The sequence below is a fragment of the Aristolochia californica genome, unplaced genomic scaffold, assembly GCF_029961685.1.
Source record: "Aristolochia californica isolate CCGP_79_NKW_82.1479 unplaced genomic scaffold, dmAriCali1.0.hap1 SCAF_8, whole genome shotgun sequence".
Taxonomy (NCBI): domain Eukaryota; kingdom Viridiplantae; phylum Streptophyta; class Magnoliopsida; order Piperales; family Aristolochiaceae; genus Aristolochia; species Aristolochia californica.
In genome coordinates, this window is record NW_027182279.1 from 17,721,045 (window position 1) to 18,297,760 (window position 576,716).

General features: G+C 32.2%; 1 protein-coding gene and 2 non-coding genes across 3 annotated transcripts; 2 read left to right on the plus strand and 1 right to left on the minus strand.

Moving 5' to 3' along the window:
• Window positions 1-52,814: 52,814 nt before the first annotated feature.
• Window positions 52,815-52,921, plus strand: LOC137939606 (small nucleolar RNA R71). The gene has a single exon (XR_011109986.1). It is a non-coding gene; the product is annotated as a small nucleolar RNA R71 (small nucleolar RNA).
• A 43,751-nt stretch (window positions 52,922-96,672) lies between these two features.
• On the plus strand, window positions 96,673-96,779 carry LOC137939608 (small nucleolar RNA R71). Its single transcript, XR_011109987.1, has one exon. It is a non-coding gene; the product is annotated as a small nucleolar RNA R71 (small nucleolar RNA).
• Window positions 96,780-352,649: 255,870 nt separating this feature from the next.
• On the minus strand, window positions 352,650-353,893 carry LOC137938333 (pentatricopeptide repeat-containing protein At2g34400-like). Its single transcript, XM_068783313.1, has 2 exons — window positions 353,158-353,893; window positions 352,650-353,077 (listed from the first exon to the last, which is right to left on the minus strand). Exons 1-2 carry the CDS (start codon window positions 353,891-353,893, stop codon window positions 352,650-352,652), a joined length of 1,164 nt encoding a protein of 387 aa, XP_068639414.1.
• Between the last annotated feature and the right edge of the window lie 222,823 nt (window positions 353,894-576,716).

Genomic DNA, 576,716 nt, shown 5'->3' on the forward strand with positions numbered 1-576,716 from the left:
TTAGGGTTGAACTAGTGGAATTTCCCAACCTTGGATAACAAATCTTTTGTGTCCATTTGTTTTGTGTGAATAAATTTTCTTTACTTAAAATTTTTATTGCTTTAAATTATTTCCATACATAAACTCTTAAATTTTCATTTTGTTGTGATCTATTTTTGCCTTTTATCTCTTTGTTTGTTTACGAGATGAAGGAAAAGTGAAAAATCAAGTTTTGAATTAAGAAAAAATTATACATCTAAAATGGAAAAGCACAATGAACAAATGTAGAGAGAGATAATATCAAAAACCTTTTGTAATTTTTTAGGATTGTAAACTCATTTTAGTTTTTATTAATTAGGTTTTGCAATCGTCGGGAAAAAGGGGAGGCAGGGGATTTTGAACGGAGTGTTGACTCCCAATCCATAAGAAATTCCTTACAAAAATATAGCCTGTTGCGCAGGATAAATCACTTTACAATCATCTATGATCGTTAGGTCAGATTTTATTAAATGGGCAAAATAATGGCTTGTTTGACTCGGGTAAATATCCCACCGCACATTCACGTGAGAATTTAATGTTATTCTCTTTAAAATGTTTGGATCCATAGGTCATTTGCATCTTTAACATGTTTTAAGCATGCATATCCATTTTTTAAAACATGTGTAGAAAAATCTCCTTCTTATAATATTCCATGCTATTGGGGTTGAACTAGTGGAATTTCCCAACCTTGGATAATAAAACTTTTGTGTTCATTTGTGGTGTGTGAATAAATTTTCTTTACTTATATTTGTTATTGCTTTTAATTCTTTCCATACATAAACTCTAAAATTTTCATTTTGTTGTGATCTATTTTTGCCTTTTATCTCTTTTTTTGTTTACATGATGAAGGGAAAGTGAAAATTCGAGTTTTGATTTAAGAAAAAAGTATCAGTAATTTTTAGGGATTGTAAACTCTTTTTAGTATTTATATATCAGGTTTTACAATCGTTAGGAAAGGGGGGATGTGGGGAATTTTTAACTGAGTGTTGACTCCAAATCCTTATGTCAGTCCTTACAAAAATATGGCCCGTTACACATAATAAATCACTTTACAATCAGCTATGATCGTTAGGTCAGCTTTTTGTAAATTGGCAAAATAATAGGTTGTTTGACTTGAATAAATAACACACCGCACATTCACTTGAGAATTTAATGTTATTCTCTTTAAAAGTGTTGGATCCATAGCTCATTTGCATAATTAACATGTTTCAAGCATGCATATAATTTTTTAAAAACATGTGTAAAAATATCTCTTTCTTATAAAATTCCAAACTATTATGGTTGAACTAGTGGAATTTTCCAAACTTGGATAACAAAACTTTTGTCTTCATTTGTGGTGTGTGAATAAATTTTCTTTACTTACATTTGTTATTGCTTTAAATTCTTTCCATACATAAACTCTAAAATTTTATTTTGTTGTGATCTATTTAGGCCTTTTATCTCTTTTTTTGTTTACGAGATGAAGGGAAAGTGAAAAATAAAGGTTTGATTTAAGAAAAAAGTATACATCTAAAATGGAAAAGCACAATGCACAAATGTAGAGAGAGATAATTCCAAAAAATGTCTGTAATTTTTAGGGATTGTAAACTCTTTCTAGTTTTTATATATCCGGTTTTGCAATCGTCGGTAAAAGGGGGAGACGGGGGATTTTAACTGAGTGTTGACTACCAATTCATAAGTTATTCCTTACAAAAATATAGCCTGATACGCATGATAAATCACTTAACAATCATCTATGATCGTTAGGTCAACTTTTTTTAAATGGGCAAAATAATGACTTGTTTGACTCTAGTAAATATCCCGTCAGATGTTCACTTCAGAATTTAATGTTATTCTCTTTAAATGGTATGGATCCATAGGTCATTTGCATATTTAACATGCTTCAGACATTGTTATCCATTTTTTAAAACATGTGTAGAAAAATCTCTTTCTTATCAAATTCCAAGCAATTAGGGTTGAACTAGTGGAATTTCCCAAACTTGGATAACAAAAATTTTGTGTTCATTTGACGTGAGTTAATAAATTTTCTTTACTTAAATTTGTTATTTATTTAAATTATATCCATACATATACTCTAAATGTTTCATTTTGTGGGGATCTATTTTTGCCTTTTATCTCTTTTTTTGTTTACGAGATGAAGGAAAAGTGAAAACTCAAGTTTAGATTTAAGAAAAAATTATACATCTAAAATGTAAATGCACAATGCACATATTTAGAGAGAGATAATTCCAAAAAGTGTTTGTAATTTTTAGGGATTGTAAACTCTTTTAAGTTTTTATATATCAGGTTTTGCAATCGTCGGGAAATGGGGGAGGCAGGGGGTTTTTAACTTAGTGTTGACTCCCAATCCTTAAGTTATTCCTTACAAAAATATAGCATGTTACGCATGATATATCATTTTACAGTCATCTATGATCGTTAGGTCAGGTTTTTTTAAATGGGCAAATTAAAGACTTTTTTAACTCGGGTAAATATGCAACCGCATGTTCATTTGAGAATTTAATGTTATCCCTTTTAAAAGGTTTGGATCCGTAGGTCATTTGCATCTTTAACATGTTTCAAGCATGCATATCCATTTTTTAAAACATGTGTAGAAAAATCTCTTTCTTATAAAATTCCAAGCAATTAGGGTTTAACTAGTGGAATTTCCCAAACTTGGATAACATAACTTTTGTGTCCATTTGTGGTGTGTCAATAAATTTTCTTTACTTGAATTTGTTATTTCTTTAAATTCTTTCCATATCTAAACTCTAAAATTTTCAATTTCTTATGATCTATTTTTTGTCTTTTACCTCTCTTTTTTGTACACAAGGTGAAGGGAAAGTGAAAACTCAAGTTTGGATTTTAAAAAAAAATATACATCTAAAACTGAAATGCACAATACACAAATGTAGATAGAGATAAGTGAGAAAAATGTCTATAATTTTTACGGATTGTAAATTCTTTTACGTTTTTGTATATCAGGTTTTGCAATCGTCGGGAAAAGGGGTAGGCAAGGGATTTTTAACTGAGTGTTGACACCCTATCCATCAGTCATTCCTTAAAAAAATATAGCTCGTTAGTCCTCATAAATCACTTTACAATCATCTCTGATCGGTAGGTCAGCTTTTTGTAAATTAGCAAAATAATGGCTTGTTTGACTCGGTTAAATATCCTACCGCACGTTCACTTGATAATTTAATGTTTTTCTCTTTAAAAGGTTTGGATCCATAGGTCATTCGTATTTTTAACATGTTTCAAGCATGCATATCAATTTTTTAAAACATGTTTAGAAAAATCTCTTTCTTATAAAATTCCAAGCTATTAGGGTTGAAGTAGTGGAATTTCCTAAACTAGGATAACAAAACTTTTGTTTTCATTTGTACTGTGTGAATAATTTTTCTTTACTTGCATTTGTAATTGCTTTAAATTCTTTCCATACATAAACTCTAAAATTTTCATTTTGTTGTGATCTATTTTTGCCTTTTATCTCTTTTTTTGCGTACGAGATGAAGGGAAAGTGAAAACTCAAGTTTTGATTTAACAAAAAAGTATACATCTAAAATGGAAATACACAATGCACAAAAGTAGAGAGAGATAATTCCAAAAAGTGTCTGTAATTTTAGAGACTGAAAACTCTTTTTAGTTTTTGTACAACAGGTTATGCAATCGTCGGGAAAAGGGGGAGGCGGGAGATTTTTAATAGAGTGTTAACTTCAAATCCATAAGTCATTCCTAGAAAAAATATAGCTTGTTATTCATGATAAATCACTTTACAATCATCTATTATCGTTTGGTCAGTTTTTTCTAAATGGGCAAAATAATGGCTTGTTTAACTCGGGTAAATATCCCACCGCACGTTCACTTTAAAATTTAATGTCATTCTCTTTAAAAGGTGTGGATCCATAAGTCATTTTCATCTTTAACATGTTTCAAACATCCATATCCATTTTTTAAAACATGTGTAGAAAAATCATTTTCTTATAAAATTCCAAGCTATTAGGGTTGAACTAGTGGAATTTCCCAAACATGGATAACAAAACATTTGTGTTCATTTGTGGTGTGTGAATAAATTTTCTTTACTTGCATTTTTAATTTCTTTAAATTCTTTCCATACATAAACTCTAATTTTTTTATTTTGTAGTTATCTATTTTTCCCTTTTATCTCAGTTTTTGTTTACGAGATGAAGGGAAAGTGAGAACTCAAGTTTTGATTTAAGAAAAAAGTATATATCTTAAATGCAAATGCACAATGAAAAAATATTGAGAGAGATAATTCCAAAAAGTGTCTGTTATTTTTAAGGATTGTAAACTCTTTTCTGTTTTTATATATCAGGTTTTTCAATCATCGGGAAAAAGTGGAGGCGGGGGATTTTTAACTGAGTGTTGACTCCCAATCCATTAGTACAAAAATATAGCCCATTCCGCATGATAAATCACTTTACTATCATCTATGATCGTTCGGTCAGCTTTATGTAAATGGGCAAAATAAAGGCTTGTTTGGCTCGGGTAAATATCCCACCACACGTTCACTTGAGAATTTAATGTTATTCTATTGAAAAGGTTGGGATCCATAGGTCATTTGCCTCTTTAACATGTTTCAAGCATGCATATCCATTTTTTTAAACATGCGTAGAAAAATCTCTTTCTTATAAAATTCCAAGCTATTAGGGTTGAACTAGTGGAATTTCCCAAACTTGGGCAACAAAACTTTTGTGTTCATTTTTGGTGTGTGAACAAATTTTCTTAACATACATTTTTTATTGCTTTCTATTCTTTCCATACATAAACTCTATAATTTTCATTTTGTTCTGATCTATTTTTACCTTTTATCTCTTTTTGTTTACGAGATGATGGGAAAGTGAAAACTCAAGTTTTGATTTAAGAAAAAAGTATAGATCTAAAATGGAAATGCGCAATGGAAAAATGTATTAATAGATAATTCAAAAAAGTGTTTGTAATTTTTAGGGATTGTAAACTCTTTTTAGTTTTTATACATAAGGTTTTGCAATCGCCGGGAAAAGGGGGAGGCGGAGATTTTTAACTGAGTGTTGACTCCCTATCCATAGGACATTCCTTAAAAAAATATAGCCCGTTATGCATGATAAATCACTTTACAATAATCTATTATCGTTAGATCAGCTTTTTGTAAATGGGCAAAATAATGGCTTGTTTGACTCGGGTAAATGTCCCATCGCACGTTCATTTGGGATTTTATTGTCATTCTCATTAAAATGTTTGGATCCATAGGTCATTTGCATCTTTATCATGTTTCAAGCATGCATATCCATTTTTTAAAACATGTGTAGAAAAATCTCTTTCTTATAATATTCCAAGCTATTAGGGTTGAACTAGTGGAATTTCCCAAACATGGATAAAAAAAACTTCTATGTTCATCTGTGGTGTGTGAATAAATTTTCTTTACTTGCATTTGTAAGTTCTTCAAATTCTTTACATACATAAACTCTAAAATTTTTACTTATTAGTGATCTATTTTTACCTTTTATCTCTTTTTCTGTTTGCGAGATGAAGGGAAAGTGAAAACTGAAGTTTTGATTTAAGAAAAAAGTATACATCTTAAAAGGAAATGGACAATGCAAAAAAGTTGAGAGAGATAATTCCAAAAGTGTCTATAATTTTTAAGGATTGTAAACTCTTTTTAGTATTTATAAATCTGGTTTTGCAATCGTAGGGAAAAGGGGGTAGCGGGGGATTTTTAACTGAGTGTTGACTCCCAATCCATAAGTCATTCCTTACAAAAATATTGCCCGTTACAAATGATAAATCACTTTACAACCATCTATGATCGTTAGGTCAACTTTATGTAAATGGGAAAAATAATGGTTTATTTTACTCGGGTAAATATCCCACCGCACGTTCACTTGAGAATTTAATGTTATTCGCTTTAAAAGGTTTGGTTCAATAGGTGATTTGCCTCGTTAACATGTTTCAAGCATGCATATTCATTTTTTAAAACTTGTGTAGAAAAATATCTTTCTTATAAAATTCCAAGCTATTAGGGTTGAACTAGTGGAATTACCCAAACTTGGGTAACAAAAATTTTGTGTTCATTTGTGCTGTGTGATTAAATTTTATTTACTTACAGTTTTTATTGCTTTATATTCTTTCCATACATAAAATCTAAAATTTTCATTTTGTTCGGATCTATTTGCCTTTTATATGTTTTTTTGTTTACAAGATGATGGGAAAGTGAAAACTCAAGTTTTGATATAAGAAAAAACTATACATCTTAAATGGAAATGCACAATGCAAAAAAGTATTGAGAGATAATTCCAAAAAGTGTCTATAATTTTTAGGGATAGTAAACTCTTTTTTGTTTTTATATATCAGGTTTTGCAATCGTCAATAAAAGGGGGAGGCGGGGGATCCATAACTGAGTGTTGACTCCCAATCCATACATAATTCCTTGCAAAAATATAACCTGTTATGCATGATAAATCACTATACAATCATCTATGATCGTTAGGTCAGCTTTTTGTAAATGGGCAAAATAATGGCTTGTTTCACTCTGGTAAATATCCCACCTTACGTTCACTTGAGAATTTAATGTTATTCTCATTAAAAGTTTTGGATCCATAGGTCATTTGCATCTTTAACATGTTTCAACCATGCATAATATCCATTTTTTAAATCATGTGTCGAAAAATCTCTTTCTTATAAGATTCCAAGCTATTAGGGTTGAACTAGTAGAATTTCCCAAACATGGATAACAAAACTTTTGTTTTCATTTGTGGGGTGTGAATAAATTTTGTTTACTTGCATTTGATATTACTTTAAATTTTTTCCATACATAAACTCTAAAATTTTCATTTTTTTGTGATCTATCTTTGCCTTTTATATCTTTTTTTGTTTACGAGATGAAGGGAAAGTGAAAACTCAAGTTGTGATCTAAGAAAAAAGTATACATCTAAAATGGAAATACACAATGCACAAATGTGGAGAGAGATAATTCCAAAAAGTGTCAGTAATTTTTAGGGATAGTAAACTCATTTTAGTTTTTATATATCATGTTTTTCAATCGTCGAGAAAAGAGGGAGGTGGGGGATATTTAACTGAGTGTTGCGTCCCAATCCATAAGTCATTCCTTACAAAAATATACCTGTTACGTATGCTGAATCTCTTTACAATCTTCTAAGATCGTTAGCTCAACTTTTTGTAATTGGGCAAAACAATGGCTTGTGTGACTCAGGTAAATATCCCACCATACGTTCACTTGAGAATTTAATGTTATTCTCTTTAAAAGGATTGGATCCATAGGTCATTTGCATCTTTTACATGTTTCAAGCATGCATATCAATTTTTTAAAACATATGTAGAAAAATCTCTTTCTTATAAAATTCCACGCTATTAGGGTTGAACTAGTGGAATTTCCCAAACTAGGATAACAAAACTTTTGTGTTCATTTGTATTGTGTGAATAAATTTAATTTTCTTGCATTTTTTATTTCTTTAAATTCTTTCCATACTTAAACTCTAAAATTTTAACCTTTTTGTGATCTATTTTTGCCTTTTATCTCTTTTTTTGTTTACGAGATGATGGGAAAGTGTCTATAATTAATTGGGAAAAATATAATCTAAAATATAAATGCACAATACACAAATAAAGAGAGAGATAATTTCAAAAAGTGTCTATAATTATAAGGGATTGTAAACTCTTTTTAGTTTTTATATATGAGGTTTTGCTATCGTCAAGAAATGGGGGAGGTGGGAGATTTTTAACTGAGTGTTGCCTCCCAATCCATAAGTCATTCCATACAAAAATATAGCCCGTTACGCATGATAAATCACTATACAATCATCTATGATCTCTAAGTCAGCTTTTTGTAAATGAGCAAAATAATGGCTTGTTTGACTCGGGTAAATTTCCCACCGCACATTCACTAGAGAATTTTAAGTTATTCTCTTCAAAAGGATTGGATACAAAGGTCATTTACATCTTTAACATGTTTCAAGCATTCATATCCATTTTTTAAAACAGGTGTAGAAATAGCTCTTTCTTATAAAATTCCAAGCTATTAGGGTTGAACTACTGGAATTTCCCAAACTTTGAAAACAAAACTTTTGTGTTCATTTGTGGTGTGTGAATAAATTATCTTGACTTGCATTTGTTATTGCGTTAAATTTTTTCCATACATAAACTCTAAAATTTTCATTTTGTTGTGATCTGTTTTTTCCTTTTATCTCTTTTTTTGTTTACGAGATGAAGGGAAAGTGAATACACAAGTTTTGATTTAAGAAAAAATTATACATCTAAAATGGAAATGCACAATGCACAAATGTAGGAAGAGAAAATTCCAAAAAATGTCTGTAATTTTTTGGGATTGTCAACTCTTTTAAGTTTTAATATATCAGGTTTTGCAATCATCAGGAAAAGGGGGAGGCGGGGGATTTTTAATTGTGTGTTGACTCCAAATCCATAAGTAATTCCTTACAAAAATATAGACCGTTACACATGATAAATCACGTTACAATCAATTATGATCGTTAGGTCAGCTTTTTCTAAATCGGTAAAATATTAGATTGTTTGACTCAGGTAAGTATCCCAACGCACGTTCACTTGAGAATTTAATGTCATTCTCTTTACAAGGTTTGGATCCATAGATCATTTTCATCTTTAACATGTTTCAAGCATACATATCCATTTTTTAAAACATGGGTAGAAAAATCTCTTTCTTATAAAATTCCAAGCTATTAGGGTTGAACAAGTGCAATTTCCGAAACTCTAATAACAAAACTTTTGTGTTCATTTGTGGTGTGTGAAAAAATTTTCTTCACTTTGTATTTTTTATTGCTTCAAAATTCTATCCATACATAAACTCTTAAATTTTCATTTTGTTGTGATCTATTTTTTTCTTTAATCCCTTTTTTTGTTTTCGAGATGAAGTGAAAGTGAAAACTCAAGTTTGATTTAAGAAAAAAGTAAAGAACTAAAATGTAAATGACCAATGCACAAATGTAGGGAGAGCTAATTCAAAAAAGTGTCTTTAATTTTTAGGGATTGCAAACTCTGTTTAGTTTTTATATATAAGGTTTTGCAATCGTCGGGAAAAGGGGTAGGCAGGGGCTTTTTAACTGAGTGTTGACTCCCAATACATAAGTCATTCCTTACAAAAATATAGCCCGTTACGCATGATAAATCATGTTATAATCAGCTATGATCAGTTGGTCAACTTTTTGTAAATGGGCAAAATAATGGCTTGTTTGACTCGGGTAAATCAACCTCAGCATGCTCACTTGAGAATTTAATGTCATTCTCTTTAAAATATTTGTATCCATACGTCATTTGGATCTTTAACATGTTTCAAACATGCAAATCCAGTTTTTCAAACATGTGTAGAAAAGTCTCTTTCTTATAAAATTCCAAGCTATTAGGGTTGAACTAGAGGAATTTCCCAAACAAAACTTTTGTGTTCATTTGTGGAGTGTGAATAAATTTTCTTTACGTGCATTTTTTTAAAAATTCTTTCCATTCATAAACTCTAATATTTTCATTTTCTTGTGATCTTTTTTTCCTTTTATTTCTTTTTTTGTTGACGAGATGAAGGGAAAGTGAAAACTCAAGTTTTGATTTAATAAAAAAGTTTACATCTAAAATTGAAATGCACAACGCACAAATGTATAGAGAGATAATTCAAAAAAGTGTCAGTAAATTTTAGGGATTCTAAAATCTTTTTAGTATTTATATATCAGGTTTTGCAATCGTCGGGTAAAGGGGAAGGCGGGGGATTTTTAACTGAGTGTTGACTCCCAATCCATAAGTCATCCGTTAAAAAATTATAGCCCGTTACGCATGATAAATCACATTACAATCTTCTATGATCGGTAGGTCAGGTTTTTGTAAATGGGCAAAATAATGGCTTGTTTGACTCAGGTAAATATCCCATTGCACGTTCACTTGAAAATTTAAAGTCATTCTCTTTAAAAGGTTTTGATCCATAGGTCATTTGCATCTTTAACATGTTTCAAGCGTGCATATCCATTTTTTAAAACATGTGTAAAAAATCTCTTTCGTATAAAATTCCAAGCTATTGAACTAGTGGAATTTCCCAATCTCAGATAATAAAACTTTTGTGTTCATTTGTGGTGTGTGAATAAATTTTCTTTACTTATATTTGTTTTTTCTTTTAATTCTTTCTATGCATAAACTCTAAAATTTTCATTTTGTTGTGATCTTTTTGCCTTTATCTCTTTTTTTGTTTACGTGATGAAGGAAAACTGAAAACTCAAGTTTTGATTTATGAAAAAAGTGTACATCTAAAATGAAAATGCACAATGCACAATTGTAGAGAGAGATAATTCAAAAAAGTGTCTATAATTTTTACGGATTGTCAACTCTTTTTAGTTTTTATATATCACGTTTTGCAATCATTGAGAAAGGGGGAGGGATTTTTAACTGAGTGTTGACTCCCAATCCTTAAGTCATTCATTACAAAAATATAGCCCATCACGCATTATAAATCACTTTACAATCATCTATGATCGTTAGGTTAGCTTTTTGTAAATAGGCAAAATAATGGCTTGTTTGACTCGGGTAAATATCCCACCGCACGTTCACTTGAGAATTTAATGTTATTCTCTTGAAAAGGTTTGGATCCATAGGTCATTTGCATCTTTAACATGTTTCATGCATGCATATCCATTTTTTAAAACATGGGTAAAAAATTCTCTTTCTTATAAAATTGCAAGCTATCAGGGTTGAACTAGTGTTCCCAAACTTGGATAACAAAACTTTTGTATTCATTTGTAGTGTGTAATAAATTTTCTTTACTAATAATTGTTACCTCTTTTAATTATTTCCATACATAAACTCCAAAATTTTCATTTTGTTGTGATCTATTTTTGCCTTTTATCTCTTTTTCGTTTACGAGATGAAGGGAAATTGAAAACTCAAGTTTTGATTTAAGAAAAAAGTATATGACTAAAAATTAAATGCACAATGCACAAATGTAGAGTGAGATAATTCAAAAAAGAATCTGTAATTTTTAGGGATTGTAAACTTTTTTTAGTTCTTATATATCTGGTTTTGCGATCGTCGAAAAAAGGGGAGGCATGGGATTTTTGACTGAGTGTTGAATCTCAGTCCATAGTCATTCCTAACAAAAATATATCCCATTACACATGATAAATAACTTTACAATTTTCTATGATCGCTAGGTCAACTATTTGTAAATTGGCAAAATAATGGCTTTTTTTACTCGGGTAAATATCCCACCGCACGTCCACTTTAGAATTTATTTTTATTCTCTTTAAAGGGTTTGGATCCAAAGGTCATTTGCATCTTTAACATGTTTCAAGCATGAGTATCCATTTTTTAAAACATGTGTAGAAAAATTTCTTTCTTATAAAATTCCAAGCTATTAGTGTTGAACTAGTGGAATTTCCCAAACTTGGATAACAAAAATTTTGTGTTCATTTGTGGTGTGTGAATAAATTTTATTTACTTGCATTTGTTATTGCTTTAAATTCTTTCCACATATGAACTCTAAAATTTTCATTTTCATGTGATCTTCCTTTTCCTTTTATCCCTTTTTTTTTACGAGATGAAGGGAAAGTGAAAACGCAAGTTTTGATTTTAAAAAAATGTATACATGTAAAATTGATATGCACAATGCAAAAATATAGAGAGAGATAATTCCTAAAAGTGTCTGTAATTTTAAGGGATTTTAAAAAAAAAAATTTAGTATTTATATATCGGGTTTTGCAATCGTCGAGAAAAGGGGGAGGCGAGGGATTTTTAACTAAGTGTTGACTCCCAATCGTTAAGTCATTCATTAAAAAAATATAGCCCGTTACGCATGATAAATCACATTACAATCTTCTATGATCGTTGGGTCAACTTTTTGTAAATGGAAAAAATAATGGCTTGTTTGACTCGAGTAAAAAGCCCTCTGCACGTTCACTTGAGAATTTAAAGTCATTCTCCTTATTAGGTTTGGATCCATAGGTCATTTGCATCTTTAACATGTTTCAAGCATGTATATCCATTTTTTTAAACATGTGTAAAAAAAATCTCTTTCTTATAAAATTCCAAGATACTACGGTTGAACTAGTGGAATTTCCCAAACTTTGTTAACAAATTTTTTTTGTTCATTTGTGGTGTGTGAATAAATTTTATTTACTTATATTTGTTTTTTATTTTAATTCTTTCCATGCATAAAGTATAAAATTTCCATTTTGTTGTGATCGTTTTGCCTTTTATCTCTTTTTTTGTTTACGAGATGTGGGGAAAGTGAAAACCCAAGTTTTGATTTTTGAAAAATGTGTACATCTAAAATGGAAATGCACAATGTAAAAATATAGAGAGAGATAATTCCAAAAAGTGTCTATAATTTTTAGGGATTGTCAACTCTTTTTAGTTTTTATATATCACGTTCTCCAAACGTCAAAAAAAGGGGGAGGGGGGGATTTTTAACTGAGTGGTGACTCCCAATCCATAATTCATTCCTTAAAAACATAATACCCATTACGTATGATAAATCACTTTACAATCATCTATGATCGTTAGGTTATCTTTTTTTAAATGTGAAAAATAATGGCTTGTTTGACTCGGAAAAATACCCCACCGCACGTTCACTTGAGAATTTAATGTTATTTTCTTTAAAATAATTGGATACATAGGTAATTTGCATCGTTAACATGTTTCAAGCATTCATATCGATTTTTTAAAAATGTGTAGAAACATCTCTTTCTTATAAAATTGCAAGCTATTAGGGTTGAACTAGTGGAATTTCCCAACCTTCGATAACAAAATTTTTGTGTTCATTTGTGGTGTGTGAATAAATTTTACTTATATTTGTTATTACTTTTAATTCTTTCCATACATAAACTCTAAAACTTTCATTTTGTTGTGATCTATTTTTGCCTTTTATCTCTTTTTTAGTTTACGAGATGAAGGGAAAGTGAAAACTCAAGTTTTAATTTGGGAAAAAAGTGTACGACTAAAAAGGAAATGCACAATGCACAAATTTATAAAGAGATAATTCCAAAAAGTGTCTATAATTTTAAGGGATTGTCAACTCTTTTTAGTTTTTATATAACACATTTTGCAATCGTCAGGAAAAGGGGGAGGTTGGGGATTTTTAACTGAGTGTTGACTCCCAAGCCTTAAGTAATTATTTACAAAAGTATAGCCCGTTACGCATGATAAATCACTTTACAATCATCTATGATCGTTAGGTCAGCTTTTTGTAAATGGGCAAAATAATGCCTTGTTTGACTTGGGTAAATATCCCACCACATGTTCACTTGAGAATTTGAAGTCATTCTCTTTAAAAGGTCTGGATCCATAGGTCATTTGCATCTTTAACATGTTTTAAACTTGCATATTCAGTTTTTAAAACATGTATAGAAAATTCTCTTTCTTATAAAATTCTACCCTAATAGGGTTGAACTAGTTGAATTTCCCAAACTTGGATAAAAAAACTTTTGTGTTCATTTGTGGTGTATGAATAAATTTTATTTACTTACATTTGTTATTGCCTTAAATTTTTTCCATACTTAAACTCTAAAATTTTCATTTTGTTGTGATCTATTTTTTTCTTTTATCTCTTCTTTTTTTTTTTACAAAATGAAGGGAAAGTGAAAACACAAGTTTTGATTTATGAAAAAAATATACATCTAAAATGGAAATGCACAATGAACAAATGTAGAGAGAGATAATTCCAAAAAGTGAATGTAATTTTTAGGAAATTAAGCTCTTTTTAGTTTTTCTTAATCGTGTTTTGCAATTGTCGGGAAAAAGGGAAGGCGAGGGATTTTTAACTATGTGTTGACTCCCAATCCATAAGTAATTCCTTACAAAAAAAAGCGCATTATGCATGATAAATCACTTTAAAATCATCTATGATCGTTAGGTCAGCTTTTTGTAAATGGGCAAAATAATCGCTTGTTTGACTCGGGTAAATATCCCACCACACGTTCACTAGGGAATTTAAGGTTATTCTCTTTAAAAGGTTTGGATCTGTAGGTCATTTGCATCTTTAACATTTTTCAAGCATGCATATCCATTTTTTAAAACAGGTTTAGAAAAATCTCTTTCTTATAAAATTCCAACCTATTAGGGTTGAACTAGTGGAATTTCCCAAACTTGGATAAAAAAACTTTTGTGTTCATTTGTGGAGTGTTAATAAATTTTCTTTACGTGCATTCGTAATTGATTTAAATTCTTTCCATTCATAAAATCTAAAATTTTCATTTTGTTGTCATCTATTGTTTTCCTTTTATCTCTTTTTTTGTTTACGAGACGAAGGGAAAGTGAAAACTCAAGTTTTGATTTAGGAAAATAGTATACATCTAAAATTGAAATGCACCGTGCATAAATGTAGAGAGAGGTAATTCCAAAAAGAGTCTATCATTTTTAGGGATTGTAAACTCTTTTTATTTTTTGTATATCAAGTTTTGCAATCATCGGGAAAAGGGGGAGGTGGGGGATTTTTAAATGAGTGTTGACTCCCAATCCATAATTCATTCCTTACAAAATTATAGCCCATTACGTATGATAAATCACGTTACAATCATCTATGATCGTTATGTCTGCTTTTTTTAAATGGTGAAAATAATGGCTTGTTTTACTCAAGTAAATATCCCACCGCTTGTTCACTTGAGAATTTAAAGTCATTCTCTTTAAAAGGTTTGGATCCATAGGTCATTTGCATCTTTAACATGATTCAAGCATGCATATTCATTTTTTAAAATAAGTGTAGAAAAATCTTTTTCTTATAAACTTCCAAGCAATTAGGGTTGTAATAGAGGAATTTCCCAAACTCTGATAACAAAACTTTTGGGTTCATTTGTGGTGTGTGAATAAATTTTCTTTACTTATATATGTCATTTCTTTTAATTTTTTCCACACATAAACTCTAAAATTTTCATTTTGTTGTGATCTATTTTTGAACAAAAGGGAAAGTGAAAACTCATGTTTTGATTTAAGAAAAAAGTATACATATAAAATTGAACTGCACAATGCACAAATGTAGAGAGAGATTATTCCAAAAAGTGCCTGAAATATTTTGGGATTGTAAATTCTTTTTAGTTTTTATATATCAGGTTTTGCGATCGTCGAGAAAAGGGGGAGGAAGGGGATTTTTAACTAACTATTGACTCCCAGTCCATAAGTCATTCCTTACAAAAATATAGCTCGTGATGCATGATAAATCACTTTACAATCATCTATGATAGTTAGGTCAACTTTTTGTAAATGGGCAAAAAATTTTCTAGTTTTCTCGGGTAAATATCCCACCACACATTCACTTGAGAATTTATAGTTATTCTCTTTAAAAGGTTTGGATCCATAGGTCATTTGCATCTTTAACCTGTTTCAAGCATGCACATCTAGTTTTTAAAACATATGTAGAAAAATTTCTTTCTTTAAAATTCATTGCTATTAGGGTTGAACTAGTGGAATTTCCCAAACTTGGATAACAAAACTTTTGTGTTCATTTGTGCTGTGTGATTAAATTTTCTTTACTTACATTTGTTATTGCTTTAAATTCTTTCGATAGATAATCTCTAAAATTTTCCTTTTGTTGTGATCTATTTTTTCCTTTTAACACTTTTTTTGTTTACGAGATGAAGGGAAAGTGAAACTCAAGTTTTCCTTTCATAAAAAAGTATACATCTAAAATGGAAATGCATAATTCACAAATTTAGAGAGAGATAATTCCAAAAAGTGTGTGTAATGTTTACGGATTGTAAACTCTTTTTAGTTTTTATATATCATGTTTTGCAATCGTCAGGAAAAGGGGGAGGCGGGGGATTTTTAACTGAGTGTTGACTCCCAATCCATAAGTCATTCCTTACAAAAATATAGCCCGTTATGCTTGATAAATCACATTACAATCATCTATGATCGTTAGGTCTGCTTTATGTAAGTGGGCAAAATAATGGCTTGTTTGACTTGGGTAAATTTCCCTCTGCACGTTCACTTGTGAATTTAATGTTATTCTCTTTAAAAGGTTTGGATCCATAGGTCATTTGCATATTTAACATGTTTCAAGCATGCATATCCATTTTTTAAAAAATGTGTAGAAAATTCTCTTTCTTATAAAATTTCAAGCAATTAGGGTTGAAGTAGTGGAATTTCCCAAACTTGGATAGCAAAACTTTTCTGTTCATTTGTGGTGTGTGAATAAATTTTTTATTCTTATATTTATTATTGCTTTAAATTCATTCCATACATAAACTCTAAAATTTTCATTTTGTTGTGATCTATTTTTGCCTTTTATCACTTTTTTTTGTTTACGAGATGAAGAGAAAGTGAAAACTCAAGTTTTGATTTAAGAAAAAAGTATACTCTAAAATGGAAATGCACAATGCACAAATGTAGAGCGAGATAATTCCAAAAAGTGTCTGTAATGTTTAGGGATTGTAAACTTTTTTTAGTTTTTATATAACATGTTTTGCAATCGTCGGGAAAAGGGGGTGGCAGGGGATTTTTAACTGAGTGTTGACTCCCAATCCATAAGTCATTCCTTACAAAAATGCAGCCCATTACGCATGATAAATAACTTTACAATCATCTATGATCATTCGATCGGCTTTATGAAAATGGGCAAAATAATGGCTTGTTTGACTCGGGTAAATAACCCACTGCACGTTGACTTGAGAATTTATTGTTATTCTCTTTAAAAGGTTTGGATCCATTGGTCATTTGCATCTTTAACATGTTTGAAGCATGCATATCCAGTTTTTCAAACATGTGTAGAAAAATATCTTTCTTATAAAATTCCAAGCTATTAGGGTTGAACTAGTAGAATTTTCCAAAATTGGGTACCAAAACTTTTGTGTTCATTTGTGGTGTGTGAATAAATTTTCTTTACATACATTTTTTATTGCTTTATATTCTTTCCATACATAACTCTGAAATTTTCATTTTTTTGTGATCTATTTGCCTTTTATCTCTTGTTTTGTTTATGAGATGATGGGAAGTGAAAACTCAAATTTTGATTTAAGAAAAAAGTATACACCTAAAATGGAAATGCACAATGCAAAATTTTAGAAAGAAATAATTCTAAAAAGTGTCAGTAATTTTTAGTGATTGTAAACTCTTTTTAGTTTTTATATTTCTTCTTTTGCAATCATCGGAAAAAGGGGGAGGTGGGGGATTTTTAACTGAGTGTTGACTCCCAATCCATAAGTCATTCATTACAAAAATATAGCCTATTACGCATGAAAAATCATTTTAAAATCACCTATTATCGTTAGGTTAGCTTTTTGTAAATGGGCAAAATAATGGCTGGTTTGACTCGGGTAAATATCCCTCTGTACCTTCACTTGAGAATTTAATATGATTCTCTTTAAAAGGTTTGGATCCATAGTTCATTTGCATCTTTAACATGTTTCAAGCATGCATATCCATTTATTAAAACATGTGTAAAAAAATCTCTTTTTTATTAAATTCCTAAGTGAACGTGCGGTGGTATAATTACTTGAGTCAAACAAGCCATTATTTTGCCCATTTACAGAAAGCTGATTTAACGATCGTAGATGACTTACGGATTGGGAGTCAACCCTGAGTTAAAAGTCCCCCGCTTCCCTATTTTCTCTTCGATTGCAGAACTTGATATATAAAAACTAAAAAGAGTTTACAATCCCTAAAAATTACAGCCACTTTTTGGAATTATCCCTCTCTACATTTGTGCATTGTGCATTTCCATTTTAGATGTATACTTTATTTCTTAAATCAAAACTTGACTTTTCACTTTCACTTCATCTCGTAAAAAAAAAAAAAGCGATAAAAGGCAAATAGATCGCAACAAAATGAAAATTTAAGAACTTATGTATGGAAATAATTTAAAACAATAAAAAATATAAGTAAAGAAAATTTATTCACACACCACAAATAAGTACAAAGTTTTTGTTATCCAAGTTTGGGAAAATCTACTAGTTCAACCCTAATAGGTCGGAATTTTATAAGAAAGAGATTTTTCTACACATGTTTTAAAAAAGCGATATGCATGCTTGAAACATGTTAAAGATGCTAGTGACCTATGGATCCAAACTTCTTAAATAGAATAACATTAAATTCCCAAGTGAACGTGCGGTGGGATATTTACCCGAGTCAAAAAAGCCTATATTTTGCCCATTTACAAAATACTGACCTAATGATCATAGATGTTTGTAAAGTGATTTATCATGCGTAACGGGAAATATTTTTTTAATCAATGACTTATGGACATGGAGTCAACACCAAGTTAAAAATCCCCTGCCTCCCCCTTTTTACGACGATTGCACAACCTGATATATAAGAACTAAAAAGAGTTTACAATCCCTAAAAATTATAGACACTTTTTGGAATTATCTCTCTTTACATTTGTGTATTGTGCATTTCAATTTTAAATGTATACTTTTTTCTTAAATCAAAACTTGAGTTTTGACTTTCCCAACAAAATAAAAATTTTAGAGTTTATGTATGGAATGAATTAAAGCAATAACAATTACAACAAAAGAAAATTTATTCACACACAACAAATGAACAAAAAATTGTTGTTATCCAAGTTTGGTAATTCCACTAGTTCTTCCCTAATAGCTCGGAATTCCATAAGAAAGAGATTTTTCTACACATGTTTAAAAAAATGGATATGTAGTCTAGAAACATGTTAAAGATGCAAATGACTTATGGATCCAAACCTTTTGAAGAGAATAACATTAATTTCCCAAGTGGACATGTGGTGGGATATTTACCAAAGTCTAACAAGCCATTATTTTGCCCATTTACAAAAAGTTGTCCTAACGATCATAGACGGTTGTAAAGTGATTTATCATGCGTAACGGGCTGTATTTTTGAAAGGAATGACTTACGGATTGGGAGTCAACACTTAGTTAAAAACATCCCGCCTCCCCCTTTTCTAGACGATTGCAGAACCTGATATATAAAAACTAAAAAGAGTTTAGAATCTCTAAAAATTGCAAAAACTTTTGGAATTATCTCTCTCTACATTTATGCATTGTGCACTTCCATTTTAGATGTATAATTTTTTATTAAATAAAAAGTTGAGTTTTCCCTTTCCATTCATCTCGTAAATAGAAAAAGAGATAAAAGGCAAATACATCTCAACAAAATGAAAAATTTAAAGTTTATGTATCGAAAGAATTTAAAGAAATAACAAATGTAAGTAAAGAAAATTTATTCTCACACAACAAATGAACACAAAAGTTTGGTTATCCAAGTTTGGGAAATTCCACTAGTTCAACATTAATAACTCAGAATTTTTAAGAAAGAGATTTTTCTACACATGTTTTAAAATATGCATGCTTGAAACATGTTAAAGATGCAAATGACCTCTGGATCCAAACCTTTTAGAGAGAGTAACATTAAATTCCCAAGTGAACATGCGGTGGGATATTTACCCGAGTCAAACATGCCATTCTTTTTGCCCATTTACATAAAGATGACCTAATGATCATAGATGATTGTGAAGATATTTATCATGCATAACGGGATATATTTTTTTAAGGAATGACTTATGGATTGGGAGTCAACACACAGTTAAAAATCCCTCGCCTCGCCCTTTTCCCAACGATAGTAGACATGATTTATAAAAACTAAAAATAGTTTACAATCCCTAAAAATTACAGACACTTTTTTGAATTATCTGTCTCTAAAATTGTGCATTTTGCACTTCCATTTTAGATGTATACTTTTTTCTTAAATCAAAACTTGAGTTTTCACTTTCCCTTCATCTCGTAAATAAAAAAAGGGATAAAAGGAAAATAGCTCGCAACAAAATGAAATTTTTAGAGTTTATGTATGGAAAGAATTTAAAGCAATAACAATTGTAAGTAAAAAAAATTTATTCACACGCCACAAATGGACACAAAAGTTTTGTTATCCAAGTTTGGGAAATTCCACTAGTTCAACCCTGTTCAACCCTAATAGCTCAGAATTTTATAAGAAAGAGATTTTTCCACACATGTTTTAAAAAATAGATATGCATGCTTGTAACATGTTAAAAATTCAAATGACCTATGGATCCAAACCTTTTAAAGAGTGTAACATTAAATTCCCAAGTGAACATGCGGTGGGATATTTACCCGAGTCAAACAAGCCATTATTTTGCCCATTTACAAAACACTGAGCTAACGATCGCAGATGATTTTAAAGTGATTCATCTTGTGTAACGGGGTATATTTTTGTAAGGAATGACTTATGGATTGGGATTCAACACTCAATTAATATTCCCTAGCGTCCCACTTTTCCTGACGATTGCAGAATTTGATATGTAAAAACGACAAAGAGTTTACAATCCCTAAAAATTACAAAAAAATTTTGGAATTATCTCTCGCTACATTTGTGCATTTTGCATTTCCTTTTTATACGTATAATTTTTCCTTAAATCGAAACCTGAGTTTTCGCTTTCCCTTCATTTCGTAAACAAAAAAAGAGATTAAAGGAAAATAGATCACAACATAATAAAAATTTTTGAGTTTATGTATCGAAACAATTTTAAGAAATAACATATGTAAGTAAACAAAATTTATTCACACACCAAAACTGAACACAAAGGTTTTGTTATCCAAGTTTTGGAAATTCCACTAGTTCAACCCTAATAGCTTGGAATTTTATAAGAAAGAGATTTTTCTACACAAGTTTTAAAAAATTGATATGCATGCCTTAAACATATTAAAGATACAAATGACCTATGGATCCAAACCTTTTAAAGAGAATAACATTAAATTCTCAAGCGAACGTGCGGTGGGATATTTACCAGAGTCAAACAAGCCATTATTTTGCCCACTTAAAAAAAGCTGACCTAACGATTATAAATGATAGTAAAGTGATTTATCATGCATAACGGGGTATATTTTTGTAAGGAATCACTTATGGATTGGGAGTCCACACTCTGTTAAAAATCCCCCGCCTCCCCCTTTTCCTGACGATTGCAAAACCTGATATATAAAAACAAAAAAAAGTTTAAAATCCCAAAAAATTACTGACACTTTTTGGTTTTATCTCTCTCTACATTTGTGCATTGTGCATTTCCATTTTAGATGTATACTTTTTCTTAACTCAAAACTTGAGTTTTCACTTTCCCTTCATCTCGTAAAAAAAACCAGAGGTAAAAGGCACATAGATAACAACAAAATGAATATTTTAGAGTTTATGTGTGGAAAAAAATTTAAAGCAATAAAAAATGTAAGTAAATAAAATTTATTCACACACCACAAATGAACACAAAAGTTTTGTTATCCAAGTTTGGGAAATACCACTAGTTCAACCCTAATAGCTCAGAATTTTATAAAAAAAGAGACTTTTCCACAGATGTTTTAAAAAATAGATATGCATGCTTGAAACTTGTTAAAGATGGAAATGACCTATGGCTCCAAACCTTTTGAAGAGAATAACATTAAATTCCCAAGTGAATGTGCGGTGGGATATTTACCTGAGTCTTACAAGCCATTATTTTGCCCACTCACAAAAAGCTAACCTAAAGATCATAGATGATTGTAAAGTGATTTATCATGTGTAACGAGCTATATTTTAGCAAGGAATGACTTATGAATTTGGAGTCAACACTCAGTTGAAAATCCCCTGCCTCCCTGTTTTCCTGACGATTGCACAACTTGATATATAAAAACTAAAAAGAGTTTACAATCCCTAAAAATTGTAGACACTTTTTGGTATTATCTCTCTCCATATTTGTATATTGAGCATTTCTATTTTATATGTATACTTTTTTCTTAAATCAAAACTTGAGTTTTCACTTTCCCTACATCTCGTAAACAAAAAAAGAGATAAAAAGCAAATAGATCACAACAAAATAAAAATTTTAGAGTTTATGTATTGAAAGAAGTTAAAGCAATAACAAATGTCAGTAATGAAAATTTATTTTCACACCACAAATGAGCACAAAAGTTTTGTTATCCAAGTTTGGGAAATTCCACTAGTTCAACCCTAATAGCTTGGAATTATATAAGAAAGAGATTTTTCCTCACATAATTTAAAAAATTGATATGTCTGCTTGAAACATGTTAAAGATGCAAATGACATATGGATCCAAACCTTTAAAAGAGAATAACATTAAATTCTCAAGTGAACGTGTTGTGGGATATTTACCCAAGTCAAACAAGCTATTATTATGTCCACTAACAAAAAGCTGACCTAACGATCATATATGATTGTAAACTGATTTATCATACGGAACGGGCTATATTTTTGCAAGGAATTACTTATGGATTGGGAGTACACATTAAGTTAAAAATCCTCCGCCTCCCCCTTTTCCCGACGATTGCAAAACCTGATATATAAAAACTAAAAAGAGTTTCCAATCCCTAAAAATTACAGAAAGTTTTTAAAATTTTCTCTCTACATTTGTGCATTGTGTATTTCCATTTTAGATGTATACTTTTTTCTTAATTCAAAACTAGAGTTATCACTTTTCCTTCATCTCGTAAACAAAAAAATGAGATAAAGGAAAATAGATCACAACAAAATGAAAATTTTAGAGTTTATGTATGTAAATAATTTAAAGCAATACCAAATGTAAGTAAAGAAAATTTATTCACACACCACAAATGAACACAAAATTTTTGTTATCCAAGTTTGGGAAATTTGACTAGTTCAACCTTAATAGCTTGGAATTTTATAAGAAAGAGATTTCTTCACACATGCTTTAAAAAATGGATATGCATGCTTCAAACATTTTAAAAATGCAAATGACCTATGGATCCAAACCTTTTAAAGAGAATAACTTTAAAGTCTCAAGTGAATGAGCGGTGGGATGTTTTCCCTAGTCAAATAAGCCATTATTTTGCACGCTTATAAATTGCTTACCTAATGATCATAGATGATTGTAAAGTGATTTATCATGCATAACGGGCTATATTTTTTGTAAGGAATGACTTATGGATTGGGAGTGAACACTCAGTTAAAAATCCCCCTCCTCCCCCTTTTCCCGACAATTGTAAAACCTGATATATAAAAACTATATAGATTTTTCAATCCATAAAAATTACAGACAATTTTTTTAATTATCTCTCTCTACATTTTTGCATTTTACATTTCAATTTTAGATGTATACTTTTTTCTCAAAACAAAACTTGAGTTTTCACGTTCACTTTATCTCATTAACAAAAAAAGAGATTAATGGAATATAGATCACAACAAAATGAAAATGTTAGAGTTTATGTGTGGAAAGAATTTAGAGCAATAAAAAATGTAAGTAAATAAAATTTATTTACACACCACAAATGAACACAAAATTTTTATTATCCAAGTTTGGAAAATTCCACTAGTTCAACCCTAAAAGCTTGGAATTTTATAAGAAAGAGATTTTCTACATATGTTTTAAAACACGGATATGCAAGCTTGAAACATGTTAAAGATGCAAATGATGTTTGGATCCAAACTTTTCGAAGAGAGCAACATTAAATTCTCAAGTGAACGTCCGATGGGATATTTACCTGATTCAAACAAGCCATTATTTTGCCCATTTACAAAAAGCTGACCTTACGATCATAGGTGATTGTAAAGTGATTTATCATGTGTAACGGGATATATTTTTGTAAGCAATGACTTTGGGATTCAGAGTCAACACTCTGTTAAAAATCCTTGCCTCCCCCTTTTCCCGACATTTGCAAAACCTGATATATAAAAACTAAAAAGAGTTTACAAACCCTAAAAATTACAAACACTTTTTGGAATTAAATCTCTCTATATTTGTGCATTGTGCATTTCCATTTTAGATGTATACTTTTTTCTTCAATAAAAACTTGAGTTTTCACTTTCCCTTCATCTCGTAAACAAAAAAAGCGATAAAAGGCAAATAGTGGACAATTTTAGAGTTTTTGTATGGAAAAAATTTAAAGCAATAACAAATTTAAGTAAAGAAAATTTATTCACACACCACAAATGAACACAAAAGTTTTGTTATGCAAGTTTGGGAAATTCCACTTGTTCAACCCAAATAGCTTGGAATTTTATTAAAAAAGAGATTCTTTTAAAAAATGGATATGCTTGCTTGAAACATGTTAAAGATGCAAATGACCTATGGATCCAAACCTTTTAAAGAGAGCAACATTAAATTTTGAAGTGAACGTCCAGTGGGATATTTATCCGAGTCAAACAAGCCATTATTTTGCCCATTTACAAAAAGCTGACCTAACGATCATAGATGATTGGAAGGTGATTTATCATGCCTAACGGGCTATTTTTTTTCAGGAATGACTTATGGACTAGGAGTCAACACTCAGTTAAAAATCCCCTGCCACCTCCTTTTCTCGACAATTGCAAAACCTGATATATAAAAACTAATACAAGTTTACAATCCCTAAAAATTACAGAAATTTTGTGGAATTGTCTCTCTCAACATTTGTGCAATGTGCATTTCCATTTTAGATATATACTTTTTTCTTAAATCAAAACTTCAGTTTTCACTTTCCCTTCATCTCGTAAACTAAAAAACATATTAAAGGCAAATACATCACAACAAAATGAAAATTTTAGAATTTATGTATGGAAATAATTTAAAACAATAAAGAATGAAAGTAAAGAAATTTATTCACACACCTCAAATTAACACAAAGGTTTTGTCATCCAAGTTTGGGAAATTCCACTAGTTCAACCCTAATAGTTGAATTTTATAAGAAAGAGATTTTTCTACACAAGTTTAAAAAAATGGATATGCATACTTAAAAAATCTTAAAGATGCAAATGACTTATGGATCCAAACCTTTTAAAGAGAATAACATTAAATTCTCAAGTGAACGTGCGGTGGGATATTTACCCGAGTCAAACAAGCCATCATTTTGCCCATTTACAAATAGCTGACCTAACGATCATAGAATTGTAAAGTGATTTATCATGTGTAATGGGCTATATTTTTATAAGGAATGACTTATGGATTTGGAGTCAACAATCAGTTAAAAGTCCCTCGCCTCCCCCATTTCCCGACGATTGCACAACCTGATATATAAAAACTAAAAAGAGTTTACAATCCCTAAAAATTACAGACACTTTTTCTAAATTATCTCTTGACATTTGTGCATTGTGCATTTCATTTTTAGATGTATACTTTTTTCTTAAATCAAAACTTGAGTTTTCAGTTTCCCTTCATCTCGTAAACAAAAAAAGAGATAAAAGGCAAATAGTTCACAACTAAATGAAAATTTTAGAATTTAAAGCAATAACAAATGTAAGTAAAGAAAATTTATTCACACACAACAAATGAACTCTAAAGTTTATTTATCCAAGTTTGGGGAATTCCATTGGTTCAACCCGTATAGCTTGAAATTTTATAATAAAAAGATTTTTCTTCACATGTTTTAAAAAATGGATATGCATGCTTGAAACATCTTAAAGATGCAAATGACCTATGGATCCAAACATTTTAAAGAGAATAACATTAAATTCTTAAGTGAAGGTGAGGTGGGATATTTACCCGTATCAAACAAGCCATTATTTTGCCCACCTAAAAAAAGATGACCTAGAGATCTTCGATGATTGTAAAGTGATTTATCATGCGTAACGGGCTATATTTTTGTAAGAAATGAGGTATGGATTAGGAGTCAACACTCAGTTAAAAATCCCTTGCCTCCCCCTTTTCCTGACGATTGCACAACATGATATATTAAAACTAAAAAGAGTTTACAATACTTAAAAATTACAGAAACTTATTGGAATTATCTCTCTCTACATTTGTACAATGTGCATTTCCATTTTAGATGTATAGTTTTTTCTTAAATCATAACTTGAGTTTTCACTTTCCCTTCATCTCGTAAACAAAAAAAGAGATTAAAGGCAAATTGATCACAACAAATGAAATTTTTAGAGTTTATGTATGGAGAGTATTTAAAGCAATAACAAATGTAAGTAAAGAAAATTTATTCACACACTACAAATGAACACAAATTTTTATTATCCAAGTTTGGGAAATTCCAATAGTTCAAACCTAATAGCTTGGAATTTTATAAGAAAGAGATTTTTCAACACATGTTTTAAAAAATGGATATGCATGCTTGAAACATGTTAAAGATGCAAATGACTTATGGAACCATACCTTTTAAAGAGAATGAAAATAAATTTTCAAGTGAACGTCCAGTGGGATATTTACCCGAATCAAACAAGCCATTATTATGCCCATTTACAAAAAGCTGACCTAACGATCATAGATGATTGTAAAGTGTGTAACAGGATATATTTTTGTAAGCTATGACTTAGGGATTGGGAGTCAACACTCAAGTAAAAATCCCCCACCTCCCCCTTTTCCCGACATTTTTAAAACCTGATATATAAAAAATAAAAGGGTTTAAAATCCGTAAAAATTACAGACACTTTTTGGAATTATCTCTCTACATTTGTGCATTGTGAATTTTCATTTTAGATGTATACTTTTTTCTTAAATCAAAACTTGAGTTTTCACTTTCCCTTCATCTCGTAAAAAAAACAGAGATAAAAGGCAAATAGATGACAACAAAATGAAAATTTTGGAGTTTATGTATGAAAAGAATTTAAAGGAATAAAAAATGTAAGTAAAGAAAATTTATTCACACACCACAAATGAACACAAAATTTTTGTTATCCATGTTTTGGAAATTCCACTAGTTCAACCCTAATAGCTTGGACATTTATAAGAAAGAGATTTTTCTACACATGTTTTAAAAAATGGATATGCATGATTGAAACATGTTAAATATGCAAATGACCTATGGATCCAAACCTTTTAAAGAGAATAACATTAAATTCTCAAGTGACATGCGGTGGGATATTTACCCGAGTCAAACAAGCCATTATTTTGCCGATTTACAAAAACCTGACCTAACGATCATAGATGATTGTAAAGTGATTTATCATGCGTAAGGGGATATATTTTTGTAAGAAATAACTTAGGGATTGGGAGTTAACACTCAGATCAAACCCCCCTCCACACCCCCCCCCCCCATCACCTTTTCTCGACATTTGCAAAACTTGATATATAAAAACTAAAAAAAGTTGAAAATCCCTTAAACATAAAAACACTTATTGAAAATAAATCTCTCTACATTTGTGCATTGTGCATTTCCATTTCAGACGTATACTTTTTTCTTAAATAAAAACCTAAGTTTTCACTTTCCCTTCATCTCGTAAATAAAAAAAGAGATAAATGGCAAATATATCACAACAAAATGAAAATTTTAGAGTTTATGTATGAAAAGAATTTAAAGCAATAGAAAATTTAAGTAAAGATAATTTATTCATACATAACAAATGAACACAAGTTTTATTATTCAAGTTTGGGAAATTCGACTAGTTCAACCCTAATAGCTTGGAATTTTATAAGGAAGAATTTTGTTCACATGTTTTAAAAAATGGTTATGCCTGTTTGAAACATGTTAATGATGCATAATGACCTATGGATCCTATCCTTTTAAAGAGAATAACATTAAATTCTCAAGTAAACGTGCGGTGGGATATTTACCCAAGTCAAACAAGCCATTATTTTTCCCACTTACAAAAAGCTGACCAACCGATCATAGATGATTGTAAAGTGATTTATCATGCGAAACGGGCGGAATGACTTATGGATTGGGAGTCAACATTTAGTTAAAAATCCCCGCCTCCCCCTTTTCTTGAAGATAGAAAAACCGGATATATAAAAACTAAAAAGAGTTTACAATCCCTTAAAATTACAGATGCTTTTCGGAATTATCTCTCTCTACTTTTGTGCATTGTGCATTTTAATTTTAGATGTATACTTTTTTCTTAAATCATAACTTGAGTTTTCACTTGCCCTTCATCTCATAAACAAAAAAAGAGATAAAAGGCATATAGATCACAACAAAATGAAAATTTTAGAGTTTATGCATGAAAAGAATTTAAAGCAATAACAAATGTAAGTAAAGAAAATTTATTCACACACCACAAATGAACACAAAATTTTTGTTATCCAAGTTTGGGAAATTCCACTAGTTTAACTCTAATAGCTTGGACTTTTATAAGAAAGAGATTTTTCTACACATGTTTTAAAAAATGGATTTGCATGCTTGAAACATGTTAAATATGCAAATGACCTATGGATCCAAACCTTTTAAAGAGAATAACATTAAATTGTTAAGTGAACATGCGGTGGTATATTTACCCGAGTCAAACAAGCCATTATTTTGCCCATTTACAAAAACCTGACCTAACGATCATAGATGATTGTAAAGTGATTTATCATGCGTATGGGGATATATTTTTGTAAGCAATGACTTAGGGATTGGGAGTTGACACTTAGTTTAAAATACCCCCCCCCCCCCCCCCCCCCCCCCCTCCCACTTTTCTCGACATTTGCAAAACCTGATATATAAAAACTAAAAAGAGTTTAAAATCCCTAAAACATACAAACACTTTTTGAAAATAAATCTTTCAACATTTATGCATTGTGCATTTCCATTTTAGACGTATACTTTTTTCTTAAATAAAAACTTGAGTTTTCACTTTCCCTCCATCTCGTAAACAAAAAATGAGATAAAAGGCATTAGTGAAAAATTTAGAGTTTATGTATGGATACAATTTAAAGCAATAACAAATGTAAGTAAAGAAAATTTATTCACACACCACAAATGAACACAAAAGTTATTTTATCCAAGTTTGGAAAATTCCACTTGTTCAACCCTAATAGCTTGGAATTTTATAAGAAAGAGATTTTTCTACACATGTTTTAAAAAATGGATATGCATGCTTGAAACATGTTAAAGATACAAATAACCTATGGATCCAAACCTTTTAAAGAAAGCAACATTAAATTCTCAAGTGAACGTCCGGTGGGATATTTACCTGAGTCAAACAAGCCATTATTTTGCCCATTTAAAAAAAGCTGACCTAACGATCATAGATGATTGTAAAGTGATTTATCAAGCCTAACGAGCTATATTTTTGTAAGGAATGACTTATGCAATGGGTGTAAACACTCTGTTAAAAATCCCCCGGCTCACCCATTTCCGTATGAGTTCAAAACCTGATATATAAAAACTAAAAAGAGTTTACAATCCCTAAAAATTACATACAATTTTTGGAATTATCTCTCTCAACATTTGTGCATTGTTCATTTCAATTTTAGATGTATACTTTTTTCTTAAATAAAAGCTTGAGTTTTTACTTTCCCTTCATCTTGTAAACAAAAAAAGAGATTAAAGGCAAATAGATCACAACAAAATTAAAATTTTAGAGTTTATGTATGAAATAATTTTGAGCAATGACAAATGTAAGTAAAGCAAATTTATTCACGTACCACAAATGAACACAAAATTGTTGTTATCCAACTTTGGGAAATTCCACTAGTTCAAACCTAATAGCTTTGAATTTTATAAGAATGAGATTTTTCTACACATGTTTTAAAAAATGGATATGCATGCTTGAAACAAGTTAAAGATGCAAATGACCTATGGATCCAAACCTTTTAAAGAGAATAACATTAAATTGTCAAGTGAGCGTGCGGTGGGATATTTACCTGAGTCAAACAAGCCGTAATTTTTCCCATTTATAGAAAGTTGACCTCACGATCATAGAATTGTAAAGTGATTAATCATGCGTAATGGGCTATATTTTTATTAGGAATGACTTATGGATTAGGAGTCAACACATAGTTAAAAAATCCCCCACCTCCCCCATTTTTCGACGATCGCACAACTTGATATATAAAAACTAAAAAGAGTTTAAAATCCCTAAAAATTACAGATACTTTTTGGAATTTTCTCTCTACATTTGTGCTTTGTGCATTTCCTTTTTTGATGTATGCTTTTTTCTTAAATTAAAAATTGAGTTCTCACTTTCCCTTCATCTTGTAAACAAAAAAAGAGATAAAAGGCAAATAGGTCACAACTAAATGAAAATTTTAGAGTTTATGTATGGAAAGAATATAAAGCAATAACAAATGTAAGTAAAGAAATTTTTTCACACTCAACAAATGAACTCTAAAGTTTTTTTATCCAAGTTTGGGAAATTCCACTAGTTCAACTCTAATAGCTTGGAATTTTATAAGAAGGAGATTTTTTTGCACATGTTTTAAAAAATGGATATGCATGCTTGAAACATGTTAAAGATGCAAATTACGTATGGATCCAAACCATTTAAAGAGAATATCATTAAATTCTCAAGTGAACGTGCGATGGGATATTTACCTTAGTCAAACAAGCCATTATTTTGCCCACTTACAAAAAGTTGTCCTAACAATAATAGATGATTGTAAAGTGACTTATCATGGATAACGAGCCATATTTTTTGTAAGGAATGACTTATGGATTGGGAGTCAACACTCAGTTAAAAATCCCCCGCCTCCCACTTTTCCCAACGATTGCAACACCAGTTATATAAAAACTAAAAATAGTTTACAATCCCTAAAAATTACAGAAGTTTTTTGAATTATCTCTCTCTACATTTGTGCATTGTGCATTTTCATTTTAGACATATACTTTTTTCTTAAATCAAAACCTGAGTTTTGACTATCCCTTCGTCTCGAAAAGAAAAAAAGAGATAAAAGGCAAATAGATCACAACAAAATGAAAATTTTAGAGTTTATGTATAGAAAGAATATAAAGCAATAACAAATGTAAGTAAAGAAAATTTATTCACACACGACAAATGAACACAAAAGTTTTGTTATCCAAGTTTGGGAATTTCCACTAGTTCAACCCTTATAGCATGGAATTTTATAAGAAAGATTTTTCAACACAAGTTTTAGAAAAGGGATATGCATGCTTGAAATATGTTAAATATTCAAATGACCTATGGATACGAACCTTTTAAAGAGAATAACATTAAATTCTCAAATGAATGTGCGGTGGAATATTCACCCGAGTCAAACAAGCCATTATCTTGCCCACTTTCAAAAAGCTGACCTAACGATCATAGATAATTGTAAAGTAATTTATCATGCGAAACGGACTATATTTTTGTAAGGAATGACTTATGGATTGGGAGTCAACACTTGGTTAAAGATCCAAGCCTCCTTTCTCGATGATTACAAAACCTGATATATAAAAACTAAAAAGTCTTTTCAATCCCTAAAAATTACAAACACTTTTTGGAATTACCTCTCTCTAAATTTGTGCATTGTGCATTTCTATTTTAGATGTATACTTTTTCCTTAAATCAAAACTTGAGTTTTCACTTTCCCTTCATTACAGAAACAATAAAAGAGATAAAAGGGAAATTGATCTCAAAAAAATGAAAACTTCAGAGTATATGTATGGAAAGAATTTAAAGCAATAACAAATTTAAGTATACAAAATTTATTCACAAACCACAAATGAACAAAAAATATTTGTTATCCTAGTTTGGGAAATTCCACTAGTTCAACCCTAATAACTTGGAATTTTAAAAGAAAGTGATATTTCTACAAATTTTTTCAAAAATGGACATGCTTGCTTGAAACATGTTAAGGACGCAAATGACCTATGGATCCAAACCTTTTAAAGAGAATAAGATTCAAACCAGCCATTATTTTGCCCATTTACAAAAAGTTGACCTAACGATAATAGATGATTGTAAAGTGATTTATCATGCGTAACGGGATATATATTTGTAAGCAATGACTTAGGGATTGGGAGTTAACACTCAATTAAAAATCCCTACCTCCCCCTTTTCCCAACATTTACAAAACCTGTTATATAAAAACTAAAAAGAGTTTACAATCCCTAAAAATTGCAGACACTTTTTTGAATTAAATCTCTCAACATTTGTGCATTGAGCATTTCCCTTTTAGATGTACACTTTTTTATTAAATATAAACTTGAGTTTTCACTTTCCCTTCATCCGTAAACAAAAAAAGAGATTAAATGCAAATAGTGGAAAATTTTAGAGTTTATGTATGGAAAATTTTTAAAGCAATAACAAATGTAAGTAAAGAAAATTTATTCACACACCAAAAATGAACACAAAAGGATTTTATCCAATTTTGGGAAATTCCATTTGTTCAACCCTAAAAGCCTGGAATTTTTTAAGAAAGAAATTTTTCTACACATGTTTTAAAAAATGGATATGCATGCTTGAAACATGATGAAGATGCAAATGACCTATGGATCCAAACATTTTAAAGAGAGCAACATTAAATTCTCAAGTGAACGTTCGGTGGGATATTTACCCGAGGTAAAGAAGCCATTATTTTGCCCACTTAAAAAAAGGTGACCTAACGATCATAGAAGATTGTAAAGTGATTTATCATGCCTAAAGGGCTATATTGTTGTAAGGATTTCTTATGGATTGGGAGTAAACACTCAGTTAAAAGTCGACCCCTTAACCATTTCCCGACGATTACACAACCTGATATATAAAAACTAAAAAGATTTTACAATCCCTAAAAATTACAGACACTTTTTGGAATTATCTCTCTCTACATTTGTGCATTGTGCATTTTCATTTTAGATGTATACTTTTTTCTTAAATAAAAACTTCAGTTATCACTTTCCCTACATCTCATAAACAAAAAAATAGATAAAAGGCAAATAGATCACATCAAAATGATAATTTTAGAGTTTATATATGGAAAGAATTTAAAGCAATAAAAAATTTAAGTAAAGAAAATTTATTCACACACCACTAATGAACACAAAAGTTTTGTTATCCAAGTATGGGAAATTCCACTAGTTCAACCCTAATGGCCAGAATTTTAAAAGAAAGAGATTTTTCTACACATGTTTTAAAAAATTGGATATGCATGCTTGAAACATGTTAAAGATGCAAATCACCTACGGATCCAAACCTTTTAAAGAGAATAGCATTAAATTCTCAAGTGAACGTGCGGTGGGATATTTACTCGAGTCAAACAAGCCATTATTTTGCCCACATACAAAAAGTTATCCTAAAAATCATAGATGATTGTAAAGTGATTTATCATGTGTAATGGACTATAGTTTATGAAGGAATGACTTATGGATTGGGAGTCAAGACTCAGTTAAAAAACCCATGCCTCCCCCTTTTCCCGACGATTGTAAAACCTGATATATAAAAACTAAAAAGAGTTTAAAATCCCTAAAAATTACAGACCCTATTTGGAATTATCTCTCTCTACATTTTTGCATTTTTCATTTCCATTTTCTAAGTATACTTTTTTCTTAAATCAAAACTTGAGTTTTCACTTTCCCTTCATATCGTAAATAAAAAAAAGAGATAAAAGGAAAAAAGATCACAAAAAAATAAAAATTTTAGAGTTCATGTATGGAAATAATTTTAAGAAATGAAAAATGTAAGTAAAGAAAATTTATTCACACACCACAAATGAACACAAAATTTTTGTTATCCAAGTTTTGGAAATTCCACTAGTTCAACCCAAATAGGTTGGAATTTTATAATAAGGAGATATTTCTACACCTGTTTTAAAAAGTGGATATGCATACTTGAAACATCTAAAAGATGCAAATGACCTATGTATCCAAACCTTTAAAAGAGAATAACATTAAATTCTCAAGTGAACGTGCTTGGGATATTTGCCCGAGTCAAACAAGACATTATTTTGCCAATTTACAAAACTCTGACCTAACGATCATAGATGATTGTAAAGTGATTTATCATGCGTAACGGGATATATATTTTTCAGCAATGACATAGGGATTTGGATTTACCACTTAGTTAAAAATCCCCAGCCCCCCCCCCCCCCCTCCCCTTTTCTCGACATTTGCAAAAGCTAGTATATAAAAACTAAAAAGAGTTTACAATCCATAAAAATGTCGTAAACAAAAAAAGAGATAAAAGGCAAATAGATCAAATTAAAATGATAATTTTAGAGTTTATATATGGAAATAATTTAAAGCAATAACAAATGTAAGTAAAGAAAATTTATTCACACACCACTAATGAACACAAAAGTTTTGTTATCCAAGTGTGAGAAATTCCAATAGTTCAACCCTAATAGCTAGAATTTTAAAAGAAAGAGATTTTTCTACACATGTTTTAAAAAATTGGACATGCATACTTGAAACATCTTAAAGATGTAAATGACCTATGGATCCAAACCTTTTTAAGAGAATAACATTTAATTCTCAAGTGAATGTGCTGTGGGTTATTTACCCGATTCAAACAAGCCGTTATTTTGCCCATTTACAAAAAGTTGAACTAACGATCATAGATGAGTGTAAAGTGATTTATCATGTGTAACGAGTTATATTTTAGTAAGGAATGACTTATGGATTGGGAGTCAATGCTCAGTTAAAAATCCCCCGCCTCCCCCTTTTCCCGACGATTCCAAAACCTTATATATAAAAACTAAAAAGAGTTTACAATCCCTAAAAATTACAAAAAGTTTTTGGAATTATCTCTCTCAACATTTGTGCATTGTGCATTTCCATTTTAGATGAATACTTTTTTTCTTAAATCAAAACTTGAGTTTTCACTTTCACTTCATCTCGTAAAGAAAAAAAGAGATTGAAGGCAAATAGATTACAACAAAATGAAAATTTTAGAGTTTATGTATGAAAAGAATTTAAAGCAATAACAAAAGTAAGTAAAGAAAATTTATTCACACACCACAAATGAACACAAAATTTTTGTAATCCAAGTTTGGGAAATTCCACTAGTTCAATCCTTATAGCTTGGAATTTTATAAAAAAGAGATTTTTCTTCACATGTTTTAAAAAATTGATATGCATGCTTGAAACATGTTAAAGATGCTAATGACCTATGGATCGAAACCTTTTAAAGATAATAACATTAAATTATCTAGAGAGCGTGCGGTGGGATTTTGACCCTAGTCGAAAAAGCCATTATTTTGCCCACTTATAAAAAGCTGACGTAACGATCATAGATGATTGTAAAGTGATTTATCATGTGTAACGGGTTATATTTTTGTAATGAATGACTTATGGATTAGGAGTCAACATTCAGTTAAAAATCCCCCACCTCTCCCTTTTCTGGACGTTTGCATAACCTGATATATAAAAACTAAAAAGAGTTTACAATACCTAAAAATTATAGACACTTTTTGGAATTATCTCTCTCTACATTTTTTCAATGTGTATTTCAGTTTTAGATATATACTTTTTTCTTACATCAAAACTGTTGTTTTCACTTTCCCTTCTTCTCATTAAAAAAAAGATATAAAAGGCAAATAGATCACAAAAAAATGAAACTTTTAGAGTTCATGTATGGAAATAATTTAAAGGAATAGCAAATGTAAGTAAAGTAAATTTATTCACACACAACAAATGAACACAAAAGTTTTGTTATACAAGTTTGGGAAATTCGACTAGTTCAACCCTTATAACATGAAATTTTATTGGAAAGATTTTTCTACACATGTTTTAACAAATGGATATGCATGCTTGGAACATGTTAAGGATTCAAATGACCTATGGATCCGAAACTTTTAAAGAGAATTACATTAAATTCTCAAGTGAATGTGCGGAGGGATATTTACCCGAGTCAAAAGAGCCATTATTTTCCAACCTACAAAAAGCTGACCTACGATCTTAGGTGATTGTAAAGTGATTTACCAAGCGAAATGGCCTATATTTTTGTAAGGAATGCCGTATGGATTGGGAGTCAACACTCAGTTAAAAATCCCTGCCTCCCCCTTTTCTCGACGATTGCAAAACCTGATATATAAAAAGTAAAAAGAGTTTACAATCCCTAAAAATTACAGATAATTTTGGGAATTATCTCTCTCTACATTTCTGCATTTTTCATTTCTATTTTAGATGTATACTTTTTTCTTAAATCAAAACATGAGTTTTCACTTTCCCTTCATCTCGTAAACAAAAAAAGAAATAAATGGAAAATTGATCATAACAAAATGAAAATTTTAGAGTTTATGTGTGGAAAGAATTTAGAACATTAAAAAATTTATTCACACCACAAAAGACCACAAAATTTTTGTTATCAAAGTTTGGGAAATTCCACTAGTTCAACCCTAATAGCTTGGAATTTTATAAGAAAGAGATTTTTCTACAAATGTTTTAAAAAATGGATATGTATGCTTGAAACATCTTAAAGATGCAAATGACCTATGGATCCAAACCTTTTAAAGAGAATAACATTAAATTCTCAAGTGAATGTGCGGTGGGATATTTACCCGAGTAAACAAGCCGTTATTTTTCCCATTTACAAAAGGTTGACCTAACGATCATAGATGATTGTAAAGTGATTTATCATGCGTAACGAGCTATATTTTTGTAAGGAATGACTTATGGATTGGGAGTTAACATTCAGTTAAAAATCCCCCCCTCCCCCTTTTCCCGACGATTGGAAAACCTGATACATAAAAACTAATAAGCGTTTACAATCCCTTAAAATTACTAAAACTTTTTGGAATTTTCTCTCTCTACATTTGTGCATTGTGCATTTACATTTTAGATGTATATTTATTTCTTAAATCAAAATTTGAGTTTTCACTTTCCCTTCATCTCGAAAACAAAAAAAAGAGAGATAAAAGGCAAATAGATCACAACAAAATGAAAATTTTAGAGTTTATGTATGAAAAGAATTTAAATAAATAACAAATGTAAGTAAAAAAAATTTATTCACACACCACAAATGAACTCAAATGTTTTTTTCCAAGTTTGGGAAAATCCACTAGTTCAACTCTTATAGTTTGCAATTTTATAAGAAAGAGATTTTTCTTCACATGTTTTAAAAAATGGATATGCATGCTTGAAAAATGTTACAATTTCAAATGACCTATGGATCCAAACCTTTTAAAGAGCATAACATTAAATTCCCAGGTGAACGTGCGGTGGGATATTTACCCGAGTCAAACAAGCCATTATTTTGCCCACTTACAAAAAGCTGACCTAACGATCTTAGATGATTGTAAAGTGATTTATCATGCGTAACGGGCTATATTTTTCTAAGGAATGACTTATGGATTAGGAGACAACACTCAGTTAAAAATCCCTCGCCTCCTCCTTTTCCTGACCATTGCACAACCTGATATAAAAAAATTGAAAAGAGTTTAGAATACCTAAAAATTACAGACACGTTTTGGCATTATCTCTTTCTACATTTGGGAAATGTCCATTTCCATTTTAGATGTATACCTTTTTCTTAAATCAAAACTTGAGTTTTTAATTTCTCTTCATCTCGTAAGCAAAAGAAGAGATAAAAGGCAAATGGATCACAACAAAATGAAAATTTTAGAGTTTATGTATGGAAAGAAATAAAAGCAATAGAAAAAATAAGTAAAGAAAATTTATTCACACACAACAAATGAACAAAAAAGTTTTTTTATCCAAGTTTTGGAAATTCGACTACTTCAACCCTAATAGCACGAAATTTTATATGAAAGATTTGTTTACACATGTTTTAAAAAATGGATACGCATGCTTGAAACATGTTAAAGATGAAAATAACCTATGGATACAAACCTTTTAAAGATAATAACATTATATTCTCAAGTGAACGTGCGGAGGGATATTTACCCGAGTCAAACAAGCCATTATTTTGCCCATTTACAAAAAGCTTACCTAACGATCATAGATGATTGTAAAGTGATTTATCACTCAAAACAGGATATATTTTATTGAGGAATGAATTATGGATTTGGAGTCAACACTCAATTAAAAATCCTTTCCTCCACCTTTTCTCGACGATTGCAAAACCTGATATATAAAAACAAAAAAGAGTTTACAATCCCTAATAATTATAAACACTTTTTGGAATTATCTCTCTCTACATTTTTGCATTGTACGTTTCAATTTTTGATGTATACTATTTTCTTAAATAAAAACTTGAGTTTTCACTTTCCCTTCATCTCGTTAACAAAAAAAGAGAAAAAAGGCAAATAGATCAAAACAAAATGAAAATTTTATAGTTTATGTATGGAAGGAATTTAAAGCAATAAAAAATGTAAGTAAAGAAAATTTATTCACACACCACAAATGAACACAAAACTTTTGTTATGCAAGTTTGGGAAATTCCACTAGTTCAACCCTAATTGCGTGGACTTTTATAAGAAAGAGATGTTTCTACATATGTTTTAAAAAATGGAAATGCATGCTTGAATCATGTTAAAGTTGAAAATGACCTATGGATCAAACCTTTTAAAGCGAATACCATTAAATTCTCAAGTGAACTTGTGGTGGGATATTTACGCAAGTCAAACAAGCCATTATTTTGCCCATTTACAAGAAGCTGACCTAACGATCATTGATTATTGTAAAGTCATTTGTCATGCGTAACGGGATATATTTTTTTAGGAAATGACTTAGGGATTGGGAGTCAAGACTCAGTTAAACATCCCCCGCCACCCCCTTTTCCCGGCATTTGCAAAACCAGATATATAAAACCTGAAAAGAGTTTACAATCCCTAAAAATTACAAACACTTTTTGGAATTAAATCTCTCTACATTTGTGCATTGTGCATTTCCATTTTAGATATATACTTTTTTCTTAAACAAAAAATTGAGTTTTCACTTTACCTTCATCTCGTTAACAAAAAAAGAGATAAAAGGCAAATAGTGGAAAATTTTAGGGTTTATGTATGGAAAAAATTTAAAGCAATAAAAAATGTAAGTAAATAAAATTTATTCACACACCACAAATGAACACAAAAGTTTTGTTATCCAAGTTTGCGAAATTCCACTTGTTCGACCCTAATAGCTTGGAATTTTATAAGAAAGGGATTTTTCTACACAGGTTTTAAAAAATGGATATGCATGCTTGAAATATGTTAAAGTTGCAATTGACCTATTGATCCAAACCTTTTAAAGAGAGCAACATTAAATTCTCAAGTGAACGTCTGGTGGGATATTTACCCGAGTCAAACAAGACATTATTTTGCCCATTTACAAAAGGTTGACCTAACGATCATAGATGATTGTAAAGTGATTTATCATGCGTAACGAGCTATATTTTTGTAAGGAATGACTTATGGATTGGGAGTTAACATTCAGTTAAAAATCCCCCCCTCCCCCTTTTCCCGACGATTGGAAAACCTGATACATAAAAACTAATAAGCGTTTACAATCCCTTAAAATTACTAAAACTTTTTGGAATTTTCTCTCTCTACATTTGTGCATTGTGCATTTACATTTTAGATGTATATTTATTTCTTAAATCAAAATTTGAGTTTTCACTTTCCCTTCATCTCGAAAACAAAAAAAAGAGAGATAAAAGGCAAATAGATCACAACAAAATGAAAATTTTAGAGTTTATGTATGAAAAGAATTTAAATAAATAACAAATGTAAGTAAAAAAAATTTATTCACACACCACAAATGAACACAAAGGTTTTTTTATCCAAGTTTGGGAAAATCCACTAGTTCAACCTTTATAGCTCTGAATTTTATAAGAAAAATCTAGAATAGAACTTTATAAGAAAGAGTTTTTTCTACACATGTTTTAGAAAATGGATATGCATGCTCTAAACAAGTTAAAGATGCCAGTGACATATGGATCAAAACCCTTTAAAGAGAATAACATTAAATTCCCAAGTAAACGTGCGATGAGATATTTACCCGGGTCTAATAAGCCTTTATTTTGAACATTTACAAAAATCTAACCTAACGATCATAGATGGTTGTAAAGTGATTTATATGCATAACGGGCTATATCTTTATAAGGAATGCCTTATGGATTTGGAGTCAACACTCAATTAAAAATCCCCCGATTCCCCCTTTTCTTGACAATTGCAGAACCTGATCTATAAAAACTAAAAAGAGTTTAATTTCCTAAACACTTTTTGGAATTATCTCTCTCGACATTTGTGCATTGTGCATTTCCATTTAAGATGCATACTTTTTTCTTAAATCAAAACTTGAGTTTTCACTTTCCCTTCATCTTGTAAACAAAAAAAAGAGAAAAAAGGCAAACAGAACACAACAAAATGAAAATTTTAGAGTTTACGTATGGAAAGAATTTAAAGCAATAACAAATGTTAGTAAATAAAATTTATTGACACACCACAAATGAACACAAAATTTTTGTTATCTAAGTTTAGGAAATTCCACTAGTTCAACTCTAATAGCTCGGAATATTATGAAAGAGATTTTTCTACACATGTTTTAAAAAATGGATATGCATGCTTAAAACTTGTTAAAGATGCAAATGACCTATGGATCCAAACCTTTTAAAGAGAATAACATTAAATTCTCAAGTGAACATGTGGTGGGATATTTACCCGAGTCAAACAAGCCATTATTTTGCCCAATTACTAAAAGCTGACCTAACGATCATAGATGATTGTAAAGTGATTTATCATGCATTACGAGATATATTTTTTCAAGGAATGACTTATGGATTGGGAGTCAACACTCAGTTAAAAATCCCGCCTCCCCCTTTTCCTGACGTTCGCAAAACCTAATATATAAAAACTAAAAAGATTTTACAATCCCTAAAAATTAGGAACAACTTTTTGGAATTATCTCTCTCTACATTTGTGCATTGTGCATTTCCATTTTAGATGTATACTTTTGTCTTGATCAAAACTTGAGTTTTCACTTTCCTTTCTTCTCGTAATAAAAAAAAGAGATAAAAGGCAAATAGATAACAACAATATTTAAAATTTTAGAGTTTATATATGGAAAAATTTTGAATCAATAACAAATGTAAGTAAAGAAAATTTATTCACACACCACAAATGAACACAAAAGTTTTTTTATCCAAGTTTGGCAAATTCCACTCGTTCAACTTTAATAGCTTGAATTTTATAAGAAAGAGATTTTTCTACACATATTTTAAAAAATTGGTTATGCATGCTTGAAACATGTTAAATATGCAAATGACCTTTGGATCCAAACCTTTTAAAGAAAATAACATTAAATTCTTAAGTGAACGTGCGGTGGGATATTTACCCGAGTCAAACAAGCCATTATTTTGCCCACTTACAAAAAGCAGACCTAACGATCATAGATGATTTAAAAGTGATTTATCATGCGTAATGGGCTATATTTTTGTATGGAATGACTTATGGATTGGTAGTCAACACTCAATTAAAATTCCCCTACCTCCCACTTTTCCCGACGATTGCAAAACCGGATCTATAAAAACTAAAAAGAGTTTACAATCCCATAAAATAATAGAAATTTTTTGCAATTATCTCTCCCTAAATTTGTGCAATGTACATTTCCTTTATAGATGTATAATTTTTTCTTAAATCCAAAATTGAGTTTTCACTTTCCCTTCATCTCGTAAACGAAAAAAGAGATAAAAGGCGGATAGATCATAACACAATAAAATTTTAGTGTTTATGTACTGAAATAATTTAAGGCAATGACAAATGTAAGTAAAGAAAATTTAATTTCACCCCACAAATGAACACAAAAGTTTTGTTATCCAAGTTTGGTAAATTCCACTAGTTCAACCCTAATAGCTTGGAATTTTATAAGAATTTTTTTTTTCTACACATGTTTTAAAAAATGGATATGCATGCTTGAAACATGTTAAAGATGCAAATGACTTATGGATCAAAACCATTTAACGAGAATAACATTAAATTATCAAGTGAACATGTGGTGGGATATTTACTCGAGTCAAACAAGGCATTATTTTGCCCACATACAAAAAGATGACCTAACGGTCATAGATGATTGTAAAATGATTTATCATGCGGAACGGGCTATATGTTTTGTAAGGAAAGACTTATGGATTGGGAGTCAACACTTAGTTACAAATCCCTGCTTCCTCCTTTTCTTGACGATTGCAAAACCTGATATATAAAAACTAAAAAGAGTTTACAACCCCTAAAAATTACAGACACTTTTTGGAATTATCTCTCTCCAAATTTGTGCATTGTGCATTTCCATTTTAGATGTATACTTTTTTCTTAAAGAAAAACTTGAGTTTTTACTTTCCCTTCATCTCGTAAACAAAAAAAGAGATAAAAGGCAAATACATCACAACAAAATGAAAATTTTAGAGTTTGTGTATGGAAAGAATTTAAAGCAATAAAAAATGTAAGTAAAGAAAATTTATTCACACACCACATATGAACACAAAATTTTTGTTTCCAAGTTTTGGAAATTCCACTTGTTCAACCCTAATAGCTTGGAATTTTATAAGAAAGAGATTTTTCTACACATGTTTAAAAAAATGGATATCCATGCTTGAGACATCTTAAAAATACAAATGACCTATGGATCCAAACCTTTTAAATAGAATAACATTAAATTCTCATGTGAACGTGCGGTGGGATATTTACCCGATTCAAACAAGCCATTATTTTTCCCATTTACCAAAAGCTGACCTAATGATCATAGATGATTGTAAAGTGATTTATCATGCGTAACGGACTATATTTTTGTAAGGAATACCTTATGGATTGGGAGTCAACACTCAATTAAAAATCTCCTGCCTCCCAATTTTCCTGACGATTGCAAAACCTGATATATAAAAACTAAAAAGTGTTTACAATACCTAAAAATACAAACACATTTTGGAATTATCTCTCTCTACATTTCTGCATTGTGAATTTTTATTTTAGATGGATACTTTTTTCTTAAATCAAAACTTGAGTTTTCACTTTCCCTTCATCTCGGCAAAAAAAAAAGAGATAAAAGGGAAATAGATCACAACAAAATGAAAATTTTAGAGTTAATGTATGGGCATAATTTAAAGCAATAGCAAATGTTAGTAAAGAAAATTTATTCACACACAACAAATGAACGCAAAATTTTTGTTATCCAAGTTTGGGAAATTCCACTAGTTCAACCCTAATACAATGGAATTTTATAAGAAAGAGATTTTTCTACACATGTTTTAGAAAATGAATATGCATGCTCTAAACATGTTAAAGTTGCCAATGACCAACGGATCAAAACCTTTTAAAGAGAATAACATTAAATTCCCAAGTGAACGTGCGATGGGATATTTACCTAGGTCTAATAAGCCCTTATTTTTCCCATTTACAAAAATCTGACCTTACGATCATAGATGATTGTAATGTGATTTATATGCATAACCGGCTATATTTTTTGAAGGAAGGACTTATGGATTTGGAGTCAACACTCAGGTAAAACTCCCCAGCCTCCCCCTTTTCCCGACGATTGCAGAACCTGATATATTAAAACTAAAAAGAGTTTACAATCCCTAAAAATTATAGACACTTTTTGGAATTATCTCTCTCTACATTTGTGTATTGTGCATTTCCATTTCAGATGTATACATTTTTCTTAAATCAAAACTTGAGTTTTCACTTTCCCTTCATCTCGTAAACAAAAAAAGATATAAAAGGCAAATCGATCACAACAAAATGAAAATTTTAGAGTTTATGGATGGAAAGCATTTAAAGCAATAACAAATGTAAGTCAAGAAAATTTATTCACACATCACAAATCAACACAAAAGTTTTGTTATCCAAGTTTGGGAAATTCCACTAGTTCAACCCTAATCGCTTGGAATTTTATAAGAAAGAGAATTTTCTACACATGTTTTAAAAAGTGGATATGCATGCTTGAAACATGTTAAAGATGTAAATGATCTATGGATCAGAAGCTTTTAAAGAGAATAACATTAAATTCTCAAGTGAATGTGCGGTGGGATATTTACCCGAGTCAAACAAGCCATTATTTTGTCCACTTACAAAAAGCTGACCAAACGATCATAGATGATTGTAAAGTGACTTTATCATGTGTAACGAGCTATATTTTTGTAAGGAATGACTGATGGATTGGGAGTCAACACTCTGCTAAAAATCCCCTGCCTCCCCCTTTTCTCGACATTTGCAAAACTTGATATATAAAAACCAAAAGAGTTCAAAATCTCTAAAAATTATTGATATTTTTTGGAATTATCTTTGTCTAAATTTGTGCATTGTGCATTTCCATTTGAGATGCATACTTTTTTCTTAAATCAAAACTTGAGTTTTCACTTTCCCTTCATCTCGTAAACAAAAAAAGAGATAAAAGTCAAATAGATCACATCAAAATGAATAGATTTTAAAGCAATAAAAAATTTAAGTAAATAAAATTTATTCACACACAAAAAATGAACGTAAAAGCTTTTTTATGCAAGTTTGGCAAAATTTCACTAGTTCAACCCTAATATCTTGGAATTTTATTAGTAAGTGATTTTTCTAGACATGTTTTAAAAAATGGAGATGCATGCTTGAAACATGTTCAAGTTGCAAATGATCTATGGATCCAAACCTTTTAAAGAGAATAACAATAAATTCTCAAGTGAACGTGCAGTGGGATATTTACCTGAGTCAAACAAGCCATTATTTTGCCCATTTACTAAAAGCTGACCTAATGATCATTGATGATTGAAATGTGATTTATCATGCGTAATGGGCTATATTTTTGTAAGGAATGACTGATGGATTGGGAGTCAACACTCAGTTAAAATTCCTCTGCCTCCCCATTTTCCCGACGATTACAAAACCTGATATATAAAAGCTAAAAAGAGTTTACAGTCTCTAAAAATTACAGACACTTTTTTGAATTATCTCTCTCTACATTTGTGCATAGTGAATTTCCATTTTTGATGTATACTTTTTTCTTAAATCAAAACTTGAGTTTTCACTTTCCTTCATCTTGTAAACAAAAAAAGAGATAAAAGGCAAAGATATCACAAAAAAATTAAATTTTTGGAGTTTATGTACGAATGAATTTAAAGCAATAACAAATGTAAGAGAAGAAAATTTATTCACACACAGCAAATTAACACAAAAGTTTTGTTTTCCAAGGTTGGGAAAATTCCACTAGTCCAACCCTTATTGCTCGGAATTTTATAAGAAAGAGATTTTTCTAGACATGTTTTAAAAAATGGATATGCATGCCTGAAACATGTTAAAGGTGCAAATGACCTATGGATCCAAACCTTTAAAATAGACTAATATTAAATTCTCAAGTGAACATGTGATGTGAAATTTAATTACATTGGATTTTATATCTCGCAAGCGTACGAATCGTTCATGTAATCTTGCAGGAAGCGAGGGTCATATCCACAGGGAGGACTGAATTTTGTTTATTCTTCAGTCAACTAGCCTAACCAAATATGATGAATTAATCTGAACTAAACACTAATTATATCCTAAATTATCAAGCAACAATCTGATTAACTACTTGCACTACAGGAAACGTCAACTCTGGATATTATCGTGATACATGCCTCTCTCGAGCACCACGTAACCACAAATCCAGATTCTCAATCCTTGCGTCTAGCCCCTCTCGGGCGCCTAGAGTTAATGACAGAGATCGGATTACAATAGAATGCAGAGAATCAATTTCCTATTGTGATGATGCTAAAATTATCAACTCTGGATTTTACCGTGATTCGTACCTCTCGAGTGCCACGTAACCACGAATCCAATTTCTCAATTCTTGCGTCTATCCCCTCTCGGGCGCATAGAGTGAAAGACAGAAATCGGATTAAAATACCAAAATCCAACCTATATTACAATCCTACCATAACTATCTAATTTAATCAAATATCTGGAAAACAAATATTCGATAAACATTAATTCTCAAATCAAATTTAATAAACATTCAAAACCTAAGTTCAAACTATAGGAAAATTAAATTCCAAAAATGATGGATTACTCCCCTTCTCCTTCCTCTCGCTCGGGCAGCAGACTCGTTCTCATGGGTGCTGCAATTTCCCGAAATTGATGGCTTTGGGTAGCAAGAGCGAGTGGCCGGAGGTGGAGACGACGCCGACGAAGAAGGATAGAAACCCACAGATAGAGGTGACGACCGGCGAAGAACGGAACGGAGCTGAAGTCTTCTAACCAGCTCTCTCAAGTCTCGGTCGGAGTCGGAATAGCTTTGGAAATGGTCAGAAATGGGTAATCGACGCCGGAAGATCGTCAAAATGCGGAATCGGCGCCGGAGGAGCACTCTCAGGTCACCTCTCGGCCAGGCGAGCAGAAAATGGCAGTGTCGAACTCACCGTGATGGAGACTCTCTCGAGCTCTCCTCGGGTCTGTTCTCGGTTGCTGAACGGCAGTGGACGACAGTGGCACGGCGAACGACGGCTAGAAAACCTCTCAGATCTGCCTTCTTTCGGTCGACGGTCTCCCCTTTTCAATACAATTTGCCCTAAAAAATCACCTCCCTTTCACTAATGGCATTTTGGTAAATATCTCCTTCTCCACCAAAATTCTCCTGAAATTCCATAATTGAATCCATAAAAAGCATTTCAGAAAGAAATAAACCCTAAAAGCAATGAAATATAATTCAGGAGAGATAAATATGCAATATAGACAATGATTAATGCCAAATTCAATAAATGCATGTTTCATTTGAAAACCGATAAATAACCACCTATAACACAATTATAAGGGTTATTCTATTATAATTAACCTATTTCTCATGTCAGAATATGGCATCTATCACACCCCCAAACCTAAATCTTTGCTAGTCCCTAGAAAAACAACAATAGAACCTAAATTAAGCCTTGGAAAACAAAATGCCACTTTCGTAGGGAACACGATTGCATTTAGCACATGCAACAAGCCGTTAAACCCCTACTTTACAGTAGTGGATGAGTTATGTCTCATGAGGGTTTGCATGGAATTTACCCACAAAATTTATCTAAATCAATAATATATAAAGAAAAGTGAAGAAAATTTACTCCTCATTAGCATATGACTAACACTTAGTATCGTAAAATATCTGAAAAATCATTTGAAACCCTGCTCAATTTGAAAACCTGTGTAAAATATAACACATTATCAATCCAAATACACTCATTGTTACTCCACTTGAACCAAAAGCAATTACTTCAGCAGAACAAAGAGGCAACAAATAACAATAAAATCCTAGTCACATCACAATTACGAGAAAATACTAGAGTAAGCCTGTTGTTTGACAATCTCACAACAGAAGTATACCAATTTCAATCTTGACCTGCAACTTCTTTCAAATTACAATTCATCATCAAAGTTAAGTAAACTCATTGCTTCCAGATTTAAAACCATTTTACGCTATTACCAGCGCATTTTTCTATTACCAGCATAATTTTTGTTTCACTGAATACTTTTGATATTACCACCATTTTGTATTCGTCTTCACTGCACATGCACTTATTTTTAAGTAACCGACTATTCCGGTGCATGCCTCAGGTTAGCCCAGGCTGTTTCTGAAGTTATCTGTCTTTTGCAACCAAGAGCATTTCCATTTGCATTCATACATTACAACAAGGAATTTCACTGAGATATAAAAAGGAATGAGTTCAAACAGGCATACAAGACTATTCAGACTAACATAGATCAACACTAGATTTACATGTTCTCTTTTGTAACTAAGTTCCAAGTCTAATGCAATAGTAAGTTATCTCACTGAATTCCCATGGATCACAACAAATGATATCATATTTCTAATAGCCATATTCTACACAGTTTTACAAAAAATTTTGAAACACATTTGAGCAACTTATTTTAACTCTACTAAATTTAACCACATACAAAGAGGACTAATTTGAAAACAACAAACAAAAATCAAAAGAAAATCATTGCTAAGACATAAAATAGCCGTTCCCCCCTACCCCCCCCCCCCCCAAACCTAAACCTAACATTGTCCTCAATGGGGAAAAGTTAAAACACAAGAACGACTACAAAAAGAAATAACATCTAAAGAATAATTAAACTCATGAAAACCACATGCTCCATTGGCACACAAGAAGTAAAGCAAAGCCAAAACAGTGCAAGGAAAAGAGATAGGTGGGACCTTATGTGTTTGGTCATCAATAATAATACCAAAGAGTCAATAAAGACCCCTAGGAATGATACATAGTCTCCCTCGAAGAAGGTTTACTCGTATCAGTTGTACCCGTAGGTAATCATCCGTAGATGAAACCGCTATCCCACATCACACTTTGAAGAAATCTCCGTGTGACTGGCCATTGAAGGCAGCAGGAATCACGCGCTGAACACAAGTCCTTAAGTTACTCACCATAAGGTTTTCATTCAATACTTCAAGATCGAACTGGTCAATCCCAAAACGGTTGTTTGAGTACAGACTTCTCAAACTAGGGACCAAAAGTCTGGTAATTGACTACCGAAACCATTTATGCTCTCAGCCGGCAAGAGAGTACCTTGTGTCCATGACGGGGCAGGCATCGCCGGGGGACCTCCAATCAATCAAGACCAGAGTACACCAAAGGTTATCCCAAATAAGAATGAATAAACCAAAAATAAAAACTGTAATGTACAAAGGGATAAAAACGTGGGGATTGCCCACAATGTACTAAGTTTATAGTCATAAGCAAGACTCTGACGCAGTCAAGATGAAATGACAGGTTTCTCCAAGAAAATCACCATCACCTCCTCCGGTGTGGGGACATTCTCACGATACGGTTTGAGCCTCTGACCATTAACTTTGAAGACCGACCCGTCTCCGTGATTCCGGATCTCAATAGCGCCATGAGGAAACACTTGTGTAACCTCAAATGGATCGGACCACCTGGATCTCAGTTTCCCTGGAAACAAATGCAATCGTGAGTTATAAAGTAAAACATTCTACCCAATAGTAAAAGACTTGCGAAAAATAGATTTATCATGTAAAAGCTTTGTTCGCTCCTTATACAGTTTGGCAATCTCATAAGCATCATGACGTATCTCCTCCAACTCATTCAATTGCAATTTCCTCTCCTCACCCGCTTGAGTCAAATCAAAATTCAAAGCCTTAATGGCCCAATAAGCTCTATGCTCAAGCTCAACAGGTAGATGACATGCTTTGCCGAACACTAGGCGAAATGGAGACATCCCAATAGGAGTTTTATAAGCAGTTCGATAGGCCCATAAAGCATCGTCCAATCGAGTGGACCAATCTTTCCTATCAAAATGAACTGACTTCTCCAAAATCCGTTTGATCTCCCTATTAGAGATTTCCACTTGACCACAAGTTTGCAGGTGGTACGGAGTGGACACCCGATGAGTGATGGATTATTTCTTCAATAAGGACTCAAATGCTCTGTTACAAAAATGAGATCCCCCATCACTGATGATTGCTATCGGGGTACCAAACCGATTAAAGATGTTTTCTTTTAAAAACTTTACCACCACTTTGTGATCATTTATCTTACATGCAATACCTTCAATCCATCTAGAGACATATTCAACAGCAACAAGGATGTATTGATAGCCGAATGAGACAGGAAAAGGACCCATGAAGTCAATACCCCACACATCAAACAATTCAACAATAAGAATGGGGTTAAGAGGCATCATGTTCTTCCTAGACAAACAACCAGTCTGTTGGCATCTATCACATACACGACAAAACTCATGGGCATCTCTAAATAATGAAGGCCAATAGAAATCACATTGCAAGACTTTAGCTGCGGTCTTTCTAGCACCAAAATGTCCACCACATGTGTGGGAATGACAAAATTCAAGAATGTTAGCAAAGTCGTGCTCAGGTACACAATGCCTAATGACTTGGTCAGAACACACCTTGAACAAATAAGGGTCATCCCAAAAAAAATGTTTGACTTGGGAAAAGAATTTCAACCGATCTTGTTTACTCCAATAATCAGGAATCCTATGAGTTACAAGATAGTTGACTATGTCAGCAAACCAAGGCAACTGGGATACTTGGAGAAGTTGTTCATCAGGGAAGGAATCATTTAAAGGAAGGAATCCTTCCTAAGATGCTACACAGATCCTAGATAGATGATCAACAACAACATTTTGACAACCCTTCTCATCTCGAATCTCAAGGTCAAATTCTTGCAATTGCAAGATCCATCTAATCAAGCAAGGTTTAGTGTCCTTGATGGATAATAAGTACTTCAAAGCAAAATGATCAGTGAACACTATAACCTTTGACCCTAATAGATATGATCTGAATTTTTTCAAGGCAAACACAATAGCTAGCAACTTCTTCTCAATGGTAGTGTAATTCAATTGAGCATCATGAAGAGTGCGGCTAGCATACTAAATGACACAGGGAATTTTATCCATCTTTTGCCCCAAAACAGCCCCCAATGCATAATCACAGGCATCACACAAAAACTCAAAAGGCAAAGACCAAGTAGGGGGTTGGATAATGGGTGCGGTGGACAAACATTTCTTCAGTGTCTCAAAAGCATGAATACAGGTATCATCAAAGGCAAAAACAACATCTTGAGCAAGCAAATTCGTCAAAGGATGAGAAATTTTGCTAAAGTCCTTAATGAAGCGCCTATAGAACCCACCATTACCAAGGAAAGAACGCACCCCCTTCACAAAAGTAGGTGGTGGTAGATTGGCAATTAGGTCAACCTTGGCTTTGTCTATTTCTACACCCCTCTCAGACATTACATGTCCTAAAATAATTCCTTCTTTTACCATGAAGTGGCATTTCTCCCAATTCAAGACTAAATTGGACTTAATACAACGGGACAATACGAGTGAAAGATTGTGCAGACATGTATCAAAACTAGAGCCAAACACAGAAAAGTTATCCATAAAGACCTCTAAAAAATCACCAATCATGTCAGAAAAGATACTCATCATGCACCGTTGGAAAGTGGCGGGCGCATTGCATAAACCAAAAGGCATGCGTCTGTAAGCATAGGTGCCAAACGGACACGTGAATGTGGTCTTTTCCTGGTTTTCTGGAGCAATGGGAATTTGATTGTAGCCGGAGTATCCATCTAAGAAGCAATAAAAATTGTGGCTGGCCAATCGTTCTGGCACCTGATCAATGAAAGGTAGTGGGAAGTGATCCTTCCAAGTGGTGGAATTAAGTTTTTTATAGTCAATGCAGACACGCCACTTGGTGGTAGTTCTTGTGGGAATCAATTCACCACTCTCATTTTTCATTATCGTTATCCCCCCTTTCTTAGGGACAACTTGAATTGGACTCACCCAGGTGCTATCAGAAATAGGGTAAATGATTCCTGTCACAAACAAGTTGATGACTTCTTCTCTCACAACCTCCATCATATGGGGATTTAACCTACATTGCATCTCATGTGAGGCTTTAGTCCCCTCCTCCAAATGAATACGATGCATGCATATGGAGGGGCTAATCCCTTTTAAGGCATCAAGAGTCCACCCTAATGCCTCTCTGGGTGCTTGTAAAATTTTAGTCAATTGTTCCTCCTGCTCAGTACTCAAATCAGAGGCAATAATGACTGGCAATGAGTTCATGGGCCCCAAGAATGCATACTTCAACGAGGGAGGAAGTGGCTTAAGATCTAGCTTGGAAGTTCAAGAGGTTTGTCCAAGTCAAGATGAAGATCCTGTGGATTATCAGTTGTGACAACCTCATAAGCTTCCTCCAACAGAGGTACAGAACTGAGTAAAGAGTCAACCTCTCAGAAATATGTTTCCTCATCAAAATAGTCCATGTCTAAAGATTTTATGTAAGACTCAAAATATTCAAGAGTGGAATCATCATCAAGCATAATAGTCTCTATCTTAAATGCAGGACTGAGATCATCAGACTCAAGTGGATGGTGCCCGGCATTAAACACATTCAACGAGACCTAAAATTTCCAAAAGATAACTCCAACTCACCACTTTTACAATGAATGATAGCATTAGATGTGGCTAAGAAGGGACGTCCTAGGATGACAGGAATTTGGTTGGTCACATTGACTACTGGTTCTGTATCAAGAACAATGAAATCAACCGGGAACAGAAATTTGTCCACTTTTATCAAAACATCTTCAACTATTCCTCATGGTATCTTCACAGAATGGTCAGCTAGTTGAAGTGTGATGGGAGTAGGCTTCAATTCCCCCAAACCTAATTGTTGGAACACAAAGAAAGGAAGCAAATTCACACTTGCCCCTAAGTCAAGAAGAGCTCTCTGGATGGTATGTTCACCAATGACACATGAAATTGTGGGGCATCCATGATCTTTAACTTTAGGAGGAGTGTTGTGCTTTAGAATTGAACTTACATTCTCAGTAAGAAAGACCCTTTTGTGAACATGTTGTTTTCTCTTCTGTGTACAAAGGTCTTTCAAAAATCGGGCATAGGCAGGGACTTGCCTAATAGCATCAAGAAGTGGAATGTTAATGTGAACCTTACTAAACAGTTCCAATGTTTCATGCATGCTATCTCCTTTCCTAGGTGGGCCCGATAACCTCTGCGGATAAGGAGCTGGTGGGACTTGGTTAGGGATCTGCCTGATTGTTGGTGGAGAACTTAGAGGTTCTTCACTCAATGATGTGTCCCCATTGTCATCCTTTGACTCCTTAGACTTAGTGGTCCCTACCCCATTTTTCAACTCACAACCACTCCTAAGGGTGGTTATGGCTTTGGCTTGCTCATGGTGGGGTTTGGAACTCAACCCACTCTCATGTGTGCTTTTGGGGTTAGGAATGGTTTGACTTGGGAGTCTATTTTGTGCCTCTTCACTCATGTGGCTGGCCATCTGACTCACTTGCATTTCAAGTTTAGCAATGGAGGACTGTGTATTTTGTATGAATACTTGAAGTGTATCCTCAAGTGAAGGTTTTTGTGGAATCAATGGCTGTTGAGTGAAGTGTGGGCATGGAGCTTGGGGTTGAGTAAACCCTGGAGGACCCCCAACTTGTGGGCCCTTGGACCATGAGAAATTTGGGTGCCTAGCCCAACCCGGATTATATGTTTCCGAAAAAGGATCATTCCGGTTTGGGCTATGAAAATTCTGGACTGCATTCAAGTCCTCAATGAGCTCCGGGTAGGATGAACTAGATGGACACATTTGTGTGGGATGAGATGAACCAGAGCGTATGGCACAGACAGTAGATGGGTTAGGAGCAGGTGAACTCTTGGACACCATAAGGGTATCAATTTTTCTAGTCAACCCCTCAATCTTGGCCATGAGCATGGATGTTTCACTAACCTCGTAGAGACCCCCTCTTTTGGCTTCGTGGGATCTCCTATCAACATTACATGACGAACCCCATTGCTAAGATTAATCACTCGACGTTTCAAAGAAGTCCCACGCCTCACTAGCACTCTTACCCATCAAACTCCCACCACTCGTTGCATCTACCATGGATCTAACCTGGGGTGTAAGACCTTGATAAAGTATTGCACTAAATGCCATATCTCAAACCCATGATGCGGACACCTATGGATCAAATCCTTCCATTTCTCCCAAGCCTCATAAAAGTGTTCACCCTCTTGCTGCATAAAGTTGGAGATTTCTCTCTTGAGAGCTGTAGTTCTCTGAATGGGAAAATACTTGGACAAAAAAATTGTGACTAATGTGTCCCATGAAGTAATGCTGCCCACCTCCAAGGAATTAAGCCAAGACTTGGCCTTATCCTTAAGTGAAAATGGAAAAAGTCTTAACCGGATAGAGTCATCTAAGAAATTCTAGAATTTGAAAGTCGCAAAGATATCTAAGAATTCCTTGATGTGGTAATAAGGGCCCTCCTTCTCCAACCCATAGAATGTAGGGAGGAGTTGGATCACACCTGGTTTCAACTCATAACTGGCGGCAGTAGTCGGTGGCAATATAATGCAAGAAGGTAATGTGAAGTGGGATGGGATAGAATAATCCCTCAGGGCTCTACGGTCACCTACTGCAGGTAACTGTAATGGTTCACCCTGATTGGCCATGGTAGCTCCTAACTTGACTTCGGGTGTTTTCCTACAAATATCTTCAACAAAGGGAGCTAATGGTTCACCTAGGGAGCGGCGCCCGTGCCTAAAAACACAAAGAAACAAAACTAACAATCAAATTAAGCTAACAAACTCACTACTAAAAATACAAACTAACTAGAAGAAATAAAAATAACTCCATACCAAATCACCAAGAAAAAATTATGAAAGAAAAAATAAAATAAAATAAAATAAAAATAAATCTAACCTAAGACCATGGAGAACAAAGAAATACACTTAATACATGCCTCGCTGGCAACGGCGCCAAAAAACTTGATGTGAAATTTAATTACATCGGCTTTTATACATCGCAAGCGTACGAATCGTTCATTTAATCTAGCAGGAAGCGAGGGTCATATCCACAGGAAGGACTGAATTTTGTGTATTCTTCAGTCAACTAGCCTAACCAAATATGATGAATTAATCTGAACTAAACACTAATTATATCCTAAATTGTCAAGCAATAATATGATTAACTACTTGCACAACAGGAAACGTCAACTCTTGATTTTACCATGATACGTGCCTCTCTTGAGCCCCATGTAACCATGAATTCGGATTCTCAATCCTTGCGTCTAGCCCCTCTCGGATGCCTAGAGTTAATGACAGAGATTGGATTACAATAGAATGCAGAGAATCAATTTCTTATTATAATGATGCTAAAATTATCAACTATGGATTTTACTGTGATTCGTACCTCTCTTGAGCGCCACGTAACCACGAATCCGATTTCTCAATCCTTGCGTCTATCCCCTCTCGGGCGCATAGAGTGAAAGACAGAAATCAGATTAAAATAACAAAATCCAACCTAGATTACAATCCTACCCTAACTATCTAATTTAATTAAATATTTGGAAAACAAATATTTGATAAACATTAATTCTCAAATCAAATTTAATAAACATTCAAAACCTAAGTAGAAACTATAGGAAAATTAAATTCCAAAATGACGGATTACTCCCCTTCTCCTTCCTCTCGCTCGGGCAACAGACTCGTTCTCACGGGTGCTGCAATTTCCCGAAATTGATGGTTTCGGGTAGCAAGAGCGAGTGGCCAGAGGTAGAGATGACGCCGGCGAAGAAGGATAGAAACCCACGGACAGAGGTGACAACCAGTGAAGAATGGAATGGAGCTGAAGTCCTCTAACCGGCTCTGTCTTGGTCAGAGTCGGAATAGCTCTGGAAATGGTCGAAACTGGGTAATCGACGTCGGAGGATGGTCGGAATGCGGAATCGGCGCCGGAGGAGCCCTCTCGGGTCACCTCTCAGCCTGGCGAGCAGAAACTGGCAGTGTCGAACTCGCGACAACGGAGACTCTCTCGAGCTCTCCTCAGATCTGTTCTTGATTGCCGAACGGCAGTGGACGACGGTGGCACGGTGAACGACGGCTGGAAATCCTCTCGGATCTCCCTTCTTTTGGTCGATGGCCTCCCATGTTTCGGTCGACGGTCTCCCTTTTTCAATACGACTTGCCCTAAAAAATCACCTCCCTTTCACTAATGGCATTTTGGTAAATATCTCCTTCGCACCAAAATTCTCCTGAAATCCATAATTGAATCCATAAAAAGCATTTCTGGAAGAAATAAACCCTAAAAGCAATGAAATATAATTCCGGAGAGATAAATATGCAATATAGACATTGATTAATGCCAAATTCAATAAATGCACGTTTCATTTGAAACCGATAAATAACCACCTATAACACAATTATAAGGGTTATTCTATTATAATTAACCTAGTTCTCATGTTAGAATATGGCATCTATCAGTGTGCGGTAGGCTATTTACCCGAGTCAAACAAGCCATTATTTTGCCAATTTACAAAAAGCTAACCAAATGATTATAGTTGATTGTAAAAATATTTATCATGTGTAACGGGTTATATTTTTGTAAGGAATGACTTATGGATGTGGAGTCAACACTCAGTTAAAAATCTCCTGCCTCCCTCTTTTCCCCACGATTACAAAACCTGATATATTAAAACTTAAAAGAGTTTACATTTGTGCATTGTGCATTTCCATTTTAGATCTATGTTTTTTCTTAAATCGAAACTTGAGCTTTCACTTTCCCTTCAACTCGTAAACTTAAAAAGAGATAAAAGGTAAATAGATCACAACAAAATGAAAATTTTATATTTTTTGTTTGGAAAGAATTTAAAGCAATAACAAATGTAAGTGAAGAAAATTTATTCACACATAACAAAAGAACACCAAAGTTTTGTTATCCAAGTTTAGTAAAATTCCCCTAGTTCAATGTTATTGTCCTGGGGTTAAGTACCTATGCTTTCCGCTCCTAACAAGCCGGTCTTTTGGGTAGTATTGGCTAGGTGCTTAACATTTGGTATCAGAGCAGGTGCTATGTCCTGACTTCGAGTCTTCGCATGCAAAGGTGGACTGCACGCCTCTGGCAGGGCGCCGTAAGGGAGTATGGGCTCCTGACCTGGTCCTTGTAGCTGTGTTAAGGCCACTGTGGTCATCGGCTCAGGAAGGTGAGGTGTACTGTTATGGTCCTAGAGTTAAGTACCTATGCCTTCTGCTCCTAACAGGCCGATCTTTTGGGTAGAATTTGCTAGGTGCTTAACATTCAACCCATATAGCTTGGAATTTTATTAGAAAGTGATTTTTCAAGACATGTTTTAAAAAATGGATATGCATGCAAGAAACATGTTCAAGACGCAAATGACCTATGGATCCAAACCTTTTAAAGAGAAAAACATTAAATTCTCAAGTGAACGTGCGGTGGGATATTTAACCGAGTCGAACCAGCCATTATTTTGCCCATTTAAAAAAACCTGACCTAACAATCGTAGATGATTGAAAAGTGATTTATCAGGCGTAATGGGCTATATATTTGTAAGGAATGACTTATGGATTGGGAGTCAACAATCAGTTAAAAATCCTCCGCGTCCCCCTTTTCCTGACGATTGCAAAACCTGATATATAAAAACTAAAAAGATTTTACAATCCCAAAAAATTACAGACACTTTTAGGAATTTTTTCTCTCTACATTTGTGCATTGTGTTTTTCCATTTTATATGTATATCTTTTTCTTAAATCAAAACTTGAGTTTTCACTTTCCCTTCATCTCGTACACATAAATAAAGATTTAAGGGAAATAGATCACAACACAATGAAAAATTTAGAGTTTATGTATGGAAAGAATTTAAAGCAATAACATATGTAAGTAGAGAAACTTTATTTTCACACCACAAATGAACACAAAAGTTTTGTTATCCAAGTTTGGGAAATTCCACTAGTTCAACCCTAATAGCTTGGAATTTTATAAGAAAGAAATTTTTCTACCCATGTTTTAAAAAATGGATATGCTTCCATGAAACATGTTCAAGATGTAAATGACCTATGGATCCTAACCTTTTAAATAGAATAACATTAAATTTTCAAGTAAATGTGTGGGGGGATATTTACCCGAGTCAAACAAGTCATTATTTTGCCCATTTACAAAAATCTGACCTAACAATCATAGATGATTGTAAAGTGATTTACCATGCGTAATGGGCTATATTTTTCTAAGGAACGACTTATGGATTGGGAGTCAACACTCAGTTAAAAATCACTGCCTCCCCCTTTTCCCAACGATTGCAAAACCTAATATATAAAAACTAAAAAGAGTTTACAATTCCTAAAAATTACAAAGACTTTTCGGAATTATCTGTCTCAAAATTTGTGCATTGTGCATTTGCATTTAAGATATATAATTTTTTTTTAAATCAAAACTTGAGTTTTCACTTTCCCTTCATCTCGTAAAAAAAAAAAAAAAAGAGATAAAAGGCAAATAGATCACAACAAAATTAAAATTTTAGAGTTTATGTATGGCAAGAATTTAAAGCAATAAAAAATGTAAGTAAAGAAAATTTATTCACACACGACAAATGAACACAAAAGTTTTGTTATCCAAGTTTGGGAAAATTCCATTAGTTCAACCCATAAAGCTCGTAATTTTATATGAAAGAGATTTTTCTAGACATGTTTTAAAAATTGGATATGCATGCTTGAAACATGTTAAAGAAGCAAATGACCTATGGATCCAAACCTTTTAAATAGACTAATATTAAATTCTCAAGTGAACGTGCGGTGGGCTATTTACCCGAGTCAAACAAGCCATTATTTTGCACATTTACAACAAGCTGACCAAACGATTATAATTGATTTTAAAGTGATTTATCATGCGTAACGGGTTATATTTTTTTAATGAATGACATATGGTTGTGGAGTCAACACTCAATTAAAAAACCCCCGCACCCCCTTTTCCCGTCGATTGCAAAACCTGAAATATAAAAACTAAAAAGAGTTTACAATCCCTAAAAATTACAGACATTTTTTGGAAATATCTCTCTTCTTTTGAGCATTGTGTATTTCCATTTTAGATGTATCCTTCTTTCTTAAATCAAAAATTGAGTTTTCACTTTCCCTTCATCTTGTAAACATAAAAAGAGATAAAAGGCAAATAGATCACAAAAAAATGAAAATTTTAGAGTTTATGTATAGAAAGAATTTAAAGCAATAAATGTAAGTGATGAAAATTTATTTTGACACCACAAATGAACACAAAAGTTTTGTTATCCAAGTTTGGGAAATTCCACTAGTTCAACCCTAATAGCTTGAAATTTTATAAGAAAGAGATTTTTCTACGCATGTTTTAAAAAATAGATATGCATGCTTGAAACATGTACAAAATGCAAATGACCTATGGATCCAAACCTTTTAAATAGGATAACAATAAATTCTCAAGTGAACGTGCGGTGGGATATTTACCCGAGTCATACAAGCCATTATTTTTCCCATTTATAAAAAGCTGACCTAACAATCATAGGTGATTGTACAGTGAATTATCATGCGTCATGGGCTATATTTTTTTAAGGAATGATTTATGGATTGGGAGTCAACAATCAGTTAAAAATCCCCTGCCTCCCCGTTTTCCCCACGATTGCAAAACCTGATATATAAAAACTAAAAAGAGTTTATAATCCCTAAAAATTACAAACACTTTTTGAAATTATCTCTCTCTACATTTGTGCATAGTGCATTTCCTTTTTAGATGTATACTTTTTCTTAAGTCAAAACTTGAATTTTCACTTACCCTTTACCAAGTAAACAAAAAAAGAGATAAAAGGAAAATAGACCACAACAAAATGAAAATTTTAGAGTTTATGTATGGAAATAATTTAAAGCAATAACAAATGTAAGTAAAGAAAATTTATTCACACAACAAATGAACACAAAAGTATTGTTATGCAACTTTGGCAAAATTGCACTAGTTCAACCCTAATAGCTTAGAATTTTATTAGTAAGTGATTTTTCTTGACATGTTTTAGAAAATGGAGATGCTTGAAACATGTTCAAGATGCAAATCACCTATGGATCCAAAACGTTTTAACGAGAATAACATAAAAATTCTCAAGTGAACGTGCAGTGGGATATTTACCCGAGTCAAACAAGTCATTATTTTGCCCATTTACAAAAAGCTGACCTAATGATCATAGATGATTTTAATGTGATTTATCATGCATAATGGGCTTTATTTTTGTAAGTAATGACTTATTGATTGGGAGTCATCACTCAGTTAAAAATCCCCCGCCCCCCTCTTTTCTCGACGATTGCAAAACGTGTTATATAAAAACTAAAAAGAGTTTACAATCACTAAAAATTACAGAAACTTTTTCGAATTATTTCTCTCTACATTTGTGAACTGTGAATTTCCATTTTTGATGCATACTTTTTTCTTAAATCAAAACTTGAGTTTTCACTTTCCCTTCGTCTCGTAAACAAAAAAAGAGATAAAAGGCAAATAGATCACAACAAAATGAAAATTTTAGAGTTTATGTCTGAAAAAATTTAAAGCAATAAAAAATGTAAGTAAAGAAAATTTATTAATACACAACAAATGAACACAAAACTTTTGTTTTCCAAGGTTGGGAAAATTCCACTAGTCCAACCCTTATAGCTCGGAATTTTATAAGAAAGAGATTTTTCTAGACATATTTTAAAAAATAGATATGCACGCTTGAAACATATTAAAGATGCAAATGACCTATGGATCCAAACCTTTTAAATAGACTAATATTAAATTCTCAAGTGAACATGTGGTGGACTATTTACAGAAGTCAAACAAGCCATTATTTTGCCAATTTACAAAAAGCTGACCAAATGATTATAGTTGATTGTAACGTGATTTATCATGCGTAACTGGTTATAGTTTTGTAAGGAATGAATTTTGGATGTGGAATCAATACTCAGTTAAAAATCCCCGCCTCCCTCTTTTCTCGACGATTGCAAAACCTGATATATTAAAACTTAAAAGAGTTTACAATCCCTAAATATTTCAGACACTTTTTGGAAATATCTATCTCTACATTTGTGCATTGTGCATTTCCATTTTAGATCTATGCTTTTTTCTTAAATCAAAACTTGATTTTTCACTTTCCCTTCAACTCATAAACATAAAAAGCGATAAAAGGAAAGTAGATCACAACAAAATGAAAATTTTATATTTTACGTTTGGAAAGAATTTAAAGCAATAGCAAATGTAATTAAAGAAAATTTATTCACACATAACAAATGAACACGAATGTTTTGTTATCCAAGTTTGGCAAAATTCCACTAGTTCAATGTTATGGTCCTGGGGTTAAGTACCTATGCCTTCTGCTCCTAACAGGCTGGTCTTTTGGGTAGTATTGGCTAGGTGCTTAACATTTGGTATCAAAGCAGGTGCTACGTCCTGACTTCGAGTCTCTGCGTGCATAGGTGGACCGAACGCCCCTGGCGGGACGCCATAAGGGAGTATGGGCTCCTGACCTAGTCCCTATTGGTTTGTCAAGGCCGCCGTGGTCATTGGCTCGAGAAGGCGGGGTGTACAGTTATGGTCCTAGGGTTAAGTACCTATGCCTTCTGCTCCTAACAGGCCGGTCTTTTGGGTAGAATTGGCAAGGTGCTTAATATTCAACCCATATAGCTTGGAATTTTATTAGAAAGTGATTTTTCAAGACATATTTTAAAAAATGGATATGCAAGCTTGAAACAAGTTCAAGATGCAAATGACCTCTGGATCAAAACCTTTTAAAGAGAAAAACATTAAATTATCAAGTGAACGTGCGGTGGGATATTTAACCGAGTCAAACCAGCCATTATTTTGCCCATTTACAAAAACCTGACCTAATAATCGTAGATGATTGTAAAGTGATTTATCATGTGTAGTGGGTTATATATTTGTAAGGAATGACTTATGGATTGGGAGTCAACGTTAAAAATCCCCCACCTCCCCCTTTTCGTGACAATTGCAAAATTTGATATATAAAAACTAAAAAGAGTTTACAACCCCTAAAAATTACTGACACTTTTTGGAATTATCTCTCTCTACATTTGTGCATTGTGTATTTCCATTTTAGATGTATACTTTTTTCTTATATCAAAACTTGAGTTTTCACTTTCCCTTCATCTCGTCAACAAAAAAAAAAGAGAAATGGCAAATAGGTCACAACAAAATGAAAATTTTAGAGTTTATGTATGTGAAGAATTTAAAGCAATAACAAATGTAAGTAAAGAAAATTTAGTCACACAGAACAAATGAACAGAAAAGTTTTGTTATCCAAGTTTGGCAAAATTCCACTAGTTCAACCCATACTGCTCGAAATTTTATAAGAAAGAGATTTTTCTACACATGTTTTAAAAAATGGATATACATGCTTGAAACATGTTACTGATGCAAATGACCTATATATCCAAAACTTTTAAAGAGAATAACATTAAATTCTCAAGTGAAACTGCGGTGGGATATTTACCCGAGTCAAACAAGCCATTATTTTGCCCATTTAAAAAAAGCTGACCTAATGATCATAGATGATTGTAAAGTGATTTATCATGCATAGCGGGCTATATATTTTTAAGGAATGACTTATGGATTGGGAGTCAACCCTCAGTTAAAAATCCCTTGCCTCCCCCGACGATTGCAAACCCTGATATATAAAAACTAAAAAGAGTTTACAATCCCTAAAAATTACAGACACTTTTTGGAATTATCTCACTCCACATTTGTGCATTGTGCATTTCCATTTTAGATGTATACTTTTTTCTTAAATCAAAAGTTGAGTTTTCACTTTCCCTTCATGTCGAAAACATAAAAAGAGATAAAATGCAAATAGATCACAACAAAATGAAAATGTTGGAATTTATGTATGGAAAGAATTTCAAGCAATAAAAAATGTAAGTTAATAAAATTTATTCACAAAAAACAAATGAACACAAAAGTTTTGTTATCCAAGCTTGGAAATATTCCACTTGTTCAAACCTTTAGCTTGGAATTTTATTAGAAAGTGATTTTTCTAGACATGTTTTAAAAAGTGGATATGCATGCTTGAAACATGATCAAGATGCAAATGACCTATGGATCTAAACCTTTTAAAGATAATAATATTAAATTCTCAAGTGAACGTGCGGTGGAATATTTACCCGAGTCAAACAAGCCATTATTTTGACCATTTACAGAATGTTGACAAAATGATCATAGATAATTGTAAAGCGATTGGGAGTCAACACTCAGTTAAAAAATCCCCCTCCTCCCCCTTTTTCCCGACAATTGCAAAACATGATATATAAAAACTAAAAAGAGTTTACAATCCAAAAAAAATACAGACACTTTTTGGAAATCTCTCTCTCTACATTTGTGAATTGTGCATTTTAATTTTAGATGCATACTTTTTTCTTAAATCAAAACTTGAGTTTTTACTTTCCCTTCATCTTGTAAACATAAAAAGAGATAAAAGGAAAATAAATACAACAAAATGAAAATGTTGGAGTTTATGTAAGGAAAGAATTTAAAGCAATAGAAAATGTAAGTTAAGAAAATTTATTCAGCAACAACAAATGACCACAAAAGTTTTGTTATCCAATTTTGGCAAAATTCCACTTGTTCAAACCTTACAGCTTGGAATTTTATTAGAAAGTGATTTTTCTAGACATGTTTTAAAAAATGGATATGCATTCTTGAAACATGTTCAAGATGCAAATGACCTATGGATCCAAACCTTTTAAAGAGAATAACATTAAATTCTCAAGTGAACGTGCGGTGGGATATATACCTGTGTCAAACAAGCCATTATTTTGCCCATTTACCGAAAGCTGACGTAACAATCATAGATGATAGTAAAGTGATTTATGATGCGTAATGGGCTATATTTTTGTATGGAATGACTTATGGATTGGGATTCAACACGCAGTTAAAAATCCCCCGCCTCGCCCTTTTCCCAACGATTGCAAAACCCAATATATAAAAACTAAAAAGATTTTACAATCCCTAAAAATTACAGACACTTTTTGGAATTATCTCTCTCTACTTTTGTGCATTGTGCATTTCCATTTGAGATGTATACTTTTTTCTTAAATCAAAACTTGAGTTTTCACTTTCCCTTCATCTCGTAAACAAAAAAAGAGATAAAAGGCAAATAGATCACAACAATATTTAAATTTAAGAGTTTATGTATGGAAATAATTTAAAACAATAAAAAATATAAGTAAAGAAAATTTATTCACATACAATAAATGAACACAAAAGTTTTGCTATCCAAGTTTTACAAAATTCCACTAGTTCAACCCTTATAGCGCGAAATTTTATAAGAAAGTGATTTTTCTACACATGTTTTAAAAAATGGATATGTATGCTTGAAACATGTTAATGCTGCAAATGACCTATGGATCCAATCCTTTTAAAGAGAATAACATTAAATTCTGAAGTTAACGTGCGGTGGGATATTTACCCGAGTCAAATAAGCCATTACTAGGCCCATTTACAAAACGTTGACCTAACTATCATAGATGATTTTAAATGATTTATCAGGCATAACCGCTTATATTGTTTTAAGGAATGACTAATGGATTGGGAATCAACTCTTAGTTAAAAATCCTCCGCCTTCCCCTTTTCCTGACGACTGCAAAACCTGATATATAAAAACTGAAAAGAGTTTACAATCCCAAAAAGTTATAGACACTTTTTGGAATTATCTCTCTCTTCATTTTTGCATTGTGCATTTCCATTTGAGATGTATACTTTTTTCTTAAATCAAAACTTGAGTTTTCACGTTCTGTTCATCTGGCAATCCAAAAAAGAGATTAAAGGCAAATAGATCACAAAAAAATGAAAATTTTAGAGTTTATGTATGGAAAGAATTTAATGCAATGACAAATGTAAGTAAAGAAAATTTATTCACACAAAAATGAACATAAAAGTTTTGCTATCCATTTTTGGGAAAATAATACTAGTTCAACCCTTTTAGCTCAGAATTTTATAAGAAACAGATTTTTGTAGACATGTTTTAAAAAAAGGATGTGCATGCTTGAAACATGATAAAGATGCAAATGACCAATGGATCCAAAACTTTTAAAGAGAATAACATTAAATTTTCTAGTGAACGTGCAGTGGGATATTTACCCGAGTCAAACAAGATATTATTTGCCAATTTTCAAAAAAGCTAACCAAATGATCATAGATGATTGTAAAGTGATTTATCATGCGTAACGGGCTATATTCTTGTAAGTAATGACTTATGGATTGTGAGTCAACACTCAGTTAAAAATCCCATGCCTCCCCGTTTTCCTAACGATTGCAAAACAGAATATATAAAAACTAAGAAAAGTTTACAATCCTTAAAAATTACAGAGACTTTTCGGAATTATCTATCTTATTATTTGTGCATTGTGCATTTGAATTTAAGATATATACTTTCTTAAATCAAAACTTGAGTTTTCACTTTCCCTTCATCTCGTAAAAAAAAAGAGATAAAAGGCAAATAGATCACAACCAAATGAAAATTTAAGAGTTTATGTATGAAAGAATTTAAAGCAATAAAAAATGTAAGAAAAGAAAATTTATTCACACACAACAAATGAACACAAAAGTTTTGTTTTCCAAGTTTGGGAAAATTGCACTAGTCCAACCCATTTTGCCCATTTAAAAACTGCTGACCTAACGATCACAGATGATTGTAAAGTGTTTTATCATGCGTAACGGGCTATATTTTTGTAAGGAAGGACTTATGGATTGGGAGTCAACACTCAGTTAAGAATCTCCCGCCTCCTCCCTTTTCTCGATAATTGCAAAACCTGATATATAAAAACTAAAAAGAGTTTACAAGCCTTAAAAATACAGACACTTTTTTGAATTATCTCTCTCTTCGTTTGTGTATTGTGCACTTCCATTTTAGATGTATACTTTTTTCTTAAATCAAAACTTGAGTTTTCACTTTCCCTTTATCTCATAAACAATAAAAAGAGATAAAAGGCAAATAGATCACCACAAAATGAAAATTTTAGAGTTTATTTGTGGGAAGAATTTAAATCGATAAAAAATGTAAGTTAAGAAAATTTATTCACACACCACAAATGAACACAAAAGTTTTGTTAACCAAGTTTGGGAAATTCCACTAGTTGAACCCTAATAGCTTGGAATTTTATAAGAAAGAGAGTTTTCTACGCAAGTTTTAAAAAATGGATATGCATGCTTGAAACATGTTAAAGATGCAAAGGACCTATGGATCCAAACATTTTAATGAGAATAACTTTAAATTCTCAAGTGAACGTGCGGTGGGATATTTACTCGAATCAAACAAACCATTATTTTGCCCATTTACAAAAATCTGACCTAACGATCATAGATGATTGTAAAGTGATTTATCAGGCATAACGGGCTGTATTTTTTAAAGGAATGACTTATGGATTGGGAGACAACACTCAGTGAAAAATCCCCCGCCTCCCCCTTTTACCCCATGATTGAAAAACCTGATATATAAAAACTAAAAGGAGTTTACAATCCCTAAAAATTACTGACCCCATTTGGAATTATCTCTCTCTACATTTGTGCATTGTGCATTTCCATTTTAGATGTATACTTTTTTCTTGAATCGAAACTTGTGTTTTCACTTTCCCTTCATCTCGTAAACAAAAATAGAGATAATAGGCAAATAGATGACAACAAAATGAAAATTTTAGAGCTTATGTATGGAAAAAATTTAAAGCAAAAACAAATATAAGTATAGAAAAGTTTTTCAGACACCACAAATGAACACAAAAGTTTTGTTATCCAAATTTGGGAAATTCCACTAGTTCAATCCTAATAGCTTGGAATTTTATAAGAAAGAGATTTTTCTACACATGTTTTAAAAAATTGATTTGTATTCTTGAAACATGTTAAAGATGTAAATGACCTCTGGATACAAACCTTTTAAAGAGAATAACCTTAAATTCTTTAGTGAACGTGCGGTGGGAGATTTACCCGAGTCAAACAAGCTATTATTTTGCCCATTTATAAAATGTTGACCTAACAATCATGGGTGATTGTAAAGTGATTTATCATGCGTAACAGGCTATATTTTTTAAAGGCATGACTTAAGGATTGGGAGTCAACACTCAGTTAAAAATCCACTGCCTCCACCTTTTCCCGACTATTGCAAAACCGTATATATAAAAACGAAAAAGAGTTTACAATCCCTAAAATTACAGACACTTTTTGGAATAATCTCTCTCTATATTTTTGCATTCTGCTTTTCCATTTTAGATTTATACTTTTTTCTTAAATCAAAACTTGAGTTTTCACCTTCCCTTCTCCTCGTAAACAAAAAACGAGATAAAAGGCAAATAGATCACAACAAAATGAAAATTTTAGAGTTTTTTTATGGAAATAATTTAAATCAATAACAAATTTAAGTAAAGAAATTTTTTTCACATGCCACAAATGAACACAAAAGTTTTGTTATCCCAGTTTGTGAAATTCCACTTGTTCAACCCTAATAGCTTGGAATTTTATAAGAAAGAGATTTTTCTACACTTGTTTTAAAAAATGGATATGCATGTTTTAAACATGTTAAAGATACAAATGACCTATGGATCCAAATCTTTTAATCAGAATAACATTAAATTCTCAAGTGGACGTGCGATGGCATATTTACAAGAGTCAAACAAGCCATTATTTTTCATATTTACAAAATGCTGACCTAACCATCATAGATGATAGTAAATTGATTTATCATGAGAAAAAGGGCTATTTTTTTTGTAGGGAATCACTTATGGATTGGGAGTCAATACTCAGTTAAAAATCCCCCACCTCCCCTTTTCCCGACAAATACAAAACCTGATATATAAAAACTAAATAGAGTTTATAATCCCTAAAATTTACAGACACTTTTTGGAATTGTCTCTTTGTACATTTTTGCATTGTGCATTTCCATTTTAGCTGTATACTTTTTTCTTCAATCAAAACTTGAGTTTTCACTTTCCCTTCTTCTCGTAAACAAAAAAAGAGATAAAAGGCAAATAGATCACAACAAAATGAAAATTTTAGATTTTATGTATGGAAAAAATTTACATCAATAAAAAATGTAAGTAAAGAAAATTTATTCACACATCGCAAATGAACACAAAAGTTTTGTTTCCAAGTTTGGACAATTCCTCTACTTCAACCATAATAGCTTGGAATTTATAAGAGAGATTTTTCTACACATGTTTTAAAAAATGGATATGCATGCTTGAAACATGTTAAAGATATAAATGACCTATGGAACCAAACCTTTTAACAAGAATAACCTTAAATTCTCAAGTGAACGTGTGGTGGGATTTTAACCCGAGTCAAACAACCCATTATTTTGCCTATTTACCAAAAGTAGACCTAGCGACCTTAAATTATTGTCAAGTGATTTATCCTGCTTGACAGGCTATATTTTTGTAAGGAATGAGTTATGGATTGCGAATCAACTCTCAGTTAAAAATCCCCGGCCTTCCCCTTTTCCCGATGATTTCAAAACCTGATATATAAAAACAAAAAAGAGTTTACAATCCCTAAAAATTACAAACACTTTTTTGAATTATCTCTCTCTACATTTATGTATTGTGCATTTCCCTTTTATATGTATACATTTTTCTTAAATCAAAACTTGAGTTTTCACTTTCCCTTCATCTTGTATACAAAAAAAGAGATACAAGGTAAATAGATAAAAAAAAAATGAAAATTTTTGAGTTTATTTATCAAAAGAATTTAAATCAATAAAAATGCAAGTAAAGAAATTTTTTTCTCACACCTTAAATGTACTCAAAAGTTTTGTTATCTAAGTTTGGGAAATTCCACTAGTTCCACCCTAATAGCTTGGGATTTTATAAGAAAAAGATTTTTTTACACATGTTTTAAAAAATGGATATGCATGTTTGAAACATGTTATTGATTCAAATGTCATATGGATCTAAACCTTTTAAAGACAATAACATTAAATTCTCAAGTGAACGTACGGTATGATATTCACCCGAGTCAAATAAGCCATTATTTTGCCCATTTACAAAAAGCTGACCTAACGATCATAGACGATTGTAAAGTGATTTATCATGCGTAACCGGCTATATTTTTTTGTAAGGAATGACTTATGGATTGTCAGTCAACACTCAATTAAAAATCCCCCGCCGCCCTCCTTTCTCGACGATAGCAAAACCTGATGTATAAAATCTAAAAAGAGTTTACAATCCCTAAAAATTATAAACACTCTTTGGAATTATCTCTCTCTACATTTGTACATTAAGCATTTCCAAAGTAGATATATGTTTTTTTATTAAATCAAAAATTGAGTTTGGACTTTCCCTTCATCTCGTACACAAAAAAAGATATAACAGCAATTAGATCACAACAAAATGAAAATTTTAGAGTTTATGTATGGAAAGAAATTAAAGCAATTACAAAGGTAAGAAAACAAAATTTATTCACACACCACAAACGAACACAAAAGTTTTGTAATCCAATTTTGGGAAATTCCACTACTTCAACCCAAATAGCTTGGAGTTTTATAAGAAAGAGAATTTTCTGCACATGTTTTAAAAAATGGATATGCAAGCTTGAAACATGTTCAAGATGCAAATGACCTAAGGATCAAAACCTTTTAAAGAGAATAACATTAAATTCTCAAGGGCACGTGCGATGGGATATTTACCCGTGTTAAATAAGCCATTATTTTACCTATTTACAAAAATTTGACGATCATAGATGATTGTAAAGTGATTTATCATGCATAACGGGCTATATTTTTGCAACGAACGATATATGGATTGGGAGTCAAAACTCAGTTAAAAATCCCCCGCCTCCCCTTTTCCTAACGATTGCAAAACAGTATATATAAAAACTAAAAAGAGTTGACAATCCCTAAAAATTACAGACACTTTTTGGAATTATCTCTCTCTACATTTGAGCATTGTGCATTTAAATTTTAGATGTATACTTTTTTCTTACATCAAAACTTGAGTTTTCACTTTCCCTTCATCTCGTAAACAAAAAAAGATATAAAAGGCAAATAGATCACAACGAAATGAATATTTTAGAGTTTATTTATGGAAAAAATTTAAATGAATAACAATTGTAAGTAAAGAAAATTTATTCACATGACACAAATGAACACAAAAGTTTTGTTATCCAAGTTTGGGAAATTCCTCTAGTTCAACCCTAATAGCTTGGAATTTTATAAGAAATAGATTTTCCTACACATGTTTTAAAAAATGGATATGCATGCTTGAAATATATTAAAGATACAAATAACCTATGGAACCAAACCTTTTGAAGAGAATAACATTACATTCTCAAGAGAACGTGCGGTGGGATATTTATCCGAGTCAAACAAACAATTATTTTGCATATTTACAAAAAATCTGACTTAACGATCATAGATGATTGTAGAGTGATTTATCATGAGTAACGGGCTATATTTTTGTAAGGAATGACTTATGGATTAGGAATCAACACTCAGTTAAAAATCCCTCGCCACCCCCTTTTCTCGACGAATGCAAAACCTGATATATAAAAACTAAAGAGTTTATAATCCCTAAAATTTACATCCACTTTTTGGAATTATCTCTCTCTTCATTTGTGCATTTCCATTTTAGATGTATACTTTTTTCTTAAATCAAAACTTGAGTTTTCACTTTCCCTTCATCTCGTATACAAAAAAGAGATAAAAGTCAAATAGATCACAACAAAATGAAAATTTTAGAGTTTATGTACGAAAATAATTTAAATCAATGACAAATGTAAGTAAAGAAAGTTTATTCACACACCACAAATCAACTCAAAAGTTTTGTTATCCAAGTTTGGGAAATTCCACTACTTCAACCCTAATAGTTTGGAATTTTACAAGAAAGAGATTCTTCTACACATGTTTTAAAAAAATGGATATGCATGTTTGAAACATGTTAAAGATACAAATGACCTATGGATCCAAACCTTTTAAAGAGAATAACATTAAAATCTCAAATGAACGTGAGGTGAGATATTTACCCGAGTCAAACAAGGAATTATTTTTCCGATTTACAAAAAGTTGGCCTAAAGATTATAGATAATTGTAGAGTGATTTATCTTGTGTAACTGGCTTTATTTTTGTAAGGAATGACTTATTGATAGGGAGTCAACACTCAATTAAAAATCCCCCGCTTGCCCCTTTTCCAGACGTTTGCAAAACCTGATGTATAAAAACTAAAAAGAGTTTAAAATACCTAATAATTATAGGCACTTTTTTGGAATTATCTCTCTCTACATTTGTGCATTGTGCATTTCCATTTTAGTTGTAATCTTTTTTCTTAAGTCAAAACTTGAGATTTCACTTTCCCTTCATCTCGTAAATAAAAAAACAGATAAAAGGAAAATAGATCACAACAAAATGAAAATTTTAGAGTTTATGTATGGAAAGAATTTAAAGCAATAATGATTGTAAGTAAAGAAAATTTATTCACACACCACAAATGAACACAAAAGTTTTGTTAACCAAGTTTTGGAAATTCCACTAGTTCAACCCTAATAGCTTGGAATTTTATAAGAAAGATATTTTTCTACACATGTTTTAAAAAATGGATATGCATGCTTGAAACATGTTAAAGATGCAAATGACCTATGGATCCAAACCTTTTAGAGAGAATAACATTAAATTCTCAAGTGAACGTGCGGTAGGATATTTACCTGAGTCAAACAAGCCATTATTTTGTCCATTTACAAAAAGCTGACCTAACGATCATAGATGTTTTTAAAGTGATTTATCATGCGTAACCGGCTATATCCCCCACCTCCCCCTTTTCCCGACGATAACCAAACCTGATTTATAAAATCTAAAAAGAGTTTAAAATCCCTAAAAATTAAAGACACTTTTTGGAATTATCTCTCTCTACATTTGTGCATTGAGCATTTCCATTTTACATGTATGCTTTTTTATTAAATAAAAACTTGAGTTTTCACTTTCTTTTCATCTCGTAAAAAAATAAGAGATAAAGGCAAATAGATCACAACAAAATGAAAATATTAGAGTTTATGTATGGAAAAAATTTAAAGCAATAACAAATGTAAGTAAAGAAAATTTATTCACACACCACAAATGAACACAAAAGTTTGGTTATCCATGTTTGGGAAACTCCACTAATTCAACCCAAATAGCTTGGAATTTTATAAGTAAGAGATTTTTCTACACATGTTTTAAAAAATGGATATGGATGCTTAAAACATGTTAAAGACGCAAATGCCCTATGGATCATAACCTTTTAAAGAGAATAACAATAAATTCTCAAATGAACGTGCGGTGGGATATTTACCCAAGTCAAACAAGCCATTAACAAAAAGTTGACCATAGAATCATAGATGATTGTAAAGTGATTTTTCAGGCGTAAGGGGCTATATTTTTTTAAGGAACAACTTATGGAGATGGAGTCAACACTTAGTGAAAAATCCCTCGCCTCCCCCTTGTCCCGATAATTGCAAAACCTGATACATAAAAACTAAAAAGAGTTTATAGTCCCTAAAAATTGCAGATACTTTTTATTAATTATCTCTCGCTACATTTGTGCATTGTGTATTTCCATTTTAGATGAATATTTTTTTCTTAAATTAAAACTTGAGTTTTCATTTTCCCTTTATCTCGTAAACAAAAAAGAATATAAAAGGCAAATAGATCACAACAAAAAGAAAATTTTGAGTTTAAGTTTGGAAAGAATTTTAAGCAATAACAAATGTAAGTAAAGAAAATTTATTCACACACCACAAATTAACACAAATGTTCTGTTATTGGTGTTTGGGAAATCCAACTAGTTCAACCCTAATAGCTGGGAATTTTATAAGAATGAGATTTTTATACACATGTTTTAAAAAATGGATATGCATGCTTGAAACATGTTAAAGATGCAAATGACCTATGGATCCATATCTTTTAAAGAGAATAATATTAAATTCTCAAGTGAAGGTACGATGGGATATTTACCGTGTCAAACAAGCCATTATTTTGCCCATTTACCAATAGCTGACCTAACGATCATAGATGATTGTAAAGTGATTTATTAAGCATAACAGGCTATACTTTTGTTAGGAATGACTTATGGATTGGGACTCAACACTCAGTTAAAAATCCCATGCCTCCCCCTTTTCTCAACGATTACAAAACCTGATATTTAAAAACTAAAAAGAGTTAACAATCCCTAAAAATTACAGTCACTTTTTGGAATTATCTCTCTCTAAATTTGTGCATTGTGTATTTCCATTTTAGTTGTATAATATTTTCTTAAATCAAAACTTGAGTTTTCACTTTCCCTTCATCACATAAACAAAAAAAGAGATAAAAGGCGAAAACAGCACAACAAAATGAAAATTTAAGAGTTTATGTATGGAAAGAATTTAAAGCAATAACAAATGTAAGTAAAGAAAATTTGTTCACACACCACAAATGAACACAAAAGTTTGGTTATCCAAGTTTGGAAAATTCCACTAGTCCAACCCTAATAGCTTGGAATTTTATAAGAAATAGATTTTTCTACACATGTTTTAAAGAATGGATATGCATGCTAGAAATATGTTAAAGATGCAAATGACAAATGGATTCATACCTTTTAAAGAGAATAATATTAAATTCTCAAGTGAAGGTGCGGTGGGACATTTACCTGTGTCAAACAAGCCATTATTTTGCCCATTTACCAAAAGCGGACCTAATGATCATAGATGATTGTAAAGTGATTTATCGTGCTTAACGGGATATATTATTGTAAGGAATGACTTATGGAATGGGAGTCAACACTCAGTTAAAAATCCCCCGCCTCCCCCTTTCCCTAAAGATTGCAAAACCTGATATATATAAATTAAAAAGAGTTTAAAAAACCTAAAAATTACAGACACTTTTTGGAATTACCTCTCTACAAATATGTGCATTGTGCATTTCCATTTTAGTTCTATACTTTTTTCTAAAATTAAAACTTGAATTTTCACTTTCCCTTCATCGTAAAGAAAAAAAGAGATAAAAGGCAAATAGGTCACAAAAAAATGAAAATTTAGAGTTTAGGTATGGAAAAAATTTAAAGCAATAAAAAATGTAACTAAAGAAAATTTATTCACACACCACAAATGAACACAAAAGTTCGGTTATCCAAGTTTGGGAAATTCCACTAGTTCAACCCTAATAGCTTGGAATTTTATAAGAAAGTGACTTTTCCACACATGTTTTAAAAAATGGATATGCATGCTTGAAACATGTTAAAGATGGACATCACCTATGGATCCAAACCTTTTAAAGAGAATAACATTAAATTCTAAAGTGAACGTGCAATAGGATATTTACCCGAGTCAAATAAGCTATTATTTTGCCCATTAACAAAAAGCTGACCTAACGATCATAAATGATTGGAAAGTGATTTATCATGCGTAACGGGCTATATTTTTGTAGGTAAATGACCTATGGATAGGGAGTCAAAACTCAGTTAAAATTGCCCTGCCTCCCCCTTTTCCTGACGATTGCAAAACCCGATATATAAAAACTAAAAAGAGTTTACAATCGCTAAAAATTACCGACACTTTGTGGGAAATATCTCTCCCTACATTTGTGCATTGGGCAGAAGTATAATTTTTTCTTAAATAAAAACTTGAATTTTCACTTTCCCTTCATCTCGTAAACAAAAAAAGAGATAAAAGCCAAATAGATGACAACAAAATGAAAATTTAAAAGTTTTTGTCTGGAAAGAATTTAAAGAAATAACAAATGTAAGTAAAGAAAATTTATTCAAACACCACAAATGAACACAAAGTTTGGATAGTTAAGTTTTGAAAATTCCACTAGTTCAACCCTAATAGCATGGAATTTTATAAGAAAGAGATTTTTCTACACATGTTTTAAAAAATGGATATGCATGTTTGAAACATGTTAAAGATACAAATGACCTATGGATCCAAACATTTTAAAGAGAATAACATTAAATTATCAAGTGAACGTGCGGTGGGATATTTACCCGAGTCAAACAGGCCATTAATAAAAAGCAGACGTAAGAATCATAGATGATTGAAAGTAATTTATCATGCGTAACGGGCTATATGTTTTTAAGGAATGACTTATGGAGATGGAGTCAACACTCAGTTAAAAATCCCCCGTCTCCCCCTTTACCCGACGATTGCAAAACCTGATATATAAAAAATAAAAAGAGTTCACAATCCCTAAAAATTACAAACACTTTTTGGGAATTATCTCTGTCTACATTTGTGCATTGTGCATATCTATTTTAGATGTATACTTTTTTCTTAAATCAAAACTTGACTTTTCACATTCCTTTCATCTCGTAAACAAAAAAGGAGATAAAAGGCAAATAGATCACAACAAAAAGAAAACTTAAGAGTTTATGTATGGAAAGAATTTAAAGCAATAAAAAAAGTAAGTAAAGAAAATTATTTCACACACCACAAAGGAGCACAAAAGTTTTGTTATCCAAGTTACGAAAATTCCACTTGTTCAACCCTAATAGCTTGGAATTTTATAAGAAAGAGATTTTTCCACACATGTTTTAAATAATGGACATGCATTCTTAAAACACGTTAAATATGTAAATGACTTATGGATCCAAACCTTTTAAATAGAAAAAAATTATAGTCTCAAGTGAACGTGCGTTGGGATATTTATCCAAGTCAAACAAGGCATTATTTTGCCCAATTACAAAAACCTGACCTAACGATCATAGATGATTGTAAACTGCTTTATCATGCGAGAAGGGCTATATTTTTGTAAGAAATGACTTATGGATTGGGAGTCAAATCTCAGTTAAAAATACCCCGCCTCCCCCTTTTCCCGAGGATTGCAAAACCTCATATATAAAAACTAAAAAGAGTTAAAATGCCTTAAAATGACAGACACTTTTTGGAATTATCTCTCTCCAAAATTGTGCATTGTGCATTTCTGTTTTAGTTATATACTTTTTACTTGAATCGAAACTTGATTTTTCACTTTCCCATCATCTTGTAAAGAAAAAAAGAGATCGAAGGCAAATAGATCACAACAAATTGGAAATGTTAAAGTTTTGTATGGAAAGAATTTAAAGCAATAACAATGTAAGTAAAGAAAATTTATTCACACACCAAAAATGAACACAAAAGTTTTGTAATCCAAGTTTGGGAAATTCCACTAGTTCAACCCTAATTGCTTGAAATTTTATAAGAAAGAGATTTTTCAACACATGTTTTAAAAAATGGATATCCATGCTTGAAACACGTTAAAGATGCAAATGACCTATGGATCCAAACCTTTTATAGAGAATAACTTTAAATTCTCAAGTGAACGTGTGGTGGAATATTTAACCGAGTCAAACAAGCCATTATTTTGCCCATTTACAAAAAGCTGATTGAACGATCATAGATGATTGTAAAGTGATTTACCATACATAACGGGTTGTATTTTAGTAAGAAATGACTTATAGATTAGGAGTCAACACTCAGTTTAAAATCCCCAGCCTCCCCTTTTCCTGACAATTGCAAAACCTGGTATATATAAACTAAAATGAGTTTATAATCCCTAAACATAAATACACTTTAAGTAAAGAAAATTTATTCACACACCACAAATGAACACAAAAGCTTTGTTATCCAAGTTTTGGAAATTCCACTAGTTCACCCCTAAAAGCTTGGAATTTTATAAGAAAGATTTTCTACATATGTTTTAAAAAATGGATATGCATGCTAGAAACATGTTAAAGATGGAAATGACCTATGGAGCAAAACTTTTTAAAGAGAATAACATTAAATTCCCATGTGAACTTGCGATGGGATACTTACCCGAGTCAAACAAGCCATTATTTTGTCCATTTACAAAAAGCTGACCTAACGAACATTGATGACTGTAAATAGATTTATGTGTAACGGGCTTTATTTTTTTAAGGAATGACTTATGGATTGGGAGTCAACACTCAGTTAAAAATCCCCCACCTCCCCCTTTTCCCAACGATTGAAGAGCCTGATATATAAAAACTAAGAAGAGTTTACAATCCCAAAAAATTACAGACACTTTTTGGAATTATCTCTCTCTGCATTTGTGCATTGTGCATTTCCTTTTTAGATGTATACTTTTTTCTTAAATCAAAACTTGAGTTTTCACTTTCCCTTCATCCTGTAAACAAAAAAAAGTGATAAAAGGCAAATAGATCACAACAAAAAACAAAATTTTAGAGTTTATGTATGGAAAGAATTTAAAGCAATAACAAATGTAAGTAAAGAAAATTTATTCACACACCACAAATGAACAAAAAATTGTTGTTATCCAAGTTTGGAAAATTCCACTAGTTTAACCCTAATAGCTCAGAATTTTATAAGAAAGAGATTTTTTTACGCACGTTTTAAAAAATGGATATTCATGCTTGAAACATGTTAAAGATGCAAATGACCTAAGGATCCAAACCTTTTAAAGAGAATAACATTAAATTCCCAAGTGAACGTGTGATGGGATATTTACCCGAGTCAAACAAGCCATTGTATTGCCCATTTAGAAAAAGCTGACCTAACGATCATATTTTTGTAAGGAATGACTTATGGAATGGGAGTCAACACTCAGTTAAAAATCACCCGCCTCCCCCTTTTTTCGACAATTGTAGAACCTGATATATAAAAACTAAAAAGTGTTTACAATCCGTAAAAATTACCTACACTTTTTGGAATTATCTCTCTCTACATTTGTGCATTTTGCATTTCCATTTTTTATGTAAATGTTTTTCTTAAATCAATACATGTTTTCACTTTCCCATCATCTTGTAAAAAAAAAAAAGAGATAAAAGGCAAAAAGATCACAACAAAATGAATTTAAAGCAATGACAAATATAAGTACAGAAAATATATTTACACACAACAAATGAACACAAAAGTTTTGCTATCCCAGTTTTGGAAATTCCATTAGTTCAACCCTTATGGCTCGGAATTTTATAAGAAAGAGGTTTTCTACATATGTTTTGAACAATGGATATGCATGCTTGTAACAAGATAAACATGCAAATGACCTATGGATCCAAACCTTTTAAAGAGATTAACATTAAATTCCCAAGTGAACGTGCGGTGGGATATTTACCTGAGTCAAACAAGCCATTATTTTGCCCATTTACAAAAAGCTGACCTAAGGATCAAAGATGACTGTAAAGTGATTGATCATGCGTAACTGGTTATATTTTTTCAAGTAATGACTTATGGATTAGAAATCAATACTCAGTTAAAAATCCCCCGCCTCCCCCTTTTCTTGACGATTGAAGAATCTGATATATAAAAGCTAAAAAGAGTTTAAAATCCCTAAAAATTAGAGACACTTTTTGGAATTATCTCTCTCTACATTTGTGCATAGTGCATTTCCATTTTAGATGTATACTTTTTCTTAAATCAAAATTTGAGTTTTCAATTTTCCTTCATCTCGTAAACAAAAAAAGAGATAAAAGGCAAATAGATCACAATAAAATGAAACTTTTAGAGTTTATGTATGGAGAGAATTTAAAGCAATGAAAAATTTAAGTAAAGAAAATTTATTGACATACCACAAATGAACACAAAAGTTTTGTTATCCAAGTTTGGGAAATTCCATTAGTTCACCCCTAATACCTCGGAATATTATAAGAAAGAGATTTTTCTACATATTTTTTAAAAAATGGATATACATGCTAGAAACATTTTAAAGACGCAAATGACCTATGGATCCAAACCCTTTAAAGAGAATAACATTAAATTTCCAAGTGAACGTGCGGTGGGATATTTACCCAAGTCAAACAAGCCATTATTTTGCCCATTTACAAAAAGCTGACCTAACGATCATTGATGATTGTAAAGTGATTTATCATACGTAACGAGCTATATTTTTGTAAGGAATGACTTATGGATTGGGAGTCAACACTCAGTTAAAAATCCCTCGCCTCCCCCTTTTCCCAATGATTGCAGAACCTAATATATAAAAACTAAAAAGAGTTTACAATCCCTAAAAATTACATACATTTTTTGGAATTATCTCTCTCTACATTTGTGCATTGTACATTTCCATTTTTTATGCATACTTTTTTCTTAAATCAATACATGAGTTTTCACTTTCCCATCATCTTGTAAACAAAAAAGGAGATAGAAGGAAAAAATATCACAACAAATGAATTTAAAGCAATGACAAATATAAGTAAAGAAAATTTATCCACACACCACAAATGAACACAAAAGTTTTGTTATCCAAGTTTTGGAAATTCCACTAGTTCAACCCTAATAACTTGCAATTTTATAAGAAAGAGATTTTTCTACAAATGTTTTAAACTATGGATATGCATGCATGAAACATGTTAAAGTTTCACATGACCTATGGATTCAAACCTTTTTGAAGTGAATAACATTAAATTCCCAAGTGAACGTGCAGTGGGATATTTACCTAAGTCAAACAAGCCATTATTTTCCCATTTACAAAAAGCTGACGTAAGGATCATAGATGACTGTAAAGTGATTGATCATGCGTAATGGGCTATATTTTTGCAACTAATGACTTATTGATTGGAAGTCAACTCTTAGTTAAAAATCCCCCACCTCCCCTTTTCCTGATGATTGAAGAACCTGATATATAAAAGCTAAAAAGAGTTTACAATCCCTAAAAATTATAGACACTTTTTGGAATTATCTCTCTCTACATTTGTGCATTGTGCATTTCCATTTTAGATGTATTCTTTTTTATTAAATCAAAACTTGATTTTTCACTTTACCTTCATCTTGTAAACAGAAAAAGAGATTAAAGGCTAATAGATCACCACAAAATGTAAATATTAGAGTTTATGTATGGAAAGAATTTAAAGAAATACCAAAGGTAAGTAAAGAAAATTTATTCACACACCACAAATGAACACAAAAATGTTGTTATCCAAGTTTGGGAAATTCCACTAGTTCAACCCTAATAGCTCAGAATTTTATAAGAAAGATTTTTTTTTACGCATGTTTTAAAAAATGTCTATGCATGCTTGGACTATTTTAAAGATCAAAATGACCTATGGATCCAAACCTTTTAAAGATAATAACATTAAATTCCCAAGTGAACGTGTGGTGGGATATTTACCCGATTCAAACAAGCCATTATTTTGCCCATTTACAAAAAGCAAACCTAATGATCATAGATGATTGTGAAGTAATTTATCATGCGTAAGGGGTTATATTTTTGTAAGGAATGACTTATGCATTGGAAGTCAACACTGAGTTAAAAATCCCCTGGCTCCCTCTTTTCCCCATGATTGCAGAACCTAATATATAAAAACTAAAATGAGTTTACAATCCCTAAAAATTATAGACACTTTTTTGAATTATCTCTCTCTACATTTGTACACTGTGCATTTCAATTTAAGATGTATACTTTTTTCTTAAATAAAAACTTGAGACACTTTCCCTTCATCTCGTAAACAAAAAAAGAGATAGAAGGCAAATAGATCACAAGAAAATGAAAATTTTAGAGTTTAAGTTAGGAAAGAATATAAAGCAATAAAAAATGTAAGTAAGGAAAATTTATTCAGACAACACAAATGAACACAAAAGTTTTGTTATCCAAGTTTCAGATATTCCACTAGTTCAACCCTAGAAGCTAAGAATTTTATCAGAAAGAGATTTTTTTACGCATGTTTTAAAAAATGGATATGCATACTTAGAACATGTTAAAGATGCAAATGACCTAAAGATCCAAACCTTTTAAAGAGAATAACATTAAATTTTCAAGTGAATGTGCGGTGGGATATTTACCCGACTCAAACAAGCCATTATTTTGACCATTTACGAAATGCTGACCTAACGATCATAGATGATTGTAAAGCGATTTATCATGCATAACGGGGTATATTTTTGTAAAGAATGACTGATGGATTGGGATTCAACACTCAGTTAACAATCCCCCACCTCCCCCTTTTCCCGACGATTGCAGAACCTGAAATATAAAAATTAAAATGAGTTTACAACACCTAAAAATTATATACACTTTTTCGAATTACTCTCTCTACATTTGTGCATTGTGCACTTCCATTTTAGATATATACCTTTTTATGAAATCAAAACTTGTGTTTTCACTTTCCCTTCATCTCATAAACAAAAAAAGAGATAAAAGGCAAATAGATCTCACCAAATTGAAAATTTTAGAGTTTATGTATGGAAAGAATTTAAAGAAATAACTAATGTAAGTAAAGAAAATTTATTCACACACCACAAATGAACATAAAAGTTATTTTATCCAAGTTTTGGAAATTCCACTAGTTCAACCCTAATAGCTCGGAATTTATAAGAAAGAGATTTTTCTACACATGTTTTAAAAATGGATATGCATACTTGAAACATGTTAAAGATGCAAATGACCTATGGATCCAACCCTTTTAAAGAGAATAACATTAAATTCGCAATTGAACATGCGGTGTGATATTTACCAGAGTCAAACAAGCCATTATTTTGCCATTTACAAAAGCTGACATAAGGATCATAGATGATTGTAAAGTGATTTATCATGAGTAACGGGCTATATTTTTGTATGGAATGACTTATGGATTGGGAGTCAAAAATCAGTTAAAATTCCCCCGCCTCCCCCTTTTCTTGACGATTGCAGAACCTGATATATAGAAACTAAAAAGAGTTTACAATCCCTAAAAATTACAGACACTTTTTGGAATTATCTCTCTCTACATTTGTGCATTCTGCATTTTCATTTTAAATGTATACTTTTTCTTAAATAAAAACTTGAGTTTTCACTTTCCCTTCATTTCGTAAAAAGAAAAAAGATAAAAGGCAAATAAATCACAATAAAATTAAAATTTAAGAGTTTATGTATGGAAAGAATTTAAAGCAAAAAAATGTAAGCAAGGAAAATTTATTGACAAACCACAAATGAACACAAAAATTTATTGACCCTACACCCTAAACCCTACACCCTAAATTCTACTAGTTCAACCCTAATAGCTCGGAATTTAATAAGAAAGATTTTTCTACACATGTTTCAAAAAATGGATATTGATTCTTGAAACATGTATAAGATGCAAATGACCTATGGATCCAAACCTTTTAAAGAGAATAACATTAAATTCCCAAGAGAATGTGTGGTGGGATATTTACCCGAGTCAAACAAGCCATTATTTTTCCCATTTACAAAAAGTTGACCTAACGATCATAGCTGATTGTCAAGTGATTTATCATGCGTAACTGGCTATATTTTGTAAGGAATGACTTATGCATTGGAAGTCCACACTAAGTTAAAAATCCCCCGCCTCCCCCTTTTCCCCATGATTGCAAAATCTTATATATAAAAACTAAAGAGATTTTAAAATCCCTAAAAATTATAGACATTTTTTCAAATTATCTATCTCTACATTTGTACATTGTGCATTTCTATTTTAGATGTACATTATTTTCTTAAATCAAAACTTGAGTTTTCACTTTCCCTTCATCTCGTAAGCAAAAAAAGAGATTAAAGGCAAATAGATCACAAGAAAATGAAAATTTTAGAGTTAAAGTTAGGAAAGAATATAAAGCAATATAAAATGTAAGTAAAGAAAATTTATTCACACACCACAAATGAACGCAAAAGTTTTGTTATCCAAGTTTTGGAAATTCCACCAGATCAACCCTAATAGCTCAGAATTTTACCAGAAAGAGATTTTTTTACGCATGTTTTAAAAAATGGATATGCATGCTTAGAACATGTTAAAGATGCAAATGACCAATGGATCCAAACATTTTAAAGAGAATAACAATAAATTCCCAAGTGAATGTGCGGTGGGATATTTACCCTAGTCAAACAAGCAATTATTTTGCCCATTTACAAAATGTTGACCTAACGATCATAGATGATTGTGAAGTGATTTATCAAGCGTAATGGACTATATTTTTTTTATAGAATTACTTATGGATTGGGAGTCAAAACTCAGTTCTTAATCCCCCACCTCCCCCTTTTCCCAATGATTCCAGAACATGAAACATAAAAACTAAAATGACTTTACAATCCCTAAAAATTATAGACAATTTTTTGAATTACTCTCTCTATATTTTTGCATTGTGCACTTCCATTTTAGATATATACCTTTTCTTAAACAAAGTTTGTGTTTTCACTTTCCCTTCATCTCGTAAACAAAAAAAGAGATAAAAAGCGAATAGATCACAACAAAATTAAAATTTTAGAGTTTATTAATGGAAAGAATTTAAAGCAATAACAAATGTAAGTAAGGATAATTTATTCACACACCACAAATGAACACAAAAGTTTTGTTGTCCAACTTTGGCAAATTCCACAGGATCAACCCTAATAGCTCAGAATTTTACAAGAAAGAGATTTTTCAACGCATGTTTTAAAAAATGGATATCCATGCTTAAAACATGTTAAAGAATCAAATGACCTATGGATCCAAACCTTTTAAAGAGAATAACATTAAATTCCCTAGTGAACGTGCGGTGGGATACTTACCTGAGTCAAACAAGTCATTATTTTACCCATTTACAAAAAGCTGACCTAATGATCATAGATGATTGTAAAGTAATTTATCATGCCAAATGGGCTTTATTTTTGTGAGGAATGACATGTGGATTGGGAGTCAACAGTCAGCTAAAAATTCCCCGCCTCCCCCATTTCCCGACGTTTGTAAAACCAAATATATAAAAACTTAAAAGAGTTTACAATCCCCAAAAATTACTGACACTTTTTGGAATTATCTCTCTCTACATTTGTGCATTGTGCATTTCCATTTTAGATGTATACTTTTTTCTTAAATTAAAACTTGAGTTTCCATTTTCCCTTCATCCCATAAACAAAAAAAGTGATAAAAGGCAAATAGATCAAAACAAAGTGAAATTTTAGAGTTTATGTATGGAAAGAATTTAAAGAAATAATAAATGTAAGTAAAGAAAATTAATTCACACACCACAAATGAACACAAAACTTTTGCTATCCAAGTTTAGGAATTCCACTAGTTCAACCCTAATAGTTCAAAATTTTATAAGAAGGAGACTTTACTCCGCATGTTTTTAAAAATGGATATGCATGCTTGAAACTTGTTAAAGATGTAAATGACCTATAGATCCAATCCTTTTAAAGAGAATACCATTAAATTCTAAAGTGAACGTGCCGTGGGATATTTACCCAATTCAAACTAACCATTATTTTTCCCATTAAAAAAATTGTCCAAACGATCATAGAATATTATAAAGTGATTTATCTTGTGTAACGGGCTATATTTTTTTATGGAATGACTTAATGATTGGGAGTCAACACTCACATAAAATTCCCCCGCCTCACCCTTTTCCCGACGATTGCAGAATCTGATAAATAAAAACTAGAAAGAGTTTATAATCCCTAAAAATTACAGACACTTTTTGGAATTATATCTCTGTACAATTTTACACTGTGCATTTCCATTTTAGATGTAAATTTTTTTCTTAAATCAAAACATGTGCTTTCACTTTCCCTTCATCTCATAAACAACAAAAGAGATAAAAGACAAATAGATCTCACAATAATGAAAATTTTAGAGTTTATGTATGGAAAGAATTTCAAGCAATAACTAATGTAAGTAAAGAAATTTTATTTACACACATAAAATTAACACAAAAGTTTTTTTATCTAAGTTTTTGAAATTCCACTAGTTCAACGCTAATAGCTCGAAATTTTATAAGAAAGAGATTTTTCTACGCATGTTTTTAAAAATGGATATGCATGTTTGAAACATGTTAAATATGCAAATGACCTATGGATCCAAACCTTTTAAAGAGAATAACATTAAATTCCCAAGTGAACGTACGGTGTGATCTTTGCCGGAGTCAAACAAGCCATTATTTTGCCATTTACGAAAAGCTGACATAACGATCATAGATGATTGTAAAATGATTTCTCATGTGTAACGGGCTATATATTGGTAAGGAATGACTTATGGATTGGGAGTCAACACTCAGTTAAAAATCCCCCGCCTCCCCCTTTTCTTGGCGAATGCAGAACCTGATATATAAAAACTAAAAAGATTTTAAAATCCCTAAAAATTACATACACTTTTTGGAAATCTCTCTCTCTACATTTGTGCATTTTGCATTTTCATTTCAGATGTATACTTTTTTCTTAAATCAAAATTTGAGTTTTCACTTTCCCTTCATCTCGTAAACGAAAAAAGAGATGAAAGGCAAATAGATCACAATAAAATTAAAATTTTAGAGCTTCTGTATGGAAATAATTTAAAGCAATAAAAATGTAAGTCAACAGAATTTATTGACCGACCACAAATGAACACAAAAATTTATTGACCCTAAACCCTACACCCTAAATTCTACTAATTCAACCCTAATAGCTCAGAATTTTATATGAAAGAGATTTTTCTACACATGTTTTTAAAATTGGATATGCATTCTTGAAACATGTTAAAGATGCAAATGACCTATGGATCCAAACCTTTTAAAGATAATAAAATTAAATTCCCAAGTGAATGTGCGTTGGGATATTAACCCGAATCAAATAAGCCAATTTTTTACCCATTTACAAAAAGCTGACCTAACGATCATAGATGATTGTAAAGTGATTTATAATGCGTAGTGGGCTATATTTCTATAAGGAATGACTTATGGATTGGGAGTCAATACTCAGTTAAAAATCCCCTGCCACCCTCTTTTTTTGAAGATCGTAGAAATTGATATATAAAAACTAAAAAAATTTTACAATCCCTAAAAATTATAGACACTTTTGGGATTTATCTCTCTCTAAGTTTGTGCATTATGCATTCCCATTTTAGATGTATACTTTTTTCTTAAATCAAAACTAGAGTCTTCAGTTTCCCTTCATATCGTAAAGAAAAAAGAGAGATAAAAGGCAAATAGATCACAACAAAATGAAAATTTTAGAGTTGATGTGAGGAAATAATTTAAAGAAATGACAAATGTAAGTAAATAGAATTTATTCACACACCACAATTGTACACAAAAGTTTTGTTATCTAAGTTATGGAAAATTCCACTAGTTCAACCCTAATAGCTTGGAATTTTATAAGAAAGAGATTTTTCTACACTTGTTTTAAAAAATGGATATGCATGATTGGAACATGTTAAAGATGCAAATGACCGATGGATCCAAACCTTTTAAAGAGAATAACATTAAATTCCCAAGTGAACGTGCGGTTGGATATTTATCCGAGTCAAACAAGCGATTATTTTGCCCATTTACAAAAAGGAGATCTAACGATCATAGATGATTGTAAAGTGATTAGTCATGCGTAATGGCCCTTCATCTCGTAAACGAAAAAAGAGATAAAAGGCGGATAGATCATAACACAATAAAATTTTAGTGTTTATGTACTGAAATAATTTAAGGCAATGACAAATGTAAGTAAAGAAAATTTAATTTCACCCCACAAATGAACACAAAAGTTTTGTTATCCAAGTTTGGTAAATTCCACTAGTTCAACCCTAATAGCTTGGAATTTTATAAGAATTTTTTTTTTCTACACATGTTTTAAAAAATGGATATGCATGCTTGAAACATGTTAAAGATGCAAATGACTTATGGATCAAAACCATTTAACGAGAATAACATTAAATTATCAAGTGAACATGTGGTGGGATATTTACTCGAGTCAAACAAGGCATTATTTTGCCCACATACAAAAAGATGACCTAACGGTCATAGATGATTGTAAAATGATTTATCATGCGGAACGGGCTATATGTTTTGTAAGGAAAGACTTATGGATTGGGAGTCAACACTTAGTTACAAATCCCTGCTTCCTCCTTTTCTTAACGATTGCAAAACCTGATATATAAAAACTAAAAAGAGTTTACAACCCCTAAAAATTACAGACACTTTTTGGAATTATCTCTCTCCAAATTTGTGCATTGTGCATTTCCATTTTAGATGTATACTTTTTTCTTAAAGAAAAACTTGAGTTTTTACTTTCCCTTCATCTCGTAAACAAAAAAAGAGATAAAAGGCAAATACATCACAACAAAATGAAAATTTTAGAGTTTGTGTATGGAAAGAATTTAAAGCAATAAAAAATGTAAGTAAAGAAAATTTATTCACACACCACATATGAACACAAAATTTTTGTTTCCAAGTTTTGGAAATTCCACTTGTTCAACCCTAATAGCTTGGAATTTTATAAGAAAGAGATTTTTCTACACATGTTTAAAAAAATGGATATCCATGCTTGAGACATCTTAAAAATACAAATGACCTATGGATCCAAACCTTTTAAATAGAATAACATTAAATTCTCATGTGAACGTGCGGTGGGATATTTACCCGATTCAAACAAGCCATTATTTTTCCCATTTACCAAAAGCTGACCTAATGATCATAGATGATTGTAAAGTGATTTATCATGCGTAACGGGCTATATTTTTGTAAGGAATACCTTATGGATTGGGAGTCAACACTCAATTAAAAATCTCCTGCCTCCCAATTTTCCTGACGATTGCAAAACCTGATATATAAAAACTAAAAAGTGTTTACAATACCTAAAAATACAAACACATTTTGGAATTATCTCTCTCTACATTTCTGCATTGTGAATTTTTATTTTAGATGGATACTTTTTTCTTAAATCAAAACTTGAGTTTTCACTTTCCCTTCATCTCGGCAAAAAAAAAAGAGATAAAAGGGAAATAGATCACAACAAAATGAAAATTTTAGAGTTAATGTATGGGCATAATTTAAAGCAATAGCAAATGTTAGTAAAGAAAATTTATTCACACACAACAAATGAACGCAAAATTTTTGTTATCCAAGTTTGGGAAATTCCACTAGTTCAACCCTAATACAATGGAATTTTATAAGAAAGAGATTTTTCTACACATGTTTTAGAAAATGAATATGCATGCTCTAAACATGTTAAAGTTGCCAATGACCAACGGATCAAAACCTTTTAAAGAGAATAACATTAAATTCCCAAGTGAACGTGCGATGGGATATTTACCTAGGTCTAATAAGCCCTTATTTTTCCCATTTACAAAAATCTGACCTTACGATCATAGATGATTGTAATGTGATTTATATGCATAACCGGCTATATTTTTTGAAGGAAGGACTTATGGATTTGGAGTCAACACTCAGGTAAAACTCCCCAGCCTCCCCCTTTTCCCGACGATTGCAGAACCTGATATATTAAAACTAAAAAGAGTTTACAATCCCTAAAAATTATAGACACTTTTTGGAATTATCTCTCTCTACATTTGTGTATTGTGCATTTCCATTTCAGATGTATACATTTTTCTTAAATCAAAACTTGAGTTTTCACTTTCCCTTCATCTCGTAAACAAAAAAAGATATAAAAGGCAAATCGATCACAACAAAATGAAAATTTTAGAGTTTATGGATGGAAAGCATTTAAAGCAATAACAAATGTAAGTCAAGAAAATTTATTCACACATCACAAATCAACACAAAAGTTTTGTTATCCAAGTTTGGGAAATTCCACTAGTTCAACCCTAATCGCTTGGAATTTTATAAGAAAGAGAATTTTCTACACATGTTTTAAAAAGTGGATATGCATGCTTGAAACATGTTAAAGATGTAAATGATCTATGGATCAGAAGCTTTTAAAGAGAATAACATTAAATTCTCAAGTGAATGTGCGGTGGGATATTTACCCGAGTCAAACAAGCCATTATTTTGTCCACTTACAAAAAGCTGACCAAACGATCATAGATGATTGTAAAGTGACTTTATCATGTGTAACGGGCTATATTTTTGTAAGGAATGACTGATGGATTGGGAGTCAACACTCTGCTAAAAATCCCCTGCCTCCCCCTTTTCTCGACATTTGCAAAACTTGATATATAAAAACCAAAAGAGTTCAAAATCTCTAAAAATTATTGATATTTTTTGGAATTATCTTTGTCTAAATTTGTGCATTGTGCATTTCCATTTGAGATGCATACTTTTTTCTTAAATCAAAACTTGAGTTTTCACTTTCCCTTCATCTCGTAAACAAAAAAAGAGATAAAAGTCAAATAGATCACATCAAAATGAATAGATTTTAAAGCAATAAAAAATTTAAGTAAATAAAATTTATTCACACACAAAAAATGAACGTAAAAGCTTTTTTATGCAAGTTTGGCAAAATTTCACTAGTTCAACCCTAATATCTTGGAATTTTATTAGTAAGTGATTTTTCTAGACATGTTTTAAAAAATGGAGATGCATGCTTGAAACATGTTCAAGTTGCAAATGATCTATGGATCCAAACCTTTTAAAGAGAATAACAATAAATTCTCAAGTGAACGTGCAGTGGGATATTTACCTGAGTCAAACAAGCCATTATTTTGCCCATTTACTAAAAGCTGACCTAATGATCATTGATGATTGAAATGTGATTTATCATGCGTAATGGGCTATATTTTTGTAAGGAATGACTGATGGATTGGGAGTCAACACTCAGTTAAAATTCCTCTGCCTCCCCATTTTCCCGACGATTACAAAACCTGATATATAAAAGCTAAAAAGAGTTTACAGTCTCTAAAAATTACAGACACTTTTTTGAATTATCTCTCTCTACATTTGTGCATAGTGAATTTCCATTTTTGATGTATACTTTTTTCTTAAATCAAAACTTGAGTTTTCACTTTCCTTCATCTTGTAAACAAAAAAAGAGATAAAAGGCAAAGATATCACAAAAAAAATAAATTTTTGGAGTTTATGTACGAATGAATTTAAAGCAATAACAAATGTAAGAGAAGAAAATTTATTCACACACAGCAAATTAACACAAAAGTTTTGTTTTCCAAGGTTGGGAAAATTCCACTAGTCCAACCCTTATTGCTCGGAATTTTATAAGAAAGAGATTTTTCTAGACATGTTTTAAAAAATGGATATGCATGCCTGAAACATGTTAAAGGTGCAAATGACCTATGGATCCAAACCTTTAAAATAGACTAATATTAAATTCTCAAGTGAACATGTGATGTGAAATTTAATTACATTGGATTTTATATCTCGCAAGCGTACGAATCGTTCATGTAATCTTGCAGGAAGCGAGGGTCATATCCACAGGGAGGACTGAATTTTGTTTATTCTTCAGTCAACTAGCCTAACCAAATATGATGAATTAATCTGAACTAAACACTAATTATATCCTAAATTATCAAGCAACAATCTGATTAACTACTTGCACTACAGGAAACGTCAACTCTGGATATTATCGTGATACATGCCTCTCTCGAGCACCACGTAACCACAAATCCAGATTCTCAATCCTTGCGTCTAGCCCCTCTCGGGCGCCTAGAGTTAATGACAGAGATCGGATTACAATAGAATGCAGAGAATCAATTTCCTATTGTGATGATGCTAAAATTATCAACTTTGGATTTTACCGTGATTCGTACCTCTCGAGTGCCACGTAACCACGAATCCAATTTCTCAATTCTTGCGTCTATCCCCTCTCGGGCGCATAGAGTGAAAGACAGAAATCGGATTAAAATACCAAAATCCAACCTATATTACAATCCTACCATAACTATCTAATTTAATCAAATATCCGGAAAACAAATATTCGATAAACATTAATTCTCAAATCAAATTTAATAAACATTCAAAACCTAAGTTCAAACTATAGGAAAATTAAATTCCAAAAATGATGGATTACTCCCCTTCTCCTTCCTCTCACTCGGGCAGCAGACTCGTTCTCATGGGTGCTGCAATTTCCCGAAATTGATGGCTTTGGGTAGCAAGAGCGAGTGGCCGGAGGTGGAGACGACGCCGACGAAGAAGGATAGAAACCCACAGATAGAGGTGACGACCGGCGAAGAACGGAACGGAGCTGAAGTCTTCTAACCAGCTCTCTCAAGTCTCGGTCGGAGTCGGAATAGCTTTGGAAATGGTCAGAAATGGGTAATCGACGCCGGAAGATCGTCAAAATGCGGAATCGGCGCCGGAGGAGCACTCTCAGGTCACCTCTCGGCCAGGCGAGCAGAAAATGGCAGTGTCGAACTCACCGTGATGGAGACTCTCTCGAGCTCTCCTCGGGTCTGTTCTCGGTTGCTGAACGGCAGTGGACGACAGTGGCACGGCGAACGACGGCTAGAAAACCTCTCAGATCTGCCTTCTTTCGGTCGACGGTCTCCCCTTTTCAATACAATTTGCCCTAAAAAATCACCTCCCTTTCACTAATGGCATTTTGGTAAATATCTCCTTCTCCACCAAAATTCTCCTGAAATTCCATAATTGAATCCATAAAAAGCATTTCAGAAAGAAATAAACCCTAAAAGCAATGAAATATAATTCAGGAGAGATAAATATGCAATATAGACAATGATTAATGCCAAATTCAATAAATGCATGTTTCATTTGAAAACCGATAAATAACCACCTATAACACAATTATAAGGGTTATTCTATTATAATTAACCTATTTCTCATGTCAGAATATGGCATCTATCACACCCCAAACCTAAATCTTTGCTAGTCCCTAGAAAAACAACAATAGAACCTAAATTAAGCCTTGGAAAACAAAATGCCACTTTCGTAGGGAACACGATTGCATTTAGCACATGCAACAAGCCGTTAAACCCCTACTTTACAGTAGTGGATGAGTTATGTCTCATGAGGGTTTGCATGGAATTTACCCACAAAATTTATCTAAATCAATAATATATAAAGAAAAGTGAAGAAAATTTACTCCTCATTAGCATATGACTAACACTTAGTATCGTAAAATATCTGAAAAATCATTTGAAACCCTGCTCAATTTGAAAACCTGTGTAAAATATAACACATTATCAATCCAAATACACTCATTGTTACTCCACTTGAACCAAAAGCAATTACTTCAGCAGAACAAAGAGGCAACAAATAACAATAAAATCCTAGTCACATCACAATTACGAGAAAATACTAGAGTAAGCCTGTTGTTTGACAATCTCACAACAGAAGTATACCAATTTCAATCTTGACCTGCAACTTCTTTCAAATTACAATTCATCATCAAAGTTAAGTAAACTCATTGCTTCCAGATTTAAAACCATTTTACGCTATTACCAGCGCATTTTTCTATTACCAGCATAATTTTTGTTTCACTGAATACTTTTGATATTACCACCATTTTGTATTCGTCTTCACTGCACATGCACTTATTTTTAAGTAACCGACTATTCCGGTGCATGCCTCAGGTTAGCCCAGGCTGTTTCTGAAGTTATCTGTCTTTTGCAACCAAGAGCATTTCCATTTGCATTCATACATTACAACAAGGAATTTCACTGAGATATAAAAAGGAATGAGTTCAAACAGGCATACAAGACTATTCAGACTAACATAGATCAACACTAGATTTACATGTTCTCTTTTGTAACTAAGTTCCAAGTCTAATGCAATAGTAAGTTATCTCACTGAATTCCCATGGATCACAACAAATGATATCATATTTCTAATAGCCATATTCTACACAGTTTTACAAAAAATTTTGAAACACATTTGAGCAACTTATTTTAACTCTACTAAATTTAACCACATACAAAGAGGAGTAATTTGAAAACAACAAACAAAAATCAAAAGAAAATCATTGCTAAGACATAAAATAGCCGTTCCCCCCTACCCCCCCCCCCCCCCCCCCCCAAACCTAAACCTAACATTGTCCTCAATGGGGAAAAGTTAAAACACAAGAACGACTACAAAAAGAAATAACATCTAAAGAATAATTAAACTCATGAAAACCACATGCTCCATTGGCACACAAGAAGTAAAGCAAAGCCAAAACAGTGCAAGGAAAAGAGATAGGTGGGACCTTATGTGTTTGGTCATCAATAATAATACCAAAGAGTCAATAAAGACCCCTAGGAATGATACATAGTCTCCCTCGAAGAAGGTTTACTCGTATCAGTTGTACCCGTAGGTAATCATCCGTAGATGAAACCGCTATCCCACATCACACTTTGAAGAAATCTCCGTGTGACTGGCCATTGAAGGCAGCAGGAATCACGCGCTGAACACAAGTCCTTAAGTTACTCACCATAAGGTTTTCATTCAATACTTCAAGATCGAACTGGTCAATCCCAAAACGGTTGTTTGAGTACAGACTTCTCAAACTAGGGACCAAAAGTCTGGTAATTGACTACCGAAACCATTTATGCTCTCAGCCGGCAAGAGAGTACCTTGTGTCCATGACGGGGCAGGCATCGCCGGGGGACCTCCAATCAATCAAGACCAGAGTACACCAAAGGTTATCCCAAATAAGAATGAATAAACCAAAAATAAAAACTGTAATGTACAAAGGGATAAAAACGTGGGGATTGCCCACAATGTACTAAGTTTATAGTCATAAGCAAGACTCTGACGCAGTCAAGATGAAATGACAGGTTTCTCCAAGAAAATCACCATCACCTCCTCCGGTGTGGGGACATTCTCACGATACGGTTTGAGCCTCTGACCATTAACTTTGAAGACCGACCCGTCTCCGTGATTCCAGATCTCAATAGCGCCATGAGGAAACACTTGTGTAACCTCAAATGGATCGGACCACCTGGATCTCAGTTTCCCTGGAAACAAATGCAATCGTGAGTTATAAAGTAAAACATTCTACCCAATAGTAAAAGACTTGCGAAAAATAGATTTATCATGTAAAAGCTTTGTTCGCTCCTTATACAGTTTGGCAATCTCATAAGCATCATGACGTATCTCCTCCAACTCATTCAATTGCAATTTCCTCTCCTCACCCGCTTGAGTCAAATCAAAATTCAAAGCCTTAATGGCCCAATAAGCTCTATGCTCAAGCTCAACAGGTAGATGACATGCTTTGCCGAACACTAGGCGAAATGGAGACATCCCAATAGGAGTTTTATAAGCAGTTCGATAGGCCCATAAAGCATCGTCCAATCGAGTGGACCAATCTTTCCTATCAAAATGAACTGACTTCTCCAAAATCCGTTTGATCTCCCTATTAGAGATTTCCACTTGACCACAAGTTTGCAGGTGGTACGGAGTGGACACCCGATGAGTGATGGATTATTTCTTCAATAAGGACTCAAATGCTCTGTTACAAAAATGAGATCCCCCATCACTGATGATTGCTATCGGGGTACCAAACCGATTAAAGATGTTTTCTTTTAAAAACTTTACCACCACTTTGTGATCATTTATCTTACATGCAATACCTTCAATCCATCTAGAGACATATTCAACAGCAACAAGGATGTATTGATAGCCGAATGAGACAGGAAAAGGACCCATGAAGTCAATACCCCACACATCAAACAATTCAACAATAAGAATGGGGTTAAGAGGCATCATGTTCTTCCTAGACAAACAACCAGTCTGTTGGCATCTATCACATACACGACAAAACTCATGGGCATCTCTAAATAATGAAGGCCAATAGAAATCACATTGCAAGACTTTAGCTGCGGTCTTTCTAGCACCAAAATGTCCACCACATGTGTGGGAATGACAAAATTCAAGAATGTTAGCAAAGTCGTGCTCAGGTACACAATGCCTAATGACTTGGTCAGAACACACCTTGAACAAATAAGGGTCATCCCAAAAAAAATGTTTGACTTGGGAAAAGAATTTCAACCGATCTTGTTTACTCCAATAATCAGGAATCCTATGAGTTACAAGATAGTTGACTATGTCAGCAAACCAAGGCAACTGGGATACTTGGAGAAGTTGTTCATCAGGGAAGGAATCATTTAAAGGAAGGAATCCTTCCTAAGATGCTACACAGATCCTAGATAGATGATCAACAACAACATTTTGACAACCCTTCTCATCTCGAATCTCAAGGTCAAATTCTTGCAATTGCAAGATCCATCTAATCAAGCAAGGTTTAGTGTCCTTGATGGATAATAAGTACTTCAAAGCAAAATGATCAGTGAACACTATAACCTTTGACCCTAATAGATATGATCTGAATTTTTTCAAGGCAAACACAATAGCTAGCAACTTCTTCTCAATGGTAGTGTAATTCAATTGAGCATCATGAAGAGTGCGGCTAGCATACTAAATGACACAGGGAATTTTATCCATCTTTTGCCCCAAAACAGCCCCCAATGCATAATCACAGGCATCACACAAAAACTCAAAAGGCAAAGACCAAGTAGGGGGTTGGATAATGGGTGCGGTGGACAAACATTTCTTCAGTGTCTCAAAAGCATGAATACAGGTATCATCAAAGGCAAAAACAACATCTTGAGCAAGCAAATTCGTCAAAGGATGAGAAATTTTGCTAAAGTCCTTAATGAAGCGCCTATAGAACCCACCATTACCAAGGAAAGAACGCACCCCCTTCACAAAAGTAGGTGGTGGTAGATTGGCAATTAGGTCAACCTTGGCTTTGTCTATTTCTACACCCCTCTCAGACATTACATGTCCTAAAATAATTCCTTCTTTTACCATGAAGTGGCATTTCTCCCAATTCAAGACTAAATTGGACTTAATACAACGGGACAATACGAGTGAAAGATTGTGCAGACATGTATCAAAACTAGAGCCAAACACAGAAAAGTTATCCATAAAGACCTCTAAAAAATCACCAATCATGTCAGAAAAGATACTCATCATGCACCGTTGGAAAGTGGCGGGCGCATTGCATAAACCAAAAGGCATGCGTCTGTAAGCATAGGTGCCAAACGGACACGTGAATGTGGTCTTTTCCTGGTTTTCTGGAGCAATGGGAATTTGATTGTAGCCGGAGTATCCATCTAAGAAGCAATAAAAATTGTGGCTGGCCAATCGTTCTGGCACCTGATCAATGAAAGGTAGTGGGAAGTGATCCTTCCAAGTGGTGGAATTAAGTTTTTTATAGTCAATGCAGACACGCCACTTGGTGGTAGTTCTTGTGGGAATCAATTCACCACTCTCATTTTTCATTATCGTTATCCCCCCTTTCTTAGGGACAACTTGAATTGGACTCACCCAGGTGCTATCAGAAATAGGGTAAATGATTCCTGTCACAAACAAGTTGATGACTTCTTCTCTCACAACCTCCATCATATGGGGATTTAACCTACATTGCATCTCATGTGAGGCTTTAGTCCCCTCCTCCAAATGAATACGATGCATGCATATGGAGGGGCTAATCCCTTTTAAGGCATCAAGAGTCCACCCTAATGCCTCTCTGGGTGCTTGTAAAATTTTAGTCAATTGTTCCTCCTGCTCAGTACTCAAATCAGAGGCAATAATGACTGGCAATGAGTTCATGGGCCCCAAGAATGCATACTTCAACGAGGGAGGAAGTGGCTTAAGATCTAGCTTGGAAGTTCAAGAGGTTTGTCCAAGTCAAGATGAAGATCCTGTGGATTATCAGTTGTGACAACCTCATAAGCTTCCTCCAACAGAGGTACAGAACTGAGTAAAGAGTCAACCTCTCAGAAATATGTTTCCTCATCAAAATAGTCCATGTCTAAAGATTTTATGTAAGACTCAAAATATTCAAGAGTGGAATCATCATCAAGCATAATAGTCTCTATCTTAAATGCAGGACTGAGATCATCAGACTCAAGTGGATGGTGCCCGGCATTAAACACATTCAACGAGACCTAAAATTTCCAAAAGATAACTCCAACTCACCACTTTTACAATGAATGATAGCATTAGATGTGGCTAAGAAGGGACGTCCTAGGATGACAGGAATTTGGTTGGTCACATTGACTACTGGTTCTGTATCAAGAACAATGAAATCAACCGGGAACAGAAATTTGTCCACTTTTATCAAAACATCTTCAACTATTCCTCATGGTATCTTCACAGAATGGTCAGCTAGTTGAAGTGTGATGGGAGTAGGCTTCAATTCCCCCAAACCTAATTGTTGGAACACAAAGAAAGGAAGCAAATTCACACTTGCCCCTAAGTCAAGAAGAGCTCTCTGGATGGTATGTTCACCAATGACACATGAAATTGTGGGGCATCCATGATCTTTAACTTTAGGAGGAGTGTTGTGCTTTAGAATTGAACTTACATTCTCAGTAAGAAAGACCCTTTTGTGAACATGTTGTTTTCTCTTCTGTGTACAAAGGTCTTTCAAAAATCGGGCATAGGCAGGGACTTGCCTAATAGCATCAAGAAGTGGAATGTTAATGTGAACCTTACTAAACAGTTCCAATGTTTCATGCATGCTATCTCCTTTCCTAGGTGGGCCCGATAACCTCTGCGGATAAGGAGCTGGTGGGACTTGGTTAGGGATCTGCCTGATTGTTGGTGGAGAACTTAGAGGTTCTTCACTCAATGATGTGTCCCCATTGTCATCCTTTGACTCCTTAGACTTAGTGGTCCCTACCCCATTTTTCAACTCACAACCACTCCTAAGGGTGGTTATGGCTTTGGCTTGCTCATGGTGGGGTTTGGAACTCAACCCACTCTCATGTGTGCTTTTGGGGTTAGGAATGGTTTGACTTGGGAGTCTATTTTGTGCCTCTTCACTCATGTGGCTGGCCATCTGACTCACTTGCATTTCAAGTTTAGCAATGGAGGACTGTGTATTTTGTATGAATACTTGAAGTGTATCCTCAAGTGAAGGTTTTTGTGGAATCAATGGCTGTTGAGTGAAGTGTGGGCATGGAGCTTGGGGTTGAGTAAACCCTGGAGGACCCCCAACTTGTGGGCCCTTGGACCATGAGAAATTTGGGTGCCTAGCCCAACCCGGATTATATGTTTCCGAAAAAGGATCATTCCGGTTTGGGCTATGAAAATTCTGGACTGCATTCAAGTCCTCAATGAGCTCCGGGTAGGATGAACTAGATGGACACATTTGTGTGGGATGAGATGAACCAGAGCGTATGGCACAGACAGTAGATGGGTTAGGAGCAGGTGAACTCTTGGACACCATAAGGGTATCAATTTTTCTAGTCAACCCCTCAATCTTGGCCATGAGCATGGATGTTTCACTAACCTCGTAGAGACCCCCTCTTTTGGCTTCGTGGGATCTCCTATCAACATTACATGACGAACCCCATTGCTAAGATTAATCACTCGACGTTTCAAAGAAGTCCCACGCCTCACTAGCACTCTTACCCATCAAACTCCCACCACTCGTTGCATCTACCATGGATCTAACCTGGGGTGTAAGACCTTGATAAAGTATTGCACTAAATGCCATATCTCAAACCCATGATGCGGACACCTATGGATCAAATCCTTCCATTTCTCCCAAGCCTCATAAAAGTGTTCACCCTCTTGCTGCATAAAGTTGGAGATTTCTCTCTTGAGAGCTGTAGTTCTCTGAATGGGAAAATACTTGGACAAAAAAATTGTGACTAATGTGTCCCATGAAGTAATGCTGCCCACCTCCAAGGAATTAAGCCAAGACTTGGCCTTATCCTTAAGTGAAAATGGAAAAAGTCTTAACCGGATAGAGTCATCTAAGAAATTCTAGAATTTGAAAGTCGCAAAGATATCTAAGAATTCCTTGATGTGGTAATAAGGGCCCTCCTTCTCCAACCCATAGAATGTAGGGAGGAGTTGGATCACACCTGGTTTCAACTCATAACTGGCGGCAGTAGTCGGTGGCAATATAATGCAAGAAGGTAATGTGAAGTGGGATGGGATAGAATAATCCCTCAGGGCTCTACGGTCACCTACTGCAGGTAACTGTAATGGTTCACCCTGATTGGCCATGGTAGCTCCTAACTTGACTTCGGGTGTTTTCCTACAAATATCTTCAACAAAGGGAGCTAATGGTTCACCTAGGGAGCGGCGCCCGTGCCTAAAAACACAAAGAAACAAAACTAACAATCAAATTAAGCTAACAAACTCACTACTAAAAATACAAACTAACTAGAAGAAATAAAAATAACTCCATACCAAATCACCAAGAAAAAATTATGAAAGAAAAAATAAAATAAAATAAAATAAAAATAAATCTAACCTAAGACCATGGAGAACAAAGAAATACACTTAATACATGCCTCGCTGGCAACGGCGCCAAAAAACTTGATGTGAAATTTAATTACATCGGCTTTTATACATCGCAAGCGTACGAATCGTTCATTTAATCTAGCAGGAAGCGAGGGTCATATCCACAGGAAGGACTGAATTTTGTGTATTCTTCAGTCAACTAGCCTAACCAAATATGATGAATTAATCTGAACTAAACACTAATTATATCCTAAATTGTCAAGCAATAATATGATTAACTACTTGCACAACAGGAAACGTCAACTCTTGATTTTACCATGATACGTGCCTCTCTTGAGCCCCATGTAACCATGAATTCGGATTCTCAATCCTTGCGTCTAGCCCCTCTCGGATGCCTAGAGTTAATGACAGAGATTGGATTACAATAGAATGCAGAGAATCAATTTCTTATTATAATGATGCTAAAATTATCAACTATGGATTTTACTGTGATTCGTACCTCTCTTGAGCGCCACGTAACCACGAATCCGATTTCTCAATCCTTGCGTCTATCCCCTCTCGGGCGCATAGAGTGAAAGACAGAAATCAGATTAAAATAACAAAATCCAACCTAGATTACAATCCTACCCTAACTATCTAATTTAATTAAATATTTGGAAAACAAATATTTGATAAACATTAATTCTCAAATCAAATTTAATAAACATTCAAAACCTAAGTAGAAACTATAGGAAAATTAAATTCCAAAATGACGGATTACTCCCCTTCTCCTTCCTCTCGCTCGGGCAACAGACTCGTTCTCACGGGTGCTGCAATTTCCCGAAATTGATGGTTTCGGGTAGCAAGAGCGAGTGGCCAGAGGTAGAGATGACGCCGGCGAAGAAGGATAGAAACCCACGGACAGAGGTGACAACCAGTGAAGAATGGAATGGAGCTGAAGTCCTCTAACCGGCTCTGTCTTGGTCAGAGTCGGAATAGCTCTGGAAATGGTCGAAACTGGGTAATCGACGTCGGAGGATGGTCGGAATGCGGAATCGGCGCCGGAGGAGCCCTCTCGGGTCACCTCTCAGCCTGGCGAGCAGAAACTGGCAGTGTCGAACTCGCGACAACGGAGACTCTCTCGAGCTCTCCTCAGATCTGTTCTTGATTGCCGAACGGCAGTGGACGACGGTGGCACGGTGAACGACGGCTGGAAATCCTCTCGGATCTCCCTTCTTTTGGTCGATGGCCTCCCATGTTTCGGTCGACGGTCTCCCTTTTTCAATACGACTTGCCCTAAAAAATCACCTCCCTTTCACTAATGGCATTTTGGTAAATATCTCCTTCGCACCAAAATTCTCCTGAAATCCATAATTGAATCCATAAAAAGCATTTCTGGAAGAAATAAACCCTAAAAGCAATGAAATATAATTCCGGAGAGATAAATATGCAATATAGACATTGATTAATGCCAAATTCAATAAATGCACGTTTCATTTGAAACCGATAAATAACCACCTATAACACAATTATAAGGGTTATTCTATTATAATTAACCTAGTTCTCATGTTAGAATATGGCATCTATCAGTGTGCGGTAGGCTATTTACCCGAGTCAAACAAGCCATTATTTTGCCAATTTACAAAAAGCTAACCAAATGATTATAGTTGATTGTAAAAATATTTATCATGTGTAACGGGTTATATTTTTGTAAGGAATGACTTATGGATGTGGAGTCAACACTCAGTTAAAAATCTCCTGCCTCCCTCTTTTCCCCACGATTACAAAACCTGATATATTAAAACTTAAAAGAGTTTACATTTGTGCATTGTGCATTTCCATTTTAGATCTATGTTTTTTCTTAAATCGAAACTTGAGCTTTCACTTTCCCTTCAACTCGTAAACTTAAAAAGAGATAAAAGGTAAATAGATCACAACAAAATGAAAATTTTATATTTTTTGTTTGGAAAGAATTTAAAGCAATAACAAATGTAAGTGAAGAAAATTTATTCACACATAACAAAAGAACACCAAAGTTTTGTTATCCAAGTTTAGTAAAATTCCCCTAGTTCAATGTTATTGTCCTGGGGTTAAGTACCTATGCTTTCCGCTCCTAACAAGCCGGTCTTTTGGGTAGTATTGGCTAGGTGCTTAACATTTGGTATCAGAGCAGGTGCTATGTCCTGACTTCGAGTCTTCGCATGCAAAGGTGGACTGCACGCCTCTGGCAGGGCGCCGTAAGGGAGTATGGGCTCCTGACCTGGTCCTTGTAGCTGTGTTAACGCCACTGTGGTCATCGGCTCAGGAAGGTGAGGTGTACTGTTATGGTCCTAGAGTTAAGTACCTATGCCTTCTGCTCCTAACAGGCCGATCTTTTGGGTAGAATTTGCTAGGTGCTTAACATTCAACCCATATAGCTTGGAATTTTATTAGAAAGTGATTTTTCAAGACATGTTTTAAAAAATGGATATGCATGCAAGAAACATGTTCAAGACGCAAATGACCTATGGATCCAAACCTTTTAAAGAGAAAAACATTAAATTCTCAAGTGAACGTGCGGTGGGATATTTAACCGAGTCGAACCAGCCATTATTTTGCCCATTTAAAAAAACCTGACCTAACAATCGTAGATGATTGAAAAGTGATTTATCAGGCGTAATGGGCTATATATTTGTAAGGAATGACTTATGGATTGGGAGTCAACAATCAGTTAAAAATCCTCCGCGTCCCCCTTTTCCTGACGATTGCAAAACCTGATATATAAAAACTAAAAAGATTTTACAATCCCAAAAAATTACAGACACTTTTAGGAATTTTTTCTCTCTACATTTGTGCATTGTGTTTTTCCATTTTATATGTATATCTTTTTCTTAAATCAAAACTTGAGTTTTCACTTTCCCTTCATCTCGTACACATAAATAAAGATTTAAGGGAAATAGATCACAACACAATGAAAAATTTAGAGTTTATGTATGGAAAGAATTTAAAGCAATAACATATGTAAGTAGAGAAACTTTATTTTCACACCACAAATGAACACAAAAGTTTTGTTATCCAAGTTTGGGAAATTCCACTAGTTCAACCCTAATAGCTTGGAATTTTATAAGAAAGAAATTTTTCTACCCATGTTTTAAAAAATGGATATGCTTCCATGAAACATGTTCAAGATGTAAATGACCTATGGATCCTAACCTTTTAAATAGAATAACATTAAATTTTCAAGTAAATGTGTGGGGGGATATTTACCCGAGTCAAACAAGTCATTATTTTGCCCATTTACAAAAATCTGACCTAACAATCATAGATGATTGTAAAGTGATTTACCATGCGTAATGGGCTATATTTTTCTAAGGAACGACTTATGGATTGGGAGTCAACACTCAGTTAAAAATCACTGCCTCCCCCTTTTCCCAACGATTGCAAAACCTAATATATAAAAACTAAAAAGAGTTTACAATTCCTAAAAATTACAAAGACTTTTCGGAATTATCTGTCTCAAAATTTGTGCATTGTGCATTTGCATTTAAGATATATAATTTTTTTTTAAATCAAAACTTGAGTTTTCACTTTCCCTTCATCTCGTAAAAAAAAAAAAAAAAGAGATAAAAGGCAAATAGATCACAACAAAATTAAAATTTTAGAGTTTATGTATGGCAAGAATTTAAAGCAATAACAAATGTAAGTAAAGAAAATTTATTCACACACGACAAATGAACACAAAAGTTTTGTTATCCAAGTTTGGGAAAATTCCATTAGTTCAACCCATAAAGCTCGTAATTTTATATGAAAGAGATTTTTCTAGACATGTTTTAAAAATTGGATATGCATGCTTGAAACATGTTAAAGAAGCAAATGACCTATGGATCCAAACCTTTTAAATAGACTAATATTAAATTCTCAAGTGAACGTGCGGTGGGCTATTTACCCGAGTCAAACAAGCCATTATTTTGCACATTTACAACAAGCTGACCAAACGATTATAATTGATTTTAAAGTGATTTATCATGCGTAACGGGTTATATTTTTTTAATGAATGACATATGGTTGTGGAGTCAACACTCAATTAAAAAACCCCCGCACCCCCTTTTCCCGTCGATTGCAAAACCTGAAATATAAAAACTAAAAAGAGTTTACAATCCCTAAAAATTACAGACATTTTTTGGAAATATCTCTCTTCTTTTGAGCATTGTGTATTTCCATTTTAGATGTATCCTTCTTTCTTAAATCAAAAATTGAGTTTTCACTTTCCCTTCATCTTGTAAACATAAAAAGAGATAAAAGGCAAATAGATCACAAAAAAATGAAAATTTTAGAGTTTATGTATAGAAAGAATTTAAAGCAATAAATGTAAGTGATGAAAATTTATTTTGACACCACAAATGAACACAAAAGTTTTGTTATCCAAGTTTGGGAAATTCCACTAGTTCAACCCTAATAGCTTGAAATTTTATAAGAAAGAGATTTTTCTACGCATGTTTTAAAAAATAGATATGCATGCTTGAAACATGTACAAAATGCAAATGACCTATGGATCCAAACCTTTTAAATAGGATAACAATAAATTCTCAAGTGAACGTGCGGTGGGATATTTACCCGAGTCATACAAGCCATTATTTTTCCCATTTATAAAAAGCTGACCTAACAATCATAGGTGATTGTACAGTGAATTATCATGCGTCATGGGCTATATTTTTTTAAGGAATGATTTATGGATTGGGAGTCAACAATCAGTTAAAAATCCCCTGCCTCCCCGTTTTCCCCACGATTGCAAAACCTGATATATAAAAACTAAAAAGAGTTTATAATCCCTAAAAATTACAAACACTTTTTGAAATTATCTCTCTCTACATTTGTGCATAGTGCATTTCCTTTTTAGATGTATACTTTTTCTTAAGTCAAAACTTGAATTTTCACTTACCCTTTACCAAGTAAACAAAAAAAGAGATAAAAGGAAAATAGACCACAACAAAATGAAAATTTTAGAGTTTATGTATGGAAATAATTTAAAGCAATAACAAATGTAAGTAAAGAAAATTTATTCACACAACAAATGAACACAAAAGTATTGTTATGCAACTTTGGCAAAATTGCACTAGTTCAACCCTAATAGCTTAGAATTTTATTAGTAAGTGATTTTTCTTGACATGTTTTAGAAAATGGAGATGCTTGAAACATGTTCAAGATGCAAATCACCTATGGATCCAAAACGTTTTAACGAGAATAACATAAAAATTCTCAAGTGAACGTGCAGTGGGATATTTACCCGAGTCAAACAAGTCATTATTTTGCCCATTTACAAAAAGCTGACCTAATGATCATAGATGATTTTAATGTGATTTATCATGCATAATGGGCTTTATTTTTGTAAGTAATGACTTATTGATTGGGAGTCATCACTCAGTTAAAAATCCCCCGCCCCCCTCTTTTCTCGACGATTGCAAAACGTGTTATATAAAAACTAAAAAGAGTTTACAATCACTAAAAATTACAGAAACTTTTTCGAATTATTTCTCTCTACATTTGTGAACTGTGAATTTCCATTTTTGATGCATACTTTTTTCTTAAATCAAAACTTGAGTTTTCACTTTCCCTTCGTCTCGTAAACAAAAAAAGAGATAAAAGGCAAATAGATCACAACAAAATGAAAATTTTAGAGTTTATGTCTGAAAAAATTTAAAGCAATAAAAAATGTAAGTAAAGAAAATTTATTAATACACAACAAATGAACACAAAACTTTTGTTTTCCAAGGTTGGGAAAATTCCACTAGTCCAACCCTTATAGCTCGGAATTTTATAAGAAAGAGATTTTTCTAGACATATTTTAAAAAATAGATATGCACGCTTGAAACATATTAAAGATGCAAATGACCTATGGATCCAAACCTTTTAAATAGACTAATATTAAATTCTCAAGTGAACATGTGGTGGACTATTTACAGAAGTCAAACAAGCCATTATTTTGCCAATTTACAAAAAGCTGACCAAATGATTATAGTTGATTGTAACGTGATTTATCATGCGTAACTGGTTATAGTTTTGTAAGGAATGAATTTTGGATGTGGAATCAATACTCAGTTAAAAATCCCCGCCTCCCTCTTTTCTCGACGATTGCAAAACCTGATATATTAAAACTTAAAAGAGTTTACAATCCCTAAATATTTCAGACACTTTTTGGAAATATCTATCTCTACATTTGTGCATTGTGCATTTCCATTTTAGATCTATGCTTTTTTCTTAAATCAAAACTTGATTTTTCACTTTCCCTTCAACTCATAAACATAAAAAGCGATAAAAGGAAAGTAGATCACAACAAAATGAAAATTTTATATTTTACGTTTGGAAAGAATTTAAAGCAATAGCAAATGTAATTAAAGAAAATTTATTCACACATAACAAATGAACACGAATGTTTTGTTATCCAAGTTTGGCAAAATTCCACTAGTTCAATGTTATGGTCCTGGGGTTAAGTACCTATGCCTTCTGCTCCTAACAGGCTGGTCTTTTGGGTAGTATTGGCTAGGTGCTTAACATTTGGTATCAAAGCAGGTGCTACGTCCTGACTTCGAGTCTCTGCGTGCATAGGTGGACCGAACGCCCCTGGCGGGACGCCATAAGGGAGTATGGGCTCCTGACCTAGTCCCTATTGGTTTGTCAAGGCCGCCGTGGTCATTGGCTCGAGAAGGCGGGGTGTACAGTTATGGTCCTAGGGTTAAGTACCTATGCCTTCTGCTCCTAACAGGCCGGTCTTTTGGGTAGAATTGGCAAGGTGCTTAATATTCAACCCATATAGCTTGGAATTTTATTAGAAAGTGATTTTTCAAGACATATTTTAAAAAATGGATATGCAAGCTTGAAACAAGTTCAAGATGCAAATGACCTCTGGATCAAAACCTTTTAAAGAGAAAAACATTAAATTATCAAGTGAACGTGCGGTGGGATATTTAACCGAGTCAAACCAGCCATTATTTTGCCCATTTACAAAAACCTGACCTAATAATCGTAGATGATTGTAAAGTGATTTATCATGTGTAGTGGGTTATATATTTGTAAGGAATGACTTATGGATTGGGAGTCAACGTTAAAAATCCCCCACCTCCCCCTTTTCGTGACAATTGCAAAATTTGATATATAAAAACTAAAAAGAGTTTACAACCCCTAAAAATTACTGACACTTTTTGGAATTATCTCTCTCTACATTTGTGCATTGTGTATTTCCATTTTAGATGTATACTTTTTTCTTATATCAAAACTTGAGTTTTCACTTTCCCTTCATCTCGTCAACAAAAAAAAAAGAGAAATGGCAAATAGGTCACAACAAAATGAAAATTTTAGAGTTTATGTATGTGAAGAATTTAAAGCAATAACAAATGTAAGTAAAGAAAATTTAGTCACACAGAACAAATGAACAGAAAAGTTTTGTTATCCAAGTTTGGCAAAATTCCACTAGTTCAACCCATACTGCTCGAAATTTTATAAGAAAGAGATTTTTCTACACATGTTTTAAACAATGGATATACATGCTTGAAACATGTTACTGATGCAAATGACCTATATATCCAAAACTTTTAAAGAGAATAACATTAAATTCTCAAGTGAAACTGCGGTGGGATATTTACCCGAGTCAAACAAGCCATTATTTTGCCCATTTAAAAAAAGCTGACCTAATGATCATAGATGATTGTAAAGTGATTTATCATGCATAGCGGGCTATATATTTTTAAGGAATGACTTATGGATTGGGAGTCAACCCTCAGTTAAAAATCCCTTGCCTCCCCCGACGATTGCAAACCCTGATATATAAAAACTAAAAAGAGTTTACAATCCCTAAAAATTACAGACACTTTTTGGAATTATCTCACTCCACATTTGTGCATTGTGCATTTCCATTTTAGATGTATACTTTTTTCTTAAATCAAAAGTTGAGTTTTCACTTTCCCTTCATGTCGAAAACATAAAAAGAGATAAAATGCAAATAGATCACAACAAAATGAAAATGTTGGAATTTATGTATGGAAAGAATTTCAAGCAATAAAAAATGTAAGTTAATAAAATTTATTCACAAAAAACAAATGAACACAAAAGTTTTGTTATCCAAGCTTGGAAATATTCCACTTGTTCAAACCTTTAGCTTGGAATTTTATTAGAAAGTGATTTTTCTAGACATGTTTTAAAAAGTGGATATGCATGCTTGAAACATGATCAAGATGCAAATGACCTATGGATCTAAACCTTTTAAAGATAATAATATTAAATTCTCAAGTGAACGTGCGGTGGAATATTTACCCGAGTCAAACAAGCCATTATTTTGACCATTTACAGAATGTTGACAAAATGATCATAGATAATTGTAAAGCGATTGGGAGTCAACACTCAGTTAAAAAATCCCCCTCCTCCCCCTTTTTCCCGACAATTGCAAAACATGATATATAAAAACTAAAAAGAGTTTACAATCCAAAAAAAATACAGACACTTTTTGGAAATCTCTCTCTCTACATTTGTGAATTGTGCATTTTAATTTTAGATGCATACTTTTTTCTTAAATCAAAACTTGAGTTTTTACTTTCCCTTCATCTTGTAAACATAAAAAGAGATAAAAGGAAAATAAATACAACAAAATGAAAATGTTGGAGTTTATGTAAGGAAAGAATTTAAAGCAATAGAAAATGTAAGTTAAGAAAATTTATTCAGCAACAACAAATGACCACAAAAGTTTTGTTATCCAATTTTGGCAAAATTCCACTTGTTCAAACCTTACAGCTTGGAATTTTATTAGAAAGTGATTTTTCTAGACATGTTTTAAAAAATGGATATGCATTCTTGAAACATGTTCAAGATGCAAATGACCTATGGATCCAAACCTTTTAAAGAGAATAACATTAAATTCTCAAGTGAACGTGCGGTGGGATATATACCTGTGTCAAACAAGCCATTATTTTGCCCATTTACCGAAAGCTGACGTAACAATCATAGATGATAGTAAAGTGATTTATGATGCGTAATGGGCTATATTTTTGTATGGAATGACTTATGGATTGGGATTCAACACGTAGTTAAAAATCCCCCGCCTCGCCCTTTTCCCAACGATTGCAAAACCCAATATATAAAAACTAAAAAGATTTTACAATCCCTAAAAATTACAGACACTTTTTGGAATTATCTCTCTCTACTTTTGTGCATTGTGCATTTCCATTTGAGATGTATACTTTTTTCTTAAATCAAAACTTGAGTTTTCACTTTCCCTTCATCTCGTAAACAAAAAAAGAGATAAAAGGCAAATAGATCACAACAATATTTAAATTTAAGAGTTTATGTATGGAAATAATTTAAAACAATAAAAAATATAAGTAAAGAAAATTTATTCACATACAATAAATGAACACAAAAGTTTTGCTATCCAAGTTTTACAAAATTCCACTAGTTCAACCCTTATAGCGCGAAATTTTATAAGAAAGTGATTTTTCTACACATGTTTTAAAAAATGGATATGTATGCTTGAAACATGTTAATGCTGCAAATGACCTATGGATCCAATCCTTTTAAAGAGAATAACATTAAATTCTGAAGTTAACGTGCGGTGGGATATTTACCCGAGTCAAATAAGCCATTACTAGGCCCATTTACAAAACGTTGACCTAACTATCATAGATGATTTTAAATGATTTATCAGGCATAACCGCTTATATTGTTTTAAGGAATGACTAATGGATTGGGAATCAACTCTTAGTTAAAAATCCTCCGCCTTCCCCTTTTCCTGACGACTGCAAAACCTGATATATAAAAACTGAAAAGAGTTTACAATCCCAAAAAGTTATAGACACTTTTTGGAATTATCTCTCTCTTCATTTTTGCATTGTGCATTTCCATTTGAGATGTATACTTTTTTCTTAAATCAAAACTTGAGTTTTCACGTTCTGTTCATCTGGCAATCCAAAAAAGAGATTAAAGGCAAATAGATCACAAAAAAATGAAAATTTTAGAGTTTATGTATGGAAAGAATTTAATGCAATGACAAATGTAAGTAAAGAAAATTTATTCACACAAAAATGAACATAAAAGTTTTGCTATCCATTTTTGGGAAAATAATACTAGTTCAACCCTTTTAGCTCAGAATTTTATAAGAAACAGATTTTTGTAGACATGTTTTAAAAAAAGGATGTGCATGCTTGAAACATGATAAAGATGCAAATGACCAATGGATCCAAAACTTTTAAAGAGAATAACATTAAATTTTCTAGTGAACGTGCAGTGGGATATTTACCCGAGTCAAACAAGATATTATTTGCCAATTTTCAAAAAAGCTAACCAAATGATCATAGATGATTGTAAAGTGATTTATCATGCGTAACGGGCTATATTCTTGTAAGTAATGACTTATGGATTGTGAGTCAACACTCAGTTAAAAATCCCATGCCTCCCCGTTTTCCTAACGATTGCAAAACAGAATATATAAAAACTAAGAAAAGTTTACAATCCTTAAAAATTACAGAGACTTTTCGGAATTATCTATCTTATTATTTGTGCATTGTGCATTTGAATTTAAGATATATACTTTCTTAAATCAAAACTTGAGTTTTCACTTTCCCTTCATCTCGTAAAAAAAAAGAGATAAAAGGCAAATAGATCACAACCAAATGAAAATTTAAGAGTTTATGTATGAAAGAATTTAAAGCAATAAAAAATGTAAGAAAAGAAAATTTATTCACACACAACAAATGAACACAAAAGTTTTGTTTTCCAAGTTTGGGAAAATTGCACTAGTCCAACCCATTTTGCCCATTTAAAAACTGCTGACCTAACGATCACAGATGATTGTAAAGTGTTTTATCATGCGTAACGGGCTATATTTTTGTAAGGAAGGACTTATGGATTGGGAGTCAACACTCAGTTAAGAATCTCCCGCCTCCTCCCTTTTCTCGATAATTGCAAAACCTGATATATAAAAACTAAAAAGAGTTTACAAGCCTTAAAAATACAGACACTTTTTTGAATTATCTCTCTCTTCGTTTGTGTATTGTGCACTTCCATTTTAGATGTATACTTTTTTCTTAAATCAAAACTTGAGTTTTCACTTTCCCTTTATCTCATAAACAATAAAAAGAGATAAAAGGCAAATAGATCACCACAAAATGAAAATTTTAGAGTTTATTTGTGGGAAGAATTTAAATCGATAAAAAATGTAAGTTAAGAAAATTTATTCACACACCACAAATGAACACAAAAGTTTTGTTAACCAAGTTTGGGAAATTCCACTAGTTGAACCCTAATAGCTTGGAATTTTATAAGAAAGAGAGTTTTCTACGCAAGTTTTAAAAAATGGATATGCATGCTTGAAACATGTTAAAGATGCAAAGGACCTATGGATCCAAACATTTTAATGAGAATAACTTTAAATTCTCAAGTGAACGTGCGGTGGGATATTTACTCGAATCAAACAAACCATTATTTTGCCCATTTACAAAAATCTGACCTAACGATCATAGATGATTGTAAAGTGATTTATCAGGCATAACGGGCTGTATTTTTTAAAGGAATGACTTATGGATTGGGAGACAACACTCAGTGAAAAATCCCCCGCCTCCCCCTTTTACCCCATGATTGAAAAACCTGATATATAAAAACTAAAAGGAGTTTACAATCCCTAAAAATTACTGACCCCATTTGGAATTATCTCTCTCTACATTTGTGCATTGTGCATTTCCATTTTAGATGTATACTTTTTTCTTGAATCGAAACTTGTGTTTTCACTTTCCCTTCATCTCGTAAACAAAAATAGAGATAATAGGCAAATAGATGACAACAAAATGAAAATTTTAGAGCTTATGTATGGAAAAAATTTAAAGCAAAAACAAATATAAGTATAGAAAAGTTTTTCAGACACCACAAATGAACACAAAAGTTTTGTTATCCAAATTTGGGAAATTCCACTAGTTCAATCCTAATAGCTTGGAATTTTATAAGAAAGAGATTTTTCTACACATGTTTTAAAAAATTGATTTGTATTCTTGAAACATGTTAAAGATGTAAATGACCTCTGGATACAAACCTTTTAAAGAGAATAACCTTAAATTCTTTAGTGAACGTGCGGTGGGAGATTTACCCGAGTCAAACAAGCTATTATTTTGCCCATTTATAAAATGTTGACCTAACAATCATGGGTGATTGTAAAGTGATTTATCATGCGTAACAGGCTATATTTTTTAAAGGCATGACTTAAGGATTGGGAGTCAACACTCAGTTAAAAATCCACTGCCTCCACCTTTTCCCGACTATTGCAAAACCGTATATATAAAAACGAAAAAGAGTTTACAATCCCTAAAATTACAGACACTTTTTGGAATAATCTCTCTCTATATTTTTGCATTCTGCTTTTCCATTTTAGATTTATACTTTTTTCTTAAATCAAAACTTGAGTTTTCACCTTCCCTTCTCCTCGTAAACAAAAAACGAGATAAAAGGCAAATAGATCACAACAAAATGAAAATTTTAGAGTTTTTTTATGGAAATAATTTAAATCAATAACAAATTTAAGTAAAGAAATTTTTTTCACATGCCACAAATGAACACAAAAGTTTTGTTATCCCAGTTTGTGAAATTCCACTTGTTCAACCCTAATAGCTTGGAATTTTATAAGAAAGAGATTTTTCTACACTTGTTTTAAAAAATGGATATGCATGTTTTAAACATGTTAAAGATACAAATGACCTATGGATCCAAATCTTTTAATCAGAATAACATTAAATTCTCAAGTGGACGTGCGATGGCATATTTACAAGAGTCAAACAAGCCATTATTTTTCATATTTACAAAATGCTGACCTAACCATCATAGATGATAGTAAATTGATTTATCATGAGAAAAAGGGCTATTTTTTTTGTAGGGAATCACTTATGGATTGGGAGTCAATACTCAGTTAAAAATCCCCCACCTCCCCTTTTCCCGACAAATACAAAACCTGATATATAAAAACTAAATAGAGTTTATAATCCCTAAAATTTACAGACACTTTTTGGAATTGTCTCTTTGTACATTTTTGCATTGTGCATTTCCATTTTAGCTGTATACTTTTTTCTTCAATCAAAACTTGAGTTTTCACTTTCCCTTCTTCTCGTAAACAAAAAAAGAGATAAAAGGCAAATAGATCACAACAAAATGAAAATTTTAGATTTTATGTATGGAAAAAATTTACATCAATAAAAAATGTAAGTAAAGAAAATTTATTCACACATCGCAAATGAACACAAAAGTTTTGTTTCCAAGTTTGGACAATTCCTCTACTTCAACCATAATAGCTTGGAATTTATAAGAGAGATTTTTCTACACATGTTTTAAAAAATGGATATGCATGCTTGAAACATGTTAAAGATATAAATGACCTATGGAACCAAACCTTTTAACGAGAATAACCTTAAATTCTCAAGTGAACGTGTGGTGGGATTTTAACCCGAGTCAAACAACCCATTATTTTGCCTATTTACCAAAAGTAGACCTAGCGACCTTAAATTATTGTCAAGTGATTTATCCTGCTTGACAGGCTATATTTTTGTAAGGAATGAGTTATGGATTGCGAATCAACTCTCAGTTAAAAATCCCCGGCCTTCCCCTTTTCCCGATGATTTCAAAACCTGATATATAAAAACAAAAAAGAGTTTACAATCCCTAAAAATTACAAACACTTTTTTGAATTATCTCTCTCTACATTTATGTATTGTGCATTTCCCTTTTATATGTATACATTTTTCTTAAATCAAAACTTGAGTTTTCACTTTCCCTTCATCTTGTATACAAAAAAAGAGATACAAGGTAAATAGATAAAAAAAAAATGAAAATTTTTGAGTTTATTTATCAAAAGAATTTAAATCAATAAAAATGCAAGTAAAGAAATTTTTTTCTCACACCTTAAATGTACTCAAAAGTTTTGTTATCTAAGTTTGGGAAATTCCACTAGTTCCACCCTAATAGCTTGGGATTTTATAAGAAAAAGATTTTTTTACACATGTTTTAAAAAATGGATATGCATGTTTGAAACATGTTATTGATTCAAATGTCATATGGATCTAAACCTTTTAAAGACAATAACATTAAATTCTCAAGTGAACGTACGGTATGATATTCACCCGAGTCAAATAAGCCATTATTTTGCCCATTTACAAAAAGCTGACCTAACGATCATAGACGATTGTAAAGTGATTTATCATGCGTAACCGGCTATATTTTTTTGTAAGGAATGACTTATGGATTGTCAGTCAACACTCAATTAAAAATCCCCCGCCGCCCTCCTTTCTCGACGATAGCAAAACCTGATGTATAAAATCTAAAAAGAGTTTACAATCCCTAAAAATTATAAACACTCTTTGGAATTATCTCTCTCTACATTTGTACATTAAGCATTTCCAAAGTAGATATATGTTTTTTTATTAAATCAAAAATTGAGTTTGGACTTTCCCTTCATCTCGTACACAAAAAAAGATATAACAGCAATTAGATCACAACAAAATGAAAATTTTAGAGTTTATGTATGGAAAGAAATTAAAGCAATTACAAAGGTAAGAAAACAAAATTTATTCACACACCACAAACGAACACAAAAGTTTTGTAATCCAATTTTGGGAAATTCCACTACTTCAACCCAAATAGCTTGGAGTTTTATAAGAAAGAGAATTTTCTGCACATGTTTTAAAAAATGGATATGCAAGCTTGAAACATGTTCAAGATGCAAATGACCTAAGGATCAAAACCTTTTAAAGAGAATAACATTAAATTCTCAAGGGCACGTGCGATGGGATATTTACCCGTGTTAAATAAGCCATTATTTTACCTATTTACAAAAATTTGACGATCATAGATGATTGTAAAGTGATTTATCATGCATAACGGGCTATATTTTTGCAACGAACGATATATGGATTGGGAGTCAAAACTCAGTTAAAAATCCCCCGCCTCCCCTTTTCCTAACGATTGCAAAACAGTATATATAAAAACTAAAAAGAGTTGACAATCCCTAAAAATTACAGACACTTTTTGGAATTATCTCTCTCTACATTTGAGCATTGTGCATTTAAATTTTAGATGTATACTTTTTTCTTACATCAAAACTTGAGTTTTCACTTTCCCTTCATCTCGTAAACAAAAAAAGATATAAAAGGCAAATAGATCACAACGAAATGAATATTTTAGAGTTTATTTATGGAAAAAATTTAAATGAATAACAATTGTAAGTAAAGAAAATTTATTCACATGACACAAATGAACACAAAAGTTTTGTTATCCAAGTTTGGGAAATTCCTCTAGTTCAACCCTAATAGCTTGGAATTTTATAAGAAATAGATTTTCCTACACATGTTTTAAAAAATGGATATGCATGCTTGAAATATATTAAAGATACAAATAACCTATGGAACCAAACCTTTTGAAGAGAATAACATTACATTCTCAAGAGAACGTGCGGTGGGATATTTATCCGAGTCAAACAAACAATTATTTTGCATATTTACAAAAAATCTGACTTAACGATCATAGATGATTGTAGAGTGATTTATCATGAGTAACGGGCTATATTTTTGTAAGGAATGACTTATGGATTAGGAATCAACACTCAGTTAAAAATCCCTCGCCACCCCCTTTTCTCGACGAATGCAAAACCTGATATATAAAAACTAAAGAGTTTATAATCCCTAAAATTTACATCCACTTTTTGGAATTATCTCTCTCTTCATTTGTGCATTTCCATTTTAGATGTATACTTTTTTCTTAAATCAAAACTTGAGTTTTCACTTTCCCTTCATCTCGTATACAAAAAAGAGATAAAAGTCAAATAGATCACAACAAAATGAAAATTTTAGAGTTTATGTACGAAAATAATTTAAATCAATGACAAATGTAAGTAAAGAAATTTTATTCACACACCACAAATCAACTCAAAAGTTTTGTTATCCAAGTTTGGGAAATTCCACTACTTCAACCCTAATAGTTTGGAATTTTACAAGAAAGAGATTCTTCTACACATGTTTTAAAAAAATGGATATGCATGTTTGAAACATGTTAAAGATACAAATGACCTATGGATCCAAACCTTTTAAAGAGAATAACATTAAAATCTCAAATGAACGTGAGGTGAGATATTTACCCGAGTCAAACAAGGAATTATTTTTCCGATTTACAAAAAGCTGGCCTAAAGATTATAGATAATTGTAGAGTGATTTATCTTGTGTAACTGGCTTTATTTTTGTAAGGAATGACTTATTGATAGGGAGTCAACACTCAATTAAAAATCCCCCGCTTGCCCCTTTTCCAGACGTTTGCAAAACCTGATGTATAAAAACTAAAAAGAGTTTAAAATACCTAATAATTATAGGCACTTTTTTGGAATTATCTCTCTCTACATTTGTGCATTGTGCATTTCCATTTTAGTTGTAATCTTTTTTCTTAAGTCAAAACTTGAGATTTCACTTTCCCTTCATCTCGTAAATAAAAAAACAGATAAAAGGAAAATAGATCACAACAAAATGAAAATTTTAGAGTTTATGTATGGAAAGAATTTAAAGCAATAATGATTGTAAGTAAAGAAAATTTATTCACACACCACAAATGAACACAAAAGTTTTGTTAACCAAGTTTTGGAAATTCCACTAGTTCAACCCTAATAGCTTGGAATTTTATAAGAAAGATATTTTTCTACACATGTTTTAAAAAATGGATATGCATGCTTGAAACATGTTAAAGATGCAAATGACCTATGGATCCAAACCTTTTAGAGAGAATAACATTAAATTCTCAAGTGAACGTGCGGTAGGATATTTACCTGAGTCAAACAAGCCATTATTTTGTCCATTTACAAAAAGCTGACCTAACGATCATAGATGTTTTTAAAGTGATTTATCATGCGTAACCGGCTATATCCCCCACCTCCCCCTTTTCCCGACGATAACCAAACCTGATTTATAAAATCTAAAAAGAGTTTAAAATCCCTAAAAATTAAAGACACTTTTTGGAATTATCTCTCTCTACATTTGTGCATTGAGCATTTCCATTTTACATGTATGCTTTTTTATTAAATAAAAACTTGAGTTTTCACTTTCTTTTCATCTCGTAAAAAAATAAGAGATAAAGGCAAATAGATCACAACAAAATGAAAATATTAGAGTTTATGTATGGAAAAAATTTAAAGCAATAACAAATGTAAGTAAAGAAAATTTATTCACACACCACAAATGAACACAAAAGTTTGGTTATCCATGTTTGGGAAACTCCACTAATTCAACCCAAATAGCTTGGAATTTTATAAGTAAGAGATTTTTCTACACATGTTTTAAAAAATGGATATGGATGCTTAAAACATGTTAAAGACGCAAATGCCCTATGGATCATAACCTTTTAAAGAGAATAACAATAAATTCTCAAATGAACGTGCGGTGGGATATTTACCCAAGTCAAACAAGCCATTAACAAAAAGTTGACCATAGAATCATAGATGATTGTAAAGTGATTTTTCAGGCGTAAGGGGCTATATTTTTTTAAGGAACAACTTATGGAGATGGAGTCAACACTTAGTGAAAAATCCCTCGCCTCCCCCTTGTCCCGATAATTGCAAAACCTGATACATAAAAACTAAAAAGAGTTTATAGTCCCTAAAAATTGCAGATACTTTTTATTAATTATCTCTCGCTACATTTGTGCATTGTGTATTTCCATTTTAGATGAATATTTTTTTCTTAAATTAAAACTTGAGTTTTCATTTTCCCTTTATCTCGTAAACAAAAAAGAATATAAAAGGCAAATAGATCACAACAAAAAGAAAATTTTGAGTTTAAGTTTGGAAAGAATTTTAAGCAATAACAAATGTAAGTAAAGAAAATTTATTCACACACCACAAATTAACACAAATGTTCTGTTATTGGTGTTTGGGAAATCCAACTAGTTCAACCCTAATAGCTGGGAATTTTATAAGAATGAGATTTTTATACACATGTTTTAAAAAATGGATATGCATGCTTGAAACATGTTAAAGATGCAAATGACCTATGGATCCATATCTTTTAAAGAGAATAATATTAAATTCTCAAGTGAAGGTACGATGGGATATTTACCGTGTCAAACAAGCCATTATTTTGCCCATTTACCAATAGCTGACCTAACGATCATAGATGATTGTAAAGTGATTTATTAAGCATAACAGGCTATACTTTTGTTAGGAATGACTTATGGATTGGGACTCAACACTCAGTTAAAAATCCCATGCCTCCCCCTTTTCTCAACGATTACAAAACCTGATATTTAAAAACTAAAAAGAGTTAACAATCCCTAAAAATTACAGTCACTTTTTGGAATTATCTCTCTCTAAATTTGTGCATTGTGTATTTCCATTTTAGTTGTATAATATTTTCTTAAATCAAAACTTGAGTTTTCACTTTCCCTTCATCACATAAACAAAAAAAGAGATAAAAGGCGAAAACAGCACAACAAAATGAAAATTTAAGAGTTTATGTATGGAAAGAATTTAAAGCAATAACAAATGTAAGTAAAGAAAATTTGTTCACACACCACAAATGAACACAAAAGTTTGGTTATCCAAGTTTGGAAAATTCCACTAGTCCAACCCTAATAGCTTGGAATTTTATAAGAAATAGATTTTTCTACACATGTTTTAAAGAATGGATATGCATGCTAGAAATATGTTAAAGATGCAAATGACAAATGGATTCATACCTTTTAAAGAGAATAATATTAAATTCTCAAGTGAAGGTGCGGTGGGACATTTACCTGTGTCAAACAAGCCATTATTTTGCCCATTTACCAAAAGCGGACCTAATGATCATAGATGATTGTAAAGTGATTTATCGTGCTTAACGGGATATATTATTGTAAGGAATGACTTATGGAATGGGAGTCAACACTCAGTTAAAAATCCCCCGCCTCCCCCTTTCCCTAAAGATTGCAAAACCTGATATATATAAATTAAAAAGAGTTTAAAAAACCTAAAAATTACAGACACTTTTTGGAATTACCTCTCTACAAATATGTGCATTGTGCATTTCCATTTTAGTTCTATACTTTTTTCTAAAATTAAAACTTGAATTTTCACTTTCCCTTCATCGTAAAGAAAAAAAGAGATAAAAGGCAAATAGGTCACAAAAAAATGAAAATTTAGAGTTTAGGTATGGAAAAAATTTAAAGCAATAAAAAATGTAACTAAAGAAAATTTATTCACACACCACAAATGAACACAAAAGTTCGGTTATCCAAGTTTGGGAAATTCCACTAGTTCAACCCTAATAGCTTGGAATTTTATAAGAAAGTGACTTTTCCACACATGTTTTAAAAAATGGATATGCATGCTTGAAACATGTTAAAGATGGACATCACCTATGGATCCAAACCTTTTAAAGAGAATAACATTAAATTCTAAAGTGAACGTGCAATAGGATATTTACCCGAGTCAAATAAGCTATTATTTTGCCCATTAACAAAAAGCTGACCTAACGATCATAAATGATTGGAAAGTGATTTATCATGCGTAACGGGCTATATTTTTGTAGGTAAATGACCTATGGATAGGGAGTCAAAACTCAGTTAAAATTGCCCTGCCTCCCCCTTTTCCTGACGATTGCAAAACCCGATATATAAAAACTAAAAAGAGTTTACAATCGCTAAAAATTACCGACACTTTGTGGGAAATATCTCTCCCTACATTTGTGCATTGGGCAGAAGTATAATTTTTTCTTAAATAAAAACTTGAATTTTCACTTTCCCTTCATCTCGTAAACAAAAAAAGAGATAAAAGCCAAATAGATGACAACAAAATGAAAATTTAAAAGTTTTTGTCTGGAAAGAATTTAAAGAAATAACAAATGTAAGTAAAGAAAATTTATTCAAACACCACAAATGAACACAAAGTTTGGATAGTTAAGTTTTGAAAATTCCACTAGTTCAACCCTAATAGCATGGAATTTTATAAGAAAGAGATTTTTCTACACATGTTTTAAAAAATGGATATGCATGTTTGAAACATGTTAAAGATACAAATGACCTATGGATCCAAACATTTTAAAGAGAATAACATTAAATTATCAAGTGAACGTGCGGTGGGATATTTACCCGAGTCAAACAGGCCATTAATAAAAAGCAGACGTAAGAATCATAGATGATTGAAAGTAATTTATCATGCGTAACGGGCTATATGTTTTTAAGGAATGACTTATGGAGATGGAGTCAACACTCAGTTAAAAATCCCCCGTCTCCCCCTTTACCCGACGATTGCAAAACCTGATATATAAAAAATAAAAAGAGTTCACAATCCCTAAAAATTACAAACACTTTTTGGGAATTATCTCTGTCTACATTTGTGCATTGTGCATATCTATTTTAGATGTATACTTTTTTCTTAAATCAAAACTTGACTTTTCACATTCCTTTCATCTCGTAAACAAAAAAGGAGATAAAAGGCAAATAGATCACAACAAAAAGAAAACTTAAGAGTTTATGTATGGAAAGAATTTAAAGCAATAAAAAAAGTAAGTAAAGAAAATTATTTCACACACCACAAAGGAGCACAAAAGTTTTGTTATCCAAGTTACGAAAATTCCACTTGTTCAACCCTAATAGCTTGGAATTTTATAAGAAAGAGATTTTTCCACACATGTTTTAAATAATGGACATGCATTCTTAAAACACGTTAAATATGTAAATGACTTATGGATCCAAACCTTTTAAATAGAAAAAAATTATAGTCTCAAGTGAACGTGCGTTGGGATATTTATCCAAGTCAAACAAGGCATTATTTTGCCCAATTACAAAAACCTGACCTAACGATCATAGATGATTGTAAACTGCTTTATCATGCGAGAAGGGCTATATTTTTGTAAGAAATGACTTATGGATTGGGAGTCAAATCTCAGTTAAAAATACCCCGCCTCCCCCTTTTCCCGAGGATTGCAAAACCTCATATATAAAAACTAAAAAGAGTTAAAATGCCTTAAAATGACAGACACTTTTTGGAATTATCTCTCTCCAAAATTGTGCATTGTGCATTTCTGTTTTAGTTATATACTTTTTACTTGAATCGAAACTTGATTTTTCACTTTCCCATCATCTTGTAAAGAAAAAAAGAGATCGAAGGCAAATAGATCACAACAAATTGGAAATGTTAAAGTTTTGTATGGAAAGAATTTAAAGCAATAACAATGTAAGTAAAGAAAATTTATTCACACACCAAAAATGAACACAAAAGTTTTGTAATCCAAGTTTGGGAAATTCCACTAGTTCAACCCTAATTGCTTGAAATTTTATAAGAAAGAGATTTTTCAACACATGTTTTAAAAAATGGATATCCATGCTTGAAACACGTTAAAGATGCAAATGACCTATGGATCCAAACCTTTTATAGAGAATAACTTTAAATTCTCAAGTGAACGTGTGGTGGAATATTTAACCGAGTCAAACAAGCCATTATTTTGCCCATTTACAAAAAGCTGATTGAACGATCATAGATGATTGTAAAGTGATTTACCATACATAACGGGTTGTATTTTAGTAAGAAATGACTTATAGATTAGGAGTCAACACTCAGTTTAAAATCCCCAGCCTCCCCTTTTCCTGACAATTGCAAAACCTGGTATATATAAACTAAAATGAGTTTATAATCCCTAAACATAAATACACTTTAAGTAAAGAAAATTTATTCACACACCACAAATGAACACAAAAGCTTTGTTATCCAAGTTTTGGAAATTCCACTAGTTCACCCCTAAAAGCTTGGAATTTTATAAGAAAGATTTTCTACATATGTTTTAAAAAATTGATATGCATGCTAGAAACATGTTAAAGATGGAAATGACCTATGGAGCAAAACTTTTTAAAGAGAATAACATTAAATTCCCATGTGAACTTGCGATGGGATACTTACCCGAGTCAAACAAGCCATTATTTTGTCCATTTACAAAAAGCTGACCTAACGAACATTGATGACTGTAAATAGATTTATGTGTAACGGGCTTTATTTTTTTAAGGAATGACTTATGGATTGGGAGTCAACACTCAGTTAAAAATCCCCCACCTCCCCCTTTTCCCAACGATTGAAGAGCCTGATATATAAAAACTAAGAAGAGTTTACAATCCCAAAAAATTACAGACACTTTTTGGAATTATCTCTCTCTGCATTTGTGCATTGTGCATTTCCTTTTTAGATGTATACTTTTTTCTTAAATCAAAACTTGAGTTTTCACTTTCCCTTCATCCTGTAAACAAAAAAAAGTGATAAAAGGCAAATAGATCACAACAAAAAACAAAATTTTAGAGTTTATGTATGGAAAGAATTTAAAGCAATAACAAATGTAAGTAAAGAAAATTTATTCACACACCACAAATGAACAAAAAATTGTTGTTATCCAAGTTTGGAAAATTCCACTAGTTTAACCCTAATAGCTCAGAATTTTATAAGAAAGAGATTTTTTTACGCACGTTTTAAAAAATGGATATTCATGCTTGAAACATGTTAAAGATGCAAATGACCTAAGGATCCAAACCTTTTAAAGAGAATAACATTAAATTCCCAAGTGAACGTGTGATGGGATATTTACCCGAGTCAAACAAGCCATTGTATTGCCCATTTAGAAAAAGCTGACCTAACGATCATATTTTTGTAAGGAATGACTTATGGAATGGGAGTCAACACTCAGTTAAAAATCACCCGCCTCCCCCTTTTTTCGACAATTGTAGAACCTGATATATAAAAACTAAAAAGTGTTTACAATCCGTAAAAATTACCTACACTTTTTGGAATTATCTCTCTCTACATTTGTGCATTTTGCATTTCCATTTTTTATGTAAATGTTTTTCTTAAATCAATACATGTTTTCACTTTCCCATCATCTTGTAAAAAAAAAAAAGAGATAAAAGGCAAAAAGATCACAACAAAATGAATTTAAAGCAATGACAAATATAAGTACAGAAAATATATTTACACACAACAAATGAACACAAAAGTTTTGCTATCCCAGTTTTGGAAATTCCATTAGTTCAACCCTTATGGCTCGGAATTTTATAAGAAAGAGGTTTTCTACATATGTTTTGAACAATGGATATGCATGCTTGTAACAAGATAAACATGCAAATGACCTATGGATCCAAACCTTTTAAAGAGATTAACATTAAATTCCCAAGTGAACGTGCGGTGGGATATTTACCTGAGTCAAACAAGCCATTATTTTGCCCATTTACAAAAAGCTGACCTAAGGATCAAAGATGACTGTAAAGTGATTGATCATGCGTAACTGGTTATATTTTTTCAAGTAATGACTTATGGATTAGAAATCAATACTCAGTTAAAAATCCCCCGCCTCCCCCTTTTCTTGACGATTGAAGAATCTGATATATAAAAGCTAAAAAGAGTTTAAAATCCCTAAAAATTAGAGACACTTTTTGGAATTATCTCTCTCTACATTTGTGCATAGTGCATTTCCATTTTAGATGTATACTTTTTCTTAAATCAAAATTTGAGTTTTCAATTTTCCTTCATCTCGTAAACAAAAAAAGAGATAAAAGGCAAATAGATCACAATAAAATGAAACTTTTAGAGTTTATGTATGGAGAGAATTTAAAGCAATGAAAAATTTAAGTAAAGAAAATTTATTGACATACCACAAATGAACACAAAAGTTTTGTTATCCAAGTTTGGGAAATTCCATTAGTTCACCCCTAATACCTCGGAATATTATAAGAAAGAGATTTTTCTACATATTTTTTAAAAAATGGATATACATGCTAGAAACATTTTAAAGACGCAAATGACCTATGGATCCAAACCCTTTAAAGAGAATAACATTAAATTTCCAAGTGAACGTGCGGTGGGATATTTACCCAAGTCAAACAAGCCATTATTTTGCCCATTTACAAAAAGCTGACCTAACGATCATTGATGATTGTAAAGTGATTTATCATACGTAACGAGCTATATTTTTGTAAGGAATGACTTATGGATTGGGAGTCAACACTCAGTTAAAAATCCCTCGCCTCCCCCTTTTCCCAATGATTGCAGAACCTAATATATAAAAACTAAAAAGAGTTTACAATCCCTAAAAATTACATACATTTTTTGGAATTATCTCTCTCTACATTTGTGCATTGTACATTTCCATTTTTTATGCATACTTTTTTCTTAAATCAATACATGAGTTTTCACTTTCCCATCATCTTGTAAACAAAAAAGGAGATAGAAGGAAAAAATATCACAACAAATGAATTTAAAGCAATGACAAATATAAGTAAAGAAAATTTATCCACACACCACAAATGAACACAAAAGTTTTGTTATCCAAGTTTTGGAAATTCCACTAGTTCAACCCTAATAACTTGCAATTTTATAAGAAAGAGATTTTTCTACAAATGTTTTAAACTATGGATATGCATGCATGAAACATGTTAAAGTTTCACATGACCTATGGATTCAAACCTTTTTGAAGTGAATAACATTAAATTCCCAAGTGAACGTGCAGTGGGATATTTACCTAAGTCAAACAAGCCATTATTTTCCCATTTACAAAAAGCTGACGTAAGGATCATAGATGACTGTAAAGTGATTGATCATGCGTAATGGGCTATATTTTTGCAACTAATGACTTATTGATTGGAAGTCAACTCTTAGTTAAAAATCCCCCACCTCCCCTTTTCCTGATGATTGAAGAACCTGATATATAAAAGCTAAAAAGAGTTTACAATCCCTAAAAATTATAGACACTTTTTGGAATTATCTCTCTCTACATTTGTGCATTGTGCATTTCCATTTTAGATGTATTCTTTTTTATTAAATCAAAACTTGATTTTTCACTTTACCTTCATCTTGTAAACAGAAAAAGAGATTAAAGGCTAATAGATCACCACAAAATGTAAATATTAGAGTTTATGTATGGAAAGAATTTAAAGAAATACCAAAGGTAAGTAAAGAAAATTTATTCACACACCACAAATGAACACAAAAATGTTGTTATCCAAGTTTGGGAAATTCCACTAGTTCAACCCTAATAGCTCAGAATTTTATAAGAAAGATTTTTTTTTACGCATGTTTTAAAAAATGTCTATGCATGCTTGGACTATTTTAAAGATCAAAATGACCTATGGATCCAAACCTTTTAAAGATAATAACATTAAATTCCCAAGTGAACGTGTGGTGGGATATTTACCCGATTCAAACAAGCCATTATTTTGCCCATTTACAAAAAGCAAACCTAATGATCATAGATGATTGTGAAGTAATTTATCATGCGTAAGGGGTTATATTTTTGTAAGGAATGACTTATGCATTGGAAGTCAACACTGAGTTAAAAATCCCCTGGCTCCCTCTTTTCCCCATGATTGCAGAACCTAATATATAAAAACTAAAATGAGTTTACAATCCCTAAAAATTATAGACACTTTTTTGAATTATCTCTCTCTACATTTGTACACTGTGCATTTCAATTTAAGATGTATACTTTTTTCTTAAATAAAAACTTGAGACACTTTCCCTTCATCTCGTAAACAAAAAAAGAGATAGAAGGCAAATAGATCACAAGAAAATGAAAATTTTAGAGTTTAAGTTAGGAAAGAATATAAAGCAATAAAAAATGTAAGTAAGGAAAATTTATTCAGACAACACAAATGAACACAAAAGTTTTGTTATCCAAGTTTCAGATATTCCACTAGTTCAACCCTAGAAGCTAAGAATTTTATCAGAAAGAGATTTTTTTACGCATGTTTTAAAAAATGGATATGCATACTTAGAACATGTTAAAGATGCAAATGACCTAAAGATCCAAACCTTTTAAAGAGAATAACATTAAATTTTCAAGTGAATGTGCGGTGGGATATTTACCCGACTCAAACAAGCCATTATTTTGACCATTTACGAAATGCTGACCTAACGATCATAGATGATTGTAAAGCGATTTATCATGCATAACGGGGTATATTTTTGTAAAGAATGACTGATGGATTGGGATTCAACACTCAGTTAACAATCCCCCACCTCCCCCTTTTCCCGACGATTGCAGAACCTGAAATATAAAAATTAAAATGAGTTTACAACACCTAAAAATTATATACACTTTTTCGAATTACTCTCTCTACATTTGTGCATTGTGCACTTCCATTTTAGATATATACCTTTTTATGAAATCAAAACTTGTGTTTTCACTTTCCCTTCATCTCATAAACAAAAAAAGAGATAAAAGGCAAATAGATCTCACCAAATTGAAAATTTTAGAGTTTATGTATGGAAAGAATTTAAAGAAATAACTAATGTAAGTAAAGAAAATTTATTCACACACCACAAATGAACATAAAAGTTATTTTATCCAAGTTTTGGAAATTCCACTAGTTCAACCCTAATAGCTCGGAATTTATAAGAAAGAGATTTTTCTACACATGTTTTAAAAATGGATATGCATACTTGAAACATGTTAAAGATGCAAATGACCTATGGATCCAACCCTTTTAAAGAGAATAACATTAAATTCGCAATTGAACATGCGGTGTGATATTTACCAGAGTCAAACAAGCCATTATTTTGCCATTTACAAAAGCTGACATAAGGATCATAGATGATTGTAAAGTGATTTATCATGAGTAACGGGCTATATTTTTGTATGGAATGACTTATGGATTGGGAGTCAAAAATCAGTTAAAATTCCCCCGCCTCCCCCTTTTCTTGACGATTGCAGAACCTGATATATAGAAACTAAAAAGAGTTTACAATCCCTAAAAATTACAGACACTTTTTGGAATTATCTCTCTCTACATTTGTGCATTCTGAATTTTCATTTTAAATGTATACTTTTTCTTAAATAAAAACTTGAGTTTTCACTTTCCCTTCATTTCGTAAAAAGAAAAAAGATAAAAGGCAAATAAATCACAATAAAATTAAAATTTAAGAGTTTATGTATGGAAAGAATTTAAAGCAAAAAAATGTAAGCAAGGAAAATTTATTGACAAACCACAAATGAACACAAAAATTTATTGACCCTACACCCTAAACCCTACACCCTAAATTCTACTAGTTCAACCCTAATAGCTCGGAATTTAATAAGAAAGATTTTTCTACACATGTTTCAAAAAATGGATATTGATTCTTGAAACATGTATAAGATGCAAATGACCTATGGATCCAAACCTTTTAAAGAGAATAACATTAAATTCCCAAGAGAATGTGTGGTGGGATATTTACCCGAGTCAAACAAGCCATTATTTTTCCCATTTACAAAAAGTTGACCTAACGATCATAGCTGATTGTCAAGTGATTTATCATGCGTAACTGGCTATATTTTGTAAGGAATGACTTATGCATTGGAAGTCCACACTAAGTTAAAAATCCCCCGCCTCCCCCTTTTCCCCATGATTGCAAAATCTTATATATAAAAACTAAAGAGATTTTAAAATCCCTAAAAATTATAGACATTTTTTCAAATTATCTATCTCTACATTTGTACATTGTGCATTTCTATTTTAGATGTACATTGTTTTCTTAAATCAAAACTTGAGTTTTCACTTTCCCTTCATCTCGTAAGCAAAAAAAGAGATTAAAGGCAAATAGATCACAAGAAAATGAAAATTTTAGAGTTAAAGTTAGGAAAGAATATAAAGCAATATAAAATGTAAGTAAAGAAAATTTATTCACACACCACAAATGAACGCAAAAGTTTTGTTATCCAAGTTTTGGAAATTCCACCAGATCAACCCTAATAGCTCAGAATTTTACCAGAAAGAGATTTTTTTACGCATGTTTTAAAAAATGGATATGCATGCTTAGAACATGTTAAAGATGCAAATGACCAATGGATCCAAACATTTTAAAGAGAATAACAATAAATTCCCAAGTGAATGTGCGGTGGGATATTTACCCTAGTCAAACAAGCAATTATTTTGCCCATTTACAAAATGTTGACCTAACGATCATAGATGATTGTGAAGTGATTTATCAAGCGTAATGGACTATATTTTTTTTATAGAATTACTTATGGATTGGGAGTCAAAACTCAGTTCTTAATCCCCCACCTCCCCCTTTTCCCAATGATTCCAGAACATGAAACATAAAAACTAAAATGACTTTACAATCCCTAAAAATTATAGACAATTTTTTGAATTACTCTCTCTATATTTTTGCATTGTGCACTTCCATTTTAGATATATACCTTTTCTTAAACAAAGTTTGTGTTTTCACTTTCCCTTCATCTCGTAAACAAAAAAAGAGATAAAAAGCGAATAGATCACAACAAAATTAAAATTTTAGAGTTTATTAATGGAAAGAATTTAAAGCAATAACAAATGTAAGTAAGGATAATTTATTCACACACCACAAATGAACACAAAAGTTTTGTTGTCCAAGTTTGGCAAATTCCACAGGATCAACCCTAATAGCTCAGAATTTTACAAGAAAGAGATTTTTCAACGCATGTTTTAAAAAATGGATATCCATGCTTAAAACATGTTAAAGAATCAAATGACCTATGGATCCAAACCTTTTAAAGAGAATAACATTAAATTCCCTAGTGAACGTGCGGTGGGATACTTACCTGAGTCAAACAAGTCATTATTTTACCCATTTACAAAAAGCTGACCTAATGATCATAGATGATTGTAAAGTAATTTATCATGCCAAATGGGCTTTATTTTTGTGAGGAATGACATGTGGATTGGGAGTCAACAGTCAGCTAAAAATTCCCCGCCTCCCCCATTTCCCGACGTTTGTAAAACCAAATATATAAAAACTTAAAAGAGTTTACAATCCCCAAAAATTACTGACACTTTTTGGAATTATCTCTCTCTACATTTGTGCATTGTGCATTTCCATTTTAGATGTATACTTTTTTCTTAAATTAAAACTTGAGTTTCCATTTTCCCTTCATCCCATAAACAAAAAAAGTGATAAAAGGCAAATAGATCAAAACAAAGTGAAATTTTAGAGTTTATGTATGGAAAGAATTTAAAGAAATAATAAATGTAAGTAAAGAAAATTAATTCACACACCACAAATGAACACAAAACTTTTGCTATCCAAGTTTAGGAATTCCACTAGTTCAACCCTAATAGTTCAAAATTTTATAAGAAGGAGACTTTACTCCGCATGTTTTTAAAAATGGATATGCATGCTTGAAACTTGTTAAAGATGTAAATGACCTATAGATCCAATCCTTTTAAAGAGAATACCATTAAATTCTAAAGTGAACGTGCCGTGGGATATTTACCCAATTCAAACTAACCATTATTTTTCCCATTAAAAAAATTGTCCAAACGATCATAGAATATTATAAAGTGATTTATCTTGTGTAACGGGCTATATTTTTTTATGGAATGACTTAATGATTGGGAGTCAACACTCACATAAAATTCCCCCGCCTCACCCTTTTCCCGACGATTGCAGAATCTGATAAATAAAAACTAGAAAGAGTTTATAATCCCTAAAAATTACAGACACTTTTTGGAATTATATCTCTGTACAATTTTACACTGTGCATTTCCATTTTAGATGTAAATTTTTTTCTTAAATCAAAACATGTGCTTTCACTTTCCCTTCATCTCATAAACAACAAAAGAGATAAAAGACAAATAGATCTCACAATAATGAAAATTTTAGAGTTTATGTATGGAAAGAATTTCAAGCAATAACTAATGTAAGTAAAGAAATTTTATTTACACACATAAAATTAACACAAAAGTTTTTTTATCTAAGTTTTTGAAATTCCACTAGTTCAACGCTAATAGCTCGAAATTTTATAAGAAAGAGATTTTTCTACGCATGTTTTTAAAAATGGATATGCATGTTTGAAACATGTTAAATATGCAAATGACCTATGGATCCAAACCTTTTAAAGAGAATAACATTAAATTCCCAAGTGAACGTACGGTGTGATCTTTGCCGGAGTCAAACAAGCCATTATTTTGCCATTTACGAAAAGCTGACATAACGATCATAGATGATTGTAAAATGATTTCTCATGTGTAACGGGCTATATATTGGTAAGGAATGACTTATGGATTGGGAGTCAACACTCAGTTAAAAATCCCCCGCCTCCCCCTTTTCTTGGCGAATGCAGAACCTGATATATAAAAACTAAAAAGATTTTAAAATCCCTAAAAATTACATACACTTTTTGGAAATCTCTCTCTCTACATTTGTGCATTTTGCATTTTCATTTCAGATGTATACTTTTTTCTTAAATCAAAATTTGAGTTTTCACTTTCCCTTCATCTCGTAAACGAAAAAAGAGATGAAAGGCAAATAGATCACAATAAAATTAAAATTTTAGAGCTTCTGTATGGAAATAATTTAAAGCAATAAAAATGTAAGTCAACAGAATTTATTGACCGACCACAAATGAACACAAAAATTTATTGACCCTAAACCCTACACCCTAAATTCTACTAATTCAACCCTAATAGCTCAGAATTTTATATGAAAGAGATTTTTCTACACATGTTTTTAAAATTGGATATGCATTCTTGAAACATGTTAAAGATGCAAATGACCTATGGATCCAAACCTTTTAAAGATAATAAAATTAAATTCCCAAGTGAATGTGCGTTGGGATATTAACCCGAATCAAATAAGCCAATTTTTTACCCATTTACAAAAAGCTGACCTAACGATCATAGATGATTGTAAAGTGATTTATAATGCGTAGTGGGCTATATTTCTGTAAGGAATGACTTATGGATTGGGAGTCAATACTCAGTTAAAAATCCCCTGCCACCCTCTTTTTTTGAAGATCGTAGAAATTGATATATAAAAACTAAAAAAATTTTACAATCCCTAAAAATTATAGACACTTTTGGGATTTATCTCTCTCTAAGTTTGTGCATTATGCATTCCCATTTTAGATGTATACTTTTTTCTTAAATCAAAACTAGAGTCTTCAGTTTCCCTTCATATCGTAAAGAAAAAAGAGAGATAAAAGGCAAATAGATCACAACAAAATGAAAATTTTAGAGTTGATGTGAGGAAATAATTTAAAGAAATGACAAATGTAAGTAAATAGAATTTATTCACACACCACAATTGTACACAAAAGTTTTGTTATCTAAGTTATGGAAAATTCCACTAGTTCAACCCTAATAGCTTGGAATTTTATAAGAAAGAGATTTTTCTACACTTGTTTTAAAAAATGGATATGCATGATTGGAACATGTTAAAGATGCAAATGACCGATGGATCCAAACCTTTTAAAGAGAATAACATTAAATTCCCAAGTGAACGTGCGGTTGGATATTTATCCGAGTCAAACAAGCGATTATTTTGCCCATTTACAAAAAGGAGATCTAACGATCATAGATGATTGTAAAGTGATTAGTCATGCGTAATGGGATATATTTTTGTAAGGAATGAATTATAGATTGGGAGTCAACACTTAGTTAAAAATCCTCCACCTTCCCCTTTTCCAGACGATTTCAGAAACTGATATATAAAAAATAAAAAGATTTCACAATCCCTAAAAATTACAGACATTTTTTTTGAATTTTTTCTCTCTAAATTTGTGCATTGTGAATTTCCATTTTAGTTGAATACTTTTTTCTTAAATAAAAACTTGAGTTTTCACTTTCCCTTCATCTCATAAAACAAAAAAAAAGAGAAAAAAGACAAATAGATCACGACACAATGAAAATTTTAGAGTTTATGTATAGAAAGAATTTAAAGCAATAACAAATGTAAGTAAAAAAATTTACATGAACACAAATGTTTTGTTATCTTAGTTTGGGAAATTCCACTATTTCAACTCTAATAGCTCGAAATTTGATAAGGAAGAGATTTTTCTACACATGTTTTAAAAAATGGATATGCATGCTTGAAACATATTAAAGATGCAAAGACCTATGGATCCAAACCATTTAAAGAGAATAACATAAAATTCCCAAGTGAACATGTCGTGGGATATTTACCCAATTCAAACTAGCCATGATTTTTCCCATTAAAAAAATTGTCCTAACGATCATAGAATATTATAAAGTGATTTATCTTGCGTAACGGGATATATTTTTTTAAGGAATGACTTAATGATTGGGAGTCAACACTCACATAAAATTTCCCCGCCTCACCCTTTTCCCGACGATTGCAGAATCTGATACATAAAAACTAGAAAGAGTTTATAATCCCTAAAAATTATAGATACTTTTTGGAATTATATCTCTGTACAATTTTACACTGTGCATTTCCATTTTAGATGTACACTTTTTTCTTAAATCAAAACATGTGCTTTCACTTTCCCTTCATCTTGTAAACAACAAAAGAGATAAAAGACAAATAGATCTCACAATAATGAAAATTTTAGAGTTTATGTATGAAAAATATTTAAAGCAAAACTAATGTAAGTAAAGAAAATTTATTCACACACCAAAAATTAACACAAAAGTTTTTTTATCCAAGTTTTGGCAATTCCACTAGTTCAACCCTAATAGCTCGAAATTTTATACGAAAGAGATTTTTCTACGCATGTTTTTAAAAATGGATATGCATGCTTGAAACATGTTAAAGATGCAAATGACCTATGGATCCAAACCTTTTAAAGAGAATAACATTAAATTCCCAAGTGAACGTGCCGTGTGATCCTTGCCGGAGTCAAACAAGTCATTATTTTGCCATTTACGAAAAGCTGACATAACGATCATAGATGATTGTACAGTGAGTTCTAATGCGTAATGGGCTATATTTTGGTAAGGAATGACTTATGGATTAGGAGTCAACACTCAGTTAAAAATCCCCCGCCTCCCCCTTTTCTTGGCGAATGCAGAACTTGATATATAAAAAATAAAAAGAGTTTACAATCCCTAAAAATTACATACACTTTTTGGAAATCTCTCTCTCTACATTTGCGCATTCTGTATTTTTATTTCAGATGTATACTTTTTTCTAAATCAAAATTTGAGTTTTCACTTTCTCTTCATCTCGTAAACAAAAAAAGAGATAAAACGCTAATAGATCACCATAAAATTAAAATTTTTGAGTTTATGTATGGAAAGAATTTAAAGCAATAAAAATGTAAGTAAAGAGAATTTATTGACAGAACACAAATGAACACAAAAATTTATTGACCCTAAACCCTAAACCCTAAATTCTACTAGTTCAACCCTAATAGCTCTGAATTTTATATGGAAGAGATTTTTTTACACATGTTTTAAAAAAGTGATATGCATTCTTGAAACATGTTAAAGATGCAAATGACCTATGGATCCAAACCTTTTAAAGAGAATAAAAATAAATTCCCAAGTGAATGTGCGGTGGCATATTTACCCAAGTCAAACAAGCCATTTTTTTGCCCATTTACAAAAAGCTGACCTAACGATCATAGATGATTATAAATTGATTTATAATGCGTAATGGGCTATCTTTTTGTAAGGAATGACTTATAGATTGGGAGTCAATACTCAGTTAAAAATCCCCTACCACCCCCTTTTTTTGAAGATAGTAGAAACTGATATATAAAAACTAAAAATAATTTACAATCCCTAAAAATTATAGATACTTTTTGGAATTATCTCTCTCTACATTTGTGCATTATGCATTCCCATTTTAGATGTATACTTTTTTCTTAAATCAAAATTACAGTTTTCAGTTTCCCCTCATGTCGTAAAAAAAAAAAAAAAGAGAGATAAAATGCAAATAGATCACAACAAAATGAAAATTTTAGAGTTGATGTGTGGAAGTAATTTAAATAAATGAAAATTTTAATTATATAAAATTTATTCACACACCACAAATGTACACAAACGTTTTTTTATCTAAGTTATGGAAAATTCCACTAGTTCAACCCTTATAGCTTGGAATTTTATAAGAAAGAGATTTTTCTACACTTGTTTTAAAAAATGGATATGCATGCTTGGAACATTTTAAAGATGCAAATGACCTATGGATCCAAACCTTTTAAAGAGAATAATATTAAAGTCCCAAGTAAACGTGCGGTTCGATATTTATCCGATTCAAACTAGCGATTATTTTACCCATTTACAAAAACGTGATCTAACGATCATAGATGATTGTAAATTGATTTATCATGCGTAACGGGATATATTTTGGTAAGGAATGAATTATAGATTGGGAGTCAACACTTAGTTAAAAATCCCCCACCTTCCCCTTTTCCAGACGATGTTAGAAACTGATATATAAAAACTAAAAAGAGTTCACAATCCCTAAAAATTACAGACATTTTTTTGAATTTTTTCTCTCTACTTTTGTGCATTGTGCATTTCCATTTTAGTTGAATACTTTTTTCTTAAATAAAAACTTGAGTTTTCACTTTCCCTTCATCTCATAAAACAAAAAAAGAGATAAACGGCAAATAGATCACGACAAAATGAAAATTTTAGAGTTTATGTATAGAAAGAATTTAAAGCAGTAACAAATGTAAGTAAAGAAAATTTAAATTAACACAAAAGTTTTGTTATCTTAGTTTGGAAAATTTCACTAGTTCAACTCTAATAGCTCGGAATTTGATAAGGAAGAGATTTTTCTACACATGTTTTAAAAAATGGATATGCATGCTTGAAACATATTAAAGATGCAAAGACTTATGGATCCAAACCATTTAAAGAGAATAACATTAAATTCCCAAGTGAATGTGCGGTGGGATATTTACTAGAGTCACACAAGCCATTATTTTGCCCATTTACATAAAGCTGACCTAACGATCATAAAAGAATGTAAAGAGATTTATCATGTGTAATGGGCTATATTTTTTTAAGTAATGACTTATGGATTGGGAGTCAAGAATGAGTAAAAAATCCCCAGCCACCCCCTTTTCTCGACAATTGCAAAACCTGATATATAAAAACTAAAAAGTGTTTATAATCTCTAAGAATTACAGAAATTTTTTTGAATTATCACTCTTTACATTTGTGAATTGGGTATTTCCATTTTAGATATATACTTTTTTCTTAAAACAAAACTTAAGTTTTCACTTTCCCTTCATCTCAAAAAAAAAAAAGAGAAAAGGCAAATAGATCACAACAAAATGAAAATTTTAGAGTTTAAGTATGAAAACAATTTAAAGAAATACTAAATGTAAGTAAAGAAAATTTATTCACACGCCACAAATGAACCCAAAAGTTTTGTTATCCTAGTTTTGGAAATTCCACTAGTTCAACCCTAATATCTCGGAATTTTATAAGAAAGAGATTTTCCTACACATGTTTTAAAAAATTGATATGCATGCTTGAAACATATTAAAGATGCAAATGACCTAAGGATCCAAACATTTTAAAGATAATAACAATAAATTCCCAAGTGAACGTGCGGTAGGATATTTGCCCAAGTCAAACAAGCCATTATTTTGCCTATTTACAAAAAGCTGACCTAACGATCAGAGATGATTGTGAAGTGATTTATCATACGTAACGGGCTATACTTTTTTATAGAATTACTTATGGATTCAGAGTCAACACTCAGTTCATAATCCCCCGCCTCCCCCTTTTCCCAACGATTCCAGAACATGAAATATAAAAACTAAAATGACTTTACAATCCCTAAAAATTATAGACAATTTTTCGAATTACTCTCTCTATATTTGTGCATTGTGCACTTCCATTTTAGATATATACCTTTTTCTTAAACAAAGTTTGTGTTTTCACTTTCCCTTCATCTAGTAAACATAAAAAGAGATAAAAAGCAAATAGATCACAACAAAATTAAAATTTTAGAGTTTATTAATGGAAAGAATTTAAAGCAATAACAAATGTAAGTAAAGATAATTTATTCACACACCACAAATGAACAAAAAAGTTTTGTTGTCCAAGTTTGGCAAATTCCACTGGATCAACCCTAATAGCTCAGAATTTTACAAGAAAGAGATTTTTCAATGCATGTTTTAAAAAATGGATATCCATGCTTAAAACATGTTAAAGAATCAAATGACCTATGGATCCAAACCTTTTAAAGAGAATAACATTAAATTCCCTAGTGAACGTATGGTGGGATACTTACCTGAGTCAAACAAGTCATTATTTTAATCATTTACAAAAAGCTTACCTAACAATCATAGATGATTGTAAAGTAAATTATCATGCTAAACGGGCTTTTTTTTTGTGAGGAATGACATGTGGATTGGGAGTCAAGAGTCAGCTAAAAATTCCCTGCCTCCCCCATTTCCCGACGTTTGTAGAACCAAATATATAAAAACTAAAAAGAGTTTACAATCCCCAAAAATTACTGACACTTTTTGGAATTATCTCTCTCTACATTTGTGCATTGTGCATTTCCATTTTAGATGTATACTTTTTTCTTAAATTAAAACTTGAGTTTCCATTTTCCCTTCATCCTGTAAACAAAAAAAGTGATAAAAGGCAAATAGATCAAAACAAAGTGAAAATTTTAGAGTTTATGTATGGAAAGAATTTAAAGAAATAATAAATGTAAGTAAAGAAAATTAATTCACACACCACAAATGAACAAAAAACTTTTGCTATCCAAGTTTAGGAAATTCCACTAGTTCAACCCTAATAGCTCAATTTTATAAGAAGGAGACTTTTCTCCGCATGTTTTAAAAAATGGATATGCATGCTTGAAACTTGTTAAAGATGTAAATGACCTATAGATCCAATCCTCTTAAAGAGAATACCATTAAATTCCAAAGTGAACGTGCCCTGGGATATTTACCCAATTCAAACTAACCATTATTTTTCCCATTAAAAAAATTGTCCTAACGATCATAGAATATTATAAAGTGATTTATCTTGTGTAACGGGCTATATTTTTTTAAGGAATGACTTAATGATTGGGAGTCAACACTCACATAAAATTCCCCCGCCTCACCCTTTTTCCCGATGATTGCAGAATCTAATACATAAAAACTAGAAAGAGTTTATAATCCCTAAAAATTACAGACACTTTTTAGAATTATATCTCTGTACAATTTTACACTGCGCATTTCCATTTTAGATGTAAACTTTTTTCTTAAATCAAAACATGTGCTTTCACTTTCCCTCATCTCATAAACAACAAAAGAGATAAAAGACAAATAGATCTCACAATAATGAGAATTTTAGAGTTTATGTATGGAAAGAATTTCAAGCAATAACTAATGTAAGTAAAGAAAATTTATTCACACACATAAAATTAACACAAAAGTTTTTTTATCCAATTTTTTGAAATTCCACTAGTTCAACGCTAATAGCTCGAAATTTTATAAGAAAGAGATTTTTCTACGCATGTTTTTAAAAATGGATATGCATGCTTGAAACATGTTAAAGATGCAAATGACCTATGGATCCAAACCTTTTAAAGAGTATAACATTAAATTCCCAAGTGAACGTGCGGTGTGATCTTTGCCGGAGTCAAACAAGCCATTATTTTGCCATTTACGAAAAGCTGACATAACGATCATAGATGATTGTAAAGTGATTTCTCATGTGTAACGGGCTATATTTTGGTACGGAATGACTTATGGATTGGGAGTCAACACTCAATTAAAAATTCCCCGCCGCCCCCTTTTCTTGGCGAATGCAGAACCTGATATATAAAAACTAAAAGGATTTTGAAATCCCTAAAAATTACATACACTGTTTGGAAATCTCTCTCTCTACGTTTGTGCATTCTGCATTTTCATTTTAGATGTATACTTTTTTCTTAAATCAAAATTTGAGTTTTCACTTTCCCTTTATCTTGTAAACGAAAAAAGAGATGAAAGGCAAATAGATCACAATAAAATTAAAATTTTAGAGTTTATGTATGAAAATATTTTAAAGTAATAAAAATGTAAGTAAAGAGAATTTATTGACCGACCACAAATGAACACAAATATTTATTGAACCTAAACCCTACACCCTAAATTCTACTAATTCAACCCTAATAGCTCGAAATTTTATATGAAAGAGATTTTTCTACACGTGTTTTAAAAAATGGATATGCATTCTTGAAACATGTTAAAGATGCAAATGACCTATGGATCCAAACCTTTTAAAGATAATAAAATTAAATTCCCAAGTGAATGTGCGGTGGGATATTTACACGAGTCAAATAAGCCAATTTTTTACCCATTTAAAAAAAGCTGACCTAACGATCATAGATGATTGTAAAGTGATTTATGATGCGTAATGGGTTATATTTTTGTAAGGAATGACTTATGGATTGGGAGTCAATACTCAGTTAAAAATCCCCTGCCACCCTCTTTTTTTGAAGATCGTAGAAATTGATATATAAAAACTAAAAAAATTTTACAATCCCTAAAAATTATAGACACTTTTTGGATTTATCTCTCTCTACGTTTGTGCATTATGCATTCCCATTTTAGATGTATACTTTTTTCTTAAATCAAAACTAGAGTCTTCAGTTTCCTTTCATATTGTGAAGAAAAGAGAGAGATAAAAGGCAAATAGATCACAACAAAATGAAAATTTTAGAGTTGATGTGTGGAAATAATTTAAAGAAATGACAAATGTAAATAAATAGAATTTATTCACACACCACAAATATACACAAACATTTTGTTATCTGAGTTATGGAAAATTCCACCTGTTCAACCCTTATAGCTTGGAATTTTATAAGAAAGAGATTTTTCTACACATGTTTTAAAAAATGGACATGCATGCTTGGACATTTTAAAGATGCAAATGACCTATGGATAAAAACCTTTTAAAGAGAATAACATTAAATTCCCAAGTGAACGTGAGGTTGGATATTTATCCGAGTCAAATAAGCGATTATTTTGCCCATTTACCAAAAGGTGACCAAACGATCATAGATGATTGTAAAGTGATTTATCATGCGTAACGGGATATATTTTTGCAAGGAATGAATTATAGATTGGGAGTCAAAAGTTAGTTAAAAATCCCCCACCTTCCCCTTTTCCAGACGATTTCAGAAACTGATATATAAAAACTAAAAAGAGTTCACAATCCCTAAAAATTACAGACATTTTTTCAATTTTTTCTCTCTACTTTTGTGCATTATGCATTTCCATTTTAGTTGAATATTTTTTTCTTAAATAAAAACTTGAGTTTTCACTTTCCTTTCATCTCATAAAACCAAAAAAGAGATAAAAGGCAAATAGATCACGACAAAATGAAAATTTTAGAGTTTATGTATAGAAAGAATTTAAAGCAATAACAAATGTAAGTAAAAAAATTTAAATGAACACAAAAGTTTTGTTATCTTAGTTTGGAAAATTCCACTAGTTCAACTCTAATAGCTCGGAATTTGATAAGGAAGAGATTTTTCTACACATGTTTTAAAAAATGGATATGCAAGCTTGAAACATATTATAGATGCAACGACCTATGGATCCAAACCTTTTAAAGAGAATAATATTAAATTCCCAAGTGAACGTGCGGTGGGATATTTACCCGAGTCACACAAGCCATTATTTTGCCCATTTACATAAAACTGACCAAACAATCATAAAAGAATGTAAAGAGATTTATCATGTGTAATGGGCTATTTTTTTTTAAGGAATGACTTATGGATTGGGAGTCAAGACAGAGTAAAAAATCCCCTGCCTCCCCCCTTTCCTGACGATCGCAAAACCTGATATATAAAAACTAAAAAGAGTTTATAATCTCTAAGAATTACAGAAATTTTTTGGAATTATCACTCTCTACATTTGTGAATTGGGTATTTCCATTTTAAATATATAATTATTTCTTAAAACAAAACCTGAGTTTTCACTTTCCCTTCATCTCGTAAAAAAAAAGAGAGAAAAGGCAAATAGATCACAACAAAATGAAAATTTTAGAGTTTAAGTATGGAAAGAATTTAAAGAAATACTAAATGTAAGTAAAGAAAATTTATTCACACGCCACAAATGAACCCAAAAGTTTTGTTATCCTAGTTTTGGAAATTCCACTAGTTCAACCCTAATATCTCGGAATTTTATAAGAAAGAGATTTTTCTACACATGTTTTAAAAAATTGATATGCATGCTTGAAACATGTTAAATATGCAAATGACCTATGGATCCAAACATTTTAAAGATAATAACAATAAATTCCCAAGTGAAAGTGCGGTAGGATATTTGCCCGAGTCAAACTAGCCATTATTTTGCCCATTTACAAAAAGCTGACCTAACAATTATAGATGATTGTAAAGTGATTTATCATGCACAACGGGCTATATTTTTGTATATAATTACTTATGGATTCGGAGTGAACACTCAGTTCATAATCCCCCACCTCCCCCTTTTCCCAACTATTCCAGAACATGAAATATAAAAACTAAAATGACTTTACAATCCTTAAAAATAATAGACACTTTTTTGAATTACTCTCTCTATATTTGTGCATTGTGCACTTCCATTTTAGATATAAACCTTTCTCTTAAACAAAGTTTGTGTTTTCACTTTCCACTAGTTCAACCCTAATAGCTCAAAACTTTATAAGAAAGAGACTTTTTTTTGCATGTTTTTAAAAAATGGATATGCATGCTTGAAACATGTTAAAGATGTAAATGACCTATGGATCCAAACCTTTTAAAGAGAATACCATTAAATTTCAAAGTGAACGTGCCGTGGGATATTTACCCAATTCAAACTAGCCATTATTTTTCCCATTAAAAAAATTGACCTAACGATCATAGAATATTATAAAGTGATTTATCTGGTGTAACGGGCTATATTTTTGTAAGGAATGACTTAATGATTGGGAGTCAACACTCACATAAAATTCCCCCGCCTCACCCTTTTCCTGACGATAGCAGAATCTGTTACATAAAAACTAGAAAGAGTTTATAATCCCTAAAAATTACAGACACATTTTGGAATTATATCTCTGTACAATTTTACACTGTGGATTTCCATTTTAGATGTAAACTTTTTTCTTAAATCAAAACATGTGCTTTCACTTTCCCTTCATCTCGTAAACAACAAAAGAGATAAAAGGCAAATAGATCACACAATAATGAAAATTTTAGAGTTTATGTACGGAAAGAATTTAAAGCAATAACTAACGTAAGTAAAGAAAATTTATTCACACACCAAAAATTAACACAAAAGTTTTTTTATCCAAGTTTCGGAAATTCCACTAATTCAACCCTAATAGCTCGGAATTTTATAAGAAAGAGATTTTTCTACGCATGTTTTTAAAAATGGATATGCATGCTTGAAACATGTTAAAGATGCAAATGACCTATGGATCCAAACTTTTTAAAGAGAATAACATTAAATTCCCAAGTGAACGTGTGGTGAGATCTTTGTTGGAGTCAAACAAGCCATTATTTTGCCATTTACAAAAAGCTGACATAACGATCATAGATGATTGTAAAGTGATTTCTCATGCGTAACGGGCTACATTTTGGCAAGGAATGGCTGATGGATTGGGAGTCAAGACTGAGTAAAAAATCCCCCGCCTCCCCCTTTTCCCAACAATCGTAGAACCTGATATATACAAACTAAAATGAGTTTATAATCTTTAAGAATTACAGAAAGTTTTTGGAATTATCACTCTCTACATTTGTGAATTGGGTATTTCCATTTTACATATATACTTTTTTCTTAAAAAAAAACTTGAGTTTTCACTTTCCCTTCATCTCGTAAAAAAAAAGAGAGAAAAGGCAAATAGATCACAACAAAATGAAAATTTTAGAGTTTAAGTATGGAAAGAATTTAAAGAAATACTAAATGTAAGTAAAGAAAATTTATTCACACACCACAAATGAACCCAAAAGTTTTGTTATCCTAGTTTTGGAAATTCTACTAGTTCAACCCTAATATCTCGGAAGTTTATAAGAAAGAGATTTTTCTACACTTGTTTTAAAAAATTGACATGCATGCTTGAAACATGTTAAAGATGCAAATGACCTATGGATCCAAACATTTTAAAGATAATAACAATAAATTCCCAAGTGAACGTGCGGTAGGATATTTTCCCGAGTCAAACAAGCCATTATTTTGCCCATTTACAAAAAGTTGACCTAACGATCATAGATGACTGTAAAGTGATTTATCATACGTAATGGGCTATATTTTTTTAAGGAATGACTTATGGATTGGGAGTCAACACTCAGTTAAAAATCACCCGCCTCCCCCTTTTGTCGACGATTGCAGAACCTAATATGTAAAAACTAAAAATAGTCTACAATCCCTAAAAATTACAGACACTATTTGGAATTATCTCTCTCTACATTTGTAGATTGTCATTTCCGTTTTAGATGTATACTTTTTTCTTTATTAAAAAAATAAGTTTTCACTTTCCCTCCGTCTCGTAAAAAAAAAGAAGAGATAAATGGCAAATAGATCACAACAAAGAAAATTTATTCACCCACCATTAATGAACATAAAAGTTTTGTTATCCAGTTTTGGAAATTCCACTAGTTCAACCCTAATAGATCGGAATTTTATAAGAAAGAGATTTTTCTACACATGTTTTAAAAATTTGATATGCATGTTTGAAACATGTTATACATCAAAATGACCTATGGATCCAAACCTTTTATAGAGAATAACATTAAATTCCCAAGTCAACATGCGGTGGGATATTTACCTGAGTCAAACAAGACATTATTTTGCCCATTTACCAAAAGATGACATAGCAATCATAGATTATTTTAAAGTGTTTTATCATGCATAACGGGTTATATTTTTGTGAGGAATTACTATTGGATTGGGTGTCAACACTCAGTTAAAAATCCCCCACCTCCCCCTTTTCCCGACGATTGCAAACCTGATTCTAAAAAAATTGAAAGAGTTTACAAACCCCAAAAATTATAGGCACTTTTGTTAAATTGTCTCTCTCTACAATTGTGCATTGTGCATTTCCATTTTAGATGTATACATTTTTCTTAAATCAAAACTTGAGTTTTCACTTTCCCTTCATCTCGTAAACAAAAACAAAAAGGCAAATAGATTACAAAAAAATTAAAATTTTAAAGTTTATGTAAGGAAAGAATATATAACAATAAAAAATGTAAGTAATGGAAATTTATTCACACACCACAAATGAACACAAACTTTTCGTTATCCAAGTTTGGGAAATTACACTAGTTCAACCCTAATAGCTTGGAATTTTATAAGAAGGACATTTTTCAACACATGTTTTAAAAAATAGATTAGCATCCTTGAACCATGTTTAAGATGTAAATTACCTATGGATCCAAACCTTTTAAAAAGAATAACATTAAATTCCTAAGTAAACATACGGTGGGATATTTACCCGAGTCAAACAAGCCATTATTTTTCCCATTTACAAAAAGCTGACATAGCGAAGAAAGATGATTGTAAAGTGATTTATCATGCATAACGGGCTATATTTTTAAGAGGAATGACTAATGGATTGGGTGTCAACACTCAGTTAAAAATCCCCCGCCTCCCCCTTTTTCTGACGATTCCAGTATGAGTTTACAATGCCTAAAAATTACAGACACTTTTTGGAATTATCTCTCTTTACATTTGTGCATTGTGCATTTGCATTTTAGATGTATACTTTTTTCTTAAATCAAAACTTGAGTTTTGACTTTCCCTTTATCTTGTAAAAAAAAAGACAGTAAAGGCAAATAAATCACAAAAAATTAAAATTTTAGAGTTTTTGTATGGAAAGAATTTAAAGCAATAAAAAATATAAGTAAAGAAAATTTATTCACACACCACAAAAGAACAAAACTTTTGTTATCAAAGTTCGGGAAATTCCACAAGTTCAACCCTAATAGCCCGGAATTTTTTAAGAAATAGGTTTTCTACACATGTTTTAAAAAATGGATATGGATGCTTGAAACATGTTAAAGATGCAAATGACCAATGGATCCAAAACATTTAATGAGAATAACATTAAATTCCCAAATAAACGTGCGGTAGGATATTTGCCCGAGTGAAACAAGCCATTATTTGGCCCATTTACAAAAAGTTGACCTAACGATCATAGATGATTGTAAAGTGATTTATCAAACGTAACGGGCTATATTTTTGTAAGGAACGACTTATGGATTAGGAGTCAACACTCAGTTAAAAATCACCCGCCTCCCCCTTTCGTCGACGATTGCAGAACCTAATATGTAAAAACTAAAAACAGTTTACAATCCCTAAAAATTACAGGCACTATTTGGAATTATCTCTCTCTACATTTGTACATTGTCATTTCCATTTTAGATGTATACTTTTTTCATAAATAAAAATTTAAGTTTTAACTTTCCCCCCATCTTGTAAAAAAAAAAAAAAAGAGATAACTGGCAAATAGATCACAACAAAGAAAATTTATTCACCCGCCACTAATGAACATAAAAGTTTTGTTATCCAGTTTTGGAAATTCCACTAGTTTAATCCTTATAGATCAGAATTTTATAAGAAAGAGATTTTTCTACACATGTTTTAAAAAATGGTTATGCATGCTTGAAACATGTTAAAGTTTCAAATTACCTATGGATTGAAACATTTTAAAGAGAATAACATTAAATTCCCAAGTGAACATGCGGTGGGATATTTACTCGAGTCAAACAAGCCATTATTTTGCCCATTTACAAAAAGCTGACCTAACGATCATAGATGATCTTTAAATAATTTGTCATGCATAACAGGCTATAGTTTTGTAAGGAATGACTTATTGATTGGGAGTCAACACTCAGATAAAAATCCCCCACCTCCTTTTCTCGATATTTGCAGCACATGAAATATAAAAACTAAAACGAGTTTACAATCCCTAAAAATTACATACACTTTTTGGAATTATCTCTCTCTATTTTTTGGTATTGTGCATTTCCATTTTAGATGTATACTTTTTGCTTAAATCAAAACTTGTGTTTTTACTTTCCCTTCATCTCGTATACAAAAAAAGATATAAAAAGCAAATAGATTACAACAAAATAAAAATTTTAGAGTTCATGTATGGATAGAATTTAAAGCGATAACAAATGTAAGTAAAGAAAATTTATTCACACACCACAAATGAACTCAAAAAGTGTTGTTATCCAAGTTTGGGCAATTCCACTAGTTCAACCCTAATAGCTCGGAATTTTATAAGAAAGAGATTTTTCTACACATGTATTAAAAATTGGATATGCATGCTTGAAACATGTTATACATCAAAATGACCTCTGGATCCAAACCTTTTATAGAGAATAACATTAAATTCCCAGGTCAACATGCGGTGGGATATTTACCTGAGTCAAACAAGACATTATTTTGCCCATTTACAAAAAGATGACATCACAATCATAGATTATTTTAAAGTGATTTATCATGCATAACGGGTTATATTTTTGTGAGGAATGACTATTGTATTGGGTGTCAACACTCTGTTAAAAATCCCCCGCTTCCCCCTTTTCCCGACGATTGCAAACCTGATTCTAAAAAAATTGAAAGAGTTTACAATCCCCAAAAATTACAGACACTTTTGTTAAATAATCTCTCTCTACATTTGTGCATTGTGCATTTCCATTTTAGATGTATACATTTTTCTTAAATCAAAACTTGAGTTTTCACTTTCCCTTCATCTTGTAAACAAAAAGAAAAAATAAAAAAGGCAAATAGATTACAACAAAATTAAAATTTTAGAGTTTATGAAAGGAAAGAGTTTAAAGCAATAAAAAATTTAAGTAATGGAAATTTATTCACGCACCACAAATGAACACAAACTTTTCGTTATCCAAGTTTGGGAAATTACACTAGTTCAACCCTAATAGCTTGGAATTTTATAAGAAGGACATTTTTTGACACATGTTTTAAAAAATGGATATGCATCCTTGAACCATGTTTAAGATGCAAATTACCTATGGATCCAAACCTTTTAAAAATAATAACATTAAATTCCTTAGTAAACGTGCAGAGGAATATTTACCCTAGTGAAACAAGCCATTATTTTTCCCATTTACAAAAAGTTGACATAGCAAATAAAGATGATTGTAATGTGATTTATCATGCATAACGGGCTATATTTTTATGCGGAATGACTAATGGATTGGGTGTCAACACTCAGTTAAAAATCCCTCGCCTCCCCCTTTTCCCGACTATTGCAAAACCTGATATAAAAAAATAAAAATGAGTTTACAATCCCTAAAAATTACGAAATTTTTTTGGAATTATCTCTCTTTACATTTGTGCATTGTGCATTTGCATTTTAGATGTATACTTTTTTCTTAAATCAAAACTTGAGTTTTCACTTTCCCTTTATCTCATAAAAAAAAGACAGTAAAGGCAAATAAATCACAAAAAATTAAAATTTTAGAGTTTAAGTTGGAAAGAATTTAAAGCAATAAAAAATGTAAGTAAAGAAAATTTATTTACACACTACAAAAGAAAAGAAAACTTTTGTTATCGAAGTTCAGGAAATTCCACAAGTTCAACCCTAATAGCCCGGAATTTTAAGAAATAGATTTTCTACACATGTTTTAAAAAATGGATATGGATGCTTGAAACATGTTAAAGATTCAAATGACCAATGGATCCAAAACATTTAATGAGAATAAAATTAAATTCCCAAATGAACGTGCGGTGGGATATTTACCCAAGTGAAACAAGCCATTATTTGGCCCATTTACAAAAAGCTTACCAAACGATCATAGATGATTGTAAAATGATTTATCATGTGTAACGGGCTAAATTTTTGTAAGGAATGACTTATGGATTGGAAGTCAATTCTCAGTTAAAAATCCCTTCCTTCCCCTTTTCCCTACAATTGTCGAACCTGATATATAAAAACTAAAAAGAGTTTACAATCCCTAAAAATTACAGACACTTTTTGGAATTATCTCTCTCTACATTTTTGCATTGTGCATTTCCATTTTAGATTTATAATTTTCTATTAAATCAAAACTTGAGTTTTCACTTTCCCTTCATCTCGTAAACAAAAAAATAGATAACAAGCAAATAGATCACAACAAAATGAAAATTTTAGAGTTTATTGATGGAAAGAATTCAAACCAATAACATATTTAAGTAAAGAAAATTTTTTCACACACCACAAATGAACAAAAAAGTTTTGTTATCCAAGTTTGGGAAATTCCTCTAGTTCAACCATACTAGCTCGGAATTTTATAAAACAAAGATTTTTCTACACAAGTTTTCAAAAATGGATATGCATGCTTGAAACATGTGAAAGATGCAAATGACCTATTGATCAAAACCTTTTAAAGAGAATAACAATAAATCCCCAAGTGAACGTATAGAGAGATATTTACCTGAGTCAAACAAGCCATTATTTTGCTCATTTACAAAAAGCTGACCTAACGATCAAAGATGATTGTAAAGTGATTTATCATGCATAACAGGTTGTATTTCTGTAAGGAATGACTTATTGAATGGGAGACAACACTCAGTTAAAAATCCCCCACCTCCCCCTTTTCCCAACGATTGCAGAACCTGATATATAAAAATTAAAATGACATTATAATCTCTAAAAAATACAGACAGCTTTTTGAATTATCTCTCTCTACATTTGTGCATTGTGTATTTCCATTTTAGATGTTTTCTTTTCTCTTAAAGCAAAACATGATTTTTCACTTTCCCTAAATCTCGTAACAAAAAAAAGAGATAAAGGGCAAATAGATCACAACAAAATGAAAATTTTAGAGTTGATGTATGGAAAGAATTTAAAGCAATAACAAATTTAAGTAAAGAAAATTTATTCACACACCACAAATTAACACAAAAGTTTTTTTATCCAAGTTTGGGAAATTCCACTAGTTCAACCCTAATTGCTCGGAATTTTAAAAGAAAGAGATTTTTTTAGACATGTTTTAAAAAGTGGTAAGCATGATTGAAACATGTTAAAGATGCAAATGACCTATGGATCCAAACCTTTTAATAAGAATAACAATAAATCCCCAAGTGAACGTGTGGTGCGATATTTACCCGAGTCAAACAAGCCATTATTTTGCTCATTTTTACAAAGCTGACCTAACTATTATAGATGATTGTAAAGTGATTTATTATGTGTAACGGGCTATATTTTTGTAAGGAATGTCTTATGGATTGGGATTAAACACTCAGTTAAAAATCCCCCGCCTCCTCCTTTTCCCGACAATTGAAAAACCTTATATATAAAACCTAAAAAGAGTTTACAATCCCTAAAAATTACAGACACTTTTTGGAATTATCTCTCTCTAAATTTTTGCATTGTGCATTTCAATTTTAGATGTATAATTTTTTATTAAATCAAAATTTGAGTTTTCACTTTCCCTTCATCTCGTAAACAAAAAAAAGAGATAAAAGGCAAATAGATCACAACAAAATGATAATTTTAGAGTTTATGTATGGAAAGAATCTAAAGCAATAACATATCTAAGTAAAGAAATTTTTTTAACACACCACAAATGAACACAAAAGTTTTGTTTTCCAAGTTTGGGAAATTCCACTAGTTCAACCCTAATAGCTCGGAATTTTACAAGAGAGAGATTTTTATACCCATGTTTTAAAAAATAGATATGCATGATTGAAACATGTTAAAGATGAAAATGACCTATGGATCCAAAACTTTTAAAGAAAATAATATTTAAATCCCCAAGTGAACGTGCGGTGGGATATTTACTCGAGTCAAACAAGCCATTAGTTTCTCATTTATAAAAAGCTTGCCTAACGATCATAGATGTTTGTTAAGTGATTTCTCATTCGTATCGGCCTATATTTTTATGAGGAATGACTTATGGATTGGGAGTCAACACTTAGTTAAAAATCCCCCACCTCCCATTTTCCCGCTGATTGGAGAACCTGATATACAAAAACTAAAATGAGTTTATAATCCCTAAAAATTATAGACACTTTTTGGAATTATCTCACTCTAGATTTGTGCATTGTGCATTTCCTTTTTAGATCTTTACTTTTTTCTTAAATAAAAACCTGAGTTTTCACTTTCCCTTCATCTCGTGAACAAAAAACGATATAAAAGGCAAATAGATCACCCCAAAATGAAAATTTTAGATTTTATGTATGGAAAGAATTTAAAGCAATAACAAATGTAAGTAATGAAAATTTATTCCCACACCACAAATGAACACAAAATTTTTGTCATTAAAGCTTGGGAATACCACTAGTTCAACCCTAATTGCTCAGAATTTTTTAAGGACGTGATTTTTCTACACATGCTTTAAAAAATGGATATGCATGCTTGAAACATGTTAAAAATGCAAATGACCTATGGATCCAAACCTTTTAAAGCAAATAACATTAAATTCCTAAGTGAGCATGCGGTGGGATATTTTAAAGTGATTTATCATGCATAATGGGCTATATTTCTGTAAGGAATGACTTATGGATTGGGAGTCAACACTAAGTTAAAAATCCCCCACCTCCCCCTTTTTCCTGACGATTGCAGAACCTGATATATAAAACCTAAAAAGAGTTCACAATCCCTAAAAATTACAGACACTTTTTGGAATTATATCTTTCTACATTTGTGCATTGTGCATTTCCTTTTTAGATCTATACTTTTTTCTTAAATCAAAACTTGAGTTTTCACTTTCCCTTCATCTAGTAAACAAAAAAAGATATAAAAGGCAAAAAGATCACAACAAAATGAAAATTTTAGTGTTTATGTATGGAAAGAATTTAAAGCGATAATGAATGTAGGAAAAGAAAATTTATTCACACACCTCAAATGAACACAAATCTTTTGTTATCCTAGTTTGGGAAATTCCTCTAGTTCAACCCTAATAGCTCATAATTTTATAAGAAATAGATTTTTCAAAACATGTTTTAAAAAAATGATATGCATGCTTGAAACATGTTAAACATGCAAATGACATATGGATTCAAACCATTTAACTAGAATAACATTAAATTCCCAATGAACTTGCGGTGGGATATTTACCCGAGCCAAAAGAGCCATTATTTTGCCCATTTACAAAAAGCTGACCTAACAATCATAGGTGATTGTAAAGTGATTTATCATGTGTAACGGGCTATATTTTTTTAAGGAATGACTTAGGGATTGGGAGTCAACACTCAGTTAAAATTCCCCAGCATCCCCCTTTTCACGATGATTACAGAACCTGATATATAAAAATTAAAAAGAGGATACAATCCCTAAAAATTGTAGACACTTTTTGGAATTATCTCTCTCTAAATTTGTGTATTGTGCATTTCCATTTAAAATGTATACTTTTTCTTAAATAAAAGACTTGAGTTCTCACTCTCCCTTCATCTCGTAAACAAAAAAAAGAGATAAAAGGCAAATAGATCACAAAAAAATGAAAATTTTAGAGTTCATGAATGGAACGGTTTTTAAAAGAGATAAAAAATGCAAGTAAATAAAATTTATTCACACACCACAAATGAACACAAAAGTTCTGTTATCCAAGCTTGGGATATTCCACTAATTCAACCCTAATAGCTCAGAATTTTATAAGAAAGAGATTTTTCTTCTCATGTTTTAAAAAATGGATATGCATACTTGAAACATGTTAAACATGCAAATGACCTATTGATACAAACCTTTTAAAGAGAATAATATTAAATTCCCAAAGGAACGTGCGGTGGGATATTTACCCGAGTCAAACAAGCCATTATTGTGCATATTTACAAAAATAGAAATAAGGATCATAGATGATTGTAAAGTGATTTATCATGTGTAACGGGATATATTTTTGTAAGGAATGACTAATGGATTGGGAGTCAACACTCAGTTAAAAATCCCCCACTTCCCCCTTTTCCCGACGATTGTAGAACCTGATATATAAAAACTAAAAAGAGTTTACAATCCCTAAGAATTATTGACAGTTTTTGAATTTATCACTCTCTAAATTTGTGCATTGTGAATTTCCATTGGATAAGTATAATTTTTTATTAAATCAAAACTTGAGTTTTCACTTTCCCTTCATCACGTACAGAAAAAAAGAGATAAAAGGCGAATAGATCACAACAAAATGAAAATTTTAGAGTTTATGTATGGAAAGAATATAAAGCAATAAAAATGTAAGTAAAGAAAATTTATTCACATGCCACAAATGAACATAAAAGTTTTGTTATCCAAGTTTTGGAAATTCCACTACAACCCAAATAGATCGGAATTTTATAAGAAAGATTTTTCTTGACATGTTTTAAAAGATGGATATGCATGCTTGAAACATGTTAAAGATGCAAATGACCTATGGATCCAAACCTTTTATTGAGAATAACATTAAATCCCCAAGTGAACGTGCGGTGGGAAATTTACATGAGTCAAACAAGTCATTATTTTGATCATTTACAAAAAGCTGACCTAACGATCATAGATGATTGAAAAGTGATTTATCATGAGAAACGGACTATATTTTTTTAAGGAATGACTTATGGATTGGGAGTCAACACTCAATTAAAATTCCCCTGCCTCCCCCATTTCCTAACAATTGCAGAACCTGATATTTAAAAACTAAAAAGAGTTTACAATCCCAAAAAATTATAGACACTTTTTTGAATTATATCTCATTAAAATTTGTGCATTGTGCATTTCCTTTTAGATATACTTTTTTTTCTTAAATCAAAACTTGAGTTTTCACTTTCTCTTCATCTCGTAAAAAAAAGAGATAAAAGGCAATTATATCTCAACAAAATGAAAATTTTAGAGTTTGTGTATGGAAAGAATTTAAAGCAATAACAAATGTAAGTAAATAAAATTTATTCACTCACCAAAATGAACCCAAAAGTTTTGTTATCCAAGTTTGGAAAATTCCACTAGTTCAACCCTAATAGCTTGGATATTTATAAGGAAGAAATTTTTCTACACATGTTTTAAAAAATGGATATGCATGCTTGAAACATTTTAAATATGTAAATGACCTATGGATCCATACCTTTAAAAGAGAATAACAATAAATTCCCAAGTGAACGTGCGGTGGGATATTTACCCCAGTCAAACAAGCCATTATTTTTCCCATTTACAAAAAGTAGACCTAACAATCAAAGATGATTTTAAAGTGATTTATCTTGCGTAACAGGCTATACTTATGTAAGGAATGACTTATGGATAGGGAGTCAACACTCATTTAAACATCCACAGCCTCCCCTTTTCCCGATGATTGCAGAACCTGATATATAAAAACTGAAAAGAGTTTACAATCCCAAATAATTACAGACACTTTTTGGAATTATCTCTCTCTACGTTTGTGCAGTGTGCATTTCCATTTTAGGTGTATACTTTTTTCTTAAATAAAAACTTGAGTATTCACTGTCCTTTCATCTCGTAAACAAAAAAAGAGATAAAAGGAAAAAAGATCACAACAAAATGAAAATTTTAGAGTTTATGTATGGAAATAATTTAAAGCAATAACAAATGTAAGAGAAGAAAATTTATTCTCACCACAAATGAACACAAAATTTTTCTTATCCAGTTTTGGAAATTCCACTTGTTCAACCCTATTAGCACGAAATTTTATAAGAAAGACATTTTTCTACACATGTTTTAAAAAATGGATATGCATGCTTGAAACATGGTAAGGAGGTAAATGACCTGTGGATCCAAACCTTTTAAAGAAAATAACATTAAATTCCCAAGTGACCGTGCGGTGGGATATTTACTCGAGTCACACAAGCCATTATTTTTCTCATTTACAAAAAGCTGACCTAACGATCATTGATGATTTTAAAGTGATTTATCATGCGTAACGAGCTATATTTTTTTAAGGAATGACTTATGGATTGGGAATCACTCAGTTAAAAATCCACCGCCTCCCCCTTTTCCTGACGATTGCAGTACCTGAAATATGAAAACTAAAAAGAGTTTACAATCCCTAAAATTTAAAGACACTTTTTGGAATTATCTCTCTCTACATTTGTGTGTTGTGCATTTCCATTTTAGATGTATACTTTTTTCTAAAATCAAAACTTGAGTTTTCACTTTCCCTTCATCTCATCAACAAAAAAAGATATAAAGGGCAAAATGATTACAACAAAATGAAAATTTTAGAGTTTATGTATGAAAATAATATAAAACAACAAAAAATGTAAGTAAAGAAAATTTATTCACTCACCACAAATGAACACAAAAGTTTTGTTATCCAAGTTTGCGAAATTCCTCTAGTTCCACCCTAATAGCTCGGAATTTTATAAGAAAGAGATTTTTCTACACATGTTATAAAAAATGGACATGCATGCTGGAAACATGTTTAACATAAAAATGACCTATGGATCCAAACCTCTTATAGAGAATAAAATTAAATTCCCAAGTGACCGTGAGGTGGGATATTTACCCGAGTCAAACAAGCCGTTATTTTGCCCAATTACAAAAGCTGACCTAAGGATCGTAGATGATTTTCAAGTGAATTATCATGTGTAACGAGCTATATTTTTGTAAGGAATGACAAATGGATTGGGAGTCAACACTCAATTAAAAATCCCCCAACTGCCCCTTTTCCTAACGATTGCAGTACCTAAAATATTAAAGCTAAAAAGAGTTTACAATCTCTGAAAATTACAAAACTTTTTGGAATTATCTCTCTCTATATTTGTGTATTGTGCATTTCCATTTTAGATGTATACTTTTTTTTTAAATCAAAACTTGAGTTTTCACTTTCCCTTCATCTCGTAAACAAAAAAAGATATAAAAGGTAAATAGGTCACAACAAAATCAAAATTTTAGAGTTTATGTATGGAAATAATTTATAGCGATAACAAATGTAGGTAAAGAAAGTTTATTCACACACCAAAAATAAACCCAAAAGTTTTGTTATCTAAGTTTTGGAAAGTCCACTAGTTCAACCCAATAGCTCGGAATTTTAAAATAGAGAGAGATTTTTCTACACATGTTATAAGAAATGAAAATGACCTATGGATCCAAACCTTTTATAGAGAATAAGATTAAATTCCCAAGTGATCATGCGGTGGGATATTTACCCGAGTAAAACAAGTCATTATTTTGTCGATTTACAAAAAGATGACATAATGATCATAGATGATTGTAAAGTTAATTATCATACGTAACGGGCAATAATTTTGTAAGGAATGACTGATGGATTGGGTGTCAACATTCAGTTAAAAATCCCCCGCCTCCCCCTTTTCCCAACGATTGCAGAACCTGATATAAAAAAACTAAAAAAGTGTTTTCAAACCCAAAAAATTAGAGACACTTTTTAGAATTATCTCTCTCTACATTTGTGCATTGGGCATTTCCATTTTAGATATACTTTTTTCTTAAAACAAAAATTGAGTTTTCACTTTCTCTTCATCTCGTAAAAAAAAAACAGAAAGGCAAATAGATCACAACAAAATGAAAATTTTAGAGTTTATGTTTGGAAAGAATTTAAAGCAATAACAAATTGTAAGTAAAGAAAATTTAATCACACACCACAAATGAACACAAAATTTTTGTTATCCTTGTTTTGGAAATTCCACTAGTTCAACCCTAATAGCTCAGAATTTTATAAGAAAGAGATTTTTCTACACATGTTTTAAAAAATGGTTATGCATGCTTGAAACATGTTAAAGATGCAAATGACCTATGGATCCAAACCTTTTAAAGAGAATAACATTAAATTCCCAAGTGAACGTGCGATGGATATTTAGCCAACTCAAACAAGCCATTATTTTTCCCATTTAGAAAATGTTGACCTAACGATCATAGATGATTGTAAGTGATTTATCAAGCGTTATGAGCTATATTTATGTGAGGAATGACTTATGGATTGGGAGTCAACACTCAGTTTAAAATCCCCCGCCTCCCCCATTTCCCGAGGATTACAGAACCTGATATATAAAAACTAAAAAGAGTTTAAAATCCCTACAAATTACCGACACTTTCTGGAATTATCTCTCTCTACATTTCTGCATTGTACATTTCAATTTTAGATGTATACTTTTTTCTTAAATCAAAACTTGAGTTTTCACTGTCCCTTCATCTCGTAAACAACAAAATATATAAAAGGCAAATAGATCACAACAAAAAGAAAATTTTAGAGTTCATGTATGGAAAGAATTTAAAGCGATAACAAATGTAAGTGTAAAAAATTTATTTGCACACCACAAATGAACACAAAAGTTTTGTTATCCAAGTTTGAGTAATTCAACTAGTTCAACCCTAGTAGCTCGAAATTTTATAAGAAAGAGATTTTTCTACACATGTTTTAAAAAATGGATATGCATGCTTGAAACATATAAAACATGCAAATAACCTATGGATCCAAACTTTTTAAAGAGAATAACATTAAATTACCAGGTGAACGTGCGGTGGGATATTTGCCCGAGTCAAACAAGCCATTATTTTGCCCAATTAAAAAAAGCCGACAAAACGATCATAGATGATTTTAAAGTGATTTATCTTCTATAATGAGATATATTTTTGCAAGGAATAACTTATGGATTGGGAGTCAACACTATGTTAAAAATCCCCCGCCTGCCCCTTTTCCCGACAATTGCAGAACTTGATATATAAAAACTAAAAAGAGTTTACAATCCCCAAAAATTATAGACACTTTTTGGAATTATCTCTCTCTACAATTGTGCATTGTGCATTTTCATTTTAGATGTATACTTTTTTCTTAAATAAAAACTTAAGTTTTGACTTTCCCTTCTTCTCGTAAACAAAAAAAGAGATAAAAGCCAAATACATCACAACAAAATGAAAATTTTAGAGTTTATGTAAGGAAATAATTTAAAGCAATAGCAAATATAAGTAAAGAAAATTTATTCACACACCACAAATGAACACAAAATTTTTGTTATCCAAGTTTCAGAAATTCCACTAGTTCAACCCTTATAGCTCGGAATTTTATAAGCAAGAGATTTTTCTACACATGTTTTAAAAGATGGATATGCAAGCTTGAAACATGTTAAAGAAGCAAATGACCTATGGATCCAAACATTTTAAAGATAATAACATTAAATTCCCAAGTAAACGTTCGGTGGGATATTTACCCGAGTCAAACAAGCCATTATTTTGCCCATTTACAAAAAGCTGACCTAACAATTATAGATGATTGTCAAGTGATTTATCATGCACGATGGGCGATATTTTTTTTGTAAGGAATGACCGATGGATTGGGTGTCAACACTCTATTAAAATCTCCCGCCTCCCCCTTTTCCCGCCGCTTGCAAAAATTGATATATAAAAAGAAAAAAAATTTTACAATCCCTAAAAATTACAGACACTTTTTGGAATTATCTCTCTCTACATTTGTGCATTGTGTATTTCCATTTTAGATGTATCTTTTTTCTTAAACCAAAACTTGATTTTTCACTTTCTTTTCTTCTCGAAAAAAAAAAAAGAGATAAAAGGCTAATAAGTCACAACAAAATGAAAATTTTAGAGTTTATGTATGGAAATAATTTAAAGCAATAACAAATTTAAGTAAAGAAAACTTATTCACGCACCACAAATAAACACAAAAGTTTTGTTATCCAAGTTTGGGAAATTCCACTAGTTCAACCCTAATAGCTCAGAATTTTATAAGAAAGAGATATTTCAACACATGTTTTCAAAAAATGGATATGCCTGGTTGAAACATGTTGAAGATGCAAATGACCTATGCATCCAAAACATTTAAAGATAATAACATTAAATTCCCAAGTGAACGTTCGGTGGGATATTTTCACAAGTCAAACTAGCTATTATTTTGCCCATTTATAAAAACCTGACCTAACGATCATAGATGATTGTAAAGAGAATTATCATGCATAACGGTTTATATTTTTGTAAGGAATGACTTTTGGATTGGGAGTCAACACCGAGTTAAAAATCCCCCACCTCCCACTTTTCTCGACGATTGCAGAACCTGATATATAAAAACTAAAAACTGTTTACAATCCCTAAAAATTACAGGCACTTTTTCAAATTATCCCACTCTAAATTTGTGCATTGTGCATTTCCATTTAAGATGTATACTTTTTTCTGAAATCAAAACTTGATGTTTCACTTTCCCTTCATCTCGTAAACAAAAAAATAGACAAAAGGCAAATAGATCACTACAAAATGAAAATTTTAGAGTTTATGTATGGAAAGAATTTAAAGCAAAAAAATATTAGTAAAGAAAATTTTTTCACACACCAAAAATGAACTCAAATGTTTTTTTATTCAAGTTCTGGAAAATTCCTCTAGTTCAACCCCAATACCTCGGAATTTTATAAGAAAGAGATTTTTCTACACATGTTATAAAAAATGGATATGCATGCTTGAAACATGTTAAAGATGCAAATGACCTGTGGAACCAAACCTTTTAAAGCAAATAACATTAAATTCCCAAGTGAACGTGCGGTGGGATATTTACCCGAGTCAAACAAGCTATTATTTTGCCCATTTACTAAAAATTGACCTAACGATCATAGATGATTTTAAAGTGTTTTATCATGTGTAACGGGCCATATTTTTTAAGGAATGACTTATGTATAGGGAGTCAACAATCAGTTAAAAATCCCCCGCATCCCCCTTTTCCCGACCATTGAAGAACATGATATATAAAAAACTAAAAAGAGTTTACAATCCCTAAAAATTACAGACACTTTTTTGGAATTATCTATCTCTACATTTGTGCAATGTGCATTTCCATTTTAGGTGTATACTTTTTTCTTAAATCAAAACTTGAGTTTTCACTTTCACTTCATCTCGTAAACAACAAAGGGGATAAAAGGCAAATTGATCACAACAAAATGAAAATTTTAGAGTTTACGTAAGGAAACAATTTAAAGCAATAACAAATGTAAATAAAGAAAATTTATTCACACACACACAAATGAACACAAAATTTTTGTTAACCAAGTTTGGAAAATTCCACTAGTTCAACCCTTATAGATCAAAATTTCATAAGAAAGAGACTTTTCTACATATGTTTTAAAAAATGGATATGCATGTTTGAAATATGTTAAAGATTCAAATGACCTAAGGATTCAAACAGTTTAAAGAAAATAACTTTAAATTCCTAAGTGAACGTGCGGTGGAATATCTACCTAAGTCAAACAAGCCATTATTTTGCCCAATTACAAAAAGCTGACCTAACGATCATAGATGATTGTAAAGTGATTTATCATGCATAACGGTCTATATTTTTGTAAGGAATGACTTATGGATTGGGAGTCAACACTAAGTTAAAAATCCCTCGCCTCCACCTATTTTCGACGATTGCAGAACCTGATATATAAAACTAAAAAGAGTTTACAATCACTTAAAATTACAGATACTTTTTGGAATTACCTCTCTCTACATTTTTTCATTGTACGTTTGCATTTTAGATTTATACATTTTTTCTTAAATCAAAACTTGAGTTTTCACTTGCCCTTCATCTCGTAAACGAAAAAAGAGATAAAAGGCAAAGAGATCACTATAAAATGAAAATTTTAGAGTTTATGTATAAAAAGAATTTAAAGCAATAAAAATTTTTAGTAAAGAAAATTTATTCATACACCACAAATGAGCACAAATTTTTAGTTCTCCAAGTTTGCGAAAATTCCACTAGTACAACCCTAGTAGCTCGGGAATTTTATAAGAAAGAGATTTTTCTACACATGTTTTAAAAAAATGGATATGCATGCTTGGAACATGTTAAAAATACAAATGACCTATGGATCCAAACATTTTAAAGATAATAACATTAAATTCCCAAGTGAACGTGCGGTGGGATATTTACCCGAGTCAAAAAAGCCATTATTTTGCCCATTTACAAAAAGCTGACCTAACGATCATAAATGATTGAAAAGTGATTTATCATGCGTAACAGGATATATTATTGTAAGGAATGACTTATGGATTGGGAGTCGACACTTTGTTAAAAATCCCCCGCCTCCCCCTTTTCCCGAGGATTGCCGAACCAGATATATAAAAACAAAAAAGAGTTTACAATCCCAAAAACTTACAGACACTCTTTTGAATTATCTCTCTCTGCATTTGTGCATTGTGCATTTCCATTTTAGATGTATACCTTTTTTCTTAAATCAAAACTTGAGTTTTGACTTTCCCTTCATGTTGTAAATAAAAAAGAGAAAAAACGCAAATAGATCACAACAAAAAGAAAATTTTAGAGTTTATGTATGGAAAGAATTTAAACCAACAAAAAATGTAAGTAAAGAAAATTTATTCACTCACCACAAATGAACAAAAAAGTTTTGTTATCCAAGTTTGGGAATTTCCACTAGTTCAACCCTAATAGCTCGGAATTTTATAAGAAAGAGATTTTTCTACACATGTTTTAAAAAATGGATATGCATGATTGAAACATGTTGAACATGAAAATGACCTATGGATCCAAACCATTTAAAGATAATAACATTAAATTCCCAAGTGACCGTTCGGTGGGATATTTAGTTGAGTCAAACATGCCATTTTTGGCCAATTTACAAAAAGCTGACCTAATGATCATAGATGATTGTAAAGAGATTAATCATGTGTAACAGGATATAATGGTGTAAGGAATAACTTGTGGTTTGGAAGTCAACACTCAGTTAAAAAGTGCCCGCCTCCTCTTTTCTCGACAATTGCAGAACCTGACGTATAAAAACTAAAAAGAGTATATAGTCCCTAAAAATTACAGACACTTTTTGGCATTATCACTCTCTAAATTTGTGCATTGTGCATTTCAATTTAAGATGTATCCTTTTTTCTTAAATAAAAACTTGATTTTTCACTTTCCCTTCATCAGATAAACAAAAAAATAGAAAAAAGGCAAACAGATCACAATAGAATTTAAAGCAAAAAAAATATTAGTAAACAAAATTTATTCACACAACAAAATGAACACACAAGTTTTGTTATCCAAGTTTGGGAAAATTCCACTTGTTCAACTCTAATAGCTCGGAATTTTATAAGAAAGAGATTTTTCTACACATGTTTTAAAAAATGGATATGCATGTTTGAAACATGTTAAAGATGCAAATGACCTATGGATCCAAACCTTTTATAGAGAATAACATTAAATACCCAAGTGAACATGCGGCGGGATATTTACCCGAGTCAAACAAGCCATTATTTTGCCCTTTTAAGAAAAGCTGACCTAACGATCATAGATGATTGTAAAGTAATTTTTCATGTGTAACGGGCTATATTTTTTTAAGGAATGGCTTATGGATTGGAGTCAACACTAAGTTAAAATTCCCCAGCCTCCCCCTTTTCCCGACGATTGCAGAACACTATATATAAAAACTAAAAAAAGTTTACAATCCCTAAAAATTACAGACATGTTTTTGGAATTATATCTCTTTACATTTGTGAATTGTGCATTTACATTTTAGATGTATAATTTTTTCTTAAATAAAAACTTGAGTTCTGATTTTCCCTTCTTCTCGTAAACAAAAAAAGAGATAAAAGGCAAATAGATCACAATAAAATGAAAATTTTAGAGTTCTATGTAAGGACAGAATTTAAAGCAATCACCATTTTAACGAAATAAAATTTATTCGCACACCACAAATCAACACCAAAGTTTTGTTATCCATGTTTCGGAAATTCCATTAGTTCAACCCTAGTAGCTCTGAATTTTATAAGAAAGAGATTTTTCTACACATGTTTTAAAAAAAGGATATGCATGCTTGAAACATGTTAAAGATTCAAATGACCTATGGATCCAAACTTTTTCAAGAGAATCACTTTAAACTCCCAAATGAACGTGCGGTAGGATATTTTCCCGAGTAAAACAAGCCATTATTTTTCCCATTTAAAAAAAGCTGACCTAACGATCATAGATGATTGTAAAGTGATTTATGATCCCTAAAAATTACAAAAACTTTTATGAATTATCTGTCTCTAAATTTGTGCATGGTGCATTTACATTGATGATGTATACTTTTTTCTTTAATCAAAACTTGATTTTTCACTTTCCCTTCATCTCGTAAACAAAAAAATAGAAAAAGGTAAATAGATCACAACAAAATGAAAATTTTAGAGTTTATGTATGGAAATAATTTAAAGCAATAAAAAATTTCGGTAATGAAAGTTATTCACACACAAGAAATGAACATAAAATTTTTGTTATCCAAGTTTGGGAAATTCCACTAGTTCAACCCTTAAGCTTGGAATTTTATCAGAAAGAGATTTTTCTACACATGTTTTAAAAAATGGATAAGCATGCTTGAAAAATGTTGATGATGAAATTGACCTATGGACCCAAACCATTTAAATTTAATAACTTTAAATTCCCAAGTGAACGTTCGGTGGGATATTTACCCGTATCAAACAAGCCATTATTTTGCCCTTTCACCAAAAGCTGACCTAACGATCATAGATGATTGTAAAGTGATTTATCATGCGTAATGGGCTATATTTTTGTAATAAATGACTTATGGATTGGGAGTGAACACTCAGTTAAAAATCCCCTGCATCCCTCTTTTCCCGATGATTGCAGAACATGATATATAAAAAACTAAAAAGAGTTTACAATCCCTAAAAATTACAGTCACTTTTTGGAATTATCTCTCTCTTCATTTGTGCATTGTGCAATTCCATTTTAGGGGTATACTTTTTCCTTAAATCTAAACTTGAGTTTCACTTTCACTTCAACTCGTAAACAAAAAAAGAGATAAAACACAAATAGATCACAACAAAATGAAACTTTTAGAGTTTATGTATGGAAAGAATTTAAAGCGATAACAAATGTAAAATTTATTCACACACCACAAATGAACACAAAAGTTTTCTTAACCAAGTTTGGGAAATTCCACTAGTTCAACCCTAATAGCTTGGAATTTTATAAGAATGAGATATTCCTACACATGTTTCAAAAAATGGATATGCATGCTTGAAATATGTTTAAGATTCAAATGACCTATGGATCTAAAGCTTTAAAAGAGAATAACTTTAAATTCCCAAGTGAACGTGCGGTGGGATATTTACCCGAGTCAAACAAGTCATTATTTTGCCCATATACAAAAAGCTCACCTATTGATCAAAGATGATTGTAAAGTGATTTATCATGCGTAACAACTATATTTTTGTAAGAATAACTCATGGAGAGGGAGTCAACACTCAGTTAAAAATCACCCGCCTCCTCCTTTTCCCGACGTTCGCAGAACCAGATATATAAAAACTAAAAAAAGTTTACAATCCATAAAAATTACAAACACCTTTTGGAATTATCTCTCTCTAAATTTGTGCATTGTGCATTTCCTTTTAAGATGTATACTTTTTTCTTAAAAAAAAAACTTGATTTTTCACTTTTCCTTCATCTCATAAAAGAAAAAATAGAAAAAAGGGAAATAAAATTTATGTATGGAAAGAATTTAAGGCAAAATAATATTAGTAAAGAAAATGTTTTCACACACCACAAATGAACACAAAAGTTTTGTTATCCAAGTTTGGGAAAATTCCACTAGTTCAACCCTAATTGCTCGGAAATTTAAAAGAAAGAGATTTTTCAACACATGTTTTAAAAAATAGATATGCATGCTAGAAACATGTTAAAGATGCAAATGACCTTTGGATCCAAACCTTATAATGAGAATAACATTAAATTCCCAAGTGAACGTGCGGTGGGATATTTACCCAAGTCAGACAAGCCCTTAGTTTGCCCATTTACAAAAAGCTGACCTAACGATCATAGATTATTGTAAAGTTATTTATCATGCGTAAGGGGCTATATTTTTGTAAGGAATGACTTATGGATTGGGAGTCAACACTCTGTTAAAAATCTCCCCCATCCCCCTTTTCCCGACGATTGTAGAACTTGATATATAAAAAACAAAAAAGAGTTTATAATCCCTAAAAATTACAGGCACTTTTTGGAATTAATTCTCTCTACATTTGGGCATTGTGCATTTCCATTTTGTATGTATACTTTTTTATTAAATCAAAACTTGAGTTTTCACTTCCCCTTCATCTCTTAAAAAAAAAAAAAGATAAAAGGCAAATAGATCACAACAAAAAGAAAATTTTAGAGTTTATGTATGGAAAGAATTTAAAGCAATAACAATTGGAAGTAAATAAAATTTATTCACACATCACAAATGAACCAAAAAGTTTTGTTAACCAAATTTGGGAAATTCCACTAGTTCAACCCTAATAGCTCGGAATTTTGTAAGAAAGAGATTTTTCTACACATGTTTTTAAAAAAGAATATCCATGCTTTAAACATGTTAAAGATTCAAATGACCTATGGATCCAAACCTCTTAAAAAGAATAACTTTAAACTCTCAAATGAACGTGCAGTGGGATATTTTCCCGAGTCAAACAAGCCATTATTTTGCCCATTTAAAAAAAGCTGACCTAATGATCATAAACGATTGTAAAGTGATTTATCATGCGTAACGGGCTACATTTTTTTAAGGAATGACTTATGGATTAGGATTCAACACTCAATTAAAAATCCCCCGCTTGCCCCTTTTCTCGACGATTCCAGAACCCGATATATAAAAACTAAAAAGAGTTTACAATCCCTAAAAATTACAAAAACTTTATGGAATTTTCTCTCTCTACATTTTTGCATTTTGCATTTCCATTTTAGATGTATACTTTTTTCTTAAATCAAAACTTGAATTTTCACTTTCCCTTCATCTCATATACAAAAAAAGAGATAAAAGGCAAAGAGATCACAACAAAATGAAAATTTTAGAGTTTATGTATGGAAAGAATTTAAAGCAATAACAAAGTTGAGTAAAGAAAATTTATTCATACACCACAAATGAACACAAAAGTTTAGTTATCTAAGTAGGGAAAAATTCCACTTGTTCAACCATAATAGCTCGAAATTTTATTAGAAAGAGATTTTTCTACACCTGTTTTAAAAACTGGATATGCATGATTGAAACATGTTAAAGATGAAAATGACCTATGGATCGAAACATTTTAAAGACAATAACATTAAATTCCCTTGTGAACGTGCAGTGGGATATTTACCCAAGTTTGACAAGCCATTATTTTGCCCATTTACAAAAAGCTAACCTAACTATCATAGATGATTGTAAAGTTATTTATCATGCGTAATGGGCTATATTTTTGTAAGGAATCACTAATGGATTGCGAGTCAACACTCAGTTAAAAATCCCCTCCATCCCCCTTTTCCCAACAATTGCAGAACATGATATATAAAAAACTAGAAAGAGTATACAATTCCTAAAAATTACAGACACTATTTGAATTTATCTCTCTCTATATTTGAGCATTGTGCATTTCCATTTTAGATGTATACTTTTTTCATAAATAAAAACTAGAGTTTTCACTTTCCCTTCGTCTCGTAAAAAAAAAAGAGATAAAAGGCAAATAGATCACAACAAAATGAAAATTTTAAAGTTTATGTATGGAATGAATTTAAAGCAATAACAAATCTAAGTATAGAAAATTAATTCACACACCACAAATGAACACAAAAGTTTTGTCATACAAGTTTGGGAAATTTCTCTAGTTCAACCCTAATAGCTCAGAATTTAATAAGAAAGAGATTTTTCTACACATGTTTTAAAAAATGGATATGCATGCTTGAAACATGTTAAAGATGCAAATGACCTATGGATCCAATCCTTTTAAAGAGAATAACATTAAATTCCCAAGTGAACGTGCGGTGGGATATTTACTCGTGTCAAACAACCGATTACTTTACGCATTTACAAAGAGTTGACCTAACGATAATAGATGATTATAAATTGATTTATCATGCTTAACGGGCTATATTTTGTCAGGAATGACTTATGGATTGGGAGTCAACACTCAGTTAAAAATCCCCCGCCTGCAACTTTTCCCAACGATTGCTCAACTTGACATGTAAAGACAAAAAAGTGTTTACAATCCCTAAAAATTACAGTCACTTTTTGGAATTATCTCTCTCTACATTTGTGTATTGTGCATTTCCATTTTAGACGTATACTTTTTTCTTAAATCAAAACCTGAGTTTTCACTTTCCCTTCATATCGTAAACAAAAAAAGAGATAAAAGGCAAATAGATCACAACAAAATGAAAATTTTAGAGTTTATGTATGGATATAATTTAAAGCAATAACAAATGTAAGTAAAGAAAACTTATTCCAACACCACAAATGAACACAAAAGTTTTGTTATCCAAGTTTGAGAAATTCCACTACTTCAACCCGAATAGCTCAAAATTTTATAAGAAAGAGATTTTTCTACAAATGTTTTAAAAAATGGATATCCTTGCTTGAAACATGTTGAAGATGCAAAAGAGCTATTAATCCAAACCTTTTAAAGATAATAACATTAAATTCCCAAGTGAATGTTCGGTGGGATATTTACCCGAGTCAAACAAGCCATTACTTTGCACATTTACAAAAGGCTGACCTAACTATCATAGATGATTATAAAGTGATTTACCATGTGTAACGGGCTATATTATTTTATGGAATGACTTAAGGATTGAGAGTCAACACTCTGTTAGAAATCCGCCGCCTGCCCGTTTTCCCTCCGATTGCAGAACCTGATATATAAAAAACTACAAAGATTTTACAATCCCTAATAATGACAAATAGTTTTTGGAATTATATCTTTCTACATTTATGCATTGTACATTTCAATTTTAGCTGTAAACTTTTTTCTGAAATCAAAACTTGAGTATACACTTTCCCTTCATATCGTGAACAAAAAAAGAGATAAAAGTCAAATAGATCAGTACAAAATGAAAATTTTAGAGTTTATGTATGGAAAGAATATAAAGCAATAACAAATGTATGTAAAGAAAATTTACTCACACACCACAAATGAACACAAATGTTTTATTATCCTAGTTTGGGAAATTCCACTAGTTCAAACCTAATAGCTTGGAATTTTATTAGAAAGAGATTTTTCTACACATGTTTTAAAAAATGGATATGAATGCTTGGAACATGTTAAAGATGCAAATGACCTATGGATACAAACCTTTTAAAGAGAATAACATTAAATACCCAAGTGAACGTGCGGTGCGATTTTTACCCAAGTCAAACAAGCAATTTTTTTGCCCAATTACAAAAAGTTGACCTAACGATCATAATTGATGGTAAAGCTATTTATCATGCGTAACAGGCTATATTTTTGTAAGGAATCACTTATAGACTGGGTGTCCACACTCGGTTAAAAATCCCCCGCCTCCCCCTTTTTTCGACGATTGCAGAACCTGATATATAAAAACTAAAAAGAGTTTACAATCCCTAAAAATTTCAGACACTTTTTGGAATTATCTCTCTCTAAATTTTTGCATTTTGCATATCCTTTTTAGATGTATAATTTTTTCTTAAATCAAAACATGAGTTTTCACTTTCCCTTCATCACGTAAACAAAAAAAGAGAAAAATGGCAAATAGATCACAAAAAAATGAAAATTTTAGAGTTTATGTATGGAAAGAATTTAAAGCAATAACAAATGTAAGTAAAGAAAATTTATTTACACACAAAAAATGAACACTAAAGTTTTGTTAACCAAGTTTGGGAAATTCCACTAGTTTAACCCTGATCGCTCAGAATTTATAAGGAAGAGATTTTTCTAGACATGTTTTAAAAAATGGATATGCATGCTTCAAACATGTTAAAGATGCAAATGACCTATGAATCCAAACCTTTTAAAGATAATAAAAATAAATTCCAAAATGAATGTTTGGTGGGATATTTACCTGAGTCAAACAAGCCATTATTTTGCCAATTTTCCAAAAGCTTACCTAACAGTCGTACATGATTGTAAAGTGATTTATCATGCGTAACGGGCTATATTTTTTTAAGGCATGACTTATGGATTGGGAGTCAACACTCAGTTAAAAGTCCGTCACCTCCCCACTTTCCCGACTATTGCAAAACCTGATATATAAAAAAATAAAAAGAGTTTAGAATACCAAAAAATTACAGACAGTTTTTGGAATTATCTCTCTCTACTTTTGAGCATTGTGCATTTCCATTTTAGATGTAAAATTTTTTCTTAAATAAAAACTTGAGTTTTCACTTTCCCTTCATCTCGTAAACAAAAAAGGAGATAAATGTCAATTAGCTCACAACAAAATGAAAATTTTAGAGTTTATGTATGGAATGAATTTAAAGAAATAGAAAATGGAAGTAAAGAAAATTTATTCACACACCACAAATGAACACAAAAGTTTTGTTATCCTAGTTTGAAAAATTCCACTAGTTCAAACCTAATAGCTCAAAATTTTATAAGAAAGCAATTTTTTTACACATGTTTTAAAAAAAGGATAAGCATGCTTGAAACAAGTTAAAGATGCAAATGAGCTATCGATCTCAACCTTTTAATCAGAATAACAATAAATTCCCAAGTGAACGAGTGGTGGGACATTTACCCGAGTCAAACAAGCCATTATTTTGCCCAATTAAAAAAAGCTGACTTAACGATCATAGATGATTGTAAATCGATTTATTATGCGTAACATGCTATATTTTTGTAAGGAATGACTTATGGAGTAGGAGTCAACACACAGTTAAAAACCCCTGCCTCCCCCTTTTCCTGATGATTGCAGAACCAGATATATAAAAACTAAAAAGAGTTTACATTCGTAAAACTTATAGGCTCTTTTTGGAATTATGGCTCTCTACATTTGTGCATTGTGCATTTCCATTTTAGATGTATACTTTTTCTTAAATCAAAACTTGAGTTTCCACTTTCCCTTCATCTCGTAAACATAAAAAGAGATAAAAGGCAAATTGATCACAACAAAATGAATATTTAATAGTTTATGTATCGGAAGAATTTAAAAAAATAACAAAAGTAAATAAAGAAAATTTATTCACACACCACAAATGAACACAAAATGTTTGTTATCCACGTTTAGGAAATTGCACCAGTTCAAACCTAATAGCTCGGAATTTTATAAGAAATAGATTTTTCTACAATTTTTTTAAAAAAGGGATATCCATGCTTGAAACATGTTGAAGATGCAAATGACCTATTGATCCAAACTTTTTAAAGATAATAACATTAAATTCCCAAGTGAACGTTCTGTTGGATATTTACCTGAGTCAAACAAGCCATTATTTTGCACATTTACAAAAGGCTGACCTAGCGATCATAAATGATTGTAAAGTCATTTATCATGCATAACGGGCTATATTTTTGTAAGGAATGACTTATGGATTTGGAGTCAACACTCAGTTAAAAATCTCCCGCTTCCCCCTTTTCCCGACGATTGTAGAACCTGATATATAAAAACTAAAAAGAGTTTACAATCCCTAAAACTTATAGGCACTTTTAGGAATTATCTCTCTCTACATTTGTGAATTTTTCATTTCAATTTTAGATGTATACTTTTTTCTTAAATCAAAACTTGAGTGTTGACTTTCCCTTCATCTCGCCTCCCCCTTTTCCCGTCGATCGTCAAATAGATCACAATAAAATGAAAATTTTAGAGTTTATGTATGGAAATAATTTAAAGCAATAAAAAATGTAAGTAAAGAAAATTTATTATCATACCACAAATGAACAGAAAAGTTTTGTTAGACAAGTTTTGGAAATTCCACTTGTTCAACCCTAATAGCTCAGAATTTTATAAGAAAGAGATTTTTTTTACACATCTTTAAAAAATGGATATGCATACTTTAAACATGTTAAAGATGCAAATGAACTATGGATCCAATCCTTTTAATGAGAATAACATTAAATTCCCAAGTGAACTTGCGGTGGGATATTTACCCGAGTAAACAAGTCATTATTTTGCCCAATAAAAAAAAGCTGACTTATCGATCATAGATGATTGTAAAGTGATTTATTATGCACAACAGGCTATAGTTTTGTAAGGAATGACTTATGGATTGGGCGTCAACACTCAGTTAAAAATCCCCCGCTTCCCCCTTTTTCCGACAATTGTAGAACTTGATATTTAAAAAGTAAAATAAGTTTAAAATCCTTAAAAATTACAGACAGTTTTTTGAATTTTCTCTCTCTACTTTTGAGCATTGTGCATTTACATTTAGATGTAAACTTTTTTCTTAAATAAAAACTTGAGTTTTCACTTTCCCTTCATCTCGTAAACAAAAAAAGAGCTAAAAGTCAATTAGATCACAACAAAATGAAAATTTTAGAGTTTATGTATTAAATGAATTTAAAGCAATAAAAAATGGAAGTAAAGAAAATTTATTCTCACACCACAATTGAAGAGAAAATTTTTGTTATCCTTGTTTTAGAAATTCACTAGTTCAACCCTAATAGCTCGAAATTTTATAAGAAAGAGATTTTTCTACACATGTTTTAAAAATGGAGTTTACAAGCCCTTTTCCCGATAATTGCAGAACTTGATATATATAAAAAAAAGAGTTTACAAGCCCTAAAAATTACACGCACTTTTGGAATTATCTCTCTCTACATTTTCACATTGTGCATTTCCATTTTAGGTGTATACTATTTTCTTAAATCAAAACTTGAGTTTTCATTTTCACTTCATTTCGTAAACAAAAAAAGTGATAAAAGGCAAATAGATCACAAAAAAAATAAAAAATTTAGAGTTTATGTATGGAAAGAATTTAAAGAAATAACAATTGTAAGTAAAGAAAATTTATTCACACAACACAAATGAACAAAAAAAATTTGACCAAATTTGGGAAATTCCACTAGTTCAACCCTAATAGCTCGGAATTTAATAAGAAAGACATTTTTCTACACATGTTTTAAAAAATGGATATGCATGCTTGAAACATGTTAAAGATTCAAATGACCTATGGATCCAAACCTTATAAAGAGAATAACATTAAATTCCCAAGTGAACGTGCGGTGGGATATTTACTCGAGTCAAACAACCAATTACTTTACGCATTTACAAAGAGCTGACCTAACGATCATAGATGATTATAAATTGATTTATCTTGCTTAACGGGCTATATTTTTGTAAGGAATCACTTATGGATTGGGAGTCAACACTCAATTAAAAATCCCCCGCTTGCCACTTTTCCCGACGATTTCTCAACCTGACATGTAAAAACTAAAAAGCGTTTACAATCCCTAAAAATTACAGAAACCTTTTGGATGTATCTCTCCATACATTTATTCTTTGCTCATTTCAATTTTAGATGTATACTTTTTTTATATATCAAAACTTGTGTTTTCACTTTTCCTTCATGTCGTAAACAAAAAAAGAGATAAAAGGAAAATTGATAACAGCTAAATGAAAATTTTACATTTTATGTATGGAAATAAATCAAGGCAATAAAAAATGTAAGTGAACAAAATTTATTCACACACCACAAATGAACATAAAAGTTTTGTTATACAAGTTTGGGAAATTTCGCTAGTTTAAGCCTAATACCTTGAAATTTAATAAGAAAAAATGGATACGCATGCTTGAAACTAGTTAAAGATGCAAATGACCTACAGATCCAAACCTTTTAAAGATAATAACATTGTATTCCTAAGTGAACATGCGGTGGGATATTTACTTGAGTCAAACAAGCCATTATTTTTCCCATTTACAAAAACCTGATCTAACGATCATAGATGATTATAAAGTGATTTATCATGCGTAATGAGCTATATTTTTTGTAAGGAATGACTTATAGATTCGGACTCAAGACTCAGTTAAAAATCCCCCGCCTCCAGCTTATCCCAACGATTGCAGAATCATATATATAAAAATTGAAAAGAGTTTACAATCCCTAAAAATTACAGACACTTTTTGGAATTATCTATCTCTACATTTGTGCACTATGTGCACTTCCTTTTTTTATGTATACTTTTTTCTTCAATCAAAACTTGAGATTTCACTTTCCTTGCATCTCGTAAAAAAAAAAGATAAAAGAAAAATAGATCACAACAAAATGAAAATTATAGAGTGTATGTATGGAAATAATTTAAAGCAATAACAAATTTAAGTAAAGAAAATTTATTCTCCCACCACAAATTAACACAAAATTTTTGTTATCCATGTTTGTCAAATTCCACTTGTTCAACCCTAATAGCTAGGAATTTTATAAGAAAGAGATTTTTCTACACATGTTTTAAAAAATTGATATGCATGCTTGAACATGTTAAAGATGCAAATGACCTATGGATCCAAACTTTTTAAAGAGAATAACATTAAATTCCCAAGTGAACGTGTGGTGCGATATTTATCCGAGTCAAACAAGCAATTACTTTACGCATTTACAAAAACCTGACCTATCAATCATAGATGATTATAAATTGATTTATCAAGCTTAGCGGGATATATTTTTGTAAGGAATGACTTATGGATTGGGAGTCAACACTCAGTTAAAAATCCCTCGCCTGCCACTTTTCCCGGTAAATGTTGAACCTGAGATGTAAAAACTAAAAAGAGTTTACAATCCCAAAAATTACAGACACCTTTTCGATGTGTCTCTCCCTACATTTATACATTATGCATTTCCATTTTAGAAGTACTCTTTTTTCATAAATCAAAACTTGATTTTTCCCTTTTCCTTCATGTTGTAAACAAAAAAAGAGATAAAAGGTAAATTGATCACAGCAAAATGAAAACTTTACAGTTTATATATGGAAATAAATCAAGGCAACAACAAATGTAAGAAAACAAAATTTATTCACACACCACAAATGAACACAAAAGTTTTGTTATACAAGTTTGGGAAATTCCACTAGTTTAAGCCTAATAGCTCTGAATTTAATAAGAAAAGGATTTTCTACACATCTTTTAAAAAATGGATACGCTTGCATGAAACAAGTTAAAGATGCAAATCACCTACATATCCAAACCTTTTAAAGCTAATAACATTAAATTCCCAAGTGAACGTGCGGTGGGAAATTTACCCGAGTCAAACAAGCCATTATTTTGCCCATTTTCAAAAACCTGACCTAACAATCATAGATGATTATAAAGTGATTTATCAAGCGTAATGAGCTATATTTTTTTAAGTAATGACTTATGGAATGGGACTCAACACTCAGTTAAAAATCCCCTGCCTCCCCCTTTTCCCGACGATTGCAGAACCTAATATATAAAAACTACAAAGAGTTTACAACCCCTAAAAATTACAGACACTTTTTGGAATTATCTCTCTCTACATTTGTGCACTGTGAACTTCCATTTTTTATGTATACTTTTTCTTAAATCAAAACTTGAGATTTCACTTTCCCTGCATCTCGTAAAAATAAAAGAGATAAAAGGCAAATAGATTACAACAAAATGAAAATTTTAGAGTTTATGAATGGAAAGAATTTAAAGCAATAACAAATGTCAGTAGAGAAAAATTATTCTCCCACCACAAATGAACAAAAAAGTTTTGTTATCCATGTTTGGGAAATTCCACTTGTTCAACCCTAATAGCTTGGAATTTTACAAGAAAGAGATTTTTCAACACATGTTTTAAAAAATGGATATCCATGCTTGAAACATGTTAAAGATGCAAATGACCTATGGATCCAAACCTTTTAAAGAGAATAACATTAATTCCCAAGTGAACTTGTGGTGGGATATTTACCCGAGTCAAACAAGCAATTACTTTGTGCATTTACAAAAAGCTGACCTAACGATCATAGATGATTATAAATTGATTTATAATGCTTAACGGGCTATATTTTTTTAAGGAATGACTTATGGATTGGGAGTCAACACTCAGTTAAAAATCCCCCGCTTGCCACTTTTCTCGACGATTGCTGAATCTGACATGTAAAAACTAAAAAGTGTTTACAATCCCTAAAAATTATAGACACCATTTGGATGTATCTCTCCCTACATTTATGCATTCTTTAATTCCGTTTTAGATGTATAACTTTTTCATAAATCAAAACTTGAGTTTTCACTTTTCCTTCATGTCGTAAACAAAAAAAGCGATAAAAGGCAAATTGATCACAACAAAATGAAAATTTTACAGTTTATGTATGGAAAGATAACAAGGCAATACCAAATGTAAGTAAAAAAAAATTATTCACACACCAAAAATGAACCCAAAGGTTTTGTTATACAATTTTTGGAAATTCCACTAGTTTAAGCCTAATATCTCGGAATTTAATAAGAAAAAGATTTTTCTACACATGTTTTAAAAAATGGATACGCATGCTTGAAACAAGTTAAAGATTCAAATGACCTACAGATCCAAACCTTTTAAAGATAATAACATTAAATTCCCAAGTGAACGTGCGGTGGAATATTTACCCGAGTCAAACATGCCATTATTTTGCCCTTTTACAGAATCCTGACCTAATGATCATAGATGATTGTAAAGTGATTTATCACGCATAATGAGCTATATTTTTTTAAGAAATGACATATGGATTGGGACTCAACACTCAGTTAAAAATCCCCTGCCTCGCCCTTTTCTCGACAATTGCAGAACCAGATATATAAAAACTAAAAAGAGTTTACAATCCCTAAATATTACAGACACTTTTGGGAATTATCTCTCTCTACATTTGTGCACTGTGCACTTCCATTTTTTATTTATACTTTTTTCTTGAATCAAAACTTGAGATTTCACTATTCCTGCATCTTGTAAAAAAAGAAGAAATAAAAGGTAAACAGATCACAACAAAATGAAAATTTTAGATTTTATGAATGGAAAGAATTTAAAGAAATAAAAAATTTAAGTAGAGAAAATTTATTCTCCCACCACAAATGAACAGAAAAGTTTTGTTATCCAGGTTTGGGAAATTCCACTTGTTCAACCCTAATAGCTCGGAATTTTATAAGAAAGGGATTTTTCTACACATGTTTTAAAAATTTGATATGCATGCTTGAAACATGTTAAAGATGCAAATGAGCTATGGATCCAAACCTTTAAAGAGAATAACATTAAATTCCCAAGTGAGTGCGGTGCGATATTTTGCCCGAGTCAAACAAGCAATTACTTTATGCATTTACAAAAAGCTTACCTAACAATCATAGATGATTATAAATTGATTTGTCAAGCTTAACGGGCTATATTTTTGTAAGGAATGACTTATGGATTGGGAGTCATCACTCAGCTAAAAATCCCCTACCTGCCACTTTTCCCGACGATTGTTGACATGTAAAAACTAAAAAGAGTTTAAAATCCCTAAAAATTACAGACAACTTTTGGATGTATCTCTCCTTACATTTATGCATTGTGAATTTCCATTTTAGATGTATACTTTTTTCTTAAATCAAAACTTGAGGTTTCACTTTTCCTTCTTGTCGTAAAGAAAAAAAGAGATAAAAGGCAAATTGATCACAACAAAATGAAAATTTTATAGTTTATGTATGGAAATAAATCAAGGCAATAAAAAATTTAAGTGAACAAAATTTATTCACACACAACAAATGAACACAAAAGTTTTGTTATACAAGTTTGGGAAATTCCAATCGTTTAAGCGTAATAGCTTGGAATTTAATTAGAAAAAGATTTTTCTACACATGTTTTCAAAAATGGATACGTATGCTTGAAAAAATTTAAAGATGCAAATGACCTATAGATCCAAACGTTTTAAAGACAATAACATTAAATTCCCAAGTGAACGTGCGGTGGGATATTTACCCGAGTCAAACAAGCCATTATTTTGCCCACTTACAAAAAGTTGACCTAACGATCATAGATGATTATAAAGTGATTTATCATGCGTAACGGGCTATTTTTTTTAAGGAATGACTTATATATTGGGAGTCAACACTTAGTTAAAAATTCTCCGCATCCCCTTTTTCCCGACGATTGCAAAACTTGATATATAAAAACAAAAAAGAGTTTACAATCCCTAAAAATTATAGGTACATTTTAGAATTATCTCTCTCTACATTTGTGCATTGTGGATTTCCATTTTAGATGTATACTTTTTTCTTAAATAAAAACTTGAGTTTTGACTTTGCCTTCATCTCGTAAACAAAAAAAGAGATAAAAGACAAATAGATCAGAACAAAATGAAAATTTTAGAGTTTATGTATGGAAATAATATATAGCAATAAAAAATGTTAGGAAACAAAATTTAGTCACACACCACAGATGAACACAAAAGTTTTGTTGTGCAAGTTTGGGAAATTCCAGTAGTTCAACCCTAATAGCTCGAAATTTAATAAGAAAGAGATTTTTCTACATATGTTTTAAAAAATGGATATCCTTGATTGAAACATAATAAAGATGCAAAAGACCTATGGATCCAAACATTTTAAAGATAATAATGTTAAATTCCCAAGTGAACGTTCGGTGGGTATTTACCCTAGTCAAACAAACTATTATTTACCCCATTTACAAAAAGTTGATGTAACGATCATAGATGATTAAAAAGTGATTTATCGTGCATAACGGGCTATATTTTTTTAAGGAATGACTGATGGATAGGGTGTCAACACTTAGTTAAAAATCCCCTTACTCCCCCTTTTCCCGACGATTGCAAAACTTTATATATAAAAACAAGAAAGCATTTACAATCCCTAAAAATTACTGCCACTTTTTGGAATTATCTCTCTCTAGATTTGTGCATTGTACATTTCCATTTTAGACGAATACATTTTTCTTAAATCAAAACCTGAGTTTTCACTTTCCCTTCATATCGTAAAAAAAAAATAGATCAAAGGCAAATAGATCACATCAAAATGAAAATTTTAGAGTTTATGTATGGATATAATAAAGAAAACTTATTCCAACACCACAAATGAACACAAAAGTTTTGTTATCCAAGTTTGAGAAATTCCACTAGTTCAACCCAAATAGCTCAAAATTTTATAAGAAAGAGATTTTTCTACAAATGTTTTAAAAAATGGATATCCATGCTTGAAACATGTTGAAAATGCAAATGACCTATTGATCCAAACTTTTTAAAGATAATAACATTAAATTCCCAAGTGAACGTTCGGTGGGATATTTACCCGAGTCAAACAAGTCATTATTTTGCACATTTACAAAAGGCTGACCTAACGATCATAGATGATTATAAAGTTATTTACCATGTGTAATGGGCTATATTTTTTTAAGGAATGACTTATGGAATGGGAGTCAACACTTAGCTAAAAATCTCCCGCCTCCCCCTTTTCGTAACGATTGTAGAACCTGATATATAAAAACTAAAAAGAGTTTACAATCCCTACAACTTATAGACACTTTTTAGAATTATCTCTCTCTACATTTGTGCATTGTGCATTTCAATTTTAGATGTATACTTTTTTCTTAAATCAAAACTTAAGTGTTGACTTTCCCTTCATCTCGTCAAATAAAGAAGAGATAAAAGGCAAATAGATCACAATAAAATGAAAATTTTAGAGTTTATGTATGGAAATAATTTAAAGCAATAAAAAATGTAAGAAAAGAAAATTTATTATCATACCAAAATTGAACAAAAAAGTTTTGTTATCTAAGTTTTGGAAATTCCACTTGTTCAACCCTAATAACTCGAAATTTAATAAGAAAGAGATTTTTTTACACATGTTTTAAAAAATGGATATGCATACTTGAAACATGTTAAAGATGCAAATGACCTATGGATCCAAACCTTTTAAAGATAATAACATTAAATTCCCAAGTGAACGTGTAGTGGGATATTTACCCGAGTCAAACAAGCCATTATTTTGCCCATTTACAAAAAGCTGACCTAACGATCATAGATGATTATAAAGTGATTTATCATGCGTAACGGGCTATTTTCTTGTATGGAATGACTAATGTATTGGGAGTCAACATTCAGTTAAAAATCACCCACCTCCCCCTTTTCCCCACGATTGCAGAACTTGATACGATTGCAGAACTTGATATATAAAACCTAAAAAGAGTTTACAATCCTTAAAAATTACAGGAACTTTTTGGAAGTATCTCTCTCTACATTTATGCATTGTGCATTTCCATTTATATGTATACTTTTTTCTTAAATAAAAACTTGATTTTTGACTTTCCCTTCATCTCGTAAACAAAAAAAGAGATAAAAGGCAAATAGATAACAAAAAAATGAAAATTTTTGAGTTTATGTAAGGAAAGAATTTAAAGCAATAAAAAATGTAAATAAATAAAATTAACTCACACACCACAAATGAACACAAAATTTTTGTTATACAAGTTCGTGAAATTCCACTAGTTCAACCCTAATAGCTCGGAATTTTATAAGAAAGAGATTTTTCTACACATGTTTTAAAAATGGATATGCATGCATGAAACATGTTAAAGATGCAAATGACCTACGGATCCAAAAATTTTAAAGATAATAACATTAAATTCCCTAGTGAAAGTTCGGTGGGATATTTACCCGAGTCAAACAAGTCATTATTTTGCCCTTTTACAAAAATTTGACGTAACGATCATAGATGATTGCAAAGTGATTTATTGTGCGTAACGGGCGATATTTTTTGTAAGGAATGACTGATGGATTGGGTTTCAACACAGTTAAAAATTGCCCGCCTCCCCCTTTTCTCGACGATAGCAAAACTTTACATATAAAAACAAAAAAAAGTTTACAAACCCTAAAAATTACTACCACTTTTTTGAATTATCTCTCTCTACATTTGTGCATTGTGCATTTCCATTTTAGATGTATAATTTTTTCTTATATCAAAACTAGAGTTTTCACTTTCCCTTCATCTCGTAAACAAAAAAAGAGATAAAAGGCAATACATCACAACAAAATGAAAATTTTAGAGTTTATGTATGGAAAGAATTGAAATCAATAACTAATGTAAGTAAAGAAAATTTATTCTCACACCACAAATGAAAAGAAAGTTTTGTTATCCAAGTTTGGGAAATTCCACTTGTTCAACCTTATTAGCTCTGAATTTTATAAGAAAGATTTTTCTACACATGTTTTAAAAAATGGATATGCATGCCTGAAACATGTTAAAGATGCAAATCACCTATGGATCCAAACCTCTAAAAGATAATAACATTAAATTCCCAAGTGAACGTGCGGTGGGATATTTACGCGAGTCAAACATGCCAATTTTTTTCCCATTTACAAAAATTTGACCTAACAATTACCGATGATTTTAAAGTGATTTATCATACATAATGGGCTTTATTTTTGTATGGAATGACTTATGGATTGGGAGTCAACATTCAGTTAACAAACCCCTGCCTCCCCCTTTTCCCGACGATTGCAGAACTTGATATTTAAAAACTAAAAAGAGTTTTCAATCCCTAAAAATTACACACACTTTTTGGAATTATCTTTCCCGACATTTGTGCATTGTACATTTCCATTTTAGATGTATATTTTTTTCTTAAATCAAAACTTGAGTTTCCAGTTTTGCTTCATCTAGAAAACAAAAAAGAGATAAAAGGCAAATAGATCACAACAAAATGAAAATTTTAGAGTTTACATATGGAAAGTATTTAAAGCAATAAAAAATGTAAGTAATGAAAATTTAGGTACACACTATAAGTGAACACAAAAATTTTGTTCTCCAAGTCTGGGAAATTCGACTAGTCCAACCCTAATAGCTCGGAATTTTATATGAAAGAGATTTTTCTTCACATGATTTAAAAAATGGATATGCATGCTTGAAAAATGTTAAAGATGAAAATGACAAATGGATCCAAACCTTTTAAAGAGAATAACATTAAATTCCCAAGTGAACGTGCGGTGGGATATTTACCCGAGTCAAACAAGCAATTATTTTGCCCGTTTACAAAAAGCTGACTTAACGATCATAGATGATTGTAAAGTGATTTATCATGTGTAACGGGCAATATTATTTTATGGAATGACTTAAGGATTGGGAGTCAACACTGTTAAAAATCCGCCTCCTCCCCGTTTTTTCGAAGATTGCAGAACCTAATATATAAAAAACTAAAAATAGTTTACAATCCCTAAAAATGATAGATACTTTTTGGAATTATCTCTTTCTACATTTATGCATTGTGCATTTCAATTTTAGAAGTAAAATTTTTTCTGAAATCAAAACTTGAGTTTACACTTTCCCTTCATCTCGTAAACAAAAAAAGAGATAAAAGTCAAATAGATCACTAAAAAATGAAAATTTTAGAGTTTATGTATGGTAAGAATTTAAAGCAATAAAAAATGTAAGTAAAGAAAATTTATTCACACACCACAAATGAAAACAAAAGTTTTATTATCCTAGTTTAGGAAATTCCACTAGTTCAAACCTAATGGCTTGGAATTTTATTAGAAAGAGATTTTTCTGCACATGTTTTAAAAAATGGATATGCATGCTTGGAACATGTTAAAGATGCAAATGACCGATGGATTCAAACCTTTTAAAGAGAATAACATTAAATACCCAAGTGAACATGCGGTGAGATTTTTACCCAAGTCAAACAAGCAGTTTTTTTTCCCAATTAAAAAAAGTTGACCTAACGATCATAATTGATGGTAAAGTTATTTATCATGCGTAACAGGCTATATTTTTGTAAGGAATTACTTATGGAGTGGGAGTCAACACTCAGTTAAAAATCCCCCGCTTCCCCCTTTTCCCGACGATTGCAAAACCATATATATAAAAACTAAAAAGAGTTTACATTCCCTAAAAATTATAGACACTTTTTGGAATTATCTTTCTCTACATTTGTGCATTGTGCATTTCCATTTTAAATGTAAACTTTTTTCTTAAATCAAAACTTGAGTTTTCACATTCCCTTCATCTCGTAAACATAAAAAGAGATAAAAGGAAAATAGATCACAACAAAATGAAAATTTTACAGTTTTTGTATCGGAAGAATTGAAAACAATAACAAAAGTAAGTAAAGAAAATTTATTCACACCCCAAAAATGAACACAAAAGTTTTGTTATCCACATTTAGGAAATTCGACCAGTTCAACCCTAATAGCTCGGAATTTTATAAGAAAGAGATTTTTCTAATCATGTTTTAAAAAATGAATATGCATGCTTGAATCATGTTAAAGATGAAAATGAAGTATTGATCCAAACATTTTGAAGATAATAACATTAAATTCCCAGGTGAACATTCGATGGGATATTTACTCGACTCAAACAAGCCATTATTTTTCCCAATTACTAAAAGCTGACCTAACAAACATAAATGATTGTAAAATGATTTATCATGCATAACGGGCTATATTTTTGTAAGGAATCACTTATGGATTGGGAGTCAACACTGAGTTAAAAATCCCCCGCCTCCCCTTTTTCCCGACGATTACCGAACCTGATATATAAAAACTAAAAAGAGTTTACAATCCCTAAAAATTACAGACTACTTTTGGAATTATCTCTCTCTAAATTTGTGCAATGTGCATTTCCATTTTAGATGTATACTTTTTTCTTAAATCAAAACATGACTTTTCACTTTCACTTCATCTTGTAAACAAAAAAAGAGATAAAAGGCAAATAAATCACAACAAAATGAAAATTTTAGAGTTTATGTATGGAAAGAATATAATGAAATAAAAAATGTATGTAAAGAAAATTTATTCACACACCAAAAATGAACACAAAGTTTTGTTATGCAAGTTTGGGAAATTCCACTAGTTCAACCCTAATAGCTCGGAAATTTATAAGAGAGAGATTTTTCTACACATGTTTTAAAAATATGATATGCAAGCTTGAAACATGTTAAAGATTCAAATGACCCATGGATCCAATCTTTTTAAATAGAATAACTTTAAACTCCCAAATGAACGTGCGGTGGGATATTTTCCCGAGTCAAGCAAGCCATTATTTTGCCCATTTACAAAAAGTTGACCTAATGATCATGGATGATTGAAAAGTTATTTATCACGAGTAACGGGCTATATTTTTTTAAGAATGACTTATGGAGTGGTAGTCAACACTCAGTTAAAAACCACCCGCCTCCCCCTTTTCCCGAAGATTGTAGAACCTAAAATATAAAAACTAAAAAGAGTTTACAACCCCTAAAAATTACAAACAGCTTTTGGAATTATCTCTCTAAATTTGTGCATTGTGCATTTACATTTAAGATGTATACTTTTTTCTTAAATCAAAACTTGATTTTTCACTTTCCCTTCATCTCGTAAACAAAAAAAAAAAAAAAAGGCAAATAGAATTTATGTTTGGAAAGAATTTAAGGTAGAATAATATTAGTAAAGAAAATGTATCGACACACCACATATGAACACAAAAGTTTTGTTATCCAAGTTTGGGAAAATTCCACTAGTTCAACTCTAATAGCTCGGAAATTTAAAAGAAAGAGATTTTTCAACACATGTTTTAAAAAATGGATATGCATTCTAGAAACATGTTAAAGATGCAAATGACTTATGGATCCAAACCTTATAATGAGAATAACATTAAATTCCTAAGTGAACGTCTGGTGAGATATTTACCCAAGTCAAACAAGCCCTTAGTTTGCCCATTTACAAAAAGCTGACCTAACGGTCATAGATGATTGTAAAGTTATTTATCGTGTGTAAGGGGCTATATTCTTTTAAGGAATGACTTATGGATTGGGAGTCAACACTCTGTTAAAAATCTCTTGCATCCCCCTTTTCCCGACAATTGCAGAACTTGATATATAATAGACAAAAAAGAGTTTACAAGCCCTAAAAATTACATGCACTTTTTGGAATTATATCTCTCTACATTTTCACATTGTGCATTTCCATTTTAGGTGTATACTATTTTCTTAAATCAAAACTTGAGTTTTCATTTTCACTTCATCTCGTAAACAAAGAAAGTGATAAAAGGCAAATAGATCACAAAAAAAAGAAAATTTTAGAGTTTATGTAGGGAAAGAATTCAAAGCAATAACAATCGTAACCAAAGAAAATTTATTCACACAACACAAATGAACAAAAAAAATTTGTTAACAGAAATTGGGAGATTCCACTAGTTCAACCCTAATAGCTCGAAATTTTATAAGAAAAAGATTTTTCTACACATGTTTTAAAAAAAGGATATGCATGCTTGAAACATGTTAAAGATTCAAATGACCTATGGATCCAACCTTTTAAAGAGAATAACTTTAAACTCGAATAACTTTAAACTCTCAAATGAATGTGCAATGGGATATTTTCCCGAGTCAAACAAGCCATTATTTTGCCCATTTAAAAAAACGTTAACCTAACGATCTTAGACGATTGTAAACTGATTTATCATGGGTAACGGGCTATATTTTTGTAAGGAATGACTTATGAAATGGGAGTCAACACTCAATTAAAAATCCCCCGCTTGCTGCTTTTCCGGAACCTGATATATAAAAACTAAAAAGAGTTTACAATCCCTAAAAATTACAGACACTTTTTGGAATTTTCTCTCTCTACATATTTGTATTGTGCATTTCCATTTTAGATGCATAATTTTTTCTTAAATCAAAACTTGAATTTTCACTTTCCCTTCATCTTGTATACAAAAAAAGAGATAAAAGGCAAAGAGATCACAACAAAATGAAAATTTTAGAGGTTATGTATGGAAAGAATTTAAAGCAATAACAAAATTAAGTAAAGAAAATTTATTAACACACCACAAATGAACACAAAAGTTTAGTTATCCAAGTTTGGGAAAATTCCACTAGTTCAACCATAATAGCTCGGAATTTTATAAGAAAGAAATTTTTCTACACCTGTTTTAAAAAATGGATATGCATGCTTGAAACATGTTAAAGATGCAAATGACCGATGGATCCAAATATTTTAAAGACAATAACATTAAATTCCCTAGTGAACATGCGGTGGGATATTTACCTGGATTTGACAAGCCATTATTTTGCCCATTTACAAAAAGCTAACCTAACTATCATAGATGATTGTAAAGTTATTTGTCATGCGTAACAGGCTATATTTTTTTAAGGAATCACTTATGGATCTGGAGTCAACACTCAGTTAAAAATCCCCTCCATCCCCCTTTTCCCGACGATTGCAGAACATGCTATATAAAAAATTAAAAAGAGTTTCAATCCCTAAAAATTACAGACACTTTTTGGAATTATCTCTCTCTACATTTGTGCATTGTGCATTTCCATTTAAGATGTATACTTTTTTCTTAAAGAAAAACTAGAGTTTTCACTTTCCCTTCATCTCGTAAAAAAAAAAGAGATAAAAGGCAAATAGATCACAACAAAATGAAAATTTTAGAGTTTAAGTATGGGAAGAAATCAAGGTAATAACAAATCTAAGTAAAGAAAATTTATTCACACACCCGAAATGAACCCAAAAGTTTTGTTATACAATTTTTGAAAATTCCACTAGTTTAAGCCTAATATCTCAGAATTTAATAAGAAAGAGATTTTTCTACATATGTTTTAAAAAGTGGATATGCATGCTTGAAACAAGTTAAAGATTCAAATGACCTACTGGTACACACCTTTTAAAGAGAATAACATTAAATTCCCAAATGAACGTGCGCTGGGATATTTACTCGAGTCAAACATGCCATTATTTTGCCCATTTAAAAAAACATGACCTTACTATCATAGAAGATTATAAAGTGATTTATCATGCATAATGAGCTATATTTTTGTAAGGAATGACTTATGGATATGGACTCAACACTCAGTTAAAAATCCCCCGCCTGCCACTTTTCCCGACGATTGTTGAACCTGACATGTAAAAACAAAAAAGAGTTTACAAGCCCTAAAAATTACAGACACCTTTTGGATGTATCTCTCCCTACATTTATCCCTTGTGCATTTCCTTTTTAGATGTATACTTTTTTCATAAATCAAAATTTGAGTTTTCACTTTTCCTTCATGTCGTAAACAAAAAAAGAGATAAAAGGCAAATTGATCACAAAAAAATGAAAATGTTATAGTTTATGTATGGAAATAAATCAAGGCAATAACAAATGTAAGTAAACAAAATTTATTTACACACCACGAATGAACACAAAAGTTTTGTTATACAAGTTTGGGAAATTCCCCTACTTTAAGCCTAATAGCTCGGAATTTAATAAAAAAAAGTTTTTTCTACACATGTTTTCAAAAATGGATACGCATGCTTGAAAAAGTTAAAGATGCAAATGACCTACAGATCCAAATGTTTTAAAGACAATAACATTGAATTCCCAAGTGAACATGCGGTCGGATATTTACTCGAGTCAAACAAGCCATTATTTTGCCCATTTACAAAAACCTAACCTAACGATCATATATGATTATTAAGTGATTTATCATGCGTAATGAGCTATATTTTGTAAGGAATGACTTATGGATTGGTGCTCAACACTCAATTAAAAATCCCCACCCTCCCCCTTTTCCCGACGATTGCAGAACCTGATATATAAAAACTTAAAAGAGTTTACAATCCCTAAAAATTATAGACACTTTTTGGAATTATCTCTCTCAACATTTGTGCACTATGCACTTCCATTTTTTATGTATACTTTTTTCTTAAATCAAAACTTGAGATTTCACTTTCCCTGCATGTCGTAAAAAAAAAAAGAGATAAAAGGTAAATAGATCACAAAAAAATGAAAATTGTACAGTTTATGTATGGAAAAAATTTAAAGCAATAACAAATGTAATTAAAGAAAATTTATTCTCCCACCATAAATGAACTGAAAAATTTTGTTATCCACATTTGGGAAATTCCACTTGTTCAACCCTAATATCTCGGAATTTTATAAGAAAGAGATTTTTCTACACAAGTTTTAAAAAATGGATATACATGCATGAAACATGTTAAAGATGGAAATGACCTATGAATCCAAACCTTTTAATGATACTAACTTTAAATTTCCAAGTGAACGTGCGGTGGGATATTTACCCGAGTCAAACAAGCCATTATTTTGCCCATTTACAATAAGTTGATCTAACAATCATAGATGATTATAAAGTGATTTATCATGCACAACGGGCTATATTTTTTTAAGGAATGACTTATGGATTGGTAGTCAACACTCAGTTAAAAATCCCCCCCCCCCCCCACTTTTCCCGACGATTGCTGAACTTGATTTAAAAAAAGTAAAAATAGTTTACAATCCCTAAAAGGTACAACCACTTTTTGGAATTATCTCTCTCTACATTTGTGCATTGTGCATTTCTATTTTAGATTTATACTTTTTTCTTAAATAAAAACTTGAGTTTGACTTTCCCTTTATCTCGTAAACAAAAAAAGAGATAAAAGTCAAATGGATAAAAACAAAATGAAAATTTTAGAGTTTATGTTTGGGAAGAATTTATAGCAATAAAAAATGTAAGTAAAAAAAATTTATTCACACACCACAGATGAACACAAAAGTTTTGTTATGCAAGTTTGGAAAATTCCAGTAGTTCAACCCTAATAGCTCGAAATTTTAAAAAATGGATATCCATGCTTCAAACATATTAAAGATTCAAATGACCAATGGATCCAAATATTTTAAAGATAATAACGTTAAATTCCCAAGTGAAGGTTTGGTGGGATATTTACCCTAGTCAAACAAGCCATTATTTTGCCCATTGACAAAAAGTTGATATAATGATGATAGATGATTAAAAAGTGATTTATCATGTGTAATGGGCTATATTTTTTTAAGGAATGACTGATGGATAGGGTGTCAACACTTAGTTAAAAATCCCCCGACTCCCCCTTTTCCCGACGATTGCAAAACTTTATATATAAAAACAAAAAAGAGTTTACAATCCCTAAAAATTACTGCCACTTTTTGGAATTATCTCTCTCTACATTTTTGCAATGTGCATTTGCATTTTAGACGTATACTTTTTTCTTAAATCAAAACCTAAGTTTTCACTTTCCCTTCATATCGTAAACAAAAAAAGAGATAAAAGGCAAATAGATCACAACAAAATGAAAATTTTAGAGTTTATGTATGGATATAATTTAAAGCAATAACAAATTTAAGTAAATAAAACTTATTGCAACACCACAAATGAACACAAAAGTTTTGTTATCCAAGTTTGAGAAATTTCACTAGTTCAACCCTAATAGCTCGAAATTTTATAAGAAAGAGATTTTTCTACAATTTTTTTAAAAATGGATATCCATGCTTGAAAAATGTTGAATATGAAAATGACCTATTGATCCAAACAATTTAAAGATAATAACAATAAATTCCCAAGTAAATGTTCGGTGGGATATTTACCCGAGTCCAACAAGCCATTATTTTGCACATTTACAAAGGGCTGACCTAACGATTATAGATTATTATATAGTGATTTACCATGTGTAACGGGCAATATTTTTTTAAGGAATGACTTATGGATTGGGAGTCAACACTCAGTTAAAAATCCCCCTCCTCTCCCTTTTCCCGACGATTGTAGAACCTGATATATAAAAACTAAAAAGAGTTTACAATCCCTAAAACTTATAGACACTTTTTGGAATTATCTCTCTCTACATTTGTGCATTGTGCTTTTCTATTTTAGATGTATACATTTTCTTAAATCAAAACTTTAGTGTTGACTTTCCCTTCATCTCGTAAAATAAAGAAGAAATAAAAGGCAAATACATCACAATAAAATGAAAATTTTAGAGTTTATGTATGGAAATAATTTAAAACAATAACAAATGTAAGTAAAGAAAATTTATTATCATACCACAAATGAACAGAAAATTTTTGTTATCCAAGTTTTGGAAATTCCACTTCTTCAACCCTAATAACTCGGAATTTTATAAGAAAGAGATTTTTTTACACATGTTTTAAAAAATGGATATGCATACTTGAAACATGTTAAAGATGCAAATGACCTATGGATCCAAGCCTTTTAAAGATAATAACATTAAATTCCCAAGTGAACTTGCAGTGGGATATTTACCCGAGTCAAACAAGCCATTATTTTGCCCATTTACAAAAAGATGACCAAACGATCATAGATGATTATAAAGTGATTTATCATGCATAACGGGCTATTTTTTTGTATGGAATGACTTATGTATTGGGAGTCAACATTCAGTTAAAAATCCCCTGCCTCCCCCCTTTCCCCACGATTGCAGAACTTCATATATAAAACCAAAAAAAAGTTTACAATCCCTAAACAATACAGGCACTTTTTGGAAGTATCTCACTCTATAAATTTATGCATTGTGCATTTCCATCTATATGTATACTTTTTTCTTAAATAAAAACTTGATTTTTGACTTTCACTTCATCTCGTAAACAAAAAAAGAGATAAAAGGCAAATGGATCACAACAAAATGAAAATTTTAGAGTTTATGTATGGAAAGAATTTATACCAATAACAAATGTAAATAAAGAAAATTTATTCACACACCACAAATGAACACAAAATTTTTGTTATACAAATTCGGGAAATTCCACTAGTTCAACCCTAATAGCTTGGGTTTCAACACTTAGTTAAAAATCGCTCGTCTCCCCCTTTTCCCGACGATTGCAAAACTTTATATATAAAAACAAAAAAGAGTTTACAATCCCCAAAAATTACTGCCACTTTTTGGAATTATCTCTCTCTACATTTGTGCATTGTGCATTTCCATTTTAGACGTATACTTTTTTCTTATATCAAAACTTGAGTTTTCACTTTCCCTTCATCTCGTAAACAAAAAAAGAGATAAAAGGCAAATAGATCACAACAAAATGAAAATTTTAGAGTTTATGTATGGAAAGAATTTAAATCAATAAAAAATGTAAGTAAAGAAAATTTATTCTCACACCACGAATGAATAGAAAAGTTTTGTTATCCAAGTTTGGGAAATTCCACTTGTTCAACCTTAATAGCTCGGAATTTTGTAAGAAAATTTTTCTACACATGTTTTAAAAAATAGATAGGCATGCCTGAAACATGTTAAAGATGCAAATGACCTCTGGATCCAAACCTCTTAATGATAATAACATTAAATTCCCAAGTGAACGTGCGGTGGGATATTTACCCGAGTCAAACAAACCATTATTTTGCCCATTTACAAAAAGATGACCTAACGATTATAGATGATTGTAAAGTGATTTATCGTGGGTAACGGACTTTATTTTTGTATGGAATGACTTATGGATTGGGAGTCAACACTCAGTTAAAAAACCCCTGCCTCCCCCTTTTCCCGACGATTGCAGAACTTGATATTTAAAAACTAAAAAGAGTTTTCAATCCCTAAAAATTACACTCACTTTTTGGAGTTATCTCTCCCGACATTTGTGCATTGTGCATTTCCATTTTAGATGTATATTTTTTTCTTAAATCATAACTTGAGTTTCCACTTTCGCTTCATCTAGCAAACAAAAAAGGAGATAACAGGCAAATAGATCACAACAAAATGAAAATTTTAGAGTTTATGTATGGAAAGAATTTAACGCAATAAAAAATGTAAGTAATGAAAATTTATGCACACACTACAAATGAACACAAAAGTTTTGTTATCCAAGTTTAGGAAATTCCACCAGTCCAACCCTAATAGCTCGGAAATTTATAAGAAAGAGATTTTTCTACACATGTTTTAAAAAATGGATATGCATGCTTGAAACATGTTAAAGATGAAAATGACATATGGATCCAAACCTTTTAAAGAGAATAACATTAAATTCCCAAGTGAACGTGCGGTGGGATATTTACCTGAGTCAAACAAGCAATTATTTTGCCTGTTTAAAAAAAGATGACTTAACGATCATAGATGATTGTAAATTCATTTATCATGTGTAGTGGGCTATATTATGTTATGGAATGACTTAAGGATTGGGAGTCAACACTCTGTTAAAAATCTGCCGCCTCCCCGTTTTCCCGATGATCGATACACATGATATATAAAATACTAAAAAGTGTTTACAATCCCTAAAAATGACAGATACTTTTTGGAATTATCTCTTTCTACATTTATGCATTGTGCATTTCAACTTTAGATGTAAACTTTTTTTCTGAAATCAAAACTTGAAGTTTACACTTTCCCTTCATCTCGTAAACAAAGAAAAAGATAAAAGTCAAATAGATCACTACAAAATGAAAATTTTAGAGTTTATGTACGGAAAGATTTTAAAGCAATAACAATTGTAAGTAAAGAAAATTTATTCACACACCACAAATGAATAGAAAAGTTTTATTATCCTAGTTTGGGAAATTCCACTAGTTCAAACCTTATAGCTTGGAATTTTATTATAAAGAGATTTTTCTACACATGTTTTAAAAAATGGATATGCATGCTTGGAACATGTTAAAGATGCAAATGACCTATGGATCCAAACCTTTTAAAGAGAATAACATTAAATACCCAAGTGAAAGTGCGGTGCGATTTTTACCCATGTCAAACAAGCAATTTTTTTGCCCAATTACAAAATGTTGACCTAACGATCATAATTGAGGGTAAAGTTATTTATCATGCGTAATGGGCTAATTTTTTTTTAAGGAATGACTTATAGACTGGGAGTCCATACTCGGATAAAAATTCCTCGCCCCCCTTTTTCGACGATTGCAAAACCTGATATATAAAAACTGAAAAGAGTTTACAATCCCTAAAAGTTACACACACTTTTTGGAATTATCTCTCTCTACATTTGTGCATTGTGCATCTCCTTTTTAGATGTATAATTTTTTCTTAAATCAAAACTTGAGTTTTCACTTTCCCTTCATTACGTAAACAAAAAAAGAGAAAAAAGGCAAATAGATGACAACAAAATGAAAATTTTAGAGTTTATGTATGGAAAGAATTTAAAGCAATAACAAATGTTAGTAAATAAAATTTATTCACACACCACAAATGAACACTAAAGTTTTTTATCCAAGTTTTGGAAATTCCACTAGCTCAACCCTTATAGCTCAAAATTTTATAAGGAAGAGATTTTTCTAGACATGTTTTAAAAAATGGATATGCATGCTTCAAACATGTTAAAGATGCAAATGACCTACGAATCCAAACCTTTTAAAGATAATAACTTTAAATTCCCAAATGAATGTTTGGTGGGATATTTACCCGAGTCAAACAAGCCATTATTTTGCCCACTTACAAAAAGCTGACCTAACAATCATAGATGATTGTAAAGTGATTTATCATGGATAACGGGCTATATTTTTTTAAGGCATGACTTATGGATTGCGAGTCAACACTCATTTAAAAATCCCTCACCTCCCCGTTTTCCCGACGATTGCTGAGCCTGATATATAAAAAACTAAAAAGAGTTTAGAATACCTAAAAATTATAGACAATTTTTGGAATTATCTCTCTCTACTTTTGAGCATTGTGCATTTCCATTTTAGATGTAAACTTTTTTCTTAAATAAAAACTTGAGTTTTCGCTTTCCCTTCATCCCGTAAACAAAGAAAGAGATAAATGTCAATTAGATCACACCAAAATGAAAATTTTAGAGTTTATGTATGGAATGAATTTAAAGCAATAAAAAATGGAACTAAAGAAAATTTATTCACACACCACAAATGAACACAAAAGTTTTGTTATCTTAGTTTGAGAAATTCCACTATTTCAACCCTCATATCTCAAAATTTTATAAGAAAGAGATTTTTCTACACATGTTTTAAAAAATGAATATGCATGTTTGAATCATGTTAAAGATGCTAATGAACTATGGATCCAAACATTTCAAAGATAATAACATTAAATTCCCAGGTGAACTTTCGATGGGATATTTACCTGAGTCGAACAAGCCATTATTTTTCCCAATTACTAAAAGTTGTCCTAACGATCATAAATGATTGTAAAGGGATTTATCATGCATAATGGGATATTATTTTTTAAGGAATCACTTAGGATTGGGAGTCAACACTCAGTTAAAAATCCCCCACCTCCCCCTTTTCCCGACGATTGCAGAACATGATATATAAAAACTAAAAAGAGTTTACAATCCCTAAAAATTATAGACACTTTTAGGAATTATCTCTCTCTAAATTTGTACATTGTGCAATTCCATTTTATATGTATACTTTTTTCTTAAATCAAAACATGACTTTTCACTTTCACTTCATCTCGTAAACAAAAAAAGAGAGAAAAGGCAAATAGATCACAACAAAATCAAAATTTTAGAGTTTATGTGTGGAAAGAATTTAAGTCAATAACAAATGGAAGTAAAGAAAATTTATTCACACCCCAAAAATGAACACAAAATTTTTTTTATGCAAGTTTGGGAAATTCCACTAGTTCAACCCTAATAGCTCGGAATTTTATAAGAAAGAGATTTTTCTACACAAGTTTTAAAAAATGGATATGCATGCTTGAAACATGTTAAAAATTCAAATGACCTTTGGCTCCAAACATTTTAAAGATAAGAACATTAAATTCCCAAATGAACGTTCGGTGGGATATTTAACCGAGTCAAACAAGCCAATATTTTGCCCATTTACAAAATGCTGACTTAACGATCATAGATGAATGTAAAGTGATTTATCATGTGTAACGGGCTATATTTTTGTAAGGAATGACTTATGGATTGGGTGTCAACACTCAGTTAAAAATCCCTTGCCTCCCTATTTTCCCGACGATTGTAGAAGCTGATAAATTAAAAACAAAAAAGAGCTCACAATCCCTAAAAATTACAGACACTTTTGGAATTATCACTCTGTACATTTGTGCATTGTGCATTTCCATTTTAGATGTATATTTTTTTCGTAAATAAAAACTTTAGTTTTCACTTTCCCTTCATCTCGTAAACAAAAAAGAGATAAAATGAAAATAGATCACAACAAAATGAAAATTTTAGAGTTTATGTATGGAAATAATTTAAAGCAATAACTAATGTAAGTAAAGAAAATTTATTCACACACCACAAATGAACACCAAAGTTTTGTTATCCAAGTTTGGGAAATTCCATTAGTTCAACCCTTACAGCTCAGAATTTTATAAGAAAAAGATTTTTCTACACATGTTTTAACAATTTGATATGCATGCTTGAAACATGTTAAAGATGAAAATAACCTATGGATCCAAACCTTTTAAAGTGAGTAACAGTAAATTCCCAAGGGAACATGAGATGGGATATTTACCTGAGTCATACAAGCCATTATTTTGCAATTTTACAAAAAGTTGACCGAACTATTTATCATGCGTAACGGGCAAAAATTTTGTAAGGAATCACTTATGGAATGGGAGTCAACACTAAGTTAAAAATCTCCCACCTCCCCCTTTCCTGATGATTGTAAAACTTGGTATATAAAAACTAAAAAGAGTTTACAATCCCTAAAAATTACAGACAGTTTTTTGAATTATCTCTCTCTACGTTTGTGCATTGTGCATTTCCTTTTAAGATGTATACTTTTTGCTTAAATCAAAACTTGAGTTTTCATGTTCCCTTCATCTTGTAAAAAAAAATAGAAAAAAAGCAAAAAGATCACTACAAAATGAAAATTTTAGAGTTTATGTATGGAAAGAATTTAAAGAAATAAAAAATATTAGTAAAGAAAATCTATTCACACACCACAAATGAACACAAAAGTTTTTTATCCAAGTTTGGGAAAATTCCACTAGTTCAACCCTAATAGCTCAGAATTTTATAAGAAAGATATTTTTCTACACATATTTTAAAAAATGGATATGCATGATTGAAACATGTTAAAGATGCAAATGACCTATGGATCCAAACCTTTTAAAGAAAATAATATTAAATTCCCAAGTGAATGTGCGGTGGGATATTTACCCGAGTCAGACAAGCCATTATTTTGCCCATTTACAAAAAGCTGACCTAACGATCATAGATGATTGTAAAGTGATTTATCATTCGTAACAAGCTACATTTTTGTGAGGAATGACTTATGGATTGGGAGTTAACACTAAGTTAAAAATCCCCCGCATCCCCCTTGTCCCGATGATTGCAGAACATGATATATAAAAACCTAAAAAGAGTTTACAATCCCTAAAAATTACTCACACTATTTGGAATTATCTCTCTCTACATTTGTGCATTGTGCATTTATATTTTAGATGTATACTTTTTTCTTAAATCAAAACTTGAGTTTTCACTTTCCCTTCATTTGGTAATAAAAAAAAGATATAAAAGGTAAATAGATCACAACAAATTGAAAATCTTAGAGTTTATGTCTGGAAATCATTTAAAAATATTTTAATGCAATAACAAATGTAAGTAAATAAAATTTATTCACACACCACAAATGAACACAAAATTGTTGTTATCCAAGTTTGGGAAATTCCACTAGTTCAACCCTAATAGCTCGGAATTTTATAAGAAGGAGATTTTTCTACAAATCTTTTTAAAAATGGATATGCAGGCTTGAAACATGTAGAAGATGCAAATGACCTATGGATCCAAACATTTTAAAGAGAATAACATTAAATTCCCAAGTGAACGTGGGTGGGATATTTACCCGAGTCAAACAAGCAATTATTTTGCCCATTTACAAAAAGCTGACCTAACAATCATAGATGATTGTAAAGAGATTTATCATGCATAACGGGCTATATTTTTTTAAGGAATGACTTATTGATTGGGATTCAACACTTAGTTAAAAATCCCTCGCCTCGCCCTTTTCCCAACAATGGCAGAACCTGATATATAAAAACTAAAAAGAGTTTACAATCCCTAAAATTTACAGAGACATTTTGGAATTATATCTCTCTTCTTATGTGCATTGTGCATTTCCATTTTTTATGTATACTTTTTTCTTAAATCAAAATTTGAGTTTTCACTTTTTCTTTATATTGTAAACAAAAAAAGAGATAAAAAACTAATAGATCACAACAAAATGAAAATTTTAGAGTTTATGTATGGAAAGAATTTAAAGCAATAAAAAATGTAAGCAAAGAAAATTTATTCACTCACAACAAATGAACACAAAAGTGTTGACTCCCAATCCATAAGTCATTCCTTAAAAAAATATATCCCATTACGCATGATAATTCACTTTACAATCATCTATGATCATTAGGTCAATTTTTTGTAAATGGCCAAAATAATGGCTTGTTTGACTCGGGTAAATATCCCACCACACGTTCACTTGGGAATTTAATTTTATTCTCTTTAAAAGGTTTGGATCCATAGGTCATTTGCATCTTTTACATGTTTCAAGCATGCATATCCATTTTTTAAAACATGTGTAGAAAAATCTCTTTCTTATAAAATTCCAAGCTATTAGGGTTGAACTACTGGAATTTCCCAAACTTGGATAAAAAAACTTTTTTATTCATTTGTGGTGTGTGAGTAAATTATCTTTACTTACATTTGTTATTTCTTTAAATTCTTTCCTTACATAAACCCTAACATTTTCATTTTGTTGAGATCTATTTGCCTTTTATCTCTTTTTTTGTTTACGAGATAAAGGGAAAGTGAAAACTCAAGTTTTGATTTAAGAAAAATGTATACATCTAAAATGGAAATGCACAAATTTAGAGAGAGATAATTCCAAAAAGTGTCTGTAGTTTTTCGGGATTGTAAACTCTTTTTAGTTTTTATACATCAGGTTCTGCATTAGTCGCGAAAAGGGGGAGGTGGAGGATTTTTAACTTAGAGTTCACTCCCAATCCATAAGTCTTGCTTCCAAGAATATAGCCCGTTACACATGATAAATCACTTTACAATCATCTATGATCATTAGGTTAGCTTTTCGTAAATGGGCAAAATAAAGGCTTGTTTGACTCGGGTAAATATTCCACCACTCGTTCACTTGGAAATTTAATTTTATTCTCTTTAAAAGGTTTGGATCCATAAGTCATTAGCATCTTTAACATGTTTCAAGCATGCATAGTCATTTTTTAAAACTTGTGTAGAAAAATCTCTTTCTCATAAAATTCCTAGCTATTAGTGTTGAATTAGTGGAATTTCCCAAACATGGATAACAAAGCTTTTATGTTCATTTGTGGTGTGTGAATAAATTATCTTTACTTACATTTGTTATTGCTTTAAATTCTTTCCTTACATAAACTCTAAAATTTTCATTTTGTTGTGATCTATTTGCCTTTTATCTCTTTTTTTTGTTTACGAGAAGAAGGAAAAGTGAAAACTAAATTTTTGATTTATGAAAAGAGAATACATCTAAAAAGGAAATGCACAATGCACTAATGTACAGAGAGATAATTCCAAAAAGTGTCTGTAATTTTTAGGGATTGTAAACTCTTTTTAGTTTTTATATATTTGGTTCTGCAATCATCGGGAAAAGGGGGAGGCGGGGGATTTTTAACTGAGTGTTGACTCCTAATCCATAATCATTCCTTACAAAAATATTGCCCCTTAAGCATGATAAATCGCTTTACAATCATCTCTGATCGTTAGGTCAGCTTTTTGTGAAAGGGGAAAATAATGGCTTGTTTGACTCGGGTAAATATCCCACCGCACGTTTACTTGGGAATTTAATGTTATTCTCTTTAAAAGGTTTGGATCCATAGGGAATTTGCATCTTTAACATGTTTCAAGCATGCATATCCATTATTTAAAACATGTGTAGGAAAATCTCTTTCGTATAAATTTTCGAGCTATTAGGGTTTAACTAGTGGAATTTTCCTAATCTAAGATAACAAAAATTTTGTGTACATTTTTGGTCTGTGAATAAATTTTCTTTACTTAAATTTTTTATTGCTTGAAATTCTTTCCATACATAAATACTAAAATTTTCATTTTGTTGCAATTGATTTACCTTTTATTTCTTTTTATGTTTACGAGATGAAGGGAAAGTGAAAACTCAATTTTTGATCCATGAAAAAGGAATACATCTAAAAAGGAAATACACAATGCACTTATGTAGAGAGAGATAATTCCAACAAGTGTCTGTAATTTTTAGGGATTGTAAACTCTTTTTAGTTTTTATATATCAGGTTCTGCAATCGTGGGGAAAAGGGGGTGGCGCGGGATTTTTAACTGAGTGTTGACTCCTAATCCATAAGTCATTCCTTAAAAAAATATTACACCCTTAAGAGAGATAAATCACTTTGCAATCATCTATGATTGTTAGGTCAACTTTTTGTGAATGGGAAAAATAATTGCTTGTTTGACTCGGGTAAATATCCCACCGCACGTTTACTTGGGAATTTAATGCTATTCTCTTTAAAAGGTTTGGATCCTTAGGTCATTTGCATCTTTAACATGTTTCAAGAATGTCTAGGAAAATCTCTTTCTTATAAAATTTCGAGCTATTAGGGTTGAACTAGTGGAATTTTCCAAAACTAAGATAACAAAACTTTTGTGTACATTTTTGGTGTGTGAATAAATTTTCTTTACTTAAATTTGTTATTGCATTAAATTCTTTCCATACATAAACTCTAAAATTTTCATTTTGTTGCGATTGATTTGCCTTTTATTTCTTTTTTTGTCTACGAGATGAAGGGGAAGTGAAAACTCAATTTTTGATTTATGAAAAAAGAATACATCTAAAAAGGAAATGCACAATGCACTAATGTAGAGAGAGATAATTCCAAAAAGTGTCTGTAACTTTTAGGGATTGTAAACTCTTTTTAGTTTTTATATATCAGGTTGTGCAATCATCGGGAAAAGGGGGAGGCGGGGGATTTTTAACTGAGTGTTGAATCCTAATCCATAAGTCATTCCTTACAAAAATATAGCCCCTTAAGCATGATAAATCACTATACAATCATCTATGATCGTTAGGTTAGCTTTCTGTGAATGGGCAAAATAGTGGCTTGTTTGACTCAGGTAAATATCCCACCGCACGTTTACTTGGGAATTTAATGTTATTCTCTTTAAAAGGTTTGGATCCATAGGTCATTTGCATCTTTAACATGTTTCAAGCATGCATATCCATTATTTAAAACATGTGTAGTAAATTCTCTTTCATATAAAATTTTGAGCTATTAGGGTTGAACTAGTGGAAGTTTCCAAAACTAAGATAACAAAACTCTTGTGTACATTTTTGGTGTATGAATAAATTTTCTTTACTTACATTTGTTATTACTTGAAATTCTTTCCATACATAAAGTCTAAAATTTTCATTTTTTTGCGATTTATTTGCCTTTTATTTCTTTTTTTCTTTACGAGATGAAGGGAGAGATAACTCCAAAAAGTGTCTGTAATTTTTAGTGATTGTAAACTCTTTTTAGTTTTTATATATCAAGTTCTACGATCATCGGGAAAAGGGGGAGGGGGGGGATTTTTAAGTGAATGTTGACTCCCAATCCATAAGTAATTCCTTACAAAATTGTAGCCCTTTACGCATGATAAATCCCTTTAGAATTATCTATGATCGTTAGGTCAGCTTTTTGTAAATGGGCAAAATAATGGCTTGTTTGACTCGGGTAAATATCCCACCCCACGTTCACTGGGGAATTTAATGTTATTATCTTTAAAAGGTTTGGATCCATAGGTCATTTGCATCTTTAACAAGTTTCAAGCATGCATATCCATTTTTTAAAACATGTGTGGAAAAATCTCTTTCTTATAAAATTTCGAGCTATAAGGGTTGAAGAAGTGGAATTTCCCAAACTTGGATAACCAAACTTTTGTGTTCATTTAAATTTTCTTTACTTACATTTGTTATTTATTTTAAAAAATTTCCATACATAAACTCTAAATTTTACATTTTGTTTTGATCTATTTCCCTTTTATCACTTTTTTTTTTTTACGTTATAGGGAAAGTGAAAACTCATGTTTTGATTTAAGAAAAAAGTATAGAACTAAAATGGAAATGCACAATTCACAAATTTAGAGAGAAATAATTCCAAAAAGTGTCTGTAATTTTTAGCGATTCTAAACTCTTTTTAGTTTTTATATATCAGGTTCTGCAATTGTCGGGAAAAGGGGGAGGCGGGGGATTTTTAACTGAGTATTGACTCAAAAAATTAAGTCACTCCTTACAAAAATATAGCCCGTTATATATATCACTTTACAATCATCTATGATCGTTAGGTATGATTTTTGTAAATGGGCAAAATAATGGCCTGTTTGACTTGGGTAAATATCCCACCACACGTTCAATTGGGAATTTAATGTTATTCTCTTTAAAAGGATTGGATATAGAGGTCATTTGAATCTTTAACATGTTTTAAGCATGCATATCCATTTTTTAAAACATGTGTAGAAAAATCTCTTTCTTATAAAATTCCGAGCTATTAGGGTTCAACTCGTGGAATTTTCCCAAACTTAGATAACAAAACTTTTGTGCACATTTGTGGTGTGTGAATAAATTTTCTTTACTTACATTTGTTATTTCTTTAAATTCTTTCCATACATAAACTCTAAAATTTTCATTTTGTTGTGTTCTATTTGCCTTTTATCTCTTTTTTTGTTTACGAGATGAAGGGAAAGTGAAAACTCAAGTTTTGGTTTAAGAAAAAAGTATCCATCCAAAATTGAAATGCACAATGCTCAAATGTAGAGAGATATAATTTCAAAATGTGTCTATAAATTTTTAGGGATTGTAATCATTTTTTAGTTTTTATGTATCAGATTCTGCAATTGCCGAGAAAAGGGGGAGCTGGGGGATTTTTAACTTAGTGTTAACTCCAAATCCATAAGTCATTTCTTAAAAAAATATATCCTGGTACGCACGATAAATCACTTAAAAATCATCTATGATCGTTAGGTCAGCTTTTTTAAAATGGGGGAAATAATGGCTTGTTTGACTCGGGTAAATATCCCACCGCACGTTCACTTTGGAACTTAATGTTATTCTCTTTAAATGGTTTGGATCCATAGGTCATTTGCATCTTTAACATGTTTCAGGCATGCATATCCATTTTTAAAACATGTGTACAAAAATCTCTTTCTTTTAAAATTATGAGCTATTAGGGTTGAACTAGTGGAATGACTTATGGATTGGTAGTCAACACTCAGTTAAAAATCCCCTGTCTCCCTCTTTTCGCGACGATTGCAGAACCTTATATATATAAGCTAAAAAGAGTTTACAATACCAAAAAATTGTAGACAATTTTTGGAATGATCTCTCTCTACATTTGTGCATTGTGCATTTCCATTTTAGGTGTAATATTTTTTATTAAAGCAAACCTGAGTTTTCACTTTCCCTTCATCTCATAAAGAAAAAAAAGAGATAAAAGGCAAATAGATCACAACAAAAAGAAAATTTTAGAGTTTATGTTTGGAAATAATTTAAAGCAATAACAAATGTAAGTAAAGAAAATTTATTCACACACCAGAAATGAACACAAAAGTTTTTGTTATCCATGTTTTTGAAATTCCACTAGTTCAACCCTAATAGCTCGGAATTTTATCAGAACAAGATTTTTCTAGACATGTTTTAAAAAATGGATCTGCATGCTTGAAACACCTTAAATATGCAAATGACCTATGGATCCAAACCTTTTGAAGAGAATAACATTAAATCCCCAAGTGAACGTGCGGTGGGATATTTACCAAAGTCAAACAAGCCATTATTTTGCTCATTTACAAAAAGCTGACATTTCGATCATAAATGATTTTAAAGTGATTTATCATGCGTAACGGGCTATATTTTTGTAAGGAATGACTTACGGATTGGGTGTCAACACTCAATTAAAAATCCCCTGCCTCCCCCATTTTCCTAACGATTGCATAACCTGATATATAAAAACTAAAAAGGGTTTACAATCTTAAAAATTACAGGCACTTTTAGGAATTATCTCTCTCTACATTTGTGCATTATGCATTTTCATTTTAGATGTATACTTTTTTCTTAAATCAAAACTTTAGTTTTTAGTTTCCCTTCATCTCGTAAACAAAAAAAGAGATAAAAGGCATGTAGATCACAACAAAATGAAAATTTTAGAGTTTATGTATGGAACTAATTTAAAGAAATAACATATATAAGTAAAGAAAATTTATTCCCACACCACAAATTAACACAAAAGTTTTGTTACTCAAGCTTAGGAAATTCCACTAGTTCGACCCTAAATGATTGAAATTTTTTAAGGAAGAGGTTTTTCAACACATGTTTTAAAAAATGGATACGCATGCTTGAAACATGTTAAAGATGCAAATGACCTATGGATGCAAACCTTTTAAAGTGAATAACGTTAAATTCCCAAGTGAACGTGCGTTGGGATATTTACACGAGTAAAAAAAACCATTATTTTGCCCATTTACAAAACTCTAACCTAACGATCATAGGTGATTTTAAAGTGATTTATCAAGCGTAACAGGCTATATTTTTTTAAGGAATGACATTTGGATTGGTAGTCAACACTCAGTTAAAAATACCCTACCTCCCCCTTTTTACGATGATTGTAGAACCTGATATATAAAAATTAAAAAGAGTTTACAATCCCTAAAAATTACAAACACTTCTTGGAATTATATATCTCTACATTTGGGCATTGTGCATTTCTATTTTAGATCTATACTTTTTTCTTAAATCAAAATTTGAGTTTTCACTTTCCCTTCATCTTGTAAACAAAAAAAGATATAAAAGGCAAATAGATCACAACAAAAAGAAAATTTTTGAGTTCATGTATGGAAAGAATTTAAAGTGATCACAAATGTAGGTGAAGAAATTTTTTTCACTCACCACAAATGAACAAATTTTGTTATCCGTGTTTGGGAAATTCCACTAGTTCAACCCTAATAGCTCAGAATTTTATAAGAAAGAGATTTTTCTACACATGTTTTTAAAAATGGACATGCATGCTTTAAACATGTTAAACATGCAAATAACCTATGGATCCAAACCTTTTAAAGAGAATAACATTAAATTCCCAAGTGAACGTGCAGTGGGATATTTACCCGAGTCAAACAACCTATTATTTTGCCCATTTACAAATAGTTGAACTAACAATCTTAGATGATTGTAAAGTGATTTATCATGCATAACGGGCTATATTTTTGTAAGGAATGACTTTTGGATTGGGAGTCAACACTGAGTTAAAAATCCCCCGCCTCCCCCTTTTCCCAACGATTGCAGATCCAGATATGTAAAAACTAAAAAGAGTTTACAATCCCTAAAAATTACAAACACTTTTTGGAATTATCTCTCTCTACATTTTTGCATTGTCCATTTCCATTTTAGATATATACTTTTTTCTTAAATGAAAACTTGAGTTCTCACTTTCCCTTCTTCTCGTAAAAAAAAAAAAGATACAAAAAGGAAAAAATAGATCACAACAAAATGAAAATTTTACAGTTTATGTATGGAAATAATTTAAAGTGATAACAAATGTGAGCAAAAAAATTTTATCACACATCACAAATGAAGACAAAAATTTTGTTATCCAAGTTGTGGAAATTCCACTAGTTCAACCCTAAAAGCTTGAAATTTTATAAGAAAGACATTTTTCTACACATGTTTTAAAAAATGGAAATGCACGCTTGAAACATGTTAAAGATGCAAATGACCTAGGGATCCAAACCTTTTAAAGTGAATAACAATAAATTTTCAAGTGAAAGTGCGGTGGGATATTTACCCGAGTCAAACTAGCCATTATTTTTCCCATTTACAAAAAGCTGACCTTATGATCTTAGATGATTGTAAAGTGATTTATCATGCGTAACAGGCTATTATTTTGTAAGAAATGACTTATGGATTGGGAGTCAACACTTAGTTAAAAATCCCCCACCTCCCCCGTTTCCCGACGATTGCAAAACTTCATATATAAAAACTAAAAAGATTTTACAATCCCAAAAAATTACAGACACTATCTGGAATTATCTCTCTCTACATTTGTGCATTGTGCATTTCCTTTTTAGATATATAATGTTTTCTTAAATTTGAACTTGAGTTTTCAATTTCCCCTCATCTCGTAAACAAAAAAAGAGATAAAAGGCATATAGATCACAACAAAATAAAAATTTTAGAGTTTATGTATGGGAATAACTTAAAGCGATAAAAAATGTGAGTAAAAAAATTTATTCACACACCACAAATGAACACATAATTTTTGTTATCCAAGTTGTGGAAATTCCACTAGTTAAACCCTAAAAGCTTGGAATTCTATAAGAAAGATATTTTTCTGGACATGTTTTAAAAAATGGATACACATTCTTGAAACATGTTAAAGATGCAAATGACCTATGGATCCAAACCTTTTAAAGTGAATGATATTAAATTCCCAAGTGAACGTGCGTTGGAATATTTACACCAGTACAAAAAGCCATTATTTTGCCCATTTACAAAAAGCTTACCTAAAAATTATAGATGGCTTTAAAGTGAATTATCATGTGTAATGGGATATATTTTGGTAAGGAATGACTTATAGATTGGGAGTCAACACTCAGTTAAAAATACCATGCCTCCCTCTTTCCACGACGATTGTAGAACCTGATATATAAAAACTAAAAAGACTTTACAATTCCTAAAAATTACAGACACTTTTTGGAATTATATCTCTCTACATTTTTACATTGTGCATTTCTATTTTAGATCTATGCTTTTTTCTTAAATCAAAATTTGGGTTTTCACTTTCCCTTTATCCTGTAAAAAAAAGATATAAAACGCAAATAAATCACAACGAAATGAAAAGTTTTGAGTTCGTGTATGGAAAAAATTTAAAGCGATAACAAATGTAAGTGAAGAAAATTTATTCACTCACCACAAATGAACAAATTTTGTTATCCATGTTTGGCAAATTCCACTAGTTCAACCTTAATAGCTCAGAATTTTATAAGAAAGAGATTTTTCAACACATGTTTTAAAAAATGGATATGCATGCTTGAAACATGTTAAACATGCAAATGACCTATGGCTCCAAACCTTTTAAAGAGAATAACATTAAATTCCGAAGTGAACGTGCAGTGGGATATTTAGCCGAGTCAAACAAGCTATTATTTTTCCCATTTAAAAATAGTTGACCTAACAATCATAGATGATTGTAAAGTGATTTATCATGCGTAACGGGCTATATTTTTGTCAGGAATGACTTTCTGATTGGGAGTCAACACTGAATTAAAAATCCCATGCCTCCCCCTTTTCCCAATGATTGCAGAACCCGTTATGTAAAAACTAAAAATAGTTTACAATCCCTAAAAATTACAGGCACTTTTTGGAATTATCACCCACTACATTTGTGCATTGTTCATTTCAGTTTTAGATATATACTTTTTTCTTAAATGAAAATTTGAGTTCTCACTTTCCCTTCTTCTCAAAAACAAAAAGGATATAAAAGGCAAAAATAGATGGCAACAAAATGAAAATTTTATAGTTTATGTAGGGAAATAATTGAAAGCAATAAGAAATTTGAGTAAAAAAATTTTATTCACACACCACAAATGAACACAAAAGTTTTGTTATCCAAGTTGTGAAAATTCCACTAGTTCAACCCTAAAAGCTTGGAATTTTATAAGAAAGACATTTTTCTACACATGTTTTAAAAAATGGAAATGCATGCTTTAAACATGTTAAAGATGCAAATGACCTATGGATCCAAATCTTTTAAAGTGAATAACAATAAATTCTCAAGTAAACGTGCGGTGGGATATTTACCCGAGTCAAAAGAGCCATTACTTTTCCCATTTACAAAAAGCTAACCATACGATCATAGATGATTGTAAAGTGATTTATCATGCATAACAGACTATTATTTTGTAAGGAATGACTTATGGATTGGGAGTCAACACTCAGTTAAAAATCCCCCGCCTCCCCCTTTTCCCGACGATTGCAAAACTAGATATACAAAAACTAAAAAGATTTTACAATCCCAAAAAATTACAGACACTTTTTGGAATTAACTCTCTACATTTGTGGATTGTGCATTTCCTTTTTAGATACATAATTTTTTCTTAAATCTGAACTTGAGTTTTCAATTTCCCTTCATTTTGTAAACAAAAAAAGAGATAAAAGGCATATAGATCACAACAAAATGAAAATTTTAGAGTTTATCAATGGAGAGAATTTAAAGTGATAACCAATGTAAGTGAAGAAGATTTTTTCACTCACCACAAATGAACTAATTTTGTTATCCATGTCTGGGAAATTCCACTAGTTCAACCCTAATAGCTCGAAATTTTATAAGCAAAAGATTTTTTTACACTTGTTTTAAAAAATGGATATGCATGCTTGAAGCATGTTAAACATGCAAATGACCTATGGATCCAAACCTTTTAAAAAGAATAACATTAAATTCCCAAGTGAACGTGCAGTGGGATATTTACCCGAGTCAAACAAGCTATTATTTTGCCCATTTACAAATAATTGACCTAACGATCATAGGTGATTGTAAAGTGATTTATCATGTGCAACGGGCTATATTTTTGTCAGAAATGACCTTTGGATTGGGTGTTAACACTCAATTAAAAATTCCCCACCTCCCCCTTTTCCCAACGATTGCAGAACTAGATATGTAAAAACTAAAAAGAGTTTACAATCCCTAAAAATTATAAACACTTTTTGGAATTATCTCCCTCTATATTTGTGCGTTGTTCATTTCCATTTTAGATATATACTTTTTTCTTAAATGATAACTTGAGTTCTCACTTTCCCTTTTTCTCGTAAACAAAATAGATATAAAAGACAAAAATAGATCGCATGAAAATGAAAATTTTACAGTTTATGTATGGAAATAATTTAAAGCGATAAAAAATGTGAATAAAAAAAATTTATTCACACACCACAAATGAACACAAAAGATTTGTTATCCAAGTTGTGGAAATTCCACTAGTTCAACCCTAAAAGCTTGGAATTTTATAAGAAAGACATTTTTCTACACAGGTTTTAAAAAATGGAAAAGTATGCTTGAAACATGTTAAAGATGCAAATGACCTATGGATCCAAATCTTTTAAAGTGAATAACAATAAATTCTCAACTAAACGTGCCATGGGATATTTACCCGAGTCAAACAAGCCATTATTTTTCCCATTTACAAAAAGCTGACCTTGTGATCATAGATGATTGTAAAGTGATTTATCATGCGTAACAGGCTATAATTTTGTAAGGAATGACTTACGGATTTGGAGTCAACACTCAGTTAAAAATCCCCCGTCTCCCCCTTTTCCTGACGATTGCAAAAATTGATATATAAAAACTAAAATGATTTTACAATCCCAAAAAATTACAGACACATTTTGGAATTATCTCTCTCTACATTTGTGCATTGTGCATTTCCTTTTTAGATATATAATTTTTTCTTAAATCTGAACTTGAGTTTTCAATTTCCCTTCATTTCGTAAACAAAAAAAAGAGATAAAAGGCATATAGATCGCAACAAAATGAAAATTTTAGAGTTTATGTATGGGAATAATTTATATCGATAACAAATGTGAGTAAAAAAAATTATTCACACACCACAAATGAACACAAAAGTTTTGTTATCCAAGTTGTGGAAATTCCACTAGTTCAAGCCTAAAAGTTTGAAATTTTATAAGAAAGACATTTTTCTACACATGTTTTAAAAAATGGAAATGCATGCTTTAAACATGTTAAAGATGCAAATGACCTATGGTTCCAAACCTTTTAAAGTGAATAACAGTAAATTTTCAAGTGAAAGTGTGGTGGGATATTTACCTGAGTCAAACAAGCCATTATTTTTCCCATTTACAAAAAGTTGACCTTACGATTATAGATGATTGTAAAGTGATTTATCATGCATAACAGGCTATTATTTTGTAAGGAATGACTTATGGATTGGGAGTCAACACTCAGTAAAAAATCCCCTGCCTCCCCCATTTCCCGACGATTGCAAAACTTGATAAATAAAAACTGAAAAGATTTTACAATCCCAAAAAATTACATACACCTTTTGGATATATTTGTCTATGCATTTGTGCACTGTACATTTCCTTTTTAGACATATAATTTTCTTTTAAAACTGAACTTGAGTTTTTAATTTCCCTTCATCTCGTAAACAAACAAAGAGATAAAAGGCATATAGATCACAACAAAATGAAAATTTTGGAGTTTATGTACGGGAATAATTTAAAGCGATAACAAATGTGAGTAAAAAAATTTTATTCACAGACCACAATTGAACACAAAAGTTTTGTTATCCAAGTTGTGGAAATTCCACAAGTTCAACCCTAAAAGCTTGGAATTTTATAAGAAAGACATTTTTCAACACATGTTTAAAAAAATGGATACGCATGCTTGAAACATGTTAAAGATGCAAATGACCTATAGATCCAAACCTTTTAAAGAGAATAACATAAAATTCCCAAGTGAACATGCAGTGGGATATTTACCCGAGTCAAACAAGCTATTATTTTGCCCATTTACAAATAGTTGACGTAACGGTCATAAATGATTGTAAAGTGATTTATCATGCGTAAAGGGCTATATTTTTGTAAGGAATGACTTTTGGATTGGGTGTCAACACTCAATTAAAAATCCTTCGCCTTCCCCTTTTCCCAACGATTGCTGAACCAGATATTTAAAAACTAAAAATAGTTTACAATCCCTAAAAATTACAGACACTTTTTGGAATTATCTCTCTCTACATATGTTCATTGTTCATTTCAATTTTAGATATATACTTTTTTCTTAAATGAAAACTTGAGTTCTCACTTTCCCTTCTTCTCGTAAACAAAAAAAGATGTAAAAGGCAAAAATTGATCACAACAAAATGAAAATTTTACAGTTTATGTATGGAAATAATTTAAATTGATAACAAATGTGAGTAAAAAAAATTTATTCACACACCACAAATGAACTCAAAAGTTTTGTTAACCAAGTTGTGGAAATTCTTCTAGTTCAACCCTAAAAGCTTGGAATTTTATAAGAGAGACATTTTTCTACACATGTTTTAAAAAATTGAAATACATGCTTGAAACATGTTAAAGATGCAAATGATCTATGGATCCAAATCTTTTAAAGTGAATAACTATAAATTCTCAAGTGAACGTGCGGTGGGAAATTTACCCGAGTCAAACAAGCCATTATTTTTCCCATTTATAAAAAGCTGACCATATGATCATAGATGGTTGTAAATTAATTTATCATGCGTAACAGGCTATTATTTTGTAAGGAATGACTTATGGATTGGGAGTCAACACTCAGTTAAAAATCCCCCGCCTCCGCCCTATCCCGACGATTGCAAAACTTGATATATAAAAACTAAAAAGATTTTACAATCCCATAAAATTTTAGACACTTTTTGCAATTATCTCTCTCTGCATTTGCGCATTGTGCATTTCCTATTTAGAAATATATTTTTTTTTTAAATCTGAAATTGAGATTTCTATTTCCCTGCATCTCGTAAACAAAAAAAGAGATAAAAGGCATATAGATCACAACAAAATGAAAATTTTAGAGATAATGTAAGGGAATAATGTAAAGCGAGAACAAAGGTGAGAAAAAAATTTATTCATACACCACAAATGAACACAAAAGTTTTGTTATCCAAGTTGAGGAAATTCCACAAGTTCAACCCAAAAAGCTTGGAATTTATAAGAAAGACATTTTTGTACACATGTTTAAAATAATGGATACGCATGCTTGAAACATGTTAAAGATGCAAATGACCTATGGATCCAAATAAATTCCCAAGTGAACGTGCGTTGGGATAATTACACGAGTAAAAAAAGCCATTGTTTTGCCCATTTACAAAAAGCTGACCTAACAATCATTGATGATTTTAAAGTGATTTATCATGCGTAATAGGCTATATTTTTGTAAGGAATGACTTATGGATTGGGAGTCAACACTCAGTTAAGAATCCCCTACCTCCCCCTTTTCACGACGATTGCAGAACCTAATATATAAAAAATAAAATGAGCTTACAATCCCTAAAAATTACTGATACTTTTTTGAATTATATCTCTCTACATTTTTGCATTGTGCATTTCTATTTTAGATCTATACTTTTTTCTTCAATCAAAATTTGAGTTTTCCCTTTCCCTTCATCTCCTGTAAACAAAAAAAGATATAAAAGGCACATAGATCACAAAAAAATTAAAATTTTTGAGTTCATGTATGGAAAGAATTTAAAGCGATAACAAATGTATGTAAATAAAATTTATTCACTCACCACAAATGAAAAAAAATTGTTATCCATGTTTGGGAAATTCCACTAGTTGAACCCTAATAGCTCGGAAGTTTATAAGAAAGAGATTTTTCTACACTTGTTTTAAAAAAAGGATATGCTTGCTTGAAACATGTTAAACATGCAAATGACCTATGGATCCAAACATTTTAAAGAGAATAACATTAAATTCCCTAGTGACGTGCAGTGGGATATTTACCCGAGTCAAACAAGATATTATTTTGCCCATTTAGAAATAGTTGACCTAACGATCATAGATGATTGTAAAGTGATTTATCATGTGTAACGGGCTATATTTTTGTCAGGAATGACTTTTGGGTTGGGAGTCAACACTCAGTTAAAAATCCCCCACCTCCCCCTTTTCCCAATGATTGCAGAACCAGATATGTAAAAACTAAAAAGAGTTTAGATATATACTTTTTTCTTAAATGAAAACTTGAGTTCTCACTTTCCCTTATTCTCGTAAACAAAAAAAGATACAAAAGGGCAAAATTAGAACACAACAAAATGAAAATTTCACAGTTTATGTATGGAAATAATTTAAAGCGATAACAAATGTGAGTTAAAAAATTTATTCACTCACCACAAATGAACACAAAAGTTTTGTTATCCATGTTTGGCATATTCCACTAGTTCAACCCTAATGGGTTGGAATTTTATAAGAAAGAGATTTTTCTACAAATGTTTTAAAAAATGGATATGCATGCTTGAAACAAGTTAAAGATGCAAATGACCTATGGATCCAAACCTTTTAAAGTGATTAACAATAAATTCTCAAGTGAACGTGCGGTGGGATATTTAACTGAGTCCAACAAGCCATTATTTTGCCCTTTTATAAATAGCTGACCTAACGATCATAGATGATTTTAAATTGATTTATCATGCGTAACGGGCTATATTTTTGTAAGGAATGACTTATTGATTGGGATTCAACACTTAGTTAAAAATCCCCCGCCTCCCCCTTTTCCCGATGATTGCATAACATGTTATACAAAAAGTAAAAAGAGTTTTGCACTCCCTAAAAATTACAGACATGTTTTTGAATTATCTCTCTCTACATTTGTGCATTGTGCATTTCAATTTTAGATGTATACTTTTTCCTTAAATCAAAACTTGAGTTTTTACTTTCCCTTCATCTCGTAAACAAAAAAAGAGATAAAAGGCAATTTAAGTTACAAAAAAATGAAAATTTTTGAGTTTATTTATGGAAAGAAAATAAAGCAATAACAAATGTAAGTAAAGAAAATTTATTCACACACCACAAATGAACACAAAAGTTTTGTTATCCAAGTTTGGGAAATTTCACTAGTTCAACCCTAATAGCTTGGAATTATATTGGAAAGAGATTTTTCTACACATGTTTTAAAAAATGGATATACATGCTTGAAACATGTTAAAGATACAAATGACCTATGGATCCAAACCTTTTAAAGAGAACAACTTTAAATTCTCAATTGAACGTGCGGTGGAATATTTACCTGAGTCATACAACCCATTATTTTGCCCATTTTCCAAAAGGTGACCTACCGATGATAGATAATTGTAAAGTGATTTATCATGTGTAAGGGGCTATATTAATGTAAGGAATGACTTATGGATTGGAAGTCAACACTCAGTTAGAAATCCTACGCCAACCCCTTTTCACGACGATTGCAGAACCTGATATATAAAAACTAAAAAGATTTTGCAGTCCCTAAAAATTACAGACACTTTTTTGAATTATCTCTCTCTACATTTGAGCATTATGCATTTCATTTTTAGAAGAACACTTTTTTCTTGAATCGAAACTTGAGTTTTCACTTCCCCTTCATCTCGCAAACAAAAAAGAGATTAAAGGCAAATTGATCACCACAAAATGAAAATTTTGGAGTTTCTGTATGGAAAGAATTTAAAGCAAGAACAAATGTATGTAAAGAAAATTTATTCACACAGCAGAAATGAACACAAAAGTTTTGTTATCCAAGTTTGGGAAATTCCTCTAGTTCAACCCATATAGCATGAAATTTTATAAGAAAGAAATTTTTCTAGACATGTTTTAAAAAATGCATATGCATGCTTGAAACATGTTAAAGATGAAAATCACCTATCGATCCAAACCTTTTAAAGAGAATAACATTAAATTCTCATGTGAACGTGCGGTGGGATATTTACCCGAGTCAAAGGAGCCATTATTTCTCCCATTTACAAAAAGCTAACCAAATGATCGTAGATGATTGCAAAGTGATTTATCATGCGTAACGGGCTATATGTTTGTATGGAATGACTTGGAGCAACACTCAATTACAAATCCCCCGCTTCCCCCTTTTCCCAACGATTGTAAAACCTGATATATAAAAAAAAAAATAGTTTGTAATCCCTAAAAATTACAGACGCTTTTTTGAATTATCTCTCTCTACATTTTTGCATTGTGCATTTCAATTTTAGATGTACACCTTTTTCTTAAATCGAAACTTGAGTTTTCACTTTCCCTTCATCTCGTAAACCTAACAAGATATAAAAGGCAAATAAATCTCAACAAAATGAAAATTTTAGAGTTTATGTATGGAAAGAATTAAAAGCAATAACAAATTTTAGTAAGGAAAATTTGTTCACACACCACAAATGAGGACAAAAGTTTTGTTATGAAAGTTTGGGAAATTCCACTAGTTCAACCCTAACAGCTTGGAATTTTATAAGAAACACATTTTTCTACACATGTTTTAAAAAATGGATATACATGCTTGAAACATGTTAAAGATGCAAATGACCTATGGATCCAAACCTTTTAAAGAGAATAACATTAAATTTTCAAGTGAACGTGCGGTGAGATATTTGCCCGAGTCAAACAAGCCATTATTTTTCCCATATAAAAAAAGTTGAGCTAATGATCACAGATGATTGTAAAACGATTTATCATGCATAATGGGCTATATTTTTGTAAGGAATTACTTATGGATTTGGAGTTAACATTCAGTTAAAAATCCCCCGCCTCTCCCTTTTCTCGACAATTGCAAAACCTGATATATAAATACTAAAAAGAGTTTACAACCCTAAAAATTAAACACACTTTTTAGAATTAACTCTCTCTACATTTGTCCATTGTACATTTCAATTTTAGATGTATACTATTTTCTTAAATTAAAATTTGAGTTTTCAATTTCGCTTCTTCTTGCAAAAAAAAAGAGATAAAAGGCAAATATATCATTACAAAATGACAATTTTAGAGTTTATGTATGAAAAGAATTTAAAGTAATAAAAATTTAAGTAAAGAAAATTTATTCACACACCGCAAATGAACATAAAAGTTTTTTTATCCATGTTTTGCAAATTCCACTAGTTCAACCCTAATGGCTTGGAATTTTATAAGAAAAAGATTTTTCTACAAATGTTTTAAAAAATGGATATGCATGCTTGAAACAAGTTAAAGATGCAAATGACCTATGGATCCAAACCATTTAAAGTGATTAACATTAAATTCTCAAGTTAATGTGTGGTGGGATATTTACCTGAGTCAAAAAAGTCATTATTTTGCCCTTTTATAAATAGCTGAGCTAACGATCGTAGATAATTGTAAAGTGATTTATCATGCGTAACGGGCTATATTTTTTAATGAATGACTTATTGATTGGGATTCAACACTTAGTTAAAAATCCCCCGCCTCCCCCTTTTCCCGACGATTGCAAAACATGTTATACAAAAAGTAAAAAGTGTTTACAATCCCTAAAAATTGCAGACATGTTTTGGAATTATCTCTCTCTACATTTGTGCACTGTGCATTTTAATTTTAGATGTATACTTTTTCCTTAAATCAAAACTATAGTTTTCACTTTCCCTTCATCTCGTAAACAAAAAAAGAGATAAAAGGCAAATAAGTAACAACAAAATGAAAATTTTTGAGTTTATGTAAGGAAAGAAAATAAAGCAATTAAAAATGTACGTAAAGAAAATTTATTCACACACCACAAATGAACATAAAAGTTTTGTTATCCATGTTTGGGAAATTCCACAAGTTCAACCCTAATAGCTTGAAATTTTATTGGAAAGATATTTTTCTACACATGTTTTAAAAAATGGATATACATGCTTGAAACATGTTAAAGATGCAAATGACCTATGGATCCAAACCTTTTAAAGAGAACAACTTTAAGTTCTCAATTGAACGTGTGGTGTGATATTTACCCGAGTCAAACAAGCCATTATTTTGCCCATTTTCCAAAAGGTGACCTACCGATGATAGATGATTGTAAAGTGAATTATCATGCTTAAGGGGCCATATTTATGTAAGGAATGACTTATGGATTGGCAGTCAACACTCAGTTAGAAATCCTCCGCCTCCCCCTTTTCAAGACGATTGCAAAACCTGATATATAAAAACTAAAAAGAGGTTGCAATCCCTAAAAATTACCAACACTTTTTTGAATTATCTCTCTCTACATTTGAGCATTGTGCATTTTATTTTTAGAAGTACCCTTTTTTCTTAAATCGAAACTTGAGTTTTCCCTTTCCCTTCATCTCGTAAACAAAAAAAGATATTAAAGGCAAATTGATCACTACAAAATGAAAATTTTGGAGTTTATGTATGGAAAGAATTTAAAGCAATAACAAATCGAAGAAAAGAAAATTTATTCACACACAACAAATGAACACAAAAGTTTTGTTATCCAAGTTTGGGAAATTGCTCTAGTTCAACCCATATAGCATGGAATTTTATAAGAAAGAAAATTTTCTTGACATGTTCTAAAAAATGGATATGCATGTTTGAAACATGTTAAAGATGAAAATCACCCATGGATCCAAACCTTCTAAAGAGAATAACATTAAATTCTCAAGTGAACGTGTGGTGGGATATTTACGCGAGTCAAAGGAGCCATTGTTTCTCCCATTAACAAAAACCTGACCAAACGATCATAGATTATTTTAAAGTGATTTATCATGCGTAACGGGTTATATGTTTTTAAGGAATGACTTATGGATTTGGAGTCAAGACTCAGTTAAAAATCCCCAGCCTCCCTCTTTTCTTGACGATTGCAAAACCTGATATAAAAAAAATAAAAAGAGTTTGTTATACCCAAAAATTATAGACACTTTTTTGAATTATCTCTCTCTACATTTGTGTATTGTGCATTTCAATTTTAGATGTACACCATTTTATTAAATCTAAACTTGAGTTTTCACTTTCCCTTCATCTCTCGTAAACAAAAAAAGAGATAAAAGGCAAATAGATAAGAACAAAATGAAAATTTTAGAGTTTATGTATGGAAAGAATACAAAGCAATAACAAATGTAAGTAAAAAAAATTTATTCACACACCACAAATGAACACAACAGTTTTGTTATCCAAGTTTGGGAAATTCCACTAGTTCAACCCTAATAGCTTGGAATTTTATAGGAATGAGATTTTTCTACACATGTTTTAAAAATGGATATGCATGCTTGAAACTTGTTAAAGATGCAAATGACCTACGGATCCAAACCTTTTAAAGAGAATAGCATTAACTTCTCGAGTGAACATGCGGTGGTATATTTAACTGAATCAAACTAGCCAATATTTTGCCCTTTTATAAAAAGTTGACTTAACAATCATAGATGATTATAAAGTGATTTATCATGCGTAACGGGTTCTATTTTTGAAGGAATGACTCATGGATTGGGAGTCAACACTCAGTTAAAAATCCCTGCTACCCCCTTTTCCCAACGATTGCAAAACTTGATATATAAAAACGAAAAAGAGTTTAAAATCCCTAAAAATTATAGACATCTTTTGGAATTATCTCTCTATATATTTTTGCATTGTGCATTTCTATTTTATAAGTATACTTTTTTCTTAAATCAAAACTTGATTTTTCACTTTCCCTTCATCGTAAACAAAAACAGAGATAAAAGGCAAAAATAGATCACAACAAAACGAAAATTTTAGAGTTCATGTATGAAAAAAAATTTAAAGTAATAACAAATGTAAGTAAAGAAAATTTATTCACACACCACAACTGAACACAAAAAAATTGTTATCCAAGTTTGGCAAATTCCACTAGTTCAACCATTCTAGCTTGGCATTTTATAAGAAAGAGAGCTTTCTACACATCTTTTATAAAATGGATATGCATGCTTGAAACATGTAAAAGAGGCAAATGTCCAATGGATCCAAACATTTTAAAGAGAATAACATTAAATTCTCAAGTGAACGTGCGGCGGGATATTTACCTAAGTCAAACAAGCCATTTTTTTTACCATTTACTAAAAGCTGACCTAATGATCATAGATGATTGTAAAGAGATTTATCTTTCGTAACGGGCTATAATTTTGTAAGGAATGAATTTGGGTTGGGAGTCAACACTCAGTTAAAAATCCCCCACCTCCCTCTTTTCCCGACGATTGCAAAACCTGATATATAAAAACTAAAAACAGTTCACGATCCCAAAAAATTACGGACCCTTTTTGGAATTTCTCTCTCTAAATTTTTGCATTGTGCATTTCCACTTTAGATATATACTTTTTTCTTAAATCAAAACTTGAGTTTTCACTTTCCCTTCATCTCGAACACAAAAAAGAAGATAAAAAGCAAATACATCACAACAAAATGATAATTTTAGAGTTTATGTATATAAATAATTTAAAGCAAAAAAAAATTTAAATAAAGAAAATTTATTCACACACCACAAATGAACAAAAGTTTTTTTAAGCAAGTTTGGGAAATTCCACTAGTTCAACCCTAATGGCTTGGAATTTTAAAAGAAAGATATTTTTCTACATATGTTTTAAAAAATGGATAGGCATGCTTGAAACATGTTAAAGATGCAAATGACCTATGGATCCAAACCTTTGTAAGAAAATAACATTGAATTCTCAAGTGAACGTGCGGTGGGATATTTACCCGAGTCAAACAAGCCATTATTTGGCCCATATACAAAAAGCTGCCCTAACGATCATAGATGATTGTAAAGTGATTTATCATACATAACGGGCTACATTTTTTTAAGTAATGACTTATGGATTGGGAACCAACACTCAGTTAAAAATCCCCAGCCTCCCCCTTTTCCCGACGATGGCAAAATCAAATATATAAAAACAAAGAAAAGTTTGCTATCAGTAAAAATTACAGACACTTTTCGGAATTATCTCTCTCCACATTTGTGCGTTGTGAATTTCTATTTTAGATGTTAACTTTTTTCTTAAATCAAAACTTGAGTTTTCACTTTCCTTTCATCTCGTAAATAAAAAAAGAGATAAAGTCAAATGGACCAATACAAAATGAAAATTTTAGAGTTTATGTATGGAAAGAATTTAAACCAAAAAAAAAAAATGTAAGTAAAGAAAATTTATACACACACCACAAAAGAACAAAATAGTTTTGTTATCCAAGTTTGGGAAATTCCACTGGTTCAATCCTAATATCTTGGAATTTTATAAGAAAGAGATTTTTCTAAAAATGTTTTAAACAATGGATATGCATGCTTGAAACATGATAAAGATGCAAATGACCTATGGATCCAAACCTTTTAAAGTGATTAACATTAAATTCTCAAGTGAACGTGCGGTGGGATATTTACCTGAGTCAAACAAGCCATATTTTTGCCCTTTGATATACCTGACTAACGATCATAGATGATTGTAAAGTGATTTATCATGCGTAACGAGCTATATTTTTGTAAGGAATGACTTATTGATTTGGATTCAACACTTAGTTAAAAATCCACCGCCTCCCCCTTTTCCCGACAATTGTAAAACATGCTATACAAAAAGTAAAAATAGTTTACAATCCCTAAAAATTACAAACACATTTTGGAATTATCTCTCTCTACATTTGTACATTGTGCATTTCAATTTTAGATGTATACATTTTCCTTAAATCAAAACTTGAGTTTTCACTTTCCCTTCAACTTGTAAACAAATAAAGAGATAAAAGGCAAATAAGTAACAACAAAATGAAAATTTTTTAGTTTATGTATGGAAAGATAATAAAGCAATAACAAATTTAAGTAAAAAAAACTTATTCACACACCACAAATGAACACAAAAGTTTTGTTATCCAAGTTTGGGAAATTCCACTAGTTCAACCCTAATACTTTGGAATTTTATTGGAAAGAGATTTTTCCACACATGTTTTAAAAAATGGATATGCATGCTTGAAACATGTTAAAGAAGCAAATGACCTATGGATCCAAACCTTTTAAAGATAATAACATTAAATTCTCAACTGAACGTGCGTTGGGATATTTACCCGAGTCAAACAAGCCATTATTTTGCCCATTTTCAAAAAATTGACCTACCGATGATAGATGATTGTAAAGTAATTTATCATGCGTAAGGGGCTATATTTATGTAAGGAATGACTTATGGATTGGCAGTCGACACTCAGTTAGAAATCATCCGCTTCCCCCTTTTCACGACGATTCCAAAACCTGATATATAAAAACTAAAAAGAGTTTGCAATCCCTAAAAATTACAAAGACTTTTTTGAATTATCTCTCTCTACATTTGTGCATTGTGCATTTCAATTTTAGATGTACACCTTTTTCTTAAATCGAAACTTGAGTTTTCACTTTCCCTTCATCTTGTCAACAAAAAAAGAGATAAATGGCAAATAGATCACAACAAAATGAAACTTTTAGAGTTTATGTAAGGAAAGATTTAAAGCAATAAGAAATGTTAGTAAAGAAAATTTATTCACATACCACAAATGAAGACAAAAGTTTTGTTATGAAAGTTTGGGAAATTCCACTAGTTGAAACCTAACAGCTTGGAATTTTATAAGAAACATATTTTTCTACCGAGTGAACATGCAGTGGGATATATACCCGAGTCAAACAAGCCATTTTTTTGCCCATTTACAAAAAGTTGAGCTAATGATCATAGATGATTATAAAGTGATTTATGATGCATAATGGGCTATATTTTTGTAAGGAATTACTTATGGATTTAGAGTCAACATTCAGTTAAAAATCCACCGCCTCCCCCTTTTCCCGATGATTGCCAAACCTGATATATAAATACTATAAAGATTTTACAACCCTAAAAATTAAACACACATTTTTGAATTAACTCTCGCTACATTTGTGCATTGTGCATTTCCATTTTAGATGTATACTATTGTCTTAAATCAAAATTTGAGTTTTCAATTTCGCTTCTTCTTGTAAAAAAAAAAAAAGAGATAAAAGGCAAATAGATCATAACAAAACGACAATTTTAGAGTTTATGTATGGAAAGAATTTAAAACATTCAAAAATTTAAGTAAAGAAAATTTATTCACTCACTACAAATGAACACAAAAGTTTTGTTATCCAAATTTGAGAAATTCCACTTGTTAAACCCTAATAGCCTGGAATTTTATAAAAAAGATATTTTTCTACACATGTTTTAAAAAATGGATATGCAAGCTTGAAACATGTTAAAGATTTAAATGACATATGGATCCAAATCTATTAAAGAGAATAACATTAAATTCTCAAGTGAACGTGCAGTGGGATATTTACCCGAGTCAAACCAGCCATTTTTTTGCCCAATTACAAAAAGCTAACCTAATAATCATAGATGATTGTAAAATGATTTGTCATGCATAAAAGGCTATATTATTTAAAGGAATAACTTATGGATTGAGAGTCAATACTCAGTTAAAAATCCCCCGCCTCCCCCTTTTCCCGACGATTGCAAAATCGGATATATAAAAACTAAATAGAGCTTACAATCCCTAAAAATTGTAGACACTTTTTTGAATTATCTCTCTATACATTTGTGGATTATACATTTCAATTTTAGATGTATACTTTTTTCGTAAATCAAAACTTGAGTTTTCACTTTCCTTTCATGTCATAAACAAAAAAAGAGATCTAAGGCAAATAGATCACAACAAAATAAAAATTTTAGAGTTTATGTATGGGAAGAATTTAAAACAATAACAAATGTAAGTAAAGAAATTTTTTCACAAACCACAAATGAACAAAAAAGTTTTGTTATCCAAGTTTGGGAAATTCCTCTAGTTTAACCCTAATGGTTTGGAATTTTATAAGAAAGAGATTTTTCTACACATGGTTTAAAAAATGGATATGCATGCTTGAAACATGTTAAATATGCAAATGACCTATGGATCCAAACCTTTTAAAGAGAATAACATTAAATTCTCAAGTAAACGTGCGGTGGAATATTTACCTGAGTCAAACAAGCCATTATTTTGTCTATTTAAAAATAGCTGACCTAACGATCATGGATGATTGTAAAGTTATTTATCATGCGTAACGGGTATCTTTTTGTATGTAATGACTTATTGATTGGGATTCAACACTCAGTTAAAAATTCCCTGCCTCCTCCTTTTCCCGACGATTGCAAAACATGCTATATAAAAACTAAAAAGAGTTTACAATCCCTAAAAATTAAAAACACTTTTTGGAATTATCTCTCTCTACATTTGTGCATTGTGCATTCCATTTTAGATGTATATTTATTCCTAAAATAAAAACTTGAGGTTTTCACTTTCCCTTTATCTCGTAAACAAAAAAAGAGATAAAAGGCAAATAGATCATGAAAAATTTAATATTTTAGAGTTTATGTATGGAAAGAATTTAAAGCAATAAAAAATGTAAGTAAAGAGAATTTATTCCCACACCAGAAATGAACACAAAAGTTTTGTTATCTAAGTTTGAGAAATTCCACTAGTTCCACCCAAATGGCTTGGAACTTTTTTAGAAAGAGATTTTTCTACACATGTTTGAAAAAATGATATGCGTGCTTGAAACATGTTTAAGATGCAAATGACCTATGGATCCAAATCTTTTAAAGAAAATAACATTAAATTGTCAAGTGAACGTGCGGTGGGATATTTACCGAGTCAAACAAGCCACTATTTTGCCCATTTACAAAAAGTTGATCTGACGATCATTGATGATTGTAAAGTGATTTATCTTGTGTAAGGTCCTATATTTTTTAAAGGAATGACTTATGGATTGGGAGTCAACACTCTGTTAAAAATCCCCCGCCTTGCCCTTTTCCCGACAATTGCAAAACCTGATATATAAAAACAGAAAAGAGTTTGCAATCCCTAAAAATTAAAGACACTTTTTTGAACTCTCTCACTCTATAGTTGTGCATTGTGCATTTAAATTTTAGATGTACACTTTTTTCTTAAATTGAAACTTGTGTTTTCAGTTTCCCTTCATCTCATAAACAAAAAAAGAGATAAAAGTTTGCAAAATTCCACTAGTTCAACCCTAATAGCTGGGAATTTTATTGGAAAGAGATTTTTCTACACATGTTTTAAAAAATGGATATGCATGTTTGAAACATGTTAAAGATGCAAATGACCTATGCATCCAAACCTTTTAAACAATATAACTTTAAATTCTCAATTGAACATGTGGTGGGATATTTACCCGAGTCAAACAAGCCATTATTTTGCCCATTTTCAAAAAGTTGACCTACCGATGATAGATGATTGTAAAGTGAATGATCATGTGTAAGGGGCTATATTTATGAAAGGAATGATAAATGGATTAGCAGTCAACACTCTGTTAGAAATCATCCGCCTCCCCCTTTTCACAATGATTGCAAAACCTGATATATAAAAACTAAAAGAGTTTGCAATCCCTAAAAATTACATAAACTTTTTTGAATTATCTCTCTCTACATTTGAGCATTGTGCATTTCATTTTTAGAAGTACACTTTTTTAATAAATCGAAACTTGAGTTTTCACTTTCCCTTCATCTCGTAAACAAAAAAAGAGATTAAAGGCAAATTGATCACAGCAAAATGAAAATTTTGGAGTTTATGTATGGAAAGAATTTAAAGCAATAACAAATCTAAGTAAAGAAAATTTATTCACACACCACAAATGAAAACAAAAGTTTTGTTATCCAAGTTAGGGAAATTCTTCTAGTTCAACCCATATAGCATGAAATTTTATAAGAAAGAAAATTTTCAAGACATGTTATAAAAAATGGATATGCTTACTTGAAACATGTTAAAGATGAAAATCACCTATGGATCCAAACCTTTTAAAGAGAATAACATTAAATTCTCAAGTGAACGTGCGGTGGGATATTTACCCAAGTCTAAGAAGCCGTTATTTTTCCTATTTACAAAAAGCTGACTTATCGATCATAGATGATTGTGAATTGATTTATCATGCAGAACGGGCTATATGTTTGTATTGAATGACTTATGGATTTGGAGTCAATACTCAGTTAAAAATCCCCCACCTCCCCCTTTTCCCGACGATTGCAAAACCTGATATCTAAAAAATAAAATGAGTTTGTAATCCCTAAAAATTACAGACACTTTTTTGAATTATCTCTCTCTACATTTGTGCATTGTGTATTTCAATTTTAGATGTACACCTTTATCTTAAATCGAAACTTGAGTTTTCACTTTCCCTTCATCTCGTAAACAAAAAAAGAGATAACAGGCAAACAGATTACAACAAAATGAAAATTTTAGAGTTTACGTATGGAAAAAATTTAAAGCAATAACAAATGTTAGTAAAGAAAATTTATTCACACACCACAAATTAAGACAAAAGTTTTGTTATGAAAGTTTGGGAAATTCCACTAGTTCAACCCTAACTGCTTGGAATTTTATAAGAAATTGATTTTTCAGCACATGTTTTAAAAAATGGATATGCATACATGAAACATGTTAAAAATTCAAATGACCTATGGATCCAAACCTTTTAAAGAGAATAACATTAAATTCTCAAGTGAACGTGCGGTGGGATATTTACCCGAGTCAAACAAGCAATTATTTTGCCCATTTACAAAAAGATGAGCTAATGATCATGGATGATTGTAAAGTGATTTATCATTGATAATGGTTTTTGAGTCAACATTCAGTTAAAAATCCTCTGCCTCCCCCCTTTCCCGATGATTGCAAAACCTGATATAAATACTAAAAAGAGTTTACAAACCATAAAAATTAAAGAGAGTTTTTTGAATTATCTCTCTCTACATTTGTGCATTGTGCAATTCCATTTTATCTGTATACGTTTTTTTAAATCAAAATTTGAGTTTTCAATTTCGTTGCATCCTGTAAACCAAAAAAGAGATAAAAGGCAAATAGATCATTACAAAATGACAATTTTAGAGTTTATTTATGGAAAGAATTTACAGCAATAAAAAATTTAAGTAAATAAAAATTATTCACTCACTACAAATGAACACAAAAGTCTTGTTATACAAGTTTGAGAAATTCCACTAGTTCAACCCTAATAGCTTGGAATTTTATAAAAAAGAGATTTTTCTACACATGTTTTAAAAAATGGATATGCATGCTTGAAACATGTTAAAGATTTAAGTGACATATGGATCCAAATCTATTAAATAGAATAACATTAAATTCACAAGTGAACGTGTGGTGGGATATTTACCAGAGTCAAACAAGCCATTGTTTTTGCCCAATTACAAAAAGTTGACCTAACAATCATAGATGACTGTAAAATGATTTATCATGTGTAGCGGGCTATATTTTTTAAAGGAATGACTTATGGATTGGGAGTCAATACTTAGTTAAAAATCCCCCACCTCTCCCTTTTCCCAACGATTGTAAAACCTGAAATATAAAAACAAAAAGAGTTTGCAATCCCTAAAAATTACACTATTTTTTAATTATCTCTCTCTACATTTGTGGATTATACATTTCAATTTTAGATGTATACTTTTTTCGGAAATCAAAACTTGAGTTTTCACTTTCCCTTCATGTCATAAACAAAACAAGAGAAAAAAGGAAAAAAGATCACAACAAAAATAAAATTTAGAGTTTATGTATGGAAAGAATTTAAAGCAATAACAAATGTGAGTAAAGAAATTTTTTTCACAAACCACAAATGAACAAAAAAGTTTTGTTATCCAAGTATGGGAAATTCCACTAGTTCAACCCTAATGGTTTGGAACTTTTTATGAAAGAGATTTTTTTACACATGGTTTAAAAAATAGATATGCATGCTTGAAACATGTTAAAGATGCAAATGACCTATGGATGCAAACCTTTTAAAGAGAATAACATTAAATTCTCAAGTAAATGTGCGGTGGAATATTTACCCGAGTCAAACAATTCATTATTTTGTCCATTTACAAATAACTAACCTAACGATCATAGATGATTGTAAAGTTATTTATCATGCGTAACGGGTATCTTTTTGTAAGGAATGATTTATTCATTGGGATTCAACACTCAGTTAAAAATCCCCTCCCTTCTGCTTTTCATGACTATTGCAAAACATTCATTATAAAAACTAAAAAGAGTTCAAAATCCCTAAAAATTACAAACACTTTTTGGAATTAGCTCACTCTACATTTGTGCATTGTGCATTTCCGTTTTAGATGTATACTTTTTCCAAAAATCAAACCTTGAGGTTTTCACTTTCCCTTCATCTCGTAAACAAAAAAAGAGATAACAAGCAAATAGATCATAAAGAAATGAATATTTTAGAGTTTATGTATGGAAAGAATTTAAAGCAATAAAAAATGTAAGTAAAGAAAATTTATTCACACACCACAAATGAACACAAAAGTTTTGTTATCCAAGTTTGGGAAATTCCACTAGTTCAACCCAAATGGCTTGGAATTTAATAAGAAAGAGTTTTTTATAGACATGTTTTAAAAAATGATATGCGTGCTTGAAACATGTTTAAGATGCAAATGACCTATGGATCCAAACCTTCTAAAGAGAATAACATTAAATTGTCTAGTGAATTTGTGGTGGGATATTTACCCGAGTCAAACTAGCCACTATTTTGCCCATTTAAAAAAAAAATTGATCTAGCGATCATAAATGATTGTAAAGTGATTTATCTTGTGTAACGAGCTATATTTTTTTAAGGAATGACTTATGGATTAGGAGTCAACACTCTGTTAAAAATTCCCCACCTGGCCCTTTTCCCGACAATTGCAAAACCTGATATATAAAACTAAAAAGAGTTTGCAATCCCTAAAAATTACAAACACTTTTTTGAACTCTCTCACTCTATATTTGTGCATTGTGAATTTAAATTTTAGATGTACACTTTTTTCTTAAATCGAAAGTTGAGTTTTCAGTTTCCCTTCATCTCGTAAACAAAAACAGAGATAAAAGGGAAATAGAACACAACAAAATAAAAAATTTAGAGTTTATGTGTTGAAAGATTTTAAAGCAATAACAAATGTAAGTAATGAAAATTTATTCACACACCACAAATGAACACAAAAGTTTTGTTATCCAAGTTTGGGAAATTCCACTAGTTCAACCCTAAAAGCTTGAAATTTATAAGAAAGAGATTTTTCTACACATGTTTTAAAAAATAGATATGCATGCTAGAAACATGTTAAAGATTTAAATCATCTACGGATCTAAACCTTTTAAAGAGAATAACATTAAATTCTCCAGTGAACATGCGGTGGGATATTTACCCGAGTCAAACAAGCCAATATTTTGCCCACTTACAAAAAGCAGACCTAACAATCATCGATGATTGTAAAGTGATTTATCATGCATAACTAGCTATATTTTTGTAAGGAATGACTTATGGATTGCGAGTCAACACTCAGTTAAAAATTCACTGCCTCCCCCTTTTACCGACCATTGCAAATCATGATATATAAAAACTAAACATAGTTTACAATCGCTAAAAATTACAGACACTTTTTGGAATTATCTCTCTCTACATTTGTGCATTGTGCATTTCCATTTTAGATGTATACTTTTTTCTTAGATCAACACTCTAGCTTTCACTTTCCCTTCATCTCATAAACAAAAACAGAGATAAAAGGCAAATAGATCACAACAAAATAAAAATTTTAGAGTTTTCGTATGGAAAGAATTTAAAGCAATAACAAATGTAAATATAGAAAATTTATTCACACACCACAGATGAACACAAAAATTTTGTTATCCAAGTTTGGGAAATTCCACAAGTTCAACCCTAATGGCTTGGAATTTTATAAGAAAGAGATTTTTCTACAAATGTTTTTAAAAATGGATATGCATACTTGAAACATGTTAAAGAAGTAAATGACCTCTTGATCCAAACTTTTTAAAGTGATTAACATTAAATTCTCAAGTGAACGTGTGGTAGGATATTTACCTGAGTCAAACAAGCCATTATTTTTCCCTTTTATAAATAGTTGACCTAACGATCATAGATGATTTTAAAGTGATGTATCATGCGTAATGAGCTATATTTTTGTAAGGAATGACTTATTGATTAAGATTGAACATTTAATTAAAAATTCCCTGCCTCCCCCTTTTCCCCATGATTGCAAAACATGCTATACAAAAAGTAAAAAGAGTTTACAATCCCTAAAAATTACAGACACATTTTGGAATTCTCTCTCTCTACATTTGTGTATTGAACATTTCCATTTTAGATGTATACTTTTTCCTTAAATCAAAACTTGAGTTTTCACTTTCCCTTCATCTCGTAAACAAAAAGAGAGATAAAAGGCAAATAACTAGCAACAAAATGAAAATTTTAGAGTTTATGTATGGAAAGAAAATAAAGCAATAACAAATTTAAGTAAAGAAAATTAATTGATACATCACAAATGAATACAAAAGTTTTGTTATCCAAGTTTGGGAAATTCCACCAGTTCAACCCTAATAGCTTGGAATTTTATTGGAAAGAGATTTTTCTAAACATGTTTTAAAAAATGGATATGCGTGCTTGAAACATGTTAAAGATCAAATGACCTATGGATCCAAACCTTTTAAAGAGAATAACTTTAAATTCTCAACTGAACGTGCGGTGGGATATTTACCCGAGTCAAACAAGCCATTATTTTGCCCATTTTCAAAAAGTTGACCTACCAATGATAGATGATTGTAAAGTGATTTATCATATGTAAGCAGCTATATTTATGTAAGGAATGACTTATGGATTGGCAGTCATCACTCAGTTAGAAATCCTCCACCTCCCCCTTTTCACGACGATTTCAAAACCTGGTATCCCTAAAAATTATAGACACTTTTTTGAATTATCTCTCTCTACATTTGAGCAATGTGCATTTCATTTTTAGAAGTAAACTTTTTTCTTAAATTGAAACTTGAGTTTTCACTTTCCCTTCATCTCATAAACAAAAAAAGAGATTAAAGGCAAATTGATCACAACAAAATGAAAATTTTGGAGTTTATGTATGGAAAGAATTTAAAGCAATAAAAAATGTAAGTAAATAAAATTTATTCACAGACGAAAAATGAACACAAAAGTTTTCTTATCCAAGTTTGAGAAATTCCTCTAATTCAAAACATATAGCATGGAATTTTATAAGAAAGAAATTTTTCTAGACATGTTCTAAAAAATTATAGACATTTTTTTGAATTATCTCTCTCTACATTTCTGCATTGTGCATTTCAATTTTAGATGTATACCTATTTATTAAATCGAAACATGAGTTTTCATTTTCTCTTCATCGCTCGTAAACAAAAAATGAGATAAAGGGCAAATAGATGAGAAAAAAATGAAAATTTTAGAGTTTATGTATGGAAACAATACAAAGCAATAACAAATGTAAGTAAAGAAAATTTATTCACACACCACAAATGAACACAAAAGTGTTGTTATCCAAGTTTGGAAAATTTCACTAGTTCAACCCTAATAGCTTGGAATTTTATAAGAAAGAGATTTTTCTACACAAGTTTTAAAAATGGAAAGGAATGCTTGAAACATGTTATAGATGCAAATGACCTATGGATCCAAACCTTTTGAAGAGAATAACATTAAATTCTCGAGTGAATGTCCGGTGGGATATTTAACCTAGTCAAACAAGCCATTATTTTTCCCATTTATAAAAAGCTAACTTAACGATCATAGATGATTGTAAAGTGATTTATCATGCGTAACGGGTTCTATTTTTGAAGGAATGACTTATAGATTGGGATTCAACACTTAGTTCAAAGTCCCCCGCCACCCCTTTTTCCTAACGATTGCAAAACCTGATATATAAAAACTAAAAAGAGTTTACAATCCCTACAAATTACAGACACTTTTTGGAATTATCTCTCTCTATATTTGTGCATTGTGCATTTATATTTTATATGTATACATTTTTCTTAAATCAAAACTTGATTTTTCACTTTCCCTTCATCTCGTAAATGAAAAAAGAGATAAAAGGCAAAAATTGGTCACAACAAAACGAAAATTTTTGAGTTTATGTATGGAAAATAAATTTGAAGCAATAAAAAATGTAGGTAAAGAAAATTTATTCTCTCACCACCATTAAACACAAAAGTTTTGTTATCCAAGTTTGGAAAATTCCACTAGTTTAACCCTTCTAGCTTGGAATTTTATAAGAAAGAGAGTTTCCTACACATGTTTTAAAAAATGGATATGCATGCTTGAAACATGTTAAAGATGCAAATCACCAATGGATCTAAAAATTTTAAAGAGAATAAAATTAAATTCTGAAGTGAACGTGCGGTGGGATATTTACCAAAGTCAAACAAGCCATTTTTTTGCCCATTTACTAAAAGCTGACATAATGATCATAGATGATTGTAAAGAGATTTATCTTTCGTAATGGGCTATATTTTTGTAAGGAATGAATTTGGATTGGGTGTCAAAAATCAGTTAAAAATCCCCCACTCCCCCTTTTCCCGACGATTGCAAAACCTCATATATAAAAACTAAAAACAGTTTACGATCCCGAAAAATTACTGACCATTTTTGGAATCATCTCTCTCTACATTTGTGCATTGTGCATTTCCTTTTTAGATATATACTTTTTTCTTAAATCAAAACTGGAGTTTTCACTTTCCCATCATCTCGTAAACAAACCAAGAGATAAAAAGCAATTACTTCACAACAAAACGCAAATTTTTGAGTTTATGTAAATAAATCATTCAAAGCAATACAAAATTTAAATAAAAAAAATTTATTCACACACCACAAATGAACACAAAAGTTTTTTTATGCAAGTTTGGGAAATTCCTCTAGTTCAACCCTAATGGCTTGGAATTTTAAAAGCAAGATATTTTTCTACACATGTTTTAAAAAATAGTTAGGCAAGCTTGAAACATGTTAAAGATGCAAATGACCTATGGATCCAAACCTTTGTATGAAAATAACATTGAATTCTCAAGTGAACGTGCGGTGGGATATTTATCCATGTCAAACAAGCCATTATTTGGCCCATATACAAAAAGTTGCCCTAACGATCATAGATGATTGTAAAGTGATTTATCATGCATAATGGGCTATTTTTTTAAGGAATGACTTATGGATTGGGAGTCAACACTCAATTAAAAATCTTCCGCCTCCCCCTTTTCCCGTCGATTACAAAATCAGATATATAAAAACAAAAAAAATTTTACAATCCATAAAAATTACAGACACTTGTCGGAATGATCTCTCTCTACTTTTGTGCGTTGAGCATTTCCATTTTAGATGTTAACTATTTTCTTAAATCAAAACTTGAGTTTTCACTTTCCCTTGACCTTGTAAACAAAAAAAGAGATAAAAGGCAAATAGGCCAATACAAAATGAAAATTTTAGAGTTTATGTATTGAAAGAATTTAAAACAATAAAAAATATAAGTAAAGAAAATTTACTCACACACCACAAAGGAACACAATAGTTTTGTTATCCAAGTTTGGGAAATTCCACTAGTTCAACCCTAATAGCTGGGAATTTGATAAGAAAGAGATTTTTCTACAAATGTTTTAAAAAATGGATAAGCATGCTTGAAACATGTTAAAGATACAATTGATCTATGGATCCAAACTTTTTAAAGTGATTAACGATAAATACTCAGGTGAACCTGCGGTGGGATATTTACCTGAGTCAACCAAGCCATTATTTTGCCCTTTTATAAATAACTGACCTAACGATCATAGATGATTGTAAAGTGATTTATCATGTGTAACGGGCTATATTTTTGTAAGGAATGACTTATTGATTGGGATTCAACACTTAGTTAAAAATCCCCCGCCTCCTCCTTTTCCCGACGATTGAAAAACATGCTATACAAAAAGTGAAAAGAGTTTACAATCCCTAAAAATAACAGACACATTTTGGAATTATCTCTCTATACATTTGTGCATTGTGCATTTCGATTTTAGATGTATACTTTTTCCTTAAATCAAAACTTGAGTTTTCACTTGCCCTTCATCTCGTAAACCAAAAAAAGAGATAAAAGGCAAATAAGTAACAACAAAATGAAAATTTTAGAGGTTATGTATGGAAATAAAATAAAGCAATAAAAAATGTAAGTAAAGAAAATTTATTCACACACCACAAATGATCACACAAAAGTCTTGTTATCCATGTTTGGGAAATTCCACTAGTTCAACCCTAATAACTTGGAATTTTATTGGAAAGAGATTTTTCTACACATGTTTTAAAAAATGGATATGCATGCTTGAAACATGTTAAAGATGAAAATGACCAATGGATCCAAACCTTTTAAAGGGAATAACATTAAATTCTCAACTGAACGTGCGGTGGGATATTTACCCGAGTCAAACAAGCCATTATTTTTCCCATTTTAAAAAAGTTGACCTACCGATGATAGATGATTGTAAAGTGATTTATCATGCGTAAGGGGATATATTTATTTAAGGAATGACTTATGGATTGGCAGTCAACACTTAGTTAGAAATCCTCCGCCTCCCCCTTGTCTTGACGATTGCAAAAGCTCATATATAAAAACTGAAAAGAGCTTTCAATCCCTAAAAATTACAGAGACTTTTTTGAATTATCTCTCTATATATTTGAGCTTTGTGCATTTCATTTTTAGAAGTACACTTTTTTCTTTAATCGAAACTTGAGTTTTCACTTTCCCTTCATCTCATAAACAAGAAAAAAGATTAAAGGCTAATTGATCACAACAAAATGAAATTTTTGGAGTTTATGTATGGAAAGAATTCAAAGCAATAACAAATGTAAGTAAAGAAAATTTATTCACACACCATAAATGAACAAAAATTTTTTGTTAACCAAGTGTGAGAAATTCCTCTAGTTCAACCCATATTGCAACAAATTTTATAAGAAAGCAATTTTTCTAGACAGATTCTAAACAATGGATATGCAAGGTTGAAACATGTTAAAGATGTAAATCACCTATCCATCCAAACATTTTCAAGAGAATAACATTAAATTCTCAAGTGAATGTGCAGTGGGATATTTATCTGAGTCAAAGAAGCAATTATTTTTCCCATTTACAAAAAGCTGACCTAATTTTCATAGATGATTGTAAAGTTATTTATCAATCATAACGGGTTATATGTTTGTATGGAATGACTTATGGATTATGAGTCAACACTCAGTTAAAAATCCCCTGCCTCCCCTTTCCCCCGACGACTGCAAAACCTAAAATATAAAAAATAGAAAGAGTTTGTAATCCCTAAAAATTACAGACATTTTTTTGAATTATGTCTCTCTACTTTTGAGCATTGTGCATTTCCATTTTAGATGTATACTTTTTCCTAAAATCAAAACTTGGGGTTTTCACTTTCCATTCATCTCGTAAACAAAAAAAGAGATAAAAGGCAAATAGATCATGAAAAAATGAATATTTTAGAGTTTATGTATGGAGAGAATTTAAAGCAATAACAAATGTAAGTAAAGAAAATTTATTCACACACCACAAATGAACACAAAAGTTTTGTTATCCAAGTTTGGGAAATTCCACTAGTTCAACCCAAATGGCTTGGAATTTTATACGAAAGAGATTTTTCTACACATGTTTTAAAAAATGATATGCGTGCTTGAAACATGTTTAAGATGCAAATGACCTAGGGATCCAAACCTTTTAAAGAGAATAACATTAAATTCTCAAGTGAACGTGCGGTGTGATATTTACCCGAGTCAAATAAGCTACTATTTTGCCCATTTACAAAAAGTTGATCTAACGATCATAGATGATTTTAAGAGATTTATCTTGTGTAATGGGCTATATTTTTTTAAGGAATGACTTATGGATTGGGAGTCAACACACTTTTAAAAATCCCCCGCTTCGCCCTTTTTCGAACGATTGCAAAACCTAATATATAAAAACTAAAAACAAGTTGGAATCCCTAATAATTGCAAACACTTTTTTGAATTCTCTCACTCTATATCTGTGCATTGTGCATTTCAATTTTAGATGTACCCTTTTTTCTTAAATTGAAACTTGAGTTTTTAGTTTCCCTTCATCTCGTAAACAAAAAAAAGAGATAAATGGCAAATAGATCACAACAAAATAAAAATTTTAGAGTTTATGTATTGAAAGATTTTAAAGCAATAACAAATGTAAGTAATGAAAATTTATTCACACACCACAAATGAACACAAAAGTTTTGTTATCCAAGTCTGGGAAATTCCAGTAGTTCAACCCTAATATCTTGGAATTTATAAGAAAGAGATTTTTCTACACATGTTTTAAAAAATGGATATGCATGCTTGAAACAAGTTAAAGATTTAAATCACCTACGAATCTAAACCTTTTAAAGATAATAACATTAATTTCTCCAGTGAACGTGAGGTGGGATATTTACCCAAGTCAAACAAGCCAATATTTTGGCCACTTACAAGAAGCTGACCTAACGATCATAGAATATTGTAAAGTGATTTATCTTGCCTAACTGGCTATATTTTTGTAAGGAATGACTTATGGATTGGGAGTCAACACTCAGTTAAAAATCCACTGCCTCCCCCTTTTCCTGACCATTGCAAATCATGATATATAACAACTAAATAGAGTTTACAATCCCAAAAAATTACAGACACTTTTGGGAATTTTCTCTCTCTACATTTGTGTATTATGCATTTCCATTTTAGATGTATACTTTTTTCTTAAATCAACACTCTAGTTTTCACTTTCCCTTCATCTCGTAAACAAAAAAAGAGATAAAAGGCAAATAGATCACACCAAAAGAAATATTTTAGAGTTTAAGTATGGAAATAATTTAAAGCAATAAAAAATGTAAGTAAAGAAAATTTATTCACACACCACAAATGAACACAAAAGTTTTGTTATCCAAGCTTGGAAAATTCCACTAGTTCAACCCTAATGGCTAGAAATTTTATAAGAAAGAGATTTTTTTACAAATATTTTATAAAATGGATATGCATACTTGAAACATGTTAAAGATGCAAATGACCTATAGATCCAAACCTTTTAAAGTGATTAACATTAAATTCTCAAGTGAATGTGCGGTGGGATATTTACTTGAGTCAAACAAGCCATTATTTTGCCCTTTTAAAAATAGCTAACCTAACAAGTGATTTATCATGCGTAATGGGCTATATTTTTGTAAGGAATGACTTAGTTAAAAGTCTCCCGCCTCCCCCTTTTCCCGACAATTGCAAAACCTGATATATAAAAAATCAAAAGAGTATGTAATCCCTAAAAATTACAAACACTTTTTTGAATTATCTCTCTCTACATTTGTGCAATGTGCATTTCAATTTTAGACGTACACCTTTTTATTAAATGGAAATTTGAGTTCTCCCTTTCCCTTCATCTCTCGTAAACAAAAAAAGAGATAAAAGGCTAATAGATAAGAACAAAATGAAAATTTGAGACTTTATGTATGGAAAGAATACCAAGAAATAACAAATGTAAGTGAAGAAAATTTATTCACACACCACAAATGAACACAAAAGTTTTGTTATCCAAGTTTGGGAAATTCCACTAGTTCAACCCTAATAGATTGGAATTTTATAAGAAAGAGATTTTTCTAGACATGTTTTAAAAAATGGAAATGCATGCTTGAAACATGTTAAAGATGCAAATGACCTATGGATCCAAACCTTTTAAAGAGAATAACATTAAATTCTCGAGAACACGTGCGGTGGGATATTTAAACAAGTCAAACAAGCCATTATTTTGCCCATTTATAAAAAGCTGACTTAACGATCATAGATAATTATAAAGTGATTTACCAAGCGTAATGGGTTCTATTTTTGAAGGAATAACTTATGGATTGGGAGTCAACACTCAATTAAAAATCCCCAGCTATCCCCTTTTCCCAACGATTGCAAAACCTAATATATGAAAACTAAAAAGAGTTTACCATCCTGAAAAATTACAGACACTTTTTTAATTATCTCTCTCTACATTTGTGCATTGTGCATTTCCATTTTAGATGTATACTTTTTTCTTAAATCAAAACATGATTTTTCACTTTCGTTTCATCTTGTAAGCTAAAAAAGAGATAAAAGGCAAAAATTGATCACAACAAAACAAAAATTTTAGAGTTTATGTATGGAAAAAATATTTAAAGAAATAACAAATATAAGTAAAGAAAATTTATTCACACACCATAAATGAACACAAAATATTTTTTATCCAAGTTTGGCAAATTCAACTAGTTCAACCCTTCTAGCTTGGAATTTTATAAGAAAAAGAGTTTTCTATACATGTTTTAAAAAATGGATATGCATGCTTGAAACATGTTAAAGATGCAAATGACCAATGGATCCAAACATTTTAAAGAGAATAACATTCAATTCTCAGGTGAACGTGCGGTGGGATATTTACCCGAGTCAAAGAAGCCACTTTTTTGCCCTTTTACTAAAAGCTGACCTAATGATCATAGATGATTGTAAAGAGTCTTATCTTTCATAACGGGCTATATTTTTGTAAGTAATGATTTGGATCGGGAGTCAACACTGAGTTAAAAATCCCCCACCTCCCCCTTTTCCCGATGATTGCAAAACCGGATATATAAAAACTAAAAATAGTTTACGACCCTGAAAAATTACTGACCCTTTTTCGAATTATCTCTCTCTACATTTGTGCATTCTGCATTTCAATTTTTGGTATATACTTTTTTCTTAAATCAAAACTTGAGTTTTCACTTTCCCTTCATCTCGTAAGCAAAAAAAGAGATAAAAAGCAAATACATCACAACAAAATGAAAATTTTAGAGTTTAAGTATATAAATAATTTAAAGCAATAAAAAATTTAAATAAAGAAAATTTATTCACACACCACAAATGAACACAAAAGTTTTTTTATTCAAGTATGGGAAATTCCACTACTTCAACCCTAATGGCTAGGAATTTTAAAAGAAACATATTTTTCTACACATGTTTTAAAAAATGGATATGCATGGTTGAAACATGTTAAAGATGCAAATGACCTAAGGATCCAAACCTTTGCAAGAAAATAACATTGAATTCTTGAGTGAACGTGGGGTGGGATATTTACCTGAGTCAAACAAGCCATTATTTGATATACAAAAAGTTGCGCTAACGATCATAGATGATTGTAAAGTGATTTATCATGCGTAGCGGGCTATATTTTTTTAAGCAATGACTTATGGATTGGGAGTCAACACTCAGTTAAAAATCCCCCCCCCCCCCCCCTCCCTCTTTTCCCGAGGATTGCAAAATCAGAAATATAAAAACAAAAAAAAGTTTACAATCCATAAAAATTACAGACACCTTTCGGAATTATCTCTCTCTATATTTGTCCGTTGTGCATTTCCATTTTAGATATTAACTTTTTCTTCAATAAAAACATGAGTTTCACTTTCCCTTTATCTCTTACACAAAAAAAGAGATAAAAGGCAAATAGACCAATACAAAATGAAAATTTTAGAGTTTATGTATGGAAAGAATTTAAACCAATAAAAAATGTAATTAAAGAAAATTTATTCATACACCACAAAGGAACACAATAGTTTTGTTATCCAAGTTTGGGAAATTCCATTAGTTCAACCCTAATAGCTTGGAATTTTATAAGAAAGAGATTTTTCTACAAATGTTTTAGAAAATGGATATGCATGCTTGAAACATGTTAAAGATGCAAAGGACCTATGGATCCAAACCTATAAAGATATTAACATTAAATTCTCAAGTGAACGTGCAGTGGGATATTTAACTGAGTCAAACAAGCCATTATTTTGCCCTTTTATAAATAGCTGACCTAACGATCATAGATGATTGTAAAGTAATTTATCATGCGTAACGGGCTATATTTTTGTACGGAATGACTTATTGATTGGGATTCAACACTTAGTTAAAAATCCCCCGCCTCCCCTTTTCCTGATAATTCCAAAACATGCTATACAAAAAGTAAAAAGAGTTTACTATCCTTAAAAATTATAGACACATTTGTGCATTGTGCATTTCTATTTTAGATGTATACTTTTTCCTTAAATCAAAACTTGAGTTTTCACTTTCCCTTCATCTCGTAAACAAAAAATTTGATTAAAGGCAAATAAGTAACAACAAAATGAAAATTTTAGAGCTTAAGTATGGAACGAAAACAAAGCATTAACAAATGTAACAAAATAAAATTTATTCACACACCACAAATGAACAAAAAAGTTTTTTTATCCAAGTTTGGGTAATTCCACTAGTTCAACCCTAATAGCTTGGAATTTTATTGGAAAGAGATTTTTCTACACATGTTTTAAAAAATGGATATGCATACTTGAAAGATGATAAAGATGCAAATGACCTATGGATCCAAACCTTTTAAAAAGAATTACATTAAATTCTCTACTGAACATGTGGTGGGATATTTACCCGAGTCAAACAAGCCATTATTTTGCCCATTTTCAAAAATTTGACCTACCGATGATAGATGATTGTAAAGTAATTTATCATGCGTAAGGGGCTATATTTATGTGAGGAATGACTTTTGTATTTGCGGTCAACACTTAGTTAGAAATTCTCCGCCTCCCCCTTTTCACGATGATTGCAAAACCTTATATATAAAAACTAAAAAGAGTTTGCAATCCCTAAAAATTACAGACACTTTTTGAATTATCTCTCTCTACATTTGAGCATTGTGCATTTTATTTTTAGAAGTACACTTTTTTCTTAAATCGAAACTTGATTTTTCACTTCCCCTTCATCTCATAAACAAAAAAAGAGATTAAAGGCAAATTGATCACAACAAAATGAAAATTTTGGAGTTTATGTTTGGAAAGAATTTAAAGCTATAACAAATGTAAGTAAAGAAAATTTATTCACACACCATAAATGAACACAAAAGTTTTGTTATCCAAGTTTTGGGAATTCCTCTAGTTTAACCCATATAACACGGAATTTTATAAGAAAGAAATTTTTCTAGACATGTTTTAAACATTGGATATGCAAGCTTGAAACATGTTATAGATGAAAATCACCTATGCATCCAAACCTTTTAAAGAGAATAAAATTAAATTCTCAAGTGAGCATGCTGTGGGATATTTACCCGAGTCAAAGAAGCCATTATTTTTCCCATTTACAAAAACCTGACCTAATGATCATAGATGATTGTAAAGTGATTTATCATGCGTAATGGGTTATTTGTTTGTATGGAATGACTTATGGATTTGGAGTCAACACTCAGTTAAAAAATCCCCCGCCTCCCCCTTTTCCCGACGATTGCAAAACTTGATATATAAAAAATAAAAAGAGTTTGTAATCCCTAAAAATAATTAACACTTTTTTGAATTGTCTCTATCTACATTTGTGCATTGTGCATTTTAATTTCAGATGTACACCATTTTCTTAAATCGAAACTTGAGTTTTCACTTTCCCTTCATCTCGTAAACAAAAAAAGAGATAAAAGACAAATAGATCACAAGAAAATGAAAATTTTAGAGTTTATGTAAGGAAAGAATTTAAAGCAATAACAAATGTTAGTAAAGAAATTTCATTCACACACCACAAATGAAGACAAAAGTTTGTTCTGAAAGTTTGGGAAATTCGACTAGTTCAACCCGAATAGCTTGGAATTTTATAAGAAACAGATTTTTCTACATATGTTTTAGAAACTTGGATATACATGCTTGAAACATGTTAAAGATGCGAATGACCTATCGATCAAAACATTTTAAAGAGAATAACATTAAATTCTCAAGTGAACGTGCGGTGGGATATTTATCCGAGTCAAACAAGCCATTATTTTGCCCATTTACAAAAAGTTGACCTAATGTTCATAGATGCTTGTAAAGTGATTTATCATGCATAACGGGCTATATTTTTGTAAGGAATGACTTATGGATTTGGAGTCAACATTCAGTTAAAAATCCCCGGCCTCCCCCTTTTCCCAAGTATTGCAAAACCTGATATATAAATACTAAAAAGAGTTTACAAACCCTAAAAATTAAAGACACTTTTTTGAAGTATCTCTCTCTACATTTGTGCGTTGTGCATTTCCATTTTAGATGTATACTTTTTTCTTAAATCAAAATTTGAGTTTTAAATTTCACTTCTTCTTGTAAACAAAAAAAGAGATAAAAGGCAAATAGATCATAATAAAATGACAATTTTATAGTTTATGTATAGAAAGAATTTAAACTAATAACTAATGTAAGTAAAGAAAATTTATTCACTCACTACAAAAGGAACACAAAAGTTTTGTTATCCAAGTTTGAGAATATCCACTAGCTTGGAATTTTATAAAAAAAAAAAGGATTTTTCTACACATGTTTTAAAAAATGGATATGCATGCTTGAAACATGTTAAAGATCTAAATGACTTATGGATCCAAATCTATTCAAAAGAATAACATTAAATTTCCAAGTGAACGTGCAATGGGATATTTAACCGAGTCAAACAAGCCATTTTTTTGCCCTGTTACAAAAAACTGACCTAACGATTATAGATGATTGTAAAATGATTTATAATGCGTAACGGGCTATATTTTTGAAAGGAATGACTTATGGATTGGGATTCAATACTCAGTTAAAAATCCCTTGCCTCTCCCTTTTCCCGATGATTGCAAAACCTGATATATAAAAACTAAAAAGAGTTTACAATCCCTAAAAATTACAGACTCTTTTTTGAATTATCTCTCTCTACATTTTTGGATTATAAATTTTAATTTTTGATGTATACTTTTTTCGTAAATCGAAACTTGAGTTTTCACTTTCCCTTCATGTCATAAACAAATAAAGAGATAAAAGGTAAATAGATCACAACAAAATAAAAATTTTAGAGTTTGTGTATGGAAATAATTTAAAGCAATAACAAATGTAAGTAAAGAAATTTTTTTCACAAACCACAAATGAACAAAAAAGTTTTGTTACCCAAGTTTGGGAAATTCCACAAGTTCAACCCTAATGGTTTGGAATTTTATAAGAAAGAGATTTTTCTACACATGGTTTAAAAAATGGATATGCATGCTTGAAACATGTTAAAGATGCAAATGACCTATGAATCCTTTGAAAGAGAATAACATTAAATTCTCAAGTAAACGTGCGGTGAAATATTTACTTGAGTCAAACAAGCCATTATTTTGTCCATTTACAAATAGCTGACCTAACGATCATAGATGATTGTAAAGTTATTTAACGGGTATCTTTTTTTTAGGAATGACATATTGATTGGGATTCAACACTTAGTTAAAAATCCCATGCCTCCTCCTTTTCCTGACGATTGCAAAACATGTTATATAAAAACTAAAAAGAGTTTACAATCCCTAAAAATTACAAACACTTTTTGGAATTATCTCTCTCTACATTTGTGCGTTGTGCATTTCCATTTTAGATGTATACCTTTTCATAAAATCAAAACTTGGGATTTTCACTTTCCCTACATCTTGTAAACTAAAAAAGAGATAAAAGGCAAATAGATCATGAAAAAATGAATATTTTAGAGTTTATGTATGGAAAGAATTTAAAGAAATAACAAATGTAAGTAAATAAAATTTATTCACACACCACAAATGAACACAAAAGTTTTGTTATCCAAGTTTGGGAAATTCCACTAGTTCAACCCAAATGGCTTGGAATTTTATAAGAAAGAGATTTCTGCACATTGTTTTAAAAAATGATATGCATGCTGAAACATGTTTTAGATGCAAATGACCTATGGATCCAAACCTTTTAAAGAGAATAACATTAAATTGTCAAGAGAATGTGCAGTGGGATATTTACCCGAGTCAAACAAGCCACTATTTTGCCCATTTTCAAAAGGCTGAGCTAACGATCATAGATGATTGTAAAGTGATTTATCTTGGGTAACAGGCTATATTTTTTTAAGGAATGACTTATGGATTGGGGGTCAACACTCCGCTAAAAATCCCCCACCTCGCCCTTTTCCCGACGATTGCAAAACCTGATATATAAAAACTAAAAAGAGTTTGTAATCCCTAAAAATTACAGACACTTTTTTGAAGTCTCTCACTCTATATTTGTGCATTGTGCATTTCAATTTTAGATGTACATTTTTTTCTTAAATCGAAACATGAGTATTCAGTTTCCCTTCATTACGTAAACAAAAAAAGAGATAAAAGGCAAATAGATCTCAACAAAATAAAAATTTTAGAGTTTATAAAATGAAAGATTTTAAAGCAATAACATATGTAAGTAATAAAAATTTATTCACACACCACAAATGAACACAAAAGTTTTGTTATCCAAGTTTGGGAAATTCCACTAGTTCAACCCTAATAGCTTGGAATTTATAAGAAAGTGATTTTTCTACACATGTTTTAAAAAATAGATATGCATGCTTGAAACATGTGAAAGATTCAAATCACCTACGGATCAAAACCTTTGTAAGAAAATAACATTGAATTCTCAAGTGAACATGCGGTGGGATATTTACCCGAGTCAAACAAGCCATTATTTGGCCCATATACAAAAAGCTGCCCTGACGATCATAGATAATTCTAAAGTGATTTATCATGCGTAACGGGCTATTTTTTTTTAAGGAATGACTTATGGATTGGGAGTCAACACTCAGTTAAAAATCCCTCGGCCCCCCTTTTCCAGACGATTGCAAAATCGGATATATAAAAATAAAAAAAAGTTTACAATCCATAAAAATTACGGACAATTTTCAGAATTATCTGTCTCTACATTTATCCATTGTGCATTTCCATTTTATATGTTAATTTTTCTTAAATCAAAACTTGAGTTTTCACTTACCCTTCATCTCGTAAACAAAAAGAGAGATAAAAGGCAAATAGACCAATACAAAATGAAAACTTTAGAGTTTATGTATGGAAAGAATTTAAACCAATAAAAAATTTAAGTAAAGAAAATTTATTCACGCACCGCAAAGGAACACAATAGTTTTGTTATCCCAGTTTGGAAATCCCACTAGTTCAACCCTAATGGCTTGGAATTTTATAAGAATGAGATTTTTCTGCAAATGTTTTAAAAAATGGATATGCATGCTTGAAACATGTTAAAGATGCAAATGACCTATGGATCCAAACATTTTAAAGTGATTAACATTAAATTCTCAAATGAACGTGCGTTGGGATATTTACCTTAGTCAAACAAGCCATTATTTTGCCCTTTTTAAATAGGTGACCTAACGATCATAGATGATTGTAAAGTGTTTTATCATGCGTAATGGGCTATATTTTTATAACGAATAACTTATTGATTGGGATTCAACACTTAGTTAAAAATCCTCCGCCTCCCCCTTTTCAAAACGATTGCAAAACATGCTATACAAAAAGTAAAAAGAGTTTAAAATCCCTAAAAATTACAGACACGTTTTGGAATTATCTCTCGCTACATTTGTGCATTGTGCATTTCTATTTTAGATGTATACTTTTTCCTAAATCAAAACTTGAGTTTTCACTTTTCCTTCATCTCGTAAACAAAAAAAGAGATAAAAGACAAATAAGTTACAACAAAATGAAAATTTTAGAGTTTATGTATGGAAAGAAAACAAAGCAATAACAAATGTAAGTGAAGAAAATTTATTCACACACCACAAATGAACACAAAAGTTTTGTTATCCAAGTTTGGGAAATTCCACTAGTTCAACCCTAATAGCTTGGAATTTTATTGGAAAAATATTTTTCTACACATGTTTTAAAAAATGGATATGCATGCTTGAAACATGTTAAAGATTCAGATGACCTATGGATCCAAACCTTTTAAAGAGAATAACATTAAATTCTCAACTGAACATGCACTGGGATATTTACCCAAGTCAAACAAGCCATTATTTTGCCCATTTTCAAAAAGTTGACCTTCCGATGATATATGATTGTAAAGTGATTTATCATGCGCAAGGGGGCTATATTTATGTAAGGAATGACTTATGGATTGGCAGTAAACACTCAGTTAGAAATCCTCCGCCTCCCCCTTTTCACGGGGATTGCAAAACCTAATATATAAAAACTAAAAAGAGTTTGTAATCGCTAAAAATTACAGACACTTTTTTGAATTATCTCTCTCAACATTTGAGCATTGTGCATTTAATTTTTAGAAGTATAGTTTTTTCTTAAATTGAAACTTGAGTTTTCACTTTCCCTTCATCTCGCAAACAAAAAAAGTGATTAAAGGCAAATTGATCACCACAAAATGAAAATTTTGGAGTTTATGTATGGAAAGAATTTAAAGCAATAACAAATGTAAGTAAAGAAAATTTATTCACACACCACAAATGAACACAAAAGTTTTGTTATCATAGTTTGGGAAATTCCTCTAGTTCAATCCATATAGCATGGAATTTTATAAGAAAGAAAATTTTCTAGGCATTTTCTAAAAAATGGATATGCATGCTTGAAACATGTTAAAGATGAAAATCACTTATGGATCCAAACCTTTTAAAGAGAATAACATTAAATTCTCAAGTGAACGTGCGGTGGGATATTTACCCGAGTAAAAGGAGCCATTATTTCTCCCATTTACAAAAAGTTGACCAAACGATCATAGATGATTGTAAACTGATTTATCATGCATCACGGGTTATATGTTTTTAAGGAATGACTAATGGATTTGGAGTCGACACTCAGTTAAAAATTCCCCTCCTCCCCTTTTTCCCGACGATTGCAAAACCTGATATATAAAAAATAAAAAGAGTTTGTAATTCCTAAAAATTATAGACACTTTTTTGAATTATCTCTCTCTACATTTGTGCATTGTGCATTTCCATTTTAGATATATACTTTTTTCTGAAATCAAAACTTGAGTTTTCACTTTCCCTTCATCTCGTAAACAAAAAAAGAGATAAAAACAAATACATCACAACAAAATGAAAATTTTAGATTTTATGTATATAAATAATTTAAAGCAATAAAAAATTTAAGTAAAGAAAATTTATTCACTCACCACAAATAAACACAAAAGTTTTTTTATGCAAGTTTGGGAAATTCCACTAGTTCAACCCTAATGGCTTTGAATTTTATAAGAAAGATATTTTTCTACAAATGTTTTAAAAAATGAATAGGCATGCTTGATACATGTTAAAGATGCGAATGACCTATGGATCCAAACCTTTGTAAGAAAATAACATTGAATTCTCAAGTGAACATGCGGCGGGATATTTACCTGAGTCAAACAAGCCATTAATCGGCCCACATACAAAAAGTTGCCCTAACGATCATAGATCATTGTAAAGTGATTTATCATGCGTAACGGGCTATATTTTTTTAAGGAATGACTTATGGATTGGGAGTCAACACTCAGTTAAAAATCCCCTGCCTCCCCCTTTTCCCGATGATTGTAAAATCAGATATATAAAAACAAAAAAATATTTACAACGCATAAAAATTACTGACACTTTCCGGAATTATCTCTCTCGCATTTGTGCGTTGTGCATTTCCATTTTAGATGTTAACTTTTTTTTTAAATCAAAACTTGAGTTTTCACTTTCCCTTCATCTCGTAAACAAAAGAAGCGAAAAAAGGCAAATAGACCAATACAAAATTAAAATTTTTGAGTTTATGTATGGAAAAAAATTTCAAGCAATAACAAATGTAAATAAAGAAAATTTGTTCAAACACCACAAATGAACACAAAAGTTTTGTTATCCAAGTTTGGGAAATTCCACTAGTTCAACCCTAATAGCTTGGAATTTTATAAGAAAGAGAGTTTTCCACACATGTTTTAAAAAATGGATATGCATGCTTTAAACATGTTAAAGATGCAAATGATTTATGGATTCAAACCTTTTAAAGAGAATAACATTAAATTCTCACGTGAACATGCGGTGGGATATTTACCTGAGTGAAACAAGCCATTATTTTGCCCATTTACAAAAAGTTGACCTAACGATCAAAGATGATTTTAAAGTTATTTATCATGTGTTACGGGCTTTATTTTTGTAATGAATGACTTATGGATTGGGAGTCAATACTTAGTTAAAAATCCCCCGTCTCCCTCTTTTCCCAACGATTGCAAAACCTGATATATTAAAATTAAAAAGCGTTTACAATCCCTAAAAATTACAGACACATTTAGGAATTATCTCTCTCTACATTTGTGCATTGTGCATTTCCATTTTAGATGTAAAATATTTTCTTAAATCAAAACTTAAGTTTTCATTTTCCCTTCATCTCGTAAACAAAAAATGAAATAAAAGGCAAAGAGATCACAAAAAAATAATAATTTTAGAGTTTATGTATGGAAAGAATTTAAAGCAATAAAAAATGTATGTAAAGAAAATTTATTCACACACCACAAATGAACACAAAAGTTTTGTTACCCAAGTTTGGGAAATTTCACAAGTGCAACCCTAATAGTTTTGAGTTTTATGAGAAAGAGATTTTTCTAAACATGTTTTATAAAATGGATATGCATGCTCCAAACATGTTAAACATGCAAATGACCAATGGATCCAAACCTTTTAAAGAGAATAACAATAAATTCTCAAGTGAATGTGCAGTGGGATATTTACTCGAGTCAAACAAGCCATTATTTTACACATTTACAAAAAGCTGACCTAACGATGAAAGATGATTGTAAAGTGATTTATCATGCGTAACGGGCTGCTTTTTTTAAGGAATGACTTATGGATTGGGAGTCAACACTCAGTTAAAAATCCCCTACTTCCCCATTTTCCTGTCGATTGAAAAACCTGATATATAAAAACTTAAAAACTTTACAATCCCTAAAAATTACATAAAATTTTTGGAATTATCTCCCTCTACATTTCTGCATTGTGCATTTCCATGTTAGATGTGTACTTTTTTCTTAAATCAAAACTTGAGTTTTCACTTTCCCTTCATCTCGAAAACACAAAAAGAGATAAAAGGCAAATAGATCACAACAAAATGAAAATTTTATATTTTATGTATGGAATGAATTTAAAAGCAATAAAAAATGTAAGTAAAGAAAATTTATTCACACACCACAAATGAACACAAAAGTTTTGCTATCTAAGTTTGAGAAATTCCAATAGTTCAACCCTTATAGCTTGGAATTTTTTGAGAAAGAGATTTTTCTACACATGTTTTAAAAACTGGATATGCAAGCTTGAAACATGTTAAAGATGCAAATGACCAATGGATCCAAACCTTTGAAAGTGATTAACATTAAATTCTCAAGTGAACGTGCGGTGGGATATTTACTCGAGTCAAACAAGCCATTATTTTGCCCATAGACAAAAAGCTGACCTAACGATCATATATGATTTTAAAGTGATTTATCAAGCATAATGGGGTATATTTTTGTAAGGAATGACTATGGATTGGGAGTCAACACTCAGTTTAAAATCTCCTGCCTCCCCCTTTTCCTAGCGATTGTAAAACCTGATATATAAAAACTAAAAAAAGTTTACAATCCCTAAAAATTACAGACACTTTTTGGAATTATCTCTCTCTACATTTGTCTAGTGCGCATTACCATTTTAGATGTATACTTTTTTCTTAAGCAAAAATTTGAGTTTTCTCTTTCCCTTCATCTTGTAAACAAAAAAAGAGATTAAAGGCAAATAGTTCACAACAAATCGAAAACTTTAGAGTTTATGTATTGAAAAAAATATTTAAGCAACAACAAATGTAACTAGATAAAATTTATTCAGACACCACAAATGAACACAAAAGTTTTGTTATCCAAGTTTGGGAAATGCCACTAGTTCAATCCTACTAGCTTAGAATTTTATAAGAAAGAGATTTTTATACACATGTTTTAAAAAATGGATATGCATGCTTGAAACATGTTAAAGATGCAAATGACCTATGGATCGAAACCTTTTGAAGAGAATAACATTAAATTCTCGAGTGAACGTGCAGTACGATATTTACCCGTGTCAAACAAGCCATTAGTTTGCCCATTTACAAAAAGTTGACCGAATGATCATAGATGATTGTAAAGTGATTTATCAAGGCTTTATTTTTGAATGGAATGACTTAAGGATTGGGACTCAACACTCAGTAAAAAATCCCCCACCTCCCCTTCTCCCGACGATACAAAGCCAGATATAAAAACTAAAAAGAGTTAACATTCCCTAAAAATTACAGACACTTTTTGGAATTATCTCTCTCTACATTTGTGCATTGTGCATTTCAATTTTATATGTATACTTTTTTCTTAATTCAAAACTTGAGTTTTCACTTTCCCTTCATCTCGTAGACAAAAAAAGAGATAAAAGGCAAAAATAGATCACAACAAAAGGAAAATTATAGAGTTTATGTATGGAAAGAATTTAAAGCAATAAAAAATCTAAGTAAAGAAAATTTATTCACACACCACAAGTGAACACAAAATTTTTGTTATCCAAGTTTGGGAAATTCCAATAGTTTAACCCTAATAAATTGGCATTTTATAAGAATGATATTTTTCTTCACATGTTTTAAAAAATGGATATGCATGCTTGAAACATTTTAAAGATGCAAATGACCTATGGATCCAAACCATTTAAAGAGAATAACATTAAATTCTCAAGTGAATGTGTGGTGGGATATTTACCCGAGTCAAGCAAGCCTTATTTTGCCCATTTACAAAAAGTTGACCTAACAATCATTGATGATTGCAAAGTGATTTATCAAGCATAACTGCCTATATTTTTTTCAGGAATGACTTATGGATTGGGAGTCAACACTCAAGGTACAATCCCCAGCCTCCCCCTTTTCCCGACGATTATAAAACCATTTATTTAAAAAGTAAAATGAGTTTAAAATCGCTATAAGTTACAGACACTTTTTGGAATTATCACTCTCTACATTTGTGAAATGTGCATTTCCATATTAGATGTTTATTTTTTTCTTAAATCAAAACTTGAGTTTTCACTTTCCCTTCATCTCGTAAACAAAAAAAGAGAAAAAAGGCAAATAGATCACAACAAAATGAAAATTTTAGAGTTTATGTATAGAAAGAATTTAAAGCAATAACAAATGTAAGTAAAGAAAATTTATTCACACACCAAAAATGAACACAAAAGTTTTGTTATCCAAGTTTGGGAAATTCACTTGTTCAACCCTAATTGCTTGGAATTTTATAAGTAAGAGTTTTTTCTATACATGTTTTAAAAAATGGAAATGCATGCTTGAAACATGTCAAAGATTCAAATGACCTATGGATCCAAATGTTTTAAAGAGAATAATCTTAAATTCTCAAGAGAACGTGCGGTGGAATATTTTTTCGAGTCAAACTAGCCTTTATTTTGCGCATTTAAAAAAATCTGAGCTAACAATCATAGATGATTTTAAAGTGATATATAATGCATAACAGGCTAAATTTTTGTAGGGAATGACTTATGGATCAGTCAACACTTAGTTAAAAATCCCCCGCTTCCCCCTTTTCACAATGATAGCAAAACCTGATATATAAAAACTAAAAAGAGTTTACAATCCCTAAAAATTACAGGCGCTTTTAGAAATTATCTCTCTCTATATTTGTGCATTGTGCATTTCCATTTTACATGTATTCTGTTTTCTTAAATCAAAATTTGAGTTTTCACTTTCCCTCATCTCATAAAAAAAGAGATAAAAGGCAAAAATAGATCACAACAAAATGAAAATTTTAGTGTTGATAAATGGAAAGAATTTAAAAAAATATTAAATGTAAGTAAATAAAATTTATTCACACATCACAAATGAACACAAAAGATTTGTTATCCAAGTTTGGGAAATTCCACTAGTTCAACCCTAATAGCTTGGAATTTTATAAAGAGATTTTTCTACAAATGTTTTAAAAAATGGATATGCATGCTTGAAACATGTTAAAGATGCAAATAACCTGTGGATCCAAACCTTTTAAAGAGAATAACATTAAATTCTCTAGTGAACGTGCTGTGTATATTTACCCGAGTCAAAGAAGCCATTATTTTGCCCATTTACAAAAAGCTGACTTGACGATCATAGATTATTGTAAAGTGATTTATCATGGAATGATTTACTGGTTGGGAGTCAACACTCAGTTAAAAATCCCCCGCCTCCCTCATTTATGACGATTGAAAAACCTGATATATAAAAACTAAAAAGAGTTTTCAATCCCTAAAAATTACAGACACTTTTTGAAGTTATCTCTCTCCACTTTTGAGCATTGTGCATTTCCATTTTATATGTATATGTTTTCTTAAATCAAAACTTGAGTTTTCACTTACCCTTCATCTCGTAAACAAAAAAAGAGATAAAAGGTAAAAAAAGATCACAAAAAAAAAAAAATTTAAGAGTTTATGAATCAAAAAAAAATTTAAAGCAATAACAAATGTTAGTAAAGAAATTTTATTCACACACCACAAATGAACACAAAAGTTTTGTTATCCATGTTTGGGAAATTCCACTAGTTCAACCCTAATAGCTTGGAATTTTATAAGAAGGGTTTTTACTACACATGTTTTAAAAAATGGACATGCATGCTTGAAACATGTCAAAGATGCAAATGACCTATGGATTCAAATATTTTTAAGAGAATATCATTAAATTCTCAAGTGAACGTGCGGTGGGTTCTTTACCCGAGTCAAACAAGCCATTATTTTGCACATTTACATAAAGCTGACCTAACGATCATAGATGATTGTAAGGTGATTTATCATGCGTAATGGGCTATATTTTTTGTAAGGAATGACTTATTGATTGGGAGTCAACACTCTATTAAAAATTCTAGGCCTCCCCCGTTTCTCGTCGATTGCAAAACCAGATATATAAAAACAAAAAAGAGTTTACAATCCCAAAAAATTACAGGCAGTTTCTAGAATTATCTCTTTCTACATATGTGCATTGTGGTTTTCCATTTTAGAATATATTCTTTTATCTTAAATCAAAACTTGAGTTTTCACTTTCCCTTCATCTCATAAACAAAAAAAGAGATAAAAAGCAAAAAAAGATCACAAAAAAACAAAAAATTTAGCGTTTATGTAAGGAAAACAGATGTAAAGCAATAACAAATGTTAGTAAAGAAAATTTATTCACACACCACAAATGAACACAAAAGTTTTGTTATCCATGTTTTGGAAATTCCACTAGTTCAACCCTAATAGCTTGGAATTTTATAAGAAAGATTTTTTACAACACATGTTTTAAAAAATGGATATGCATGCTTGAAACATGTCAAAGATGCAAATGACCAATGGATCCAAACCTTTTAAAGAGAATAACATTAAATTCTCAAATGAACGTGCGGTGGGTTATTTACCCGAGTCAAACAAACCTTTATTTTGTGCATTTACAAAAATCTCACCTAACGATCATAGATGATTGTAAAGTGATAAATCAAGCCTAATAGGCTATATTTTTGTAGGGAATGACTAATGGATTGGGAGTCAACACTCACTTAAAAATCCCTCGCCTCCCCTTTTTCCTATAGATTGGAAAATTTGATATATAAAAACTAAAAAGAGTTTACAATCCCTAAAAATTACAAACACTTTTAGGAATTATCTCTCTCTACATTTGTACATTATGCATTTCCATTTTACATGTATTTTTTTTCTAAAATCAGAACTTGAGTTTTCACTTTCTATTCATCTCATAAAGTAAAAAAAGAGATAAAAGGCAAAAATAGATCACAACAAAATAAAAATTGTACAGTTGATGTTTGGAAAGAATTTAAAGAAATAAGAAATGTAAGTAAAGTAAATTTATTCACACACCAAAAATGAACACAAAAGTTTTGTTATCCAAGTTTGGGAAATTCAACTAGTTCAATCGTAATAGCTTGGAATTTTATATGAAAAGATATTTCTACATATGCTTTAAAAATTGGATATGCATGCCTGAAACATGTTAAAGATGCAAATGACCAATGGATCCAAACCTTTTAAAGAGAATAACATTAAATTCTCAAGTGAACGTGTGTTGGGATATTTACTAGAGTCAAACAAGCCATTATTTTGCCCATTTAAAAAAAGCTGACCTAACGATCATAGATGATTGTAAAGTGATTTATCAAGTGTAACGGGCTATATTTTTGTAAGGAACGACTTCTGGATTGGGAGTCAACACTCAGTTAGAAATACCCCGCCTCCTCTTTTTCCCGACGATTGCAAAACCTGATATATAAAAACTAAAAAAAGTTTACAATCCCTAAAAATTAAACACTTTTTGGAATTATCTCTCTCTAAATTTTTGCATTGCGCATTTCCTTTTTAGATATATAATTTTTTCTTCTATCGAAACTTGAGTTTTCACTTTCCTTACATCTCGTAAACAAAAAAAGAGATAAAAGGCAAATAGATCACAACAAAATGAAAATTTTAGAGTTTATGCATGGAAAGAATTTAAAGCAATAACTAATGTAAGTAAAGAAAATTTATTAACACACCACAAATGAACACAAAAGTTTTGTTATTAAAGTTTTGGAAATTCCATTAGTTCAACCTTAATGGCAAGGAATTTTATAAGAAAGAGATTTTTCTACACATGTTTTAAAAAAAGGATAGGCATGCTTAAAACATGTTAAAGATGCAAATGACCTATGGATCCAAACCTTTTAAAGAGAATAACATTAAATTCTCAAATGAACGTGTGGCAGGATATTTACCTAAGTCAAACAAACCATTATTTTGCCCATTTTCAAAAAGCTGACCTAAAGATCATAGATGATTGTAAAGTGATTTATCATACGTAACGTGCTATATTTTTTTTCGGAATGACTTATGGATTGGGAGTCAACACTCAGTTAAAAATCCCCCGCCTCCCCCTTTTCCTGACGATTGCAAAACCTGATATATAAAAACTAAAAAGAGTTTATAATCCCTAAAAAGTTTAGAAAGTTTTTGGAATTATCTCTCTCTACATTTTTGCATTGTTCATTTCCATTTTACTTGTATACTTATTTCTTAAATCAAAACTTGAGTTTTCACTTTCCCTTCATCTCGTAAACAAAAAAAGAGATAAAAAGCAAATAGATTACAACAAAATGAAACTATTAGAGTTTATGTATAGAAATAATTTCAAGCAATAACAAATGTATGTAAAGAGAATTTATTCATACACCACAGATGAACAAAAAAGTTTTGTTATCCAAGGTTGGGAAATTCCACTAGTTCAACCCTAATAGCTTCGAATTTTATAAGAAAGAGATTTTTCTAAACATGTTTTAAAAAATGGATATGCATGGTTGAAACATGTTAAAGATGCAAATGACCTATGGATCCAAACCTTTTATAGAGAATTACAATCAATTTTCAAGTAAACGTGCGGTGGGATATTTACCCGAGTCAAACAAGCCATTATTTTTCTTTTTTACAAAAAGCTGATCTGACGATTATTGATGATAGTAAAGTGATTTATCATGAGCAACGGGCTATATTTTTGTAAGGAATGACTTACGGATTGGGAGTCAATAGTCAGTTAAAAATCCCCCGCCTCTTCGTTTTCCCGATGATTGGATAACTTGATATATAAAAACTAAAAAGAGTTTAAAATCCCTAAAAATTACAGACACTTTTAGGAATTACCTCTCTCTACATTTCATAAATCAAAACTTGAGTTTTGACTTTTCCTTCATCTCATGAAGTAAAAAAAGAGATCAAAGGCAAAAGTACATCACAACAAAAAGAAAATTTTGGAGTTGTTGTTTGGAAAGAATTTAAAGCAATAACAAATGTAAGTAAAGAAAATTGATGCACACACCACAAATGAACTCAAAAGTTTTGTTATCCAAGTTTGAGAAATTCCACTAGTTCAACCCTAATTGCTTGGAATTTTATAAGAAAGAGATATTTCTACACATATTTGAAAAAAAGGATTTGCATGCTTGAAACATGTTAAAGATGCAAATGACCTATGGATCCAAACCTTTTAAAGAGATTAACATTAAATTCTCAAGTGAACGTGCGGTGGGATATTTAACCGTGACAAACAATCCACTATTTTTCCCATTTACAAAAAGTTGACCTAAAGATCATAGATGATTGTAAAGTGATTTATCATGCGTAATAGGCTATATTTGTTTAAGGAATGACTTTTGGATTGCCCCCCCCCCCCCCCCGCTCGTCCTTTTCTCAGTGATTGCAAAACCAGATATATAAAAAAGAAAAAGAGTTTAAAATCCCTCAAAATTATAGAGACTTTTTGGAATTATCTCTCTCCACATTTATGCATTGTGCATTTTTATTTTAGATGTATACTTTTTCTTATATCAAAACTTGAGTTTTCACTTTCCCTTCATCTCGTAAACAAAAAAAGAGATAAAAGGCAAATAGATCACAAAAAAAAGAAAATTGTAGAGTTTATGTATGGAAAGAATTTAAATCACTAACAAATGTAAGTAAAAAAATTTATTCGCACACTAAAATGAAAACAAAAGTTTTGTTATCCAAGTTTGGGAAATTCCACTAGTTCAACCCTAATAGCTTGGAATTTTATAACAAAGAGATTTTTCTACACTTGTTTTAAAAACTGGATATGCATGCTTGAAACAAGTTAAAGATGGAAATGACATAAGGATCTAAACCTTTTAAAGATAATAACATTAAATTCTCAAGTGAACGTGCGGTGGGATATTTACTCGAGTCAAACAAGCCATTATTTTGCCCATTTAAAAAAAGTTGACCTAACGATCATAGATGATTGTAAAGTGATTTATCATGTGTAACGGGCTATATTCTTGTAAGGAATTACTTATGGATTGGGAGTCAACACTCAGTTAAAAATCCCCCGCCTCCCCCTTTTCCCGATGATTGCAAAAACTGATATAGGAGAACTAAAAATAGTTTACAATTCCTAAAAATTACAGACACTTTTTGGTATTAGCTTTCTCTACAATTGTGCATTGTGCATTTCCATTTTAGATGAATACTTGTTTCTTAAATCAAAACTTGAGTTTTCACTTTCCCTTCATCTTGTTAAAAAAAAAAGAGAAAAAAGGCAAATAGATCACAACAAAATGAAATTTTAAGAGTTTATGTATGGTAATAATTTAAAGCAATAACAAATGTAAGTAAAGAAAATTTATACACACACCACAAATGAACACAAAATTTTTGTTTCCAAGTTTGCGAAATTCCTCATTGTTCAACCCTCATAGCATGTAATTTTATAAGAAGGAGATTTTTCTACCCTTGTTTAAAAAAAGGGTATGTACACATGAAATATGTTAAAGATGAAAATCACCTATGGATCCAAACATTTTAACAGAATACCATTAAATTCTCAAGTGAATGTGTGGTGGGATATTTACCCGAGTCAAACAAGCCGTTATTTTGCCCATTTACAGAAAGCTGACCTAACAATGATAGATGATTGTAAAGTGATTTATCATGCGAAACGGGCTATATTTTTTTAACGAATTACTTATGGATAGGGATTCAACACTCAGTTTAAAATCCATGGCCTCCCCCTTTTCCCGACGATTGCAAAACCAGAAATATAAAAACTAAAAAGAGTTTACAATCCCTAAAAATTACAGAAACTTATTGGAATTATCTCATATAAATTTCTTCATTGTGTGTTTCCATGTTTGATGTATACTTTTTTCTTAAATCAAAACTTGAGTTTTCACTTTCCCTTCATCTCGTAAACACAAAAAGAGATAAAAGGCAAATAGATCAACACAACAAGAAAATTTTAGAGTTTATGTATGGAATGAATTTGAAGCAATAAGAAAAGTAAGTAAAGAAAATTTTCACACACCACAAATAAACACAAAAATTGTGTTATCCAAGTTTGAGAAATTCCACTAGTTCAACCCTAATTGCTTGGAATTTTATAAGAAAGAGATTTTTCTAGACATGTTTTAAAAAATGGATATCCATGCTTGAAACATGTTAAAGATGCAAATGACCTATGGATTCAAACCTTTTAAAGAGAATAAGATTAAATTCTCTAGTGAACGTGCAGTGGGATATTTTCCCGAGTCAAACATGCCATTATTTTGCCCATTTACATAAAACTGACCTAACGATCAGAGATGATTGTAAAGTGATTTATCATGTGAACGGGCTATATTTTTGTAAGAAATGACTTATGGATTGGGAGTTCACAATCAGTTAAAAATCCCCTGCTTCCCCCTTTTCCCGATAATAGCAAAACCTGATATATAAAAACTATCAAAAGTTTACTATCCCTAAAAATTACAGAAATTTTTAGGAATTATCTCTCTCAACATTTGTGCATTGTGCATTTCCATTTTAGATGTATATTTTTTTCTTAAATAAAAACATGAGTTTTCACTTTCCCTTCATCTCGTAAACAAAAAAAGAGATAAAAGGCAAATAGATCACAACAAAATGAATATTTTAGAGTTTATGTATGGAAATAATTTAAAGCAATAAAAAATGTAAGTAAAAAAATTTATTCACACATCACAAATGAACACAAAAGTTTTGTTATCCAAGTTTGGGAAATTCTAGTAGTTCAATCCTAATAGCTAGGAATTTTATAAGAAAGAGATTTTTCTGCACATGTTTAAAAAAATGGATTTGCATGTTTGAAACATGTTAAAGATGAAAATGACCTATGGATCCAAAACTTTTAAAGAGAATAACATTAAAGTCTCAAGTGAACGTGTGGTGGGATATTTACCCAAGTGAAACAAGCCATTGTTTTGCCCATTTATAAAAAGCTGACCTAACGATTATAGATGATTGTAAAGTGATTTATCATGCGTAACGGGCTATATTTTTGTATGGAATCACTTATGGATTGGGGGACAACACACAGTTAAAAATCCCCTGCCTCCCCCTTTTTCCGACGATTGCAAAACCTCATATATAAAAACTAAAAAGAGTTTACAATCCCTAAAAATTACACACACTTTTTGGAATTATTTCTCTCTATATTTATGCATTGAGCATTTCTATTTTAAATGTATAGTTTTGTCTTAAATCAAAACTTGAGTTTTTATTTCTCCTTCATCTTGTAAACAAAAAAAAAGAGATAAAAGGCAAATAGATCCCTACAAAATGAAAATTTTAGAATTTTTTAAGGAAAGAATTTAAAGAAATAACAAATGTAAGTAAAGAAAATTTATTCACACACCACAAATGAAGTCAAAAGTTTTGTTATCCAAGTTTGAGAAATTCCACTTGTTCAACCCTAATTGCTTGGAATTTTATAAGAAAGAGATATTTCTACACAAGTTTTAAAAAATGGATATGCATGCTTGAAATATGTTAAAGATGCAAATGACCTATGGATCTAAACCTTTTAAAGAGAATAACATTAAATTCTCAAGTGAACAATTGTTGGGATATTTACTAGAGTCAAACAAGCCATTATTTTGCCCATATACCAAAAGTTGACCTAACGATCATAGATGATTGTAAAAGTGATTTATAATGTGTAACGGGCTATATTTTTGTATAGAATGACTTATGGATTGGGAGTCTTCACTCAGTTAGAAATACCCCGCTTCCCCCTTTTCCCGACGATTGTAAAAAATGATATATAAATACAAAAAAGAGTTTACAGTCCCTAAAAATTACAGACAGTTTTTTGGAATTATCACTCTCTACATTTTTGCATTGTGCATTTCCATTTTACATGTATTCTTATTTCTTAAATCAAAACATGACTATTCACTTTCCCTTCATCTCGTAAACAAAAAAAGAGATAAAAGGCTAATAGATCACATCAAAATGAAAATGTTAGAGTTTATGCATGGAAAGAATTTAAAGCAATAACTAATGTAAGTAAAGAAAATTTATTCACACACCTCAAATGAACACAAAATTTTTGTTATCCAAGTTTGGGAAATTCCACTAGTTCAATCCTAATAGCTTGGAATTTTATAAGAAAGAGATTTTTCTACTCAAGTTTTAAAAAATGGATATGCATGCGTGAAACATGTTAAAGATGCAAATGACCTATGGATCCAAACCTTTTAAAGAGAATAACATTAAATTCTAAAGTGAACATGCGGTGGTATATTTACCCGAGTCAAACAAGCCATTATTTTGCCCATTTACAAAAATATGACCTAACGATCATAGATGATTGTAAAGTAATTTATCATGCTTAACGGGCTATATTTTTCTAAGGAATGATTTGTGGATTAGTAGTCAACACTCAGTTAAAAATCCCCTGCCACCCCATTTTCCTAACGATTGCAAAACCTGAATTATCTCTCTCTAAATTTTTGCGTTGTGCATTTCCAATTTAGATGTATACTATTTTTCTTAAATCAGAACTTGAGTTTTAACTTCCCTTTATCTTGTAAACAAAACAAGAGATAAAAGGCAAATAGATCACAACAAAATAAAATTTTAGAGTTGATGTATGGAATGAATTTAAAGCAAAAATAAATGTAAGAAAATAAAATTTATTCACACACCACAAATGAACACAAAAGTTTTGTTATACAAATTTGAGAAATTCCACTAGATCAACCCTAATTGCTTGGAATTTAATAAGAAAGAGATATTTCTACACATGTTATAAAAAATGGATGGGCATGCTTAAAACGTGCTAAAGATGCAAATGACCTATGGATCCAAACCTTTTAAAGAGAATAAAATTTAATTGTCATATGAACGTGGGTTGGGAAATTTACCAGAGTCAAACAAGCCATTATTTTGCCCCTTTACAAAAAGCTGACTTAACGATCATAGATGATTGTAAAGTGATTTAACATGCCTAACGTGCTATATTTTTGTAAGGAACAACTTATGGATTGGGAGTCAAAACTCAGTTAAAAATCCCCTGCATCCCCCTTTTCCCGACGATTGCAAAACCTGATATATAAAAACTAAAAAAAGTTTACAATCCCTAAAAATGACAAACACTTTTTGGAATTATCTCTCTCTAATTTTTGCATTGTGCATTGCCTTTTTAGATATATAATTTTCTCTTAAATCAAAACTTGAGTTTTCCCTTTCCCTTCGTCTCGTAAACAAAAAAAAGAGATAAAAGGCAAATTGATCACAACAAAATGAAAATTTTAGAGTTTATGTAAGGAAAGAATTTAAAGAAGTAACAAATTTAAGTAAATAAAATTTATTCACACACCACAAATGAACACTAAATTTTTGTTATCCAAGTTTGGGAAATTCCACTAGTTCAACCCTAATGGCTTGAAATTTTATAGGAAAGAAATTTTTCTACACATATTTTAAAAAATGGATATGCATGCTTGAAACTTGTTAAAGATGCAAATGACCTATGGATCCAAACCTTGTAAAGAGAATAACATTAAATTCTCAAGTGAACGTGCAATGGGATATTTAACCGAGTCAAACAAGCCATTATTTTGCCTATTTAGAAAAAACAGACCTAACAATCATAGATGATTGTAAAGGAATTTATCATACGTAACGGGCTATATTTTTGTAAGGAATGACTTATGAAGTGGGAGTCAACACTCAGTTAAAAATCCCCCGCCACCCCCTTTTCCCGACGATTGTAAAACCAGATATATAAAAACTAAGAAGAGTTTACATTCCCTAAAGATTATAGACACTTTCAAGAATTATCTCTCTCTACATTTTTCCATTGTGCATTTCCATTTTTGATATATAACATTTTCTTAAATCAAATCTTGAGTTTTCACTTTCCCTTCATCTCGTAAACAAAAACAAAGATAAAATGCGAATAGATCACAAAAAAATGAAAATTTTAGAGTTTATGTATGGAAGGAATTTAAATCAATACAAAATGTAAGTAAAGAAAATTTATCCACACACCACAAATGAACACAAAAGTTTTTTATTCAAGTTTGGGAAATTCCACTAGTTCAACCCTAATGGCTTGGAATTTAACAGGAAAGAGATTTTTCAACACATGTTTTAAAAAATGGATAGTCATGCTTGAAACTTGGTAAAGATGAAAATGAACTATGGATCCATACGTTTTAAAGAGAATAACATTAAATTCTCAAGTGAACGTGCGATGAGATATTTACCCAAGTCAAAGAAGCCATTATTTTGCCCATTTACAAAAAGTTGATCTAAAATTCATAGATGATTGTAAAGTGATTTATCATGCATAACAGGCAATATTTTATTAAGGAATGACTTACGGATTGGAAGTCAACAAACAATTAAAAATCTCCCGCCTCCCCCTTTTCTCGACATTGCAAAACCTGATATATAAAAACTACAAAGTGTTTATAATCCCTAAAAATTGCTAACACTTTTTTGAATTATCTCTCTCTAAATTTTTGAGTTGTGTATTTCCATTTTAGATGTATACTTTTTTCAAAAATCAAAAGTTTAATTTTAACTTCCCTTCATCTTGTAAACAAAAAAAGAGATTAAAGGCAAACAGAGCACAACAAAATGAAAATTTTAGAACTTATGTATTGAATGAATATAAATAAATAACAAATAAAAGTAAAAAAAATTTATTCACACACCACAAATGAACCCAAAACTTTTTTTATTCAAGTTTGGGAAATTCCACTAGTTCAACCCTATTGGCTTGGAATTTTATAAGAAATAGATTTTTCAACACATGTTTTAAAAAATGGATATGCATGCTTGAAAAAAGTTAAAGATGCAAATACCCAATGGATCCAAACCTTTTAAAGAGAATAGCTTAAAATTCTCAAGTGAACGTGCGGTGGGATATTTACCCAAGTCAAACAAGCTATTATTTTGCCCATTTACAAAAAGCTGACCAAACAATCATATATGATTATAAAGTGATTTGTCATCTGTAATGGGCAATATTTTTAAGGAATGACTTATGGATTGGGAGTAAACACTCAGTTAAAAATCCCCCTCCTTCCCCTTTTCTCGACAATTGCAAAACCTGATATATAAAAACTACAAAGTGTTTATAATCCCTAAAAATTTAAGACACGTTTTTGAATTATCTCTCTCAAAATTTGTGCCTTGTGCATTTCCATTTTAGATGTATCCACTTTCCATGAATCAAAACTTGAGGTTTAACTTCCCTTCATCTTGTAAACAAAAAAAAAAAAGATAAAAGGAAAATAGATCACAACAAAATGAAAAATTTAGAGTTCATGAAGGGAAACAATTAAAACAATAAAAAATGTAAGTAAAGAAAATTTATTCACACACCACAAATGAACACAAAAGTTTTGTTATCCAAGTTTGAAAAATTCCACTAGTTCAATCCCAATAGCAGGGAATTTTATAAGAAAGAAATTTTTCTACTCAAGTTTTAAAAAATGGATATGCATGCTTGAAATATGTTAAAGATGCAAATTACCTATGGATCCAAACCTTTTAAAGAGAATAACATTAAATTCTCAAGTGAAAGTCCAGTGGGATACTTACCTGAGTCAAACATGCCATTATTTTGTGCATTTACAAAAAGTTGACCTAACGATCATAGATGATTATAAAGTGATTTATCATTCGTAATGGGCTATATTTTTGTAGGGAATGATTTATGGATTGGAAGTCAACACTCAAATAAAAATTCCACGCCTCCCCCTTTTCCAGACGGTTACAAAACCTGACATATAAAAACAAAAAAGAGTTTACAATCCCTAAAAATTACAAACACTTTTTGGAATAATCTTTCTCAACATTTGTCCATTGTGCCTTTTAACTTTAGATGTATACTTTTTTCTAAAATCAAAACTTGAGTTTTCACTTTCCCTTCATCTTGTAAACAAAAAAAGAGATAAAAGTCAAATTGATCACAACAAAATAAAAAATTTAGAGTTTATGTAAGGAAATAATTTAAAGCAAAAACAAATGTAAGTAAATAAAATTTATTCGCACACCACAAAAGATAACAAAGGTTTTGTTATCAAAGTTTGAGAAATTCAACTTGTACAACCCTAATAGTTTGCAATTTTATAAGAAAGAAATTTCTCTACACATGTTTTACAATATGGATATGCATGCTTGAAACATGTTAAAGATGTAAATGACCTATGGATCCAAACCTTTTAAAAACAATAACATTAAATTCTCAAGTGAACGTGTGATGGGATATTTACCCAAGTCAAACATGCCATTATTTTGCCCATTTAAAAAAAAGCTGACCTAACGATCATAGATGATTGTAAAGTGATTTATCATGCGAAACAGACTATGTTTTTGTAAGGAATGACTTATGGATTGGGAGTTAATACTCAGTTAAAAATCCCCTACCTCCCCCTTTTCCCGACGATTGTAAAACTGATATATAAAAACTAATAAGAGTTTACAATCCTTAAAAATTACAGACACTTTCAGGAATTGTCTCTCTCTACATTTGTGCATTGTGCATTTCCATTTTAGATATATAACTTTTTCTTAAATCGAAACTTGAGTTTTCACTTTCCCTTCATCTCGTAAACAAAAAAAGAGATAAAAGGCAAATAGATCACAACAAAATGTTAATTTTAGAATTTATGTATGGAATGAATTTAAAGCAATAACAAATGTAAGGAATGAAAATTTATTCACACACCAAAAATGAACACAAAAGTTTTGGTTTCCAAGCTTAGGAATTTCCACTAGTTCATCCCTAGTGCCCTGGAATTTTACAAGAAAGAGATTTTTAAACACATGTTTTAAAAAATGGATATGCATGCTTGAAACATGTTAAATATGAAAATGACCTATGGATCCAAACCTTTTAAAGAGAATAACATTATATTCTCAAGTGAATGTTCGGTGGGATATTTACCCAAGTCAAACAAGCCATTATTTTGCCCATTTACAAAAAGTTGACCTAACAATCATAGATGATTGTAAAGTGATTTATCATGCATAACGGGCTATATTCTTGTAAGAAATGACTTATGGATTGGGAGCTAACACTCAGTTAAAAATCCCCCGCCTCCCCCTTTTCCTGACGATTGCAAAACCTATTATATAAAACGATAAATTGTTTATAATTCCTAAAAATTGCAGACACTTTTTTGAATTATCTCTCTCTAAATTTGTGCATTGTGCATTTCCATTTTACCTGTATATTTTTTTCTTAAATCAAAACCTTAGTTTTGACTTCCCTTCATCTTGTAAACAAAAAAAGAAGATAAAATGCAAATAGATCACAATAAAATGAAAATTTTAGAGCTTATGTATGGAATGAATTTAAAGCAATAACAAATGTAAATAAAGAAATTTTAATCACACAGCACAAATGAACACAACACGTTGTTATCCAAGTTTGGGAAACGCCACTAGTTCAACCCTAATGGCTTGGAATTTTATAAGAAAGAGATTTTTCAACACATGTTTTAAAAAATGGATATGCATTCTTGAAACATGTTAAAGATGCAAATGACCAATGGATCCAAACCTTTTAAAGAGAATAGCATTAAATTCTGAAGTGAACATGCGGTGGGATATTTTCCCAAGTCAAACAAGCCATTATTTTGCCCATTTACAAAAAGCTGACCAAACAATCATAGATGATTGTAAAGTGATTTGTCATGTGTAACGGGCTATATTTTTGTCAGGAAAGACTTATGGATTGGGAGTCAACACTAAGTTAAAAATCCCCTCGCTGCCCCTTTTCTCGACGATTGCAAAACTCGATATATAAAAACTACAAAGTGTTTATAATCCTTAAAAATTGCAGACACTTTTTAGAATTATCTCTCTCTAAATTTGTGCATTGTGCATTTCTACTTTAGATATATATTTTTTTCTTAAATAAAAACTTTTGTTTTAACTTCCCTTCATCTTGAAAAAAAAAAGAGATAAAGGGCAAATAGATCACAACAAAATGAAAATTTTAGAGCTTATGTATGGAATGAATTTAAAGCAATAACAAATGTAAGTAAAGAAAATTTATTCACACACCACAAATGAACACAAAACTTTTTTTATCCAAGTTTGGGAAATTCCACTAGTTCAACCCTAATGGCTTGGAATTTTATAAGAAACAAATTTTTCAAGACATGTTTAAAACAATGGATATGCATGCTTGAAATATGTTAAAGATGCAAATGACCAATGGATATATACCCTAGTCAAACAAACCATTATTTTGCGCATTTACAAAAAGTTGACCTAACGATCATAGATGATTGTGAAGTGATTTATCATGCGTAACGGGCTATATTTTTGTGGGGAATGACTTATGGATTAGGAGTCAACACACAGTTAAAAATCCCATGCATCCCCCTTTTCCCGACGATTGCAAAACCTGACATATAAAAACAAAAAACAATCACTAAAAATTATAGAAAATTTTTGGAATTATATTTCTCTACATTTGTGCATTGTGCATTTCAATTTCAGATGTATACTTTTTTCTTAAATCAAAACTAGAGTTTGCACTTTCCCTTCATCTTGTAAACAAAAAACAGAGATAAATGGAAAATTGATCACAACAAAATAAAAAATTTAGTGTTTATGTATGGAAAGAATTTAAAGCAATAAAAATTTTAAATAAATAAAATTTATTCACACACCACAAAAGATAACAAAAGTTTTGTAATATAAGTTTGAGAAATTCCACTAGTTCAACCCTAATAGCTTGGAATTTTAGAAGATAGAGATTTTTCTACACTTGTTTGAAAATATGGATATGCATGATTGAAACAAGTAAAAGGTGCAAATGACCTATGGATCCAAACCTTTTAAAAAGAATAACATTAAATTCTCTAGTGAAAGTGCGGTGGGATATTTACCCGAGTCAAACAAGCCATTATTTTGCCCATTTACAAAAAGCTGACCTAACGATCATTGATGATTGTAAAGTGATTTATCACGCGTAACGGGCTATATTTTTGTAAGGAATGACTTAGGGAGTGGGAGTCAACGCTCAGTTAAAAATCCTTTACCTCCCCCTTTTCCCTACGATTGCAAAAACTGATATTTAAAAACTAAAAAGAGTTTGCAATCCCTAAAAATTACAAACACATTTTTGAATTATCTCTCTCTACATTTGTGCATTAGGCATTTCAAATTTAGATGTATACTTTTTTATTAAATCAAAACTTAAGTTTTCACTTTCCCTTTATCTCGTAAGTATAAAAATGGATAAAAGGCAAATAGATCACAACAAAATTAAAATTTTAGAGTTTATGTATGGAAAAAATTTAAAGCAATAACAAATGTAAGTAAAGAAAATGTATTCACACACCACAAATGAACACAAAAGTTTTGTTATCCAAGTTTTGGAAATTTCACAAGTTCAACCCTAATGTCTTGGAATTTTATAAGAAAGAGATGTTTCTACACGTTTTAAAAAATGGATAAGCATGCTTGAAACATGTTAAAGATGAAAATTACTTATGAATCCAAACCTTTAAAAGAGAATAACATTAAATTCTCAAGTGAACGTGCGTTGGGATTTTAACCCAAGTCAAACAATCCATTATTTTGCCAATTTACAAAAATCTGACCTAACGATCGTAGATGATTGTAAAGTGATTGATCATGCATAACAGGCTATATTTTTTTAAGGAACGACTTATGGATTTGGAGTCATCACTCAGTTAAAAATCCCCCGCCTTCCCCTTTTCCCGACGATTGAAAACCTAATATATAAAACCTAAAAAGTGTTTACAATCAATAAATATTACAGAAACTTTTTGGAATTATATCTCCCTAAAGTTGGGCATTGTGCATTTCCTTTCTAGATATATAATTTTTTCTTAAATCGAAACTTGAGTTTTCACTTTCCCTTCATCTCGTAAACAAAACAAGAGATAAAAGGCAAATAGATTACAACAAAGTGAAAATTTTAGAGTTTATGTAAGGAAAAAATTTAAACCAATAAAAAATGTAAATAAATAAAATCTATTAAAACACCACAAATGAACACAAAAATTTTGTTATCCAAGTTTGGTAAATTCCACTAGTTCAACCCTAATGGCTTGGAATTTTATAAAACAGAGATTTTTCTACACATGTTTTAAAAAATAGATAGGCATGCTTGAAACAGGTTAAAGATGAAAATGACCTATAGATCTAAACCTTTTAAAGAGAATGACATTAAATTCTCAAGTGATCGTGTGGTGGGATATTTACACAAGGAAAAAAACCTTTATTTTGCCCATTTACTAATAGTTGACCTAACAATCATAGATGATTGTATGGATATTTATCATGTGTACCGGGCAATATTTTTCTAAGGAATGACTTATGGATTGGCAATCAACACTCAGTAAAAAATCCCCCGCCTACCCCTTTTCCCAACGATTGCAAAACCTGATATATAAAAACTAAAAATAGTTTACAATCACTAAAAATTACAGTCACTTTTTCGAATTATCTCTCTCTACATTTTTGCAATGTGCATTTCCATTTTACAATTATACTTATTTCTAAAATCAAAACTTGAGATTTCACTTTCCCTTCATCTCGTAAAAAAAAAAAGAGATAAAAGGCTAATAGATCACAACAAAATGAAACTTTTGGAGTTTATGTTTGGAAATAATTTAAAGCAATAACAAATGTAAGTAAAGAAAATTTATTCACACACCACAAATGAACACAAAAGTTTTGTTATCCAAGTTTGCGAAATTCCACTAGTTCAACCCTATTGGCTTGGAATTTTATAAGAAAGAGATTTTTCTACGCATGTTTTAAAAAAGGGATATGCATGCTTGAAACAGGTTAAAGATGCAAATGACCTATGGATCCAAACCTTTTAAAGAGAATAACATTAAATTCTCATATGAACGTGTGGTGGGATATTTACAGGAGTCAAACAAGCCATTATTTTTCCCATTTTCAAAAACCTGACCTAACGATAAAAAACGATTGTAAAGTGATTTATCATGCGTACCGGGCTATATTTTGGTAAGGAATGACTTATGGATTGGGTGTCAACACTCAGTTAGAAGTCCCCCGCCTCCCGGTTTTCCCAACGATTGCAAAACCTGTTATATAAAATAGCATTATTATTTTAGTTTTTTTATTAATTTACTTTATTTTATTTCATTTTTAGGCCATAAGGGTATTTTTGGAATTATTTATTAATAGGGATATTTTTGGAATATTTTATCCATAGGGATATTTCTGTAATATTTTATTAAACCCTAACAGGGTGAACCCTATTTAAGGGGTAAGAGTAATTACAAAAGAAAGCATTAAAGTATTAAGAATTAGGTTAAATCTAGCATAGAGAGGCTTAGAGTTCTCCTCAACGAGCTCTAAGGTTATCAAGCTTCCCTTAGGCTTGATCTTTCGTTTTTGTCTTCCCCATGTCTTCCTACTATCCCTACGGTAATGCCTGGAAGACCCGTGACCCGTGGCAGACCCCAGATCCTCCCAAGGAATCCTTGTGTCAGATCCGAGACTATACCAACTGGTATCAGAGCGGGAACACAATGGGTTATTCTATATCCCAAGAAAGATGGATTGCTATGGGTAAGAATTGGAGGAAATACGAGCACGGTTAGATGCTTCCATTGAACATTATGGAAGGGAGAAACTCGTTGCTGCAGCAAAACAGGTCATACAACCTCAAATCTCTATCTCGGATGGGCAGAACTGCCCATGGCCGAAAAAATTAATAATTTCGTCTCGAGAGGCGGACGGGGGCAACAGGCCAAGGGCCGGAAAAATCAAAAATTTCGTCATCGTTACCAGAAAAAATCCATGTAGAAGAGGCGGACGCTGGTTTTTTAACAAAAAGGGGCACCGATTTTGACCTCCACATTTTCGAAATCACACCTACGAAATCACCGCCGATTTTGGCCTCCACATTTTCGCAATCTCCCGGTGGGACCTCAATTTTTAGGATCTCGGAAGGGTATCATGCCTCGCTTCCGTCGGTAATCAAGGGTGGGGGTTCCACCTCCCAAAACCCTTCTGCACGGCCAGCCTAGTGTCTTCCGGCGATTCTTCTGATAGGGGTGTGTTTCCGAGAGCCCTCGCTCTCGAAAAATTACCAGGTGGCGACGCCCAAAACGGTTGATCTTCACCACCGAACACGAAGGCGATTCCGTCAGTGCCGTCATACACAACTCCGGTGGGATTCGACTTTCGACCACCATCTCCCACACTCTTTCCACCTCTCAGTAGAACAAAGCAAACCATTGTTCCAAATTGGGGGGGGGGGGGGGGGGGGGGGGAGGATAGTGAATCGGAATTTTTTTTTGAGGGGCTTTGTGTTTCTATGGATGAGCACAATACCTGTGCAGATGTGGATCTTCGAATTGTAGCTGTGGGATTTAATTTTCTGGATCCCCTGTATGCTGTTCGGCCACGAACTTTCCACCCTGTTCGGAGCCGTGTGGACGGAAGATGATCGTCGCCCGCCTTCATCGGCGCCCTGAGGGAAGGAGCATCTGTCGACAAGGTTTCGGCACTTACCGACGGCCGCTATGCTCGGGATCGGTAGGAGGATAACGCCAGATTTCGATTTTTGAAGAATTGTCGATGAAGGTTTCGGCACTTACCGACGGCCGCTATGCTCGGGATCTGTAGGAGGATAACGCCGGATTTCGATTTCTGAAGAATCGTCGACGAAATTTCCGCCGAAGGAGGAAGAAGATGGTTCAATTCAAATTTTCCTAAGTTAGGAAAATTTCATCAGCGCACGAAGCTGAGTCATGCACCGGACTGGGTTCCTAAACCGAGTTAACCAGGTTAACATGGACGGGGCCAAAAAAAATAAAAAATCGTGTCCAAAAGGTGGGTCGTACGCCAGACCGGGCCAAAAAAACAAAAAAAATTGGCATCCTGAAGGGTGATCATTGCTATCGCAGATGCTACTTCGGCACCGGTGGAGACGTCGGCATACAGACACTACTTCTGAGCTTGAGGACAAGCTCGTCTTCCAAGGGGGGTGTAATGTTATGCACGCAATAACATTATTATTTTAGTTGGTTTATTAATTTACTTTATTTTATTTCAGTTTTAGGCCATAGGGGTATTTTTTGAATTATTTATTAATAGGGATATTTTTGGAATATTTTATTCATAGGGATATTTATGTAATATTTTATTAAAACCTAACAGGGTGAACCCTTTTTAAGGGGTAAGAGTAATGAGAAAAGAAAGCATTGAAGTATTAAGAATTAGGTTAAATCTAGCGTAGAGAAGCTTAGAGTTCTCCTCAATGAGCTCTAAGGTTATCAAGCTTCCCTTAGGCTTGATCTTTCGTTTTCGTCTTCCCTATGTCTTCCTACTACCCCTACGATGATGCCTGGAAGACCCGTAACTCGTGGCAGACCCAATATCCTCCCAAAGAATCCTTGTGTCATATCTGGGACCGTACCATTATCCAAGTTTTGGAAATTCCACTAGCTCAACCCTACTAGCTTGAAATTTTATAAGAAAGTGATTTTTCTGCACATGTTTTAAAAAATGGATATGCATGCTTGAAACATGTTAAAGATGCAAATGACCTAGGGATCCAAACCTTTTAAAGAGAATAACATTAAATTCTCAAGTGAACATGCAATGGGATATTTACTTAAGTCAAACAAGCCATTATTTTGCCCATTTACAAAAGTTGACCTAACGATCATTGATGATTGTAAAGTGATTTAACATGCTTAAATGGCTATATTTTTGTAAGGAATGACTTATAGATTGGGCATCAACACTGAGTAAGAAATCCCCTGCCTCCCCCCTTTCCCGACGTTTGCAAAACCTGATATATAATAACTAAAAGAGTTTACAATCCCTAAAAATTACAGACACTTTTTAGTCTTATCACTCTCAACATTTGTGCATTGTGCATTTCCATTTTAGATATATAACTTTATCTTAAATCAAAACTTGTGTTTTCACTTTCCCGTCATCTTGTAAACAAAAAAACAGATATATGGCAAATTGATCACAAAAAAAAAATTTAGAGTTTATGTATGGAAATAATTTAAAGCAATAAAAAATGTAAGTAAAGAAAATTAATTCACACACCACAAATGAACGCAAAATTTTTGTTATCCAAGTTTGGGAAATTCCACTAGTCCAACCCTAATGGCTTGGAATTATATAAGAAAGAGATTTTTCTACACATGTTTTAAAAAATGGATAGGCATGCTTGAAACATGTTAAAGATGCAAATGACCTATGGATCCAAACCTTTTAAAGAGAATAACATTAAATTCTCAAGTGAACATGCGGTGGGATATGTACCCAAGTCAAACAAACCATTATTTTGCCCATTTACAAAAAGCTGACCTAACGATAATAGAAGATTGTAAAGTGATTTATCATGCGTAACTATGTATATTTTTTTAAGGAATGACTTATGGATTGGGAGTCAACACTCTGTTAAAAATCTCTTGCCTCCCCCTTTTCCCAACGATTGCAAAACTTGATATATAAAAACTAAAAAGAGTTTACAATCCCTTAAAATTACAGACACATTTTCTCCCTGTATTTTTGAATTGTGCATTTCTGTTTTACATGTATATTTATTTCTTAAATCAAAACTTGAGTTTTTACTTTACCTTCATCTCGTAAACAAAAAAAGAGATAAAAGGAAAAATAGATCACAACAAAATGAAACTTTTAGAGTTTATGTATGAAAATAATTTAAACCAATAACAAATATATGTAAAGAAAATTTATTCACACACCACAAATGAACACAAAAGTTTTGTTATCCAAGTTTCGAAAATTCCACTAGTTCAACCCTATTGGCTTGGAATTTTATAAGAAAGAGATTTTTATACACATGTTTTAAAAAAAGGATATGCATGCTTCAAACATGTTAAAAATGAAAATGACCTATGAATCCAAACCTTTTAAAGAGAATAGCATTAAATTATCAAGTGAACGTGTGGTGGGATATTTAACTGAGTCAAACAAGCCATTATTTTGCCCATTAACAAAAACCTGACCTAATGATCATAGATGATTGTAAAGTAATTTATCATGCGTAACTGGCTATTTTTTTAAGGAAAGACTTATGGATTGGGAGTCAACACTCAGTTAAAATTCCCCCGCCTCCCCCTTTTCCCAACTATTGCAAAATCTGATATATAAAAACTACAAAGTATTTATAATCCCTAAAAAATGCAGACACTTTTTTGAATTATCTCTCTCTACATTTTTTCATAGTGCATTTCCATTTTAGATTACTTTTTTCTTAAATCAAAACTTGAATTTTCACTTTCCCTTCATCATGTAAACAAAAAAAGAGATAAAAGGCAAATAGATCACAATAAAATGAAAATTTTGGAGTTTAGGTATGGAAAGAATTTAAGTCAATAACAAATGTATGTAAAGAAAATTTATTCGGACACCACAAATGAACACAAAAGTTTAGTTATCCAAGTTTGGGAAATTCCACTACTTCAACCCTTCTAGCTTGGAATTTTTTAAGAAAGAGATTTTTGTACTCATGTTTTTAAAAATAGATATGGATGCTTGAAACATGTTAAAGATGAAAATGATCTTTGGATCCAAACCTTTTAAAGAGAATAACATTAAATTCTTAAGTGAACGTGCGATGGGATATTTACCCGAGTCAAACAAGCCATTATTTTGCCCATTTACAAAAAGCTGACCTAACGATCATAGATGATTGGAAAGTGATTTATCATGCGTAACGAGGTATATTTTTGTAAGGAATGGCTTATGGATTGGGAGTCAACTCTCAATTAATAATCCCCCGCCTTCCTCTTTTTCAGACGATTGCAAAACCAAATATATAAAAACTAAAAAGAGTTTACAATCCCGAAAAATTAAAGACACTTTTTGGAATTATCTCTCTCTGCATTTGTGCATTGAGCATTTCCATTTTAGATATATAAATTTTTCTTAAATCGAAATTTGACTTTTCACTTTCCCTTAATCTTGTAAATGAAAAAAGAGATAAACGGCAAATAGATCACAACAAAATTAAAATTTTAGAGTTTATGTAAGGAAAGAATTTATAGCAATAACAAATGTAAGTAAATAAAACTCGTTCACACACCACAAATGAACACAAAAGTTTTGTTATCCAACTTTTGGGAAATTCCACTAGTTCAACCCTAATTGCTTGGAATTTTTTAAGAAAGAAATATTTCTACACATGTTTTAGAAAATGGATATGCATGCTTGAAACATGTTAAAGATTTAAATGATCTATAGATCCAAACCTTTTAAAGAGAATAACACTAAATTCTCAAGTGAACATGCGGTGGGATATTTACCCAAGTCAAACAAGCCACTATTTTCCCCATTAAAAAAAAGCAGACCTAAAAATCATAGATAATTGTAAAGTTATTTATCATGCGTAACGGGCTATATTTTTTTAAGGAATGACTTGTGGCTTGCGAGTCAACACTCAGTTAAAAATACCAGCCTCCCCCTTTTCCCGATGATTACAAAACTTGATATATAGAAACTTAAAAGTGTTTACAATCCCTAAAAATTATAGACACTTTTTGGAATTATCTCTCTGTACATTTGTGCATTGTGCATTTCCTTTTTAGATGTATACATTTTTCTTAAATCAAAACTTTAGTTTCTTCTTTCCCTTCTTCTTGTAAAAAAAAAAAGAGATAAAATGTAAAAATAGATCACAACAAAATGAAAATTTTAGAGTTTATGTATGGATAGAATTTAAAGCAATAACAAATATATGTATATAAAATTTATTCACACACCACAAATGAACACAAAAGTTTTGTTATCTAAGTTTGGGAAATTCCACTAGTTCAATCCTAATAGCTTGCAATTTTATAAGAAAGAGATTTTTCTACTCATGTTCTAAAAAATGGATACGCATGCTTGAAACATGTTAAAGATGCAAATGACCTATGGATCCAAACCTTTTAAAGAGAATAACATTAAATTCTCAAGTGAACGTGCAGTGGGATATTTACCCTAGTCAAACAGGCGATTGTTTTGCGCATTTACAAAAAGCTAACCTAACGATCATAGATGATTGTAAAGTGATTTATCATGTGTAATGGGCTATATTTTTGTATGGAATGACTTATGGATTGGGAGTCAACACTCAGTTAAAAAACCCCTTTCTCCCCTTTTCCTGACTATTGCAGAACCTGATATATAAAAACTAAAAAGAGTTTAAAATCCCTAAAAATTACAGACACTTTTTGGAATTATCGCTCTCTACATTTTTGCATTGTGCATTTCCATTTTAGATGTATACTTTTTTCTTAAATCAAAACTTGACTTTTCACTTTCCCTTCATCACGTAAACAAAAAAAGAGATAAAAGGCAAATAGATCACAATAAAATAAAAAATTTAGAGTTTATGTATGGAAAGAATTTAAAGCAATAACAAATGTAAGTAAAGAAAATTTATTCACACACCACAAATGAACACAAAAGTGTTGTTATCCAACTTTGGGAAATTCCACTAGTTCAACCCTAATGGCTTGGAATTTTATAAGAAAGTGATTTTTTTCACATGTTTTAAAAATTGAATATGCATGCTTGAAACATGTTAAAGATTCAAATGGCCAATGGATCCAAACCTTTTAAAGAGAATAACATTAAATTCACAAATGAACGTGCGGTGGGATATTTACCCTAGTCAAACAGGCTATTGTTTTGCCCATTTACAAAAAGCTGACCTAACTATCATAGATCATTGTAAAGTGATTTATCATGCGTAACAGGCAATATTTTTGTAAGGAATGACTGATGGATTGGGAGTGAACCTTCAATTAAAAATCGCCAGTCTTCCCCTTTTCCCGACGATTGCAAAACATGATATATAAAAACTAAAGAGAGTTTACAATACCTAAAAATTATAGACACTTTTGGAATTATCTCTTTCTACATTTTAGCATTGTGCATTTCCAATTTAGATATATATTTTTTTCTTAAATTCACACTTGAGTTTTCACTTTCCCTTCATATCGTAAACAAAAAAAGAGATAAAAGGCAAATATATCACAACAAAATGAAAATTTTAGAGTTTAAGTATGGAAAGAATTTAAAGCAATAACAAATGTAAGGAAGGAAAATTTATTCACACACCACAAATGAACACAAAAGTTTTGTTATCCTAGTTTAGGAAATTCCACTAGCTTAACCCTATTAGCTTGGAATTTTACAAGAAAGATATTTTTCTACACTCGTTTTAAAAAATTCATATGCATGCTTGAAACATGTTAAAGATGCAAATGACCTATTGATCCAAAACTATTTAAAGAGAATTACATTAAATTTTCAAGTGAACCCGTTTAAAAAAATTTGACCAAATGATCATATATGATTAACGGGTTATATTTTTGTTTGGAATGACTTAGGGATTGGGAGTCAACACTCAGTTAAAAATCCCCCGCCTCCCCCTTTTGCCATCGATAGCAAAACCTGATACATAAAAACTAAAAAAAGTTTACAATCCCTAAAAATTACAGACACCTTTTTGAATTATCTCTCTCTAAATTTGTGCATTGTGCATTTCCTTTTTAGATGTATAATTTTTTCTTAAATCAAAACTTGAGTTTTTACTTTCCCATCATCTCGTAAGCAAAAAAGAAGATAAAAGGAAAATTGATCACAACAAAATGAAAATTTTAGAGTATATGTATGGAAATAATTTAATGCAAAAACAAATAAAAGTAAAGAAAAATTATCCGCACACCACAAATCAACACAAAAGTTTTTTATCCGAGTTTGGGAAATTCCATTAGTTCCACCCTAATAGCTAGGAATCTTATAAGAAAGAGATTTTTCTACACATGCGTTAAAAAAATTATATGCATGCTTGAAACATGTTAAAAAAGCAAGTCACCTACGAATCCAAACCTTTTAAAGAGAATAACATTAAATTCTCAAGTGAACGTACGGTGTGATATTTACCCGAGTCAAACAAGTGATTATTTTGCCCATTTACAAAAAGCTAACCTAACGATCATAGATGATTGTAAAGTGATTTATCATGTGTAATGGGCTACATTTTTTTAAGGAATAACTTATGGATTGGGAGTCAAGACTCCGTTAAAAATCCCACACCTCCCACTTTTCCCGACGAATGCCAAACCTGATATATAAAAACTAAAAAGAGTTTAAAATCCCTAAAAATTACAAACACTTTTTTAAATTATCTCTCTCTACATTTTTGCAGTGTGCATTAAATGTATACCTTTTTCTTAAATCAAAACTAGAGTTTTCACTACCCTTCATCTCGTAAACAAAAAAAAAGAGATAAAAGGCAAAAATAAATCACAACAAAATGAAAATTTTAGAGTTTATGTATAGAATGAATTTAAAGCAATAAAAAATGTGAGTAAAGAAAATTTATTCACACCCCACAAATGAACCCAAAAATTTTTGTTATCCAAATTTGTGAAATTCCACTAGTTCAACTCTACTACCTTGGAATTTTATAAGAAAGAGATTTTTCTACACATGTTTTAAAAAATGGATATGCATGCATGAAAAAAGTTAAAGATGCAAATGACCTATGGTTCCAAACCTTTTAAAGAGAATAACAATAAATTCTCAAGTGAACGTGCGGTGGGTTATTTACCCGAGTCAAACAAGACATTATTTTTGCCAATTTAAAAAAAGTTCACCTAACGATCATAGATGATTTTAAAGTGATTTATCTTGTGTAACGGGCTATAGTTTGCTAAGGAATAACTTATGGATTGGGATTCAACACTCAGTTAAAAATCCCCAGCCTCTCCCTTTTCCCGACGATTGCAAAACCTGATATATAAAAACTAAAAAGAATTTACAATCCCTAACAATTACAGACACTTTTTGAAATTATCTATCTCTAAATTTGTGCATTGTGCATTTCCATTTTAGAAGTATATTTTTTTCTTAAATCAAAACATGAGTTTTCTTTTTCCCTTAATCTCGTAACCAAAAAAAGAGATCACAACAAAATGAAAATTTTAGAGTTTATGTATGGAAAGAATTTAAAGCAATAAAAAATAAAAGTAAAGAAAAATTATTCACACATCGCAAATGAACACAAAATTTTGGTTATCCGAGTTTGGGAAACTCCTCTAGTTCAACCCTAATAGCTTGGAATTTTATAAGAAAGAGATTTTTCTACAGATGTGTTAAAAAATGGATATGCTTGCTTGAAACATGTTAAAGATGCAAATGACCTATGGATCCAAACCTTATAAAGAGAATAACATTAGATTCTCAAGTGAACGTGCGGTGGGATAGTTACAAGAGTCAAACAAACCATTATTTTGCCCTTTTCCAGAAAGTTGACCGAACGATCATTGATGATTTTAAAGTGATTTATCATAGGTAACGGGCTATATTTTTGTAAGGAATGACTTATGGATTGGGAGTCAATAGTTAGTTAAATCCCCCGCCTCCCCCTTTTCCTGATGATTGCAAAACCAGATATATAAAAACTAAAAAGAGTTTACAATCCCTAAAAATTGCAGACACTTTTTGGAATTATCACTCTCTACATTTGTGCATTGTGCATTTTAATTTTAGATGTATAATTTTTTATTAAATTAAAACTTGAGTTTTTACTTTCCCTTCATATTCTAAAAAAAAAAAGAGATAAAAGGCAAATAGACCACTACAATATGCAAATTTTAGAGTTTATGTATAGAAAGAATTTAAGCAATAACCAATGTAAGTAAAGAAAATTTATTCACACACCACAAATGAACACAAAAGTTTAGTTATCCAAATTTGAGAAATTCCACTAGTTCAACCCTAGTAGCTTGGAATTTTAAAAGAGAGAAATTTTTGTACACATATTTTAAAAAATGGATATGCATGCTTGAAACAAGTTAAAGATGCAAATGACCTATAAATCCAAACCTTTTAAAGAGAATAACATTAAATTCTCAAGTGAACGTGCGGTGGGATATTTACCCGAGTTAAACAAGCCATTATTTTGGCAGTTTGCAAAAAGCTGACCTAACGATCATAGATGATTCTAAAGTGATTTATCATGCGTAACAGGCTATATTTTTGTAAGGAATAACTTATGGATTAGGAGTCAACACACTGTTAAAAATCCCCGGCCTCCCCCTTTTCCCGACGATTGCAAAACCTGATATATAAAAATTATAGACACTTTTTTGAAGTATCCCACTCTACATTTGTCCATTGTGCATTTCCATTTTAGATGCATACTTTTTTTAAAATCAAAACTTGAGTTTTTACTTTCCCATCATCTCGTAAACAAAAAAAAGAGATAAAAGCCAAATAAATCACAACTAAATGAAAATTATAGAGTTTTTGTATGGAAAGAATTTAAAGCAATAACAAATGTAAGGAAAATTTTTTCACACACCAAAAATGAACACAAAAGTTTTGTTCTCCAAGTTTTGGAAATTCCACTAGTTCAACGCTAATGGCTCGGTATTTTATAAGAAAGAGATTTTTCTACACATGTTTTAAAAAATGGATATGCATGCTTGAAACATGTTAAATATGCAAATGACCTATGGATTTGAACCTTTTAAAGAGAATAAATTTAAATTCGTAAGAGAACGTGCGGTGGGTGATTTAGCCGAGTCAAACAAGCCATTATTTTACCCATTTACAAAAAGCTGACCTAACGCTCATACGTAATGGGTTATATATTTGTAAGGAATGACTGATGGATTGGGAGTCAACACTTAGTTAAAAATCCCCCGCCGCCACCTTTTTCCGTCGATTGCAAAACCTAATATATAAAAATTAAAAAGATTTTTCGATCCATAAAAAATTACAGACACTTTTTTGAATTATTTCTCTCTAGATTTGTACATTGTGCATTTCAATTTTAGACGTATACTTTTTTCCTAAAACAAAACTTGAGTTGTCTCTTCCCCTTCATCTTGTAAACGAAAAAAGAGATAAAAGACAAAAATAGGTAACAACAAATTGAAAATTTTAGAGTTTATGTATGGAAAGTATTTTAAGCAATAAAAAATGTAAGAAAAGAAAATTTATTCACACACTACAAATGAACACAATTGTTTTTTACCCAAGTTTTGGAAATTTCACTAGTTCAACCCTAATGGCTTGGAAATTTATTAGAAAGAGATTTTTCTACACATTTTTTAAAAAATGAATATGAATGCTTGAAACAAGTTAAAGATGCAAATGACCTATGGATCCAAACCTTTTAAATAGATTAACATTAAATTCACAAGTAAACGTACGGTGGGATATTTACCTATGTCAAATAAGCCATTATTTTGCCCATTTACAAAATGTAGACCTAACGATCATATATGATTGTAAAGTGATTTATCATGCATAACGGACTACATTTTGGTAAGGAATGACTTATGGATTTGGAGTCAACACTCAGTTAAAAATCTCCCGCCTCCTCCTTTTCCCGACGATTGCAAAACCTGTCATATAAAGACTAAAAAGAGTTTACAAACCATAAAAATTACAGACACTTTTTTGAAATATCTCTCTCTACATTTGTGCATAGTGCATTTCCATTTTAGATGTATACTTTTTTCTTAAATCAAAACTTGAGTTTTCCCTTTCCCTTCATCTTGTAAACAAAAAAAAAAAAAAAGATAAAAGGCAAAAATAGATCACAGCAAAATGAAAATTTTAGGTTTTATGTATGGTAAGAATTTAAAGCAATAACAAATGTAAGTAAAGAAAATGTACTCACACACCACAAATGAACACAAAACTTTTTTTATCCAAGTTTGGGAAATTCCACTAGTTCAACCCTAATGACTTGAAATTTTTTAAGAAAGAGATTTTTCCACACATGTTTTAAAAAATGGTTATGCATGCTTGAAACATGTTAAAGATGCAAATGACCTATGGATCCTAACCTTTTAAAGAGAATAACATTAAATTCTCAAGTGAATGTGTGATGGGATAGTTACCCGAGTCAATCACGCACATATTTTTCCCATTTACAAAAAGCTGACCTAATGATCATTGATGATTGTAAAGTGATTTATCATGGGTAACAGGCTATATTTTTGAAAGGAATAACTTTTTGATTGGGAGTCAACAGAGTTAAAAATCCCCCGCCTCCACCTTTTCCCCAAGTTTTCAAAACATGATATATAAAAACTAAAAAGAGTTTATAATCCATAAAAAATAAAGACGCTTTTCTTAATTATCTCTCTCTACAGTGTGCATTTCCATTTTAGATGTATACTTGTTTCTAAAATCAACACTTGAGTTTTCACTTTCCCTTCATCTCATCAACAAACAAAAGAGATAAAAGGCAAACAGATCATAACAAAATGAAAATTTTAGAGTTTATGTATGGAAATAATGTAAAAAAAAAAAACAAATGTAAGTAAGGAAAATTTATGCACACACACCACAAATGAACACAAAAGTTTTGTTATCCAAGTTTTGGAAATTCCACTTGTTCAACCCTAATAGCTTGGAATTTTATAAGAAAGAGATTTTTCTATACATGTTTTAAAATATAGATGTGCATGCTTGAAACTTGTTAAAGATGCAAATGACCTATGGATCCAAACCTTTTAAAGAGAATAAGATTAAACTCTCAAGTGAACATGCGGCGAGATATTTACCTGAGTCAAACAAGCCATTATTTTGTCCATTAAAAAAAAGTTGACCAAACGATCATAGAAGATTTTAAAGTGATTTATCATGCGTAATGGGCTATATTTTTGTACAGAATCACTTATTGATTGGGAGTCAACACTCAGTTAAAAATCCCCCTCGATCCCCTTTTCCCGACGTATGCAAAACATGATATATAAAAACTAAAAAGAGTTCACAATCCCTAAAAATTACTGACACTTTCAGAATTATCTCACTCTAGATTTGTGCATTGTACCTTTCCATTTTAGATGGATACTTTTTTTTTTTAAATCAGCACTTGAGTTTTCACTTTCCCTTCATTTTGTAAGCAAAAAAAGAGATAAAATGGCAAAAACAGATCACAAAAAAACAAAAAATTTAGAGTTTATGTATGGAAAGAATTTTAAGGAATAAAAAATGTAAGTAATGAAATTTTATTCACACACCACAAATGAACACAAAACTTTTGTTATCCAAGTTTGGGAAATTCCACTAGTTCAACCCTAATGGCCAGTAATTTTATAAGAAAGAGATTTTTCTACACATGTTTTCAAAAAAAGGATATGCATGCTTGAAACATGGTAATGATGCAAATGACCTATGGATCCTAACCTTGTAAAGAGAATAAAGTGAATGTGCGGTCAGATAGTTACCCGAGTCAAACAAGCCAATATTTTGCCCATTTACGAAAAGCTGACCTAACGATCATAGAAGATTGTAAAGTGATTTATTATACGTAATGGGCTATATTTTTGTAAGGAATGACTTATTGATTCGGAGTCAACACTCAATTAAAAATGCTCCGCGTCCCCCTTTTCCCGACGATTGCAAAACCTGATATATAAAAACTAAAAAGAGTTAACAATCCCTACAAATTACAGACCCTTTTTGGAATTATCTCTCTCTACCTTTTGTGCATTGTGCATTTCCAATTTAGATGTATACTTTTTCTTAAATCAAAATTTGAGTTTTGACCTTCCCTTCATCTCGTAAATAAAAAAAAGAGATCAAAGGCAAAAATAGATCCCGAAAAAAAGAAAATTTTAGAGTTTATGTGTGGAAATAATTTAAAGCAATAAAAAATATAAGTAAATAAAATTTATTCACACACCACAAATGAACACAAATGTTTTGTTACCCAAGTCTGGGAAAACCCACTAGTTCAACCCTAATATCTTGGAATTATAAGAATGAGATTTTTTTACACATGTTTAAAAAATGGATATGCATGCTTGAAACTTGTTAAAGATGAAAATGACCTATGGATCCAAACCTTTTAAAGAGAATAGCAATAAATTCTCAAGTGAGCGTGCGGTGGGATATTTACCCAAATCAATCAAGCCATTATTTTGCCCATTTACAAAAAGCTGACCAAATGATCATTGATGATTGTAAAGAGATTCATCATGCATAACAGACTTAATTTTTTAAAGGAATGACTTTTTGATTGGAAGTCAACACTCAGTTAAAAATCCCCCACATCCCCCTTTTCCTGACGTTTGCAAAACTTGATATATAAAAACTAAAAAGAGTTTACAATCCCTAAAAATTACAGACACTTTTCTGAATTATCTCTCTCTACATTTGTGTATTTTGCATTTCCATTTTAGATGAGTACTTTTTTCTTAAATCAAAACTTGAGTTTTCATTTTCCCTTCATTTCGTAAACAAAAAAAGAGATAAAAGGCCAATAGATCGCAAAAAAATGAAAATTTTAGAGTTTTTGAATGGAAAGAATTTAAAGCAATAACAAATGTAAGTAAGGAAAACTTATTCACACACCACAAATGAACAAAAAAATTTTGTTATCCAAGTTTGGGAAATTGCTCAAGTTCAACCCTAATAGACTGGAATTTTATAAGAAAGAGATTTTTCTACACATGTTTGAAAAAATGGATATGCATGCTTGAAACATGTTAAAGATACAAATGACCTATGGAATCAAACCTTATAAAGAGAATAACATTAAATTCTCAAGTGAACATGTGGTGGGATATTTACCCAAGACAAACATCCCATTATTTCCCCCATTTACAAAAAGCTGACCTAACGATCATAAATGATTGTAAAGTGATTTATCATTCGTATAGGGCTATATTTATGTTAGAAATGACTTATAGATTGGGAGTCAACACTACGTTAAATATCCCCCACCTCCCCCTTTTCCCGACGATTGCAAAACCTGATATATAAAAACTAAAAAGAGTTTAGAATACCTAATAATTACAGACACTTTTTAAAATTATCTCCCTCTCAATTTGTGCATTGTGCATTTACATTTTAGATGTATACCATTTTCATATCATAACTTGAGTTTTGACTTTCCCTTCATCTCGTAAATAAAAAAAGTGATAAAAGCCAAAAATAGATCACAACAAAATAAAAAATTTAGAGTTTATTTACGGAAAGAATTTAAAACAATAACAAATGTAAGTAAATAAAATTTATTCACACACCACAAATGAACACAAAATTTTTGTTATCCAAGTTTGGGAAAATCTAGAAGTTCAACCCTAATTACTTGCAATTTTATAAGAGAGATTTTTTTACACATGTTTTAAAAAATGGATGTGCAAGCTAGAAACATGTTAAAGATGCAAATGACCTATCGATCCAAACCTTTTAAAGAGAGTAACATTAAATTCTCAAGTGAACGTGCGGTGGGATATTTACCCAAGGCAAAGAAGCCATTGTTTTGCCCATTTACAAAAAGCTCACCTAACGATCATAGATGATTGTAAAGTGATGTATCATGGCTAACGGAGTATATTTTTGTGAGGAATGACTTATTTATTGGGAGTCAACACTTAGTTAAAAATCCCCCACCTCCCCCTTTTCCCTACGTTTGCAAAACATGATATATAAAAACTAAAAAGAGTTTACAATCCCAAAGAATTACAGCACTTTTCTCTCTCAACATTTGTGCATTGTGTAGTTCCATTTTAGATGTATACTTTTTTCTTAAATCAACACTTGAGTTTTCACTTTCCCTTCATCTAGTAAATAAAAAATGAGATAAAAGGCAAAAAGATCACAACAAAATGAAAATTTTAGAGTTTATGTATGGAAATAATTTAATGCAATAACAAATGTATGTAGGGAAAATTTATTCATACACCACAAATGAACAGAAAAGTCTTATTATCCAAGTTTGGGAAATTCCACTACTTCAACCCTAATTGCTTGGAATTTTACAAGAAAGAGAATTTTCTACACATGTTTTAAAAAATGGATATGCAAACTTGAAACATGTTAAAGTTGCAAATGACCTATGGATCAAAACCTTTTAAAGAGAATAACATTAAATTCTCAAGTGAACGTGCGGTGGGATTTTTACCCAAGTCAAACAAGCCACTATTTTGCCCATTTAAAAAAAGTTAACCTAACGATCATAGATCATTGTAGAATGTTTGACAATGCATAACGGGCTATATTTTAGTAAGGAATGACTTATGGATTGGGAGTCAACACTCAGTTAAATATTCCCCGCGTCCCCCTATTGCCGACGATTGCAAAACCTGATATATAAAAACTAAAAACAGTTTACAATCCCTAAAAATTATAGACACTTTTTGGAATTCTCTCTCTCTACATTTGTGCATTGTGCATTTCCATTTTAGATGCATACTTTTTTCTTAAATCAAAACTTGAGTTTTAACTTTCCCTTCATCTCGTAAATAAAAAAGAGATAAAAGGCAAAAAAAGATCACAACAAATTGAAAATTTTTGAATTTACGTATGGAAAGAATTTAAAACAATAAAAAATGTAAGTTAATAAAATTTATTCACACACCACAAATGAACACAAAAGTATTGTTATCAAAGTTTGAGAAAATCCACTAGTTCAACCCTAATGGCTTGAATTGTATAAGAAAGAGATTTTTCTACACATGTTTTAAAAAATGGATTTGCATGCTTGAAACATGTTAAAGATGCAAATGACCTATGGATCCAAAACTTTTAAAGAGAATAACATTAAATTCTCTCAAGTGAACTGCGGTGGGATATTTACCAGAGTCAAACAAGCCATTATTTTGCCCGTTTACAAAAAGTTGACCTAACGATCATAGATGATTGTAAAGTGATTTATGATGTGTAACGGGCTATATTTTTTTAAGGAATAGCTTAAGGATTGGGAGTCAACACTCAGCTAAAAATCCCCTGCCTCCCCCTTTTTCGGACAATTGCAAAACCTGATATATAAAAACTAAAAAGAGTTTGCAATCCCTTAAAATTACAGTCACTTTTTTGAATTATCCCTCTCTACATTTGTGCATTGTGCATTTCAATTTCAGAGGAATACTTTTTTCTTAAATTGAAACTTGATTTTTCCCTTTCCCTACATCTCATAAACTAAAAAAGAGATAAAAGGCAAATAGATCACAACTAAACGAAAATTTTAGAGTTTATGTATGGAAAGAATTTAAAGTAAAAAAATTGTAAGTAAAGAAAATTTATTCACACACCACAAATGATCACAAAAGTTTTGTTATCCAAGTTTGGGAAATTCCACTAGTTCAACCATAATATCTGGGAATTTTATAAGATACAATTTTTTCTACACATGTTTTAAAAAAGGGATATGCATGTTAAAGATGCAAATGACCTATGGATCCAAACCTTTTAAAGAGAATAACATTGAATTCTCAAGTGAACGTGAGGTGGGATATTTACCCGAGTTAAACAAGCCATTATTTTTCCCATTTACAAAAAGTTGATCTAACATTCATAGATGATTGTAAAATGATTTATCATGCGTAACAGTCTAAATTTTTGTAAGGAATGACATATTGATTTGGAGACATCACTTAGTTAAAAATCCCCCGCCTCCCCCTTTTCCCGACGTTTGTAAAACATGATATATAAAAACTAAAAAGAGTTTACAATCCCTATAAATTATGAAAAAAATTCGTAATTATCTCTCTCTATATTTGTGCATTGTGCATTTCCATTTTAGATGTATACTTTTTTCTTAAATTAACACTTGAGTTTTCTCTTTCCCTTCATCTCGTATACAAAAAAAAGAGATAAAAGGCAAATAGATCTCAACAAAATGAAAATTTTAGACTTTATGTAAGGAAAGAATGTAAAGCAATAACAAATGTAAGTAAATAAAATTTATTCACACACCACAAATTAACACAAAAGTTTTGTTCTCCAAGTATGGGAAAATCCACTAGTTCAACCCTAATAGATTGGAATTTTGTAAGAAAGCAATTTTTCTACACATGTTTTAAAAAATGGATATGCATGCTTGAAACATGTTAAATATTCAAATGACCTATGGATCCAAACCTTTTAAAGAGAATAACATTAAATTCCCAAGTGAACGTGCGGTGAGATATTTACCCGAGTGAAACAAGCCATTTTTTTGCCCATTTACAAATAGTGGACCTAACGATCATAGATGATTGTAAAGTGATTTATCATGAATAACGGGCTCAAATTTTGTAAGGAATGACCTATTGATTGGGAGTCAACATTCAGTTAAAAATCCCCCGCCCCCCCTTTTCCCGACGTTTACAAAACATGATATATAAAAACTAAAAAGAGTTTACAATAGTTAAAAATTACAGACACTTTTCTGAATTATCTCTCTCTACATTTGTGCATTGTGCATTTCCATTTTGGATGTATACTTTTTTCTTAAATCAAAATTTGAGTTTTCGCTTTCCATTCTTCTCGTAAACAAAAAAAGAGATAAAAGGCAAAAATGGATCACAACAAAATGAAAATTTTATAATTTTATGTATGGAAAGAATTTAATGCAATAACAAATGTAAGTTAAGAAAAATTATTCACACACCACAAATGAACACAAAAGTTTTGTTATTCAAGTTTGGGAAATTCCACTAGTTCAACCCTAATGGCTAGGAATTTTATAAGAAAGAGATTTTTCTACGCATGTTTTAAAAAATGGATATGCATGCTTGAAACATGTTAAAGATGCAAATCACCTACAGATCCAAACCTTTTAAGTAGAATAATATTAAATTCTCAAGTGAACGTGCGGTGGGATATTTACCTGAGTCAAACAAGCCATTATTTGCCTATTTACAAAAAGCTGACTTAACGATCATATATAATTGTAAAGAGATTTATCTTTCACAATGGGCTATATTTTTGTAAGGAATGACTTACAGATAGGGAGTCAACACTCAGTAAAAAATTCATCGCCTCCCCCTTTTCCCGATGATGGCATAACCTGACTTATGAAAACTTAAAATAGTTTACAATCCGTCTACAATTTTGCATTGTGCATTTCCATTTTACATGAATACTTCTTTCGTAAACAAAAAAAGAGATAGCATGCAAATAGATCGCAACAAAATGAAAATTTTAGAGTTTATGTATGTGAAGAATTTAAAGCAATAAAAACTTTAAGTAAGCAAAATTTATTCACAAACCACATATGAACACAAAAGTTTAGTTATCCAAGTTTGGGAAATTCCACTAGTTCATCCCTAATAGCTAGGAATTTTAAAAAAAGAGAATTTTCTACACATGTTTTAAAAAATGGATATGCATGAATGAAACATGTTAAAGATGCAAATGACCAATGGATCCATACCTTTTAAAGAGAATAACATTCAATTCTCAAGTGAATGTGCGGTGGGATATTTACCTGAGTCAAACAAGCTATTATTTTGCCCATTTACAAAAAGCTAACCTAACGGTCATAGATGATTTTAAAGTTATTTATCATGAGTAACGGGCTATAATTTTTTAATGTATGACTTATGGTTTGGGATTCAACACTCAATTAAAAATCCCCCGCCTCCCCCTTTTCCTGACGATTGCAAAACCAGATATATAAAAATTAAAAAGAGTTTACAATCCCTAAAAATTAAAGAAATTTTTTGGAATTATCTCTCTCAATATTTGTGCATTGTGCATTTGCATTTTAGATGTATAATTTTTTTTAAATCAAAAATTGAGTTTTCACTTTCCCTTCATCTCGTAAGTAAAAAAAGAGAAAAAAAGGAAAAAATAGATCACAACAAAATGAAAATTTTAGAGTTTATGTGTGGAAAGAATTTAAAGCAATAATAAATGTAAGTAAAGAAAGTTTATTCACACACCAAAAATGAACACAAAAGTTTTTTAATCCAAGTTTTGAAAATTCCACTAATTCAACCCTAATTGCATGTAATTTTATAAGAAAGAGCTTTTTCTACACATGTTTGAAAAAATGGATACGAATGCTTGAAACATGTTAAAGATGCGAATGACCTATGGATCCAAACCTTTTAAAGAGAATAACATTAAATTCTCAAGTGAATGTGCAGGGGGATATTTACCTGAGTCAAACCACCCATTATATTGCCCATTTACAAAAAGGTGACCAAACGATCGTAGATGATTGTAAAGTTATTTAACTTGCATAACGGGCTATATTTTTGTATGGAATGACATAAGGACTGGGAGTCAACACTCAGTCAAAAATCAACCGCCTCTCCCTTTTCCCGACGATTACAAAACCTCATATAAAAACTAAAAAGAGTTAACAATCCCTAAAAATTACAGAGACTTTTTTGAATTATCTCTCTCTACATTTGTGCATTGTGCATTTCCTTTTTAGATGTATACTTTTTTATAAAATCAAAACTTGAGTTTTCACTTTCCCTTCATCTTGTAAACAAAAAAAGAGATAAAAGGCAAATAGATCACAAAAAAAATGAAAATTTTAGAGTTTATGTATAAAAAGAATTTAATGCAATAACAAATTTAAGTATAAAAAATTTATCCACACACACAAATGAACACAAAAGTTTTGTTATCCAAGTTTAGGAAATTCCACTCGTTCAACCCTAATAGCTTGGAATTTTATAAGAAAGAGATTTTTCTTTACATGTTAAAAAAATGGATATGCATGCTTGAAACAAGTTAAAGATGCAAATGACCTATGGATCCAAACCTTTTAAAGAGAATAACATTAAATTCTCAAGTAAATGTGCGGTGGGATATTTACCCGAGTCAAACAAGCCATTATTTTGCCCATTTACAAAAAAATGACCTAACGATCATAGATGATTGTAAAGTGATTTGTCATCCGTAACGGTCTGAATTTTTGTTCGGAATGACTTATTGATTGGGAGTCAACACTCAGTTAAAAATCCCCTGCCACCGACTTTTCCCGACGTTTGCAAAACATGATATAAAAAAATAAAAAGAGTTTACAATCCCTAAAATTACAGACACTTTTCGGAATTATCTCTCTCTACATTTATGCATTGTGCATTTCCATTTTAGATGTATACTATACTTTTTTCTTAAATCAACACTTGAGTTTTCACTTTCCCTTTATTTCGTATACAAAAAAAAAGAGATAAAAAGCAAATAGATCACAACAAAATGAAAATTTTAGACTTTATGTATGGAAAGAAGGTAAAGCAATAACAAATATAAATAACCAAAATTTATTCACCCACCACAAATGAACACAAAAGTTTGGTTATCCAAGTTTGGGAAATTCTAGTAGTTCAACCCTAATTGCTTGGAATTTTATAAGAAAGTGATTTTTCTACACATATTTTAAAAAATGCATATGGATACTTGAAACATGCTATAGATTCCAATGACCTACTGATCCAAACCTTTTAAAGAGAATAACACTAAACTCTCAAGAGAATGTGCGGTGGGATATTTACCCGAGTCATACAGGCCATTATTTTGCCCATTTAAAAAAATCGACCTAACGATCTTAGATTATTGTCAAGTGATTTATCATGTGTAACGGGCTATATTTTTTTAAGGAATGACTTATTGATTGGTAGTCAACACTCAGTTAAAAATCCCCCGCCTCCCCTTTTCCCTACGATAGCAAATCCTAACATATAAAAACTAAAAAGATTTTACAATCCCTATAAATTATAGACACTTTTTTGAATTATCTCTCTTTGCATTTGTGCATTGTGAATTTCCATTTTAGATTTATACTTTTATCTTAAATCAAAACTTGAATTTTCACTTTCCCTTCTTCTCGTAAACCAAAAAAAGAGATAAAAGAAAAAAATAGATCACAACAAAATAAAAATTTTAGAGTTTATGTATGGAAAGAATTTAAAGCAATAACAAATGTAAGTAAATAAAATTTATTCACACACCACAAATGTACACAAAAGTTTTGTGTCCAAGTTTGGGAAAATCCACTAGTTCAACCCTAATAGCTTGGAATTTTCTAAGAAAGCAATTTTTCTACACATGTTTTAAAAAAGGGATATGCATGATTGAAACATGTTAAAGATGCAAATGACCTAATGCTCAAAATCTTTTAAAGAGAATAACATTAAATTCTCAAGTGAACGTGTGGTGGGATAATTACCGGAGTTACAAAAATCTGACCTAACGATCATAGATTTGTAAAGTAATTTATCATGCGTAATTGGGTAAATTTTTGTAAGGAATGATTTATTGATTGAGAGACAACATTCAGTTAAAAATCCCCCGCCTCCACCTTTTCCTGACGTTTACAAAACATCATATATAAAAACTAAAAAGAGTTTACAATCCTTACAAATTACAGACACATTTCTGACTTATCTATCTCTACATTTGTACATTGTGCATTTCCATTTTAGATGTATACTTGAGTTTTCACTTTCCCTTCATCTCGTAAACAAAAAAAAGAGATAAAAGGCAAATAGATCATAACAAAATGAAAACTTTAGAGTTTATGTATGGAAAGAATTGAAAGCAATAACAAATGTAAGCAAGGAAATTTTATTCACACACAACAAATGAACACAAAATTTTAGTAATACAAGTTTTGAAAATTCCACTAGTTCAACCCTAATAGCTTAGAATTTTATAAGAAAGAGATTTTTCTACACATTTTTTAAAAAATGAATATGCATGCTTGAAACATGTTAAAGATGCAAATGATCTATAGATCCAAACATTTTAAAGAGAATAACATTAAATTCTCAATTGAACGTGCGGTGGGATATTTACCTGAGTCAAACAGGCCATTATTTTACCCATTTAAAAACATTTGACCTAACGATCATAGATGATTGTAAAGTGTTTTATCATGTGGAACGGGCTATGTTTTTGTAAGGAATGACTTATGGATTGGGAGTCAACACTCAGTTAAAAATCCCCCACCTCCACTTTTCTCGACATTTGCAAAACATCATATATAAAAACTAAAAAGAGTTTACAATCCCTAAAAATTAGAGACACTTTTCTGAATTATCTCTCTCTACTTTTGTGCATTGTGCATTTCCATTTTAGATGTATACTTTTTTCTTAAATCAACACTTGAGTTTTCACTTTCCCTTCATCTCATATACAAAAAGAGGGATAAAAGGAAAATAGATCATAACAAAATGAAAATTTTAGACTTTATGTATGGAAAGAATGTAAAGCACTAACAAAAGTTTTGTTATCCAAGTTTGCAAAATTCCACTTGTTCAACCATAATTGCTTGGAATTTTATTAGAAAGTGATTTTTTACGCATGTTTTAAAAAATGGATATGGATGCTTGAAACATGTTAAAGATGCAAATCACCTACGGATCCAAACCTTTTAAAGAGAATAACATTAATTTCTCAAGTGAACATGCGGTGGGATATTTACCCGAGTCAAACAAGCCATTATTTTGCCCACTTACAAAAAGTTGACTTAACGACCATTGATGACTGTAAAGAGATTTATCTTTCGTAACGGGCTATATTTTTGTAAGGAATGACTTATGGATTGGGAGTCAACACTCAGTTAAAAATTCAATGCCTCCCCCTTTTCCTAATGATTGCATAACCTGACATATAAAAACTAAAAACTATTTACAATCCCTCTACCTTTTTGCATTGTGCATTTCCATTTTACATGTATACTTTTTTCTTAAATCAAAACTTGAGATTTCACATTCCCTTCATCTCGTAAACAAAAAAAGAGATTAAATGCAAATAGATAACAACAAAATGAAAATTTTAGAGTTTATGTATGTAAAGAATATAATTCAATAAAAACTGTAAGTAAGCAAAATTTATTCACACACCACATATGAACACAAAAGTTTAGTTATCCAAGTTTGGGAAATTCCATTAGTTCAACTCTAATGGCATGGAATTTTAAAACAAAGAGATTTTTCTGCACATGTTTTAAAAAATGGATATGCATGAATGAAACTTGTTAAAGATGCAAATCACCTATGGATCCAAACCTTTTGAAGACAATAACATTCAATTCTCAAGTGAACATGCGGTGGGATATTTACCAGAGTCAAACAAGCCACTATTTTGCCCATTTACAAAAAGCAGACTTAACGATCATAGATGATTGTAAAGTTATTTATCATGTGTAACGGGCTATATTTTTTTAAAAAATGACTTATGGTTTGGGAGTCAACACTCAATTAAAAATCCCCCGCCTCCCCCTTTTCCCGATGATTGCAAAACCTGATATATAAAAACTAAAAAGAGTTTACAATCCCTAAAAATTACAGAAACTTTTTGGAATTATCTCTCTCTACATTTGTGCATTGTGCATTTGCATTTTAGATGTATACTTTTTTTTTTAAATCAAAACATGAGTTTTCACTTTCCTTTCATCTCATAAGCAAAAAAAAGAGAAAAAGGCAAAAAAAAATCACAAAAAAATGAAAATTTTAGAGTTTATGTATGGAAAGAATTTAAAGCGATCACACACCACAAATGAACACAAAAGTTTTGTTATCCAAGTTATAGAAATTCCACTAGTTCAACCCTAATTGCTTGGAATTTTAAAAGAAAGAGATTTTTCTACACATGTTTGAAAAACTAGATATGAATGCTTGAAAGATGTTAAAGATTCAAATGACCTATGGATTCAAACCTTTTAAACACAATAACATTAAATTCTCAAGTGAATGTGGGGTGGGATATTTACCAGAGTCAAACAAGCCATTATATTGCACATTTACAAAAAGTTGACCTAACGATCATAGATGATTGTAAAGTGATTTATCATGCATAACGGGCTATATTCTTTTAAGGAATGACTTATGGATTGGGAGTCAACACTCAGTTAAAAATCCCCTGCCTTGCCCTTTTCCCGATGATAACAAAACCTGACATATAACAACTAAAAATTATTTAAAATCCCTAAAAATTACAAACACTTTTAGTAATTATCTCTCTATATATTTTTGCATTGTGAATTTCCATTTTAGATGTATACTATTTTCTTAAATAAAAAATTTAGTATTCACTTTCCCTTCATCTCGTAAACAAAAAATGGATAAAAGGCAAAATGATCACAACAAAATGAAAACTTTAGAGTTTATGTATGGAAAGAATTTAAAGCAATAAAAAATGTAAATGAAGTAAAATTTATTCACACACCACAAATGAGGGCAAAAATTTTGTTATCCAAGTTTGGGAAATTCCACTAGTTCAACCCTAATAGCTGGGAATTTTATAAGAAAGCGATTTTTCTAAACAAGTTTTAAAAAATGAATATGCATGTTTGAAACATGTTAATGATGAAAATGACCTATGGATCCAATACTTTTAAAGAGAATAACAAAAAATTCTCAAGTGAACGTACGGTGGGATATTTACCTGAGTCAAACAAGCCATTATTTTGCCCGTTTACAAAAAGCTGACCTAACGATTATAGATGATTGTAAAGTGATTTATCATGCATAACAGGCAATAGTTTTTGAAAGGAATGACTTAAGGATTGGGAGTCAACACTCAATTAAAATTCACCCGCCTCCCCCTTTTCCCGTCAATTACAAAACCTCATATAAAAACTAAAAAGGGTTAACAATCCTTAACAATTACATTCACTTTTTTGAATTATCTCTCTCTACATTGGTGCATTGTGCATTTCCTTTTTAGATGTATACTTTTTTCTTAAATCAAAACTTGTGTTTTCACTTTCCCTTCATCCTGTAAACGAATAAAAGATATAAAATGCAAATAGATCAAAACAAAATGAAAATTTTAGAGTTTATGCATGAAAAGAATTTAATGCAATAACAAATTTAAGTAAAGAAAATTTATCCACACTCCACAAATGAACACAAAAGTTTTGTTATCCAAGTTTAGGAAATTCTACTAGTTCAACCCTAATAGCTTGGAATTTTAAAAGAAAGAGATTTTTCTACACATGTTTTAAAAAATGGATATGCATGCTTGAAACATGTTCAAGATGCAAATGACCTATGGATCCAAACATTTTAAAGAGAATAACACTAAATTCTCAAGTGAACGTCCGGTGGGATATTTACCCGAGTCAAACAAACCATTATTTTGCCCACTTACATAAAGCTGAGGTAACGGTCATAGATGATTGTAAAGTTATATATCATACGTAACGGGCTATATTTTTGTAAGGAATGACTTATGGATTTGGAGTCAACGCTCAATTAAAAATTCCCTGCCTCCCCCTTTTCCCGACGATTGCGATACCTGATATATAAAAACTATAAAGAGTTTGCAATCCCTAAAAATTACAGACACTTTTTTGAATTATCCCTCTCTACATTTGTGCATTGTGCATTTCAATTTCAGAGGAATACCTTTTTCTGAAATCGAAACTTGTGTTTTCACTTTCCCTACATCTCATAAACAAAAAAAGAGATAAAAGGCACATAGATCACAACAAGACAAAAATTTTAGAGTTTATTAATGGAAAGAATTTAAAGCAAGAAAAAATGTAAGTAAAGAAAATTTATTCACACACCACAAATGATCACAAAAGTTTTGTTATCCAAGTTTGGGAAATTCCACTAGTTCAACCCTAATATCTTGGAATTTTATAAGAAACATATTTTTCTACACATGTGTTTAAAAAATGGCTATGCATGTTAAAGATGCAAATAACCGATGGATCCAAACCTTTTAAAGAGAATAACAATAAATTCTACAGTGAGCATGCGGTGGGATATTTGCCCGAGTCAAACAAGCCATTATTTTGCCTATTTACAAAAAGTTGACCTAACGATCATAGATGATTGTAAAGTGATCTATCATGCATAACGGTTTGAATTTTTACAGGGAATGACTTATTGATTGGGAGTCAACACTTAGTTAAAAATCCCCCGCCTCCCCCATTTTCGACGTTTGCAAAACATGATATATAAAAACTAAAAAGAGTTTACAATCCCTATAAATTACAGACACTTTTCTGAATTATCTCTCTCTACATTTGTGCATTGTGCATTTCCATTTTAGATGTATACTTTTTTCTTAAATCAACACTTGAGTTTTCACTTTCCCTTCATCTCGTTAACAAAAAAGGGATAAAAGGAAAAAACACAATGTAAGTAAGCAAATATATTCACACACCACAAATGTACACAAAAGTTATGTAATCCAAGCTTTGGAAATTCCACGAGTTCAACCCTAATTGCTTGGAATTTTATATGAAAGTGATTTTTCTACACATGTTTTAAAAAATGGATATGCATGCTTGAAACATGTTATAGATGCAAATGACCTATGGATCCAAACCTTTTAAAGAGAATAACATTGAACTCTCAAGTTAACATGCGGTGGGATATTTACCCGAGTCAAACACGCCATTATTTTGCCCATTTAAAAAAAGTTGACCTAATGATCGTAGATGATTGTAATGTAATTTATCATGTGTAACGGGCTATATTTTTGTCAGGAATGACTTATTGATTGGGAGTCAACACTCAGTTAAAAATCCACCGCCTCCCCCTTTTCCTGTGGATTGCAAAACCCGATATATAAAAACTAAAAAGATTTTACAATCCCTATAAATTAAAGACACTTTTTTGAATTATCTCTCTCTACATTTGTGCATTGTGCATTTCCATTTTAGATGTATACTTTTTCTTTAATCAAAACTTGAGTTTTCACTTTCCCTTCATCTCGTAAACAATAAAACGGATAAAAGGAAAAAATAGATCGCAACAAAATGAAACTTTTTGAGTTTATGTATGGAAAGAATTTCAAGAAATAAGAAATGTAAGTAAAGAAAATTTATTCACACACCACAAATGAACACAAAAGTTTTGTTATCCAAGTTTTGGAAATTCCACTAGTTGAACCCAAATATTTTGGAATTTTATAAGAAAGCGATTTTTCTACACATGTTTTAAAAAATGGATATGCATGCTTGAAACATGTTAAAGATGGAAATGACCTATGAATCCAAACCTTTTAAAGAGAATAACATTTGACTCTCAAGTGAATGTGCGGTGGGATATTTACCCGAGACAAACAACCCATTATTTTGCCCATTTACAAAAAGTTGACCTAACGATCTTAGATGATTGTAAAGTGATTTATCATGTGTAACGAGCTATATTTTTGTAAGGAATGACTTATGAATTGGGAGTGAACACTCAGGTAAATATCCCCCACCTCCCCCATTAAAAGGTTTGGATCCATAGGTCATTTCCATCTTTAACATGTTTCAAGAATGCATATCCTTTTTTAAAACATGAGTAGAAAAATCTCTTTCTTTTAAAATTCCGAGCTATTAGGGTTGAACTAGTGGAATTTCCCAAACTTTGAAAACAAAACTTTTTTTTTTTTTTTTGGTGTGTGAACAAATTTTCTTTACTTACATTTGTTATTGCTTTAAATTCTTGCCATACATAAACTCTAAAATTTTTATTTTGTTGTGATTTGCCTTTTATCTCTTTTTTTTTTTGTCTATGAGATGAAGGGAAAGTGAAAACTCAAGTTTTGATTTAAGAAAAAAGTGTTCATCTAAAATGGAAATGCACAATGCACAAATATAGAGAGATATAATTCCAAAAAGTGTCTGTAATTTTTAAGGATGGTAAACTCTTTTTAGTTTTTATATATCAGGGGGGGGGGGGGGGGGGAATTTCACCTAAGTGTTGACTCCCAATCCATAAGTCATTCTTTACAAAATTATAGGCCGTTACGCATGATAAATCACTTTATAATCTTCGATGATCGTTAGGTCAGTTTTTTGAAAATGAGCAAAATAATGGCTTGTTTGACTCGGGTAAATATCCCACCGCTCCAGCACTTGAGAATTTAATGTTATTCTCTTTAAAAGGTTTGGATCCATAGGTCATTTGCATCTTTAAAATGTTTCAAGCATGCATATCCAGTTTTTAAAACAAGTGTAGAAAAATCTCTTTCTTATAAAATTAAAACCAAATAGTGTTGAACTATTGGAATTTCCCAAACTTGGATAACAAAACTTTCGTGTTCATTTGTGGTGTGTGAATAAATTTACTTTACGTACATTTGTTATTGCTTTAAATTTTTTCCATACCTAAACTCTAAAATTTTCTTTTTGTTGTGATCTTTTTTCCTTTTATCTCTTTTTTTGTTTACGAAATGAAGGGAAAGTGAAAACTCAAGTTTTGATTTAAGAAAAAAAGGTACACGTCTAATTGGGAAATGCACAATGCACAAATTTAGAGAGTGATAATTCCAAAAATTGTCTGTAATTTTTAGGGATTGTAAACTCTTTTTAGTTTTTATATATAAGGTTTTGCAATCGTCGGGAAAAGGGGGAAGGGGGGATTTTTAACAGAGTGTTGACGCCCAATCCATAAGTCATTCCTTACAAAAATATAGACCGTTACGTATGATAAATCACTTTACAATCATCTATGATTGTTTGGTTAGCTTTTTGTAAATGGGCTAAATAATGTCTTGTTTGACTCGGGTAAATATCACTGCACGTTCACTTGAGAATTTAATGTTATTCTCTTTAAGAGGTTTGGATCCATAGGTCATTTGCATCTTTAACAAGTTTCAAACATGCATATCCATTTTTTAAAACATGTGTAGAAAAATCACTTTCTTATAAAATTCCAAGCTATTAGGGTTGAGCAAGTGGAATTTCCCAAACATCGATAACAAAACTTGTGTTCATTTGTGGTGTGTGAAAAAAATTTCTTTACAATACATTTGTTATTGCTTTAAATTTTTTCCATACCTAAACTCTAAAATTTTCTTTTTGTTGTGATCTATTTTCTGTTTATCTCTTTTTTTTTTACGAGATGAAGGTAAACTAAAAACTCAAGTTTTTATTTAAGAAAAAAAAGTACACATCTAAAATGAAAATGCACAATGCACAAATGTAGACAGTGATAATTCCAAAAAGTGTCTGTAATTTTTAGTGATTGTAAAATCTTTTTAGTTTTTATCTATCAAGTTTTTCAATATTGGGGAAGAGGGGGTGGCGGGGGATTTTTACCGAGTGTTGACTCCCAATCAATTAGTCATTCCTTACAAAAATATATCCCGTTACGCATGATAAATCACTTTAACATCATCTACGAACGTTAAGTCAGCTTTTTGTAAATGGCCAAAATAATGGCTTGCTTGACTCTGGTAAATATCCCACCGCACGTTCACTTGAGAATTTAATGTTATTCTCTTTAAATGGTTTGGATCCATAGGTCATTTGCATCTTTAATATGTTTCAAGCATGCATTTCCATTTTTTAAAACATGTGTAGAAAAATCTCTTTCTTATAAAATTCCAACCTATTAGGGTTGAACTAGTGGAATTTCCCAAACTTGGATAACAAAATTTTTCTGTTCATTTGTGGTGTGTCAATTAATTTTCTTTACATACATTTTTTATTGCTTAAATTTTTTTCCATGCATAAACTCTAAAGTTTTCATTGTTTTGTGATCTATTTTCCTTTTATCTCTTTTTTTTGTTTACGAGATGAAGGGAAAGTTAAAACTCAAGTTTTGATTTAAGAAACAAAAGTGCACACCTAAAACAGAAAAGCACAACGCACAAATGTAGAGAGTGATAATTCCAAAAAGATTCTGTAATTTTTAGGGATTGTAAACTCTTTTTAGTTTTTATATATCAGGTTTTGCAATCATCGGGAAAAGGGGGAGGGGGGGATTTTTAACCAAGTATTGACTCCCAATCCATAGGTCATTCATTAAAAAAATATAGCCCATTAAGCATGATCAATCACTTTACAATCCTCTATGATCTTTTGGTCTGTTTTTGTAAATGGGCAAAATTATGGCTTGTTTGATTCGGGTAAATATCCCACCGCACGTTCACTTGAGAATTTAATGTTATTCTCTTTAAAAGGTTTGGATCCATAGGACATTTGCATCTTTAACCTGTTTCAAGCATGCATTTCCATTTTTTAAAACATGTGTAGAAAAATATCTTTCTTATAAAACTCCTAGCTATTAGGGTTGAACTAGTGGAATTTCCAAAACATGGATAACAAAACTTTTGTGTTCATTTGTGGTGTGTGAATAAATTTTCATTACTTACATTTGTTATTGGTTTAAATTTTTTCCATACCTAAACTCTAAAATTTTTTTTTTGTTGTGATCGATTTGCCTTTTATCTTTTTTTTTTTTTTGTTTACGAGATGAAGGGAAAGTGAAAACTCTAGTTTTTTTTTAAGAAAAAAAAATACATCTAAAATGGAAATGAATGATGCACAAATGTAAAGAGCGATAATTCCAAAAACGGTATGTAATTTTTAGGGATTGTAAACTCTTTTTAGTTTTTATATGTCAAGTTTTGAAATCGAATGGAAAAGGGGTAGGTGGGGGATTTTTAACCGAGTGTTGACTCCAAATCCATAGTCTTTCCTTAAAAAAAATATAGCTCGTTACGCATGATAAATCACTTTATAATCATCTACGATCGTTAGGTCTGCTTTTATAAATGGGCAAAATAATGGCTTATTTGACTCGGGTAAATATCCAACCGCACGTTCACTTGAGAATTTAATGCTATTCTCTATAAAAGGTTTGGATCCATAGGTCATTTACATCTTTAACATGTTTCAAGCATGCATTTCCTTTTTTTAAAACATGTGTAGAAAAGTCTCTTTCTTATAAAATTCCAAGCTATTACGGTTGATCTAGTGGAATTTCCCAAACTAGGATAACAAAACTTTTGTGTTCATTTGTGATGTGTCAATACATTTTATTTACTTACATTTTTTATTGCTTTAAATTTTTTCCATACATAAACTCTAAAATTTTCATTTTGTTGTGATCTATTTGGCTTTTATCTTTTTTTTTTGTTTACAAGATGAAGGGAAAGTGAAAACTCAAGTTTTGATTTAAGAAAAAAAAGTACACATCTAAAATGGAAATGCACGATGCACAAATGTAGACAGTGGTAATTCAAAAAAGTGTCTGTAATTTTTTGGTATAGTAAACTCTTTTTAGTTCTTACATATCAGATTTTGTCATCATCTAGAAAAGGGGGAGCCAAGGGATTTTTAACTGACTATTGACTCCTAATCCATAAGTCATTCCTTAAAAAAATGTAGCCCGTTACGCATGATAAATCTATTTACATTCATCTATTATCGTTAGCTCAACTTTTTGTAAATAGGCAAAACAATGGCTTGTTTGACTCTGGTAAATATCCTACCACACGTTCACTGGAGAATTTAATGTTATTCTCTTTAAAAGTTTTTGATCCAAAGGGCATTTGCATCTTTAACATGTTTCAAGCATGGATATCGATTTTTTAAAACATGTGTAGAAAAATCACTTTCTTATAAAATTCCAAGCTTTTAGGGTTGAACTAGTGGAATTTCCCAAACATGGATAACAAAACTTTTGTGTTCATTTTTGGTGTGTGAATAAATTTTCTTTACTTACATTTGTTATTTCTTGAAATGTTTTCCATACATAAACTCTAAAATTTTCATTTTGTTGTAATCTATTTGCCTTTTATCTCTTTTTTTGTTTACGAGATGAACGAAAAGTGAAAACTCAAGTTTTGATTTAAGAAAAAAAGTACACATCTAAAATGGAAATTCAAAATGCACAAATGTAGAGAGTCATAATGCCAAAAAGAATCTGTAATTTTTAGGGATTGTAAACTCTTTTTAGTTTTTATACATCAGGTTTTACGATCGTCATGAAAAGGGGGAGGCGGGGGATTTTTAACCGAGTGTTGACTCCAAATCCACCGGTCATTCCTGTAAAAATATATCCCGTTAAACATGATAAATCACTTTACAATCATCAATGATCGTTTGGTCAGATTTTTCTAAATGGACAAACTAATGACTTCTTTGACTCGAGTAAATATCCTACAACACGTTCACTTGAGAATTTAATGTTATTCGCTATAAAAGGTTTGGGTCCATAGGTCATTTGCATCTTTAACCTGTTTCAAGCATGCATTTCCATTTTTTAAAACATGTGTAGAAAATCTCTTTCTTATAAAATTTCAAGTTATTAGGGTTGAAGTAGTGGAATTTCCCAAACTTTGATAACAAAACTTTTGTGTTCATTTGTGGTGTGTGAATAAATTTTCATTACTTACATTTGTTATTGGTTTAAATTTTTTCCATACCTAAACTCTAAAATTTTCTTTTTGTTGTGATCAATTTGCCTTTTATCTTTTTTTTTTGTGTGTTTATGAGATGAAGGGAAAGTGAAAACTCAAGTTTTGATTTAAGAAATAAGTATACATCTAAAATGGAAATGCATGATGCCCAAATGTAGAGAGTGAAAATTCCAAAAAGTGTCAGTAATTTTTAGGGATTGTAAACTCTTTTTAGTTTTTATATATTAGGTTTCACAATCGAAGGGAAAAGGAGGAGGCAGGGGATTTTTAACCGAGTGTTGACTCCCAATCCATAAGTCATTCCTTACAAAAACATAGCCTGTTTCACACGATAAATCACTTTACAATTATCTATGATCGTTGGGTCAGCTTTTTGTAAATAGGAAAAATAATGGCTTGTTTTACTTGGGTAAATATCCCACCGCACGTTCACTTGAGAATTAAATATTATTCTCTTTAAAAGGTTTAAATCCACAGGACAATTGCATCTTTAACATGTTTCGAGCATGCATATCCATTTTTAAAAACATGTGTAGAAAAGTCTCTTTCTTATAAAATTCAAGCTATTAGGGTTGAACTAGTGGACTTTCCCAAACTTGGATAACAAAACTTTTGTAATCATTTGTGGTGTGTAAATAAATTTTCTTTACATACATTTGTTATTGCTTTAAATTTTTTCCATACATAAACACTAAAATTTTCATTTTGTTGTGATCTATTTGGCTTTTATCTCTTTTTTTGTTTATGAGATGAAGGGAAAGTGAAAACACAAGTTTTTATTTAAGAAAAAAAAGTAAACATCTAAAATAGACATGCACAACGTACAAATGTAGGGAGTGATAATTCCAAAAAGTGTCTGTAATTTTTAGGGATTGTAAACTCTTTTTAGTTTTTATATATTAGGTTTTGCAATCATCGGGAAAAGGGGGAGGTGGGGGATTTTTAACCTAGTGTTGACTCCCTTTACTTAAATCATTCCTTAAAAAAATATATCCCGTTACGCATGATTAATCACTTTACAACCATCTATGATCGTTTGGTCAGCTTTTGTGAATGGGCAAAATAATGGCTTGTTTGACTTGGGTAAATATCCCACCGCACGTTCACTTAAGAATTTAATGTTATTCACTTTAAAAGGTTTGGATCCATATGCCATTTGCATATTTAACCTGTTTCAAGCAAGCATTTCCATATTTTAAAACATGTATAGAAAAATCTCTCTTATAAAATTCCAAGCTATTAGGGTTGAACTAGTGGAATTTCCGAAACTTGGATAAAATTTTTTTTTTGTTCATTTTTGGTGTGTGAATAAATTTTCATTACTTACATTTTTTATTGGTTTAAATTTTTTCCATACCTAAACTCTAAAATTTTCTTTTTGTTGTGATCTATTTGCCTTTTATCTCTTTTTTTTTTTTGTTTACAAGATGAAGGGAAAGTGAAAACTTAAGTTCTGATTTAAGAAAAAAGTATACATCTAAAATGGAAATGCACGATGGACAAATGTAGAGAGTGATAATTCCAAAATCAAGTCTGTATTTTTTAGGGATTGTAAACTCTTTTTAGTTTTTATATGTCAGCTTCTGCAATCAAAGGGAAAAGGGCGAGGCGGGGGATTTTTAACCGAGTGTTGACTCCCTATCCATAAGTCGTTCTTCATAAAATATATCCGGTTACACATGATAAATCACTTTATAATAATCTATGATCGTTAGGTCACTTTTTGTAAATGGGCAAAATAATCGCTTGTTTGACACGGGTAAATATCCGACCGCACGTTCAGTTGAGAATTTAATGTTAGTCTATTTAAAATGTTTGGATCCATTGGTCATTAGCATCTTTAACATGTTTCAAGCATGCATTTCCATTTTTTAAAACATGTGTAGAAAAGTTTCTTTCTTAACAAATTCCAAACTGTTAGGGTTGAACTAGTGGAATTTCCCGAACTAGGATAACAAAACTTTTGTGTTCATTTGTGATGTGTCAATAAATTTTCTTTACTTACATTTTTTATTTCTTTAAATTTTTTCCATACATAAACTCTAAAATTTTCATTTTTTTTTTTATCTATTTGCCTTTTATCTCTTTTTTTGTTGACAAGATGAAGGGAAAGTGAAAACTCAAGTTTTGATTTAAGAAAAAAAAGTACACATCTAAAATGGAAATGCACGATGCACAAATCTAGAGAGTGATAATTCCAAAAAGTGCCTGTAATTTTGAGGGATTGTATACTCTTTTTAGTGTTTATATATCAGTTTTTGCAATCATCGGGAAAAGGGGGAGGCAGGGGATTTTTAACCGAGTGTTGACTCCCAATCCATAGGTCACTCCTTACAAAAATATAGCCCGTTACACATGGTAAATCACTTACAATCATCTATGATTGTTAGGTCAGTCTTTTGTAAAGGGGTAAAATAATGGCTTGTTTGACTATGGTAAATATCCCACCACATGTTCACTTAAGAATTTAATGTTATTCTCTTTAAATGGCTTGGATCCATAGGTCATTCGCATCTTTAACATGTTTCAAGCATGCATTTCCATTTTTTAAAACATGTGTAGAAAAATCTTTTTCTTATAAAATTCAAAGCTATTAGAGTTGAACTAGTGGAATTTCCAAAAATATGATAAAAAAACTTTAGTGTTCATTTGTGGTGTGTCACTAAATTTTCTTTACTTACATTTGTTATTGCTTTAAATATTTTCCATACATAAACTCTAAAATTTTCATTTTTTTGTGGTCTATTAGCCTTTTATCTCTTTTTTTTTGTTTATGAGATGAAGGGAACGTGAAAACTCAAGTTTTGATTTAAGAAAAAAAAGTACAAATCTAAAATGGAAATGCAAAACGCACAAATGTAGGGAGTGATAATTCCAAAAAGTGTCTGTAATTTTTAGGGATTGTAAACTCTTTTTAGTTTTAAAATATTAGGTTTTACAATCATCAGGAAAAAGGGGAGGCAGGGGATTTTTAACCGAGTGTTGACTCCCAATCCAAAAGTCATTCCTTACAAAAATATAGCCCATAACGCATGATAAATCACTTTATAATCATCTATGATCGTTAGTTCAACTTTTTGCAAATAGGCAAAATAATGGCTTGTTTGACTCGAATAAATATCACACGTTCTCTTTAGAATTTAAAGTTATTCTCTTTAAAAGGTTTGGATCCATAGGTTATTTTCATCTTTTACATGTTTCATGCATGCATATCCATTTTTTTAAACATGTGTAGAAAAATCTTTTTCTTATAAAATCCCAAGCTATTAGGGTTGAACTAGTGGAATTTCCCAAACTTGGATAACAAAACTTTTGTGTTCATTTTTGGTGTGTGAATAAATTTTATTTACTTACATTTGTTATTAATTTAAATTTTTTCCATACATAAACTCCAAAAATTTCATTTTGTTGTGATCTTTTTGCGTTTTATCTCTTTTTTTTGTTTACGAGATGAATGGAAAGTGAAAACTCAAGTTCTAATTTAAGAAAAAAAGTACTCATAAAAAATTCAAATACACAACGCACAAATTTAGAGAGTGATAATTCCAAAAAGTGTCTGTATTTTTTATGGATTGTAAACTATTTTTTGTTTTTATATATCAGGTTTTGCAATTGTCGGGAAAATGGGGTGGCGGGGGATTTTTAACCGACTGTTGACTCCCAAACCATTGGTCATTCCTTACAAAAATATAGACCATTGCGCAAGGTAAATTACTTTAGAATAATCTATGATCGTTAGGTCAGCCTTTTGTAAATGGGAAAAATAATGGCTTGTTTGATTCTGGTAAATATCCCACTGCACGTTCTCTTGAGAATTTAATGTTATTCTCTTTAAAAGGTTTGGATCCATTGGTCATTTGCATCTTTAACATGTGTCAAGTTTGCATATCCATTTTTTAAAACATGTGTAGAAATGTCTTTTTCTTATAAATTCAAAGCTATTAGGGTTGAACTAGTGGAATTTCCCAAACTTGGATAATAAAACTTTTGTAATCATTTGTGGTGTGTCAATAAATTTTCTTAACTTACATTCGTTATTGCTTTAAATTTGTTCCATACATAAACTCTAAAATTTTCATTTTGTTGTGATATATTTGCCTTTTATATCTTTTTTTTTTTATGAGATGAAGGGAAAGTGAAAACTCAAGTTTTCATTTAAGGAAAAAAAGTAAACATCTAAAATGGAAATGCACAACATACAAATGTAGGGAGTGATAATTCCAAAAAAGTATCTGTATTTTGTAGGGATTGTAAACTATTTTTTGTTTTTATATATTAGGTTTTGCAATCATCGGGAAAAGGGGGAGGCGGGGGATTTTTTACTGAGAGTTGACTTCCAATCCATAAGTCATTCCTTACAAAAATATAGCTCGTTACGCATGATAAATCACTTGAACTAGTGGAATTTCCCAAACTAGGATAACAAAAATTTTGTGTTCATTTGTAGTGTGTCAATAAATTTTCTTTACTTACATTTTTTATTGCTTTAAATTTTTTCCATACATAAACTCTAAAATTTTCATTTTGTTGTCATCTATTTGCCTTTTATCTCTTTTTTTGTTTACGAGATGAAGGGAAAGTGAAAAGTCAAGTTTATATCTAAGAAAAAAAAGTGCACATCTAAAATGGAAGTGCACAACGCACAAATGTAGAGAGTGATAATTCAATTGTAATTTTTAGGTAATGTAAACTCTTTTTAGTTCTTACAAATCAGATTTTGCAATCGTCGGGAAAAAGGGGAGGCGAGAGATTTTTAATTGACTACTGACTCCTAATCCATAATTCATTCCTTACAAAAATGTATCTCTTCACACATGATAAATCTCTTTACAATCATCTATGATCGTTAGGTCAGCTTTTTGTAAATAGGCAAAATAATGGCTTGTTTGACTCGGGTAAATATCCCACCGCACGTTCACTTGAGAATTTAATGTTATTCTAGTTACAAGTTTTGGATCCATAGGTCATTTGCATCTTTAACATATTTCAAGCATGCATATCCATTTTTTAAAACATGTGTAGAAAAATATCTTTCCTATAAAATTCCAAGCTATTAGGGTTGAACTAGAGGAATTTCCCAAACTTGGATAACAAAACTTTTGTGTTCATTTGTGGTGTGTGAATAAATTTTCTTTACTAACATTTGTTATTGCTTTAAATTTTTTCCATACATAAAGTCCAAATTTTCATTTTTTTGTGATCTATTTCCCTTTTATCTCTTTTTTTTTACGAGATGAAGTGAAAGTGAAAACTCAAGTTTTGATATAAGAAAAAAAAGTACTCTTCTAAAATGGAAATGCACAATGCACAAATGTCGAGAGTGATAATTCCAAAAATTTTCTATAATTTTTAGGGATTGTAAACTCCTTTTAGTTTTAATATATCAGGTTTTGCAATCGTCAGGAAAAGGGAGAGGTGGGGGATTTTTAACCGAGTGTTGACTCCCAATCCATAGGACATTTATTATAAAAATATAGCCCGTTACACATGATAAATCACTTTACAATCATCTATGATCGTAAGGTCAGCCTTTTTTAAAGGGAAAAATAATGGCTTGTTTGACTATGGTAAGTATCCCACCGCACGTTCACTTGAGAATTTAATGTTATTCTCTTTATATGGTTTGGATCCATAGGTCATTTGCATCTTTAACATGTTTCCAACCTGCATTTCAATTTTTTAAAACATGTCTAGAAAAATCTCTTTCTTATAAAATTCCAAGCTATTAGGGTTGAACTAGTGGAATTTCCCAAACTATGATAACAAAACTCTTGTGTTGATTTGTGGTGTGTCAATAAATTTTCTTTACTTATATTTGTTATTGCTTGAAATTTTTTCCATACATAAACTTGAAAATTTTCATTTTGTTGAGATCTATTTGCCTTTTATCTCCTTTTTTTTTATGAGATGAAGGGAAAGTGAAAACTCAAGTTTTGATATAAGAAAAAAAAAGTTTACATCTAAAATGGAAATGCACAATGCCCAAATGTAGAGAGTGATAATTCAAAAAAGTGTATGTAATTATTAGGGATTTTAAAACTTTTTAGTTCTTATATATAGATTTTTGCAATCGTAGGGAAAAGGGGGAGGCGAGGGATTTTTAACAAACTGTTGACTCCCAATCCATAAGTCATTCCATAAAAAAATGTAGCACATTTTGCAAGGTAAATCTCTTTACAATCATCTATGATCGTAAGGTCAGCTTTTTGTAAATGGGAAAAATAATGGCTTTTTTCACTCGGGTAAATATTCGACCGCACATTCACTTGAGAATTTAATGTTATTCACTTTAAAAGGTTTGGATCGAAAGGTCATTTGCATCTTTAACCAGTTTCAAGCATGCATTTCCATTTTTTAAAACATGTGTAGAAAAATCGCTTTCCCAAACTAGGATAACAAAAATTTTGTGTTCATTTGTGGTATGTGAATAAATTTTCATTACTTACATTTGTTATTGGTTTAAATTTTTTCCATACCTAAACACTAAAATTTTCTTTGTGTTGTGATCTATTTGCCTTTTATCTCTTTTTTTTATGAGATGAAGGGAAAGTGAAAACTCTAGTTTTGATTTAAGAAAAGTACACATCTAAAATGAAAATACACGATGCACAAATGTAGAGAGTGATAATTCCAAAAAGTGTCAGTAATTTTTAAGGATTGGAAACTCTTTTTAGTTTTTATATATCATATTTTGCAATCGAAGGGAAAAGGGGGAGGAGTGGGATTTTTAACCGAGTGTTGACTCCCAATCCATAAGTCATTCCTAACAAAAATATAGCCCGTTATGCTTGATAAATCACTTTATAAGCATAACGGGCTATATTTTTCTAAATGGGCAAAAAAATGGCTTGTTTGACTCGGGTAAATATCCGACCGCACGTTCACTTGATAATTTAATGATATTCTCTTTAAAAGGTTTTGATCCATAGGTCATTTCCATCTTTAACAAGTTTCAAGCTTGCATATCCATTTTTTAAAACATGTGTAGAAAAGTCTCTTTCATATAAAATTCAAAGTTATTAGGGATGAACTAGTGGAATTTCACAAACTTGGATAAAAAAACTTTTGTAATCATTTGTGGTGTATGAATAAATTTTCTTTACTTACATTTGTTATTGTTTTAAAATTTTTCCATACATAAACTCTAAAATTTTTATTTTTTTGCAATCTATTTGCCTTTTATCTCTGTTTTTGTTTTTGAGATGAAGGGAAAGTGAAAACTCAAGTTTTGATTTAAGAAAAAAAAGTACACATCTAAAATGGAAATGTACAATGCACAAATATTGAGATTGATAATTCCAAAAAGTGTCTGTAATTTTTAGGTATTGTGAACTCTTTTTAGTTTTTAAATATTAGGTTTTGCAATCATAGGAAAAAGGGGGAGGTGGGGGATTTTTAACCGAGTGTTGACTCCCAATCCATAAGTCATTCCTTATAAAAATATAGCCCGTTGCGCATGATAAATAAATTTACAGTCATCTATGATCATTAGGTTAGCTTTTTGTAAATGGGCAAAATAAAAGCTTGTTTGACTCGGGTAAATATCCTGTTGTACATTCACTTGAGAATTTAATGTTATTCTCTTCAAAAGGTTTGGATTCATAGGTCATTTTCATCTTTAACATGTTTTAAGCATGCATATCCATTTTTTAAAACATGTGTCGAAAAAAATTTCTTACAAAATTCAAAGCTATTAGGGTGTAACTTCTGGAATATCCCAAACTTGGATAACAAATCTTTTGTGTTCATTTGTAGTGTGTGAATAAATTTTCTTTACTTACTTTTGTTATTGCTTTAATTTTTTCCATAAATAAACTTTAAAATTTTCATTTTGTTGTGATCTTTTTTCCTTTTATCTCTTTTTTTATTTACGAGATGAAGGAAAAGTGAAAACTCAAGTTTCTATTTAAGAAAAAAAAGTACTCGTCAAAAAGGGAAATGCACAACGCACAAATGTAGAGAGTGATAATTCCAAAAAGTGTATGTAATTTTTAGGGATTGTAAACTCTTTTTAGTTTTTATATATGAGGTTTTGGAATCGTTGGGAAAAGGGGGAGGTGGGGGATTTTTAACCGAGTGTTGACTCCCCATCCATAAGTCATTCCTTACAAAAATGTAGCCCGTTACACATGATAAATAACAATACAATCATCCATGATCTTTTGGTCAGCTTTTTGTAAATGGGAAAAATAATGGCTTGTTTGACTCAGGTAAATATCCCAACGCATGTTCACTTGAGAATTAAATGTAATTCTCTTTAAAATGTTTGGATCCATAGGTCATTTGCATCTTTAACATGTTTCAAGAAATCATTTTCATTTTCTCAGACAAGTGCAGAAAAATCTCTGTCTTATAAAATTCCAAGCTATTAGGGTTGAACTAGTGGAATTTCCAAAATTTTGATAAAAAAAACTTTTGTGTTCATTTGTGGTGTGTGAATAAATTTTCTAAAATTTTTTTTTGTCGTGATCTATTTGCCTTTTATCTTTTTTTTTTTTTTTACGAGATGAAGGGAAAGTGAAAACTCATGTTTTGATTTAAGAAAAAAATTACACATCTAAAATGGTAATGCACAATGCACAAATGTAGAGAGTGATAATTCCAAAAACTGTCTGTAATTTTTAGGGATTGTAAACGCTTTTTACTTTTTATGTCTGAGGTTTTGCAATCGTTGGGAAAAGGGGGAGGCGGGGGATTTTTAATGGAGTGTTGACTCCCAATACATAAATCATTTCTTACAAAAAATAGACCCCGTTACGCATGATAATCATTTTACAATCATCTATGATCATTAGGTCAGCTTTTAGAAAATGGGGAAAATAAAGGCTTGTTTGACTCGGGTAAATATCCCACCAAACGTTCACTTGACAATTTAATGTTATTCTTTTTAAAAGGTTTTGATCCATAGGTCATTTGCATCTTTAACATGTTTCAAGCATGCATATGCCTATTTTAAAACATGTGTAGAAAAGTCTCTTTCTTAAAAAATTCCATGCTATAAGGGCTGAACTGGTGGAATTTCCCAAACTTGGATAAGAAAACTTTTGTGTTCATTTGTGGTGTGTGAATAAATTTTATTTACTTACATTTGTTATTGGATTAAATTTTTTCCATACATAAACTCTAAAATTTTCATTTTGTTCTGATCTATTTGCCTTTTATCCCTTTTTTTTGTTTACAAGATGAAGGAAACGTAATAACTCAAGTTTTGATTTAAGTAAACAAAATACTCATCTAAAATGGAAATGCACAACACACAAATGTAGAGATTGATTATTCTAAAAAAGTGTCTGTAATTTTTAGGGATTGTAAACTCTTTTTAGTTTTTATCTATCCAGTTTTGCAATCATTGGGAAAAGGGGGAGGCGGGGGATTTTTAACCGAGTGTTGACTCCCAATTCATAGGTCATTCCTTAAAAAATTATAGCCTGTTAAACACGATAAATCACTTTACAATCATCTATGATCGTTAGGTCAGCCTTTTGTAAATGGGCAAAATAATATCTTGTTTGACTCGGGTAATTATCCCACCGCACGTTCACTTGAGAATTTAATGTTATTCTCTCGAAATGGTTAGGATCCAAAGGTCATTTCCATCTTTAACATGTTTCTAGCATGCATTTCCAATTTTTAAAACATGTGTAGAAAAATCTCTTTCTTATAAAATTCCAAGCTATTAGGGTTGAACTAGTGGAATTTCCAAAACTATGATAACAAAACTTTTGTGTTCATTTGTGGTGCATCAATAAAAAATTTTTACTTACATTTGTTATTGCTTTAAATTTATTCCATACATAAACTCTAAAATATTCATCTTGTTGTGATCTATTTGCCTTTTATCTTTTGTTTTTGTTTACGAGATAAAGGGAAAGTGAAAACTCAAGTTTTGATTTAAGAAAAAAAAAGTACCCAACTATAATGGAAATACACAACACACAAATGTAGAGAGTGATAATTCGAAAAAGTGTCAGTAATTTTTAGGGATTGTAAACTCTTTTTAGTTCCTGTATCGGGTTTTGCAATCGTCGGGAAAAGGGGGAGGTGGGGGACTTTTAACCGAGTGTTGACTCGCAATCCATAAGTCATTCCTTAGAAAAATAAAGCCCATGATGCATGATAAATCACTTTACAATCATCTATGAATGTTAGGTCAACTTTTTGTAAATATGCAAAATAATGGCTTGTTTGACTCGGGTAAATATCCCACCGCACGTTCACTTGTGAATTTAATGTTATTCTTTTTAAAAGGTTTGGATCCATAGGTCATTTGCATCTTTAACATGTTTCAAGCATGCATATCCATTTTTAAAACATGTGTAGAAAAATATCTTTCTTATAAAATTCCAAGCTATTAGGGTGTAACTAGAGGAATTTCCCAAAATTGGATAACAAAATTTTGGGTACATTAGTGGTGTGTAAATAAATTTTCTTTACTTACATTTTTTATTGCTTTAAATTTTTTCTTTCCTAAAATCAAAAATTTTCTTTTTGTTGTGATCTATTTGCCTTTTTCCCTTTTTTTTTTTTGTTAACGAGATGAAGGGAAAGTGAAAACTCAAGTTTTTATTTAAGAAAAAAAAGTTCACATATAAAATGGAAATTCACAATGCACAATTGTAGAGAGTGATAATTCCAAAAAGTGACTGTAATTTTTAGGGATTGTAAACTTATTTTTGTTTTAATATATCAGGTTTTGTAATCGTCGGGAAAAGGGGGAGGTGGGGAATTTTTAACCGAGTGTTGACTCCCAATCCATAAGTCATTCCTTACAAAAATATAGCCCGTTACACATGATAAATCACTTTACAATCATCTATGATCGTTTGGTCAGCTTTTTGTAAATGGGCAAAATAATGGCTAGTTTGACTCGGGTAAATATCCCAACACTATACGTCACCTGAGAATTTAATGTTATTCTCTTTAAATGGTTTGGATCCATAGGTCATTTCATCTTTAACATGTTTCAAGCATGCATTTCCAATTTTTAAAACATGTGTGGAAAAATATCTTTCTTATAAAATTCGAAGCTATTAGGGTTGAACTAGTGGAATATCCAAAACTTGGATAACAAAAGTTTTGTGTTCATTTGTGGTGTGTGAATAAATTTTCTATACTTACATTTGTTGTTGCTTAAAATTTTTCCCATACATAAACTCTAAAATTTTCATTTTGTTCTGATCTGTTTGCCTTTTATCTCGTTTTTTGTTTACGAGATAAAGGGAAAGTGAACACTCAAGTTTGGATTTAAGAAAAAAAGTACACATCTTAAATGGAAATGCACTATGCACAAATGTGGAAATTGATAATTCCAAAAAGTGACCGTAATTTTTATGGATTGTAAACTCTTTTTTTTTTATATATCTGGTTTTGGAATCGTCGGGAAAATGGGGAGGCGGGGGATTTTCAACCGAGCGTTGACTTCCAATCCATAAGTCATTCCATACAAAAATATAGCCCGATACGCTTGATAAATCACTTTACAATCATCTATGATCGTTTGGTCAGCTTTTTGTAAATGGGCAAAATAAGGGCTTGTTTGACTCGGGTAAATATCCGACCGCACATTCACTTGAGAATTTAATGTTATTCACTTTAAAAGGTTTGGATCGAAAGGTCATTTGCATCTTTAACCTGTTTCAAGCATGCATTTCCATTTTTTAAAACAAGTGTGGAAAAATCTTTTTCTGATAAAATTCGAAGCTATTAGGGTTGAACTAGTGGAATTTCCCAAACTTGGATAACAAAAATTTGGTGTTCATTTGTGGTGTGTGAATAAATTTTCATTATTTACATTTGTTATTGGTTTAATTTTTTCCATACCTAAACACTAAATTTTTCTTTGTGTTGTGATCTATTGGCCTTTTATCTCTCTTTTTTTTTACGAAATGAAGGGAAAGTGAAAACCCTAGTTTAAGAAAAAAAGTACACATCTAAAATGGAAATGCACAATGCACGAATGTAGAGAGTGATAATTCCAAGAAGTGTCTATAATTTTCAGGGATTGTAAACTCTTTTTAGTTTTTATATATCAGGTTTTGCAATCGAAGGGAAAAGGGGGAGGAGGGGAATTTTTAACCGAGTGTTGACTCCCAATCCATAAGTCATTCCTAACAAAAATATAGCCCGTTATGCTTGATAAATCACTTTATAATCTATGATCGTTTGGTAAATTTTTTGTAAATAGGCAAAATAATGGCTTGTTTGAGGTGGGTAAATATCCCACCGCGCGTTCACTTGAGAATTTAATGTTATTCTCTTTAAAAGGTTTGGATCCATAGGTCATTTGCATCTTTAACATGTTTCAAGCATGCATTTTCATTTTTTTAAACATGTGTAGAAAAATCTCTTTCTTATAAAATTCCAAGCTATTAGGGTTGAACTAGTGGAATTTCAAAATTTTGGATAATAAAACTTTTGTGTTCATTTGTGGTGTTTGAATAAATTTTCTTGAACTACATATGTTATTGCTTTAAATTTTTTCCATACATAAAGTCTAAAATTTTCATTTTGTTGTGATCTATTTGCCTTTTGTCTCTTTTTTTTTTATGAGATGAAGGGAAAGTGAAAATTCAAGCTTTGAGTTAAGAAAAAAAGTACACATATAAAATGGAAGTGGACAATGCACAAATGTAGAGAGTGATGATTCCAAAAAGTATCTATAATTTTTATGGATTGTAAACTCTTTTTTAGTTTTTATATATCATGTTTTGCAATCGTCGGGAAAAGGGGGAGGCAGGGGATTTTTAACCGAGTGTTGACTCCCAATCCATAACTCATTCCTCAAAAAAATATAGGCCGTTGCACATGAGAAATCACTTTACTATCATCTATGATCGTTAGGTCAGCATTTTGTAAATGGGCAAAATAATGGCTTGTTTGACTCGGGTAAATATCCCACTGCATGTTCACTTAAGCATTTAATGGTATTCTCTATAAAAAGTTTGGATCCATAAGTCATTTGCATCTTTAAAAAGTTTCAAACTTGCCTATCCATATTTTAAAACATGTGCAGAAAAATCTCTTTCTTATAAAATTCCAAGTTATTAGGGTTGAACTAGAGGAATTTCCCTAACTTGGATAACAAAGCTTTTGTGTTCATTAGAGGTGTGTGAAAAAAAATTTACTTATTTTTTTATTGATTGAAATTTTTTTCCATACCTAAACTCTAAAATTTTCTTTTGGTTGTGGTCAATTTGCCTTTTATCTCTTTTTTTCTGTTTACGAGATGAAGGGAAAGTGAAAACTCAAGTTCTGATTAAAGAAAAAAAAGTACACATCTACAATGGAAATTCACAATACACAAATGTAGAGAGTGATAATTCCAAAAAGTGTCTGTATTTTTTAGGGATTGTAAACTCTTTTTAGTTTTTATATATGAGGTTTTACAATCGTCGGGAAAAGGGGAAGGCGGGGAATTTTTAACCAAGTGTTGACTCCCAATCCATAAGTTATTCCTCACAAAAATATAGCCCGTTACGCATGATAAATCACTTTACAATCATCTATGATTGTTAGGTCAGCTTTTTGTAAATGGGCAAAATAATGGCTAGTTTGACTCGGGTAAATATCTCACCGCACGTTCACTTGAGAATTTAATGTTATTCTCTTTAAAAGGTTTGGATCCATAGGTCATTTGCATCTTGAACATGTTTCAAGAATGCATTTCCAATTTTTAAAATTCGTGTAGAAAAATCTCTTTCTTATAAAATTCCAAGCTATTAGGGTTGAACTAGTGGAATTTCCCAAACTAGGATAACAAAACTTTTGTGTTAGTTTGTGGTGTGTGAATAAATTTTCTTTACTAACATTTATTATTGATTTAAATGTTTTCCATACATAAACTCTAAAATTTTCATTTTGTTGTGATCTGTTTGCCTTTTATCTCTTGTTTTGTTTACGAGATAAAGGGAAAGTGAACACTCAAGTTTTTATTTAGGAAAAAAAATTACACATCTTAAATGGAAATGCACGATGCACAAATCTAGAGATTGATAATTCCAAAAAGTGTCTGTAATTTTTTGGGATAGTAAACTCTTTTTATTTTTTATATATCTGGTTTCGCAATCGTCGAGAAAAGGAGGAGGCGGTGAATTTTTAACCGAGTGTTTATTCTCAATCCATGAGTCATTCCTTACAAAAATATAGACCGTTACGCATGATAAATCACTTTACAATCATCTATGATCATCAGGTCAGCTTTTTGTCATTGGGCAAATTAATGGCTTGTTCGACTCGAGTAAATATCTCATCGCATGTTTACATGAGAATTTAATGTTATTCTCTTTAAAAGGTTTGGATCCATTGGTCATTTGCATCTTTAACATGTTTCAAGCATGCATTTCCGTTTTTGAAAACATGTGTAGAAAAATCTCTTTCTTATAAAATTCCAAGCAATTAGGGTTGAACTACTGGAATTTCTCAAATTTGGATAAGAAAACTTTTGTGCTCATTTGTGGAGTGTGAAGAAATTTTCTTTACTTACATATTTTATTGCTTTAATTTTTTTCCAAACATAAACTCGAAAATTTTTATTTTGTTGTAATCTATTTGCCTTTTATCTCTTTTTTTGTTTACGAGATGAAGGGAAAGTGAAAATTCAAGTTTTGATTTAAGAAAAAAAGTACACATCTAAAATGGAAATGCGAAATGCACAAATGTAGAGAGTGATAATTCCAACAAGTGCCTGTAATTTTTAGGGATTGTATACTCTTTCTTAGTTTTTATATATTTGGTTTTGCAATCATCGGAAAAAGGGGGAGGCGGGGGATTTTTAACCGAGTGTTGAATCCCAATCGATAAGACATTCCTTACAAAAATATAGCTCATTGCGCATGATAAATCACTTTACAATCATCTATGATCGTTAGGCAGCTTTTTGTAAATCTGCAAAATAATGGCTAGTTCGACTCAGATAAATATCCCGCCGCACGTTCACTTGAGAATTTAATGTCATTCTCTTTAAAAGGTTGGGATCCATATGTCATTTGCATCTTTAACATGTTTCAAGCATGCATTTCCATTTTTTAAAACATGTGTAGAAAAGTCTCTTTCTTATAAAATTTCAAGTTATTAGGGTTGAACAAGTGGAATTTCCCAAATTTGGATAGCAAAACTTTTGTGTTCATTTGTGGTGTGTGAATAAATTTTCTTTACTTACATATGTTATTGCTTTAAATTTTTTGCATACATAAACTCTAAATTTTTCATTTTGTTGTGATCTATTTGCCCTTTATTTCTTTTTTTTTTTACGTGATGAAAGGAAAGATAAAATTCAGGTTTTGATTTAAGAAAAAAAGTTCAAATCTAAAATGGAAATGCAGAATGCCCAAATGTAGAGAGTGATAATTTCAAAAAGTGTATGTAATTATTAGGGATAGTAAACTCTTTTTTAGTTTTTATATACCAGGTTTTGTAATCGTTGGGAAATGGGGGAGGCGGGGGATTTTTATCCAAGTGTTGACTCCCAATTCATAAGTCATTCCTTATAGAAATATAGCCCGTTATGCATGATAAATCACTTGATCCATGGCAAGGGAAGAACCTAACAGATTCACGCCTCCATCATAGCTTGCTAAAATTTTTGTGCGTATTTCTACCAATGCTAAAAACCTTGCACTTATTTCTCCCAATAGATTGAGTATGGCTAGACATTTTTCTCGAGATGAAGAATCACTCATTGTGTTCCCGCTCTGATATCAAATGTTAAGCACCTAGCCAATACTTACCAAAAGACCGATCTATTTGGTAGCAGAAAGCCAAGTACTTAACCCCAGGATCATAACAATACTCCCACCATTATGAGCCAACATCCTCAGTGGCCCACTCTAGCAACACTGGTCCGACTCACTTTTTGAGCCTACCAGTAATTTTAATCTGGCATCTAGGTCGCCCCCTCTGGGATTCGAACTTGCAACAACGGTATATCTCTAATACAAAGTTGTTATGGTCCCTTGCTTTGGTAACTCGGTGTGGGATTGGTGAATCCAGAGTTGTAAGAGAGTTGCTGCTCTCAATTGGAAGGAAAAGAGCTTCCTTTTTTCAGCTATGCTGCTGTTCTTGGTAAGAGGATGGGAAGCCCTTGCTGCTCTCGGACAGGAGGGGAATGGCCCCTTGCTGCTCACGACTGAGAGGGTTAGGACCCTTCCAGCTGCTGTCCGGGTTAGGGGCTGAAAAGACTCTAACTTGGGCAGTCCACGGATGAGAGGTTAAGAGTCCCTAACCTTGCTGCTCTCTAGTTTAGTGGTTGAAGAACCTCTAGCCTTTGCTGCTCTCGGTATAGTGGCTGGAAAACCTCTATCTTGGCTCAAAAAGAGAGAGGGAGAGAGATCCTCTCTTGCTTTTGCGCACTGATTAGAGGCTAAAGGCCTCTTGTTGAGCTCGGAAAAGAGGAAGAAATCTCTCCTTGTTTTTGGTGAAGAGGAAGGTAAAACAAAAAATCAAAGAGAGAAGAAAGAAATTCATATTCAAGAGGGAACTTGATTCTAGAGCTCGTCAAGGAGAACTCTGAACCCTGTTTAACCTAATTCAAGACTTGCCTTTTCTCATTCTCCTTCCCCTCTAAGTAGGGTTGAAGGCAACATAATTTTAGGGTTTAATTTTAAAATTCTGCCCCTATGGCAATTTAACTTAAATAATGCATAAAAACGAATTTAAAACAATATGGAAATAAAGCAATTAACTCAGTGACTCAATGAGCCTCCTTTGGATGACTCGGTTAGTTTTAAAAAGGATAGTCCCACATACATTAGTGAGTATAAAGATCTTGCATTTATTAGTTGACAGAAGAGGTTTCCTAAGTGGCTAGTCATTTTGGGATAGGGCCTTCAATCCAATTTAACATGGTATCAGAGCAAGGTTCTCATATGTGGGCATCCACCCAAATTATCCACGTGCCGCCACATGAGGGCCTCTACCCAAAATATCCATGTGCCTACACGTGAGGGGGAGATTTCAAAAGGATAGTCCCACATACATTAGTGAGTATAAAGATCTGGCATTTATTAGTTGGCAGAAGATGTTTCCTAAGTGGCTAGTCATTTTGGGATAGGGCCTTCAACCCAATTTATCAGTTAGCTATTGAGTCCTCAACATTTTCTTGATGAAAATTCTTTCCAAGAAAAATTTTTGGAATAAATTTTTTTGTTGAAACTAATTACTTTCTACAATCATAAGGCTTTGTTAGTGCATTTTTTCAAAAAATGCTAGAAATTATTTCTTGTAAAAATATATCTTTAGGGTCCATTAGTGCCTCATTTATCTCTCAAACACTTTTACAATTGAGAATTTTTATCAGGAAAATTTTGAAGAAACATTAAAATTTTGAAATTACTTTCTACAACTATAAGGCCTTCTTTGTGCATCTTTTGAGGAAACATTGGAAAAATATTTTTGGGAAAATTTTTTACTAGATAGTGTATGTTTACAAAAAATGTGAAAATTTTCTGGATACACTTTTTAAGTTGAAAATTTTACTAGGAAAATTTTGCTGAAATAAATCACTTTCTACAACAATCAGGTCATGTTAGTGCATGTTTTACAGAAAATTTTGAAAAATATTTCTTTCTAAAATATATCTCATGGGACCATTAATACCTCATGTTCCCTAGAAACACTTTTCTAGCTGAAAATTCTTACCAAGAAAACTTTTTGGTTAGGCAATTTTTTGTCGAAACAAATTAGTTTCTAGAACTATAAGTCCTTGTTAGTGCATTTTTAGGAATTTTTGTTAAAGTATTTCAAGTAAAAATACATCTCTGAGGAACATTAGTGCCTAATGTTTCCTAGAAACACTTTTCAAGACGAAAATTCTTACTAGGAAAATTTTGTGGTAAAAAAATTTTTGCATAAACAAATTACATTTTACAACTATAAGGCCTTGTTAGTGCCTTTTGTTTCAAAAAAGGTTGGAAACATATTTCTTGTAAAAATTCATCTCGTGGGATCATTAGTGTTTCATGTTTCCTGGAAACATTTTCCAGCTAAAAATTCTTACCTAGAAAGTATTGAGTTAAGGCAATTGTTGCTGAAACAAATTAATTTTTAGAAATGTAAGTTCTAGTTAGTACCTTTTTTTTAGGAAACATTGGAAATGTATTTCTCATAAAAATAGCTCTCCAAAGACCATTAGCGACTCATGTTTCTTGGAAACACTTTTCTAGCTTAAAATTCTTACCAAGTAAATTTTGAGTTAAGGTAATTTTTGTAGAAACAAACTACTTTGTATAACTATAAGGACTTGTTTGTGCATTTTTCAGGAAACATTAGAAAACTATTTCTAGTAAAAATATGTCTCCAATGACCGTAGTGTCTGAGGTTTCTAGGAAACACTTTTCTAGCAGAAATTTCTTACATGAAAAATTTTGAGGTAAGGGAATTTTTGCTTAAACAAAATACATTTTACAACTATATGGCCTTTTTATGCCTTTTTTCATGAAACGTTGGAAAAACATATCTAGTAAAAATACATATGTAAGGACCATTAGTGCCTCATGTTTCCTAGAATAATTTTTCTAGCAGAAAATTCTTACAATAAAACTTTTCTGGTTAGGCATTTTTTTAAACAAATTACTTTTTATAACCGTGATCCCTCAATAATGACTTTTTTCAGGAAACATTGGAAATAGTATTTCTAGTAAAAATATGTCTCCAGAGACCTTTAGTGCCTCATGTTTCCTAGCATTTCTTACTTAGACAAATTACTTCTTAAAACTATAAGGTCTTGTTAGTGAATTTTTTTTTGGAAACATTGAAAAAACGTTTCTAGGAAAAAAAAATGTCTCTAGGGCCCATTAGTGAATCATGTTTCCTGGAAACACTTTTCAACTTGGAAATTCTTACCAGGAAATTTTTGTGGAAATCCTATTTTTTATGAAACAAACTACTTTTTACAACTATAAGGCATTGTTAGTGCTTTTTTTAAGAAAATGTTGGAAAAGTATTTCTAGGAAAAATCCATCTCCAGGGAACATTAGTGCCTCAGGTTTCCTTGAAACCCTTTTAAAACTAAACATTCTTACCAATTGTAAGGCTTCGTTACTAAAAAGTTTGCGGTAACGATTTTTTTGCAGAAAAAATTACTTTCAACAATTGTAAGGCCTTGATAGTCCTTTTTTCAGGAAAATAGGAAAAGTATTTCCAATAAAAATATGTCACCAAGGACTATTAGTGCCTCAAGTTTCTAGGAAACACTTTTCGAGATAAAAAATTTTACCAAGAAAATTTTCTGGTTTTGCAATTTTTTCTAAAACAAATTACTTTCAACAATTATAAGGCCTTGTTATTGCATTTTTTTAGGAAACGTTGGAATAATAATGCTAGTAATAATACATATCCATGGGCCATTAGTGCCTCATGTTTCTTGGAAACACTTTTCTTGTAGAAAATTCTTCCCAGTAAAATTCTGTGGTATGGCAATTCTTTTCTAAAACAACTTATTTCAATAACTAAAAGGCCTCGGTAGTTGCTTTTTTTAGGAAACATTGTCCAAGTATTTCTAGTAAAAAAATGTCTTCAGGGTCCACTAAGGCCTCATGTTTCCTAGAAACACTTTTCTAGCAGACAATTCTTACCACGAAAATTTTGTGGTAAGACAATTATTTCCAAAACAAATTACTTTCTAAAATTATAAGGCCTTGCTAGTTTTTTTTTCAAGCAACATTGGCAAAGTATTTTTAAAAAAAAAAATACATCTCCTAGGACTATTATTGCCTCATGTTTCCTGGATACACTTTTCTAGCTGAAAATTCTTACCAAGAAATTTTTTTGTAATGCGTTTTTTGCTTAAACAAATTATTTAGTAAAACTATAAGGCCTTGTTAGTTCTTATTTTTTTTCTAGAAACATTGGAAAATTATTTTTAGGAAAAATACGTCTTATAGGACCATTAGTGCCTCATGTTTCCTGGAAACACTTTTCAACCTAAAAATTCTTACCAGGAAAGCTTTGAGGTTAGGCAATATTTGTTGAAACAATCTACTTTCAACAACTATATGGTTTCATTAGTGCAGTTTTTTAAGAAATGTTGGAAATTTATTTGTAGTACAAATATGTCTTCGAGCACCATTAATGTCTCATGTTTCCTGGAAATTCTTTTCAAACAAAAATTCTTACAAGAAAAATTGTGATAAAAGAAATAACTTACTACAACTATATGGCCTTGTTAGGGAATGTTTTTAGGCAACGTTGCAAAAATATTTTTAGTACAAAATAAGTATCCAAGGACCATTAGTGCCTTATGTTTCCTAGAAACACTTCTCTAGCTAAAAATACTTACAAAGAAAATTTTTAAGGTAGGCAATTTTTGTGAAACGAATTAGTTTCTACAACTTTAACGTTTTCTTAGTGCAATTGATTAGGAATGTTGGAAAGTATTTATTTTAAAAATATGTCTCTAGGCACCATTGGAGCCTCATGATTCCAGAACACACTTTCCTAGCTAAAAGTTCTTACCTAGAAAATTTTGTGGTAAAACTAGTTTTGCTGAAACAAATTACATTTAACCACTATGAGGCGTTGTTATTGCGCTTTTTCAGGAAATATTGGAGAAATATTTCTAGTAACAATACATACCTTGTTAGTGGCTCATTCAGGAAATATTGGAGAAATTATTTCTATGAGCCTCATGTTTCCTGAAAACACTTTTCTAGCTAAGAATTCTTATCAAGACAATATTATCGGAGCCAATATTGTCTGAAGCTAATTACTTTCTAGAACTATAAGGCCTTGTTAGTGCCTTTTTCAGGAAATGTTGGAAAAAAATTTTTTTGTAAAAATATGTCTCCAGAGACCATTTGTGCCTCAAGTTCCCTGTAAACACATTTCTAGCTGAAAATTCTTACAAAGAAAATTTAGTGGTAAGTCAATTGTTGATGAAACAAATTACATTTTTCAACTATAAGGCCTTGTTAGTTTCTTTTTTTTCAGGTAATGTTGGAAAAGTATTTCTTGTAAAAATACGTCTCCACGGACCATTAGTGCCTGATGTATCCTTGAAACACGTTTTCAGCTAAAACATCTGACCTAAAAATTTTTGTGATAAGGCATTTTTCGTTGAAGCAAATTAAATTTTACAAATAGAAGGCCTTGTTAGTGGCTTTTTTTAGGAAAGTATTTCGTAAAAATACGTCTATAGGGAGCATTAGTGCCTCATGTTTCCTAGAAACACTTTTCTAACAGAAAATTCTTATGAGAAATTTTTTGAGGTAAACCAATTTTTGTTGAAACAAATTTGTTTCTAAAATAATAAGGCCTTGAAAGTGACTTTTTTTGGGAAACATTAGCAAAGTATTTCTAATAAAAATACGTTTTAAGGGACCATTAGTGCTTCATGTTTCTTGGAAACACTTTTGTGGTAAGGCTTTTTTTTTTAAAGAAATTACATTCCACTACTAGAAGACTTTATGTATGTATTTTTTAAAAATATATCAGTAGAGATAATTAGTGCCTCAAGTTACTTGGAAACACTTTTCCAGCAAAAAAATATTATGAGGAAAATTTTCGAGTCAAACAATTTTTGCTGAAACCAATTACTTTCTACAACTATGAGGCCTTGTTAGTGCATTTTTTTTCAGGAAACTTAGGAAAAGTATTTCTAGTAAAAATACCACTCCAGGGACCATTAGTTCCTTATGTTTCTTGGAAACACTTTTCTAGCTAAAAATTCTTCCCTTGAAAATTTTGGGGTAAGACAATTTTTTTCTAAAATAACTTACCTTCTACAACTATAAGGCCTATCAGTGTCTATTTTTAGGAAAATTTGGCCAATATGTCTAGTAAAGAAACATCTATGGAGACCATTAGTGCCTCATGTTTCTTGGAAACACTTTTCTAGGTGAAAGTTCTTACCATGAAAATATTGTGGTAAGGCATTTTTTTGCTGAATCAAATTACGTTCTTCAACTATAAGGCCATGTTAGTGATTTTTTTTTCAAAAAATGTTGGACAAGTATTTATTTTAAAAATAAAAATACGTCTCAAGGACCATTAGTGCCTCATATTTCCTAGAAACACTTTTCTTGCAAAAACTTCTTACGAGAAAAGTTTTGAGGCATGCTAATGCCATTTTTTAGGAAACGTTGAAAACTATTTCTAGTGAAAAAATGTCTCCATGGACCATTACTAGCTCATGTTTTCTTAAAACACTTTTCTAGCTAAAAATTCTTACCAGGAAATTTTTTTGGTATGGCATTTTTTGTTGAAACAAATTACTTTCTAAAACTATAAGGCCTTGTTAGTGCATGTTTTGCAGGAAACGATGGAAAAGGGTCTCCAGTAAAAATATATCGCTAAAAACCATTAGTGCCTCTTTTTCTTGGTAACAATTTTCTAGCAAAAAATTTATACCAAGAAAATTTTGTGGTAAAGCAATTTTTGTTGAAACAAATTAATTTCTACAACTATCAGGCCTTACTAGTGCCTTTTTTTCAAACATGTTGGAAATGTTTTTCTTGTAAAAATACATCTCTTGGGACTATTAGTGCCTCATATTTCTTGGAAACACTTTTCTAGCTGAACATTCTTACCTGGAAAATTTAATGCTAGGGTATTTTTTCTAAAACAAATTACTTTCTACCACTATAAGGCTTGGTTCATGCATTTTTAGGAATCTTTGGAAAAGTATTTTGTATAAAAATACGTCTCCATGAACCATTAGTGCCTCAAGTTTCTTGGAAACACTTTTCGAGAAAAAAAAGTCTTACCAGAAAGATTTTGTGGAAAAGCAATTTTTGGTGATACAAATTACTTTTTTCAACTATAAAGCCTTGTTTTTGTATTTTTTTTAGGAAATGTTGGAAATGTATTTATTGTAAAAATACTTCTCCAGGGATAATTAGTGCCTCAAGTTTCTTGAAAATACTTTTCTAGCTAAAAAATTATTACTAAGAAAATTTTGTGGTGGGGCATTTTTTTCTAAAACAAATTACTTTCTACTACTATAAGGCCTTGTCATTTCATTTTTCTAGGAAATGTTGGAAAGTTATTTCTCATAAAAAATACGTATCTAAAGACTATTTGTGCATGATGTTTTATGCAAACACTTTTCTAGTTGAAATTCTTACTAAAAAATTGTTGTGGTTAGGGATATTTTAGTGAAACAAATTCTTTCAACAACTATAAGGCCTTTTTAGTGCCATTTTTAGGAAATGTTGGAAAATTATTTCTAGTAAAAATACATCTCTAAGGATCATTAGTACTTCATTGTTCTTGGGAGCACTTTTCTAGTTGAAAATTCTTACCTGAAAAATTTTGTGGTCAAGCAATTTTTGATAAAATAAATTACTTTCTAAAACTATAATGCCTTGTTAGTTGCTTTTTTTGAAATCATTGGCAAAATATTTCTAGTAGGAATATGTCTCTAGGTACCATTAGTGCTTCATGTTTCCTGGAAACACATTTCTAGTTGAACATTCTTACCAAGAAAATTTTGTGGTAAGACAATTTTTTAAACAAATTATTTTCTAAAACTATAATGCCGTTTTATAGAATTTTTTCAGAAAATGTTGGAAATATTTTTCATGTAAAATACATCCCTAGGGACCATTAGTTCCTCATGTTTCCTCTGAACGCTTTTCATTCTAAAAATTCATTCCAGGTAAATTTTATGGTCAGGCATTTTTTGTTGAACCAAATTGCTTTCTACAACTATAAGGCCTTATTTGTGCACTTTTAGGAAACATTGGAAAAATATTTCTAGTAAAAATAAATCTATTGAGACCATTAATGCCTCATGTTTCTTGGAAACATTTTTCTAACTAAAATTTCTTAGCGGGAAAATTTTGTGTTCAGGCAATTTTTGCTGAAACAAATTACATTCTATGATCAGGAGTCATACAAATACGTCTTGAGGGACCATTAGTGCCTCCTGTTTCCTGGAAACACTTTTCTAGAAGAAAATTATTACCAAGAAAATTTTGTGGAATAGTAATTTTTGTTGAACCAAATTACTTTCTACCACTATAAGGCCTTGTTCGTGTATTTTTATGAAAAATATTAGAAAAGTATTTCTAGTAAAAATACATCTCAAGTGACCATTAGTGCCTCTTGTTTCCTAGAAACACTTTTCTCGCTGAAAATTCTTTCTAGGAAAATTTTGTGGTGAAGAAATTTTTGGTTCAACGACTTACTTTTACAACTGTACGGCCTTGTTAGTGCATTTTTTCAGGAAATAATGGAAAATTATTTCTTGTAAAAATACATCTGTAGGGACCATTAGTGCATCATGTTTCCTTGAAACACTATTCAAACTTAAAATTCTTACCAGGAAAATTTTGTGGTAAGGCAATTTTTTCTAAAACAAATTATTCTACAACTATAAGGCCTTGTTAGTGCATTTTTCGCTAAAAGTTTAAAATGTATTTCTAGTAAAAATAAGTATTCAGGGATGATTAGTGCCTCATTTTTCTTGAAACACTTTTTTAGCTGAAAATTCTTATAGGGAAAATTTAGTGGTAATGCAATTTTTGCTGAAACAAATTTCTTTCAAAAACTATAAGTTTTTTTTAGTAAAACATTTCAAAAAAAGTTTGCAAAATATTTCTTGTAAAAATAAAACTACAGGGACTATTGGTGCTTCTTGTTACCTCAAACACTTTTCTTGTTAAAAATTCGCAAAAAGAAATTTTTGTGGTAAGACAATTTTTGGTGAATGAAATAAATTTTTATAACTTTAAGGCCTTGTTAGTGCAGTTTTTCAGGAAACGTTGGAAAAGTATTTCTGGTCAAAATACATCTTTAGAGACCATTAGTGCCTCATGTTTCTATGAAACATTTTTCTAGCTAAAAATTCCTACAAGGATATTTTTTTAGTAAGGCATTTTTGGTTGAAACAAATTACTTTTTAATAATATAAGGCCTAGTTAGGGCATTTTTTAAGGAAAATTTGGAAAAATATTTCTTTTAAAAATGTGTCTCTAGGGACCATTAGTCCCCAATGTTTCATGGAAACACTTATCTAGCTTAAAATTCTTTTAAAGAAAATTTTGTGGTAAGGCATTTTTTTCTGGAACAAAGTACTTTCTACGTCTATTAGGCTTTGATAATCCATTTTTTTTAGGAAACATTGGAAAATTATTTCCAGTAAAAATTCATCTTCTGGGACCATTAGTGCCACATGTAACTGGAAACATTTTTTAACTTGAAAATTCTTACCAGGAAAAATTTGTGGCAAGGCTTTTTTTCTAAAATAAAATTACTTTCTACATCTATAACAACTTGTTAGTGCATTTTTCAAGAAGCGTTGGAAAACTATTTGTAGTAAAAATTCGTCTCCAAAGACCATTAGTGCCTCAAGTTTTGAGGAAACACTTTTCAAGCTGAAAATTCTTACCAGGAAAATTTTGTGGTTAGGCAATTTTTAATGAAACAAATTACTTCTTACAACTATATGGCCTTGTTAGTATATTTCTTAGGGAAACATTAGAAAAGTATTTCTAGTAAAAATATGTCTATAGGGACTATTAGTTCCTTTTTTCAAGAAACATTGTCAAAGAATTTCTTGAAAAAATACGTCTCCAGGGACCATTAGTGCCTCATGTTTCCTGGACACACTTTTCTAGCTGAAAATTCTTACCAAGAAATAATTGTGGAAATTTTTTTTTTCTGAAACAAATTAGTTTCTATGACCATAAGGCCTTGTTTGTGCCTTTTATCGGGAAAATATGGAAATGGCTTTCTTGTAAAAATACGTCTCCAGGGACCCATAGACCTCATATTTCCCGGAAACACTTTTCGAACTGAAAATTCTTACCTGGAAAATTTTGTGGTATGACAATATTTGTAGAAACAAATTAATTTCTACAACTATGAGGCCTTTTTTAGTTCTTTTTTTTTCCAACAAACATTAGAAAAGTGTTTCTAGTAATAATACATATCCAAAGACCATTAGTGCTTCATGTTTCTTGGAACACTTTTCTAGTTGAAAATTCTTACAAGGACAATTTTGTGGAGAACCATATTTTGTAGAAACAAAATACATTCTACAATTAAATGGCCATGTTACTGCATTTTTTAGGAGATGTTGGAAAAGTATTTATAGTGAAAATACGTCTCCAGGGACTATTAGTGCCTCATGTTTCCTGGAAACATCTTTCTAGCTGAAAATTCTTACGAGGAAAATTTTATGGTGTGGCAATGTTTGCTGAAACATTTACTTGCTACAACTATAAGGCCTTTTTATTGCCTTTTTTTAAAGGAAATGTTTCAAAAGTATTTCTAGTTAAAATACAGCTCCAGGGACCATTAGTGTCTCAAGTTGTTGGGAAACTCTTTTCAAGAAAAAAATTCTTACTAGAAAATTTTTATGGTGAGACATTTTTTGCTGAATCAAATAACTTTTGACAACTATAAAGCCTTGTTACTGCATTTTAGGAAATATTGGAAATGTAGTTATAGTAAAAATACATCTCCAAGGTCCATTAGTTCCCCATGTTTTTTGGAAACAATTTTCAAGCTGAAAATTTCATCCCACAAAAATTTTGTGTTAAGATATTGTTGCTGAATCAAATTACTTTCTACAACTATTTGGCTTTGCTAATGCATTCTTTTCTGAAATGTTGGAAAATTATTTCTACTAAAAATTAGTCTATAGAGACTATTAGTGCTTCGTGTTCCTAGGAAACATTTTTCAAGCAAAAAAATCTTACCAAGATATTTTTTTGAAGAGGCAATTTTGGGTGAAAGAAGTTACATTCTACTACTCTAAGTCCTAGTTACTACAATATTTCAGGAACCATTGGAAAAGTGTTTCTAGTAAAAATATGTGTCCAGGGACCATTAGTGCCTCATATTTCCAGGAAACACTTTTCTCGTAGAAAGTTCTTACGAAAAAAATTTTGTGGAGAGGCTATTTTTGCTAAAACAAATTACATTCTGCTACTATAAGTCCTTGTTAGTGCAATATTTCAGGAACCATTGGAAAAGTATTTCAAGTAAAAATACGTCTCCAGGGACCATTAGTGCCTCTTGTTTACTGGAAACACTTTTCTCATTGAAATGTTTTTTTTCCAAAAAAATTGGTGGTATGGCATTTTTGCTGAAACATATTACTTTCCTCAACTATATGACCTTGTTAGTGCCTTTGTTTTTGGAAATACTGGTAATATATTTCTTTCAAAAATATGTATCTAAAGACCATTTGTGCCTCAAGTTTCCCGAAAACACTTTTCAAGATTAAAAATGTTAATCGAAAAATTGTGGTCAGGCAACTTTTGCTAAAATAATTACTAACTACAACTATAAGACCTTGCTAGTGCAGTTTTCTGGAAACGTTGGAAAAGTATTTCTAGTAAATACACTTCTATAGGGACCATTAGTTCCTCATGTTTCCTAGAAACAATTTTCAAGATAAAATTTCTTACAAAGATTTTATTTTTAATGTGGCAATATTTTTGCGTAACAAATTTCTTTCTACAACTAGAAGGACTTGTTAGTGCATTTTTTCAAAAACTTTCAAAATTTATTCCTAGTAAAAATACATCTTTAGGAACCATTAGTGCCTCATGTTTCCTGGAAACACTTTTCTATCAGAAAATTCTTACCAGGAAAACTTTGTAGTAAGGCAATATTTGTTGAAACATATAGAGGCCTTGTTGATTCATTTTTTTTTTTTTTTGGGAAGTGTTAGCAAAGTATTTGTAGTAAAAATGTATCTCCAGAGACCATTAGTGCCTCATGTTCCTGGAAACATTTTTCTTGTTGAAAATTCATATCAGGAAAATTTCGCGGTAAGGCATTTCAAGAAAAATACATCTCCAGGGACCCATTAGTGCCTCAAGTTTCTTGGAACCACTTTACAAGGTGTAAATTTTTTTCTAGGAAATTTTTATTGTAAGGCAATTTTTTATGAAGCAAATTACATTCTACAACAATAAGGTCGTGCTCTTGCAACAAATTTCTTTCCACAATTATAAGGCTTTGTTAGTGCATTTTTTCCAGGAAAACCATGGAAAAATATTTGTTGTAAAAATATGTCTCCAGGGACCATTAATGCCTTATCTTTGGTGGAAACACTTTTCAAGTTGAAAACTCTTATCATGAAAATTTTGTGGTGATGCAATTTTTGCTGAAACATATTACTTTATACAACTATAACAACTTGTTATTGCATTATTTTTAGGAAATGTCGGAAAAATATTTCCAGTAAAAATGCATCTCTTGGGATCTTTAATGCCTCATGTTTCCTAGAAACACTTTTCTAGCTGAAAATTCTTTGCAAGAAAATTTTGTGGTAAGGCAATTTTAGTTGAAACAAATTACTTTCTACAACTATAACGCCATGTTAGTACCTTTTTTCAGGAAACATTGGAAATGTATTTCAAGTCAAAATATGTTGTGGTCCCTGACCATAGACCTCGTCACTCGATGAAGGGAAGGATGACCAAGGGGAACAGGGGATGAACCAGGCCTAACGGACTTACCTGGTCAACCTATGTTGCCGAGAATGGGAGGGAGTGAAGGAAGGATTGGAGATGTGGAGTCAGACTCGTCGAAGGGATGCCTGAACCTTGGATTCGTCAAGGAGAACGCCGATCCAGGGTTCCTTAGAGGAGAATCCCGATCCTGGTTAGGTTGAAATCATTCTTGCCTAATTTCATTTCGTGAGCTCCCTTAAAGCAATTCACGCTAAGGGCCCAATTGAATGTTTTTACAATCCTGCCATTGTGGATTACATGCTAACGACTTATGAAATAAAATAGACATATAATCCTATGGTACTTGGTTGTTCCACTGAGTCACCAACTCGCCCGCATCGCCTATGGATGACTTGTCCTGCTATAGAGTCCATAACATCACTCCCACCTTGGAGAAAGAGCTTGTCCACAAGCTCGAACGTAGGGTAGACGTGCTAGAAAAAATCTAGGTCTTCCCAAGTGGCTTTTGTGGCATCTGTGTGTGTCCACTAGACTAGGACTTCTTTGCGCTCATGATTCAGTCGAGCACTTAATATTTTGGCAGGAGTGAGAGAAACTTTACCGTCTTCAATAGGTGGTAAGGTGGGAATAGATTGGGGGTGGGACCCTTGAGCGGCTTGAGTAAGGAGACATGAAAGACATTGTGTAGCTTGGACTTTGGAGGAATTTGTAGCTTATATGCAACCTGCCCAATACGCTGGATAATTTTGAAGGGGCCAAAATATTTTGGAGAAAGCTTGTGATGAGTGCTTGCAATAGAATTTTGACGATAAGTTTGATGGTAGAGCCATACAAAATCATCCGGATTGTACTGAATATCGCGGTGTCCCTGATCATAATAGTGCTTCATTTGGACAGTAAATTTCAACAATTGACCACGAGTTATAAGAGCTTGGTCCACTGCATCCACTCTGGTAGTCCCACGAGCATAGGAGAGAAAGTGAGGAGGATCCCTGCCATATAGTATATTGAATGGTGTTGCATGTAAAGTCTTGTGGAAAGAAGTGTTGTAGCAGTACTCCACCCAAGGAAGGCAATCTACCCACTTTTTAGGATTGTCCCCCACAAAACACCGCAAGTACATCTCAATTGTGCGGTTGACCACCTAAGTCTGGTTGTCTGTTTGAGGGTGATATGTGGAGGAGTATTTGAGTTTGGTACCACAAAACTTGAAAATGTCCTTCCAAAAGATACTAGTAAAGACCACATCTCGATCACTGACGATGGATTCCGGAATACCATGGAGGTAGACAATGTTGGCAAAGAAAACTTGGGCTAGAGTGGCTACTGTATATGGATGCTCCACAGGGATAAAGTGTGCATATTTAGAAAAATGGTCTACCACCACCAAGAGAACAGATTTGCTCGAAGTTTTCGGAAGCCCTTCAATGAAATCCTTAGAAATGTCTGCCCATACCTGCGTGGGAAGAATGAGTGGTTGTAAGACGCCAGCTGGACTCAAATGATCAGCTTTGTTCCGTTGACACACCAGACACTCAGCCACATACGTTGCAACTGTGGATTTCATCCCTGGCCAATAAAAATCTTCTCGGATGCGCTAAAGAGTTTTCTGTAGCCCTTCATGTGTGCTGTCATGATAAGAAGAGAGAGCCAGTGCTACCAACGGTGAAGTGGATGCTAGATATACTGTTTATAGAGAATAATGTGGTCATGAATGGACCAATGGGCTGACTTAGTGCCTACAGCAATCTGTTGTGACAACTCCTATAAATTTGGTGTGTGCTGGTGTTCCTCTCTGATGGAATCTAGTAAGATAGAAGTGGTGTGTCTGATGGCAGCCAAATGAAGTTGGTCTTCGGTACGATGGGAGAGGGCATCAATAGCTTTATTCAGAGTACCCGTTATTGAAAGATAAACTCAAGCCCACACGACCAAGGAAGGCCCACATATCTAAGATTATTATAAGATGGGCCACATAGCCAAGGAAGGCCTACAAGATGGGCCCAAGCCCATAAGAAGTAGGATCCACAATGATTACCATGATTTGGCATCTCACATCAATTGGAAGATCAAGGACTCACAAAAGTATCTTTATCTTAGACCAAGAAGAGTTTTTGTTTGAGTTATGTTTGTGTTTTATCAATATTGAGTTATTTAATTGTGTTAGGACTTATCTTTAAGTGTTAGAGTTTGGGTGTAATTGGGACAAGGGTAGTTTTATTTTAATTGGACTCTACTACCTTCCTCTATTATAAATAGAAGTTCATGTACTCTAATTACAACAAGTTATTGATGTCAATGAAGTATTTCACTTTTCCATACATTCAACATGGTATCAGAGCAGGTTCTATGATTTAATGTGATCCTTTTCTCTAAACCCTAAACCCTAAGTCTAGGTTCATAGTTATTTTTTTCAGTCCCTATACCCATAGATTTCTTTGCGGTTTTTACCTCTATACGAAGTTTTTCATATTGCAAATTATATATTGACGGAAATATATTTGATTCTACTTTCTAAAGAAAAATGATTTGTTCCAATCGGAGTTATCTACAGAGAGATGTTGATATTTGAATGAGCGCAAGTCAGATTGCAAAAAGGTTCGAGCAACAACAACAATCTTCAGATTCTGAGGTATTTTTTGCTATCAATAACTAGACTTTATATTGAGAAATATATAGCAAAAGAAATATCAATACATCTATTATTTTAACCATTCAACAAATTTCTTATCTGAGTTATCTACAAATAGAAATCGATATTTGAAACAGAAAAGGTCAGATTGAAAATGAGGTTCGAGCGGCAGCAGAAAGCTTCAAATTCTGAGGTATTTTATGCTATCAAGAAAGATACTTTATATGGAGAATTATATATCAAAAGAAATATCCATAAGTCTATTTTCTTACCAACTCAACCAATCCTCGGTATGATCTTTTTATAAGGAGATATTGATCTTTGAAGAATCAATGGTCATTCTGGAAAAAAAAATTAGAAACAGTGCTTCATTCGTCCAAATGATAGAGACAAAAATATATCAGATTATTTATCTTCTTAAAATTATATTTTATGAAATGAAGTTATACTTGTATGAAATATATTTAATTCTAGGTTCAGACGAATAAAATCTCTTGTCAATCTGAACTATATTTAAAGAAATATTCACATTGCAAGAATCAAAGGTCATGCTAGTATTCTATTGTATTGAAAAATTCGAATTCATGCCCATTGTTTTGCATCACTTTTTGAGTGGATATATCAGAAAAATATCTCACTTATCCCTGGTTTGAGGACTTATCTATGCATATATGTTATATGGGCTTATTTCTACATCAATGATATTTGGTTCAGCTTGAGGGGGAGATTGTGCATCTAAGAAGAAATTTTTATATCGGATTATTTCATGGGTAATTTTACAAAGTTTATTATTTCGTTCGTGTTATATGTGTTGGAAGATGGTCATGTTATATTCAGCTGCAACTATTATGTCTCTTTGGGGACATTATTATAGAAGAAGAGGTGGCCTCATGTCATCATTTATTTTACCCCGTCAAAAAGATGAAAATAATTAGTGGTTGGGAATCCATGACGGAGGAACTTCATCCCTGTCAAAAAGATCAAAATTATTTGTGGTTGGAAGTCCATGATGGAGGAACTTCATCCCCATCAAAAAGATCAAAATTATTTGTGGTTAAAAGTCCATGACGGAGGAACTTATAATTACATATATGTTATCCCTCCCCCCTCCCCCCCCCCCCCTATAATGGTTTTTATTTCTCCTACCACTTGAGAGTCGTTGTCCTATGGAGGGACATGGTGGTGGACACTTTAGAGCAATGCCGATAGACACACTACCGATAGAAGTGGAGTGTGTCCTACATCTAGCATTAAGACTGGAGTATGAAGCAATGGCTTACCGGCTAGGAGTGATTTTCATAAGGCCTCAATAAAGGACGCAACAACGTGAGGGGGAGTATTGGAAGATGAAGGCATATTGGAAGATGTGCCATTTTTTACAAAAATATTCTATACATCATTTGCAGCAAGTTAGGAGTTCATGTTGTTCTCTCACCCCCAGCTTGAGGGGGAGTGTTGAAAGATAAGCTCAAGCCTACACGACCAAAGAAGGCCCACAAGATGCGCCCAAGCTCATAAGAAGTAGGACCCACAATGATTACCATGAGCTGGCATCCTTATCACATTAGTTGGAAGATCAAGAAGGGCTCACAAAAGTATCTTTATCTTAGGGTCATGACCAAGAAGAGTTTTAGTTTGAGTTATGTTTGTCTTTGATCAATATTGAGTTATTTAATTGTGTTAGGACTTATCTTTAAGTGTTAGAGTTTGGGTGTAATTGGGACAAGGGTAGTTTTATTGTAATTGGACTCTACTACCTTCCTCTATTATAAATAGAGGTTCATGTACTCTGATTACAACAAGTTCTTGATGTCAATGAAGTATTTCACTTTTCCATAAATTCAACACCCGCTTTATGTTCCACCTAAAAATCAAAGCCCATTAACTTGCTAAGCCAGTGTTGTTGGGGAGAAGTTGATATGCGTTGATTCAACAAAAACTTCAAACTATAGTGGTTTGTGTGGATAAGAAAAAAGCATCCCCATAAATAAGGTCGCCAATGGCGGACGGCCTTGGCTAAGCCAATGAATTCCCATTCATAGGCTGGTAGCTTATGATGGTGAAGTCGGAGTTGACGGCTGAAATAGGCAATAGGGTGCTTGGATTGTTGAAGCACCGCCACAATCCCTCCTCCTAAGGCGTCACATTCTACTAAATCTTTGAAATCTCGTAACTGCTGCATCGGAACTGATGCTAGAGCTTGCTTGAGTGCTTGGAATGATTTGCAGTGCTATCATGCCAATGGAAGGTATTGCGGCGAAGAAGATTGGATAGAGGAACAGCTAGTGGTGCATAGTTGTGGATAAACTTTCTGTAATACCCGGCTAAGACCAGAAATCCTCTCAATGCTGAAATATGGTACGGTAGTGGCCAATGCACAATTGCTTCAATCTTTTCCGGATCCACTGTTTCCCCTATGGCTGTAATAAAATGACCAGATAGGCCACCTGATTGGTACCAAATGAGCACTTGGTACGTTTTAATTATAAATGATGTGTCCGAAGAAGTTGGAACACCATACGTAAGTCTCTTAAATGGTGACTCCAAGACTTGTTGTAGATCAAAATGACATCAAAGAATACTAACATAAATTTTCGGAGATAGTCATTAAATACCTCGTTCATTAGTGCCTAAAATGTAGAAGGGGCGTTGAAGAGACCGAAAGGCATGATGATGAACTCAAAGTGACCTTGGTGAGTACGGAATGCGGTCTTCTCTATATCCAGAGGGTACATTCTGACTTGGTGATACCCCGAGCGCAAGTCTAACTTTGTGAAAACTTTTGCTCCAAGCAATTAGTCTAATAACTCATCCACAACTGGAATAGGGAACTTGTCCTTAATGGTCTTAGCATTTAACTCATGGTAGTCCACACAAAAGCTCCTAGTACTGTCATTTTTCTTTACCAATAAAACTGGCGAGGAGAAAGGGGACTTACTTGGCCGGATGAAACCCCATTTCAGCATGTTTCGGCATTGACGTTCAATTTCATCCTTTTGGAGGTGGGGGTACCTATATAGTCTCACAACCACCACTTCAGACCTAGCCTTCAAAGTGATCCAATGATGACAATGTCTCAATGGCGGTAGAGTAATAGGTTCCAAAAATAAGTCCTGGAAGTGATTCATCAAGTTGTCTAAATTGCTGTCCACCGGGGTGTGTTGCTGAAGTCCATGTAGATGCACTGGCACCTCAGTTTTACATCCTTGTAGTGTAACCTTGTAGTTGCCAACTTCAAAGCTCATCATCAATGCTGAAAAGTCCCACAAGATGGGCCCTAATGTTTGGAGCCACTTAACCCCCAAAACCATATCGAATCCTGCCAATGGGATGATAAAAAAACTCCGCAGAAAATTGTTGATTATCAATAGTAAACCTGACTTTTTGTTGATCCCATAAGTAGGCACATTTTCCCCATTTGCAACAGAGACTGAAGCTACATGCCACGTTTGAATTGGAAGCTTTAAAAACTTGGCAGCCGTGAAACTCAATAAATTATGAGTGCTGCCGGAGTCCACAAGACTTAAAAGGGGTTGCTCGTTGACTAAGGCACAAACTTGCATGGTTGTGGTAGACTGGAGGCCTGTGATTGTGTGCAAAGAAATGGCAGGCTCTTCAACCTCGATCTGCTCTACTTCTGAATTTTCTGCTCGTCCTTCACTTCTAACCAGAATAGTTTCTTACACTGGTGGCTGAATGTGTACTGCTCATCACAATTATAACATAACCCCTTCGGTCTACGTTCTTCCATTTCAGGCCGATTTAATTTCCAGATGAATGCTGGAGTGGATGGAGGAGGTTTAGGTGTTGTAGAAGTAGTGGTAGCAGTATTACTTTGCCACAATGGTGCTATGGTAGTCACTGCCGAGCTGTTCTTTCCCCCTTGCCAGACAGGTCTTCGAGTTTGAAATTTCTGTTTGGTTTCCATGGCTCTAGCCAAATTCATTGCTCTTGTCAAATCCGTAGGCCCAAGTAGTTCCACTTCTAAATGGAGGGACTCAGTGAGGCCAGCCGTGAACAAACTGACATGTCAGTCCACTCGTATCACTTTGCTGGCTCATGCTAATTTCTCTTGAAATTTCTTTTGGTACTAGGCGACATTACCCGTCTGTCATAATAGTACTAAATCGCCCAAAGGATTGCTTTGAGCAGGGGACCCAAACCGTATGGTGCACAATTCTTTAAATTCATCCCATTCTATGCCAAGATGTTCCAACTCAAGTTGATGGCCCCATAGTTGCGCTTCATCGAGCATGTGGAATGCGCCCAACCTAACTTTGTCTATTTCAGCCGTTCGTTGATTGTAAAACAAAATTTCACAGTGATATAACCAAATTAAAGGGTCGTCAACCCCATTGTAAACCAGAAAATAGAGTTTAGTGTACCTTGGGACCGCCCAATTGCTTGGACTGAAATTTCCCCCATATCCAGTGTGTTATGTGCGTCCAATGTGATGTGCTCCTTGTCCATTTGTTGGTGCCGTCTCTCGAGGTTGGTTTTTTTTCCTGAAATCATCTTATACTTGAGAGAGTCAACTATCCAGCAATGCTACTAGTCGGCCCTCAGTCTCCTCCGGTCTGGTGTAAACTATTTCCGAGACTCTTACCAAAAAATCCTCATGGGTCAAAGACTCCCCCATATTTACCTGCTCTGATACCAACGTGTTGTGGTCCTTGACCATAGATCTCGTCACTCGATGAAGGGAAGGTTCGCCAAGGGCAACAGGGGATGAACAAGGCCTAAAGGACTTACCTGGTTGACCTATGTTGCCGAGAATGGGAGGGAATGAAGGAAGGATTGGAGATGTAGAGTCAGACTCATCGAAGGGATGCCTGAACCTTGGGTTTGTCAAGGAGAACGCCAATCTTGGGGTCCTTAGAAGAGAACGCTGATCCTAGTTAGGTTGAAATCATTCTTGCCTCATTTCATTTCGTGAGCTCCCTTAAAGCAATTCATGCTAAGGGCCCAATTGAATGTTTTTACAATCCTGCCATTGTGGCTTACATGCTAATGACTTATGAAATAAAATAGACATATAATCCTACGGTACTTGGTTGTTCCACTGAATCACCAACTCCTCCACGTCGCCTTTGGATGACTCGTCCTACTATGGATTCCATAACAAAATACATCTCCAGGGACCATTAGTGCCTCATGTTTCCTTGAACCATTTTCCAAAATTTAAATTCTTACCAAGAAAATTTTGTGGTTAGACAATGTTTAATGAATAAAAATTACTTTCTACAACTATAAGGCCTTGTTAATGCAATTTTCAGGAAACGTTGGAAAAATATTTTTAGTGAAAATACATCTCTAGGGAACATTAGTGCCTCATGTTTCTTGGAAACACTTTTCAAGCATAAAATTCTTACCAGGAAATATTTCTGGAGAGGCAATTTTTCATAATCAAATTACTTTTTACAACTATAAGGTATTGTTAGAGGCATTTTTTTAGGAAACATTTGAAAAGTATTTCTTATAAAAATACGTCACATGTGAAAATTTGTGCCTCATGTTTCCCTTAAACAATTTATAATAAAAAAATCATTCTAGGAATATTGTTATGGAAGGCAATTTTTTAAACAAATAAGGCCTTGGTGGTGCATTTGTTAAGGAAAATTGCAAAAGTATTTGTAGTAAAAATATGACTCCAAAGACCATTAGTTTCTCCTGTTTCCTGGAAACATTTTTCTTGATAAAAATTCTTAGAAGGAAAATTTTGTGGTAAAGCAATATTTGCTTAAACCAATTACTTTCTACAACTATAACACCTTGTTAGTGCCCTTTTTAGGAAACATTGGAAAATTATTTCTAATAAAAATAAATAACAGGAGACTATTTGTGCCTCGTGTTTCTTGGAAACACTTTACAAACAAAAAAATCAATCTAGGAAAATTTTATTGTAATGGTGTTTTTTAAAAAATTACTTTCTAAAACTATAAGGCCTTGCTAGTGCATATGTTAAGGAAACATTGCAAAAAGTATTTTTAGTAAAAATACTTCTCCAGAGTCCATTAGTGCCTCATGTTTCATGGAAACACTTTTTAAGCTACCAGGAAAATTTTGTAGTTCTGCAATTTTTGCTAAAATAAATTACTTTATAAAACTATAATGTCTTGTCATGTAGGAAATGTATTTCTACTAAAAATACATCTACAGGGACCATTAATGCCTTATGTTTGGTGGAAACACTTTTCAAGTTGAAAACTCCTATATGAAATATTTTGTGGTGAGGCAATTTTTGCTGAAACATATTACTTTATACAACTATAACAACTTGTTAGTGCACTTTTTAAGGAAATTTTTGAAAAGTATTTCTAGTAAAAATGCATCTCTTGGGATCATTAATGCCTCATGTTTCCTAGAAACACTTTTCTTGCTAAAAATTCTTTACAAGAAATTTTTGTGGTAAGGCAATTTTAGCTCAAATAAATTACTTTCTATAACTATAACGCCATGTTAGTGCCTTTTTTCAGGAAACATTGGAAATGTATTTCAAGTAAAAATACATCTCTAGGGACCATTAGTGCCTCATGTTTCCTTGAACCACTTTCCAAAATGTAAATTCTTACCAAGAAAATTTTGTGGTTTGATAAATTTTGTCAAACACTCCTACGGTTTGATTTTCATCGGTGCTCAGTTGATAATTCTGTATATTATAAAGATACGATCAAAGGGAAAATATTATTGGCCGTATACATGGATGATATTATCTTAACCGGTGATGATGCTTTGAGCATACAAGAGGTGAAGCAGATGATATGTCAGGAATTCAAGACTAAAGACCTCGGTATGCTTAAATATTTTTTAAGTATAGAAGTTCTTCAATCCAAACATGGGATAATATTGTCTCAAAGGAAATATGTCTTGGATGTCCTTGAAGAAACAAGATTGAAGGGTTGTAGACCAGTTGACACACCTATGGATACAAATGTAAAATTACGTGCCACAAATGAAGAAGATATTGATATTGGCAAATATCAAATACTTGCGGGAAAAATGATTTATCTCACTGGCAGGCTTTAGAGATAATATTATGTTATCTAAAAGGAGCTCCAGGAAGAGGATTGTTGTATAAAAAACATGGGCACTTCAACATAGAAGGCTTCCCAAATGCAGATTGGGCTAGATCTCATGATGATAGAAAATCTACATCAGGATATTGTAATCTAGTTGGGGGAAACTTGGTTACATGGAAAAGTAAGAAGCAAAATATGATTGCAAGATCTAGTGCCGAAGTAGAATACAGAGCTATGGCCCATACCGTTAGTGAATTTTTATGGATCAGGACCCTTCTTACTGAACTAGGTTTTTATAAAAAGGGATCCATGAATCTGCATTGTGATAATCAAATAGCCATTCATATCACTTCAAATCTAGTTTTTCATGAAAGAACTAAACATATTGAGGTGGATTGTCATTTTATACGGGAGAAGTTTCAAGCAGGAATAATCTCTCTCAAACATGTGTCATCTCAAGAGCAAGTAGCTGATATTCTCACTAAACCCGTTACATCTAAAATCCTATCGTTTATATGTGGCAAGCTGGGTATTTATGATCTTTTTTCTCCTCCAGCTTGAGTGGGAGTGTTGGAAGATGGGCTCAAGCCCACGAGCTCAAGACAAGAAGCCCACACATCAAAGGAGTGGCATATGTGTAAAATATGGTACTTTCCATAAAGATGGCATAGAAGTGTAAATATGTGTTTCTTTTATGTCTTTTGTTTTATCAAGTTGTAGCTCTAAGGGCATTGTAAGACTATAAATAAAGGTATTGGCTACGAGGTAGGACATTGAAGCACTCTCCTCTCTTTCCACAAATTCCTCCAACCCTCATTTTTTTTTTTGACGCAACCCTCTTCTCACTTGATCCAAACTCTCTCCTTCCACGTTCTTCTTCTTGTCTTCTCCTTCTCTCTTCTTCTTCTTCTTCTTTCTTGTTGATCTAAAGTTCCTTTCATGAGATCCTGAATTCTACACTTCCGATATTGAGAAAACATCATTCCGTACTCACCATGGACATTTCGAGTTCGTGGTGATGCCACTCGGGTTATCCAATGCACCTTCCACATTTCAAGCTTTGATGAATGAGGTATTCCATGGCTTTCACCAAAAGTTTGTGTTAGTATTCTTTGGTGATATTTTGATTTACAACATATCAAGGGACAAGCATTTGGAAGACTTACAACTTGTTTTCCAACTTCTCCGAGCACATCACCTCTACTTGAAATGCTCTAAATATTCATTTGGGGAACCCCCAGTTCTTGGCCACATAATCTCAGTAAAGGGTGTAATAGTGGACCTAGAAAAAATTATAGTAGTCACCAATTGCCCACAACCGAACAACATTTCAGCCTTAAGAGGATTTTAGGGGTTAGTGGGATATTATCGAAAGTTCATAAAAAAGTTATGGAACGCTGGCCATTCCCTTGACCAGTCTTCTCAAACGTAATGCCTTCAATTGGAGCGATGCGGCTATAGACTCTTTCAATGCACTCAAACAGGCTTGAGCTTCCACCCCAATCCTGCAATCGCAAGACTTTGAGGCTTTATTTTTGGTTGAGTGTGATGCTTCCGGGGGAGGTATTGGGGCGGTTCTACAACAAACTCAGCATCCCATTGCACATTTGGCCCCAAATTAGTGGCACATCACCAGAAGCTAATTGGTTTGGCCAAGGCTATTCAACATTGGTGGCCATACTTGCGGGGACGCACCTTCCTCATCCGCACTGATCATTACAGCCTCAAATTTTTTACTGGAGCAATGCATCTCTACTTCTCTACAACGGCATAAGAATAGAAAATTAATGGGATTTGACTTTATGATGAAATATAAGTCGGGCAAATAGAATAAGGTGGTTGATGCCTTATCCCGACATCTGGACGAACAACACCAATTATATGCGATTAGTCAGCCAAAGTCTCTCCTTTTAGACTCCATTAAAGAGGACCATTAGACTACTCTAGCACTCCAAGAGTTGTCTCACAAGATTACGGCAAGGACAATGGACTCCAAGTGGGCTATCCGGAACAACATTATAATGTATGACAATCGTATCGATTTACAACACTCCTTTTCCTTGATTGTAGTAATTTTATCTACTTATCATGATAGCACTCGTGAGGGTGTTCAAAAGACGTTGCATCGGATTAGGGCCAATTTTTTCTTGCAAATTTCGTGACCTCGTGTCATGTATGCCAATGTGACAAGGCCAAACATTTATCACCAATTGGCATCCTTCAACCACTAATCCTTCCCACACTGGTTTGGGTTGATCTTTCTATGGACTTCATTGATGGCCTCCCCAAAACTTATGGAAAATCTGTCCTATTTGTGGTAGTTGAAAATTTTTCAAAGTACTCTCACTTTATTCCATTGGCTCATCCTTATAGGGCTTTCAGAGTAGCTCAAGTGTTTTTAGAAAATATTGTTATTTTGCAAGCATTCCAAAGTCCATCGTGAGTGATCATGATGCAGTCTTTACCTGCCACTTTTGGAGAGGGCTTTTCCAATTATGCGGTACCAAACTCAACTTTTCATCTTCTTTTCATCCTCAATCCAATGGCCAGACTGAGGTTGTCAACCGTTTGGTGGAAATGTATTTACTGTGCTTTGTGGGTGACGGCCCTAAACGATGGTTCGAATGGCTTCCCTGGGCAAAATATTGCTACAATACATTTTTTCATACAACTTTGCAAGCTACCATTTTTAAGGTTCTCTATGGCAGGGATCTTCTATGATTATGTTCATATATTGGCTCCACCAGAGTTGAATCTCTTGACCAGGCATTGCTGGACCATGATCAAGTACTCCAAGATGCTACCCAACATCTCAAGAAAGCTTAGGCTCGGATGAAGGAATACTATGACAAGGGGCACAAAGATGTTACTTACAACCCAGGTGATTATGTGTGGCTCCACCTCCAACCCTACCATCAACATTCCATTGTTGGCCCCCGCCACAAGCTATCACCCAAATTTTTTGGGCCCTTCTCGGTTATCCAAGGCATCGGCCAGGTGGCTTACCAGCTTCAGCTTCCACCACACTCACAACTTCATAATGCCTTTCATGTGTCACTCCTCAAACCATTCAAGTGTACAACTCCACCTCCACCTCCATTCTTACCTCCAATGATAGAGGGGCATGTTATCCTCTCTCCAGCCACAATTTTGCAAGCCTGACAAATTCATAATAGGTGGGAGGTTCTCATCCAGTGGGCTAACACATATGAAGCATCTGCAACATGGGAAGATCTGGAGACATTCTGCCAAGCCTACCTTACCTTTGAGCTTGAGGACAAGTTCTTTCTCCAAGGGGAGTAATGTTATGGACTCAATAGTAGGCCGAGTCATTCAAAAGCGTCGCGGCTGAGCCATTTAGTTATTCAGTTAATTGCTTTTCTTTCAATTTGTTTTTACTTCATTTTTATTTCAATTGATGAATTAGTATGTTGTAGGGGCATTATTGTAATTATTTTTCTTGAACTCTTGTTGGCACAAACCCTACTTAGGGGGGAAAGAGGAATGGGAAAAGACAAGTCTGATTTTAGCCTAAATTGGGATTTGGAGTTCTCCTCAATGAGCTCTAGGGTTGGAGTTCTCCTCATCTAACCCAAAGGTCTAGATTCCCTTACGAATCTGATTTTCTTCACTTTTCTTCTTTCTCTTTTCCATTTTCCAAAACCAATAGTGACCTTAGCAGTGCAGAACTCATCCCCAAAACTCTGGATTACCCTTTCCAGTACCATGTTACAAGATCCATGACTCGGGACTGTAACAGTTTCTCAAATTACTTAAGTTGAGATCAGTCGGTTAAGAGATTCCTTTTCACTAGAGATCTCTTAGGACATTTGGCTAAACCAGCTCCACCCATAGATGAAGTTGATAATTTCTATATTAAATGGCTCAAGAATGACACAATTGTCATTAGTTGGCTAATTGACAACAAGGAGAAAACTATATGATGTGTTTAATAACATGTTTATTACTAAATAAGAAGAAAACTTGCATGAGTTCTTGGCTAGGTTTAGAGGGCTGATTAATGAGTGGGAAATTTTCTCAAACCTATTCCATTGATATATCGGTTCAAGAAAAGTAATGGGAGGCCTTAGCAGTCGCTATTTATTTGTCAAATATCAAGCCATTTCTTGAAGTGGAAAAATCCCAACTCCTTAGCTCCTCCACATTTTCATCTTTTGATGACATAAGTGAAATATTACTTCAGATACGAGATCCTTCCTCCACATCTCAAACTAATGTATCATCTGCTATGTACTCAGGAAATAGGGGTAAATCTTCTACCACCCGAGGGCATGGTAGAAATTATAGAAGAGGCCAAGCAAGAGGTGGTAGAAGTGGCTCAGGTCCTTCAAGGTTAGACAAATGTGTCTGCACTCACTATGGTGGAGTAACCATCTGGTGGATACCTATTGGAAGCTTCATGGCAAACCGGACTAGGTCATTGCCAACCAAGCCTCGGTTCAAAATGAGAATAGTTCTACCCAATCTAAGTCACAAAGAGGAAAGAAGACTATCACCGATGATGATTATGATATCTTATAAAGGATAAAAACTTTGATGGTATCCCCTCCATCTTTTTTTGCATCTTCAACTACTACTACTGCCACTGCTTTGGGTACAATTTCTCCCACTTCATCCTCTTTATCTTGGATCATCGACTCAGGGCCTCCGAGCATCTTATAGGTAATAAGAGTCTATTAAATTTCCTATAGCCATGTCTACCAAATAAGTTTTTTACCATGGTTAATGGATCCATAACCAAAGTTCTTGGGAAGGGATCCTCCTCTGTTACACCATCCCTTCCGCTTACTTATGTCCTATTTGTCCCTCAATTTCCCTTAAATTTTTTTATTTGTTAGCCAGTAAAAAAAATGTTTTAATTGCTCCATAACCTTCTCACCTTCTTCATGTGTTTTCCAGGATCTCACAACTAATCACATGATTGTGGCGGCCATGAACAAAGGAGCATTTATTACTTAAACTCTCTTCCACTCACTGCGATTGCCACTTCTTGGACAAAGGCAAGGTTGTGACACAACCGGTTTGGTCATCCATCAGTAACATCGCTTCAGCACTTATTTTCATCTTTAAAAACTTTATCAAATTTCAATTGTTAAGTCTATCAATTGAGCAAACACCAGAGGACAACATATTCTCCTCGAAATAAACTTAAAGGTGTTGCTCCCTTTTCATTAATTCATTCAAATATATGGGGGCCCTTAAATGTCTCGAACATATCTCAAGTTAAATATTTTATCACCTTTGTTGATGACTTGACTAGAGTAACATGGAAATTTTTGTTTAAAGAACGATCTGAATTTTTTTCCATATTTAACTCCTTTCATGTTATGGTGTCTTCACAATTTGGAAAAAAAATACAATTGTTTCGATTGAATAATGACAAAAGTACCTATCTAGCGAATTTCAATCCTTTTTTTCATGATAGTGGTATTATTCATCAAACTTTGTGCCTAAGCCCCTAAAAAAATGGTGTAACTGAAAGAAAAAACTGAAAACTTCTTGAGGTAGCCCGTGGCTTACTCTACTCTATGAAGGTGCTATACTATTACTAGCCTCATGCCATTCTTACAATCTAATTCTTTATTAATAGGCTACCTTCTTTAGTTCTTAGCCATAAATCCCTATACTCGTTATTTTTTTTCAGATGAAGACCCATACTCACTTTGTTTGAAGGTCTTTGGTTGCACATGCTTTGTTCATATCACATCCTCTCCAAAGAGTTAGCTTGAGCCTAAGTCTCTAAAGTGTATCTTTTCGGGCTACTCTCGTACCCAAAAAAGGTTAAGTCTATTATAATCCTTATCTTTAGAAGTTAATTGTCTCTAATAAGTTCACCTTTTTTGAGGACACATCTTTTTATATCTCAAAAGATGCACCTCCGGGTCTTTCATTAGTACAAGAAACTTTGAAGCCCGTTGTGGCACTTTATGCAGATCTACTTCAGCCCCTGAAGACTCAACCAACACCACACTCATTAAGTTTATAGATCCGTCTGAGGTAAGTCAGCCTTCTCCTATTGTATTTGGCCCACAATTTGATATTTGGCCCATAGCTTTGCGGAAGGAGCCTCAGACTTGAAGCAGGCCCTCCACGGTTAAGTTGTGGAGCTTAATCAATGCCTTACACTGAGTCGGTACGTGGACCACTAATCTTTCCCTCTTGTATTGCGGTGGCCCTAATTTTTCTTTTATATTTGATGGCACCACTATTAGGGTTTTATCATCATTGTGGAGAATCATATGTGGTGGCCTGAGAGAGGTTAGATAAAAACACCTATGAGTGTGTGCAATTTCTCTTATAAACAATTTCATCTTGATAGTGAATTACTACAGTGGCGAAAGACAAGACATAGTCTCACCTTGAGGCGAACCTGTGTAAATCTTGTTGTATTTTTTTGCTTGCTTATTTTTATTCTTTGATTATTATTGTTGCTCACGATAGTTTGGAATTAGGGCGTCTAATTCTAACATCCACTTCTCATCCTATATCAAAATTTTTTTCTCACCATCAATTGTTTTCTTCATGCTATTAGTTTCTTGCATCTATTTCTTCATCTCTATTCCATAGTCCTATCATGAGGCTTTGAGACATCTAGGATGGAAGGTAGCCATGGAATAAGAAATACATGCCTTGTATGAAAATCAAACTTGGGTCCTTGTTCCCCTTCCTCTTGGAAAGAAACTAGTGGGCTATAAATGGGTTTTTACTATCAAACACATTCTAGATGGTTATGTTGCTTGTTCTATTGGAAGATGGGCCCCAAGTCCACATGAGCAAGGAAGGCTCACATATCCAAGTTTGTTGGAAGATGGGCCCAAGCCCATAAGATATTGACTCACCGTGATCACTTGAGGTGGCATAAGAAGTCTTACATACCCAAAATTATTATGGAAACAGATCTCATAGAAGAGTTTCAGTTTAAAGGTTTTTTAGTCATGTTAGTCTTCTATTTATATTGAGTTATTTAATTATGCTAGGGCTTATCTTTATCTTTAAGTGTTAGAGTTTGGGTGTAATTGGGACAAAGGTAGTTTAATTGTAATTGGACTCTATTACCTTCCTCTATCATAAATAGAGTTTCATGTACTCTGATTATAATAAGTCAATGAAGTATTTCTCTTTTCCATAAATTCAACATGGTATTGACTCAATCAACCCACAAAGATAATGGGATCCTTTTCTGATCTATTATCTCTAGCTATTTAGGTTCGTATTTATCTTTTTTTTTTTCTCTTTTCAATCCCTATACCATTTGTTTCCTTTGAATTTTTACCTTTATACTAAGCTTTTAATATTGCATATTATATATGGACAGAAAGATATTCGAGTCTAATTTCCAAGGAAAAGTTATTTTTTCCAATTAGAGTTATCTACAAATAGAAATTGATATTTGAAGCATCCAAGGTCGGGTTAAAAAAGAGGTTCGAGCAGTAGCAGAAAGCTTCAACTTCTGAGCAATTTAATGCTACTAAGAATGAAACTTTATATGGATAATTACATATCAGAAGAAATATCTCTAAATCTATTTTCTTAACTATTAAACCAATTCTTTATCTGAGTTTTTTATACGGAGATATTGATCTTGGAAGATTCAATGGTCATGTTGGAAAAAGGGGAAAGAGTACTTAGTTCAGCCAAATTACAAAGACCCAAATCTATCAGATTATATATATCAATATAAGTATATTTTATGAAGAAAAATTATACTTGGATGAAATTTTTTTAAGTCTAGTTTCATAAGGAGAAATTTTCATGCCAATCTGATCTATATTTAAAGATATATTCTCATTGGAAGAATCAAAGGTCATGCCGATATCCTGTTGCATTGAAAAATCTGAATTTAAGCCGAATGTTTTGCATCAATTTTTGAGTTTCTATTATTGAGCAACCATATCACTACCATACTACATCTATGTTATTTGGTTCAAGTTGGGATCACTGTCATTACCTCCCAGCTTGAGGGGGAGAAGTAGAAGTACAAGAAAGAGGTATTTTATTCCATATGTTGTGATAAGTATTATGTGATCAAAATATTCAAGAAAGGGAGAGCACAAAAAAACATTGAACACCAAGAATCCTAACTTGCAATAATAATTGTATTAATTATTGGTGATATCTTAATTGGCTCGACTCGATTCTTTTTCTCCAGCTGGATTATTATTTTGAAGTATTGACAAATATTCGATGCAACTACTCGCATTGGATTATTTAATGGGTCATTTTACAATGATTTTTATTATTTTGTTTGTGTTATATGGGCCCAGCCTATTTCAGTTGCAACTATTGTGTCTCTTTGGATGAGACATTATTATTGAAGAAGTGATGGCCTCAGCATCCTATCTTCCTCTTTACCCATTACCCATTGGTTATTTGGCAGCCTTTCTCCTACCAGCTGTTATTTGACTTTGACATACCTCTATGGGTCAATCTCCCATATGTTGCTTTAGTTGGGAGTTAAGTCCATCATGGTTGGGTGTTTTAAGACCATTGAGACTTTATATATATACCCATGGGTCTTTTATTTTTGCCTCGTGAATGACAAACATTACCCACTTATGACGTCTTTTATTGCTATCTTGTGAATGACAGTCATTTATCATGTATCACACCTTTTATAGACGTCTTGTGAATGACAAGCATTTGTCATCCATTTCTACCTATGAGAGTTGGTGCCCGGGTTGGGACACTATGATGGAGGAGCTTATTACTACATATATGTTATCCCCCTTTATTGGCATTTATTAATCCTACCACTTGAGTGTCGTTGTCCTGTGGAGGGAAACGGTGATGCAGGAGTTTTATTACACTTCTGAGCATTGCGTATAGACAATGTCATATGGCTTGGAGTGATTTTAATCTCACTTATCTTATGCCAGCTCAGCTTCATGGAAGATACCACTAGCATGACGGGGAGCATTGGAAGATATGGAGGACTGCCATTTTTACAAGACGATCTTATACATAATTTGTAGCAAGCTGGGAGTTCATGATGTTCTCACACCCCCACCTTGAGGGGAAGTTTTGGAAGATGGGCCAAAGCCCATAAGATATGGACCCACCATGATCACACAAGCTGGTGAGACCCACCGTGATCATGTGAGGTGGCATAAGAAGTCTTACACAATAAGAAGTCTTACAAACCCAGAATTATTATGGAAGTAGGTCTCACAAAAGAGTTTCAATTTAAAGATTTTTTAGTCATGTTAGTTTTTTTTATATTGTGTTATTTAATTATGCTAGGACTTATCTTTAAGTGTTAGAGTTTGGGTGTAATTGGGATAAATGTAGTTTAATTGTAAATGGACTTTACTTCCTTCATGTTCTTTGATTATAATAAGTCAATAAAGTATTTCTCTTTCCATAAATTCAACATGCCTCAAAGACCGACTCATTTCCAAGACATACGCTCATGGAGTGGTTTATGGGAAAAAAATTTCTCTAGTTTCTAAATTAAGCTCGATACACATCTTATAATCTCTGGTTACTAATTCCACTTGGGCAATATTTCAGATGTCAAAAAAAAAAATTTGAATGGGGACATAAAAGAAGAGATGTATATGCACCACCCATTTGGTTTTGTGGTTGAGGTAGAGTCAGTATACAAATTGAGAAAGTCTTTCAGTGGCCTTAAATAGTCTCCTCAAGCTTGGTTTGCAAAATTTAGCCAAGCAATGTTATGGTATGGATTCAACCGGTGCTCAATAGATCATTTTGCTTTTATCAAAAATACCTCAAATGGAAAAGTATTACTAGTAGTTTATGTGGATGATATCGTCTTAACTGGTAGTGATGAGGACAACATCAAAGATGTCAAAGAAAGTATTTACCAAGAATTTTAAACAAAGGATCTTGGACTTCTAAAATATTTTCTAGGAATAGAGGTGTACCAATCAAAGCATGGGATCATATTATCTCAGAGAAAGTACATCATGGACCTACTAGAGGACACATGGATGGGGAGTCGACCTATTGACACTCCAATGGATGCTAATGCAAAACTATGTGCAAGCTCTAGCGAAGATGTTGATATAGGTAAATATCAGAGGCTTGTGGGAAAGTTTATTTACCTCATAGTGACCAGACCAGTTATATCATATGCAGTAAGTGTGGTGAGTCAATATACGGATAAACCACAACTTACCCATTGTCAAGCCTTGGAGAGGATACAAAGATATTTCAAAGGAGCTCCAAGAAAAAGGGCTTCTCTATAAGAATCATGGCCATTTCAACATAGAAGGTTTCTCATCTGTAGATTGAGCTGGATCACCTAATGACAAGAAATCCACTTCAGGGTATTGTACCTTAGTTGGAGGTAACCTGGTTACATAGAGAAGCAAAAAGTAAAATGTTGTTGCAAGCTCTAGTGCAGAAGCAGAGTAAATAAGTAAGGCCCAAACAGAGCTTCTATGGATCAGATTTCTTCTAACTAAATCCTGATTCTATAAAGGAGCTTCTATGGAATTATATTGCGACAACTTGGTAGTCATTCATATCACTTCAAATCCTATCTTCCAGGAGAGGATAAACCACATTGAGGTAGACTGCCACTTTATTCAGGAAACATTTCAGGCTGGAATCTTATATCTCAGACATGTTCCATCACAAGGGCAGGTGGCAAACATTCTTACGAAATCAGTCACACTCAAGATCTCAACCACTATATGTGGCAAATTGGATATCAATGATGTTTTCTCTCCACTAGCTTGAGGGGGAGTGTTGGAAGACACCTCAAAGTGCCTACTGTAAATACCTTCCCCACATCAAGGAGGTGGCACAATGTGTAATTTAATGATTAGGGGGCACAAGGTTGTAATTAATGAAGATGATATATGCAACTTATATCTTTTCCTTTTGAGAGATTGTATCCCTAAGGCCATTGCAGTCATTGTAACCTTCCTTCATAAAATATAAATAGAGGATCAAGGCAAGGGTTAGATCATTAAGTCTCCCCTCTTCTCTCTCAAATTCGTCCACAGACTTTTCTCTCAAAGTCTCTCTCTCTTTCCCCCCTCCCCCTTTGTTCTTTTTTTCATTTTTCCTCTCATTTTCTTCTCCTCTTCTTCCTTATCTCCTCTCTCTTATACCCTCTTGGTCGAGGACCTTATCATGGGATCCTAAATCCAACACAAAGAAACCAAACTCTTTGAGGAAGAAGAGCAAGAATCTAGTGAAGATCATTCGACTGATCCACAATCATTTAAACAACCCATTCCAAAAAAATTGCAAATTAAGAATGAAGCTTCAATCTAAGAAAGATAGGTCTTCAAAATATGTAAATAACCTATCTATATTAGAAGCACGTTATTTCAAGAAATTTATGTTTTTCTTGAGAGATATATTTGAGATTCTATTGTGATTTTAAAAAGGACAAGGTGTCCCTTTCTATGTTTTATGACTCTATTTTAGAACATCAAGAACTTGTCTTTATGAGTTGACTTAAGCCTTGTTAAGGCAAGACCTTACTCACCTCATCTGTATTAAGAGGGTCCAGTTTGGTTGAATAGGAAAGAACCATTAGGCCTTAGACACTGTTGTGAACCATAAATCACTGTGAAAGCAAGCGGTACTGAAAATCCTTTGGTGGGTTTAGGCCTAGTGTGCCTATTGAGCTGTTGTTGCAAAATTCCATTGTGGGTCTAGGCCAGATTGACTAGCAAGTTGCTGGAATATTCCTTTGTGGGTCTAGGTTGGATAATGTAATTGTTATTGTATTCCTTTATGAGGCTGAAGTTTTGTATGCCAGCTACTGTATTTAATTGATAAGTGTAAATCCTTGTGTGGACAACAATATAATTGTCTTAGAGACTATTTATTGTATGTACAATTAGACAACCCAAAACATAGTGAATTAACTTAAGGTGAAAACAACTTGTAAGTGGATTGGAAACTCTAGAATATGTTAAGATGTGAACCAATATAGATCATCATATGATCATCATGTGATTGTATGAATTTTTATGGTTGAACTCTGATTTTAATTTTTACATTGCACAATTAAATTCTAGAAACTTTTAAAATACTTGAGGGATAAGCTAAAAATCTATTCACTCTCACTCTACATTTGTTTTTTAATGGAACAAACAAATACATGCCAAATACGAAGAAATTATTTTTTATTTATTCAATTAAAATTTTATGATTAAATTGAAAATTGACCTTAGTATATAGACTTAGGTCCATACTCCTTTCTTCCTATTCATATAAAAACTCCAACCTATTATATGAGCCTATATTTTTTATTACTAATTAGGCTCATCACCCTTGACAAGGTGGGTTCTTGGTTAGCATCCTTACCCCAATTTATGCTATTGGGATTTTTTTATCACAACCATAAACAAATAATAAACAAATGCAATCAGGATTTTTTTATGACAACCATAAATAAATAATAAGAAAATCTAAAAGATAGTTACATTGAATATTGTGGTTATTGGAAGATAAAAAATTTAACATGTTTGTGGCTAAAATATTTAGCTTAGCTAGGGGAGGTAGAAGGGTTGTTCACATGAAGGTTAGTGTTTCATTTCATAAAATGGGCATGCTTGAGAGGAAAACATGAGAGGGGAAGAAGAGACATGAGAGGTAAAGGCACATTAAGGGAAAATAAACTAGGAGAGGAGATTAACATGCTTGTCTCCCTTCCTCTTCAGCACTCTTATTAATAAAGAAAAAAACATTTCCTAGTTAAAAATTAACTATACTGCCCAAGATATCCAATGACACTCAAACTATAACTTGCTAAATTAAACATGGAAGAAATAAAAAAAAAAAAAAAAACTAGAAAACGTCTTCTTTTACTTGAGTTCTTTCTTTTGAGCTTGCTTCTCTTGTGAGACTTGTCTTGCATGAGATTCTTCTTAGACTCCCTTGTGAGAAATGTTGTGCATGAAAATCATCTTAGACTCTTTGATGTAGCTTCTTGAACAGTCCCCCTCAAGTTTGAGTTGGTAATTTCACGTTAAAAATAGAAATTATTAGCAACTACGAAAATTTCTTTGGTCTTTAATATTCAATTCTTCCTTCTTTAATACTTGGGTTTTGTCTCATATCCTTCCTCTTAATTGGATACTTTTGACACAACTCTTTGAATTCTTTATTACTGGTCACATAAAAATTTATTCATAGCAGGCTTCTAATCTTATTGTGGGTTGAATTCTCAACCTTGTTCTGACCTCATTTAACTATTTCCCTTTTCAAGCCCTGCCGCCCTACCTAATTGTCTTGCATTGTCGTACCTACCTCAAAAACTTTTCACAAAAAATGTGAAAACTCAATAAAGGTCCCATTTAAGAGAAATCAAGTGTTATCAATTTGGAGAAAATGCAATACTTGAAGAAAACAAGCAACATTCATGGGTGAAATCAATATAGAGTTGGGTATTAGTGGAAAAAAAAAGTAAACTTTTGGTTAGGTAGGAATGGAAAATGTCGAATGAATTGAATCAAACAAATAAGAAAGCAAATCTAATTTTGACCGACAAAGAAAACCAAAAATTTCAAAAACCCAAAGCAAACCTCATGTTGATTTTTTACAAAGAAGAGAATCAGATGGAGATATCTTCTAATAAAAAATATTTATTTTTTAAAGAGGTCATCAAAATCAAGCCATCAATGTTTTCTCTCTTGGCAATCAATTGAGGGTTTTTTGCATCTGAATTTTTTTATCATTTAAAAAATAGGTTATAATTATTCTTTATTCTACTTATCCTTCACATTTCTTTAGAATTCGAAAAGGTAACTAGGGGCAAAGGAACACATTCTAACCTCAAACTAAACCAGTTGGCCTCATCCTTGTCTTGTGATGATAAATGGCCATTGTACTATGACATTATATCTTGTTAACCCACCTTGTTGTCACCCCGAGCTTATCATCATTTGTCTTAACATTTTCTTGGAGATTTAATCTATGATAAGGGTAAGTACTAGGTAAAGGCATCTGAAGAACTTCTGTTGTTGGTTTAGGATTTTAACTTAAGGTTGAGTTTGGGTCTGAAAATCTAAGCCAGGTTCTAAGCTATCTCAGTTCTGAATGGATTTTAGATGTATGTACCCCATAATGAATAGTCCTATTAGCATGCAATTGTTTTTTATACATCTTTACGATTTTTTACTATAAATATTTAGGGGGGTATTAATTAAGGTTAAGAAATTTAAAGTATATAAATCAAAACCCTAGGAATTCTTTTTCTTCCTTCTACATATCTTTCAAGCAGTCATATTACGCGGCGCATTGCTACAGAAGCACAAAAAGATTGCTTGAGCCAGATTTGAAATTTCGCACTTCCAGTCTTCCAAGTAAGAGTATTTCTGTTTTAGATCCTTAATGTTTATGTATGGTTGTATTCTTCTTCTTCTTCTTCTTCTTCTTCTTATTCTTCTTCTTCTTTTTTTAAGAATATTACTCTATTGTTTTCATCCTGAAATCTTCACCTCTCTAAATTGTGTTTTGTAGGTTTTATTGGTCTAAAGTCCTTGTCCATTTTTACCGTATTTTTTTTCATACCACATGAAGTCTATCCCACTCCACATGAGAAATAGATTGATTACATTGTGGTTTCTTAGTGCTATGATTTATATGAGGCTTTTATTACCCTCAAGCTAGGCTACAATTCAATAAGAACCGAGAAGCAAGACCTATGTTTGGGGTTTTTGAAACGATTACCAAATTAACCCATTGCAAATAGATATTTTACTAATATATATTTATATTAAAACAAAAAATTGCTTAGATGAAATTATTCATGTGTTAATAAAATTAATAAAATGTTTCTTAAATTTAACAATTTAATTTTGTATGGTTAGTTGAAGATATACAATTATTTTCTTTATCGCCCTTGCACATCATGAGTGTGCCAAGAGATATATATGTATAAATGATTATAAATGAAATTTCCAATAAGAGAAAATTTATAGGTATAAAATAATAAGAGTCATTTTATATGAAGAAATCAAGAACATGGATTTAATCCGAGTAGTCATTTGCTATTCCATATTTAATTAGTTGTTGGATTTCAATGAAATATCTTTTTTAAATTATTCATAGTTGATGACGTTTAAGTTTTATTATTATAATATTTTTTTAAAATATTTCTAATATTAATTAAAAGTTTATGTTATTGAAGGATAAAAGATAAAAAACCTTTGTAGATGAAATGTGGTAGTCGGCAACCCAGTCGATATTATGAGTTTTACAAGCATGGGAAAAGGATGCATGTAACTAAACTTGGGAGAACACAAGTCCAACCTCCTTGTCCTTTGAATGTAATAAGAATTATTTTAGTAGTTTACAATTTAGAATTTTTTTGAACCTTTTGTTTTACTACTTTGGTAGACAAAAAACACTTAAGACACACAAAACTATGTTTAAATGTTATTTATAATTTTTTTAAACATGGCAATAACTTGTACAGATTTTACAAAAAAAAAAAAAAAAACGTTAGTGGTAAGATGTTAAAATATTAATTTCATTACTTTTTATATGGGTAGAATTCATTGTAGTATTTTTCAATTTGGTGACCTGTGGAGATAATATTATTTTTGGAAAAATATGAAACATAAATCAGCTACAAACGAATCATCCATTTGATGTTTTTTTTTTTAATTTTGTGATTTCCACATTATATAAAGGTAAGTTTGGAGAATATCGTTTGTTGATGAGAAACGATTGAAGATCCTGAAAATCTTTCATCCAAGGTTTTTACTCTTTTTAGATTCCATTGCTGATTAATTGGGGGAAAGTTGTAAGAGCCAACATATTGAGAATCCGAATTTTAGGGTATGTTTCCTATTAAATAGTGAAAAATTGCATCTGTCTTGAAACAACAAACAAACGAAACACAATCAAAGAAGAGACAATAGAGTAGAAGTGAGTTGATATATTATCATATCTATGTGTGTTTTCTTTTTTCTTTTAAACTTTGTTATGTGTGGATGTGCATTTCTGTCTTACAAAAGATATAAAAAATTGAGTTTTGATATGCTAGCCCATTTTAGCATGGGGTTAGATCCATTGGAGTGAATAGGAACTGCTCTCCTTAGTCAACGAGTCTCATGCATCGTTCCATTCCCTACACCAAAGAAAATCTACAAAGGATGAAAGAATTCAAAAGTGTAACACAAATTTCAGCACTATAAGTAAAAAAGTTGATTATCAAAATGGCATTAGTTTTTCTCAAGCCGTACGGTCATAGCCAAACAACTATTCTTGCTCTGTTACACTTGCGCTAATATACAGTCCTCTGTTACAAGTTGCTAATGCTCTTTCAAAAATCATAAATAATCAAAGTAATTAGATTCACTTGCGCTCTGTATCGTATCATAATACAGTTGTCAGATGCAAACTGTTGAAACAAAACTAGTTTCATGATTGCCGATTCTTCTTCTTTTACTGCACCCGTTTTGTTTGAGCTCTGCAAGCGTTTGGTCTTGCAGTAATTCTTGCATAGAAGTGAATCGGAATGAGCTCAAGACTTGTTAAGTTTGATCTCAACTTGACTCCTGCCAAAAGGAAGCGGGGGACTAGCAGCCCAAGGAAATGTTTGGATGGAGAAACAAGTTCAGCTCCTCGTGAATCAGAGAAAAAAAGACGTCAAGAGACTGCACCTCAGAAAGACCCCACGGAGATCTGTTTAGGCTTTGCGAAAAAGAGAAATGAAGATAAGATGATTAGTGTCTATTCTCAGCCAATTGAGGATCCCATTTGGAGGTAAGTCTTACTCTCTTCAACAAATACAGTAAATTCCTATCTTAAAAGTAACATTACCAATATTCTTGGCCAGTCCATCTTAAAAGTTGCTGCAGAAGTGATACTACTAATTGTACCACGTAAAGAATGGTTGTAAAAAGTAAATAGGATGGAGGTTAAAAGAGCACACTTCTATGTCTTGTACAACATATGATTTTCTTTTTAGTTAGTACAATTCTTAGGCCATGTCACTGCCCTGGTTGAAAATCATGAATATCCCAGGGAAAGCATTTCCTACAAAGTTTTTCATGATTACAGGTTTTCTAGAAATCTCTAATTTAAAATCTTATTATTTTCTTATTTGAAATTATTTTGAAATATAATAAGATTTTTATGGTAGTTATTACTATGATTTCCAAGGAAAAGAAAGAAAACCATGTTTTTGTCTATCAACGAGCCGACTCCAGTTTGGACTCGACAAATATAGGTTATCAATTTTTTTTTTATCAAATTTAGACAAGGAAACTGTGATTAAGTGTGAGCTTAATCTGAGATTAATTACATAAGATTTTGAAAAAGAAGTAGGAAAGAAGGAAAGAGAGAAGTTGAATTGTTCAAAGGCTTGCCCCAAAAGATTAAGCTCACTAAAGTTCTCCATCAAGTTATATAAGAGGAACACTGAAAATTATTAATAATACCCAATGAGCTATACAATAGATATTTAAAAAAAAAGTTATTTAAATTACACTCTTCTACCCTTATTTAAATACTAAAGTTTACAAACTATCTCCTTATATTCTAACACTCCCCTCAAGTTGGATAATAAAAATCAAACATTCCTGGCTTGGAAGCCAATTTAGTAAATTGAGCTCTTTGGAAAGCCTTGTTAGAGAGGTCTACTTGATCTTCATTTCTCTCATGATAAGTAATTATCTTTCCATTCATAACTTGGTCTCTAATATATTGATAATCCACTTCCATGTGTTTAGTTCTTTCATAAAATACTAGATTATTCTATTAATATAGTTGCTTGATTATCACATTTCATCACCATAGGAAGCTTAACTTCCATATGATAGAACCTTCATTGGAAAGGTCCTACCCTTGTAGTCAAGCACAATGGAAGACTGAGATAGGGTGATTAAAAGGTTTGGAAGAGGGTGAAGGTAGATATAAAGTGTTGAAGAAAGCTATTACCAAATAATCCAAGGTGAGTCTCATGAAAAGGAGGTCTCACTAATAAAATAAAGTCAAAGAGAAAGAGAAGAAGAAGAATCTTAGTCGATCATATGTGAGAGGAAGATTTCCTCCTTATTCTCTTAGTTATAGTTTTCTTATTGCAAAGTATTGTGATTAGATTTAGTGAGAGATTATTGGGCGTAATTAGGAACTTTAAAAAAGTTTATTTTTAGCATAAGTCAGTATTCTATTATAAAAAGGAGCATGTAAAAGAGCAATAAATACACCACTCTCACAATTTCCTCTTCATATCGATTCATTCACTCTTCGATTTCCTCTCTTTTCTCCTCTCTCTTACGTTTTCTCCTCTTCTCTTTGTCTACCATGCTTACTATTTGAAAGTTAACATGGTAGTGATAAATTGCAGAATCTAAATAACGCCTTAAGAAAAGTTAGTATGTGGATAGATCTTGTGTGTGTGGGTGCGATTTCTCTTGTAAACTGCTTTATCATCCTAGTGAAGTGTTGCAGCGGCAAAAGATAGGAGGTGGTGTCACCTTGAGGTGAACCTGTATAAATCTTGAGTTTTTCATGCTTGATTATTTCTTCTTCTGCCATTATTATTGCTCTCGCTAGTATTGAACTAGGGCGTCTAATTCCTAACAAGTGGTATAAGAGTTTTGTTCGGGATTGAGAGCAATGACTAGCGGAGAAGGATCAACACTTGGAATCAACAAGTTTGATGGTATGAATTTTTCATTCTAGACAATGCAGATTGAAGATTATCTGTATAGTAAAAAGATGCACTCACCACTTTTAGATATGAAACCAGAAGGCATGAAAGATGATAGGATTTGGGAGTGATCCAGTTGAAACTATCGAAGAATGCCACTCATAACGTGGCATTGGAGAAAATCACAACGAGAATGATGAAGATTGTTATGAATGCCCTATGCTGAGTCGGTATGCGGATTGACCATAGCAGTAAGATCGTCCTGGGGGTTGGAAGGGGGGCAGGAAGCCCCCCTCCCAGTCCACGATATATTAACTACTATTTCATTAAGGGTAGTTTTATAATTTAACTCTTGTATCGCTATTGCCCATGTTTCCTCTTTATATTTGGGGTGTTGTTATTAGGATTTTATCATCTGATGTGCATCAGTTGTGTTCAAGAGAGGATAGAGAAAAACCACATGTTAGTGTGTGTAATTTTTCTTGTAAATAATTTCATTGTTTATAGTTCTTTTTATGTCATCTCCTTCAGCTCTATGATTATTTTATCTCTTTGGCTTTCTTTGCAACATTCTTGAGAGGAGAGTCTCCACCATCTGAGTGTTGAATCCTTTGCCTTCTGACATCACTTGTCTCCAATTCAGTCATCAGTGGCTAGCCATATAGTGATAGTTTTATTACTAAAAAGAGTAGTACCAATGTCAAAAAATGAAGAGATGTTTGTGATGCCGAGAAGACTAAAAAAACTTTTATTGTGGTCTTTATATCAGAGTCGTATATGGTATTAGTATTACACCTTTGGTCTCTATCGACGAGCAAGATCTGATCTACGACGGGGGAATGGAGTGCGAGGAGGCGATGAAGAAGGCAGGGAAGGAGGTGCAAGTGCTATACAACTTTGGTCTCGGGCACTGATTCTACTTGAAAAAAAATCGCCATTCTCTCCATCCCCATCCAATCCACGTCCACATGCATTTTCTACCACTCTTGTCAACTCATCTAAACTAGAGTAACCGGCTCAGAAAAGGAGAAAGTAGAAAGCTTTGCCTCCGATAAGTAGAAGCAGAGGTGTGCCACAACATCCACAACAACTGCGATTCAAGCGCCTGTGATGGAGCTGGTGAATAGCAGATACTATTCTACTCTTCTAGTTGTTGTCTGGTTGCATGCTTTCCTCCTATAGCCATTGCCTTTGTCATCGTATCACGACGACACTAGTTTGTAGCTGAATGGCTATTCTTCACTAGATTATTTTTCTCTATCGCAGAAAGAGGTTTATGCCAAGAATACATTTGCTCTTGCTACTATTTCCTTTTTTGGAAAATTCCTTGGCTCATCTCCTTGCGTCAGGTCCATTGCCATTTACAGAGACTCATTAGTTGTTGTTGTTATATCTATTTTTTGGAATGTCTCGTGACTATATCCCTTTGTGTTGCCATTTTTGGATGACAACTCTAATTATTTCAGAATCTCCTTGTTGGTCCTCTACTATTTAAGTAACTTCTAAAGATAGAGTTTTTTCTGCTAGCCTTTCCTGCCCCAGCTAGATTGCCATTTTGGGAGGACGAAGATGATAGCCAGATTGATTTCACCAGCAAGTCTTGTAGCTGTCTCACCATTTGATATGCCGATCTTCAATCACGGCTTGAAGATTTTCCAAGATATTTATGGAAGATGACTGATCCATTGTGATGTTTAGGGATGATGACTTCTTGAAAAATTAAATGTTTATTAAGTTAGGAAACTTGTTTTCATCCCAACACTGATTCAGCTTCGAGCCCAACTCAGACTAGACCTTGTCGGGTCAACCCACCGACCTGAGACTCATTGCGTGCCGCTCGGGTTAACCTAGTGGGTTGGGTCAACTCAGACTGAATCAACTCAATTCGGATCAACCTGACTCAGCCCACTTGTTTTCCTACCTCGGTTATACAGGTCCGGGTCCTGAGTTTTATACCTATTTCTTTTGTGACTCAACTACATTGGTCTACTACTTAACTCAGCTTGACATGGTCCCTTGGCTCCAACATGATATTATGTAGAATTAATTGACAACTTATTCCTTGGTCAACATATTATTGGTGTACAATCTTCTAATGATCTCTGAGTGGATTATTTTATGGGTCCTTGAATTTTCATTATTTGGTACGTGTTATTGGGCCCATGCCCATTTCATTTGCTACTATTGTGTCTCTTTGGCTGAGACATTATTATTGAAAGACTTGTTAGTTGCTGATTGTTGTCAGCATTGGTTATTTGATGAAGTAGAAAGCATATGGTGGCCCCAAAATATTATCTTTTAGGTGATTACCTATTACACTCCTTAATTGGTATTTATTACTCTTGCCTATGGAGGGACACGATGATGGAGGAGTTTGATTACACTTCTAAGCAATTCCTAGAGACCCACTACCTACAGAAGATAGGAGTTTGCCCAACATCCAACATGAGTTATTTGACTGGAGTATGGAGCGATGTCTTACGGCTAGAAGTGATTTTACTCTCACTTATATTATGCCAATTGGGCCAATTGGAAGAGACCACCGGCTTGAGGGGGAGTGTTGGAAGATATGGTGAACTACCATTTTATACGAGAAGATCCTATACGCCATTTGTAGCAAGCTAGGCGTTCATGTTGTTCTCTCACCCCCAGCTTGAGGGGGAGAGTTGGAAGATGGGCCCAAGCCCACACAACCAAGGAAGGCGCACACATCCAAGTGTGTTAGAAGATGGGCTCAAGCCCATAAGACCAAGGAAGTCCCACCCATCCAAGAGATGTGGAAGACGAGCTCAAGGCTCTTAGACCAAGGAGAAGGTCCATAGGCCCATATAGTGATGTCAAGATGGTAAATAAAGAGTCATGTCATAGAGATGGCATTGATGTAATTAGGTTAAGTTTTAGGGGCATAATTGTAATACCATAGTTTCACTAATCTATAAATTGAGCTTCAGGGGAAGGGTTAGGACACAAGTCCATAACCTCTTTATTCCTCCTAGTTTCTCCCAATTTGTCATCTCTCTTTTTCTCCATGTGCTAAATCCATGGATTCCTAAAAATCAATAAGGTGCTGTAGAGATTTTATTCTGCCGAGTGACCGAACCGGGTTTGTTCTGTTCCACATGGTAAACCCAACGGGCGAGCGCCAGACTCATTCTATTCCGCTTGGGTTAACTCAGTGGGTTGGGTCAACTTGGTCTAGGTCAAGCCGACTATGCCCTCTTGTTTATTTTCCTATGTTATATGTGTTCGGGTCATGAGTTCTCTATTGATTTCTCTTGCGACTCAGTAATATTGGTCTGATATTTGACTCGGCTCAACTTGGTTCCTTGTCTCTGGTTGGATTATTATTTTAAAGTATTGGCAGCTTATTCCTTGGTCAGTATATTATTTTGTGCACAAAATCGCAACAAATTATTTTAAGGATAATTTTTTAAGGATTTTTATTATTTGGTACGTGTTATTGGGCCCAAGCCCATTTCATTTGTTGTTAATATGTCTCTTTGGCTGAGACATTATTATTGAAGGACTTCTCACTTGATGATTTTTGTCAGCATTGGTTATTCCGATGAAAAAAAAAAACACAAGGTGGCCCCAGAATATTATCTTCTGGGTGATTACTCTTTACCCCTCCTTAATTGGTATTTTTTATTCCTACCATTTGAGAGTCGGTGTTTTGTGGAGGGATACAGTGATTGAGAAGTTTAATTACACTTCAAAGGAATGCTTATAGACCCACTACCTACAAAAGATAGGAGTGTGCCCAACATCCTGCATGAGTTATTTGACTCGAGTATGGAGCGATGTCTAATAGCTAGGAGTGATTTTGTTACAGTCCCAAATCTCACACGGTGATTCACAGTGGGAGAAGATGAAGGACAAAGAAAATCAAGCCGAAGGGAAACTTGAGACCCGAGGTTTGTTGACCTGAACACACATCCCTTAGCTCATTTAGGAGAACTCAAAAATCCTTTCTTTAACCTAAAATCAAGACTTCTCTTTTCCATTCTTTTCAACCCTTAAGTAGGGTCCAAGAGTACAAAATTAAAAATATGCCCCTCTATGCCACTCAACTTGAAAAGTAAATAAACTTAATGACTTAACTTAATAACTAAATAACTTAACAACTAAGTAATTTAATGACTAAGTAATAGACTCAGCCACGTCGCCTCTGAATGACTCGGCTTGCTATTGAGTCCATAGCATTACTCCCCCTTGAAGAAAGAGCTTGTTCTCAAGTTCGAAGATAGGGTAAGCTTGGTGGAGCGTCTCCATGTCCTCCCCTGGGCCAGTCGTGTCATCTATGGCATTTGTTGGGAGATTTTGTTCCTCTTCTTGTTTGATGTTGGGAATATTATGATGTTGCTTGTCTACAGAAAGTTGGTTGATGTCGTCTTGCACTGCTTGGGAAAACCATTTTTCACACACTTCCATGCTTGTTGGACTATGTGCTCCATCCAAAATGAAAATGAGACCTCCAAATTTACAACTATCCTCACTTTGTGTAGTAGCATGTGGGTCAAGATTAGCCATGCACCAAAAGTGTGCGAACTTGGGACTGATGTCAGATATAGTCAACATTTCATTAAAACACTTGTGGCCCTCTGATATTAATCCTGCATGAATATAAGCATAGAACAGTCCAATAAAGGTAATTTCCTTGGTCAACACATTTTCTTTGATGTTGCCTTGGCACCCATTTCGTTATTGGAACTTTGTCCCACCATTGCCGCAAGATATCCATGAATACAGTGTCCGAACATCATTGTATTCCAACAATTTAAATTTCTCTGTGAGATTTGGTAAAAAACTCTTCTAGTCACATCCACCTGAAGTACCTTGACAAGCATGTCATGAAACTGGTTACCAACATCATACACCCTACATACCAGTGGTTGGGCAGTTTCAAATTGACACACAAATCCGATTTTTGAAATCCAAATAGGATTCAATTGATTCGTAATTACTTCTGTCCACCCCAGTTCTTCCAGTGTAGCATATCTTTTCTTTGCGTAAACTATTGCCCAAGGATCCCCCAATTTCCAGTGACCATTAGTGAGTGCATTCCATGCTAGTAAAACTTTTTGGTCCATTCTATCAAGTACATAATGAACAATCTTGATTTCTCCACATTTGGCATCCATGTAAATAAGACATGTTACAACAAACACCTCATATAACAAACCAGTCCATATAGTTCTTCCAGGAATTACCATTCCTTGTCGCATAGATCCTAAATGGGATAAAGCAGGGAGAAGGCTTATAATAGTACCCTGATCTACTAGTATGCCTTCAGACTTACCCAAAACATGGAAAAGCTTAATTGCCCCATCAGCAAGCCCATTCTTTGCAAAACCATTGAGGATAGTGTTCCATGACATCACATCTTTTCTGCAGAATCCAGCTCTCATGGTGTGCCAAAGTACCCACATCTCGAAAGGGCATTTCATCAATTGTTTGGTAAGCACCAGGAATATCCCCGAACTTGGAATACATATGCATCAAAGAAGTAACCACAAACACATCTCCACACATTTCATAATCATCCAAAATAGCATTCCCACAACCCCCACCTGGTCGAAGAATTTCAACGAATAAGTGTCCTAGTGGACGCTACTTCTCCGCAGGCTGAATACACGTGACCCAAAAAATCCCCATCGCAAATTTTTAACACTAGAGCCTGAACTCCTTCCAAATCACCAGTGGAAGCCAATATATCAGCAAGCAACACATAACGTTCAAGCTTATGCGAGTAACCTTTCTGGTTCTCAGTCCAACTGAACAACCTCAACACCATTGTAGAGTTTTTTCTTACAAAGTCTAGGGACTTGAGAATGGACAAGACAAAATTTGGAGAAAATCGGTTTTGAAACTTGCCACAAAATTCAGTCAAGTTGGTTTCCAACTTGGAGAGCGAGAGTGAGAGCGAGAGGCTGCAACTCGATGGTCACAATTTCAGATCGAAACCAACTAGTCTAGACTTATCATTTTCCACCAAAGCAACTATTTCCACTCCAAAATCAAAATCTCAAGATTTTTATGCCCCCTGATGAAGTAGAGCCTGATCTGTTGCCAAAGGAAAACAACTGCAACATGGGGCTTCTCCGCTCGGAAATTTTCTGTCTTCAATTCTGGGAGAAGTTTAGGTTGCCTTGAACAGGGGAGATTTGAGGTCGAACCAAAATTTGGCTGTTCTGATGCGATTTGAGGTCGAATGATGGGCAGCAACTGTTCATCTTCCGAAGCGGTGACCTTCCCCTCTAAGGCCTTATAGCGATGCTTCTCAATTTTGGCCAATCTCAAGTCTTCCACCCTTCAATCTAGGGGTGGATTTCTTCCAAACATCATACCCCACATCCCATTGATTTTTTGGTCGTGTCTTTTCATTCGTTCCTCACTTTTTGCCCACATTGCTGCATTTTCTACCCTCATTGCTGCAAATCGCACCTCTCTGGATTTTGCTTCGAAGCTTGTAACTCTTGGACGAATCACCCATGTTCAAACTCTTATACCAAGTTGTTACGGTTCCGGATCTCACACGATGATTCACAGGGGGAGAAGATGAAAGACAAAGAAAATCAAGTCGAAGGGAAGCTTGAGGCCCTAGGTTCATTGAGGAGAACGCACACCACGGGGCTCATTTAGGAGAACTCAAAAATCCTTTGTTTAACCTAAAATCAAGACTTCCCTTTCCCATTCCTTTCACCCCTTAAGTACAGTTCAAGAGTACAAAATTATAGATATGCCCCTCCTAGACATTCAACTTGAAAAGTAAATAAACTTAATGACTTAACTTAATAACTAAGTAACTTAATGACTTAACTTAATAACTAAGTAACTTAATGACTAACTGACTCAGCCAAAGTAATTGACACAATCACGTCGCCTCTGAATGACTCAAGCTACTATTGAATCCATAACAGATTTTACTCTCACTTATATTATGACAGTTGGACCTCTTGGAAGAAACCACTAGCTTGAGGGGGAGTGTTGGAAAATATGGTGGACTTCCATTTTATACAGAAGATCCCATACAACATTTGCAGCAAGTTGGGCTTTCATTATGTCCTATCAGCCCCAACATGAGGGGGAGTGTTGGAAGATGGGCCCAAACCCACATGTCCAAGGAAGGCCCACACATCCAAGAGATGTGGAAGATGGGCTCAAGGCCTGTAGACCAAGGAGAAGGCCCACAAGCCCATACAATGATGGTAAATAAAGAGTCATCTCATAGAGATGGCACTGATATAATTAGTTTAAGTACCAGGGGCATAATTATAATATTGTGGGATTATTAATTTATAAGTTGAGCTTCAAGGGAAGGGTTAGGATACAAGTCCATAACCTCTTCTTCCTCATGTTTTCTCCAATATGTCATCTCTCCTTTTCTCCATGAGCTAAATCTATGGAGTCCTAAAAATCAACATCAATAAACTGATGAAAACCAAAAAATTCTTCTAGCTTGTTTCCATCTAGAAGGAGATATGTGTGTTGGTTCCAAGAGAACAACCACACCAGCCCTCTTATCACTTGGCATGTGTTTGTACAAGATCTATGCATATGATTTGGGCCAACCAATATCGATATTTTGATTCTCTTCTCATAAAGCTCAAGCAAAGTGGCTCCATCAAAGAGTACCAAACAAAGTTTGAATGCATAGTCAACTGAGTCCATTGGCTCAAGTTGGTAGCTTCATTGGAGGCCTTCAACAAGAAATACCAAGTGAGGTAAGGTTATACCATTCTAGAATCCCTATTGGAAAAATTTACTAAGCTCACATACAAGAAGAAAAATTACCCCTCCTATGTTTCAAACTTAAGTGTTCTGTTATGGACTCAATAGTAGGCCGAGTCATTCAGAGGTGTCGTGGCAGAGTCAATTAGTTATTCAGTTAATTGCATTTTTCAATTTGCTTTTACTTCATTTTTATTTCAATTGAAGAGTTATTATGCCATAAGGGAATTATTTTAATTCTTTCTCTTGAACTCTTGTTGGCGCCAAACCTACTTAGGGGGGGATGAGGAATGGGAAAAGACAATTCTGATTTTAGCCTAAATAGGGATCTAGAGTTCTCCTCAATGAGCTCTAGGGTTGGAGTTATCCTCAGCGAACTCAAATATCCAAGTTCCCTTTTGAATTTTACTTTCTTCTCTTTTCCATTTTCCAAAACCAAGAGTGACCTTAGCCGTGCTGAACCCGTCCCCAAAACTCTGGATTACCCTTTCTAGCGTCGTGTTACAAGATCCATGACCCGGGACCATAACAACTTGTTATTAGAGCAGGGTAACTTGGGTGATATGTCCAGCAATGAAGAGTTGAGAGCCATGGTGAGAGAGATGCAGGACGCAAAGGCCGAACAAGAGGTGAGAATGACAAATTTTGGCCAACAACTAGAACAAATTCCAAGTATTATCCTACAAATGGAGATACTCTCAGGTATGGTTTCAGATCTTTTGGCTGCAAGAAACCCAACCCCAGACCCAAGGGGGGAGGACAACTCGCACAGTAGAAGGGGGGAGAAGCATGCAAGGCGCATTGGTGTCCATGCACAACAGGGTGGAGGTACAGTACCCAGGTATACAAAATTGGATTTTCCCACTTTTACTGGACTAGACAACCCCTTAATTCGCTTGCATAGATGTGAGAATTTTTTTTTAATCAAGGGACACCTGAATTTGATAAGGTGGGACTGGCCACCTTCCACATGCTTGTTGAAGTGCAGTTATGGTTTCATCAAGTAGAATCTGAGAGATTGGTGCTAGATTGGGAGGAATTTAAAGAGTTATGTACTATAAGATTGAGCCCTCCAACACACAGCAACCCGTTGGGGGATTTGGTCCTATTAAGACAAACCGGATCCATGGACCATTATCATAAACAATTCCAAGAAAAATTGGCTCAAGCAAGCAGGAAGGTTAGAGTCAACCAGCAGGTAAATTTGTTTACAGCAGGCCTTAATGAGTCTTTGAAGTTAGAGGTGGAACTCCATGCACCTGCTGATTTGGCATGAGCAATGGATTTAGCTCAAGCACTGGATGCATGACAGAAAGTTCAAAGTTGGATGACTGGTTGACAAGGAGGAGGAACTACTCACCTTAGGTGACCTTGCCAACAATGCAGCCACCCAAAAATACACTGACTAATACTATGGCAGCAGATAAAAGGACGAACCACCATTGAAATATATAAAAAAATTATCTGGTTTAGAAATGGCTGACCGCAGGGCAAAAAACCTATGTTATAACTGTAATGAACCTTACAGAGCAGGCAACCAATGTAAAAGATTGTTCTGGTCGGAGTTAGATGCATTGGGATAAGAAGAACCGAATGAAGGTCCTCAAGAGGAGGACGAACCAGAAATTTCTTTGAATGCAATAATTACTAGACAGAAGTCAGCCAAAAGTATGCAAGTACGGGCAAGGGTTCTAGACAAGGAACTTGTGGGGTTAGTGGACTCTGGAAGTACCCACAATTTCTTATGCTAAACAGCTGCTAAACATCTTCAACTTGGGATCCAGCCTCACCCAATTGCCATGGTTTTAGTTCCCAATGGTGAGAAAATCCCTAGCTATGGGGTCTACAAGGCAGTAAAGTTTTCAATTGGTAACATTCATTTTACCACTGAATTTTTTGTCATACTATTAGCTGGATTTGATATGGTACTTGGAATCAAATGGTTGCAAACCTTGGGCCCAATTTTGTGGGATTTCTCTGTTATAACAATGAGTTTTGTGTCGGAAGGAAGCCAAGTAATGCTAAAGGGCAGTCAAGCTGAAGTGGCACATCATATCCACCTACTACACAAATAGGAACCATCAGACAGCACGTTAGAAAAGTGACTGGAAGAGTTCATAGACTTGTTTCAGGAGCTTTCAGGGCTGCCTCCATTGAGGCACTGGATCAGATGTGGTGGTTATTAGACCATATAGGTATCAACACCTCCAGAAAGATGAAATAGAATGGCAGAGCCAAGCCTTGCTGGAATAGGGCCTTATTTGCAACAATTGTTCCCCATTCTCTTCACCAGTCCTTCTAGTTAAGAAACATGATGGCACATGGAGATTTTGTGTGGACTACAAGGAGCTAAAAGTAAAAATAGTTAAAGACAAGTTTCCCATACAAGTAGTGGATAAGTTATTGGATGAATTGCATGATTTTCAAATTTTTACCAAGTTAGATTTATGATCGGGTTATCATCAAGTTAGAATGCATCCTTCCGATATTGAGAAAACAGCATTCATACTCACCAAGGACATTTTGAGTTCGTGGTGATGCCACTCGGGTTATCCAATGCACCTTCCACATTTCAAGATTTGATGAATGAGGTGTTCCATGGCTACCTCCAAAAGTTTGTGTTAGTCTTCTTTGGTGATATTTTGATTTACAACATATCAAGGGACAAGCATTTGGAAGACTTACAACTTGTTTTCCAACTTCTCCGAGCACATCACCTCTACTTGAAATGCTCTAAATATTCATTTGGGGTACCCCAAGTTCTTGGCCACATAATCTCAGTAAAGGGTGTAACAGTGGACCTAGAAAAAATTACAGTAGTCACCAATTGGCCACAACCGCACAACATTTCAGCCATAAGAGGATTTTTGGGGTTAGTGGGATATTATCGGAAGTTCATAAAAAATTTATGGAACGCTGGCCATTCCCTTGACCAGTCTTCTCAAATGCAATGCCTTCAATTGGAGCGATGCGGCTATAGACTCTTTCAATGCACTCAAATAAGCTTGAGCTTCCACCCAGTCCTGCAATTGCAAGACTTTGAGGCCTTATTTTTGGTTGAGAGTGACGCTTCCGAGGGAGGTATTGGGGCAATTCTACGACAAACTCAGCATCCCATTGCATAATTGGCCGCAAATTAGTGGCACATCACCAGAAGTTACCCGCTTGTTAATGAGAGCTAATTGGTTTGGCCAAGGCTGTTCAACATTGGTGGCCATACTTGCGGGGACGCACCTTCCTCATCCGCACTGATCATTACAACCTCAAAATTTTTACTGGAGCAATGCATCTCTACTTCTCTATAGCGGCATTAGAATAGAAAATTAATGGGATTTGACTTTATGATGAAACATAAGTCAGGCAAATAGAATAAGGTGGTTGTTGCCTTATCCCGTCGTCTGGACGAACAACACCAATTATATGCGATTAGTTAGCCAAAGTCTCTCCTGTTAGACTCCATTAAAGAGGACCATTAGACTACTCTAGCACTCCAAGAATTGTCTCATAAGATTACGGCAAGGACAATGGACTCCTAGTGGGATATCTAGGACAACATTATAATGTATGACAATTGTATCTATTTACAACACTCCTTTTCCTTGATTGTAGTAATTTTATCCACTTATCATGATAGCACTCATGAGGGTGTTCAAAAGACGTTGCATCGAATTAGAGCAGATTTTTCTTGCATTGGATTAGGGCCAATTTTTTCTTGTAGATTACGTGACCTCGTGTCATGTATGCCAATGTGACAAGGCTGAACATTTATCACCAGTTGGCATCCTTCAACCACTAATCCTTCCCACACAGGTTTGGGTTGATCTTTCCATGGACTTCATTGATGGCCTCCCCAAAACTTATGGAAAATCCATCCTATTTGTGGTGGTTGAAAAATTTTCAAAGTATTCTCACTTTATTCCATTGGCTCATCGTTATACGGCTTCCAGAGTAGCTCAAGTGTTTTTAGAAAATATTGTTTGTTTGCACGGCATTCCGAAGTCTATCATGAGTGATCATGATGCAGTCTTTACCTGCCATTTTTGGAGAGAGCTTTTCCAATTATGCGGTACCAAACTCAAATTTTCATCTTCTTTTCAACCTCAATCCAATGGCCACCCTGAGGTTGTTAACCATATGGTGGAAACGTATTTACTGTGCTTTGTGGGTGACCGCCCTAAACGATGGTTTGAATGGCTTCCATGGGCAGAATATTGCTACAATACATCTTTTCATACAACTTTGCAAGTTACCCTTTTCAAGGTTCTCTATGGCAGGGATCTTCTACGGTTTTTTTCATATATTTGGCTCCACCAGAGTTGAATCTCTTGACTAGGCATTGCTGGACCATGATCAAGTACTCCAAGATGCTACCCAACATCTCAAGAAAGCTTAGGCTCAGATGAAGGAATACTATGACAAGGGGCACAAAGATGTTACATACAACCCAGGTGATTATGTGGGGCTCCGCCTCCAACCCTACCATCAACATTCCATTGCTGGCCCCCACCACAAGCTATCACCCAAAAATTTTGGGCCCTTCTCGGTTATCCAGGGCATCGGCCAAGTGGCTTACCAGCTTCAGCTTCCACCACACTCTCAGCTTCATAATGTCTTTCATGTGTCACTCCTCAAACCATTCAATGGTACCAATCCACCTCCGTTCTTACCTTCAGTGATAGAGGGGCATGTTATCCTCTCTCCAGCCACAAATTTGCAAGCCTGACAAATTCATAATAGGTGGGAGGTTCTCATCCAGTGGGCTAACACGTATGAAGCATCTACAACATGGGAAGATCTGGAGACATTCCGCCAAGCCTACCCTACCTTTGAGCATGAGGACAAGTTCTTTCTCCAAGGGGAGTGATGTTATGGACTCAATAGCAAGCTGAGTCATTCAGAGGAGCCACGGCTGAGCCATTTAGTTATTCAGTTAATTGCTTTTCTTTCAATTTGTTTTTACTTCATTTTTATTTCAATTGAAGAATTAGTATGTTGTAGGGACATTATTGTAATTATTTTTCTTGAACTCTTGTTGGCACAAACCCTACTTAAGGGGGAAAGAGGAATGGGAAAAGACAAGTCTGATTTTAACCTAAATTGGGATTTGGAGTTCTCCTCAATGAGCTCTAGGGTTGGAGTTCTCTTCAACTAACCCAAAGGTCTAGATTCCCTTACGAATCTGATTTTCTTATCTTTTCTTCTTTCTCTTTTCCATTTTCCAAAACCAATAGTGACTTTAGCAGTGCAGAACTCATCCCCAAAACTCTAGATTACCCTTTCTAGTGCCATGTTACAAGATCCATGACCCAGGACCATAACAGTTTCTCAAATTACTTAAGTTGAGATCAGTCGGTTAAGAGATTCCTTATAACTAGAGATCTCTTAGGACATTTGGCTAAACCAGCTCCACCCATAGATGAAGTTGATAATTTCTATATTAAATGGCTCAAGAATGACACAATTGTCATTAGTTGCCTAATTGACAACAAGGAGGAAACTATATGATGTATTTAATAACATGTTTATTACTAAATAAGGAGAAAACTTGCATGATTTCTTGGCTAGGTTTAGAGGGCTGATTAATGAGTGGGAAATTTTCTCAAACCTAGTCCATTGATATATCGGTTCAAGAAAAGAAATGGGAGGCCTTAGCAGTTGCTATTTATTTGTCAAATATCAAGTTATTTCTTGAAGTGGAAAAATCCCAACTCCTTAGCTCCTCCACATTTTCATCTTTTGATGACATAAGTGAAATATTACTTCAGATACAAGATCCTTCCTCCACCTCTCAAACTAATGTATCATCTGCTATATAGTCAGGAAATAGGGGTAAATCTTCTACCACCCGAGGGCACGGTAGAAATTATAGAGGAGGCCGAGCAAGAGGTGGTAGAAGTGGCTATGGTCCTTCAAGGTTAGACAAATGTGTCTGCACTCACTATGGTGGAGTAACCATCTGGTCGATACCTATTGGAAGCTTCATGGCAAACCGAACTGGGTCATTGCCAACCAAGCCTCGGTTCAAAATGAGAATAATGCTACCCAATCTAAGTCACAAAGAGAAAAGAAGACTATCACCGATGATGATTATGATATCTTATAAAGGATAAAAACTTTGATGGTATCCCCTCCATCTTTTTTTGCATCTTCAACTACTACTACTACTGCCACTACTTTGGGTATAATTTCTCCAACTTCATCCTCTTTATCTTGGATCATCGACTCAGGGGCCTCCGAGCATCTTATAGGTACTAAGAATCTATTAAATTTCCTATAGCCATGTCTACCAAATAAGTTTTTTTACCATGGTTAATGGATCCATAACTAAAGTTCTTGGGAAGGGATCCTCCTCTGTTACACCATCCCTTTCGCTTACTTATGTCCTATTTGTCCCTCAATTTCCCTTAAATGTTTTTATTTGTTAGCCAGTAAACAAAATGTTTTAATTTCTCCATAACCTTCTCACCTTCTTCATGTGTTTTCCAGGATCTCACAACTAAGCACATGATTATGGCGGCCATGAACAAAGGAGCATTTATTACTTAAACTCTCTTCCACTCACTGCAATTGCCACTTCTTGGACAAAGGCAAGGTTACGACACAACCGGTTTGGTCATCCATCAGTAGCATCGTTTCAGCACTTATTTTCATCTTTAAAAACTTTATCAAATTTCGATTATTAAGTCTATCAATTGAGCAAACACCAGAGGACAACATATTCTCCTCGAAATAAACTTAAAGGTGTTGCTCCCTTTCATTAATTCATTCAGATGTATGGGGACCCTTAAATGTCTCAAACATATCTCAAGTTAAATATTTTGTCACCTTTGAGTGAATAATGCCAAAAGGTGAATTTCAATCCTTTTTGTCATGATAGTGGTATTATTCATCAAATTTTGTGCCTAAGCCCCTCAACAAAATGGTGTAACTGAAAGAAAAAACTGCAACTTCTTGAGGTAGCCCATGGCTTACTCTACTCTATGAAGGTGCTATAATATTACTAGCCACATGCCACTCTTACAACCTACTTCTTTATTAATAGGCTACCTTCTTTAGTTCTTAGCCATAAATCCCTATACTCATTATTTTTTTTTCAGATGAAGACCCATACTCACTTTGTTTGAAGGTCTTTGGTTGCACATGCTTTGTTCATATCACACCCTCTCCAAAGAGTCAGCTTGAGCCTAAGTCTCTAAAGTGTATCTTTTCGGGCTACTCTCGTACCCAAAAAGGTTATGTCTATTATAATCCTTATATTTAGAAGTTAATTGTCTCTAATAAGTTCACCTTTTTTTAGGACACATCTTTTTATATCTCAAAAGATGCACCTCCGGGTCTTTCATTAGTACAAGAAACTTTGAAGCCCGTTGTGCCACTTGATGTGGATCTACTTCATCCCCCTGAAGACTGAGCCAACACCACACTTGTGAAGTTTATAGATCCATCTAAGGTAAGTCAGTCTTCTCCTATTGTATTTGGCCCACAATTTGATATTTGGCCCATAGCTCTGCAGAAGGAGCCTCATACTTGCAGTAGGCCCTCCACTGTTAAGTTGTGGAGCTTAATCAATGCCTTACACTGAGTCGGTATCTGGACCACTAATCTTTCCCTCTTGTATTGTGGTGTGGCCTGAGAGAGGTTAGATAAAAACACCTATGAGTGTGTGCAATTTCTCTTGTAAACAATTTCATCTTGATAGTGAATTACTATAGTGGCAAAAGACAAGACATAGTCTCACCTTGAGGCGAACCTATGTACATCTTGTTGTATTTTTTTTGCTTGCTTATTTTTCTTCTTTGATTATTATTGTTGCTCTCGATAGTTTGGAATTAGGGCGTCTAATTTCTAACATCCACTTCTCATCCTATATCAAACTTTGTTTCTCACCATCAATTGTTTTCTTCATGCTATTAGTTTCTTGCATCTATTTCTTCAACTTTGTTCCGCAGCCCTATCAGGAGGCTTGGAGACATCTAGGATGGAAGGTAGCCATGGAAGAAGAACTGCATGCCTTGTATGAAAGTCAAACTTGGGTCTTTGTTCCCCTTCCTCTTGGAAAGAAACTAGTGGGCTATAAATGGGTTTTTACTATCAAACACATTCCAGATGGTTATGTTGCTTGTTCTATTGGAAGATGGGCCCAAGTCCACATGAACAAGGAAGGCCCACATATCCAAGTTTGTTGGAAGATTGGCCCAAGCCCATAAGATATTGACTCACCATGATCACTTGAGGTGGCATAAGAAGTCTTACACAATAAGAAGTCTTACAGACCCAAAATTATAATGGAAGCAGATCTCATAGAAGAGTTTCAGTTTAAAGGTTTTTTATTCATGTCAGTCTTCTATTAATATTGAATTATTTCATTATGCTAGGGCTTATCTTTATCTTTTTAAGTGTTAGAGTTTGGGTGTAATTTGGACAAAGGTAGTTTAATTGTAATTGGACTCTATTACCTTCCTCTATCATAAATAGAGTTTCATGTACTCTGATTATAATAAGTCAATGAAGTATTTCTCTTTTCCATAAATTCAACATGGTATTGAATCAATCAACCCACAAAGATAATGATATCCTTTTCTGATCTATTATCTCTAGTTTTTTAGGTTCGTATTTGTCTTCTTTTTTTCTCTTTTCAATCCCTATACCATTTGTTTGCTTTGAATTTTTACCTTTATACTGAGCTTTTAATATTGCATATTATATATTGATAGAAAGATATTCAAGTCTAATTTCCAAGTAAAAGTTATTTTTTCAAATTAGAGTTATCTATAAATAGAAATCGATATTTGAAGCAACAAAGGTCGGATTACAAAAGAGATTCGAGCAGCAGCAGAAAGCTTCAACTACTGAGTTATTTAATGCTATCAAGAATGAAACTTTATATGGAGAATTAAATATCAAAAGAAATATCTCTAATTCTATTTTCTTAACTATTAAACCAATTCTTTATCTGAGTTTTTTATATGGAGATATTGATCTTGGAAGATTCAATGGTCATGTTGGAAAAAGGGGAAAGAGTACTTAGTTCAACCAAATTACAAAGACCCAAATCTATCAGATTATATATATCAATATAAGTATATTTTATGAAGATAAATTATACTTGGCTGAAATTTATTTAAGTCTAGTTTCATAAGGAGAAATTTTCATGCCAATCTGATCTATATTTAAAGATATATTCTCATTGGAAGAATCGAAGGTCATGCTGATATCCTGTTGCATTGAAAAATCCGAGTTTAAGCCGAATGTTTTGCATCAATTTTTGAGTTGCTATTATTGATCAACTATATCACTGTCATACTACATCTATGTTATTTGGTTCAAGCTGGGATCAGTGTCATTACCTCCCAGCTTGAGGGGGAGAAGTAGAAGTACAAGAAAGAGGTATTTTATTTCATATGTTGTGGTAAGTATTATGTGATCAAAATATTCAAGAAAGGGAGAGCATAAAAAAACATTGAAGACCAAGAATCCTAACTTGCAATAATAATTGTATTAGTTATTGGTGATATCTTAATTGTCTTGACTCGATTCTTTTTCTCCAGGTGGATTATTATTTTGAAGTATTGATAACATATATTTGGTGTAACTACTCGCATTGGATTATTTCATGGGTCATTTTACAATGATTTTTATTATTTTGGTTTGTGTTATATGGGCCCAGCCTATTTCAGCTGCAACTATTGTGTCTCTTTGGATGAGATGTTATTATTGAAGAAGTGATGGCCTCAGCATCCTATCTTCCTCTTTACCCATTACCTATTGGTTATTTGACAACCTTTCTCCTACCAGCTATTATTTGACTCTCACATACCTCTTTGGGCCAATCTCCCGCGTGTTGCTTCGGTTGGGAGTTAAGTCCATCATGTTTGGGTGTTTTAAGACCATTGAGACTTTATATATATATATACCCGTGGGTCTTTTATTGTTGTTTCGTGAATGATAAACATTACCCACTTATGACGTCTTTTATTGCTATCTTGTGAATGGCTGTCATTTATCATGTATCACTTCTTTTATAGACGTCTTGTGAATGAAAAGCATTTATCATCCATTTCTACCTATGAGAGTCGGTTCCCGGGTTGGGACACTATGATGGAGGAGCTTATTACTACATATTTGTTACCCCCCTTTATTGGCATTTATTAATCCTACCACTTGAGAGTCGTTGTCCTGTGGAGGGACACGGTCATGCAGGAGTTTTGTTACACTTCTAAGTATTGCGTAAAGACAATGTCATACGGCTTGGAGTGATTTTAATCTCACTTATCTTATGCCACCTCAACTTCATGGAAGAGACCACTAGCGTGAGGGGAAGCATTGGAAGATATGGAGGACTGCCATTTTTACAAGACGATCTTATACATCTTTTGCAGCAACCTGGGAGTTCATGATGTTCTGTCACCCCCAGCTTGAGGGGAAGTTTTGGAAGATGGGCCAAAGCCCATAAGATATGGACCCACCATGAACACACAAGCTGGTGAGACCCACCATGATCATGTGAGGTGGCATAAGAAGTCTTACAGACCCAGAATTATTATGGAAGTAGGTATCACAAAAGAGTTTCAATTTAAAGGTTTTTTAGTCATGTTAGTCTTTTTTTTATATTGTGTTATTTAATTATGCTAGGACTTATCTTTTAAGTGTTAGAGTTTGGGTATAATTAGGACAAATGTAGTTTAATTGTAATTGGACTCTACTTCCTTCCTCTTTTATAAATAGAGGTTCATGTAATTTGATTATAATAAGTCAATAAAGTATTTCTCTTTCCACAAATTCAACACGCCTCAAAGACCGACTCATTTCCAAGACATACGCTCAATGTTATGGAGTGGATTATGGGAAAAAAATTTCTCTAGTTTCTAAATTAAGCTCGATACACATCTTATAATCTCTGGCTACTAATTCCACTGGGGCAATATTTCAGTTGGATGTCAAAAAAAAAAAAATTTGAATGGGAACATAAAAGAAGAGATGTATATGCACCAACCACTTGGTTTTGTGGTTGAGGGAGAGTCGGTATGCAAATTGAGAAAGTCTTTCAGTGGCCTTAAATAGTCTTCTCAGGCTTGGTTTGCAAAATTTTAGCTAAGCAATGTTACGGTATGGATTCAACCGGTGCTCAATAGATCATTTTTCCTTTATCAAAAATACCTCAAATGGAAAAGTATTACTAGTAGTTTATGTGGATGATATCGTCTTAACTGGTAGTGAGGACAACATCAAAGATGTCAAAGAAAGTATTTACCAAGAATTTTAAACAAAGGATCTTGGACTTCTAAAATATTTTCTAGGAATTGAGGTATACCAATCAAAGCATGGGATCATATTATCTTAGAGACAGTATACCTTGGACCTACTCGAGGACACATGGATGGGGAGTCGACCTATTGACACTCCAATGGATCCTAATGAAAAACTATGTGCAAGCTCTGGCGAAGATGTTGATATAGGTAAATATTAGAGGTTTGTGGGAAAGTTTATTTACCTCACAGTGACCACACCAGATATATCATATGTAGTAAGTGTGGTGAGTCAATATACGGACAAACCACAACTTACCCATTGTCAAGCCTTGGAGAGGATACAAAGATATTTCAAAGGAGCTCCAAAAAAAAGAGCTTCTCTATAAGAATCATGGCCATTTCAACATAGAAGGTTTCTCATATGTAGATTGACTGGATCACCTAATGATAAGAAGTCCACTTCAGGGTATTGTACCTTAGTTGGAGGTAACCTGGTTACATAGAGAAGCAAAAAGTAAAATATTGTTGCAAGCTCAATTGCAGAAGCAGAGTAAATAAGTAAGGCCCAAACAGAGCTTCTATGGATCAGATTTTTTCTAACTAAATCAGGATTCTATATAGGAGCTTCTATGGAATTATATTGCAACAACTAGGTAGTCATTCATATCACTTCAAATCCTATTTTCCAGGAGAGGATAAACCACATTGAGGTAGACTGCCACTTTATTCGGGAAACATTTCAGGCTGGAATCTTATATCTTATACATGTTCCATCACAAGGGCAGGTGGCAAACATTCTTACGAAACCAGTCACACTCAAGATCTTAACCACTATATGTGGCAAATTAGATATCAATGATGTTTTCTCTCCACCAGCTTGAGGGGGAGTTTTGGAAGACATCTCAAAGTGGCTACAGTAAATACCTTCCCACATCAAGGAGGTGGCACAATGTGTAATTTAATGATTAAGGGGCATAAGGTTGTAACTAATGAAGATGATATATGCAACTTATATCTTTTCCTTTTCAGAGATTGTATCCCTAAGGCCATTGTAGTCATTGTAACCTTCCTTCATAAACTATAAATAGAGGCTCAAGGCAAGGGTTAGATCATTAAGTCTCCCCTTTCTCTCTCAAATTCGTCCATAGACTTTTCTCTCAAAGTATCTCTCTCTCTCTCTCCTCCCCCGCCCCCCCCCCCCCCCCCCGTACCTTGTCCCTCTTTGTTCTCTCTTCATTCTTCCTCTCCTTTTCTTCTCCTCTCTCTTACCCTCTTGGTCGAGGACCTTATCATGGGATCCTAAATCCAACACAAAGAAACCAAACACTTTGAGGAAGAACAACAAGAATCTAGTGAAGATCATTCGACTGATCCACAATCATTTAAACAACCCATTCCAAAAAAATTGCAAATTAAGAATGAAGCTTCAATCAAAGAAAGATAGGTCTTCAAAATATGTACATAAGCTATCTATATTAGAAGCACGTTAGTGCAAGAATTTTATGTTTTTCTTGAGAGATGTATTTGAGATTCTATTGTGATTTTAAAAAGGACAAGTGTCCCTTTCTATGTTTTATGACTCTATTTTTTAACATCAAGAACTCGTCTTTATGAGTTGATTTCACTCCAAGATTTGCCACTTTTGACTCATAAAGCAAAAAAATCACTCATAAGCATTTCTCATACTTAGAAACAGATTTTTTGGAAATGGATTTAGGAATTTTAAATGCTATTCATAAAAAAGCTATTTATTTCTTGTGCTTTTACTTTGAAATATTGTTTACTTAGCTTAATCCTCGCTGGTTTTTATGCATCTTGATTTTGATATTTTATTTTTCTTCTAGCAAGAAAATTTTTGGAGTCATTTGTGTTATATTAAAAAATTGGGTTGTTACAAAAATCCAAGTATTTTGGTGCACATATTTTGGTGCACATATTTTAAAAATCAAAGTGCTTATGTGACTCCTATTTTAAAATCCATAAAATACACTTGGTCAAGTAAGTCTAAACTATAAGATCTTATACTTTATAAACATCAAAGTTGTTTAGAACGTGTTAGATTCTAGAGTTCTATGAAATACCTTTGAGAACTTTCTTACTTAGCCATGTGGAAGAAGATGAAAGTGCACAGAAGTAGGGACAAATTGAATGAGAGAGAATATGTGAGAAAGAGAGAAAAGAGATTCATGTGTATGTCGTTCCACCCACACCCTTTTCCAACTTTATCTGTAACATTCACTAGATATCAAGAATTACAAGACTACCCCTTTTACATAATAAGAAACAAAAAAGTAGAGATAAAGAAAAGTTACTTGTTCAAACTCTTCTGAAGTTTAAAGCTCCAAAAAAATGTTACTTGTGCGCTTAGATTGTAGAATCTTTATTTGATTGAACTACATTTAAGTGCCCCCCCCCCCCCCCCCCCCCCCCCCCCCCCCCAAGCCATTTTTCAAAATGTATCCAATTTTACGCTGATTTTTGAACTTTAAATCTAGTCATTTGAGGAACTGATTGAGCTACTATTAACTCAAATAGATAATTAGGATTGGTGTATCTATCCATACTATGTTTTTATTACAATATCTGCTATATTAAGACATTTCTATATTTAGCTTGAACTATAAGCAAGTAACCTTTGCATTGTTGACTTAAGCCTTGTTAAGGCAAGACCATCCTCTCCTCTTCTGTATTAAGAGGGTCCAGTTTGGTTGAATAGGAAATAACCATTAGGCCTTAGAAGCTGTTGTGAACCATAAATCATTGTGAAAGCAAGCGGTACTGAAAATCCCTTGGTGGGTTTAGGCCTAGTGTACCTATTGAGCTGTTGTTGCAAAATTCCTTTGTGGGTCTAGGCAAGATTGCCTAGCAAGTTGCAGGAATATTCCTTTGTGGGTCTAGGTTGGATAATGTAATTGTTACTGTATTCCTTTATGAGGGTGAAGTTTTGTATGCCAGCTACTGTATTTAATTGATAAGAGTAAATCCTTGTGTGGACAACAATATAATTGTCTTAGAGACTATTTATTGTTCGTACAATTAGACAACCCAAAGCATAGTGAATTAACTTAAGGTGAAAACAACTTGTAGTTGGATTGGAAACTCTAGAATATTTTAAGATGTGAACCAATATAGATCATCATATGATCATCATGTGATTGTATGAATTTTTGTGGTTGAACTCTGATTTTAATTTTTACATTGCACAATTAAATTCTAGAAACTTTGAAAATACTTGAGGGATAATAAAAAAATCTATTCACTCTCACTCTACATTTGTTTTTTAATGGAACAAACAAATACATGCCAAATACGAAGAAATTATTTTTTATTTATTCAATTAAAATTTTATGATTAAATTAAAAATTGACCTAAGTTTATATAGAGTTAGGCCCAGACTCCTTTCTTCCTATTCATATAAAAAATCCAACCTATTATATGAGCCTTATTTGTTATTACAAATTAGGCTCATCAACCCTGACAAGGTGGGTTTTTGGTTAGCATCCTTACCCCCTTACACCCAATTTATGCTATTGGGATTTTTTTATCACAACTAAAAATAATAATAAACAAATGCAATCAGGATTTTTTATGACAACCATAAATAAATAATAAAAAAATCTAAAAGATAGTTACATTGAATATTGTGGTTATTGGAAGACAAAAAAATTAACATGTTTGTGGCTAAAATATTTAGCTTAGTTAGGGGATGCAGAAGGGTTGTTCACATGAAGTTTAGTGTTTCATTTCATAAAATGGGCATGCTTGAGAGGAAAACATGAGAGAGGAAGAAGAGAACAAGAGACAAGAGAGGTAAAGGCACATTAAGAGAAAATAAACTAGGAGAGGAGATTAACATGCTTGTCTCCCTTCCTCTTTGGCATTCTTATTAATAAAGAAAAAAAGATTTCCTAGTTACAAACTAACTATACTGCCCAAGATATCCAATTACACTCAAACTATAACTTGCTAAATTAAACATGAAAGAAACAAAAAAAAAAAAAAAACTAGAAAACGTCTTCTTTTACATGAGTTTTTTCTTTTTACCTTGCTTCTCTTGTGAGACTTGTCTTGCATGAGATTCTTCTTAGACTCCCTTGTGAGAAATGTTGTGCATGAAACTCATCTTAGACTCTTTGATGCTTCAACAATCCCCTTCAAGTTGGAGTTGGTCATTTCACCTTAAAAATAGAAATTCTTAGCAATTAAGAAAATTTCTTTGGTCTTTAAGATTCCATTCTTCCTTCTTTAATACTTGGGTTTTGTCTCTGATCCTTCCCATTAATTGGATAATTTCTACACAACTCTTTGAATTCTTTATTATTAGTCACATAAAAATTTATTCATAGCAGGCTTCTAATCATATTATGGGTTGAATTCTCAGCCTTGTTCTAACCTCATTTAACTATTTCCTTTTTCAAGCCCTACTTCCCTATCTAATTGTCTTGCATTTTCCTACCTACCTCAAAAAATTTGCAAAATAAATGTGAAAACTCAATAAATGCTCCAGTTAGGATATATCAAGTGTTATTAATTTGGAGAAAAAGCAATACTTGAAGAAAACAAGCAACATTCATGGGTAAAATCAATGTAGAGTTGGTTATTAGTGAAAACAAACAAAAAAGTAAACTTTTGGTTAGGTAGAAATGGAAAATATCGAATGATTTGAAGCAAACAAATAAGAAAGCAAATCTAATTTTGACCGACAAAGAAAACCAAAAATTTCAAAAAAAAAACTTTAAATTGAGAACCCAAAGCAAACCTCATATTGATTGTTACAAAGAAGAAAATCAGATGGAGATATCATCTAATAACAAATATTTATTCTTTAAAGAGGTCATCAAAATTAAGCCATCAATTTTTTCTCTCTTGTCAATCAAAAATTTATAAAAATTAGCATCTGAATTTTTTTATCATTTAAAAAATAGGTTATAATTATTCTTTATTCTACTTATTTTTCACATTTCTTTAAAATTTTAAAAGGTAACTAGGGGTAAAAAAACACATTCTAACCTCAAACTAAACCACTTGGCCTTATACTTGTCTTGTGAGGATAAATGGCCATTGTACTATGACATTATATCTTGTTATCCCACCTTGTTGCCACCCCGAGCTTATCATCATCTATCTTAATATTTTCTAGGAGATGTAATCTATTATAAGGGTAAGTACTAGGTAAAGGCATCCGAAGAACTTCTATTGTTGGTTTAGGATTTTAACTTAAGTTTGAGTTTGGGTCTGAAAATCTAAGCCAGGTTATAAGCTAACTCAATTCTGAATGGATTTTAGATGTATGTACCCCATAATGAATAGTCCTATTCGCATGCAATTGTTTTTTTATACATCTTTATGATTTTTTACTATAAATATTTAGGGGGTTATTAATTAAGGTTAAGAAATTTAAAGTATATAAATCAAAACCCTAGGAATTCTATTTCTTCCTTCTACATATCTTTCAAGCAGTCATATTACGCGGCGCATTGCTACGGAAGCACAAAAAGATTGCTTGAGCCAGATTTGAAATTTCGCACTTCTAGTCTTCCAAGTAAGAGTATTTCTGTTTTAGATCCTTAATGTTTATGTATGGTTGTATTCTTCTTCTTCTTCTTCTTCTTCTTATTCTTCTTCTTCTTTTTTTAAGAATATTACTCTATAGTTTTCATCCTGAAATCTTCACCTCTCTAAATTGTGTTTTGTAGGTTTTATTGGTCTAAAGTCCTTGTCCATTTTTACCGTATTTTTTTTCACACCACATGAAGTCTATCTCACTCCACATGAGAAATAGATTGATTAGATTGTGGTTTCTTAGTGCTATGATTTATAAGAGGCTTTTATTACCCTCAAGCTAGGCTATAATTCAATAAGAACCGAGAAGCAAGACATATGTTTGGGCTTTTTGAAACGATTACCAAATTAACCCATTGCAAATAGATATTTTACTAATATATATATTAAAACAAAAAATTTCTTAGATGAAATTATTCATGTGTTAATAAAATTAATAAAATTTTTCTTAAATTTAACAATTTAATTTTGTATGGTTAGTTGAAGATATACAATTATTTTCTTTATCGCCCTTGCACATCATGAGTGTGCCTAGAGATATATATGTATAAATGATTATAAATGAAATTTCCAATAAGAGAAAATTTATAGGTATAAAATAATAAGAGACATTTTATATGAAGAAATCAAGAACATGGATTTAATCCGAGTAGTCATTTGCTATTCCATATTTAATTAGTTGTTGGATTTCAATGAAATATCTTTTTTAAATTATTGATAGTTGATGATATTTAAGTTTTTATATTATAATATATTTTTTAAATATTTATAAAATAAATAAAAAGTTTATGTTATTGAAGGATAAAAGATAAAAAAAACCTTTGTAGATGAAATGTGGTAGTTTGCAACCCAGTCGATATTATGAGTTTTATAAGCATGGGAAAAGGTTGCATGTAACTAAACTTGGGAGAACACAAGTCCAACCTCCTTGTTCCTTTGAATGTAATAAGAATTATTTTAGTAGTTTACAATTTAGAATTTTTTTGAACCTTTTGTTTTACTACTTTGGCAGACAAAAAACACTTAAGACACACAAAACTATGTTTAAAGGTTATTTATAATTTTTGTAAACATGGCAATAACTAGTACAGATTTTACAAAAAAAAAAAAAAAAAAAAAACGTTTGTGGTAAGATGTTAAAATATTAATTTCATTACTTTTTATATGGGTAGAATTCATTGTAGTATTTTTCAATTTGGTGACCTGTGGAGATAATATTATTTTTGGAAAAATATGAAACATAAATCAGCTACAAACGAATCACCCATTTGATGTTTTTTTTTTAATTTTGTGTTTTCCACATTATATAAAGGTAAGTTTGGAGAGTATCGTTTGTTGATGAGAGACGATTGAAGATCCTGAAAATCTTTCATCCAAGGTTTTTACTCTTTTTAGATTCCATTGCTGATTAATTGGGGGAAAGTTGTAAGAGCCAACATATTGAGAATCCGAATTTTAGGGTATGTTTCCTATTAAATAGTGAAAAATTGCACCTGTCTTGAAACAACAATCAAATGAAACACAATCAAAGAAGAGACAATAGAGTAGAAGTGAGTTGATATATTATCATATCTATGTGTTTTTCTTTTTTCTTTTAAACTTTGTTATGTGTGGATGTGCATTTCTGTCTTACAAAAGATATAAAAAATTGAGTTTAGATATGCTAGCCCATTTTAGCATGGGGTTAGATCCATTGGAGTGAATAGGAACTGCTCTCCTTAGTCAATGAGTCTCATGCATCGTTCCATTCCCTACACCAAAGAAAATCTACAAAGGATGAAAGAATTCAAAAGTGTAACACAAATTTCAGCACTATAAGTAAAAAAGTTGATTATCAAAATGGCATTAGTTTTTCTCAAGCCGTACGGTCATAGCCAAACAACTATTTTTCTCTGTTACACTTGCGCTAATATACAGTCCTCTGTTACAAGTTGCTAATGCTCTTTCAAAAATCATAAATAATCAAAGTACTTAGATTCACTTGCGCTCTGTATCGTATCATAATACAGTTGTCAGATGCAAACTGTTGAAACAAAACTAGTTTCATGATTGCCGATTCTTCTTCTTTTACTAGCAGCCCAAGGAAACGTTTGGATGGAGAAACAAGTTCAGCTCCTCGTGAATCAGAGAAAAAAAGACGTCAAGAGACTGCACCTCAGAAAGACCCCACGGAGATCTGTTTAGGCTTTGTGAAAAAGAGAAATGAAGATAAGATGATTAGTGTCTATTCTCAGCCAATTGAGGATCCCATTTGGAGGTAAGTCTTACTCTCTTCAACAAATACAGTAAATTCCTATCTTAAAAGTAACATTACCAATATTCTTGGCCAGTCCATCTTAAAAGTTGCTGCAGAAGTGATACTACTAATTGTACCACGTAAAGAATGGTTGTAAAAAGTAAATAGGATGGAGGTTAAAAGAGCACACTTCTATGTCTTGTACAACATATGATTTTCTTTTTAGTTAGTACAATTCTTAGGCCATGTCACTGCCCTGGTTGAAAATCATGAATATCCCAGGGAAAGCATTTCCTACAAAGTTTTTCATGATTACAGGTTTTCTAGAAATCTCTAATTTAAAATCTTATTATTTTCTTATTTGAAATTATTTTGAAATATAATAAGATTTTTATGGTAGTTATTACTATGATTTCCAAGGAAAAGAAAGAAAACCATGTTTTTGTCTATCAACAAGCCGACTCCAGTTTGGACTCGACAAATATAGGTTATCAATTTTTTTTTATCAAATTTAGACAAGGAAACTGTGATTAAGTGTGAGCTTAATCTGAGATTAATTACATAAGATTTTGAAAAAGAAGTAGGAAAGAAGGAAAGAGAGAAGTTGAATTGTTCAAAGGCTTGCCCCAAAAGATTAAGCTCACTAAAGTTCTCCATCAAGTTATATAAGAGGAACACTGAAAATTATTAATAATACCCAATGAGCTATACAATAGATATTTAAAAAAAAATTTATTTAAATTACACTCTTCTACCCTTATTTAAATACTAAAGTTTACAAACTATCTCCTTATATTCTAACACTCCCCTCAAGTTGGATAATAAAAATCAAACATTCCTGGCTTGGAAGCCAATTTAGTAAATTGAGCTCTTTGGAAAGCCTTGTTGGAGAGGTTTACTTGATCTTCATTTCTCACATGATATGTAATTATCTTTCCATTCATAACTTGGTCTCTAATATAGTGATAATCCACTTCCATGTGTTTAGTTCTTTCATAAAATACTAGATTATTCTATTAATATAGTTGCTTGATTATCACATTTCATCACCATAGGAAGCTTAACTTCTGTATGATAGAACCCTCATTGGAAAGGTCCTACCCTTGTAGTCAAGCACAATGGAAGATTGAGATAGGGTGATTAAAAGGTTTGGAAGAGGGTGAAGGTAGATATAAAGTGTTGAAGAAAGCTATTACCAAATAATCCAAGGTGAGTCTCATGAAAAGGAGGTCTCACTAATAAAATAAAGTCAAAGAGGAAGAGAAGAAGAAGAATCTAAGTCGATCATATGTGAGAGGAAGATTTCCTCCTTATTCTCTTAGTTATAGTTTTCTTATTGCAAAGTATTGAGATTAGATTTAGTGAGAGATTATTGGGCGTAATTAGGAACTTTAAAAAAGTTTATTTTTAGCATAAGTCAGTATTCTATTATAAAAAGGACCATGTAAAAGAGCAATAAATACACCACTCTCACAATTTCCTCTTCATATCGATTCATTCACTCTTCGATTTCCTCTCTTTTTTCCTCTCTCTTACGTTTTCTCCTCTTCTCTTTGTCTACCATGCTTATTTGAAAGTTAACATGGTAGTGTTAAATTGTGGAGTCTAAATAACGCCTAAAGAAAAGTTAGTATGTGGATAGATCTTGTGTGTGGGTGCGATTTCTCTTGTAAACTGTTTTATCATCATAGTGAAGTGTTGCAACGGCAAAAGATAGGAGGTGGTCTCACCTTGAGGTGAACTTGTATAAATCTTGAGTTTTTCATGCTTGATTATTTCTTCTTCTACGATTATTATTGCTCTCGTTAGTATTGAACTAGGGAGTCTAATTCCTAACAAGTGGTATAAGACCTTTGTTTAGGATTGAGAGCAATGACTAGCGGAGAAGGATCAACACTTGGAATCAACAAGTTTGATGGTATGAATTTTGCATTCTAGACGATGTAGATTGAAGATTATCAGTATAGTAAAAAGATGCACTCACCACTTTTAGATATGAAACCAGAAGGCATGAAAGATGATAGGATTTGGGAGTGATCCAGTTGACACTGTCGAAGAATGCTGCTCATAACGTGGCATTGGAGAAAATCACAACGAGAATGATGAAGATTGTTATCAACGCCTTATGCTGAGTCGGTATGCGGATTGACCTTAGCAGTAAGATCGTCGCGGGGGTTGGAAGGGGGGCAGGAAGCCCCCCTCCCAGTCCATGATATATTAACTACTATTTCATTAAGGGTAGTTTGATGATTTAACTCTTGTATTGCTATTGCCCTTGTTTCCTCTTTATATTTGGGGTGTTGTTATTAGGATTTTATCATCCGATGTGCATCGGTTGTGATCAAAAGAGGTTAGAGAAAAACCACATGTAAGTGTGTGTAATTTCTCTTCTAAATAATTTCATCTTTATAGTGGATTACAACAACAATGAAAGACAAGATGTAGTTTTACCTTGACGCGAACTTGTATAAATCTTGTTTGTTATCGTGCTTGCTTTTCCTTGCTTCCGCGACTATTACTATTTCTCTCGTTAGTTTGGAATTAGGGCATCTAATTTGCATGTCTGATATGTATGAGAAGCCTTCTATAAATAATAAGATACCTCTCATGAAAAAACTGTTCAATTTAAAAATGGCAGAAAATACACCAGTGGCAACACATTTGAATGAGTTTTGTACGATTGTCAATCAATTGACCTCCTTTTAGATTAATTTGATAATAAGGTTCGTGCCTTAATTCTTTTGGCATCTCTGCCAAATAGTTGGGAGCCTATGAGGGTTGCGGTCAACAATTCTTTATGTAATGGGAAGTTGAACTTTAATGATGTTCGGGTTACTATTCTTGCTGAGAAAGTTTGTAGAATGGACTCCAGAGAATCATCGACATCTAATTCTGCCCTAAATGTCGATACTAGGGGAAAAAAATTTGAGTGTAATTCCAACAAGGGCAACAGTAGATGGCAAGGAATGAAGAAGCAAGTCCCAATTTGGAAGGAATGTGGAATGGTGGAATTGTGGCAAGTCTGGTCATATAAATAAGAACTGCAGAGCACCAAATAAGGATGAAAGAAAAAAGATGTTGCAAATGCGGTGACTGAAGAAGTACAAGATACTTTACTCTTGTCAATTGATAGCCCTATTGACTCTTGGCTATTAGATTTAGGAGCTTCCTTTCACATCACTATGCATCACAAGATCATGGAGAATTATGTTGATGAAAATCACGAGAAGGTGTATCTTACTGATGGAGAACCATTGATATTGTCAGTATTGGTGATGTCAGTTTGAGGATGTCAAATGGGTTAGGGTGAAAAATTGACAAAGAGAGACATGTGCAAAAACCGATGCGTAATCTAATCTTAGTAGGGCATCTTGATAGTGAAGGTCATAATGAGACTTTTAATAGTATCACATGGAGATTCACTAAGGGAGCCATGGTTGTTGCATGAGAAGTTAAAGCTGGAACTTTTTACATCACTTCTAGTTGTAGAAACACGGGTGTGGTTGCGGTTGCTGTTATTAATTCTGATTTGTGGCATTATAGGCTCAGTCACGTGAGTGAAAAGGGAATGAAAGTGCTTTAGTCCAAAGGGAAGCTACCAAGGTTGAAATTTGTAAACAACAGTTTGTGTGAAGGCTATATTTTTGGCAAACAGAAAAGGGTTAGCTTTTCTAAGGCTGGAAAGTACCAAAAGATAACAAAATTGGTGTTCATTCATATAGATGTGTGGGGACCTTAAACTGTTACCTCCCTTGGTGGTTCTAATTACTAAATGACATTTATTGATGAAGCAAGCAGAACAATTTGATTTTATTTCCAAAAAAATAAATATGATGTTTTTCATACATTCAAGAGATGGATAGCAATGGTTGAGAATGAGACTGATTTGAAGGTGGAGTGCTTGTAGTAAGATAATGAGGGAGAATACATAGATGATGATTTCAAGTGAATTATGTTGATAATGGAATCAAGATGAAGAAGACCATTCCTGAAAAACATCAATAGAATGGTGTGGCTAAGAGGATGAATGGGACTTTGAACGAGCATGCTAGGAGAATGAGATTACATGTGGGATTTCCAATGATCTTCTGGTCTGAGGCTATTAGCACTACTGTCTATTTGATAAAAAAAAAGGTCCTTCAACACCATTGGATTGCAAAATACTATAAGAGGTTTGGAGCAGAAAATAGGTAAACCTTTCTTTCTTGAAAGTGTTTGGTTGTGTTTCATATATTCACATTGATTCTGCTATTAGATGTAAACTTGATGCCAAATCCAAGATATTTTTCTTTATTGACTATGGTGGTACCGAGCTTGGATAACATTTTGGGATGACCAAAGTCTTAAGGTTATCTGGAGCAAAGATGTGATCTTCAAAGAAGGTACCCTTTATAAAGACATGTAGAGAACAGATTCTGAGAGCACAAGTAATGAAGCTAAAAACTTTGAAGTGATTCAGTTGAGAGATCTTCCAATTATTGAGATGGCGAATATTTCTCAAGACCAGGAAAACATAGCCCCAAAAGTAAATCAGAACATTTATGTGACTGAACTCATAAGATCTACCAGAACTAGAAGACCACCATAGAGATACTCCCTTGCATTGAATTATATTTTGTTGATTGATAAAGGTGAACCAGAGAGTTATGAGGAAGTCGTGCAAGTTGATGAATCACCCAAGTGGGTGTTGACCATGAGGGATGAGATGGATTCACTGTTATCCAATCAGACTTGGCAATTTAAAAAGTTACCAAAAGGGAAGAAGTCTTTGTAGAATAAATAGGTGTACTGAATAAAAGACGAATATGATGGCAGCAAGAGGTACAAGGCAAGACTGCTTGTAAAAGGCTTTCAACAAAAAGAAGACATTGACTACACTGAGATTTTCTCTCTAGTAATGAAATTGACTACTATTAGAATAGTGTTTGAACTAGTGACAAATGAAGACTTGCACTTAGAAAATGGTGTGAAAACTTTGAAAGTGCTTGTATAGTCTTAAACAAGCTCCAAGACAGTGGTATAAGAAGTTTGACATCATCATAAGTGGTATTGGTTTCTTAAGGTTTTAGCGGATCATTGTTGTTGCGTAAAGAACCTTGATAACTCCTACATCATTCTAATGCTATATGTTGATGACATGTTGATTATAGGTTCTTGCAAAAGGGAAATAGATAAGTTGAAAATGGAGTTGTCCAAGAAGTTTGCAATCAAGGATTTGGGTGCTGAAAAACAACTCCTTGGGATGAGGGTTAGTAGGGATATTGATGTTTTGAAACTGTCACAAGAAGAATATGTGAAGAGGTGTTGAGCAAGTTCAACATGAATGATGCAAAACCAGCGAGTCACTTGAGGTGGATTCTCAGGTATTTGATGTTAGGAATTAGACACCTAATTCCAAACTAATGAGAGCAATAACAATAAACGCGAAAGAAGGGAAAAACAAGCACAAAAAGCTAGGGCAACCACATTACAAGAGTAAAATTCCAAAACTACCCTTAATGAAACAACAGTTAATATATCCGCGACCAACTCAACGTAAGGCGTTAATTAGGCTCCACAACTTAACAATCTCCCACTTGGAGATTAATCTATCATCAATATCTCCTCTACAGCGGCAACAACTTCTCAATCCTCAGAAAGAAGTCCAAGTGAAGTTGTGCACAACTTTAGTTTCTCGATCATAACAATTTTCATCAACATATCAGTTGGATTCTGATTCCCTCGGATCTTCTCAAGTGCTAAGTGTTGAATTTAGGATCCATTTACTGAAATCTCAAGCAAGGTGAGAGAGGGAGAAAATAAAAGAAGGAGAAAGAGGGTTCTTGGGTAGAGAGGAGAGAAGAAAAAAAAAAGGAAAGAAAAGAGTTTAGGCAAGAGAAGAAATCTTCACGAGAGAGAAGTTGAGAACTACTTCACTTTGATGATTTAAGTTCGAGTACAAGCACCTCTCTTTATATTAGAGGAAAGTAGTAGAGTTCAAGTACAATTAAACTACCATTCTCCTAATTACATTCAAACTATAACACTTAAAGATAAGTTTATTATAATAAAATAACTCAACATAATTAGAAGACTAATATAACTCAAACTAAAATTCTTCTATGAGGATGTGACCATAGGCTAAATATGCCAACTCGTGGTTATCTTTGTGGGTTCTACTTGTTCTTCCAACTCATCACACGAGCTGGCATGAGTTGGAAGATAACAAGCACGAGCTGGAATGAGTTGAAATATTTGAGCATCAAGTGGGACCCACAAAGATACCACGAGTTGGTGGGTCCCGCATTGTGACACTAAGACTTCATCCTCTAGAGCCGATCTGATGAAGTGTAATGCACTGGAATGATAAACAAGATTCTTTGCTGAATGAATAGAACTTTGACTGTCACAATACAACACATTCTTCCCATGTTTGAGATGAAATTTTTTCCAAAAAGATTGGAGCCATACCATCTCTTTGCTAGCTTCGGTCACGGTGACATATTTTGCCTCAATGGGAAAAGAGCAACTATCTTTTAAAACTTATAGACCCAACTAACTACTATACCACCCAATGTGTATACATATCCAGTAGTACACTTCCTGCCATCAATGTGTCCAGCCATGTCAGCATCTACATAACCCTTTAATCCCATGTCTGACTTTCTAAAACATAAGGTTGAGTCTGTGTTGCATCACTTCAGGCTGACCGACGGAGCATTTTATAGTGTTGAATCTAACATAGGATTTATAGTGGTTGACAATTCTCTTCATGGATTGTTAATTCTTCAATCTAACACCAAAGAATCAATAGGGCTATCAACTGACAAGAGTAAAGCATCTTAACTTCTTCAGTCATCGCATTTACAACATCACCTTTCTTTTCATCCTTCTTCGGTGCTCTGTAGATCTTCTTTATGTGACCAAACTTCCCACAATTCTGGAACTCGACATTCCTTCCAAATTTGGACTTGCTTCTTCCATTCTTTGACTTCTCTCTACCATTACCCTAGTTGGAATTCCTCTCGAAGTTCCTACCCCTAGTATCAACACTTAGGGCAGAACTAGATGTCGACGATTCTCTAGAGTCTTTTCTACGAACTTCCTCCACAAGAATGGTATCCCGAATATCATTAAAAATCAATTTCCCGTTGCCTACAGAGATGTTGACTGCAGCCCTCATAGGCTCCCAACAATTTGACAGAGATGCCAAAAGAACTCAAGCACAAACTTCATAGTTAAATTTAATCTTAACCGACGTCAAATGATTGACAATCATGCTAAACTCATTCAAATGTGATGCCACTAGTGTATTTTATGTCATCATTAAATTGAAGAATTTTTTATGAGATATACCTTATTATTTGCAGACGGCTTCTCATACATGTCGAACAAAATCTTCATCATCCCTGTTGTAGTTTTCTTTGACACCACATTGTGAAAGAAGGGAAAAGAAACCATGGAAAAAACACAACAAGATTTATACAAGTTTACCTCAAGCTAAGACTACATCCTGTCTTCCGCCGCTGTAGTAATCCACTATGAAGAAATAATTTACAAGAGAAATCGCACACTTACTGGTGTTTCTCTCTAACCGCTTGGGCTGCAACTCAAGATGCTCCTAGGATCAAGCATTCCCTTTCTTGATTCCATACTCTAGAATGCCAATTCTTCTCTCTTAAAGGTACTAGAGAACCTCTATTAAAAAAACTAAAATATAAAAGAGTAAAATAAAACTTACAACATTTTGTTGGAGAGATACCCTCTCCTATGCAATCTAAACTTCCAAATCTTCAAAAATGAGAGATTATGTAGAGGAGCTTGAGATAGCTAGGAATGTTGAGTGATTTGAAAGAGAATGAAGTTATTTTCAGATAAAACTACTTTTTTTTCTCTCAAGAAGGTTTATTGATAGTTTCAATTAAAAAAGCCTTGGAATGCTTTGAATAGCCAAGAAATACTCAGCTAATCCTCCCCAACAAGGAGGGAGAGGTAGGAGGGTTAGTTATCTATTTACTTAACTAGAGTTTTTGAGATTTTTTATTTTACTATTACTCTAGGTCTTCAAGTTTTCAAGCTTATTTTGTGTAAGTTCTTCTTCCAAGCTACAATCTTCAACGAGTTTTGGTTTTGGGTCTTAACTTGGAAACTTGATTGATATTTCTTTTGTTTTTAGATTTTGTCGTAGACCACATAGTACTTGTGTAGGAAGGCATGTGTCTAAAATACAATGATAACTTTGTTAGTAGAATACTTTCAAACTACCCATTTTATGATAATAAAGTAATAGAGGCCAACATGATTTTACCATTGGTGTAGCTCCTCAATCATAAATGTTCATAGAGGAATTACTTTTTCTATTTCCCTTTTGAGTCAAATCTGGTCATTTTTCATCCATCTATTAGTCTAAAGCTTCATCCTTAATTGGAATTATGAATTGCTACAATGTGTACCTCCTTCCATTTAAAATATAAGTACTGCTATCTTTTTATTCACACCCTTAATTCTTCAAACTATTTCAATTTTTTTCTTTAAAATGTCTAAAATACATTGATAACTCTATTAGTAGCACACTTTTTAGCTACCCATTTTATTATCATAAAATAATGGAGGCCAACATGATTTTACCATTGGTGTAACTACTCATCATAAATGTTCATAGAGGAATTACTTTTTATTTCCCTTTTGAGTCAAATCTGGTCATTTTTCATACATCTATTAGTCTAAAGCTTCATCCTTTATTGGAATTATGAAGTGCTACATTGTGTGCCTCCTTCCATTTGAAATATAAGCACTGCTATCTTTTTATTCACACCCTAAATTCCTCAAACTGCTTCAAATTTTTTTTCTAAAATGACTTAAGAGTAATGCCTATAAACCCATTACTTGCAAAAAAAAGGAGTGCACCCAACATATCTTAAATCTATTATTTTAGTTTTTCAAGTAGAAATTTTAACCTACCCTTAAAAAGTGAGTTGACTCTTTCCATTGCCCTAAACGGATTGAACCGCCTTTAAATTTAAATGGATATTTCAGATAGGAGTTGGAGTTTGATCATTAGGCTAGGGTGTTTTTTCTGTTCTCACCATTATTTTGTGGAAGCTAGGGTTTCTTGGAAAATAAAAAAGAGATTCCTAGCTTGAGGAGTGTCGAATAAGAAGTGTAAGTATGAGGTAATAGGCAACAACAAATTCTACAAGTGGTAATCAAATTTTGTGCAATCAGAATATCTTAGGGGGACAACAAGATGAGATTAAAACAAGATATAGACAAGAACAAGATGAATCAAGACAATTAGAACTTCTTTTGGAATCATAATTTCTTGTTCAATCTACACAAGATCAAAAATTTCTTTTTCAGCCACATAAATTTTATGACAAAGATTGTTTGCTTATTGAAGTTACAAAGTATAGCTTGGGGGGATGGTGTTGAAGAATTTTATAATAAAAGAATCTAAGTTGTGTCTCAAGCAAAGGAGGTTTAATAATTAAAGAAAAGTCAAAGAAGAAGAAGAAAAGAAGACCCTAAATGGAGCATGTATGAAGGGGGAGGGGGGGGGGGGGGGGGGGGGGGGAGATTTCTTTTCCTTATCGTGATTAGGTTTAGTGAGATATTATTAGGTGTAATTTGGAAGTTTGGGAAAGTTTATTTTTAGTACGAGTCATTGTATCATTTTTTAAAAACCATGTAAGGGATCAAAGGATGCACCATTCTCAAATTTTCCTCTTCATATCAATATACATGCTCCTCCTTGGTTCCCTCTTGTGTCTCCTCTCTTTCTTACTTTTTCTCATGTCTCTCTCTTCCATACTTCTTCTTTGTAAGTTAACATGGTATCAAAGTGGCAAGGTTTTGAGATGGAGAAGCAAAAGCGGATAGAGTCTTCCTTTTTACCTAGCACCCATTTTTGTCTTTGGAGTTTACATTATCATAAACAATATTTAATTTTTAAAATTAAAAATTTATGGAAGTATATTTTAGTCTAGTTTTCAACTCAAAAAGGATTTTGGTAATCGGAGTTTTCTACAAAGAGAAATCAATATCTGAAGTAGCAAATAAAATTTGATGTAAAAAAAGGTATGTGAGTCTATTTTCTAATCCAACAAACCGTTTCTCAATTGGATGCTTCCAAAGAGAGATATCAACATTGGAAAAATCGAAGGTCATGCTGGTCGCTTGTTGCATGTGGAACTCCGAATTTTATGCCAATTTTTTCCTTTTTGAGATGATAATATTAGTTTGACTAAGTTTTCTAGTTGTTTTTAAATTTTAATTAAGTGTTTCCCAACTTGAGCATCATTCCGTAAGAGTTTCTATTTTTGTATCTCACATAACACGAGTTTCCCATTCTTCTACTTACATGAGTTTAGTTTGCTTTCTTAATAAAGTCTGAAATTTCTATATTATAAAATATTTTCTCCTCAATTTAAACTCAAAATATATTTTTCTTAAACCTCCCTTATTCTAGAATTTCTTTGTTGAAAAGGTTTTTCCTAATTGGTCAAGTTTTTTTGAAAAGAAATTATCTTAAATGAGAATTCTATTTTAGATAGTTTCTATTATTATGTTCTAACTAAAAAAAATTATTTATTGGTTTTTTTTTATCTCCCTTTAGTGTTAAACTTGGTTTTTTTTTCATCCCATCTATTGGTCTAAAAGTGACTCCTTTTTATTTAAAACTATGAAGAGCAATGCTAGTATGAGAGCTTCTATCTATTCCTCAAAGCAATTTATTTTTAATTAAAATCACTTTAGATTAAAGCCTTCTAACCCACTACTTGCAAAGAACAGATTTGCACCCAACATATAACTTTCAATTATTTTAATTTTTACCCAAGTGGTATTTTTGAGACACCCTTAAAAGTGAATAGATTCTTTTTATTGCCCTAAAATAAGACAGGCTGCCTTCAATTTGAACAATCATTTTAGATTGGAGTTAGAGTTTTGTCATTGGTCTTGTTGGAAGATAAGATCAAGCCCAAATGACCAAGGAAAGCCCACATATGTAAGATTATTATAAGATGGGCCACATGACCAAGGAAGGCCCACAAGATGGGCCCAAGCTCATAAGAAGTAGGACACAAAATGATTACCAAGAGCTGGCATCCTTATCACATCAGTTGGAAAATCAAGGACTCACAAAAGTATCTTTATCTTAGGGTCACGACCAAGAAGAGTTTTAGTTTAAGTTATATTTTTCTTTTATCAATATTGAGTTACCTAATTATGTTAGGACTTACCTTAAGTGTTAGAGTTTGGGTGTAATTGGGACAAGGGTAGTTTTATTGTAATTGGAGTCTACTACCTTCTTCTATTATAAATAGAGCTTCATGTACTCTTATTACAACAATTTATTGATGTCAATGAAGTATTTCACTTTTCCATAAATTCAACATGGTATCAGAGCAGGTTTTCTGAGTTGACTTAGTCAACTCACAGAGGTAATGTGATCCTTTTCTCTAAACCCTAAACCCTAGGTCTTGGTTCGTAGTTATGTTTTTTTAGTCCCTACTCCTGTAGTTTTCGTTGCGATTTTTACCTTTATACATAGTTTTTAATATTACAAGTTATATATTTACAGAAATATATTTGAGTCTACTTTCCAAATAAGAATGATTTGTTCCAATCGGAGTTATCTACAGAGAGATATCGATATTTGAATGAGCGAAGGTCAGATTGGAAAAAGGTTCGAGTAGCAGCAGCAATCTTCTGAATTTGAGGTAATTTTTGCTATCAAGAACTAGAATTTATATGGAGAAATATATATCAAACTAGATATATGTAAGTCTATTATTTTACCTCAATTTTTTATCTGAGTTATGTACAAAGAGAAATCGATATTTGAAGCAGTAAAGGTCAAATTGAAAAAAAGGTTCGAGCAACAGCGGAAAGTCTCAACTTCTGAAGTATTTTAAGCTATCAAGAAAGAGACTTTATATGGATAATTATATATCAAGATAAATTTATGTAAGTCTATTTTCTGACCTATTCAACCAATTCTCGATATGATTTTTTTAGAAGGAGATATTGATCTTGGAAGAGTCAATGGTTATTATGGAAAAACAGGAGAAACTGAACTTAGTTCGGCCAAATGACAGAGACCGAAACCTATCAGATTATTTATCTTATGATAATTATATTTTATGAAGAGATGTTATAATTGGATGAAATTTATTTAATTCTACTTTCATAAGGAAAAAATTTCATCTCAATCTGATCTATATTTCGAATTGGAAGAATCAAAGGTCATGTTGGTATCCTGTTGTATTGAAAAATCCGAATTTATGCCGATTGTTTTGTATCACTGTTTGAGTTGATATATCAGGAAAATATCTCACTTCTCCCTGGTTTGAGGGTTTATTTACAAATCTCTGTTATTTGGGATTATTGTTACTTCTATGATATTTGGTTCAAGCTGGGATCACTGCCATTACCTCCCAGCTTGAGGGGGAGAAGTAGAAGAAGAACAAGAAAGAGATATTTTATTCCTTATGTTGAGGATAATTTTATGTGACCAAAATATTCAAGAAAGGGAGACCACAAAAGATGAAGCTTGTGCATCAAAGAAGAAATTTTTATATCATATTATTTCATGGGTTCTTTGACAAAGTTTACTATTTGGTTCTTGTTATATGTGTTGGAAGATGGTCGTGTTATATTCAGCTGAACTATTATGTCTCTTTAGGGACATTATTATTGAATAAGAGGTGGCATCATGTCATCATTTATTTTACCCCGTCAAAAAGATCAAAATTATTTGTGGTTGGGAGTCCACAACGGATGAACTTCATCCTCATCAAAAAGATGAAAATTATTCGTGGTTGGAAGTCCACGATGGAGGAACTTCATCCCCGTCAAAAAGATGAAAATTATTTGTGGTTGGAAGTCCATGACGGAGGAACCTCATCCCCGTCAAAAAGATGAAAATTATTTTTGGTTGGGAGTCCACAACAGAGGAACTTCATCCCAGTCCAAAATATGAAAATTATTTGTGGTTGGAAGTCCGTGACGGAGGAACTTATGAGTACGTCCATGTTATCCCCCTCGTAATGGCTTTTATGTCTCCTACCACTTGAGAGTCATTGTCCTGTGGAGGGACATGGTGGTGGACACTTCAGAGCAATACCGATAGACACACTACCGATAGCAAAGGAGTGTGCCCTACATCCAGAATTTAGACTGGAGTATGAAGCAATGGCTTACCGGCTAGGAGTGATTTTTACTCTCACTTATAATGCCGCAGGGCCTCAAGGAAGGACACAACATCATGAGGGAGAATGTTGGAAGATGAAAGCATATTGGAAGATGTGTCATTTTATAAAAAAATATTTTATACATCATTTGCAGCAAGCTGAGAGTTCATGTTGTTCTCTCACTCCTAACTTGAGGGGGAGTGTTGGAAGCTAAGATCAAGCCAACACGACCAAGGAAGGCCCACATATGTAAGATTATTATAAGATGGGCCACATGACCAAGGAAGGCCCACAAGATGGGCCCAAGCCCATAAGAAGTAGGACCCATAATAATTACAAAGAGCTGACATCCTTATCACATCAGTTGGAAAATCAAGGACTCACAAAAGTATCTTTATCTTAGGGTCATGACCAAGAAGAGTTTTAGTTTAAGTTATATTTGTCTTTTATCAATATTGAGTTACCTAATTATGTTAGGACTTACCTTATGTGTTAGAGTTTGGGTGTAATTGGGACAAGGGTAATTTTATTGTTATTGGACACTACTACCTTCCTCTATTATAAATAGAGGTTCATGTACTCTGATTACAACAAGTTATTAATGTCAATGAAGTATTTCACTTTTCCATAAATTCAACAGGTCTAGGGGTGATTTTTCTTCTCTCACCATTACTTTTGAATATTGGGTCACTTGGTAAAGAACTAAAACTATCCTCAACTTGAGGAGGAGAAGTAAAAGAAGAAGTACAAGTACAAGGTAACAGATAATGAAGGATTCTATAATTTGTAGTAATCAAATTTTATGTAACCAAAATATCCAAGTAAGAGGGAGAACAAGCTAAAGACTACAAGCAAGATAAACCAAGAAAATTAGAATTTCTTTTGCAATCACAATTTCTTTTCCAAGTGACAAAAGATTAGAATTTATTTTTTAGCTAAACATGTGTCATGATGAAGATTGTTTGCAACTTGAAGTTACAAATCCTAATTTTAGGGGGAGTGTAAAAGAAGCTATTACCAAGGAATCTATGTTGAGTTTTCACAGTTGAAACAAAGTCCAAGAATAAGAGGAAAAAAATAATCTAAATGGAGAACATGTGCAAGGAAGTTTTTCTCCTTATTTTCTTAGTTTTAATTTCGTTTTTTACCAATTATTGTGATTAGATTTATTGAGATATTATTAGATATAATTAAAAACTTTAGAAAATTTTATTTTTAGCATAAGCCATTGTATTTTTATTATAAAAGAGCAAGGGATACAACACTCATAATTTTCTCTTCATATCAATACATGTGCTCCTCCTTGTTCACTCTCTTTTCTCATATCTTTCTTACTTTTTCTCCTTTCCCCTCATTCTTTCATGCTTCCTCTTTGAAAAATTAACAAAGAGAAAAAAAACATGGGAAGAGAAGGGAAGAAGGAAGGTGAGAGAAAGAGAGAGAGAGAGAGAGAGAGAGAGAGAGAGAGAGAGAGAGAGCTCATGGGAGGAGAAGAAAAGACGGAAGAGAGTGATAGGAGAGAAAGAGATAATGCACGAGTAGATAAAGAGAGGAAGAGAAGAACAAAGAGGAAAAAGAATAAAGGCTTTGGCTGATTTGCCATAGCCAAACTTCTTCCAAATTAAAACTCAACATTACATCAAATAGGAAACTTCATCTTTAACTAAAACTCTTACTCTAGATATTACATCAAGTAGCAAATTAGACTTCCTAATAGGAAACTAAGATACACAAGACTCCTTTGTTGGCTAAATTTTTTGACTTTTTTGACAAAATATCAAACATTCACCTAAGTTGGAGACCCCCTTCTTCTTGCTTGGTGTCCAAGTCTTCTCCAAACTTTCTAATTTGATTCCCTTAGATCCTCCTTCCATAGCCCATGTAAGTATAGTATAAAAATTATGAATTCTATCATTTCACCCCCCGGAAGACCAAGCTTGACTTCAAGGTTGAAAAGTGGGGAATTGTTGTAAAATATCTTTTGGGCATGAGCCCATTGAACTAATAGCTGTGTGTGTAATCTTGTTCCATGTTGAACGTGTTGCATTTCAAGAATGAATAAAGAATGGCAGCAGCATCAGCTTCTATAGTTAGAAGTGTGGTTGAGACAATGTGTTTCTTAACTAGGAAATATGGAAGACTGGACAAATAGAAGCTTTTACTAACAACTCCAACTTATAGGCCACCTTCCCAATTCTTTGAAGTATTTTGTAAGGTCCAAAAAATCATGGAGACAACTTTTGATTCCTCCTAGCCGCAAGAAACTATTACCTATAGGGTTGAACCTTGAACTACGAAGTCATCAACCACAAACTCCACCTCTTAGTGCCTTGTGTCATGCTAATTTTTTGTTTGGCTAAGGTGAGCTGGTGTTTGTTGACCTTTAATGACTAATCTCAGTCTTAAAAGGCTTCTTCTAGAGCAACGACCTTTGTAGTGCTCACCTACAGGAAGAAAAGTGGGGAGAGGCCTGCAATAGACAACCTCAAAAGGAGACATCTTGAAGGAAGTGTGATAGGAGGTATTTTAGGAATATTCAAATGCCCTTGGCAGATAAAAAGTCCATGTAATGGGTTTCTTATTGACAAACCCTCACAACCACCTTTGTTTGGTCATCGTCTGATGGTGGTGAGTTGTGGTCATCTTCAAGGTGGTACCTTTCAAAACAAATATTCTCTAAAAAGGAGCTTATAAAATTTAGTCCTTATCAAAGAATATAGTTTATGTCATGCCATGGATTTTGCCACATGTATAACATATACTTCAACAATTGTTTTGATAGTGTGTGAATGCTGCTTGACACAAAAAGTGAGCATACTTGCTCAATGTATCCATTAGTACTAGACTATTTGTCTTTCCCGTAGATGGTGGTAGTCCCTCAATAAAATCTATTGAAACATCTTCCATATTCTTTCTGGACGGGGCAAATACTGCAAGAGACCCGTCGGAGTAGTTGTGTCATATTTGATTATTTATCACACGCTACTATTTAGTTTTTAACATTAGCTTTGAGCCCCAGCTAAGAAATAGTGTTTCTCACCCTATGGAAGGTTTTTAGGAAACCTGCATGATTGGTTGTGGAGAAGTTGTGCATCTCTCTCAAAATTGCATGTACCATTTCTTTGTTGTACACAGAACCACTACCCGATTATAGAGGAAGAGTAAGGAATTGACTCTTTTGTAGTTGGGGGCCAATGTACAGTCTTCCCAATCCTTAATAAGTTGTTCTAGGAGTAGTGGATCAGTGCTATACGTAGTTTTGATATCTTGTAAAACCAAAGGAACAAGAGAAGCACATAGAATAAGAAGTGTATGGTCATGTTTCCTTGGCAAACTATCAACTGTACCATTCCCATTCAGTTTTTTGTATATAATATCAAAGTCATATCTCATCAATTTAACCAACCACCTTTGCCTCATGGTGTACTAATTCTCTTTGGAAGCAAAATTTAATGTAAGCAATGGTAGGTTCAGAAAGTAATTTTTCTAACCACCTTTGCCTCATGTGTTCTAAATGTGGTTTTCTAATCATCATTATTAGCTACTCAAATTTGATTGTAGCCCGAGGAAAGGTCAAGCTTAGAAGAAAATCTCTGCACCACATAATTCATCAAGTAATTCATCAATAATGGGAAAGGGATACTTGTCTTTGGAAGTGACGTTGTTGAGGGCCTGGTTGTCCACACACAAAAGTCTTTCAATAATAATGTCTCAGCCAAAGAGACACGATAGTAACAGATGAAATGGGCATGAGCCCAATAACACGTACCAATTAATGAAAATCCAAGGACCCATAAAATAATCCGCTCAGAGATCATTAGAACGTTGTGCACCAAATAATATGTTGATCAAGGAATAAGTTGTCAATTAATTCTACATAATATCATGCTGAAGACAAGGGACCGTGTCAAGCTGAGTTAAGTAATAGACCAATGTAGTTGAGTCACGGAAGAAATGGGTATAAAACTCAGGACCCGGACCTGTATAACCGAGGCAGGAAAACAAGTGGCTGAGTCAGGTTGATCTGAACTGAGTTGATTCAGTCTGAGTTGACCCAACCCACTAGTTAACCCAAGCGGCACGCAATGATTCTCGGGTCGGTGGGTTGACCCGACAAGGTTTGGTCTGAGTTGGGCTTGAAGCTGAATCAGTGTTGGATGAAAACAAGTTTCCTAACTTAATAAACATTTAATTTTTCAAGAAGTCATCATCCCTAAACATCACAATGGAGCAGTCATCTTCCAGAAATATCCTAGAAAATCTTCAAGCCGTGAGTGAAGCTCGGCATATCAAATGGTGAGACAGCTACGAGACTTGTTGGTGAAATCAATCTAGCTATCATCTTCATCCTCCCAAAATGGCAATCTAGCTGGGGCAGGAAAGGCTAGCAGAAAAAACTCTATCTTTAGAAGTTACTTAAACAGTAGAGGACCAACAAGGAGATTCTGAAATAATTAGAGTTGTCATCCAAAAATGGCAACACAAAGGGATACAGTCACGAGACATTCTGAAAAATAGATATAACAACAACAACTAATGAGTCTCTGTAAATGGTAATGGACTTGATGCAAGGAGATGAGCCAAGGAATTTTCCAAAAAAGGAAATAGCAGCAAGAGAAAATGTATTCTTGGCATAAACCTCTTTTTGTGATAGAGAAAAATAATCTAGTGAAGAATAGCTATTCAGCTACAAACTGGTGTCGTCGTGATACGATGACAAAGGCAATGGCTATAGGAGGAAAGCATGCAACCAGACAACAACTAGAAGAGTATAATATTGTCTGCTATTCACTAGCTCCATCACCGGCACTTGAATCGCAGTTGTTGTGGATGCTGTAACACTCCTTTGCTTCTACTTATCGGATCCAAAGCTTTCTACTTTTTCCTTTTCTGAGCCGGTTACTCTAGTTTAGATGAATTGACAAGAGTGGTAGAAAATGCATGTGGATGTGGATTGGATGGGGATGGAGACGATGTAAATTTTGTTCAAGTAGAATCAGTGCCCGTGACCAAAGTTGTATAGCACTTGCACCTCCTTCCCTGCCTTCTTCATCGTCTCCTCGCACTCCATCTCGTCGATAGGGACCAAAGGTGTAATACTAATACCATATACGACTCTGATATAAAGACCACAATACAAGTTTTTTTAGTCTTCTTGGCATCACAAACACCTCTTCATTTTTTGACACTGGTACTACTCTTTTTAGTAATAAAACTATCACTGTATGGCTAGTGACCGATGATTGAACTGGAGCCAAGTGATGTCAGAAGGCAAAGGATTCAACACCCAGATGGTGGAGATTCTCCTCTCAAGAATGATGCAAAGAAAGCCAAAGAAATAAAATAATCATAAAGCTGAAGGAGATGACATAAAAAGAACTATAAAAAATGAACCATCAATATGACAAATAAAAGGGTTTTTGGAATCCTAAAAATCATAGCTACGAGTCCTGAAAATCAATGCTCTGATACCGTGTTAATTTTCAGAATTCCATGCATTTAGCTCATGGAGAAAAGGAGAGATGATATATTGGGATAAAATAGGAAGAAGAAAGAGGTTATGGACTTGTGTCCTAACCTTTCCCTTAAAGCTCAATTTATAGATTAATGAAACTACAATATTAAAATTATGCTCTGGAACTTAATCTAATTACATCAATGCAATATCTATGAGATGACTCTTTATTTACCATCCTACCATCACTATATGAGCCCATCTTTCGCATCTCTTGGATGTGTGGGCCTTCCTTGGTCTTATGGGCTTGAACCCATATTTTAAAACATTTGGATGTGTGGGTCTTCCTTAGTCATGTGGGCTTAGGTCCATCTTGTAATACTTCCCCTCAAGCTGAGGGTGATAAAACATCATGAATGTCCAGCTTGCTGCAAATGGTGTATAAGATTTTCCTGTATAAAATAGCAGTCCACGATATCATCCAACACACCTAAGTTGGAAATTTAATTTATTTATCGTCTTCCCCACTTCCGAACACAGCAGAAAACCAGAGAGAGTAGAGAGGTATTGTTGCGGCTGTCAATGATGAGCAAGTGGTCCTAAAAACAGCAGTATGATCTGCCAATGAACCAGCAACAATGAACGTGACAGTTATAATCAGAAACTCGACAACATTTTCTTTAGATTAACAGCAGTAGGTGACAATACAAAATCAAGATATCTTCCATAAATAAACTCAGATTCATACGAAGCAGAAACCTTCGGATCAAAAGATGCATCTTCAGCCAGAAATGGTAACACTGTGGTGCTGGTGATTGCCAAGCAAAGGAGGATTAGAGTCAGCTCAGTAAACCAGCTAGAAGATTTTGATAGCAGGAAGATACGATTCTATCTTCAAAAGATAGCAGAGAACTCTGATTAAAAACAAAGACTCTCTTCCCGGTACATTAAATTCAAGGTACTGATTAGAGGATTTTCCAGAAAATCAGCAGTAAGATCAAGATAAGTTTCTGGAAATCAATCGGTAAATCAGCAGCTTGTATAAGCCATACCAACGAAGACGAAGCTGCCTCTGTTGCTGAAAAAAAAAAATCTGACAAAGCCTTGATCTATTGCTGAAGGGATATGTATCTCCTACTAATGAGATGCAGATATCCAAACAAAAATCCAAACCAAAAATTATGCTTCTTAAAAGGATGTGTATTTTCTGTTAATGAGATGTCCAAACAACAATACTAGCGGGAAATCTAGAACACCCCTTAAATAGAAATTCCAAACCAAAATTCTTGTTGTAACGCCCCTTAAACAGCAGCAATGACACAGACCAGAGATTGTGATATGGAATTTGAATAGGTCGCTAATTGCTTCACCAATGTGGGTAAGTTTCCTCAGAAACGGATGTGTCTGAGCTTGCCACTTCCATCTTGCCTTTGCAGCAGCAAGGAATGACTTCAACGATGGTGATTCAATGCTTCGTCTACTCCGATTATGTTATGCATGCAATAACATTAATATTTAATTATTTTTATTTAATTTATATTATTTTATTTCAGTTAGGCCATAGGGGTATTTTTGGAATATTATAATTATAGGGGTATTTTTAGAATATTTTTTTTATAGGGGTATTTTTGTAATATTTTATCTTAAACCCTAATAGGTTGAACCCTATTTAAGGGGTAAGAGTAATGAGAAAGACAAGCATTGATTTTAGGTTAAATTTAGGTTAAACAGGCTTGGAGCTCTCCTCAAAGAGCTCTAGGGTTTTCGATTGATTTTCATCTTCCTCTCCATGTCTCCCTACGAGAAAAAAGGATTGCCATGAATGATCAATGGGAAGAAAGACATGCACGGTATAGAGCAATTGACAAAGAATTGCGTACAACAAGAGAAGTATTTTCTGCTGACTTTGCCATCGAAAAACTCATACGACTTGAAATCCCCGAGCAGGATGTATGAGAAGGGAAAGCAGCAGAAGTTGTCTTGGTCGGAGCAACAGGCCACGACCTAGAAAAATAAAAAAATTTGTGCCGTTTGCCGGCTGAAGGCCCTGCGGAAGATTCGGGGGAAACCACAAATCCGGATGGACAGAAAAGCCATGTCTCGGAAACCTTCAAAATTTCAGCCCAGGGAGAGCCAAAGCCGCACAGCGGGGACCACTATTTGGGACACTCGGCAGGGTTTTCTGCCAAGACATCATCGGTCGTGGACAACACTGGTGCGAACCCAAATCCGAATACGGGGGCCTCAAAAATCTCCAAAGGACACTAGAAATCCAAAATCGGAAGGGTATGCAGACACAATCTCGTCAATAAAAGTTGATTTGGGTTTGACTCCCAATATTCATTATCATGGCCGGCAGAAGGTCGGTTCTTAACCGTCGACATGGAAAAATCCCAAATGGCGAAGCCCCAACGGGCTACGATTTGCCACAGGAGAAGCAGGAGACTCCGTCGGGTCCGTCGGTGAAATTTCCGCTCAAACTCGGTCTTGGCAGCATAGCGGCAAACGAATTTCCACAAAATCTGGGGTAAACTACTGCGACGAATTTTCCAAAATTTCATCTTCTCTTTTCTGAAATCCATCTATATTTTACATAATTCCTTCCCAATGGCATCAAAATTGTTCCGTGAAAATTTTAGTGTTGCGAAACAGAGGGGTTTTCTGTTTAATTTTTGGGATCCCATGTATGCTGTTCAGCCACAAATTTCCAATTCAAAATTTTGGCTTGGTGTGTTTCTGTTCTAAGAAGCAGAGAAATTTTGGGTGTATGAATTTTGACATGTAATTTTTTCTGGGGCTGCCTGGATTCATAGAAATAATTTTACAGAGAATGCTGAATTTTTTTTTGAGGGGCTTTGTTTTTCTGTGGATGAGCACAATATCTGTGCGACTGTGAGTCTTCAAATTTTTGGATGTGGGGTTCAAGTTGAAATTTTTTTGGAGGAGACTAGCCGTTATGTAGCTGAGGCCCTTGTCCAAACACTTTGGGTTGATAGGCAATATGGCTTCCATAGAAAAGGATGTAACTACAAAATTTGAAGAGATAACAAGTCCTAAAAATATGGGGAAGCCTAATGCTATAAACTATAGCGTGTTGGCCACTAATGAAACATCTATTTCTTCAATAACTAACAAACAGAAAACAGTGGACGGCCCAGAGGCAGCTTCTGATCTTGTGGAGGGAAAAATGGATGAAAGTATATCAGGAGTCCACCCAAACATTGGGATTGAAGTTCCTATTACACTGCAAAGTTTCTATTCAGGCAAGGGAGAATTAGAAGCAGATGTTGCTGAAAACAGTTGGTCTCCTATTGAGAAGGAGTTATACATGAAAGGAATTGAGAATTTTGGAAGAAATAGTTGCCTTATAGCTAGGAACTTACTACCTGGCTTGAGGAGCTGCATGGAGTTATTCAGTTATATGTTTAATGATGCAGAATATGCTTCCAACAACACTTCCACATTGCCCAGCTTAACGTTGGATGACAAAGAAAAAAATGAACTGGAGTATATGGAACAGTTGGAAAAATCTCCATTCCTTGTGTGGCTCACCAAGAAAGACTATGAGGTAATTTTCTTCACAGCCCCAGTATTTGAATTTGGAGGCAATTCAGCAGAAGTGTCCTTCCATATTGTCACTATTAGCACTGCTTGTGCTTCTATCCCTGAAGGGAAGACATTAGATTTGAAACCATTCATGTCGGAGGATGCATTTTTGCGTAGTTTTGGCGGGGACGAAGATGACCGAGATGAATGTACCCCAACAGTTGATAGAGAGGAATTCCTGAGGGAGGTGGACAACGTCAAAGATTTTGCTGGAATTTGCTTGGCGGATGAGAATGTTCTTGATGCTGTTTTATCTGAATTTGATTATGTTCATGGACCCTTTAAGAAGGTACATGAAGATGTTCATGAATTTCCAATTGTTGCTTACAAGGCCCAAAATGTTATTGCTGGAAATGGCATGCCGGGGGGTGAGCTTGGAAGATTTCCTGCATGGGAAAGGAAGGATAAAAGTTTGAAGGGTTCTTTTGCAAATGTTGCTGCCAGAGAAGTCAAGAAAGTAAACGAGAATTATTTTGGGGCATACAGTTCTTTTGGAAGTCACAGAGAGATGATCAGCGAGATGGTGAGGACAGATTCTTATAGGGCAGCTATTCTGAATAATCCTTCTCTCATGAGCCATGCAACAGTTCTGGATGTTGGTTGTGGTACTGGAATACTGATTTTATTTGCTACTAAAGCAGGGACCATTCTCCCTGATATGACAACTATGTTTGGTCCTGGAGTTGGGAGAAGTGGACCTAGCGTTCCATTATGGGAAAATGTCTATGGATTTGACATGTCTATCTTTGGGATGGAAGTTCTGGAAGATGCTACCCAGATTCCTATTGTTGATGTAGTCGACATTAGTGATATTGTAACAGGCACATCAGTTCTAAAGACCATTGATCTGGTGCAATGGAGTCTAGTTATGTAGACTTCACCTCTAGCTTTGAGTTGGAGCCAAAGAGGCTATCTCATGTTGCTGCTGTTATTGTAGTGCAGATAAGGGCACCCCAGCAGCAACGACAACCTGAAAAATATAATGCAGTTCCATATTGTGTACAGAGATAGAACCATGAATGGGACATAGCTTCATGCACACCTGACTTGGACAGTGGCCTGCAAATTGCTACTGTGGTGGCACTGCAGCAATGGGGTCAGCAGAAAAAATAACACCGGGTCGAAGTGATGCAGACGAGCAACACCTGGAATATGTAGACCAAAATGGAAATGACTCACAGGGTGCATCTATAGCTGATGTGATTCAGGGACATACCGCAGTGATTAATGCTGTCTAGTTCGGTGAACACCAATGGGAAACAACACACCTAATCGGTCCATATTTAGGCAAGCGGTATGGCAGTGTTTATGGGCAGAGAGGAAGTTCCACTCCATGGAGTTCTTTACACCTAGCAAAGGCTCTCTTAACCCAGTGGAGTGCTGTGGCAGTCCAGCATACTCTGCTAACAGCCAGCCAAGCCAACAAGGCTGCTGTGACAGTCCAGCATACACTGCTGCTAGCCAGCCCAGCCGAGGTGCTTCTTGTGGATGCAGAGGGCTATTGGCATGCAATCAAGGCACTAACCCAGAGTGTTGGACACAGGCTGTATCATTTCGGTGATGCTGAATCTATTGCTTCTGCTGAACCTGTTATCAGTGATGGTTTCCGGCCTTTGAGTGTTTCAAGGTGCAGCAAATGGAGGGGGTTAGTGCTGCTGATTCTTCTCCATCCCAAGGGGCTGGTCTTGATGTTGTTGCTGCCAGGCTGGCAAAGTGTAGGCAGTGCAACCTGGCCAATGGGGGGCCACCATGAGGGGCTGTTTCACACCAGTCCAGGACTGAGGAAGGGCAGAGATGCTGTTTGGGGAGATGTAGCGACATTCGACATGCATCCCTACAGTCAAGCGTAAAAAAAAGAAAGTTGCTAGAGGGAGTGCTCCAGTTTTGGGCATCCAGAGGGCAGACATAGCGATCGCGGATGCTACTTGGCCCCAGGAGGAGATGTCGGCGTACAGACCCTAGTTACGAGCTTGAGGACAAGCTCATTCTTCTGAGGGGGGTGTAATGTTATGCATGCAATAATATTAATATTTAATTATTTTTATTTAATTTACATTATTTTATTTCATTTTAGGCCACATGGGTATTTTTGGAATATTTTAATTATAAGGGTATTTTTGGAATATTTTATTTATAGAGGTATTTTTGTAATATTTTATCTTAAACCCTAACAGGGGGAACCCTATTTAAGGGGTAAGAGTAATGAGAAAGACAAGCATTGATTTTAGGTTAAATTTAGGTTAAACAGACTAAAAGCTGTCCTCAACGAGCTCTAGGGTTTTCAATTGATTTTTATCTTCCTCTCCATGTCTCTCTACAATTCTACCAGGTTGTTCTACAATTTCCCATGACCAAACCGGAACCTTAACAATGAATCTTTGTGTCAGATCCGGGACCATAACAGATTACGTCAAGACCACCACATACCATACTACAAAAAAATTATTGCTCCCTCTACCGAGATTACTACTCCCTTTGCTTTGTTACATGAAGACTACAACAACTGATGAATAATGAGTACCATGCACACTCTAATGCATAAAAGCATTTCGCACTATAATCAGTAGTAGATGAATACGTGGAGACTAACTACAGCAAAAATATTCTCTTACTCTACTGTTATCCAATGACCGTTGCACAGAGTAACAAAATCAGCCACCAGAATCAGTAAAGATTATTAGGAACCAATAATCAGAGACAGAATCAGTAAAGATTCTTAGGAACCAATAATCAGAGACAACGACTGCCAAGGATTCGCAAAAACCAGCAATCCATATCCACGTCATAGAAACAAACCAATAAGCACCAGAAACCAGAACCTATCTGCGTCATGTGGACACCCAAAATTGGAGCACAATGATTCTCTAGCTTGCAGTTCAAGTGGTTACGTCGATTAACAAAGACTCAGAATTATATATGTTACCAAGCAACCAGTAACCAACAAAAAACAATGGAAAGGAGCCTAGAGATATCCAATATTAAATCACACAGAAAAATATGAACCTTGCCTAAATAGCCGCTACTTGAGATAGACCACTAGATTCAGAATCAGAATTCGCCAAGGATAGAAGCAGAGAATTATCAGCAGTAAAGACAAACAACAACAAACTTTGAATAATCACGTAAGGGGAAAACCCCATAGAGTAAATGAGATTGTGAGCTTTTAAAATAAAAAACAAAAATAGGAGAAGACGCATAATCATGCGCCCAAAAAAATGAGAATTCTAAAAACAATAGCAATAGTCCTAAAAATCATGCTTTGATACCATATTGATTTTCAGGACTCCATGGATTTAGCTCAAGGAAAAAAGGAGAGACGCATATTGGGAGAAAATAGGAGGAAGAAGAGGTTATGGACTTGTCTCCTAACCCTTCCCCTAAAACTCAATTTACATATTAATAATCCTACAATATTACAATTATGCCCCTGGTACTTAAACTAATTACATCAGTGCCATCTTTATGAGACGACTCTTTATTTACCATCCTTCCATTATTGTATAGGTATGTGGGCCTTCTCCTTGGTCTATGGGCCTTCAGCCAATCTTCCATATCTCTTGGATGTGTGGGCCTTCCTTGGTCGTGTGGGCTTGGGCCCATCTTTCGACAGTTGAAAAGGAAAAAAATTAGACATATAAGCTCCCACTCCATCGGTTCATCTCTAGGCCTATATTTTGGAAAATATTTCATGCCATGCGTGTTAAGTTGTGGAGCTTAATTAAATCTTACCCTCTGACACGATATTTTGACTGATGTGTCATTAAGGGTAGTGTGGGAATTTCACACTTGTAATCCAATTGCCCTATTTTCTTTTTATATATGGGGTCGTCGTTGTTAGGGTTTTATCATTTTGATGAGTATCATCATCTTGAGGAGCATCTGGAATTGTAGCTTGAGAGGTTAGAGAAAAGCACATGTAAGTGTGTGTGGTTTCTCTTTGTAAACTATTTCATCTTCATAGTTGATTACTGTAGCGGTGGAAGACAAGACGTAGTCTCACCTCTAGAAGAACCTGTATAAATCTTGTTTTTAATTTTCATTGCTTGCTTTTATTTCTTCCGTGTTTATTATTATTGCTCTCGTTAGTTTGGAATTAGTGCATCTAATTCCTAACAAGTGGTATCAGAGGTTTGGTTTGTGATTGAAAGAAATGGCTGGCAGAGAAGGATTGACACTTGGAATCAACAAGTTCGATGGTATGGATTGTATTCTGGAGGATGCAGATCAAAGATTATTTTTATAGTAAAAAGCTACACGCACCACTTCTGGATATGCAACCAGACGGTATGAAGGATGATCGATGGAATCTCCTCAATAGACAAGTGTTGGGAGTAGTCCCATTAAAATTGTCAAAGAACATTGCTCTAAACATGGCATCGGAGAAAACCACAGAGGGGATGATGAAGATTATGTCCGAAATGTATGAGCAGCCTTCCACAAATAATAAGGTACATCTAACGAAAAAAAATTCTTCAATTTAAATTTGATAGAAAAAAATTAGTAGCATAACATTTAAAAGAGTTTAGCATGATTGTCAATCAATTGACCTCCGTTCAAATTAAATTTGATGATAAGGTTCATGCATTAAATCTTTTGGCATCTCTGCCAAATTGTTGGGAACTTGTGAGGGTTGCGGTCAGACCCTATGCAAGTAATGGAAAATTGATCTTTAACGATGTTTGGGATACCATTCTTGCAGGGGGAAGCTGTTACGATCCCGGATCTAACACAACGATTCGTAGAGAAGGAAAGAATATCAAGCCAAAAAGAAGCTTGAAAACCTGTTATGTACGCAATAACATTATTATTTTAGTTGTTTTATTTAATTTACTTTATTTTATTTCAGTTTTAGGCCATAGGGTTATTTTTGGAATTATTTATTAATAGGGATATTGTTGGAATATTTTATTCATAGGGATATTTCTGTAATATTTGATTAAACCCTAACAGGGTGAACCCTATTTAAGGGGTAAGAGTAATGAGAAAAGGAAGGATTGAAGTATTAAGAATTAGGTTAAATCTAGCGTAGAGAGGCTTAGAGTTCTCCTCAACGAGCTCTAGGGTTTTCAAGCTTCCCTTAGGCTTGAACTTTCGTTTTCATCTTCCCCATATCTTCCTACTACCCCTACGGTAATGCCTAGAAGACCCGTAACCCGTGGCAGACCCCAAATCCTCCCAAAGAATCCTTGTGTCAGATCCGGGACTGTAACAGGTTTGCCATTGGTTCAACCGCCTTGGTGTCTTTGGCTCTCTTTGGTGCCTTTGTGAGCCGTGCTGAAATTTCCACAGTGGATGTTTTGACACCTTAAGTCTTCACTGGGTTGATTGTGGGTGCAATGCTTCCATACTGGTTCTCCGCTGTGTTATGGGACATCTTGGTTATGGGCCTGGGTTAAGTATCTATGTCTTCCGCTCCTAACAGGCCGGTCTTTTGGGTAGTATTGGCTAGGTGCTTAACATTTGGTATCAGAGCCGACCCTCGGTCGCGAGTTCGATTCCCGGCAACGCTGCAGAGGCTGGATTAAAATACTGGTAGGCCGTAGGATAAAAACCCGGGTCGGGCCAGTGTCGCTGCATCGCGCGCAAAGGCTAGATTAAAATATAGGTAGGTCGTAGGATAAAAAATCCGGGTCGGGCCTATGTCGTTGCGCCGTCGTGGTCGTCGGCTCGCGAAGGGGGGGTGTGATGTTATGGGACATCCTAGTTATGGGCCTGGGTTAAGTATCTATGTCTTCCGCTCCTAACAGGCCGGTCTTTTGGGTAGTATTGGCTAGGTGCTTAACACGCTGTGACCATGAAGAGTGCGGGAAATGCATTTCTTATTCTCTGGAATTTCACTTCCTTTTCTAAGACACTAGAGAAGCTACAAGAAAGAAGGAGAAGTGAGCTAAAACTAATGGCGTCCGAAGATTCTGTGCAGCAGAAATTGCAAGAGCTGCAGAAACAGCTAGGGAAGAAACAAACTTTTGAAGAAGCCGTGTCTTTGATCCAATCCATTCTTCTTGAAACCTATTCTTCTACTTCTCCGTAACTTCATAAATTCATTTATTCTGTAATTTTTCGGGCAGCAACGATCTTGCAGACTAGATGCACACCAATGGGATTCTAGCAAGCAGGTTTGAGGCTTTTTGAAGATGCAGAACGCATTGTTGCTGAGTCTTCACAAAAGGAGCACCTGGGAGCATGCATTGCTAGGGCTCTTGAACATTTAGATGAGGCAGAGAATGGACACCAGGCCTCAGACTCCACACCAAATACTCTGCACAGAGATTATATATTTCTGTTTGAAGTACATTTAACAGTTGGACTTGAGCCCTGGCCACCTGGATGGCTCGTGGCACATAATTTACTTACAACTCTTGCTACCACACAAGGGCAGGTTAGTGCTGTTGAGTCTTCTCAATCCCATGGGGAGAGTAATAGAACAAATGATTTTGGTCCCGATGCTACTTCTGCAATGTTGGAAGAGTTGGTAAAAACTATGCAAGAAATCAGTGGTTTGCAGGACATTCATTCTGTCATTGAAGCTTCACTACAGGAAATTGGTGCTAGACCAAAGAAGCCACCTCCAACCTCAAAAGAGATGGTTGCAAGGCTTCCAGTCATCACAGTCACACCTGAAATCTGGGTGATGCTAGGGAGAGAGACAGAATGTGCACTTTGTAGGGAGAACTTGGTTATAGATGACAAGATGCTGGAGTTGCCTTGCAAGAATTTATTTCCAATGGCTGGATGAGTATAATTCGTGCTCGATCTGCAGGCATGAGCTACAAACAGAAAACCATGCATATGAGAGTTGGAAAGAACGTGAAAATGAGGCTGAAGAAGAAAGGAAAGGAGCAAAAAATGCACTCCGAGGTGGAGAATATATGTTGAATACTATTGGTGCTTCTACCACAGTATAGTACTTGGATAAAAAAAAATTGTTAATTTTCAGAGGAAACTTTTTGCCAACTGGGGGAGCTAGTGGAGGGTTTCAAATACCACAATCTCTCTGTCTGGGGTGTTACATTGCAGCGCTTACACCACTTATGTCATCCTGTGGGTTGACGCGGATGCCATAGATGCTACTTGGGGAGATATGGCAACATTTTGGCAAGCATCCCGATCTTCAAGCTTGAGGACAAGCTCTTTCTCCAGGAGGGGTGTAATGTTATGAACTCAATAGCAGGCCAAATCATGCAGAGATATCATGGCTGAGTCAATTACTTTGGCTGAGTCAGTTTCTTAGTTATTAAGTTACTTACATGTTAAGTTACTTAGTCAATAAGTTAAGTCAATTACTTAGTCATTAAGTTTATTTACTTTAAATTCCACGGAGGGGCAATCTATAATTTTCTCTTGAACCTTATTGACGTGATCCTTGTTTAGGGGTGTAAGGAATGGAAAAGAGACAAGTCTGAATTTAGATTAAACAGAGGGTTTTGAGTTCTCCTATATGAGCTCGGGGGTATGCTTTCTCCTTAACGAACCTACGGGTTTTGTTACGGTCCTGGATCTAACACAAGGATTCTTTGGGAGGATCTGGGGTCTGCCACGAGTTACGGGTCTTCCAGGCATTACCGTAGGGGTAGTAGGAAGACATGGGGAAGAGGAAAATGAAAGATCAAGCCTAAGGGAAGCTTGAAAACCCTAGAGCTCGTTGAGGAGAACTCTAAGCCTCTCTACGCTAGATTTAACCTAATTCTTAATACTTCAATCCTCCATTTTCTCATTACTCTCACCCCTTAAATAGGGTTCACCCTGTTAGGGTTTAATCAAATATTACAGAAATATCCCCATGAATAAAATATTCCAAAAATATCCCTATTAATAAATAATTCCAAAAATACCCCTATGGCCTAAAACTGAAATAAAATAAATTAAATTAAATAAAACAACTGAAATAATAATGTTAGTGCGTGCATAACATTACACCCCCCTTGGAAGACGAGCTTGTCCTCAAGCTCGGAAGTAGTGTCTGTATGTCGACGTCTTCATAGGTGCTGAAGTAGCATCCGCGATAGCTATGACGCTCCCTCTGTTTGCCCACTTTTTTTTTTTTTTTTTTTTTTGGGGTTGGCCAGTCCGAGTTAACCTGGGTTGACTCGGTTCAGGAACCCGGTCCGGCGTGCGACGCAGCGGACCGGGCCGATTAAATTTTCCTAAGTTAGGAAAATTTAATCGGGAGTCGTCTTCTTCCTTCGGCAGCTCCCGAACTCTATGGCCGGCGGATCCGTTCCTCACGGCACCGACAAAGTCCGGCGATGGGCGTCTCCTTCCTCTCTCCTGGCACCGACGGAATCGCCTGATTTTCGGTGGCGAATAGCAGCCCGTCGGGGCTTCGCCGCCTGGATAGTTTTTGAGACAGAGGGGTCTCAGAAACTTGTGAATCATCATTGCTCAGCCCCCCGGAACCGAGATCCCTTGCGGAAAAGTTGCTTACGGCACCGACGAACTTTCCTGCTTTGCCGGTGGCGACGAGAAGCCCGCTGAGGTGTCGCTGCTTGGAATTTTTTCGAGACAGAGGGCTCTCAGGTAGTTTGCCGACGGACCCGAGGGACGCGACTGAGTCACCTGCTACTCCGGCGGCGAATCGCACCACTTGGAGGCGAATCGTAGCCCTTCAAGGCATTTAAGAAGTTTTGCGCTTGCTCGAAGATTTCGAGTGCCGTCGGAATTTCCAGTGCAGCCATTTTTGGTGTTTTGGAATCCCCAGATGCCGATGTCGTCGCCGTTGGAGTTCCTGGCCCTTGGCCTTTCTGCTCGTCCAAGGCAGCAACTGCCTCTTCTATGCATATGCCGTAATCAGAGATTTCAGGTCGTATGACCTTTTTTGTGGGAGCCTCCCTTGCCGAACGTTCAATTGAAGCATCTAACCGCACTCGTATTTCCTCCAATTCCTTACCCATAGCAATCCATCTTTCTTGGGATATAGAATAACCAATTGTGTTCCCGCTCTGATACCAATTGTTACGGTCCTGGATCTGACACAAGGATTCTTTGGGAGGATTTGTGGTCTGCCACGGATTACGGGTCTTCCAGGCATTACTGTAGGGGTAGTAGGAAGATATGGGGAAGATGAAAACGAAAGATCAAGCCTAAGGGAAGCTTGAAAACCCTAGAGCTCGTTGAGGAGAACTTTAAGCCTCTCTATGCTAGATTTAACCTAATTCTTAATACTTCAATCCTCCCTTTTCTCATTACTCTTACCCCTTAAATAGGGTTCACCCTGTTAGGGTTTAATCAAATATTACATAAATATCCCTATGAATAAAATATTTCAAAAATATCCCTATTAATAAATAATTCCAAAAATACCCCTATGGCCTAAAACTGAAATAAAATAAGGTAAATTAAATAAAACAACTAAAATAATAATGTTATCTCGTGCATAACAAAACCCTCTTCCAATAGCAGCAGTAGTGGTTCCAACGGCCTCAAGGGCAATAGTTATTTCGCATATCCTATGACTCATGCCAGCCATCTCAGCAATACCTCCAGCGGTTTCACTAATGGGACCATATGCATCAATGGCCACACCAGTAACAATGGTGGTCCAGCATTCCAAGAGCTGCCACTGCAATGCCATACAAGGCAGCAAGGATAAAGTTGACAAAAATGCTGACAGCAGTAGCCTCTTTGAAACAATTAACTTGTATGTACACCTTTAATTGAGCACAAGCTGAGAGGACTGAAACAACATCAACCCCATCTAGGTTAACACCTTCAACTGGCCATAAGCCTTTTTGCCCCTTTTGAGCATACCCTGTAATCCTCCTAATCCAAGAACCCACATTTCTTTCAGACATTTCATTAAAAATAATAGTTAAAACTTCTTTGATCCCATTATTAATGTCATTCAGATCCCTCCAACGCATTCCAGAAATTCCAACAGAATTTCCAATAAAGGCATGCTGTGCAAACTCATATAGACCTCGGTATAGAGAAAAACCAAGGATATTCTCCATCACTAAAACCTAGTCTCTTGAGAAGCTTGTATTGTCAAAAAAAAAAAAAAATTGAAATAGAAAGCCTCCCAGGAGTCCTGTGTTATGGTCTTGGGTTAAGTACCTTTGCCTTCCGCTCTTAGCAGGCCAGTCTTTTGGGTAGTATTGGCTAGGTGCTCAACATTAGGTATCAGAGCATGCGCTACATCGCGAGTTCGAATCCCCGCGGCGTGAGTCCTAAGTGGAGGGGGCGACCTAGCAGAAACTAGAGTGAGCCGTCGCTAGAGTGGGTCGTCGCTAGAGTGTGACCGCCGTGGTCATCAGCTTATGAAGGTAGGTGTGATGTTATGGTCGTGGGTTAAGTCCTTATGCCTTCAGCTCATAACATGCCAGTCTTTTGGGTAGCAACGGCTAGGTGCTCAACATTCTGATCCAAAGACCCACGCATAGCCAATAACTGAAACAACTTGTACCTTTGAGAAAACATTCGCTGCCAGAAACCCAAATGCAATATGCAATTTTTTGGAATTCTCTGTTCCTGATTTCAAATCCTGCTGTCGGTGCCATTTCTCCCATTGTGGTCGCCATTTCCTTTTCTCCAATTTTTTATCCGCTCTGCAGTTAGCCGGAATAAGAGAAACCGTCGGCTGTTCGAGAAGTTTGGGAAGGAGCTTCGCTATTGCTTCATATAAGTCACAATATGAGGTACCCCTAAAGCTAATAGGGCTTTCGAACTTCAATCTCTAATTATTTTGGAAAGTAGAGTTGAAGTCCTAGTCCTGAATGATGGAGACCTCACAGAGGATTCTTGGAACCATGGTGATCTCATCCAAGATCTTCTTGCCGATGACCTTGATAGGGAACGTCGTGCCATCAATGACAGACTTGGCGTAATAAACCTTGGCGAAGGGTCCCTGGCAATGAGCCTGTCGAGCTTGTATTTTCTGAAAAAATTGGGTGTGCTGGCATCGAGGACATTATGGTCTCTATGGGTCACAGAATCAATCGACCCCAAGGAAAGTCCTGAGTCCCGAAGCTCTTCGTCTTTGCTCTTGCACTCAAGCTCGCTTCGGATTCTCCTTCCGCCACGGTAAAAATTTCCACTTCGAAATGAAAATCTCTGGATTTGTTTTACCTTCCTGTTCGTATAAACTGCTAATGATGAACAATCAAAACTACTGGGAGAAGATTTTTATGCCTCATGACGAAGGAGAGCCTGGCCTGTTTCGGTGATTAGCAGCAAGTCATAGCCAAAATTTAGCATGGGGTTCCTCTGCTAAAAAATTTCCAGTCTCAATTTCTGAAAGAAGGTTAGGTTTCCGTGAATAGGGGAGATTTGAGGTTGAACCCAAATTTGGCAGTTCTGATGCGATTTGAGGTCGAACGATGGGCAGCAATTGTTAATCTTCTAGAGTGGTGACCTTCCCCTCTGAGGCCTTAACGTGATGCTTCTCGATTTCTAGAAATGGCTCAGACATTATACTGGAAGAGTCATACATTTCATTCCACAATGTTGAAACCCCTGTGTGTATTTCTCCCAATAGGTCGGGTATGGCAAGCCATTTTTCTCGGGACAAAGCATCACTCATTGTGTTCCCGCTCTAATACCACGTTGTTAAGATCCCGAATCTAACACAATGATTCCTAGGGAAGAAGAAGAGAAGAAAAGAAAATAAAGGCATAGGGAAACGTGAAAACCCTAGGTTCATTAAGGAGAACACACACACCCTAGCTCCTTTAGGAGAACTCAAAACCCTTTGTTTAACCTAAATTCAGACTAGTCACGTTTCCATTCCTTACACCCCTAAATAGAGATCACATAAAAAAGGTTCAAGAGAAAATTATAGATTTTCCCCTCCACAACATTTAAAGTAAATAAAATTAATGACTAAGTAATTGACTTAACTTACTGACTAAGTAAATTAACAACTAAGTAACTTAATGACTAAATAATTGACTCAGCCATGGCATCCCTGCATGAGTCAACTTGCTATTGATTTCATAACAGAAGTTTGTAGAAAGGACTCTGGAGAATCGTCGACATCTAATTCTGCCTTAAGTGTCAATACTAGTGGCAGGAACTTCGAGAGGAATTCCATCAAGGGCAATGGTAGCGAGAAGTCAAGGAATGGAAGAAGCAAGTCCACATTCGGAAGGAATGTGGAGTGCATGCATTTTAGAAAGTCAAGTCACAGAGAGAAAAACTGCAGAGCATCGAAGAAAATGAAAATAAAAACAATGCTGCAAATTCTGTAACTAAATAAATACAAGATGTTTTACTCTTGTTGATTGATAGCCCTATTGACTCTTGGGTGTTTGATTCAAGAGTTTCTTTTCACACCACTGCACATTGTGAGATCATGGAGAATTATGTTGTTGGAGATCATGGGAAGCTATATCTTGCTAATGGAGAACATTTGGATATTGTCGATATTGGTAATGTCAGTTTGAGGAAGTGAAATGGGACAGTGTGGAAAATTCACAAGGTGAGACATGTACCAAAATCTATGCATAATTTGATTTCAGTAAGGGTAGCTTGACGAAGGTCATAATGTGACTTTTAATGGTGTTACCTGGAAAGTCACTAAGGGAGCCATGGTTGTTATACAAGCAGTTAAAACTGGAACTCTTTACATCACTTCCAGTTGCAGAGACATGGTTGCAGTTGCTAATGCTCTTGATAATTCTAACTTGTGGCATTATAGGCTCGATCACATGAGTGAGAAGAGAATGAAAGTGCTTCAGTCACAAGGGAAACTACCAAGGTTGAAAACTGTAAATAATAGTATTTGTAAAGGTTGTATTTTCAGCAAGCAGAAAAGGGTTAGCATTTCTAAGGCTAGAAATGAGCAAAAGACAGCAAAATTTAAGTGGTTCACACAGATGTGGGGGGGCCTTCAACTGTTACTTCCCTTGGTAGTTCTAACTACTATGTGACATTTATTGATGATACAAGCAGAAAGGCATGGGTTTATTTCCTAAAAAATAAATCTGATGTCTTTGATACATTCAAGAGATTAAAAGCAATGGTTGAGAATGAGATATATTTGAAGGTGAAGTGTCTGCAGTCAGATAATGGGGGAGAATACATAGATGATGATTTCAAGTGGTATTGTGCCGATAATGATACCAAGATGAAGAAGAACATTCCTGGAAAACCTCAAAAGAATTGTGTGGCTGAGAGGATAAACATAACTCAAAACGAGCGTGCTAGGAGCATGAGATTACATTCATGATTGCCAAAGATGTTCTGGTCGAAAGCTATTAGCACCGCTGCCTATTTGATCAACAGATGTCCCTTGTTGGAAGATGGACTCAAGTCCACAAGATCAAGGCTAGTAAGTCCACACATCTAAGTGGTGGCATATGGGTAAAATAAGATGCTTTCGATAAAGATGGCATAAAGATGTAAATACATGTTCCTTTTATGTCTCTTCTTTTATCATGTTGTAGTCCTAAGGGCACTGTAAAGCTATAAATAAATGCATTGGCTAAGAGGACATTTCCAACGTTTCATAAAAAAAGGCTCTAAGAAGGAATTAATGTTGTAAAAAAGGCATCACAAAATTTTACAACTAAGAGTTTTCCTCTTGATAAGTGTTTCCATGAAACATGAGGCAATAATGGTCCCTGGAGACATATTTTTATTAGAAATACTTTTCCAACGTTTCCTAAAAAAAATGCACTAACCAAGACTAATAGTTGTATAATGTAATATGTTTAAGAAAAAAATTGTGTTACCACAAAAAATTTCTACAAAGAATTTTTCAGCTTGAAAAGTGTTTCCAGTAAACATATGATCCCTGGAGATGTATTTTTACTATAAATATTTTTTCACTATTTTCTTGAAAAAATCCACTAACAAGGCCATATAGTTGTAGGAGGTAAGTTGTTTCAGATAAAATTATCACACCATATAATTTTCCAAGTACAAATTTTCAGCTAGAAAAATGTTTCTAGGAAACACGAGGCACTAAATTTCCTTGGAGACGTATTTTTTCTAGAAATAATTTTCCAGCATTTCCTACACTAATAATGCCTTATTTTTTTTAGAAAGTAATTTGTTTTAAAAAAAGGCCACATCACAAAATTTTCATTGTAGAATTTTAAGCAAGAAAAGTGTTTGCAACAAAAATGAGGCACGGATGGTCCCTTGAGACGTAATTTTACAAGAAATACTTTCCCTACATTTCCTTTAAAAAGGTACTAACAAGGCCTTATAGTAGTAGAAAGTAATTTGTTTAAGCAAAAATTTCCTTACGACAAGTTTTTCCTGGTAAGCATTTTCAACTTGAAAATTGTTTCTTGGAAACATTAGCTACTAATGGTGCCTAGACATGTATTTTTACAAGAAATATTTTTTTCACTTTTCCTTAAAAAAAAGCCTTAACAAGGCCTTTTAGTTGTAGAAAGTAATTTCTTTCAACAAAAAATTCCTTACCACAATTTTCCTAGTAACAATTTACATCTTGAAAAGTGGTTTAAGGAAACATGAGGCACTATTGGTCCCTAGAGATGTATTTTTACTAGAAATTCATTTTCAATGTTTATTGAAAAAAAGGCACTAACAAGTCCTTATTGTTGTAGAAAGTAATTGGTTTGAACAAATGTTACCTTACCTCAAAATTTTCCTTGTAATAATTTTTAGCAAGAAAAGTGTTTCTAGGAAACATGAGGCACTAATGGTCCCTAGAGAGGTATTTTTACTAGAAATACATTTCCTTCATTTCCTGAAGAAATGCACAGACAAGGCCTTATAGTTGTATGAAGTAATTTGTTTTAGCAAAAATTGCACAACTACAAAATTTTCCTCATAGCATAAAAAGTGTTTTAAGGAAACATGAGTCACTAATGGACTCTGGAGACGTATTTTTAGTAAAAATAATTTTTGCAATGTTTCCTTAACAAATGCACTAGCAAGTCCTTAAAGTTTTAGAAAATAATGTTTTAAAAAAACGTCTTACCATAAAATTTTCCTAGAATATTTTTTTTGCTAGGAAAATGTTTCCAAGAAACATGAGGTACAAATAGTCTCATGTGATGTATTTTTATTAGAAATAATTTTCCAATGTTTCCTGAAAAAAGGCAATAACAAGGTGTTATAGTTGTAAAAAGTAATAGGTTTAAGCAAATATTGCCTTACCTCAAAATTTTCATTGTAAGAATTTTCAGCAAGAAAAATGTTTTTAGGAATCATGAGGCACTAATGGACTCTGGAGACGTATTTTTACTACAAATACTTTGCAACATTTCCTTAACACATGCACCACCAAGGCCTTATAGTTGTAGAAAGTAATTTGTTTTAAAAAAATTCCTTACCATAAAAATATTCCTAGAACGATCTTTTTCTTATACATTATTTACAGGAAACATGAGACACAAATTGTCACATGTGACGTATTTTTATTAGAAATAATTTTTCATTGTTTCCTGAAAAATGCCTGTAACAATACCTTATAGTTGTAAATTGTAATTTGATTCTGAAAAAATTGCCTCTTCAGAAAATTTTCCTAGTAAGAATTTTCTGCTTGAATAGTATTTCCAAGAAACATGAGGCACTAATGGTCCCTATAGACGTGTTTTAACTAGAAATATTTTTTTCCAAAGTTTCTTGTTAAAGGACAAAATAGTAGTAGCAAGTAATTTGTTATACCAAAAATTGCTTTCCAAAAAAATTTTTCTCTTAAGAATTTTCAGCTTGAAAATTGTTTCCAGGAAACGTGAGCCACTAATGTTCTCTAGAGACATATTTTTACTAAAAATACTTTTCCAACGTTTCCAAAAAAATGCATTAACAAGGCCTTATAGTTGTAGAAAGTAATGTTTCTTCATTAAACATTGGCAAACCACAAAATTTTCTTGGTAAGAATTTACATTTTGGAAAGTGGTTCAAGGAAACATGAGGCACTAATGGTCCCTAGAGATGTATTTTTACTTGAAATACATTTCCAATGTTTCCTGAAAAAAGGCACTAACATGGCGTTATAGTTATAGAAAGTAATTTATTTGAGCTAAAATTGCCTTACCACAAAAATTTCTTGTAAAGAATTTTCAGCAAGAAAAGTGTTTCTAGGAAACATGAGGCATTAATGATCCCAAGAGATGCATTTTTACTAGAAATACTTTTCAAAAATTTCCTTAAAAAGTGCACTAACAAGTTGTTATAGTTGTATAAAGTAATATGTTTCAGCAAAAATTGCCTCACCACAAAATTTTTCATATAGGAGTTTTCAACTTGAAAAGTGTTTCCACCAAACATAAGGCATTAATGGTCCCTGTAGATGTATTTTTAGTAGAAATACATTTCCTACATGACAAGACATTATAGTTGTATAAAGTAATTTATTTTAGCAAAAATTGCAGAACTACAAAATTTTCCTGGTAGCTTAAAAAGTGTTTCCATGAAACATGAGGCACTAATGGACTCTGGAGAAGTATTTTTACTAAAAATACTTTTTGCAATGTTTCCTTAGCATATGCACTAGCAAGGCCTTATAGTTTTAGAAAGTAATTTTTTTAAAAACACCATTACAATAAAATTTTCCTAGATTGATTTTTTTGTTTGTAAAGTGTTTCCAAGAAACACGAGGCACAAATAGTCTCCTGTTATTTATTTTTATTAGAAATAATTTTCCAATGTTTCCTAAAAAAGGGCACTAACAAGGTGTTATATTTGTAGAAAGTAATTGGTTTAAGCAAATATTGCTTTACCACAAAATTTTCCTTCTAAGAATTTTCATCAAGAAAAATGTTTCCAGGAATCAGGAGAAACTAATGGTCTTTGGAGTCATATTTTTACTACAAATACTTTTGCAATTTTTCCTCCACAAATGCACCACCAAGGCCTTATTTGTTTAAAAAATTGCTTTCCATAACAATATTCCTAGAATGATTTTTTTATTATAAATTGTTTAAGGGAAACGTGAGGCACAAATTTTCACATGTGACGTATTTTTATAAGAAATACTTTTCAAATGTTTCCTAAAAAAATGCCTCTAGCAATACCTTATAGTTGTAAAAAGTAATTTGATTATGAAAAATTGCCTCTCCAGAAAAATTTCCTGGTAAGAATTTTATGCTTGAAAAGTGTTTCCAAGAAACATGAGGCACTAATGTTCCCTAGAGATGTATTTTCACTAAAAATATTTTTCCAACGTTTCCAGAAAATTGCATTAACAAGGCCTTATAGTTGTAGAAAGTAATTTTTATTCATTAAACATTGTCTAACCACAAAATTTTCTTGGTAAGAATTTAAATTTTGGAAAATGGTTCAAGGAAACATGAGGCACTAATGGTCCCTGGAGATGTATTTTGTTATGGAATCCATAGTAGGACGAGTCATCCAGAGGCGACGTGGAGGAGTTGGTGATTCAGTGGAACAACCAAGTACCGTAGGATTATATGTCTATTTTATTTCATAAGTCATTAGCATGTAAGCCACAATGGCAAGATTGTAAAAACATTCAATTGGGCTCTTAATGTGAATTGCTTTAAGGGAGCTCACGAAATGAAATGAGGCAAGAATGGTTTCAACCTAACTAGGATCAGCGTTCTCTTCTAAGGACCCCAAGATTGGCATTCTCCTTGACAAACCCAAGGTTCAGGCATCCCTTCGATGAGTCTGACTCTACATCTCCAATCCTTCCTTCATTCCCTCCCATTCTCGGCAACATAGGTCAACCAGGTAAGTCCTTTAGGCCTGGTTCATCCCCTGTTGCCCTTGGCGAACCTTCCCTTCGTCGAGTGACGAGATCTATGGTCAAGGACCACAACACGTTGGTATCAGAGCAGGTAAATATGGGGGAGTCTTCGACCCATGAGGATTTTTTGGTAAGAGTCTCGGAAATGGTTTACACCAGACCGGAGGAGACTGAGGGCCGACTAGTAGCAGTGCTGGATAGTTGACTCTCTCAAGTATAAGATGATTTCAGGAAAAAAAACCAACCTCGAGAGAGGGCACCTACAAATGGACAAGGAGCACATCACATTGGACGCACATAACACACTGGATATGGGGGAAATTTCAGTCCAAGCAATTGGGCGGTCCCAAGGTACACTAAACTCTATTTTCCGGTTTACAATGGGGTTGACGGCCCTTTAATTTGGTTATATCACTGTGAAATTTTGTTTTACAATCAACGAACGGCTGAAATAGACAAAGTTGGGTTGGGCGCATTCCACATGCTCGATGAAGCGCAACTATGGGGCCATCAACTTGAGTTGGAACATCCTGGCATAGAATGGGATGAATTTAAAGAATTGTGCACCATACGGTTTGGGTCCCCTGCTCAAAGCAATCCTTTGGGCGATTTAGTACTATTATGACAGACGGGTAATGTCGCCTTTGTACCAAAAGCAATTTCAAGAGAAATTAGCACGAGCCAGAAAAGTGGTACGAGTGGACTGACATGTCAGTTTGTTCACGGCTGGCCTCACTGAGTCCCTCCATTTACAAGTGAAACTACTTGGGCCTACGGATTTGACAAGAGCAATGAATTTGGCTAGAGCCTTGGAAACCAAACAGAAATTTCAAACTCGAAGACCTGTCTGGCAAGGGGGAAAGAACAGCTCGACAGTGCCTACCATAGCACCACTGTGGCAAAGTAATACTGCTACCACTACTTCTACAACACCTAAACCTCCTCCATCCACTCCAGCATTCATCTGGAAATTAAATCGGTCTGAAATGGAAGAACGTAGATCGAAGGGGTTATGTTATAATTGTGATGAGCAGTACACATTCAGCCACCAGTGTAAGAAACTATTCTGGTTAGAAGTGAAGGATGAGCAGAAAATTCAGAAGTAGAGCAGCTCGAGGTTGAAGAGCCTGCCATTTCTTTGCACACAATCACAGGCCTCCAGTCTACCACAACCATGCAAGTTTGTGCCTTAGTCAACGAGCAACCCCTTTTAAGGCTTGTGGACTCCGGCAGCACTCATAATTTATTGAGTTTCACGGCTGCCAAGTTTTTAAAGCTTCCAATTCAAACGTGGCATGTAGCTTCAGTCTCTGTTGCAAATGGGGAAAATGTGCCTAGTTATGGGATCAGCAAGGAAGTCAGGTTTACTATTGATAATCAACAATTTTCTACGGAGTTTTTTATCATCCCACTGGCAGGATTCGATATGGTTTTGGGGGTTAAGTGGCTCCAAACATTAGGGCCCATCTTGTGGGACTTTTCAGCATTGATGATGAGCTTTGAAGTTGGCAACTACAAGGTTACACTACAAGGATGTAAAACTGAGGTGCCAGTGCATCTACATGGACTTCAGCAACACACCCCGGTGGACAGCAATTTAGACAACTTGATGAATCACTTCCAGGACTTATTTTTGGAACCTATTACTCTACCGCCATTGAGACATTGTCATCATTGGATCACTTTGAAGGCTGGGTCTGAAGTGGTGGTTGTGAGACTATATAGGTACCCCCACCTCCAAAAGGATGAAATTGAATGTCAATGCCGAAACATGCTGAAATGGGGTTTCATCCGGCCAAGTAAGTCCCCTTTCTCCTCGCCAGTTTTATTGGTAAAGAAAAATGACAGTACTAGGCGCTTTTGTGTGGACTACCATGAGTTAAATGCCAAGACCATTAAGGACAAGTTCCCTATTCCAGTTGTGGATGAGTTATTAGACTAATTGCTTGGAGCAAAAGTTTTCACAAAGTTAGACTTGCGCTCGGGGTATCACCAAGTCAGAATGTACCCTCTGGATATAGAGAAGACCGCATTCCGTACTCACCAAGGTCACTTTGAGTTCATCGTCATGCCTTTCGGTCTCTCCAATGCCCCTTCTACATTTTAGGCACTAATGAACGAGGTATTTAATGACTATCTCCGAAAATTTGTGTTAGTATTCTTTGATGACATTTTGATCTACAACAAGTCTTGGAGTCACCCTTTAAGAGACTTACGTCTGGTGTTCCAACTTCTTCGGACACATCATTTATAATTAAAACGTTCCAAGTGCTCATTTGGTACCAATCAGGTGGCCTATCTGGTCATTTTATTACAGCCATAGGGGAGACAGTGGATCCGGAAAAGATTGAAGCAATTGTGCATTGGCCACTACCGTACCATATTTCAGCATTGAGAGGATTTCTGGGCTTAGCCGGGTATTACAGAAAGTTTATCCACAACTATGCACCACTAGCTGCTCCTCTATCCAATCTTCTCCGCCGCAATACCTTCCACTGGCATGATAGCACTGCAAATCATTCCAAGCACTCAAGCAAGCTCTAGCATCAGTTCCAATGTAGCAGTTACGAGATTTCAAAGATTTGGTAGAATGTGACGCCTTAGGAGGAGGGATTGTGGCGTTGCTTCAACAATCCAAGCACCTAATTGCCTGTTTCAGCCGTCAACTCGGACTTCACCATCATAAGCTACCAGCCTATGAATGGGAATTCATTGGCTTAGCCAAGGCCGTCCGCCATTGGTGACCTTATTTATGGGGATGCTTTTTTCTTATCCACACAAACCACTATAGTTTGAAGTTTTTGTTGAATCAACGCATATCAACTTCTCCCCAACAACACTGGCTTAGCAAGTTAATGGGCTTTGATTTTTAGGTGGAACATAAAGCGGGTGTTGAATTTATGGAAAAGTGAAATACTTCATTGACATCAAGAACTTGTTGTAATCAGAGTACATGAACCTCTATTTATAATAGAGGAAGGTAGTAGAGTCCAATTACAATAAAACTACCCTTGTCCCAATTACACCCAAACTCTAACACTTAAAGATAAGTCCTAACACAATTAAATAACTCAATATTTATCAAAGACAAACATAACTCAAACTAAAACTCTTCTTGGTCATGACCCTAAGATAAAGATACTTTTGTGAGCCCTTCTTGATCTTCCAACTAATGTGATAAGGATGCCAGCTCATGGTAATCATTGTGGGTCCTACTTCTTATGAGCTTGGGCGCATCTTGTGGGCCTTCTTTGGTCGTGTAGGCTTGAGCTTATCTTTCAACACTCCCCCTCAAGCTAGGGGTGAGAGAACAACATGAACTCCTAACTTGCTGCAAATGATGTATAGAATATTTTTGTATAAAATGACACATCTTCCAATATGCCTTCATCTTCCAATACTCCCCCTCACGTTGTTGCGTCCTTTATTGAGGCCTTATGAAAATCACTCCTAGCCGGTAAGCCATTGCTTCATACTCCAGTCTTAATGCTAGATGTAGGACACACTCCACTTCTATCGGTAGTGTGTCTATCGGCATTGCTCTAAAGTGTCCACCGCCATGTCCCTCCATAGGACAACGACTCTCAAGTGGTAGGAGACATAAAAACCATTACAAGGGGGGAAGGGGGAGGGGGGAGGGATAACATATATGTAATTACAAGTTCCTCCGTCATGGACTTTCAACCACAAATAATTTTGATCTTTTTGATGGGGATGAAGTTCCTCCGTCATGGACTTCCAACCACAAATAATTTTGATCTTTTTGACGGGGATGAAGTTCCTCCGTCATGGATTCCCAACCACTAATTATTTTCATCTTTTTGACGGGGTAAAATAAATGATGACATGAGGCCACCTCTTCTTCTATAATAATGTCCCCAAAGAGACATAATAGTTGCAGCTGAATATAACACCACCATCTTCCAACACATATAACACGAACGAAATAATAAACTTTGTAAAATTACCCATGAAATAATCCGATATAAAAATTTCTTCTTAGATGCACAATCTCCCCCTCAAGCTGAACCAAATATCATTGATGTAGAAATAAGCCCATATAACATATATGCATAGATAAGTCCTCAAACCAGGGATAAGTGAGATGTTTTTCTGATATATCAACTCAAAAAGTGATGCAAAACAATGGGCATGAATTCGGATTTTTCAATACAATAGAATACTAGCATGACCTTTGATTCTTGCAATGCGAATATTTCTTTAAATATAGTTCAGATTGACATGAGATTTTATTCGTCTGAACCTAGAATTAAATATATTTCATACAAGTATAACTTCATTTCATAAAATATAATTTTAAGAAGATAAATAATCTGATATATTTTAGTCTCTATCATTTGGACGAATGAAGCACTGTTTCTACTTTTTTTTTCCAGAATGATCATTGATTCTTCAAAGATCAATATCTCCTTATAAAAAGATCATACCGAGGATTGGTTGAGTTGGTAAGAAAATAGACTTATGGATATTTCTTTTGATATATAATTCTCCATATAAAGTATCTTTCTTGATAGCATAAAATACCTCAGAATTTGAAGCTTTCTGCTGCCGCTCGAACCTCATTTTCAATCTGACCTTTTCTGTTTCAAATATCAATTTCTATTTGTAGATAACTCAGATAAGAAATTTGTTGAATGGTTAAAAGAATAGATGTATTAATATTTATTTTGCTATATATTTCTCAATATAAAGTCTAGTTATTGATAGCAAAAAATACCTCAGAATTTGAAGATTGTTGTTGTTGCTCGAACCTTTTTGCAATCTGACTTGCGCTCATTCAAATATCAACATCTCTCTGTAGATAACTCCGATTGGAACAAATCATTTTCCCTTAGAAAGTAGAATCAAATATATTTCCGTCAATATATAATTTGCAATATGAAAAACTTTGTATAGAGGTAAAAACCGCAAAGAAATCTATGGGTATAGGGACTGAAAAAAATAACTATGAACCTAGACTTAGGGTTTAGGGTTTAGAGAAAAGGATCACATTAAATCATAGAACCTGCTCTGATACCATGTTGAATTTATGGAAAAGTGAAATACTTCATTGACATCAATAACTTGTTGTAATTAGAGTACATGAACTTCTATTTATAATAGAGGAAGGTAGTAGAGTCCAATTAAAATAAAACTACCCTTGTCCCAATTACACCCAAACTCTAACACTTAAAGATAAGTCCTAACACAATTAAATAACTCAATATTGATAAAACACAAACATAACTCAAACTAAAACTCTTCTTGGTCTAAGATAAAGATACTTTTGTGAGTCCTTGATCTTCCAATTGATGTGATAAGGATGCCAGATCATGGTAATCATTGTGGATCCTACTTCTTATGGGCTTGGGCCCATCTTGTAGGCCTTCCTTGGCCGTGTGGCCCATCTTATAATAATCTTAGATATGTGGGCCTTCCTTGGTCGTGTGGGCTTGAGTTTATCTTTCAACAGCGGGTACTCTGAATAAAGCTATTGATGGCCTCTCCCATCGTACCGAAGACCAACTTCATTTGGCTGCCATCAGACACACCACTTCTATCTTACTAGATTCCATCAGAGAGGAACACCAGCACACACCAAATTTATAGGAGTTGTCACAACAGATTGTTGTAGGCACTAAGTCAGCCCATTGGTCCATTCATGACCACATTATTCTCTATAAACAGTATATCTAGCATCCACTTCACCGTTGGTAACACTGGCTCTCTCTTCTTATCATGACAGCACACATGAAGGGCTACAAAAAACTCTTTAGCGCATCCGAGAAGATTTTTATTGGCCAGGGATGAAATCCACAGTTGCAACGTATGTGGCTGAGTGTCTAGTGTGTCAACGAAACAAAGCTGATCATTTGAGTCCAGCTGGCGTCTTACAACCACTCATTCTTCCCACGTAGGTATGGGCAGACATTTCTAAGGATTTCATTGAAGGGCTTCCGAAAACTTCGAGCAAATCTGTTCTCTTGGTGGTGGTAGACCATTTTTCTAAATATGCACACTTTATCCCTGTGGAGCATCCATATACAGTAGCCACTGTAGCCCAAGTTTTCTTTGCCAACATTGTCTACCTCCATGGTATTCCGGAATCCATCGTCAGTGATTGAGATGTGGTCTTTACTAGTATCTTTTGGAAGGACATTTTCAAGTTTTGTGGTACCAAACTCAAATACTCCTCCACATACCACCCTCAGACAGACAACTAGACTGAGGTGGTCAACCGCACAATTGAGATGTACTTGCGGTGTTTTGTGGGGGACAGTCCTAAAAAGTGGGTAGATTGCCTTCCTTGGGTGGAGTACTGCTACAACACTTCTTTCCACAAGACTTTACATGCAACACCATTCAATATACTATATGGCAGGGATCCTCCTCACTTGCTCTCCTATGCTCGTGGGACTACCAGAGTGGATGCAGTGGACCAAGCTCTTATAACTCATGGTCAATTGTTGAAATTTACTGTCCAACACCTTCGAACAACTCAAGCCTGCATGAAGCACTATTATGATCATGGACACCGCGATATTCAGTACAATATGGATGATTTTGTATGGCTCTACCGTCAAACTTATCGTCAAAATTCTATTGCAAGCACTCATCACAAGCTTTCTCCAAAATATTTTGGCCCCTTCAAAATTATCCAGCGTATTCGGCAGGTTGCATATAAGCTACAAATTCCTCCAAGGTCCAAGCTACACAATGTCTTTCATGTCTCCTTACTCAAGCCGCTCAAGGGTCCCACCCCCAATCTATTCCCACCTTACCACCTATTGAAGATGGTAAAGTTTCTCTCACTCTTGCCAAAATATTAAGTGCTCGACTGAATCATGAGCGCAAAGAAGTCCTAGTCTAGTGGACACACACAGATGCCACAAAAGCCACTTGGGAAGACCTAGATTTTTTCTAGCACGTCTACCCTACGTTCGAGCTTGTGGACAAGCTCTTTCTCCAAGGTGGGAGTGATGTTATGGACTCTATAGCAGGACAAGTCATCCATAGGCGATGCGGGCGAGTTGGTGACTCAGTGGAACAACCAAGTACCATAGGATTATATGTCTATTTTATTTCATAAGTCGTTAGCATGTAATCCACAATGGCAGGATTGTAAAAACATTCAATTGGGCCCTTAGCGTGAATTGCTTTAAGGGAGCTCACGAAATGAAATTAGGCAAGAATGATTTCAACCTAACCAGGATCGGGATTCTCCTCTAAGGAACCCTGGATCGGCGTTCTCCTTGACGAATCCAAGGTTCAGGCATCCCTTCGACGAGTCTGACTCCACATCTCCAATCCTTCCTTCACTCCCTCCCATTCTCGGCAACATAGGTTGACCAGGTAAGTCCGTTAGGCCTGGTTCATCCCCTGTTCCCCTTGGTCATCCTTCCCTTCATCGAGTGACGAGGTCTATGGTCAGGGACCACAACATATTTTGACTTGAAATACATTTCCAATGTTTCCTGAAAAAAGGTACTAACATGGCGTTATAGTTGTAGAAAGTAATTTGTTTCAACTAAAATTGCCTTACCACAAAATTTTCTTGCAAAGAATTTTCAGCTAGAAAAGTGTTTCTAGGAAACATGAGGCATTAAAGATCCCAAGAGATTGTGGTGTGTGAGTGCATTTTCTTTACTTACATTTGTTATTGCTTTAAATTCTTACCATACATAAAACCTAAAATTTTCATTTTGCTGTGATCTATTTTTGCCTTTTATCTTTTTTTTTTTTTTTTTTGTTTACAAGATGAAGGGAAAGGGAAAACTCAAGTTTTGATTTAAGAAAAAAGTATACATCTAAAATGGAAATGCACTATGCACAAATGTAGAGAGAGATATTTCAAAAAAGTGTCTGTAATTTTTATGGTTTGTAAACTCTTTTTAGTCTTTATATGACAGGTTTTGCAATCGTCGGGAAAAGGGGGAGGCGGGAGATTTTTAACTGAGTGTTGACTCCAAATCCATAAGTCATTCCTTACCAAAATGTAGTCCGTTATGCATGATAAATCACTTTACAATCATATATGATCGTTAGGTCTACATTTTGTAAATGGGCAAAATAATGGCTTATTTGACACAAGTAAATATCCCACCGCACGTTCACTTGTGAATTTAATGTTAATCTATTTAAAAGGTTTGGATCCATAGGTCATTTGCATCTTTAACTTGTTTCAAGCATTCATATCCATTTTTTAATAAAATGTGTAGAAAAATCTCTTTCTAATAAATTTCCAAGTCATTAGGGTTGAACTAGTGAAATTTCCAAAACTTGGGTAAAAAACAATTGTGTTCATTTTTAGTGTGTGAATAAATTTTCTTTTCTTACATTTTTTATTGCTTAAAATACTTTCCATACATAAACTCTAAAATTTTCAATTTGTTGTTACCTATTTTTGCCTTTTATCTCTTTTTTTGTTTACAAGATGAAGGGAAAGAGACAACTCAAGTTTTGTTTTAGGAAAAAAGTATACGTCTAAAATTGAAATGCACAATGTACAAATCTAGAGAGAGATAATTCAAAAAAGTGTCTGTAATTTTTTATGGATCGAAAAATCTTTTTAATTTTTATATATTAGGTTTTGTAATTGACGGAAAAAGGTGGAGGCGGGGGATTTTTAACTAAGTGTTGACTCCCAATCCATCAGTCATTCCTTGCAAATATATAACCCATTACGTATGAGCGTTAGGTCAACTTTTTGTAAATGGGTAAAATAATGGCTTGTTTGACTCGGCTAAATCACCCACCGCACGTCCTCTTACGAATTTAAATTTATTCTCTTTAAAAGGTTCGAATCCATAGGTCATTTGCATATTTAATATGTTTTAATCATGCATATCCATTTTTTAAAACATGTGTAGAAAAATCTCTTTCTTATAAAATACCGAGCCATTAGCGTTGAACTAGTGGAATTTCCAAAACTTGGACAACAAAAATTTTGTGTTCATTTTTGGTGTGTGAAAAAATTTTCCTTACATTTGTTATTGCTTTAAATTCTTTCCATACAAAAACTCTATAATTTTCATTTTGTTGTGATTTATTTGGATTTTATCTCTTTTTTTTGTTTACGAGATGATGGGAAAGTAAAAACTCAAGTTTTGATTTAAAAAAAGTATGCATCTAAAATGGATAAATCAATCGTCGGGAAAAGGGGGAGGCCGGGGATTTTTAACAGTGTGTTGACTCCTAATCCATAAGTTATTCCTTACAAAAATATAGTCCGTTACGCATGATAAATCACTTTAGAATCATCTATGATCGTTAGGTTAGCTTTTTGTAAACTGCCAAAATAATGGCTTGTTTAACTCGGGTAAATATCCCACCGCACATTCACTTGAGAATTTAATGTTATTCTCTTTAAAAGGTTTGGATTTATAGGTCATTTGCATCTTTAACTTGTTTCAAGCATGCATATCCATTTTTTAAAATATGTGTACAAAAATTTCTCTCTTTTAAAATTCCAAGCTACTAGGGTTGAACTAGTGGAATTTCTCAAATTTGGATAACTAAACTTTTGTGTTCATTTGTGGTGTGTGAATAAATTTTCTTTACTTACATTGCTTATTGCTTAAATTCTTTCTATACATAAACTCTAAAATTTGCATATTGTAGTGGTCTATTTGCCTTTTATCTCTTTTTTTTTTAGAATATGAAGGGAAAGTAAAAACTCAAGTTTTAATTTAATAAAAAATTATACATCTAAAATTAAAATGCACAATGCACAAATGTAGAGAGTGATAATTCCAAAAAGTGTCTGCAATTTTTAGGGATTGTAAACTCTTTTTAGTTTTTATATATCTGGTTTTGCAATCGTCAGGAAAAGGGGGAGGCGGGGGATTTAACTAACTATTGACTCCCAATCCATAAGTCATTCCTTACAAAAATATAGCCCGTTACCTATGATAAATCACTTTAAAATCATCAATGATCGTTCGGTCAACTTTCTGGAAAAGGGCAAAATAATGGTTTGTTTGACTCTTGTAACTATCCCACCGCACGTTCACTTGAGAATCTAATGTTATTCTCTTTATAAGGTTTGGATCCATAGGTCATTTGCATCTTTAACATGTTTCAAGCAAGCATATCCATTTTTTAACACATCTGTAGAAAAATCTCTTTCTTATAAAATTCCAAGCTATTAGGGTTGAACTAGAGGAGTTTCCAAAACTCGGATAACCAAAATTTTGTGTTCATTTGCGATGTGTGAATAATTTTTCTTTACTTTTATTTTTTATTGCTTTAAATTCTTTCCATACATAAACTCTAAAATTTTTATTTTGTTGTGATCTCTTTTTTTGGTTACGAGATTAAGGGAAAAAGAAAACTCATGTTTTGATTTAAGAAAAAAATATACTTCTAAAATGGAAATGCACAATGCACAAATTTAGAGATAGATAATTTTAAAAAGTGTCTGTAATTGTTAGGGATTGTAAATTCTTTTTAGTTTTTATATATCAGGTTTTGCAATCATTGGGAAAAGGGAGAGGCTGGGGATTTTTAACTGAGTGTTGACTCCCAATCCATAAGTCATTCCTTACGAAACTATAGTCCGTTACACAAGATAAATCACTTTAAAATCATCTATGATCATTAGGTGAACTTTTTTTAAATTGGCAAAAATAATGTCTTGTTTGACTCGGGTAAATATCCCACCGCACGTTCACTTGAGAATTTATTGTTATTCTCTTTAAAAGGTTTGGAACCATAGGTCATTTGCATCTTTAACTTTTTTCATGCATGCATATCCATTTTTTAAAACATGTGTAGAAAAATCTCTTTCTTATAAAATTCCAAGCTAGTAGAGTTGAACTAGTGGAATTTCACAAATTTGGATAACAAAAATTTTTGGGTTCATTTGTGGGGTGTGAATAAATTTTCTTTACTCACATTTTTTATTGCTTTAAATTCATTCTATACATAAACTCTAAAATTTTCATTTTGTTATGATCTATTTTTGCCTTTTATCTCTTTTTTTTATTTATGAGATGAAGGGATAGTGAAAACTCTAGTTTTGATTTAAGAAAAAGGTATACATTTAATGAACACTGCAAAAATGTAGAGAGAGATAATTTCAAAAAGTTTTTGTAATTTTCAGGGATTTTAAACTCTTTTTAGTTTTTATATATCAGGTTTGGCATTCGTCGGGAAAAGTGGGAGGTGTGGGATTTTTAACGGAGTCTTGACTCCCAATCTATAAGTTATTCCTTACAAAAATGTAGCCCATTACACATGATAAATCACTTTACAATCATCTATGATCGTTAGGTTAGCTTTTTGTAAATGGGCAAAATAATCACTTGTTTGACTCGGGTAAATATCACACCGTACGTTCACTTGAGAATTTAATGTTATTCTCTTTAAAAGGTTTGGATTCATAGGTGACTTGGTTTTTTAACATGTTTCAAGCATGCATATAATTTTTTTAACACATGTGTAGAAAAATCTCTTCCTTATAAGATTCCTAGCTATTAGGGTGGAACTAATGGAATTTCCCAAACTCGGATAAAAAAACTTTTGTGTTGAATTGTGGTGTACGGATAATTTTTCTTTACTTTTATTTGTTTTTGCATTAAATTATTTTCATACATATACTCTAAAATTTTCATTTTGTTGTGATCAATTTTCCTTTTATCTTCTTTTTTGCTTACGAGATGATGGGAAAGTAAAAAATCAAGTTTTGATTTAAGAAAAAATTATACATCTAAAAAGGAAATGCACAATGCACAAATTTAGAGAGAGATAATTCAAAAAGGTGTCTGTAATTTTTAGGGATTGTAAACTTTTTTTAGTTTTTATGTATCAGGTTTTGCTATCGACGGCAAAAGGGGGAGGCGGGGGATTTTTAACTGAGTGTTGACTCCCAATCCCTAAGTCATTCCAAACAAAAATATAACCCGTTAATCATATATGATCGTTTGGTCAACTTTTTTTAAACGGGTTCACTTGAGAATTTAATGTTATTCTCATTAAATAGTTTTGGATCAATAGGTCATTTGCATCTTTAACATGTTTCAAGCATGCATATGAATTTTTTAAAACGAGTGTAGAAAAATATCTTTCTTGTAAAATTCCAAGCTAATAGGGTTAAGCTAGTGGAATTTCCTAAACTAGGATAACAAAACTTTTGTGTTCATTTGTGGTGTGTGAATAAATTTTCCTTCCTTACATTTGTTATTGCTTTAAATTCTTTCCATACTTAAACTCTAAAATTTTCATTTTGTTGTGATATATTTGCCTTTTATCTCTTTTTTTGTTTACGATATGAAGGGAAAGTGAAAACTCAAGTGTGAATTTAAGAAAAAAATATATATCTAAATTGGAAATGCACAATGCTAAAATGTAGAAAGAGATAATTCCAAAAGTGTCTATAATTTTTAGGTATTGTAAACTCTCTTTAGTTTTTATATATCATGTTTTGCAATCGTCGGGAAAAGGGGAAGACTGGCGATTTTTAATTGAAGGTTCACTCCCAATCCATCAGTCATTCCTTACAAAAATATAGCCTGTTACGCATGATAAATCACTTTACAATGATCTATGATAGTTAGGTCAGCTTTTTTTAAATGGGCAAAACAATGGCCTATTTGACTAGGGTAAATATCCCACCGCACGTTCACTTGCGAATTTAATGTTGTTCTCTTTAAAAGGTTTGGATCCATTGGTCATTTGAATCTTTAACATGTTTCAAGCATGCATATCCAATTTTTAAAACATGTGTACAAAAATCACTTTCTTATAAAATTCCAAGCCATTAGGGTTGAACTAGTGGAATTTCCCAAAGTTGGATAACAACACTTTTGTGTTCATTTGTGGTGTGTGAATAAATTTTCTTTACTTACATTTGTTATTGCTTTAAATTCTTTCCATACATAAACTCTAAAATTTTTATTTTATTGTGATCTATTTGCCTTTTATCTCTTTTTTTGTTTACGTGATGAAGGGAAAGTGAAAAGTCAAGTTTTTATTTAAGAAAAAAGTATACGTCTAAAATGGAAATGCACAATGCAAAAATGTAGAGAGCGATAATTCCAAAAAGTGTCTGTAATTTTTAGGGATTTTAAACTCTTTTTAGTTTTTATATATCAGGTTCTGCAATAGTCAGGAAAAGGGGAGAAAGGGGTTTTTTAACTGAGTGTTGACTCCCAATCCATAAGTCATTCCTTACAAAAATATAGCCCGTTACACATGATAAATCACTTTACAATCATCTATGATCGTTAGGTTAGCTTTTTGTAAATGCGCAAAACAATCGCCTGTTTGACTAGGGTAAATATCCCACCACACGTTCACTGGAGAATTTAATGTTATTCTCTTTAAAAGGTTTGGATCCATAGGTCATTTGCATCTTTAACATGTTTCAAGCATGCGTATCCATTTTTTAGAACATGAGTAGAAAAATCTCTTTCTTATAAAATTGCAAGCTATTAGGATTGAACTAGTGGAATTTCCCAAACTTGGATAAAAAAACTTTTGTGTTCATTTGTGGTGTGTGAATAAATTTTATATACATATATTTGTTATTGCTTTAAATTCTATCCATACATAAACTCTAAAATTTTCATTTTTTTGTGATCTATTTTTACATTTTATCTCTTTTTTTTTTACAAGATGAAGGGAAAGAAGAAACTAAAGTTTTGATTTAAGAAAAAAGTATATATCTAAAAAGGAAATGCACAATGCACAAATGTACAGAGAGATAATTCCAAAAAGTGTCTATAATTTTTAGGGATTGTAAACATTTTTAAGTTTCTATATATCAAGTTTTGTAATCATCGGGAAAAGGGGGAGGCTGGTATTTTTAACTGAGTGTTGACTCGCAAGCCACAAGTCATTCCTTACAAAAATATAGCCCGTTACGCATGATAAATAACTTTACAATTATCTATGATTTTTAGGTCTGCTTTTTTTTAATGGGCAAAATAGTGGCTTGTTTGACTTGGGTAAATATCTCACCGCATGTTCACTTGAGAATTTAGTGTTATTCTCTTGAAAAGGTTTGGATCTATAGATCATTTAAATCTTTAACATGTTTCAAGCATGCATATCCATTTTCTAAATATGTGTAGAAATATTTCTTTCTTAAAAAATTCCAAGCAATTAGGGTTGAACTAGTGGAATTTCCCTAAAGTTTGATAACAAAACTTTTGTGTTCATTTGTGGTGTGTGAATGAATTTTATTTACTTACATTTGTTATTGCTATAAATTCTTTCCTTACATAAACTCTAAAATTTTAATTTTGTTGTGATCTATTTGCCGTTTATCTCTTTTTTCATTTACAAGATTAAGGGAAAGTGAAAAGTCAAATTTCGATTTAAGAAAAATTTATATATCCAAAATGGAAATGCTCAATGCACAAATGCAGAGAGAGATAATTCCAAAAGTGTCTTTAATTTTTAGGGATTGTAAACTCTTTTTAGTCTTTATATATTTGGTTTTGCAATCGTCTGAAAAAGAGGGAGGCGGGGGATTTATAATTGAGTGTTGACTCCCAATCCATAAGTCATTCCTTTCAAAAATATACCTCGTTACGCATGATAAATCACTTTCCAATCATCTATGATCGTTAGGTCAGCTTTTTGTAAATGGGCAAAATAATGGCTTGTTTGACTTGGGTAAATATCCCATCGCACGTTCACTTAAGAATTTAATGTTATTCTCTTTAAAAGGTTTGGATCCAACGATCATTTTCATCTTTAACATGTTTCAAGCATCCATATCTATTTTTAAAAACATGTGTACAAAAATCTCTTTCTTAAAAAATTCCAAGCTAGAAGGGTTGAAGTAGTGGAATTTCCCAAACTTGGATAACTAAACTTTTGTGTTCATTTGTGGTGTCCGAATAAATTTTCTTTACATACATTTGTTATTGACTTAAATTCTTTCCATACCTAAACTCCAAAATTTTCATTTTATTGTGATCTATTTGCCTTTTATCTCTTTTTTTGTTTACATGATGAAGGGAAAGTGAAAATTCAAGTTTTGATTTAAGAAAAAAGTAATCTAAAATGGAAATGCACTATGAAAAAAATGTAGAGAGAGATAATTCAAAAAAGTGTCTGCAATTTTTAGGGATTATAAACACTTTGTAGTTTTTATATATCAGATTTTGCAATAGTTGGGAAAAGGGGGAGGTGGGGGAATTTTAACTGAGTGTTGACTCCCAATCCATAAGTCTTTTCTTTAAAAAATATAGCCAGTTACGCATGATAAATTACTTTACAATCATCTTTGATCATTAGGTCAGGTTTTTGTTAATGGGCAAAATAATGGCTTGTTTGACTCGGGTAAATATCCCACCACACGTTCACTTGATAATTTAATGCTATTCTCTTTAAAAGGTTTGAATTCATAGGTCATTTTCATTTTTAACATGTTTGAAGCATGCATATCCTTTTTTTAAAACATGTGTATAAAAATCTCTTTCTTATAAAATTCCAAGCCAATAGGGTTGAACTAGTGGAATTTTCGAAACTTGGATAACAAAACTTTTGTGTTCATTTGTGGTGTGTGAATAAATTTTCTTTACATATATTTGTTATTGGTTTAAATTATTTTCATACATAAACTCTAAAAGTTTCATTTTGTTGTGATCTATTTTTCCTTTTATCTCTTTTTTTGTTTACGAGATGAAGGTAAAGTGAAAACTCAAGTTTTGATTTAAGAAATAAATATACATGTAAAACAGAAATGCACAATTCAAAAATATAGGGAGAAAATGTGTCTATAATTTTAAGTGATTGTAAACTCTTTTTAGTTTTTATATATCAAGTTTTGCAATCGTTGGGAAAAGGGGGAGGCAAGAGATTTTTAACAGAGTGTTGGCTCCCAATCCATAAGTCATTCCTTAAAAAAATATACACTGTTACGCATGATAAATCACTTTACAATCTTCTATTATCGTTAGGTCAGCTTTTTGTAAATGGGCAAAATAATGGTTTGTTTGACTTGGGTACATATCCCACCGCACGTTCACTTGAGAATTTAATGTTATTCTCTTTAAAAGGTTTGGATCCATAGGTCATTTGCATCTTTAACATGTTTCAAGCATGCCTATCCATTTTTTAAAACATGTGTAGAGAAATCTCTTTCTTATATAATTCCAAGCCATTAGGGTTGGACTAGTGGAATTTCCCAAACTTGGATAACAAAAATTTTGTGTTCATTTGTGGTGTGTGAATAAATTTTCTTTACTTACATTTGTCATTGAATTAAATTATTTCCTTACATAAATTCTTAAAATTTCATTTTGTTGTGATCCATTTGCCTTTTATCTCTCTTTTTGTTTACGAGATGAAAGGAAAGTGAAAACTCTAGTTTCGATTTAATAAAAAATTATATATCTAAAAAGGAAATGTACAATGCACAAATTTTGAGAGAGATAATTCCAAAAAGAGTTTGTAACTTTTAGGGATTGTAAACTCTTTTTAGTTTTTCTATATCTGGTTTTGCAATCGTTGGGAAAAAGGGGGGGGGGGTGATTTTTAACTGAGGGTTGACTTCCAATCCATAAGTCATTCCTTACAAAAATATAGCCCATTACACATAATAAATCACTTTACAATCATCTATGATTGTTAGGTCAGCTTTTTGTAAACGGGAAAAATTGTTACAGTCCCGGATCTGACACAAAGATTCTTTGGGAGGATCTGGGATCTGCTACGGGTTATGGGTCTTCCAAGCATTACTTTAGGGATAGTAGGAAGACATGGGGTAGACGAAGATCAATGGAGGATGAAAAATATGTGGGTTTTTAAGGAAAACCCTAACCTCGGATCTCACCTCTTTACACTAGATTTAACCTAATTCTTAATACTTCAATGCTTGTGTTTCTCATTACTCATATCCCTTAAATAGGGTTCACCCAGTTAGGGTTTAAGATAAAATATTACAAAAATACCCCTATAAATAAATAGTCGAAAAATACCCATGTGGCCTAAAACTAAAATAAATAAGGTAAATTAAAGAAAACACTAAAATAATAATGTTATTGCGTGCATAACATTACACTCCCCTTCGAAGACGAGCTTGCCCTCAAGCTCAAAAATAGTGTCTGTATCCCGACGTCTCCACCGGTGCCAAAGTAGCATCCGCGATAGCTATGACCCCCCCTCTATTTGCCCAACTTTTTTTTGGGCCGGTCTGAGTTAACCTGGGTTGACTCGGTTCAGGAACCCTGGTCCGGCTTGCGACTCAGCGGATAGTGCCGATTAAATTTTCCTAAATTAGGAAAATTTAATCGGGCCCCTTCTTCCTCCTACAGCAAATCCTGAACAGGGCTGGAGCCGGTAATTGCGGAAGCGTTGCCAATTGGTCATCTACTGGAATGTCGCTGACGGGTCTTCTCCACTGGAATGTTGCTGACGGTCTTCTGTGGAAATTTTGTCGACAGTCTTCTGCTGGAATGTCGCCGATGGTTCTTCTGTTGGAATGTCGTCGACAGGTCTTCTGCTGAATTGTCGCCGACCGATCTTCTTCTGAATTGTCGTTGACGGTCGTCTGCGGAAATGTCACCGACAAAATCTCCTTCTTCTCCGGTGGTGAAGATCAGCCTGTTGGGGCTTCGCTTCACCACTGGGAGAGTTGCCGAGACAGAGGCCTCTCGGAATGTTGTTGATGGTTCTGCTGGAATGTCGCCGACGGGTCTTTCACTGAATTGTCGCAGACGGTCTTCTGCAGAAATGTCGCCAACAATCTTCTGTTGGAATGTCGCCGACAGTTCTTCTATTGGAATGTCACCGAACAGGGCAAAATTTTCACCGATGGAGTCTCGTGCTGCTCCTGCGATCACTAGCACCCCTTGGAGGCTTCACCAATTAGAATTTTTTTGAGACAGACTCTCGGAAATATTTCCTGGTAGGAATGGCCGGGAAATATTTCCCCTCCCATGCGGAATGGAGTGTGGCTGCGTGCATAATAGCAGCTTGCCATGAGTAGGGAAGGACTGATTTCAAGGTCGTGGCAGATAACCCTTTTTCCTTTTCTACGTCCGGCTCTAGAGACGAATTTTTTGATTTTTCCGGCCATGGGCCGTTCTGCCCATTCGAGGTAGCTTCTGCTACCTCTTGTGTGCATATGTGGTCGGAGATTTGAGGTCGTGTAACTTATTTTGCTGCAGCAATGAGTTCCTCCTTTGCATAATGTTCAATGGAAGCATCTAATCGTGCTCGTAATTCCTCAAATTCCTTTCCCATAGCAATCCATCTTTCTTGGGATATAGAATAACCCATTGTGTTCCCGCTCTGATACCAATTGTTACGGTCCCAGATCTGACACGTGAGAAAGATGATGACAATGAATAAGAATGGGATGATCGAGCTTTGAAGGAAGCTCGACCTGGCTCAATGCATGGCATAACATTATTATTTTAGTTGTTTTCATTAATTTATTTTATTTTATTTTATTTTTAGATTACATTGATTTTTAGGAATATTTTATTTATAAGGGTATTTTTTTAATATTTCATTTATAGTGGTATTTTTAGAATATTTTATTGGAAACCCTAACCGGGTGAACCCTATTTAAGGGGTAAGAATAATGAGAAACACAAGCATTGAGTATTGAAGTTAATTTAGAGTAAGCTTAGAGTAAATAGGTCAGATTCTCCCTTTGAGATCCAGGTCAATCATCACATTCCTATTCATCGTCATCGTTTTCCTCACATGTCAGATCTGGGACCGTAACAACTGGTATCAGAATAGGAACACGATGCCCATTGAAGACCCATATTTGGTGATGCACAGACAAGTCCATGAAATCGCTGAAGATGGTGACACGCCGGAAAGTATACAGATGTGGCGTGCTGGTTGGGTGCAATATTGGCTGACGACGGTGTACAGAGAGGCATTCCTCAGAGAAGATATCTCCGATGAAGTTAAATTATGGCGAATGAAGAGGTATAGAGAGACATCCCATGGAAAAACTGTCTCTGACGGGAAAAAGGGTAATGCAGAGGCTTTGGCTTCGTTCCTCTTCCGGCAGAGACTCCTGCGGAGGATTTGGGGGAAACCTCAAATCCAGATTCACCCCAAACGCTTCAGCACCACCATCCACCAGCGCCGACCACCTGCGTCGATTCCGCAACGGCGACCTCCGAAATTGGGGACTCAACATGTCCCAAATCGGAATGATATCACGAAATCCCTTTGGCGACACCCACGGAAGACCGTTTCCAGGTCCCCCCTCAAGTCCGAAAGCTTGCCCTTTCGGAAGAGATTTCTGAAATCCCGAAATCAAACCTCGACTGCTCACGGCAAACCACACTCCGTTCCAAATGGGAGAGGGAAACTTTTCCAGCCATTTCGACCAGGAAATATTTCTGCGAGCACACTGTCTTAGCAAATTTTCAAGCGGCAAAGCCTCCAAGGGCTGTTGTTCACTGCCGGAGCAGCAGGAGACTCAATCGGCAAAATATCTGCACCGTACGGTGTCATGAGGACGGCATACGGCCATCGCCTTCCTTAGTCGGTGCCATGAGGGAAGGAGCCGAGGTTCTTGCAATGTCCGACGGCCGTTCTGTTTGGGATCGGCATGAGGATGAGGAAAATTTACGATTTCCCTAAAAGACCCATCAGCGAAATTTCCGCCGAAGGAGGAAGATGACTCCCGATTCAAATTTTCCTAAGTTAGGAAAATTTGATCAGTGCAGGAAGCTGAGTCGCGTGCAGGACCGGGTTTCCAGAATTGAGTCAACCTAGGCCAACTCAAACTGGGTCAACTCTGAAAAAAAAAATGTTATTCGCTGGCTTGAGGCTCTCCGATACCGTAGTTGACACTTGCGCAGACACTGCTTCCGAGCTTGGGGACAAGCTCGTCTTCCAGGGGCTATGTAATGTTATGCACACAATAACATTAAAATGTTATGCATGGCATAACATTATTATTTTAGTTGTTTTCTTTAATTTATTTTATTTTATTTCAGTTTTAGGTTACAGGGATATTTTAGGAATATTTTATTTATAGGGGTATATTTTTAATATTTTATTTATAGGGGTATTTTTAGAATATTTTATTGTAAACCCAAACCGGGTGAACCCTATTTAAGGGGTAAGAGTAGTGAGAAACACAAGCATTGAGTTTTGAAGTTAATTTAGAGTAAGCTTAGAGTAAACTGGACGGATTCTCCCTTTGAGATCCAGGTCAATCATCACATTCCTATTCATCGTCATCGTCTTCCTCACGTGTCAGATCTGGGACCGTAACAACAATAATGGCTTGTTTGAATCTGGTAAATATACCAACACACGTTCACTTGAGAATTTAATGTTATTCTTTTTAAAGGGTTTGGATACATAGGTCATTTGCATCTTCAACATGTTTCAAGCATGCATATCCATTTTTTAAAACATGTGTAGAAAAATCTCTTTTTTATAAAATTCCAAGCCATTAGAGTTGAACTAGTGAAATTTCCAAAAATTGGATAAAAAAACATTTGTGTTCATTTGTGGTGTGTGAATAAATTTTATTTACTTACATTTGTTATTACTTTAAATTCTAATTTTCATTTTGTTCTAATCTATTTGCCTTTTATCTCTTTTTGTTGCTTACTAGATGAAGGGAAAGTGAAAACTCAAGTTTCGATTTAAGAAAAAAGTATACATCTAAAATTGAAATGCACAATGCACAAATATAGAGAGAGATAATTCAAAAAAGTGTCTGTAATTATTAGGGATTGCAAACTCTTTTTAGTTTTTATCTATCAGGTTTTGCAATCCTCGAGAAAAGGGGGAGGTGGAGGATTTTTAACTGAGTGTTGACTCCTAATCCATAAGTCATTCCTTACAAAAATATAGCCCCTTAAGCATGATAAATCACTATACAATCATCTATGATCGTTAGGTTAGCTTTCTGTGAATGGGCAAAATAGTGGCTTGTTTGACTCGGGTAAATATCCCTTTGCACGTTCACTTGAGAATTTAATGTTATAGGTCATTTGCATCTTTATTATGTTTCAAGCATGCATATCCATTTTTTATAACATGTGTACAAAAATCTCTTTCTTATAAAATTCATATCCATTAGAGCTGAACTAGTGAAATTTCTCAAACTTGGATAACAAAACATTTGTGTTCATTTGTGGTGTGTGAATAAATTTTCTTTACTTACATTTTTATTGCTTTAAATTGTTTCCATATATAAACTCTCAAATATTCATTTTGTTGCGATCTATTTGCCTTTTATCTCTTTTTTGTTTAGGAGAAGTAGGGAAAGGGAAAACTCAAGTTTTGATTTTGGAAAAAAGTATTATTCTAAAATGGAAATTCACTATGCACAAATGTAGAGAGAGATAATTCCAAAAAGTGTCTGTAATTTTTAGGGCTGTAAACTCTTTTTAGTTTTTATATATCAGGTTATGCAATCATCGGGAAAAGAAGGAGGCGGGGGATTTTTAACTGAGTGTGTACTCCCAATCCATTAGTCATTCCTTACAAAAAAATAGCCCGTTATGCATGATAAATCACTTTACAATCATCAATGATCGTTAGGTCAGCTTTTTGTAAATGGGCAAAATAATGGTTTGTTTGACTCGAGTAAATATCCCACCTCACGTTCACTTGAGAATTTAATGTTATTCTCTTTAAAAGGTTTGAATCCATTGGTCATTTGCATCTTTAACATGTTTCAAGCATGCATATCCATTTTTTAAAACATGTGTAGAAAAATCTCTTTCTTATAAAATTCCAAGCTATTAGGGTTCAACTAGTGGAATTTCTCAAACTTGGATAACAAAGATTTTGTGTACATTTGTGGTGTGTGAATAAATTTTCTTTACTTACATTTGTTATTCCTTTCAATTCATTCCATACATAAACTTTAAAATTTTTATTTTGATGTGATCTATTTGCCTTTTATCTCTTTTTTTGTTTACAAGATGAAGGGAAGTTAAAACTCAAATTTTGATTTAAGAAAAAAGTATTCATCTAAAATTGAAATGCACAATGCACAAATTTAGAGAGAGATAATTGAAAAACGTGTATGCAATTTTTAGGGATTATAAACACTTTGTAGATTTTATAAATCAGATTTTGCAATAGTCGGGAAAAGGGGGACGCGGGGGATTTTTAAGTTAGTGTTGACTCCCATTCCGTAAGTCATTCCTTACATAAATATAGCCCGTTACACATGATTAATCACATTACAATCATCTATGATTGTTAGGTAAGCTTTTTGTAAATGGGCAAAATAATGGCTTGTTTGACTCCTGTAAATATCCCACCGCACATTCACTTGAGAATTTAATGTTATTCTCTTTAAAAGGTTTGTATCCATAGGTCATTTGCATCTTTAACATGTGTCAAGCTTGCATATCCATTTTTTAAAACATTTGTAGAAAAATCTCCTTCTTATAAAATTCCATGTCATCAGGGTTGAACTAGTGGAATTTCCCAAACTTGGATAACAAAACTTTTGTGTTCATTTGTGGTGTGTGAATTAATTTTATTTACTTACATTTTTTATTGCTTTAAATTATTTCCATACATAAACTCTAATTTTTTTTTTTTGTGATCAATTTGCCATATATCTATTTTTTTGTTTACAAGATGACGGGAAAGTGAAAACACAAGTTTTGATTTAAGATAAAGTTATATATCTAAAATGGAAATGCACAATGCACAAATGTTGAGAGTGATAAGACTAAAAAGTGTCTGTAATTTTTAGGGATTGTAAACTCTTTTAGTTATTATATATCAGGTTTTGCAAATGTCGGGAAAGGGGGGAGGCAGGGGATTTCTTACTCAGTGTTGATGCCCAATCTATAAGTCAATCCTGACAAAAATATAGCCATTTAAGCATGTTAAATCACTTTACAATCATCAATGATCGTTAGGTCAACTTTTGTAAATGGGCAAAATAATGACTTGTTTGACTTAAGTAAATATCCCATTGCATGTTCACTTGAGAATTTAATGTTATTCTCTTTAAAAGGTTTGGATCCCTAGGTCATTTGCATCTTGAACATGTTTCAAGCATGCATATCCATTTTTTAAAACATGTGCAGAAAAATCACTTTCTTATAAAATTTCAAGCTAGTAGGGTTGAACTAGTGGAATTTCCAAAACTTGGATAATGGTACGGTCCCAGATCTGACACAAGGATTCTTTGGGAGGATTTGGGGTCTGCCACGGGTTACGGGTCTTCCAGGCATCACCGTAGGGGTAGTAGGAAGACATGGGGAAGACGAAAACGAAAGATCAAGCCTAAGGGAAGCTTGATGACCTTAGAGCTCATTGAGGAGAACTCTAAGCCTCTCTACGCTAGATTTAACCTAATTCTTAATACTTCAATGCTTTCTTTTCTCATTACTCTTACCCCTTAAAAAGGGTTCACCCTGTTAGGGTTTAATAAAATATTACATAAATATCCCTATGAATAAAATATTCCAAAAATATCCCTATTAATAAATAATTCAAAAAATACCCCTATGGCCTAAAACTGAAATAAAATAAAGTAAATTAATAAATCAACTAAAATAATAATTTTATTGCGTGCATAACATTACACCCCCCTTGGAAGACGAGCTTGTCCTCAAGCTCGGAAGTAGTGTCTGTATGCTGACGTCTCCACCGGTGCCGAAGTAGCATCTGCGATAGCAATGATCACCCTTCAGGATGCCAAATTTTTTTGTTTTTTTGGCCCGGTTTGGGTTAACCTGGGTTGACTCGGTTCAGGAACCCGGTCCGGCGCACGACCCACCTTCTGGACACGATTTTTTTTTTTTTTTGGCCCGATCCGTGTTAACCTGGTTAACTCGGTTTAGGAACCCGGTCCAGCGCATGACTCAGCTTCGTGCCCTGATGAAATTTTCCTAACTTAGGAAAATTTGAATTGAACCATCTTCTTCCTCCTTCGGCGGAAATTTCATCGACGATTCTTCGGAAATCAAAATCCGGCGTTATCCTTCTACAGATCCCGAGCATAGCGGCTGTCGGTAACTGCCGAAACCTTCATCGACGATTCTTCGAACATCAAAATCTGGCATTATCCTCCTACCGATCCCGAGCATAGCGGCCGTCAGTAAGTGCCGAAACCTTGTCGACAGATGCTCCTTCCCTCAGGGCGCCGATGAAGGCGGGCGACGGTCGTCTTGCGTCCACACGGCTCCGAACAGGGTGGAATGTTCATGGCCAAATAGCATACAGGGGATCCAGAAAATTAAATCCCACAGCTACAATTCGAAGATCCACATCTGCACAGGTATTGTGCTCATCCATAGAAACACAAAGCCCCTCAAAAAAAAAAAATTCCAATTCACTATCCCTCCCCCCCCCCCCCTCCCCAATTTGGAACAATGGTTTGCTCTGTTCTACTGAGAGGTGGAATGAGTGTGGGAGATGGTGGTCGAAAGTCGAATCCCACCGGAGTTGTGTATGACGGCACTGACGGAATCGCCTTCGTGTCCGGTGGTGAAGAGCAGCCGTTTTGGGCGTCGTCGCCTGGTAATTTTCCGAGAGCGAGGGCTCTCGGAAACACACCCCTATCAGAAGAATCACCGGAAGACACTAGGCTGGCCGTGCAGAGGGGTTTTGGGAGGTGGAACCCCCACCCTTGATTACCGACGGAAGTGAGGCATAATACCCTTCCGAGATCCTAAAAATTGAGGTCCCACCGGGAGATTGCGAAAATGTGGAGGCCAAAATCGACTGTGATTTCGAAGGTGTGATTTCGAAAATGTGGAGGTCAAAATCGGCGCCCCTTTTTTTTAAAAAACCAGCGTCCGCCTCTTCTACATGGATTTTTTTTGGTAACGATGACAAAATTTTTGATTTTTCCGGCCCTTGGCCTGTTGCCCCGTCTGCCTCTCGAGACGAAATTATTAATTTTTTCGGCCATGGGCAGTTCTGCCCATCCGAGATAGAGATTTGAGGTTGTATGACCTGTTTTGCTGCAGCAACGAGTTTCTCCCTTCCATAATGTTCAATGGAAACATCTAACCGTATTTCCTCCAATCTTACCCATAGCAATCCATCTTTCTTGGGATATAGAATAACCCATTGTGTTCCCGCTCTGATACTAGTTGGTATAGTCTCGGATCTGACACAAGGATTCCTTGGAAGGATCTGGGGTCTGCCACGGGTCACGGGTCTTCCAGGCATTATGTAGGAGTAGTAGGAAGACATGGGGAAGACGAAAACGAAAGATCAATCCTAAGGGAAGCTTGATAACCTTAGAGCTCGTTGAGGAGAACTCTAAGCCTCTCTATGCTAGATTTAACCTAATTCTTAATACTTTAATGCTTTCTTTTTTAATTACTCTTACCCCTTAAATAGGGTTCACCCTGTTAGGGTTTAATAAAATATTACAGAAATATCCCTATGGATAAAATATTCCAAAAATATCCCTATTAATAAATAATTCCAAAAATACCCTTATGGCCTAAAACTGAAATAAAATAAAGTAAATTAGTAAAAAAACTAAAATAATAATGCTATTTTATATAACAGGTTTGGCAATCGTTGGGAAAACCGGGAGGCGGGGGACTTCTAATTGAGTGTTGACACCCAATCCATAAGTCATTCCTTACAAAAATATAGCCCGGTACGCATGATAAATCACTTTACAATCGTTTTTTATCGTTATGTCAACTTTTTGAAAATGGGCAAAATAATGGCTTGTTTGACTCCTGTAAATATCCCACCACACGTTCATATGAGAATTTAATGTTATTCTCTTTAAAAGGTTTGGATCCATAGGTCATTTGCATCTTTAACCTGTTTCAAACATGCATATCCCTTTTTTAAAACATGTGTAGAAAAATCTCTTTCTTATAAAATTCCAAGCCAATAGGGTTGAACTAGTGGAATTTCTCAAACTTGGATAACAAAACTTTTGTGTTCATTTGTGGTGTGTGAATAAATTTTCTTTACTTACATTTGTTATTGCTTTAAATTATTTCCAAACATAAACTCCAAAAGTTTCATTTTGTTGTGATCTATTAGCCTTTTATCTCTTTTTTTTTTTACGAGATGAAGGGAAACTGAAATCTCAAGTTTTGATTTTAGAAATAAGTATACTTGTAAAATGGAAATGCACATTGCAAAAATGTAGAGAGAGATAATTCGAAAAAGTGACTGTAATTTTTAGTGATTGTAAACTATTTTTAGTTTTTATATATCAGGTTTTGCAATTGTTGGGAAAAGGGGTAAGCGGGGGAGTTTTTACTGAGTGTTGATTGCCAATCCATAAGTCATTCCTTAGAAAAATATTGCCCGGTACACATGATAAATAACCATACAATCATCTATGATTGTTAGGTCAACTATTAGTAAATGGGCAAAATAAAGGTTTTTTTCACTTGTGTAAATATCCCACCACACGATCACTTGAGAATTTAATGTCATTCTCTTTAAAAGGTTTAGATCTATAGGTCATTTTCATCTTTAACCTGTTTCAAGCATGCCTATCTATTTTTTAAAACATGTGTAGAAAAATCTCTGTTTTATAAAATTCCAAGCCATTAGGGTTGAACTAGTGGAATTTACTAAACTTGGATAACAAAACTTTTGTGTTCATTTGTGGTGTTTTAATAGATTTTATTTATTTACATTTTTTATTGGTTTAAATTTTTTCTTTACATAAACTCTAAAATTTTCACTTTGTTGTAATCTGTTTGCTTTTTATCTCTTTTTTTGTTTACGAGATGAAGGGAAAGTGAAAACTCAAGTTTCGATTTAAGAAAAAATTATATATCTAAAAAGGAAATGCACAATGCCCAACTTTAGGGAGATATAATTCCAAAAAGTTTCTGTAATATTTATTGATTGTAAACACTTTTTAGGTTTTATATATTAGGTTTTCAATCATCGGGAAAAGGGGAAGGCGGGGGATTTTTAACTGAGTGATGACTCCGAATCCATAAGTCGTTCCTTAAAAAAATATAGCATGTTATGCATGATCAATCACTTTACAATCATCTATGATCGTTAGGTCAAATTTTTGTAAATTGGCAAAATAATGGATTGTTTAACTTGGGTTAAAATCCCAATGCACGTTCACTTGAGAATTTAATGTTATTCTCTTTTAAAGGGTTGGATTCATAAGTAATTTTCATCTTTAACATGTTTCAAGCATGCTTATCCATTTTTTAAAATGTGTAGAAACATCTCTTTCTTATAAAATTCCAAGACATTAGGGTTGAACTTGTGAAATTTCCAAAACTTGGATAACAAAACTTTTGTGTTCATTTGTGGTATGTGAATAAATTTTCTTTACTTACATTTGTTATTGCTTTAAATTTTTTCCATACATAAACTCTAAAATTTTAATTTTGTTGTGATCTATTTGCCTTTTATCCATTTTTATACTTACGAGATAAAGGGAAAGTGAAAACTTAAGTTTTGATTTAATAAAAAAGTATACATCTAAATTTGAAATGCCTAATGCACAAATGTAGAGAGAGATAATTCAAAAATGTGTTTGTAATTTTTAGGGATTGCAAACTCTTTTTAGTTTTTAAATATCAGGTTTTGCAATCGTAGGGAAAAGGGGGAGGTGGAGGATTTTTAACTGCGCGTTGACTCCCACTCCCTAAGTCATTCCTTACAAAAATATAGCCCGTTATGCGTGATAAATCACTTTACAATCATCAATGATCGTTAGGTCAGCTTTTTGTAAATGGGCAAAATAATGGCTTGTTTGACTCGGGTAAATATCCCACCGCACTTCACTAGAGAATTTAATGTTATTCTTTTTAAAAGGTTTGGATCCATAGGTCATTTGCACCTTTTACTTGTTTCAATCATGCATATCCATATTTTCAAACATGTGTAGAAAAATCTCTATCTTCTAAAATTCCAAGCTATTAGGGTTGAACTAGTGGAATTTCTCAAACTTATATTACAAAACTTTTGTTATCTTTTGTGGTGTGTGAATAAATTTTATTTATTTAAATTTTTTATTGCTTTAAATTCTTTCCATACACAAACACTAAATTTTTTATTTTGTTGTGATCAATTTTCCATTTATCTCTTTTTATGTTTATAAGATGAAGGGAAAGTGCAAACTCTAGTTTTGATTTAAGAAAAAAATATACATCTAAAATTGAAATGCACAATGCACAAATGTAGAGAAATATAATTCCAAAAATTTTCTATAATTTTTAGGGATTGTTTTTTGTTTTTATATGTCAGGTTTTGCAATCGTCGGGAAAAAGGGGATGCGTGGGATTTTTAACTGTGTGTTGACTCTTAATCCATAAGTCATTCCCCACAAAAATATAGCTCGTTACGCATGATAAATCACTTTACAATCATCTATGATCGTTAGGTCAACTTTTTGTAAATGCGCAAAATAATGGTTTGTTTGACTAGGGTATATATCCATTGGTCATTTGCATCTTTAACATATTTCAAGCATGCATATCCATTGTTTTAAACATGTCTTGAAAAATCTCTTTCTTATAAAATTCCAAGCCATTAGGGTTGAACTAGTGGAATTTCCCAAACTTGGATAAAAAAAGTTTTGTGTTCATTTGTGGTGTGTGAATAAATTTTCTTTACTTACATTTGTTATTGCTTTAAATTCATTCCATACATAAGCTCTAAAATTTTCATTTTGTTGTGATCTATTTGCCCTTTATCTCTTTTTTTTTTTCAAGATGAAGGGAAGTTAAAACAAAAGTTTTTATTTAAGAAAAAAATATACATCTAAAGTGGAAATGCACAATGCACAAATTTAGAGAGAGATAATTCTAAAAAGTGTCTGCAATTTTTAGGGATTATAAACACTTTGTAGTTTTTATATATCGGGTTTTGCAATCGTCGAGAAAAGGGGCAGCGAGGGGATTTTTAACTTAGTGTTGACTCCCAATCCATAAGTCTTTCCTGACAAAAATATAGCCCGTTACACATGACAAATCACTTTACAATCATCTATGATTGTTTGGTCAGCTTTTTGTAAATGGGCAAAATAATGGCTTGTTTGACTTGGGAAAATATCCCATTGCATGTTCACTTCAGAATTTAATGCTATTCTCTTTAAAAGGTTTGGATCCATTGGTCATTTGCATCTTTAACATGTTTCAAGAATGCATATCCATTTTTTAAAACATGTGTTGAAAAATCTCTTTCTTATAAAATTCCAAGCCGTTAGGGTTGAACTAGTGGCATTTCCCAAACTTGGATAACAATGTGTTGTGTTCATTTGTGGTGTGTGATTAAAATTTCTTTATTTACATTTTTTATTGCTTTAAATTCATTCCATACATAAGCTCTAAAATTTTCATTTTATTGTGATCTATTTGCATTTTATCTTCTTTTTTTTGTTTACAAGATGAAGGGAAGTCAAAACTAAGGTTTTGATTTAAGAAAAAAATATACAGGTAAAATGGAAATGCACAATGCACAAATTTAGAGAGATATAATTCAAAAAAGTGTCCGCAATTTTTAGGGATTATAAACAATTTATCGTTTTATATAATAGGTTTTGCAATCGTCAAGAAAAGGGGGAGGCGGGGGATTTTTAACTGAGTGTTAGCTCCCAATCCATAAGTCATTTCTTACAAGAATATAGCCTGTTATACATGATAAATCACTTTACAATCATCTATGATTGTTAGGTCAACTTTTTGTAAATGGGCAAAATAATGGCTTGTTTGACTTGGGTAAATATCCCACCGAACGTTCACTTGAGAATATAATGTTATTCCCTTTAAAAGGTTTGGATCCATAGGTCATTTTCATATTTAACATGTTTCAAGCATGCATATCCATTTTTTAAAACATGTGTTTAAAAATCTCTTTCTTGTAAAATTCCAGGGCACTAGGGATGAACTAGTGGAAATTTCTAAGCTTGGAAAACAAAACTTTTTTGTTCATTTTTGGTGTGTGAATAAATTTTCATTCCTTACATTTGTTATTGCTTTAAATTCATTCCATACATAAACTCTATAATTAACATTTTGTTGTGATCTATTTGCCTTTTATCTCTTTTTTTGTTTACGAGATGAAGGGAAAGTGAAAACTCAAGTTTTGATTTAAGAAAAAGTTATATATCTAAAATGGAAATGCACAATGCACAAATGTAGAGAGAGACAATTCCTGAAAGTGTCTGTAATTTTTAAGGATTGTAAACTCTTATTAGTTTTTATATATCAGTTTTGCAATCGTCGGGAAAAGGGGGAGGTAGGGGATTTTTAACTGAGTATTAACTCCCAATCCATAAGTCATTCCTTACAAAAACATAGTCTGTTACGCCTGATAAATCACTTTACAATCATCTATGATCGTTAGGTCAACTTTTTTTTAAATGGGCAAAATAATGACATGTTTGACTTGGGTAAATATCCCATCACACGTTCACTTGAGAATTTAATGTTATTCTCATTAAAAGGTTTGGATCCACAGGTCATTTACATCTTTAACATGTTTCAAGCATGCATATCCATATTGTAAAACATGTGTAGAGAAATTTTTTTCTTATAAAATTGCAAACTATTAGGGTTGTACAAGTTGAATTTCTCAAACTTTGATAACAAAACCTTTGTTATCTTTTGTGGTGTGCGAATAAATTTTATTTACTTACATTTGTTTTTGCTTTAAATTATTTCCTTACATAAACTCTAAAATTTTTATTTTGTTGTGATCAATTTGACTTTTATCTCTTTTTTTGTTTACAAGATGAAGGGAAAGTGAAAACTCAAGTTTTGATTTTAGAAAAAAGTATACATCTAAAGTTGAAAGGCACAATGGACAAATGTTGAGAAAGATTATTCCAAAAAGTGTTTGTAATTTTTAGGGATTGTAAACTCTTTTTTGTTTTTATATGTCAGGTTTTGCAACCGTCTGGAAAAGGGGGAGGCATGGAATTTTTATTTGAGTGTTGACTTCCAATCCGTAAATCATTCCCTACAAAAATATAGCCCATTACGAATGATAAATCACTTTATAATCATCTATGATCGTTAGGTCAACTTTTTGTAAATACACAAAATAATGGCATGTTTGACTCAGGTAAGTATCCCACCGGACTTTCACTTGAGAATTTAATGTTATTCTCTTTAAAAGGTTTGGATCCATAGGTAATTTGCATCTTTAACATGTTTCAAGCATGCATATCCATTTTTTAAAACTTGAGTAGAAAAATTTCTTTCTTATAAAATTCCCTGCTATTGGGATTGAATTAGTGGAATTTTTCAAACTTGGATAACAAAACTTTTGTGTTCTTTTGTGGTGTGTGAATAAATTTTCTTTACTTACATTTTTTATTGTTTTAATTGTTTCCCTTCATGAACTCTAAATTTTTCATTTTGTTGTGATCTATTTTCCTTTTATCTTTTTTTTTTTTGTTTACAAGATGAAGGGAAGTTAAACCTCAAGTTTTGATTTAAGGAAAGTGGATACATCTAAAATGGAAATGCACAAGGCACAAATTTTGAGAGAGATAATTCAAAAACGTGTCTTAAATTTTTAGGGATTATAAACACTTTGTAGTTTTTATATATCAGGTTTTGCAATTGTCGAGAAAAGGGGAAGGAGGGGGGTTTTTAACTGAGTGTTGACTCCCAATCCATATGTCATTCCTTAAAAATATTGCCCATTACGCATGACAAATCACTTTACAGTCATATATGATTGTTTGGTCAGCTTTTTGTAAATGGGCAAAATAATGGCTTGTTTGACTTGGGTAAATATTCCACCGCATGTTCACTTGAGAATTTTAAGCTATTCTCTTTAAAAGGTTTGGATCCATTGGGTATTTGCATCGTTAACTTTTTTCAAGCATGCATATCCATTTTTTAAAACATGTGTTGAAAAATCTCTTTCTTATAAAATTCCAAGCCAATAGGGTTGAACTAGTGGAATTTCCCAAACTTGGATAACAATAGTTTTGGGTTCATTTGTGGTGTGTGAATAATTTTTTTTTACTTTTATTTGTTATTTATTTATATTCATTCAATACATAAGCTCTAAAATTTTCATTTTGTTGTGCTCTGTTTGCCTTTAATCTCTTTTTTTGTTTACAAGATGAAGGGAAGTTAAAATTAAACTTTTGATTTTTGAAAAAAGTATACATCTAAAATGGAAATACACAACTCAAAAATTTAGAGAGAGATAATTCAAAAAAGTGTTAGCAATTTTTAGGGATTATAAACACTTTGTAGTTTTTATATATCAGGTTTTGCAATGTCGAGAAAAGGGGGAGGCGGGAGATTTTTAATTGTTTGTTGACTTCCAATCCGTAAGTCATTCCTTAATAAAATATTGCCTGTTATGCATGATAAATCACTTTACAATCATCTATGAATTTTAGATCAGCTTTTTGTAAATGGGCAAAATAATGGCTTCTTTGACTTGGGTAAATATCCCATCGCACGTTCACTTGAGAATTTAATGTTATTCTCTTTAAAACGTATGGATCTATAGTTCATTTTCATCTTTACCAAGTTTCAAGCATGACTATCCATTTTTTAAAACATGTGTTGAAAAATCTCTTTCCTGTTAAATTCCAAGCCATTAGGGTTGAACTAGTGGAATTTCCCAAACTTGAATAAAAAACTTTTGTGTTCATTTGTGGTGTGTGGATAAATTTTCTTTACTTACATTTTGTATTGATTTAAATTCCTTCCATACATAAACTCTAAAATTTTCATTTTGTTGTGATCTATTTGCCTTTTATCTTTGTTTTTATTTACGAGATGAAGGGAAAGTGAAAACTCAAGATTTGATTTAAGAAAAAGTTATATATCAAAAATGGAAATGCACAATGGAAAAATGTAGAGAGAGATAATTCTTGAAAGTGTCTATAATCTTTAGGGAATGTAAACTCTTCTTAGTTTTTATATATCTGGTTTTACAATCGTCGGGAAAAGGGGGTGGCGGGGGATTTTTAACTGAGTGTTGACTCCCACTTCATAAGTCATTCCTTACAAAAAATAGCCCGTTACGTATGATAAATTCCTTTACAATCATTTATGATTGTTAGGTCTGTTTTTTCTAAATAGGCAAAATAATGGCTTGTTTGACTCGGTTAAATATCCCATTGCACGTTCACTTGAGAATTTAATGTTATTATCTTTACAAGGTTTGGATCCATAGGTCATTTGCATCTTTAACAAGTTTCAAGCATGCATATCCATTTTTTAAAATATGTGTAGAAAAATTTCTTTCCTATAAAATTTCAAGCCATTAGGGTTGAACTAGTGGAATTTCCCAAAATTGGATAACAAAAATTTAGTGTTCATTTGTGGTGTGTGAATAAATTTTCTTTACTTAAATTTGTTACTGCTTTAAATTCTTTCCTTACATAAACTCTAAAATTTTCATTTTGTTGTGATCAATTTGCCTTTTATCTCTTTTTTTGTTTACGAGATGAAGGGAAAGGGAAAACTCAAGTTTCGATTTAAGAGAAAATTATATATCTAAAAAGGCAATGCACAATGCAATAATTAGAGAGAGATAATTCCAAAAAGTGTGTGTCATTTTTAGGGATTTTAAACTTTTTTTAGTTTTTATATATCAGGTTTTGCAATCGTCGGGAAAAGGGGGATGCAGGGGATTTTTAACTGAGTTTTGACTCCCAATCCATAAGTTTTTCCTTACAAAAATATAGCACGTTAGACATGTTAAATCACTTTACAATCATCTATGATCGTTAAGTCAGCTTTTTGTAAAGGGGCAAAATAATGGCTTGTTTGACTCTGGTAAATTTCCCAACCCACGTTCATATGAGAATTAAATTTTATTCTCTTTAAAAGGTTTGGATCTATAGGTCATTTGCATCTTTAGCACGTTTTAAGCATGCCCATCCATTTTTTATAACATGTGTAGAAATATCTCTTTCTTATTAAATTCCAAGCAATTAGGGTTGATCTAGTGGAATTTCTCAAATTTGTATAACAAAACTTTTGTGTTCATTTGTGGTGTGTGAATAAATTTTATTTTCTTACATTTATTTTTGCTTTAAATTCATTCCATACATCAACTCTAAAATTTTGTTTTGTTGTGATCTATTTGCCTTTTATCTCTTATTTTGTTTACAAGATAAAGGGAAGTTAAAACTCAAGTTCTGATTTAAGAAAAATAGTATACATCTAAACTGGAAATGCACAACGCAAAAAATTAGAGAGAGATAATTCAGGTTTTGCAATCGTCAGGAAAATGGGGTGGCAGGGGATTTTTAACTGAGTGTTGACTCCCAATCCACAAGTCATTCCTTAGAAAAATATAGCCCGTTAAGCATGATAAATTACTTTACAATCATCTATGATCGTTAGGTCATATTTTTGTAAATGGGCAAAATAATGGCTTGTTTGACTCGGGTAAATATACCACCGCATGTTCACTTTAGAATTTAATGTTATTCTCTTTAAAAGGTTTGGATCCATAGGTCATTTGCATCTTTAACATGTTTCAAGCATGCATATCCATTTTTTAAAACTTGAGTAGAAAAATCTCTTTCTTATAAAATTCCAAGCTATTAGGATTGAACTAGTGGAATTTCCCAAACTTGGATAACAAAACTTTTGTGTTCATTTGAGGTGTGTGAATAAATTTTCTTTACTTACATTAGTTATTGCTTTAAATTCTTTCCATGCATAAACTCTAACATTTTCATTTTGATGTGATCTATTAGCCTTTTATCTCTTTTTTTGTTTACAAGATGAAGGGAAAGTGAATAGTCATGTTTTGATTTAAGAAATAAGAATACATGTAAAATGGAAATGCACAATGCAAAAATGTAGAGAGTGATAATTCCAAAAAACTGTCTGTAATTTTTAGGGACTGTAAACTCTTTTTTGTATTTATATATCATTTTTTACAATCGTCGGGAAAAGGGGGAAGCGGGGTATTTCTAACTGAGTGAAGACTCCCAATCCATAAGTATCGCCCGTTACACATGATAAATCACTTTTACAATCATCTATGATCGTTAGGTCACCTTTTGGTATATGGGCAAAATAATGGCTTGTTTGACTCTAGTAAATATCCCAACAATTGTTCACTTGAGAATTTAATGTTATTCTTTTTAAAAGGTTTGGATCCATAGGTCATTTGCATCTTTAACATGTTTTAAGCATGCATATCCATTTTTTAAAACTTGTGTAGAAATATCTCTTTCTTATAAAATTCCAACCAATTAGGGTTGAACAAGTGGAATTTCTCAAACTTGGATAACAAAACTTTTGACTTCATTTGTGGTGTGTGAATAAATTTTCTTTACTTAAATTTATTATTTCTTTAAATTCTTTCCTTAAAAAATTCTAAAATTTTCATTTTGTAGGGATCGATTTGCCTTTTATCTCTTTTTTTTTGTTTACAAGATGAAGGAGAAATAAAAACTCAAGTTTTGATTTAAGACAAAAGTATACATTTAAAATAGAAATGCTCAATGCATAAATATAGAGAGAAATAATTCCAAAAAATGTGTGTAATTTTTAGGGATTGTAAACTCTTTTTAGTTTTTATATATGAGGTTTTGCAATCGTCGGGAAAAGGGGGAGGTAGGGGATTTTTAACTGTGTGTTGTCCCCCAATCCATAAGTGATTTCATACAAAAATATAGCCCGTTACGCATGATAAATCACTTTACAATCATCTATAATCGTTAGGTCAGCTTTTTATAAATGGGCAAAACAATGGCTTGTTTCACTTGGGTAAATATCCCACCACACGTTCACTTGAGACTTTAATGTTATTCTCTTTAAAAGTTTTGGATCCATAGGTCATTTGCATCTTTAACATGTTTCAAACATGCAAATCCATTTTTTTAAACATGTGCAGAAAAATCTCTTTCTTATAAAATTCCTAGCTATTAGGATTGAACTACTAGAATTTCCCAAACTTGGATAACAAAACTTTTGTGTTCATTTGTGATGTGTGAATAAATTTTTTTACTTACATTTTTTATTGCTTTAAATTATTTCCATACATAAACTCTAAAATATTCATTTTGTTGTGATCTATTTGCCTTTTATCTCTTTTTTTGTTTACGAGATGAAGGGAAAGTGAAAACTCATGTTTTTATTTAAGAAAAAAATATACATCTAAAATGGAAGTGCACAATGCACAAATGTTGAGAGAGATAATTCCTAAAATTTTTTGTAATTTTTAGGGATAGTAAACTTTTGATAGTTTTTATATATCAGGTTTTGCTATCGTCGGGAAAAGGGGGAAGCAGTGGATTTTTAACTGAGTGTGGACTCCCAATCCATAAGTCATTTCTTACAAAAATATAGCCCGTTACACATGATAAATCACTTTACAATCATCTCTGATCGTTAGGTCAGTTTTATGTAAATGGGCAAAATAATGGCATGTTTGACTCAGGTAAATATCCCACTGCACGTTCACTAGAGAATTTAATCTTATTCTCTTTAAAAGGTTTGAATCCATAGGTCATTTGCATCTTTAACATGTTTCAAGCATGGATATCCATTTTTTAAAACATGTCTAGAAAAATCTCTTTCTTATAAAATTCCAAGCAATTAGAGTTGAACTAGTGGAATTTCTCAAACTTGGATAACACAATTTTTGTGTTTATTTGTGGTGTGTGAAAATTTTCTTTACTTACTTTTCTTATTGCTTCAAATTCATTCCATACGTAAACTCTAAAATTTTCTTGTTGTGTTGATCTATTTGTCTTTTATCTCTTTTTGTGTTTACGAGATGAAGGGAAAGTGAAAACTCAAGTTTTGATTTAAGAAAAAAGTATACATCAAACATGGAAACACACAATGCAGAAATTTATATGAGATAATTCCAATAAGTTTCTGTAATTTTTAGGGATTGTAAACTCTTTTTAGTTTTTATATATCTGGTTTTGCAATCGTCGGGAAATGGGGGAGGCCATGGATTTTAAACTGAGTGTTGAATCCCTATCCATAAGTAATTCCTTAAAAAAATATAGCCCGTTTCGCATGATAAATCACTTTACAATCATCTATCATTGTTAGGTCAGCTTTCTGTAAATGGGCAAAATAACGGCTTGTTTGACTCGGGTAAATATCCCACCACACATTCACTTGAGAATTTAATGTTATTTTGTTTAAAATGTTTGGATCAATAGGTGATTTGCATCTTTGACATATTTCATGTGTACATACCCTTTTTTTAAACAAGGGTAGAAAAATCTCCTTCTTATAAAATTACATGCTATGAGGGTTGAACAAGAGGAATTTCGCAAACTTGGAAACAAAAATTTTGTGTTCATTTGTGGTGTGTGTATAAATTTTCTTTACTTACATTTGTTATTGCTTTAAATTATTCCCATACATAAACTCTTAAAATTTCATTTTGTTGTGATCTATTTGCCTTTTTTCTCTTTTTTTTGAACAAGATGAAGGGAAAGTGAAAACTCAAGTTTTGATTTAAGAAACAAGTATTCATCTAAAATGGAAAAGCACAATGCACAATTGTAGAGAAAGCTAATACCAAAAAGTGTCTGTAATTTTTAGGAATTGTAAACTATTTTTAGTTCTCCTATATCAGGTTTTGCAATCATCGGGAAAAGGGGGAGGCGGGGGATTTTTAACTGAGTGTTGACTCCCAATCCATAAGTAATTCCTTACAAGAATATAGCCCGTTACGCAAGATAAATCACTTTACAACCATCTATGATCGTTAGGTCAGCTTTTTTTAAATGGGCAAAATAATGGCTTGTTTGACTCGAGTAAATATCCCACCGCACGTTCACTTGAGAATTTAATGTTATTATCTTTAAAAGGTTTGGATCCTTATGTCATTTCCATCTTTAACATGTTTCAAGCATGCATATCCATTTTTTAAAACAAGTGTAGAAAAATCTCTTTGTTATAAAATTCCAAGCTATTAGGGTTGAACTAGTGGAATTTCCCAAACTTGGATAACAAAACTTTTGTTTTCATTTTAGTGTGCGAATAAATTTTTTTACTTACATTTGTTAGTGATTTAAATTCTTTCCATACATAAACTCTACAATTTTCTTTTTTTTTTGTGATCTATTTGCCTTTTATCTCTTTTTTTGTTTATGAGATGAAGGGAAAGTGAAAACTCAAAGTTTGATATAAGAAAAAAGTATACATCTAAAATAAAAATGCACAATGCATAAATGTGGAGAGAGATAATTCCAAAAAGTCTCTATAATTTTGAGGGATTTTAAACTCTTTTTCTTTTTTATATATCTGGTTTTGCAATCACTGAGAAAAGGACGAGGGGGGGGGGGGGATTTTTAACAAAGTGTTGACACCCAATCCAGAAGTCATTCCTTAAACAAATATAGCCTATTACGCATGATAAATCACTTTACAATCATCTATGATCTTTAGGTCAACTTTTTGTAAATGGGAAAAATAGTGGATTGTTTGTCACGGTTAAATATCCCACCGGACGTTCACTTGAGAATTTAATGTTAATCTCTTTAAAAGGTTTGGATCCATAGGTCATTTGCATCTTTAACATGTTTCAAGCATGCAAATCCATTTTTTCAAATATGTGTAGAAATATCTCTTTCTTATAAAATTCCAAGCAATTAGGGTTGAACTAGTGGAATTTCTCAAACTTGGATAACAAAACTTTTGAGTTCATTTGTGGTGTGTGAATCAATTTTCTTTACTTACATTTGTTATTGCTTTAAATTCTTTCCAAACAACAACTCCAAAATTTTCTTTTTGTTGTGATGTACTTTTGCCTTTGATCTCTTTTTTTACTTCATGAGATGAAGGAAAAGTCAAAACTCAAGTTTTGATTTATGAAATGTAGAGAGAGGTAATTCCTAAAAGTGTCTGTAATTTTTAGGGATTGTAAACTCTTTTTAGTTTTTATATATCAAGTTATCCAATCATCGGGAAAACGAAGAGGCGGGGGATTTTTAACTGACTGTTGACTCCCAATCCGTAAGTCATTCCTTACAAAAATATAGCCCGTTACTCATGATAAATCACTTTACTATCATCAATAATCGTCAGATCAGCTTTTTGTAAAAAAGAAAAATAATGGCTTGTTTGACTCGGGTAAATATCCCACCGCACGTTTACTTGAGAATTGATTGTAATTCTCTATAAAAGGTCTAGATCCATAGGTCATTTGCATCTTTAACATGTTTAAACCATGCATATCCATTTTTTAAAACATGTTTAGAAAAATCTCTTTCTTATAAAATTCGAAGCTATTAGGGTTGAACTAGTGGAATTTCCCAACCTTGGATAACAAAACTTTTTTGTTCATCTGTGGTGTATGAATAAATTCTCTTTACATACATTTGTTATTGCTTGAAATTATTTCTATACATAAACTCTAATAGTTTCATTTTGTTGTAATCTATTTGCTTTTTATCTCTTTTTTTGTTTACGAGATGAAGGGAAAGTAAAAACTCAAGTTTTGATTTAAGAAATAAGTATACAAGTAAAATGGAAATGCACAATGCAAAAATGTAGAGAGAGATAATTCCAAAAACTTTCTAAACTTTTTAGGGATTATAAACTCTTTTTAGTTTTTATATATCAGGTTTTGCAATCGTCAGGAAAAGGTGGAGGCGGGGGATTTTTAACTAAGTGTTGACTCCCAATCCATAAGTCATTCCGAACAAAAATATAGCACGTTACGTATGATAAATCACTTTACAATCATCTATGATCTTTAGGTCAGCTTTTTGAAAATGGGCAAAATAATGGTTTGTTTGACTTAGGTAAATATCCTGCCGCACGTTCATTTGAGAATTTAATGTTATTCTCTTTAAAAGGTTTGGATCCATAGGTCATTTGCATCTTTAACATGTTTTAAGCATGCCTATCCTTTTTTTAAAACATGTTTAGAAAAATCTCTTTCTTATAAAATTCCTTGCCATTAGGGTTGAACTAATGGAATTTCCAACACTTTAATAACAAAACTTTTGTGTTCATTTGTGGTGTGTGAATAAATTTTCTTTACTTACATTAGTTATTGCTTTAAATTCTTTCCATGCATAAACTCTAAAATTTTCATTTTGTTGTGATCTATTTGCCTTTTATCTCTTTTTTTGTTTACGAGATGTAAGGAAAGTGAAAACTCAAGTTTCGATAGAAGAAAAAATTATATATCTAAAAAGGAAATGCACAATGCAAAAATTTAGAGAGAGATAATTCCAAAAAGTGTTTAATTTTTAGGGATTGTAAACTTTTTTTAGTTTTTATATATCAGGTTTTACAATTGTCGGGAAAAAGAGGAGGCGGGGGATTTCTAACTGAGTGTTGACTCCCAATCCATAAGTCGTTCCTTACAAAAATATAGCCAGTTACACTTGATAAATCACTTTACAATCATCTATGATCGTTAGGTCAGCTTTGTGTAAATGGGCAAAATAATGGCTTGTTTGACTCTAGTAAATATCCCAACACACGTTCACTTGAGAATTTAATGTTATTCTCTTTAAAAGGTTTGGATCCATAGGTCATTTGCATCTTTAACATGTTTCAGGCATGCAAATCCAATTTTTAAAGCATATGTAGAAAATATCTCTTTCTTATAAAATTCCAAGCTATTACGATTGAACTAGTTGAATTTCCCAAACTTGGATAACAAAACTTTTGTGTTCATTTTTGGTGTGTGAATAAATTTACTTTACTTACATTTCTTATTTCTTTAAATTCTTTCCAAACATCAACTCTAAAATTTTGGTTTTGTTGTGATCTATTTTTGCCTTTTATCTCTTTTTTTACTTTATGAGATGAATAGAAAGTGAAAACTCAAGTTCTGATTTTAGAAAAAAAATACATGTAAAATGGAAATGCATAATGTACAAATGTAGAGAGAGATAATTCCTAAAAGTGTTTGTAATTTTTAGGGATTGTAAACTCTTTTTAGTTTTTATATATCAAATTTTCCAATCTATAGGAAAAAGAGGAGGCGAGGGATTTTTAAGTGAGTGTTGACTCCCAATCCATTAGTCATTCCCTACAAAAATATAGCCTATTAGGCTTGATTTATCACTTTACAATCATCTATGATCGTTAGGTGAGATTTTTGTAAATGCACAAAATAAGGACTTGTTTGACTCGGGTAAATAACCCACCGCACGTTCATTTGAGAATTTAATGTTATTCTCTTTAAAAGGTTTGGATCCATTGGTCATTTTCATCTTTGACATGTTTCAAGCATGCATATCCATTTTTTAAAACATGTGTAGTAAAAAATCTTTCTTATAAAATTCCAAGCTATTAGGTTTGAACTAGTGGAATTTCCAAAACATGGATAACAAAACTTTTGTGTTCATTTGTGGTGTGTGAATAAATTTTCTTTACTAACATTTGTTATTGCTTTACATCTGTTTTCCTTACATAAACGCTAAATTTTTTGTTTTTTTGTGATCTTTTTTTGCTTTTTATCTCTTTTTTTGTTTATGAGATGAAGGGAAAGTGAAAACTCAAGTTTTGATTTAAGATAAAAGAATATATTCTAAAATGGAAAACCACAATGCACATATGTAGAAAGAGATAATTATAGAAACTGCCTGTAATTTTTTGGGATTGTAAACTCTTTTTTGTTTTTATATATCTGGTTTTGCAATCGACGAGAAACGGGGGAGGCCTAGAATTTTTAATAGAGTGTTGACTCCCAATCAATAAGTCATTCCTTACAAAAAAATATAGCCCATTACGCATGATAAATCACCTTACAATCATCTATGATCGTTAGGTTAGCTTTATGTAAATGGGCAAAATAATGGCTTGTTTGACTCGGGTAAAGAACCCACCGCACGTTCACTTGAGAATTTAATGATATTCTCTTAAAAAGATTTGGATCCATAGGTCATTTGCATCTTTGACATGTTTCAAGCATGCATATCCATTTTTTAAAACATGTGTAGTAAAAACTCTTTCTTATAAAATTCCAAGCCATTAGGGTTGAACTAGTGGAATTTCCCAAACATGGATAACAAAACTTTTGTGTTCATTTGTGGTGTGTGAATAAAATTTATTTACTAACATTTGTTATTGCTTTAATTTTTTTTTTGATTCATAAACTCTTAAATTTTTGTTTTTTTGTGATCTTTTTTTACCTTTTATCTCTTTTTTTGTTTACGAGATGAAGGGTAAGTGAAAACTCAAGTTTTGATTTAAGAAAACATATACATATAAAATGGAAATGCACAATGCTCAAATGTGGAGAGAGATAACTTCAAAAAGTGTCTGTAATTTTTAGGGATTGAAAACTCTTTTTAGTTTTTATATATCAGGCTTTTCAATCATCAGGAATGGGGCAGGCGGGGGATTTTTAACTGAGTGTTGACTCCCAACCAGTAAATCATTCCATGATAAATCACTTTACAATAATCTATGATCGTCAAGTCAGCTTTTTGTAAATGGGCAAAATAATGGCTTCTTTGACTCGGGTAAATATCCACAGCACGTTCACTAGAGAATTTAATGTTATTCTCTTTAAAAGGTTTGGATCCATAGGTTATTTGCATCTTTAACATGTTTCAAGCATGCATATCCATTTTTAAAACATTTGTAGAAAAATCTCTTTATAAAATTCCAAGCTATTAGGGTTGAACTAGTGGAATTTCCCAAACTCTGATAACAAATCTTTTGTGTTCATTTGTGATGTGTGAATAAATTTTATTTACTTACATTTAATATTTTTTTAAATTCTTTCCATATATCAACGCTAAAATTTTCATTTTGTTGTGATCTATTTTTGCCTTTTATCTCTTTTTTTATGAGTTGAGGGAAAGTGAAAACTCAAATTTTGATTTAAGAAAACAGAATACATGTAAAATGGAAATGCACAATGCACAAATGTAGAGAGAGATAATTCCTAAAAGCGCCTATAATTTTTAGGGATGGTAAACTCTTTTTAGTTTTTATATATCAGGTTTTGCTATCATTGTGAAAAGGGGGAGGCGGGGGATTTTTAACTAAGTGTTGACTGATCCATAAGTCATTCCCTACAAAAATTTAGCCTGTTATGCATTATATATCACTTTACAATCATCTATGATTGTTAGGTCAGATTTTTTTAAATGCGCAAAATAAAGGCTAGTTTGACTCGGAAAAATATTCCACCGCACGTTCTCTTGAGAATTTAAGATTATTCTCTTTAAAACATTTGGATCCATAGGTCATTTGAATCTTTGACATGTTTCAAATATGCATATCCATTTTTTAAAACATGTATAGAAAAAACTCTTACTTATAAAATTCCAAGCTATTAGGGTTGAACAAGTGAATTTCCCAAACTTGGATAACAAAACTTTTGTGTTCATTTTTGGTGTGTGAATAAATTTTCTTTACTTACATTTGTTATTGCTTTAAATTCTTTCTATACATAAACTCTAAAATTTTCATTTTGTTGTGATCTATTTGCCTTTTTTTTCTTTTTTTGTTTACGAGATGAAGGGAAAGTGAAAACTCAAGTTTTGATTTAATAAAAAAATAAACATCTAATATGGAAATGCACATTTCACAAATGTAGAGAGTGATAATTCCAAAAAGTGTCTGTAACTTATAGCGATTTTAAACTCATTTTAGTTTTTAAATAAATGGTTTTATAATCGTCGGGAAAAGGGGGAGGCTGGGGATTTTACCTTGAGTGTTGACTCCCAATCCATAAGTCATTCCTGAAAAAAATAAAGGCAGTTATGCTTGATAAATCACTTTGCAATCATCAATGATTGTTAGGTCAGCTTTTTGTAAATGGGCAAAATAAGGCTTGCTTGACTCGGGTAAATATCCCACCACACATTCACTTGAGAATTTAATGTTATTCTCTTTAAATGGTTTGGATCCATAGGTCATTTGCATCTTTAAAATGTTTCAAGCATGCATATCCATTTTTTAAAACATGTGAAGAAAAATATCATTCTTATAAAATGCCAATTTATTAGGGTTAAACTATTGGAATTTCCCAAACTTGGATAACAAAAATTTTGTGTTCATTTGTGGTGTGTGAATAAATTTTCTTTACTTAGATTTTTTATTGCTTCAAATTCTTTCCATACATAAACTCTATAATTTTCCTTTTGTTGTGATCTATTTTTGCCTTTTATCTCTTTTTTTGTCTATGAGATGAAGGGAAAGTGAAAACTCAAGTTTTGAATTAAGAAAAAAGTATACATATAAAATTGAAATGCACAATGCAAAAATGTAGAGAGAGATAATTCTAAAAAGTGTATGTAATTTTTAGGGAATGTTGACTCTTTTTAGTTTTTATATCTGGTTTTGTAATCGTCGGGAGAAGGGGAGGTGGGGGATTTTTTACTGAGTGTTGAGTCCCAATCCTTAAGTCCTTCCATTCAAAAATAAAGCCTTGATAAATCACTTTACAATCATCTATGATCATTCGGTCAACTTTTTGTAAAAGGGTAAACTAATGGCTTGTTTGACACGGGTAAATATCGTACTGCACGTTCACTCGAGAATTTAATGTTATTCTCTTCGAAAGGTTTCGATCCGTAGGTCATTTGCATCTTTAACATGTTTCAAGCATGCATATCCATTTTTTAAAACATGTGTATAAAAATCTCTTTCTTATAAAATTCTAAGCTAGTAGGATTGAACTAGTGGCATTTCCCAAACTTTGATAACAAAACTTTTGTGTTCATTTGTGGTGTCTAAATAAATTTTATCTAGTTACATTTGTTGTTGCTTAAATATTTTTTTCAATACATAAACTCTAAAGTTTTCGATTTGTTGTGAACTATTTGCCTTTAATCTCTTTTTTTGTTTACGAGATGAAGGGAAAGAGAAAACTCAAATTTTTGTTTAAGAGAAAAGTATACATCTAAAATGGTAATGCACACTAGACAAATGTAGAGAGAGATAATTCCAAAAAGTGTCTGTAATTTTTAGGGATTGTAAACTTTTTTTAGTTTTTATATATCATGTTTTACAATCGCTAGGAAAAGGGGGAGGCAGGAGATTTTAAACTGAGTGTTGACTCCCAATCCATAGTCATTCCTTACAAAAATATACCCCATTATGCTTGATAAATCACTTTACAATCATATATGATCGTTAGGTCAGCTTTTTGTCTATGGGCAAAATAATGGCTTGTTTGACTCGAGTAAATATCCCACCGCACATTCACTTGAGAATTTAATGTTAATCACTTTCAAAGGTTTGGATCCATTGGTCATTTGCATCTTTAACATGTTTCAAGCTTGCATATCCATTTTTTAAAACATGTGTAGAAAAATCTCTTTCTCAAAAAATTCCAAGCTATAAGGGTTGAACTATTGGAATTTCTCAAACTTAGATAGCAAAACTTTTGTGTTCATTTGTGGTGTGAGAATAAATTTTCTTTACTTACATTTGTTATTGCTTTTAAATTCATTCCATACATAAAATATAAAATTTTCATTTTGTTGTGATCTATTTGCCTTTTATCTCTTTTTGTGTTTACGAGATGAAGAGAAAGTGAAAACTCAAGTTTTGATTTAAGAAAAAAGTACACATCTAACATGGAAATGCACAATGCAGAAATGTAGAGGGAGATAATTCCAAAAATTTTATGTAATTTTTAGGGATTGTAAAGTTTTTTAGTTTTTATATATCAGGTTTTTCAATCATCAGGAAAAAGGGGAAGCAAGGGATTTTTAACTGAGTGTTGACTCCCAATCCATAAGTCATTCCTTAAAAAAAGTAGCCCGTTACACATGATAAATCACTTTACAATCATCTTTCATCGTTAGGTCAGCTTTTTGTAAATGTGTAAAATAATGGCTTGTTTGACTCGAGTAAATATCCCACTGCACATTCACTTGAGAATTTATTGTTATTCTCTTTAAAAGGTTTGGATCCATTGGTCATTTGCATGTTTAACATGTTTGGAGCATGCATATCCATTTTATAAAACATGTTTAGAAAAATCTCTTTCTCATAAAACTCAAAACTATTAGGGTTGCACTTGTGAAATTTCCCAAACTTGGGTAACAAAACTTTTGTGTTCATTTGTGGTGTGTGAATAAATTTTATTTACATACATTTTTTATTGCTTTAAATTCTTTCCATACATAAACTCTAAAATTATTATTTTTTTGTGATCTCTTTGCCTTTTATTTCATTTTTTGTTTACGAGATGAAGGGAAAATGAAAACTTAAGTTTTGATTTAAGAAAATATTTTACATCTAAAATGGAAATGCACAATGCACAAATGTAGAGAGAGATAATTCCAAAATGTGTCTGTAATTTTTAGGGATTGTAAACGCTTTTTAATTTTAATATATCAGGTTTTGCAATCGCCGGGAAAAGAGGGAGACGGGGGATTTTTAACTAAGTATTGACTCCCAATCCATAAGTCATTCATTACAAAAATATAGCCCGTAACACATGATAAATAACTTTAAAATCATCTTTGATCGTTAGGTCAACTTTTTTGTAAATGGGCAAAATAATGGCTTGTTTCACTCAGGTAAATATCCCACCGCACGTTCACGTGAGAATTTAATGTTATTCTCTTTAAAAGGTTTGAATCCATAAATCATTTGCATCTTTAACATGTTTAAAGCATGCATATCCATTTTTTAAAACATGTGTAGAAAACTCTCTTTCTTATAAAATTCCAAGCTATTAGGGTTGAACTAGTGGAATTTCTCAAACTTGGATAACAAAACTTTTGTGTTCATTTGTGGTGTTTGAACAAATTTTCTTTATTTACATTTGTTATTGCTTGAAATTTTTTTCCATACATAAACTCAAAAATTTTAATTTTGTATTGGTCTATTTGCCTTTTATCGCTTCTTTTGTTTACGAGATGAAGGGAAAGTGAAAACTCAAGTTTTGATTTAAAAAAAAAGTTAACATCTAAAATGGAAATGCACAACGCACAAATGCGAGAGAGATAATTCCGAAAAGTGTCAGTAATTTTTATGCATTGTAAATGTTTTTTTGTTTTTATATATCTGATTTTACAATCATCGGGAAAAGGGGGAGGCAGGGGATTTTTAACTGAGTGTTGACTCCCAATCCATAAGTCATTCCTTAAAAAAATATAGCCCGTTACGCATGATAAATCACTTTACAATGATCTATGATCGTTAGGGCAGCTTTTTGTATGTGGGCCGATTAATGGCTTGTTTGACTCAGGTAAATATCCCGCTGCATGTTCACTTGAGAATTCAATGTTATTTTCTTGCAAAGGTTTGGATCCATAGGTCATTCGCATCTTTAACATGTATCAAGCATGCCTATCCATTTTTTAAAACATGTGTAGAAAAATATCTTTCTTATAAAATTCAAAGCCATTAGGGTTGAACTAGTGGAATTTCCCAAACTTGCATAAAAAAACTTTTGTGTTCATTTGTGGTGAGTGAATAAATTTTCTTTACTTAAATTTTTTATTGCTTTAAATTATTTATATACATAAACTCTAAAATTTTCATTTTGTTGTGATGTATTTGTTTTTATCTCTTTTCTTGTTTACGAGATGAAGGGAAAGTGAAAACTCAAGTTTTGATTTCAGAAAAAAGTATATATCTAAAATGGAAATGCACAATGCACAAATGTAGAGAGAGATAATTCAAAAAAGTGTCTATAATTTTTAGGGATTAAAAACTCTTTTTATATTTTATATATCAGGTTTTGCAATCGTCGGGAAAAAGGGGAGGCGGGGGATTTTTAACTGAGTGTCGACTCCAAATCCATTAGTCATTCCTTAAAAACATATAACCCGTGATGCATGATAAATCAGTTTACAATCATCTATGATTGTTTGGTCAACTTTTTGTAAATGGGAGAAATAATGGCTCCTTTTACTCGGGTAAATATCCCACCGGTTCACTTGAGAATTTAATGTTATTCTCTTTAAAAGGTTTGGATCCATAAGTGATTTTCATCTTTAACATGTTTCAAGCATGCATATCAATTTTTTAGAACATGCCTAGAAAATTTTCTTTCTTATAAAATTCCATGCTATATGGGTTGAACTAGAGGAATTTCCCAAACTATGATAACAAAACTTTTGTGTTCATTTCTGGTGTGTGAATAAATTTTCTTTACTTACATTTGTTATTGCTTTAAATTCTTTCCATACATAAACTCCAAAATTTTCATTTTGTGGTGATCAATTTGCCTTTAATCACTTTTTTTGTTTGCGAGATGAAGGGAAAGTGAAAACTCAAGTTTCAATTTAAGAAAAAAAGTATACTTCTAAAAATGAAATGCACAATGCTCAAATGTTGAGAGAGATAATTCAAAAAAGTGTTTGTAATTTTTAACGATTACAAACTCTTTTTAGTTTTTATATATTAGGTTTTGCAATCGCCGTGAAAAGGGGGAAGCGGAGGATTTCTAACTGAGTGTTTACCGCCAATCCATAAGTCATTCCTTACATAAATATAGCCCCTTGCGCATGATAAATCACTTTACAATCATCTATCATCGGAAGGTCAACTTTTTGAAAATGGGCAAAATAATGGCTTGTTTGACTTGGGTAAATATCTCAGTGCATGTTCAGTTGAGAATTTAATGTTATTCTCTTTAAAAGGTTTGGATCCATAGGTCATCTGCATCTTTAACATGTTTCAAGTATGCATATCCATTTTTTAAAACATGTGTAGAAAAATATTTTTCCGATAAAATTCCAAGCTATTAGGGTTGAACTAGTGGAATTTCCCAAACTTGGATAACAAAACTTTTGTGTTCATTTGTGGTGTGTGAATAAATTTTCTTCACTTACATTTGTTATTGCTTTGTTTTCTTTCCATACATAAACTCTAAAATTTTCATTTTGTTGTAACTTATTTGTCTTTTATCTATTTTTTTGTTTACGAGATGAAGGAAAAGTGAAAACTCAAGTTTTGATTTAGGAAAAAGTATACATCTAAAATAGAAATGCACAATGCACAAATGTAGCGAGAGATAATTCCAAAACGTGTCTGTAATTTTTAGGGATTTTAAACTCTTTTTACTTTTTGTATAGCATGTTTTGCAATCGTCTGGAAAAGGGGGAGGCGGAGGATTTTTAACTAAGTGTTGAATCCCAATCAATAAGTTATTCGTTATAAAAATATAGCCCATTACGCATGATAAAACACTTTACAATCATCTATGATCGTTAGGTCACCTATTTAAAAAGGGCAAAATAATGGCTTGTTTGACTAAGGTAAATATCCCACCGCACGTTCATTTGAGAATTTAATGTTAATCACTTTAAAATGTTTGGGTCCATAGGTCATTTGCATCTTTAACATGTTTCAAGCATGCATATACATTTTTTAAAACATTTGCAGAAAAATCTCATTTTTATAAAATTCCAAGCCATTAGGGTTGAACTAGTGGGATTTCCAAACTTGGATAACAAAACTATTGTGTTCCTTTGCGGTGCGTGAATAAATTTTCTTTACTTAAATTTTTTATTGGTTTAAATTCTTTCCATACATAAACTCTAAAATTTTCATTTTGTATTGGTCTATTTGCCTTTTATCTCTCTTTTTGTTTACGAGATGAAGGGTAAGTGAAAACTCAAGTTTTGATTTAAGAAAAATTAACATATAAAATGGAAATGCACAATGGACAAATGTAGAGACAGATAATTCCGAAAAGTGTCTGTAATTTTTATGGATTGTAAACTTTTTTTTATTTTTATATATCAGATTTTCAATCGTCTGGAAAAGGGGGGCCGAGGGATTTTTAAGTGAGTGTTGACTCCCAATCCATAAGTCATTCCTTAAAAAAAATAGCCCGTTACGCATGATAAATCACTTTAAAATCATCTATGATTGTTAGGGCAGCTTTTTGTATATGGGTCAAATAATGGCTTGTTTGACTCGGGTAAATATCCCACCGCACGTTCACTTGAGAATTCAATGTTATTTTCTTACAAAGGTTTTGATCTGTAGGTGATTTGAATCTTTAACATGTTTCAAGCATGCATATCTATTTTTTAAAACATGTGTAGAAAAATCACTTTCTTATAAATTCCAAGCTATTAGGGTTGAACTAGTGGAATTTCCCAAACTTGGATAACAAAACTTTTGTGTTCATTTGTGGTGTGTGAATAAATTTTTATTACTTACATATGTTATTGCTTTAAAATCTTTCATTTCATAAACTCTAAAATTTTTATTTTGTTGAGATCTATTTGCCTTTTATCTCTTTTTTTGTTTACGTAATGAAGGGAAACTGAATACTCATGTTTCGATTTAAGAAAAAAATGTACATCTAAAATTGAAATGCACAATGCACAAATATAGAGTGAGAGACTTCAAAAAAGTGTTTGTAATTTTTAGGGATTACAAACTCTTTTTAGTTTTTATATATCAGGTTTTGCAATCGTCGGGAAAAGGGCGAGGTGGGGGGTTTTTAGCGGAGTGTTGACCCCCAATCCATAAGTCATTCCTTAAAAAAATATAGCCGTTACCCAAGATAAATCACTTTACAATCATCTATGATCGTTAGATCAGCCTTTTGAAAATGGGCAAAATAGTGGCTTGTTTGACTCGGGTAAATATCCCACTGCACATTCTCTTGACAATTTAATGTTATTCTCTTTAAAAGGTTTGGATCCATAGGTCATTTGCATCTAAAACATGTTTCAGCATGCATATCATTTTTTAAAACAATGTGCAGAAAAATCTCTTTCTTATAAAATTCCAAGCCATTTGGGTTGAACTAGTGGAATTTCCCAAACTTGGATAACAAAACTTTTGTGTTCATTTGTGGTGTGTGAATAAATTTTATTTACTTACATTTGTTATTTCTTTAAATTCTTTCCAAACATAAACTCTAAAATATTCATTTTTTCATGATCTATTTGCCTTTTATCTCTTTTTTAGTTTACAAGATGTAGGGAAAGTGAAAATCCCAAGTTTTGATTTTATGAAAAAGTATACATCTAAAATGGAAATGCACAACGCACAAATGTAGAGAGAGATAATTCCAAAAAGTGTTTGTAATTTTTAGGGATTGTAAACTCTTTTTAGTTTTTATATAACATGTTTTGAAATCATCAGGAAAAGGAGGAGGCATGGGATTTTTAACTAAGTGTTGAATCCCAATCAATATGTCATTCCTAACAAAAAGATACCCGTTAAATAACTTTACAATCATCTATGATCGTTAGGTCAGCTATTTGTAAATGGACAAAATAATGGCTTGTTTGACTCAAGTAAATATTTCACCGCACGTTTACTTGAGAATTTAGTGTTATTCTCTTTCAAAGGTTTGGATTCATAGGTCATTTGCATATCCATTTTTTAAACCATGTGTAGAAAAATCTCTTTCTTATAAAATTCCAAACCATTAGGGTTGAACTTGTGGAATTTCCCAAACTTGGGTAACAAAAATTTTTTGTTCATTTGTGGTTTGTGAAAAAAATTTCTTTACTTACATTTGTTATTGCTTTAAATTCTTTCCATACACAAACTCTAAAATTTTTATTTTGTTGTGATCTATTTACCTTTTATCTCTTTATTTGTTTATGACATGAAGGGAAAGTGAAAACTCAAGTTTCGATTTACGAAAAAGGTATACATCAAAAATTAAAATGTATAATCCAAAAATATAGAGAGAGATAATTCAAAAAAGAGTCTGTAATTTTTAGGGATTGTAAACTCTTTTTAGTTTTTATATATCAGGTTTTGCAATCATCGGGAAAAGGGAGAGGCGGGGGATTTTTAACTGAGTATTGAATCCCAATCCATAAGTCATTCCTTTCAAAAATATAGCCCGTTACGCATTATAAATCATTTTACAATCATCTATGATCGTTAGGTTAGTTTTTTGTAACAGGGCAAAAAAATGGCTTGTTTGACTCGGGTAAATATCCCATCGCACGTTCACTTGGAAATTTAATGTTATTCTTTTGAATAGATTTGGATCCATAAGTCATTTAGATCTTTAACATGTTTCAAGGATGCATATCCATTTTTTAAAACATGTGTAGAAAAATCCTTTTTTTTTATAAAATTCCAAGCTAGTGGATTTTCTCAAACTTGGATAACAAAACTTTTGTGTTCCTTTTGTAGTGAGTGAATAAATTTTCTTTACTTACATTAGTTATTAGATTAAATTCTTTCTATACATAAACTATAAAATTGTCATTTTATTATGATCTATTTGCCTTTTATCTCTTTTTTTGTTTACAAGAAGAAGTGAAATTTAAAACTCAAATTTTGATTTAAGAAAAAAGTATACATCTAAAATGGAAATGCACAACGCACAAATGTAGAGAGAGATACTTCAAAAAAGTGTCTTTAATTTTTAGGGTTTGTAAACTCTTTTTAGTATTTATATATCAGGTTTTGCAATACTCGGGAAAAGGGGGAGGCCGGGGATTTTAAACTGAATGTTGACTCCAAATCCATAAGTCATTCCTTAAAAAAATATAGCCCGTTATGCATGATAAATCACTTTACAAACATCTATGAACATTAGCTCAACCTTTTGTAAATGGGCAAAATAATGGCTTGTTTGACTCGGATAAATATCCCACCGCACGTTCACTTGAGAATTTAATGTTATTCTCTTTAAAATGTTTTGATCGATAGGTCATTCGCATCTTTAACATGTTTCAAGCATGTATATCCAAGTTTCTAAAACATATGTAGAAAAATCTGTTTCTTATAAAATTCCAAGCTATTCGGGTTGAACTGGTCGAATTTCCCAAACTTTCAGAACAAACTTTTGTCTTCATTTGTGGTGTGTGAATGAAATTTCTTTACTAACATTTGTTATTGCTTTAAATTCTTTCCTTACATAAACTCTAAAATTTTCATTTTCTTGTGATCTATTTGTCTTTTATCTCTTTTTTTGTTTACGAGATGAAGGGAAAGTGAAAACTCAAGTTTCGATTTAAGAAAATGGTGTACATCTGAAATTAAAATGCACAATGCACAAATGTAGAGAGACACAATTCAAAAAAGTGTTAATTATTTTTAGGGATTACAAACTCTTTTTATTTTTTATATATCAAGTTTTGCAATCATCGGGAAAAGGGGGAGGCGGGGGATTTTTTAACTGAGTGTTGACTCCAAATTCATAAGTCATTCCATACAAAAAAATAGCCCATTATGCATGATAAATCACTTTACAATCATCTATGATCATTAGGTCAGGTTTTTGTAAATGGGAAAAATAATGGCATGTTTGACTCGGGTAAATATCCCACCGCATGCTCACTTGAGAATTTAATGTTATTCTCTTTAAAAGGTTTGGATGCATAGGTGATTTTCATCTATAACATGTTTCAAGCTTGCATATCCAATGTTTAAAACATGTCTAGAAAAATTTCTTTCTTATAAAATTCCGTGTTATATGGGTTAAACTAGAGGAATTCCCAAAACTTGGATAACAAAACTTTAGTGTTCATATATGGTGTGTGAATAAATTTTCTTTACTTACATTTGTTATAGCTTTAAATTCTTTCCAAACATAAACTCCAAAATTTTCATTTTGTTGTGATCAATTTGCCTTTAATCTCTTTTTTTGTTTATGAGATGAAGGGGAAGTGAAAAATCAAGTTTCGATTTAAGAAAAAAGTGTACTTCTAAAAATCAAATGCACAATGCTCAAATGTAGAGAGAGATAATTCAAAAAGTGTCTGTAATTTTTAGGGATTGCAAACTCTTTTTAGTTTTTATATATAAGGTTTTACAATCGTCATGAAAAGGGGGAGGCGGAGAATTTCTAACTAAGTGTTGACCGCAAATACAAAAGTCATTCCTCACATAAATATAGCCCCTTACGCATGATAAATCACTTTACAATCATCTATCATCGGTAGGTCAAATTTTTGAAAATGGGAAAAATAATGGCTTGTTTGACTCGGGTAAATATCCCACCGCATGTTCAGTAGAGAATTTAATGTTATTCTTTTTAAAAGGTTTGGATCCATAGGTCATTTGCATCTTTATCATCTTTCAAGCATGCATATCCATTTTTTAAAACAAGTGTAGAAAAATCTCTTTCCAATAAAATTCCAAGCTATTAGGGTTGAACTAGTGGAATTACCCAAACTTGGATAAAAAAACTTTTTTGTTCATTTGTGGTGTGTGAATAAATTTTCTTTAGTTACATTTGTTAATGCTTTGTTTTCGTTCCATACTTAAACTCTAAAATTTTTATTTTGTTGTTACTTATTTGCCTTTAATCAAATTTTTTGTTTACGAGATGAAGGGAAAGTGAAAACTCAGGTTTTGATTTAAGGAAAAAGTATACATCTAAAATAGAAATGCACAATGCAAAAATGTGTCTGTAATTTTTAGGGATAGTAAACTCTTTTTACTTTTTGTATAGCATGTTTTGCAATTATCAGGAAAAGGGGAGGCGGGGGATTTTTAACTAAGTGTTGAATCCCAATCAATAAGTCATTCCGTACAAAAATATAGCCCGTTAGGCATGATAAATTACTTTACAATCATCTATGATCGTTAGGTCAGCTATTTATAAAAGGGCAAAATAATGGCTTGTTTGACTCAGTTAAATATCCCACTGCACGTTCACTTGAGAATTTAATGTTAATATCTTTATAGGTTCGGATCCATAGGTCCTTTGCATCTTTAACATGTTTCAAGCATGCATATCCATTTTTTAAAACATTTGTAGAAAAATCTCTTTCTTATAAAATTCCAAGCTATTAGGGTTGAACTAATGGAATTTCCCAAACTTGGATAACAAAACTATTGTGTTCCTTTGTGGTGTATGAATAAATTTTCTTTACTTACATTTTTTATTGGTTTAAATTCTTTCCATACATACACTCTAAAATTTTCATTTTGTATTGGTCTATTTGCCTTTTATCTCTTTTTTTGTGTACGAGATAAAGGGAAAGTGAAACTCATGTTTTTATTTAAGAAAAAGTTAATATCTAAAATGGAAATGCACAACAGACAAATATAGAGAGAGATAATTCCGAAAGGTGTCTGTAATTTTTATGGATTGTAAACTTTTTTTTGTTTTTATATTTCTGATTTTGCAATCCTCGGAATTCTTTCCATACATACACTCTAAAATTTTCATTTTGTATTGGTCTATTTGCCTTTTATCTCTTTTTTTGTGTACGAGATAAAGGGAAAGTGAAACTCATGTTTTTATTTAAGAAAAAGTTAATATCTAAAATGGAAATGCACAACAGACAAATATAGAGAGAGATAATTCCGAAAGGTGTCTGTAATTTTTATGGATTGTAAACTTTTTTTTGTTTTTATATTTCTGATTTTGCAATCCTCGGGAAAAGAGGGGGGGGGGGGGGGGGGGGGGGGGGATTTTTAACTGAGTGTTGACTCCCAATCCATAAGTCATTGCTTTAAAAAATATAGCCCGCTACGCATGATAAATCACTTTACAATCATCTATGATCGTTAGCGCAACTTTTTGTATATCAAATAATGGCTTGTTTGACTCAGGTAAATATCCCACCCCACGTTCACTCAAGAATTCAATGTTATTTTCTTGCAATGGTTTGGATCCTTAGGTCATTTGCATCTTTAACATGTTTCAACCATGCATATCCATTTTTTAAAACATGTGTAGAAAAATATGTTTCTTTTAAAATTCCTAGTCATTAGGGTTGAAGTAGTGGAATTTCCCATACTTGAATAAAAAAACTTTTGTGTTCATTTGTGGTGTGTGAATAAATTTTCTTTATTTAATTTTTTTATTGCTTTAAATTATTTATATACTTAAACTCTAAAATTTTCATTTTGTTGTGATGTATTTGCTTTTTATCTCTTTTTTTGCTTACGAGATGAAGGGAAAGTGAAAACTCAAGTTTTGATTTAAGAAAAAGTATATACCAAAAATTGAAATGCACAATGCACAAATGTAGAGAGAGATAATTCCAAAAAGGGTCAATAATTTTTCAGGGTCGTAAACTGTTTTTAGTTTTTATATATCTGGTTTTGTAATCGTCGGGAAAAAGGGGAGGTGGGGGATTTTTAACTCAGTGTTGACTCCCGATCCAAATCATTACTTACAAAAATATAGCCCGTTATGAAAGGATAAAACTCTTTACAATCATCTATGATCATTAGGTCAGCTTTTAGTAAAAGGGCAAAAAAGTGGCTTCTTTGACTCGGGTAAATATCCCACCGCACGTTCACCTGAGAATTGAATGTTATTCTCTTTAAAATGTTTGGATCCATTGGTCATTTGCATCTTTAACATGTTTCAAGCATGCATATCCATTTTTTAAAACATGTGTAGAAAACTCTTTTTCTTGTAAAATTCCAAGCTAGAAGGGTTGAACTAGTTGAATTTGCCGAACTTGGATAAAAAAAATTTTGTGTTCATTTATGGTGTGTGAATAAATTTTCTTTACTTATATTTGTTATTGCTTTAAATATTTTTTCTATACATAAACTCTAAAATTTTTGTTTTGTTGTGATCAATTTTTGCCTTTTATCTCTTTTTTAGCTTACAAGATGAAACGAAAGTGAAAAATCATGTTTTGATTTAAGAAAAAAGTATACATCTAAAATGGAAATGCACAATGCACAAATGTAGAGAGAGATAATTCAAAAAAGTGTCTGTAATTTTTCAGGATTGTAAACTCTTTTTAGTTTTCATATATTAGGTTTTGCAATCATTGGGAAAAGGGGATAGCTGGGGATTTTTAATTGAGTGTTGACTCCCAATCCATAAGTTATTCTTTCAAAAATAGAACCCATTACGCTTGGTAAATCACTTTATAATTATCTATGATCGTTAAGTCAGCTTTTTATAAATGGGCAAAATAATGGCTTGTTTGACTTGTTTAAATATCCCACCGCACGTGTTCTCGAGAATTTAATGTTATTCTCTTTAAAAGGTTTGGATCCATAGGTCATTTGCATCTTTAACATGTTTCAAGCATGCATTTCCATTTTTTAAAACATGTCTAGAAAAATCTCTTTCTTATAAAATTCCAATCTATTAGGGTTGAACTAGTGGAATTTCCCAAACTTGGATAACAAAACTTTTGTGTTCATTTGTGGTGTGTGAATAAATTTTCTTCACTTACATTTGTTATTTCTTGGTATTCTTTCCATACATAAAGTCTCAAATTTTCATTTTGTTCTTATCTATTAGCCTTTTATCTTTTTTTTTGTTTACGAGAGATGAAGGGAAAGTGAGAACTCAAGTTTCCATTTAATAAAAAGGTGTACGTCTAAAATTGAAATGCACATTGCACAAATTTAGAGAGAGATAATTCAAAAAAGTGTTTGTAATTTTTAGGGATTACATACTCTTTTGATTTTTTATATATCAGATTTTGCAATTGTCGGGAAAAGGGGGAGGCGGGAGATTTTTAACTAAGTCATTCCTTACAAAAATATAGACCATTACGCATGATAAATCACTTGTTAGGTTAGCTATTTTTAAAAGGGCAAAATAATGGCTTGTTTGACTCAAGTAAATATCCCACCGCACATTCACTTGAGAATTTAATGTTAATCACTTTAAAAGGTTTGGATCTATAGGTCATTTGCATCTTTAACATGTTTCAAGTATGCATATCCATTTTATAAAATATTTGTAAAAAAATCTCTTTCTTATAAAATTTCTAGCCATTAGGGTTGAACTAGTGGAATTTTCCAAGCTTGGATAACAAAACTTTTGTGTTCATTTGTGGTGTGTGAATAAATTTTCTTTACTTACATTTTTTATTGCTTTAAATTATTTCCATACTTAAACTCTAAAATATTTCTTTTGGTGTGATCTATTTGCCTTTTATCTCTTTTTTTGTTTACGAGATGAAGGGAAAGTGAAAACTAGAGTGTTGATTTAAGAAACAAGTATACATCTAAAATGGAAATGCATAATACACAAATGTAGAGAGAGAAAATTCCCAAAAGTGTCTGTAATTTTTTGGGATTGTAAACTCTGTTTAGTTGTTATATATCATGATTTGCAATGGTCAGGAAAAGGGGGAGGCAGTGGATTTTTAACTGAGTGTTGACTCCCAATCCATAAGTCATTCCTTACAAAAATATAGCCAGTTAGGCAAGATAAATCACTTTACAATATTCTATGATCGTTAGGTCAGCTTTTTGTAAGTGGCCAAAATATTGGCTTGTTTGACTTGGGTAAATATCCCACCTCACGTTCACTGGAGAAATTAATGTTATTCTCGTTAAAAGGTTTAGATTCGTAGGTGATTTAAATCTTTAACTTGTTTCAAGCATGCATATCCATTTTTTAAAACATGTGTAGAAAAATCTCTTTCTTATAAATTCCAAGCTATTAGGGTTGAACTACTGGAATTTCCCAGACTTGGATAACAAAACTTTTGTGTTCATTTGTGGTGTGTGAATAAATTTTCATTACTTACTTTTGTTATTGCTTTAAAATCTTTCAATACATAAACTCTAAAATTTTTATTTTGTTGTGATCTATTTGCCATTTATCTCTTTTTTTTGTTTACGAGATGAAGGGAAACTAAAAACTCAAGTTTCAATTTAAGAAAAAAGGGTACATCTAAAATTGAAATGCACAATGCACAGATATAGAGTGAGAGAAATCAAAAAAGTGTTTGCAATTTTTAGGGATTCCAACTTGTTTTTAGTTTTTATATATCAGGTTTTGCAATCGTTTGAAAAAGGGCGAAGCGGGGGATTTTTAAAAGTGTGTTGACTCCCAATCCATAAGTCATTCCTTAAAAAAATATAGCCCGTTACACAAGATAAATCTCTTAAAATCATCTATGATCGTTAGATCAACTTTTTGTAAATGGGCAAACTAGTAGCTTATTTGACTCGGGTAAATATCCCACCGCACGTTCACTTGAGAATTTAATGTTATTCTCTTTAAAAGGTTTTGATCCCTAGGTCATTTGCATCTTAAACATGTTTCAAGCACGCATATCATTTTTTAAAACATGTGTAGAAAAATCTCTTTCGTATAAAATTCCAAGCCATTTGGGTTGAACTAGTGGAATTTCCCAAACTTGGATAACAAAACTTTTGTGTTCATTTGTGGTGTGTGAATAAATTTTCTTTTCTTACATTTGTTATTGCTTTAAATTCTCTCCATACATAAACTCTAAAATATTCATTTTTTCATGATCTATTTGCCTTTTATCTCTTTTTTTGTTTACGAGATGAATGGAAAGTGAAAACCCCAAGTTTTGATTTTAGGAAAAAGTATACATCTAAAATGGAAATGCACAATGCACAAAAGTAGAGAGACATAATTCAAAAAAATGTTTGTAATTTTTAGGGATTACAAACTCTTTCTATTTTTTATATTTTAGGTTTTGCAGTCGTCGGGGGAAAGGGGAGGCAGGGGATTTTTAACTGAGTGTTGACTCATAATCCATAAGTCATTCTACACAAACATATAGCCCGTTACGATTGATAAATAACTTTACAATCATCTATGAAAATTAGGTCAGCTTTTTGTAAATGGGAAAAATAATTGCTTCTTTGACTCGGATAAATATCCCACTGCACATTCACTTGAGAATTTAATGTTATTCTCTTGAAAATGTTTGGATGGATAGGTGATTTACATCTTTAACATGTTTCAACCTTGCATATCCATTGTTTAGAATCCATCTAGAAAAATTGCTTTCTTATAAAATTTGTTGCAATATGGGTTGAACTAAAGGAATTTCTCACACTTGGTTAACAAAAAAATTTTGTTCATTTATGGTGTGTGAATAAATTTCCTTTACTTACATTTGTTATTGCTTTGAATTCTTTCCATACATTAACTCCAAAAATTTCATTTTGTTGTGATCAATTAGCCTTTAATCTCTTTTCTTGTTTATGAGATGAAGGGAAAGTGAAAACTCAAGTTTCGATTTAAGAAAAAAGTGTACTTCTAAAAATAAAATGCACAAAGCTCAAATATATAGAGAGATAATTCAAAAAAGTCTCTGTAATTTTTAGGGATTGAAAGCTCTTTTTAGTTTTTATATATGAGCTTTTGCAATCGTAGTGACAAGGGGGAGGCAGAGGATTTCTAACTGAGTGTTGACTGCCAATCCATAAGTCATTCCTTAAATAAATATATCCCCTTACGCATGATAAATCACTTTACAATCATCTATCATCGGTAGGTCAACTTTTTTAAAATGGGCAAAATAATGGCTTGTTTGACTCGGGTAAATATCCCACCGCACGTTCAGTTGAGAATTTAATGTTATTCCCATTAAAAGGTTTGGATCCATTGGTCATTTTCATCTTTAACATGTTTCAAGCATGCATATCCATTTTTTAAAACATGTGTAGAAAAATCTCTTTCCAATAAAATTCCAAGTTATAAGGGTTGAACTAGTGGAATTTCCCAAACATGGATAACAAGACTTTTGTGATCATTTGTGGTGTGTGAATAAATTTTCTTTACTTACATTTTTTATTGCTTTATTTTCTTTCCATACATAACCTCTAAAATTTTCATTTTGTTGTTACTTATTTGCCTTTTATCTCTTTTTTTGTTTACGAGATGAAGGGCAAGTGAAAACTCAAGTTTTGATTTAAGGAAAAAATATACATCTAAAATCGAAATGCACAATGCACAAATGTATAGAGAGATAATTCCAAAACGTGTCTGTAATTTTTAGGGATTGTAAACTCTTTTCACTTTTTGTATAGCATGTTTTTCAATCGTCGGGAAAAGGAGGAGGCGGGGGATTTTTAACTAAGTGTTGAATCCCAATCAATAAGTCATTCCTTACAAAAATATAGCCCGTTACGCATGATAAATCACTTTACAATCATCTATGATCGTTAGGTCAGTTATTTATAAAAGGGAAAAATAATGGCTTGGTTGAGTCAGGTAAATATCCCACCGCACGTTCACTTGAGTATTTATCGTTAATCACTTTAAAAAGTTTGGATCCATAGATCAATTGTATCTTTAACATGTTTCAAGCATGCTTATCCATTTTTTAAAACATTTGTAGACAAATCTCTTTCTTATCAAATTCCAAGCTATTAGGGTTGAACAAGTGGAATTTCCCAAACTTGGATAACAAAACTATTGTGTTCCTTTGTGGTGTGTGAGTAAATTTTCTTTACTTATATTTTTTATTGTTTTAAATTCTTTCAATACATAAACTCTAAAATTTTCATTTTGTATTGGTCTATTTGCCTTTTATCTCTTTTTTTGTTTACAAGGTCAAGGGAAAGTGAAAACTTAAGTTTTGATTTAAGAAAATAGTTAACATCTAAAATGGAAATGCTCAACACACAAAAGTAGAGAGAGATCATTCCGACAAGTGTCTGTAATTTTTATGGATTGTAAAATTTTTTTTGTTTTTATATATCTGATTTTGTAATCAACGGGAAAAGGTGGAGGCAGAAGATTTTTAACTGAGTGTTGACTCCCAATCCATAAGTCATTCCTTAAAAAAATAGCTCATTACGCATGATAAATCACTTTACAATCATCTATGATCGTTAGGGCAACTTTTTGTATATAGGGCCAAATAATGGCTTGTTTGACACGGATAAATATCCCACCGCACGTTCACTTGAGAATTCAATGTTATTTTCATACAAAGGTTTGGATCCATAGGTCATTTGCATCTTTAACATGTTTCAAGCTTGCCTAACTATTTTTTAAAACATGTGTAGAAAAATATCTTGCTTTTAAAATTCCAAGCCATTAGGGTTGAACTAGTGGAATTTCCCAAACTTGCATAAAAAAACTTTTGTGTTCATTTGTGGTGTGTGAATAAATTTTTTTTATTTAAATTTTTTATTGCTTTGAATGATTTATTTACATAAACTCAAAAATTTGCGTTTTGTTGTGAAGTAATTGCTTTTTATCTCTTGGTTTGTTTACGAGATGATGGGAAAGTGAAAACTCCAGTTTTGATTTAAGAAAAAAGTATATATCTAAAAAGGAAATGCACAATGCACAAATGTAGAGAGAGATGATTCCAAAAATGTTCAGTAATTTTTCGGGATCGTAAACTGTTTTTAGTTTTTATATATGAGGTTTTGCAATCGTCGGGAAAAGGGGGAGTGGGGGATTTTTAACTGATTTTTGATACCCAATCCAAATTCATTCCTTACAAAAATATAGCCCATTACGAAAGATGAATCTCTTTATAATCATCTATGATCATTATGTCAGCTTTTAGTAAATGGGCAAAAAAATGGCTTGTTTGACTTTGGTAAATATCCCACCGCACGTTCACTTCAGAATTTAATTTTATTCTCTTTAAAATTTTTAGATCCATTGGTGATTTGCATCTTTAACATGTTTCAAGCATGCATATCCATTTTTTAAAACATGTGCAGGAAACTCTCTTTCTTATAAAATTCCAAGCTAGAAGGGTTAAACTAGTGGAATTTTCCAAACTTGGATAACAAAACTTTTGTGTTTAATGGTGGTGAGAGAATAAATTTTCTTTACCTACATTTTTTATTGCTTCAAATTTATTTTCCATACATAAACTCAAAAATTTTCGTTTTGTTGTGACCAATTTTTGCCTTTTATCTCTTTTTTCATTTACAAGATGAAGGGAAAGTGAAAAATCAAGTTTTGATTTAAGAAAAATGTATACATAAAATATAAATGCACAATGCACAAATATAGAGAGAGATAATTCCAAAAAGTGTCTGTAATTTGTAGGGATTGTAAACTCTTTTTAGTTTTTATATATCAGGTTTTGCAATCGTTAGGAAAAAGGGTGGCGGGGGACTTTTAACTAAGTGTTGAATCCCAATCCATAAGTCATTCCTTCAAAAATAGAACCCGTTACGCATGATAAATCAATTTACAATCATCTATGATCGTTAAGTCAGCTTTTTATAAATGGGAAAAATAATGGCTTGTTTGACTAGGTTAAATATCCCACCGGACGTTCACTTGAGAATTTAATGTTATTCTCTTCAAAAGGTTTGGATCCATAGGTCATTTGCATCTATAACATGTTTCAAGCATTCCTTTCCATTTTTAAAACTTGTGTAGAAAAATCTCTTTCTTATAAAATTCCAAGCTATTAGGGTTGAACTAGTGGAATTTCCCAAACTTGGATAACAACACTTTTGTGTTCATTTGTGGTGTGTGAATAAATTTTCTTTACTTACATTTGTTATTGCTTTGTATTGTTTCCATACATAAACTCTAAAATTTTCATTTTGTTCTCATCTATTTGCCCTTTATCTCATTTTTTGTTTACGAACGATGAAGGGAAAATGAAAACTCATGTTTCGATTTAATAAATAGGTATACATCTAAAATTGAAATGCACAATGCAAAAATGTAGAGAGAGATAATTCAAAAAAGTGTCTATAATTTTTTAGAACATGTCTTGAAAATTTTCTTTCTTATAAAATTCCATGCTATATGGGTTGAACTAGAGGAATTTCTCAAACTTGGATAACAAAACTTTTGTGTTCATTTTTGGTGTGTGAATAAATTTTCTTTACTTACATTTGTTATTGCTTTAAATTCTTTCCATACATAAACTCCAAAATTTTCATTTTGTTGTGATCAATTTGCCTTTAATCTCTTTTTTTGTTTACGAGATGAAGGGAAAGTGAAAACTCAAGTTTCAATTTAAGAAAAAAGTGGACTTCTAAAAATGAAATGCACAATGCTCAAATGTAGAGAGAGATAATTCAAAAAAGTGTCTGTAATTTTTAGGGATTGCAAACTCTTTTAGTTTTTATATATCAGGTTTTGCAATCATTGTGAAAAGGGGGAGGCGGATGATTTCTAATAGAGTGTTGACTGCTAATCCATTTGTCATTCCTTTCATAAATATAGCCCCTTACGCATGATCATTCACTTTACAATCATCTATCATCGGTAGGTCAACTTTTTGAAAATGGGCAAAATAATGGCTTGTTTGACTCGGGTAAATATCCCACCACATGTTCAGTTGAGAATTTAAAGTTATATTGTTTAAAAGGTTTGGATGCATAGGTCATTTGCATCTTTAACATGTTTCAAACATGCATATCCATTTTTTAAAACATGTGTAGAAAAATCTCTTTCCAATAAAATTCCCAGCTATTAGGGTTGAGCTAGTGGAATTTTGCAAACTTTTATCTCTTTTTTTGTTTATGAGATGAAGGGAAACTGAAAAACACAAGTTTCGATTTAAGAAAAAAGTATACATCTAAAATTTAAATGCACAATGCACAACTATAGAGTGAGAGAGTTCAAAAAAGTGTCTTTAATTTTTAGGGATTGCAAACTCTTTTATGTTTTTATATATCAGGTTTAGCAATTGTCGAGAAAAAGGTGAGGCGGGGGATTTTTAACAGAGTGTTGACTCCCAATCTATAAGTCATTCCTTTAAAAAATATAGCCCCTTACACAAGATAAATCACTTTACAATCATCAATGATCGTCAGATCAACTTTTTGTAAATGGGCAAAATAGTGGCTTGTTTGACTCGGTAAATATCCCACCGCATGTTCACTTGACAATTTAATGTTATTTTCTTTAAAAGATTTGGATCCATAGGTCATTTGCATCTTAAACATGTTTCAAGCACGCATATCATTTTTTAAAACATGTGTAGAAAAATCTCTTTCTTATTAAATTCCAAGCCATGTGGGTTGAACTAGTGGAATTTCTCAAACTTAGATAACAAAACTTTTGTGTTCATTTATGGTGTGGGAATAAATTCTCTTTACTTACATTTGTTATTGCTTTAAATTCTTTCCATACATAAACTCTAAAATATTAAATTTTTCATGATCTATTTGCCTTTTATCTCTTTTTTTGTTTACGAGATAAAGGGAAAGTGAAAACCTCAAGTTTTTATTTTAGGAATAAATATACATCTAAAATGGAATGCACAATGCACAAATGTAGAAAGAGATAATTCCAAAAAGTGTTTTTAATTTTTAGGGATTGTAAACTCTTTTTAGTTTTTATATAGCATGTTTTACAATAGTCGGGAAAAGGAGGAGGCAGGGAATTTTTAACTGAGTGTTGAATCCCAATCAATAAGTTATTACATACAAAAAGATACCCGTTACGCATGATAAATAACTTTACAATCATCCATGATCGTTAGGTTAGGTATTTTTAAATGGACAAAATAATGGCTTGTTTGACTCAGGTAAATATTCCACCACACGTTTACTTGAGAATTTAATGTTATTCTCTTTAAAAAGTTTGGATCCATAGGTCATTTTCATCTTTAACATGTTTCAAGCATGCATATCCATTTTTTAAACCATGTGTAGAAAAATCTCTTTCTTATAAAATTCCAAACCATTAGGGTTAAACTAGAGGAATTTCCCAAACTTGGATAACAAAACTTTTTTGTTCATTTGTGGTTTGTGAAAAAATTTCTTTACTTACATTTGTTATTGTTTTAAATTCTTCCCATACATAAACTCTAAAATGTTTATTTTGTTGTGATCTATTTGCCTTAGATCTCTTTTATTGTTTATGACATGAAAGGAAAGTGAAAACTCAAGTTTTGATTTACGAAAAAAGTATACATCTAAAATTGAAATGTATAATCCACAAATGTATAGAGAGATAATTCAAAAAAGTGTCTACAATTTTTAGGGATTGTAATCTCTATTTAGTTTTTATATATCCGGTTTTGCAATCGTCGGGAAAAGGGGGAGGCGGGGGATTTTTAACTAAGTATTGACTCCCAATCCATAAGTTATTCCTTTAAAAAATATAGCCTTTTATGCATGACAAATCATTTTACAATCATCTATGATTATTAGGTTAGCTTTTTGTAATTGGGCAAAAAAATGGCTGGTTTGACTCGGGTAAATATCCCACTGCACGTTCACTTGAGAATTTAATGTTATTCTCTTTAATAGATTTGGATCCATATTTCATTTAAATCTTTAACATGTTTCAAGCTTGCATATCTATTTTTTAAAACATATGTAGAAAAATATCTTTTTTATAAAATTCCAGGCTATTAGGGTTTAACAAGTGGAATTTCTCAAATTTGGATAACAAAACTTTTGTGTTCATTTATAGTGAGTGAATAAATTTTCTTTACTTACATTTTTTAATGTTTTAAATTCTTTCCATACATAAAATCTAAAATTGTCATTTTGTTATGATCTATTTGCCTTTTATCTCTTTTTTTTTTTTTTTACAAAAAGAAGCGAAATTGAAAACTCAAATTTTGATTTAAGACAACAGTATACATCTAAAATGGAAATGCACAATGCACAAATGTAGAGAGAGTTAATTCAAAAATGTGTGTTTAATTTTTAGGGTTTTAAAATCTTTTTAGTATTTATATATCAGGTTTGGCAATCGTCGGGAAAAGGGGGAGGCGGTGGATTTTTAACTGAATGTTGACTCTAAATCCATAAGCAATTCCTTACAAAAATATAGCCCATTATGCATCATAAATCACTTTATAATCATCTATGATCATTAGCTCAACTTTTTGTATATGGGCAAAAAAATGGCTTGTTTGACTCGGGTATATATCCCACTGCATATTCACTCGGTAGAAAAATATGTTTCTTATAAAATTCCAAGTTGTTAGGTTTCAACTAGTGGAATTTCCCAAACTTTCATAACAAAACTTTTGTCTTCATTTGTGATGTGTGAATAAATTTTATTTACTAACATTTGTTATTGCTTTAAATCTTTCCTTACATAAACTCTAAAATTTTCATTTTGTTGTGATCTATTTGCCATTTATCTCTTTTTTTGTTGACGAGATGAAGGGAAAGTGAAAACTCAAGTTTCGATTTAAGAAAAAGGTGTACATCTAAAATTGAAATGCACAATGCACAAATGTAGAGAGAGATAATTCAAAAAAGTCTTTGTAATTTTTAGGGATTGCAAACTCTTTTTAGTTTTTATATATCAGGTTTTGGAATTGTCGTGAAAAGGGGGAAGCGGACGATTTCTAACTGAGTGTCGACTGCAATCCATAAGTCATTCCTTACATAAATATAGCCCCTTACGCATGATAAATTACTTTACAATGATCTATCATCGGTAGGTCAACTTTTTGAAAATGGGCAAAATAATGGCTTGTTTGACTCGGGTAAATATCCCAACACACGTTCAGTTGAGAATTTAATGTTATTATCTTTAAAAGGTTTGGATCCATAGGTCATTTGCTTCTTTAACATGTTTCAAGCATGCATATCCATTTTTTAAAACATGTGTAGAAAAATCTCTTTCCAATAAAATTCCAAAGTATTAGGGTTGAACTAGTGGAATTTCCCAAACTTGGATAACAAAACTTTTGTGTTCATTTGTGGTGTGTGAATAAGTTTTTTTTACTTAAATTTGTTATTGCTTTATTATCTTTCCGTACATAAACTCAAAAATTTTCATTTTGTTGTTACTTATTTGCCTTTTATCTCTTTATTTGTTTACAAGTTGAAGGGAAAGTGAAAACTCAAGTTTTGATTTTAGGAAAAAGTATACATCTAAAATTGAAATCCACAATGTACAAATGTAGAGAGAGATAATTCCAAAATGTGTCTGTAATTTTTAGGGATTGTAAACTATTTTTACTTTTTGTATAGCATGTTTTGCAATCGTCAGGAAAAGGGGGAGGCGGTGGATTTTTAACTAAGTGTTGAATACAAATCAATAAGTCATTCCTTACAAAAATATAGCTCGTTACGCATGATAAATCACTTTACAATCATCTATGATCGTTAGTCAGGTATTTATAAAAGGGCAAAAATATGGCTTGTTTGACTCAGGTAAATATCCCACCGCACGTTCACTTGAGAATTTAATGTTAATCACTTTAAAAGGTTTGGATCCATAGGTCTTTTGCATCTTTATCATGTTTCAAGCATGCATATCCATTGTTTAAAACATTTTTAGAAAAATCTCTTTCTTATAAAATTCCAAGATATTAGGATTGAACTAGTGGAATTTCCCAAACTTGGATAACAAAACTATTTTGTTCTTTTGTGGTGTGTGTATAAATTTTCTTTACTTACATTTTTGTTTTTGGTTTAAATTCTTTCCATACATAAAATCTAAAATTTTCATTTTGTATTGGTCTATTTGACTTTATCTCTTTTTTTATTTACGAGATGAAAGGAAAGTGAAAACTCAAGTTTTGATTTAAGAAAAAAGTTAACATCTAAAATAGAAATTCACAACGCACAAATGTGGAGAGAGATAATTCCGAAAAGTGTCTGTAATTTTTACTGATAGCAAACTTTTCTTTGTTTTTATATATTTGATTTTTCCATCGTCGGGAAAAGGGGGAGGCTGGGGATTTTTAACTGAGTGTTGGTTCCCAATCCATAAGTCATTACTTAAAAAAATATAGCCCGTTATGTATGATAAATCACTTTACAATCATCTATGATCGTTAGGGCAGCTTTTTGTATATGGGCCAAATAATGCTTGTTTGACTCGGGTAAATATCCCACCGCACGTTCACTTGAGAATTCAATGTTATTTTCTTACAAAGGTTTGGATCCATAGGTCATTTGCATCTTTAACATGTTTCAAGCATGCCTATCCATTTTTTAAAACATGTGTAGAAAAATATCTTTCTTTTAAAATTCCAAGCCATTAGGGTTGAACTAGTGGAATTTCCCAAACTTGCTTAAAAAAATTTTTGTTCATTTGTGGTGTGTGAATAAATTTTCTTTATTTAAATTTTTTTTTTGCTTTAAATTATTTATATACATAAACTCTAAAATTATCATTTTGTTGTGATGTATTTGCTTTTTATCTTCTTTTTTGTGTTCGAGATGAAGGGAAAGTGAAAACTCAAGTTTTGATTTAAGAAAAAAGTATATATCTAAAGTGGAAATGCACAATGCAAAAATTTAGAGAGAGAAATTCCAAAAAGGGTCTGTAATTTTTTGGGATCGTGAACTGTTTTTAGTTTTATATATCAGGTTTTGCAATCGTCGGGAAAAGAGGGAGGTGGGGGATTTTTTACTGAGTGTTGACTCCCAACCCAAATTCATTCCTTACAAAATTATAGCCCGTTACGAAAGATAAATCTCTTTAAAATCATCTATGATCATTAGGTCAGCTTTTAGTAAATGGTAAAAAAAATGGCTTGTTTGACTTAGGTAAATATCCCACCGCACGTTCACTTGAGAATTTAATGTTATTCTCTTTAAAATGTTTGGATCCATTGGCCATTTGCCTCTTTTACATGTTTCAAGCATGCATATCCATTTTATAAAAGATGTGTAGAAAGCTCTCTTTCTTATAAAATGCCAAGCTAGAATGGTTGAACTAGTGGAATTTGCCAAACTTGGATAACAATTTTTTTGTGTTCAATTGTGGTGTGTGAATAAATTTTCTTTACTTACATTTGTTATTACTTTAAATATTTTTTTCATACATGAACTCTAAAATTTTCATTTTGTTGTGATCTATTTTTGCCTTTTATCTCTGTTTTTGTTTACGATGAAGGGAAAGTGAAAAATCAAGTTTTGATTTAAGAAAAAAGTATACATATAAAATAGAAATGCACAATGCAAAAATATATAGAGAGATAATTCCAAAAGGTGTCTATAATTTTTAGGGATTGTAAACTCTTTTTCGTTTTTATATATCAGGTTTTGCAATCGTTGGGAAAAGGGGGTAGCAGGGATTTTTAACTGAGTGTTGACTCCCAATCCATGAGTCATTCCTTCAAAAATAGAACCCGTTACGCATGATAAATCACTTTATAATCATCTATGATTGTTAAGTCAGCTTTTTATAAAAGGGCAAAATATTGGCTTGTTTGATTCAGTTAAATATCCCACCGCATGTTCACTCGAGAAGTTAATGCTATTCTCTTTAAAAGGTTTGGATCCGTAGGTCATTTGCATCTTTAACATGTTTCAAGCATGCATATCCATTTTTAAAACATGTGTAGAAAAATCTCATTCCTATAAAATTCCAAGCTATTAGGGTTGAACTAGTGGAATTTCCCAAACTTGGATAACAAAACTGTTGTGTTCATTTGTGGTGTGTGAATAAATTTTCTTTACTTAACTGAGTGTTGACTCCAAATCCATAAGTCATTCCTTAATAACATATAACCCGTTACGCATGATAAATCACTTTAAATCAATCTATGATCGTTTGGTCAGGTTTTTGTAAATGGGAGAAATAATGGCTCCTTTGACTCGGGTAAATATCCCACCACACGTTCACTTGAGAATTTAATGTTATTCTCTTTAGAAGGTTTGGATCCATGGGTGATTTTCATCTTTAACATGTTTCAAACATGCATATCCATTTTTTAGAACATGTCAAGAAAATTTTCTTTCTTATAAAATTCCATGCTATATGGGTTGAACTAGAGCAATTTCCCAAACTTGGATAACAAAACTTTTGTGTTCATTTCTACTGTGTGAATAAATTTTCTTTTCTTAGATTTGTTATTGCTTTAAATTCTTTTCATACACAAACTCCAAAATTTTCATTTTGTAGTGATCAATTTGCCTTTAATATCTTTTTTTGTTTGCGAGATGAAGGGAAAGGGAAAACTCAAGTTTCGATTTAAGAAAAAAGTGTACTTCTAAAAATAAAATGCACAATGCTCAAATGTAGAGAGAGATAATTCAAAAAGTGTTGGTAATTTTTAGGGACTGCAAACTCTTTTTAGTTTTTATATATCAGGTTTTGCAATTGTCTTGAAAAGGGGGAGGCGGAGGATTTCTAACTGAGTGTTGACTGCCAATCCATAAGTCATTCCTTACATAAATATGACCCCTTAAGCATGATAATTCACTTTACAATCATCTATCATCGGTAGGTCACCTTTTGGAAAATGGGCAAAATAATGGCTTGTTTGACTCGGGTAAATATCACACCGCACGTTCAATTGAGAATTTAAAGTTGTTCTCTTTAAAAGGTTTGGATCCATAGGTCATTTGCATCTTTAACATGTTTCAAGCATGTATATCCATTTTTTAAAACATGTGTAGAAAAATATCTTTCCAATAAAATTTCAAGCTATTAGGGTTGAACTAGTGGAATTACCCAAACTTGGGTAACAAAACTTTTCTGTTCATTTGTGGTGTGTGAATAAATTTTCTCTACTTACATTTGTAATTGCTTTATTTTCTTTCCTTACATAAACTAAAAAAATTTCATTTTGTTGTTACTTATTTGCCTTTTATCTCCTTTTTTGTTTACGAGATGAAGGGAAAGTGAAAACTATAGTTTTGATTTAAGGAAAAAGTATACATCTAAAATTAAAATGCACAGTGCACAAATTTAGAGAGAGATAATTCCAATATGCAATTTTTAGGAATTGTAAACACTTTTTACTTTTTGTATAACATGTTTTGCAATCGTCGGGAAAAGGGGGAGGCGGGGGATTTTTAACTAAGTGTTGAATCCCAATCAATAAGTCATTCATTAAAAAATATAGCCCGTTACGCATGATAAATCACTTTACAATTATCTACGATCGTTAGCTCAGCTATTTATAAAAGGGCAAAATAATGACTTTTTTGACTCAGGTAAATATCCCACCACACATTAACTTGAGAATTTAATGTTAATCACTTTAAATGGTTTGGATCCATAGGTCATTTGCATCTTTAACTTGTTTCAAGCATGCATATCCATTTTTTAAAACATTTGTAGAAAAATCTTTTTCTTATAAAATTCCAAGCCATTAGGGTTGAACTAGTGGAATTTGCAAAACATGGATAAAAAAACTTTTATGTTCATGTGAGGTGTGTGAATAAATTTTCTTTACTTAAATTTTTTATTACTTTAAATTCTTTTCATACATAAACTCTAAAATTGTCATTTTGTAATGATATGTTTGCCTTTTATCTCTTTTTTTTTGCAAGAAGAAGCGAAATTGAAAACTCGAATTTTAATTTAAGAAAATAGTATACATCTAAAATTGAAATGTACAATGGGCAAATGTAGAGAGAGTTAATTCTAAAAAGTGTGTTTAATTTTTAGGGTTGTAAACTCTTTTTAGTATTTATATATCAGGTTTTGCAATTGTCGAGAAAAGGGATTTTTAACTGAATGTTGACTCCAAATCCATTAGTAATTCCTTACAAAAATATAGCCCATTATGCATGATAAATCGCTTTACAATCATCTGTGATCATTAGCTCAAATTTTTGTAAATGGGAAAAATAATGGCTTGTTTGACTCGGGCAAATATCTCACCGCACGTTCACTTGAGAATTTAATGTTATTCTCTTTAAAAGGTTTGGATCCATAGGTCATTTGCATCTTTAACATGTTTCAAGCATGTATATCCATTTTTTAAAACATGTGTAGAAAAATGTGTTTCTTATAAAATTCCAAGCTGTTAGGGTTGAACTAGTGGAATTTCCCAAACTTTCAAAACAAAACTTTTGTCCTCATTTGTGGTGTGTGAATAAATTTTCCTTACTAAAATTTGTTATTGCTTTTAATTCTTTCCATACATAAACTCTAAAATTTTCATTTTGTTGAGATTTATTTGCCTTTTATATCTTGTTTGGTTTACGAGATGAAGGGAAAGTGAAAACTCAAGTTTCGATTTAAGAAAAAGGTGTACATCTAAAATTGAAATGCACAATGCAAAAATGTAGAGAGAGATAATTCAAAAAAGCGTCTGTAATTTTTAGGGATTACAAACTCTTTTTTATTTTTTATATATCAGGTTTTACAATCGTTGGGAAAAGGGGAAGCGGGGGATTTGTAATTGAGTGCTGCTCCAAGTCATTCCATACAAACATATAGCCCGTTACGCATGATAAATCACTTTGCAATCATCTACGATCGTTTGGTTAGCTTTTTGTAAATGGGAGAAATAATGGCTCCTTTGACTCGGGTAAATATCCCACCGCACGTTCACATGAGAATTTAATGTTATTCTCTTTAAAAGGTTTGGATCCATAGGTGATTTTCATCTTTAACATGTTTCAAGCATGCATATGCATTTTTTAAAACATGTCTAGAAAAATTTCTTTCTTATAAAATTTCATGCTATATGGGTTGAACTAGAGGAATTTCCCAAACTTGGATAACAAAACTTTTGTGTTCATTTCTGCTGTGTGAATAAATTTTCTTTACATACATTTGTTCTTGCTTTAAATTCTTTCCATACATAAACTCCAAAATTTTTATTTTGTGGTGATTAATTTGCCTTTAATCTCTTTTTTGTTTGCGAGATGAAGGGGAAGTGAAAACTCAAGTTTCGATTCAAGAAAAAAGTGTTCTTCTAAAAATGAAATGCATAATGCTCAAATGTAGAGAGAGATAATTCAAAAAAGTGTCTGTAATTTTTAGGGACAGCAAAATCTTTTTAGTTTTTATATATCAGGTTCTGCAATCGTCGTGAAAAGGGCAACGCGTAGGATTTCTAACTGAGTGTTGACTTCCAATCCATAAGTCATTCCTTACATTAATATAGCCCCTTACACATGATAAATCACTTTACAATTATCTATCATCGGTAGGTCACCTTTTGGAAAATGGGCAAAATAATGGGTTGTTTGACTCAGGTAAATATTCCACCGCACGTTCAATTGAGAATTTAAAGTTGTTCTCTTTAAAAGATTTGGATCCATAGGTCATTTGTATCTTTAACATGTTTCAAGCATGTATATCCATTTTTTAAAACATGTGTAGAAAAATCTCTTTCCAATATAATTCCAAGCTATTAGGGTTGAACTAGTGAAATTTCCCAAACTTGGATAACAAAACTTTTGTGTTCATTTGTGGTGTGTGAATAAATTTTCTTTACTTACATTTGTTATTGCTTTATTTTCTTTCCATAAATAAACTCAAAATTTTCATTTTGTTGTTACTTAAATTGCCTTTTATCTCTTTTTTTGTTTATGAGATGAAGGGAAAGTGAAAACTCAAGTTTTGATTTAAGGAAAAAGTATACATCTGAAATTGAAATGCACAATGCACAAATGTAGAGAGAGATAATTCCAAAACATGTCTGTAATTTTTAGGGAGTGCAAAACTCTTTTTACTTTTTGTATAACATGTTATGCAATCATCGGGAAAAGGGGGAGGCGGGGGATTTTTAACTAAGTGTTGAATCCCAATAAATAAGTCATTCCTTACAAAAATACAGCCCGTTACGCATGATAAATCAATTTACAATGATCTATGATCGTTAGGTCAGCTATTTATAAAAGGGCAAAATAATGGCTTGTTGGGCTCAGTTAAATATCCCACCGCACGTTCACTTGAGAATTTAATGTTAATCACTTTAAAAGGTTTGGATCCATAGGTCATTTGCATCTTTAACTTGTTTCAAGCATGCATATCCATTTTTTAAAACATTTGTAGAAAAATCTCTTTCTTATAAAATTCCAACCCATTAGGGTTGAACTAGTGGAATATGCCAACCATGGATAACAAAACTTTTGTGTTCATGTGCGGTGTGTGAATAAATTTTCTTTACTTACATTTGTTATTACTTTAAATTCTTTCCATACATAAACTCTAAAATTGTCATTTTGTTATGATCTATTTGCCTTTTATCTCTTTTTTTTGTTTACAAGAAGAAGCGAAATTGAAAACTAAAATTTTGATTTAAGAAAACAGTATACATATAAAATGGAAATGCACAATGCACAAATGTAGTGAGAGTTAATTCAAAAAAGTGTGTTTAATTTTTAGGGATTGTAAACTCTTTTTAGTATTGATATATCAGGTTTTATAATCGTTGGGAAAAGGGGGAGGCAAGGAAATTTTAACTGAATGTTGACTCCCAGTCCATGAGTCATTCCTTCAAAAATAGAACCCGTTACGCATGATAAATCACTTTACAATCATCTATGATCGTTAAGTCAGCTTTTGATAAATGGGCAAAATAATGGCTTGTTTGATTCGGGTAAATATCCCACCACACGTTCACTTGAGAATTTAATGTTATTCTCTTTAGAAGGTTTGGATCCATAGGTGAATTTCATCTTTAACATGTTTAAAACATGCATATCCATTTTTTAGAACATGTCTAGAAAATTTTCTTTCTTATAAAATTCCATGCTATATGGGTTGAACTAGAGGAATTTCCCAAACTTGGATAACAAAACTTTTGTGTTCATTTGTGGTGTGTGAATAAATTTTCTTTACTTAGATTTGTTATTGCTTTAAATTCTTTCCATACATAAACTCCAAAATTTTCATTTTGTGGTGATAAATTTGCCTTTAATCTCTTTTTTTGTTTGCGAGATGAAGGGAAAGTGAAACACAAGTTTTAATTTAAGAAAAAAGTTTATTTCTAAAAAATAAATGCACAATGCTCAAATGTAGAGAGATTTAATTCAAAAAAGTGTTTGTAATTTTTAGGGACTGCAAACTCTTTTTAGTTTTTATATATCAGGTTTTGCAATCGTCGTGAAAAGGGGGAGGCGGAGGATTTCTAACCGAGTGTTGACTGCCAATCCATAAGTCATTCCTTACATAAATATAGCCCCTTACACATGATAACTCACTTTACAATCATCTATCATCAGTAGGTCACCTTTTGGAAAATGGGCAAAATAATGGCTTGTTTGACTCGGGTAAATATCCCACCGCACGTTCAATTGAGAATTTAAAGTTGTTCTCATTAAAAGGTTTGGATCCATAGGTCATTTGCATCTTTAACATGTTTCAAGCATGTATTAAAACATGTGTAGAAAAATCTCTTTCCAATAAAATTCCAAGCTATTAGGGTTGAACTAGTGGAATTTCCCAAACTTGGACAACAAAACTTTTGTGTTCATTTGTGGTGTGTGAATAAATTTTCTTTCCATACATAAACTCAAAAATTTTCATTTTGTTGTTACTTATTTGCCTTTTATCTCTTTTTTTGTTTATGAGATGAAGGGAAAGTGAAAACTCAAGTTTTGATTTAAGGAAAAAGTATACATCTAAAATTGAAATGCACAATGCACAAATGTAGAGAGAAATAATTCCAAAATGTGTCTGTAATTTTTAGGAAGTGCAAAACTCTTTTTACTTTTTGTATAACATGTTATGGAATCGTCCGGAAAAGGGGAGGCGGGGGATTTTTAACTAAGTGTTGAATCCCAATCAATAAGTCATTCCTTACAAAAATATAGCCCGTTACGCATGATAAATCAATTTACAATCATCTATGATCGTTAGGTCAACTATTTGTAAAAGCGCAAAATAATGGTTTGTTTGACTCAGGTAAATATCCCACACACGTTCACTTGAGAATTTAATGTTAATCACTTTAAAAGGTTTGGATCCATAGGTCATTTGCATCTTTAACTTGTTTCAAGCACGCATATCCATTTTTAAAACATTTGTAGAAAAATCTCTTTCTTATAAAATTCCAACCCATTAGGGTTGAACTAGTGGAATATGCCAAACATGGATAACAAAACTTTTGTGTTCATGTGCGGTGTGTGAATAAATTTTCTTTACTTACATTTGTTATTACTTTAAATGCTTTCCATACATAAACTCTAAAATTGTCATTTTGTTATGATCTATTTGCCTTTTATCTCTTTTTTTTGTTTACAAGAAGAAGCGAAATTGAACACTAAAATTTTGATTTAAGAAAATAGTACACATATAAAATGGAAATGCACTATGAAAAAATGTAGAGAGAGTTAATTCAAAAAGTGTCTGTAATTTTAGGGATTGTAAACTCTGTTTAGTTTTTATTTATCATGATTTACAATGGTCGGGAAAAGGGGGAGGTTGTGGATATTTAACTGAGTGTTGACTCCCAATCCATAAGTCTTTCCTTACAAAAATACAGCCAGTTACACATGATAAATCACTTTAAGATCATCTATCATCGTTAGATGAGCTTTTTGTAAGTGGGCAAAATATTTGCTTGTTTGACTCGGGTAAATATCCCACCGCATGTTCACTGGAGAATTTAATGTTATTCTCTTTAAAAGGTTTAGATCCGTAGGTGATTTAAATCTTTAACATGTTTGAAGCATGCATATCCATTTTTTAAAACTTGTGTAAAAAAATATCTTTCTTATAAATTCCAAGCTATTAGGGTAGAACTAGTGGAATTTCCCAAACTTGGATAACAAAACTTTTGTGTTCATATGTGGTGTGTGAATAAATTTTCATTACTTAAATTTGTTATTGCTTTAAAATCTTTCAATACATAAACTCTAAATTTTTTATTTTGTTGTGATCTATTTGCCTTTTATCTCTTTTTTTGTTTACGAGATGAAGGAAAATTGAAAACTCAAGTTTCAATTTAAGAAAAAAGTGTAGATCTAAAAATGAAATGCACAATGCACAAATATAAAGTGAGAGAATTCAAAAAAGTTTCTATAATTTTTATGGATTGCAAACTCTTTTTAGTTTTTTTATTTCAGGTTTTGCAATCGTCTGGGCAAGGGCTAGGCGGGAGATTTTTAACAGAGTGTTGACTCTCAATCATTATGTCATTCCTTAAAAAAAATAGCCCATTACACAAGATAAATCACTTTACAATCATCTATGATCATTAGATCAACTTTTTTTAAATGGGAAAAATAGTGGCATGTTTGACTTGGGTAAATATCCCACCGTACGTTCACTTGATAATTTAATGTTATTCTCTTTAAAAGGTTTGGATCCGTAGGTCATTTGCATCTTAAACAAGTTTCAAACACGTATATCATTTTTTGAAACATGTGTGGAAAAATCTCTTTCTCATAAAATTCCAAGCCATTTTGGTTGAACTAGTGGAATTTCCCAAACTTGGATAACAAAACTTTTGTATTCATTTGTGGTGTGTGAATAAATTTTCTTTATTTACATTTGTTATTGATTTAAATTCTTTCCATACATAAACTCTAAAATATTCATTTTTTCATGATCTATTTGCCTTTTATCTCTTTTTTTGTTTACGAGATGAAGGGAAAGTGAGAACTCAAGTTTTCATTTAAGAAAAATGTATATATCTAAAATGGAAATGAACAATGCACAAATGTAGAGAGAGATAATTACAAAAAGTGTCTATAGTTTTTAGGGATTGTAAACTTTTTTTCGTTTTTACATATCTGGTACTGTAATCATTGGGAAAAGGGGGAAGTGGGGGATTTTTAACTAAGTTTTGACTCCCAATCCAAAAGTCATTCCTGACGAAAACATAGCCCATTACGCATGTAAATCACTTTACAATCATCTATGATCGTTAAGTCAACTATTTGTAAATGGAAAAAATAATAGCTTGTTTGACTCGGGTAAATATCCCACTGCATGTTCACTAGGGAATTTAATGTTATTCTCCTTAAAAGGTTTGGATCCATAGGTCATTTCATGTTTAACATGTTTCAAGCATGCATTTCCATTTTTTAAAACGTGTGTAGAAAAATCTCTTTCTTATAAAATTCTGAGCTATTAGGGTTGAACTAGTGGAATTTCCCAAACATGGATAACAAAATTTGTTCATTTTTGGTGAGTGACTAAATTTTCTTTACTTACATTTGTTATCGCTTTAAATTCTTTCCATACATGAACTCAAAAAGTTTCATTTTGTTGTGATCAATTTGCCTTTTATATCTTTTTTTGTTTACAGGATGAAGGCAAAGTGAAAACTGAAATTTTGATTTAGGAAAAAAGTATAGATCTAAAAAAGAAATGCACAATGCAAAAATGTAGAGAGATATAATTCCAAAAAGTGTCTATAATTTTTAGGGATTGTAAAATCTTTTTAGTTTTTATATATCAGGTTCTACAATCATCGTGAAAAGGGGGAAGGAGGGGATTCTTAACTGAGTGTTGACTCTCAATCCATAAGTCAGTCATTACAAAAATATTGTCTGTTACGCATGATAAATCACTTTAAAATCATCTATGATCGTTAGGTCAACTTTTTGTAAGTGGGCAAAATAATGGTTTTTTTTACTCGTGTAAATATCCCAACGCACATTTACTTTGGAATTTAATGTTATTCACTTTAAAAGGTTTGGATCCATAGGTCATTTGCATCTTTAACATGTTTAGAGCATGCGTATCCATTTTTTAAAACATGCGTAGAAAAATGTCTTTCTTATAAAATTCCAAGCTTTTAGTGTTTAACTAGTGGAATTTCCACAACTTGGATAACAAAACTTTAGTTCTCATTTGTGGTGTGTGAATAATTTTTTTTACTCACATTTGTTATCGCTTTAAATTATTCCCATACATAAACTCTAAAATTTTCATTTTGTTGTGATCTATATGCCTTTTATCTCTTTTTTTTGTTTACGAGATGAAGGGAAATTGAAAACTCAAGTTCAGATTTAAGAAAAAATTATATATCTGAAAAGGAAATGCACAATGCACAAATGTAGAGAGAGATAATTCAAAAAAGTGTCTATAATGTTTTGGTTTTGTAAAATCTTTTTAGTTTTTATATATCACGTGTTGCAATCGTCGGGAAAATGGGGGAGGCGGGGGATTTTTAACTGAGTGTTGACTCCCAATCCGTAAGTCATTCCTTACTAAATAATAGTCTGTTATGCATGATAAATCACTTTATAATCATCTATGATCGTATGGTCAGCTTTTTGTAAATAGGAAAAATAATGGCTTGTTTGACTCGGGTAAATATCCCACCGCAGGTTCACTTGAGAATTTATTGTTATTCACTTTAAAAGGTTTGGATCCATAGCTCATTTGCATCTTTAACATGTTTCAAGCATGCATTTCCTTTTTTTAAAACAAGTGTAGAAAAATGTCTTTCTTATAAAATTTCAAGCTTTTAGGGTTGAACTAGTGGTATTTCCACAACTTGGATAACAAAACTTTTGTGTTCATTTGTGGTGAGTGAATAAATTTTTTAACTCACATTTGTTATCGCTTTAAATTATTTCCATACATAAACTGTGAAATTTTCATTTTGTTGTGATCTAATTTTGCCCTTTTGTATCTTTTTTTGTTTACGAGAAGAAGGGAAAGTGAGAACTCAAGTTTTCATTTAAGAAAAAAGTATATATCTAAACTCTTTTTAGTTTTTACATATCTGGTTCTGCAATCGTCGGGAAAAGGGGGAGGTGGGGGATTTTTAACTGAGTGTTGACTCCCAACCCAAAAGTCATTCCTGACAAAAATATAGCCCGTTACGCATGATAAATCACTTTACAATCATCTATGATCGTTAGGTCAACTATTTGTAAATGGGCAAAATAATATCTTGTTTGACTCGAGTAAATATCCCACTGCACGTCACTAGGGAATTTAATGTTATTCTCTTTAAAATGTTTGGATCCATAGGTCATTTGCATGTTTAACATGTTTCAAGCAAGCATATCCTTTTTTTAAAACAAGTGTTGAAAAATCTCTTTCTTATAAAATTCCGAGCTATTAGGGTTCAACTAGTGGAATTTCCCAAACATGGATAACAATTTTTTTTCATTTGTGGTGAGTGAATAAATTTTATTTACATACATTTGTTATCGCTTTAAATTCTTTCCATACATGAACTCAAAAATTTTAATTTTTTTGTGATCTATGTGCCTTTTATATCTTTTTTTGTTTACAGGAGATGAAGGGAAAGTGAAAACTCAAATTTTGATTGAAGAAAAAAGTATAGATCTAAAATAGAAATGCAAAATGCAAAAATGTAGAGAGATATAATTCAAAAAAGTGTCAGTAATTTTTAGGGATTGTAAGCTCATTTTATTTTTTATATATTAGGTTCTGCAATCGTCGTGAAAAGGGGGAGGCAGGGGATTCTTAACTGAGTCTTGACTCCCAATCCATAAGTCATTCCTTACAAAAATATAGCCTATTACGCATGATAAATCACTTTAAAATCATCAATGATTGTTAGGTCAGCTTTTTGTAAATGGGCAAAATAATGGCTTTTTTTACTCGTGTAATTATCCCAACGCACGTTCACTTGGGAATTTATTTGGATCCATAGGTCATTTGCATCTTTAACATGTGTAGAAAAATGTCTTCCTTATAAATTCCAAGCTTTTTGGGTTGAACTTGTGGAATTTCCTCAACTTGGATAACAAAACTTTTGTGTTCATTTGTGATGTGTGAATAAATTTTTTTCTCACCTTTGTTCTCGCTTTACATTATTCCCGTACATTATCTCTAAAATTTTCATTTTGTTGTGATCTATAGGCCTTTTATCTCTTTTTTTGTTTACAAGATGCAGGGAAATAGAAATCTCAATTTCAGATTTAAAAAAAAATTATATGTCTAAATAGGAAATGCACAATGCGCAAATGCAGAGAGAGATAATTCCAAAAAGTGTCTAAAATTTTTTGGGATTGTTAAATCTTTTTAGTTTTTATATATCAAGTTTTGCAACCGTCGGGATAGGGCGGAGACGGGGGATTTTTAACTGAGTGTTGACTCCCAATCCATAAGTCATTCTTACAAAATAATAGCCTGTTACGCATGATAAATTAATTTACAACCATCTATGATCGTATGGTCAGCTTTTTGTAAATGGGAAAAATAATGGCTTGTTTGACTCGGGTAAATTTCCCACCGCACGTTCACTTGAGAATTTATAGTTATTCACTTTAAAAGATTTGGATCCATAGATCATTTGCATCTTTAACATGTTTCAAGCATGTATTTCAATTTTTTAAAACATGTGTAGAAAAATGTCTCTTATAAAATTCCAAGCTTTTAGGGTTGAACTAGAAGAATTTCCACAACTTGGTTAACAAAACTTTTGAGTTCATTTGTGGTGTGTGAATAAATTTTTTTTACTCACATTTGTTATCAATTTAAATTATTTCCATACATAAACTGTAAAATTTTCATTTTGTTGTGATCTATTTTTGCCTTTTACATCTTTTTTTGTTTACGAGAAGAAGGGAAAGTGAGAACTCAAGTTTTCATTTAAGAAAAAAGTATATATCTAAAATTGAAATGAACAATGAACATATGTAGAGAGAGATAATTCCAAAAAGTGTCTGTAATTTTTAGGGATTATAAACTATTTTTAGTTTTTACATATCTGGTTCAGCAATCGTCGGGAAAAGGGGAAGGCGAAGGATTTTTAATTGAGTGTTGAAACCCAATCCAAAAGTCATTCCTGACAAAAATCTAGCCCTTTACGCATGAAAAATTACTTTACAATCATTTATGACCGTTAGGTCAACTTTTTTTAAATGGGCAAAATAATAGCTTGTTTGACTCGGGTAAATATCCCACTGCATGTTCACTTGGGAATTTTATGTTATTCTCTTTAAAAGGTTTGGATCCATAGGTCATTTTCATCTTTAACATGTTTCAAGCATGCGTATCCATTTTTTAAAACATGTGTAGAAAAATGTCTTTCTTATAAAATTCCAAGCTTTTAGGGTTGAACTTGTGGAATTTCCACAACTTGGATAACAAAACTTTTGTGTTCAATTGTGGTGTGTGAATAAAATTTTTTTACTCACATTTGTTATCGCTTTAAATTATTCCCGTACATAAACTCTAAAATTTTCATTTTGTTGTGATTTATATGCCTTTTATCTCTTTGTTTGTTTACGAGATGAAGGGAAATTAAAAACTCAAGTTCAGTTTTAAAAGAAAATTATATGTCTAAAAAGGAAATGTACACTGCACAAATGCAGAGACAGATATATCCAAAAGGTGTATGTAATTTTTTGGGATAGTAAAATCTTTTCAGTTTTTATTTATCAAGTTTTGCAATCGTCGGGAAATGGGGGAGGCGGGGGATTTTTTACTGAGTGTTGACTCCCAATCCATAAGTCATTCCTTACAAAATAATAGCCTGTTATGCATGATAAATCACTTTACAATCATCTATAATCGTAAGGTCAGCTTTTTGTAAATGGGAAAAATAATGGCTTGTTTGACTCAGGTAAATATCCCACCGCACTTTCACTTGAAAATTTACTGTTATTCACTTTAAAAGGTTTGGAACCATAGGTCATTTGCATCTGTAACATGTTTAAAGCATGCATTTCCATTTTTTAAAACATGTGTAGAAAAATGTCTTTCTTATAAAATTTCAAACTTTTAGGCTTGAACTAGTGGAATTTCCACAACTTGGATAACAAAACTTTTGTGTTCATTTGTGGTGTGTGAATAATTTTTTTTACTCACATTTGTTATCGATATAAATTATTCCCATACATAAACTCTAAAATTTTCATTTTGTTGCGATCTATATGCCTTTTATCTCTTTTTTTTGTTTACGAAATGAAGGGAAATTGAAAACTCAAGTTCAGATTTAAGAAAAAATTATATATCTAAAAAGGAAATGCACAATGCACAAAAGTAGAGAGAGATAATTCCAAAATGTGTCTGTAATTTTTTGGGATTGTAAAATCATTTTAGTTTTTATATATCAAGTTTTGCAATCGTCGGGAAAAGGGGGAGACGGGGGATTTTTAACTGAGTGTTGACTCCAAATCCGTAAGTCATTCCTTACAAAATTATAGCCTGTTACGCATGATAAATCACTTTACAATCATCTATGATTGCAAGGTCAGCTTTTTGTAAATGGGAAAAATAATGGCTTGTTTGACTCGGGTAAATATCCCACGACACGTTTACTTGAGAATTTATTGTTATTCACTTTAAAAGATTTGGATCCATAGGTCATTTGCATCTTTAACATGTTTCAAGCATACTTTTCCATTTTTTAAAACATGTGTAGAAAAATGTCTTTCTTATAAAATTGCAAGCTTTTTGGGTTGAACTAGTGGAATTTCCACAACTTGGGTAACAAAACTTTTGTGTTCATTTGTGGTGTGTGAATAAATTTTTTTTATTCACATTTGTTATCGCTTCAAATTATTTCCATACATAAACTGTAAAATTTTCATTTTCATGCAATCTATTTTTGTCTTTTATATCTTTTTTGTTTACAAGAAGAAGGGAAAGTTAGAACTCAAGTTTTCATTTAAGAAAAAAGTATATATCTAAAATGGAAATGAACAACGCACAAATGTAGAGGGAGATAATTCCAAAAAGTGTCTATAATTTTTAGGGATTGTAAACTCTTTTTAGTTATTACATATCTAGTTCTGCAATCGTTGGGAAAAGGGGAAGGTGGGGAATTTTTAATTGAGTGTTAACACCCAATCCAAAGGTCATTTCTGACAAAAATATAGCCCGTTACACATGATAAATCACTTTACAATCATCTATGATCGTTAGGTCAATTATTTGTAAATGGGCAAAATAATAGCTTGTTTGACTCGGGTAAATATCCCACTGCACGTTCACTTGGGAATTTAATGTTATTCTCTTTAAAAGGTTTGGATCCATAGGTCATTTGCATGTTTAACATGTTTCAAGCATGCATATCCATTTTTTAAAACAAGTGTAAAAAAATCTTTTGCTTATAAAATTCCGAGCTATTAGGGTTGAACTAGTGGAATTTCCCAGACATGGATAACAAAACTAGTTCATTTGTGGTGAGTGAAAAAATCTTCTTCACTTACATTGGTTATCACTTTAAATTATCTCCATAAATAAACTCTAAAATTTTCATTTTGTTGTGATCTATATGCCTTTTATCTCTTTTTTTGTTTACAAAATGAAGGGAAATTGAAAACTCAAGTTCAGATTTAAGAAAAAATTATGTATCTAAAAAGGAAATGCACAATCCACAAAAGTAGAGAGTTAATTCCAAAAAGTGTCTATAATTTTTAGGTATTCTAAACTTTTTTTAGTTTTCTATATATCAGGCTCTGCAATCTCGGGAAAACGGGGAGGTGAGGGATTTTTAAATGAGTGTTGACTCGCAATCCATAAGTCATGCCTTAAAAAAATATAGCCCGTTATGCATGATAAATCACTTTACAATCATCTATGATTGTTAGGTCAGCTTTTTTTAAGTGGGCAAAATAATGGCTTGTTTGACTCGGGTAAATATCCCACCAAACATTCATTTGGGAATTTAAAGTTATTATCTTTAAAAGTTTTGGATTCGTAGGTCATTTGCATCTTTAACATGTTTGAAGCATGAATATCCATTTTTTAAAACATGTCTAGAAAAATCTCTTCCTTATAAAATTTTGAGCTATTAGGGTTGAGCTAGTGGAATTTCCAAAACTTGGATAAAAAAACTTTAGTGTTCATTTGTGGTGTGTGAATAGATTTTATTTACTAACATTTGTTATTGCTTTAAATTGTTTCCATACATAAATTCTAAAATTTTCATTTTGTTGTGATCTATTTGCCTTTTTTCTCTTTTTTTGTTTACGTAATGAAGGGAAAGTGAAAACTCAAGTTTTGATTTAAGAAAAAATTATACATCTAAAAAGGAGATGCACAATGCACAAATGTAGAGAGAGATAATTCCAAAAAGTGTGTGTAATTTTTAGGGATTGTAAACTCTTTTCAGTTTTTATATATCAGGTTTTGCAATCGTCGAAAAAGGGGGGCGGGGAATTTTTATCCGAGTATGGACTCCCAGTCTATAAGTCATTCTTTAAAAAAATTAGCCCGTTACGCATGATAAATAACTTTACCCACAATTATGATCGTTAGGTCAACATTTTGTAATTGGGCAAAAAAATTGCTTGTTTGACTTGGGTAAAAATCGCACCGCACTTTCACTTGGGTATTTAATGTTATTCTCTTTAAAAGGTTTGGATCCATAGGTCATTTGCATCTTTAACATGTTCCAAGCATGCATATCCATTTTTTAAAACATGTGTAGAAAAATCTCTTTCTAATAAAATTCCAAGCTATAAGGTTTGAACTAGTGGAATTTCCCAAACTAGGATAATAAAACTTTTCTATTCATTTGTGGTGTGTGAATAAATTTTCTTTACTTATAATTGTTATTGCTTTAAAATCTTTCCATACATAAACTCTAAAATTTTCATTTTGTAGTGATCTATTTGACTTTTATCTTTTTTTTTGTTTACGAGATGAAGGGAAAGTGTAAACTTCAAGTTTTGATTTCAGAAAAAAAGTTTACATCTAAAGTTGAAATGCACAATGCATAAATGTAGAAAGAGATAATTCCAAAAAGTATCTGTCATTTTTAGGGATTGTAAACACTTTTTAGTATTTTATATATCATGTTTATCGATCATCGAGAAAACGGGGAGGCGGCAGATTTTTAACCGAGTGTTGACTCCCAATCCTTAAGTCATTCCATAACATAATATAGCCCACTACACATGATAAATGAATTTACAATCATCTATGATCGTTAAGTCATCTTTTTTTAAACGGGCAAAATAATTGCTTGTTTGACTCAGGTAAATATCCCACCGCACGTTCACTTGGGAATTTAATGTTATTCTCTTTAAAAGGTTTGGATCCATATGTCATTTTCATCTTTAACATGTTTCAAGCATGCATATCCATTTTTTAAAACATGTGTAGAAAAATCTCTTTCTTATAAATTTCCGAGCTATTAGGGTTGGACTAGTGGAATTTCCTAAACTTGGATAACAAAACTTTTGTGTTCATTTTATTGCGTTAAATTCTTTCCATACATAAACTCTAAAATTTTCATTTTGTTGTGAACTATTTCCCTGTTATCTCCTGTTTTGTTTGCTAGATGAAGCAAAAGTGGAAACTCAAGTTATGATTTAAGAAAAAAATATACATCTAAAATGGAAATGCACAATGCGCAAATGTCGAGATAGATAATTCCAAAAAGTGAGTGTAATTTTTAGGGATTGAAAACTCTTTTTATTTTTTAAATATCAAGTTCTACAATCGTCGAGAAAAGGGGGAGGCAGGGGTTTTTTAACTGAGTGTTGACTCCCAATCCATAAGTCATTCCATACAAAAATAAAGCCCATTACCCACGATAAATCACTTTACAATCATCTATAATCGTTAGGTCTGCTTTTTGTAAATGGGCAAAATAATGGTTTGTTTGACTCGGGTAAATATCCCACCGCACGTTCACTTGGGAATTTAATGTTATTATCATTAAGAGGTTTGGATCCAGAGGTCATTTGCATCTTTAACATGTTTCAGGCATGCCTATCCATTTTTTAAAACATGTGTAGAAAATTTTTCTTACAAAATTCCGAGCTATTAAGGTTGAACAAGTGGAATTTCCCAAACTTGGATAACAAAACTTTTCTATTCATTCGTGGTGTGAGAATAAATTTTCTTTACTTACATTTTTTATTGATTTAAATTCTTTCCATACATAAACTCTAAAATTTTCATTTTGTTGTGATCTATTAACCTTTTATCTCTTTTTTTGTTTACGGGATGAAGGGAAAGTGAAAACTCAAGTTTTGATATAAGAAAAAAGTATACGTCTAAAATGGAAATGCACAATGCACAAATGTAGAGAGAGATAATTCCAAAATATGGCAGTAATTTTTAGGGATTGTAAACTCTTTTTTTTTTATATATAAAGTTTTGCAATCATCGGGAAAAGGGGGAGACGAGCGGTTTTTAACTGAGTGTTGAAACCCAAGCTATTAGGGTTGAACTAGTGGAATTTCCCGAATTTGTATAACAAAAATTTTGTGTTCATTTGTGGTGTGTGAATAAATTTTCTTTATTTACATTTGTTATTGCTTTAAATTCTTTCCATACATAAACTCTAAAATTTTCATTTTGTTGTGATCCATTTGCCTTTTATCCCTTTTTTTGTTTACGAGATGAAGGGAAAGTCAAAAATCAAGTTTCTATTTAAGAAAAAAGTATACATATAGATGGAAATGCACAATGCATAAATTTAGAGAGAGAGATACTACCAAAAAGTGCCTGTAATGTTTAGGGATTGTAAACTTTTTTTAGGTTTTATATATGAAGTTCTGCAATCGTGGGGAAAGGGGGGAGGCGGGGGATTTTTAATTGAATGTTGACTCCCAATACATAAGTCATTCCATACAAAAAAATAGCCCGTTATGCATGATAAATCACTTTATAATCATCTATGATCATTTGGTCAACTTTTTGTAAATGGGCAAAATAATGGCTTGTTTGACTCGGGTAAATATCCCACTGCAAGTTCACTTGGGAATTTAATGTTATTATCTTTAAAAGGCTTGGATCCATAGGTCATTTTCATCTTTAACATGTTTCAAGTATGCATATCCATTTTTTAAAACATGTGTAAAAAAATCTCTTTCTTATAAAATTCCGAGTTATTAGTGTTGAAGGAGTGGAATTTCCAAAACTTGGATAACAAAAATTTTCTGTTTATTTGTGGTATGATAATAAATTTTCTTTACTTACATTTGTTATTTTTTTAAATTATTTCCATACATAAACTCTAAAATTTTCATTTTATTATGATGTATTTGCCTTTTCTCTCTTCTTTATTTTACGAGATGAAGGGAAAGTCAACACTAAAGTTTTGATTTAAGAAAATGCATAGAGAGAGATAAGTCCAAAAAGTGTCTATAAGTTTTAGGGATTGTAAACTCTTTTTAGTTTTTATATATCAGGTTCTACAATCGTCGGGAAAAGGGGGAGGAGGGGGATTTTTAACTGAGTGTTGACTCCCAATCCATAAGTCATTCCTTAAAAAAATATAGCCCGTTACACATGGTAAATCACTATATAATAATCTATAATCGTTAGGTCAGCCCTTTGTAAATGTGCAAAATAATGGCTTGTTGGACTCAGGTAAATATCCCACCGAACATTTACTTGGGAATTTATTGTTATTATCTTTAAATTGTTTGGATCAATGGGTCATTTGCATCTTCAACATTTTTCAAGCATGGATATCCATTTTTAAAAAAATTGTAGAAAAATCTCTTTCTTATAAAATTTCGAGCTATTAGGGTTGAACTAGTGAAATTTCTCAAACTTGGATAACAAAACTTTTGTGTTCATTTGTGGTGTTGCAATAATTTTATTTACTTAAATTTGTTATTGCTTTAAATTATATCTATACATAAACTCTAAAATTTTCATTTTGTTGTGATCTATTTGCCTTTTATCTCTTTTTTTGTTTACGATATGAAGGGAAAGTGAAAACTCAGGTTTTGATTTAAGAAAAAAGTATACGTCTAAAATGCAAATGCACAATGCAAAAATGTAGAGAGAGATAATTCCAAAAAGTGGCAGTAATTTTTAGGGATTGTAAACTCTTTTTTGTTTTTATATATAAAGTTTTGCAATCGTCGGGAAAAGGGGGAGTCGGGGGATTTTTAACTAAGTGTTGACACCCTATCCATCAGTCATTCCTTAAAAAAATATAGCCCATTACGCATGATAAATCACTTTTTAATCATCTATCATCATTATATCAGCTTTTTGTCAATGGGCAAAATAATGGCTTGTTTGACTAGGGTAAATATCCCACCAAACCTTTACTTGGGAATTTAACGTTATTATCTTTAAAATATTTGGATCCATTGGTCATTTGAATCTTTAATATGTTTGAAGCATGGATATCCATTTTTAAAAATTTCGAGCTATTAGGGTTGAATTACTGGAATTTTCCAAACTTGCATAACAAAACTTTTGTGTTCATCTGTGGTGTGTGAATAAATTTTTTTTACTTACATTTTTTATTGCTATAAATTCTTCCCAAACATAAACTCTAAAATTTTCATTTTGTTTTGATCTATTTGACTTTGATCTCTTTTTTTGTTTACGAGATGAAGGGAAAGTCAAACTCAAGTTTTTATTTAAGAAAAAAGTATAAATCTAAAATAGAAATGCACAATGCACAAATGTAGAGAGAGATAATTCCAAAAAGTGGTTGTACCTTTTAGGGATTGTAAACTATTTTTACTTTTTTAAATCAAGTTCAGCAATCGTCGGGAAAAGTGGGAGGGGGGGGGGGGGGGGGGGGGGGGAGATTTTTAACTGAGTGTTGACTACCAATCCATAAGTCATTCCTTAAAAAAATATAGCCCGTTGTGCATGATAAATCACTTTATAATCATCTATGATTGTTAGATCAACTTATTGTAAATGGGCAAAATAATGGCTTGTTTGACTCGGGTAAATATCCCACCGCACGTTCACTTGGAAATTTAAAGTTAGTATCTTTAAAAGGTTTGGATCCATAGGTCATTTCCATCTTTAACATGTTTCATGCATGCATATCAATTTTTTAAAACTTATGTAGAAAAATCTCTTTCTTATAAAATTCCGAGATATTAGGGTTGAACAAGTGGAATTTCCCAAACGTGGATAACGAAACTTTTCAGTTCATTTGTGGTGGGAGAATAAATTTTCTTTACTTACATTTGTTATTGCTTTAAATTTTTTCCATACATAAACTGTACAATTTTCATTTTTTTGTGATCTATTTACCTTTTATCTCTTCTTTTTTTTACGAGATGCAGGGAAAGTGAAATCTCAAGTTTTGATTTAAGAAAAAAGTATACATAAAAAATGGAAGTGCATAGTGCACAAATGTTGAGAGAGATAATTCCAAAAAGTGTCTATAATTTTTAGGGATTGTAAACTCTTTTAAGTTTTTATATATCAGGTTCTGCAATCATCGGGAAAAGGGGGAGGGTGGGGATTTTTAATTGAGTGTTGAGCACCAATCCATAAGTCATTCAATACAAAATATAGCTCATTACGCATGATAAATCACTTAATAATCATATATGATCGTTAGGTTAGGTTTTTGTAAATGGGCAAAATAATGGCTTGTTTGACTCGAGTAAATATCCAACCGCATGTTCACTTGGGAATTCAATGTTATTTTCTTTAAAACATTTGGATCTTTAGGTCATTTGCATCTTTAACTTTTTCAAGCATGCGTATCCATTGTGAAAACATGTGTAGAAAAAACTTTTTTTTATTAAATTCCGAGCTATTAGGCTTAAAGTAGGGGAATTTCCCAAACTTGTATAACAAAACTTTTGTGTTCATTCGTGGAGTGTGAATAAATTTTGTTTACTTACATTTGTTATTGCCTTGATTTATTTCCATACATAAACTATAACATTTTCATTTTGTTGTGATCAATTTGCCTTTTATTGTTTTTTTTGTTTACGACATGAAGGAAAAGTGAAAACTCAAATTTTGATTTATGAAAAAAGTATACATCTAAAAAGGAAATGCACAAGGGATAAATGTAGGGAGAGATACATCCAAAAGGTGTCTGTAATTTTTAGGGCTTGTAAACTCTTTTTTGTTTTTATATGTCAGGTTCAACAATCGTCGGGAAAAGTGGCAGGCGGGGGATTTTTAACTGAGTGTTGAGTCCATATCCATAAGTCATTCCTTACAAAAATATAGCTCATTACGCATGATAAATCACTTTATAATCTTCTATGATAGTAAGGTCATGTTTTTTTAACTGGGCAAAATAATGGCATGTTTGACTTGAGTAAATATCCCAGCGCACGTTCATTTGGGAATTTAATGTTATTCTCTTTAAAAGGTTTGGACCAGTAGGTCATTTGAATCTTTAACTTGTTTCAAGCATGCATATCCACTTTTTAAAACATATGTAGAAAAATCTCTTTCTTATTAAATTCCGAGATATTAGGCTTAAACTAGTGGAATTTTCAAAAATTGTATAACAAAACTTCTGGGTTCATTTCGGGTGTGTGAATAAATTTTATTTACTTAGATTTGTTATTACCTTGATTTCTTCCCATACTTAAACTCTAAAATTTTCATTTTGTTGTGATCTATTTGCCTTTTATCTCTTTTTTTTTTTTACGAGATGAAGGGAAAGTGAAAACTCTAGTTTTTCTTTAAGAAAAAAGTATACATCTTAAATGGAAATGCACAATGCACAAATGTAGAGAGAGATAATTCCAAAAAGTGTCTGTAATTTTTAGGGATTGTAAACTCTTTTTAATTTTTTATATATCATGTTCTGTAATCGTCGGGAAAAGGGAGATGGAGGGGATTTTTAACTGAGTGTTGACTCCAGATCCATAAGTGATTCCTTAAAAAAATATAGCCTGTTACACATGACAAATAACTTTACAATCATCTATGATAGTTAGGTTAGCTTTTTGTAAATGGGCAAAATAATGGCTTGTCAAATCCGGGTAAATATCCCACCGCACGTTCACTAGGGAATTTAATGTTATTGTCTTTAAAATAATTGGATCCATCGGTCATTTGCATCTTTAACATGTTTCAAGCATGCATATCCATTTTTTAAAACAGGTGTAGAAAAATTTCTTTCTTATAAAATTCCAAGCTATTATGGTTGAACTAGTGGAATTTTCCCAAACTTGGATAACTAAACTTTTGTGTTCATTTGTGGTGTGTTAATAAATTTTCTTTACTTAATTTTGTTATTGCTTTAAATTCTTTCCATACATAACCTCTAAAATTTTCATTTTGTTGTGATCTCTTTGCCTTTTATCTCTTTTTTTGTATACAAGATGAAGGGAAAGTGAAAATTCAAGTTTTGATTTAAGAAAAAATTATACATCTAAAATGGAAATGCACAATGAAAATATGTAGAGAGAGAAAATTCCAAAAAGTGTCTGTAATTTTTAGGGATTTTAAACTCTTTTTAGTTTTTATATATCAGGTTCAGGAATCGTCGGGAAAAGCGGCAAGCGGGGGATTTTTAATTGAGTGTTGACTCCCATTTCATAAGTCATTCCTTACAAAAATATAGCCCGTTACCCATGATAAATCAGTTTACAATCGTCTAAGATCGTTAGGTTAACGTTTTTTTAAATGGGCAAAATAATGGCTTGTTTGACTCGGGAAAATATCCCATTGCACATTCATTTGAGAGTTTAAAGTTATTCTCTTTAAAAGGTTGGATCCATAGGTCATTTGAATCTTTAACATGTTTCAAGCATGCATATCCTTTTTTTAAAACATGAGTAGAAAAATCTTTTTCTTATAAAATTTCGAGCTATTAGGGTTGAACTAGTGGAATCTCCCAATTTCTGTTAACAAATTTTTGTTGTTCATTTGTGCTGTGTGAATAAATTTTCTTTACTTACAATTGTTATTGCTTTGAATTCTTTCCCTACATAAACTCTAAAATTTTCATTTTTTTTGTGATCTATTTGCCTTTTATCACTTTCTTTGTTTACGAGATGAAGTGAAAATGAAAACTGAAGTTTTGATTTAAGAAAATAGTATACACCTAAAATGGAAATGCACAATGTGAAAATGTAGAGAGATATAATTCCAAAAAGTGCATGTAATTTTTAGGGCTTTTAAACTCTTTTTTGTTTATTATATATCAAGTTCTGCAAATGTCGGGAAAAGGGGGATGCAGGAGATTTTTAACAGAGTGTTGACTCCCAATCCATAAGTCATTCCTTAAAAAAATATAGCCCCTTACACACGATAAATAACTTTACAATCGTCTATGACCATTAGGTCAGCTTTTTGTAAATGGGCAAACTAAGGGCTTGTTTGACTTGGGTAAATATCTCACCACACGTTCACTTAGGAATTTAATGTTATTCTCATTATAAGGTTTGGATCCAAAGGTCATTTGCATATTTAACATGTTTCTAGCATGCATATCCATTTTTTAAAACATGTGTTGAAAAATCTCTTTCTTTTAAATTTCCGAGCTATTAGAGTTGAACTAGTGGAATTTTCCCAAACTTGGATAACAAAACTTTTGTGTTCCTATGTGGTGTGTCAATACATTTTCTTTACTAATATTATTCTACCTTAAATTCTTTCCAAACATGAATTCTATTTGCCTTTTTTCTTTTTTTTTGTTTACGAGATGAAGGGAAAGTGAAAAATCAAGTTTTGATTTAAGAAAAAAGTATACATCTTAAATGTAAATACACAATGCACAAATTTAGAGAGAGATAATTCCAAAAGCTGTTTGTAATTTTTAGGGGTTGTAAACTCTTTTTAGTTTTTATATTTCAGGTTCTACAATCTTCGGGAAAAGGGGGAGGCGGGTGGTTTTTAACTGAGTGTTGACTACCACTCCATAAGTCATTCTTAAAAAAATATAGCCCGTTACTCGTGATAAATAACTTTTCAATCATCCATGATCATTAGGTCAACTTTTTGTAAATGGGCAAAATAATGGCTTGTTTGACTCGGGAAAATATCCCACCGCACGTTCATTTGGGAGTTTAAAGTTATTCTCTTTAAAAAGATTGGATCCATAGGTCATTTGAATCTTTAACATGTTTCAAGCTTGCATATCATATTTTTAAAACATGTGTAGAAAAATCTCTTTCTTATAAAATTCCGAGCTATTAGGGTTGAACTAGTGGAATTTCCCAAACTTGCATAACAAAACTTTGTGTTCATTTTTGGTGTGTGAATAAATTTTCTTTACTTACATTTGTTATTTCATTATATTCTTTCCATACATAAACTCTAAAATTTTCATTTTGTTGTGATTTATTTGCCTTTTATCACTTTTTTTGTTCACGAGATGAAGTGAAAGTGAAAAGTCATGTTTTGATTTAAGAAAAAAGTATACATCTATAATGGAAATGCACATTGCACAAATTTAGAGAGAGATAATTCCAAAAGTAGTCTGTAATTTTTAGGGATTGTAAACTCTTTTTAGTTTTTATATATCAGGTTCGGTAATCGTCGGGAAAAAGGGGAGGCGGGGGATTTTTAACTCAGTGTTGACTCCCAATCCATAAGTGATTCCTTACAAAAATATAGCCCGTTATGCATGATAAATCATTTTACAATCATTTATGTTTGTTAGGTCAACTTTTAGTAATTGGGAAAACTAATGGCTTGTTTGAGTCGAGTAAATATCCCATCGAATGTTCACCTGGGAATTTAATGTTATTATCTTCAAAATGTTTAGATCAATACTTCATTTTCATCTTTAACGTGATTCAAGCATGCATATTCATTTTTTAAAACATGATTAGAAAAATCTCTTTCTTATAAAATTTCGAGCTATTAGGGTTGAACTGGTGGAATTTCCTAAATGTGGATAACAAAACTTTTGTGTTCATTTTTGGGGTGTGAATAAATTTTCTTTACTTACTTTTGTTATTGTTTTCAATTCTTCCGATACAAAAACTGTTCATTTTGTTGTGATCTATTTTCCTTTTATCTCTTTTTATGTTTACGAGATGAAGGGAATGTGAAAACTCAAGTTTTGATTTAAGAAAAAAGTTTACATTTAAAATGAAAATGCACAATGCACAAATGTAGAGAAAGATAATTCCAAAAAGTGTCTATAATTTTTAGGGAATGTAAACTCTTTTTAGTTTTATATATATGGTTTTGCAATCGTCGGGAAAAGGGGGAGGCGGGGATTTTTAACTGAGTGTTGACTCCCACTCCATAAGTAATTCCTTACAAAAATATAGCCTGTTACGCATGATAAATAAATTTACCATCAATTATGATCGTTAGGTCAACTTTTTTTAATTGGGAAAAAAAACTGCTTGTTTGACTTGGGTAAAAATCTCACCGCATGTTCACTTGGGTATTTAATGTTATTCTCTTTAAAAGGTTTGAATCCATCGGTCATTTGCATCTTTAACATGTTCCAAGCATGCATATCCATTTTTTAAAACATGTGCAGAAAAATCTCTTTCTAATAAAATTCCAAGCTATTAGGTTTGAACTAGTGGAATTTCCTAAACTAGGATAATAAAACTTTTGTTTTCATTTGTGGTGTGTGAATAAATTTTCTGTACTTACATTTTTTATTGCTTTAAATTCTTACCATACATAAACTCTAAAATTTTCATTTTTTAGTGATCTATTTGACTTTTATCTCTTTTTTTGTTTACGAGATGAAGGGAAAGTGGAAACTCAAGTTTTGATTTCAGAAAAAATTTTACTTCTAAAATTGAAATGCACAATGCATAAATGTAGAAAGAGATAATTCCAAAAAGTATCTATCCTTTTTAGGGATTGTAAACTGTTTTTAGTTTTTTATATATCAGGTTCTGCAATCGTCGAAAAAACGGGGAGGAGGCGGATTTTTAACAGTGTTGACTCCCAATCCTTAAGTCATTCCATAAAATAATATTGCCCGTTACACATGATAAATCACTTTACAATCATCTATGATCGTTAAGTCAGCTTTTTGTAAACGGGCAAAATAATTGCTTGTTTGACTCGGGTAAATATCCCACCGCATGTTCACTTGGAAATTTAATGTTATTCTCTTTAAAAGGTTTGGATCCATATGTCATTTTCATCTTTAACATTTTTCAAGCATGCATATCCATTTTTTAAATCATGTGAAGAAAAATCTCTTTCACATAAAATTCCGAGCTATTAGGGTTGGACTAGTCGAATTTCCCAAACTTGGAGAACAAAATTTTTGTGTTCACTTGTAGTGTGTACCTAAATTTTCATTACTTACATTTTTTATTGCTTTAAATACTTTCCATATGTAAACTCTAAAATTTCCATTTTGTTGTGATCTGTTTGCCTTTTATCTCTTTTTTGTTTGCTAGATGAAGCAAAAGTGGAAACTCAAGTATTGATTTAAGAAAAAAATATACATCTAAAATGGAAATGTACAATGCACAAATGTCGGGAAAGATAATTCCAAAAAGTGTGTATAATTTTTAGGGATTGAAAACTTTTTTTAGTTTTTAAATATCAAGTTCTGCAATCGTCGGGAAAAGGGGGAGGTAGGGGTTTGTTAACTGAATGTTGACTCCCAATCCATAAGTCATTCCATACAAAAATAAAGCCCATTATGCATGATAAATCACTTTAAAATCATCGGTAATTGTTAGGTCAAATTTTTGTAAATGGGAAAAATAATGGCATGTTTGACTCGCATAAATATCCCACCGCACGTTCACTTGGGAATTTAATGTTATTATCTTTTAGAGGTTTGGATCCATAGGTGATTTGCATCTTTAACATGTTTCAGGCATGCATATCCATTTTTTAAAACATGTGTAGAAAAATCTTTCTTATAAAATTCAGAGCTAATAAGGTTGAACAAGTGGAATTTCCCAAACTTAGATAACAAAACTTTCTTTTCATTTGTGGTGTGAGAATAAATTTTCTTTACTTACATTAGTTATTGATTTCAATTCTTTCCATACATAAACTCTAAAATTTTCATTTTGTTGTGATCTATTGCCTTTTATCTCTTTTTTTGTTTACGAGATGAAGGGAAAGTGAAAACTCTAGTTTTGCTATAAGAAAAAAGTATACATCTAAAATGGAAATGCACAATGCACAAATGTAGAGAGAGATAATTCAAAAAAGTGGCAGTATTTTTTAGGGATTGTAAACTTTTTTTTGTTTTTATATGTAAAGTTTTGCTATCGTCGAGAAAAGGGGGAGGCGGGCAATTTTTAATTGTGTTGAAACCCAATCCATCAGTCATTCCTTACAAAAAATATCGCCCGTTACGCACGATAAATCACTTTGCATTCATCTATGATCGTTACATCAAATTTTTGTAAAAGGGCAAAATAATGACTTGTTTGACTCGGGTAAATATCCCACCGAACTTTCACTTGGGAATTTAATGTTATTATCTTTAAAATGTTTGGATCCGTAGGTCATTTGCATCTTTAACATGTTTCATGCATGCATATCCATTTTTAAAACATGTGTAGAAAAATCTCTTTCTTATAAAATTTTGAGCTATTAGGGTTGAACTAGTGGAATTTCACGAACTTGTATAACAAAAATTTTGTGGTCATTTGTGGTGTGTGAGTAAATTTTATTTATTTACATTTTTTATTGCTTTAAATTCTTTCCTTACATAAACTCTAAAATTTTCATTTTTTTGTTATCTATTTGCCTTTTATCTCTTTTTTTGTTTACGAGATGAAGGGAAAGTCAAAAATCAAGTTTTTATTTAAGAAAAAAGTATACATATAAATGGAAATGCACAATGCATAAATGTAGAGAGAGATACTTCCAAAAAGTGCCTGTAATTTTTAGGGATTGTAAACTCTTTTTAGGTTTTATATATCAAGTTCTGCAATCGTATCAAGTTTTGCAATCGTGGGGAAAAGGGGGAGGTGGGTGATTTTTAACTGAATGTTGACTCCCAATACATTAGTCATTCCATACAAGAAAATAGCCCGTTACGCATGATAAATCACTTTATAATCATCTATGATCGTTAGGTCAGCTTTTTGTAAATGGGCAAAATAATGGCTTGTTTGACTCGGGTAAATATCCCACTACACGTTCACTTGGGAATTTAATGTTATTATCTTTAAAAGGTTTGGATCCATAGGTCATTTGCATCTTTAACATGTTTCAAGTATACATATCCATTTTTTAAAACATGTGTAAAAAATCTCTTTCTTATTAAATTCCGAGTTATTAGGGTTGAACAAGTGGAATTTCCAAAACTTAGATAACAAAACTTTTTTGTTCAATTGTGGTATGATAATAAATTTTCTTTTCTTACATTTTTTATTGCTTTAAATTATTTCCATACATAAACTCTAAAATTTTCATTTTATTGTGATCTATTTGCCTTTTATCTCTTCTTTATTTGACGAGATGAAGGGAAAGTCAACACTAAAGTTTTGATTTAAGAAAAAAGTATACATCTAAAATTGAAATGCACAATGCACAAATGTAGAGAGAGATAATTCTAAAAAGTGTCTATAAGTTGTAGGGATTGTAAACTCTTTTTAGTTTTTATATATCAGGTTCTACAATCGTTGCGAAAAGGGGGAGGCGGGAGATTTTTAGCTAAGTGTTGACTCCCATTCCATAAGTCATTCCTTAAAAAAATATAGCCCGTTACACATGGTAAATAACTTTATAATCATCTATGATCGTTAGGTCAGCCTTTTGTAAATGTGCAAAATAATGACTTGTTTGACTCGGGTAAATATCCCATCGAACGTTCACTTGGGAATTTAATGTTATTATCTTTAAAAAGTTTGGATCAATAGGTCATTTGCATCTTCAACATGTTTCAAGCATGGATATCCAGTTTTTAAAACATTTGTAGAAAAATCTCTTTCTTATAAAATTTTGAGCTATTTGGGGGTTGAACTAGTGGAATTTCTCAAACTTGGATAACAAAACTTTTGTGTTCATTTGTGGTGTTGGAATAAGTTTTCTTTATTATATCCATACATAAACTCTAAAATTTTCATTTTGATGTGATCTATTTGCCTTTGATCTATTTTTTTTTTACGATATGAAGGGAAAGTGAAAACTCAGGTTTTGATTTAAGAAAAATGTATTTGTCTAAAATGGAAATGCACAATGCACAAATCTAGAGAGAGATAATTCCAAAAAGTGGCAGTAATTTTTAGGGATTGTAAACTCTTTCTTGTTTTTATATATAAAGTTTTGCAATCGTCGGGAAAAGGGGGAGTAAGGGAATTTTTAACTAAGTGTTGACACCCTATCCATCAGTCATTCCTTAAAAAAATATAGCCCGTTATGCACGATAAATCACTTTTTAATCATCTATGATCGTTACAACAACTTTTTTTAAATGGGCAAAATAATAGCTTGTTTGACTAGGGTAAATACCCACCGAACGTTCACTTGGGAATTTAACGTTATTATCTTTAAAATGTTTGGATCCATAGGTCTTTTGCATCTTTATTATGTTTCAATCAAGGATATCCATTTTTTAAAACATATGTAGAAAAATCTATTTCTTATTAAATTTCGAGCTATTAGGGTTGAACTATTGGAATTTCCCAAACTTGCACAACAAAACTTTTGTGTTCATCTGTGGTGTGTGACTAAATTTTGTTTCCTAACATTTTTTATTGCTATAAATTATTTCCATACATAAACTCTAAAATTTTCATTTTGTTCTGATCTATTTGTCTTTTATCTCTTTTTTTGTTTACGAGATGAAGGCAAAGTCAAAACTCAAGTTTTTATTTAAGAAAAAAGTATACATCTAAAATGGAAATCCACAATGCACAAATGTAGAGAGAGATAATTCTAAAATGTACCTATAATTTTTAGGGATTGTAAACTCTTTTTTGTTTTTATAAATCAAGTTTTGCAATCGTCGGGAAAAAGGGGATGCAGAGAATTTTTAACTAAGTGTTGACTCCCAATATATAAGTCATTCTTTAAAAAAATATAGCCCGTTACGCATGATAAATCACTTTATAATCATCTATGATCGTTAGGTCAACTTTTTGTAAGTGGGCAAAATAATGGCTTGTTTGACTCGGGTAAATATCCCACCGCACGTTCACTTGGAAATTTAATGTTATTGTCTTTAAAACGTTTGGATCTGTAGGTCATTTGCATCTTTAAATTTTTTCAAGCATACGTATCCATTTTTGAAAACATGTGTAGAAAAATCTTTTTCTAATTAAATTCCAAGCTATTACGCTTAAACGAGTGGAATTTCCCAAACTTGTATAACAAAACTTTTGTGTTCATTTGTTGTGTGAATAAATTTTGTTCACTTAAATTTTTTATTGCCTTGATTTATTTCCATACATAAACTATAAAATTTTCATTTTGTTGTGATCAATTTGCCTTTTATCTCTTTTTTTCTTTACGACAAGAAGGAAAAGTGAAACCTCAAGTTTTGATTTAAGAAAAAAGTATAAATCTAAAATGGAAATGCACAATGTATAAATGTAAGGAGAGATACATCCAAAAGTTGTCTGTAATTTTTAGGGATTTTAAACTCTTTTTAGTTTTTACATGTCAACAATCGTCGGGAAAAGTGGCAGGCAGGGGATTTTTAGCTGAGTGATGACTCCCAATCCATAAGTCATTCCTTACAAAAATATAGCCCGTTAAGCTTGACAAATCAATTTATAATCATCTATGATTGTTAGGTAAGCTTTTTGTAAATGCGTAAAGTAATTGCTTGTTTGACTCGGGCAAAATATCCCACCGCACTCACTTGGGAATTTAATGTTATTCTCTTTAAAGGTTTGGATCCATAGCTCATTTGCATCTTTAACATGTTTCAAGCATGCATATCAAAATTTTAAAACATGTGTAGAAAAATCCCTTTCTTATAAAATTCCGAGCTATTAGGGTTGAACAAGTGGAATTTCCCAAACCTGGATAACAAAACTTTTCTGTTCATTTGTGGTGGGAGAATAAATTTTCTCTACTTAAATTTTTTATTTCTTTAAATTCTTTCCATACATAAAATCTAAAATTTTCATTTTGTTGTGATCTGTTTACCTTTTATTTCTTCTTTTTTTACAAGATGCAGGAATAGTGAAATCTCAAGTTTTGATTCAAGGAAAAAGTATAAATAAAAAATGGAAGTGCACAGTGCACAAATGTAGAGAGAGATAATTCCCAAAAGTGTCTGTAATATTTAGGGATTGTAAACTCTTTTTAGTTTTTATATATCTGGTTCTGCAATTGTCGAGAAAAGGGCGAGGCAGGGGATTTTTAACTGAGTGTTGAGTCCAAATCCATATGTCATTTCTTACAAAAATATAGCTCATTACGCGTGATATATCACTTTACAATCATCTATGATCATTATGTCAGGATTCTGTAAAAGGGCAAAATAATGGCATGTTTGACTCGGGTAAATATCCCACCGCACGTTCACTTGGGAATTTAATGTTATTATCTTTAAAAGGTTTGGATCTGTAGGTCATTTGAATCTTTAACATGTTTCAAGCATGCATATCCTTTTTTTAAAACATGTGTAGAAAAATCTTTTTCTTATTAAATTCCGAGATATTAGGCTTAAACTAGTGGAATTTCCAAAAATTGTATAACAAAACCTTTGGGTTCATTTTTGGTGTGTGAATAATTTTTTTTTACTTACATTTGGTATTGCCTTGTTATCTTTCCATACATAAACTATAAAATTTTCATTTTGTTGTGATCAATTTGCCTTTTATCGCTTTTTTTGTTTATGACATGAAGGAAAAGTGAAAACTCAAGTTTTGATTTATGAAAAAGTTATACATCTAAAACGGAATTAAAGAATGCATAAATTTAGGGAGAGATACATCTAAATGGTGTCTATAATTTTTAGGGATTGTAAACACTTTTTAGTTTTTACATGTCAGATTCAGCAATCGTCGAGAAAAGTGGCAAGCGGGGGATTTTTAACTGAGTGTTGACTCCCAATCCAAATGTCATTCCTTAAAAAAATATAGCCCATTAAGCATTACAAATCAATTTATAATCATCTATGATCGTTAGGTCAGCTTTTTGTAAATGCACAAAGTAATTGCTTGTTTGACTCGGTAAATATCCCACCGCAAGTTCACTTGGGAATTAATGTTATTCTCTTTAAAAGGTTTGGATCCATAGGTCATTTGCATCTTTAACATGTTTCAAGCATGGATATCCATTTTTTAAAACATGTGTTGAAAAATCTTTTTCTTGTAAAATTCCAAGCTATTAGGGTTGAACAAGTGGAATTTCCCAAACATGGATAACAAAACTTTTTTGTTCATTTGTGGTGGGAGAATAATTTTTCTCTACTTACATTTGTTATTGCTTTAAATTCTTTCCATTCATAAACTCTAAAATTTTCATTTTGTTGTAATCTATTTGCCTTTTATCTCTTTTATTTTTACGAGATGCAGGGAAAGTGAAATCTCAAGTTTTGATTTAAGAAAAAGTATACATAAAAAATGGAAGTTCACAGTGCACAAATGTAGAGAGAGATAATTCCAAAAAGAGTCTGTAATTTTTAGGGATTGTAAACTCTTTGTAGTTTTTATATATTAGGTTCTGCAATCGTTGGGAAAAGGGGGAGGCAGGGGATTTTTAACTGAGTGTTGAGTCCCATTCCATAAGTCATTACTTAAAAAAATATAGCTCATTACGCATGATAAATCACTTTATAATCATCTATGATTGTGAGGTCAGGTTTTTGAAAATGGGCAAAATAATGGCTTATTTGACTCGGGTAAATATCCCACCGCACGTTCACTTGGGAATTTAATGTTATTATCTTTAAAAGGTTTGGATATGTAGGTGATTTGCATCTTTAACTTGTTTCATGCATTCGTATCCTTTTTTTAAAAGATGTGTAGAAAATCCTTTTCTTATTAAATTCAGAGCTATTAGGCTTAAACTAGTGGAATTTCCCAAACTTGTATAACAAAACTTTTGTGTTCATTTGTGGTGTGTGAATAAATTTTGTTTTCTTACATTTGTTGTTGCCTTGATTTATTTCCATATATAAACTGTAAAGTTTTCATTTTGCTGTGATCAATTTACCTTTTATCTCTTTTTTTGTTTACAACATGAAGGAAAAGGGAAAAATCAAGTTTTGATTTATGAAAAAAGAGTACTTCTAAAATGGAAATGCATAACGTACAAATGTAGGGAGAGACACATCGAAAAGGTGTCTGTAATTTTTGGGATTGTAAACTCTTTTTAGTTTTTACATCTCAGGTTCAACATTTACCGGGAAAAGTGGCAGGCGGGGGATTTTTAACTGAGTGTTGACTCCCAATCCATAAGTCATTCCTTACAAAAATATATCCCGTTAAGCTTGATAAATCAATTTATAATCATCTATGATTGATAGGTCAGGTTTTTGTAAATGCGTAAAGTAATTGCTTGTTAGACTCGGGTAAATATCCCACCACACGTTCACTTGGGAATTTGATGTTATTCTCTTTAAAAAGTTTGGATCCATAGGTCATTTGCATCTTTAACATGTTCAAGCATGAATATCAATTTTTTAAAAAATGTGTAGAAAAATCTCTTTCTTATAAAATTCCTAGCTGTTAGGGTTGAACAAGTGGAATTTGACAAACATGGATAACAAAAATTTTGTGTTAATTTGTGGTGGGAGAATAAATTTTCTTTACTTAAATTTGTTATTGCTTTAAATTATTTCCATACAAAAACTCTATAATTTTCATTTTGTTGTGATCTATTTTTCTTTTATCTTTTTTTTTTACGAGATGCAAGGAAAGTGAAATCTCAAGTTTTGATTGAAGAAAAAAGTATACATAAAAAAAGGAAGTGCACATAGTGCACAAATGTAGAGATAGATAATTCCAAAACGTGTCTGTAATTTTTAGGGATTGTAAACTCTTTTCAATTTTTATATATCTGATTCTGCAATCGTTGGGATAAGCTGGAGGCGGGGGATTTTTAACTGAGTCTTGAGTCCGAATCTATAAGTCATTCCTTACAAAAAATATAGCTCATTACGCATGATAAATCACTTTATAATCATCAATGATCGTTAGATCAGGTTTTTGTAAATGGGCAAAATAATGGCTTGTTTGACTCAGGTAAATATCCCACCGCATGTTCACTTGGGAATATAATGTTATTATCTTTAAAAGGTTTGGATCTATAGGTCATTTGCATCTTTAACTAGTTTCAAGCATGCGTATCCATTTTTTCTTATTAAATTTCAAGGTATTAGGCTTAAACTAGCGAAATTTCCCAAACTTGTATAACAAAACTTTTGTGTTCATTTGTGGTGTGTGAATAAATTTTGTTTACTTACATTTTTAATTGCCTTGATTTATTTCCATACATAAAATGTAAAATTTTCATTTAGCTGTTATCAATTTTCCTTTTATCTCTTTTTTTGTTTACGACATGAAGGAAAAGTGAAAACACAAGTTTTGATTTATAAAAAAAGTATACATCTAAAATTGAAATGACCAAAGAATAAATGTATGGAGAGATACATCCAAAAGGTGTCTGTAATTTTTAGGGATTGTAAACGCTTTTTAGTTTTTACATGTCAGGTTGAGAAATCGTTGGGAAAAGTGGCAAGCGGGGGATTTTTAACTGAGTGTTGACTCCCAATCCATAAGTGATTCCTTACAAAAATATAGCCCGTTAAGCAAGATAAATCAATTTATAATCATCTATGATCGTTAGGTCAGCTCTTTGTAAATGCGTAAAGTAATTGGTTGTTTGACTCGAGTAAATATCCCACCGCACGTTCACTTGGGAATTTAATGTTATTCTCTTTATAAGGTTTGGATCCATAGGTCATTTGAATCTTTAACATGTTTCAAGCATGCATATCCATTTTTTAAAACATGTGTAGAAAAATGTCTTTCTTATTAAATTCCGAGCTATTAGGGTTGAACTAGTGGAATTTCCCAAATTTGGTTAACAAATTTTTTTTGTTCATTTGTGTTGTGTGAATAAATTTTCTTTACTTACAATTGTTATTGCTTTAAATTCTTTCCATACATAAACTCTAAAATTTTCATTTTTTTGTGATCTATTTGCCTTTTATCACTTTTTTTCTTTACGAGATGAAGTGAAAATGAAAACTCAAGTTTTGATTTAAGAAAATAGTATACACCTAAAATGGAAATGCACAATGTGAAAATGTAGAGAGAGATAATTCCAAAAGTGCGTGTAATTTTTAGGGCTTGTAAACTCTTTTTTTTTATATATATATCAAGTTCTGCAATTATCGGGAAAAGGGCTTGTAAATTCCATTTTTAAAACATGTGTAGAAAAATCTCTTTCTTATAAAATTTCGAACTATTAGGGTTGAACTAGTGAATTTCTCAAACAAGGATAACAAAAATTTTCTGTTCAATTGTGGTGTGAGAATAAATTTTCTTTACTTCCATTTTTTATTGCTTTAAATTCATTTAATACATAAACTCTAAAATTTTCATTTTGTTGTGATCTAATTGACTTTTAGCTTTTTTTTTGTTTACGAGATGAAGGGAAAGTGAAAACTCAAGTTTTTATTTAAGAAAAAAGTTTACATCTAAATGTAAATGCACAATGCTCAAAAATAGAGAGAGAAAATTCAAAAAACTGTCTGTAATTTTTAGGGATTTTAAACTTATTTTACTTTTTAAATATCAAGTTCTGCATTTGTCGGAAAAAGGGGGAAGCGGGGGATTTTTAACTGAGTGTTGACGCCCAATCCATAAGTCATTCCTTACAAAACTATAGCCTGTTGTGCATAATAAATCACTTTACAATCATCTATGATCGATAAGTCAGCTTTTTTTTATTGGGCAAAATAATGACTTGTTTTACTCGGGTAAATATCCCACCGCAAGTTCACTTGGGAATTTAATGTTATTCTCATTAAAAGGATTGGATCCATAGTTCATTTGCATCTTTAACATGTTTAAAGTATGCATATCCATTTTTTAAAACATGTGTAAAAAAAATCTCTTTCTTATAAAATTCCGAGCTATTAGGGTTGAACAAGTGGAATTTCCAAAACTTGTCTAACAAAACCTTTCTGTTCATTTGTGGTATGATAATAAATTTTCTTTACTTACATTTGTTATTGCTTTAAATTATTTCCATACATAAACTCTAAAATTTTCATTTTATTGTGATCTATTTGACGATCGACGGGAAAAGGGGGAGGCGAGATGAAGGGAAAGTCAACGCTCAAGTTTTGATTTAAGAAAAAAGTATACATCTAAATTTGAAATGAAAAATTCACAAATGTAGAGAGAGATAATTCCTAAAAGTGCCTATAAATTTTAGGGATTGTAAACTCTTTTTAGTTTTTATATATCAGGTTCTACAATCGTCGGGAAAAGGGGGAGGCGGGAGATTTTTAACTGAGTGTTGACTCCAAATCCATAAGTCATTCCTTACAAAAATATAGCCCGTTATGCATGATAAATGACTTTACAATCATTTATGATCGCTAGGTCAGCCTTTTGTAAATGTGCAAAATAATGGCTTGTTTGACTCAGGTAAATATCCAACAGAACGTTCACTTGGGAATTTAATGTTATTATCGTTAAAAAGTTTGGATCAATAGGTCATTTGCATCTTCAACATGTTTCAAGCATGGATATCCCTTTTTTAAAAAATTTGTAGAAAAATCTATTTCTTATAAAATTCCGAGCTATTAGGTTTGAACTGGTGGAATTTCCTAAACGTGGGTAACAAAACTTTTGTGTTCATTTGTGGTGTGTGAATAAATTTTCTTTATTTACTTTTGTTATTTTTTTAAATTCTTCCGATACATAAACTGTTAAATTTTCATTTTGTTGTGATCAATTTGCCTTTTATCTCTTTTTATGTTTATGAGATGAAGGGAAAGTGGAAACTCAAGTTTTGATTTAAGAAAAAGTATACATCTAAAATGGAAATGCACAATGCACAAATGTAGAGAGCGATAATTCCAAAAAGAGCCTATAAGTTTTACGGAATGTAAACTCTTTTTAGTTTTTATATATCTGGTTCTGCAATCATCGGGAAAAGGGGGAGGCAGGGGTTTTTAACTGTGTGTTGACTCCCACTCCATAAGTCATTCCTTACAAAAATATAGCATGTTACACATAATAAATCGATTTACAATCATCTATGATCGTTAAGTCAGCTTTTTTTAATTGGGCAAAATAATGGCTTGTTTGACTCGGGTAAATGTCCCACCACTCGTTCACTTGGGAATTTATTGTTATTCTGATTAAAAGGTTGAGATCGATAGCTCATTTGCATCTTTAACTTGTTTCAAGCATGCTTATCCATTTTTTAAAACATGTGTAGAAAAATTGCTTTCTTATAAAATTTTGAGCTATTAGGTTTGAACAAGTGGAATTTTTCAAACTAGGATAACAAAACTTTTGTGTTCATTTGTGGTGTGTGAATAAATTTTCTTTACTTCCATTTTCTATTGCTTTAAATTCATTCCATACATAAACTCTAAAATTTTCATTTTGTTGTGAGCTAATTGACATTTATCTCCTTTTTTGTTTACGAGATGAAGCGAAAGTGAAAACTCAAGTTTTTATTTAAGAAAAAATTTTACATCTAAAATGGAAATGCACAATGCTCAAAAGTAGAGAGAGATAATTCCAAAAACTGTCTGTAATTTTTTGGTATTCTAAACTCTTTTTATTTTTTTATATATTAGGTTCTGCAATAGTCGGGAAAATGGGGAGGTGACGGATTTTTAACTGAGTGTTGACTCCCAATCCAAAAATCATGCCTTAAAAAAATATAGCCCGTTACGCATGATAAATCACTTTACAATCATCTACGACTGTTAGGTAAGCTTTTGGAAAATTGGCAAAATAATGGCTTGTTTGACTCGGGTAAATATCCTACCAAACATTCATTTTGGAATTTATTTTTATTATCTTTAAAAGGTTTGGATTCATAGGTCATTTGCATCTTTAACATGTTTGAAGTATGCATATCCGTTTTTTAAAACATGTCTAGAAAAATCTCTTCCTTATAAATTCTGAGCGATCAGGGTTAAACTAGTGGAATTTCCCAAACTTGGTTAACAAAACTTTAGTGTTCATTTTTTGTGTGTGAATAAATTTTCTTTACTTACATTTGTTATTGCTTTAAATTCTTTCCATACATAAACTCTAAAATTTTCATTTTTTTTGTGATCTATTTGCCATTTTTCTCTTTTTTTGTTTACGTGATGAAGGGAAAGTGAAAACTCATGTTTTGATTTAAGAAAAAATTATACATCTAAAAAGGATATGCAGAATGCAAAAATGTAGAGAGAGATAATTCCAAAAAGTGTCTGAAATTTTTAGGGATTGTAAACTCTTTTTAGTTTTTATATATCAGGTTCTGCAATCGTCGAAAAAAGGGGGAGGCGGGGGATTTTTAACCGAGTGTGGACACCCAGTCTTTAAGTGATTCCTTACCAAAATATAGCCTGTTACGCATGATAAATAGCTTTACCATCAATTATGATCGTTAGGTCAACTTTTTGTAATTGGGCAAAAAAATTGCTTGTTTGACTTGGGTAAAAATCGCACCGCACGTTCACTTGGGTATTTAATGTTATTCTCTTTAAAAGGTTTGTATCCATAGGTCATTTGCATCTTTAACATGTTCCAAGCATTCATATCCATTTTTTAAAACATGTGTAGAAAAATCTCTTTCTAATAAAATTCCAAGCTATTAGGTTTGAACTAGTGGAATTTCCCAAACTAGGATAATAAAACATTTGTGTTCATTTGTGGTGTGTGAGTAAAATTTCTTTACATACATTTGTTATTGCTTTAAATTCTTTCCATACATAAACTCTAAAATTTTCCTTTTGTACTGATCTATTTGACTTTTATCTCTTTTTTTCTTCACGATATGAAGGGAAAGTGTATACTCAAGTTTTGATTTCAGAAAAAAGTTTACAGCTAAAATTGAAATGTACAATGCATAAATGTAGAAAAATATAATTCCAAAAACTATTTGTCATTTTTAGGGATTGTAAAATCTTTTTAGTTTTTTATATATCAGGTTCTGCAATCGGAGGGAAAACGGGGAGGCGGCGGATTTCTAACAGAGTGTTGACTCTCAATCCTTAAGTCATTCCACAAAATAATATAGCCCGTTACACATGATAAATCACTTTATAATCGTCTATGATAGTTAGGTCAGCCTTTTGTAAATGTGCAAAATAATGGTTTATTTGACTCGGGTAAATATCCCACCGAACATTCACTTGGGAATTTAATGTTATTATCTTTAAAAGGTTTGGATTAATAGCTCTTTTGCATCTTCAACATGTTTCAAGCATGGATATCCATTTTTTAAAACATTTGTAGAAAAATCTCTTTCTTATAAAATTTTGAGCTATTCGGGTTGAAGTAGTGGAATTTCTCAAACTTGGATAACAAAACTTTTGGGTTCATTTGTGGTGTTGGAATAAGTTTTCTTTACTTACATTTGTTATTGCTTTAAATTATATCCATACATAAACTCTAAAATTTTCATTTTGTTGTGATCTATTTGCCTTTTATCTCTTTTTTTGTTTACGATATGAAGGGAAAGTGAAAACTCAGGTTCTGATTTAAGAAAAAAGTATATGTCTAAAATGGAAATGCACAATACACAAATGTAGAGAGAGATAATTCCAAAAAGTGTCTGTAATTTTTAAGGATTGTAAACACTTTTTTGTCTTTACATGTCCAGTTGAGCAATCGTTGGGAAAAGTTGCAGGCGGGGGATTTTTAACTGAGTGTTGACTCCCAATCCATAAGACATTCCTTACAAAATATAGCCCGTTAAGTATGAGAAATCAATTTATAATCATCTATTATCGTTAGGTCAGCTCTTTGTAAATGCGTAAAGTAATCGGTTGTTTGACACGAGTAAATATCCCACCGCACGTTCACTTGGGAATTTAATGTTATTCTCTTTAAAAGGATTGGATCCATAGGTCATTTGCATCTTTAACATGTTTCAAGCATGCATATACATTTTTTAAAACATGTGTAGAAAAATCTCTTTCTTATTAAATTCTGAGCTATTAGGGTTGAACTAGAGAAATTTCCCAAACTTGTATGACAAAACTTTTGTGTTCATTTGTGGTGTGTGAATTAATTTTCTATACTTAGATTTGTTATTGCTTTAAATTCATTCCATACATAAACTTTAAAATTTTCATTTTGTTGTGATCTATTTGCCTTTTATCTCTTTTTTTTTTTACGAGACGAAGGGAAAGTGAAAACTCTAGTTTTTATTTATGAAAAAAGTATACATCTAAAATGGAAATGCACAATGCTCAAATATAGAGAGAGATAAATTCAAATAGTGTCTGTAATTTTTAGGAATTGTAAACTCTTTTTAGTTTTTTATATATCATGTTCTGCAATTGTCGGGAAAAAGGGGATGGAGGGGATTTTTAACTGAGTGTTGACTCCCAATCCATAAGTGATTCCTTACAAAAATATAGGTCATTACGCATGATAAATAACTTTACAATCATCTATGATAGTTAGGTTAGCTTTTTGTAAATGGGCAAAATAATGGCTTGTCAAACTCGGGTAAATATCCCACTGCACGTTCACAAGGGAATTTAATGTTATTGTCTTTAAAATGTTTCGATCCATAGGTCATTTTCATCTTTAACATGTTTCAAGCATGCATATCCAGTTTTTAAAACAGGTGTAGAAAAATCTCTTTCTTATAAAATTTTGAGCTATTATGGTTGAACTAGTGGAATTTTCCCCAACTTAGATAACTAAACTTTTGTGTTCATTTGTGGTGTGTGAATTGGTGTGTGAATAAATTTTCTTTACTCAACTTTGTTATTGCTTTAAATTCTTTCCATACATAAACTCTAAAATTTTCATTTTGTTGTGATCTCTTTGCCTTTTATCTCTTTTTTTGTATATGAGATGAAGGGAAAGTGAAAATTCAAGTTTTGATTTAAGAAAAAAGTATACATCTAAAATGGAAATTCAAAATGCAAAAATGTAGAGAGAGAAAATTCCATAAAGTTTTTGTAATTTTTAGGGATTGTAAACTCTTTTTAGTTTTTATATATCGGGTTCTGGAATCGTCGGGAAAAGGGGCAAGCGGGGGATTTTTAATTGACTGTTGAATCCTAATCCATAAGTCATTCCTTAAAAAAATGTAGCCCGTTACACATGATAAATCACTTTACAATCGTCTATGATCATTAGGTCAGCTTTTTTTAAATGCGCAAAATAATGGCTTGTTTGACTCGGGAAAATATCCCACTGCACGTTCATTTGAGAGTTTAAAGTTATTCTTTTTAAAAGGTTTGGATCCATAGGTCATTTGAATCTTTAACATGTTTCAAGCATGAATATTCTTTTTTAAAAACATGTGTAGAAAAATCTCTTTCTTACAAAATTCCGAGCTATTAGGGTTGAACTAGTGGAATTTCCCAAATTTGGTTAACAAAACTTTTTGGTTCATTTGTGATGTGTGAATAAATTTTATTTACGTCCAATTGTTATTGCTTTAAATTCTTTCCATACATAAACTCTAAAATTTTCTTTTTGTTGTAATCTATTTGCCTTTTATCTTTTTTTTTTTTTTTATGAGATGAAGGGGAAGTGAAAACTCAAGTTTTGATTTAATAAAAAAGTATACATACAAAATGGAAATGCACAATGCACAAATGTAGAGAGAATTAATTCCAAAAAGTGCCTGTAATTTTTAGGGATTATAAAATCTTTTTTGCTTTTTATATATCAAGTTCTACAATCGTCGGGAAAGGGGGATGGGAGAGATTTTTAACAGAGTGTTGACTCCCAATCCATAAGTCATTCCTTACAAAAATATAGCCCCTTACGCACGATAAATAACTTTACAATCATCTATGATCGTTAGGTCAGCTTTTTGTAAATGGGCAAACTAAGGGCTTGTCTGACTTGGGTAAATATCCCACCGCACGTTCACTTGGGAATTTAATGTTATTCTCATTATAAGGTTTGGATCCAAAGGTCATTTGCATCTTTAACATGTTTCTAGCATGCATATCCATTTTTGAAAACATGTGTTGAAAAATCTCTTTCTTTTAAATTTTCGAGCAATTAGGGTTGAACTAGTGGAATTTTCCCAAACTTGGATAACAAAACTTTTGTGTTCATTTGTGGTGTGTGAAAACATTTTCTTTACTAATATTATTTTGCCTTAAATTATTTCCATACATAAATTTTATTTCCCTTTTTTCTATTTTTTCTTTTACGAGATGAAGGAAAAGTGAAAAATCAAGTTTTTTTTTAAGAAAAAAGTATACATCTTAAAAGGAAATTCACAATGCACAAATTTAGAGAGAGATAATTCCAAAAGGTGTTTGTAATTTTTATGGATTGCAAACTCTTTTTATTTTTTATATATCTGGTTCTGCGAACGTCGGGAAAAGGAGGAGGCGGGTGATTTTTAACTGAGTGTTGACTCCCTCTCCATAAGTCATTCTTACAAAAATATAGTTGTTACGCATGATAAATCACTTTACAATCATCTTTGATCAATAGGTGAGCTTTTTGTATATGTGCAAAATAATGACTTGTTTGACTCGGGTAAATATCCCACCGCACGTTCACTTGGGAATTTAAAGTTATTCTCTTTTAAAGCTTTTGATCCATAGGTCATTTGAATCTTAAACATGTTTCAAGCATGGATATCCATTTTTTGAAACATGTGTAGGAAAATCTCTTTCTTATAAAATTCCAAGCTATTAGGGTTGAACTAGTGGAATTTCCCAAACTTGGTTAACAAAACTTTTGTGTTCATTTGTGGTGTGTGAATAAATTTTACATTTGTTATCGCTTTAAATTCTTTCCATACATAAACTCTAAAAGTTTCATTTTGTTGTGATCTATTTGTCTTTTATCTCTTTTTTTGTTTACGAGTTGAAGTGAAAGTGAAACTCAAGTTTAGATTTAAGGAAAAAGTATACACCTAAAATGGAATTGCACAATGCACAAATGAAGAGAGAGATAATTCCAAAAAGTGACTGTAATTTTTAGGGATTGTAAACTCTTTTTAGTTTTTTATATATCATGTTCTACAATCATCGGGAAAAGAGGGATGCAGGGGATTTTTAACTGAGTGTTCACTCCCAATCTATAAGTCATTTATTACAAAAATATAGCCCATTACGCATGATAAATCACTTTACAATCATCTATGATCGTTAGGTCAGCTTTTGGTGAAAGGGCAAAATAATGGCTTGTCTGACTCGGGTAAATATACCACCGCACGTTCACTTGGGAATTTAATTTTATTCTCTTTACAAGGTTTGGAACCATTCGTCATTTGCATCTTTAACATGTTTCACACATGCATATCCATTTTTTAAAACATGTGTAGAAAAATCTCTTTCGTATAAAATTTCGAGCTATTAGGGTTGAACAAGTGGAATTTTCCCAAACTTGGATAACAAAAGTTTTGTGTTCATTTGAGGTGTGTGAATAAATTTTCTTTACGAATATGTTTTTTTGCTTTAAATTCTTACCATAAATAAACTCTAAAATTTTCATTTTGTAGTGATCTATTCCCTTTTTTCTATTTGTTTTTTTTTTTTTACCAGATGAAGGGAAAGTGAAAATCAAGTTTTGATTTAAGAAAAAAGTATACATCTTAAATGGAAAAGCGCAATGCACAAATTTAGAGAGAGATAATTCCAAAAAGTGTTTGTAATTTTTAGGGATTGAATACTCTTTTTAGTTTTTATATATTAGGTTCAGCAATCGTCAGGAAAAGGGGGAGGCGGGGGTTTTCAACTGAGTGTTGACTCCCAATCCATAAGTCATTCCTTACAAAAATATACCCCGTTACACATGATAAATCTCTTTACAATCATTTATGATCGTTAGATCAGCTTTTGGTAAATGGGCAAAATAATTGCATGTTTGATACGGGTAAATATCCCACCGTACGTTCACTTGGGAATTTAAAGTTATTAACTTTAAAGGGTTTGGGTCCATAGGTCAATTTCATCATCAACATTTTTCAAGCATGCTTATCCATTTTTTAAAACATGTGTAGAAAAATCTCTTTCTGATAAAATTCCAAGCTTAAGGGTTGAACTAGTGGAATTTCCCAAACTTGGATAACAAAAATTTTATGTTCATTTCTTATGTGTGAATAACTTTCATTACTGAAATTTTTTATTGCTTTAAATTATTTCCATACATAAACTCTAAAATTTTCATTTTGTTGTGATCTATTTACCTTTTTCTATTTTTTTGTTTACGAGATGAAGGGAAAGTGAAAAATCAAGTTTTGATTAAAGAAAAAAGTATACATCATCAATGGAAATGCACCATGCACAAATTTAGAGAGAGATAATTCATAAAAGTGTTTGTAATTTTTAGAGATCATAAATCACTTTACAATCATCTATGATCGTTAGGTCAGCTTTTTTTAAATGGGAAAAATAATGGCTTGTTTTACTCGGGAAAATATCCTACCGCACGTTCATTTGGGAGTTTAAAGTGATTCTCTTTAAAAGGTTTGGATCCATAGGTCATTTGAATCTTTAACATGTTTCAAGCATGCATATCCTTTTTTTAAAACATGTGTAGAAAAATCTCTTTCTTATAAAATTCAGAGCTACTAGGGTTGAACTAGTGGAATTTCCGAAACTTGGATAACAAAACTTTGGTGTTGATTTGTGGTGTGCGAATAAATTTTCTTTCATTACAACGGTGATTGCTTTAAATTCTGTCCTTACATAGAACTCTAAAATTTTCATTTTGTTGTGATCTATTTACCTTTTATCTCTTTTTTTGTTTACGAGAAGAAGGGAAAATCAGAACTCAAGTTTTTATTTAAGAAAAAAGTATACATCTAAAATGTAAATGCACAATTCACAAATGTAGAGAGATATAATTCCAAAAACATGTCTGTAATTTTTAGGGATTGTAAACTTTTTTTAGTTTTTATATATAGTGTTCTGCAATCGTCGGGAAAAGGGGGAGGCGGGGGATTTTTAACTTAGTGTTGAGTCCAATCCATAAGTCATTCCTTACAAAAATATAGCCCGTTACACATGAAAAATTACTTTACAATCATCTATGATCGTTAGGTCAGCTTTTCTTAAAAGGGCAAAATAATGGCTTGTTTGACTCGGGTAAATATCCCGCCGCATGTTCACTTGGGTATTTAATGTTATTCTCTATAAAAGGTTTGGATCCATAGGTCATTTGCATCTTTAACATGTTTCAAACATGCATATCCATTTTTTAAAACATGTGTAGACAAATCTCTTTCTTAAAAAATTCCGAGCTATTAGAGTGGAACAAGTGGAATTTTCCCAAACTTGGATAACAAAACTTGTGTGTTCATTTTTTTGTGTGAATAAATTTTTTTTACTAATATTTTTTTTGCTTTAAATTCTATTGTGATCTGTTTGCCTTTTTTCTATTTTTTTGTTTATCTGATGAAGCGAAAGTGAAAAGGCAAGTTTTTATTTAAGAAAAAAGGATACATCTTAAATTGAAATGCACAATGCACAAATTTAGAGAGAGATAATGCCAAAAAGTGTCTGTAATTTTTAGGGACTATATACTCTTTTTAGTTTTTATACATTAGGTTCTGCAATCGTTGAGAAAAGAGGAGGCGGGCACTTTTTAACTGAGTGTTGACTTCCAAACCACAAGTTATTCCTTACACCATTATATCCTGTTACACATGATTAATCTCTTTACAATCATCTATGATCATTAGGTCAGCTTTTTGTAAATTGGCCAAAAATGGCATGTTTGACTCAACTAAATATCCCACCGAACGGTCACTTGGGAATTTAATGTTATTATCTTTAAATGGTTTGGATCCATAGGTCATTTTCATGTTCAACATGTTTCAATCATGCATATCCATTTTTTAAAACATGTGTAGAAAAATCTCTTTCTTATAAAATTCCGAGCTATTAGGGTTGAACTAGTGGAAATTCCCAAACTTGGATAACAAAATTTTTTTGTTCATTTGTGGTGAGTGAATAAATTTTCTTTACTTACATTTTTTGTTGGTTTAAATTCTTTCCATACATAAACTCTAAAATTTTCTTTTTGTTGTGATCTATTTGCGTTTTTTCTCTTTTTTATTTACAACATGAAGGGAAAGTCAAAACTCAAGTTTTGATTTAAGAAAAAAGGTATACATCTAAAATGGAAATGCACAATGCACAAATGCAGAGAGAGATAATTCAAAAGACTGTCTGTAAGTTTTTGGGATTGTAAACTCTTTTTTGTTTTTATATATCTGGTTCGGCAATCCTCGGGAAAAGGGGGAGGCGGGGGATTTTTAACAAAGTGTCGACTCCCAATCCATAAGTCATTCCTTACAAAAATATATCCTGTTACGCATGATAAATCACTTTTCAATCATCTATGATCGTTAGGTTAGCTTTTTGTAAATGGGCAAAATAATGGCTTTTTTTACTCGGGTAAATATCCCATCGCACGTTCACTTGGGAATTTAATGTTATTATCTTTAAAATGTTTGGATCCATAGGTCATTTGCATTTTTAACATGTTCCAAGCATGCATATCCATTTTTTAAAACATGTATAGAAAAATCTCTTTCTTATAAAATTCCCGAGCTACTAGGGTTGTACTAGTGGAATTTTCGCAAACTTGGAGAACTAAAAATTTGTGCTCATTTGTGGTGTATGAATAAATTTTCTTTACTAAAAATTTTTATTGCTTTAAATTCTTTTTATACATAAACTCTAAAATTTTCATTTTGTAGTGATCTCTTTGCCTTTTATCTCTTTTTTCGTTTACGAGATGAAGGGCAAGTGAAAACTCAAGTTTTGATTTAAGAAAAAATGTATAAATCTAAAATGCAAACGTACAATGAAAAAATGTAGAGAGAGGTAATTCCAAAAAGTATCTGTAATTTTAAGTGATTTTAAACTCTTTTTAGTTTTATATATCAGGTTCTGCAATCGTCGGAAATAGGTGGAGGCGAGGGATTTTTAACTTAGTGTTGACTCCCAATCCATAAGTCATTCCTTACAAAAATATAGACCGTTATGCATGATAAATCACTTTACAATCATTTATGATCGTTAGGTCAGCTTTTTGTAATTGGGTAAAATAATGGCTTGTTTGACTTAGGTAGATATTCCACCACACGTTCACTTAGGAATTTAAAGTTATTTTCTTTAAACTGTTTGAATCCTTAGGTCATTTGAATCTTTAACATATTTCAAACATGCATATCCATTTTTTAAAACATGTGTAGAAAAGTCTCTTTCTTATAAAATTTTGATCTATAAGGTTGAACTAGTGGAATTTTCCAAACTTGGTTAACAAAAATTTTGTGTTCATTTGTGTGTGTGTGAATAAATTTTCTTTATTTACATTTGTTATTGCTTTAAATTGTTTCCTTACGTAAACTCTAAAATTTTCATTTTGTTGTGATCAATTTGCCTTTTATCCCCTTTGTTGTATACGAGATGAAGTGAAAGTGAAAACTCAAGTTTTGATTTAAGAAAAAAGTATACACCTAAAATGGAAATGCACATTGCACAAATGTAGAGAGAGATAATTCCAAAAAGTGTCTGTAATTTTTAGGGATTGTAAAATCTTTTTAGTTTTTTATATATCATGTTCTTCAATGGTCGGGAAAAGGGGGATGCGGGGGATTTTTAACTGATTGTTGACTCCCTATACATAAGTCATTCCTTAAAAAAATATGGCCCGTTACACATGATAAAACACTTTAAAATCATCTATGATCGTTAGGTCAATTTTTAGTAAATGGGCAAAATAATGGCTTGTTTGACTCGGGTAAATATCCCATCGCACATTCACTTGGGAATTTAATGTTATTTTCTTTAAAAGGTTTGGATCGACAGGTCATTTGCATCTTTAACATGTTTCAAGCATGCATATCCATTTTTTATAACATGTGTAGAAAAATCTCTTTCTTATAAAATTCCGAGGTATTGGGGTTGAACTAGAGGAATTTTCTAGAACTTGAATAGAAAAACATTTGAGTTCATTTTTGGTGTGTGAAAAAATTTTCTTTACTAATATTTTTTTGCTTTAAATTCTTTGCATACATAAACTCTAAAATTTTCATTTTGTAGTGATCTATTTGCCTTTTGTCTATTTTTTTGTTTACGAGATGAAGGGAAAGTGAAAAATCAAGTTTTGATTTCAGAAAAAAGTATACATCTTAAATGGAAATGCACGATGCACAAATTTAGAGTGGGATAATTCGAAAAAGTGCCTGTAATTTTTAGGGATTGTAAACAGTTTTTAGTTTTTATATATCAGGTTCTGCAATCGTCGGGAAAAGTGGGAGGTGGGGGATTTTTAACTCGGTGTTGACTCCCAATCCAAAAGTCATTCCTTACGAAAATATAAATCGTTACGCATGATAATTCTCGTTACAATCATCTATGATCGTTAGGTCAGGTTTTTATAAATGGGCAAAATAATAGCTAGTTTGACTTGTGAAAATATCCCACCGAACGTTCACTTGGGAATTTAATGTTATTATCTTTAAATGTTTTGGATGCATAGGTCATTTGCATCTTCAACATGTTTCAACCAGGCATATCCATTTTTTGAAAACATGTGTTGAAATATCTCTTTCTTATAAAATTCCGAGCTATTAGGGTTGAACTAGTGGAATTTCCCAAACTTGGATAACAAAACTTTTGTGTTTATTTGTGGTGCATGAATAAGTTTTCTTTACTTAAATTTTTTATTGCTTTAAATTATTTCCATACATAAACTCTAAAATTTTCATTTTGTTGTGACTTATTAGCCTTTTATCTCTTTTTTTTTTACGAGAAAAAAAGAAAGTGAAAACTCAAGTTTTGGTTTAAGAAAAAAGAAACGTCTAAAATGGAAATACACAATGCACAAATGTAGAGAGAGATAATTCCAAAAAGTGTCTATAATTTTTAGGGATTGTAAAATTTTTTTTCTTTTTATATATCAAGTTTTGCAAGCGGCGGGAAAAGGGGGAGGCGGGAGATTTTAATAGAGTGTTGACACCCAATCCATCGGTCATTCCTTACAAAAAAAATATAGCCCATCGTGCATGATAAATCACTTGACAATCATCTATGATCGTTAGGTCAGCTTTTTGTAAATGGGCAAAATAATGGCTTGTTTGACTCGGGTAAATATCCCACCGAACGTTTACTTGGGAATTTAATGTTATTATCTTTAAAATGTTTTGATCCATAGGTCATTTGCTTCTTTAACATGTTTCAAGCTTGCATATCCATCTTTTAAAACATGTGTAGAAAAATCTCTTGCTTATAAAATTCCGAGCTATAAGGGTTGAACTAGTGGAATTTCTGAAACTTGGATAACAAAACTTTTGTGTTCATTTGTGGTGTGTGAATAAATTTTCTTTACTTATATTTTCTATTGCTTTAAATTATTTCCTTACATAAACTCTAAAATTTTCATTTTGTTGTGATGTATTTGGCTTTTATCCCTTTTTTTGTTTACGAGAAGAAGGGAAAGTCAAAACTTAAGTTTTTATTTAAGAAAAAAGTATACATCTAAAATGAAAATGCACAATGCACAATTGTAGAGAGAGATAATTCCAAAAAGTGTCTGTAATTTTTGGGGATTGTAAACTCTTTTTAGTTTTTAAATATCAAGTTCTGTAATTGTCGGGAAAAGGGGCGGGCGGGGGATTTTTAACATAGTGTTGACTCCCAATCCATAAGTTATTCCTTACAAAAATATATCTCATTACAGAAGATAAATCACTTTATAATCATCTATGATCATTCGGTCAACTTTTTATAAATGATCAAAATAATGGCTTGTTTGACTCGGGTAGATATCCCACCGCACGTTCATTGGGGAATTTAATGTTATTATCTTTAAATTGTTTGGATGCATATCCTTTTTTTAAAACATGTGTAGAAAAATCTCTTTCTTATAAAATTCCGAGCTATAAGGGTTGAACTAGTGGAATTTCCCAAACTTGGATAACAAAACTTTTGTGTTCATTTGTGGTGTGTGAATAAATTTTCTTTACTTACATTTGTCATTGTTTTAAACTCTTTCCATACATAAACTCTAAAATTTTCATCTTGTTGTGATCTTTTTGCCTTTTATCTCTTTTTTTTGTTTTACGAGATGAAGGGAAAGTGAAAACTCAAGTTTTGATTTAAGAAAAAAGTATTCATATAAAATGGAAATGCACAGTGCTCAAATGTAGAGAAATATAATTCCAAAAAGTGACTGTAATTTTTGGGGATTGTAAACTCTTTTTAGGTTATAAATATCAGGTTCTGCAATCGTCGGGAAAAGGGGGAGGCGGGGGATTTTTAACTGAGTGTTGACTCCCAATCCATAAGCCATTCCCTACAAAAATATAGCTTGTTACGCATGATAAATAACTTTACAATCATCTATGACCGTTAGGTCAACTCTTTGTAATTGGGACAAATAATGGCTTGTTTGACTCGGGTAAATATCCCATCGGACGTTCACTTGGGAATTTAATGTTATTCTCTTTTAAAGGTTTGGATCCATAGGTCAATTGAATCTTTAACATGTTTCTAGCATGCATATCCATTTTTTAAAATATGAGTAGAAAAATCACGTTGTTATAAATTTCTGAGCTATTAGGGTGGAACTAGTGGAATTTTCCCAAACTTGGATAACTAAACTTTTGTGTTCAGTTGTGGTGTATGAATAAATTTTATTTACTTGAATTTTTTATTGCTTTCAATTCTTTCCATACATAATATCTTAAATTTTCATTTTGTTGTGATCTATTTGCCTTTTATCTCTCTTTTTTTTTTCGAGATGAAGGGAAAGTGAAAGCTCAAGTTTTGATTTAAGAAAAAAGTATACATCTAAAATGGAAAGGAAAAATGCAAAACTGTAGAGAGAGATAAATCCAAAAAGTGTCTGTAATTTTTAGGGATTGTAATTTCTTTTTAGTTTTGATATATTCTGCAATCGTCAGGAAAAGGGGGATATGATTGATTTTTAACCAAGTGTTGACAGCCAATGCATAAGTTATTCCTTCCAAAAATATAGCCCGTTACGCATGATAAATCACTTTACAATCATCTATGATCGTTAGGTCAGCTTTTTGTAAAATGGCAAAATAATTGCTTGTTTGACTCGGCTAAATATCCCACCGAAAGTTAGGAATTTAAAGTTATTCTCTTTAAAAGGTTTGGATCCATAGGTCATTTGAATCTTCAACATGTATCAAGCATGCATATCCATTTTTTAATACACGAGTAGAAAAATTTCTTTCTTATAAAATTCCTAGCTATTAGGGTTGAACAAGTGGAATTTCCCAAACTAGGTTAACAAAACTTTTTTGTTCATTTGTGGTGTGTGAATAAATTTTATTTACTTACATTTGTTATTGATTTAAATTCTTTCCATACATAAACTCTAAAATTTTCATTTTGTTGTGATCTAGTTGCCATTTATCTAGTTTTTTTTTTTACGAGATGAAGTGAAAGTGAAAACTCAAGTTTTGATTTAAGAAAAAAGTATACATCTAAAATGGAAATGCATAATGCACAAATATAGAGAGAGATAATTCAAAAATGTGTCTATAAGTTTTTAGGGATTGTAAAATCTTTTTAGTTTTTATATATCGTCGGGAAAAGGGGGAGGCGGGGATTTTTAACGGAGTGTTGACTCCCAATCCATAAGTCATTCCGTACAAAAAAAATAGCTCGTTATGCATGATAAATAACTTTACAATCATCTATGATGGTTAGGTCAACTTTTTTTAAATGGGCAAAATAATAGCTTGTTTGACTCGGGTAAATATCCCATCGAACGTTCACTTTGGAATTTAATGTTATTATCTTTAAAAGTTTTGGATCCATAGGTCATTTGAGTCTTTAACTTGTTTCAAGCATGCATTTCCATTTTTTAAAACATGTGTAGAAAAAAATCTCTTTCTTATAAAAGTCTGAGTTATTTGGGTTGAACTAGTGGAATTTTCGAAACTTGGATAACAAAACTTTTGTCTTCTTTTTTTGTGTACGAATAAATTTTCTTTGCTTTCATTTGTTTTTGCTTTAAATTTTTTCCATGCATAAACTCTAAAATGTTCATTTTGTTGAGATCTATTTGCCTTTTATCTCTTTTTTTGTTTATGAGATGACGGGAAAGTAAAAACTCAAGTTTCTATTTAAGAAAAAACTATATATCAAAAATGGTAATGCACAATGCACAAATGTAGAGAGATAATTCAAAAAAATGTCTGTAATTTTTAGGGATTGCGAACTCTTTTTAAATTTTATATATCAAGTTCTGCAATCATTGGGAAAAGGAGGAGACGGGGGTTTTTTAACTGAGTGTTGACTCCCAATCCATAAGTCATTCCTTACAAAAATATAGCCCGTAACGCCTGATATATCACTTTACAATCATATATGATCGTTCGGTCAGCTTTTTGTAAATCGGTAAAATAATGGCTTGTCTAATTGGGGTAAATATCCTACCGCACGCTCACTTTGTAATTTAATTTTATTCTCTTTAAAAGGTTTGAATCCATAGGTCATTTGCATCTTTAACATGTTTCAAGCATGCATATCTATTTTTTAAAACCTGTCTAGAAAAATCTCTTTCTGATAAAATTCTTATCTATTAGGGTTGAACAAGTGAAATTTTCCCAAACTTGGATAACAACACTTTTGTGTTTAGTTGTGGTGTGTGAAAATTTTCTTTACTTACATTTGTTATTGCTTTAAATTATTTCCATACATAAACTCTAAAATTTTCATTTTGTTGTGATCTATTTGCTTTTTATCTCTTTTTTTTTTACGAGATGAAGGGAAAATGAAAACTCAAGTTTTGATTTAAGAAAAATGTATACACTGAAAATGGAAATGAAAAATGCACAAATGTAGAGGGAGATAATTACAAAAAGTGTCAGTAATTTTTAGGGATTGTAAACTATTTTTAGTTTTTATATATCAGTTTCTTTAATCGTCGGGAAAAAGGGGGAGGCGAAGGATTTTTAACTAAGTGTTGACTCCCAATCCATAAGTCATTCCGTACAAAAATATAGACCATTACGCATGAAAAATCACTTTACAATCATCAATGATCGTTAGGTCAGCTTTTTGTAAATGGGCAAAATAATGGCTTGTTTGACTCGAGTAAATATCCCATCAAACGTTCACTTGGGAATTTGATGCTATTATCTTTAAAAGGTTTGGATCCATAGGTCATTTGCATCTTTAACATGTTTCAAGCATGCATATCCATTTTTAAAAACATTGTGTAGAAAAATCTTTTTCTTATAAAATTCCGAGCTATTAGGGTTGAACTAATGGAATTTCCCAAACTTGGTTAACAAAACTTTCCTGTTCATTTGTGGTGTGTGAATAAATTTTCTTTACTTACATTTGTTATTGCTTTAAATTCTTTCCATACATAAACTCTCAAATTTTCATTTTGTTGTGATCTATTAGCTATTTATTTCTTTTTTTGTTTACGAGATGAAGGGAAAGTGAAAACTCAAGTTTAGATTTTAGAAAAAATTATACATCTAAAATTGAAATGCACAGTGCACAAATGTAGAGAGAGATAATTCGAAAAAGTGTCTATAATTTTTACCAATTGTAAACTCTTTTTAATTTTTATATATCAAGTTATGCAATCGTCGGGAGAAGGGGGAGGCGGGAGAGTTTTAACTGAGTGTTGACTCCCAATCCATAAATCATTTCTTACAAAAATATAGACCGTTACACATGATAAATCACTTTACAATCAACTATGATTATTAGGTCAACGATTTGTAAATGGGCAAAATAAGGGCTTGTTTGACTTGGGTAAAAATCCCACCACACGTTCACTTGGGAATTTAATGTTATTATCTTTAAAAAGTTTTGGATCCATAGGTTATTTGCATCTTTAACATGTTTCAGGCATGCATAGCCATTTTTTAAAACATGTGTAGAAAAATTTCATTCTTCTAAAATTCCAAGCTATAAGGGTTGAACAAGTGGAATTTCCCAAACTTGGATAACTTAACTTTTGTGTTCATTTGTCGTGTGTGAATAAATTTTCTTTACTTACATTTGTTATTGCTTTAAATTCTTTCCATACATAACCTCTAATATTTTCATTTTGTTGTGATCTATTTGCCTTGTATCTCTTTTTTTGTTTACGAGATGAAGGGAAAGTGAAAACTCAAGTTTTGATTTAACAAAAAAGTATACATCTAAAATGGAAATGCGCAATGCACAAATGTAGAAAGAGATTTCCAAAAAGCATCTGTAATTTTTAGGGATTGTAAACTCTTTTTAGTTTTTTTATATCAGGTTCTACAACCAGCGGGAAAAGGGGGAGGCGGGGGATTTTTAACTGAGTGTTGACTGCAAATCCATAATTCATTCCTTACAAAAATATTGCTCGTTACACATGATGAATCACTTTACAATCATCTCTGATCGTTACGTCAGATTTTTGTAAATGGGCCAAAAATGGCTTGTTTCACTCGGGTAAATATCCCATTGCACGTTCACTTGGGAATTTAATGTTATTCTCTTTAAAAAGTTTGGTTCCATAGGTCATTTGCATCTTTAACATGTTTCAAGCATGCATATCCATTTTTGAAAACATGTGTAAAAAAATTTCTTTCTTATAAAATTCCAAGCTATTAGGGTTGAACTACTTGAATTTTCCCAAACTTGGTTAACAAAACTTTAGTGTTCATTTGTAGTGTGTGAATAAATTTTCTTTAATTACATTTTTTATCGCTTTAAATTCTTACCATACATAGACTCTAAAATTTTCATTTTGTTGTGATCTATTTGCCTTTAACATCTTTTTTTGTTTAGGAGATGAAGGGAAAGTGAAAAGTCAAGTTTTGATTTAAGAAAAAAGTATAGATCTAAAATGGAAATGCACAATGCAAAAATGTAGAGAGATATAATTCCAAAAAGTGTCTATAATTTTTGGGGATTGTTAACTCTTTTTAGTTTTTTTATATTAGGTTCTGCATTCGTTGGGAAAAGGGGGAGGCTGGGGATTTTTAACTGAGTGTTGACTCCTAATCCTTAAGTCGTTCCTTAAAAAAATATAGCCCGTTACGCAGGATAAATCACTTTAAAATCATCTATGATCGTTTTGTCGGCTTTTTTTAATTGGGCAAAATAATGGCTTGTTTGACTCGGGCAAATATCCCACCGCACGTTCACCTGGGAATTTAATGTTATTCTCTTTAAAAAGTTTGGATCCATAGGTCATTTGCATGTTTTATATGTTTCAAGCATGCATATCCATTTTTTAAAACATGTGTAGAAAAATCTCTTTCTTATAAAATTTCGAGCTACTAGGGTTGAACTAGTTGAATTACCCAAACTTGGATAACAAAACTTACATTTGTTATCGCTTTAAATTCTTTCCATACATGAACTCTAAAATTTTCTTTTTGTTGTGATCTATTTGCCTTTTATATATTTTGTTGTTTACGAGATAAAGGGACAGTGAAAACTCAAGTTTTGATTTAAGAAAAAAGTATACATCTAAAATTGAAATGTACAATGCAGAAATGTAGAGAGAGATAATTCCAGAAAGTGTCTGTAATTTGTACGGATTTTAAACTCTTTTTAGTTTTTATATAACAGGTTCTGTAATCCTCGGGAAATGGGGGAGGCGGGGGATTTTAAACTGAGTGTTGACTCCCAATCCATAAGTCATTCCTCACATAAATATAGCTCGTAACGCTTGATAAATCATTTACAATCATCTATGATCGTTAGGTCAACATTTTCTAAATGGGAAAAATAATGGCTTGTTTGAGTTGGCTAAATATCCCATCGCACCTTCACTTGGGAATTTAATGTTATTCTCTTTAAAAGGTTTGGATCCATAGGTCATTTGCATCTTTAACATGTTTCAAGCATGCATAACCATTTTTTAAAACATGTGTAGAAAAATCTCTTTCTTATAAAATTCTGAGCTATTAGGGTTGAACTAGTGGAATTTCCAAAACAAGGATAACAAAAATTTTGTGTTCATTTGTGGTGTGTGATTAAATTTTCTTTACTTACAATTTGTTATTGCTTTAAATTCTTTCCAAACATAAACTCTAAAATTTTCATTTTGTTGTGATCTATTTGCCTTTCTGTTTTTTTTTTACGAGATGAAGAGAAAGTGAAAACTCAATTTTTGTTTTAAGAAAAAAGTATATCTAAAATGGAAATGCCCAATGCACAAATTTAGAGAGAGATAATTCTAAAAAGTGTCTCTAATTTTTTGGGTTTGAAAACACTTTTTTAGTTTTTTTATATCAGGTTCTGCAATCGTTGGGAAAAGGGGGAGGCGGGGGATTTTTAACTGAGTGTTGACACCCAATCCATCAGTCATTCCTTACAAAATTATTGCCCATTACGTATGATAAATAACTTCACAATTATCTATGATCATTATGTCATCTTTTTGTAAATCGACAAAATAATGGCTCGTTTTACTCGGGTAAATATCCCACCGCATGATCACTTGAGAATTTAATGTTATTCTCTATAAAAGGTTTGGATCCATAGGTCATTTTCATTTCTTATAACATGTGTAGAAAAATCTCTTTCTTTTAAAATTCCGAGCTATTGGGGTTGAACTAGTGGACTTTCCAAAACTTAGATAACAAAACTTTTGGGTTTATTTTTGGTGTGTGAATAAACTTTCTTTACCTACATTTGTTATCGCTATAAATTATTTCCGTACATAAACTCTAAAATATTGATTTTGTTGTGTCCTATTTACCTTTTATATCTTTTTTTGTTTACGAGATGAAGGGAAAGTGAAAACTCAAGTTTTGATTTAAAAACAAAAAGTATACATCTAAAATGGAAATGCACAATACACAAATGAGATAATTCCAAAAAGTTTTGTAATTTTCAGGGATTGTAAACTCTTTTTAGTTTTAATATTTTAGGTATTGCAATCGTTAGGAAAAGGGGGAGTTGGGGGATTTTTAATTGAGTGTTGACTCCCAATCCATTTGTCATTCCTTACAAAAATATAGCTCGTTACACATGATAATTCACTTGAAAATCATCTACGATCCTTAGGTCAGCTTTTGTATTTGGGCAAAATAACGGCTTGTTTGACTCGGGTAAATATCCCACCTCACGGTCACTTGGGAATTTAATTTTATTCTCTATAAGAGGTTTGGATCCATAGGTCACTTTCATGTTACACATGTTTCCAGCATGCATGTCCATTTTTTATAACATGTGTAGAAAAATCTCTTTCTTATAAAATTCCGAGCTATTAGGGTTGAACTAGTGGAATTTCGCAAACTTGGATAACAAAACTTTTGCGTTCATTTGTGGTGAGTGAATAAATTTTCTTTACTTACATTTTTTGTTGCTTTATATTATTTTCATACATAAACTCTAAAATTTTCATTTTTTTGTGATCATTTTGCCCTTTATATCTTTTTTTGTTGATGAGATGAAGGGAAAGTGAAAACTCAAGTTTTGATTTTAGAAAAAAGTATACATCTAAAATGGAAATGCACAACACACAAATGTAGAGAGAGATAATTCCAAAAAGTGTCTTTAAATTTTAGGGATTGTAAACTCTTTTTAGTTTTCATATTTCAGGTACTGCAATCGTCAGGAAAAGGGGGAGGCGGTGGACTTTTAACTGAGTGTTGATTCCCAATCCATAAGTCATTCCTTAAAAAAATATAGCTCGTTACGCATGATAAATCACTTTAAAATCATCTATGATCGTTTGGTCAGCTTTTTGTAAATGAGAAAAATAATGGCTTGTGTGACTCGAGTAAATATCCCACCGCACGGTCACTTGGGAATTTAATGTTATTTTCTTTAAAAGGTTTGGATCCACAGGTCATTTGCCTCCTTACCATGTTTCAAGCATGCATATCTATTTTTTAAAACATGTGTAGAAAAATGTCTTTCTTATAAAATTTCGTGCTAATAGGGTTGAACAAGTGGAATTTCCAAAACTGGATAAGAAAAATTTTGTGTTCATTCGTGGTGAGAATAAATTTTCTTCTCTTACATTTGTTATTGCTTTAAATTATTCCCATACATAAACTCTAAAATTTTCATTTTGCTGTGATCTTTTTTCCTTTTATCTCTTTTTTTGTTTACAAGATGAAAGGAAAGTGAATACTCAAGTTTTTATTTAAGAAAAAAGTATACACCTAAAATGGAAATGCACACTGCACAAACGTAGAGAGTGATAATTCCAAAAAGTGTCTGTAATTATTTGGGATTATAAACTCTTTTCAGTTTTTATATATCAGGTTCTGCAATCATCGGGAAAAGGGGAGGCTGTGGATGTTTAAATGAGTGTTGACTCCCTATCCATAAGTCATTCCTTACAAAAGTATAGCCTGTTTCGCAAGATAAAGCACTTTAAAATCATCTTTGATTGTTAGGTCTGCTTTTTGTAAATGGGAAAAATAATGGCTTGTTTGACTGGGGTAAATATCCCACCGCACGTTCACTTGGGAATTTATTGTTATTCTCTTTTAAAGGTATGGATCCATAGGTCATTTACATATTTAAAATTTTTCAAGCATGCATATCCATTTTTTAAAACATGTGTAGAAAAATTTCTTCCTTATAAATATCCAAGCTATTAGGGTTGAACTAGTGGAATTTTCCAAACTTGGATAACAAAACTTTTGGGTTCATTTTTGGTGAGTGAATAAATTTTATTTACTTACATTTGTTATTGCTTTAAATTCTTTCCATACACAAACTCTAAAATTTTCATTTTGTTGAGATATAATTGCCTTTTATCTCTTTTTTTTACGAGATGAAGAGAAAGTGAAAACTCAAGTTTTGATTTAAGAAAAAAGTGTATATCTAAAAGGAAATGCACAATGCACAAATTTTAATGAGATATAATTCAAAAAAGTGTCTGTAATTTTTTTGGATTGTAAACTCTTTTTAGTTTTTAAATATCAGGTTCTGCAATTGTCAGGAAATGGGGGAGGCAGGGGAATTTTAATTGAGTGTTGACTCCCAATCCATAAGTCATTCCTTACAAAAATATAGTCCGTTTCTCATGATAAATCACTTTTCAATCATCTATGATCGTTAGGTCAGCTTTTTGTAAATGATCAAAATAATGGCTTGTTTGACTCATGTAAATTTCCCACCGCACGTTCACTTGGGGATTTAATGTTATTCTCAATAAAAGGTTTGGATCCATAGGTCATTTGCATCTTTAACATGTTTGAAGCATGCATATCCATTTTTTAAAACATGTCAAGAAAAATCTTTCTTATAAAATTCCGAGCTATTTGGGTTGTAGTGGAATTTCCAAAACTTGGATAACAAAACTTTTATGTTCATTTGTGGCGTGTGAATAAATTTTCTTTACTTACATTTTTATTGCTTTATATTCTTTCCATACATAAACTCTAAAATTTTCATTTTGTTGTGATCTATTCGCCTTTTATCTCTTTTTTTCTGTACGTGATGAAGGGAAAGTGAAAACTCAAGTTTTGATTTAATAAAAAATTATACTTATCCAATGGAAATTCACAATGCACAAATTTAGAGAGTGATAATTTCAAAAACTGTCAATAATTCTTAGGGATTGTAAACTCTTTTTAGTTTTTATATATCAGGTTCTACAATCGTCGGGAAAAGGGGGAAGTGGGGGATTTTTAACTGAGTGTTGACTCCCAATCCATTAGTCATTCCTTACAAAAATATATCCCGTTACACATGATAAATCACTTTACAATCATCTATGATCCTTATTTCTATTTTTGTAAATATGCACAATAATGGCTTGTTTGACTCGGGTAAATATCCCACCGCACGTTCCTTTGGGAATTTAATATTATTCTCTTTAAAAGGTTTGTATCAATAGGTCATTTGCATGTTTAACATGTTTCAAGTATGCATATCCATTTTTTATAACATGATAAGAAAAATCTCTTTCTTATAAAATTCTGAGCTATTAGGGTTGAACTAGTGGAATATCCCAAGCTTGGATAACAAAACTTTTGTGTTCATTTGTGGTGTGTGAATAAATTTTCTTTACTTGCATTTGTTATCTCTTTTAAAAACCGTTCCATTCATGAACTCTAAAATTTTCATTTTTTTGTGATCTATTTGCCTTTTATCTCTTTTTTTTGTTTACGAGATGAAGGGAGAGTGAGAACTCATGTCTTTTATTTAAGAAAAAAGTATACATTTTAAATGAAAATGCACAATACAAAAATTTAGAGAGAGATAATTCCAAAAAGTGTCTATAATTTTTAGGGATTGTATCCTCTTTTTAATTTTTATATATCAGGTTCTGTAATCATCATGAAAAGGGGGATGCTGGGGATTTTTAACTGAGTGTTGACTCCCAATCCTTAAGTCATTCCTTAAAAAAATATAGCCCGTTACACATGATAAATCACTTTACAATCACCTATGATTGTTAGGTCAGCTTTTTGTAAATGGGCAAAATAATGGCTCTTTTGGCTCGGGTAAATATCCCACAGCAAGTTCATTGGGAATTTAATGTTATTCTATTTAAATGGTTTGAATCCATAGGTCATTTGCATGTTTAACATGTTTCAAGCATGCATATCATTTTTTTAAAACATGTTTTGAAAAATCTATTTCTTATAAAATTATGAGCTATTAGGGTTGAACTAGAGGAATTTCCCAAACTAGGATAACAAAAAATTTGTGTTCATTTGAGGTGTGTGAATAAATTTTCTTTTCCTACATTCATTATCGCTTTAAATTCTTTCCATACATAAACACTAAAATTTTCATTTTGTTGTGATCTTTTTGCCTTTTATATCTTTTTTTGTTTACTAGATGAAGGGAAAGTGAAAACTCAAGTTTTGATTTAAGAAAAAAGTATAGATCTAAAAAGGAAATGCACAATGCACAAATGTAGAAAGATATAATTCCAAAAAGTGTTTGTAATTTTTAGGGATTATGAACTCTTTTTAGGTTTTATATATCAGGTTCTGCAATCGTCAGGAAAAAGGGGGAGGTGGGGGATTTTTAACTTAGTGTTGACTCCCAATCCATAAGTCATTCCTTACAGAAATATAGCCCATTATGCATGATAAATCACTTTAAAATATCCCACCGCATGTTCACTTAGGAATTTAATGTTATTTGCTTTAAAAGGTTTGGATCCATAGGTCATTTGCATTTTTAACATGTTTCAAGCATGCATATCCATTTTTTAAAGCATGTGTAGAAAAATCACTTCCTTAAAACATTCTGAGCAATTAGGGTTGAACTAGTGGTATTCCCAAGCTTTAATAACAAAACTTTTGTGTTCATTTGTGGTGTGGGAATACATTTTCATTACTTACATTTGTTATTGCTTTAAATTCTTTCCATACATAAACTCTAAAATTTTCATTTTGTGGTGATCTATTTGCCTTTAATATCTTTTTTTGTTCACGAGATGAAGGGAAAGTGAAAACTCGGGTTTTTATTTAAGAAAAAAGTAAAGATCTAAAAAGGAAATGCACAATGCACAAATCTAGAGAGAGATAATTCCAAAAAGTGTCTATAATTTTTAGGGATTATAAACTCATTTTAGTTTTTGTATATCAGGTTCTCCAATCAGCGGGAAAATGGGAGGTGGGGGATTTTTAACTAAGTGTTGACTCCCAATCCATAAGTCATTCCTCACAAAAATATAGCCCGATACGAATGAGAAATCACTTAACAAACATCTATGATCGTTAGGCAAACTTTTTATAAATGAGAAACTAATGGCTTGTTTGACTCGAGTAAATATCCCATCGCACGTTCACTTGGGGATTTAAATATTATTTTCTTTAAAAGTTTTAGATCCATAGGTCATTTTCATCTTTAACATGTTTCAATAATGCATATCCATTTTTTAAAACATGGGTATAAAAATCTCTCTCTTGTAAAATTCCGAGCTATTAGGGTTGAACTAATGGAATTTCCCAAACTTGGAAAACAAAACTTTTGTGTTCATTTGTGGTGTGTTAAAAAAATTTATTTACTTAGATATGTTATTGCTTTAAATTCTTTCCATACATAAACTCTAAAATTATCATTTTGTTGTGATCTATTTGCCTTTTATCTCTTTTTTTTGTTTACGAGATGAAGGGAAAGTGAAAACTAAAATTTTGATTTAATAAAAAATTATACATCTAAAATTGAAATGCACAATGCAAAAATTTAGAGAGAGATAATTCCAAAAAGTGTCTGTAATTTTTTGGGATTGTAAATTCTTTTTAGGTTTTATATATAAGGTTTTTCAATTGTCGGGAAAAGGAGGAGGCGGGGGATTTTTAACTGAGTGTTTAATCCCAATCCATAAGACATTCCTTACAAAAATATAGCCCGTTACACATGATAAATCACTTTACAATCATCTTTGATCGTTAGGTCAGCTTTTTGTAAATGAGCAAAATAATGGCTTGTTTGACTCAGGTAAATATCCCTCTGTACGTTCACTTGGGGATTTATTGTTATTCTCTTTAAAAGGTTTTGATCCATAGGTCATTTGCATCTTTCACATGTTTCAAGCATGCATATCCATTTTTGAAAACTTGTGTAGAAAAATCTTTGTTTTATAAAATTCCGAGCTAGTATGGTTGAACTAGAGGAATTTCCCAAACTTGGATAACAAAACTTTTTTGTTCATTTGTGGTGTGTGAAAAAATTTTCTTTACTTAAATATGTTATTGGTTTGAATTCTTTCCATCAATAAACTCTAAAATTTTCATTTTGTTGTGATCTATTTGCCTGTTATCTATTTTTTTGTTTACGAGATGAAGGGAAAGTGAAAACTCAAGTTTTGATTTAATAGAAAATTATAAATCTAAAATGGAAATGCACAATGCAAAAATGTAGAGAGAGATAATTCCAAAAAGTGTCTGTAATTTTTAGGGATTGTAAACTCTTTTTAGTTTTTATATATCAGGTTCGACAATTGTAGGGAAAAGGGGAAGGAAGGGATTTGATTTTTAACTGAGAATTGACTTCCAATCTATAAGTCATTCCTTACAAAAATTTAGCCCGTTACACATGATAAATCATTTTACAATCATCTATGATCGTTTGGTAAGCTTTTTGTAAATGGGCCAAATAATGGCTTGTTTCACTTGGGTAAATATCCCACCGCACGTTCATTGGGGAATTTAATTTTATTCTCATTAAATGTTTTGGATCCATTGGTCATTTGCATATTTAACATGTTTCAAGCATCCATATCCATTTTTTAAAACATGTGTAGAAAATCTATTTCTTAAAACTCCGGGCTATTAGGGTTGAACTTGTGGAATTTCCTGAACTTCGATAACAAAAGTTTTCTTTTCTTTTGTGGTGTGTAAATAAATTTTCTTTACTTAAATTTTTTATTGCTTTAAATTCTTTCCAACTTAAACTCTAAAATTTTAATTTTTTGTGATTTATTTGCCTTTACTGTCTTTTTTTTATGAGATAAAGGGAAAGTGAAAACTCAAGTTTTGATTTAAGAAAAAAGTATACATCTAAAATGCAAATGCACAATGCACAAATGTAAAGAGAGATAATTCCAAAAAGTTTTCGTAATTTTTAGGGATTGTAAACTCATTTTTATTTTTTTATATCAGGTTTTGCAATAGTCGGGAAAAGGGGGAGGCGAGGGATTTTTAACTGAGTGTTGACACCCAATCCATTAGTCATTCCGCATAAAAATATAGCCCGTTATGCATGATAAATCACATTACAATCATCTTTCTTTGCTATGTCAACTTTTTGTAAATGGGAAAAATAATGGCTTGTTTCACTAGGGTAAATATTCCTCTGCACGTTTACCAAGGAATTTAATGTTATTCTTTTTAAAAGGTTTGGATCCATAGGTAATTTGCATCTTAAACATGGTTCAAGGATGCATATCCATTTTTTAAAACATGTGTCAAAAAATGTCCTTCTTATAAAATTCCAAGCTATTAGGGTTGAACTAGTGTAATTTCCCAAACTTGGATAACGAAAAGTTTGTGTTCATTTGTGGTGCGTGAATAAATTTCCATTACTTAAATTTTTATTGCTTTAAACTCTTTCCTTACATAAACTCTAAAATTTTAATTTTGTTGTAATCTATTTGCCTTTTTTCTTTTTTCTTTTTGTTTACGAGATGAAGGGAAAATGAAAACTCAAGTTTTGATTTAAGAAAAATGTATACATCTAAAATGGAAATGCACAATGCACAAATGTAGAGAGAGATTATTTAACAAAAGTGTCTGTAATTTTTTGGGATTGTAAACTCTTTCAATTTTTTTAGAATCAGGTTTGCAATCGTCGGGAAAAGGGGGAAGCGGGGGATTTTTAACAGAGTGTTGACACCCAATACAATAGTCATTCCTCACAAAAATATAACCCGTTATGCATGATAAATCACTTTAAAATAATCTATGATTGTGATGTCATCTTTATGTAAATGGGCAAAATAATGTCTTGTTTGACTCAGGTAAATATCCCACCGCACGTTGACCTGGGAATTTAATGTTATTCTCTATAAAAGGTTTGGATCCAGAGGTCATTTTGATATATAACATGTTTCAAGCATGCATATTCAATTTTTAATACATGTGTAGAAAAATCTCTTTCTTATAAAATTTCGAGCTATTAGGGTTGAACTAGTGGAATTGCCCAAACTTGGATAACAACACTTTTTGAATTCATTTGTGGTGTGTGAATAAATTTTCTTTACTTACATTTGTTATCGCTTTAAATTCTATCCATACATGAACTCTAAAATTTTTATTTTGTTGTAATCTATTTGTTTTTTATATCTTTTTTTGTATACGAGATGAAGGGAAAGTAAAAACACAAGTTTTGATTTAAGCAAAAAGTATACATCTAAAATGGAAATGCACAATACCAAAAAATAGAGAGATAATTCCAAAAAGTGTATGTAATTTATAGGGATTGTAAACTCGTTTTAGTTTTTATATTTCATGTTCTGCAAATATCGGGAAAAGGAGGTGGGGGATTTTTATCTGAGTGTTGACTCCCAATCAATAAGTCATTCCTTACAAAACTATTGCCTGTTATGCATGACAAATTATTTAAAGATCATCTATGATCGTTAGGTCAGCTTTTTGTAAATGGGAAAAATAATGGCTTGTTTGACTCGAGTAAATATCCCCCCGCATGTTCACTTGGGAATTTAATGTTATTCTCTTTAAAATGTTTCGATCCATAGGTAATTTGAAACTTTAACATGTTTCAAGCATGCATAACCATTTTTTAAAACATGTGTAGAAAAATCTCTTTCTTATAAAATTCCGATCTATTAGGATTAAACTAGTGGAATTTCCAAAACTGGATAACAAAACTTTTATGTTCATTAGTGGCGGGTGAATAAATTTTCTTTGTTGTGATCTATTTGCCAGTTATCTCTTTTTTTTCTTTTTTACAAGATGGAGGGAAAGTTAAAACTTAAATTTTTATTTATGAAAAAAGTATACATCAAAAATGGAAATGACAATGTACAAATGTAGAGAGAGATAATTCCAAATAGTGTCTGTAATTTTTAGGGATTGTAAACTGTTTTTAGTTTTTACATATTAGGTTCTGCAATCGTCGACGAAAGGGGGAGGCGGGTGATTTTTAACTGAGTGTTGACTCCTAATCCATAAGTCATTCCTTACAAAAATATAGCCCGTTACGTATGATAAATCACTTTACAATCATCTATGATCGTTAGGTCAACTTTTTGTAAATGGGCCAAATAATGGCTTGTTTCACTCGGGCAAATATCCCACCGCACGTTTATTTGGGAATTTAATGTTATTCTCATTAAATGTTTTGGATCCATTGGTCATTTGCATCTTTAACATGTTTCAAGCATCCATATCCATTTTTTAAAACATGTGTAGAAAACCTATTTCTTAAAAAATTCCGGGCTATTAGGGTTGAACTTGTGGAATTTCTCAAACTTTGATAACAAAAGTTTTGTTCTTTTGTGGTGTGTGAATAAATTTTCTTTACTTATATTTTTTATTGCTTTAAATTCTTTCCATACAAAAACTCTAAAATTTTAATTTTTTGTGATTTATTTGCCTTTACTGTCTTTTTTTTTACGAGATAAAGGGAAAGTCAAAACTCAAGTTTTGATTTAAGAAAAAAGTATACATCTAAAATGCAAATGCTCAATGCACAAATGTAAAGAGAGATAATTCCAAAAAGTGTCTGTAATTTTTAGGCATTGTAAACTCATACTGGAATCGTCAGGAAAAGGGGGAGGCGGGGGATTTTTAACTGAGTGTTGACACCCAATCCATTAGTCATTCCTCTTAAAAATATAGCCCGTTATGCATGATAAATCACTTTACAATCATCTTTCTTCGCTATGTCAGCTTTTTATAAATGGGAAAAATAATGGCTTGTTTGACTCGGGTAAATATCCCACCATATGTTTACTTAGGAATTTAATAGGAATTTAATGTTATTCTTTTTAAAAGGTTTGGACCCATAGGTAATTTACATGTTAAACATGGTTTAAGGATGCTTATCTATTTTTTAAAACATGTGTTGAAAAATGTCCTTCTTATAAAATTCCAAGCTATTAGGGTTGAACTAGTGTAATTTCCCAAACTTGGATAACAAAAAGTTTGTGTTCATTTGTGGTGTGTGAATAAATTTCCATTACTTACATTTTTTATTGCTTTATATTCTTTCCTTACATAAACTCTAAAATTTTAATTTTGTTGTAATCTAATTGCCTTTTTTTTTTTGTTTACGAGATGAAGGGAAAGTGAAAACTCAAGTTTTGATTTAAGAAAAATGTATACATCTAAAATGGAAATGCACAATGCACAATTGTAGAGAGAGATAATTTAACAAAAGTAACTATAATTTTTGGGGATTGTAAACTCTTTCAATTTTTTTAGAATCAGGTTTGCAATCGTCGGGAAAAGGGGGAGGTGGGGGATTTTTAATTGAGTGTTGACACCCAATCCAATAGTAATTCCTCACCAAAATATAACCCGTTATGCATGATAAAACACTTTAAAATAATCTATGATTGCTATGTCATCTTTTGGTAAATGGGCAAAATAATGTCTTGTTTGACTCAGGTAAATATCCCACCGCATGTTGACTTGGGAATTTAATGTTATTCTCTATAAAAGGTTTGGATCCATAGGTCATTTTGATGTATAACATGTTACAAGCATGCATATAAAATTTTTAAAACATGTGTAGAAAAATCTCTTTCTTATAAAATTCCGATCTATTAGGGTTGAACTAGTGGAATTTCCAAAACTGGATAACAAAACTTTTATGTTCATTAATGGTGGGTGAATAAATTTTCTTTGTTGTGATCTATTTGCCATTTATCTCTTCTTCTTTTTTACGAGACGGAGGGAAGTGAAAACTTAAGTTTTTAATTAAGAAAAAAGTATACATCTAAAACGGAAATGACATTCTACAAATGTAGAGAGAGATTATTCCAAATAGTGTCTGTAATTTTTAGGGATTGTAAACTATTTTTAGTTTTTACATATTAGGTTCTACAATCGTCGACAAGAGGGGGAGGCGGGTGATTTTTAACTGAGTGTTGACTCCCAATCCATAAGTCATTCCTTAAAAAAATATAGCCCATTACGTATGATAAATCACTTTACAATCATCTATGATCGTTAGGTCAACTTTTTGTAAATGGGCAAAATAATGGCTTGTTTGACTCGGGAAAATATCCTACCGCACGTTCACCGGGGAATTTATTGTTATTATCTTTAAAATGTTTGGATCCATAGGTCATTGGCATCTTTAACATGTTTCAAGCATGCATGTCAATTTTTTAAAACAAGTGTAGAAAAATATCTTTCTTATAAACATCCGAGATATTAGGGTTGAACTAGTGGAATTTCCAAAACTAGGATAACAAAACTTTTGGGTTCATTTGTGGTGTGTGAATAAATTTTCTTTACTTACATTTAGTATTTCTTTAAATTCTTTCCACACTTAAACTCTAAAATTTTCATTTTGTTGTGATCTATTTGCCTTTTCTCTCTTTTTTTTTATGAGATGAAGGGAAAGTGAAACTCAAGTTTTTTTTAAGAAAAAAGTATATATCTAAAATGGAAATACCCAATTCACAAATGTAGAGAGTGATAATTCCAAAAATTTTCTGTAATTCTTAGAGATTATAAACTCATTTTAGTTTGTATATATCAGGTTCTACGATTGTTGGGAAAAGGGGGAGGCGGGGGATTTTTTACTCAGTCTTGACTCCCAATCCATAAGTCATTCCTTAAAAAAATATAACCCGTTACACATGATAAATCTCTTTACATTCTTTTATGATCAGTAGGTCAGCTTTTTGTAAATTGGCAAAATAATGGCTTGTGTGACTTGGGTAAATATCCCACCGCATGTTCACTTGGGAATTTAATATTATTCTCTTTAAAAGGTTTGGATCCATAGGTCTTTGCATCTTTAATATGTTTCAAGCATGCATATCCATTTTTTAAAACAAGTGTAGAAAGATCCCTTCCTTATAAAATTCTGAGCTATTAGAGTTGAACTAGTGGAATTTCCCAAACTAAGATAACAAAACTTTTGTGTTCATTTAAATTTTCTTTACTTACATTTTTTATTGCTTTAAATTCTTTCTATGCATAAACTCTAAAATTTTCATTTTGTCGTGATCTATTTGCCTTTTATCTTTTTTTTTTATGAGATGAAGGGAAAGTGAAAACTCAAGTTTTTATTTAAGAAAAAAGTATTCAACTAAAAGGGAAATGCAAAATGCACAAAATTAAAGAAAAAAAATTCAAAAAAATGTTTTTAGTTTTTAGGGGAAGGTGGGGGATTTTTAGTTTTTAAATATCAGTTTCTAAAATCGTTTGGAAAAGGGGAAGGTGGGGGATTTTTAACTAAGTGTTGACTCCCAATCTAAAATTCATTCCTTACAAAAATATATCCCGTTATGCATGATAAATCACTTTACAATCATCTATGATCGTTAGGTCATCTTTTTGTAAATGGGCAAAATAATCGCTTGTTTGACTCGGATAAATATCCAACCGCACGTTTACTTGGGACTTTAATATTATTCTCTTTAAAAGGTTTGGATCCATAGGTCATTTTCATCTTTAAAATGTTCCAAGCATGCATATCCATTTTTTAAAACAAGTGTAGAAAAATCTCTGTCTTATAAAACTCCAAGCTATAAGGGTTGAACTAGTGGAATTTTCCATAACTTAGATAACAAAATGTTTGTGTACATTTGTGGTGTGTGAAAATTTTATTTACTTACATTTATCATTTCTTTAAATTCTTTCCACACATCAATTCTAAAATTTTCATTTTTTTGTGATCTATTTGCCTTTTATCTCTCTTTTTTCTTTACTATATGAAGGGAAACTGAAAAATCTAGTTTTGATTTAAGAAAAAAGTCTACATCTAAAATGGGAATGCATAATGCACAAACATAGAGAGAGATAATTCCAAAAAGTGTCTATAATTTTTAGGGATTGTAAACTTTTTTTAGTTTTTATATATCAGTTTCTACAATCTTCAGGAAATGAGGGTGGCAGAGGATTTTCAACGGAGTATTGACTCCCAATCCATAAGTCATTCCTTACAAAAATATAGCTGATTACGCATTATAAATCACTTTACAATCATCTATGATCATTAGGTCCGCTTTTTGTAAATGGGCAAAAAAATGACTTGTTTGACTCAGGTAAATATCCCACCGCACATTCACTTGGGAATTTAATTTTATTCTCTTTAAAAGGTTTGGATCCATAGGGCATTTGCATCTTTAACATGTTTCTAGAATGCATATCCATTTTTTAAAACATGTGTAGAAAAATCTCTTTCATATAAAATTCCGAGCTATGAGGGTTGAACTAGAAGAATTTAGGGTGTAGGGTTTAGGGTCAATAAATTCTCTTTACTTACATTTTTATTGCTTTAAATTCTTTCTATACATAAACTCTAAAATTTTAATTTTATTGTGATCTATTTGCCTTTTATCACTTTTTTTGTTTACCAAATGAAGGGAAAGTAAAAACTCAAATTTTGATTTAAGAAAAAAGTATACATCTGAAATGGAAATGTAGAATGCACAAATGTAGAGAGAGAGATTTCCAAAAAGTGTATGTAATTTTTAGGGATTGTAAACTCTTTTTAGTTTTTATAAATCAAGTTTTGCATTCACCAAGAAAAGGGGGAGGCGGGGGATTTTTAACTGAGTGTTCACTCCGAATCCATCAGCCATTCCTTGCCAAAATATAGCTCATTACGCATGAGAAATCACTTTACAATCATCTATGATCGTTATGTCAGCTTTTTGTAAATGGCAAAATAATGGCTTGTTTGACTCCGGCAAAGATCTCACCACTCGTTCACTTGGGAATTTAATGTTATTCTCTTTAAAAGGTTTGGATCCATAGGTCATTTGCATCTTTAACATGTTTCAAGCATGCATATCCATTTTTAAAACCATGCGTAGAAAAATCTCTTTCTTATAAAATACCGAGCTATTAGGGTTGAATTAGTGGAATTTCCAAAACTTAGATAAAAAAACTTTTGTGTTAATTTTTGGTGTGTGAATAAATTTTATTTACATACGTTAGTTATTGCTTTAAATTCTTTCCATACATAAACTCTAAAATTTTCATTTTGTTGTGATCTATTTGCCTTTTCTCTCTTTTTTTTTATGAGATGAAGGGAAAGTGAAAACTCAAGTTTTTTTTTAAGAAAAAAGTATATATCTAAAATGGAAATACCCAATTCACAAATGTAGAGAGTGATAATTCCAAAAATTTTCTGTAATTCTTAGAGATTATAAACTCATTTTAGTTTGTATATATCAGGTTCTACGATTGTTGGGAAAAGGGGGAGGCGGGGGATTTTTTACTCAGTCTTGACTCCCAATCCATAAGTCATTCCTTTAAAAAATATAACCCGTTACACATGATAAATCTCTTTACATTCTTTTATGATCAGTAGGTCAGCTTTTTGTAAATTGGCAAAATAATGGCTTGTGTGACTTGGGTAAATATCCCACCGCACGTTCACTTGGGAATTTAATATTATTCTCTTTAAAAGGTTTGGATCCATAGGTCTTTGCATCTTTAATATGTTTCAAGCATGCATATCCATTTTTTAAAACAAGTGTAGAAAGATCCCTTCCTTATAAAATTCTGAGCTATTAGAGTTGAACTAGTGGAATTTCCCAAACTAAGATAACAAAACTTTTGTGTTCATTTAAATTTTCTTTACTTACATTTTTTATTGCTTTAAATTCTTTCTATGCATAAACTCTAAAATTTTCATTTTGTCGTGATCTATTTGCCTTTTATCTTTTTTTTTTATGAGATGAAGGGAAAGTGAAAACTCAAGTTTTTATTTAAGAAAAAAGTATTCAACTAAAAGGGAAATGCAAAATGCACAAAATTAAAGAAAAAAAATTCAAAAAAATGTTTTTAGTTTTTAGGGGAAGGTGGGGGATTTTTAGTTTTTAAATATCAGTTTCTAAAATCGTTTGGAAAAGGGGAAGGTGGGGGATTTTTAACTAAGTGTTGACTCCCAATCTAAAATTCATTCCTTACAAAAATATATCCCGTTGTGCATGATAAATCACTTTACAATCATCTATGATCGTTAGGTCATCTTTTTGTAAATGGGCAAAATAATCGCTTGTTTGACTCGGATAAATATCCAACCGCACGTTTACTTGGGACTTTAATATTATTCTCTTTAAAAGGTTTGGATCCATAGGTCATTTTCATCTTTAAAATGTTCCAAGCATGCATATCCATTTTTTAAAACAAGTGTAGAAAAATCTCTTTCTTATAAAATTCCAAGCTATAAGGGTTGAACTAGTGGAATTTTCCATAACTTAGATAACAAAATGTTTGTGTACATTTGTGGTGTGTGAAAATTTTATTTACTTACATTTATCATTTCTTTAAATTCTTTCCACACATCAATTCTAAAATTTTCATTTTTTTGTGATCTATTTGCCTTTTATCTCTCTTTTTTCTTTACTATATGAAGGGAAACTGAAAAATCTAGTTTTGATTTAAGAAAAAAGTCTACATCTAAAATGGGAATGCATAATGCACAAACATAGAGAGAGATAATTCCAAAAAGTGTCTATAATTTTTAGGGATTGTAAACTTTTTTTAGTTTTTATATATCAGTTTCTACAATCTTCAGGAAATGAGGGTGGCAGAGGATTTTCAACGGAGTATTGACTCCCAATCCATAAGTCATTCCTTACAAAAATATAGCTGATTACGCATTATAAATCACTTTACAATCATCTATGATCATTAGGTCCGCTTTTTGTAAATGGGCAAAAAAATGACTTGTTTGACTCAGGTAAATATCCCACCGCACATTCACTTGGGAATTTAATTTTATTCTCTTTAAAAGGTTTGGATCCATAGGGCATTTGCATCTTTAACATGTTTCTAGAATGCATATCCATTTTTTAAAACATGTGTAGAAAAATCTCTTTCATATAAAATTCCGAGCTATGAGGGTTGAACTAGAAGAATTTAGGGTGTAGGGTTTAGGGTCAATAAATTCTCTTTACTTACATTTTTATTGCTTTAAATTCTTTCTATACATAAACTCTAAAATTTTAATTTTATTGTGATCTATTTGCCTTTTATCACTTTTTTTGTTTACCAAATGAAGGGAAAGTAAAAACTCAAATTTTGATTTAAGAAAAAAGTATACATCTGAAATGGAAATGTAGAATGCACAAATGTAGAGAGAGAGATTTCCAAAAAGTGTATGTAATTTTTAGGGATTGTAAACTCTTTTTAGTTTTTATATATCAGGTTTTGCATTCACCAAGAAAAGGGGGAGGCGGGGGATTTTTAACTGAGTGTTCACTCCGAATCCATCAGCCATTCCTTGCCAAAATATAGCTCATTACGCATGAGAAATCACTTTACAATCATCTATGATTGTTATGTCAGCTTTTTGTAAATGGCAAAATAATGGCTTGTTTGACTCCGGCAAAGATCTCACCACACGTTCACTTGGGAATTTAATGTTATTCTCTTTAAAAGGTTTGGATCCATAGGTCATTTGCATCTTTAACATGTTTCAAGCATGCATATCCATTTTTAAAAACATGCGTAGAAAAATCTCTTTCTTATAAAATACCGAGCTATTAGGGTTGAATTAGTGGAATTTCCAAAACTTGGATAAAAAAACTTTTGTGTTAATTTTTGGTGTGTGAATAAATTTTCTTTACTTACGTTAGTTGTTGCTTTAAATTCTTTCCATACATAAACTCTAAAATTTTCATTATTGTGTGATCTATTTGCCTTTTATCTCTTTTGTTGTTTACGAGATGAAGGGAAAGTGAAAGCACATGTTTTGATTTAAGAAAAAAGTTTACATCTAAAATGGAAATCCATAGTGTAAAATTGTACAGATATATAATTCCAAAAAGTGTCTGTAATTTTTAGGGATTATAAACTCTTTCTAGTTTTTATGTATCAGATTCTGCTATCGTCAGGAAAAGGGTGAGGCGGGGGAATTTTATGTGAGTGTTGACTCCCAATCATTAAGTCATTCCTTAAAATATAGCCCGTTACACCAGATAAATCACTTTATAATATTCTATGATCGTTAGGTCAATTTTTTTAATGGGAAAAATAATGGCTAGTTTGAATTGGGTAAATATCCCACGGCACGTTCACTTTGAAATTTAATGGTATTCTCTTTAAAAGGTTTGGATCCATAGGTCATTTACATCTTTAACATGTTGCAAGCATGCATATCCATTTTTTAAAAACTTGCGAAAAAAAGTCTCTTTCTTATAAAATTTTGAGCTATTAGGGTTGAACTAGTGGAAAGTGAAAACACAAACTTTGTTTAAGAGAAAGGTTTATATCTAAAATGGAAGTGCACAATGCACAAATATAGAGAGAGTAATTCAAAAAAGTGTCTATAATTTTTAAGGATTGTAAAGTCATTTTAGATTTTATATTTCATGTTCTGGAATAGTTGGGCGGGGGATTATGAACTGAGTGTTCACTCCGAATCCATAAGTAATTATATACAAAAATATAGCCCGTTGCGCATGATAAATCACTTTACAATCATCTATAATTGTTAGGTCAGCTTTTTGTAAATGGGCAAAATAATGGCTAGTTTAACTCGGGCAAATATCCTACCACACTTTCACTTGGGAATTTATTGTTATTATCTTTAAAATGTTTGGATCCATAGGTCATTTGCATCTTTAACATGTTTCAAGCATGCATATCAATTTTTTAAAACATGTGTAGAAAAATGTCTTTCTTATAAAATTCCGAGATATTAGGGTTGAACTAGTGGAATTTCCAAAACTAGGATAACAAAACTTTTGGGTTCATTTGTGGTGTGTGAATAAATTTTCTTTACTTACATTTAGTATTTCTTTAAATTCTTTCCATACTTAAACTCTAAATTTTTCATTTTGTTGTGATCTATTTTCCTTTTCTCTCTTTTTTTTTACGAGATGAAGGGAAAGTGAAAACTCAAGTTTTGTTTTAGGAAATAATTATATATTTAAAATGGAAATACCCAATTCACAAATGTAGAGAGTGATAATTCCAAAAAATTTCTGTAATTCTTAGAGATTATAAACTCTTTTTAGTTTTTATATATCAGCTTTTGCGATCGTCGGGAAAAGGGGGAGGCGGGGGATTTTTTACTCTGTCTTGACTCCCAATCCATAAGTCATTCCTTTAAAAAAAATAGCCCATTACACATGATAAATCTCTTTACATTCTTTTATGACTGTTTGGTCAGTTTTATGTAAATGGGCAAAATAATGGCTTGTGTGACTCGGGTAAATATCCCACCGCACGTTCACTTGGGAATTTAATATTATTCTCTTTAAATGGTTTGGATCCATAGGTCGTTGCATCTATTATATGTTTCAAGCATGCATATCCATTTTTTAAAACATGTGTAGAAAAATCTCTTCCTTATCAAATTCCGAGCTATTAGAGTTGAACTAGTAGAATTTTCCAAACTAAGATAACAAAACTTTTGTGTTCATTTAAATTTTTTTACTTACATTTGTTATTGCTTTAAATTCTTTCTATACATAAACTCTAAAATTTTCATTTTGTCGTGATCTATTTGCCTTTTATCACTTTTTTGGTTTTATGAGATGAAAGGAAAGTGAAAACTCAAGTTTTTATTTAAGAAAAAAATATTCATAAAATGGAAATGCATAATACACAAAAGTAGAGAGAAAAAATTCAAAAAATGTCTGTAATTTTTAGGGATTGTGAACTCTTTTTAGTTTTTATATATCAGTTTCTGAAATCGTCTGGAAAAGGGGAAGGTGGGGGATTTTTAACTAACTGTTGACTCCCAATCTATAATTCATTCCTTGCAAAAATATATCCCGTTACGCATGATAAATCACTTTACAATCATCTATGATCGTTAGATCACCTTTTTGTAAATGGGCAAAATAATCGCTTGTTTCACTCGGATAAATATCCAACCGCACGTTCACTTGGGAATTTAATGTTATTCTCTTTAAAAGGTTTGGATCCATAGGTCATTTGCATCTTTAACATGTTCCAATCATGCATATCCATTTTTTAAAACAAGTGTAGAAAAATCTCTTTCTTATAAAATTCCAAGCTATTAGGGTTGAACTAGTGGAATTTTCCATAACTTTGATAACAAAACGTTTGTGTACATTTGTGGTGTGTGAATAAATTTTATTTACTTACATTTGTCATTTCTTTAAATTATTTCCACACATCAACTCTAAAATTTTCATTTTGTTGTGATCTATTTGCCTTTTATCTCTCTGTTTTCTTTACAATATGAAAGGAAACTGAAGACTCTAGTTTTGATTTAAGAAAAAAGTATACATCTGAAATGGGAATGCATAATGCACAAACGTAGAGAGAGATAAATCCAAAAAATGTCTATAATTTTTAGGGATTGTAAAATTTTTTTAGTTTTTATATATTAATTTCTACGATCTTCAAAAAAAGAGGGTGGCAGGGGATTTTTAATTGAGTATTGACTCCCAATCCATAAGTCATTCCTTACAAAAATATAGCCCATTACGCATTATAAATCACTTTACAATCATCTATGATCGTTAGGTCAGCTTTTTGTAAATGGGTAAAAAAATGGCTTATTTGACTCGGGTAAATATCCCACCGCACATTCACTTGGGAATTTAATTTTATTATCTTTAAAAGGTTTGGATCCATAGGTCATTTGCATCTTTAACATGTTTCTAGCATGCATATCCATTTTTAAAAACATGCGTAGAAAAATCTCTTTCTCATAAAATTTCGAGTTATTAGCGTTGAACTAGTGGAATTTCAAAAACTTGGATAAAAAAACTTTTGTGTTAATTTTATGTGTGTGAATAAATTTTCTTTACTTACATTAGTTATTGCTTGAAATTATTTCAATACATAAACTCTAAAATTCTCATTATTGTGAGATCTATTTGTCTTTTATCTCTTTTGTTGTTTATGAGATGAAGGGAAAGTGAAAGCACATGTTTTGATTTAAGAAAAAAGTTTACATCTAAAATAGAAATGCACAGTGTAAAATTGTACAGAGATATAATTCTAAAAAGTGTATGTAATTTTTAGGGATTATAAACTCTTTCTAGTTTTTATGTATTAGATTTTGCAATCGTCAGGAAAAGGGTGAGGCGGGGGAATTTTATGTGAGTGTTGACTCCCAATCATTAAGTCATTGCTTAAAAAAATATAGCCCGTTACACAAGATAAATCACTTTATAATATTCTATGATCGTTAGGACAATTTTTTTAATGGGAAAAATACTGGTTAGTTTGAATTGGGTAAATATCCCAAGGCACGTTCACTTTGGAATTTAATGGTATTCTCTTTAAAAGGATTGGATCTATAAGTCATTTACATCTTTAACAAGTTTCAAGCATGCATATCCATTTTTAAAAACATGCGGAGAAAAGTCTCCTTCTTATAAAATTGAGCTATTAGGGTTGAACTAGTGGAATTTCCTAAACTTGGATAGCAAAAGTTTTTTGTTCATTTGTTTGTGTGAATTAATTTTCTTTACTTACATTTATTATTTATTTAAATTCTTTCCATACATAAACTCTAAAATTTTCACTTTGTTTTGATCTATTTGCCTTTTATCACTTTTTTTGTTTACGGGATGAAGGGAAAATGGAAACTCAAGTTTTAATTTAAGAAAAAAGTATACATCTAAAATGGAAATGCACAATGCACAAATGTAGAGAGAGATTATTCCAAAAAGTGTCAGTAATTTTTGGGGATTGTAAACTCTTTTTAGTTTTATATATTTGGTTCTACAAACGTCGGGAAATGGGGGAGGTGGGGAATTTTTAGCTGACTGTTGACTCCCAATCCACATGTCATTCCTCACAAAAAAAAAGCCCGTTTAGCATGATAATTTACTTTACAATCATCTATGATTGTTAGGTAAGCTTTTTGTAAATGATTAAAATAATGACTTGTTTGACTCAGGTAAGTATCCCACCACACGTTCACTAGGGAATTTAATGTTATTCTCTTTAAAAGGTTTGGATCCATAGGTCATTTGATTCTTTAACATGTTTTAAGCATGGATATCCATTTTTTAAAACATGCGTTGAAAAATCTCTTTCTTGTAAAATTCTGAGCTATTAGGGTTGATCCAGTGGAATTTGCCAAACTTGGACAACAAAACTTTTGTGTTCATTTGTTGTGTGTGAATAAATTATCTTTACTTACATTTGTTATTGCTTTAAATTCTTTTCATTAATAAACTCTAAAATTTTAATTTTGTTGTGATCTATTTGCTTTTTATCTCTTTTTATGTTTACGAGATGAAGGGAAAGTGAAAACACAAACTTTGTTTAAGAAAAAGGTATATATCTAAAATGGAAGTGCACAATGCACAAATATAGAGAGAGTAATTCGAAAAATTGTCTATAATTTTTAGGGATTGTAAAGTCATTTTAGTTTTTATATTTCATGTTCTGGAATCGTTGGGAAAAGGGGGAGGCGGGGGATTATGAACTGAGTGTTGACTCTGAATCCATAAGTAATTCTATAAAAAAGTATAGCCCGTTACACATGATAAATCACTTCACAATCATCTATGATCGTTAGGTCAGCTTTTTGTAAATAGGCAAAATAATGGCTTGTTTGACTCGGGCAAATATCCTACCGCACGTTCACTTGGGAATTTATTGTTATTATCTTTAAAATGTTTGGATCCTTAGGTCATTTGCATCTTTAATATGTTTCAAGCATGCATATCAATTTTTTAAAACATGTGTAGGAAAATCTCTTTCTTATAAAATTCCGAGATATTAGGGTTGAACTAGTGGAATTTCCAAAACTAGGATAACAAAACTTTTGGGTTCATTTGTGGTGTGTGAATAAATTTTCTTTACTTACATTTAGTATTTCTTTAAATTCTTTTCATACTTAAACTCTAAAATTTTCATTTTGTTGTGATCTATTTGCCTTTTCTCTCTTTCTTTTTCGAGATGAAGGGAAAGTGAAAACTTAAGTTTTGTTTTAAGAAAAAAGTATATACCTAAAATGGAAATACCCAATTCACAAATGTAGAGAGTGATAATTCAAAAAAATTTCTGTAATTCTTAGAGATTATAAACACTTTTTAGTTTTTATATATCAGGTTTTGCGATTGTCGAGAAAAGGGGGAGGCTGGGGATTTTTTACTCAGTCTTGACTCCCAATCCATAAGTCATTACTTTAAAAAATATAGCCCATTACACATGATAAATCTCTTTACATTATTTTATGATCGTTAGGTCAGCTTTATGTAAATGGGCAAAATAATGGCTTGTGTGACTCTGGTAAATATCCCACCGCACATTCACTTGGGAATTTAACGTTATTCTCTTTAAATGGTTTGGATCCATAGGTCTTTGCATCTTTAATATGTTTCAAGCATGCATATCCATTTTTTAAAACATGTGTAGAAAAATCTCTTCCTTATCAAATTTCGAGCTATTAGAGTTGAACTAGTGAAATTTTCCAAACTAAGATAACAAAACTTTTGTGTTCATTTAAATTTTCTTTACTTACATTTGTTACTGCTTTAAATTTTTTCTATACATAAACTCTAAAATTTTTATTTTGTCGTGATCTATTTGCCTTTTATTTCTTTTTTTGTTTTATGAGATGAAGGGAAAGTGAAAACTCAAGTTTTTATTTAAGAAAAAAGTATTCAACTAAAATGGAAATGCACAATGCATAAAAGTAGAGAGAAAAAATTCACAAAAATGTCTGTAATTTTTAGGGATTGTGAACTCTTTTTAGTTTTTATATATCAGTTTCTAACATCGTCTGGAAAAGGGGAAGGTGGGGGATTTTTAACTAAGTGTTGACTCCCAATCTATAATTCATTCCTTACCAAAATATATCCCGTTACGCATGATAAATCAATTTACAATCATCTATGATCGTTAGATCACGTTTTTGTAAATGGGTAAAATAATCGCTAGTTTGAATCGGATAAATATCCAACCGCACGTTTACTTGGGACTTTAATATTATTCTCTTTAAAAGGTTTGGATCCATAGGTCATTTGCATCTTTAAAATGTTCCAAGCATGCATATCCATTTTTTAAAACAAGTGTAGAAAAATCTTTCTTATAAAATTCCAAGCTATAAGGGTTGAACTAGTGGAATTTTCCATAACTTAGATAACAAAACGTTTGTGTACATTTGTGGTGTGTGAATAAATTTTATATACTTAAATTTTTCATTTCTTTAAATTACTTCCACACATCAACTCTAAAATTTTCATTTTGTTGTGATCTATTTGCCTTTTATCTCTCTCTTTTTTTTTTTACGATATGAAGGGAAACTGAAAACTGTAATTTTGATTTAAGAAAAAAGTATACATCTAAAATGGGAATGCATAATGCACAAACGTAGAGAGAGATAATTCCAAAAAGTGTCTATAATTTTTAGGGATTGTAAATTATTTTTAGTTTTTATATATCACTTTCTACGATCTTCAAAAAAAGGGGGTGGTAGGGGATTTTTAACTGAGTATTGACTCCCAATCCATAAGTCATTCCTTACAAAAAGATAGCCCATTACGCATTATAAATCAATTTACAGTCATCTATGATCGTTAGGTCAGCTTTTTGTAAATGGGCAAAAAAATGGCTTGTTTGACTTGGGTAAATATCCCACCTCACATTCACTTGGGAATTTAATTTTATTCTCTTTAAAAGGTTTGGATCCATAGGTCATTTGCATCTTTAACATGTTTCAAGAATGCATATCACTTGTTTAAAACATGTGTAAAAAAATCTCTTCCATATAAAATTCAGAGCTATTAGAGTTGAATTAGTAGAATTTAGGGTTTAGGGTTTAGGGTCAATAAATTTTTGTGTTCATTTGTGGTCTGTCAATAAATTCTCTTTACTTACATTTTTATTGCTTTAAATTCTTTCCATACATAAAGTCAAAAATTTTAATTTTATTGTGATCTATTAGCGTTTTATCTCTTTTTTTGTTTACGAGATGAAGAGAAAGTGAAAACTCAAATTTTGATTTAGAAAAAAGTATGCATCTGAAATAAAAATGCAGAATGCGCAAATGTAGAGAGAGAGATTTCCAAAAAGTATATGTAATTTTTAGGGATTGTAAACTCTTTTTAGTTTTTATATATCAGGTTCTGCATTCGCCAAGAAAAGGGGGAGGCGGGGGATTTTTAACTGAGTGTTGACTCCCAATCCATAAGTCATTCCTTACCAAAATATAGCCCATTACGCATTAGAACTCACTTTACAATCATCTATGATCGTTATGTCAGCTTTTCATAAATGGCAAAATAATGGCTTGTTTGACTCCGGCAAGGATCACACCGCACGTTCACTTGGGAATTTAATGTTATTCTCTATAAAAGGTTTGGATCCATAGGTCATTTGCATCTTTAACATGTTTCAAGCATGCATATCCTTTTTTAAAAACATGCGTAGAAAAATCTCTTTCGTATAAAATTTCGAGCTATTAGGGTTGAACTAGTGGAATTGCCAAAACTTGGATAAAAAACCTTTTGTGTTAATTTTTGGTGTGTGAATAAATTTTCTTTACTTACATTAGTTTTGCTTTAAATATTTTTCATACATAAACTCTAAAATTTTCATTATTGTGAGATCTATTTGTCTTTTATCTCTTTTGTTGAGATGAAGGGGAAGTGAAAGCACATGTTTTGATTTAAGAAAAAAGTGTACATCTAAAATGGAAATGCACAGTGTAAAATTGTACAGAGATATAATTCCAAAAAGTATCTATAATTTTTAGTGATTATAAACTCTTTCTAGTTTTTATGTATCAGATTCTGCAATCGTCGGGAAAAGGGTGAGGCGGGGAAATTTTATGTGAGTGTTGACTCCCAATCATTAAGTCATTCCTTAAAAAAATATATCCCTTTACGCAAGATAAATCACTTTATAATATTCTATGATCGTTAGGACAATTTTTTTAACGGGAAAAATAATGGCTAGTTTGAATTGGGTAAATATCCCACGGCATGTGCACTTGGGAATTTAATGTTATTCTCTTTAAATGGTTTGGATCCATAGGTCTTTGCATCTTTAATATGTTTCAAGCATGCATATCCATTTTTTAAAACATGTGTAGAAAAATCTCTTCCTTATCAAATTCCGAGCTATTAGAGTTGAACTAGTGGAATTTCCCAAACTAAGATAACAAAACATTTGTGTTCATGTAAATTTTTTTACTTACATTTGTTATTGCTTTAAATTCTTTCTATACATAAACTCTAAAATTTTCATTTTGTCGTGATCTATTTGCCTTTTTTCTCTTTTTTTTTGTTTTATGAGATGAAGGGAAAGTGAAAAATCAAGTTTTTATTTAAGAAAAAAGTATTCAACTAAAATGGAAATGCACAATGCACAAAAGTAGAGAGAAAAAATTCAAAAAAATGTGTGTAATTTTTAGGGATTGTGAACTCTTTTTATTTTTTATATATCAGTTTCTGAAATCGTCTGGAAAAGGGGAAGGTGGGGGATTTTTAACTAAGTGTTGACTCCCAATCTATAATTAATTCCTTACAAAAATATATCCCATTACGCATGACTAATCACTTTACAATCATCTATGATCGTTAGATCACCTTTTTTTAAATGGGCAAAATAATCTCTTGTTTCACTCGGATAAATATCCAACCGCACGTTCACTTGGGAATTTAATGTTATTCTCTTTAAAAGGTTTGGATCCATAGGTCATTTGCATCTTTAACATGTTCCAATCATGCATATCCATTTTTTAAAACAAGTGTAGAAAAATCTCTTTCTTATAAAATTCCAAGCTATTAGGGTTGAACTAGTGGAATTTTCTATAACTTAGATAACAAAACGTTTGTGTACAATTGTGGTGTGTGAATAAATTCTATTTACTTACATTTGTCATTTCTTTAAATTATTTCCACACACCAACTCTAAAATTTTCATTTTGTTGTGATCTATTTGCCTTTTATCTCTCTTTTTTCTTTACGATATGAAGGGAAACTGAAGACTCTAGTTTTGATTTAAGAAAAAAGTATACATCTAAAATGGGAATGCATAATGCACAAATTTAGAGAGAGATAAATCCCAAAAGTGTCTATAATTTTTAGGGATTGTAAACTTTTTTTAGTTTTTATATATCAATTTCTACAATCTTCAAAAAAAGAGGGTGGCAGGGGATTTTTAACTGAGTATTGACTCCCAATCCATAAGTCATTCCTTACAAAAATATAGCCCATTACTCATTATAAATCACTTTACAATCATCTATGATCGTTAGGTCAGCTTTTTGTAAATGGGTAAAATATTGGCTTATTTGACTCGGGTTAATATCCCAATGCACATTCACTTGGGAATTTAATTTTATTATCTTTAAAAGGTTTAGATCCATAGGTCATTTGCATCTTTAACATGTTTCAAGAATGCATTTCCAATTTTAAAAACATGTGTAGAAAAATCTCTTTCATATAAAATTCTGAGCTATTAGGGTTGAATTAGTAGAATTTAGGGTGTAGGGTTTAGGGTCAATAAATTTTTGTGTTCATTTGTGGTCGGTCAATAAATTCTGTTGACTTACATTTTTATTGCTTTAAATTATTTCCGTACAGAAACTCTAAAATTTTAATTTTATTGTGATCTATTTGCCTTTCATCTCTTTTTTCGTTTACGAGATGAAGGGAAAGTGAAAACTCAAATTTTGATTTAAGAAAAAAGTATACATCTGAAATGAAAATGCAGAATGCACAAATGTAGAGAGAGAGATTTCCAAAAAGTGTATGTAATTTTTAGGGATTTTAAAATCTTTTTAGTTTTTATATATCAGGTTCTGCATTCGCCAAGAAAAGGGGAGGCGGGGGATTTTTAACTGAGTGTTGATTCCCAATCCATAAGTCATTCCTTACCAAAATATAGCCTGTTACACATGAGAAATCACTTTACAATCATCTATGATCGTTATGTCAGCTTTTCGTAAATGGCAAAATAATGGCTTGTTTGACTCCAGTAAAGATCACACCGTACGTTCACTTGGGAATTTAATGTTATTCTCTTTAAAAGGTTTGGATCCATAGGTCATTTGCATCTTTAACATGTTTCAAGCATGCATATCCATTTTTAAAAACATGCGTAGAAAAATCTCTTTCTAATAAAATTTCGAGCTATTAGCGTTGAACTAGTGGAATTTCAAAAACTTGGATAAAAAAACTTTTGTGTTAATTTTATGTGTGTAAATAAAATTTCTTTACTTACATTAGTTATTGCTTGAAATTCTTTCCATACATAAACTCTAAAATTTTCATTATTGTGAGATCTATTTGTCTTTTATCTCTTTTGTTGTTTATGAGATGAAGGGAAAGTGAAAGCACATGTTTTGATTTAAGAAAAAAGTTTACATCTAAAATGGAAATGCACAGTGTAAAATTGTACAGAGATATAATTCCAAAAAGGGTCTGTAAATTTTAGGGATTATAAACTCTTTCTAGTTTTTATTTAACAGATTCTGCAATCGTCGGGAAAAGGGTGAGGCGGGGGAATTTTATGTGAGTGTTGACTCCCAATCATTAAGTCATTCCTTAAAAAAATATAGCCCGTTACACAAGATAAATCACTTTATAATATTCTATGATCGTTAGGACAATTTTTTTAATGGGAAAAATAATGGTTAGTTTGAATTGGGTAAATATCCCAGGGCACGTTCACTTTGGAATTTAATGGTATTCTCTTTAATAGGGTTGGATCTATAGGTCATTTACATCTTTAACAAGTTTCAAGCATGCATATCCATTTTTAAAAACATGCGGAGTAAAGTCTCCTTCTTATAAAATTTTGAGCTATTAGGGTTGAACTAGTGGAATTTCCTAAACTTGGATAGCAAAAGTTTTGTGTTCATTTGTGGTGTGTGAATTAATTTTCTTTACTTACATTTATTATTTCTTTAAATTCTTTCCATACATAAACTCTAAAATTTCACTTTGTTTTGATCTATTTGCCTTTTATCACTTTTTTTGTTTACGGGATGAAGGGAAAATGGAAACTCAAGTTTTAATTTAAGAAAAAAGTATACATCTAAAATGGAAATGCACAATGCACAAATTTAGAGAGAGATAATTCCAAAAAGTGTCAGTAATTTTTGGGGATTGTAAACTCTTTTTAGTTTTTATATATTTGGTTCTACAAACATCGGGAAATGGGGGAGGCGGGGAATTTTTAGCTGACTGTTGACTCCCAATCCGCATGTCATTCCTCACAAAAATAAAGCCCATTTAGCATGATAAATTACTTTACAATCGTCTATGATTGTTAGGTCAGCTTTTTGTAAATGGGTAAAATAATGACTTGTTTGACTCAGGTAAGTATCCCACCGCACGTTCACTAGGGAATTTAATGTTATTCTCTTTAAAAGGTTTGGATCCATAAGTCATTTGATTCTTTAACATGTTTTAAACATGGATATCCATTTTTTAAAACATGCGTTGAAAAATCTCTTTCTTGTAAAATTTTGAGCTATTAGGGTTGAACCTGTGGAATTTGCCAAACTTGGACAACAAAACTTTTGTGTTCATTTGTGGTGTGTGAATAAATTATCTTTACTTACATTTGTTATTGCTTTAAATTCTTTCCATTAATAAACTCTAAAATTTTAATTTTGTTGTGATCTATTCGCTTTTTATCTCTTTTTTTGTTTACGAGATGAAGGGAAAGTAAAAACACAAACTTTTTTTAAGAAAAGGTATATATCTAAAATGGAAGTGCACAATGCACAAATATAGAGAGAGTAATTCGAAAAATTGTCTATAATTTTTAGGGATTGTAAAGTCATTTTAGTTTTTATGTTTCATGTTCTGGAATCATTGGGAAAAGGGGGAGGTGGGGGATAATGAACTGAGTTTTGACTCCCAATCCATAAGTAATTCTATAAAAAAAATATAGTCCATTACGCATGATAAATCACTTCACAATCCGGCTCGGGTAAATATCCCACCGCACATTCACTTGGGAATTTATTGTTATTCTCTTTAAAATGTTTGGATCCATTGGTCATTTGCATCTTTAACATGTTCTAAGCATGCATATCCATTTTTTAAAACATGCGTAAAAAAATCTCTTTCTGGTAAAATTCTGAGCTATTAGGGTTGATCTGGTGGAATTTCCAAAACTTGGATAACAAAACTTTTGCGTTCATTTGTGGTGTGTGAATAAATTTTCTTTACTTAGATTTTATATTGCTTTATATTCTTTCCTAACTTAAACTCTAAAATTTTCATTTTCTTGTGATCTATTTGCCTTTAATCTCTTTTTTTGCTTACGAGATGAAGGGAAAGTGAAAACTCAAGTTTTGATTTAAGAAAACAATGTACATCTAAAATGGAAACAATGTACAAATGTAGAGATAGATAATTTGAAAAAATGTCTATAATTTTTAGGGATTTTAAAATCTCTTTAGTTTTTATATATATGATTCTGCAATCGTGGGGAAAAGGGGGAGGCGGGGGATTTTTAACTTAGTGTGGACTTCCAATGCATAAGTCATTCCTTACAAAATATAGCCAGTTACGCATGATAAATCACTTGACAATCAGCTATGATCGTTAGGTCAACTTTTTGTAAATGGGAAAAATAATGGCTTGTTTGACTCGGGTAAATATCCCACCGCACATTCTCTTGGGAATTTAATGTTATTCTCTTTAAAACGTTTGGATCCATAGGTCATTTGCATCTTATACATGTTTCAAGAATCAATATCCATTTTTTGAAACATGTGTAGAAAAATCTTTCTTATTAAATTCCGAGCTATTAGGGTTGAACTAGTAGAATTTAGGGTGTAGGGTTTAGGGTTGAGGGTCAATAAATTTTTGTGTTCATTTGTGGTTTGTCAATAAATTTTCCTTGCTTACATTTTTTTGCTTTAAATTCTTTCCATACATAAACTCTTAAATTTTAATTTTATTGTGATTTATTTGCCTTTTATCTCTTTTCTTTTTACGAAATGAAGGGAAAGTGAAAACTCAAGTTTTTATTTAAGAAAAAGTATACATCTAAAATGAAAATGCAGAATGCACAAATGTAGAGAGAGATAATTCCAAAAAGTGTCTGTAATTTTTAGGGATTGTAAACTCTTTTTAGTTTCTATATATCAGGTTCTGCAATCGTCAAGAAAAGGGGGAGGCGGGGGAATTTTAATTGATTTTTGGCTCCCAATCCATAAGTCATTCCATACAAAAATATAGCCCGTTACTCATGATAAATCACTTTACAATCATCTATGATCCTTATGTCAGCTTTTGTAAATGGCAAAATAATGGCCTGTTTGACTCTGGTAAATATCACACCGCATGTTCAATTGCGAATTTAATGTTATTCTCTTTAAAAGGTTTGGATCCATAGGTCATTTGCATCTTTAACATGTTTCAAGTATGCATATCCATTTTTAAAACATGTGTAGAAAAATCTCTTTCTTATAAATTCCGAGCTATTAGGGTTGAACTAGTGGAATTTCCAAAACTTGGATAAAATAACTTTTATGTTCATTTGTGGTGTGTGAATAAATTTTCTTTACTTACATTAGTTATTTCTTTAAATTCTTTCCATACATAAACTCTAAAATTTTCAATTTGGTGAGATCTATTTGCCTTTTACCTCTTTTTTTGTTTATGAGATGAAGGGAAAGTGAAAACACAAGTTTTGATTTCATAAAAAGGTATATATCTAAAATGGAAGTGCACAATGCACAAATGTAGAGAGAGTAATTCGAAAAAGTGTATATAATTTTTAGGTGTTGTAAACTCATTTTAATTTTTATATTTCAGGTTCTGCAATCGTCGGGAAAAGGGGGAGGTGGGGGATTGTTAACTGAGTGTTGAATCCCAATCCATCAGTCATTCTTTACAAAAATATACCCCGTTATGCATGATAAATCGCTTTACAATCATCTATGATCTTTAGGTCAGCATTTCGTAAATGGTCAAAATAATGGCTTGTTTGACTCGGGTAAATATCCCACCGCACATTCACTTGAAAATTTAATGTTATTCTCTTTAAAAGGTTTGGATCTTTAGGTCATTTGCATCTTTAACATGTTCTAAGTATGCATATCCATTTTTTAAAACATGCGTAAAAAAATCTCTTTCTGATAAAATTCTTAGCTTCTAGGGTTGAACTAGTGGAATATCCGAAACTTGGATAACAAAACTTTTGTGTTCATTTGTGTTGTGTGAATAAATTTTCCTTACTTACATTTTTTATTGCTTTATATTCTTTCCTAACTTAAACTCTAAAATTTTCATTTTCTTGTGATCTATTTGCCTTTTATCTCTTTTTTCGTTTACGAGATGAAGGGAAAGTGTCTCAAGTTTTTATTTAAGAAAAAAGTATACATCTTAAATTGAAATGCACAGTGTACAAATGTAGATAGAGATAATTCAAAAAAGTGTCTATAATTTGTAGGGATTGTAAACTCATTTTAGTTTTTATATATTAGGTTCTACAATCATGGGGAAAAGAGGGAGCCAGGGGATTTTTAACTCAGTGTTGACTTCCAATGCATAAGTCATTCCTTACAAAAATATAACCCCTTACGCATGATAAATCACTTCACAATCATCTATGATCATTAGGTTTGCTTTTTGTAAATGGGCAAAAAAATGGCTTGTTTGAATCGGGTAAATATCCCACCACACGTTCACTTGGGAATTTAATGTTATTATCTTTAAAAGGTTTGGATCCATAGGTCATTTTGATCTTTAACATAGTCCAAGCATGCATAGACATTTTTTAAAACATGCGTAAAAAAAATTTTTCTTATAAAATTCTGAGCTATTAGGGTTGAACTAGTGGAATTTCCCAAACTTGGATAACAACATTTTTGTGTTCATTTGTGGTGTGTGAATAAATTTTCTTTACTTACCTTTGGTATTTCTTTAAATTCTTTCCATACATAAACTCTAATATTTACATTTTGTGGTGATCTATTAGCCTTTAATCTCTTTTTCTGTTTATGAGATGAAGGTAAAGTGAAAAATCAAGTTTTGATTTAATAAAAAAGAATAAATCTAAAATGGAAATGCACAATGCACAAATGTAGAGAGAGATAATTCCAAAAAGTGTCTATAATTTTTAGGGATTGTAAACTCTTTTTAGCTTTTATATATCAGGTTCTTCAATCATCAGGAAAAGGGGAGGCGGGGGATTTTTAACTAAGCGTTGACTTCCAATCAATAAGTCATTACTTGCAAAAATATAGCCCGTTACGCATGATCAATATCTTTACAGTCATCTATGATCCTTACGTCAGCTTTTTGTAAATGGGAAAATAATGGCTTGTTTGACTTAGGTAAATATCCCACTGCACGTTCACTTGGGAATTTAATGTTATTCACTTCAAAAAGGTTTGAATCCATAGGTCATGTGAAACTTTAACATGTTTCATGCATGCATATCCATAGTTTAAAACATTTGTAGAAAAATCTCTTTCTTATAAAATTGCAAGTTATTAGGGGTGAACTAGTGGAATTTCCCAAACTTGGATAACAAAACTTTTGTGTTCATTTGTGGTATGTCAATAAATTTTCTTTACTTAAATTTTTCATTGCTTTAAATTCTCTCCATACATAAACTCTAAAAGTTTCATTTTGTTGTGATCTATTTGCCTTTTATCTCTTTTTTTGTTTACGAGATGAAGGAAAATTGAAAACTCAAATTTTGATTTAAGAAAAAGTATACATCTAAAATGGAAATGCACTATGCACAAATGTAGAGAGAGATAATTCCAAAAAGTGTCTCTAATTTTTATGGATTTTAAACTCTTTTTAGCTTTTATATATCAGATTCTTCAATCGTCAAGAAAAGGGGGAGGCGGGGGATTTTTAACTGAGTGTTGATTTCTAATCCATAAGTCATTACTTGAAAAAATATAACCCGTTACGCATGATCAATCACTTTACAGTCATCTTTGATCCTTAGGTCAGCTTTTTGTAAACGGGCAAAATAATGGCTTGTTTGACTCAGGTAAATATCCCACCGCACGTTCACTTGGGAATTTAATGTTAATCTCTTTAAAAGGTTTGGATCCATAGGTCATTTGCATGTTTATCTTGTTACAAGCATGCATATCCATTGTTCAAAACATATGTAGAAAACCTCTTTCTTATAAAATTCCGAGCCATAAGGGTTGAACTAATGGAATTTCCAAAACTGGGATAGCAAAACTTTTGTGTTCATTTGTTGTGTGTAAATATATTTTCTGTACTTATATTTGTCATTGCTTTAAATTCATTTTGTTGTGATCTTTTTGCCTTTTATCTCTTTTTTTTTTTACAAGATGATGGGAAAGTGAAAACATGTATTGATTTAAGAAAAACGTTTACATAAAAAATGGAAATGCAAAATGCACAAATGTAGAGAGAGATAATTCCAAAAAGTGTAGGTAATTTTTACGGATTGTAAACACTTTTTAGTTTTTATATATCAGGTTCTACTATTGTCGAAAAAAGGGGGAGGCGGGTGATTTTTAACTGAGTGTTGACTCCCATTCCATAAGTCATTCCTTACAAAAATATGATCGTTAGGTCAGCTTTTTCTAAATGGGCAATACAATGGCTTGTTTGACTCGGGTAAATATCCCATCACATGTTCACTTGGGAATTTAATGTTATTCTCTTTAAAAGGTTTGGATCGTTAGGTCATTTGCATCTTTAACATGTTTCAAGCATGAATATCCATTTTTTAAAACGTGCGTAAAAAAATCTCTTTCTTATAAAATTCTGAGCTATTAGGGTTAAACTAGTGGAATTTTCCAAACTTGGATAACAACAATTTTTTGTTCATTTGTGGTGTGTGAATAAATTTTCTTTACTTACATTTGTTATTGCTTTAAATTCTTTCCATACATAAACTCTAAAATTTTGTTTTTGTTGTGATCTATTTGCCTTTTATCACTTTTTTTTGTTTACAGGATGAAGGGAAAGTGAAAACTCAAGTTTTGATTTAAGAAAAAAGTATACATCAAAAAAGGAAATGCACAATGCAAAAATGCAGAGAGAGATAATTCCAAAAAGTGTCAGTAATTTTTTGGGATTGTAAACTCTTTTTAGTTTTTATATATCAGGCTCTTCAATCGTTGGGAAAAGGGGGAGGCGGGGGATTTTTAACTGTGTTGACTCCCAATCCATAAGTCATTCCTTACAAAAATAAAGCCCGTTACACGTAAATCTATTTACAGTCATCAATGTTCATTAGGTCAGCTTTTTGTTAATGGACAAAATAATGGCTTGTTTGACTCGGGTAAGTATCCCATCGCAAGTTCACATGGGAATTTAATGTTATTCTCTTTAAAAAGTTTTGCTCCATAGGTCATTTCCATCTTTAACATGTTTCTAGCATGCATATCCATTTTTTAAAACATATGTAGAAAATCTTTCTTATAAAATTCCAAGCTTTTAGGGGTGAACTAGTGGAATTTACAAAACTTGGATAACAAAGCTTTTGTGTTCATTTGTGGTGTGTGAATAAATTTTCTTTACTTAAAGTGTATTTATGTTTAGGGATTATAAACTCATTTTAGTTTATATATACCAGGTTTTGCAATCGTCAGAAAAAGGGGAGGCTGGGGATTTTAAACTGAGTGTTGACTCCTAATCTATAAGTCATTTCTTACTAAAATACAGCCCGTTACGCATGGTAAATCACTTTACAATCATCTATGATCGTTAGATCAGCTTTTTGTAAATGGTCAAAATAATGGCTTGTTTGACTCGGTTAAATATTCCACCACACGTTCACTTGAGAATTTAAAGTTATTCTCTATAAAAGGTTTGGATCCATAGGTCATTTGCATCTTTAACGTGTTTCAAGCATGGATATCCATTTTTTAAAACATGTGTTGAAAAATCTCTTTCTTATAAAATTTCAAGCAATTAGGGTTGAACTAGTGGAATTTCCCAAACTTGGATTACAAAACTTTTGTGTTCATTTTTGGTGTGTGAATAAATTTTCTTTACTTACATTGTTATTGCTTTAAATTCTTTCCATACAAAACTTTAACATTTCCAATTTGTTGTGATCTATTTGCCTTCGATCTCTTTTTTTCTTTACGAGATGAAGGGAATGTGAAAAATCAAGTTTTGATTCAAGTAAAAAGTATATAACTAAAACGGAAATGCACAATGCACAATTTTGGAGAGAGATAATTCCAAAAAGTGTCTGTCATTTTAAGGCATTTTAACTCTTTTTAGTTTTTATATGTGAGGTTTTGCAATCCTCGGGAAAGGGGGAGGCGGGGTATTTTTAACTGAGATTTGACTCCCAATCCATAAGTCATTTCTTACAAAAATATAGCCCTTCTCGCATGATAAAGCAGTTTACAATCATCTATGATCGTTAGGTCAGGTTTTTGTAAATGGGCAAAATAATGGCTTGTTTGACTTGGATAAATATCCCAACGCACGTTCACTTGAGAATATAATTTTTTTCTATTTAAAAGGTTTGGATCCATAAGTCATTTACATATTTAACGTGTTTTAAGAATGCATATCCATTATTTAAAACATGTGTGGAAAAATCTCTTTCTTATAAAATTCCAAGCTATTAGGGTTGAACAAGTGGAATTTTCGTAACTTGGATAACAAAACTTTTGTGTTCCTTTGTGGTGT

What these genes read in the sequence shown, in the direction of transcription:
- LOC137938333 (XM_068783313.1), bottom strand. Translation starts at nt 353,893, where the DNA reads ATGTGGGTACTTTGGCACACCATGAGAGCTGGATTCTGCAGAAAAGAT. An exon ending in AAGTTCCAATAACGAAATGG is followed by an intron (nt 353,078 to 353,157) that starts GTGCCAAGGCAA and finishes ATATTCATGCAG; the next exon opens with GATTAATATCAGAGGGCCAC.